We start from the raw sequence: 471,694 nt of genomic DNA, 5'->3' as shown, positions 1-471,694 counted from the left end.
CCCCCGCAAAAACAACGGCGTAACTGCCAGCGAAGGTGCTTCAGAAAAAGATCGCCAGCTTTTTCCAGACGCCGTTTTGCCTAGAAAAACCTCACCAGCGCCGCCGTTGTAGTTTAGACCTTGTAGATGCATGAGCCTTCAGCTGTGTATTTTTCCCATTGGAAACAATGATGGTGTTGTAAGCACTTTTTGCTGGTATGTAAAATGCATGCTTGCATGACTCTTGGGTACGGTATTTTATTTTTACTATTACTTGACAAAATAAAATAATTAAAAATATAGTCTTGTAACGTATCGAATATCCAGTTATTTCTTATGGTGTAGGCCAGTGATTCTCCTCCTCATGCTTTCAGGACATCTTTAGATTACAGAAGCCATTGTCAGTGGACTGAGAATTGTTATCCGACCCGTGGAGACACACTGGTGTAGACTGTAAGGCCACGTTCACACGTTCAGTATTTTACCTCAGTATTTGTAAGCCAAATCCTGAAGTGGGTGATAAATGCAGAAGTGGTGACGAGTTTCTATTATACTTTTCCTCTGATTGTTCCACTCCTGGTTTTGGCTTACAAATACTGATGTAAAATACTGACCAATAATGAACGTGTGAACGTGGCCTAACACTTGGATTTGACTTGCCTTCCAATCTTTTGCTGCCATACTACTAACAGTCGTCCGCAAGTGTCAGAGATGAGCGCCTTCATTGATGACAACTCACTAAATCTTTACTGTACATGAAACATTACACAGTGCCGGCAGACATCACTAGTCCTCACATTTTGCCTAGATATTTGGACAGTTGTATAATAGAGATTGGCTATTTATCTGCCCAGTCTGGCTGCAGGGAGAGTAGAAAATGTCAGCCTGTTACACTGCCCCCTAGAGGTAGAACATGATTATATTATCTATTAACTGACCAAAACAAGGTGTCTGACGTCTGCCTCTCCTGTAAGATTGATACATAGGGTATAGGTTGGAAATAAAAATTACTGTACATGTTTTCAGAATTCTTCAGATTACGGTACTAGACCAGTTGAACAACCTTGAGATTTCAGGGAGCAAAAGTAATGCGGCCAGCCAAGTACAAACAGCCATGCCGACAATTACCTGTACTATTTACCCCGGACAGCAGAAGCCGGAGGATTACAGCAGATTACCTTCATACCATTACTGGTGATCTAACATAAATCCCACCAGGGACAATATCTGCAAGGAGCTTGTGTGTTCCCCGTGTTTGTATGGTTTCTCCGGTTTCTTCCCACACTTCAAGGACATGCTGATAGGGAATTTAGATTGTGAGCCCCAATGGGGACAGTGATGATGATGTCTGTAAAGTGGCGCTTAAGAATATGAAGATATTATATAAGAAAGCATAATAAATAATACCGTAGTTACAGTAGTAGAGTTGAGCAAAAAGATTTCCTAGAACCCTGGAGCAGCAGCCTTGTTAGTAGTCCGTGGCCGCTTTACCAGAGCTCTGCGAACCTTTTACCTGCCAGCATTCGTGCTGCCTTTTTTAATTAGTAGGCAATGCATAACGCCTCCGGACATCATGTCCGGTCTACTAATTAGAAGAATAATACTGTAAAATAAAATAATAGAGACCGGGGCGCTCCCATGGGTAGAATTGTATGGTATATAAGGATTAGTCACATAAAAACTGGTCACCTTGTGAGCTATGTAAACTACAGTGATGTGGGACTGATGCCATCCCTTCTAGAACACTGGATGGGTCTGGAGTGATATACGTCAACCAAAATAAAAAGAAATGGAGTTTATGGCACCGTCCATGTAAACAGAGGTAAAACCAAAATAAGGGTATGTGCCCACGATCCATACTAGCAGGGTTTTGGACGCAGCTTACCTGCGCTGCATCCAAACTGCTGCGTTGTACAGTGGAAACACAGAGGGTGGAATTTATAGAAATCCCATGCCCACTGTGCTTCTATTTGACGCCGCATAAACTCACCAACGGCATGGCTTTAAGAGCCGCAGCATGTCAATTTCTGTTGCAGAGACGCTAGTCTCCACAACAGAAATTTCCACAATAGAATAGATAGCATGCGTGATTGGACGCAGCGCTTTGGACTCAGCAAAAATACGCTGCGTCCAAAGCAATGCTATAGCCTGATCATGCGCATGTACCCTAAAATAGTAGATACAAAAGTGAACTAAAAATGTTAATTTGTACATTTTACTACCACTCTTATGTTGGTTTTAACCACCTTAAGTAAATCAGGTGGTTTAACCTCTACCTCCGCAAACAGCGGTATAAAAAGTATTAAGAGCCTGAACCCATTTCAGACTTCATAGACAGTGGTGACTGTATAATGAACAGAGTCAGGCTTTGTACATCCTGCTCCTGATGGATATGTGACTGCTGCCAATCACTAGCCACAGCATTTACACCAGTGTTTACCAAACTCCAGACCTCACGGCCCCCAACAGATCATGCTTTCAGGACATCCTTAGTATTGCCCAGCTGATGGAATAATATCAAAGCATCAGAAATTACCACACACTCTCACCTGTACAATACGAAGGAAATGCTGAAACAAATGACCTGATGGGGGCCATGAGAATGGGGTTTGGGAAACACTGGTTTACATGTTGGTCATCACTACAGTCAGTGATCGGCTGCAGCAGTCACGTGCTCAACCACGCACAAGAAAAATCATCAAGCGTGGCAAGGATCTTGGGCACCACTGGAATAGGAGCTGAGGGGGATTAGTAAAGTGAGTTTGAGTATTTTATTTTTCAGCATGCTGGACACTGAGAAGGGGACAACCTCTTCAATGAGACGACGTCCGAGAAAGAAAGCAATTTACCATTCAAACCATACATGCAAATTGTGACATGTTTTATTGCATAGTGGAAGAAAATACTTTTTTTATTAATCTAGTAAAGAACCAACCTTGTTATTTTCAGATTTTGACAGATTAATGCGGTCCAGGATTAAGCTTTACAAAATCCAGCAGTCCTTTTCAGTTTTATTAGAATATCAAAAATATAGTGTTCACGGTTGAGTAATTATGAATCATAGTCTGTCAGCTGTAACATAAGGCTTACAGTGTAGGTATTCCAGATTACTTCATCAAGGTCAAGACAGAAAAGCACTGCGCACATGGCGAACAGACTAAAGAATATTCACTTCTATTACTGAACAAAAAGAAAGTTTACTTCTATCTGATCTGTATAGTCAGCAAAATGCAATGACGGCACTGCACAGAGAAGCTGGTGTCCTGTGCGTAGTCCCGGCGTCCTGGTCAAAGCCCTATAAAGTATGGTAGGAAGCCAAGGATCCATGATCTTCCATACGTTTCAACTGTATCAGGGTCCTGTGGATGCTGAACGTAGGGAGGTGTGTGAGGCGCCAGAGCTAGAAGTCCAGGACCCATGTGCCCCGGATGTTTGGTACTGCTGACTAAACTGCAATTATAGTGACCCTCCACCCTGATGTCGAAAAGTGAATATACAATTGTCATGTATAGTGAACCTACCTATTTGCCTTCCGCTGCCACCTCCACTGAAGCAAGAAATAAAAATGCTCAAACTTATGGATTGTAATGTAGATTTCACAAGGAATTAAGTAAGAAGAATTTTCAAAGTGGTTTTGAAGTGAGTTTTGAGGATTTTGGAGCGGTTTCGCTTAAAAAAAAAATCCTGAAAATGTGCAGGCTTAGGGCAGAGACAGACGGCCGTATTTCTCGTGCGAGGATCACGTTGTAAACCTCATGCTGGCTGTCGGCTCTCCTGACCTGAGTGTGACACATAGAAATACATCACACTGTCATGTTCAGGACAGGAGAGACACCGGCCAGTCCATTCAGTGTGATGCAATCCTCGCACAAGTTATACGGAAGTCTGTCTCTGCCCTTAAGGTACCGTCACACTTAGCGACGCTACAGCGATCCCGACAACGATATGACCTGTCAGGGATCGTTGCTGCATCGTTATGTGGTCGCTGGTGAGATGTCAAACAGTCAGATCTTCCCAACGATGCAGCAACGATGCGTTGACCCGTAGCGACCTGTATAACGATGCACGCCTATGTGTTTCTGTGTCTGAGTCGCCAACGAGGTCGTTGGTAAGGTGTCAAACACACCGATGCATGCTACCCAGCGGGAACTCAACGATCAAAAAAAGGTCCAGGCCATTCCGACACGACCAGCGATCTCACAGCAGGGGCCTTGTGACTCAGCAGCGATCTCGCTTAGTGTGACCGGGCCTTTAGTCTTAGGCTAAGTATACACAAGAGTCCTTGGAGCAGAAATTGATTGACAATTTTGCAAAGACTCTCCAAATCTCAAAACTTCTCAAAAACTTGGAGTTTCTGCTCTGAAAACTAGGCAAAAAGACACCATGCATATAGCCTTAGAGTATATTAACAATCTTTTTTATATTGATTTGGAGCAGATTTTGCTCCAAAATCTGCATGAAAAAAAATCACTACAAATACTCCTTGAATAAGTTTCCAATTTACTTCACTGGGAAAACATGCATTTTTTTGTTCCACATGGCCAGGCTGGTATATCTGGACATGAGGACTGCCCTAGCCAGGCTGTTATAACCAGGCACAAAGAATACACTGTCAGGCTATGTTCACACGCTAAACAAACACATCCTAGGGCTACATGCTAGTCCAGGAGAATGAAGAGATATATGCTCAAATTTAAAAATAAGTTAATCAACACAATTCTAAAAAATAAAATATTTAAAATAAGCAGGGAACTAGATAAAATTCAGCCTGTGGATCAGCAATTCATGATATTGAAAAAAGAAACATATAGTTGATTGTTTAATAAACATGTACCCTCATTCTCTTGACAGCCCTCCCTATCCCCATACTGTGTACATACAGAGTCTGTGGGATTAACCTTTTTGTCAGGACAGGACATTGTGCAATAGTATACCCGTTGTCCTTTTGTGCACGTATGCACTTCCTTGGTGCATCTACCTTCTATTAGGATAGGGCATTGTGCAATAGTATATTTTTTATTTCCTTTTGCACTATTTGTTTTTTCTACCTCATCATTAAAGTGTCTTATGGTGGACATATTTAACTGTTGTGGTCCTATTTGTAATAGTATATTCTGTGTCCCCTTTTTGCATATTTGCACTTTTTTGGTTCATATACCTTATCATTAAAGAGGTTGTCCACTACTATATAAAATGCCCCAATGTATTTAAACAGTAGAGCTAAATGTTTTTGTAATTACCTTGTGTGGTCTTTATTGCCTGTGAGCGACGCTATCACTGGCCGCTCACAGGCATCACGTGATCCCGGCTGCAGCCGGCTCTGACATCCGCTGATATTACGTCAAGTTCCGGCTGTAGCCGGGCATGACGCAGTGCTGTGCTCCCTGGTGAGTAATGGGCTGTGAGCGGGGTTTCACCGCACGTCACACCCGGCATCCACCGCCTGCTCCCCCTCTCCTCATTCATTGGGAAAGCGCATGGTGGATGCTGGGCTGTGACGCTTGGGGTAACCCTGCCACAGCCCATCAATCAGGGAGGAGCCCGTCACTGGGTCACCCCCGGCTGAAGCCGGAACTTCACATGACATCAGCAGATGTCAGAGCCGGCTGCAGCCGGGGTCACGTGATGCCTGTGAGTGGTCAGCGATAGCGCCTCTCACAGGCAAAAAAAAACACACAAGGTAATTACACAAACACTTCTCTCCACTGTTTAAATACATTGGGGTATTTTATATAGTAGTGGACAACCTCTTTAAGAACTATATATAAAGGACAGATCCAATTACTGTGGTCTAAATTGAGACTTCACCTTGCTCTCCCTTTGTCTTGTCACTGAGGCTTTATTTACCTTTGCCTTTCCTATGTATGTGCACCTTAATTGATGGAACTATATGGTCTGTTTTTCAATATCATGATATGCTGATCCACAGGCTGAATTTTATCTAGTTCCCTGCTTATTTTAAATATTTATTTTTTAGAATTGTGTCTAATAAAAACTTATTGTTTAATTCAAGCATATACAGTTATATGAAAAAGTTTGGGCACCCCTATTAATCTTAAGCTTAATGTTTTATAAAAATTGGTGTTTTTGCAACAGCTATTTCAGTTTGATATATGTAATAACTGTTGGACACAGTAATGTTTCTGCCTTGAAATGAGGTTTATTGTACTAACAGAAAATGTGCAATCTGCATTTAAACAAAATTTGACAGGTGCATAAGTATGGGAGCCTCACCAGAAAAGTGACATTAATATTTAGTAGATCCTCCGTTTGCAAAAATAACAGCCTCTAGTCGCTTCCTGTAGCTTTTAATGATTTCCTGGATCCTGGATGAAGGTATTTTTGACCATTCCTCTTTACAAAACAATTCCAGTTAAGTTTGATGGTCGCCGAGCATGGACAGCCCTCTTCAAATGATCCCACAGATGTTCAATGATATTCAGGTCTGGGGACTGGGATGGCCATTCCAGAACATTGTAATTGTTCCTCTGCATGAATGCCTGAGTAGATTTGGAGCGGTGTTTTGGATCATTGTCTTGCTGAAAGATCCATCCCCTGCGTAACTTCAACTTTGTCATTGATTCTTGAACATTATTGTCAAGAATCTGCTGATACTGAGTGGAATCCATGCGTCCCTCAACTTTAACAAGATTCCCGATGCCGGCATTGGCCACACAGCCCCAAAGCATGATGGAACCTCCACCAAATTTTACTGTGGGTAGCAAGTGGTTTCTTGGAATGCTGTGTTTTTTTGCCGCCATGCATAACGCCTTTTTGTATGACAAAACAACTCAATCTTGGTTTCATCAGTCCACAGGACCTTCTTCCAAAAAGAAATTGGCTTCTCCAAATGTGCTTTTGCATACCTCAGCCGACTCTGTGGCGTGCTTGCAGAAACGGCTTATTTCGCATCACTCTCCCATACAGCTTCTCCTTGTGCAAAGTGCGTTGTATAGTTGACCGATGCACAGTGACACCATCTGCAGCAAGTTGATGCTGCAGCTCTCTGGAGGTGGTCTGAGGATTGTCCTTGATTGATCTCACCATTCTTCTTGTCTGCCTTTCTGATGTTTTTCTTGGCCTGCCACTTCTGGCCTTAACAAGAACTGTCCCTGTGTTCTTCCATTTCCTTACTATGTTCCTCACAGTGGAAACTGACAGGTTAAATCTCTGAGACAGCTTTTTGTATCCTTCCCCTGAACAACTATGTGGAATAATCTTTGTTTTCAGATCATTTGACAGTAGTTTTGAGGAGCCCATGATGGCACTCTTCAGAGGAGATTCAAACAGGAGAACAACTTCCAAGTGGCCACTTTAAGTAGCTTTTCTCATGATTGCATACACCTGGCTATGAAGTTCAAAGCTCAATTAGGTTACAAAACCAAAAAAAGTGCTTTAGTAAGTCAGTAAAAAGTAGGTAGGAGTATTTAAAACAAGAAAATGATAAGGGTACCCATACTTATGCACCTGTCAAATTTTGGTTGAATGCAGATTGCACATTTTCTGTTAGTACAATAAACCTCATTTCAAGGCAGAAACATTACTGTGTCCAACATTTATTACATATATCAAACTGAAATAGCTGTTGCAAAAACACCAATTTTTATAAAACATTAAGATTAATAGGGGTGCCCAAACTTTTTCATATAACTGTATCTCTTCATTCTCCTGGACTAGCATATAGCCATAGGATGCATTGGTTTATTATAAGTTAGTCGTGGTTTGCAATCTTTATTTCTTTATGGGATTCTCTTGTTAATTATGTTCACATGCTACGATTTTTTTCCGCAGGCAAAACCGGCTGTCTTGGCAGTAAAGAATGTGCTTACAAAAAGCAGGTTTTGCTGAGTTTTTGCTGCGTTTTTGTGAGGGTACATTTGGCTCTTGTGCATGCTGATAAAGTTTAGTGCATAAAAAAAAACATGATTCAACTTCCTCAGGTTTTTGCACAAAAAGCACAGCAAAACCTGATACCTGGGTTTTTGCACGTACCCATTGCTTTCTTTGGCTGAAAAAACACTGAAAGGCTATGTGCCCACGATGCAGAAATGCTCCGGATTTTTTCCTGAGCATTTCTGCATCTCCCTGGCAGAAAAAAAACGCATGTGGATTGTACATGCGTTTTTTCTGCCAGGGACATGCGGATGTGAAGCGTTCTTCGCATGCATTTCCGCATGTGAGTTGACAAGCGCTTTCCAAGCGATTTTAGCATCACTTGAAAAGTGCTTGTCAACTTGGTCACACTATATAAATCCATACAACCAGCATGGATTTATATAGTGTGACCGTAAAGAATGGAAAAAAATAAAAAAATAAATATATACTTAGCTTCTGATGGCCCCCGGAGTCTTTATCCGATGCGTCCTGGCTTGCCGACAGCTCGCGGTACACTACACTGAAGGACTTGCCGTCACATGACTATGACGTCACCGCAGGTCCTTCAGTCCACTGCGATCTGCCGGCAAGCGAAGACAAGCACACCGGGGGCCATCAGAAGGTAAATGATTCCATGCGTTCCAATGCAAGTCAATGGCGGCGAAAACGCAGCGCTTCCACAAAATAATTGGTAGTGCTGCGTATTTTTCCGCAATGATAACCCGCAGCGGAAATTTCCGCAGCATGTGCACAGCACATGCGGATTATCATTGGGGAACATGGCAGGCCTTCTACCCTGCGTTTTTTAAGCATTTCTGCAGCATTTTAGCCGCTGCGGAAACGCTTAAAAAACTCATCGTGGGCACACAGCCAAAGAAGTGACATGCTACAGTTTTCCAAAGCAATCTGGAAAAAAAAAATGTGCTTGAAATTTCTGAAATCATAACCTTTGCGGTTACTGTAAAATGCAGCTTAAAATTGCATAAAAAAAATGCAGCAAAACAGAACGTGTGAACATAGCCTCATACTGCTATACCCTGACATGAAAACTACCTTAGTCAGGCTAGTATAAAAGAGCACGACGACTGCCTTGGTCAAGCTGGTATAACCGGACAAGAGGACTGCCTTGGCCAAGCTGGAATGCGGTTGTAGCATCACACTTTAGAAGTTATAGACTACTCAGTGTGACACACATGCAGTAATCTAGAGGCCCCGGTGTCACTGCAGTCTGGTACAATGGCCCTAGTATAAACCAGGACCACGCAGGCTATGTGCCACGGCTGCCATGACCGTACAGGCTATGTGCCACGGCTGCCAGGACCTGGCACCACACGCTCTCCTCTATGCCAGGCCCCTCAGTAGCACAATGGCACAAGCTGCCTGCAGCTACGTATAGCACAATGGCTGTACGTCACATCACCTCCCTGTGGAGACAGCAGTCTACCATGCCGCACACTGGGAGGGGAATACCTGCGAATAAATTGGAGCAGGGGCATATACCAAGTGCAGAGGGGCGTTCCGCATGCCGCCATTTTTCATATGGGAAAGTTCAAAGTAAAAGACAACTCACTGGTGACTGAATTCTATAAACCGAATCACCGCCGGCCACATGAACAGCGACATTGTGTTATCATACATGATGTATGGAATATTCCCCATGAAATGCAAAGAAATCAAGCGCTGCCCTCTTCAAAGATGGCTGCGCACAGTTCACGCTCAGCCCACTGACGTCATCAAAACATGGACACGTCACAGGGGGAACAGTTTTCACTTGACAGCGACGCGCGCTCCCGAGCCACGCCCCTTGGGACAGACTATTGACACAGTGAAGCGCGCCCCCGTGAGGTGCAAGCCCAGTGCGTGGTCCGAACGTTCCCCGGGAATTCCGTGTGGGCCGGCGGGGGCGCGCCTTCATTCTGAGCAGAGCGCGGCGGCCCGGGGTGAGCGGTGCAGCCTGCCAGCTGCACTCAGATGTGCACTCGGGATAGCCGGGATCGTTCCGGGGAGACTGCTCTCCCTGCTGGTGTATGTCCGCCCCGCAGGCACACACTTGGCCCCAGTACATGGTGGTGCTGAGACTCCCCTCCTCCCGCTGCTATGGCTTCACAACACTCCAGTCACCCGGAGACTCGCAAGTTCACCAGGGCGCTCAGCAAGCCTGGCACTGCAGCGGAGCTCCGGCAGAGCGTCTCCGAGGTGGTGAGGGGCTCCGTGCTTCTGGTGAGTGCCCGGGGGCGGTGGGGTCGGTATGGTGTGGGGAGGGGGAGCACACATGGCCGGAGCACTGCTGATGCCTGGCAGCATAGATGGACAGAGTGCTACCAATGCCCAACAGCTGGCAGGAGCAGATCTGATGCCCTGTACCAACTTGGCCAGTGCACTTCTGATGCCCTGTCATGCCAGCAATCCTCGTGCCCAGTCATGCCAGCCTGTCAAAGGTAATCCGCAAGCCAGGTCATGCCAATCTGTCCAGGGCAATCCTCGTGCCTGGTCATGCCAGACTGGTGAGGACAGTCCTCGTGCCAGGTCATGCCATCTTGGCCAGGGCATTCCTTGTGCCAGGTCATGCCAGCCTGGCCAGGGCAGTCTTCATGCCAGGTCATGCCAGCCTGGCCAGGGCTGTCCTCATGCCAGTTCATGCCAGCCTGGCCAGGGCCTTCCTAGAGACTAGTCGTGTAGGATTACCTAGAGCAATCACAAAGCACCTATATTGCCATTTTGATCTGGACAGTCCTAATGCCCAGTTTTAAGAGATTTGTCTGGTGCTTGCTCTTGACCCGGCTTCGCTGGCATGCTTTGCCCAGTGTCTTGCTACCTCTTATTATCTAACCTTTGGGCACTGTGTTGCTTGATGGGACCTGTGTGGCAGCAGATTTTCTAGGTATTACAGATATATTAACCTTTAAAATCTGAGGCAACCTGACAACAGTGATTCTTACACGGATTGTGGGTTGTTGCTGTGTGATTACAGGACATTGGTCTGTAATTGGCATGTCTGGAACCAGCACTGAGGTTGGCATTTGTGGGGTCTTCATCCAAGGCACATGCCCATATGCTTGTTGTGTATGATGTCCGTCCCACAGGCTGATGCTCTGCTCCCTGCCTGGTCATATATAGGGTCATGCATTCCCCTATACCCACCCCCCGTCCCTTGCACAGAGCGGTCTCGTGTCCAGTACAGGTTAGTGGTTGCTGATATCGCTGGCACTTTTCGCTTGCACTAGTTTATATAAGGTCCATTATTATGCTGATCTTTCTCTATTCTACACAAGTAGTGTGATCCTACCACGAGAAAGTAGATTCCCACCTCAGACATCATTATATATACATGGGAACAGCCAGCTCTGTGTAGTAGATGATGAGCCTGCCAGCCCACTTGTAAACCAGCGCTGTCCAGCATTGTCATTAGACACACTCCAGATGTATCCCAGAATGGCCTGGCACATACTAGAGCGGATCCCAGGCACCAAGGTACCTGCACTCACTGCGGAGGTTTCCCATAGATGTCTATGAAAGGATTACAGATCAGATCGCTGTCAGGTGTTGCTTGTTCAGCTTCCAGCTCTCCCCTGATGCCTGCATGTGTCCTCAGGAAGAGGGGAGCAGGCAGCTGCCAGTCACCTGTAGCTCCAGCTTATCTCCAAAACCGCAAAAGAGTTGGACCATTGAAATCCGACTGAGACTCCTGAGACCCCCTTGTACCCAGTAGTTGGCTGATCCATGTGGCTGATATGCCTTGCATCTAATATATACTGCCAGTTTAACACATCTGAATAGTATAGTATCTATTCCGTTTGTATTGAGAATTTTATAAAATGTTCCTCTTTAAAGAGGATCAGCCACCAGATCAGAAGTGTTCAGTTTTGGCTCTTCTTTCATCCGCACGCTCCCCTGAGTATGCCATTTTTTAAATCCTCTTTGTGGCTCCAAAGATATTGGCCTCTTTAATTAGAGCTTATGTCTGTGGGGCGTGGCTTCACACTGCTCTGCATTATTATCCTGTGAGACACGCCCCTTTGTAAGGCCATAAAATTTAGCATCAATTTTAATAGGGCCATATCTCTGCAGGCGAATGGCGGACTAAAAAAAGGCAACAGCAGGGATAAAATAAAAGCAAAATCTGGCCACTTTTGTCCTGGTGGCAGGATCCCTTTAAGGCACTGTTCACATCTGCACCTGATAGACCCTCCCCACTGACATACTTCTTAGGGCAAAATAAGAAGCACTCCAAAAAAAAAAAAAAAGTGGTCTTGTCCATAGCAACTAGTCAGTTTGATTTTCTATTGGCACTGTGATAGTGATTGGCCGCTGTGGCTTTTATCGGAGGTGGTCCTGTGTGGCCGGCGTTTCGAGCACTTTCCTCATTCTTCTCAGCGCCTGTCGTTTCTCATGTATTATGTGACGTCGCTCGCACTAGTCTGTGGTGAGCGAGTGACGCGCCCCCTGGCCCGTGGGGTACCCGGAGCCGGGCCTTGTAGATGCTGGGGGTTGTAGTCACCGTGGCGGCTACCCGGTCCGTGACCCAGGGCGGTCAAACCAGGGTAGTCTATGTGTGTCTGTTATATAGAGTCCGACTACGCCACTTGTGGAGTGCGGTTATTGGGACCCGCCGCTGCGGAGCAGGCCACTGAAGCTGGTGGTATGTGCAGCAAGGTGATGTGACTCCCCACAGGAGGAGTGTAGCTTCAGGGCAGCGTGACTGGATGATGGTGGTGATTGTGCAGGGCGTTCTAGTGCTGTGAGTGCTGGCGCCGCAAGGAACACAGAGACAAGATAGTGCAGTCCCAGGGTCCTTACTCACTGTTGTTGTAGTTGAGATCACAGGTACCAAGCAATCTTCCCCCCGTCGTGCTGTGCGTACTCAGTGAGGGGTTCAGTCCACCCTCAGGTATTTCCAGAGCACTTATCAGGACCCCGTTCTGTGTACCTTCCTCTGGCCTCTTCCTGCACCTCACACCCAGCGCCACTTCTATCCGGTACCCTCGGGCCTTGGCGGGCGACGTATGTTCCGTCCCCTGGGTCCTATGTGGCTACCTTCTTAGGGCTACTGATGTGGACTTGTGGCCTGCAGTACTTGAAATGCTGCAGCCTCCGGTTTCTAGCTGAGCCTTTATGGTTTCTCTACTAGTTGAGGGACCCGGTTCCCTGTTCTGGCCTGACCCCTCTACCTCCTGGTAGCAGCGGGCGTACGGGTGGCTTGCTGCACGGCCCGTACCCCTAGGGTCCCTTCACTCCTCATTTCCTGGAGCCATCCTGCTCCCTCTCCCCTCAGACTTGGGCTTCAGTGCTAGGCCCTCCTCCGGAGCAGAGCTCATGCAGAGCCTCTGCTCCTGACTGTCTGACTGGAACTCAACTGAACTGAACTTTGATCTAAGATGGTTCCTCCCTCTTATACCTCCTTCTACAAGTGCTCCCAGGATCTACGTCCTCCACACATCCACTACATGGTTCCCCCTCTCTAGGTGGTTCCCCCCCACTCCAGCCAGGGATCAGGGACTGTGCTCTCCCATAGGAGCAATCTCGCCCTGTCCCCCGGAAATGTGGTGTAGTGAATGCAGGTGTTAAGGTCCTGAGCTGTACTCCTTCCTTACCTGAGAGTGAGATACCACACCTCTGGGTGAGATGCAAAACCTCTGTGGCGACCGAACCCTCAGGGGCGCCACACGAGCACTTTCCACATAAGGGGGCTGCTATGTTGGTGTGAGTGTAGGCTCACTTTCCTGTCCGGTTACACACCGGCTGACAAATAGTCCTGGGTATTGGGTACATGCTGGACTGATGACATGGGGAAAAGCAGGAGGTGTCAGAAGCCGTGTGTAAACAGTGCTGGATCTCTGTGGAGATTTATGGCGTTCCTCTTCTCACATGTCAGATGTTCTCATGTCTGCTTTGTCCTGGCTTGGCGTCTACAGTGTTAATTCCTTTGAACATGGTGCGGCCGCTGTGCGAGGGATGTGTGTGTACTTGCTGTGATTGCTGTTACTCAGGGATATGTCATACATGGCTTCAGGAACCCGCATTTCCTGTCACTACCTCATTGTATTGTGAGAAGTGCCACTAGGTAACAATCCCCCGGCCATGGAAGAATACTGTGTAGTGATGGTTATCTGACATACCACGGGGGTGATGGATATCAAGTGTCAGATATGGAATGGGAATGGTGAGGCATGTCTCAGCCATACAGTGTGTGAGTAATGATGCCACGCACTGTGAGTGATGGGCTGTATGTGCGATGCATTATCCGTGCACCAAGGAAACCTCACTCTAACTTTTTGCTTTGTTTGCACGTCAGGTTGGTACATATTCTTTTTACATGATTAAAAAAAAAAGTCTAATTTGCACATACAGTTGAAAGCAGAAGTTTACATACACTATATATAAAGACACATATGCATGTTTTTCTCAATATCGGACATGAAATCAGAATAAACCTTTCCCGTTTTAGGTCAATTAGGATTACCATCATTTTTAATATTTGCCAAATGCCAGAATAGTGAGAGAGAGAGAATGTTTTAAGCCATTTTTATTACTTACTGTAAAGTCAAAAGTTTACATACATTTCATTAGTATTTGGTACCATTGCCCTTAAACTGAATGACGTGGGTCAAATGTTTGGGATATCCATCCACAAGCTTCTCACAATAGTTGGTTGGAATTTGGGCCCATTCCTCCTGATAAAGCTGGTGTAACTGATCCAGGTTTGTAGGTCACCTTGCTCGCACCTTCCTTTTCAGCTTTGCCCATACATTTTCAATAGGATTGAGATCAGGGCTTTGTGATGGGCACTCCAAAACATTGACTTTGTTATCCTTAAGCCACTTTGTTACCATTTTGGCAGTATGCTTCCGTTCATTGTCCATTTGGAAGACCCATTTCCGCCCAAGCTTTAACTTCCTGGCTGATGTCTTGAGATTTTGCTTCAGTATTGCGACATAATCTTCTTTTCTCATGATGCCATCTATTTTGTGAAGTGTACCAGTCCGTGCTGCAGAAAAACAACCCCACAACATGATGCTGCCACCCCCGTGTTTCACAGTTGGGATGGTGTTTTCCAAGCTTCTCCCCTTTTCCTCCAAATGTAACGATGGTCATTATGCCCAAAGAGTTCAATTTTAGTTTAGTCAGACCACAGGACATGTCTCCAAAAATTAAGGTCTTTGTTCCTGTGTGCATTTGCAAACATTAATCTGGCTTTTTTATGTTTCTTTTGGCGTAATGGCTTCTTCCTGGCAGAGTGGCCTTTCAGTCCATGTTGATACAGTATTCGTTTCACTGTGGATATTGACACAATCTTATCAGCTTCCGCCATCATCTTCACAAGGTCTTTTGCTTTTGTCCTTGGGTTGATATGCACATGTTGGACCAAAGCACGTTCATCTCTGGGACACAGAACCCGTCTCCTTCCTGAGCGGTATGATGGCTGGACATTCCCATCTTGTTTGTACTTGCTTATAATTGTTTGTACTGATGAAATAGGCACCTTCAGGTATCTTGCAATTGTACCCAAGGATGAGCCAGACATGTGCAAGTCCACAATTCTCTTCCTGATATCTTGGCTGATTTCTTTAGACTTTCCCATGATGCTACACAAAGAAGCAGTGTGTTTCAGGTGTGCATTAAAATACACCCACAGGTGTGTCTAATTAACTCGGATGTTGCCAAGAAACCTATCGGAAGCTTACAAACACATGACATCATCATATGGGCAGTCCAGTATTGTTTAAAGGCATAGCAATCTTAGTGTATGTAAACTTTTGACTTTGCAGTAAGTAATAAAAATGCCTTAAAACATTCTCTCTCTCTAATTATTCTGGCATTTGGCAAATATTAAATATTATGGTAATCCTAATTGACCTAAAACTGGAAAGGTTTATTCTGATTTCATGTCAGATATTGAGAAAAACATGCATATGTGTCTTTTTATATAGTGTATGTAAACTTCTGCTTTCAACTGTATATCTGTCGCCAGGTTTTACCACGTAACCTGAGAGACGCATAATGTAGAGACAGAAACCCTGATTCCAGCATTATATCACTTACTTGGCTGCTTGTTGTAGTTTTGATAAAATCACTATTTTTCAGCAGGGGATTTACTAGTAAGCGTACTGCCACGTAGTCTTCCGTATTCATGCGCTCTGTATAACCCCGCCTCCACCACTAATTGGCAACTTTCTGCCTATGCACAGTGTACAAAGAAAGTTGCCAATCAGTGGTGTGGTTGGGGTTTTACAGAACTCCGCATTTATACAACTGCTAGATCTGCAGCAGAGAAAACAGCAATTTTATCAAAACTGCAGCAATCAGCCTGGTAAGAGATACATCACTTCAATCGGGGTCTCTGCCCCTAAATTTTGCTGCTCTCAAATGGGTTAGCAAAAACATGATGACAGATTCTCTTTATAGGGGTTTTCCGGGACTTTAAAGGAATCCTGTCAATTTGTGCATATAGTCCATTCTGGGGTTTGTACACATGAGTCCAGTGGGCGGTCCTACTTAGTGATTGACAGCTATCTGCATGCACAGTCATACAGGGAAGACTGTCAATCACTGAATAGGACCACCCAGTGGACTCATGCATAACAACTCCAGGGATTTCAGTGACTAAAATGCAAGTTTTACTGAAACTTTTGTCTCAAAAATGTCTATCAAACTAATGAGCTCCTCCTGCTCTATACCATCCTGCCTGCAGATCAGATGCCATTTTCAACATGACAAATTCCCTTTAATATTGATGACATGTTCTTAACATAGGTCAGTGGGGGTTTGACTTGCATCCCCTCCAGTGTGAATGGAACTATATCCAGCCACTGGATTATGTACGAAGCTGCGCCTGGTATTCAACGACAAAGTGCCACAGCACCGACTATCAGCTTATTGGGGGGATGAATCGCACTGATGTGATATTGATGAACTATCCCGTGGAAAAGCTGCTAGCATCAAAGTCCCTGGACATCCTTTTAACATCTCATTATTAGAAGGTTTTTTTTCAGTTCGTGATTAGTATGCCATGAATATGACATCTGACTGTTGTGGCCCCCACAGATCTACAGTGACGGAACTTATTCTATTTGGGTGTCATGTCCCCTCTGCTTCCATTGGTGTCTCATGGCTTCACAAATCTGGTTGGCCAGTTATTATTATGGAAAAAGCACACAGCAGCCCCCCTTTTGTTTTAGTGATTTGTAGAGATCCCTGGACCTACACTTCTATCATTGTGCCATACGTGTTTGTCATATGGCCTAAATACATTGGTCATGAAGGTTTTCTTCTTATGTAAGTGTATATGCTGAAGTTATCCATATTTCTATGTACCTGTGTCTTCATGTAAAATTCTGTGTTGCTCATTGTAGTAGACGGCACCTCGGGGGCAGCAGGATTTATGAGATAGTTGTCCCATAAAGCTGCTCAGAGTTCCTATTCTTAATTCTTCAGTAAGGATGGTTTCACATGCAGTAATTTGGCAAAAAAAAGACAATTTTTGCAATGTTTTTCTAAAGTTTTTTGTGATTAAAAAAATTCGTAACCACAAAATTAAGTGTAAGTCAATAGGAAACTATTTTGTGCACCCCACCATCTGTCTTTTTGTAGCCACCTTAGCTATGCTATTTTTTATGCAGAATTCTCTAGATGTGGTGTTTTTCCATGCGTTTTCCTTTAAGATCTATATAGGTGAAAAAAAAAAATAGAAGAAAAGTGTGATTGATATCTACTATCTGTTCAGCGCCCATAGGAGGCCCCTAGACTTCTGAGCAGGCCCTACCCTCTGAGCAAACACGGATCACCAGTATTTCACTGTACGGTTAGTTTTGTAGAGGTTATCAGATCCAGTTATTTCGGGCACCTGATTTTCAGTAGGTAACGTTATTAGTACATATGCTTAGCTATGCTATGTTTAAGATGATAAAGCTGCCATATATGCCACCACTAGATAAATAACATATATAGGAAATGATAATGTGCACACTCCTTCTGTATATGAGTCCAAGTGAGGATGATCCCTTAGATCCAGTCTGGAGGGCCACATTTCAGTGTATAGGCCCACTTGTAGACACTGTAATTGTACCCACATCCCAAATTCACACATATGTGTTTCAAATGGACAGCGCAGGGTTGCAGCACGTATGGCATCAGTGTGCCGTCCATTCACATCACACATTTATTGAAATGTGTGCATTTGGTCCGCAGTGTATCCCTGTGCTATCTGTTATAAAAACATATAGGACAAGTACAAAGGGGATGGATTTGTGAGTCCTAACAGTGTGTGTAGTGCGCTGACGCCAAAGGTGCCTGATGAGGCCTAAATTGTGACCCGCAGCTATAAAGCTAATTGAATTGCAGTGTACTTGTCATACTTTCTGATGTTGGTTAGGTTTAGACCTATAGTGGTAGACCTATACTTTCTTATGCCAGCCATATTGCACTGACAGGTTTCTTAATTACGATTTAGATGTTTTTCTTTTTCAGAAAATCCCTCAAATCCGGTTGCAGTCTATTTATTTAAAAAAAAAAATCCTTCCTTAACCTCCCCTGGTCCAGAGTTGAGTCTCTGCCACTGCTCCCATTGTCTGTTATTGCCTGCAGCGCTGACAGAACAGTGGCTCTGCCCAAGTTGACTGTACAAGCCAATGATCTCACTGATTGGCTGTTGCGCAGTTGAAGTGACATCAGCGCAGCAGACAATCACAGAATAACAGACATTGGGAGCAGCGGCGGATATTCAAGGCTGGACCTGGGGAGGATGAGTAAAGGACAGTTGTTCTTTTTTTTTTTTCTTAAACAGACTGCAGTCAGGGGACAGGGGTTTTCTGAAACTGTGAAAGCCCTTTAGAATCTAAAGCTCAAAATGTGATAAAACTTCATTGTATTTATTGTTTTTTTTTGTATTCTATTGGTATTTCTGTTTGTTGCAGTGTCCGGTGTGGAAACCACGATCTTGTAGTTTGATTTTTTTCAATTCTACCTTGGTGTTCGGTAGCTGAGGGAAACCTGATACGCTTGTGTTAAATGTTACAGAGGCATAAGGATTCCCAAGTATGACTACTGTGCCCTAAATACCAGATGGGCCTTGGTGGCAAAGCATCTTTTTTTCTTTTTTTATCTGTAAACCCCCTACTTTTAGATGTACACCATGCTCATAGTAACTAGCTGTGACGAGCAGTATGTGCTACACTTCCAAATATAGCCTCCATTTCTAGGTCTCTATAGTAATGGTAGCTCTATCAGGCCATAACTGCTTCCTCCATCTTTCTCAGAAAGTAAAAGAGCTGACATAAGAAGAGAGCCAAACAATTACTAACATAAAGCTTGGCACCACCGGCTGGTAAAAACAGGCTGGGAGCTGAGATTTTGCCCCCCTGGGATGGTAGCAGCCCACAGTGCCAGCTGTGAGAACATGCCGACCTGGTATAAACATACTGAGGCTCTGGACACCTCTGCGTTCCATCTATTCCAATCTCTCTGCTGGTTGGTGATTTTGCTCTTCTGGTGGGCAGCAGAAATATAAACTGTGGGATGTGGTAATCATTCTCCATTGTGTCTGACGCATTGAGAAAGCTACAACTGAGGGGACTTTTTATAATGAACTCTGAAACAAAGACTTTCCTTCTTTCAAGTTCCTGGAAGGTTGTGTGCCAATGTGTTGTTTCCTACCAATAATGCAAGAAATAGTGAAACAATCCCATCTTCACCTATCCTCCCTACCTAAATAATGAGGCAGGAATAATGTGATTCCTAGATTTCACATTAAGGCCATGTTCACATGTCCAGTAATCATCAGTTAGATCGGGTCCAGCAGCGATCCGGTGACAAAAAAGATGTGCAGGCAGAACTTTTTTTGTTAGTTTAAAAATAACTGATTTCAACTGGATTTTTTTTTTAACATTGAAGTCTATGGAAAGCTAATCTGTTAAAGAGAACCTGTCACGTTCTAGTCCCGGTGAGTGCGCAGTGAATGTATCTTGCGGTCACCGCTGCGCATGCGGTGAGACACTGCAGCGGTGACCGCACGATACATTGACTGTGTACTCGCCGGGAACCACAGGTCACAGCACGTGCGCTCTGAAGCTGGTAATCACACAGCCTCAGTATACATGCAGCGGACCAGCGGCCAGACGTGTGCAAATGCGCATGTGCCCCACAAACATCGCGCTTGCCGGGAGCAGTATTCAAATGTCATGGGCGGCACCAGCACTGACTGAATCTGAGAATCACACTCCTATGACTGAATACGAGCAGGTAGGACAAAGTATATAAAATGTTAGAAAAGCATTATAATATCACCAATTTTCATGAAGACGGCTTGTTAGTGATGCACATTGCATCACTAACAAACCAATGGGGGCAGTGTACATAGCAACTAGGACGTGACAGGTTCCCTTTAAATAGCCATCAGTTATTGGCTTACTGGATCTGTTTCAAATGGAAGAAAAAACTGATGGCCATTTAACAGATCCATTTTCCATAGACTTCAATGTTAAAAAAAAAATGAAATTGAAATTAGTTTTTTTTTTTTTTTTTTTTTTGCTGGACAAAAAAGTTGCATCTGTGCAACCTTTTTTGTTAACACATTGCTGCTGGATCTGTTCTAACTGATGATTACTAGACATGTGAACGTAGTCTAATTTTGTGACAGAGAATGGTAGGTGCAAACATAAAAATTCCCGCAGTAAAAGTCTATTGTGGCAGTTTCCGAATTCACTGTGGTTTTCTCAAATTGTTACTTGAAGGCTGTTAAGAGGGCTGTAATTGAGGTTCTACTTTCGTGTTTTCTAGGCAGCTGTAAAACTGATATTTTCTTCTGCAAATTTTGCTGCGAGTCTGAAAGCCAGGGTGTTTTTTAAATGCAAAAAAAATATCCAGTTATAATTTATTATGAATTGCCCACAGCGAAAATCCATGACAATTCCCCCATGTGTGAACTTGATCTAAGGCGATCTATGTGTGCTTGTATATATGCAGTCAAAAGTTTGGACACACCTGTTCATGCAGTGGCTTTCCTTGTTCTTATTGGAATGTGCACATTGTAGATTCGGACTGAAGGCAGCAAAACTACAGTACAAGCAAACAAGGAGTAAAGAAACACATGAAATAAACCAGAATATGAGTTAAACTTTGGATTTCTCATGGTACCTTCCTTTTACCTTGTTGATGGCTTCATATACCAATGGCATTTTTTCATGCAGATTAATCAGTTTTTCAGCTGGATGAACTGTCTTGAAGGATTTCCTAGAGGTGCTGAGCACTTGAGAATTTATTGGCTGTTTTGCTTTCCCCCTGTGGTGGTATGGCATGTTGTTGCAGAATACGGTGGTACCCATGCTTCATAAGGGTACAGTGAATTTTGAATAAATTACCAACAGTATAACCAGCCAAACACTTGCATACCATCATACCTCACCAGCCATGCTTCATGGTGGGCATCGCACACTTAGAAACCATCCGTTCACCTTTGGTGCATCTCAAAGAGATGATGGTTGGTATCCAAAATCTCAAATTTTGACTCATCAGAACACAGTATAGATTTCCAGTGTTCTTATAGCCAGTCCCTTTGTTGCTTAGCCCAAACAAATTTCTTTTCTTGGTAGTGGTCCTCAGTAGTGGCCTCTTTGAAGCAATTTGGTCGTAAAGGTCTGCTTCTCGCAGTCTGCTCTGGTCAGTTGATGTTGAGATGTCTCTGCTACTTGATGTTTGTGCATCATTTAATGATGGCTGTTGTGTGAGGTGCTGTCAGTTTGTGGTTTCTGAGGCTGGTAACTCTCATGAACTTATCCTGTGCAGCAGAGGTAATTCTTGGTCTTCCTTTCCTAGGGCGCTCCTAATAAGCAGTATTTTAGCGATTGATGGTTTTCATTACTATACTTGAGAATGACTTCAAGGTTGTAGCAGTTTTCCATATTGACTGACCTTCATGTCTTAAAATGTTGATGGACTGTCATTTTCCTTTACTTAGTTGAGTGGTTCTTGCAATATTCTGGCTTACAACAGGTGTGGAATTCAGCTGTCACGGGTGTGTCAGATCTGTGACAGACAGTCGCCCTACAGTTGGTTGCAGAAGATCTCTTCGTTTGGCATTACAGACGCCTTCTTAGATATGTATCACTTTAGGATCACATGCTCCCTTGTGAAGGCTTGGAGCTATTGCAGTCTGCTTACTTCCTCTCTGGTGCCTAGGAGGACGTTTGGTGTAATCTCTCTGAAGTCGGCTCAAGTTAAGTTACTTTCCCACGTGTTTGTCTCCCTTGTTGTCTTTAGTTGTTAGTGGGGACTGACTAGTGCTCATCCCCCTTCCCTATCCAGGGCCAAGCTCTAGGGAAATACAGGGTTTAGGTTCCTGTGCGTCAATTAGTGAGGAACCAATATAGGAATGTTATGGGAGACAGGGTGATATCAAATCAGCCTAGGAGGTCTCCACTCTCCCTTTCCCTAGTGTCTGGGCTCCCTTCCCCTCTTCCCTTCGTATTGCACTTAGTCTTTCCCACACCTTGCGTGACATCAGCACTGCATGGCACGTTGTACTAACACTGGCTCTGCAAAACGCACCTAATGGTTGCACACACTTTCTGAAGGCTGGTTATTTTACAAATTAACTTTTGACAAGGCATACCTGTTTGTTAAAAGCCATTCCAGGTGACTGCCTGATATATATCTAAAACATTTGCTGCAAAATAAATTTGGAGCCAATCAAGGCACTTGACTGATGTTGTTGCTCAATGGATATGTATCTGCCTGTATTTCACAGCATTGAGGAGAACAATAAGTTGTGTAATTGCAGTCCAGACTCCCTCTTCCATCATCTGTATCTGATACGATGCATTTGTGACATCATAGATGAATAGGCAAAATTCTACCAGACAATATAAAATCTTGCAGAAAGCCTTCCTAGAAGAGTGAATGTGAGGACCATCCACACATGAATGCCTATGGATTTAGAATTGGATGTCCCAATACTTTTGTTCTTATAGTGTGCGTACACACTCACACACTATACAAACCATAGTATTGGGACATTCCATTCGGACTGTGATACACAGATGTGTGAATGCGGCCTTGCTGAGAGGACTCACCATTAGTTATCCTACTGTGAGCCATATACTGAGTACATTTCATATTTTTTTTCAGTAGTGGCTATAAAAAGGTCTTGCAATGAGAAATCCAATGAAATATAAAGAATTCTATTGAAATGCTACATTTTCTGATTGAAGTCCCTTTTGCAAATGTATGTGGAGATCTGAGGCCACTATAGAGGGGAAGCTATAGCTTATTCTTGCAATGTTCAATATCCTATTACTGCCTTATATTTGATTTTAGCCCGAGGTTACTGTTGCACATTTATAGACTAGTATTGTTGGAAAAACTGGTCTTAGACTACAGTGACAGACAGAATGTGATATTTTTCGCCTCAATTTGCCATTGCACAGATGATAATGTGAATTAGGTTTGGCTTTTAAATATGTTTGAAGGTAGAAAATGTTACATTTAAACCAATGTAAATTGCTGAAATAGACCTTGGACATTGTTTTTTTTCTTCACGCTGAGCTTAATGTCTGCATAATACATATACACCAAATATTATGTAATGACATGTTTATGGGATGTTTAGCTACTTCTTAAGAAGTGGGAAGAATCAAATATTGTGTGTGGTTAAAGTACGGTCATTGTTGTGTATTAAAACGGAGTCTGTGATCAGCTTTATGACCGCTGTCATTGGAGATAAAATCTTGTGCATACACCACACATGCTTGGTTCATATCCTGTAATTCCCTTCTGTGGGTAAAGGAATCACTGACATACTGGGCATCACACATACACATGACCAGGAACCCATTTTGCTGCCAGTAACAAACTGGTGGAACTGAAAAGATATTAGTCAAGGACAAGCGGATGGGCAGGAATCTCCGGTGTTGGGCTGGTGCACATGCTGGATTGGGATTGCCATTGGAGTTTTTTTATTTTTTTTGCTAGATAGACTCCTTTTGGGCAGGTATAACTCTAATAAATAGAATATTATTAATAATAATAACGGCCTTCAGCTCAATATTGAGCCATGGCGACTTGATGGATAAACACGCTGAAGGAAGATGGACCTTGTGCAAGCCTAGATAGGTCCACCAGGGTCTTCTCCGTCGTTATGTTGATTGTATCAAGCCATTGGGTTGCTCGTTTTCCTATTCGCTTTCCACGCAAATTCCTATTTTTCCAACCATGTTGTCCCTCTCCAGTGGAGATTCTACGCTACCAATCTGCAAATGGGGAAACCAGAGGCACAATATAAAGAGGATCACTCTTGAGCCCATAAACTAAAAAAAATATATTTTTAATAGGTTCAGAAATGCGACAATGCCATTCATACACAGCAGCAATCCTCAATTATAGGCTACCTACCGTCTGTCAAATATGGTTTGTGATCTATATAGTCTGTGCTATCTGAAAAATGTTTATAGATAAAAAGTATTGCACCTCTAAAAGGCACTAATAGTAAGCTACCAGGGTGTAGGTGTTTACAAGTATTCGGGACTTCTGCCAGCGGGAGATAATGCAGAGCAGAACAGAGTAAACACTGCATACCAGGTATCCCAGCCTGGCATTACTGCCACACCAAACACATTGGTTGCTAAGGATTATTGAATTTGTGCTCCTGGATTGTTTCCCCAGATAACTCCTGTGCAAAGTATTAACAGGGTTGTATAATATGAGTTTATCACTTTATTGAAAGAAATGAGTACCAGAAATGTATAATGCTATTCAAGAGGAATTGTTCAATACTAGTTTACACCACCGGGGAGACCGGAGAAGGAGACCGGGGGCCATCGGAAGGTGAGTATAATTTTTTATTTATTTTTTACCATTTTTATTCTTTTTCAACTAACTTGGTCACACAATATAAAATCCATGCCGGTTGTATGAATCAAGCACTTTTCCAAGTGATGCTAAAATCGCTTTCTAAAGCGCTTGACAATCCGCATGTACAATCCGCATGCGTTTTTTCTGCCAGGGAGATGCAGAAACGCTCAGGAAAAATCCGGAGCATTTCTGCATCATGGGCACATAGCCTATCAGTTTACTCATGTGCATAAAAGAAACTATTCCAATAATAGAGGCATCTTAGTAAGCTGCTATATTTGCCATTCCCTTACATATATGCTGAGAAGCTACATGTTTACGAGTCTGTATAATATACAGCAGAGGTCCCCAACCGCCGGTCCGCGGACCAGGACCGGGCCGTTGGGGTTTTTCAGCCGGTCCGCGGCGCCGCTGACAGCTGGCTCCGCGGCCTTGCGCCTGGTCAGAGCTCGCTCTGTGTGGATTTATAATGTTTTCTGCCATAGCCGTGACAGCTCGCAGCTCCCGGCAGAGAACATTATGCAGGACGGGGTGGGGCGTCGGGCGGGTCTTAGTGACGCAGCCCTCCACAGCACAGCATGGTACCTGTTGTACGTCACGGGGCGGGTCTTAGTGACGCGGCCCTCCTGCACAGCATGGTGTGTTCCTGACGGGGTGGGGCGGCAGGCTCTCCTCACTGACACGCCCCCGGCAGAACATGTTATGTGGGGCGTGCTGGGGCAGCAGACTGGCTTCAGTGACGCGGCTCCCGGTACCGGTGTTCAGTGTGTAGCGCTGCTAAGCAGCAGCGCTGTATACACTGACGCTCAATGTACAATGCTGCTACTTAGCAGCGCTGTACACCGAGGTCCCGCCAGCATCCTCCCCATACAGCTCCACCCCTCCATAACCCCACCCCCATATGACCAAAGCCCCGCCCCTACCCCCACCGGGCCATGGAAAACTGGTCTTGCTTAAAGCCGGTCCCTGGTGCAAAAAAGGTTGGGGACCTCTGATATACAGAACGAGCCATACACCACACCTGTAATGGTTTTTCTTGGTCTTATTTGAATGTGCAGATTTGTAGATTCAGACAAAACCATGTAGAAACAAATATGAAAACAAGTAAAGAAGCAAAAAAGCCCAATATGTGTTAAACCTTATATTCCTTAAAGCACCACTTCAGCATTTGTTTTTTCAGCCATGGAGTGGTGCTTTAAATGTAAGCCCCCTGTACCCGGCCATATTCAACCTCTTGTTCCACGTTTTTCAGCACCGCTACAGTCCCCGCGGTGCCATCTTGTGACATAAGCTTCTGACTGGCCAGAAGTCAGAAGCTACTTCACAAACTCTTAATACAAGTTTATGAGAGCCAGAACGAGGCCCTCATAGACTTGTATTGAAAAGTGACCTCTGCACCGCTCCATGAAACACTGGAGCTGCAAGCAGGTTGCTTTTCAACGAAGACCAACTAGAACGGCGGCAAAAACAGATGAAAACGCAGAAAGGTGAGTATGAGATGGAGGCAGGGGAATTACATTTACAGCACCACTCCAGCTGTGCAATAAAAAAACAAAACGCGCTGGAGTGGTGCTTTCAAAGTCCCCCCCCCACCCCCGTCCCTATCAGTCCCTATTACAATCAAATTTTCCTAGGAAGCTAATACAAACTCCTTGTAGATGTTGTCCTTAGCAGGATTTGAACCCACGTCCCCTGCTCTGCAAATCAGCAGTGCTTCCCCTAATGAGTGTTACACCCCTGTGACATTCTTTCAAGCAGCTCAATCAGGCAGTCACTTGGAATAGCTTTTTAACAGTCTTGAAGGAGTCCTTCTTTATTGGGTTGAGCTCAGTTGAGTATGGATGCCATGTCATCTGATGCAGCACTCCATCTCTCATTTTTCGTCACATAGCATGGAGATGTGTTTTGTGTCATTGTTCTGTTGCAACAAAAATAATGGTTCTACTAAGTGTTACCCGGATGGTCTGGCATGTCATTGGAGAATTCTGTGGTAGGCATGTTTCATGCTGTGCACCACACATTTTAAAACCATGCACTCACCTTTTTTGCGTCTTAACAATACATGATGGTTGGTACCAAGATTTTAAACTTTTGATTCCTCAGGCCACAATACAAATTCCCACTAATCTAATGTCTAGTTCCTTCTGTTGGTTGGCCCAAACAGGTCTCCTCTTTTTGTTTTCAGGCTTTAGCATTTCCATTCAGCAATTAGACTACAAAGGCCCGCTTCTCACAGTCTTCTCTGGACAGTTAATGTGGAGATTTGTCTGCTACTTGATGACTGTACATCATTCATGATGGCTGTTATCTGAGGGGCTGTCAATTTGTGTTTTCTGCAGCAGGTAACTCTGATGAGCTTATCTTCTGCAGCAGAGATAATTTTTGGCCATCCCTTGCTGGGGTGGTCCACATGAGAGTCAGATTCATAATACCAATTGATGGTTTTCATGACCCACTTATGAATTCCTTCAAGGTTCTAGCAATTTTCTTGATTGACTGATTTCTATGTCTTTAAAGTAATGATGGACTTTCTCTTCTCTTTACTTAGTTGAGTGGTCCTTGCCTTGTTCTGGCTTAGAACAGTTGTGGAATAGGGCTCAACATTGTGTGGAACTGTGTACCAACACTGCCTCTGTAAAACACACGTAATGATCACAAACACTTTCTGAAGGCCGATGAGTCCACAAATTTACTTTTGACAAGGCATATCTATTCATTGGAAGCCATACCTGGTGATAACCTGTAGAAGCTTCCTGTTGGAATGCTAAGGGCGTCATCAGAGTAAAAGGGGTACTTTGAGGAATATAAGGTGTTTTTTCTTCTCCTGTCATCACTTTAAATGATGACAACTATGTACTGACTACTATTTAACATGAGTTTAAATGTGACAACTATATCCCAAATTATAAGAGGGTGTTCACAGTTAGGCAACCAAATTATTGCACCTGAAAATATTTGTTTGTTTTCCAATTTAATTGCACAGATTATATGTTACATTAAAGGTGGAATATATTCTGAAATTATTCTTCTTGGTATGATTTTTTTTTTTTTTACATGACCAAAACTTGGCATTTTAAAAAATGTGTTTAGACTTTTTCTATCCTGTATATATGTTCCTTAGTGTTTTGCTGCCTTCAGTCTAAATCTGCAGTATGCACATTCGAATAAGAACAAAGAAAACCATTACATGACCAGGTGTGTCCAAACTTCTGACCTGTACTGTATATATATTTTATATCCTGAAAGAACTATTGTAAATGTACTCATTGTTATATTACTATTAGCGGCATATCTCTTCCAATAAACTGCATTTCAGAAACCGTTCATGATAGGTGTGCTACCGCTGAGAAACTCGTGCATGACAACTAACCTCTCAATAATGGAAAAGGACAGGTTCCTCGGACTTGGCAGAGAAATGACAAGGCTATGAGAGGACAAAGGGTTTCACTTTCTCGCCAAAGTTGCTAGGTTACAGTAAGCGATAGACGGGGAAAGATCCTTAGCAGAACACAGTTTGACACACACAATCCTGTATTTCATTATTCATACATACTTGCATGTTCAGGCTTATTGGCTTGTGAAAATCTCATTAAGCGTTCTTATCCTTTGTGGAAAAAACCTTGTTATGAGTCCTCTGAATGCAAGTGGGTTCACAATGAGCTGATGAGAACATATGGGCTATAGTGTATTGGTGAAACCTTAGATTAGCCGGTTTTGTGAGCAGAGGTAAGCAGATTATGAATATTTGATGCCCGTGCTGGTGACACACATGGTGCATTTTGAAATGTATCAGTCATGCATGTATGACTACACCTTTATGTATTATCACTTAAAAACTAGATTTCTTAGACATTATTCAGGTTGGTGATCTAAAAAAAGGCGCCTAAATACTTTTCCTCTATAGATCGTGTAAAGGAAGCACTCTACCCTTCATGGCTGTCAACCATTTCACATAGAATAGGCTCATTACTGTCAGGTAGTCCAGAGTGACGTCTGCCTCCATGATCCCTGCTTTATCTTCCGTATTTGTTATCTTAGAATCACCAGAAGTATTCTTATACATCTGAAATTATATTGCCCGACATTTTTATAGGTATTCCTTTTAGGTTTTTGGGAAATAGACCTCCAATAACAGAGCATTTCATAAATGAGAATAGCTATACAGACTATTTCCTAATGTAAAGCTGGAGTCGCTCTATTACAATTGTTTTCCATCGAAAAACATAGATGCCTATCTGTATTCATTGTGAAAAATGGCCTAATAGGCTTTGAAAGGCTTCTCCCACTGTAAAACCACTTTAGTACTACAGAATTAACGGGGTTGTCCACTACTTAGACAACCTCGTCTCAATCAGCACGTTTGCACCAGTGACATAACACTTCTATTCACTGCTGGTGCTGTTTCAATGGTGTCGGCATTCGCTCTCCCAGGGCTTGCATAACATTATGTCATACGATCCCTGCACCCAATCAGCGCTGGCTTCACTCTTCCCACCTTTGGAGAAATCAGACATCAAGAGGAAGTCGGAGCTGTGACTGGCCGCTCACTTCTTCTTTATGTCCGATACGTCCAAAGGTGAGGGAGAGTGAAGCCAGCGCTGATTGGGCACAGGGCTCACTTGACATAACAATGTGAGTGCTGACACCGCTGAAATGGCATCAGCCCTCAGGTATAAGTGTTACTTCACTGGTGCAAGCGTGCTGATTGTAAAGGGGTTCTTGGAGCAGTGGAGTGAATCTCTTAGTGAATCTGCAGCAAAACCCACATGAGTGTATCCAACTACATTCGAGCAAGAAGATGCTGCTGCGTGTTGACCTACTTTTATGGCCCATTGAGACAAGGCAATTATCAGCCCGTCAAAACAGGCCAGCAATCACTCAACAAAGGAGCCAATCAGTCTGTCGTCGGGTGCAATGATTGTTAACGATGATTTATATGCATGCATTCTCATTAGCACTTCGCCCAATGTAAACTGGAGATGTGCTGCCAATAACATGATAATGTATGGGGACAGAACAACTGTATTAGCTATGGTTCTGTCCCCAACACTGTTTCGTCAGCACAGGCCAGAAAATGACCGCTGATTGACTTATACATAGCTGATCATCGGTTGTTTTTCGTCCTGTCTAAATGGGTTATTACTAGTGATGATAGAGCATGCTCGTTGCTCGAGATTTACGAGCATGCTCAGTTGAGCACCTATTATCTTCAGCTTGCTCGGGGGTTAAGTTTTTGTCGCTCCCTGAACATGATTTGCGACTGTTTGACAGCTTTAATACATGTGAGGACTGCCTGTTTTTCCAGCATTCCTCACATGTATTAAAGCTGTCAAACAGTCGCAAATCATGTTCACAGTGCGATGAAAACCTAGCCCCCCAGGACGCTGAAGATAATAGTTACATTTTCTTTTTTTTCCTTCAAGACCTTAATCACCCAAGAAATAAGAGAAGATATGCCATTCATAGAAGTGGTTTTCAAAGATGCAATTAAAAAACTAATAGGGCAATGTCAGGGAATGTGATAAAATAGCCAAATAGCTTGTCAAATGCCCTCATCTTAGTCACCACTCCTTTAGTTCATTTGACTACAGCAATGACATATTATATACACATGTGACCACTGTAGCCAGTCACTGGCCATAGAGGTGTGCGGTATGAGACCGCAGATGTCAGAGATTAGCTACATTGGCTGTGTGATTACTTGCCCCAGTGCCTCAATATATACTGTAATACTTACAATAATGTCGCTGCCTGCCCAGGCAGGCAACAGAGCCGAATCCACATTACACATGGTCAGGATTCAACTATCTGCAGTCTCTCAATGTGATTGTAGAAATTTAGCTAAAGCCTGGAAAACCCATTTAATTGACTTAATGCTAATCTAGTGTTTATTCACAGCATCCAGTCTGAACATGCAGAGCTATAGTCTATAGCATATGGAAAAGTCAATTAAAAAAAGCATCTGTCAGTGTCTGACAACCTAAAATGAGTATTGAAAACTGCCATAAATATTGCAAGAAATCAGGCTGTGCTGAAGAAATGGATCTGCACTATGGCTGTGTCCTAAAAAGCCAAGCTGATCTTTAACCCTTAAGGTGGCAGCATAAAGGTGGTGAAACAGGATAGACACGCTGAATTCACAGTTCTGCATGTTATGTGTTGGTGTCGTGTAGTTTGGATGAAATGTATTGCTTGAAATTATGTGAACGAACGCAGAGTTTTTGCTGTCATCCTTCCACTCCAGACAGCTTTTTTCCTATGCACAGTAAAATGGAGAAATCTGTCGTCGGCCGCAGGGGGGTGGAGTTAGACCTCATCTCAATAATAGTATGTGAGCACAAATAACGTGTATGTTTCTTTAAAGCTGGAGGACAGACATACATAATAGACTAAACACCGAGATCTGCATGTCTATCACTAAGTTGTGCTACCTTCAAATGGCAGCATACTAAATTTGACAGGTTTCCTTTTAGCTGTCTAAACAAGATGACCCACAGATGAATGGTAACCTACTTCTCACACCCCTCTATACACCATTATGAAGAGCTGCTAATGTTTGTACTGCTTTCTTCATTTGAATGTATGGCGTTAAATAATATATGTCCTCTATAGCTGTCACTCCAGGTAAGTATAGCCAGCCTCAGCTTCACCCTGTGGTATCTTTCATTTTGACTTCCTTTTGGTTTTTATCTTAAATCATTTGGCAAGGCTTGTTAAAGGGTCGATATTGACTTTTAGGATTGCTACTTCCAATAGGTGGCGCTAGAGTTCTAGTCCTTTTCCTCTCTGAAGAGGCATTTGCATATTTAATTTCCCAGAGGAGCATTGCAAGAGTTACATCTCCTCACCTTGGCATGCCAGTCTTGAAATGTTACTCTCCTCAAGGAGAAGCGTTACCCCTTGGATTCTGGCTTCCTTTAAAAAAAAAAGTTACTTTGTGGCAGTAACTCTTAAAACAGTCAACAGCTGTAGCTCCAACCTCCTTCCCATTCACAGATTTCTATAGGAAGTGAAGTGACTGTAACCTGATCCCTCACTTAGTTAAAGACCTATCTTCACTAAAGACAGAATTGAGTTGTGAATTTAGAGGACTCTAATAAGTGTGGTAAGAGGTGCTTTTCGTTAATATTTATTGCAAAGGATTTTTTTTATCTTCACATTTATAATTAATTTAAAATAAAATGAAGCAACGGTTACTCTTATCAATTCTTGTTAAATGTTATTAACAAATAGCTCGTAAAGCAAAAACTAAAGATGTCTGTATCTTTCCAAAAAGCTGCATTTTGAAGTAGGTTTCCTGTATGCGTTTGTGACAAATGCTCCATTGTTGAGGTATGAATCGTACATTTCCTGGAGATTGTTTTATTGGCGATAATGATGAAAGTAGCAGAAAATGATCTACTTCCTTTCTATGGCAAGAACGCTGTGCACGCTATTGTCACTATATTTTATCCCTGCCCAATATATTGCTGGTTTAAAATGGGCAATACCAGCAGCCAGCTTTTGCAATCATGTCCTTGCCGTAGATAGAAAATACTGTTTATTGCTAGCACAAACCCTATCATATTAAAGTCCAGAGTATTCGCTTTCTAATTATACCAACTTGCAGTGTTTGGGATTTAGCAGTGGTTTGAAGTCAGGTCACGGCATGAAAAGTTTCACTTTCTAGTTCTGTGTATGGAACGGTGGAAGGGAAATTGCAAGAAAGTACACAGTCCGGTACTGCCAGGGGTGGGATTTGGTCTTTTCTTCATGTTATCACCCCCTGTACCAATCAGGAACAATATTCGCTCTCTAATTGTGTAAAGATGAGCAGTTAATCATCTAATCACCCTTCTAGCTAATCACGGTAAATATATAGATTTTGTGGGTCTATTGTATACTGTATCATGGAGATTTTTGTTCTCTTTATCTTTGGTGAGTATGTAAAGATGTTTTCATGTACACATATGAATCCGTAACAGGTATGAACTCTGTAGGTATTCAGAATTTTCTTTCTAACAGTTGTAAGTGTGAGGCTGATTATGGGTCATATTTGCAGCTAAAACATTTTTTTTTAAACAAAAAGTTATACTTTTATGCAAAACTGCATAAGATGCTAGATGAGATTTTCACAAAGCGAGAGGTGTCTGCTTTAAAATAAGTGGTGCTTCCATTCTGGTGGAATGGAAATTTCCATGTAAACTAGGGGTCCCAATCCTGTGGCTCGGGGGCCCATGATGTGTGGCTTGCAGCTGCCTGCCAACTTGGTGCCATAGTACCAGGTCTAACAAACCGCTATGAAGAGCACATCTCCAGAAGGTGACTTTTGTCAGCGGCCCAACACAGAAGAGCAAATCTGGATGAGTATATACCGGGCTTGCAGTTGGAGAGATTAAGTGCTAAACTGGGCATAGGATGATACTGCCATATACACACGTGGTCAAAATTGTTGGTACCCCTAGTTTAATGAAAGAAAAACCCACAATGGTCACAGAAATAACTTGAATCTGACAAAAGGAATAATAAATTAAAAATCTATGAAAATGAACAAATGAAAGTCAGACATTGCTTTTCAACCCTGCTTCCACAGAATTAAAAAAAAAATTAACCTCATGAAATAGGTCTGGACAGAAATGATGGTTCTTCTTAACTTAATATTTTGTTGAACAACCTTTTGAGGCAATCACTGCAATCAAACGATTCCTGTAACTGTCAATGAGACTTCTGCACCTCTCGACAGGTCTTTTGGCCCACTCCTCATGAGCAAACTGCTCCAGTTGTCTCGTGCTTGAAGGTTGCCTTTTCCAGACAGCATGTTTCAGCTCTTTCCAAAGATGCTCAATAGGATTTAGGTCAGGGCTCATAAAAGGCCACTTCAGAATAGTCCAATGTTTTCCTCTTAGCCATTCTTGGTGTTTTTAGCTGTGTGTTTTGGGTCATTATCCTGTTGCAAGACCCATGATCTGCGACTGAGACCAAGCTTTCTGACACTGGGCAGCACATTTCTCTCTAGAATCCCTTGATAGTCTTGAGATTTCATTGTACCCTGCACAGATTCAAGACACCCTGTACCAGATGCAGCAAAGCAGCCCCAGAACATAACAGAGCCTCCTCCATGTTTCACAATAGGGACAGTGTTCTTTTCTTGATATGCTTCATTTTTCCATCTGGGAACATAGAGCTGATGTGCCTTGCCAAAAACTTCCATTTTTGTCTCATCTGTCCATAGGACATTCTCCCAGAAGCTTTGTGGCTTGTCACCATGTAGTTTGGCAAATTCCAGTCTTGCTTTTTTATGATTTTTTTTCAACAATGGTGTTGTCTTTGGTCGTCTCCCATTAAGTCCACTTTGGATCAAACCGCAACGGATGGTGCGATCTTACACTGATGTTCCTTGAGCTTGAAGTTCACCTTTAACTTCTTTAGAAGTTATCCTGTGCTCGTTTGTTACCATTCGTATTATCTGTCTCTTTGATTTGTCGTCAGTTTTCCTCTTGCGGCCACGTCCAGGGAGGTTGGCTACAGTCCCATGGATTTTAAATTTCTGAATAATATGTGCAGCTGTAGTCACAGGAACATCAAACTGCTTGGAGATGGTCTCATAACCTTTACCTTTAACATGCTTGTCTATAATTTTCTTTCTAATCTCCTGAGACAACTCTTTCCTTTCCATGTTGAGTGTGGTACACACCATGTCACCAAACAGCACAGTGAGTATCTGCAGCCCTATATACAGGCCTGATTACAAGATTGTAGACACCTGTGATGCTAATTAGTGGACACAACTTGATTTAACATGTCCCTCTTGTCACATTATTTTCAGGGGTACCATCATTTCTGTCCAGGCCTATTTCATGAGTTTAATTTTTTTAAAATTCTTTGGAAGCAGGGTTGAAAAGCAATGTCTGACTTTCATTTGTTCATTTTCATCTATTTTTAATGTATTACTTTTGTCAGATTCAAGTTATTTCTGTGACCATTCTGGGTTTTTCTTTCATTAAACAAGGGGTACCAACAATTTTGACCACGTGTGTAGGAGGAGGGAGTGAAGATGGATGCAATAGTGGGGAGGGAGTGCTTGATGCGAGATTACCTAATGAGGCAAGGTGGGAACACCCAGATGTAAGTATAATGTAAGAGGACTAGGTCTTGGTGTGATGTCTGTGGGGAAGCTTTGCCTGTCTTTATACCAGTAATGGGGAGCTCTGGATGTGGCTGGCAACCATTGGGGACCACTGATGTAAACCATTTATCTAAACGGCTGCCATAGCAACCAGATGACAAGTCAGGTTTCCTTTTTTCAAAAAGGTGTCGGTCAAATTAGAGAGAACTCCTTTAGGCTGTGTGCCCTCTATGCGTTTTTCAAGCGTTTTTGATGCGGAATTTCCGCAGCGTAAACGCTTGCAAAACGCTTGGTAATCCGTGTCCCATGATCCCCTATGAAAATCTGCACGTTCTGTGCCCATGCTGTGGAATTTTCCGCAGCGGATTTTCCGCAGCGGAAAAATCCGCAGCTTGTCCATTTTTTGTGTGGATTTGAGGTCCCAATGCACTTGAAAGATGCAAGTCAAATCCGCATGTAAAAACGCTGCAAAAACGTGTGTAAAATCCGCAAGCGTTTTTGACTGCCAAGAACATGCAGAAACGCTGCAGAAATTTTCTGCTTCATTTCTGCATCGTGGGCACATACCCTAAAACCTAGTGTTTTTCATAACCATGGCACTTTATAGTGTAATAGTCATAGAACGTTAGAGGTCTCTTTTATTATTTTTTAGACCAGTCGTCCCATACCTTTTATTAACTTAAGGCCACAGCCCCACCATCAGTATTTGGTCAGTATTCTATCAGTATTTTTTCTCAGGAGTGGGAGCCAAAACCAGGTGAGGAACAATCAGAGAAAAGGTACAATAGAAACAAGTCACCAATTCTGCATTTATCACCCACTCCTGGTTTTGGGTCCCACTCCGGAGAAAAAAATACTGACCAAATACTGATAGTGGGGCCATGGCCTAAAAGTCACATTCTACTCTGAAAGATGGTCGTGAATCATCCAGTGCCCCTCCCCCTGTAATAGTGAAACCTATAGCCCCCCTCCCCCATTACTAGTATAAGGACAGCCAAAGCTTCCCCATAGAAATCGCATCCTCACCTTGTGCCCCCCTCCTTTATGGGCTGCATACTTACATCCAGAGGTTCTCACCTTACCCCCATTTGGTATTCTCCCATCACATTATTGCGTCCAGCTTCAAGTACCACTCAGACTGTCAGCTATCTCCTGATTACCATATTTATTTCTCCAGCCCACGGCCAGTAGATGTGCATCTAGATCTGCTGTTCTGTGCAGGGCTGCTCAGAAAAATCCCCATCTGGAGACTTTCTTCTCTTCATACCTGTTTGCTAGACCTGGTGCTAATGCACTACACTGGCAAAGAGCCGTGATCCGCACATCACGGGCGAGCGAGCCTCATGTGGCTCTCATTGCACAGGTTGCGGGCCCGTTTTAGACCTTTTTTAGATTATTTTGTTCAATCATAAGAGAGTAACAGCATTTTACTCTGCTATCAAAGCACACTGATTTATTTATTTTTCTTTTGGCTACAACTGTTTCAGTGGAAATCCATTATACTACAGGAAATAGGAGAGCGGAAGTGGTAAGCTGAGCCCTGTATTCCTGCTGTGTTAATACAGGCATTAATCTCTTCCTAGCAGGAAGTGGCTGTTTAGCGAAGGATAACCTGCAGAAATAAATGAAACCACTGCTTAGCATTCTGTTCTCACTGTCACACATCACTGAGTCCCATGGATAATGAATATTTTTAGACTTGCAGATGCATAATTATTTGTTACGTGTTTAACCTGTGTAGAGTTGATATATAGCTATAATGGATACTTCCTTCATGTATAATGGAAATGACTAAAGTGCTGTAATATATAATGTAGTGTAGCATTGTAAGTTTAATTGGTTGATTGACAGTGATCTGTGAATTTGTATATATTTTTACATATTCACTGTACAGTTCTGCTTTATATAGAATGTGTTCAAACACTCTTTTTTGTGCCAAGGGCCATTTGAATATTTATACCATCCTTCAGGGGCCGTACAGAATTATCAACTTAAAATGATCCTGCTATATTTGGTCAAACTCGCCCCAAATATGGTGGCTGGAGCTGCTTCTCCTTGAGACGTGTGATGTTAGGTGGTAATAATGATTCTATGCGCAACTGCTTTTCCATATTTGTGTCCATCTGGATCACAGACTCTTTGTGATAAGTTTTGTATAGAACTCTCAGTAGTAAGTTGTTCAGAACATGGATGTATATTTCACTACATGTCTCCTCAAAGTGGGAAATTCAGCACTGCTCACATTACATTTAGAGAACTTAAGCAGTGGGCCATCTGCTTTATACATCACATAGGAGACACTGAGACTGTTACATACACATAACATGGGATATACTGAGAATGCTATATATATAATATATCACAAAAGTGAATACACATCTCACATTTTTGTAAATATTTTATTTCTTTTCATGGGACAACACTGAAGATATGACACTTTGATACAATATCAAGTAGTCGGCATACAGCTTGTACAATGGGGTAAATTTGGTGTTCCCTCTAATAACTCATCACACATCCATTAATATGTAAACCGCAGGCAACAATAGTAATTACACCCCTACGTGAAAATAGCCAAATTGTGCCCAAAGTGTGAATTTTTTGTGCGCCCACCATTATTTTCAAGCACTGCCTTAACTCTGTTGGGCATGGAGTACACTAGAGCTTCACAGGTTGCCGCTAGAATCCTCTTCCACTCCTACATTATGACATCACGGAGCTGGTGGATGTTCGAGACCTTGTGCTCCTCCACCTTCCATTTGAGGATGCCCCACAGATGCGCAATAGGGTTTAGCTCTGGAGACATAGTTGGCCAGTCCAGCATCTTTACCCTCAGTTTCTTTAGCAATGACGGTGGTCGTCTTGGAGGTGTGTTTGGGATTGTTATGCCCTGCGGCCCAGTTTCCAAAGGGAGGGTAACATGTTCTGCTTCATTATGTCACAGTATATGTTGGCATTAATGGCTCTCTCAATGATCTGTAGCTCCCCACAGCCAGCAGCACTTATGCAGCCCCAAACAATGACACTCCCACCACCATGCTTGACTGTAGGCAAGACACTTTTGTCTTTGTACTCCTCACCTGGTTGCCGCCATACTCGCTTGACACCATCTGAACCCAATAAGTTTGTCTTGGTCTCATCAGGCCAAAGGACATGGTTCCAGTAATCCATGTCCTTAGTCTTCTTGTCTTGAGCATCATCATTAGAAGAGGCTTCCTTCTGGGACAACAGCCATGCAGACCAATTTGATGCAGTGTGCTACGTATGGTCTGAGCACTGATAGGTGGACCCCCACCCCTTTATTCTCTGCAACAATGCTGGTAGCACTCATACGTCTATTCTGAAAAGATGACCTCTGGATATGACGCTGAGCACGTCCACTCAACTTCTTTGGTCGACCATGGTAAGGCCAGTTCTGAGTGGTACCTGTCTTGTTAAACCGCTGTATGGTCTTAGCCACCATGCTGCAGCTCAGTTTCAGGGTGTTGACAATCTTCTTATAGCCTAGGCCATCTTTATGTAGAGCAACAATTATTTTTTTCAGATTCTCAGAGAGTTCTTTACCATGAGGTGCCATCTTGAATTTCCAATGACCAGCATGTGACACCTGCTCCCCATTCACATTTGAGACCTTGTAACACTAATAATTCACATGACACCAGGGAGGGAAAATGGGTAATTGGACACAATTTGGCCATTATCACTTATGGATGTACTCACTTTTGTTGCCAGCAGTTTAAATGGCTGTGTGTTGAGTTATTTAGACGACACACCAAATTTACACTGTTATTCAATCTATATACTGACTACTTTACATTGTATCGAAGTCTCATATCTTCAATGTTGTCACATGAAAAGATATATTAAAAATATTTAAAAAAATGTGAGGGGTGTACTCACTTTTGTGATATACTGTACATCACATAGGAGATCTTGAGAATGCTGTATATACATCACATAGGAGACACTGAGACTGCAGAATATATACACATCACATAGGATTCTCTAAGACAACTGTATATGGGGCTGGAGTACATACATCACATAGGAGACACCAGGGTTGGAGTACATACGTCATATAGGAGACACTGGAGCTGGGCTACATACATCATAGGAGACACTGCGACTGCTGTCTGCATCAGAGACGGGAGCATAGCACGCACTAACTCCACCCACAAAGAATATCCTGGCACTGGCCAGCGTCAAGATGTACCCCTTCATTGCAATGTAAAGAAGAATTAAAGGGCCTGGGGCCACCAGCCCGAGCACTGACGTCCACAAGAATCTACCCAGGGCCAGATGAAAGGCAATTACGGGCTGTAAATGGGCTGGATGTTCCCCACCCCTGCCTTTAATAGACTAAAAAAATGTTGGAAAACATACTAAAAACTCAAAAAAACACAACAATTAGAATCTTCCCTTTTCCACCATTACAAATAAACATAAAAAAATAAAAACCCATTTAATATCCTAGTGTCCATAAAAGTCCAGTCTATGAAAATATAAAGTAATTTAGCTCATACTATAAATGCTATAAAGCAAAGAGAAATTGAAACTCGAGAATTGCATTTTTTTTTTTTGTCACCACAACTCCCCCAAAAATGCAATAAAAAGCAATTAACCCATTGTATGTACTCCAAAATGGTATTAATAAAAGTCAGCTCACAATGCAAAAAAACAAGCCTTCTCATAGCTCCATTGACAAAGTGTTAGTTGCATATTTATGCAACCACATGATTTATTTTCCTTTTTCCACCCAAAAAGATTTCAGCTTGTTTTTCAATTGAATTTTATAGATTCTAGGTGACCATAAAGGTGGAAACTGTTTTGAAATTATTCTCTTTATGATTTTTTTACATGACAAAAACCTGGCATCTTAACAGTAGTGCGTAGACTTTTAATACCCACTGTATTTATGTATATAAAATAAAAATATTCTTAGTCCACTTTGAGACAATCCTCTTCGCCCTGTTATCAGTTTTTCCTAAATGTCACTGTTAGGGAAATCAGTCAGTGCAGTTATTCTCTGCAGTTTCCAATCATGCCCGTATGTGTGGTAATGACTTCTCAGTACCCCGCTGGTTATTTGAACACTTGGCCTTCTGGCCGGTCACAGAATTGTCCCTGAATGACATATAATAGCCCTACATTTTTGGATGTGGAATATCATTTTAAAGCTTACAAGATGAATCAGTCCGTTCTGGTCAGTAAAGCTGCACTGTGGTGTTGTGCAGCCGATAAGAAGTGGGGTCTCCAAATTCAACACATTATGCCACTTTTACTTACTACTGCAGTTTCTGAATTATTTAACCCCTTTATGATAAGCGTCTTTGCTACTTAGTAGAGTGTTCTTTGGCGGTTATGACCGGCTATAAATGTAATGCATAGCCAATCACCAGTTTCTGTAAGCATTTCTGAGGAATCTTAGACCATTCCTCATGGGTAATGGCCTCCATTCATATTTTTAGGTTTGCGTGGTGTAACAGTCTTGTTCAAATCCCATGTAAGATTTTTGTAAGGTTCAAGTCAGGTGACTATCTTAGCCACTTCAAAATCTTCCAGGACTTCTGAAACCAAGTGTTGGGGGACTTTCAGATATGGTTGGGATCAATGTCCTATTGGGAGGTCCAATGACACATACAGTGGGGGGAAAAAGTATTTAGTCAGCCACCAGTTGTGCAAGTTCTCCCACTTAAAAAGATGAGAGAGGTCTGTAATTGACATCATAGGTAGACCTCAACTATGAGAGACAAAATGAGAAAACAAATCCTGAAAATCACATTGTCTCATTTGGAAAGAATTTTTTTTCAAATTTTGGTGGAAAATAAGTATTTGGTCAATTACAAACAAGCAATATTTCTGGCTCTCTCAGACCTGTAACTTCTTCTTTAAGAGGTTCCTCTGTCCTCCACTCATTACCTGTAGTACTGGCACCTGTTTGAACTTGTTATCCGTACAAAAGACACCTGTCCGCAACCTCAAACAGTCACACTCCAAACTCCACTATGGTGAAGACCAAAGAGCTGTCGAAGGACACCAGAAACAAAATTGTAGCCCTGCACCAGTTTGGGAAGACTGAATCTGCAATAGTCAAGCAGCTTGGTGTGAAGAAATCCACTGTGGGAGCAATAATTAGAAAATGGAAGACATACAAGACCAGTGATAATCTCCCTCAATCTGAGGCTCCACACAAGAGCTCAGCCCGTGGGGTCAAAATGATCTCCGGAACGGTGAGCAAAAATCCCAGAACCACACGGGGGACGTAGTGAATGACCTGCAGAGAGCTGTGACCAATGTTACACAGGCTGCCATCAGTAAGCCATTTCATGTATGGGCCCCTCTGAAGTTTGCTAGAGAGCATTTGGATGATCCAGAAGAGTATTGGAAGAATGTTATATGGTCAGATGAAACCAAAATAGAACTGTTTGGTAGAACACAACTCGTCGTGTTTGGAGGAGAAAGAATGCTGAGTTGCATCCAAAGAACACCATACCTACTATGAAGCATGGGGGTGGCAACATCATGTTTTTGGGCTGTTTCTCTGCCAAGGGACCAGGACGACTGATCCGTGTACATGAAAGAATGAATGGGACCATGTATCGTGAGATTTTGAGTGCAAACCTCCTTCCATCAGCAAGGGCATTGAAGATGAAACGTGGCTGGGTCTTTCAGCATGACAATGATCCCAAGAACACCGCCAGGGCAATGAAGGAGTGGCTTCATAAGAAGCATTTCAAGGTCCTGGAGTGGCCTAGCCAGTCTCCAGATCTAAACCCTATAGAAAACCTTTGGAGGGAGTTGAAAGTCTGTGTTGCCCAGCGACAGCCCCAAAACATCACTGCTCTAGAGGAGATCTGCATGGAGGAATGGGCCAACATACCAGCAACAGTGTGTGCCAACCTTGTGAAGACTTACAGAAAGCGTTTGACCTCTGTCATTGCCAACAAAGGATATATAACAAAGTATTGAGATGAACTTTTGTAATTGACCAAATACTTATTTTCCACCAAAATTTGAAAAAAAATTCTTTCCAAATCAGACAATGTGATTTTCAGATTTGTTTTCTCATTTTGTACCTCATAGTTGACGTCTACCTATAATGTCAATTACAGGCCTCTCTTCTTTTTAAGAATGGGAGACTATGGGGAGTGCATTATACTGTATGGGGAGTGCATTATACTGTATGGGGAACTATGGGGTGCATTATACTATATGGAGGACTATGGGGAGCGCATTATACTGTATGGAGGAGTATGGGGAGCGCATTATACTGTATGGAGGAGTATGGGGAGCGCATTATACTGTATGGAGGAGTATGGGGAGCGCATTATACTGTATGGAGGAGTTTGGGGAGCGCATTATACTGTATGGAGGAGTATGGGGAGCGCGTTATACTGTATGGAGGAGTATGGGGAGCGCGTTATACTGTATGGAGGAGTATGGGGAGTGCGTTATACTGTATGGAAGATTATGAGGAATACATTATGTATGGCCTATGGAGATTGTATTATACTATGTGGTTTATGGAGAACTATGGGGCTTTCGTTATAGTGTGTGGACTATGGGGAGCGCGTTATACTGTATGGAGGACTATGGGAAGTGCACTATACTGTATGGAGGACTATGGTGAGCGCATTATACTGTATGGCGAGCGCATTATACTGTATGGCGAGCGCATTATACTGTATGGCGAGCGCATTATACTGTATGGGGAGCGCATTATACTATATGGAGGACTATGGGGAGTGCATTATACTATATGGAGGACTATGGGGAGCGCATTATACTATTTGGACGGCTATGTGGGGGCCATTATGTATCCAAGGAATTATACACTCTGAAGGTTTGTGTGGGGTCCATCATCCTATGTGGAGGGTTAGTGGGGCCAGTATACAATGTGATGAGGTGTGGGGCCATTATACTGTGTGTAGGCCCATTATTCTGCATGGGGGGTCACAGTTGGGGGATCATACTGTGTTAGGTTTACCATACTTTGCCAGGGGAGTTGAGGTGGGGTACAGTAGGGTCAACATACTGTGCATGTGGAGGAATTCACTGTGGGGGTATCATAGTGTTTGTGTGGCACTTTTGTTGGCATCATACTTTATGGGTGCAATGAAAGGTTAATCTAGGGCTTCAGTAGGAGGAAAATTACTTTGTAAAGGCTGAAAAGTTGTGAAATATGCTCTGGTGACCCTGCCGAATATGAATTACTTTTTGTTGCTGGGAAAGGGGGGGGGGGGCCCAATTAGAACTTTTGCTACGAGGCCCCATGATGTCCATGAACGCCCCTGCATAGGGTACTTGGCAAACACTGTATTTGATTAAAAAAATAAAAAAAATAAAAAGGTAAGAGGCATCCTACCAAAGACAAGGTGTGCCTAATCAGGAAGGTCCTAACCTATAGTAGTAAAACCTTACCATGTGTCAAAAATGACCTCCGTGTGAATAAGGGCAGGTCCTTGAGTACATCTTGTGTACTGGTGGGATGGCTTTTACGCTTTTTTTTTTTTTTTAAATCAAAAACAATCTTTAATAAGTACCCTATGTCATTTATATGCGCTGTTGCCTTTTACTTATTTGCAGCAGGGCATATATTCATTTTGTTTTTACGTTCGGTTTAGACACTGGAGTAGTGCACGCATAAGCACAAAATGGCATTTTGTTTTGCTATTGGTATCATTAATCCAACATGCTGTTGGCACATACCTTCCTACATCTCTGTGTAAAGTTTTGACTGCATATATTTGTTGGGTACACAATACTTATTGTTAATGAATATTTATGGAAGTTAAGCAATAATTCAGAGGTAATTTAATTATGGTGTTTTAATAATTCATTACCAAAAAGTATGAGGGTTACCAAACTCGACCTGAATGTTCTGTAAGGTTCAAGGACAGTTCCCTCATATGTCCACTAGGTGGAGATAGGTATACAGCTAATGCATGTGCCAAATAGGCTTTCACTATGAAAGTAAAGAAATGTGAATGGACTTCTGCATGTGTTGCACGACTCTCACAAAATATTCTGATTGTAAAATACACATGAATGTCTCCTGTCCACTTTATTATGCCTGGTTATTACTCATAGGGTGACTTACTCAGCACAATAAATGGTCCAGCGTGTGGCTTAGGGCTCCCTCTAGTGGAAGATGTGATGGAGAGTGATCTCCGACATTTCATCGTACATCAGACAGTTTCTCATATAAGACAGTGACTTGGTGCACTTGCTTATGTGCCCCGCAGTAAAATACAAGAGAAGAATATTTGTGATGCTAGCACCGCTTATCCCCCTATGTAATTAGTACTATTGGTTCTTCCAGACAACATGGACTGGATAGTCCCTCCTGATAATCCCCTTTTTTTGGTTCCTCGTTTCCTCTCATTGTCTTTTGTATTGTGTTTGAGGTGTCTACAGTAAGTATCACATCCGTCAGAGCTGCACTAGTTACAGCTGAGCTTTTTTGTATATGCTTACGTGTTGGGTGACTCAGGGTGTAGTAATGTCCCACTAGCAATACCTGCTGATTTCTACAGTAGCTTAGTCTATAATCGTGGAGATGTAACGAAAAACATAATGATTAGATATAATTAACTGAATTCTGATTGAAAAATGACAGCGTCTTACCTATTACCTAGGGGTGTGTGTGTGCGTGCGCACTGCTACAAATTACATATAGACACTAGTGATGATCGATAAATTGTGGGTACATAAAAAAAGCCCCTAAATTTATAATCTCTAAGCGAACCTGTCCAAAGGATTTTGCTAAGTAAACTACAGCCATTGTCATGTTGGGGCTGCTGCACTGATTAATAAGATACCTGAAGTGAAGAAATCCGTTTTGTGTAATCAGTGTTTACAATTTTGAGGTACTGAGATTCTTGTGCTCCGGGGCAGGACTGTGGGCAGGGTCTTTCTTTGGTGCTCTAGATCAGGTCAGCAAGATGAGACCTGTCCACAGGCCCGCCCCGAAGCACAAGTATGTCCCTCATCATAGAGACAAACAGATAGGTAAGGGCCTGTGGACAGGTCTTATCTTGCTGATCTGGCCTAGATCACCAGGATAAGACCCTGTCTACAGTCCTGCCCCGGAGCACGGGCATCTCATTAACTCAAAACTGCAAACACTGATTACACAAGAACTACAAGACGGATTTCTTCCTCACTCAGTGCAAGTGTAGTGAGCAAGGGCGGAAAACAGTCTAGTTGGATTGTGGCTGGAAGTGTGCATATCACATACTTACAGTTACATGGCAACCTGCTGCCGGTGCTGACACCTCAGAATATTCACAGCGCGTAACGTGAGCATTCACAAGTCTGCAGTCATATGGATTGACTGCAGACTTGTCATTTTAGAGTGAACAACCCCTTTAACTATGACTACAAAGTTTATCACAACCTTAAAGGGGTTGTCTACTACTGGACAATTCCAGCTTGGATTCTTGCCTCCCACAAAGGTGCTGTTGGTGCCGGTGTTCCCGAAGAGTGATTTGTGTAATTTGCAGGTTGCAGCCAATAAGCGCCTGTTCTTTAGGTGCAGCTCATTAATATTCCATCAGGGTGGATGTCCTCTGTGATGAAATGGTAACGGCTGCAGCTGATTAGTGGCTGCTTATTGGCTGCCGCCTGCACGTTACACTACAATGTTATGTCACACTTCGGTAATAGCAGCAACGACCTCTCTAAACTGCGCCTCTGCGGGAGATAAGTGTACACGGTTTCATTTTAATTGTAGAATGTAAGCCCGCAAGGGCAGGGTCCTCTTCCCTCTGTACCAGTTTATCATTGTTAGTTTGTTTACTGTAAGTGATATCTATATTTTGTGTGTAAGCCCTTATCTACTGCACCATGGAATCAATGGTGCTATATAAATAAATAATAATAATAATTAGGGTCTTGAATCAAGGAAGCTATAGTTATTTAGTGGTAGACAACCACTTTAGGCTGAGGACCACTTGTCACCATTACCATCCCCCTTGGTGCCTATGAAACCTATTATGCAGCCCTGCACTCTGTTCAGATAGCTTCTGGTGCATAACTGTTTGACTGTCTAAAAGGCAGTCCCTTTAACAAAAAGTAAAAGGCAGTCCCTTTAACAAAAAGATACACCGCCCACAGAAGAAAGAATAATACACATTAGTGATTCTACTGATACACTTAAATCAAATAGAGCTGCGTGATATGGAGGACTCTCCATTTATTTATTGTTAGGGGAAACTAAAATAAAGTTCTATGAGTTTGTGAAGGTGTTAGATATATTCCCTGAGGGTTCCCTTGTACCGCCAAGACAAATTGACTGAGTAACTTATAAAGCTATAAAACGGCCTAACGAGATGGGTACACACAAGTTATCTCTGAAGTATGGCGTATTCAACTCTCAAAGGTGGCATTTCAAAATAGAAGAAGAAAAAGACAATTAAAGAAGATCTAGTCACACAAAAATGTCCAAATATCAAAGAATTTTATATTGACGTCCTATATTTGAGTCAGGACAGGTTAAACTCTAAAATAAAAAACACTTAAAAGGGCCATAAACCAAGGGGGTTGCAACTGGATAAGTTGTAAAGATATCAAAGATGGCCCATAAAATTTGATGGGTGAAATGGCAAGAGGCAAGCAACTAATAAAATGAGGGTAATAGTGTCCCACTTATACAGTTATATGACAGTCAGCGCAGGTGGATACTATCCTATCATGAGTAATCCAAAACCATTAGTAACAGCTCATCGGAAAACCCAGATACATAGGATACTTCTGAACTGATTATAACAGCCCAACATCCAGGAACCCCAAACCCAGCATCAATGGGAAAAGTTGGCAATACATATATATAAGTACTGGAAAGCTCACAAGCCGTAGCGGGTTAAAGAAGCCTTATGCGTTTCTCCACTTTAAATGGCATTTTGTCTGGAGCATCTCTGATTGCTGTGTGCTCAGTACCCTCTACCTGTCTCGTCTTCATCCAGCAAAACCTCTCTGGTTTCAAGATACTGCCACCTTCAGAACGCTTGCAGCCAACCCTATTAGCCACAACTACTCCACCCAGGGAGGACTGCAGAAGTGTGGGTGAAGCCAGGTCCTAGTGAACCTACACAGCCTTACAGCACCACAACATTGTTCTGAAAGTGAAGCGTCTGAAAAAAAAAAGTATCATTCTGTTTAAAAACAGAATTGTGAGGGGCCAAGTAGCGAATGAATCATTTATTTGCTTAATCTCCCAGTGTAACAGCCAAGTACTGCGTCCTTTTAGAAAAAAAATAATTTTATACCCTTTAAAGGGAATCTGTCACGTTTTTGCTACCCCATCTGAGTGTAGCATAATGTAGGGAAGAGACCCTGATTCCAGTGATGTGTCACTTACTTTCTTGGTCTTTGTTTATATTTGGATAAAATCCCAGTTTTATCTACTGTTGATCTACCAGTTGTCGAAATGGTGAGCTCTGTATAGACTGTGTTCCAATACAAGAGAACGTATTTATGCAATTGTGGCCAAAAGTTTTGAGACTGGCACAAATTTTGTTTTTAACAAAGTTTGCTGCTTGCATACACACTGTTTTTATATCTTTTAGTTGGATGTTTTTATGGTTATTGAAGTAGAATTATAAGTATTTCATAACCTTTTATTAACAAATACACAAGTTCATGTACAGACTCAATACTTAGTGTTGACCCTTCTTTTTTGAGGCTTCTCCCCTTCACCTTGACATGCTGAATATCAACTTCTGAGCCCAACCCTGACTGATGGCAATACATTCTTTCCTAATCATGGCTCAAAGTTTACCACAATTTCTGTGTTTTTGTTTGTCTACTCACTTTTTGAGGGTTGGCCAGTTTCTCAATGGGATTGAGTTTTTGGGAGTTTCCTGGCTATAGACCCAAAATTTCATTGTTTTGTTAGACCCAAGGTTTAAATGTTTTGTTCTCCAAACCAACTAGTTATTACTTTTGCCTTGTAAAGTGGTTCTCCATCATGCTGGAAAAAAGTATTGTTCATCACCAAATCGCTCTTGAACCGTTGGGAGATGTTGCTCATGGAGGATGTTAAGATACCATTCTATATTCAGACAGACAGTGTTCTTAGGCAACATTGTGAGCTAGCCCACTCTTTGGTGAAAAGCGACCACACACATGAATGGTCTCAGGATGCTTTACTGTTGGCATGACAGGACTCGTGATAGCGCTCGCCTTTACTAATCCTGACATTCTTCCATATGTCCAAAACGGTGACAATGGAGCTTTTTCTAAGGAAAATAACTTTGCAGAAAGCACAGGGATTGGACTGCAGAGGACGAGTTGTGTTGTCTGATGTGCACCTCCACTCCATTCTCAGGGTTCCATATCTTTGATCGTCCAGCAGTCTGACTTCAATTGATCAGCAAGTTATCTCCTATCTATTAGATAAAGGATAACTTGATTTTTTGGTAATACCAATTTAACTTTATTTTTTTTTTCTACAATGTATGCCCAAAACACCAGAACCTGCAATGCTGTTCACAAAGGACACAGTAGCCACAATGATAGAAGAAACAATTTGTGAGCTCATCTGATCAGCCAAAGAATCCTGACCATCACACTGATCAAACCTGTATGTGGCACAACTGTGTCCTGTCATTGCTGGGCTGTGCTGATTGAGCATGGTGCAAAATGCAATTAGAAAGGCAAAAGCAGGGGAAAAAAACTGCTTCTTTCTCTTTGGAGCCTGTAAGGGATCCCCCTCTAGATGATTTATGTATACATGGGCACATTACCGCTTATAGACGGAACATGGCAGCGCCAGCATGACTGCTCCAGACGTTTAAATATGTCAACACTATTCATTCTTTTTAATGGGGCTATTTGGCAATAGTTATGCAGTTATGTTTTGACTTCCTAACAAGCTGATTGCAGCCTGTACTTTTAATGGGCTCTGATGCTAATGAATAAAAGGACAGATGGGATGATACCTGGTGATCACGCACTCTGTCGTTCATGTGATCGCTGTAGCCAATCAATGTGACATCAATTCTGCTGGTACTTAGAAGGATTTGAAAGGGCCTTATTGGTATTTTCTTATTATTCTATTGCTTTACCTGCTGTTAAAGGGAGGAGTCTTTCAGCACACATTGATGTTTCTAACTAAGCAAGGTACCTTTTAGGGGACATAGGTTTAAAAAAAAATTGTACCTTTTTAGTGTCCATATCCATTGCTGTGTGTGTCATAAATCTTTCAGATATGCTAAATGAGGGGCTTAATGCAGTTCAGTGCACCTTCCCACCTACTTGTTTCTTATCTCCTCCATTCTCGTCCTTGATTGACAGGATTTACAACCTAAATTAATTTGTTCATAATGGCTCGAATTTTCTTTATCTCTATCCTCTAAAAGGTGTGTTTACAGTGGTTTGTAAAATTATTCACCCCCTTGGCTTTTTACCTATTTTGTTACGTTACAACCTGTGTTTAATTATTTTTGAAGTCCTATTTGTGTGTGATGCATCAGCACTAAATAGTCTAACTTGGTGAAGTGAGAAAAATATAGGCATAAATTACATTTATGGGATCAAATAACTAAAAATTGCCATGTGCATATGTATTCACCCCTTTTGCTATGAAGCCCCTAAAAGTTTCTGGGGCAAGCAATTATCTTTTGTGGACATGACAGGTTCCCTTTAAACCTCTGCTTTTTCAGAGATTTTCTCTCCAGTGGATGGTCCGATCAGTGACTGACAGCTTCCTTTGTATAAGTGTGCATAGGGGGATCGCTGTCAGTCACTGGTAGGACCACCTACTGGACCAGGAATCCCAGATAGAGAAGAGGATTAAATGATTACAGCACGGGTTATACTGAATCTTGCCTCACAAAGCTTATATATCAATCTCCTCCACTCCTCCTGTTCTTCATGCAGATTGGTCTACATTTTCATGGAGACTGGTTCCCTTTAATTATGTGCAAATGGTGAAAAGATGGAAACAGAACATTCAAAACATCAAGTATGAGAGCCAGGTCAGGAATTTACACACCTTGCCATGATGTAATGGACATGGTTGCATGTTTAGGGTACATTCTGCTCACTGTAATACGGCAACATACCACCTGGCATTGTGTTGAAAAAACTGCTCCTGCGAAACTTTGTAGAAATAACCGTACCAATGGTTCCACCACCAAATCATTGTAACGGTGAGCTGTTGGTGTGCCTGGAATGAAGACTGGATGGATCTGGCTAGCATACATTATGATACATGTGTCTCATGGTGTTCCCCAGACTTGTCTCCCTTCAAGCACATTTGGGATGTCATTGATTGAAAGCTGCCAGCAGCTGATCTTGATGATTTCTGTGCTCGTGTGCATTCAGCATGGCAGAACATTCCTCAGATAACCATTAACAACCTCATTGATAGGATGATAAATCATGTAATTTATTTTGCGTGTGGCTCTCATACTCAATTCTGAATAAATTGAGATGTTTTGGAAATGTTGTTTCCATTTTTTCACATTTCCATACCATTAACATGTCTGTGATTTTCAGAATTCTATGACTTTTCCTTCTTGATGTGTGTATGTACATACATATATAAGCCAACGCCTTGTTTCCAGTGAATGTGAGGCTCGCTTCAGAATAGTGTTGCTTACAAAGTAGTAACAGCCAGAGAAAAACCCTGTGAGTAACAGTTACTGTACATTGTTGCAGAATTGTCCCTGTCTTATACAGTGGTGTAGTATGAGCTATTCATCCACTGAGCCATGCGTTGCCTTGCATGTCCGTGCGGAGTGTGAGAGGAGAGTCTACGAGCAGATGGGCTCGCACAGAATGAAGTAGGAGCAGAACAAGCCTGCTTCTGTCAGTCCGCAGCTCCCTAGTGACTAGCTGTCAGAAAACCATTTCCAGATCAGGGACGTTCATGTGTGCGGCCGCCCTTTGAGGCATGTCACGTTGCCATAGTGACTGGGATGACTGCCTTTCTTCCCATCGCCTTTGCTTTACTCTCTCCTCTCACAACCTTTAATGCAGTATTAAACATCAAAAAGTAAATTTAGGTCAGTAAAAAAAAAGAAAAATGGCTTCTCCAAGTATATGAGCGCAAGGAATTGTGGGCGAGTCGTATTTGTGAGCTGCTTTAAGATTCACTCTGGCTGTCAGCATCAGTAACTGCTTTCCTTTCTTCTTCTTCTCTCATCTTGGGCATCGCCCCCAGCAGTGTGAGGAGACAGAGGGAGTAGATGTGTGTGTGGATGCTGTGCCCTATTTGTAGGTATAGATTTTCTCCTGTCTGAGCTTTTCTCTCCGCCTCCTGTACGTCCCTCCGTGGTGCCTTGCTCTGCCGATGCTTGAGAAATCTTGCTAGGCATCTCCTGAGAAGGGATGGAGACTGCCGCTGCCAGTCACGGGAAGCCACTCTGCAGATGGAGCCAGGGATGCTAGGAACGCCACTGTCAGCAGCTGGGAATGGGTTGCACTACTAGTGTGATCCTTTTTAAAGGCATTTGCACAGTATTAGAGAGAAACTGTGCTTATATCTGCAAACAGCAAGGAGAAAATAATGCACTCGAGTACACCGCGCAGAGCCTGTCTAGAGAGGACTCCGGCTTCACACATTCATCTCTGGTATGTATGCCATGGCTCCTACCGGCTTCTTACTGCATGTCTAGATCGCAATTGGCAAACTGGGAACAGCTTTACTGTATGTCAGATTACATTAAGGGTGCGTTTGTTTTCTGGGTGCTATTTTCTGCCGTGTCATAAAAGCAAAAAAACATCTCGTATTCCTAGATCTCAACATACGGAGGTTATATTTTGCTCCTATATTGTATAAGTCCCATATACTGTCCCCCTGTCCTCTCGTGCAATCTCGTACGAGATGCCGATGTGGTGTGATAGACGGTGAGCCTGGCACGTAACCACTCCACTGTCACACTTGGATTTCCCTGGGCTGGGGCTCCTCATACAATCTGATGTGTAATGTGTGCTTCATTACAAGAATTAATAAAGGGAAGTCACTTGAGCAATTGCCCTTGGCTGTCTAATGAATGACATTATCTCCATGTGCCACGCAGGTGTTATAGGTACTTTAACCGATCAGCTTTTTTCCTTGCAGCATAATTGCATTAATATGCCAGTGTGATATTGTTGTAATGTGATATATATATATACACTGCTCAAAAAAAAATAAAGGGAACACTTAAACAACAGAATATAACTCCAAGTAAATCAAACTTCTGTGAAATCAAACTGTCCAATTAGGAAGCAACACTGATTGACAATCAATTTCACATGCTGTTGTACAAATGGAATAGACAATAGATGGAAATTATTGGCAATTATCAAGACACCCTCAATAAAGGAGTGGTTCTGCTGGTGGGGACCACAGACCACATCTCAGCACCAATGCTTTCTGGCTGATGTTTTGGTCACTTTTGAATGTTGGTTGTGCTTTCACACTCGTGGTAGCATGAGACGGACTCTACAACCCACAGAAGTTGCTCAGGTAGTGCAGCTCATCCAGGATGGCACATCAATGCGAGCTGTGGCAAGAAGGTTTGCTGTGTCTGTCAGCGTAGTGTCCAGAGGCTGGAGGCGCTACCAGGAGACAGGCCAGTACACCAGGAGATGTGGAGGGGGCCGTAGGAGGGCAACAACCCAGCAGCAGGACCGCTACCTCCGCCTTTGTGCAAGGAGGAACAGGAGGAGCACTGCCAGAGCCCTGCAAAATGACCTCCAGCAGGCCACAAATGTGCATGTGTCTGCACAAACTGTAAGAAACCAACTCCATGAGGGTGGTATGAGGGCCCGACGTCCACAGATGGGGGTTGTGCTCACAGGCCAACACAGTGCAGGACGCTTGGCATTTGCCACAGAACACCAGGATTGGCAAAGTCGCCACTGGCGCCCTGTGCTCTTCACAGATGAAAGCAGGTTCAAACTGAGCACATGTGACAGACGTGACAGAGTCTGGAGACGCAGTGGAGAGCGATCTGCTGCCTGCAACATCCTTCAGCATGACCGGTTTGGCAGTGAGTCAGTAATGGTGTGGGGTGGCATTTCTTTGGAGGGCCGCACAGCCCTCCATGTGCTCGCCAGACGTAGCCTGACTGCCATTAGGTACCGAGATGAGATCCTCAGACCCCTTGTGAGACCATATGCTGGTGCGGTTGGCCCTGGGTTGCTCCTAATGCAGGACAATGCCAGACCTCATGTGGCTGGAGTGTGTCATCAGTTCCTGCAAGATGAAGGCATTGAAGCTATGGACTGGCCCTCCTGTTTCCCAGACCTGAATCCGATTGAGCACATCTGGGACATCATGTCTCGCTCCATCCACCAACGTCACGTTGCACCACATACTGTCCAGGAGTTGGCGGATGCTTTAGTCCAGGTCTGGGAGGAGATCCCACAGGAGACCATCCGCAACCTCATCAGGAGCATGCCCAGGCGTTGTAGGGAGGTCATGCAGGCCACACACAATACTGAGCCTCATTTTGACTTGTTTTAAGGACATTACATCAAAGTTGGATCAGCCTGTAGTTTGTTTTTCCACTTTAATTTTGGGGGTGACTCCAAATCCAGGCCTCCATTGGTTAATAAATTAGATTTTCCATTGTTGATTTTTGTGTGATTTTGTTGTCAGCACATTCAACTTTGTACAGAACAAAGTATTCAATGAGAATATTTCATTTATTCAGGTCTAGGATGTGTTATTTGAGTGTTCCCTTTATTTTTTTAAGCAGTATATGTGTATATATATATATACAGTACAGACCAAAAGTTTGGACACACCTTCTCATTTAAAGATTTTTCTGTATTTTCTTGAATATGGAAATTGTACATTCACACTGAAGGCATCAAAAAACTATGAATTAACACATGTGGAATTATATAGTTAACAAAAAAGTGTGAAACAACTGAAAATATGTCTTATATTCTAGGTTCTTCAAAGTAGCCACTTTTTGCTTTGATGACTACTTTGCACACTCTTGTCATTCTCTTGATGAGCTTCAAGAGGTAGTCACCGGAAATGGTCTTCCAACAATCTTGAAGGAGTTCCCAGAGATGCTTAGCACTTGTTGGCCCTTTTGCCTTCACTCTGCGGTCCTGCTCACCCCAAACCATCTCGATTGGGTTCAGGTCTGGTGACTGTGGAGGCCAGGTCATCTGGCGTAGCACCCCATCACTCTCCCTCTTGGTCAAATAGCCCTTACACAGCCTGGAGGTGTGTTTGGGGTCATTGTCCTGTTGAAAAATAAATGATGGTCCAACTAAACGCAAACTGGATGGAATAGCATGCCGCTGCAAGATGCTGTGGTAGCCATGCTGGTTCAGTATGCCTTCAATTTTTAATAAATCCCCAACAGTGTCACCAGCAAAGCACCCCCACACCATCACACCTCCTCCTCCATGCTTCATGGTGGGAACCAGGCATGTAGAGTCCATCCATTCACCTTTTCTTCGTCGCACAAAGACACGGTGGTTGGAACAAAAGATCTCAAATTTGGACTCCTCAGACCAAAGCACAGATTTCCACTGGTCTAATGTCCATTCCTTGTGTTCTTTAGCCCAAACAAGTCTCTTCTGCTTGTTGCCTGTCCTTAGCAGTGGTTTCCTAGCAGCTATTTTACTATGAAGACCTGCTGCACAAAGTCTCCTCTTAACAATTGTTGTAGAGATGTGTCTGCTGCTAGAAAGCTGTGTGGCATTGACCTGGTCTCTATTCTGAGCTGCTGTTAACCTGCGATTTCTGAGGCTGGTGACTCGGATAAACTTATCCTCAGAAGCAGAGGTGACTCTTGGTCTTGCTTTCCTGGGGCGGTCCTCATGTGAGCCAGTTTCTTTGTAGCGATTGATGGTTTTTGCAACTGCACTTGGGGACACATTCAAAGTTTTCCCAATTTTTCACACTAATTGACCTTCATTTCTTAAAGTAATGATGGCCACTCGTTTTTCTTTACTTAGCTGCTTTTTTCTTGCCATAATACAAATTTTAACAGACTATTCAGTAGGACTATCAGCTGTGTATCCACCAGAGTTCTGCATAACACAACTGATGGTCCCAACCCAATTTATAAGGGAAGAAATCCCACATATTAAACATGAGAGGGCACACCTGTGAAGTGAAAACCATTTCCGGTGACTACCTCTTAAAGCTCATCAAGAGAATGCCAAGAGTGTGCAAAGCAGTCTTCAAAGCAAAAGGTGGCTACTTTGAAGAACCTAGAATATAAGACATATTTTCAGTTATTTCACACTTTTTTGTTAAGTATATAATTCCACATGTGTTAATTCATAGATTTGATGCCTTCAGTGTGAATGTACAATTTTCATAGTCATGAAAATACAGAAAAATCTTTAAATGAGAAGGTGTGTCCAAACTTTTGGTCTGTCTGTCTGTGTATGTATATATATATATAATTTTTTTATTTTATTTTTTTTTCAATACTTGGATTTCCCAATATCTGCTTATTAGGGTGGTGATATTTTTCAACATTGAGATTCCCGTTGTTAGAGTGCCACATACTACCAGATATCTGCATCAATTGGAAACTGTTTCTCAACAAAATTCTCCACATCATTTCTACAGATTGTTAATTTTGTGTTTTCTCTTTTATCTTATTGATATCCACAATCAAATCACAGAATCTGCAGTGATTAAGACCATTAGTGACTAGACCATTGACCAACATGTAGTACTATACGTCACTCCATCAAAGTAGCGTTGCCTGAGTATGCATCCAGTCTGTAATTGTATAGAGAAAAGACTCGGCACTCAAGGTTTGAGCAGTTGAATGATGACTATTTTATTTAGGCAGTCCAATCACGATAAATATATATGACGTTTTGGTCCTAAAATTTGGACGTCCATAAGAATGCAACGGATTTCAGTGGCTTGTGATAGTTCAATATGTGTAGCGCAGAAGGGAACGCAACTGTAGTCGCACGTGCAGAGGAGCTAGGACCGATACGTCATGTATATTCCAATTGGATTGACTAAATATAATTGTCATTCAACTGCTTGAACCTAGTCTTTTCTCTAGACCATTGACCAATACTAGAAGGAATTCACAAAATGTTGTGATCAGATCCATTAAATCATAGTTGATATGGCTAATGTCCTATATTCCCTGACGAATTATCATCCTGATTAGCTTGTTCATAGTGAAAAAATTGCTTCATGTAAATGCAGGAAAAGGTCAGCTGAAAATTGATCTTGATCGATCGTGCTGCCATAAGATCATTATTTCACAGCAGCTCAATATTCAAATGCTCATAAGAACATTGACTATTTTTGTACTCACAAAATATGTGCTATGATTAGAGAATGGTGGCCAGATACTGTATGTTATATCAGTGGTAGGATTATGAAGTGGTGAGCAATGTGCCCACCTTGGGGTCCACACTAACAAATGGATGGGGCAACTTTTTACAACCAGAAATCTAAAGGTTTTATGACCCATTATTACCGTATTTTTAGGACTATAAGATGCACCAGACCATGAGACGCACCTAGGTTTTAGAGGAGGAAAATAGAAAAGAAAATGTAAGCAAAAAATGTGGTCATGATGCCCTGTTAAGGGCGAGGGGGTCTGCTGCTGACACTGTTACAGGGGTAATGTCCCCCAATTCTGATAATATCCCCCATCCTGGTATATATACCCCCCCTTCCTATTATACGTGGCCCCCATCCCCATCCTGATATGCATGGCACCCCTCCATCCTGATATGCATGGCACCCCTCCATCCTGGTATGCATGGCACCCCTCATCCCTATGCTGGTATGCATGGCACCCCTCATCCCTATGCTGGTATGCATGGCACCCCTAATCCCTATCCTGGTGTGCTTGACCCCCTCATCCGTACGTATACTGGTATGTATGATCCCCATCATCCTTATCCTGGTATGTATGGCCCCCTCATCCTTATCCTGGTATGTATAGTCCCCCTAATCCCCATCACGCTGCACATAAAAAAAAATAAACACTCCTACTCACCTTTCTTCTCTCTCCTCCAGCGCTGCGTCCTGTCTGCTCACACTGACCTTGCCATGCTGACAAGGAGAGATCAGCTGCCGGAAGTCGCTGCTCCGCACGCCGGGACTGTGTGCTCAGGGAGCAGTGACTTCATGCTCCTTAATAGCCGGCACACCGCGTTGCCGCAGCGCGGCTCCTGCTGCTGCCGGGTGATTGTATGTGACCGCTATTAAAGGGCATGAATATTCGCCCATGAGCATGGAGAGGCAGTGAACATTCATGCCCTTTAATAGCGGGCACACGCGATCGCCCGGCAGCAGGAGCTGCGCTGCGGATACATTGTGTGCCGCATTAAAGGAGCATGAATATTCAGTGCTCCCCACGCCCATGAACGTGGGGAGCAGTGAATATTCACTTTCTTTAGCAGAGGGGATAGTGTAGGCTGCAGCAGGCGGCTGCTGCCTCCTGTGCCCCGCTCCCCACCCCACACACAGAGTGTGTGTGTGTGTGTGTGTGTGTGTGTGTGTGTGTGTGTGTGTGTGTGTGTGTGTGTATGTGTATATATGTATATATATATACACCCCCAACATTCAGACTATAAGACGTGCCCCCCATTTTCCTCCAAAAACTTTGGAGGAAAAAAGTGTATCTTATAGTTCAAAAAATACGGTAGATGCTTGGCGGTCCTCACTAACCCTCCGAACACTACACAGACGTGGTTTTACTGTAACTTGGCTTTAACTTGTTTATGATGTGATAACATAGAATGGAGCCTTCAGTTATAGCTAGATGAGCGAACCTGAACTTAAATGTTTGGCGTTGGTACAGGACAGTTAGTGTCTGGTGCTAAACCTTGAAAAGCGGACTTTCCCCGGAAATCCATTGCAGAGAGAGAATTTTCCAGATCAAAAATTTGAATACCAATTGTTTAGAATAGGGTTCTGGTACCTGAACCAAACTTTGTAATAAAGTTCGGGTCGGGTACCAGAATCCGAACTTCCACGGGTCCGCTCATCCCTAGTTATAACTGGTCCATTTCAAAATTGAGATAAAATTCTATATCTGTGGCGGGATTTACTGTTTGATGGCATTCAAATTTAACGCTCAGCGTTTTTCTGTTAGGCCAGGAAAAACATAACTGGCGCCAGTTAAGATCAATGTCCCAAGGTTTTAGCAGGAATTCAATACTTTTTCTGAAATTAAATCCAAGAACCAATGATGTGACTGACTGATGTTCAAACTTGTCTTGATAAATTAGTACATCTTGTTCCCTGTCTCCCCTCTATGCCATCTTAAGGAATCTGTGTAATAGGGGGGCAGTTGGTGGTCATAATTTTGAAACAATTTTTCATGGGGAATGGATGCATCCTTATGTAAAACTTTACCCATCTGCTTAAAAAATACATGAGTCTAAGGCTGCGTTCACACATTGCGTATTTCCCTGCTTTTTTTTTTACGCGCGCGTATTTTCCTGCTTTTTTTACCTGCGTTTCTTTACGCAGGTAAAAAAAGCATCTCCATTCACACACTGCGTTTTTTTACGGAGGTGCAGGAGAAATGAAGTGTGACGAGCATGGACACCTGTATGTAATGTAATGTAATGTATGTGTCTGTATGTAATGTAATGTATGTGTCTGTGTGTCGTGTGTGTACTGTCTGTGTCTATGTGTCGTGTGTGTGAGTGTCCCCCTAGCAGTGTATGTACAGACAGCTTCTGGCTGCAGCACATACACTGCTAAGTTATTAAAAGAAAAAAACTATGGATACTCACCTATCCGATGGATGGGAGAGGCGTCCGGTCCGGTCCCGCGGTTTCCAGCATCTGACGTGAAGCGGAATGTGTGATCATCATTGTTAGCTGTCCTGTGGGGGATAAGTGATCACCTGCAATCTTGGTACGACCCGCTTATTAAGTATATACAGAACAGCTCTCCACCCTGATGATCAGAAGTATGAATATTTAAAGAGACTGTCAGCAAAAAAAAAACAGCATTTACTTGCAGACATAGTGGTAATCTGCAGACAAATACTAATTAAAACATGAAGCAGTCTCTATTTATTTTACTCACTTACATTGCAGTATTAATTCCACAGCACTTCAGTCATCAGCATTTCTGTCCCCATTGGGGCTCACAATCTAGATTCCCTATCAGTATCTCTTTGGAGTGTGGGAGGAAATCAGTGAACCCGGAGGAAATGCACAAAAATACGGGGAGAACATACAAACTCTTTGCTGATAGGGAGGGAGTATGGCTGCAGGTATTAAATTAGGTTATTTTCTCCCTGCAGCTGCTCAATTCCAGTCATCACATACACATAATCTCCAGGCCTGAGAGTATGACAACCTTCTGCATCAGCTGGATCTGGAATAGAAGATGATACTGATGCATGGGTGTTAGTTAAGGCTTTGGTAAGCTGAATCACATATTGCACAACATAATCTGTTTCTTCTGATAATTGTTGTGGGGTAAATCTAGCTATGGCTGGTTGTGACCCAAATAGTATCTCATAGGGTGACAGTTTGTGTTTCCCTATGGGTGTGGTGCGTATGTGATATGGTGCAATGGGAAGGAAGGAGCTCAGGCCACTAGGCCGTAGTTTCTTGCATCATTTTGGTTAACTGCCTTTTCAGTGTGCCATTCAATCTCTCCACCTTGCCACTTGACTGTGGATGGTAAGGAGTATGTAACGTCACTGTTGATCCAATCATGGTAAGTATTTCTTGATATACGCATGAGGGAAAGACTGGTCCTTGATCACTTTTGATAACTTCTGGGATTCCATACCGGCAAACAACTTCAGAGACCAGCTTCTTGGCGGTAGTCTTGGCAGTCATGTTTGGAACGGCGAATGCTTCTAGCCAACTGGAAAACATATTCACTACCACTAAGCAGTCCATGGGCCCAGGAGGCCGCAACGGCTGGATACAGGAGTCGAGGCAAACAGTACAGCTGTTTCTTCTTCCATAGCCCATTTATTAACTTAGCACCCGCCTCCTTCCACGACTGGCGTTCTTCTTTAGAGCGTAGAGCGTGTGGAGCGTAGCTTTGTGATTGGAGGGACCGGTTTATGCTCTTCTGCAGGTTGATCCTGGGTTGGCACGGAATTTAGCTGTTTGGCCTGTTGCCGCGTAAGAGCCATGGACATGGATGTCAGAAGAAGAGCTGCTCGCTTAGCATGGAGATCAGCAAGTGTATTACCTCTTGCTTCAGGGGCATCTGGCTGGTCGGGTATGAGCTTTTACCTTTATGACAGCCAACTGTCTTGGTAGTTGCACCATTTCCATCAATTGTCTGACGCTTTCAGCATTTTTCACAGGAGAACCTGCAGTCAGAGCTTTGAGCTCTGCTTCCTGTGCTGACATACTGGGAGGTAAGACTGCAGCCTCTACCAATGTATCTTCAGTTGTGACAGCATATCCAGTATGAAACCTGCCAGAGGTGTCAGCATATCTGGATCCATCCTTATATAACGTAAGTTCTGGGTCATCCAAGGGTACTTCCCCCACTAGAACAAGTGGAGTTGACTGCGCAGTAATTTGTTCCAGACAATCATGCGCGGAGCCTCTTTCCCCTCTCCTTCAGGTGCAGGTAGCAGGGTAGCTGGGTTGATGGTGGTGCACTGATGTAATTTCACATTTTCTGGCAACATCAAGGAACACTGCAACCGCAGGTGTCTCTGTGTGGACAGATGTTTAGGTTGCTGTGTGGCGTGAACCGCTCGTAGACAGCTGGGGGAGAGATGCGCTGGGTAATAACCGACTGGGCGCTGCTTTGTACAGTGTATCTGTATGAGTACCCCGGCTGCATGCCTCCTGTTCTTTTTCAACATATCCTTCATCACAAATCTCATGTGCCACTTTCCTAAACTTCTCAACGTCTTCCAACAATCTACAGTCAACTAATCTATTCTTTTGCTGCCGGATGCCTTCATCCCACAACACAGGCTGAAGCCTCCTCCCCTCCTCAGGAAAATTTAACACTTTTGGTGCATTCTTGCATACTTAAATGATCTTTTTCCTTCTCGAGACTGATCATGATATTCATCACATCCTCCCCCTCCTGCAGGGGAGACAAAATTCTTTCTGCTCCACGGAAACATTGATGATAATCACTATTGCTGCTTCACAACCAACAAAGATTCTTAATTCTTGTGCACAGCGGAGCCTGGACAGAGCTCCCAGCTGTTCCACTACTACCTTCTACCTGCTACCTGCTAACTGGTCCGGACACTCGATATATGTATATCTACTTGCGTGTCCTACTAACTAACTAACAATGTCCAGTCTTTTCTAAGAATCTTTATTGGAAGTTAAAGAAGGGAAGATTCACACAATATTCACTTGTCAATCCGAGGTGATACTCCTTTGAAGTTAAATAATATCAGACCCCTAATGGGACTTCACCCCTTATAGTCTCACCTTTGACTACATCCATCCAGGACGTCCGGAGATACTGCAAACAACCACACACCACGTGGAAACCACGCCAAACGGTCAGTGTCACTAGTGCACTTACCGTGGCTTTTTGTGGGGGATGATCAGTCCCAATTCCAGTGGGGGAGGCTGAAAGCAAGTCTCTCTTTGTGGACGTCCAGAGGTGGAGGGGCGTCCCTGGTTAGGGATCCGAGTTACGGCACCAACTGTTAAGGGAGGGCAATAACCCTTCACGGTTGACCAAGTGAGTGTCAAATTATTATGTTGATTGCAATCCACAGAAAACCAAACGGAAACAATGTTCTGTATTGGGAGGATTCAGAGAATCTCTGATCCCGTTTATTTTGCTTAGCATTTTATATTGTTTTGAGTATATCAAATAGCCAATCAACTCTACAGCCACACTACAATACTATAGGCTAACTGATGTGAGTACAATTATTACGGAAACACATATATGGTCATATTATCATTGTTAGTTTGAAGCACTATGGAAATTTTACAAGGTCAAACCTGGCCTAAACAAGTTAGATAAGAGTGTCTGACAAAATGTTCTCTTGAGAAAAGGTTAGTGTGAGATAAGTTCTATGGGAAGAGAAAGAAAGAATGTATGTTATGCAAGGAGTGATAATAACATGATTTTAAAGCGAGCAGACAAAATGGAGTTTCTCTAGCATGAGTATTAATATGTCCTTTACAGCAGTAATGGTGGCAATGAACAGTCAGCGCGCTCTACACAGTGAGTGCTCTGTAATCACAGTCCGCGCTCTCTACACAGTGTGTGCGCAGTGAAGTTCACAGCTTTACTGTATGCGGCTAGAGCCGCTCGTCACAGCGCATGCGCAATGAAGCTGGAAACTACACAGCCTCATAGCACATGCACGGCTCCCAGCACTGGAAACTTTACTGCCTGGCCGTGTCATACAGCGCACGCGCCCCACAAATATCAGTGCTCGCCGGGAGCAAAATTCAAATACGTGGGCGGCGCCACAGTGACTGAATACGAGGATCACACCCCTATGACTGAACGAGCAGGTAGGATTATAAGTATATAAAATGTTATAGACTCCTTATATTTGCACCAATTTTAATTAAAAAAGCGTTAGTGATGCACATTGCATCACTAACAACGCTATGGGGGCAGTTTACATAGTAGATAAGACCTGACAGGTTCCCTTTAAAGCTTGGGCGGAAATGGCTATTCCAAATGGACAATGACCCGTAAGAATACTGACAAAATGGTAACAAAGCTTAAGGATAACAAAGTCAATGTTTTGGAGTGGCCATCACAAAGCCATGATCTAAATCCTATTGAAAATTTATGGGCAAAGCTGAAAAGGCAGGTGCGACCTACAAACCTGGATCAGTTACACCAGTTTTGTCAGGAGGAATGGGCCCGAATTCCAACCAACTATTGTGAGAAGCTTGTGGAAGGATACCCCAAACGTTTGACCCAAGTCATTCAGCTTAAGGGCAATGGTACCAAATACTAATAAAATGTATATAAACTTTTGACTTTACAGTGAGTAATAAAAATGGCTTAAAACATTCTCTCGCATTATTCTGGAATTTGGCAAATATTAAATATGATGGTAATCCTAATTGACCTAAAACGGGAAAGGTTTATTCTGATTTCATGTCCGATATTGAGAAAAACATACACTATATAAAAAGACACATATGTATGTAAACTTCTGGTTTCAACTGTATATAAAACTTAATATGGCCATCTGAATTTAGCTTAAGGCTTTCCTTTAGTGAGGTCTAACGCCCTAGTTTCACACATGTGTTAGGCTGTATTCACAAAAGAATATTACTCTGTATGTTCTTTGAAAACCATTGAATATGATATGAAATTGTGCATCTCCAGAACCTTGAAGGTGAGGTCAAGTTCACTGCTAGAGAGCCACCATGCTATATGTAGATGTGTCCTGGATGAAGGTTGGGGTAGGTTGATTTATCTGCTATGTTAGATGCTTTGATGGATCATATTGCAGAGAAATGTCATGCTAGTGGTTAAACGTGATGGATAGTCCTCTAGTGGTGTTTTTCTTCTGAGGGTGCTCAGAGGACGCATTGAGATTTCTTTCCAGTAAAACCACATGAATGATGGAAATGATCTGCTTTCCAATATTGGAAGAAGCAAGAAAACGAAACATCTTACAGTAAACATTCCCATGTTTGCGTGGGTTTCCTCCTGGTACTCCGGTTTCCTCCCATATCTGAACACATACTAATAGGGAATTCAGATTCTGAGCCCCATCCCTCACTAAATGTGTATTTGTGTACATATGTGTATGTGTGTATATATACGTGTAGTGTGTGTGCATTAATATACTCACCTACCGCTGCTTTTTTCTCATTGACTTCACTGTAATTCAGAACATATACAGTGCTGGCCAAAAGTATTGGCACCCCAGCAATTCTGTCAGATAATTCTCAGTTTCTTCCTGAAAATGATTGCAATCACAAATTCTTTGGTATTATTATCTTCATTTAATTTGTCTTCAATGAAAAAAACACAAACGAATTATCCTAAAGCCAAATTAGATATAATTCCACACCAAACCTAAAAAAGGGGGTGGACAAAAGTATTGGCACCCTTTGAAAAATCATGTGATGCTTCTCTAATTCGTGTAATTAACAGCACCTGTAACTTACCTGTGGCACCTAACAGGTGTTGGCAATAACAATCACACTTCCAGCCAGTTAACATGGATTAAAGTTGACTCTCAACCTCTGTCCTGTGTCCTTGTGTGTACCACATTGAGAATGGAGAAAAGAAAGAAGACCAAAGAACTGTCTGAGGACTTGAGAAGCCAAATTGTGAGGAAGCATGAGCAATCTCAAGGCTACAAGTCCATCTCTAAAGACCTGAATGTTCCTGTGTCTTCCGTGCGCAGTGTCATCAAGAAGTTTAAAGCCCATGGCACTGTGGCTAACCTCCCTAGATGTGGACGGAAAATAAAAATTGACGAGAGATTTCAACGCAAGATTGTGCGGATGGTGGATAAAGAACCTCGACTAACATCTAAACAAGTTCAAGCTGCCCTGCAGTCTGAAGGTACAACAGTGTCAACCTGTACTATCCGTCGACGTCTGAATGAAAAGGGACTGTATGGTAGGATACCCAGGAAGACCCCACTTCTTACCCCGAGACATAAAAAAGCCAGGCTGGAGTTTGCCAAAACTTACCTGAGAAAGCCTAAAACTTTTTGGAAGAATGTTCTCTGGTCAGATGAGACAAAAGTAGAGCTTTTTGGGAAAAAGCATCAACAGAGTGTACAGGAAAAAAAAGAGGCATTCAAAGAAAAGAACACGGTCCCTACAGTCAAACATGGCGGAGGTTCCCTGATGTTTTGGGGTTGCTTTGCTGCCTCTGGCACTGGACTGCTTGACCGTGTGCATGGCATTATGAAGTCTGAAGACTACCAACAAATTTTGCAGCATAATGTAGGGCCCAGTGTGAGAAAGCTGGGTCTCCCTCAGAGGTCATGGGTCTTCCAGCAGGACAATGACCCAAAACACACTTCCAAAAGCACTATAAAATGGTTTGAGAGAAAGCACTGGAGACTTCTAAGGTGGCCAGCAATGAGTCCAGACCTGAATCCCATAGAACACCTGTGGAGAGATCTCAAAATGACAGTTTGGAGAAGGCACCCTTCAAATATCAGGGACCTGGAGCAGTTTGCCAAAGAAGAATGGTCTACAATTCCAGCAGAGCATTGTAAGAAACTCATTGATGGTTACCGGAAGCGGTTGTTCGCAGTTATTTTGGCTAAAGGTTGTGCAACCAAGTATTAGGCTGAGGGTGCCAATACTTTTGTCCGGCCCTTTTTTGGAGTTTTGTGTGAAATGATCAATGATTTGATTTTTGCTTCATTCTCTTTTGTGTTTTTTCCTTGCAAGCAAATTAAATGAAGAGAATAATACCAAAGAATTTGTGATTGCAATCATTTTCAGGAAGAAACTGAGCATTATCTGACAGAATTGCAGGGGTGCCAATACTTTTGGCCAGCACTATATGCTCTATGCCTGAGCTGGAAGTCTCTTTTACAATGTAAGCCTATGGAGCATTGTTCTGACGCTCTATAGGCTTACATTGTTAAAGCTACTTCCGGGTCACGCAGAGCTCAGCATGACCCGGAGAGTCTGAAGAACTGTGACTTCACTCAGAACAGGAGCAGAAAGATGCTGGATCCTGGAGAAGGGGGCAGTAGGTGAGTATATTAATACACACATACACAGATTTAGTAAAAAAAAAAAAAAAAAAATCTTCATGGGAGGACTTCTTTAATGGCGCTATATAAGCAAATAACTAAACTAAACTGTGACTCGAGTTTGCTGTTAGAAATTCAGGGTAAGTGAGGGCTTTCCCACCACTCAACAAGCTTATTGGCATGTGACTGGCTTGGCATATTACTATATTTTTTGGGAATGGCTGTTCATCCGATTCCAAATATTTTTTGGAGTTTTCCAAGATCCTGAAGAATTAGTGTAGTACACCAGTGGCTAGCTGCAGCAGTCATGTGGGTGGACAGATGACATGATTGCTACAGCCAAGTGAAGTATTCTAGTGGCGGCAGTTTATCAGGTTCTTTTGTTGCACGACACTCTATGCCCAATAATAATGAATGCCCTTGGCTAACAGCTTGATATTCCAACAATGACAATTGCATTACGGCGTGATTTTATTGTGCCAAAAGTGCTCATCACTAAGTTTAGAGAATTTTTCACTGTGTACAAAATTTTGACTCTTAATCACTTCATGATTCAATGGTCATTAATCAATTTGCCACATTCTAATTTGCTTTTGGAGAATAATAGGTCACCCATTACTCCTTTCTATTTTATGCCAGTAAATCGTGAATTGGTTTGCTCATCTCTAGTTGTCACTTTTGAACATGGGTAGATATGTTAAAGGAGCTGTATTAAAGAAGTTGTCCACTACTTTTTACGTTTACCCCAGTGTATTTACCCTGTGATTATAAGTCTTTTTGTAATTACCTTTGATAGCGTCGCACAAAGGCAATAAAGACTATCCTTGGCCGCTCACAGGCATCACGTGACCCCCAGCTTTTTCTTCCGCTGATGTCACGTCAAGTGACACAGTCCCCACGGTGGATGCTGGGCTGTGGGCGGGGTTACCCCCTGTGTCACACCCAGCACTTTCCCAATGAATGAGGAGAGGGAAAGCGTGCAGTGGATGCTGGGTGTGATGCGCAGGGTAACCCCGCCCACAGCCCAGCATCCACCGTGGAACGCAGCAGAGAGAGACTCCCGGCTGCAGCCGAAGATAGCAGAGTATGGTGCTTGGCTATTGCCAGCAGTCCCATAGGCAATGAATGGAGGTGCAGTATACATGCTTGACCTCCAGTCCATTTATTTGGGGCTTTGCAGAGCCCTATTGTCAGGATTGATAGGGGTTCCAGAGTTAATTTACTGATCGGTGGCTGTCTTGTCGCCTATCCTATTTATGAAGGATAACTTAAATAGAACCTGTCATGTTGTACATGCAGTCTGATCTGTGGACAGCATGGTAAAGAGAAGGAGAAGCTTATAGATTTGTGGGAAAAGATTCAATATATTTAGTATTTTATCCAGTGAAATCCCTGGTGTTTATATGCATAGGAGACATGTGGGCGGGCCTACTCAGTGATTGACAGCTGTCTCTACATGCAGTCATACAGGGAAGACTGTCAGTCACTGAGTAGGACCATCCACTGGACTCGTATACATACAAGCACCTGGGTTTTCAATGAATAAAATACAAATTCTGCTGAAACTATCCCACAAAAATCTACATGAATCTGATCAGCTCCTCCTGCTCTAGAAAATCCCCCCTGCAGATCAGATATCACTTTCATCATAACTGGTTCTCTTTAAAGCGGTAAGGCTTTGAACCTATAAAGAATCCCATTATAACTTAGTGGGAACTGAAGGGCATCATTGGAATGAATTATATGGAAGCCACAGCCCAGTGTGAACATGGCCTACTACAGATCTTTAGTACTTGGCTGACTTTGAACCCTGTGTATGATACACATTTTGGAGCATTAGGTGTAAAGTATGCTGATAGTGGGAATGCTCATACACTGGGTAAGAACTATGATATGGAACAAAACGCCCTGTCCATTAAGCTTAGAGGGCAGAGTGGATTCAGGCCCATATTATTTATTGATTGGCCATTTATTAAGTTCTGCTCATTCCTGAACAGCAGAGGAGAGTGGCTCCAGTATTCTGCCTGTGAGCTGGACTCTGTAAGGCTGGGTGCTGCAGGGCTCGGTAAGGCTGGGTGCTGCAGGGCTCGGTAAGGCTGGGTGCTGCAGGGCTCGGTAAGGCTGGGTGCTGCAGGGCTCGGTAAGGCTGGGTGCTGCAGGGCTCGGTAAGGCTGGGTGCTGCAGGGCTCGGTAAGGCTGGGTGCTGCAGGGAAAGCGTTTCTCCGTGCCCTGTCACCAGTAGATCAATAGACTTCTGTATTACACTGAGCTAGTGAAGCTGCTGCCATTATGGGTGTTGGCTCACATGAGTTCACACTTTCCGCTTCTGATCCTGCAGCTCATAATTGTGTTACTTTTTCCATTGTGAGGAACTGTGTGTGTGTTGCAGCTAATAATTCCAGAAACATTGTTAAAAGTTTTAGTTTCTTCTTCTATGTGGCATCTGTCTGTTCACAAATTGGTATCTAACCTCGCCTGCTGTTCTGCATGGAACTACAAGAAGAATTGTCCATGGGGTCTGGCAGGTCATACTCTCTTATCCAGCACACCTCCTCTGGACCCTGATTGAGGCATACCCCTCATTTCTACTTCTCGTAAAAGTATGTGGGTTGTTTTCGAACAAGAATGGTTTCTGTTATGATAATGTTTGGCTTTCTGGCCACAGGGGGAGAGGAAATTCTGACATGGTGAAGAGAACCTTGTTTGTGCTGCGAGTTGGGTGGTGGCCAAAAGTTTAATACTACAGCAGCAATCTTAATCTGGAAACAATACATACCTTTGTAAAGGCTGTCACGTGTGGATTATACCGGTGAACGGGGAGGTTCATGACTAGTAACATAAAACACTGTAACACTTAAAGGGAACCTGTCTCCATGAAAATACTGTACAGTCCAATCTGCATGCAGGAGGTATGTTACAGAGCAGAGGAAAGGAGTGTATATATATATATATATATATATATATATATATATATATATATATATATATATATATATATATAATAGTTTTGAGAGTAAAGATTCTCTATAACCTGTGTTTTAATCATTTAAACCTCTGCTCTTTCTGGTATTTCGGTCCGTGGACGGTCCTATCAGTGACTGACAGCTTTCTTTGTATAAGTGTGCATATGGAGATCGCTGTCAGTCACTGATAGGACCACTCACTGGATCGGGAATCCCAGAAAGAGTAGAGGGTTAAATGATTAAAACACAGGTTATCCTGAATCATCTCTCACAAAACTATATGTCAATCTGCTCCGCTCCTCCTGCTCTATAACCTGCTGCCTGCAGATTGGACGGCATTTTCCTGGTGACAGGTTCCCTTTAATGTGACATTCTCCTGAATTACATTATTTTAGATGGTCACATATATAATGTTGGCAGCTGTACCAAGTTATTGCTACTGCTTAATGCGCATATGTGAATGAGTTTTTCTGAATGAATATTTTTATTAAATATTTTATTGTGTAAATGTAATTGCTATCCAAATACATTATGTGTGATTAAATCTTTGTTGCTTCCTAGAATAGCGTGTAAACATTTCCAAGTTAATTTTAAGGAGCACCCACACATTTTGTTTTTTCACAGTGATGGACGGTCTGCTGATCAGTGGAAGTGTGAGTCATGAGAACCCCACTTACTGTCGAAGACATTTGTCTGATTTGGGCTGCTCAGTAAGCAGGAGCATTATACTTATTCAGTAGAAAGTCTACGAGCTGGTTCACGGAGAGGAGTACGGACTTATAGGCTTTATCAAGTCCGTACACCCCTCAGTCTGTGCATTCATGCAGGAGCCAAACACTCCTTCCTGAGCAGCACACCTCACACCAGTGTATAGACCGATCTACAGGGTGTTTAAAGGAAATCGTTCATGTTGTACATGCTATCCAAGCTGTGGACAGCATGGCATAGAGAAGAAGCAGCTGAACAGAATGATATATAGGCTTGTAAAATATTCAGCATAAGGGCTCATTGGTACATGTGTTTCTTACACGTATGAGTGCTATTATAGTCTTTGGAGTAGTTCACATGTCCCATTTTTTTTTGTCTGATATTGATCCAAATCTCGTATCAATATTGCCAATGTAAGTATATGAGACAGTGAAAAAAATTGGACAGCACTCTGATACCATCGATGTGCTGTCTGTGTTTTACCTTCATCGGTTTATTTTTTTTCATCTGAGAAACACTGATGAAACTCTGACCAAACTCTGATAGTAGAAACTGACAAACTTACCAAACTCTAATCAAAAAGAATGATAAACTCGGACCAATTTTCTCATGCAAGAAAAATCACTGTTGTCTGAATGTGCCTTAACTTGTATTTTATTCAGTGAAATCCTTGGTGTTTGTGGGCACATGAGTCCAGTGGGCGGGCCTACTAGAGAGTGACAGCTGCACAGTCATACAGGGAAGTCTGTCAATCACTAAGTAGGTCTGCCCACTGGACTTATATGCATACAATCACCAGGGATTTCAATGAATACATTTCAAGTTGTGCTGAAACTTTTGCCACAAAAATGTAAATGAACCTGAGAGCTCCTCCGGCCATAGAACATCCTGGCTGCAGATCAGATACTATTTTCAACATAACAGGTTCCCTTTACCTGCCATCACACAGTTGAGAAAAAGGAAGTGTAGGTAATCTTTGAGCCGCAGGCTGCATGAATTAGGGACAGGCTCCATCACAGGCGGGAATAGGAGAATACTGTCTACTGGGTGGGTCCCAGCTGGCTTTTTTTCTTTCCGGCTCATTTTGATGAACAGGTCTCTTCTTATGCACAAACTGGGAGATGCACAAATTCTTGTTCTCTCCATTCCTGGCTCATTTTTAGGCTGTGTGCCCATGATGCAGAAATGCTCTGGATTTTTTCCTGAGCGTTTCTGCATCTCCCTGGCAGAAAAAACGCATGCGGATTGTACATGCCTTTTTCCTGCCAGGGACATGTGGATGTGAAGCGTTCATCACTTGCATTTCCACATGCGGGTTATCAAGCGCTTTTCCAAGCGATTTTAGCATCACTTGGAAAGTGCTTGACAGCTTGGTCACACTATATAAATCCATGCACCCGGCATGGATTTATATAGTGTGACCAAAGAATGTTAAAAAATAAATATATACTTACCTTCTGATGGCCCCCGGAGTCTTTATTCGATGCGTCTCGGCTTGCTTGTGACTCGCTCCCTGGGCCCAGTGTGGACGTGTGTGGGATACCCGGAGCCTGGTCTCTGGGGGTTGTAGAATCCGTGGCGGTGACCCAGTCCCGTGGCTCAGGGTGGTCAGGCCAATGGCGGTATTTTGTGGGGGTTTTAGGTTAATTGTCCGACTACGCCACCCGTGGATTGCGGTCAGCGCGGACCGCCGCTGCAAGGCAGATCGCTGGGGCTGATGGTGTGTGCAGCTGAGGTAGTGTGACTCCCCACGGGAAGAGTGGAGCCCCAGGGCAGTGTAGTTGATGGTGAGGGTGAGTCCCAGCACTAGTAGTGCTGGTGCGGCGATGAAGCAGGACCGACTCGGAGTCTTTGCAGTGCAGTTCAGGGTCTTTACTGGTGATATTAAGGCAGACCCTCCCGGGAGTACTGGCTAACATAAGGGGCCTGGTCAGTCTGCGAGCAAACAGGAGTTCCCCTGGCCAGGTGGAGTTGTAGGCCTCCCCGTCTATCTGCACTCTTTCTGGCTACCGTGCTGTAAGCGGGTAGAAGTAGCCCACGTCCCTGAGTATACCGTGTGGTGCTCACCCGTATGGCTGGTGACTTGGGGCCTTCTGTTAGCCTCCGCTCCTGGATGGCAGTGCTGGTCCCTTCCTTGTGACTGAGCCTCCGGGCTTCTATGGCCAGAGGACCTGGAATCCCCTGCCGGCTGGTTTCTGCTGCTGGGTGGATATCAGTCCCCACAGCCTCGGACTTCGGTGTCCTTTACTTGGTTTCTTCTGCCAGGGCGAGCTCTGCTCAGCTCCAGCCCCTGGTCTTCAGCTACTGCTCCTACAGAGCTCCTGCTGTAACTCTCCCTGTGTCTGGAACTGTCTCCTGGCTCTGACTGACTAATCCCGCCCCAGACCCAGTTTATAAGGGCAGATTCCTCCCCTCCCAGGACTGGGCAGGAGGTGTTGCATGCTTAAGGGCTCCTGACCAGAGAAACCTCCCACTTGCTCTCAGACGTAATATTTCTATTACTGTGGTAACCAGACCCCTGGGGTGCCACACTTGCAGCTCGCGGTACACTGAAAGGACCTGCCGACGTCAGCAGTCACGTGACCCGTCACATGACTAAATGACGTCATGGCAGGTCCTTGAGTCCACCGGGATCTGCCGGCAAGCTGAGACAAGCACACCGGGGGCCATCAGAAGGTAAGTATAATATTTATTTTTTATTTTATTCTTTTTTTTTTACAGGTACTATGGTACTCAGGTCTGGAGGAGAGTCTCCTCTTCTCCAGACCCGGGTACCATCCGCACATTGAAACGCATGTTATCCGCATGTACAGATCCAGTGATGCGGATTCCATGCGTTCCAATGCAAGTCAATGGCAGCGAAAACGCAGCGCTTCTGCAAAATAATTGGTAGTGCTGCGGTTTTTCCCGCAATGATAATCCAGAGCGGAAATTTCCGCAGCATGGGCACAGCACATGCAGATTATCATTGGGGAACATGGCAGGCCTTCTACCAAGAGTTTTTTAAAAAACGCATCGTGGGCACACAGCCTTACACTATTTTCTCTGAAACACCTTGTCATTACAGAGTAAGACATGCATATCTACAATACAGAAATATTGTTCCTTATTCTGGGTGGCTTGAATCACTTGATAGATTCACTGTTGGACAGTTTCACACGACCATATAAAAAAAATCATCAGTTTAATTCAGAAAACGCGGACGATTTTTTTCTCACTTGTCATCCGCGTGCAGTCCGTATACAATCTGTTTTATTACAGCAGCAATTAATCATTGACAAAACCATTGACAGTTAAAGAATGGCAATGTATCCTTAAAAATCGGATGCCATGCTGTGGCTCCGTATAGCATACATTTTTTTTGCACACCCATAGACTTGAATAGCCGAGTCTCATTTGACAAACTGCCCCATTCACTTCTCTCATTCACTTGCACTGCTCCATTTTTTACGGACAGCACTCTTACTGAAAATGCAGTCATGTGAACGAGCCCTTAAACTGTTGGTTTGTCATAGGAGGTGTGGAGCAGAAAAGGGCAGTCGTACCCACATGTATGGCATGTTTTTATAGTGCTTGTATGTCACTATTCTTTTACCCTAAAGTGTTTAGGTTGTAGGCAGGGCAAACAACATCAGCTTATTATTATTACTATCGCTGACCTATACCATGCGGTTTATCAGGATATAATAACATCTCTGCTCCTTGGGTTCAGTCTGATTCTCTCCACAGGTGGCTACTTCTGTTATTCTCTGCTGTAAGGTCAGGTCCACAGCCTGTTGACAATGGGAAGAATTTTTTTCAATGTAAGATTTACACAGCTGCCACTTGTAGTTCATGTCCCTGGGGGTTATGTCTGCATAATAGTCCAATTGTTTTACCAAGTTTCCTCCTAACAATTGAGAATAAATGCATGCCTTCTGTAAAGGCTTTTGTATAGGAGCAGTGCAGGACAAGCCCCAGTATGGAGTCCTGCCACTGGGTGAACTGGTTCAGTTCCTTTGTATATGACATGTCAGAGCTCTTATTAAGTGATTCTCAGGGTGTAGAAATAAATGTCACTGCATATATTCCTGGATACCATTAATTAGCACACCCCACTTGTTTACTGTAGGGAGGCAATCCCTATAGTATAGTAAAATGGCTGCTGTTTTGTTACAGTGACAGGGACCTGTCCTACAATGTTACCGGGGTATGTGAGCGGGTGCAGCAGGACCGTGCTCTGCTGGGACCTGGAGATAGCCTTTGTCATGTACTTTCTGGCAGTGTTCATCTTTTTTTTTAATGAGACATAAAAGTGTGGTATATTATGGGATACTGTGCTTCTATGTGCACCTAAAATGACAGACATTGCTGGAGCAGAGGCCCCATGGAGTAGGAAGCTCCACTGCTGTGACCTGTAGTCTAATAAGCAAGACGCAGAGCTTCCTACTGCACACGCTCACAGGCATCGGTCCTATTCACAATCAAAGCCCACGGCCCCACTATCAGTATTTGATCAGTATTTTTTCTCAGGAGTGGGAGCCAAAACCAGGTGAGGAACAATCAGAGAAAAGGTATAATAGAAACAAGTCACCAATTCTGCATTTATCACCCACTCCTGGTTTTGGCTCCCACTCCTGAGAAAAAATACTGACTGAATACTGACCAAATACTGATAGTGGGGAGGTGGCCTAAGACAGGTTTCTGTCTCTGTTACAGGATGGCAGCCATTTTTAATTCTATTGTAGTTACCTCAGTAGATAAATTGAATGTAATTTGCTAATTAAAGGGAAACTGTCACTAGATTAATGCCTACCGAACAACAGGCAGCACCAATCAGACCCGGGCTGTTTGATTGCAGCCAAGTATGTTTTACTTTGTAACGCCGCGGCATTTTAGAGAAAATATAGTTTAATGAGCCAGCCAGGCGCCATAGGGGGAGATGTGATTAGTCTGGCACGGCCCATGGCTGGATTCCCCTCCCTGTTGATTGACCGTTCTCTACAAATGTACATACATAGGAGAGACCTGTAAACCAAACAGTGAGAAGACTACTTGGGCCCACGCCATACTAATTACATATCTCCCTGTGGTGGACACTCAGGAAAGGGCCCCTGTTCAAAAGCAATATATTTGCCCACAGATTGCACCAATGATATATCTGTCCCTGTCTTCCTATAGTCCACCAATGATATGTCTGTCCCTGTCTTCCTATAGTCCACCAATGATATGTCTGTCCCTGTCTTCCTATAGTCCACCAATGATATGTCTGTCCCTGTCTTCCTATAGTCCCCAGACGGCTTTTCAAACAGTTATTTTCTGAAGCGCTGCCACAATCTTGTAGACTTTCTCTGATTTATGCCGCTTGTGGTTCAGGCAGCATGACTCTAGTGACAGGTTTCCTTTGAAGTTATTTGGGAATTTATTCACAATACCATTTCCTTGCTTTCTTTCTTTTTTTTCTATTCCCAGAGATTTATCCGTTTAACGTTAAAGCATTTAAAAGCCATTTACCCATGCATGTGACGCTCCCCCTGGGCCGTGGGGTACTCGGTCCCGGGCCGGTCGTTGCTAGGGGAGATGTCACAGTGGCAGTGACCTGGTCCATGACCCAGGGCGGTCAATCAAAGGGGAATTATTTACAGGGGATTTATAGTTTTTATATATAGTTCGTGACGCAACCTGTGGTATGCGGCTAAAGGGAGCCGTCGCTGCAGAGCAGGTCCTCTGGAGCTGGTGTAAATGCAGCAGAGTTGGTTTAGCTCTCCACAGGTAGAGCTTAGCTCCGGGGCAGTGTAGATGTTGCTGTTATGAAGTAGCACTCGTGGTGCAGTGTAGTGCAGGGAGTGATGGCGCAGCAGCAATAACTGACGTAGACAGTGGGGTGCAGCCTTCAGGGTTTTACTCACAGTTGTCAAGTTCCTCAGGTTGCACTGTCCAGCTTACAGCCTCCCACGTCGTGCTGCACTCACCAGGCAGGGGTTCAGCCAACCCTCAGGTACCTCCAGAGTACATAGCAGGACCCCCTTCTGTGTGTTCCTTCTGGCCGTCTCCCTGCACCTCACACCTAGTGTCCCAATCCAGTGACCGCGAACCTTGTCGGGCGACGTCTTCTCCGTCCCCTGGGTCCTCTATGGCTACCTTGGTGAGATTGATGTGCATTGTGGCTGCAGTACCTGAAATACTACAGCCTCCGGTTTCCTAGTTGAGACTTGAAGAGCTCTGCTAGTTTAGGGACCGGTCCCCTCTGTGCAACCTGACCCCTCCACCGCCTGGCAGATTCGGGCGTGCGGTGTGGCCTCCAGCACTACCCGCACCCCTGGGGTCCCTTCTGCTTTACTGGAGCTTTTCCTGCTCCTCTCTGTCCAGGGCCTCTCCTCAGGCCCTCCTCCTGAGCAGAGCTCCTGCTACCAACTCTTCCTCTCACTGAAGAACTGTCTTCCCAAGATGGTTCTCTCTTTTATACTACTTCTAACAAGTGCTTGCCTGATCTACGTCCTCCACCCACACCCACTACATGGTTCCCCCTACTTTGGTTCCCCCCACTCCAACCAGGGTCAGGGCTCAGCAGGAAGCGCGACACATCTTGCCCTTCCAGCTGGTCTGGAGTAGTGTAGTGTTGGATGCAGGTGTTAGGGTCCCGGGCAGCACTCTATCCTTACCTGAGAGTGAGATACCACACCTCTAGGTGAGATGCAGTACCTCTGTGGCGACTGAACCCTCAGGGGCGCCACACATGTTTTCTGATGGTTTTATGAAATACAGGAACAAGTACAAGTATAGTGTGTCCTAGTTTGTCTTTTGGCACATGCTGGTACTGTTGTAAAGTACTGTTTAGCACTGTCCTACTTTCTGGTAGTGTCCTTAATATAATTAACAAGTGACATCACTGTCACTTACTAATTATCTCTGACAAGTAGTCTGAACTCTTCATATCTAAAAATAACAAATGCTGTATATTAGTAGGTGTCCCAACAGGAAAGAGGCTCATCATCTTTGGTGTATTATTAGGAATGAGGCTAGTAACAGCTATAGTATATATCTGCAGAATCCTCCCGGTGCGAATACATGGATGGAGTAGATCTGAACTGCTCATGTAATCTGCAATGAGGGTAAAGGTTAAAATAACAGGATCCACCTTGGGCTCCGCACAAACAGAAGATGAAGGAATAAGGCTGTGGGACTACTTGAGTTGTTATATAAGCGACAATACATTGTGCGATCTAGCAGTTTATTTCATCAGCTCTGGTGTTAGGCCGGTCATACACATTACATGGCTGTCAGCTGAACGATTTTTCGGCCAGTCTTTCAACTCGCATCCATCTCACCGACTCTCCTGTGCTCTTTCTACGAGAAAGTCGGTGGTTTTTCTCCAGGAGAACAATGTGATCAACTTTCCCCGACAATCAATCAGCAGGCACCCCCATGCACATTAAAATCTGAATCCATCAATTTTGGCAGGTTCAGCTGACAGTCTAATGAATATGGGGAACTTTAGACCTGATAATAAAGAATGGTTTAATTTCTGTATGTCAATGTTCACACTTGCCAGTTCTTTCCCATCATGCTTATTCTGGGGTTTTTTTTTACAGAAAAGAGTAGCATGCTGTAAAATTCATTTTTATTTATTATACTTGCTTATATAGCGCCTAGATATTACACAGCACTTTACAGATATTGTCACCATGAAAAACTGATACTGGATGGCAACCTGAAGAATCTGTTATAAGTCAATAGAGAAAAAAAAAATCTGTCAAAATGACTATATCAGACAGATAATCTGTAATATCCAGCATCCATCAAATCCTAAATCCAGTGTAATCTGTGGTTGTCATTTCTGGTTTTCTGTTCCTGTTCATAGTAGCTGAAACAATAGTGTCGGGTCAGTCACATGACCGATCCCAATGACTTATAATGGGGTCTATTGGGGTCTGTCATTTTATCTGAAAATTAAAAATTAAAAAAAAAATTAAAATGGTAGAAGGTTCTGTTTAAAAGTAGACGGCACAACAACCTTTGCTATTGTTGAACTTTACTACAGTTTATGCTTTAAGCTATGTTCACATTGTGTTTTACCCTATAATCGAGGCCCAGTCAGAGGCTTCCATCTGATGCCCTCCAAAAAAAGAATTTTGGCAGAACCTCCATTGAAGCCATTTACTTAAGTAAACAAGACTGAGTCACTTTGTACTCCATCCGGCCTTCGTTCCTGTCATTTTGAAACAAAAACAGTCTTCCACCCGTTTGTGTCCAACTAAATAAAGACTACACTGTTGGAATGTAGGCCAGACCAAGCAGAAAGTGACTACTTCTAGCTCATTACAGTGAATGGCTCCTTCAGGGGGTTTCTGTCCAAATCCCATTTTTTGGGGCTCAAACGCAGGGTAAGACACAATGTGAACATAGCCTCAGACTATGCACACACTGCATTCAGCAGTAGATTGATGGCACCCTTCAAGGTCTTCTGTCTGAACCCCTTTTCATGGAGTATGTACAAGTATGCTTTGTCCTTGTTTTTCATTTTGCACATGCTGGTGCCCCTGAGGGAGCCATTCATTGAGACAAGTTTAGTTCACGTAGACTATACTGTGCTTCCTTATGGCTGTGTTTTCAGACGGGCACAAGAATGTAGTAGGCTATACTGTACACTTGTGCCCATCTGAAAGAAGGACACCATAGCAGAGGTGCACAAACCTGAATTCCTTTTGTATTATTATTTTGGGTGGGACACAGACGGAAGCCATCAGGCCTCTTCTGTATGCATTGTATATCGAGCCTTTTACACACATTTACGTTGTTCCTTTGAGTAGATGAGATATTTGTGACTTTCTGGTGCTTTTCCTCTCTATGAAGTCCTCTTTACATTCTATGAGTGAGTAGTAAAGCTCTTGACCTCTGTGTTGTTCTGGCCTCTGTCTTCTGTCAGAGAATTGCAGTAGTCAGAATAAGATGTTACGCAGCGTGTCTGACACAGCCTGACCCAGACGTCTTGGAGCAGGTGGCTTTGTGAAATGGCTCTGTTCTCAGGAGATGACAAGTGTGAGAGCCTTGTCATGCATGCACAGTTAGTTCAGTTCCACTCTGGTTTCTGAAATCTCTGATTGCTTGTTGACAGTCTGGAATGGGCACCACCAAAATATTTTTAAGGTCTTGTGGGAACATTCAGGAAGGTGAGTAGCTGCAGTCTAAAACCCACACGTCTATGGAAAAATTCCAAAGATAACCATGAAATTTACAAATTGTACTGCTCAGACATGGCATTTCTATGATGCCACATAACCAACTTTCGTGGGGTGAAAATTGTCATTATTGTAAAATGGACTCTATACGTGATATATTATTGTACTGAAAATTGACATTTTGTGCAGTATGCTGTATTATTTATTTGAAGGCTTGAGGAGATGTATGCCAAAATAATTGTTCCTTCCCTTATGATATGGGTTGGATATAAGAATTGTTACAAAGGTCTCTTTCCTTGTATCTACTTTATGATATCATTCTTAACATGTCATGTTATGTCACTAATACCACTCGCTCACGACACACGTGCTACGGATGCGACCACAATGGGGGGCTCCGCTTCCCACTCACTCGTCCACTCGCCTATCGCAGTAGGCCAACAATGAGCTAAGCGCACCCCTCAGACTTCTCCACATCCATGACACACTTTACATTGCTACCACTCGCCATTTTACCAGGCCAGCGAAACACCTGCACTGGGCAGCACAGTAGTGCACATGCACACTCCTCTTTCCCAAGCTCCTGAACGGTTCACTACTTACACTCTGGCTACAAGGTAACACAGCCAAGCTATTTGCGCGCCTAGAGATCGTGGGTACATTAGAGCAACGATGGATAAACAGATTTAATTTTTTTAAATTTAATATACAAAAAGTACAGCCCTTAAAGTTACAAAAGATGGAATAATAAAAAGACATACATATAGGCAAAAACAGTATAATATAAATGGGATAAGATACAGTTACATCTTATGAAGTGCATCCATGAGCTGGCGGAGGAGAACGCCGCAGGAAATATGGACAACTGTGAAATACATGTTTCTTCTCTTGGGTTCTGACATAGATAATCTTTAGATAACTTGTTATAAAGAGTCTCACCAGACCCCTCTCTCCTCTCTCCGCTGAGGTAAGAGGGCAACGGCTGATTAGATTTGATTCGAATGCAGTTTGAGCCCTCAATTCTGCTGTGGTTTATATTTTCCCCCAGGAACCTCCTAGAGAAACAATATGGCCGTCATCTTACTGAACATCCTTCAAGCATTCTATACATACCACACATGAACTTGACATATCCATAATTCAGGGACATATTGCACTCCTGTGGGTTACCAGCTACTAAAACTTTTACAATTTTACCCATAGATATGAATAGGCTCCCCAATCATGGATATATCCATCGATTCTTTACAACTAGAATAATTCAAAAAACCTTAAAATATTGTTTTACCTTGGCTTGTCTATGTATAGACAGAGCAGCTACACAAGGTTATCCAACAACATTGACAGCTCCCTGTTAATTAGTCTGTATACACACTGCATGTCTGCTCTTCATCAGATAACCTGCTTCAATTACCTGTTCACATTGGGGGTGCAGGCAGTGATCCAGTGCCCCCGGCCTTTGATCTGTATAACTCATAACTCCACTTATGGCATGTTCTTGCTCTTTTTCCTGTTCATTAGAAATATACGTTTCACTCTCAGGTTTTTAGGCGCATCAGATGGAACACTGAGGTGACAATGCACTGACTGCGTGGAAATAGCAGACCGCCATGTTACCTGTGTGTTATATTGACCCTGTGCTATCCCCTGAAGAAACTCCTAATGTAGGGAGGGGAAATGCGTTGAGATGAAGTATTCCACACTATATGATTTTATACTAATATTGAAGGACTAATATCTAGAACCCACAAAAAGTTTGACGTGTGTCAGTCACTGTATATTGTGTTTAGTTTTTAATGCTTTGTTCTTATCTGTTACACTAGTGGTGTATTTTATGCTATGTGGTATCTGTTGTGACCAGAGTGTTTATGGTGAGTTAGAGCAGGGCACGCCGACTATGAACTGGGGTGCCATTTTTCATAGATGATGAGATGCCAACCTTCATGATTAGGAAGTGGTCAGTACGAGGGCCCAACGGGGTTATTTGTTTGGGAGCTATGATGTGGATAAGTCCTGCTTAATTCGGTCTTACCAAGCATTTTAGATCTGGTGGACATGTTTAGCAATGTTATGATATGAGTGATGGATTGTAAATCAGATAGCTCTTAGCCCACGTAGTCTTCTGTTATTATTTTTCAGTGCACTTTTTCATGTGTTTTTATCACGTTTTTTTATCACTGCAGGTTTTTTTTCTCTTTTTGATATGTTATGTTTTAAATAAAGCTGCTTTGTTTTAGATACTTCCTGGTATTTGGCTTTGACAAAATTTTATTGATGAAGTCATATATGGATTGCATGCATTTGTAGTGTGTTTTTTGTAGCGGAAAATGAGCACATAAAACTCCGCATACCCGCAAGAGAACTTGACCTGTTGCAGATTTGAAACAAGCACCGCAGGTCAGTTTACACAGCTGAAAAAAAAAGCACGGAGGGGATGAGACCTCTATAAATCCCATCCACTTCGCTGGAACTGTAAGGCTAAGTGCCCACGATGCAGAAATGCTGCCGATTTTTTCTGCATCTCCCTGGCAGGAAAAATGCATGCGGATTTTACATGCGTTTTTCCTGCTAGGTAGAAGCGTTTGTCAAGCGTTTTTGCATGCATTTCTGCATGCGGGTTCACAAGCACTTTCCAAGCGATTTTAGCATCACTTGAAAAAGTGCTTGACAACTTGGTCACACTATATAAATCCATGCAACCGGCTATTAAGCGATTCAATGCAAGTCAATGGCGGCAATTACGCTGCGTGTCCGCAAAATTAATGGACATGCTGCGGATTTTTCCGCAGTGATAATCCGTAGCGGAAATTTCCGCAGCACGTGCACAGCACATACGGATTATCATTGGGGACCATGGGGCACATATTACCAAGCGTTTTTTAAGCGCTTTCGCTGCGGAAATTCCGCGGCAAAATCGCTATAAAAACGCATAGTGGGCACGCAGCCTAGGACATTGCGTTTTGGAAACAGAAATACAAAGTATCAAAAACCCATTGTGAGAAGTTCCCCTTACTCTCTTACTTTAGTTAGGATTTACATAATGCTTTTCAAGGCATACCAAATAAAAATCTTCTATAAATGGGGTCATTTTTTTCTGCTAGCATTAATGGTTAGTAATATTCCCCTGTATTACAATTTGTATTTTTTGTGATTCTATTAATTTAGTCTCTAAGAGAAAAAATTGCAGAGCTGTGTAGAAAGTTTTAGGCAATATATTCTAATTTTAGTATGACAGTACATTGTATTTCAGATGCATTTACTCCAGAGATCAATTTATGGCCCAGGCAGGAGAATATTGTGAAAAATGGAGCAGCAAACACATGGCTCAGCACATATTTCAGGAGGGTTCGGTGCTCGTGTGCGTTCTGTTGATACTTGGTGTATATGTTAAGTGCATTTTAAAATCTACATAGACTTCGGGGGAGGACGAGTGTGCTATGTGTTATCATTCTCCAACTTGGGGGTTTTCTCAGCTGTTTATTATCCTAAAAGAAAAAGATTGGTCGTTCTGTATGGACCCTCCAAAGACAATATTTTATCAGCTGTTATTGTGCTCCTGCAATGTCTGTCATCCTATATGTACTAAACCACTTCTGTCTGTCACATTTTTAGAGATTGTGTCGTGTGGAGCAAAAAATGTAAATAAAAAGTAAGTTGTATTTTATGCTTTTTGGCAAGTGAAACATATTACTATGGAATGACTATACTACTTTCGTACCCCCCCAATCACTACTCATAAGACCCTCTATGCCTTTGTGGACTGTATCGAGTTATTACAGCAGATGAGGGTGCAGATACCCCGTTTCCATCAGGAATGTCGTAACCACCCTGATAATTCAGACGCTTGGTGCAGGTTTTTAATTGATTTCTGCTGAAAGAGGTTTTATTGTTAATGGCTAAACAGTATTTCTGCTAATAGTCAAAATACAACACTGCCATTAACAATCCACCTGCTTTTCGGTGCAGAAATCAGAGATTTCATGCACGCCAGCGTGGTTTAGGACACATTGCAACTGCAACGTGTGAACACAGCCTCACAGGCCAGATAAACGCTGAATATCTTATTCTTAGGCTTTTTATGTTGTTAGAGCTAATGCGGCACATGCTCTGTTGGATAGTCTTCCCTATAGAGAATGCTAAATATATAAATTTTGTGTGCAAAATGAGACCACAATATGGCCATGTGCAGAAAATAGCTGCCTTGGCAGAATTGGAGTCAGAACTAGTGATGAGCACAAGTGCTCGTTACTAGAGTTTGTCTAGGGTGCTCTGGTATGCACAGAGTATCACGGGTGCTCGAGTGACTTGTTAGAGTCCCCACGGCCGCATGTTTCTCAGTTGTTAGGGGATTGCCTGACATACACAGGCAATCCTCGCATGTTTTGTGGCTATCTAACAGCCACAAAACATGCGGACACGGGGACTCGAACATGTGAGTCGAGCATCTGCGATACTGTATGCATACCCGAGCACCCTAGACAAACTCGAGTAACGAGCACTTGCACTCATCACTAATCAGAACGTATCTGGAAATATGTCACTGCCATTTCGCTAGCGTGATCAGATCCGGACTACCTGTTAAATAAGTCCCAAATAAACATTTTTTTTTTTTGTGAATAATTTGCGGTATTATATTTTTTTCTATTGCGCACTTCCGTAAATGAGACGTTTGGGGAGTAGGTGTTAGGTGGGTGCGTAAGGTTTTGCTAAACACTTGCCAGATTAAAACCTGCAATGTTAAGAAATAAATTCTGTCGACTGGGTTTCACCTAGGGAATGATTCAGTAATCTTATGTCATGAGCTCATCCCTGCGTCTGCTGTATATATAGATCACAACGAGAAATAATGAAACATTCCTGCTCAGCTGAACGTGAAAAGTGAACTGTTGACACCAGCGTCATGCACCATGAGCCGCTGCAAAATCGCAGTAATTAAATAAATAACCCGACATAATGGGGACAGTGATTCCTTTTCTCCAGCTGTCACAGTCCTGGTGGTGTCGAGATTTCTGAATTATGGTACTATTATATCAAGCTGTAAACAAACGTGTATGTGTTTGTGCTGAGACAAGAAAGGGATTCACTTTATGGCTGGTAATGTTTTTTGGATACATACTATTGAGGCTTACCTAGAATACCCATGTCATATCCCGTGATCCACATTTTGATACCCACATCTTCTCCTGAAGGTTCTATCATTACCTGGAACTCCATGATTTGCTGCTATACCATAGCTGTAAATTCAATCTGCTTGCTTCATGTCACTATGAGACTTTATAAAGGAAGAAATAAGCGAAACCTCAGGACTGTTTCCTGCATGGTCTGCATATGATCACCTATTAAGGTCAATCATCTTGGGGTCCCTCATCTGCATTTAAGTTGTCCAGTGAAAACAAGTTATCACTTGCACTGATCAGCAGAATGGGAAACTCTTATGCCTGTTAGATCGTCAGTGCGCATGATCATCCCTTATGGTTACAGAACGAATGGAGTGGTGGTCGGACGTCTGACCTGCAACGTTGATTTGTAACCGGGATAAAAGTTCCCCATCTGGGATAAAATAAATTCCCAATCTGCTGATTGGTGCGGCTCCTAGTGGTAAGACACCCACTGATGAGCAAGTTATCACCTCTGCGCAGGAACCCCTTTAAGCTCCATGTATACAGGTATTTCTAGCTCTTTTTGTAAACACCCTTAGCGGTACATAGTGCCTTTTCCATATTTATATACAGCTTTGATTTCATATACTGTAGATGTAAAAAGGAATAATTTAATTTCTTTCGGATGCCATATATACTGAGCTTTTCTGCAGTGTATGTCATCCCAGATTACCGGACTTCTTTTTCTTGAAGTTCTCTACATTTGATGTTTATTTTACTCCCTTATATAGCGCCATTAATTTCACAGCGCTATACAGACATCATCACTGTCCCCATTGGGGCTCACAATCTACATTCCCTATCAGTATGTCTTTAGTGTGTGGGAGGAAACCGGAGGAAACCCACACAAAGACGGGAAGAACATACAAACTCCTTGCAGAAGTTGTCTTTGGTGGGATTTGAACCCAGGAGCCCAGCGCTATAAGGTTGCAGTGCTAACCACTGAGCCACCGTGCTGCCCATATTTACCTTACAGCCATTGGATAGGTGATTACATACTTTTATTCCTTTTGAATTTAACTTTTTCTTCTTGCATTAGATGGGAACTAAATTTTCAAGTATATCCTGTCCCCAAAGGAATTTTCATGGGCTGCAAGAGTACGAGCTGGTCCAGGGTATATGTGTTTTTTGTTTCAATCGATTGGTTGATCCTGCATGGATCTCATGGAGATGAAATAATAGCGAGGTTATCCAACCATGACAAAACAGTTTTGTAGGCAGCTCTCCTGGCATGGAGCCCTTCACCAGAGTCTGGCTGCTGGCACTCTACCGTATGTGCCACCTCCCCATGGCCTGGTAGAGCGTACGGACGGGGGTGTTTCTAATGGTAATTCACATTGGTGACGCAGCTCCACTCTGATGGCATCATGGTAATCAGTGTAAATCTTTTGCGGATTTATTAATTTGTTTACACCAGTCTTCTTGCGCAAATGATTTAAGAAATATGGTGTTTTGGACTTATGACTTGCCTCACTTTTTTCCTACATATTCTATTGTCACCCATTTAGTAAACATTTCCTTTACTAAACATTTCAGTCCAATTTCTAAATTGGTAGCGTCCAAAAGACAATGTCAGGTCAGACTTCCAACGAACCCTGACAATAGGGTGCCCGCATATGACACGCCAAGAATAATGAAGCTCTACCACATAGTTTAATCTAGATTGTGACTTTTTTGTCTAGAATTCCAGTTGTATAAATGTAAGGTGCGTATTATTCCTTGCACAGGTGTTCGGTATGACATTTTTTACATAGAGAGTCATTGGCTGGGAGCTAAGCCAGTTTAATTGTAGAAGTTAGACAGTGCAGAGTTCCCTCCCTTCTGATTAGTAACAGATTACTGGGTGTGCACATTTCACAGAGAATGCCATTTAGTGCAGAGGTATCTTTTTCTTATACATAGCTTTTACTGTCCTCTCTCATAAAAAGAGAACAAACCCGTCTGATTGTCTGCGAGCTCCTGCATATATCATAAAGCCAGGCCATTGGTGCTGCTGTGAGGACAACATCTGCTCTTCTGGACTGGGACACGGTGCACCATGCACAGCGCAGCACTTGTGCCTTGTTTTCCTTGTGTCAAGAAAGCAGATCCTCCTTTCCCAGCCCGGACACTATTCCAGCCCCCTTCAGAGGCTGGCTCACAACTGCACTGGATTTCTCACTAGAAAAGAACTCTCCAATTTTTGTTCTTTTTTTTTTTTTTCTTCCTGCTTTTGAGACTTTCCAAAGCTGGGAGAGGCACTTCCCACTCCCTCTGCTTTTCTGACATGTTCTCTCATATTGAAGTACTGTGAAATTTTTTTGGAGACCTGTTACTGGAACCGTGGCTCACTGAAGATGCAAAATAGGACAGGCACAACCAAAAGTGTTAAAAAAGAACTGGTGATCGAGTCTCCTCAGCAGTATAAGGATGCTGCCGCCGCTGCTATGGAGGCTGAACTGGAGGCAGAAAGCCACACAGCAGAGCTGGTAAGGGTCTGATCTCGTGCAGAACTGCTCCGAACCATTGACAGTCATTGTATATGGCATGCGGAGGGTAGGGCTGAAGGGAAGCCTTTCAGCCCTATCCCTATTGGTCTTGGCCGATGCTTCTGTACTAGTGTATGGGTTGTTTTACAAGTACTTGGAGGCAGTGTGCTTTTATCTGCGTAGTTTTCGTCATTGATCACTAATGTGCTTGTGTGATTTTATTAGCCACTCTTTCTTTACTTAGTTGGTAAAATATTTGTGAATTATTTGAGTTTTTAGGGCCACGATATCCCTTTAAGGCTAAGATCATGCGGACGTATGAAAAAAAAAAAATTGACAATTTTCATCCAAATAAAATGGACATTTTTCATCTGTATACAATCCAAATGGCATCAGTTTTTATACGTTATTAAAATTCCATACCAAATCCAGTTTCCTATGTCATAGAATTGTAATGTATCCATAAAAATCAGATGCTGTACTGTTGATCTGCATGGGATTTTATTTTGTTTTTTGTGCAACCATAAGCTGGAATAGGCGAGTTTCATCCGAAATACGGAGAAGACTATTACATGCTGCGATTTATTTTTTTCGGTTCGTGAAAAAATAAAAACAAACTGTCATCTGAACAGCTCTAATGAATATCATTTCACTGAGTGCTGTCAGATTTTTCATAGGCAGCACTTGTCCCCAAGTATATGCTCATGTGTACCTGGGCCCATAGAAATGGCAAGTTATTCATATATGTAACCCGTGATGGCTCATTGCTTGCTCCATTCAACCAGGTGACTGTGATAGATCAATGCGGAATGAGATACAGCATTGATGGGGCAACACGGGGGTCCCTGGTCTTATTGGTGGGGGGTAACTGAAGCCTAATCGTACAGCTTCATGTGTATTGTAGACCATCAGTGACTGACCCAGTGGCTATACTGCATGTTGTACGATTTCAGCTATTTTAGCACATGTGCAGTAAATATTTATATTTAGTATTTTGTTCTCACCTCCTAGTTACTGTACTAGATACTTTTGTGTCTTTTCTCCCTACCTTCCTGCTTGTATTTCTGGCATGTTTTTATACCACAGCATTTGGCATGTTGTAAAGTGACAACACTTGTTGAAGATGGGGGTTGGGGGATTTAAGCAGAAGATAGAATGTCTAGTAATGTGAGAATGGGGTCTGCAATATGGCGTTTGCCTATTAACGGTAACAGGAATATTTTTGGGATGGTGTCAGATTTATAGGTACTGTCACAGTGTAGCTTTTACTTACTGTCCTTACAGCTTGTATTATTTTACTACATTATGTCATTATTCGCAGATATTTTTTCTAGATAGAAATGGGAGCTGTATACATGAAACTGCATGTTCTATTGCCTCATTAAGAGAAGGAATTTGTGGATTTGCTGGCATGGGAGATGGTATTGCCTCTTCATGTGTCAGCGTTCTCCTTAGCTGGATGACTTGTTTCTTTGATGTCTGTGTAGGTGGCTTGGCATACAGATGAATATATCTGAGGGCTGAGCTCTTTCTTCACTCTGTTTTATGACTTGCTTAGAGCTCAGTAGGATTTTTGAGGAAATTGCTCAAAGATGTGCGGCAGGTCCCTGTGGTATACAGGTATCCTAAGAATTGGCATGTCCAATGAGGGCAGGGGAGTCCATATAGTGCTATAGATTTGATATGGTTAAGATGAGTATATTATTGTCACTGGGATACATTTTTGTTCTTGTCATGAGTTTTGTGATCCATGTAAAGTATGCCATGAGTACGTATTACCTACAGCTGTGACTCAGTGCTCTTTTTATGTACAGCTGTCCCAGGAATTCATTATCTGTTATAACCATGTTTTATGGGAAGCTCCCAAATGCTTTGAGCAGTATTCTCCCAGTGATAATCTAGGATAAACCTTTTTATTTTGTGGCGTCTGCTTTTAAGCCCTGCTGCATTACTTTAGTACTATAATCTGTCACTGCAGTTTCATTGTTGGCGAAAGAATAAAATTCACCTTATTTGAGGCTTAGGCTTTTTTGTTCGTTCTCCATGCTTTACACTGCATCTTGGACTCTCCTGAAAGTTTGTTTATAGAGAGTTGATTTTGTAAGGAAATAATGATGATAAGCCTTAAAGTGACAGGGTCTACCTGTACTAAAGCATTTACTACAACACCCAGTGGGTAAGAGAAAAAGCAATCAAAAGAAGAAAATATTGTGATTATTGTCGCATAGTCATAAAAAAGTTATTTTATGGATTATTGCACAAGGAGCAGCTCTTTTGCTTTTCTCTATGCAGGAAGAAAATTTAGAAGGAAAACACCATAAACAAAGAATAAAATAGGGTTGGAAAGATTTCCTCTGGTATTCAGGAACCATGTGGAAAGATGTGATATGTACAATGAATGCATCCCCACGCCCTGGATTTCACCTTCCATGCACAATGTCCAAATCTATTCCACATCTGTGTGAAAATAGTTTCATGTCACTGGTCCAATATTTTGCAGGAGGAGGAGGGAGTTTCCACCATAGCCAAGAGCATAGTTATCGCTTCTTTCAGCAGAATGACACGGATCGGCTTCTATTTTATAATTTGTGCACATATGGGAATGTGTCAGTTTCTGGGTTTGTACCTAATTTTGTGGTCAGTTTATGAAGAGGAATTGTAGCCATGGCTGGGAAATATTCTATAAGGTTGTGTATTTGTTACTATATGTTACATGGTTGCTTAAAGTTGAATCTTAATTTCCAGTTTGATTTAACATTTGCCTTTGTTTCATACAGTTTTTATCCCGCAGCATTATGAAAAGAAAGATTAATCAGTGCATTTCTAGGTATCATGGGATTAAAATTTAATATGCAAATAGATTCCCCATGAGTAAGCTACAGGCGAAACGTATGTCAGGGTTGTGCTGTGTTTCATGAGTTGTATTTACCCTGTGGCAACAAACAAAAAAAAAGAAAGCAAATCACAATGTCAGTGCATATAAAGCCATACTCACAACTACATATCTGTGTTATTTGTGGCTCACTTTGGGTGTTGCATCTCATGGTTTGTGTTTATCTTTGTGTACTGCTCTCCATGCTTACTAGATATTCAAGTCAATGTATATTTTGGGCACTCCATGCCCTTTGCTGGGTTTTAAGTCACACTGCCAGGCAGAGGCGTAGCTAGAGTTATATGGCCCCGGGACAAGTTTTGGATTAGGGCTTCATAGCCACCAAGTTTTTGTTTTAATGCGAGGGCCCATGTTAGTCTGAAAGAATGGGAAAGGAGACAGATTTCCTTCTGACAAACACACAAAACGAACAAAAAAAACAAACCTCAAATATTTAAACAGCACAGTCTAACACTTAGCGCATAACACCACTATACAAGTAAATGTACCACCACACTGTTACTGAACAAAACCTACTATACTAACACCAATACTACCCACAGTGCCGCAACAGAAGGTGCAGATAATATTGCCACACAATGGCCACATATTACTACCACATAATTATCTTTTTTCAGTAGAATGACTCTGTATAAGACCACGGCCCCACTATCAGTATTTGGTCAGTAGTCGTTTTTTTTTTCTCAGGAGTGGCAGCCAAAACCAGGAGTGGGTGATAAATACAGAATTGGTGACTTGTTTCTATTATACCTTTTCTCTGATTGTTCCTCACCTGGTTTTGGCTCCCACTCCTGAGAAAAAATACTGACCGAATACTGATAGTGGGGCCGTGGACTAATACCACCATACGGATCGTTACCAAAAACAACTGTAGTAAGACCAATATTAGCACCATATAGTGACTGTTAAGTGGAAGATGTCAGTTGTACACAGGTTCTATGTATATTATATATGTATATTATGTACAGGTAAATCCGTTTACTCACCAGTTACATTGAATATGATCAAAGTCATTCATTTCCCCTGGTCTTCTCTCTCCAGACTATTATGCCATGACAACTGCATACCAGCCATGTCTTGTTTCTGGAGAACATAAAACATAGGCATTATAGGCTCATCACTTTTATCCAACTATAAATAAACTAAATGGCGCCCAATACAATTATAATTCTATTCCCAATTGTCATATTCCAGTTTTGTGATCCCCCGCACACCCACGTAACTAACCCTTATAGCTCTGCAGAGTTATAGTGCTCCCGCTATGCCTCCAGACAGTAAAAGTGCCCCCTATGTGCCTCAATTCCGAAGGCATGACCACTTTGCAATGTTCCCCTTTGCGCCCCCTGTACAATTGTTATATCCCTCATTGTCCCTATACAATAATTATGTCCCTGTTTGCACCCCATATAATAATGTCCCTCTTTGTGTGCCCATTCAATAATTATATCCCAGTTTGTGCCCGCATACAGTATTAATGCTCCATTTACCCCATGCAATAATAAAAATCACGCTCACTTACATAATAATAATGCACCTTTTACTTCATCATACAAAGGATATCCCCGTTTGTGTACCTCCAGTACTTCGCTTTTCAATAAAAGAAAAACAATTAAACACTTCTCAACCCGCTCCTTGGACAAGTAGCAAGATCTTCCTTCTTTTACCTGCAGCCTATGGCCAGCCACAGGGGGCGCAATGATGTCACATCATTGTGCTGGCGGACATCCTCCAGTGTACTTCCAAGCTCTGTTTGGCCGCAGGCTTTAAAGGGACTGTCAGCACAGATTAACTGTTCAAACTAAGCCCCACCGCTTGGTGCTTCATGGCGGGGCCAATCATTCAAGTGCATCTTAACACCTGCTTGGTTTCACTCTATCTCCACCCATCCTCTTCTTTGATTGACAGCTCTTGCTTCGTAGAGCCAGAGAAGGTAGCAGATGGATGGAAAACAAGCAGGTGGGAAGGTGTATATAAATGATTGGCTCCACCATGAAGCACCGGACGCCTTCACTTATTTTGACCAGTCATTCTGCGCTGACAGAGTCCCTTTAAACAACCTGTGACTTACCAGAGCGAGTGAAGGAGCAGGGAGCCTAGGGCCCTCTGCTCCACCACAGCGTTTAATTATATCCGCATCATAAAAATGTGGATGCCGGTAAAAGGACTGTCTACCCAGAGATTCAGGTGGGCCCCCTTTTCTTTCTGGGCTTTTTTTAATGTATTTTTTTTTTTTATATATATTATAATAAAGTATTTATTTTACATTTACTACTATACGGTGTGCAATATTTGTAGGATTATATACGGTATATATATATTTTTTTAGATATGATGGAAGTAAAATATATGCCCTCAAATGCCCATGTACATTCAGAAAGCAAATATTTTGCCAGCTGCTTGCAGGTGTGCATTAAGGGTGTATTCACACATGCAAATTCTGTTGCAGAAATTTCTGGGACCGATCGGTTCCTTTCATCTGAATGGTGTTATTTTGATAGGAAATATGGAGTTATTCAAGTTCCATTCACATGAATGGCACTGCCATATACAATGCTACAACAAATCTGGCACATGTGAATATATAAGAAAGGTCACTCAATATAAAAAAGATATTAAATTGCTACAGATCTCTTCACTAGATGACCTTTGCTGCTGTCAGTCTGTCTCAGCCTGATTGTAGGTTACTCTACTAGGAATAATGAAATGTAATCTATATTTCTCTTCATCCTAAAGCTTGTATACCCTTCTGCTTAGGGAACATTCGAGCTGCTGCTTTACACAAAATATTACATAACCCGATTAAGGGCAAAAATTCTTGGGTGTCTGTTTACTAGGCTGTTTGTACTGCTGGGATATAAAGCTGTATGTATATGAGGTGACATCATTAAAAGGTGCAAGAATTCTGTATTTTTACTCTCGGAGACATAGAATTATCTATTGACTGTTGAACTGAGCAAAAATGGAGTCTATTTCAAGAATGTGAAGAAGTGAGATTATATTATTGGTGTGAGTAAGTAATATTTCCTTTTGAATGTGGCTTTATAGAGCTGATAGTTGACAATCTGTGTGCCATATGTTTGTCTGATGATTTTTTTTTTAATTTGTAAAATTCAAAATTACAGTGTGCAATATTGTGGCTTGGATATGAACTGGTGAGAGTTTCTTCCCAGATGCATACTCCTGATACAGTGAATTCACTTAAAGAGAACAAGTCATATTAATTTTTATTCTATACATCACTATTACAAGTGAAAATAAGAAACGTTGTAATATATCTTATTAGGGAAATCTGCTTCTTTCTCCTCCACCTCATACAACCCCCCAAGGTAAGCAAAACTATTGTTATTACTATCTTCTATATTAGGGTTTTACCCTATTGTGCGCCTCTTCTTTCACAGTTTTCCCATCTTTCTCCTCCAGAACTGATGATCCATTCTCAAAATGTTCAATTCTTGGGTAAAATCTGTATTTGGTAAAGACAGATTTCTATATTTCTGAAATAGGAGATGACCATTGATTTTTATAAGCTTTTATGTAGAAAGGAGGGGGGAGCTCTGCCTCTAGCTCTTTCCTTCTCCTCTCTCCCATCTACACAGAATCTTAACAGTAACCACGCCTATCTCAGTAATGTAATAATCTGTTTTCATTGAAGACAGATTTTATCCAAGAAATTTGAGAATGAATAATCAGTCCGGAAGGTGAAAAAAAGCAGATTTTGCTGATAAGCTATATTACAATGTTTCTGATTTTCATGTGTACCACAAATGCGTTTTTTAAGCGTTTCCGCAGCGGCAATTCCGCTGCAGAAAGCTTAAAAAAACGCTTGGTAGAAGGCCTGCCATATTCCCCAATGATAATCCTCATGTGCTGTGCACTCCGTTTGCATGGATTTATATAGTGTGACCAAGTTGACAAGCACTTTCCAAGTGATGCTAAAATCGCTTGGAAAGCGCTTGATAACCCGCATGCGGAAATGCAAGTGATGAACGCTTCACTTCCGCATGTCCCTGGCAGGAAAACGCATGTACAATCCGCATGTACAATCCGCATGTACAATCCGCATGTACAATCCGCATGCGTTTTTTCTGCCAGGGAGATGCGGAAACGCTCAGGAAAAATTCTGTGCATTTCTGCATCGTGGGCACACAGCCTAAGACAGGTTTCTGTCTCTGTAACAGGATGGCAGCCATTTTTAATTCTATTGTAGTTACCTCAGTAGATAAATTTAATGTAATTTGCTAATTAAAGGGAAACTGTCACTAGATTAATGCCTACCGAACCACAGGTAGCACCAATCAGACCCGGGCTGTTTGATTGCAGCCAAGTATGCTTTACATTTTAACGCCGCAGCATTTTAGAGAAAACATAAGTTTAATGAACCTGCAAGGCGCTATAGGAGAGATGTGATTAGTCTGGCGCGGCCCATGGCTGGATTCCCCTCCCTGCGGATTGACCGTTCTCTACAAATGTACATACATAGGAGAGACCTGTAAACCAAACAGTGAGAAGACTACTACAGCTCACAACAATTTTGTGTAGTCTGGCAATGCAGGACCACACAAAAGGGAGACGTGAGTAGAAGATAGTGAACACTCTAAAGTCTAAACCATCAATTTAGGCCACAATTTTCATATAAAACTTGCACATAGTGACTACTATTGTTGAGCGAGTATGTTCTGTTCAGAGTATGCTCGGGCCGAGCTCCGAGTATTTACAGCTGCTCGGTGTTATGGTTGAATCGCTCCCCTGTGCATAATTTGTGACTGTTTGACAGCTTTGTTACATGTAAGGAATGTCTATTTCTTACACATTCCTCACATGTAATAAAGCTGTCAAACAGTTGTAAATCATGCACACGGGAGCGATTCAACCTTATCACCGAGCAGCTGTAAATACTCGGAGCTCGGCCCGAGCATACTCGGCGAAAGGGTTAATAGAACATATTCGCTCAACACTAGTGACTACCAAAATGTTGAGCTAAAGAAGAGCTGAGTATATGATAGCTACCATAAAAACTGCTGTCTTATTTGCCCTCACTGACAACTGTGTGCCTTTATGGTGAAGCTAGCCTCTTTACTGGCTGAGATGGAAATGCCTTCTCCCAGACTCCGACCTCTGGCGCTGGGGCTACAGACTGGCTAGATGGCTGACCAACGATGTGTCTATAATTCCCGTAGAAATGAATAGGTGTTTGTGAAAATGTAGCATGGCCACTCTCTGCTCTGTCCATAGCTCCACCACTTGTGCTTGGAGCCTGAGTGTTTTATCATTTTTAGTCTTCTCTGCTGTCTTTTCCATGAAACCATATAATTCGTGGAAAGACATGGAAGTTTGTGGGATGTCTAAACTGCACTGTTTTATGCAAACAGGATCTATGTGTTTCCTTTTGATTGTTCTGTCAGTGCAGTGTTTGTAATGGCAAGAGACATCTTTTCCATGGACATTGTTTGCATTACTTCATTTGCCATTATGTTAAAAAATGGTTTGGGGTCACTAGATTCTGTAATTGAGGATTTTTTTCTGTCATATTTGTCATTGTCCAGTTGCTTTTTTCTTTATGTGATCTGTACAGTTGATCTTTTGATATAGTATAAGTAACAGTTCATTGTGCAGCTACTACATCGCAGAGTAATGTAGGTTATTCCTGGTGCCAATGCAACCCCATTCACCTGCATTATGCTCTGATGTTACATTGCTACCTGTGTCTCCGACAAAATAGCACCAAAAGCTGGAAAAAGCTGTCCTCTAAATATAGTCCTAAAGCTAGAAAGAGCTGCCCGGAAGCAAACCCCAAAGGTGAAAACTGCTGTAATATCTGTGACCTGCGAGAAGTGTTGTATATCCTTAGTATGCTTCATGCTACATTGGTTATCTTCATCAGGGGCATCAACATGGTAGACATTTTAGTGTTCTTCTCACTTATTTCCTGGCTTGTCTGCCTATAGCAGTAAACCTGCTTCAATGTATGGAAGCCTAATGAGGTGTAAAAACCAGAATTTAAGTGATGTCTTGTTTCCATTTATCGGACTATCTGGCTTTTTATGTGCATCAGTCCGGAGCATATGTTTTGCTAGATTGGTAGTAGGGCCAATGTATGCCAGACCGGTGCACAACTTTGCATCAGTTGTGACTGGTTTGGGCTTAAAAGAAAGAGAATATGTACTTTCCAGTGACCTATACTGCATAAATTTTTGCAATTTGTCTGGTTCTGCTCAAGATGTATATAACGGGAACCAGTCATGTCCTCAAACCCTATTAACCTGTAGATATGGGGTTAATATGCAGGTCAATAGCATTCCAAAAACTGTGCCACCTCCGCACTGAAAGTGCGACTACCGGGAGAAAATGAACTTTATTCCTCTTGGGAACCACTGGCTTTCAGTCATAGAGGCGCAGACGGCATGGCTTACGTCACCACTCAGTATACAGTGAGGGGCGGTTGTAAGCTCATCCTAGAACATTGACTGACAGCCATGTCTGTAGCTTATTATTGCAGCGACGACTGTCGGTCAATATGGCAGGCCATGCTTACTGTATACTGAAGTTGTGCCGACACTCCTCTATGACTGAAAGCCTGAAGCTGCCAGGAGAAATTAAGGTAATTTCCTCGTGGGAGCCACTCTTTCAATGTGGTGGCCGCACAGCTTCTGAACACTATTAGCCTACAGATTATCCCTATATTTGCTTTGCAATGTATCCCTAAAAATTGGATGCATTAGGGATGATCCATATGAGATTCAGTTTTTTTCCTGCTCACCCATAGACTTGAACAGGCGAGTCTTATCTTAAATACAGAAGGCTGGTGCATGATGTGATTATTTTTTTCACCCGGATAATTGATCCAAATATCTGTCATCAGAACAGTCCTATTCAATAACATAGCTCCAAGTGTTGTCCCTGTGCGAGCCGGTTTAAATACAGGCAACACATGTAGATATAATACTATCGTACAACCGAGCCCTAACGATAATTCTTTTCCTTACCCATCTACAAACCTTGTGGCCCCTTTATTACACACACAAGGGACCCCTCTATATTGGTACATACTTTTGAGTTTTGTCCCCAGCTGTACAGGAAGGTCGTGTGCAGCTGCCGCTGTTTTCAGAGCTATCCTGTTTTGAAGATTTCCTTGAAAGAAGGTATGACATCTGCTTTAAATTCTGACCTCTGCTGTAAAACAGCATTGTCTGGCCTAAGGGTACAAACCTACAGTCACTGCGCGCTGTGAGGATTTTCCGGCGCCGGGAGCAGGCGGCACATTCTGATTAGACTTGTCCAGCCTGGCTCAATACACTTGCATTGAGCAAGGCAGCGCACGTCTAGTCGGCATGTGACCCCATGTATGCAAATCATATTCTTGCACTCTACTGGCACCGGAGAATCCTCACAGTGCACAGTAAAGTGACTTAGGCCAGACAGCCCCATTAATTAATTATTCTTTCTAGATATCCAGAAAAAGAAGCAACTCCTGAAGTCATTGTAATAGGAGGAGTAATGTTGTTGTCCCCATAGCAAAATCCCCCAGGAATGTTCACTATAATTATATCAATGGTTAGAAGGGGAGAAAAATAAATTACAATATGTTGATTACTTGTAGCAGCTTTTTCTGCAGCAAAAAGCCAGAGTGTTGGCAGGAAAAATGCTGCGTAAAATACGTGCGTTTTTTACGTGGTTTTACTTGCTTTTTTCCCCTTCATTTAAATGGGTGAACATTCTGAAAGAATTGACGTGCTACAGATTTGAAAATGCAGCATATGCATAAGCTTTCCGAAATCTCATCCACTTTGCTGGAACTGTGAAACGCTGCTTTTTTTTCCGCGGAACAGGAACATGGCAATTCATCTGTAACATTCAGAAAATGGGTTAAAATATATTTCAGATTTGGTTACACTAGCAACCTAGGCTGGACACAAGGTTGAGTGTAGTGGTAGAGTATGAGCAGTTTATAGCAGCCCTTGTTCATTTTGGATAATTTTTCCATTCATATGGAATTTTTTAGCATTTTTTTTTTTTTTTAACTGTGACTAGTGTAATGTTTTTATAAAATAAATCACATAAAAGCCCTAAATGTTAAAGTTCATTGACTAAATAGAGAATAACGTTTATATTTATTCTCTTAATTGTAACTGCTTAAATATTAGGCCTCCTTTTAGATGTCAGTGATTTTTCCACTACCCATTACATTATTGAAAACAGACTGCCCACAGTGTCAGTGATTTTTCATAGACCTGTTTAGATCTTTTTACATCTGTTTTTTTTAAAAACACTGCTTATTCTACTATCATCTGTTTTACAGCTAGAATGTACCCATTCAGTTCTCCCTTTTAGCCACTTTGTAGAGGCCCTAAATGGCGTTTATCAGCCCAAACTGTCATTATAGACTTAGCACATATTCTTGTATGGCAGGGTTGGGGAAGCTTTTTTCTGCCAAGGGCTATTTGGATATTTATACCATCCTTCGGGGGCCGTACAAATCACGCGCTAACTCCGCCCACAGGGTACGTCCTGATGCTGGCACCGGTGTCAGGACGTAATTTTTCATTGCACGCACGTTAGCGGTTAGTAGTGAATGCTGTGTGAGTGCTCACAGAGCAAGGAGAAATTAAAGGGCCGGCGGCAATCAAAGCACAGCTGCCGGCCCAAACACTGTGGTCTCTGGGAATCTGCCCTGGGGCCTGAAAAAAGGTCATCACATGTCGTAAATGGCCCGCGAGCCTGAGGTTCCCCACCCCTGTTGTATGGTATATAACCCTTAGAAAAAAACACCCCTTTTAGGATGCGTTCATATTGTGGTTCCAAAATCGCTATAAAAACTAAACGATTTTACCGCTATTTCAGAGAATTGCCTTAAAAAAATAAAAGCATAGCATTAATGTATTTTAATCTCTGCCTTAACTCTGCAGAAAAAGTTTAATCAAATATGGTGTGTGTGCGGATGAGCGGCTCAATGCTAAGGTTGACCCACAGGTTTTATGTGTTTCCACCTCCCTGTTGATTGACAGCTCGAGCAGAGAGGAAGAAAGATCAGGAAAGCTGCGCTGTAGATCAATAGTGAAGGAGGGGGAGGCATGCAAAACCATTGGGTGAAATGGTGCATTAAGCCTCTCCAAGGGAGGGAGCGATTAACACATTAATGTTACGATTTTTCTAGGGCCTGTACACTGCAGAGGAATGTGCTTAGTCTATACTCTGGGTGGATAGACTCTTTAAAATCTCTTTAAAATTTGTATCTGTATTCATTTGTATTATTTTCTATTGGGCACAAATGGATAGGGCATAAAAAACGGACTTAACTGTGTATTTATAGCTATTTATGCATTTATACATCATTTTCATTTTAAGCTGTAAATTGGAGCTGGGAAAGAAAACTTTGAAAAAAATATTAGATGCATAGAAAACCTGTTTTCCTCCTTATTTCAACCAGGTAGGAGAACAGAAGCTGTGAACATAGTCTTTTAGACTTACTTTGTAGAATTTTCTATTTTTTCCTATTTTTATCTGGTACACCGGTTGCGCCCACTACGGCTTTATCTTCCATTTACTGTAAAATTCCTTTTTTTACATTATAAAGACATAACAGGTGAAAGTGTAAGAAAGAGTCAGCGAGTGTCACACAGAACATTTGTTAGGGATTTGGTATTTAATATATAAAATATATATACAAAAATATTCAGAAATAGGAATTTACTTGCCAGGAAATGCAGCATAAGTCAAGTTCTTGCTGCATTTTTACCTGCCATATCGAAAAGCTTCTTGTCTTTGACAGTCTATGTTCACACTTTGCATTTTTGCAACGTTTTTTTTTTTCTGCAACAAAAACCAGAGGCAGGAAAAATGCTGCAAACAATACTCACATTTTTTTTGTCACTTTTTATGTGCGTTTTAGGCAGAGTTTTTACTTAATCATTTCATTGGGTGAAAAGGGCTTAAAAAAACTGAAATAATTGACATGTTGTGTCTTGTCAAAAACGTAGCTGATTGTAAAATTTGCAAAGAAAAAAAACGTGAATGAGATTTCAGAAATCTCCTTGATTATGCTGGTACTGTAAAACGCTGCATATTTTATGCACCAAATACACAAAAAAATGCTGCAGAAATGCCCCATGTGAACATATGCCTATACACCTTTGCTAAGATCCTATAACTCCATGCATTCTGGATTAGTACCATGCCTACAGTAAAAGCGTCACTTCCTAGAATACAATCCATCATGTACAGTCACTATAGACAATACACAGATTTGAGCAATATTGTCAGTCACTCTGGAATGAATGTGCTGTAAGAAAAGGTCATACAAGATAAGCAAAGCACGGATGAATGTGGCTAGTTCAATGTGTTGTGTCTTATTATTTGGCCACTTTAATATTTTAGATGAACATCTCCTAATCCCTTATTGTATCCTTGTACATTGCATATTCATTTAATAGCTCCATAAATCTGCCCTCGGTCCCTGACCGTGCAGTTTATTCTCTTGGCCGGCATCAAATGGGAAGCTTCACACAAGGGAAGAAGCAAATCTGAACTTGAATGTCTAGATTAAATGCAAATTCTTTATTTTTTATATATAGTATTTTAAAATCACATTTTAAATTACAGAAAATGAAAGACTGAAAGAATTAAAGACCTGCATGGTATAGCTAGCCTTAGTACATAAGCTGATCATGATGAAGCAATTCCATACTTTTTAGGAATTATAGATTGTGCCTATAAATCCACAGACTTTTGAGATATGATATTAGTTTAAACCCCCGGATAGACAGAGAACTCACTATTATATTTGTGTATACAGGCTATCTTGGACAAAGTCACGGGCCAACCTTGATATTTATTAAAAAAAAAATGCTTACAATTGAGGAAGTTTTTCCTTATCAAATATAACAATTAACCTTTTCATATACAAACAAACTCTAAGGGGTTGTCCCACGAGCAAAGTACATTTTAATTAATAGATCTTAGCATATTGGAATAATATACTATGTTATGTAAGAGCAGTAAAAATCTTATAGTCTAAATTAATAAATAATTAATAACAAAGGATAAAAAGAAATTTGAACGGTGCAGATAATAAAGTATGATGCCAACAAAAGTGCCCCCCAAACACAATAACACACCCCCACAGTGAATTCTTCAACAGTACCCTCCATATGCACGGTTTGATGACCCTTCTGTACCCCCCTGAAAGTATGGCGATCCTATCATAATGTGAATCCCCAAATGTAATCCCCACACAGCCCTCCACACAGTATAATGGACCCCACATAGTCCTCCATACAGTATGAAGGCCCCTCATAGTCCTCCATACAGTATGAAGGCCCCTCATAGTCCTCCATACAGTATAATGGCCCCACATAGTGTTCCATACACTATAAAGGCCTCACATAGTGCTCCATATAGTATAATGGCCCCTCATAGTCATCCATACAGTATAATGGCCCCACATAGTGCCCTCTACAGTATAAAGGCCCCACATAGTGCTCCATACAGTATAAAGGCACCACATAGTGCTCCATAGAGTATAATGGGTCCCACATAGTCCTCCATACAGTATAATGGGTCCCACATAGTCCTCCATACAGAATAATGGCCCCACATAGTGCTGGATACAGTATAATGGCCCCACATAGTGCTCCATATAGTATAATTACCCCTCCTAGTCCTCCATACAGTATAATGGCCCCACATAGTGCTCCATACAGTATAAAGGCCCCACATAGTGCTCCATACAGTATAAAGGCCCCACTGACGCACCCTCCTCCATCATTGCTTTCAACTGTATCTGCATCCAGGATGCTTATACAGTTGAAAGGGCGATGCCAAGTGGGGGGCCCGCCCAGCGTTGCGGGCCAAATATAATTCTCCTGCAGGCCAGATTTGGCACATAGTTGACATGTGTGGGCTATGGGAACAGTGCCCCAATTGGTAAGGGTGGTTAATGGGGGGGGGGGGGGCGGGTGTTGAGAAAACTGTATGCAAATAGACAAAAATGGAGGAGAGTAATTAAGAAAAAAGGCCCAAGATGAAGAGGAAAGATATGGAGACTGTGTATAATGAGAGCAAGAGGAAAAATAAAAGAAAATTCAGCTTACATTGATCAAAATGTATATTTTCCTTTCTGGAAGTATATGCATACGACGTCTTTAAGATGCGGACTCACTGGCCGAGGATTTCTTAGGCGCAGCCACTTCTACAAAAAGCCAGCAGTTTTGTTTTTTTTACTAAAACGCCTTCGCTGGCCATCTTGCCATCATTTCTGCTGTGGCACCACCACTAGCGTCTTTTTTTTCTTTTCCCTATAATTAAAACTAGGGAGACTGAAGAAATAAGCATGCTTCTTCTTTTAACCGCTTTAATGTTTCTGATCACTGAAGTAGTTAAAAGAAGTAGCAAAAGACTGAACATGTGCACATCAGGGTCATTTTAGCATTTGTTGGATGATATGTTCATTTTTTGTGGCAGTTGTGCAACACTTTATCAGGCAGAATACACTTGAAAAAGACGTTATTCTTTCTTTGCATGCAATTGCACAGATAATAGTCCAGTTTGAGCCTAGTAAATACTTCTTTTAAAAAAAAGTATAAGTAATTGAATATGGGTGATTAAAGCCCCACACCTGAATAGAAGCCTTCAAATATCTGATCATGGATGGACACTAAAGAGATCATTGACCACTTAAGGCCCCGTCACACATAACGAGATCGCTGATGAGTCACGTTAGCTATCTCGTTATGTCTGACAGGTAGCAACGATCAGGCCCCTGCTGTGAGATCGCTGATCGTTACAAAGCTTCCTGGACCATTCCTGGGTCGTTGCGCTCCCGCTGGGCAGTGTGCATCGCTGTATTTGACACCTTGTCAACGACCTCGCAAGCGATTCAGAACTGAGACACATTGAGGTGCATAAATTGGACTTTTCTGCGTTCATCGTCCCGATTGGTGGTCGCTACTGCGTCCTTATTTTTTTCAGATCCCACCAGCGTTCTCCGGCTGTGACTCCACTTTGAACAAATCAGACATCTTTAGCGGAGTAGGTATTGTTTGGGGTCTCAAATGAGTTTCCATTTTTAATTCATTTATAGGACATCTACCAATTATCTGCTATCATTGCTCTTCAGGGAGGGAGGGCTTGGCTTCAATAGCGATCTCGTTAGCGATCTCGTTATGTGTGACGGGGCACCAGGACCATTAAAATACTGGCAGCAGTTGTCGCGGCAGGTCTTCGCATCATGGGTGTTTCTGCCATGTCCCACTGGTTGAAGGCCTGCAATTGCAGGATCGTTTGCACGCTATTCACCGAGCTCCACTTCCCCATTGGCTCGGTCCACAGAGTCCACAAAGCCAGGCGGACAGTACGTAATTGCATCACGTCGACGAAGAAAGTTTTGAAGCGTGCAACAGGCCAAAAGAACAGAGTCTATTGATTTAAGCTTCATGTTAATTGGCGTGTGAAAAACTCTGAAGCGGTTAGCCACGACAGCGTGTCAGAAAACGTGCTGTGTGGGTGTGTGTGCACGAGACCCCTAAAATATCTTCCCATGCAAAAGCATATATATACAGATAGAAGCCAAGCCCTCCCTCCCTGAAGAGCAATGATGGCAGATAATAGGTAGATGTCCTATAAATGAATTAAAAATGGAAACTCATTTGAGACCCCAAACAAAACCTACTTCGCTAAAGATGTCTGATTTGTTCAAAGTGGAGTCACAGCCGGAGAACGCTGGTGGGATCTGAAAAAACAAGGACGCAGTAGCGACCACCAATCGGGGACGATGAACGCAGAAAAGTCCAATTTATGCACCTCAATGTGTGTCAGTTCTGAATCGCTAGCGAGGTCGTTGACAAGGTGTCAAATACAGCGATGCACACTGCCCAGCGGGAGCGCAACGACCCAGGAATGGTCCAGGAAGCTTTGTAACGATCAGCGATCTCACAGCAGGGGCCTGATCGTTGCTACCTGTCAGACATAACGAGATCGCTAGCGAGATCGCTATTGCGTCACCAAACCGTGACTCATCAGCAATCTCGCTAGCGATCTCGTTATGTGTGACGGGGCCTTTAGGCTACGTGCCCACGTAGCAGATTTGTTGCAGAGCGTTTTTGCCTCTCTCTGGCAGAAAAAAACGCATGCAGATTTTCATGTGTTTTTTCTGCCAGAGAGAAGTGTTTTTTGAGCATTTTTACATGCGTTTTCGCATGCGTTTTTTTTTCAAGCAGTTTTCCAAGCGATTTTGAGCATCACTTGGAAAAGTGCTTAACAAGTTGGTCACACAATATAAATCCATGCAACCGGCATGGATTTATAATGTGTGAACAACTGATGCTTTAAATGCAGCATCTATAGTAAAAAAAAAAAGAATTAAAACGTTAAAAATAAAAAAAAACCCTGTATACTCACCTCTCCGGTCTCCTCCAGTCTGCTCCCGGCCGCGTCCTCTCTCTTCGGCGTCCCGCAGTGTACTGTCAGGACCTGCGGTGACGTCATTTAGTCAGCTACCATCACCTGACCGCCGACGTCAGCGGTCGCGTGACCATCAGTTGACTAAATGACGTCACCGCAGGTCCTGACAGTACACCGCGGCATGCAGAGGAGAGAGGACGTGGCTGGGAGCAGACCGTAGAGGTGAATATACAGGTTTTGTTTATTATTAACTTTTTTATTTCTTTTTTTCACCGCGTGGTAGCCGGGATGAAGAGGAGTTGTAGTTTGCTCTTCATCCTGGGTACCACACGCACCGCGATTACGCTGCAAATTCGCGGCCATTGAATTTAATTGAAACGCAGCAAATCCACATATACCTGCGGGTTTGCTGCGTTTCAATGTTCCTCAATGGCCGCGAATTTGCAGCGTAATCGCGGTAGAAATGGTCATGCTGCGTTTTGCAACGCAATGCGAATTCGGCGTGCACATTAACGCATCATGTGCACAGCACATCCGAATTCACCTTGCTTTGCATGGCAGACGGTTTTACAAGTGTTTTCGCTGCCGTAAAAACGCTACAAAAATACTATGTGGGCACATGGCCTTAGAGCAAACTTAGTCTCCACTAATGTCTAGTCTTACTGTAAGATTAATAATAATAATGCACAGCAATCATATACAGTCAGCAAACACAATTGCACTGAATAGAAGACTACCTGTCAATGACCGCTAAGGATACAGTCGTGACCAAAAGTTTTGAGACTGACACATTTTTGTGTTTCACAAAGTTTGCTGCTTCAGTTTTTATAGTTGCAATTTGTATTCAATCCTAGATTGTTATGAATAGTGATTAGATGAATGGCAAAACATTGCAAATTCATTTTTTTGCCATGAAAATTAACTTAATCCTGAAAATCCAATTTCCACAGATTTTTCAACCATGCCACAGATTGACTTGCTTACATAATTTCAGTGATCTTCTCGTCAGCTCAGGAAAAAATGTTAATGAGGACAAAGCAGCTGATATCACTCTGTCATGCTGATTAAGAGCAGACTGGTTGCTTTAAAATGGGGCTGGTAATTGTAATTATTGTCTTCTTATGATAACCATGGTTACCTCCATGGAAAAATGTGCAGTCATCATTGCTTTGCATCAAAATGTCTTTACTGATAAAGACATTGCTGTTTGTAAGATTGCTTCCATATCAACCATTTATGGGATCGTTAAACACTTCAAAGGGAGATGTTCAATGCTTTCAACAAGTCTTTGGGGTGCCCAAGAAAGTCCAGAAAGTAACAAGACCATCTCCTAAAGAGAATTCCGCTACGGGATCGGCTCAACACCCCTGTTGAGCTTGATCAGAAATTGCAGTAGGCAGGTGGCTTTTGGTGGATGGACTAGTGTCAAGAATAACAGCAAAGAAGCTACTTCTCTGCAAGGAAAGATCAAGGACATAGTGATATTCTGCAAGAAATGCAGGGATTGGACTGCAAAGGAGTTGAGTAAAGTTATTTTCTCTGAAGCCCCTGTCCGACTGTTTTGGACATCTGAAAGAATGATTGTCTGGAAAAAAAAAGGTGAGCGCTATGGATCAATCCAAGGGAATGGGCCTACTCAAAATTTTGCCTAAGAACGCTTCCGTGAATAAAGAATGGTATCTAAGCATCACCCAAGTACAATTTCTCACAATGCAAGAGCAATTTCGTGATAAACTGATTTTTCCAGCATGATTGAACCATTCCACAAGGTAAAAGTGATCACTAAGTGGCTTATTGAGCAAAGCATTGACATTTTGGGTTTATGACGATGAAACTCCACAGATCTCAATCCCATTGAGAATGTGTGGTCAATCTTCAAAAAGGGGGTGGTCAAACAAAAACGCAGAAATTGTGATCAACTCAAAGCACCAATTAGGCAAGAATGTATTGCCATCAGTTAGGATTTGGTCCAAAAGCTGACATCCAGGATTTCAGAGCGAAGGGCAGAAGTCTTGAAAAATAAGGGTCAACACTATAAATATTAAGTCTTCATTTTTGTCAAAAATGTATTAACTTGTGAAATACTTATAATTGAACATCAGTAACCATAGAAACAGCTGACTAAAAAATCTGAAAACTCTGAAGCTGCAGACTTTGTGAAAACCAAATTTGTGTCAGTCTCAAATCTTTTGGCCACAACTGTGCTGTATATTCACACAATTTTTTTGTTGTGGATTTTGAAGTGGATCCGCTCCAAAGTCCACATAAAAAACTATGTAAATACACTTCCTATTAACTTCAGGAGGAAATTTGCATTGCTGATACAAATTTTCTTTCTGACAAGGTGTAACGTGACTGTTGTTTGGTATCCCAGGGCTAGGGGCTCCTTCCTTATCCATAAAGCTAGGGGTGCACTAGCTATTCCTGCTCCCCAGATTACTTCTAATGGTGAAGACGCCGGGGCCACGTGTCTTGCTGAGCTCCTAAATCAACCCTTAACTGTGCCCTCCCCCTCCAGATTGCCAGAGGCCAGTATATATAGAAGAGAGAAGTGGCCAACACTGAACAGCTGACATTATCAGAGCAGGAAAGCGTCAGAGACTCTCAACTAAACAGATTAACCCCTGTACTGTTAGCTGAAACCTGCACCATTTACTATGATCGTGAAGTGCTTCCAATCAGTGCAGGAGTATGTGAAATCAGACACCATGGTCTTCTGGCTTCTCTCTTTCACGGTAAAACTGTGACACAAGGTTTTGGAAACTTAACAATGGAAAATATTTGATGGACATTTATTACGAAATCCACCCCAAACTTAAACCTGAAGTCAAAAGGCTGCAAATAAACACATAAAATTAAACCACTTTAAAAAGCTCTAAGGGTATCACCACACCACATATTTTTTCTGTCAGAAGAGCTCCTTCAAAAAAAACTCCGGTCGTGTCTTCCCTGAAGCAGCTTCACTGGTGACTAGATGTGTGACACCCAGCCACATTCCAAGTAGACATGTGCAGTCTCACTCAATACAAGTGAATTGAGCGAGGCCGCACACGTCTAGTCGGAAGTATACAAATTGCATACTCGCGGTCACATGACTGCCTGGTCTAGTCACCAATACCAGAGAATCCTGACAGTGCGCATAAAGTGACTGCAGACTTTCGTGTCAAACCTGGATTACCCCTTTAAAGCCAAATGCAAGCGAGTTTATGAATAATCGTACGTTTTATCCAGAAAACTCGGACGATTTTCATCTGTTTTGCATCAAATCTTCATCTGTGTGCCATCCGTGTGTCAGTTTTTATGCCCATGCTGAATCCATTTTCTAACATCTACATTAAAAACCGAACATTATTATTAAATACAGTTTCCTAGTAGTCTATAATAGAAATGTTTACATAAAAATCTGATGCTACACGGTTGTTCTGTGTGGGATCTAATTTATTTTTTCTTTACGCGCACACAAACTTGAATGGGGGAGTCTCATCCGATATACACAAGAAAGTAGTGCATGCTGCAATTTTTTATTTCACAGTCGGACTGAGAGAAAAACCGTTCATCTGAACAGCCCTATTGAATAACATGGGTCAGTGTGCTATCCGATCAAATTATTATAAATCTGACGTGTACTGTACAATTTTTGGTCATGCAAAAGCTGTTAACCATTTAAAGATCAAATGTGGTTTACCCAGCTAGAATTTTTAATTTTGAGGGGTCAGGCTATGTGCTCACGTAGCGTTTTTACGGCCGTGAAAACGCTTGTAAAACAGTCTGCCATGCAAAGCAATGTGAATTCGGATGTGCTGTGCACATGATGCGCTAATTAGTGCGCCAAATTCGCATTGCATTGCAAAACGCAGCATGACCATTTCTACCGCGATTACGCTGCAAATTTGCGGCCATTGAGGAACATTGAAATGCAGCAAACCCGCAGGTATATGTGGATTTGCTGTGTTTCAATTAAATTCAGTGGCCGCGAATTTGCAGCGTAATCGCGGTGCGTGTGGTACTGGGATGAAGAGGAGACTGCAACTCCTCTTCATCCCGGCTACCACGCTGTGAAAAAAAGAAATAAAAAAGTTAAAAATAAAAAAAAAACCTGTATACTCACCTCTCCGGTCTGCTCCCGGCGGCGTCCTCTCTCCTCGGCGTTCCGCTATGTACTTGCAGGACCTGCGGTGACGTCATTTAGTCAGCTGATGGTCACGCGACCGCTGATGTCAGGGGTCAGGTGATGGTCATTTGACCATCAGCTGACTAAATGACGTCACCGCAGGTCCTGCAAGTACACTGCGGGACGCCGAGGAGAGAGGACGCCGCCGGGAGGAGACTGGAGAGGCGAGTATACAGTTTTTTGTTTTTTTTTTATACTATAGATGCAGCATTTAAAGCATCTAAGTTGGTCACACAATATAAATCCATGCCGATTGCATGGATTTATATTGTGTGACCAAGTTGTCAACCACTTTTCCAAGTGATGCTCAAAATCGCTTGGAAAAGTGCTTGCTTGAAAAAACGCATGCGAAAACGCTGAAAAAACGCTTCTCTCTGGCAGAAAAAACACATGTAAATCTGCATGCGTCTTTTTCTGCCAGAGAGGCTAAAACGCTCTGCATCAAATCTGCTACGTGGGCACATAGCCAAAAGCAGGGACCACTATGTCTTGGTGTTTGCATTCAGGCTGCTCTCTTAAAGCAATCCTCTAGTCGATTTGCAAAGTTTGACATGTTTAGCAGATACATATCCTATTTACCCTCAAAAAGTTTTATGGGCTGAAACTCCACATACCGTATGTACTTGCAGCAGCCTCTAAGAAAGGTGAAATTAAAAACCTCAGTTGTATCAATAGGTATTTATACTTTTAGTAAAAAATGTAGAACAAATAAAAACATACTAAATTTATAAAAGAGAGAAAGTCGGTCTTCACAGATCTTAATAGCCTTTTACAGCATATAACCAAAAAATTGACTCTCACTTGATACATAAGACATCAAGTATATTGATTATATAGGTAATAACCAAGCACTAATAGATGTAAATAATTTATAGTGTGTTATAAATCAAAACAAATTCTAGTAATAATAATAATATAATAATAATTTTTATTTATATAGCGCCAACATATTCCACAACACTTTACAAGTAAGTAGGGACATATACAAACAATATAAACAATACAATGTATCACATTTCAACAGTTACAGGAGGAGTGAGGGCCCTGCGCGCAAGCTTACAATCTATATGGAAATGGGGGGACACAATAGGCAGAACATGGTCTTCAGCCAGCATGTGTCTAAGGGCAGTTACCGTGTGGTATTTGGTGCATGGTGGATGTGGAGACAGATGAATACGCAGGGGAAGATTAAGATTAACATTTAGGAGGGAACAGGGGAGAGTTAGGTTAGTGAGTTGAGGTGACAGGATTGTCTAAACAGATGTGTTTTTAAAGCATGTTTGAAGACATGGGGGCTAGATATCAGTCGGATCGTTTGGGGCAGTGCATTCCAGAAAACTGGTGCGGCACGAGAGAAGTCTTGGAGACGGAGGTGTGAGGTTCCGATTAAGGAGGATGTTAGTTTTAGATCAGATGCAGAACGGAGGGCACGGGAGGGGCGATAGACAAAAATGAGGGATGAAATATAGGGTGGTGCAGAACTGTGGAGAGCTTTGTGGGTGAGAGAGATGAGTTTGTATTGTATTCTGTGGTGAATGGGTAACCAGTGCAATGACTGGCACAGGGTAGAGGTGTCGGTGAAGCTGCCTGATAGAAATATGACCATGACTGCTGCATTCAGAATGGATTGGAGAGGAGAGAGTTTGTTTAGAGGGAGACCGATTAGAAGAGAATTGCAGTAGTCCAGACGAGAATGAATAAGAGCGACAGTAAGAGTTTTTGCAGTATCAAAGGTGAGAAAAGGTCGGATTCTAGAGATGTTTTTAAGGTGCAGGTGACATGAGCGAGTGAGTGATTGAATATGGGGAATAAAGGAAAGTTGTGTGTCAAATATGACTCCAAGACAGCGAGCTTGCTGCTTGGAAGTTATGGTGGCACCACCCAAGGAAATTGAAAAGTCAGGTATAGGTAGGTTAGTAGAAGGAGAAAAAATAAGGAGCTCATTTTTGGATAGATTCAGTTTCAGATAGAGGGAGGAAATGATGTTAGAGACAGCGGACATACAATCACTGATATTTTGTATTAGAGTGGGGGTGATGTCAGGTGAAGAGGTGTATAGATTGGTGTCATCAGCATAGAGATGATATTGGAAACCAAATCTCCTGATGGTTTGTCCAATAGGGGCAGTATACAAGGAGAAAAGGAGGGGACCCAGGACTGATCCTTGTGGAACCCCGATAGTAAGGGGAAGATTAGAGGAAGAAGCTGGCAAAAGATACTGTGAAGGAGCGGTCAGAGAGAGAGGAGGAGAACCAGGAGAGAGCAGTGTTCTTGAGGCCTATAGAGCATAGTGAGGAGGAGCTGGTGATCCACAGTGTCAAAAGCGGCAGAGAGATCCAGGAGAAACAGCAGGGAGTAGTGACCGTTAGATTTAGCTGTTAGTAGTTCATTAGAGACTTTAGTGAGGGCAGTTTCAGTAGCGTGTGAGGAGCGGAAACTGGATTGTAAAGGGTCGAAAAGAGAGTTATCTGAGAGAGAGCGGATTAGACGGGAGTGGACCAAGCATTCCAGGATTTTAGAGATGAAAGGAAGATTAGATACCGGTCTGTAGTTAGCAGTGCAGATCTCGTCCAGTGATGGCTTTTTAAGTAAAGGGGTTATGATGGCATGTTTGAATGAAGAGGGAAAGATACCCGAAGAGAGAGGTTAAATATTTTAGTTAGGTGGGTAGTGACAGCTGGGGAAAGGGACTGAAGGAGATGTGAGGGAATAGGGTCACTGTTGCAGGTTGTTGGGCGAGAAGAAGCTAGAAGTCTGGTCACTTGTTCTGTGACCGGCTCGAAGATGGAAAGTGAACTTGAGGTGCGGGAGGGAAGGGGATCCAGACTCTGAGGGAATTGTGCAAGAATGTCAAATATGGAATAGAATAGTAAATATGGAATACAGAGATAAGCTATGATTCATATATCTGTGGACATACTGAAGGTCCCAGAAATAATGGGCAACATGTATAAAACTGTACCTGAAAACAGCTGTTGGCAGCAATAAATCCAAGTTGACATGTATTTCAAAATATCTGTATGTAAGGCCCCCTTCACTAGTCCGTATAAAACTGCCATCCACGTGTTTTTCACGGACCCTTAGACTTGTATTGACCCTTGTTATCTGTGCTGCTGGAAAAAAATGAACTTGTCTCCATGTGGTTCACACGGTGTGTAAACATGTACATGTGAAGATCTGTCACGGGTGTGTTGCCACGAAGATCGTCACGAGTACACAGCCTGACTTCTCGCAGCTGACTTGTTGGTGCTTTGTGTTTCTCGGCAGTGAGGGAGTTAATTCTCTCTCTCTATCTGGGCTAGATGAGGTCCAGCCTCGCCCAGCTGCAATCAATACTTCTGTAGTGAGACTCCTTCATATACCTGCTGGTCTGTTTGGGAGGTGTCGGTGAAAGCATTTCATTCAGACTTACAGAGCGGATCGTGGTGTTTGGTGTTGCTGAGATAAGTGTATTTGGAAGTGTTTTTTCCCTTTCCTCTCTTTATCATTTATCTCCTTTCCCGTTGGTTTTCCCTCTGTTGTAGTTGAGAAGTTGTTTGTATGCAAGGTGGTTTTGGTTTTTCCCTTGTACTGTCTCGTTCGTCTAAATACTGTGTTTGGGCATATTATTTCTTGTTCCCTTTGGTTGTGATCGGGGTCCTTCTCAGGACTAGATTACTGAGGTGCAGGGATCTTCAGGAGGTAGGGGTTACGCTGGCGGCCTGGACCTCTGTACCTTTAACAGTACCTCCAGGTTGAGGGATTAGTCAGGGCCCCAGCTTAGGGTCAGCTTAGGCCCCCTACCTCCAGTATACAGAGACAGCGTGACATTTTCACCGACCCACTTAGTTTTTCTCCAGCTACTATGGATCCAGTAGCCGGTCTAGCTCGGCAATTGCAGAGTTTGTCCATGGAGCTGGCGGACGTTAGGTCCAAGGTTTGGCATCCTCAGGAGCAAGCCGGACCAGAACCTAAAGTAGCTCTCCCTGATAGGTTCACTGGGGGGCGGGACAAGTTTTTTGTTTTCCGGGAGGCATGTAAATTGTACTTTCGGCTGCGGCCTCGGTCATCGGGGAGTGAAGAACAAAGGGTGGGAATTGTCATCTCGCTCCTACAAGGGGACCTACAATCTTGGGCGTTCTCTCTTCCCCCGGGTTCCCCGGCTCTCCAGTCAGTGGATAGGTTTTTCGCTGCCCTGGGACTCGTATATGATGACCCAGATCGGATCTCCCTTGCTGAGTCTAAGTTACGTAGGATCCAGCAGGGAGATCGTCCGGCGGAGGAATTCTGTTCGGAGTTCCGTAGGTGGGCCACGGACACCCAGTGGAATGACCCGGCTCTTAGGAGCCAGTTTTGTCATGGTTTATCCGACAAATTGCAGGATGTGTTGGCACAGTATGACTCTCCCGTGTCTCTGGAAGCCGCTATGGCCCTCGCTATTCGCGTGGACAGACGGCTTCGGGAGAGGTGCGGGATAACTCTACCCCCTGTGATGACTCCACCTCCTACAAGGTCCCCTCATATGGTGGTTCCCCTGGTCAGTCCAGAGGAGCCTATGCAATTAGGAGGGACATCATTTCGGGGGAGGGGACCGGTGGTGCGCCATAAGGCAGGAAGGTGTTTCTTCTGCGGGAGAAAGGGACATTTTATTGGGGGGTGTCCATCCCGTCCCTTGCAGAGTGAAGAGTCGTCGGAAAACTGTTGATCCCAGGTTGTGTGGTGGACGGCAATCTGGGAGTAGGTATTTCGTCCCTAGGTTCGTCTCAGTTTCTCGTACCGGCGGAGGTGGTGGTGGGTACGAGAACTGAGAGGATATCTGTTCTTCTGGATAGTGGGGCCGGGGCTAATCTGGTTGATGCTCGGTTTGCCCGGGTTCAAGGTATGCGGTTGAGTGAGTTGGCTAAACCCTTCCCCATATTCTCGATCGATGCCAGGCCTCTCGGGCAGGGAAGTTTTTTGCAAGTTGTGCATGACGTAAAACTTCAAGTGGGGGCAATACATAAAGAACTGTTGTCTTGCTACGTGTTGGAGGGTCTTCCCACTCCTATTGTGTTGGGCCTTCCTTGGTTAGCTAAGCATAACCCGGTTATTAATTGGCAAACCAGGGAGATAAGCCAATGGAGTAAATTCTGTAATAAAAACTGCATGAACACGGTCATTGGTGCGGTTACTCCTTGGGTCTTACCTCCATTTCTGGCGGACTTTGAGGATGTATTCTCGGAGAAAGGGTGTCAGGAACTACCTCCTCATCGCGTGTATGACTGTTCTGTAAAACTGCTCCCTGAGGCCAAGTTACCTAAAGCTAGGTTGTATAACCTTTCTGGTCCTGAGAGGAAGGCCATGAAGGATTATATCTCAGAAAGTCTGGCTAAGGGGCATATTAGACCTTCATCTTCACCGGTGGCTGCGGGGTTCTTCTTTGTTAAGAAGAAAGATGGAGGCCTACGCCCTTGCCTGGATTTCCGTGAACTTAATCGGATTACGGTCCGAGATCCGTATCCGCTCCCACTTATTCCCGATCTCTTTAATCAGATCGTGGGCGCCAAATGGTTTTCTAAGTTGGATCTCAGGGGGGCGTACAATCTGATTAGGATGAAGGAGGGGGATGAGTGGAAGACGGCGTTTAACACTCCGGAGGGGCATTATGAGAACCTTGTCATGCCATTCGGTCTGACTAATGCCCCGGCGGTGTTCCAACACTTTGTTAATGACATTTTTCGCCGCTTGGTGGGACAGTTTGTTGTCATATATCTGGATGATATCCTAATTTACTCGCCGGATCTGGTGTCTCATCAGGAGCACGTTAGGCAGGTGTTACAGATCTTGCGGGATAATAAACTGTATGCCAAGTGGGAAAAGTGTGTGTTCGCCGTACAGGAACTTCAGTTTTTAGGCTTCCTGGTTTCAGCGTCCGGTTTTCGTATGGACCCTGGGAAAGTGCGGGCAGTTCTTGAGTGGGATCGGCCAGAGAATCTTAAGGCACTACAACGTTTCCTGGGGTTTGCTAATTATTACCGGAAGTTCATTCGTAATTTCTCGTCCATGGTTAAGCCTCTCACTGACATGACTAAAAAGGGGACGGATTTTTCTAGGTGGTCTGACAAGGCTTGTCAAGCATTCTCCTCTTTGAAAAAATGTTTTGCCTCGGCGCCCATACTCATTCAACCTGATGCGTCTCAGCCATTCATTGTAGAGGTAGACGCTTCCGAGGTAGGGGTGGGAGCAGTATTGTCACAGGGTTCGTCCCCTGGTAAGTGGCATCCGTGCGCCTTTTTCTCTAAAAAATTGTCGTCCGCTGAGAGGAATTACGATGTCGGCAATAGGGAACTCTTGGCCATTAAGTTAGCTTTTGAGGAGTGGCGCCATTTTCTGGAGGGGGCTGTTCATCCGGTCACCGTCATCACCGATCACAAGAACCTGCTATATCTGGAGTCCGCGAAACGTCTGAATCCCAGACAAGCTAGGTGGTCATTGTTTTTTACCAGGTTTAATTTTGTCGTTACATATCGTCCTGGGTCAAAAAATGTAAAGGCGGATGCCTTATCTCGTAGTTTCCCGGGGGCCGGGAATACGGACGACCCGATTCCTATCCTTCAGGAGGGGGTGGTGGTTTCGGCAGTATGCTCTGAGCTGGAGGAGGAGGTATTGGAGGCTCAGGGGGACGCCCCTGTTGGACCTCCAGGGAGATTGTTTGTTCCAGATCAGTTGCGACAAAAGGTGATCGAGGCACACCATAACTCAGTTTTTGCAGGACACCCGGGGAGTAAAGCTACTGTGGATCTCCTCTCGCGTCGGTTTGGGTGGCCTAATTTACATAAGGAGGTGGTAACTTTTGTCGCGTCCTGTGGGGTTTGTGCGCGCTCTAAGACCTCACATACCCGTCCGTCTGGGGCCCTCTTACCTTTAAAGATCCCGGAGCGTCCTTGGACTCATCTGTCTATGGACTTTATTACGGACCTCCCTCCGTCTTCGGGTAAAACGGTCATACTCGTTGTAGTGGACAGGTTCAGCAAGATGGCACATTTTATCGCTCTTCCGGCTCTCCCTAATGCTAAAACTCTTGCGCAGGTGTTCATTGGGGAGATTGTGAGGCTTCACGGGGTACCCTCCGAGGTGGTGTCTGATCGGGGGTCTCAGTTTGTGTCTAAGTTCTGGAAGGCGTTTTGTGCACGGCGGGGGATGCAGTTGTCATTCTCATCGGCTTTTCATCCTCAGACCAATGGTCAGACGGAACGTATGAACCAGAGCTTGGAGACATATCTCCGGTGTTTTGTGTCAGAGAACCAGGAGGACTGGGCTTTTTTCTTACCTCTGGCAGAGTTTGCTCTTAATAATAGGCGGAGCGAGTCCACTGGTAAGTCCCCGTTTTTTGGGGCATATGGTTTTCACCCCCAGTTTTGTACTTTCAGTGGGGGGGGCTCTTCGGGGGTTCCTGAGGAGGAACGATTTTCCTCATCACTCGCTTCAGTATGGAGAGGGGTGCTGAAGAATCTGAATACTATGGGGAACCGATACAAACGTATGGCTGATAGGAGGAGAGTGTCTGGTCCGGACCTAAGTGTGAACGATCGGGTATGGTTGTCTACCAGGAATATAAAACTTAAGGTTCCCTCCTGGAAACTGGGTCCCAGGTTCATCGGGCCGTACAGAATCAGTTCTATTATTAATCCGGTGGCATTCCGTCTTGACCTCCCCCCTACGTTTAAAATTCACAACGTGTTTCACAGATCATTGCTTAAGAGGTATGTGGCGCCGGTGGTACCGTCACTTTTACCTCCCCCTCCAGTGGTTGTCAATGGTAACTTGGAGTTCCAGGTATCGAGGGTCATTGATTCACGCTTTAATCGCCGGTCCCTTCAGTACCTGGTTCATTGGAAGGGGTATGGTCCTGAGGAGAGGATGTGGGTTCCTGCGTCGGATATTAACGCAGACCGATTAGTTCGGGCCTTCCACACGACTCACCCGGATAAACCTGGCCCTGAGGGTCCGGAGGCCCCTCGTAGAAGGGGGGGTACTGTCACGGGTGTGTTGCCACGAAGATCGTCACGAGTACACAGCCTGACTTCTCGCAGCTGACTTGTTGGTGCTTTGTGTTTCTCGGCAGTGAGGGAGTTAATTCTCTCTCTCTCTCTGGGCTAGATGAGGTCCAGCCTCGCCCAGCTGCAATCAATACTTCTGTAGTGAGACTCCTTCATATACCTGCTGGTCTGTTTGGGAGGTGTCGGTGAAAGCATTTCATTCAGACTGACAGAGCGGATCGTGGTGTTTGGTGTTGCTGAGATAAGTGTATTTGGAAGTGTTTTTTCCCTTTCCTCTCTTTATCATTTATCTCCTTTCCCGTTGGTTTTCCCTCTGTTGTAGTTGAGAAGTTGTTTGTATGCAAGGTGGTTTTGGTTTTTCCCTTGTACTGTCTCGTTCGTCTAAATACTGTGTTTGGGCATATTATTTCTTGTTCCCTTTGGTTGTGATCGGGGTCCTTCTCAGGACTAGATTACTGAGGTGCAGGGATCTTCAGGAGGTAGGGGTTACGCTGGCGGCCTGGACCTCTGTACCTTTAACAGTACCTCCAGGTTGAGGGATTAGTCAGGGCCCCAGCTTAGGGTCAGCTTAGGCCCCCTACCTCCAGTATACAGAGACAGCGTGACAAGATCACCATAGGTTATAATGGATACATGTGGCATCCGTGAAAAAAAACTGATTCCACTTGTGCCAGAAACCCGTACATGTGAAGAGGGCTGAGAATAGAGGTATAGTATGAGTTCTCACATGCATGTAGACATGCCAGAATGACTGCAAAGGGAGAGTCATTGGAAAAACCTCCACACACTTCTCTGCGCAACCTCAGTTTTATCAGGAGGAAAGTATACCAGTAGGGATTGGGGCATTAGTAAGACTGCACCCAGCGGTAATGACCGTGCTTCCATTGCTATTGCTCTGGAGGAGGCACCTGACGCAAAGTCATCTGATAAAAGGCAGCGTATTAAAAATGTCAGCAGCCATTGTCATGGACATCATGCTGACACAAGATCTGCGGCCCTCCACAGTGATGACAGTGCATGCACAGTGCCTACTATTAGGCATATCACAAAAGAAGAATTACCCAAAATACAAACTCAGGGAGTAGGAAAAAATGAATATGTTCCAGGAGATTAATTAATTGGCTATTACGATCTGTGCAGCCTCCTTGCTCTCTCTTTTAGGCACATAGTTTATACTAATGAAGTACATGCATTTTTTGTACAACGAAGTTATTTGGTATTGCCCCTTTCTTTTAGGTTGATGTATAGCAAATATACCTGATGTCCACCCCATGTCACCAACTCTTCTTCAGTTCTACTTATGGTGAGCAGAACGGAGGAGCAGAGGCATGAGCCATCCATGTCTGTGTCATTGGAAGGGTTGCTTTATTAGTTTGAAGGGGTATTCCCATCTCCAAGATCCTATCCCAATATGTAGTAGGTGTAATGTTAATAATATTAGTAAATATCTCCAATTAGAAATGTAGTATAGTTCTTCAGATTCGCTATGTCGCTTACGTCATGAAGGGCATTGCAGTAGCTTAGGTATCCATGGTTATGACTACTGATATAGTGACAGACAGCTATTAGTGGTTGTAACCATGGATACCTAAGGTCCTGCAATACCTGCACATGAGGAAAGAGACATAGCGAATCTGAACTATACTAAATTTATAATTGGAGGTATTTGATACTATTATTATTACTATTATTATTACATCTACAACATATTGAGCTAGGATCTTGCAGATGGGAATACCCCTTAAATACAAAAAATGGAAAACTGGCTGCTCTTAGATATGTGCTTGTGTACCAGCTACCTGCACTTTCCAGTGAAATGTCAATTGGTTTATCATAAAAAAAAATCTAAAATAAAAAAGATTAAACCATATTTACTGTAGCCATAGCCATAGTTTTAATTTGCAAATAGTGTTTCAAGCCTCCGTTCAGATTTTCGCGTTGCACATATTCGTTCTAGTCATTTTTTTGACAGATACAACTTGTACCAATTATAATCTATGATGCTATTCACATGGCCGTGCAAACTCAAGGAGAAATGTCAGTTTTTTCCGGTGTCACCAATACAAATGGTCAATACAAGACTATGGGTCCATGAAAAAACACCTACAGCACATGGATGGCATCTGTGTGTTGTCCATTTTTAACATTGAAAAGGATAGGAGAAGCTTTGTCGTTTTTTTTTTTTTTTTTTAATGAAAAACACTGACGCACACCCTATACACTGATGACACTCTGATGGTAAAAATGGACACACGGACTATACACTGACACCCTGATCCAAAACACTGATGATACTTGTGAGAAGCTGGCCACAGACTAAAGACTTTTGAACCCACAGATGTAGAGCGGAGTCCACGGCTCCAAGGGATGCAGACTTTTTCTAGCACAGAGCAATAGTTACATCGATCTTATTGTTGTGTTTTATTAGAGATTTGCTTGCTCGTCAGTTTAAGATGCACATATCTCTCCTGGAAAAAGTGTTCAGCCTCAGGAATCAATGTTTCCATTCAGTGACCGTAAGCAGAGGAAGACGTGCTGGCTGTATCTTATGTATATATAAGGCCTGATACAAGATTGGTAAAGGTAAAGCAATCATTCAATTACACTCACTCATTAGTGTCTCAGGGGCCTCAGGCCATTGTTCTCCCAGTCACTACTCCCATTGTGTGGATGGGGGTAGTAGATCCAGTGGAGCCATCACCACAGGGGGTCTCATGTACAGTCCCAGGTGAGTGGCTTGGCCACAGGAAAATACCTCCACCAATGTACAGTTAGTTTTGGGGTACAGTTAGCTTTGGGGTGGAGGGGGTGTTCCCCGGGGTGGTTCCCCGAAGGCCAGGCTCAATTCCGGAGGGGCGGCTTGGGGTATTTAGGACACTGAGGAGTAAATGGAGTTGTTGTTGCTGGCTAGAGCTGGGTACATGTGCTACGGTCGTGGTATCCATCATCTGGAGACGCATGGGCTGTGACTGCAGACTATACCGGCAGGAGATACAAAAGCTGTGGGCCAACCAAAAGTTGAGACAATGGGTATTTCCTGGTACGGGGGCAGTGGAAATACCGGCCCCGGGTTAGGAACTTGTGGACTGAGGACACTGCATTGTGGCCATCTACTCGAAGTTGCTGTAAGATCATGGACGTAAGGAATAAAAATAATTGCATTGTTAACCTGCCTAGGTGATTATTACAACCCACAGCTCCATTTTTCAACGTACTTGTTTAAATACGGACATGTGAATGATGTTTTAAACATTTGTGATAATTTAACTGAAAGTACAGCTGCATGGAGAAAATGTAGTATTATTCTCCCTGCCGTCATTCATTCCCAGTAATCTGGGTGGTGCCGGGGTCAGTGATCAGTCAGCGCTCTCTATACAGTGACGTGCACTGTAGTAACTCCCCTTGCACCTTGACTGATATCCTGCTTTGGACACACGCCTGTGGAGCAGGATGTCAGTGAATATGCAAATGGGGTTGATTATATGGATGGATTATATCACTCTCTCTGTATAGGAAAATAAATTCTCAAAAACCTCTGTGACCTCTACTGCATTTTCTTGTCTTGGTGAGGCTCTTTCTTTATAAATGTGAAAATGGGTTGTATTTTCCATTAACATCTGCTCCCTATTTGTTAAGTCCCTTGTGCAAAGTGGAAAATGGTAAAAAGAATCCAAGAGGAAGTTTGTTTCTAATTTTATTCATCTCTTCACTTTTCGAGTGTGATCCTTCTGTGACCTCTTCATAATAATATGCAGACGACTATATTAAAAAAAAAATAACCTTAATTGGTACGAATGTGTGTGTATGTGTGTATATAATATATGTATATGTATATTTATATATACAGTGCTGAGCATGAATGAGTACATCCCAAGAGGTTTGTCAGAAAACCTTTCGCTTTCTTTCAGGATCAACATTTTCTATGGGATATCATACTATAAAATTCTCCCACGAATGTGGGCCACTGATTGCAAACAAGATTTGTTATTTTGCGCACCCAAAAAAAGCAATTTTCCTAGCAAATTTATTCAAGACCATGTTGCAAAAATTAGCACACCCCAATGAAAGGCTTAAGAGCAAAAATAAAATTTAGACCACAAATTTTTAACTAGCAAGAATTCAACCAGAGGTAAGTGTAAGGTGTCTAGCAGACAGTTGACTATAAAACGGAGTTACATAACAAAGAAAACACCTTCACATTTAATTCTGTCAGCAATTGCACCAAATGGAAGAGAAATGTCACAAGACCTGAGAAATAAAATATTTTCTTTACATAAGAGAAGTGACGGCTACAAGAAGATCAGCAAAGCTTTACTTATCAGTCAAAATACTGTAGCAAAAGTTCTAAAAAAAATTCAACAAAGATGGAACTGCAACCATCTCAGAGACATCCATGCCGACCACGGAAGTTAAGGCTGCGTTCCCACGATGATCTTTTGGTACATTTTTGATGTTGCAAAATTTCTGCAACCTCTCTGCTCCTATTATTTAAATTAGGTTACTTGAGTTTTTTTCATGGCGTTTTTGTGTGTGGTTTTTTAAAATGCATTTTTAACACTGAGTTTTTTGTCTGTTTGCTGTGTCATACTGTAAATAAAGCTGCTTTGACATATGGTGCGGATACATGTGTTTTAGATGCGTTTCCGCTGTGGAAACGCACTAAAAATGCATGAGCATTTTTTACCTGCGGAATTCCCGCACCTAATGCAACTGTATGGGGAAATTCCGCATAGAAAATACTGCGTACAAGCAATAGAAATTGACATGCTGCTGATTTGAAAAACTCACCACATGTTCGTTTTCGCATCGTTAAAAAAAACATAGTGAGCATGAGATTTCTATAAATCCCATCCAGTTTGCTAGAACTGTAAGACGCTGCATTTTTGACGCATCGAAAACACACAGCGTCAAAAACGCACGAAAAGCTCATTGTGGGAACATGGCTTCATTCCTAAGCAGTAGTATCTTCTGATGAGAAGCGTTGAAGAAAATCGACATGAAATTTCACTGCAGTTAACTAAAGAAGTAGAAAGCCAAATTGGGGTGAGTTTCCTATGACAAAATGTGGCATACATCGCAGACGAAGCCTCTCCTGAAGCCCATGCAAAAAAATCAGCCTACAATTTGCCAGGCCCATGCTGAAAAATATGAAGACTACTGGAATTCCTTTATATGCTGGTGTGATGATACCAAGATAAATGTTTTTGGAGTGGATTGAATCAATATTGAATGCCATCGCAAATGTGACGAGTATGAAGAAAAATACATGGTGCTTCAGTGAAACTTGGTGGTGGCAGTGTCCTTATGTGGGGCTGCTGAGTGCTCCTGGTGTTGGGGAGCTAAATTTTATTGATGGTATCATGAATTCACAGATGTAATGCTCTATGTTGAAAGAGAAGATGCAGGAGACGTGCACTTCACTAACATAACAAAGATGCAATACACACATCGAAGACCACTGTTACATTTCTGAAGAAGAACAGGGTGAAAGTGATTCAGTGGGCGAGTATGTCTCCTGATTCCTGATCTGGAACCGATTGAACACCTATGGGAAATTCTGAAGCGACAAGTTAAGCATCACTCTCCATCCAGCATCCAGGCTGTAAAAGAGAACATTCTTGAAAAATAGAAAAAGATATTACAATTCGTGATGATCGAGTATGTTTCATTAACCCTTTCCGGCGAGCACACTTGGGTGCTCGCCGAGTATTTTGGCGTGCTCGCGATTTCTTTTATTGTCGCCGCAGCTGCAACTGTCACGGCTGTTAGCTGTGCCAGATGCAGAGATCGACTGATGGACTGTCTAACAGCCGTGACACTCCGGCGACGATAAAAGAAATCCCGAGCACACAGAAATACTCGGCGAGCACCCGAGCATGCTCGCCGGAAAGGGTTAATGAAGCATACTCGATCATCACTAGTTACAATATCAACTTGTTAATCTTGTGCCTAGAATACTTGGTGCTTTCCTTTAAAAAAATGGAGATCATACAAAATACTAGGTGTAGGATTTTTTTCTTATTTGGGGTGTATTCATTTTTGCATCAACTAATTTGAGTAAAATTTAAGATTTAGTATTGAAACTTAGTGTACTGTATGTTATTCCCGTTACTTTCATGTTATGGGTTTTAAAATGTTCTATGAAACTTATTGTTGTCCAAGTTTTGTAAATTGCTCCTGTCTTCAATGAAGTATTAATTAAAATCCTACTTTTCAAAGGGGTGTACTGATTTATGCTGTGTGTGTATATAGTATATATTAGTAACTCTCTTCTATAATAGTTTTTCAGATATCTGACTAATGCTACCTGTTTTCCATTTTGCCAGGGCCAGGTTCTTTCTAGTCTGCCTACCTATGAATTTTCACAGTAGCATATTTAATTTATATGCTGCTCGGTGTATATGTTCAAGTTAGTAGGCAAACCATATATTGTCTTAATTGGGCAACAATTAGTAAGCGCATCGGAAGCTGTGTTCAAACATTGCCGCTGGTCTGCGTTTTTTTTTTTATTGTGCTGCAAAAGTGATGTAAAATGCGCTGTTTTCAGTGTTTTTGAAAAACGCATCAAAAATGTTGTGGTGTTACCGCAATTGCAGCAAAAAACGCACGGCGGCCTCAACATGTGAATGAAGTTAAAAAGTACATGTGACAGCTGGAACTGTCCCTTGTCAGCGGAGTAGTTACACTTAAAAATGGAAGGCTCCAATGCAGATGTGAACACTGCCTTGTATAGGTTACTTGTTGTGGAGGGCTTTACTTTGGTCTGCTGATTATAAACGCTTTTGTTTTCATTTTTGTCATAGGATAACTTTTGCCAGAGGTTACATACATGGAAATAATAATCTGCGATTACAATGCAGTTTTCCATTGAAGCAGTTATCAGAACATTTCCAGGAATTACAATATAAATAAGCGGCTGCCAGCTTTTTCTCTTCATGGTTAGAGGTTGTATGACATTAGAAAAATGGGATTTGCGTGTACCAGCTAATGGCATGGCTGCATTAGGTTTTTAACGTTAGATCAGTAGAAGTCCACTCTCCCATAGAGAGTAACTCCCATAGATCTGTATGTAGTGACTACATACATGCCTGACATTCTATACAAACGCCTCCTCGTCTGCTTATATATAGGAAGGGTATTTGACTGGGTAATGATAACTGTTATCCCCTGGAATACCCCTTTAAGTAATTGATTTCACTACATGCTTTGTCAACAACTTTTCCTGTTGCCTACAAAGAGTTAGGGGCCACATGCACAATATATAGCTGTTGGTCAAGCAATAGTTTGGCCAGCAGCCATCTCTCTGTACATGAGTGCTCACTCTGCTGAGCACTCATGAGTTCTCCTTTAGCGGTGGCTGATCTAACCAAAGTCCTACATTACAGATCCTTATTTCATCAAACATCATCTGTTGGAGGAGAGTTGGAAAACCCCTTCTACATCAGACTGTCAGCTAAGCCCACCAACATCGGTAGGTTCAGCCAACGTTAGCTTAATATATATGGTGGTGGCCCTTAGAGTTTGTCGTACAATAGATATTCATTGCCTGTCCACAGGATAGGTCATTAATGTCTGAATGTTGTGACCCTCATCAGTCACTAGAATGGGTCCCTCAAATGAACATGTGTCGTGATGTGGCACAGACTTGACATCTTTTTTACTAGTGTATTGATATATTTTAATTTCTATTCAGACACTAGGGGTACATAACCAAAGAATAGTTGGGTTAAGCTTGAACTCTACCTTTCAGCAAAAGGGGCAGAGTAATTTGACATAGACCAATTCCATCTGAATTCCTCGAGAAGTCTTGTGCTTGATTTCTTCCCCTTCTGACACTGTCTTGCTGTTGGCTCGCTGGACCCCAACCTCTTCTGTGTGGAGGTAAACACCACGGCATGTGATGGATATTGCTGGCTCTGCTTTCTTGCTCTGGGACTACTCATTTTATTGTATTTTCAATATTCTGGCCAAGAGAAATGTCACAGGTTCAGAGCTCTGCCGCACAGTCAGTGTTTCATTTTGTGAATTCAGCACATCGTTCGGAGTTTATTTTTTAATATAGCCACTATTTAGGGAAGGCATTTGCAGGAGCTTTGACTTGGTTGCTGACAGATGAAGGATTGATTGGAGATAATGGAGGAATGTAAGAATCCCACTATCTCACACGCAAGACTTGTCGAGATAAAAGAAAGTCTAGAGCCGGAGTAGTAATGAGGCTGCTGCATGTGACATGAATTGTTCTGCCTGGGTAGTTTCCAAGGAGAGTATGGATCCTCCAATGACTCCATGGTGTGCTTCCCGGTGAGTAAAGTGTACAATTAAGAAAAACTTTTCCGAGTCTTCCTTTTCCCATGAGATGAAGGAAGTAGAGGTATTTCTTTATTCCGATAAGAGTGTATGGTGAAAGCTCGGCTTGTTCTCAGTGCATATGTTACATCCATGCGCAGTAAAGAACCGATATCCCAAAAGCCAAGGGAACCTTCCTAAGAAGACTATTTATGTGGTAGACTGTTCTCCCTAAATCTCAAGCCTCAAAACAGCATTGATTAGAGCACAACTGAGCTTTAAGAGAGATGAACTGGTAGCTCTTTTGACCCTACAATTATTCCTCTTGTGTGTTTTATTGGTATCCGGCATCGGCATGGATTTACATAGTTTCTCCAGGCACTGATAAATGGCTCTGCACCGCTTTCTAGTTCTGCACAACTTGATGCCAAGGATTACACAATAGAATGATGTTCTCCATAAACCTTTATATTGAAGGGTAAAGGTTACGTTGCGGGATAAACTGATGGGAGAATGACTATTGCCTGCGCAGCGTTCATGACCTTGAGCTCTGGCCATCCTCACAAACACTCTCATTACACCATTCACTTGTAGTTTTCAAAATGTTTGGACACAGGGAAGTTTTTTTTTCTTTTTTTTTTCCATGAAGCAGAAATGTTAGTCTGGATTGTATAAATTGCTTGACATGGCTGATCACTTGAGGAATTTAGCCGACCTTTTCAGATTGAACGTTGGGAGAACTTGGATCATTTTCGCAATAGTTGGAAGTTCATTTTATTGGTCATTCTGGTTTGTTGGGTTCCAATTTTTCTGTACAGCTCAGCTGATTTTCCACCTCATGTGCATCTTATTCAGTGACTTTTTGAGTTGTCTGTGATGATGATGATGATGATGATTTCCATAAGAACAGTGCCCAGTGTGTTAAAGGGACTCTGTCAGTACAGAATGATTGTTCAAACCAAGCTCCGCCGCTCGGTGCTTCACGACGGGGCCAATCATTTACATACATCTTCCCACCTGCTTGTATTCGCTCTATCTCCACCCCCTCTTCTTTGATTGACAGCTCTGGCTTCATAGAGCCCGAGAAGGGAGGAGATAGATGGAAACCAAGCAGGTGGGAAGGAGTATTTAAATGATTGGCTCCACTATGAAGCACCGAGCGCCTGTACTTTATTTGAACAGCCCCTTTACATACATTATGTTCTACCAGGCTAAAGTAAAATTCATGTATTTTAATAAGGGTTCCCTAATGTGATAAATTGGTCTTTTCTGTGTGTTTTTTTTCTCAATTCAATAACCCCCCCAAAAAAATTTATACTTTTTTTTTCCTGCAGTTGTGTTGCGCTGCTTTTTGGTAAGCAAATAGGCCAACTTATACATTGCACTGGTTGTTCCACCTATGCTAATGTCAACTGTATAGTGTGTTGGTCTGTTGGGCATTATTCACACATTGCTGATTTTGGCTTGTAAATGCTATCAATGGAACCTACAGAGAAAAAAACAATAATGGAAACAGCCAAATTTGTTCTGTGTTTTGGAGCCACTCCTGGTTAGGCTTACATATGAGCATTATTTACTGTCCAGAAATACTGACGTGTGAATAAGCCATTACTGTGAGTGTAAATGCTTTAGACTACAATGGTTTAGGATTGACTACACATCAGCCGATTGTCGTATCCATATGATGTTAAACGGACCATACAGATTAGATTAAGATCAGTTGTCAGCGTGTGTGGTGTCAACCTGATAGTCCCTCTAACGATCACATTAGACGTATTGGATTTCAGATAAGGGGCTTATTCCCATTCTCTATATGGAAATGAACACATAGGAACATCTGAGGATGCAGTTGGGTAATGGTTAACGAATTGCTTATGTAGCGGACTACTATCTAGCACAGGGGTCTCAAACACGCGGCCCGCGGGCCGCATGCGGCCCCTGAGGCTGCTTTATGCGGCCCGCAGGCACAGACCCCTTGACGATCCCGACCTGGTCCAGGAGGAGCCGCCGACAGCAGCGCTGAATTGCCACACAGAGACTGTTTCCCAGCACTGCATCTCCAATGCCAGCCGCTGGCCAATCAGAGGCCAGCAGCTGATATCTGCGTGTCGGCGCAGCGAGTATGACGTCATTGCCATATGCAGATGTCAGCTGCTGGCCTCTGATTGGCCGGCGGCTGACATTGAAAATGCTGTGCTGGGAGACAGTCTCTGTGCGGCAATGCAGCGCTGCTGTCGGCGGCTCCTCCTGGACCAGGTCGGGATCGTCAAGGGGTCGGACTCTGTGGTGCCTGCGGGCCACATCTGCAGGAAGGCCGCCGAGGGAACGGAGGACAGGTGAGAATCATCTTTTTTTTTCTATTTTATGTGTGTGAAGAACAGCACAGGGGGCACAGAGCCACAACATGGGGACCGGGATGGGGCACATAGCCACAAGAGGGGACCTGGATGGGGCACATAGCCACAGGATGGGGACCTGGATGGGGCACATAGCCACAGGATGGGGACCTGGATGGGGCACATAGCCACAGGATGGGGACCTGGATGGGGCACAGAGCCTCAAGATGTGGACCTGGATGGGGCACGTAGCCACAAGAGGGGACCTGGATGGGGCACATAGCCACAAGATGGGGACCTGGATGAGGCACATTAGTACAAGATGGGGACTTGGATGGGGAACATTACTACAAGATGTTTTCCATTATTACTATATGATGCTAATTGTAAGACAATATTACTGTTTCTGGCCAATTGGGGGAAATAAAATTGTAAAAAAAAATAAAAAATAAAATAAAGCATGAAAAAATATTGGGCACTAAAAATGCTGTTTCATATGTAAACTAAAGTAAACACAAAAAAGTGCACGTTTATTATCGCCACATCCATAACGACCCAAGCCATAAAAAAATAAACACGGCAAAAATGTTCAAAAGGTGTATACAAAAAAAATGGTATCACTAAAAATGTCACATTGAACAAAGAATGCGGCCCCCCAAATTCAAATTTTTTCCATGTGCGGCCCATATACCCAGCCGAGTTTGAGACCCCTGATCTAGCAGGTATGGCTGACTTAAAGGCCATACTTATAACTGTTTCTAAGTAAACCACAGTCTTTGTACTGAATGTAAAAACTGTCATCACTGTTTTTACAAGTCAAGGAGAAATACAGCTGCAAAACCACAAAAATGTATCCTTTTGAAATGCAGTGAATGAGATTTTTTAGAAATTAATGTCTTGTGAGTTTATTGATTTTATGAAGGAGCTTTTACATTCTCCCAACCTCTGTCTTAGTATTTATACGGTAGTAAATGAGCATAACCTTTTTTTGGTCCGATTGTTGCACATTGCTTATAGGGTTTGTGTTGGTTTAATACTGGTATTGTTAATAAAATAACACTTCTAGAGCATTTTTATAGAATGTTCCTGTGTTATTCTTTCTGTAAATATATGAATAATTTGACAACTCCATTTTCTTGGAGTCAATGGGGCGTCTCTACATGTTATGACACAGTCCTAATGGGCCTGCTAAAAATGTCAGACTCTTTATAGGTACCCTCTATAGATAAGGGAATGATAGCACCCAGTTGTTATGTTATTCATTAATTTCCAGGCGGACTAACAAAGACATGGTACAATACAGAGTTACAAGAAAAGATGTTTCAGAGTTGTCATCTTGTGAGGAACAAGTATATCGTAAGCGTCTTTATGAAGGGTTGCTCCATGTAGCCTTTGTGCACATTTATGCGCTTAACAAACTACAAGTCTTAATACTGGGCTGCGTATCTGTTGCCGGCAGCTAACTTTTCATCTGTATTGTTTTTCAGGCAAAGCCAAAGCTTATTGAACCCATTGACTATGAGAATGTCATTGTGCAAAAGAAGACACAAATCCTGAATGATGCACTTCGGGAAATGCTCCTTTTTCCATATGATGATTTTCAGGTAATGAGCAATGCATTTCTAAAATACTTACAGTATATTAAGTTATGTTCTCTTCGAGTGTAAATATGGATTGATAAAAGAAATGGCTGTAGAGTGAAAAGGACAAGGTTGTTTGTGGGACTTCTTCCTATGCTTCCGCACTTATTGGATAGAAGAGTCGATGACTGACATCTATTTCCTCCTAAATTTCTGCTCGCAAATTCCTTTTCCGAAGAGGAGAGAGTTAGCGGATCACCTAAACTCCTGTTGGGAAGGTGGGCAGCTGTTAAACCCTCCACAATGGCACTGAAAAGTGACCATATATTTATCAAATATATTTATCACATATAATCACCCCACCTGGCGCCCTCCATTTACCGCCTGCTGCCTCCTCCGCTGGGGCTGATGTTCTGATCCTCTTGCATGTCAGCTGGTAGGCACAAGGAGTGCAATGGTAAATCCGAACCATGCCCCCCCCACCTTAGATGTACTGTGAAGGCGAGGTTAAGACTGACCACCGCGGCGACCATCTGCCAGGATGGAAATTTGCTTTAACCATTCATTGAGCATCTTGTATGGCCATGAAGTGCTGCTTTAAAATCTTAATATGACCATAGCAGAAGATTATTGAGATGCACGATTACATCTTGATCTATTCGCCATTAATTGGCCATATTGTTTCATTTCACCAACCAAACTTTGTACATATATCAGAAGGTCCACATTTCTCTGTTGCATAGATATAAAATAAAACTGTCTACATTTCTGTACAAGTAACACAACAAATAGTTGTAATGTACAAGTGTCTCTTCTTTTACCTTCTGAAAGTCTGTTCAATCCATTTCCTCGGTGAAAGCTTCCTGCCGCTTATTTTTACCCCAGCTATTTGTTTAACATTATAGAGATAACAATCTTAAAAATCGGTGGCTCTAGAAGCAGGAAGCCAGGCCCTCATGAGTACAAAGGTACTGGAAGTCTCTGCATCCGTCCTCGTTTAAAAATAATAGTAAAGTCCATGTAAAGAAGCAGAAGTGCCAGTTGGGGATTAGGATGACATTCTGGTGCTATGCTGCGTGCTTGATACATAAAACATCCCGTTGTGCACTAATTATAATCAGCCATCTGGGGAATGTATTGGAGTCTATACTACGGCCACCTATGAGTACACAAGCATTTCTAGCAGACAATTCCTGATGGATTCAGGACATCCAATTTTATGTCTATCTTTTTTCAATTAAAAACGAGAATAAATGAAATGAATGGGTCAATGGCGTTCTTGAATGTGAATTGGAGAGTTGTAATATACCCTCAATTGTTGCTTGCCGAGCATGTGCTCTTAGGAGAGAGGAACAAGTCACTCCTGGATGACTTCTCTATCCTGAAAACATGGCCAAATTTAACTTGCCAAATCCTTCTATTCCCCATGATCAAGACCCTAACATGAGAAACACTACTAAGACCATATATAACTGCACAAGTAAGCAACATTATTGAAAAATAGATAAAATCATATAAAACGTACAGTACAAGCAATACATACAAGGTTAAAGAAGTTGTCCAGTACTTTTACTTTGACTCCCTATCTTCCGACACCCGTCACCCCTGCTGATCAGCTGTTAGTGGTGGCTCCTGCCGGCCGGAAGTCCTCACTAGCGGAGCTGGCCGTCTACTTGTAGTGGCCCAGGCTTAGTACTGCACATCCGCCTCCTATTCAAGTCAATAAGAGGCTGATGTGTAGTACCCTGCAGTGGCCACAACAAGTAGACGGCCAGCTTCGCAAGTGAGGACTTTCGGCCGGCAGGAGCCACCACTAACAGCTGATCAGGGGTGACGGGTGTTGGACTCCGGCCGATAAATAAAGATAGGGCATCAATGTAAAAGTAGTGGACAACTTCTTTAAGGACCAGACAAAAGGAAAAATGAACAGGACCGTTAGAGGCCCAAGGGATGGCACAATGCAAATGGGAATGCATGAAGGAATGATGAGTGAGTAAATGAAGTACATAAAGTAGGTGCTATAGACAAAGGTGAATGAGACCAGTAATAATCATAAGGTACGAGTGCGTGTGTGCATATATGTATATAAACATATGCACACACGCATATATATGTTGGATGTCAAGTATTACTATCTTCATTTATGCTTATTGATTATAGCTGGTGCCACAAATAAATATATACAGTAGTGCCAGCTATAATCAATAAGCATAAATGAAGATAGTAATACTTGACATCCAACATATATAAAGTTGTGACTGGAATCACACGCAGCTGAGAAAAGCACCCAAAATAGAATTTAATTTAAACAATATTACAGCATGGTCAAATGCATATTAACAACCAAAGTACAGTGGGACTCCTAGTGCTTGGCCAACCCGCAGCACATTTCACACAGCGTGCTTCATCAGGTCTTACCACTATTGCACCTTCTTTTTATTTATATATCTTCATCAACTTACTCATCATTCTTTCATGTTTGCCCATCTGCATTGTGCCATTCCTTGGGCCTCTAACTGTCCTGCTCATTTTTCCTTTTGTCTGGTCCTTAAAGGGGTTTTCCCACGAGCAAAAGTTCATTTTAATAATTGTCTGTGTCTGACCATGTACAAAACATACCACATCTCCTGGGCAGGGGAGAAAGAAAAAGACAATACAGACATTACAGCCGGGGATCGCAGAGGATTCATTTTGTGAGGTAAAATATTTCACTGCCTGTTTTTAACAATATTTTACCTCACAAAATGAATCCTCTGATCTCCTGCTGTAATTTTCCACAAAAATTTTCTTTTTTCATTTTTACAGATTAATTTGTGAAGCACCTTGGGGTTCAAAATGCTCACCACCCATCTAGATAAGTTCCCTGGGGGGTCTAGTTTCCAAAATGGGGTCACTTGTGGGGGAGCTGCAATGTTTAGGCACACAGGGGCTCTCCAAACGCGACATGGTTCCAATTTGTTAGCAGACACCATGTCGTGTTTGGAGAGCCCCTGTGTGCCTAAACATTGGAGCTCCCCCACAAGTGACCCCATTTTGGAAACTAGACCCCCCAGGGAACTTATCTAGATGCATAGTCAGCACTTTAAACCCCCAGGTGCTTCACAAATTGATCTGTGAAAACGAAAAAGTACTTCTTTTTTTTCACAAAAATTTTCTTTTAGCCTAAATTTTTTAATTTTCACATGGGTAACAGGATAAAATGCATCCTAAAATTTGTTGGGCAATTTCTCCTGAGTACACCGATACCTCATATGTGGTCATAAACCACTGTTTGGGCGCATGGCAGGGCTCAGAAGGGAAGGAGCGCAATTTGACTTTTGGAGCTAATTTTCCATTCAAAGAGTGAAATGGCGCTCCTTCCCTTCTGAGCCCTGCCGTGCGCCCAAACAGTGGTTTATGACCACATATGAGGTATCGTTGTACTCAGGAGAAATTGCCCAACAAATTTTAGGATGCATTTTATCCTGTTACCCATGTGAAGATTAAAAAATTTAGGCTAAAAGAAAATTTTTGTTAGAAAAATTAAAATGTTCAATTTTTTCTTCCATGTTGCTTTAGTTCCTGTGATGCACCTGAAGGGTTAATAATCTTCTTGAATGTAGTTTTGAGTAGCTTGAGGGGTGCAGATTTTGGAATGGTGTCACTTTTGGGTGTTTTCTGTCATGTACACCCCTCAAAGGGGCTTCAAATGTGATGTGGTCACTAAAATAAATGGTTTTGTAAATTTTGCTGGAAAAAAGATAAATTGCTGATGAACTTTGAACCCTACAAACTTCCTACCAAAAATTTTTTTTTTCCAAAATTGTGCTGATGTAAAGTAGACATGTGGGAAATGTTATTTATTAACTATTTTGTGTAACATCACTCTCTGGTTTAGCAGAATAAAAATTCAAAATTTGAAAATTGTGAAATTTTCTAAATTGTTGCCATATTTTTGATTTTTTCACAAATAAACGCAAATATTATCGACCTAAATTTAATACTAACATGAAGCCCAATATGTCACGAAAAAACAATCTCAGAATTGCTAGGATCCGTTGAAGTGTTCCAGAGTTTTTACTTCGTAAAGGGATACTGGTCAGAATTGACAAAAGTGCCAAGGTCTTTAATTTTTTGTAGATCATGCTTAAAGGAGTTGTCCAGTGAAAAAAAAAAAAAAAAAAAAATTTTTAAATGTGCATTAAAGAACGTTATCCAACTTCTATAATTCACTTATCTAAGGTGTCCTGACCTGAGGACATCTGCATTCTGGGGCCCTGCAGATGTTTGTTAAGCCCCCGTCTCACATAGCGAGATCGCTAGCGAGATTGCTGCTGTTTCACGGTTTTGGTGACGCAACAGTGACCTCACCAGCGATGTCGCTATGTGTGACACTTTGCAACGATCAGGCCCCTGCTGTGAGGTCGCTGATCGCTGCAAAGTGTCCTGGACCATTTTTTGGTCGTTGCTCACCCGCTGGTCAGCACACATCGCTGTGTGTGACCAGCGGGAGCAGCGATCAGGCTGGTAACCATGATAAACAGCGGGTTACTAGGGGCACACGCGCACCTAGTAACCCGTTGTTTATCATGGTTACGAGCCTGCTAAAGTGAACGGTAACCTCCCGCTCACTGTAGCAGAGTGGTAACCATGATAAACAACGGGTTACTAGGAGCGCGTGTGCCCCTAGTAACCCGATGTTTACCATAGTTACCAGCCTGCTCCTGCTTCAGCAGGCTCGTAACCAGGAGCAGGACATCGTGGAAAGATTCTTTCCACAATGTCGCTGCTCCCCTGATCGTTGGTGAGCCTGCCTGTTTGACAGCTCACCAGCGACCACATAGCGACGCAGCAACGATCCCTGACAGGTCGTATCGTTGTCGGGATCGTTGCAGCGCCGCTAAGTGTGACGGGGCCTTTACAGACAATGCATAGGCAGAGGGAGGCTGGCTTAGCTTTTGAAACAAGCCAGTCCACCATCGCCTTCACACAGTACTGATGATGTGCCGACACGGGCTTTGTCCTATGTTAAGAACTAGCCGAAAGTGAAGTTCCTGGGACTGGTGCAGATATCTTCAGATTAGGGCACCTTTTTTAGTAAGTTGTATAACTTTCTATTTTTTGCACATTTCAGAATGATATATTTTACAACCTGTTTAATAAGTTACCGAACCTTCCAAATAAACTCAGTGCTTCAGTTTTCCACAGCCAGTACATGGATAGTCCTGCTTGGAGCTGTGAAGCTAATATAGTTGTATCCAGTCTATCAAATGCTGTGCTAGTCTTCACACTGATACATTGTTGCAGACTACCAGAGAAATAAGTGTAGCTTTGGCTGATGTTTCAGCATTACTTAGACTGGATACAAATATGTCCTCTTCTGATCTGAGAGCAGGACTATGTAGGTCTGCCATAGCGGTCAGTCAGGGACCCAGCATTCGCGGAAGCTATAGCCATGACTTAGAAGCAGAGGGGATGTGTTAGCGCTTATGGCAGATAGCAGAGACCACATTGGCGTTATGTAATACCTAAAGACCACCTGCGAGAGCGGCACATGGCAGATTAACTACAGTTTCTTATTAATGCTGTTACTGCGACCCCACAGTGAGATATGCTTAAAGATGTATGAAGAAGCCAGCAGCTATCTCAGGATGCATGAAGCCGCTGTTCACATGCACCACCGCTATTCCATTCTTTCTCCATGGGACTTCCCTAAAAAGCGGAGTACAGTGCTCCAGCAGGTCCCATAGAGCAATGACGAAGCAGCGGTCGAGCAGCTTCATTCTAATAGGGATAAAAATGCCCCTTTTCTGGCGGTCTGTTGGGGTCTTGCCATTGGAATTTGTGATAATTTCTTCCAAGCAGAACACCCCTTTAAACACCCCTACTGGTTTCCTTATAAGCACCTCCAGCTGTTTTGCAGGCTCAAAACTGCCAACCGATTCCCTTTTAATACCTAAATTATTATTATTATGTTGTCTTCCAGCACTAGTGATGTACTCAGAAAATGTCTTCCAGGAGGAGAACATTGGCTCTTCATTATCATTCTGTTCTGTAATGTTTTCTGTAAAATATTTGAATGAGTGTTAATTGTTAAGAGTGTTTTCTCTCTACTCTAGATTGCTACCTTAAGGAGACAGGGTCGATACATATGTTCAACAGTTCCTGACAATGCCGAGAAGGAGGCTCAGAGTCTTTTTGTCACCGAGGTAAGCTGTTATTGAGATGGTATCAAATGTCACTTGTCCCTAAGTTTGCCCTTGGTGCCACCACCTTAATTTGCAGTCTGTGAGCGTGGACATTTGGGCTGGTGGGCTGAATCACGCATTGTCTGGCTTTATACAAATAAGCGGTCTGTGTATATTACATCAGCTTTCCCCCGGACATCAGTTTATATGCAGAATGGGTCTGTTTATTTTTTCTTTCTACGTTTATAAGGGCAGGGCTCTAAGATCTGGCATTTTTTTTATGAGGACGATCATAGAATTGCGCCACTTCTGTTTTGACACATGACGTATATTGTAAGACTGCACCTTGTCCTGCAAACGCTTTTCCCCTATTTCAATGCCAATTTTCAAAAGCAATAGTTTAATTTTGAGGACTTGTCCGTCTTCTGGGCTTTGTTACTATAATTGGAATCCAGGACCATCTCGGCGACATGAGAAATAACTAAACCTTCTGCTCGGGGAATGCCTCTGCATAACGTGATCTGCAGTGTTTTATATCCAAATTTAGGAGTGTACTGTAAAATAATTGAGTCAATGAACTTAATAATTTTTCTGGAAAAAATGAAAATATTTAATTGGAAATGAAATGTTATGTTGAGCGGATGATTTACTGGAAATTGTATTTATTGAATCTTTGAATTCCTCCGATTGTCAATAAATTGGCTCACATTTTGGCCTTGTTCACACTTGCAGAATGACCTAAATATTGAAATTAATGTTTATGTTCTTCAATATTTTACATAAGGACACGTATTTTAGATCTGTTTTATCAGCGCCTCTGACTTCTATGGGGAGGATACTTCCATCTCCCAGCAGCCTGTCTAGAAATCCATAGAATGACCTAGGCTCCTGTGATCAGGACCTCTGTGACAGAATATAGTTTCTGAACAAGTAAAGGTGAATTAGTTTTTCTGAGCTGTATTAAATAGATTTTCCCATCAGGATGACCCCTCTCCTGTCGTTTTGGGGCTTCCAGCCATCATAGTGGAAGGTTTCATGTTGAGGAGCCCCATTTAAAGGTTCATTTATTCTGGCAGATTTCTGCCTACTGAGTGCTGATGTACGATCAAACAAGCCGTTCAACGATTATTTTCACACAGACCAATACGTGGGGACGAAATATCATTAATGCAAACCTTTTGACAGCATACATGTTGTATTGTGCATATTGTAGACTGTCTGTCCTGTAATGGCATACCTGGCCTATCCTTGCAGTGCATGATCAGTCATGCCATAGCCAGCATGTAATGCTACTTTTCACCTTTAGTGGCCAAAGGTTGAAGAATTCAGATTTTAGGGGATTGTTTTCTCAGCTGAAAGCTCATGTCTTATTTTTACAGTCAATAAAAACTTTTTTTTTCTGTTCACTTTTTAGTGCATCAAAACATACAACTCTGATTGGCACGTTGTCACATATAAATATGAAGAATATTCGGGAGATTTCCGACAGCTTCCAAGGCAAGTGCTTATAAACTGACAGCTCTTGAATCCATGGCTTCTGTTTAATGTGGTGGGTGGCTTAGATGTTCTTCTGAGTCCTCAGGGAATTTTGTATGGTTTAGGCTACTTTTCCTTGTTCAAGTTGGCAACAACTCGCAGACTGACATTTTACAAATCATTAATGAATCATCACATCCAGGCAATCTGCATTTAGCAAGGTGCGGTGGAGGGAGATTTCTGAATGTATTAATTTGGTACAGTAATGCTTTAAATGTGTTTTTACAGAAGTATTTTATAATGGACAACTTCTCGACCGCTGGAGGACCACACTGACCCCAAGACCTGAGTCTCTGAAGATCCCGTGTAGACGTAGTGGTGCTTGTTCATGCGCAGTGCCAAACCATTCTTAATAGTATCACCAGAAATAGGCAAGCACTGCTCGGCTGGTCTTTAGCACTCCAACAAGAATGAATGGAGTTGCAGCGAGCATGGTCGACCACTACTCCTCTCACACAAGGCTCTTCAGAGTCCTGTTTCTCAGTATAAGTGGAGATACCAGTGATCGGGAAGTTATCCATTATCTTATGGATACGGGATAACTTCTAAACTGAGAATACCCCTAGAACTGAGCAAAAGACATATTCATGGAGTATTTTTAGGTCTACAACACCTAATTTACTCATTTCCAAGTGAAAAGTGATTGTTAACATAAACCAAGTGTTAATTGTGTGTATGGAGAGGAGAACAAAAGATGAAATTTTATTCCAAACAGAATAAAAACCACACATTCTGCACATTTTTAGTTTCTGACATCACGACTCAGTATCAAGCTCAACTTGCACACATCATTTTTCCTTTTAGATATTATCACCTAGTCATTTCTGCATCCAAACCAGTTACATTGCTTCTAGCGATTACTCATGTCAATGAAGTAAGTGTAAAGGCAAGTGAAGAAGGTGGAGTACTTGTCAATTACTACATGTGTGTGATTCCTTAGGGGAGGCCTACACTGGTGGGGTCCTATTTCAGATTTTGCATAATGATCTAAGTTTTCTAGGTACAACTTGATCCTTGATCACTCCTTTACTAGTGATTGGTGGTCACCCTATCCTTGATCACTCCTGTATTAGTGATTGGTGGTCATCCTATCCTTGATCAGTTATCACCTATTCTGTGGAATTTTGTTAAATATTCTTTTGTGGAAAACCCCTTTAAGGGTCCGTGCCCACGATGCGTTTTTCAAGCGTTTTTGCTGCGGAATTTTTGCAGCGTAAACGCTTGTAAAACGCTTGGTAAGCCTTCTCCCATGGTCCCCAATGTAAATCCGCAATTTCAATGGCCGCAGCGTTTTTGATGTGCGGAAAATTCCGCAGCATGTCCATTATTTGTGTGTTTACGCATGCAGAATTGCCTTCTTAATGCATTAGAAAAATGCATGGCAATTCCACATGTGCAAAAAGCTTCAGGCTATGTGCCCACGTAGCGTTTTTGTGGCGTTTTTACGGCCACAAAAACGCTTGTAAAACAGTCTGCCATGCAAAGCAATGTGAATTCGGATGTGCTGTGCACATGATGCGCTAATTTGCGCGCCGAATTCGCATTGCTTTGCAAAACGCAGCATGACCATTTCCACCGCGATTACGCTGCAGCGTAATCGCGGTGCGTGTGGTACCTGGGATGAAGAGGAGACTACAACTCCTCTTCATCCCGGCTACCACGCGCTGAAAAAAAGAAATAAAAAAGTTAAAAATAAACAAAACCTGTATATTCACCTCTCCGGCGGACCCCGGTCTGCTCTCCGGTCTCCTCCAGTCTGCTCCCGGCCGAGTCTTCTCTCTTCGGCGTCCCGCAGTGTACTGTCAGGACCTGCGGTGACGTCATTTAGTCACCTGATGGTCACGCGGCGGTTAGGTGATGGTCGTGTGACCATCAGCTGACTAAATGACGTCACCGCAGGTCCTGACAGTACACTGCGGGACGCCGAAGAGAGAAGACTCGGCCGGGAGCAGACTGGAGGAGACCGGGGGCCGCCGGAGAGGTGAATATACAGATTTTTTTTTATTTTGAACATTTTAATTCTTTTTTTTTTTTTTTTTTTACTATAGATGCTGCATTTAAAGCATCTAAGTTGTTCACACATTATAAATCCATGCCGGTTGCATGGATTTATATTGTGTGACCAAGTTGTCAAGCACTTTTCCAAGTGATTGCTTGGAAAAGTGCTTGAAAAAAACGCATGTTAGGCTGTGTGCCCACATAGCATTTTTCAAGCGTATATGCTGCGGAATTTCCGCAGCATAAACGCTTGAAAAACGCATGTATATCCGCACCCCATGGTCCCCAATGGGATTCTGCAAGTTCTATGCACATGCTGCGGATTTTTCCGCAGCGTTTATGCCGCGTTCAAAAATCCGCAGCATGTCATTTAATTTTGCGTTTCCGCAAGCGGAATTGCCTTTGTCCAATGCATAAAAAACGCAAGGCAATTCCGCATGTGGAAAACGCGTGATAAACGCGCGAAAAATGCGCGATAAACGCGTGCGGAATTCCGCATGCGTTTTTCCGGGAGAGGACTTGCATTTATGCATGCGTTTTTTTCTGCCAGAGAGAGGCAAAAACGCTCTGCATCAAATCTGCTACGTGGGCACATAGCCTCAAAAACGCGTGTCAAATTCCACACGCGTTTTTCCGGGCAAGGACATGCGGAAATGAAGCGGACATTTTCTGCTTCATTTCTGCATCATGAGCACATAGCCTAATGGGTTATTCCGGCGCTTATCTGGCACATCCAAACATACATGCTGGGACCCATGTGCCTTTTGTATTCTAATGAAGGTATCTGTAGATTTTCCCATTCAGGAAATGAATGGTGCTTTAACAACCTTTCACAGGTTTTTACTATCGCAAACATTCATGGCATATACACAGAATATGCTAAAATTGTCTGATAGAAGCAGGTCTCAAGTCTAGAACTTACATCAAGCTTGAGAAAGGGGCCCGGACGAGTGCGACTACTTGAAATCTCAAGCAGATGAATGGTGAGAGACGCACATGCACAACCACCTCTCCATTCCAGACAGGAGGGACACGCATCTATGAGAAATGTAGTCAATATCCTGTGGTTATTCCCTAACAGTCCTAGATGGGACTGCTCCCAGGTCTTGGACATTTTGGTTTCTTTTTTTGCATGAAGTCAGACTTTTTCAGAACATGCCTTATAAATTTGATGGTTTTATTATTGTACTTTGCACAAATATCATTAACCAATGAAATACCAATAAGATTTTGTTTGCTCACAATATAATAGATCACTCCTGTCCGTTGTATTACCTGTAATTGTGGAATTGGGGCACTCCTAAGGTATATAGGTTCTCAGATACGTTCCCATCCCATAAATATTCATGTAGAAGAGAATCGGCACTCTTGAATAGATAATGTAGAAAAATTATTCAATCGTATGGTCCAATATAGTGTATAAATCATGTTTCGGTCAAACATACACAAGTGATATGGAGTTACCAGGATAAGATTGTAGAAGCAGATCTATGTAGATAGCGGCCGCCATCGCTGAGAGATATAGAGTAGGATATTTCCTGTTTTGACAGGAGTTCTGAGTATGGAATATATTATTACTGGAATGTACTAGATGCTTCTATAGCTAACTTACATGAATTGATCTTTGGTATGGAAGCTGTCTTAAGAATCTCTTTGTGCAATGCTACGAGCCGGCAATTAAAGTCTAATTAATGCCAGTCCTCTAGGAAATGTCTCTTCTTCTCCAGAGATGGCTTTGTGCTTTGATCCTATTCTGGCCTAAAAATCATTGCTTTGTAGCCATAAATATTGCTAAAAGCATATCTGCTGCATATTTTATATAGTAAGTTGTGATAAATTTAGACTTGTTCCTGCTGAGATTCTCATCCCGAGTTTGTCACTTCTCATGCAGCTTTTCAGACACCTACAACTCTTGAATTACAAATAGTCACACGTCAGTCACATTGTCAAAGGAGTTATCTGCTTCTCTAAGGAGTAACTGCACTTTTTTCTTTAACAAAACTTTACATGCTAATCAGAAGATTTGATTGGTGGGGGCCAGTTGCCGAGATCTCTCTAAATTACTGAAAAGAAATGGCAGAAACATATCTGAAAGCACCTGTGCTTTTATCAGGGCGGGTTAAAAAATGTTTAAGAGATATGTCTGTATGTAATTTATATTTGCTATTATTACCCAGCACAGTATATAGCCAGTATATGTTACCTGTAAGAGTTTTGCAGTAGCTAGATAGTCGCTAGGAGGATGGAAGGTATTTTATCTTTAAGGGGTTGTTTCATAAAGAACAATACTAAATAATTAATGTTCATTAAAGGAGTTGTCCAGTGGAAACAAGTTATCACCTATCTGTTGTATAGGAGAGATCTTATCAATTGGTAGGTGTCTGATCACTGAAACCCACACCGATCTGCAGGACAGAGCATTTTTATCCCCATTAGAATGGAGCGGAAGTGTGAATGCTCCACTGCTCCATTCATTCCTTATGGGAGTGCTAAGCCCTGCATTTGGCTTTTCCTAGCGGCCCCATAACGAGCGAATGAAGCAGCAATGGGGCATGCACACTGCTGCTCTATTCTAACATACAAGTTCCTAATCAGGGATAATTATTTCCTGTTAGTTGTTGTGCATCACAGTGGTCAGACACCCACTAATCAATAAGTTATTCTGCAGAATAAGTGGTAACGTTTTCACTATTTCCCTTTATTGCAATGAGTACATGTATTTAAAAAACGGAGTTGGTGCCAAGAAGGCAAGAGTTCAGGGGTAAAATCTTTGCAGAAGTATCTCCAGCTTTCCAGGAATTGTTTTTGATCAGAGCTGATTACCTGTCGTACAAGACTTGCCAGGAAACTGGGGTTGTTCTAACAGTGTGATACTGATATGACTTTTAATTTTGCCGATTATGTTGAAAACAGTAAAAATTTGGTTTAGCATTTATTAATAATCGATCAGCACTAGCGGCTCAATAACGTTCCTATTCATGAGTGCTGTTTCTGAGCTCAGATCGAGCATTGCTGTCAGTAAGTATAATCTAATGGTAAAACCTGTTTATAGCGGATCAGGGAGCATGACCTCTCATGTATTTTTTAATAATTTCCGCCTATTTTGTATCTATCCAGTCAATGAGAAAGTAACGGATATCTGTTTTACAGTTTACTATACAACTCTTGTGTAAATATCTGTGCTCTCCTTCTTATAGCAAAGGGACCAAACCAGAGAAGCTTCCAGTTCATGTGTATGAAGTGGACGAAGATGCCGACAAAGACGAGGTGGGCTTCTAATTACTTCTCATCTACTATGTTGATGAATGTGGCTGTATAAACCCATAGAAACCACAACTTGGGCTATGTTAATTTCTTTCTAAATTTTTCTCACCATTGACTTTATTTATTTTGCTCACTTAAATAGCCCATTAATTCCACAGCTCTTTACAGACACTATCATCGCTGTCCCCATTGGGGATCACACTCTACATTCCCAATCAGTATGTCTTTGGAGTGTGGGAGGAAACTGGAGAACCAAGAGGAAACCCATACAAACTCCTTGCAGATGTTGTCCTTGGTGGGATTTGAACCCAGGACAGTGCTAACCACTGAGCCACCGTGTTGCTCCATATTTGTAATGATTCCATGCATGTTCCACTACATTCATTACACGATGAGGGCTTTTATAGACTTATCATATTGGGGTGCATGTGTTTGTATGATACATGATAAAAATCTGCATCGTCCTCTCTGCGTGAAAAGCAAAATGTCTGTGTCGCAGTGACCAAGATGTGGCCTTGGGATCACTGCAGATAGTACTGAGAACAGACACTGCACTTCTGGGTATCTTTTAGCGCACAAGTAGGACCCCAATCCGTAAATAGTAAAGAAAAACTTGTCACTCGTATATTCTTCATGCAAAACAAATTAATTTTTAATCATTCAAAGAAATTCCAGAAATAATAAGACGTTTCGGTCAATCAGACCTTCATCGGTCTATCTGGCAAAAACAAAATGTTTTGCATGAAGAATACGAGTGCTAAGTTTTTCTTTACCACTTCAGATAGTGGAATTGTTTGTAGTAACAGTAAACTGGACTGGAGGTGCCATACAGAGAAGATTTACAAGAAGGGGAAACTAAGGTCGTGCAAGGTTTACAGCAAAATGTTAGAAATGTTCTACCAGTCCGTAGAAACAAGTGCCATATTTTTGGCAATCATATGCTGGGGATGTAGTGTGGGGGTGTCTGATGCTAATAAACTTTATCAAGAAGGAACACACTGAATGCTAGATGCAGCTCTGCTAAATAATTCATTGCCTGGTTAGAAGCTGTGTCTGTGTGGCTTGCCATCCAGCTGTGTTGTGTTGGGAGACTTTCTCCTGGGACTATTGAGTATTAATACTAATCAGTATAGGAAGAAGCGTTCCCTTGCTCGGCAGATCGCTCTTCCGGTCTAGAACAGCCTGCACTCAGGTTCTTCTTCTTGCCCATGTGCCGTTCTCTGTGCCCGTGTCCTGGAATGATCTGTCTATAACTTTGGTTTCTGCTGTTTAAGCATAAAACTGTTAGCATTTGCATTAAGGAGGGGAAGTCGTGCACCCAGGTATTCGGCTTGGTTGTTATTATTTTCATTACCGACTGCTGATTGAAGTTCACAGATGCACAGGATGTGGATTTGCTGTCCCTCGAATACCTTTACTTGCTGTGTCAGGGGTAAAGCCAGGTGACTCCTCCAAGTATAACTGTATAGTGGTAGAATTATGGAAATAGTTGTTAAATAGTGAATGATAGTTTGCTTATGGTCACATATAACATATCAAGTACGATATAACTGAGCTCTCAGCTTACTATGCTCCCCTGTCTGTTTGCCGCCCCTTGATGCTGTACATTGTGTTGTGGTTCCTGAATAATCCATATTTAGATTATACATATCATACATGACGACTGGTGCGTGATAGAGTTGTATAGTCCCAGTAGCAGGCGCACCACTGTTTGATTAAAGGGGTTGTTTAATCTTCTCTTCAGTAGCGCTCCTCTGCCTCCTGGCTTCCTGCCTGCAGGGGGCGGTGTGTGCACATTGACAGTCCAGACCGTTGCATTGTCACACCACTCGTCCTAACTGTGTGCCGTCCCATGTTGCAAGTAGAGGTGGTTGGCGACCTTCAGCTATAAACTTGCAAGCTATATAACAAACAGCTTGTGGGCACACACTCGTAGCCTGGGATGCCAGACACCATTTATAGATTGCAGCAGTGGCCAGAAACCTAGACAATGATCAATAAACTATAAAACTGACAATCCTTTGATTCTTTAAAACAGAGAGGATTGTTAATAAGAGGCAAATTGCAATGTTTGCTTTTTAGAAGCACTTTGCAAATTTATCCATTTAAGAAATAGAAGCAACACCTTTAATGGGACTGCTGGAGGTAGCCAAGTATACACTCCCTGACAGAAGTTATGTCGCTTATCCATGTTATGTAAATAAAATCTTATAACCTGACGTTAAATTCATCCATTGGTTTTATAAATTACTCTTTTGAAAGCTGAAACCCTCCCAAATTTGGTTTAGGTTAAGAAAATAAATTGGCATCAATGCTGAAATATTGATCATTTAATGAACACAGAATGGCCAGATTTTGGCAAGACAAAAGTTTTGTCGCCCACTGAAAGTAATGTGATATTCAAACAAATAATTATTTTAAAATACAAATATATGTTGTATAACATTGGTGAATGAAGTTGTGGTGCTATTAGAGTCATATTTAATATTTTGTGTGACTTCCATGAGCTTGAAGGACTGCATCCATGCGGTTCAACAATGATTCATACAATTTATTAATGAAGTCATCAGGAATAGCAAAGAATGCAGTCTTACATGCCTCCCAGAGTTCATCTAGATTCTTTGGTTTTGTCTTCCAAGCCCCCTCTTTCATTCTACCCCAAATATGCTCAATGATGTTCATGTCTGGTGACTGGGCTGGCCAGTCCTTGAGCACCTGGGATCTTTTTTGCCTGGAGGAACTTTGTTGTAGAGATGGATGTATGAGATGGAGCACCATCCTGCTGCAGAATTTGAACTCCTTTTATGATTTGGAATGTAAGAGGTAGCTAATACTTCTTGATATTTTAGACTATTGATATTGCCTTCCACCTTGCAAATGTTTCGCACACCCCATACTGAATGTAACCCAGACCATGATCTTTCCACCACCAAATTTAACTGTTTTCTGGGTGTATTTTGGATCCATACGGGCTCCAGTTAGGTCTCCTGCAGTATTTGCGGCGGCTGTGGTGTAATTCTACTGAAGATTCATCAGAGAAATCCACCTTCTGACACTTTTCCAGCGTCCATCTGTTTAGCAGGCTGTGGGACTTTGCAAATGCCACACGGTTTTTTATTTGCCTTTTGTTTAGTGCTGGCTTCTGGGCACTGATTCGACCATGGAGGCCATTTCGAGACAGAATTCTACAAACTGTTCTAGTTGACACAGGGACTTGAGGTGACCAGGCCTGTTGGAGCTCTGCTGCAGTGGAAGAGGGGCTTGCTTTGGATTTTCTAACCAACAAACGTTCCTCCTGAGCAGTTGTCTTGCGGGGTCTGCTGGACCTGGGCTTGTCAAACACATCTCCAGTCTCTTCAAATCTTTTTTTAATTCTTTGTACTTGGCGCTGAGACACATTAAAGATGCCTGCCACCTCTGCAGTGGATCTGGTCTTCAGCCTCTTGATAATCAAGGCTTTGGTCGCAGGGTGGATTTTTGGCATGTTGTCAGAGCTCAAGTTGCAGTTCAAGTGAAGGTCTGGGGTGCTGGGTTTCTTTTTATACACACCCACTAATTAATCGATCATTTACTGAGCACTGGTGAGGATGTAAACTAGGATTGGGTGCATTATATGACCAGGCGACAAAACTTTTGTCTTGCCAAAATCTGACCATTCTGTGTTCATTAAATAATCAATATTTCAGCATTGATGCCAATTTATTTTCTTAACCTAAACCAAATTTGGGAGGGTTTCAGCTTTCAGAGGAGGATAAGCGACATAACTTCTGTCAGGGACTGTAGGACTTTGTGTGCTAAACCACTGCATCATTCAAATTGGGGAATCCAGAGACTGTATGTTTTTGGAAATGTGGGAATCTCAGTTGTCAGAACCCGCAGTCTGCAACTTCTCACCTATAGTATGCCATCCCTTTTTTATTCTGAGATCCTCAGAAAGCTTTAGTGCAAGAGGCATATTCCAAATTATGTTGATACACCTTTGACTTTAAAGCAAAAATCAAAGCTATGATACAAGTAAAATAAATTTAGCATTTACAACCAGCTACTAATGAGAGCAAATGCCCAATGTAACTAATGTATATTTGGTGCAAGGTCTGCATTGGCCGGTGTCTGACTCATGAGCTGGCTTTAGTGTCAGCTGCCAGTCATATGCTTCTGGCAGTAGGGCCAGGCATCAGTAATGCTATGGCATACTTGGTGTAGTTGGTGTATAGGAACCAGTGGTAGAGGGACACTGATATAAATGTAATATGGACCATCAAACATGGCAGCTAAAATATATAGATTAAAATAATTGTACATTGTGAGTATAGCATAGTGGCCTGTTTGAGTGAATTGTGTGTATTAGTAAAAGCATTAAACATTTTAAATCATATAAGATCAAATACAGGTGCATCTCACTAAATTAGAATATAATGAAAAAGTTAATTTAATTCAGTTCTTCAATACAAAAAGTGAAACTCATGTATTATATAGAGTCATTACAAACAGAGTGATCTATTTCAAGTGTTTATTTCTGTTAATGTTGATGATTATGGCTTACAGCCAATGAAAACACTAAAGTCATTATCTCAGTAAATTAGAAAACTTACAACAGCTTGAAAAATGTTTTTAAAACGTTGGCCTACTGAAATGTATGTTCAGTAAATGCACTCAATACTTGGTCGGGGCTCCTTTTGCATCAATTACTGCATTAATGCGGCGTGGCATGGAGGCGATCAGCCTGTGGCACTGCTGAGGTGTTATGGAAGCCCAGGTTGCTTTGATATCAGCCTTCAGCTCATCTGCATTGTTGGGTCTCGTGTCTCTCATCTTCCTCTTGACAATACCCCATAGATTCTCTATGGTTAAGGTCAGGCGAGTTTGTGGCCAATCAAGCACAGTGATACTGTTGTTTTTATACCAGGTATTGGTACTTTTGGCAGTGTGGACAGGTGCCAAGTCCAGCTGGAGAATGATATTTCCATCTCCAAAAAGCTTGTCGGCAGAAAGAAGCATGAAGTGCTCTAAAATTTCCCGGTAGACAGCTGCGCTGACTTTTGTCTTGATAAAACACAGTGGACCTAGACCAGCAGATGAGATGGCTCCCCAAACCATCACTGATTGTGGAAACTTCACACTAGACCTCAAGCAGCTTGGATTGTGTGCCTCTCCACTCTTCCTCCAGACTCTGGGACCTTGATTTCCATATTAAAATTGGAGCTCTGGGACCTTGTGGAGTGAGTCAATGACTGCTTTCTGGACATCTGTCAAGTCAGCAGTCTTCACCATGATTGTGGAGCCTACTGAAACAGACTAAGGGACCTTTTTAAATGATTTTTGTTAATTCATTTAATTTACTGAGATAATGACTTTTGTGTTTTCATTGGCTGTAAGCCATAATCATCAACATTAACAGAAATAAACACTTGAAATAGATCACTCTGTTTGTAATGACTCTATTTAATATGAGTTTCACTTTTTGTATTGAAGAACTGAAATAAATTAACTTTTTGATGATATTCTAATTTAGTGAGATGCACCTGTATGTCACATGGAAATCTGAATAATGACTCCAAAAAGGAAGGCAATATTATCTTATGAAGGTGATATTGTTCCTGGGATATCTAAAACATTTTCTTGCATCTGTTCAACACTTTATTTTTTCACAAGGTTTTAGCTCTTGGCTGTATTTAGTTTTCAGCTGGCATTGTGATTATATGCATGCATTTGCCCCAGAAATGACTGGCATTTGCTGTAAAATCTATGACTTTTTTTTACCTAGAAGCACAACTTTGCAGTTGTTTCTGCAAGAACAAGTTGTTTGGTTATTATTGGTTATTATTCTCACTTTAAGAGATGAAAATAAACAATTGAGATGGGAAAATTCATTTTTAATGTAGTTCCATAAAAACTCTGCACACTTACATTTGCCTAGTAATTCTGCACACATATTCTCCTAAGAAAGAAAACAACTTCACTTTTACAGTCTTAAATATTCTGGTTTATTAATCTTTTGAATTGACTGACAGCACTGTAGATATTCAATAATCATATGAATCATCAAAAATACAAATTGCCTAATAATTGTGCACACAGTCTAGAATAAAGAGGCTGAAATAAACATACACACTTGCAATGTAGCCAATCAATAAAATACATGATGTAAAGAGGTTGTCCAATGAAATGTAATGTTCGAAAAACATGTTAAATACGAGACCCTAAGACAGGAAATTGCATGGCATAGCTGCAGCCAAAGTGCTATTTCCATTGTCTACTATCTGTACAGTTGCCACGTTATCCACGCATAAATACTGTGTGTACTTAACACTTGACCTGGTGCTGACGCTTCTGAGGAAGCCACTGACTGTATGGAAATTGGATGGTTCGCCCCCAGCAATTCGCCCCCGGGTACATTTCGCCCCCGCACATTTCGTCCCCAGCATTTGGCCCCCAGGATGTTTTGCCCCCGCACATTTCACCACCGCACATATCGCCCCCAGTTCGCCCCGGTGCGGGGGGCGAAATGTGCAGGGGCGAATCTTCCTGGTGGCGAAATGATAGGGGCGAAATGTGCGGGAGCAAAATGTACCTGGGGCGAATTGCTGGGGGCGAAACTTCCTATAACCGTTTCTAGTATACTTTTCCTCTGATTGATCCACTCCTGATTTTGGCTTACAAATACTGATGTAAAATACTGACCAAATACTGAACGTGTGAACATGGCCTAACATCCAGAATGTCAGTCCAGGCTTAAAGAGATTGTCCACTACCCGAAGTCAGATACTGTTTTTGCTATAAATGCTCAAGAATGATACCCCTAAAGATTCCCATATGCCTTTTCTGCCAGTTTCATGTTGTTTTATGTCTTTATGCTTCACTTTCTGTGCCCTGGCTCCAGCCCTGCTATGACAGCCAACAGTTCCTCTTCAGATTCCTCTGCACTCCTGACTACATTTCCCATCATCCTTTGTGCTGTCCTGCAAGCCAGCAGTGAGCATATCCTTGAAACTTTGCTATTTCTCCTCCACCATCACATTTAGCATCAGGATAATGTTCTGTCCAGGACACAGTTACAGGGAATAGAAGTAATGCTCAAAGCACCATTACACCAGTCCTGGCAATAAAGATTATCCCCTACGTCTCACTGACTAGTTGAGGGATGGTGAGAGAGAGATATGAATGTATTCAAATTATAGAGGGAGCACATAATATATACATACACCCTGGTGTATACATACAAATACAAGGGAGATCTGGGTCTGCAGCAGCATGCACAGGAACAGCATGAGCCCTGCTGAATGGAGCCCCGCCCACTCACACAGCAAACCACACCCAACTGTCAGTTTCCAGAGCCAGGGACTTGGGGAGATTTTGACATGACATTAGGGGAAGTCAGAGGATTCTCATCCAGACATCATGTGACCAGAAGAGCAGCTCAGGTTACAGAAGGATTTGGGAAAACAAGGTATTTAGCAAAGAGCTTATCTATGGCGCTTAAATCACATGAGAGGAACTTGTAAAGTAGTGGTCAACCCTTTTATCCTCTTCACAACCTTTGACATAAATTTATGTCATGGTCAGATAGGTGTTCACGACCTTCCACGTCAGCACAGGAGCTGAGCCCACTCGATCGCCTAAGGGAGATCGGCATAAGTAATGGCCAAGACCCAGCTTTTACTGCCAGGAACAGTGCCCACACCACCCTGTGCCATTTAACTCCATAAATGCCACTATAATTTAGGAGACTATGAGAGAGAGGGGGCTCTCCCTTCCGATGGACAAGACATCATCATGAGGGCCTGATCATTGCCATGGCAACCCAATGTTGTCACGGCGACCTCCCGGTTCTGCCAGCTTCGACAAGCCTGTTAGACGATGCTGTTAGACTAAGTAAGTAAAAAAGTATAAAAAAAATAATAAAAATTGTAAAAATATAAAAATCACAAAATAAAACAAAAAATTTATACCAATAAATACATATAACCACCGCTGCACGACCAGCTCTACCCTCACCTACTGTATCCTCACCCATCCCTCGTAGATTGTGAGCCCTCGCGGGCAGGGTCCTCGCTCCGCCTGTACCAGTCGCTGTCACATTGTGTTCAAGATTATTGTAATTGTTCTTGTATGTATACCCCCTTTTTCACATGTAAAGTGCCATTGAATAAATGGCGCTATAATAATAAATAATTATATATATATATATATATATATATATATAAATATACTGTATATGAACACAAAAATAAAAAGAAGTACACATATTTGGTATTGCTGCGTCCAGAACAAGCCGAGCTATAAAACTTTTAACCCCTTCAGTGAACACCATAAAAAAATAAAAAAAGCGATGCTTTTCATCATACTGCCAAACAAAGAGTGGAATAAAACACAATCACAAAGTCAAATGAAAATAATAAAAATAGTATAGCTGAAAACGTCATTCGTCCCGCAAAACACAAACCACCATGCAGCTTAGTCAGCGGAGAAAATTTATTTATTGTGAAAAAGCACCAAAACACAAAAAATGATATAAATGTGGTATCGCTGTAATCTTACTTACCCGAAGAATAAAGCTGTCTTACCACTTTTAACACAGCATGAAAAAACAACCCCAAAAAATTCCTGAATTGTTGGTTTTTGTTCATTCTGCCTCCCATAAATCGGACTATAAAAGCAATCAAAAAATGTTGTGTTCGAAAATGGTACCAATAAAAACGTCAACTTGTCCCATAAAAAACAAGCCCTTACATGACTATGTTGGCAGAAATATAGAAAATGAAATCTCTCAGAGTATGGCGATTAAAAAACTTTTTTTGTAAAAGAAAGTTTCCTTTAAGGTATATGCACACGATCAGTGTGCACAGCGGATTGGACGCAGCACAAGTGTGCTGCGTGCAATCCGCAGTGACCAAATGTTACAGCATAGTGGATGGGATTTATACAAATCCCATGCTCACGATGCGTCTGCGGCACACCCGCGGAAACTGATATGTGTCGCTTCTTTCCAGACCGCAGCATGTCCATTTCTCCTGCGGGTCCGCAAGCGGACTTTCCCCATATACCCAATCTGTATGGGGAAAGCCCGCTTGCCAGAAGAAAATAAAAACGTCCGCCGCACATTTGCATAATGATCGGAAGCCGGAGGCGGCTCGTCCGCAGGCTCAAGGCCGCAGGCAGCTCCAGATCATGTGGATGTAGCCTAAGTGTGTGACAGAGGGCAAACCTAAAAACCTGATATAAATCTGGTATCGTTGTAATCGCACCGACCCAAAAAATAAATTAGTCTAATCACTTATACCGCACGAGGAACGGCGTAAAAAATAAAAACAATTATTGACCTACTTTTGATTTGTTCATTCTGCCTCCCAAAGATCGCAGTATGGCTCGGCTCACATTTATCCTGCGCTCTATGTTGAGAGCTTACACTGGGATTTGAGCTTACACTGGGATTTGCGTGTAAATCTCTGAAATTCATGATTCAGGTGGAACACCCCGGTGGAACATTCCTTATAATGAGGCAGATAGAGACACTGAGGACACCATCTGGTCTATGGTCCAGCGGTTTCCGTCTAGACGTGCATAAAAGCACGGTCGGCCACAGTTTTGTTTCCGTCTGAAAAGAGGGACACCGCTGAACAGAGGCCAGACTAAGTCAGGTCCGTTATCTGTCAATGTCTTCCACGTTGCTGGTAGCACAAAGGCCCTGGAAAAGCAAAATGGCTCATCACCCCCCGCCCAAAAGAAACACCGCGAATTCTGCGCTCCCAATTCGAAATGCTTCTCTCCCTTCTAAGACCTACAGTGTGCCTAAACTGCAGTTAGCGTTCACATTTGGTATTTCTGTAGCGAGGAGAGCCTCCTTAATTTATGGGGTCCATGTCTCCAGAAGCACAAACTGGGCACAACATACTGGGCACTACAATGGCAGACTTGCAATTTTCACTCAGCAGCATCCATTGCTTCTTGTTTCTGGAACACACAGAAAACACGTTGTGTTTACCCATCGGGGCTCTGCAAACACAACGTGGCGCCCGCTATCCCACATTATTTTGTGTTCCAAAAGTCAAACGATGCTCCTTCCCTTTCGAAACAGTGGATTTCCACCACATATGTGGTATCTGCATACTCAGTAGAAATTGCACAACAAATTGTATGGTCCATTTTCTCCTGTTACTCTTGTGAAATGCAAAATTTGGGGCTTAAGCAACATTTTTGTGAGAAAAAGTAAAATTTTTATTTTTTCCTTCCAAATTGCTTTAATTCCTGTGGAAAACCCTGAAGGTTTCGAGCACTTTGAGGGGTGAAGTTTTTAAAATGGTGTCACTTTTGGGTATTTTCTGTCACATAGCCCACTCAAAGCCACTTTAATTTGATGTCCCTAAAAAGTTGGTATTGTAAATTTTGATGGAAAAATTAGAAATTCCTGATCAACTTTTAACCCTTCTAACTTCCTAGCAAAAAATATTCTGCAAAATTTTCTCCAAATTTCTGATATTTACACAAACTAAAAAAATATTGACATAAATTTATCGCTAACATAAAGTACAATATGTCATGAAAAAACAGTCGCAGAGGATACTAGGATATCGTAAAGCATTTCAGAGCTATTAGCCCATAAATTGACACTGGTCAGAATTGTAAAATTTGGCCTGGTCATGAAGGTGAAAACAGGATAGGGGGTGAAGGGGTTAAGATCACAATGTTTGTCAAATTTGGCTGTTTAGTCACTGGGATACACTGTTATACCGCCTCAGTGGGGTTGTCCGGCAGCACATGAGCTAAAAAGGTCTTGCTTAGACTTACTCTTAAAGTGATACAGGTACTTTTTTTATTTATATAGGGAAACTTTGCATAAAAATAAGAAGATGAATCATATTTTCAGCCAACCATTTCACTGCCATCAATCTACCGCTGCCCCTGTTTTTGTTGACATGGTATCAGCAGTGACCTCACGACTATAGGACGAGACCACTGCAGCCAATCACTGGGCTTAGTGGTCATGTTGATGTATTAGACACGAGGTCCCTAAGCTCAGTGAATGACTGCAGCGGTCACATCATGTAGTTGGGGCATCATTGCTGTTGTCATATCAGCAAATACCAGGGGCAGTAGAAGAGGGACAAAGCTGATGTGGCACGGTTTATATACACAGATCATTTTCTTATTTTTTTGCAGATGATAATGGATGATGGAAATGTAGTATTATAAGACGACTGTTCAAATAAATGGCTGTCCATGCAATACGATGAGTGGGCCAAGTCCACTTTTTAAAATTTTGGAAGACATTTGAACCAAAATTTTAAGAAAACAGATGAAGTGTAAGTTAAAGGGAATCTGTCACCGCTGGCACTTATCTGACCTCTAGTATGGGCATACAGGTGATAGAAATGTAAATCTATACTTTCCTGTATGCCCAATTTTACAGGTCTTGTTGTTGTGAAATGTCTTTTTAGTCGGTCAAGTTTCTGATGCTGTGGAGCCGGGGCCTGGAAGAAATCCCCGCCTCCTGTGTGAATTACAATGCTTCCCCCCCCTCCCCTGCATGTCACAGTGCCTGGATTTGGCTGCTGCAACTGCACATCACTGGGCACTGTGACATGCAGGGGAGGGGGGGAAACATTGTAATTACCACAGTAGGCGGGGATTTTTTCAGACCCCGGGCCTGCAAGCATCAGAAATTTGACTGAATAAAAGACATTTCACAGCAACAAGACCTGTAATATGAGGCATACAGGTAGGTTTAGATTTACATTTCTATCACCTGTATGCCCATATTAGAGGTCAGATAAGTGCAAGGGGGTGACAGATTCCCTTTAATCTACAAAAAAAAAATCATATTGTGGTTTTCCACCAGGAAATCGCATATCTGTGGCTAATTTCCCACACAGTCTGCTACTTGTATGATTGATGCAGGCAGCATTTGTCTTTTCTTCTAATTGATCCTTTCACTCCACTTTATTATGCAAATAATTGCTACCACGAGGGATTACATGTGTTTATTAGTCAACCTCAATAATAGTCACATCTGAGCCCCAGCTAAATACTGCACAAGATTTGCTACTTTAGTTAAATCAAAAATGAAGCAGATCAGTGCCAAGGGTTGTTACATCTGGCCAATGTTAGCAGATAGTGTTCATCACACTGCTAGGCAGTAGCTACAATACATGGGATACATGCATTTGTACCTATTTACGGTCTTGTTTTTGGTGTTTTTCGCCTGTTTTTCATTTGCGCCTTTATCTTCTTTTAACGTGTGCCTTTTATATGTTTGCTGGTTTGTTTGTTTTTTTAATTTGCCACTGTGGATAAAATTGACAGTATTCAGATGTTTTTGTCAATTCATAATTTGTGACTTTTCAAAAAGTTACAAAATTTGTTGCAGTTGTTCTCCAATTTCCCTCTGAAGTGATTGTGTACCCCAGATATTTTGCCATGCCGCATGTTTTGAGCTATTATGATAAATGTGTGGCTTTTTGTACTGAATAAGTTGCAAAAAAAGGTTAAAGACAGAAAAGAAAAATTAAAAAAAGAAAAGTGACAAAAAAAAAGTCATATGACTAATTTGCACCATGATGTATAAAATATAATGACACTTGCGACCTTTCCTAATAGAAAGATGTTTTGTTTCTAGGATGCGGCATCGCTTGGCTCACAAAAAGGGGGGATCACCAAACAGGGCTGGTTGTATAAAGGAAACATGAACAGTGCAATAAGCGTCACCATGAGGGTGAGTATGAATAATATATGGACACCAAAAATAAAATGTCCACCACCTATTGAGTGTAGAACTGTATCCTCATGTATGCCCTAATGGAAATGTGAGTAGTGCTAATTCACTTGTTACAAACCTAGCCTAGCAGACTCCTGTCACTGCTAAGAGCCATGTTTGCAATCTCATAATTGTTAGTGAATGTATCTTCTGCATGGTGTGACATTACATTGTGCCTCAAGTTAATTTTTATATTTAGTGTATGTTTCTTAAAAATTTATTGGCGTCCCAAAGTGAGAATTCTTTTTGGCAATGTGCTATTGATGTCGGCCTTATTAGTAAGAATAACATTTATTTTCCTTTTTTTTTCCAGTCTTTTAAAAGGCGGTTTTTCCACCTTATACAGCTTGGTGACGGCTCGTATAACTTAAATTTCTACAAAGATGAGAAAATCTCCAAAGAACCTAAGGGATCAATATTTCTTGATTCTTGCATGGGTGTCGTACAGGTAAATGTCCTTTGTGTGATTCTTGCTGTTAATGTCTTGCTTTATCATTTACTAGCTATTGAACCCGTTCTACGCCCGGGTGGCGAGCATTTTTATTGGTATATGGTCTCCCATGCTGGTATGTGCTGCCCCCCTCCTTGTATTTGTGCTGCCCCCATCCTGTCCCCACCATCCTATCCTGGTATGCGTGGTACCCCTCACCTCCAATCCTGGTATGCGTGGCACCCCTCACCCCCAATCCTGGTATGCGTGGCACCCCTCACCCCCATTCCTGGTATGCGTGGCACCCCTCACCCCCAATCCTGGTATACGTGGCACCCCTCACCCCCAATCCTGGTATACATGGTATCCCTCATCCTGGTATGCATGGCACCCTATCCCTCACTCCCAATCCCGGTATGCGTGGCACCCCTCATCCCGGTATGCGTGGCACCCCTCATCCCGGTATGCGTGGCACCCCTCACCCCCAATCCCGGTATGCGTGGCACCCCTCACCCCCAATCCCGGTATGCGTGGCACCCCTCACCCCCAATCCCGGTATGCGTGGCACCCCTCATCCTTATCCTGGTGTGTATGGTATCCCTTATCCTGGTATGCATGGTACCCCATCCCTCATCCCTATCCTGGGTGTATGGTATCCCTCATCCTGGTATGCATGGCACCACATCCCTCATTCTTAATCCCCTTATGCGTGGCACCCCTCATCCCCAATCACGGTATGCGTGGCACCCCTCATCCCCAATCACGGTATGCGTGGCACTCCTCATCCTCAATCCCGGTATGCATGGCACTCCTCATCCCCAATCCCGGTATGCGTGGCACCCCTCACCCCCAATCCCGGTATGCGTGGCACCCCTCACCCCCAATTCCGGTAAGCTTGGCACCCCTCATCCCGGTATGCGTGGGATCCCTCATCCCTATCCTGGTATGTATGGCATCCCATCCCTCATCCCGGTATGCATGGCACTTCATCCCTCATCCCCAATCCCGGTATGCGTGGCACCCCTCATCCCCAATCCCAGCATGCGTGGCACCCCTCACCCTCAATCCTGGTATGCATGGTCCCCTCACCCCCCAATCCTGGTATGCGTGGCACCCCTCACCCCCCAATCCTGGTATGCGTGGCGCCCCTCACCGCCCAATCCTGGTATGTGTGGCACCCCTCACCCCCCAATCCTGGTATGCGTGTTACCCCTCACCCCCCAATCCTGGTATGCGTGTTACCCCTCACCCCCCAATCCTGGTATGCGTGGTACCCCTCACCCCCCAATCCTGATATGCGTGGTACCCCTCACCCCCCAATCCTGGTATGCGTGGCACCCCTCACCCCCCAATCCTGGTATGCGTGGCGCCCCTCACCGCCCAATCCTGGTATGTGTGGCACCCCTCACCGCCCAATCCTGGTATGTGTGGCACCCCTCACCGCCCAATCCTGGTATGTGTGGCACCCCTCAGCCCCCCAATCCTGGTATGCGTGGTACCCCTCACCCCCCAATCCTGGTATGCGTGGTACCCCTCTCCCCCAATCCTGGTATGCGTGGTACCCCTCTCCCCCAATCCTGGTATGTGTGGTACCCCTCACCCCCCAAACCTGGTATGTGTGGTACCCCTCACCCCCCAAACCTGGTATGTGTGGTACCCCTCACCCCCCAAACCTGGTATGTGTGGTACCCCTCACCCCCCAATCCTGGTATGCGTGGCACCCCTCACCCCCCAATCCTGGTATGCGTGGCGCCCCTCACCGCCCAATCCTGGTATGTGTGGCACCCCTCACCCCCCAATCCTGGTATGCGTGGTACCCCTCAGCCCCCCAATCCTGGTATGCGTGGTACCCCTCACCCCCCAATCCTGGTATGCGTGGTACCCCTCTCCCCCAATCCTGGTATGTGTGGTACCCCTCACCCCCAATCCTGGTATGCATGGTACCCCGCACCCCCAATCCTGGTATGCGTGGTACCCCTCACCCCCAATCCTGGTATGTGTGGTACCCCTCACCCCCCAATCCTGGTATGTGTGGTGCCCCTTACCCCCCAAACCTGGTATGTGTGGTGCCCCTCACCCCCCAAACCTGGTATGCGTGGCGCCCCTCACCGCCCAATCCTGGTATGTGTGACGCCCCTCACCCCCCAATCCTGGTATGTGTGGCACCCCTCACCCCCCAATCCTGGTATGCGTGGTACCCCTCACCCCCCAATCCTGGTATGCGTGGCACCCCTCAGCCCCAATCCCGGTATGCGTGGCACCCCTCAGCCCCAATCCCGGTAAGCGTGGCACCCCTCATCCCGTTATGCTTGGCACCCCTCATCCCGGTATGCGTGGGACCCCTCATTCCTCAGCCCGGTATGCATGGCACTCCATCCCTCATCCCCAATCCCGGTATGCGTGGCACCCCTCATCCCCAATCCCAGCATGCGTGGCACCCCTCACCCTCAATCCTGGTATGCATGGTCCCCTCACCCCCCAATCCTGGTATGCATGGTACCCCTCACCCCCCAATCCTGGTATGCATGGTACCCCTCACCCCCCAATCCTGGTATGCATGGTACCCCTCACCCCCCAATCCTGGTATGCATGGTACCCCTCACCCCCCAATCCTGGTATGCGTGGTACCCCTCACCCCCCAATCCTGGTATGCGTGGCGCCCCTCACCGCCCAATCCTGGTATGCGTGGCGCCCCTCACCCCCCAATCCTGGTATGCGTGGCACCCCTCACCCCCCAATCCTGGTATGTGTGGTACCCCTCACCCCCCAATCCTGGTATGTGTGGCACCCCTCACCCCCCAATCCTGGTATGCGTGGTACCCCGCACCCCCAATCCTGGTATGTGTGGTACCCCTCACCCCCAATCCTGGTATGTGTGGTACCCCTCACCCCCCAAACCTGATATATGAATGGTCCCCTCACCCCACAATCCTGTTATGCGTGGCCCCCTCATCCCTTTCACAGTGTACACACATACAAAAAAAATAAACAGTTATACTCACCTTTCTTCTCTTTACTCCAGCGCTGCTGGGTCCTCTCTGCCGGAGGCCGGGGGAGGAGTGCGGCGCCGGAGCACTGCGCTGTCCGGCGCCATTTTGCTGAAGACACACTGTAACTGTGTCTTCAGTAAAATGGCGCCGGATAGCGCAATGCGCACGCGCCGGTCCGACGCCTTCACTCCGCCCCCGGTCTCCAGCGAAGAGAGGCGCCGCGGCAACGCTCCTCCCGGTCAGGTAAGTATGTAAGTATGGCGCCGGAGATCGCAGTATGCGTTCAGTGTCTACGCATACCGCGCGATCTCCGGCGCCATACACCTCCTCTTACCTGTAACGGCTGGATGCCTGCTTCTCTGTGGAGCCAGACTGCGCGTCACGCATGGGCAGTCTATCGAGGCTTCAGACAGAGACACGCATCCCCGGTTATATTATAGATCCGCAGCATGTCATTTAATTTTGCGGAAGCGCAGCGGAACTCCCGCCATTGACTTGCATTGAGACACATAGAAACCGCGACTGTACATTTTTACAAGCGGCTTCTATGCGTCTCTATGTGCGGATGGTACCCAGTTCTGGAGGAGAGGAGACTCTCATCCAGACCTGGGTACCATGGTACCTGTAAAAAAAAGAATAAAATAACAAATAAAGTTTATACTCACCTGTCCGGCGTCTTCTCTCTGAATGCCAGCAGCGCTGAAGGACCTTCGGTGACGTCACAGTCATGTGACCGCAGGCCCTTCACCGCTCTGTCTCGCGATATGCCGGGAACCAGCCAGGAAGCAGCGCTGCAGCCACGCCGGGGCCTCGGGGGTGAGTATAGCTTTATTTGTTTTAATTTTTACGGTTCACACTGTATAAATCCATGCTGTTTGCATGGATTTATACAGAGTGACCTAGTTGTCAAGCACTTTCCAAGTGATGCTATCGCCTGGAAAGCGCTTGTCAATCTGCATGCGGAAACGCATGTGGATCCGCATGTATTCTGCAGGAAAAACGCATGCACAACGCATGCACAATCTGCATGCGTTTTTTCTGCCAGGGAGATGCAGAAATTTTCTGCATCGTGGGCACATAGCCTCACGGGGACTTGTTTTGCCACTGTTTTACATGTTAAACACTCAAGGCAAGATCTGTTGGTGTTTTTTTTTTTTTTTGCTTAGATCTCTATATACAGGTGGTAATACCCTTCTGTTGTGACAGCAGTCCCGCAGTCCCATGCAAAAAGACTTTCTTTTAGGCTGCAACGTGTCACCGTTATACCAATATTCCAGCAGATTTCAGGACTCGCTTTTGGAGTTTATAGTTGTGGGTCGCTACCTACTTTTGTAAATGAAAATGAGGGAACTTTATACACAATAGTGGGCAATCTTCTCCTATGTTCTTCTGATGGACATTTCCTAACATGCTCCAGAAGGTACACTTCAGCCACACCTAGGGAGCAGATCCATTATAGATATGGCTACTGTTTTTTTTCTTTCTGGTATAAGACTTTGTCCTCTTTAATGTCTAATTTATTCCCAAAAAAATTTGGAACATATTTTGAGACTTTTATATTTTTAGCTCCTTGCTAGATGTGTTAAATTTATTTTTTCTTTGACATGTACGTCATATGCTTCTTAGACCTCAGCATTGCTGCAAATGTGCTTGCATTTCATCTGAGAAATTTTGTGAAGACCGCCCCATCCTATATCTTAATCCGCTGCATTTGTTAAGGGCATTAATTAGAAGCAGAGAAAGCTGTGGGCTTCAGAATTATGTGAAGGAAAGGAAGGTGCAGCCCGTGCTGAGCGCAGATCTGGCAGACGCTTTTGTGTCTGAGAATGGAGGTGTCCTCTCGGGGTTGGGAGTGTTACATTTTCTTAGCAGCATGTTCAGTTCAGGAAGTGTTTGCTGTTTTTTCTCCACTTGGCACTTACCCATATTTATAGAATAAATCTGAAAAAAACACCTCTAACCTTGCTGTGCATTCTTAATAGGTTACATACAGGCCACTGGTACATGTGGGATTGTAGACACGGGGAGAACATTCTTAGCTGCAGATAGATATATACTTCTATATACATTGGAGCTGGTAATGCTGGAATATTAGTGTCACATTTGCCAACCACACTACAACTGGTATTAAGAAGATAATGCAAGACATAGCTCTTTCACACATTCACAAAACGTTTCATTTCCAGCCCTACTCATTCATAATACCTTTTCTGACTCTTCCCAGTTAACACTTCTTACCCTCTCAGCCATGTAGCACGGCCTCTTTGCAGGTAGATGGCACAACATAGGTGATTTTAGGGGACGCTATCCACAAAAATCAAGACAAGGACCCAATATGTGCTGAGGGTGGTCCGTGCCCACCCATGAGACCGGCCCTCAGCAATTTATATGTGACACAAGACCGGAATAAATTATTTTTCTTGGGTATCTCGAGCCATGGGAGTAAAACACATTTTAGACTTCCATTACAATCAAACCATTTATTCAGGAAAATCTGCGACTCCCTTTAATGTATAATTCAGTTTACATGTAAACAGCCTGAAGTCAAGTGCTGAAGCCTGGATTAGTTGCTACAGTGTTTTTATTTTCATACTTTGTTATAGAAGTTTTGTACATGTCATTAAAATTATTCTGCGACTGCAAATCGTTATGGTTCTGGTAAAAATCTCAGTTGTATAATCTCTTCTAGAACAACCGAGTGCGGCGCTTTGCCTTTGAGTTGAAGATGCAAGACAAAAGTAGTTATCTCCTCGCTGCAGACAGCGATGCAGAAATGGACGAATGGATCAGCACTCTTAATAAGATTTTGCAACTGAACTTTGAAGCTGCTATGCAGGAGAAGAGGAATGGAGAATCTCACGAAGGTCTGGAATATTTGGTGACAACTGCAAAAATGGTTATGCTTGAAATGTCGCTTACCGTCATTGGCTTTAGCCAGTCGTAAAATCCACACTTGGCTTTTAGATACACCACACACCTTCATTTGCTTTTGTACTATCTTGCACAATGTTTTTATTATTGTACAATCCTGTTTACAAGAACTGTTACCTCCACTTACACTTTAGACTGTTATTAGCTAAAACTGTGGATACAGACTGGTTCGGCCGACATTCTAATGTGTATGGGGACCTAGACAATTTATTGTTAGGTAAGTTAAGAATCTAGCATGTCTGATTTCGGACTGCCGATCCTTTTCTTTTCTCAGAGGTAAATCTAGCCATGGCTCTTACAGAGCACACAGGAGGGGTCTGCCAAACTACCACTGTGCGTGGGAGATATGGCTGCCAACCGAATAATCGGCTGAACCATCGTTTGGCCAACAGCCATCTAATGTGTATGGCATTTTATAGGCCTCATGCAAGATAATGTGTGAATCAGTAGTATACCACCAAGCATTCTGTACAGCAAGGCTATTACCCCCTTAGAGTCTGATTTTAGGGGAGGATACAATAGCACATTGACACACCACATTCATACATGGAATGGTCTCCATGAAATGCTGGATGATTTCATGCATCGGTTCATACTCTGACTTAGATAAAGTTGTGAATTTTTTTTTAACTTGAGACAACACATGGAAGAGATTATTTAATCCGTATTACTTTTTTTATCAATTTTTTAACAATAGAATTTTCAACATTCTAACCTTTTATATGATTTCTTTATTGGTTATATTTTTAGATGATGAGCAGAGCAAGTTTGACACTTCATCATCGAGTATTGATAGTTACCTCCCAGAGAAGGTGGGTTCTGTACATTTAATAACGTACCAATATTGTTAATTCTGAAGGTTCTAGACTTTTTTGTGTTTTTGATTTTTATGTATAAACTGGGCTAAAGAGTAATTTCAGCCCTTGGTTTTGGATCACATTTGGTCTTTAAAAGGTCTTAAAATTAGGTAAATACAACCTGATACGAAGAGCAACACATGACAAATGACACCTTGTCATTGTTTAACAAAAGGAGGCCAAAATGTTATACACCTTTACATCTTCCATAGGAATTAAGAGGAGAGTAAGTTAAAGCTGGAAGCTGCTAATCAAATGCCCCTGATTAACTGTTCAGCAAGTATGACCAACTCTATAAAAGCAGAAGTTTTGGCAGTTTACTGATCTGGAGAATTCTGCATGCTAAGGAGGAAATACATCAGCTGTAAGTTAAATTATTATATAGTGAGAAAGATTATTAACAAGTGGAAAAGATTCAAGTCAGTTGACAATCTTCCCAGGTTTGAACATCGCAGCAAATTCTCCTTAAGGTCAGACCATGCAATGCTGAGAGGAATTGTAAAAAACCCAGGAGCTACAGCTCAGATTCTAAAGGACTCCGGTAGCAGCATGGTAAATGATCAAGTACATGACAGTTCAGCAAAAAAGACTGAACAAGCATGGTTTGTTTGGAATGCTTGCCAGGAGAAAGCCTCTTCTTTATAGGAACAAACCACAAGACTTCTTTAACCATGTCTTTAGAACAGACAAGACAAAAGTTGAGATGTTTGGTCATAATGCCCTGCACCATATTTAGTGAAAACCAAAACAGCATATTAGCACAAACGCCTCATGCCAACTGTCAAGCACAGTGCTGGATGGGTGATAAATTTGGGCTTGTTTTGAAACCAGAAGACCTGGCCACCTTGCAGTCTTTGAGAACTCCCCTGTATACCAAAGAGTTAAAAGTGAAGCCATCTATCCAAAAACTAAAGCTTAACCGAAACTGGGTCCTGTATCATGATGGTGAACCCAAGCACAGTGGCAAATCAGAATGATTCTTTTACTTTTCAGTCAAAGTGTTGCAATGCCCCAACCAAAGTGGAGACCTCAACCCAATTGAAATGCTGTAGCGGGACTATAAGAGAGCTGTCCATAAAATAGTGCCACAAACCTGCATGAACTTAAGCAACGTTGTTAAAAAGAGTGACCAAAACACCTCAAGAACGATGTGCGGTACCGATAAAATCATACAGAAAATGATTTGCTGCTAACACAGACTATTAATTCATGGGGTGTACTTAATTTTTCAGACACCACTTCTGCATTTTGGTCAAGGTTTTATTAAATAAAGAAGGTATGTTAATTATCATGTGTTGTTGTTCATTTGTGGCTGTATTTACCTAAATTTAAGACCTTCTAAGGACGAGATGTGGTTTTTAGAACATAATGACAAACAAAACCTTAAAATTCCAAGAAATTCTACTTCTTTCTTACCATGACGGTAACTGCCATATAGGAAGTACATTTATTTTATTTATATAGCATCATCATATTCCACAGCTCTGTAGCGAGATTGTCATCACTCACCTTGCGATCTATATTCCAAATTAACCTATCAATGAGTATTGAGGAATGTATGATGAATCTCATTCGTAAAACATGGGCAGAACCTGCAAACTCTATGCACATATTGCCCTTTGTCGTATTCAGAACCATTTTCTTGTATCCTACTTTAGAGTTCTGAGTTAATACAGGGAAGTACAGAGTTCTGGAGCCTCACCTTTTGGTAAAAGCAGAGATCAGTTAACAAGAGCGTCTCTTAATATGGAGGTCTGTCCTGAATTTCACAGTCCTTGTTTTTATCTGAATGGGAGCGGTGTAATGCCTAATTTTTCCTGTGGTGGCTCGTTGAGCATTTCCTGTCAAGATTTCCTACAGAAAACAGCTGATCACAGGGAGTCCCTAGAGGGGGACCCTTTGGTGATAAGGTCCTCATACTCATTAGACAGTCTTCTCCCTGCCTCGCCGATATTGGCCGATCTGTCTACAGTCCACTGTGTATTAGCCTCCAGACTCTCCCCCACACAGATGATTGTCTTTGGAGAGAAGAATCCGGCTAGTGGATTTCCAATGGGCAATCTTTTTGTTCTCCGAGGGATAAGCCGTTGCCAGTGAAGTCTGGCTCTTTCATAGAGAACACAGGAGCTTCCCAGTAGAGGTTGCACATTCCTGTGTATGGAGGACTGAGGAGAGATAGCTGCTGGCCAAACATTCAGTCAAAATCTATCAATTATGTATGGTGGGCTTTATGGTATAGTCCATAATAACTACATTATAAATTATATGTAATAATATTTTCTTGATAGTTAATTATAGTAATTAAACTACACCATTTTTTAATTTTTAATCAAAATTCTAACTGGTATATGATCTGTATCATGTGTTAAATATAATATTCCCTTCAGTCGTGCTTTCCTATATTATATTTCTGTTATTGTGAAGAAGTTGATAGTCCCGTGAGAGCTCTTACAATGTATAATAAAATAGCTTCTAGGCTTTCAGTGTTATTTTTCTCTGTTCAGTTTTAGAATAAGCTTAGAGAAAATTGGGTTTGTTATGAGATATTTTGTGTCTAGGAAGGAGACCAGTTTCTGATGCAATTGTTTCCAATCTCCTTTGCTCCACAACAGATAGATGTGGTTAATCTAAAGCACTCTTTGTTTAATAGGTGTCTGAAACCTACTGGCCGCGTTCTTCTTGCCAGGTTCACACAGCCTGCAGTCCAACTCCGCTTCATTTCGGGCTGCTGCTTATCCTATCCAGTTACAGCGTAGCCATTTATACAGGCCATCCAGTGTTCTCTCCTGACTCATCTATGATATATCCGGAGATCACTTTAGATGGAATTTCCTATTATTTTTCGCAATGCTTTGCCTTATTATGGAGCCTGGATCTGCATGGGTAGTGATTCGGTTATTGCCACAGTGTCTGACAATTGCACTAATGGAATGAGAGATTCACAGCCGCCGACAAATCTGCAGCACTTGTGGCGGTATCATTAAGCCAACGTGGATCGAAGTCTCTAGGGAATGTTTCCAGGATCTTGTTAAACGAAAATGAAGAGGGGTTGTTACTAGGAAGGTGTAGGACGTGAAGTTGCAGACTAGAAGATATACAGTATGTTAGGTTTTATTTGTGGGTCTATTAAAGGGATTCCTCTCGAGAGTTGAAGATAAATGCAAAGAAAATGGAAATACATAAATTCAAGACAAATTGTTACTGGCTCATAAATATATTCAAAAAATCCCATTGTGAAAATCAGAGGTACCTTTGTCCAAATATGTGAAGTTTTTTAAAGAATTAAACACAGCTGCCTGACAGCCAACCCCATGAGGTCTTATTAACACACTGCAGGTTTGCATCTGTACTTTGAAGTCAAAATTAGGAGTGGATCCAAAGAAAAGTAGAATGATTAGTCTTTCCATTTAATTTCCATTCTGTTTACAATCCAGTCCTGGTTTTGTTCTAAAAAATGCAGATTAAAAATACTGCGTAAATCTGCAGTGTGTGAATAAGGCCTTTTGGTGGCAGCAGCTGTATTCTTACAATTAATATTAAAAGGCACTGGCCCTGTTTCATCATTGCCTTTGTGATTGTTTTTTGTCTAGTTTTGTGCCTGTTTTTTGTTTGTATTCTATTTACGCCTTTTCTTGAAGTCTATTTATGTGCTTGCTGTTTTTAGTTTTTTTGCTTTGTGAAATGAGTGTAGAGATTCCAGATATTTTCGCCTGTTTCAACAATTGCGACTTTTAAGAAAAGTCTCAAAATTTGACGCAACTCCACTCCAGTCTCACCAACCCCCCCCCCCCCTCCAGTGTATTTTCGTCCACGCATTATTTTGGCCCAGTTTGTGCCCCCTTTTGAAAAACCTGCATCTTTTGGTAGTGAAAGATCACTAAAATAGATCAAAGCAGAAAAACGATAATTTTTGACTTTGCGCCAACTTCCTAAATTGTGTAACATTTTTAATAATGTGGAGCAAAAATCGCACTGAGGCAGTATACCTTCATCCAGAAGTTGCTACCTTACCTACCTTTGCTATTCTCCTATAGGACACTCTCACCGTAGTATTGCCTCCAGCTTTCAGTACCTTCTCTGACTGGCGCTATCATTCTATCTCCAGCGTACCATACTTAATATATCTCTCCACCTTCAAAGCCACTATACAGATGAAACCAGAAGTTTACATACATTATATAAAAAGACACATATGCATGTTTTTCTCAATATCTGACATGAAATCAGAATAAACCTTTCCTGTTTTAGGTCAATTAGGATTATCATTATTTTTAATATTTGCCAAATGCCAGAATAATGAGAGAGAGAGAATGTTTAAAGGCATTTTTATTACTGAGAAAAACATGCATATGTCTTTTTTTATAGTATATGTAAACTTCTGGTTTTAACTGTATATGCATCCGGATCTGCTTTCCTGTATGATTTGCTATACCTGGTGCTAATGCACCAAGCGGGCAGAAAGCCGCGAGCCACATATCATGGTCCCATGAGCCACTCGTAGGAACCCCTTCCGTGATGCAATATAAAATAAGATGACGGAACTGCAGTTGGAACTTTTTTCCCCTTTATTCAGTACAATGTGTGGAAAGTGAATGCTGTCATTCAAAACTACAATTCATCTTGCACAAAATGTCGACAGAAAAATTGAAACATTTATGACTTGGAAAAAGGGAAGGAAATCGCAAAGTAATGAAAATTGGAATGGGTTTAATTAAGTTGAAATATAATGCTACATCCTGGAATCTTTTACTAAGGGGTTTAATTCTAAAGACTTGTTGCATCTGTTTTCTCAGCTCTTTATATGTTAAGGGAACATTATCACTTGCATTTGTTACCCATTATAAAGTACATTGAGTACAGTGTGCAGAATATTGTGTAATCCTTCCTTTAAGATATGACGGAAATGGCCCTGGTAAATTTTGACTTTGAAAATGTATAAAGTAAAATGCCTGAATTTCCTTGATAAGCTTCCCACTGACAATGCTTAGAAGCCATGCCAACTTTTTTTTTTTTAAAGAATGCCTGCTGTTGACTTTTTATCTCCGATATTATTAAGACGCTTAGCGAAGGCCACAGAGGTCTTTTTCTGTAGGAGTATTTTTGTCGTAGACTCTTTTTTTTTTTATAGCGACAGTAAGAAGTAGGTAAGGAAGCTGAGGAAGTAACATTACAGGAATCAATCTTTTCTGCTGGGCTCGGGGCTGAATTACATTATGTGTGTGTATTTAGTCAGGACTGCACATTCTTTAAAACGTTTCCAAACCTTTATATACATAAAACTGTTGATTTTACAAAGGCACTTTGTAAAATAAATCATTGTTCACAGCCAGCAGTGTGACCAATTGATGTTTTCATGCTGATTACCACATTCATTGACAAGTGTGGAACGCTAAACCTCACATGCATTGTCACATTGTATAAAAATATATGTGGTATGGAAGAGAGAAGAATGTATATGTACATATACTTCGATCAGTATCGACAGGTGAAAGGAGTAATGTTGATTATCTCATTACAATGGAACCTGTCAAGAGATAGGATATCTCAGGAAAGTAGTTAAAACTTAGCCTTTAATCATATAGGATTAAAAAAAAAATTGGCAGACTGTGCACATATTATAAACAATGCTTACACGTTTTGGGTTTTAAGACTAAGTTTTAACTACATTCCTCCCTGTGGGGTGTACCTGGTACAATCTGGTTATTAGCTACCAAAACTGGTTCAAAGAAGGACAGCCAACAACCAGTGAACTGGGGGATAGTCATAGGTGCACAAAGCTTATTAATGTGGGTAAAGTGCGGGATCTCGCCCGTCTAGTCAGATATCACAGAAGATCTTCTGTTGTCCAAATGTCTGAATCTGTTGGTTCTGCCTATGACAGTAATGTCAGAAAGCAGAGTGTGGGACTGCATAGTTACAAGTTGGTTAAAGTGCCCATGCTTGCAAGTACCTACCACTGCAATCCTCAACCATAACCATGTGAGCAGCAGAACATGGCTATGGAGCAATGAAAAGATGACCTGGCCTGATAAATCGCAATAATTAGATGACCGGGTAACCGATTTTTAGTTGATTGGAGATTTATGTCCATGACTTGCTCTAAATCTTCTGAAAACATTGTCCCAAATGTTTTATATTAACATCAGACAATACAAGGTACAATTGAAAGAGGTAATTTGTTTTGTGTTACTTGAAATACCAGATTTAACTGATTTGCCATTCTATGTCTCCAGTTGGAAGTCTATATATCTTCATTTATTGGACCATTGAAGCCTTGGGGAAAGCCTTGGCTCCATTGAATAGAAATAGGCCTCGATTCATTAAAACTGGTGTTTTGCTCCACAGTCTTAATGAAGGGAGCATTTGAGTTAGATGAGTTCATGCCTCTTAATGAATTTGACACAATTTACAACTGGCATGCTCCACCACCAAAAAGTTATTCCAGTCATTGGCTAGCATATATTTCTGACCTAAATTGTGGCACACTTGTGGTGGAAATTAGGATTCATTTGTTGGACTTCACCACACACTGTCCTGCTTAAAGTTCGCTGACTTTGGCAAAGCAAGCCAAAACTGGTATAAAATTACAAAAGTTACTACATTTTTGCACAATTTTGAGTTCTGCAAAAGGTTTGTGCCATTTCAAGGCGTTGTACGAAAGAATTCTGGCAAAAACTCTGTGATGAATTGGGTCCAGAATGTCTATTGAAAAGGTTATCTTCTTGGGTAAACTGTCCAACTAATGCTACGGCCACCGCTTCTACCTGACAGAAAGCAATGTATTTAAAGGGAACCTGTCATGTGAAAAAAACGCTATTAACCTACAGATGTGGGGTTAATCTGTAGGTTAATAATGTTCTGATGAAAGAAATTAACTTTACTCCTCCCGGCAGCACTGATGCAATGCTGAGCCGGCTGTCAGTCAGTGCCAGGGCTTGGTTACAGCCATTCACTATGTACTGAACGATGACTGAAGCCACGCCCGCTGCACCTTTATGACTGAAATCCTGAGGCTGCCGGGAGGGTTAAAGTTAATTTCCTCCCGGCAGCCAGGCTTTCAGTGCGGCGGCCGCACGGCGTCAGAACACTATTAACCTGCGGATTAACCCCATATCTGCGGGTTGTGTTTTTTCACATAACAGGTTCCTTTAAGAGCACATGTTCTTGGACATCTATTACTATGATATTTTGGCTTATCAGCCAAGTGAAAGCCCTTATGTAACATTACTGTAGAGAATATGGTAGTAAAGTACAGCAAGGAGGACAGTTATATAGTTTTAGACAAAACATTCTAGATATAGAGGCACGGTCCAAGATAAATATCTCAGTTGTGTTGAAACATGAAGACAAGAGACTGTCACTGTGATGACTGATAAAACAGAGCGGAAAGATTTTCAGTCAGACGGAAAGACCCTCGGGCAGCAGGAATAGACACAGTTATGATGCTGTGGGATTTCCTTGGCGTAATTCTCTGGGTTTTTCTGTGAATGTAACCAATCACAGATAGGAGACCGTGTACTAAACATTGAATCTGTTTATATCCACAAATTAAAGGGGCTTAATTCAAGTCAGATTTTTCAGACGTTATATTAAAGTTGTAATATAAAATATAGCTATCCGAGAATTCCGCCTCGAAGACTTCATCTCATATATCAATAACCATTCAAAATATAACACTTTCTGATTTCTGAATGTTAGTTGACAATAGGCATTTTTTGGTAATATAAAAAAATACTGTTTAAAGGGACTGTCAGCACAGAATGACTGTTCAAACTAAGACCCGCCTCTCGGTGCACCATGGCTGGGCCAATCATTTAAATACACCTTCCTACCTGCTTGTATTCCCCTTATCTCCACCTCCTCTTATTTGATTGACAGCTCTGGCTTCATACCGCTAGAGAAGGGAGGAGATAGATGATAAGCAGATGGGAAGATGTAGTTAAATGTTTGGCCCCGCCATGGAGCACCAAGCGCCTGTACTTTGTTTGAACAGTCATTCTGTGCTGACAGTCCCTTTAAAGTATTGTTTGGTTACATTTTAAATTGGATCATTCATCAGATTTCACTATACAAATCGCATTCAGCGGGTGAAATAAGTATTGAACACGTCACCAATTTTCTAAGTAGATTTCTAAATGTGCTATTGACATAAAATTCTCACAAGATATCGTTAGCAGCCCATCTAATACTTACAATACTTTAGACATATATTTATTTAGAAAACATTATTAAATAGATCTGTTACAACTGAAAAGACAACTGTGTTTACTTTGAAAATTCATTCCAGAATGGCTGTATAATCCTTATTGAAAGTTTACCTCAACCTCCGCTCACATAGACTGAGTGACAGCTCCTCAGGGTCCGTTCTGCTGCTGAAATCTCACACCTCTCTGTACAGGCCGCAGCTGTCAGTCAGATTTGATGGACACTGAATACTCATTTCGGCAATGGCCATTAAACAATGTATAAAGCTGTTCTGCTCTGCTCCATACGCTGTTTACATCCGGCCGTGGCAAGAGCTGATGGTGCGGGTGCCAGGTGTCACACCCACAGCGATCTGATATTGATTATCTATTTTAAGCATGGGTCATCAGTATAAAGGTAGTGAACAACACCTTGAATATCAACCAGGAAAACTTTCCATAAGGATATTACTTCCATTTTTATGTGCAATTTTGAAGTAAGTATATCAGCCACCTCAGGTCTAAAAGATCTATTCAACACATGCAGTTTCTATTGTGAAATTTGGTGAATGATCTGCTATTAAAAAAACATACAAGATGAACCAATTCTATTGAAACAAAGAAGTGAATAATCTCCCTCAGATCAGCGGATTGTTCTTCACCTCTACGGCAACTCTACCTTTCTTCAGAGCTCACATGCACAAAATGATTATTTAGACCAGGGGTCTCAAACACGCGGCCCGCGGGCCGCATGCGGCCCCTGAGGCTGCTTTATGCGGCCCGCAGGCACAGACCCCTTGATGATCCCGACCTGGTCCAGGAGGAGCCGCCGACAGCAGCGCTGAATTGCCGCACAGAGACTGTTTCCCAGCACTGCATTTCCAATGCCAGCCGCCGGCCAATCAGAGGCCAGCAGCTGATATCTGCGTGTCGGCGCAGCGAGTATGACGTCATTGCCATATGCAGATGTCAGCTGCTGGCCTCTGATTGGCTGGCGGCTGACATTGAAAATGCTGTGCTGGGAGACAGTCTCTGTGCGGCAATGCAGCGCTGCTGTCGGCGGCTCCTCCTGGACCAGGTCGGGATCGTCAAGGGGTCGGACTCTATGGTGCCTGCGGGCCACATCTGCAGGAAGGCCGCCGAGGGAACGGAGGACAGGTGAGAATCATCTTTTTTTTTTCTATTTTATGTGTGTGAAGAACAGCACAGGGGGCACAGAGCCACAACATGGGGACCTGGATGGGGCACATAGCCACAAGAGGGGACCTGGATGGGGCACATAGCCACAGGATGGGGACCTGGATGGGGCACATAGCCACAAGAGGGGACCTGGATGGGGAACATAGCCACAGGATAGGGACCTGGATGGGGCACATAGCCACAAGAGGGGACCTGGATGGGATACATAGCCACAAGAGGGGACCTGGATGGGGCACATAGCCACAAGAGGGGACCTGGATGGGGCACATAGCCACAGGATGGGGACCTGGATGGGGCACATAGCCACAAGATGGGGACCTGGATGAGGCACATTAGTACAAGATGGGGACCTGGATGAGGCACATTAGTACAAGATGGGGACTTGGATGGGGAACATTACTACAAGATGTTTTCCATTATTACTATATGATGCTAATTGTAAGACAATATTACTGTATGTGGCCAATTGGGGGAAATAAAATTGTAAAAAAAATAAAAAATAAAATAAAGCATGAAAAAATATTGGGCACTAAAAATGCTGTTTTATATGTAAACTAAAGTAAACACAAAAAAGTGCACGTTTATTATCGCCACATCCATAACGACCCAAGCTATAAAAAAATAAACACGGCAAAAATGTTCAAAAGGTGTATACAAAAAAAATGGTATCACTAAAAATGTCACATTGAACAAAGAATGCGGCCCCCCAAATTCAAATTTTTTCCATGTGCGGCCCATATACCCAGCCGAGTTTGAGACCCCTGATTTAGACAGTTTTGCTCATGTTCTTTATTACCACCCAAGTACTTTAGCTGACTGATAATTCTCCACCACTTCCCTACGAAAAATCCTAGTTGAAAGGTTCACAGATTGCCATTGTGGTTAGGCTAATACTGGAAGTGCAGCTCTGCAGTCATCGACTTTGGTTTGGACACAACTTTCACATCTGGAATTAAGCAAACGTTCCCACTGTGGCATGACCGTGCTTTAATTGTACAAAATTAAAAACATTATACTGAATACTTCTGTACACACAAGAAATCTGTTCTATTATGGCCTGGCAAACCTGACCATTGCCGGAAGGCTTAATGAGTTGCAGAATGAAAGCAGCTCCAGTTTATTGTTTGTATGATCTCAATTATCTTTATATTACCCCCTGCCAATCCTAACAATAATGTTTAATGCTGTTTTGTAAAACCATACTGTTTTCAGTGTTCATAGACATGTGTATGCAGTGTACAGATTACAGGGTTAACTCCTAGTACTGATCTGATGGCCGTAAGCCTCATTATTCCTCTGATATGTCTTGGGCTTGGCTTGCTGTGGCTTCAATCCCTTCTATCTAGGGTTCTATGCTATCTACCTTTTTCAGGTTGTTCTGTCTTCAGACGCGAGGATACTAATATATCTGGTCTTGAAAAAAAATTCCATGTGGTGCAGATAGTGCCCTCAAATTACAAATCTATTATTGTTTTCATTTTTGTAGCCAGTACATAATTCCCGTCCTATAGATTGTATATCGTGTTGGGCATTTGGCTCTGCATTATTAACCACTGACCCACAAAAGTTTCTCTTGGGCCTGATGATCATGTTGAAGAATGATACATTGGCAGATACCATCAGATGAACAGTTCCTAAAAGGCAGTTCTCTGCTAACCACACAAATAAGGTTCAGCGGTGCCCAGAAGTGATTTTAGCTCTTGATTTAGGCAACACAATGGATATTTTGATTGATTGCTGCAGAAACAAATCTTATTGACTGCATGATCTGTATAATCTATTGGCACTCTTGTCTACAGAATTCCTAATGGTTTTTAAAGGTGCATGTGATAATTCTGATTAGTAAAATGCATTGGAAAAATATATATTAAGGCCAGCTTCACACTTCCGACATTCACGGTCTGAGAATGGACCTTATTATCCGGGTTGGCTGCCAATCTCCTGACCCAAACTCTACAGCCTCATAAGCTTTGGAGTTCGGGTCAGGAGATTTCTGGCCATTTGCACATAGCGCCCACACTCAGACTATGAATGTCGGATGTGTGAAGCCAGCCTTAGAATATTCTTCTATCAATTTCTATCTTCAAATTTATTTTTTTAGATATATTGTTTTTGTAGTTGTTGTTATTGATAATAACATTATTATTACTACTACTACTACTACTACTACTACTACTATTACTACTATTACTACTATTACTACTACTACTGTGTGCTTACATATTTATTGTTCCAGAGTGGAAGAGAAACAGAAGCCAAATTGAAAAATGAAAGCAGAGTGAAGCTTTTTGCCTTGGATTCAGATACACAGGTAATGCCATAATCACAAAGTTTACCCATTGCTTAGCAAAAATATGCTCATATATAGACTTTGCCAGTCCTTGATGGTAAGTAGACATGAATTGCTTATTTACGTTTGTTTTTCACTTCTACGATTTGGATGTTGTTTTGCTCAAAATGTCAACATTGGTGAACATTATCACTTAAAGTATTGCCACCTTTTATACCATATATATTGTAGGGATTCACTCTCTCATGTTGGCATTAAGTAGCGTTCACACAAGCAATGCGGTTTGGTCCAAACAGCTTTGTTTTATTGCTTTTTTTTTAAAACTCAAGGGATTCAAAACCAAAAACGGCCTCTTCTGGGCACAAAGGTATCACAGCAATATATGATGCGGGCTACAGTCCTTTCTCTCAGATCAAACTTTTACACAGTAGAGGTATGGTTCTACCATGTCTCGGTGTCCCCTTCAGCCTGAACTCCAGCAGCATCCAGTGCCAAACAAAAGTATTCAACTCCATGCACAGTTCACAGTGACAGGCTGCAGCTTCCACATGGTTCTCTGCAGCTCCAACACACAGACTGTCCAGTTTTCCTATCTGATTCATGCAGTCTCCGTTCAGAGAGAGACCCTGGCTTGTTTCTCTCCGAGCTACAGCTCATATTTCGCTGGACACTCACCAGCAGCACACTTGCTTCATCCAGCAGACTGACACACAACTAGTGGACACGAGCCCTGGTTCTTGATCAAAGCAAGTAAACCTTTCCTACCTGGCTCTGCCACAATATGTGTATACAAGTAAGTGTGTGTATGTATAATATATATATATATATATATAATATAGTGTGTGTGTGTACATATATATATGTATATACAGTACAGACCAAAAGTTTGGACACCTCATTTAAAGATTTTTCTGCATTTTCATGACTATGAAAATTGTGCATTCACACTGAAGGCATCAAAACTATGAATTAACGCATGTGGAATTATATACTTAACAAAAAAGTGTGAAACAACTGAAAATATGTCTTATATTCTAGGTTCTTCAAAGTAGCCACTTTTTTGCTTTGATGACTGCTTTGCACACTCTTGGCATTCTCTTGATGAGCTTCAAGAGGTAGTTACCGGAAATGGTTTTCACTTCACAGGTGTGCCCTGTCAGGTTTAGTAAGTGGGATTTCTTGCCTTATAAATGGGGTTGGGACCATCAGTTGTGTTGTGCAGAAGTCTGGTGGATACACAGCTGATAGTCTTACTGAATAGACTGTTAGAATTTGTATTATGGCAAGAAAAAAGCAGCTAAGTAAAGAAAAACGAGTGGCCATCATTACTTTAAGAAATGAAGGTCAGTCAGTGCAAAAAATTGGGAAAACTTTGAAAGTGTCCCCAAGTGCAGTTGCAAAAACCATCAAGCTCTACAAAGAAACTGGCTCACATGAGGACCGCCCCAGGAAAGGAAGACCAAGAGTCACCTCTGCTTCTGAGGATAAGTTTATCCGAGTCACCAGCCTCAGAAATCTCAGGTTAACAGCAGCTCAGATTAGAGACCAGGTCAATGCCACACAGAGTTCTAGCAGCAGACACATCTCTACAACAACTGTTAAGAGGAGACTTTGTGCAGCAGGCCTTCATGGTAAAATAGCTGCTAGGAAACCACTGCTAAGGACAGGCAACAAGCAGAAGAGACTTGTTTGGGCTAAGGAACACAAGGAATGGACATTAGACCAGTGGAAATCTGTGCTTTGGTCTGATGAGTCCAAATTTGAGATCTTTGGTTCCAACCACCGTGTCTTTGTGCGACACAGAAAAGGTGAACAGATGGACTCTACATGCCTGGTTCCCACCGTGAAGCATGGAGGAGGAGGTGTGATGGTGTGGGGGTGCTTTGCTGGTGACACTGTTGGGGATTTATTCAAAATTGAAGGCATACTGAACCAGCATGGCTACCACAGCATCTTGCAGCGGCATGCTATTCCATCCAGTTTGTGTTTAGTTGGACTATCATTTATTTTTCAACAGGACAATGACCCCAAACACACCTCCAGGCTGTGTAAGGGCTATTTGACCAAGAAGGAGAGTGATGGGGTGCTACGCCAGATGACCTGGCCTCCACAGTCACCAGACCTGAACCCAATCGAGATGGTTTGGGGTGAGCTGGACCGCAGAGTGAAGGCAAAAGGGCCAACAAGTGCTAAGCATCTCTGGGAACTCCTTCAAGATTGTTGGAAGACCATTTCTGGTGACTACCTCTTGAAGCTCATCAAGAGAATGCCAAGAGTGTGCAAAGCAGTCATCAAAGCAAAAGGTGGCTACTTTGAAGAACCTAGAATATAAGACATATTTTCAGTTGTTTCACACTTTTTTGTTAAGTATATAATTCCACATGTGTTAATTCATAGTTTTGATGCCTTCAGTGTGAATGCACAATTTTCATAGTCATGAAACTTTTGGTCTGTACTGTACTTTTTTATTTTTTTTATTTCTAGCTATACGAATTTTGTCTCGATGTATATTGATGTATAATGTGATACAAGGAAGAAAGCATCATCTCTGCATGCAGCCATAAATGTGGACATACAATTTTCTATTATGAAACAAGCCGACCTTGACAATGATTTTCTTTCTGCTGTATTTCACAATCCAATTGTCAATCTGTTTTCCGTTTCTAGAAACTTGACTTTTCGGGAATTGAACCAGACATAAAACCCTTTGAGGAGAAATTTGGGAAAAGGATATTAGTGAAGTGCAATGATTTGTCTTTCAATCTCCAGTGTTGTGTGGCAGAAAATGAAGAAGGGCCGACTACAAATGTAAGGTTTTGTTTTATATATATTTTTCTTTTAAATATTACTTTTACAATTCTGTAGCATCTTTGGTTAAAGAATTGAGCATGGTATAATCTATCCTATTCAATCCAGTAATTTCCTTCCAAACACCAGAATCTAGGAGACATAAGAGTTATCATGTCAACAGGTTCCCATCTAAATTTGCAGTATTCACCTACAATTTAGTGTTCAAAGCCTGCTTAAAAGGGACTTCAGGGTCAGGCATAAATTGCAGCAGGAATTTGTATATGACTGCATCTATGTAATACACACACTGTTAGGATTCTGCTCTGACATTTGGTGTTGTCGGCATATATGGTTTGCATACTTTCCATCTTGTGCCAATTGCCTTCTCTTCCTGCTTCTTTGAATGGACGAGAACCTCACCTGTTTTGTGCTTGCGTCTTCCTACAGCCGATATACTACTATGTGCTGGCATAGCAGTGTGTGCTGACATCAGATCAGAGTCACAATGATGAGGTCATTAATTTATTATAAAGGATGTATTTCTGCTCCATCGAAAGGGACACATTCACTCTTTTTTTCCATTGTCTTCAGATTGGATCTGCCTGGTCAGACATGGAAAGGAAGGTCATTAGTTAAGTGGACAGTTATCTCATTGGTTGCTGACGTAAACTGTGTGTAATTTACTCAATTACAGGCATTTTTATATAGCCGCTGAAATAACATCTGAGATGTCTTCAGTGCTCTGTGGTTATTATTGTATGTAAGCCTTTTCCCTTGCACAGTATATACAACCTGTGATTTTTGCAGAATCATCCTTTGGCTTAAATGTTGCTTAGTTAAGCTGTATATAGAAATTGCTTATTTATACTCTGTTTTTGGGTGGACTCTACTTGTGTAATTGTCACCTATTAGCTCAGAAGGATATTGAACAACACCTTATTTACAAGGTACTGATAGTAGGAAGGATACATTGGGACCTCCCAAGCTGTTCCTTCAATGCTGCATTCATAATTTAGCTTTCTTCACAATTTCCCTATATCTATGTAGGGAATGGTATTTTTTTTAAGGAGAGCGGTTCATTCTACATCTAAAATACCAATCAAGCACAGAGTTGATCAATTGTACAATGACCGTTTCAGTTTACCATGGGAAGCAACACTAGTATACAGTATTGTTATTCTTATAAATTAGATGTATATGTCAGGACGGGTGAAAGGGAACCCGACAGCCGGTACGTGCTGCCGGAACAACGAGCACTATGTATCAGACATTGGCTGCATGACTTCAGCCTCCTTTGTTTGAATCTGAAATTCTGCGATGTTCCGAGAAACTTGTCACTCAGAGAGGGCGGGGAGAAAACGCCGCGGACGGCGGCCTTTAGAGTATCTTTTTCTCTGAAGCACTGCAGAGTTTCAGAGTCAAACATACAAGGCTGAAATCTTGCCGCTATTGTCTCATAGATCGGGCAGCACGTATCAGCTGTCAGGTTCCCTTTAAATCCTAGGAGCCAATTAGGCAATGGCCTTCTAAATCTTCTGCTGAACCATAGAACTCTTTAATTCTATCAAATTGGCTCCTCCAGTTGTTCTAATAGCTCCTAATATCTGTAGCATTGTCTGTGTATACTCCAGGGGGACAGTTAGGTTGCTATACACAGTAGGAAGCTGTTGGTCGAGTGCTCACTCAGTCCACAGTGGTCTCTTTCGACACCCAACCATAAACATGCACAACTTCTACCCCAAGAAGAAAAGGCTCAGGCATGTTGAAATCCAACTGCTTGATCCTTACCTCCTCTAACATTTGGTGCCAGGAATATGTTGAGAAGCCCTTAAACACATTAAACTGTTGATTGGTCCCAACAAAATCTGTGCATTTGGCCTAGTGTGTATGGCCCTCCTGAACTTTTCCCACATCTCCATACATTGACTGATGTAAAGACTGCATTACAAGTACCAGATCACTATAGCATGCTGCATACAGACATTAGGGCAGCATGTAATGCTGGGAGAATTTCGTTCTGGAGCCAGGAGAATTGTTAATAGAGCTCTGGACCATAATACAAGCTGTTGCTCTAAATCAGGCCAAGCTAAATTACCTGTCTTTGGTTTTTCATTATGTAGATGTCCATTTCTTTTTAAATATTTAGAAATGTTGTTTTTTGTCCAGAGCTGGAAATGCATATTCTAAAATTGTATTTTTTGTTCTTTGCCTTTTCTCTTTATAAATGGTATATTGTTGCCTAAGGCTTCACACTGAGCAGTCAGCAATAATGTCTATGAATCTCACAATTTACTGTTTGACTCTTCTCTTTTCTTCTCAGGTGGAGCCATTCTTTGTCACGTTATCTCTGTTTGATATCAAAGCCAACAAAAAGATCTCTGCAGACTTTCCTGTGGACTTGAACCATGCCTCTGTGAGGCAAATGATCCCTCCTCCTCAGCCGCTACTGAACGGCAGTGGGGACTATGGACGAAGAATTCTGGGGTCTGTGCAGGAGTCAATGCTGCAGTATCCCAAACAGGTAGCGACTAGATTTTTGTGGGTTATATATTCCTTTAAAAAATTAAATGCTTCTAAATAATTCAGGCACAAATTTTATCAGTAACGGGTAAGGATATGGTAATGCATTGGGAGACGTTTCTAAATAATTGAAGTATCTTTGCATTTTACATGCTGGGTAGACCTGAGTGCCCCTTCTTGTAAGGTGAATGTGGAGCTCAGGAAAGTGCTGCGTGATCAGAAGTAATAGATGATGGAAAATAGGCCCTGATTACTCCATGGGAGGAAACTGCTTTCAGCTCATAATGTTTTCCTTTGTGTTAATGCTACAGGTTGTTTCCCCTTATAATCTCCTTTACATCTAAGAGCCTGTGTGTTTAATGTATTCTCTCAGCCATTTCTGCTCCCCGCTGCTAGAATCTGAGTGTGGAGAAGACGGCATGTTTATTCACTATAGCACATTGCAGCTCGGATGTAATCAGGAATGTATTACCTATTACCCCATTGTACCCACCGCCTCTTCTCAGGGGAGATGCAACTCTTTAACGTCAAACTTGATTGAATCTGGTATTGAAATGGAGCCCCCTATCCGACTGTGATCTCCTATTGGTTGCGGATGTTTACATCCTTATCAAAATAATAGAAGGAAGTCACAGGCAATTATTATGGTATAATGATAGCAGAAGAAAGGGATGTGGGAATCTGATAAGGATCATAGAAGGCCACTGTGACTGGAGATATATATATCGGAGTCCTGTATAGCAGCGGTTTTATCATGTTCAGCTTGTCACTTTATAACTCCGTGCCAGTCGGCTGGTCATTTCTCACATCGGTATAACCAAGTAAATACAGCTGCACTCTGAAGTGCTGTAGTATGTTCTCATTGAATATATGAAATTGAAACTGCATCACTGCTGTAGAAAATGTTAAAAAATGAAGGTACTTAGCGCAAAAATTGGTCAATTCATGAGAGCCCATCAGCAATGGCGAGGCGTTCCCCTTTGATGGGACCCTAACTTTGAAAGCCTACAAATTTAAGGGTAGGTAGGTTCCAGCTCTAATTAAAAACATCTTAGGCTGATGAGAGGAGTGCTTAGTCAGAAAGGAGTTTACTACAAAAATAAAAAAAACGGACGAGCACCTCCAAACAGAATAAGGCAAGTGTGACCAGGTGCAAGTTCTCACGACTATTCAATATAACTCTTCTATTTGTAGGCTTTCAGCCCAGGAGAGGCATATAAGGTTAGGGTCCCATAAAAGGGATATGGCTTGTCGCAGCTGATGGGCTCTCATGAATTGACCAATTTGTGCGTGAAGTACCTTCGTTTTTAAACCTGTTTTCTGTAGCAGTAATGCAGTTCCAATTTCTTATATCCAATGTTTGCATATTATAGCATTTCAGAGTGCAGCTGTATTTTCTTTGTTATATTGAATAGTCGTGACTGCTTGCACCTGTTCACACTTGCCTTATTCTGTTTGGAGTTGCTGGTCAGTGGGTTTTTTTTTGTAGTATACTTCTCACATCAGGACAAGCTAACGGGTCAAAGCTAAAGTGGAAATGACCACAGTGACCGTTCATAGCTGCTGTGATGAGAATCACCGGGTGACTTGGTGCTTATTCCCTCCTGCAGTATTGCATTATACAGCATTTATCACTTGCACAGCTGAGCAGGTTATAAAATCTTCCCTTCTGTTTACGGGCTTCCTTATCAGATCTGTCCTTTATTAAAAAGGCTGCTGCTTTTATCTTGTTGGTACTGGTTGTTCTGTACGTCTTCTGTTCAAAAGATCTAATAAATGATGAAGTGTTGTATAGAAGCTAACACCGTCCTAATCAGGTGTTCATCTGAAGCACCCATAAGGATATATGATGTCAAGTACAATAATACCCCCACCTGCAATTTTTATTTTTCAGGGCATATTTTCTATAACGTGTCCCCATCCTGATATCTTCCTTGTGGCCAGGATAGAAAAGGTTCTTCAAGGCAGCATTACTCATTGTGCAGAACCCTACATGAAGAGTTCGGACTCCGCCAAGGTATGTGCAGGCGACATGCAATATATGAGACCAAGGTCAAGTGTTAACTCCATGTTACTGCGACCCCAAGTAATTCATGATGGCAATTTGGGCGCCATAAAGTACACGTATATCCCAGTTTTATTTCCTTATTGGCATTTTTTTTTACAGTCAGTGATTGGAACATTTTTACTTACTGGGGAAAAAGGAAAAGAAAACTTTTTATTTTCACATATATGCACCTCCAGAAATCTCCTATGTCTATGGATTTAAACAAGACCGCTTCCTGCCAGTGAATAGAAGCAATGTTGAAAATGGTACTTTGTGTGGACATCTGAAGTAGTTATGTACATGTTCATACAGCGAATGCTGCCAGTTACAGGGAAACTGGACAATGGACTGACTCCACGTCCTTCGGCATATATATGGCTCGTAATACTATAGGGTATAAAATCCTATAAAACTATACATTTCTAAGCTCAATTTGCTTATTCTACAGAAAAGGGAGCAGAAAAAAATGGCAACAATCTGCTTTAAGTTGTATTTTAATTAAACTATAAAACCTTGTAAAGTCAAGATGTTGCTTGCTACACTTCATCCCGAGTTGTTTTATGCTTTTATGTTATTAGGGTGTAGCTCTAGTTCGTGACTGCAGGATGTAATGGTTGCCACAACAATACACAATTTCCTTGCTATTAACTTTCGTGGGGTAGAAAAAGAGCAGTTTCTAATATTTTGGTATGGGGAAAAAAGCAATTCTCATCTAGTTTCTAAAGTTTGTGCTGACAAAGAGTAAAGATAATTAAGGAGAACCTGTCAGCAGGTTTTTCTTGCCCCTTCTGAGGGCAGCAAAAAGAAAGAGAAGAGACCCAGATTCCAGCGGTGGATCACTTACTGGGCTTCTTTTTGTGGTTTTGCTAAAACAGTGTTTAATCTGCTGCAGATCTTCTAGTTGTGATCAGCTCTAGCTCTGTAGTTATTTATATTTATCAGCTCCAGCTATCTCCTCCCCTCCATTAAACTGCAGCTTTCTGGCTATGCACAGTATTGGAAAACTCAATTCTGCGGGTGGGGTTAGACCGAACTCATCATTGAAAAGACTAGCAGAACTGCAGCAGATAAAACAGTGATTTTATCAGAACTATAGCAAGACGCCCTCTAGACACACCGCTGGAATCAGAGTCTCTTTCCCTATTTTATACTGCTATGAGATTTGGAAACCTAAGCCTGGTGACAGATTTTCCTTACAACATTTCCAAGTTCTGAGCTTTCTTGTTATTCATGAATTATCTTTAACCTCTTTCATCTGTAACATATACTTTAGAACTCCACTTATATGTACATCTGCACAACGGACACAACGTTATCTGTGCACCTGAAAACCATTACCTCCAAATCATTGTCGCCCTCTCATCGTTGAAATGTGCACTGTTTTACTGTTTCCAGATAAAGGACAGATAACTTATTGCATTGATTAACAAACAGAAGAGTGACTTTAATATACACAGTGGAATAAGTGTACAAAAAGAGCGTCTTAAAATGCACCAAATTTATTTCGGTGACTCGTGGTGTATGATAAATTCCGTACATCACAACATTATGTAGTCTAAGTTAATACCTATTAATTGATTTATTTTGTTCCAAAATTTTGTTAAACAGCGATTCATCTCAGGCCCCTTTTCAATTTCCACACTTTCTTTTCCAGCAAGGTGCCAAAAATATATAAAATACATAACAAATTTGGTGCAAAGCATGTCATATTATTTTATTTTGCAAATGTAGCCAAAATTCTGGTGCCTTCAGCTTATCTCCATCACTGTTCATTCCCCATTACCATTTAATAGTGTGTTCCATATTGACATCCATTAGACATATTTATAGATGGACAGACAGAGGATGGGTATGCCTATGTAGTCGTTCACTTGAGTCCTTTTATACAATGGCATATAGAATTGTCCATCCAATCTGCCCACATGACTGCCCTGTGAACTGAGAAGAAAAGTGACAATTCTTTCAGGTTTTCACCTCTCTGGCAAATGTTGTTACCGATTTCAAAGATCGTGGCCATTTAAATGCACATAAGAAGATTTTCTGCTGCAGCGCCAAAGATTAGCTGAGAGCTCCACTTAGGAAACTCCGCTGCTCCCATTAAGAATGAATAGAGCGGTAGTGTAAAGGACCGTCCCCCCTGCTCCATTCAGTGGGGGCCACGGTGGTTGGACCTCCAGCTATCTGATGGACAGGGAATAACTTTTAAACTTGAACCTTTTAAGTAAGGGAATACATGCTCAGTGGACACGATAATTTATTCTGGATTTCCCCTGACACTAGTCTGTGGATCAGATACAGTTGTTTTCCTCTCCAAGGAGACTGCTTGAAGGACAGACTGTGCTTAGTAAAGCCCTTTGTGTTTATAACTGTCTGTACATATTTGTTGCTGAATTATTTATGGCTATAAGCCTTTATAACGATGCCTGCGGTAGCTTTGCCTTCTGTAATGACTACGGCGAGTCCACTCTTAAATGCTTTATTTTTATCCATTTCTTTTCCAGGTAAAGCTCTATGATCTGACCTAATATGTCTATATATATCTAGTAGTATCCATCCCGTGGAACATTAGGCTGGTTACATGTTTGCTTTTGCTCATGTTAATTCTTGTTCATCCCTATGCAGAATGATGATAATGAATATTGTAGAGTTAGTAAATTATTTACAATATAATCTTTTACTTAATGTGTGTAGTATAATTTGTGCTTTATAACATTTTTTTCTTCAGGTCTATACACAGAAAGAAGGCTTTCAGTAACAGCAATTTGCTGCTCTTTCACATGGCAGTGGTATTTAACTTTAACTCCTGAAAAAGAGTTTCATACTATTGAAGAACCACTAGAACTGTTCCATCTTGGTTAGAAAATGCTATCATTTGGGGAAACATTTTTTTATCATTTTAGAATTTCTTGTAAATTTCTTGTGAATTTCTTCTTTTCTCATCAGGTAGCGTGCCTATTGAAATCTGCTCTTCCAATGATGTTATTTTGTTACTAATACACTTCTTTTTCCATAAACTTTACTAGGTGGCGCAGAAGGTTTTGAAGAATGCCAAACAGGCGTGCAGCAGGCTTGGGCAGTACAGAATGCCATTTGCATGGGCAGCAAGGTGAGATGTGGAAAAGAATGTGTTTTCGTCAACATGAAGTAGACATTATTTTTTCATTAAACCGCAGTTGACAAGATTGAGACTTCTATATGAGGCCTAAGGACTGTCGTGCACGTGTCCTATTGCCATGGGTGTAATTGTGTATGTATAAGGCATTGAGTGTTGTATGAATGCTCTTATAGCTGTACTGCTGCAGCATGCGACCTGTGTGTCCTCACCGCCAATGTTGAATGGGTTTGAAGGGCAAAAATAATGGGACACTTTGAAGCACTCAATGAGGGGATAACTTGCTGATCTTTGGCCATCCAACTGGTGGGACTTTGAGCAGTCTGAGAAATTAGTGGAACCGAGAAACACATGCTTTACCTCTACTCCATTCATAGTCTACTGGAGAAAAAGTACTATGAAATTCTGCTCAAAAAACGAGGCCTGCAGAGTCCTATTTTCAAGATTGCAATGGATCCCAACTGTCAGACCCCCCAGCAATCAGCATGTAATAGGGTATACTAACTCATGCTATCCAAACCATGGGCAGTTTGAATTAGAACCTGACTGTATGTTTTTCTCTGAAATGCTCCTAACTTTCAAAGATCATATAGTTTAAAGATCTGGCTGGCAGCGGCATCGGACTAGTCTCATCTTTACCTATGGTCCCCGGCTTCTCCCTGCACCACTTTAGTTGATGGACAGATCTCTCTCGAGTGTTTTAAAAGATAAAAAATATGCCTGGCTGCAATTGTGCAACTAGTCTCTGATTTCTGCTGCCCATGGTTTGTCTTGCTTGAATCCACTGACCAGTTTCCTTTTAATGGGACTCACTTCGCACTGTGAGGATTCTCTGGTGCCAGCAGCAGTTGCTTGACTGCAAGTATGTGTTTTGCTTACAAGCGGTCACATGCCGACTAGAAGTGCCGGCCTCACTCAATGCAAATGTATTGTGCAAGGCCGGATATGTCTAGTTGGAATGTGATAGATGTATGCAAATAACATACTTTCAGTCACATAACCACCAGGGTCCGGAATCCGAGAATCCTAGCAGCGCACAGTGAGCAGACTGAGAGTATTCCCAGGTCTGCAGTCACGTTTAGTATCTGCAGACTTGTACCCTAAGGCTGGACAACCCCTTTAACTACTCAAATATCTACATAGGAAAATACTCTCAGTATCTTCCAACTGCAACATCGCGTCATGTAGTATTTGTCTAAAGCCAATACTTTTAATACTTATTTTTTTTATAGACCTCTATTTAAGGATACATCTGGGATCCTGGACAAAAGTGGAAGATTTTCTCCAATTTATAAACAAGACAGCAACAAACTTTCAAATGAGGACATGCTTAAATTGCTTGCCGACTTTAGAAAGTAAGTATTTTTTTGTTGTGCATTAATTATGGTATGTAGTATGGGCTTCATAAGGTATTTGGGCGCAAAAATCTGTATATTTAAGGTAATTGTTACATCACAAGCTCCACTTTCAAATGAGCTTTAGTCTTCTGAAATATGGCCCATATCATTATAAAGCATCATCTTGTGCAATGCATTGGGATTTGATTCATGGTGATCTCTTCTAGTGAAATGCTTCTCCTCATGTTAGTTATTGAAGGTTATATAATTAATACTGTTGAAAAAGATACAAATATCCATCAAGTTCAACTGTGGGATAAGAAAGGGCAAAGGGAATGGGGCACATGCCCAACCACAATACATGATCCAGTCCGACACAAGGCGTCTCTGAGATTCCAATCATGATAAAACATGTTTCAGCATTTATTAGTAGCATGATTTATTTTTATAATCGGCATTGGAAATGTAGGTTTGTGAACTTGAATTTAACAGTTACATTCACCAAAATGTCCTAATTTGAAATAAATTTTTAAAAAAAGAATTGTAGACGCTTTGGATATTTACTTGAATTTACATTATTGTTCACGATTATTTTGTGGGGGTTTTTTTATCCCATAACCATAATGACTATATAAATGTAGTGAATTTGTACATGTTAAAATATTAATGCCCTGACCTATAACGTACAGTAAGTATGCAAGTGGATGCATTATTTAAATATAGAGTTGCAGGATATTAAATATATAATGTGGAGGCTTTACAACTATCATTGGGTGCATCAACAATACAGCACTAGCAGACAGCCCCAGCCCCCCAAATCTAATGCTGACCATACGCATTGAAGAGAGCTTGGCTCAAGGCTTCTTCCTTTCTTCACCCATAAACATGCATGCTTGGTTCAACATAGTTTATATTTCAATTGAGATAAGCAGAAGTTTCTAATAAGTCTTCTCTTTCAAGGAACAAAGTAAATGGTATGTTAGTGTCCAACGTGGCTGATCTTCCTTTCCACTTACAACAGATGTCTGGTTCCCCCTATATGGAGAAAAGCACGGCACTTCTGAGTATAGGGTGTACAAGTAGGATCCCGATCCGTTAGTAATATGCAAAAGATACTTGGCACTCATAATTGTGTTCATAATAGGAGAATTTTATTACATGTGGAACATCTAGAAGGAAATAAGACATTTTGGTCACTACAAGACCTCAGTCTGTTAAAAAATAAATAAATAAGGGTACAACAAATTGAAGACATAATACGAACATTATTCCAAAAAATCATAACTTGAAATTTACATAAAAGGACGATTATGTAATCATTCAAAATGAACCAGGAGCAAAACCTCCTCCTAGCACCAATTCTAGATAAGCTCAAGCTTTCAGGTGAAAGCTAATGACAGAAGTAGGGTGACTTTACATGACAAATGTATAGCCAATTCTCAGTGTAAGAGTGGAGGATTGTTTAATAAAGAGCTCCATTTTAACCCCTTTAAGCGCTGTATGTAATCCTGCTTCATACATGATGGGCTCACAGGCGACATTCACGTGACTTTGTAACGTTTTTTGTCTATGGAACACGAATGCTGTCTATGTGCCGTTAACTTGGATGACAAATTCTGATCCACAGCGAAGGATCAGAATAGGAAATGCTTTCATTTTTATGGAATGGACACCTATTTTGCTGTCTTTTTTTTCTTTTGCCATTCTATTCCAAAAAATTTTTTTTTTCACAATTTCAATATATTAAATAATAAAATGGATTCATAAAAAAATGCAAATCTTCCTGCAAAAAGTAAAAAACAAGCCTTCATTTCAACAGGTCAATAAAACAGTTACGTCTCTTAGCTGGGGATAAAAAAAGACAAGTAATAAAATAAGAAATGAATGCCACATCAAGGTGAAAAAAAATGTGTATGCTCATAATATCTGTTTTAAAGCACAATCTGCCATATAGTGATGTCAACAGCTAGGGGCCTAACTCCCTTGTAAGACTTACTCTTGTGTTAGGCATTTTTAGGGCCGAAAAACATCTGGCAATCAAATGATTAAATAGCGAGGGCATATGTTCAGATAAAAGAAAGTGTAGCAATAAAGCAGGTTGTATACCAGCACTCTGGGGGACCTGTTTCATAAAATGGTATGTAGAATGGTGTTTCTTCTGAAATTCGACATACTAGCTCCAACTGAGAATGTGCTTCTGTCTTGTGCACCTCTTTAGACTTCCAAAAGTGTGAGCGCAATCTGTAAGAAAATATTCCTGCCTTTTGGGTTAAGAAAGAGTCAATTAGGGATTTATTGATATATTGAGGGAAACCTAAAAACTAGAGTAAGACAAAAACTGAATCAGATGGTGTAATACGAAATCTGGTTATTCTATGTTTCCTGTTCACTAGGACTTGTTTGAAAGCATAATATAATCTTCTTCTTGTAGACCTGAGAAGTTGGGCAAGCTTCCTGTAATATTAGGAAATCTAGACATCCACATTGACAATGTTTCTCCAGATTTTCCAAGTAAGCACCTTATTTTCTGGTCATGGCATCATCTCTAAATGCATGACCATTGCTTCAGCTTATTATTATCTATGTGATATTGTAGATTACGTGAACTCCTCGTACATTCCCATGAAGCAGTTTGAGAACAATGCCGACACCGTGGTCACATTTGAAGTAGAGGAGTTTGTTCCTTGCATTCCCAAACACACGCAACCATTCACCATCTACAATAACCATCTCTATGTTTATCCAAAGCATCTGAAATATGACGGCCAAAAGGCATTTGCAAAGGTAATTTTGGAATGGTTTGTATTTGGTAATAAGTTATATTCGCACATATTCACCTGGAAAAGGTTGTTTATTGTGGATATACGGTAAATCGTGTGACTGATGGCAGCAGACATCACCATAAAGCCTAAGGGTACATCCACATGGATAACATTTCCACAATGGTATTTTCGCAATAAATTGAGCCTAATTCACTGCAGAAACCCTCCATAATTACTGCAGATTTCTCTTTTAATTATTGATAATCATCTTGCTTCATGCAGATATTTATACTGTTTTCTCCTTACCAAACTTTCCTTTCCTCAGATTAATTTTGAGTTAAAGGGGTTGTCCACTACTCAGACAATCCTTTCTCAATCCCTATGTTTCCCCTTTCCCAGTAACATAATCCTTATATTCACTTACAGTGACGGTGCTGTTACAGCAGTACTGGCTCTCCTGGGGCTCGCATGACATAACGTGTGGCCAATCAAGACTGGCTTCACTTTCCCCTCCCCTGGACAAATCAAGACTTCCAGAGGAAATGAGAGAGCAGCCGCAGCTGTCGCTTCCTCCAGATGTCAATTACGTCTGTAGGAGAGGAGAGTGATGCAAGCGCTAATTGGCTGCTGTGATCACGTAGCATAACAATGTCACACAAACCCAGGGAGAGGCAGTGTCAACACCATTGGAACGGCATTGGCATCGGGAGGTAAGTTACTGGGGGAAAACATAGTGGTTGAGAAGGGGTTGTTAAAGTAGTGGACAACCCCTTTAAAAGGTCTATTATCTGTTTACTTTCATAATAAAATACTATAGTCATATTTGCGCAATTTTAATTGTTTAGGCAAGAAATATAGCTGTATCAATCGAATTCAGAGCGTCTGATGACGATGAGGCACAGCCATTAAAGGTTTGTGACAAGTTTATATTCTACTTCTTTTTCTTTATTCCAAGCTAATATTTGTCTTTGTACACAATTTTACATAAATATGAAGTTGAGAAACACCTTACATTGCTTTTCTGGTACTAATTGTCAGTTACTGCTTGGATTAAGGCCCATATAATTGTATTCACTTTAGTGCATATATGGCAGACCTGGCGGCCCTGTGTTTGTGAAGAATGCTCTCGCTGCTGTTCTGCACCATCAACAGAATCCAGAGTTCTACGATGAGGTGGGTTTGTGGATATTGGAAACTATATATTTTTAAAAGGTTCTGCTATATTTCTTTCATTTTGTGAAACATGAACGTCTGTTCACTTTTGCTAAACCTTGCAAAACACATATTTTTCTGCAAAATTACCACTTGAAGGTTAAGTTTGATGACTACAATTGGCTTTGTGTGCCGCTCTGTGCATATCCACTATGTGGGCTGATGCAGGAGCTGTCTACTATTAACATGCACTACTTTGGTTCATTATTCTGACCAGAGTAATGCACTCTTCAGTTTGACCCAAGTGGAAAATTGCTCATATGCCCTAGCACACAGGCTACATTTGGTCCATGTGCTGAATGTCTGCGGTCAGCACACAGACCCAAAATACATTCATGTGAACCTAGACAATCGAACCGAACTACCAGCGTTGTGTAATCTATATAAAAAATAGTGCACTGGGAACCCCAAATAGAATCAACAAACCTACAGAGAATACAGAGTAAATTCTCACTCAAACAAGAAATATTAGTGATTAAAAACACATTTATTTAATCATTTAAAATATAGATACAAAAAATATATATATAAAAATAGTAAGTCATTCGGGGTAGGAGTCACATAAACGGAGCCGCAGGAGTACTAAAATCCTCATGCCCTCAATACAACGGTATATATAAAGTTAACAGAGTAGTATCAAACAGCAGATGGATAGTAGTATAATATCAAAAAGTTAGTAATAAATGACACATAACCATCTACAGAAAACTGCCTGTAAACAGTGGGTTAACAGGTAAAACCACCCTCCATCTAAGGATCTGGTATATTGAAAATGCAATCATATTCACATCAGATGGGGCTTACCCATGTAAGCAATGGGGATTAGCGTGCGGCTCTGGACTCCCCGACGCGCGTTTCGCGTTGCTTCTTCGGGGGGCTGTAGAAGCGAAACGCGCGTCGGCGCATCCAGAGCCGCACGCTAATCCCCATTGCTTACATGGGTAAGCCCCATCTGATTTGAATATGATTGCATTTTCAATATACCAGATCCTTAGATGGAGGGTGGTTTTACCTGTTAACCCACTGTTTACAGGCAGTTTTCTGTAGATGGTTATGTGTCATTTATTACTAACTTTTTGATATTATACTACTATCCATCTGCTGTTTGATACTACTCTGTTAACTTTATATATACCGTTGTATTGAGGGCATGAGGATTTTAGTACTCCTGCGGCTCCGTTTGTGACTCCTACCCCTATGACTTACTATTTTTATATATATATTTTTTGTATCTATATTTTAAATGATTAAATAAATATGTGTTTTTAATCACTAATATTTCTTGTTTGAGTGAGAATTTACTCCGTATTCTCTGTAGGTTTGTTGATTCATGTGAACCTAGCCTAAATTGTTTTCAATTAATGCTGCCTCATATATTGTTACCAGTTGATCACATGTGTGTGCAAACAATTATGTCAGGTAATTTAAAGGGAATGTGTCTGCAGGATTTCACCCCAAGCTATTTATTTGTACATGTAGCTCTTTCAAAGACAAGTCCAGTGTTAACTTTACATGGCCAGTCTGTTCCTCTGTTACTGAGAAATCAGCATTTGAATTGATATGCAAATGAGGCTGTAGCTATGAAGCCTCTGTCACTCCAGCTCTGTTCCCCACCCAGCGCCGTCTCCTCGTGCTTGACTGATGGCTCTTTTGTCTGAAATCACACAGCATAGAGGCTGTCAGTCAAGCAGTAGGAGGCGGCATTGGGAGTTGAATAGAGCTGGAGTGACAGAGGCTACCATAATCCTTCAGCCTCATTTGCATGTCAGTTAAACACTTATTTCTCATTTATGGAGGAATAGACTGGCCATGTGAAGGTGTTAAATAGTTTTGGGGGTGAAATGCCTCTGACAGATCCCTTTAAAGTTGGAGTTACACTCAGTGTTTAGGTTCTTTATAATTGTAAAGTTTTTTTTTTCTCTGTCTCCTTTATTGTTATACAAGTGTTCTAATTATAATCAGCAATTAAATATTTGTATCTGGTAATATGGCATGGCAATCTTCTTCACAACATTCCCCTGATACACTATGTAATGTGAAAGTGTGATGGCGCTGCCTCTATTCTTAAGTCACTAAAATTAGTAAGAGGCACTGTCTTATTCTGCCATCTTATTTGTTTAGGTTATAAAAAGTTTCCTTTCTTAAACCTGGCTGGCTGTGAAGAGGACTAATGTGATAAGTGTCATTTAAGACATGTTTTTTTTCCATTCTTACAGATTAAAATAGAGCTGCCCACACAGCTTCATGAAAAACACCATTTGCTGTTCACTTTCTTCCATGTCAGCTGCGATACATCAAGCAAAGGAGGCACTAAGAAGAAAGATGTCATAGAAAGCCAAGGTCTGGCCAAACAAGAGAATTAAGACGACTCTGGCATTTAATTACCAAGACTTATTTCTTTAATACTGATCAAAATAATAAATCTGAGAATCCCTATGACTTTATTGGGACTCTCACAAGAAAAAAATATTATTTTTGAAGAAAATAAGTATTTAAAACCAAAGTAATGGAAACTTTTCATAAACATTTTCCTGCTTCAGTACATTGGCCATGTATTCAACATATTGATTAGCAATAACCGCGTTTTCCACATACCTTTTTTTTTTAAAACCGTTTTTTTGCTGTTTTTCTAAGATTACACTCATCTGAACCTAACCAAAGTCATCTACTGATGGCATGATGATCACACAAGCCATTGGCACTGCCTGTATTTTATTTCTTGTTGCCTAAACTGAGTCACTATTACAGGGAATCTGTCACCAGATTTTTGCTAACCCATCTGAGAGCAGCATAATGTAGGAGCAGAGACCCTGATTCCAGCACTATATCAATTTTTGCTTTGTTTTCCTGCAGTTTTGATATAATCACGTGTTTTTTTCTGCTGCAGGTCTGGCACTTCTCTGTATATCTCTATCCCCACAAATGATTGGCTGCTTTCTGCCTATGCACAGTGTACACTGTGAAAGCTGCCAATCGGGGGTGGGGTTATACAGAACTAATGAATATGGAGGACTACATGGCAGCAGGTTTACTAGTCCTCTAGTGATAATCTCCTGCTGATAAAACAGTGATTTTATCAAAACAAAAGCAAGCAGCCTAGTAAAGTGATACATTGCTGAAATCAGGGTCTCTGTCTCTACATTATGCTGCTCTCAGATTAGGTGGCCAAACCCAGTAACAGATTCCCTTTAACACCACTTATTATTTAATATCCATTATATTTATTTGCAAAGATATCAAATTGTGCAGGGAGATGAACCATTTCACAATCCCGAGTGAAGAATATAGGTCTGATCTCAGAGGACCAGTAAGGGAGAGAGAAATGTATATCTCGTCAGTGGCAAATATAGGTCAGTGTCTTAAATAGCTGATGGGGAATGTGTGCTTTTGTGCGGTATCCGAATTGGAGCAGTTGACCATACAGGCAGAGATTCCTAGAAACATCTTCTTTATGGTCCACTTCTTCCACGGTGGATCCACATTGCTATTGCTTTATGTTCTTGTTCATTATAGAAATCTAGCCCAATTGTGTTTACTTTGGATTGATATGTTGGGATGGTATTTGCATGCAAGGTATGTGAGTGTGTTTTCTCTGCATACAGTTGGTTTTGCCTGGCTGCCCTTGCTGAAGGATGGGCGAGTGGTCACCAATGAGCAGAACATTCCAGTATCTGCCAACCTTCCTGCAGGATACCTCTGCTATCAGGAGCCTGGGATGGGCAAGGTATAAAGCATCCCCAGCTACATACAGTGAAAGATGCACGTGCTAATCATTTCATTATTAATATATTTTATTGTGCTATTTATTTCCGAAGCAACATTTTGGACCAGAAATTAAATGGGTGGATGGAGGCAAGCCATTATTAAAGGTCACTACTCATCTGGTGTCCACTGTATATGCACAGGTACTTATCTACATGTAAATGTATTTTATTTTTAACAAGATGATTTCTGCAGACAGCAATTATTGTTTAGTTATCTAGTGTTTAGGTTTGGATTTTTTGTAGTAAAACACGCATTTCACATTACTATACATGCATATACCGTATGTGAAAATGTTTACATATCTACAATTAAAGGGGTTGTCCCCTTTCAGAAAACTTTCTGCTAGAAGCTACAGGAGTCATACAAACACAAACTGAGTATTATTTAGCCTCCCCAAGTCCAGAGGTCCAGAGCCACCTCTCTTCTGCTGCCCCGGTCTCTGTATGCAGCGCTGGTGCTGCTCACTACTATGTGGTCCTGTGTGGCTCCTGCAGTGTCAGTGCGTGTATACAAGGCCAGGGATGCAATTCAGACTGAGCTCACTTTGGGCAAGCGAGTGCTGTCAATTAGGCTAAGGGGAAGTGCACAGCATGTTGATTGAGTGGGCGGAACGGTTCACCAAGCCCTTGGTCCCACGACAAAGGTGCACCAAGGATCCCTCTTTACATATGCAATAAATCCATTTTGTACAATTAATGAGGGGAAATCTATATTGCAAATGTGTTTTATAGACGCTAAGTCCCCTGTAGTTTAAGTTGAATTTAACTCCTGTTAAACTATAGTGATGTATAAAATGTAATTTTTTTTTATTTTTTGCATTTAGGATCAGCACTTGCACAACTTCTTTCAGTATTGTCAGAAAACAGAGTCTGGAGCCCAGGCATTAGGAATTGAGCTTGTCAAATATTTAAAGGTGAAACCAAATAATGATATAATAACATCATCTGCATATAGTTATATATTACTTTTGCAACATTGATAAGGTGCTTATCCAGTAACAGAATAACAGAATATTTGGCTTGATGTATCACTTCAATGACTTTTACGATGCAATAAAGTGAATATTGGAGTTGAGAAAAATGATTTGCAGGACCATGGTCCAGTAGTCCCTGGTTTAGTGTATCCGACACAAAGTCACATTTTGTTGCACTAGACTGGCTAATCAAAGAGGATGTGAGGCTTTGGTCCTGCTGCTGGTGTGGCCCCTGGACCCAGATCCTGCTAAATACTTTGCTTAACTTAAGTAGAATTGGTTTATTGGTGAGATGATATAATTACACAGAATATTGGATAGCCATATAAATTGATAAACATAGAGTTGGAAATCAAATTAGGGTCAGAAGATGAAGGATGAAATGTGAGCCAGTCAGCCGGAAGCATTTGCTGTATGTGCTATTCTCTTATTCAGTGTAGGAACACATGCTGCTTGATGAAGGTGATCATGTATTTAAAATGAATCTGTCAACAGATTTTTGCTATCCTGTCTGAGAGCAGCATAATGTAGAGCCTGAGACCCTGATTCCAGTGATGTGTCCCTTGTATGTGGGTTTTATGGTGCCAGGTTTACCTTGTGTTGGATTAGCTAATCGCCACCATTAGTGTGAAGGGAAGTAAAGTTCTAGTTCTACAACATGCTAGAAGTTGTGTTAAGCATGGCGCTTCACACTGACCAGCTACTTATTTGTTTTTCAGAGTCTGCATGCAATGGAAGGACATATCATGATTGCCTTTCTGCCCACTATACTGAACCAAATGTTCAGAGTCCTGACCAGGGCTACCCAGGAGGAAGTGGCTGTCAATGTGACAAGGTAAATCTTGGAGAAATGTAATAGATTTAATATATATATGTATGTGTGTGTGTGTGTGTGTGTGTGTGTGTGTGTGTGTGTGTGTGTGTGTGTGTGTATATATATGTATGTATGTATGTTACAAAGTCCATTTTATACTCATTGTCACTTTAATAAGTGTATGACACAGATGAGAACCTGTCTCTGAAGACCCGCCTGTGTAGTAAATACTCGTATTCCCAACGATAAAAACAATTCTGGAACATCTTTTCTTGTTATTCTTCCAAAATTGTTACATAAATTGACAGCTGGGTGTTACCAACCAGAGCTGTGTCCCTACACAGTCTCACACTGTACAATCAGTGCTGAGAGTATCAGGACATGGTAATGTGACAAGGACATGGTAACACCCAGTTGACAATGTAATCATAAATATCTAGGATGAATTACAGAGGAACAGTAAAACACAGAGTTCTGAGAAAAGATACTCTGGACTTCTTATTTGATTGGTAAATGAAATGTACTAAAGCAGAAGTCATCCACGGCTCTTCTTATGATTAGTTGGCCTGGCACTATGTCACATGCACATAAGGGCAGTTAATCAAAAGAAGAGCCGCTGATGCCGTCAGGTGAGAAGCGGTTCTCAGAGCTCCTGTCCAATGGGACAGATTTCTGGCGTGGAAGATGACCAGGTCCTGTAAAACGATTTGTGCGGACTCTAGTGATCGGTCCTATATTCATGCTGTATCATTAGATGTGGTGAATAGTTGCAATAATTACACATATGTACATGTACACTTGGCCTTTCTACAGCTGTATTTTCAAGCATAATGAATGTTTTGAATGGACTTTTTAAAGAAGCCGTTTACCATTTGCATAGCAGCTAAGGCTAGAATCTGGCTTCTCTTTATAGGGTCATTATCCATGTTGTTTCTCAGTGCCATGAAGAAGGGCTGGAGAGCTACCTGAGGTCATATGTAAAGGTATGTTGAACAATGGTGGCGTAGCTTTGTACATGACTTTTGCAATCAGCATTTGTTGTCTGCCATGTTGGACAATATTTCTAAAGAGGGTTGATTACTATGAACAAATATGGCCAGTGCTGGAAATTATCATTTTATATCCGCGCCTGTGTTTCGTGTGGATGAAGAAGAAAAGTTCTTTTTCACAATAGCTGAGGACATGTAATGCTTGTATTCCTGTGTTTTATACTGCACTAGATGTATGTGATCTCAGAATAAGGAATGTTTGATTTAAAAAAAAAAAAAAAAAAAGATCCAGGCACATGATGGTACTTAGAAATGCCCCCTGTAGGGTTACTGTACAATGTCCTGAAGAGGTGCATTATTCCTCATCGCTGCAATCTTGGCACAGCTAGTGCTTATGCTATAGATTTCTAAACTGTAGTACAAGCGAGCACTTGTGCGTAACTATTCAGCTGCATGAAATCTCATAGACTCCAGCTGTCGCATGTAATCCATTAGTTGCGCTGCAGAAAGTGTCCATGTAGCACAGCCCTTCCTCTGTAGACGTGTGAGCACAGAGACAGGTGACAGGTCTCCGTCTGCTTTTGCTAAACATGTTGTTCTACCTCTTGACGTATGGCCAGTTTCTAATATTCTTTAATCTGTATGTTCCAGTATGTCTACAAGGCAGAACCGTATGTCACGTCAGAATACAAGACTGTACACGAAGAGCTGGCCAAATCCATGACCGCAATCCTCAAGCCTTCTGCTGATTTCTTAACGTGTAACAAGCTTCTCAAGGTACAACTAAAGTTACGTGTCACACAGCGTTCATTAAAAGGGTTTTTCACAATTCCGGCCATTTAATCCTAACACACATTCCCTCTCTTAGGTCACTTGGAATCACTACTATAGTGCAAAAATGTGAAATGTCCGACTAATGCTAGACAAAATTATTTGTTAGCTTCTATTTCTTTCATCACATTCCCAGTGGCTCAAAAGCTTATATACACATGGTTAGTATTTGGTAGCATTGCCTTTAAATTGTCTATGGTTGAGGTCAGATGTCCACATTAAATATTGGACCAGTCACGACTGCAAATTGTGCATTTGTCTGCATTCCGGACAGGTGCCAGAACTGCATTTCATTGCATGTATTATTCTGGTTCATAAAGCAGATCAAATTATAACATGGTGTGATTTTTTTTCTATGTGCAGACCATCGATCTGCGTGGGAAATCGGCCATGTGCACTGGGACATAATGGGCTATAATGGGTCCATGTGCAGTCTGTAGTGCCTGGTTGCTAGTAGTTTTGCCCATTCCTCCTGACAGAACTGGTGTAACAGATTCAGGTTTTTAGGGCTCCTTGCGTGAACATGCTTTTACAGTACTGCCCATAAATTTTTGGAAGGACTTAAGTCTGGCCTTTGAGATGGCCATTTTGTTATCTTCACTCTGTTCTCAAGCCATTTTGCTTCATCATTTGAAATATGCTTTCGGCCATTTAGAAGACCCATAGTAGCTTTAAATTCCTGGCTGATGTCTTGAGATGTTGCTTCAGTATCTCCACCTATTTTTCCCTCCTTATCATGGTATCTATTTGCCACCTCCATGCTTCACTCCTAGGATGGTGTTCTTTGGCTTCTAAGCTTCCTTCTTTTACCTCCATGTATAAATCTGATGTAACAGATGCCTAGAGGTCCACCATTCTTTTTCTAATGTCTTGGCACATTTGTTTTTATTTTCCGATGATATCAAGCAAAGAAGAAAGTTGACCTTAAAATGCTGTCATAAGTTCACTTCCAATGAACTCACATCTTGCCAATTAGCCTTTCTGAAGCTTCTAACTCATAACATCGTTTTCTGGAATATTCCAAGCTATGTAAAGGCACAGGCATCTTGGTGTATGTAAACTTCTGGCCCACTAGAATTTTGATATAGTGATGTATAAATGAAATTATCTGTTTGTTAACATTTGTAGGAAAAACTGCTGGTCATGTATAAAGTAGATCTGTGAAAAAAAGTTGCTAAAGTTTAATGTGGAGGGAATAAATATAAGTTTAATGACTTTGAGCTAAGTGTCTGTAAACTTATGATTTAAGCTGTTTTATCGATTCTAAAAGGACAGTTGTAGATTTTTTACTAAATGTCACAAACATTATTCAGATATTACATATATATTTCTTTTTTACTGTTGCATTTATATGTAATTTAATCTGCTTACAAATTTCTGTATTATTTATTCGCAGTATTCTTGGTTTTTCTTTGAAGTCTTGATAAAGTCAATGGCCCAGCACCTTGTTGAGAATTCGAAAGTCAAAGTATGTACTTATTATATATAGATATGTTAGATGTGAATATTTCATATTGTTTCTGCAGTGTTATTTTTTCATATGGTTAAGTATGTCTGGATTGTATACAAAGTACATTGTTAACAAATATTACTGAGATATAAAGGATGGCACCAATTGCAGCTACTTTGCTCTACATGTTATACAATTATTGAGGTTTATAAGCTTTGCTAAGCTCATTAGAAGAAGGACTCTGAGACCTTTGGGTGGTTTCACACACAGCATTTTTTTCAAAAAACTTTGCTGTGATTTCTGATCCTTTTTTGAGCCAAAGCCAGAAATTCATTAAAAAAGAATGGGAAGTCTAAAGAAAGGACTTGTACTTGTCTCTATTGCTGGATCCACTTCTGTATTTGGCTTGAATGCTGCATGAAAAACTGTAGTGGTATTTTTGCAAAAAAAATATAATGCTGTGTTTCAGCCGCGCTTGAAGAGATATTTCACAGTCAGATCTCAATTGATCGGCAAGTGATGGTTAGATATATAATCGCTTACTACAGAGGGAAAAACACTTTCATAGCTTACAGCACAACTGTTTTCAGTTCTTTACTCCTCATGCATGTTGTTTTACATTATATTTTTATATAATTTTGCTTATTTTCTTGTGTCTTTCTAATATATACTGTAACATGCTGTACTGTTTTTCAGTAGATTTCGTAATGTGTAAAGTTGAACACTCTTCTCTATACCACAAAGTAATCCCTTTGGGCTCTGGGTGGCAAGTATATATAAAACCCGGAGTGCCACAATTAAGGTGAAAATTAGATGGTTGGTGTCACCACAAAATACAACCCTGGAAACAAATTTCCGTTTCCATAAATGAGTTTCATCCTGTTGCGGTTTTATTTTTAACCTCTGCAAAAGAATTTCTAGCTACAATGGAAGTATCCAAATATATATATATTTACTTGGATATTTTCATATATATATATATATATATATATATATATATATATATATAATATGTGTGTATGTGTGTGTGTATATATATATATATATATATATATATATACACTGCTCAAAAAAATAAAGGGAACACTTAAACAACAGAATATGACTCCAAGTAGATCAAACTTCTGTGAAATCAAACTGTCCACTTAGGAAGAAACACTGATTGTCAATCAATTTCACATGCTGTTGTGCAAATGGAATAGACAATAGATGGAAATTATTGGCAATTATCAAGACACCCTCAATAAAGGAGTGGTTCTGCAGGTGGGGACCACAGACCACATCTCAGTACCAATGCTTTCTGGCTGATGTTTTGGTCACTTTTGAATGTTGGCTGTGCTTTCACACTCGTGGTAGCATGAGACGGACTCTACAACCCACAGAAATTGCTCAGGTAGTGCTGCTCATCCAGGATGGCACATCAATGCGAGCTGTGGCAAGAAGGTTTGCTGTGTCTGTCAGCGTAGTGTCCAGAGGCTGGAGGCGCTACCAGGAGACAGGCCAGTACACCAGGAGATGTGGAGGGGGCCGTAGGAGGGCAACGACCCAGCAGCAGGACCGCTACCTCCGCCTTTGTGCAAGGAGGAACATTGCCAGAGCCCTGCAAAATGACCTCCAGCAGGTCACAAATGTGCATGTGTCTGCACAAATGGTTAGAAACCGACTCCATGAGGGTGGTTTGAGGGCCCGACGTCCACAGATGAGGGTTGTGCTCACAGCCCAACACCGTGCAGGACGCTTGGCATTTGCCACAGAACACCAGGATTGGCAAAGTCGCCACTGGCGCCCTGTGCTCTCCACAGATGAAAGCTGGTTCACACTGAGCACATGTGACAGACGTGATAGTCTGGAGACGCCATGGAGAGCGATCTGCTGCCTGCAACATCCTTCAGCATGACCGGTTTGGCAGTGGGTCAGTAATGGTGTGGGGTGACATTTCTTTGGAGGGCCGCACAGCCCTCCATGTGCTCGCCAAAGGTAGCCTGACTGCCATTAGGTACCGAGATGAGATCCTCAGACCCCTTGTGAGACCATATGCTGGTGCGGTTGGCCCTGGGTTCCTCCTAATGCAAAACAATGCCAGACCTCATGTGGCTGGAGTGAGTCAGTAGTTCCTGCAAGATGAAGGCATTGCAGCTATGGACTGGACATCGCCGTTCCCCAGACCTGAATCCGATTGAGCACATCTGGGACAACTTGTCTCGCTCCATCCAGCAACGTCACGTTGCACCACAGACTGTCCAGGAGTTGGCGGATGCTTTAGTCCAGGTCTCGGAGGAGATCCCACAGGAGACCATCCGCAACCTCATCAGGAGCATGCCCAGGCGTTGTAGAGAGGTCATACAGGCACGTGGAGGCCGCATACAATACTGAGTCTCATTTTGATGTTTTATGACATTACATCAAAGTTGGATCAGCCTGTAGTGTGGTTTTCCACTTTAATTTTGGGGGTGACTCCAAATCCAGGTCTCCATTGGTTAATAAATTTGATTTCCATTGAGGATTTTTGTGTGATTTTGTTGTCAGCACATTCAACTTTGTACAGAACAAAGTATTCAATGAGAATATTTCATTCATTCAGATCTAGGATTTGTTATTTGAGTGTTCCCTTTATTTTTTGAGCAGTACATGTAGTTGGTGGATGGAGCGAGACAGGTCTGGGGAACGGGCAGGCCAGTCCATAGCTTCAATGCCTTCATCTTGCAGGAACTGCTGACACACTCCAGCAACATGAGGTCTGGCATTGTTCTGGATTAGGAGGAACCCAGGGCCAACCGCACCAGCATATGGTCTCACAAGGGGTCTGAGGATCTCATCTCGGTACCTAATGGTAGTCGGGCTACCTCTGGCGAGCACATGGAGGGCTGTGCGGCCCTCCAAAGAAATGCCACCCCACACCATTACTGCCCCAGTGCCAAACCGGTCATGCTGAAGGATGTTGTAGGCAGCAGATCGCTCTCCACAGCGTCTCCAGACTCTGTCACGTCTGTCACATGTGCTTAGTGTGAACCTGCTTTCATCTGTAAAGAGCACAGGGCGCCAGTAGCGACTTTGCCAATCTTGGTGTTCTGTGGCAAATGCCAAGCGTCCTGCACTGTGTTGGCCTGTGAGCACAACCCCCATCTGTGGACGTCGGGCCCTCATACCACCCTCATGGAGTCGGTTTCTAACCATTTGTGCAGACGCATGCACATTTGCGGCCTGCTGGAGGTCATTTTGCAGGGCTCTGGCAGTGCTCCTCCTGTTCCTCCTTGCACAAAGGCGGAGGTAGCGGTCCTGCTGCTGGGTTGTTGCCCTCCTACAGCCCCCTCCACGTCTCCTGGTGTACTGGCCTGTCTCCTGGTAGCACCTCCAGCCTCTGGACACTACGCTGACAGACACAGCAAACCTTCTTGCCACAGCTCGCATTGATGTGCCATCCTGGATGAGCTGCACTACCTGAGCAACTTCTGTGGGTTGTAGAGTCCGTCTCATGCTACCACGAGTGTGAAAGCACAACCAACATTCAAAAGTGACCAAAACGTCAGCCATGGAGCATTGGTACTGAGAGGTGGTCTGTGGTCCCCACCTGCAGAACCACTCCTTTATTGAGGGTGTCTTGATAATTGCCAATTTCCATCTATTGTCTATTCCATTTGCTCAACAGCATGTGAAATTGATTGTCAATCAGTGTTGCTTCCTAAGTGGACAGTTTGATTTCACAGAAGTGTGATTTACTTGGAGTTATATTCTGTTGTTTAAGTGTTCCCTTTATTTTTTTGAGCAGTGTGTAGGCTTTTGGCTTGAAAAAAGTTCATTGCTGCTGAATTGTCGCCACGCCATATGGGCTAATTAAAGTCTACTATCTATATGTATGTACTGTTGTTTCTTTTTTGCTAAATTTGGCACAATAAGAGTAGATCCTACAGTTCATTCATCGCTCTCTTCAATAATCAGTGTATTTTACCAATAAGTTTTACACTTCTAGGTTCTTCCTCTTGCAGTGCTGAATAGTCATTGGTGTAAGGCAGGTCTTGGGTGTCCATGCCATGGCAACGCATCACCCCCCTTTTATGTTACAGGGGTGATGTCTGGTTTACAGGGTTATTCAACACCCTTGTGTAAAACCGCATGGATGCCACAGTCTTTATTTACAAGTGCACTTAAAGGGTTAAACATGCTGCACAAACTCTGTCCCCAGAGGGTACAATCAACCTATTTTTTTATATATCTGTAACTACCTGTATTCATTATGAAAAGATGTTCCTTCATTTCATAACTTTTCCATTGTCTTGTTCCTTTGTTATTCTTCTGAGAAATGTATCAATACATTAATCCATACCCTTGCCAATAGGGTGTTTTGTTGTTATTTTTGCACAATCTTAACAGTATCATTACAAACTAAATATTGTTTCAGCCAAGCGAAAAGCAGAATGATAATGTCCAGTTTTCAGTATATTTAAATATTGCCAGGAAAAATAGTTGAGATCTAACAAAAGATGATCCAGAATTGGTATTTCTTGATAAATACGAGCATTTAGTAAAGCAGAGATGTCAGAAGGTCTGTAATAAATGCAACAAATCTGATCTAAAAGGAAAGATCTTGCTTTAAAGGGATTTTCCGATGAACAAAAGTTCATTTTAATCAATAGATCTTGGAATGATAATAAGTTCCACAATTGGATGTGTTTAATAAAATGTTCCTATGCTGAGATAATCTTATAAATGTGCCCCTGCTGTGTACTGTGTAATGGCTGTCTGACCATGTACCGAACATGGTCTGATCATACCACTTCTCCTGGGCAGGGGAGGAAGCAAAAGTGTATACAGACAGGACAGCAGGGGATCACAGCTGATTCTTTCTTTGAAGTAAAACATTGTTTAAAAACAGGCAAGGAAATGTTTTACCTCACAAAAAGAATCAGCTGTGATTCCATACTGCAATGTCTGTATACTCTTTTGCTTCCTCCCTTGCCCAGGAGATGTGGTATGATCAAACTGTGTTCTGTACACTGTCAGACACAGCCATTACACAGTACACAGCAGGGGCACATTTATAAGATTATCTCAGCACAGGCAGGAACATATTGAAACATCCAGTTGTGGAAATTATTATTATTCCAAGATCTATTGATTATAATAAACTTTCGTTTGTGGGAAAACCCCCTTTAAGGCTGTGTACCCACTATGCGTTTTTTAAGCGTTTCCGCAGCAGCAATTCCGCTGCTGAAATGCTTAAACGCTTGGTAGAAGGTCTGCCATGTTCCCCAATGATAATCCGCATGTGCTCTGCACATGCTGCGGAAATTTCTGCTGCGGATTATCATCTGCAGCACTAACAATTGTTTGTCGGAATCGCTGCGTTTTTTCCGCTATTGACTTGCATTGGACCGCACGACATCTGCATCACTGCATCTGCAGATGCGGATACCATGCGGTTCAATGTGCGGATGGTACCCGGGTTTGGAGAAGAGGAGACTCTCCTCCAGACCCGGGTACCATAATACCTGTAAAAAAAAGAGTAAAATAAAAAATATTCATTATACTTACCTTCTGATGGACCCCGGTCTCCATAACGATCCGTCTTGCCTCGCCGGCAGCTCGCGATGGTCTAAAAAGGACCTGCCATGACGTGATTTAGTCATGTGACGGGTCACGCGACAAAATTACGTCATGGCAGGTCCTTTTAGTCCACCGCGAGCTGCCGGCAAGCCAAGACGGATCGGATAAGGACACCGGGGGCCATCAGAAGGTAAGTATAATTATTTTTTACCATTCTTTTACGGTCACACTATATAAATACATGCCGGGTGCATGGATTTATATAGTGTGACAAAGTTGACAAGCACTTTCCAAGTGATGCTAAAATCGCTTAGAAAGCGCTTGACAACCCGCATGCGGAAATGCATGTGAAGAACGCTTCACATTCGCATGTCCCTGGCAGGAAAACGCATGTACAATCCGCATGTACAATCCTCATGTACAATCCGCATGCGTTTTTTTCTGCCAGGGAGATGCAGAAACGCTCAGGAAAAAATCCGGAGCATTTCTGCATCGTGGGCACATAGCCTAAGTTTAGGTTTAAGGAATTTTGTTTTTGAGTAGGAAGATGTATTAAAGAAAGGAACTCGAATCCAGTTGGGCTAGTTTTTATACTTTATTTTTCATCTTTCCAGTTACTAAGGAACCAAAGATTCACTGCCTCTTTTCATCATGCGGTAGAAACCCTGGTTAACATGCTGATGCCACACATCACACACAAATACAAAGACAATCCCGAGGCTTCCAGGAACGCTAATCACAGCCTTGCATTCTTCATAAAGGTAATAAGGCTTTGTCCTTTATGTGTAGGGATAATGTTATCTAAACTGAGCGATTGCATAGTTGTGTTACTGGTAATGAAAAATGGTAATATTCTGTGTGAAGCGTTCCTTATGTATAGTGCAAATTAATTATCTGTTATGTCTTACAGAGGTGCTTCACATTTATGGATCGGGGTTTTGTTTTCAAGCAAATTAACAACTACATGAGTTTCTTTTCACCAGGAGATCCAAAGGTAAGCCTGGTCTCTCCTGTATTTTAGGCATAGTGTACAGTGTCGTCCGCTTTGAATGTCTATTGGGTGCACTCGAGTGCCACAGTTTTATCCTCTTGATTCTGGAGGAAATCTGGTATCCGTGTGAGGAGGTTTAGCGCCTCTATATCAGAATATTTCCCGCTATCATTGTGGTTCCTTTGTGTGATTTCTCCAGACGCTGTTTGAATTCAAGTTTGAGTTTCTGCGAGTCGTCTGCAATCATGAACACTACATTCCTTTAAACTTGCCAATGCCATTTGGAAAGGGTAGGATCCAAAGATATCAAGGTATTTATATCCGTAGTTCTCACGTAATGTGCCTAACAGATTGCTAAAACGATTCCTGTTCTCTGTGGGAGCAGTCTGAGTCTGCTAGTAGCGAGGAATATATATGGCCAGTTATCTGCCTCCCATTCATTCCAGTGGGCTAAATACTGCTTTATAACGGAAGTGGTCAACTGGGGGCCTCAAGACGTGGTCCTTGATTCCATTAAAAGGGTCACAATATATTAAGCTAGGACTACGTAAAAGTGTGGTCAAACAGACATATGTTATTTTTTTTTGGGGGGGGGGGTTGAGGGGAGGTCATCATGTTTTCATATATTTTATTTAGCAGAAAGCAAGTGTAAACAAGTCAAAACTACCAATATTTGTCCTTGTTTTGCCAAAATACTTAGAGCAGAAACATAAAAAAGCCTATACACAGGTAAATAATACACGCAAAACCACTTTTCAATGTCTAAAAAGTTGTACCATACCCCCATAGCAAAGGAGAAAGAAAAGTTGATTGTCTACTCTTTGTATGGGCAAAATGGGTACAGAGCGTTTGTGCCAGGCCGATATCCTGGAGAGGCAATTGTACCATGTAAATTTGCCATCAACTAGGAACCCCAGATGAGCCCTGTATTGTTGTCCCATTCATCGTCCATTGTCTGTTGGGAAGAAAGCCATAAAATGCTTCATTTTCCACTGCAGTAAATTTAGGGGGAAAAAAAACAAATCTTATTTTACAATTTTATTAGAAATACTATTCAGTCACCTGGATAAGCATCCAGTGTCGATCCAGAGGAAGATGAATGTAAACTATTTTCCATTTTTGGTATTTACCAATTGAAAAGTGTTAGATTCTTGTCTTGCTTTTATGCCGTAGTCCATCTCCATACCCTTTCATCCCCACTTTTTTCCCATTTTATTTAGTAATTGTGGTAGCTGCTCTATCTCTTACAACCAGCATTAAACATCTCTGTGTTGACTCATAGTGAAAACTGATATATTGAGAATCATGTTAGCAGGTAGAGTTTATTTTATGCGATTTTTTTTTTTTTTTTTTTCACTTTGTTTATTTTCATCAATTAGCGTTTCTTTCGCCAACAATGGAGTCATTAGACCCTTCTGTAGGTAGGTGCAGGATTTGCAGTGTTTGGCAGTTTTTGCAGTTCTCTAGTTTCAGTATTTTAGTTTGATGTTACATTATTTTATTTCTTCATCTATAGCAATAATAAAAAAAAAAAAGAACCGGAATCCAATTACTTGCCAGTCTTGTCATCCGATGTAGCGGGGTAGCTAACAGATGATGAGCTGTTTATCTTGTTATATGTGACGGTATTTTGAACGTGTTCCCAGTGCTACTAATGAGAGTGTCACTAGTTTGCTCCGCTCATATCATTAAACTGCTGACTGGTTTGCTACCAAGATATTCACTCTGTGAAATTCAGGAACATTATGGCTTTATTAGCTTTTAATGAATCCCTGGTTCCTCCTACAGATCTGCAGCTTGACTACACACTGACAGACGAGTTCTGCAAGAACCATTTCTTGGTGGGCCTCCTCCTGAGGGAGGTGGGAAACGCACTGCAAGAGTTCCGAGAAATCAGGCAAATTGCCATAAGTGTGCTGAAGAGCCTGATGATCAAGCACTCTTTTGATGATCGATATTCTACCAGAGTATGTGAAACCTGAGCAAGATGACCTTTACCAATATGAGGGATGCAGTTTATGGATTACTCATGATTAGTACTGTATATGATAGAAAAACTAGTGAAGTGCAGTGCACTCATAGAAAAGAACTAAAAAAAAAACCTTTCTACATTCTTACAATATTTTTACAATGAAAAGGCTTCTGTAAAATGTACAGTCTTCCAAAGATAAAACATAGTGGACACCCATAGTATTTATTATCTACTATTTGGCCACCACTCAATTAAAGGGAATATATTGTCAGAAAATGACCTATTTAAATCATGTTTTTTCAGTTATATGTAATTTTCTTATTTGTTTTTAAATCTTTATTAAGAAAAAAATAGAAAGGTCATTTTCTGGTGATACATTCCCTTTGAGCTGGGTTTACATTGGCATATTTCTCCCCTTAATGCGTTCTGATCTACGTTCCGTGTTTGTTATAGTCATTTTCTCCCCATACAGTCTGCATATTGATTGCATATTATCGTCAGCACATCCTCTGTTTACAGGTCAATGGTAATTTATAAGTTTTATGAAATCTATGCTGGTCCTCCTATATGTATGGATTAGCCAAGTTTTCACATGATGATAAATCTAGACCTCGTGTAATGGCATTTGCTATAAATGACAGCAAAATCGTCAGTACTGTTGTTAGCCTTCCCATTCTAAGAAATATTCTTTGCGCATTTCACTCTTTCTAAGTAATCTCATAAGGATTAGGGGGTGATGGATGGGATCATATTTCCAGTTTTGTGTACATTTTTATGGGTGGATCTGTCAGAATGTGCAGATGGCTGAGTAAACACTTTTGCACATTGCAGAATATTAACAAGTGCAGAGTGTTTTACAATCCTCCCACACATACTTTTTAGCAAAGAATAGGAGAATTGTTTAGATTCTGAGCTTTTTTGGCTAGAGAACCCACTGTAGCCATGTGTTTATGCTTATATTTTTCAGCATAAAGATTGTAAAGGGATGTCTTACATGAATTTGTTTTAGCCGTGAATCCAGAAGTAATGCAGCAATTAAAGGACATGTGCACAAGTAAATTATTTCTTTGCAAGAACTTTTAGAAAGCAAATCAATAGCATGCATCTCATTTCCATTTCAGAGCCAGCAGGCGAGGATAGCCACGCTCTACCTGCCGCTGTTTGGGCTCCTAATTGAAAATGTGCAACGGATTAATGTGAAAGAAACCTCTCCCTTCCCCGTAACTCAGAGTGTAAGTGCTGACTCCAGTCCAGGCATACAGTGGTGGCCAAAAGTATTGGCACCCCTGCAATTCTGTCAGATAATACTCAGTTTCTTTCTGAAAATGATTGCAATCACAAATTCTTTGGTATTATTATCTTCATTTAATTTGCTTGCAAGGAAAAAACACAAAAGAGAATGAAGCAAAAATCAAATCATTGATCATTTCACACAAAACTCCAAAAATGGGCCAGAAAAAAGTATTGGCACCCTCAGCCTAATACTTGGTTGCACAACCTTTAGCCAAAATAACTGCGAACAACCACTTCCGGTAACCATCAATGAGTTTCTTACAATGCTCTGCTGGAATTGTAGACCATTCTTCTTTGGCAAACTGCTCCAGGTCCCTGATATTTGAAGGGTGCCTTCTCCAAACTGCCATTTTGAGATCTCTCCACAGGTGTTCTATGGGATTCAGGTCTGGACTCATTGCTGGCCACCTTAGAAGTCTCCAGTGCTTTCTCTCAAACCATTTTATAGTGCTTTTGGAAGTGTGTTTTGGGTCATTGTCCTGCTGGAAGACCCATGACCTCTGAGGGAGACGCGGTTTTCTCACACTGGGCCCTACATTATGCTGCAAAATTTGTTGGTAGTCTTCAGACTTCATAATGCCATGCACACGGTCAAGCAGTCCAGTGCCAGAGGCTGCAAAGCAACCCCAAATCATCAGGAAACCTCCGCCATGTTTGACTGTAGGGACCGTGTTCTTTTCTTTGAATGCCTCTTTTTTTTTTTCCTGTACACTCTATGTTGATGCTTTTTCCCAAAAAGCTCTACTTTTGTCTCATCTGACCAGAGAACATTCTTCCAAAACGTTTTAGGCTTTTCTCAGGTAAGTTTTGGCAAACTCGAGCCTGGCTTTTTTATGTCTCGGGGTAAGAAGTGGGGTCTTCCTGGGTATCCTACCATACAGTCCCTTTTCATTCAGACGCCGACGGATAGTACAGGTTGACACTGTTGAACCCTCGGACTGCAGGGCAGCTTGAACTTGTTTGGATGTTAGTCGAGGTTCTTTATCCACCATCCGCACAATCTTGCGTTTAAATCTTTCGTCAATTTTTCTTTTCCGGCCACATCTAGGGAGGTTAGCCATAGTGCCATGGGCTTTAAACTTTTTGATGACACTGCGCACGGAAGACACAGGAACATTCAGGTCTTTGGAGCTGGACTTGTAGCCTTGAGATTGCTCATGCTTCCTCACAATTTGGTTTCTCAAGTCCTCAGACAGTTCTTTGGTCTTCTTTCTTTTCTCCATGCTCAATGTGGTACACACAAGGACACAGGACAGAGGTTGAGTCTCAAACAGTGCCAATACTTTTGTCCACCCCCTTTTTTAGGTTTGGTGTGGAATTATATCCAATTTGGCTTTAGGACAATTCTTTTTGTGTTTTTTCATTGAAGACAAATTGAATGAAGATAATAACACCAAAGAATTTGTGATTGCAATCATTTTCAGGAAGAAACTTAGTATTATCTGACAGAATTGCAGGGGTGCCAATACTTTTGGCCACCACTGTATGTCCTACTATCTGCATGCAGATGTTCTATTAACCATCTATATCATGAGATGACAAGTGTATTTTTCTTCCTTGAAGAATGCAAAAGATGACGTTCTACTTAACGCAGCCGCTGGAAATGCACTGGTAACACCACAGAAACCGGGCAGCACATTGGATAATAACCTCCATAAGGACCTATTTGGTGTCATCTCTGGCACAGGTGAGTCAACATGGCCCTTTTGTGGTAGCTTTTGGTGGGCATCCCCGTCCTCACCTAGACTAATTCTATACTCTATCAAATTAGCATGTTTTGTAGATTATTTAATGCTTAATTAACCCTTTAATTACTTTGTAGCTTCTCCACATACCTCATCCACTCCCAATATAAATAGTGTGAGAAATGCAGACTCCAGGGGGTCTCTGATAAGCACAGACTCGGGGAACAGTCTTCCTGAGAGGAACAGTGACAAGAGCAGTTCTTTAGACAAGGTATGTCTAGTACCATTAATTGTATTACCTTTTTCTGAAATATTAACCTAATAGTTCCCATGTAGCCACCCCTTTTTATGATTAGTACTGTTTTTTATGCCATGTATGTCGTCTTCTATTTACTCATGTTTCTGCTATACATAATGAGTATGACCATGTTCACATCTGTTTCTGCTGCTCACATTGCAGATTCTGGCAAATTTTGTTAAAAAACTAGTTTGGCGGACAGTTTTTTTTCATTCAAACTGATGGACACTTGTAGAGTACCCAGCAGATGCCATCATAAGTTAGTGTGGTACATGTGACACCCTTGGTGTCCATCATATGACAGATCCTGTACTGCATCGTGGTTTCTGTTCTCAATTGAAACCACAACGCTCATATGAACAGAGTCTAAGATGTTAGTTGTTTATCGGTGAGCTTGTCCTACTCTTGTATAGTGTCTAGAGAGTGCAGTAAATGGTTAAAGCCTTTCCTCCTCGCCTTTACCATGCATTCCCGGTGCAGAAGGACAGACTGTTCCGGAGGCATTCTGCACACGCCCTGCGCTCTAGTGGACAGGAAGAGGACTGCACACAGGCTGCTAAGAGAAACCGATACACTATGGATTTCTCTCTGCTGACAGTGCCTGTGCTGTCAGAGACTGCATTGCATGCTGCGGTTTCTCCCCACAATCCAGAAGAAGTATTTTATAATCTTGTTTCTAGTATCTGATTACATGGCATGTGATAAGTATCGGATACATCCTGACTATTGATAATATAGCATATCCTCATTTGTAGTGATTGCAGTGTTATTCTACCTTTCCTCCCCCTTACTGATTTCCACCTCTTTGATCTTAGAATGTAGTCGTTATAAATGCTTTCATTTAGTTTTCTTCTCATTATCCACTATACGGCCTTGTAAAACCTGTGGAATAATGGGATTTAATGATGAGCATTACTTTACTATGAAATCCGCCACTGCTATGGATAGTACCTTGATGCTTTCCGCTATGTGTGAATGCTTGCAGTGCTGCGCCTTTGTGCTCTCTAGATAACGTCTTTATCTGGGCTGTCAGTCCAGTGTAATAATGATGATAATTACTGCCTGTTTTACATTCTTAGAATCAGCACGGAGGCTCTTTAGGAAACACATTAGTTCGCTGTGACAAGCTGGAACAAGCCGAAATCAAAAGTTTACTCATGTGCTTCCTTCACATTTTGAAAAGCATGTCAGATGGTACGTAGTACTTGGGGAAATAGATCCGACTTAGGACGTTATATGCCATTATATCATAGGTTGTGGTACTTTAGATGCACTCAATTTTTATTCTTTTTACTTGTATTGGTGGCGTTTAAGGACTAACTAGAGAATTCCACTATCTGATCTTGGTGTAGGCCCCACGTTCCTCTCCTGGGACACTCTTTCCATCATGAGTAGTCATGCCGCTTTTTCGAGGAGAGATGGGTGACCTGAACATTGACCTGTTAAGTTTATTTTGGTGTTTAGGTTTCTGGGGAGGGGAAAGCCTTTGTAAAGGTTCACACGATTTAGGATTCGGAGACCCCAATATGCCATTTTTCATAAATACCTTTATGGCTCTTTCATTGCTCAAATCAACTGTAACGTGTACCACGGAAAGAGTCTGTACAGACTGTGCTGAATACTGATCATCGGTAATTTTACTCCTCTGGTTAGTTTAATGCTGCTCCCAAATAATGAAATCTCTTACCGTAAGCATATATTCATGTCCAATGCATAATGTCCAATGCATGTCCAGAATAACAGCTAAGTAATAGTTAATAATCTTTCCTTCATTTTGTTCTTCAGACGCACTGTTTACATATTGGAACAAAGCCACATCATCAGAACTGATGGACTTTTTCACCATCTCAGAGTATGTACCTTTATTTCATCGTAACCTATAAGTTATAATCTGCATATTGTCTGTTACTGCAATTCTAGAAATGAAAATAATACATTAAATTTAGAAATAAAAAAAAGTTTCTTTGAGGTATAATCAGTAAATTTTGTTTTTTTTTTTCACATATAACTACTTTACAAATCCCTTTCTTCCTGTTCCCTATTATAACATTGTCATATTTCACTAATCTTTTGTGTGATCTGTCTCTACAGAGTATGCCTCCATCAGTTCCAGTATATGGGCAAGCGATACATTGCCAGGTATAGTGTTACATTGAGCTGTGTGGAGACCATGACACCTCTGTATATAACTGCCTCCAGACTGGATTTTTTGTATTTCTGTTTAAAAGTAACTAAACTTTTTTTTTAATTTAATTATCACCCAAGCATTGCAAACTTTTGTGTAATATACTTCATTACCTTCTTTTGCTTCCTTCTCTCCCAAACCCTATTCTGCAGTGCTGTGTCCATGCCCAGTTCATGCTCTTTTAGATGCTCTTTACGACTGCTGCTCGTCAAAGATCTGTACACTATATTCTTACAATCAGAATAGGGGACTGACGCTGTGTGAGCCTCTCTCATCCTAACCCTTGTATTCAGGAGAATTCCCATACACAGACTGAATATAGTGTACTACTTATTCTCATTATTGAGCAGCAGTTGAAAGGAGCTTCTAAAGGGGCATGAACTTGGCACTAAAACAGCACTGCAGTTTGGTGTGTTGTAGAGAAAGAGGCAAAATAAGGTAATGATGTATATTACAAAAATTCATAATGTTGCAAAGGCTGCAACAAAGGTTTAGTCACTCTTTAGTTATGATGTTCTCTGGCCTATATTAAATTCCAGAGACATTGCAGTAATTATCAGGATTTCTTCATGACATCTACATTTACATACAGAGATATTTTGACAGTGTAGGTTTGTGCTAAATAAACTGTAACTTCCTATGAGTAGAGAAGTTTTATAGTCTCAGATAAAGAATCATTATACACATAATATATGCAGTTTATGATATTTTTTTAACATGAAGCAGGTTGTATAATGAGGGTATTGGTTTTTTTTCTTAGTACATATCATTAGATTCATGGAAAATAATTTATAAGTACAGTATGAGGTTGGCGGATTGATTATTGTTCTACCCATGGTAATTGAATGAATATTTTTCATATGATCAGTTTGTCCAGTATGTTAAGAAACTAAACAGCAGGCATTGTGTTAAAGTAAAAATAGCCAACACTTACCTTCCTTGCCCTCCTGTGGTCTTTATTGGCCTTTGTTTGCTTGTCTCAAAGTGATGACATGCTGTACATTCATATAAGCTGGCCTCGGTGGTCTAGTGCCATACATACCCAGGCTAAGAGCAGAAAAATACCGGCACCTCTGCACCATTCATAGCCCTTGCAGCATACCAGTATATCCGTGGGATTCTATTACACACCTCCTCCCGCTTTTAACCGGGTGCTACAGTGAAGAAAGTCTATGCTAAAGTCCTTGCAAGAGAAAAAAGAGTAGCACTCACCGGTAAATGTAAGAAACACTCCTTTATTCTTGATCCATGGTAAAAACAGACGGTCAGGGGAGCATGTGATGCACTGTTAGGACGACGGCCGTTTTGCTCTCCGGCGCTTCAACGGGTCCTGTTTTGGAACAAGATCAAGAATAAAGGAGTGTTTTAACATTTACCGGTGAGTGCTACTCTTTTTTTTTTTTTTCTCTCTTGCAAGGACTTAATGGTGTACATACTCCCAGTACCTGTGGCCATGCGGTATATCATGTCGTCACTGCAGGGCAAAGACCGGTGAGGATCACTGGAGCCGCTGGAACTTTTCACAAGTTGTTTTATTTTCTCTTTAACATTTCCTTCTACTAAAATAATTTTGTAAAATCCTGGACAAACTCCTTAAGGGCGCACAAACTAAGCCGGTCATTAACGTAGCTGTATATTTACTGCCAAGAACAGGATTGGATCCCTTCCTTCAAGCTTAGGAAAACTTTTCCTTAAGTGTACTTTTAAAACTTTTTTTTTTTTTTTTTAATAATAAAGATTTTGCTATTTTTTAACCTGGTGCTAGATGAGAAACATGATTGTTACGACTTTGAAAACTTCTTTCCTGATCTCACAGTGCGGTGATTGATCCCATCCTTGGCACTAAATCTACTACTACTGGATGTAGTACAGACACAGCCTTAGCTTATATTCTGTAATCAGTAGAACAAGCTTTACTTATGTGACCTATTTCCTAAATCATTTTTCTCTTAATTAAGTATGTCAAAGAAATTAATGAACCTGGGATTAATCCATGTTTTACTTAAACCTAATAGTACTGTATATGTGTTCTACCACTTAGATTTTCTTAAGACGGTTAATTTTATAATTTTGTAGTATGGCTCAAGCTGGTTATAGAGTTAATGATTCTTGTACAATTTTGATTCTTAAATTCGATTGGGAAGTGGCATGCCTAAATGGATATTCTCACTGTATGGACAGTTTATCTCCTGGATAATCATTCATATCATGTGAAATGAATGTGTCTTAGCATCAGCCAATATTGATGATGGGCAATGCTCCAATTAAAAAAAAAGTTGTAAAATCGAGACAAATGTGTTTGAATTGCTGCAAATAATCTTTCCGTCTATGACCAGCTTTAGTAAGGGGCCATGTTTATGATGTTCCCACAACCTTCTTATACTCTAGGGATTAACGTCATAATTCACACTGTGTACACTGACAAACCGATGTAAGCATGAGCCATGGTGCCGAGTGCATGTTCCGGGTATCTCACATGATAACATGAATAATAAGATGTCTCCGATGTCTGTGTGTCCTGCCTGGGCCCTCACTTTAGCACTTTTGGTGGTGGTACACTGTAGGGAGCCCGCCTCCGCTGACTGCTAACAGGGCTCACTCTTTCTGTTTCCTCACTTGATTGCTGGCAAGTATAACAAAGTATATGGCTCTTCTCCCTTCCTGCCTGGGTAAGACAATCACCTTGCCTTGCTGCTTTTTACTCTCTTGCATGCCTTTTATGTATGGCGTTTTCCGATTTAACCCTTTGCAACATTTCATAGGATAGCTAATTGCATCAACACATTTCTTCATCGCCATATTGGAGCATAGTTTGATTTAGGAGTTTCCTAATTAATTATCTAGTTGTATGTAACTAGAGTAGCCAATACCCAGATTTGACTTTTAGTGCTTTGTAGCATGTTGCTTTTATGGTTAATATGACTTTTTTTTTTCTTTTTGCTTTAGACCCAATTTTTTATTTAAGGTTGTGTGTTTCTCTGCTTTACTAACTGCCCCCACTTCTCTGCAGTGGGGACACATCTAACTGGTGCTTGTATCCCATTTCCACTCATCTTACAGGAACCAGGAGGGGTTGGGACCCATAGTTCATGACCGAAAGTCTCAGACATTACCTGTTTCCCGTAACAGAACAGGGATGATGCATGCCAGATTGCAACAGCTCAGCAGCCTGGATAACTCTCTCACTTTTAACCACAGTAAGTTCTGTGATGATCTTCGCTATCGGCCGCCTCTTCTTGTACCACCACAGCACTGGCACGTACCAGCCTCTCTGCACCACACTTGGACTATTGAAGATTTTTTATTCTGGGCTCAGTTTCATGTTTTTCCTTCCCTGAACAGGATTGCTCATCGACATCAGATGATAATGTGTGCCGCACGATTCTGTTAGTATTGTGCTGCCGCAGAAATGACATGACTGCTTGGTGTGATTTGGAAATATACGGTAGAGAGGATTTCAGAATCTGAATCCCCCGTGTAGCAGATTTTCCTCTGTATTACCTGGTTGTCCTCTGACCAGGAATCTGGCATGGTGCTGGCAGAGCGTGCTCCGCACACATTCATCTCCTGGTGCCAGCTAAGACGTAGAGCCGATGATAGGTGAGACTATGCTGTCCACAGTTATGTGTATGAAAAAGCATTCAATAATGAATTGACTTTTTCTGTGTTTTCAGCGTGAGAAAGATATCAAGTATACTTGGAATAGCTGTAGAAAATGGTAAGATTCAATCAGGTTGACTTTGGCCTAGAAATCTGCACTACGTTAAGCCAAAGTTTTTATAATTCTCCTGCTTTGCTTCCTTCTTATTTAGGCCTATTGAATGTTGTCTAGTACATAACCCCAAGCACAGCGTAATATTAATGTGTATGGAAACACCTAATTGCTTAGTAGCAACTGGTTTTATTGTTCTTGCTTCTTACTAACAACAGTGTTATTTCTGGAATGAGCAAGAAGGGGAATTTGTCTCTAGGTATTTGCTACCCCACCTGAGAGCAGGATGATGTAGGGGATAGAGACCCTAATACCAGTGATATATCGCCTACTCTGCTCTTTGCTGTAGTTTTTTTATAATATTATCTACTGAATGCTGAGCTCTGTACAACTCCATCCACACCACTGATTGGTAGCTTTCTGTGTGCACTGTGCATAGGCAGCAAGTTTACAGTCAATGGTGGGGGCAGGGTTATGCAAAGCTCATGAATATTGAAGACTGCATGGCAGCAGTTTTATCAGTACTCTAGTGGTAATCTCCTGCTGATTTTATCAAAACGACAGTAAGCAGCCCAGTAAGTGACACATTGCTGGAATCGGGGTCTCTGTCTCTACATTATGCTGCTCTCAGATTAGGTGTCAAAAACTTGGTGACTGATTCCCCTGAAGAGTCCCGTAAACCTCTCAAGATCTTTCAGCCCTAAGAGGTCTACTGAATACAAGAGAAAACTATCATCTATTTGTTTGATATGTAATTGCAGTGTGCAGTATATCAGATAAATTGGTGTTTAATAATACAGTCGTAGACTGTAGTTCTGCATAAATCCAGTATGGAGAGTATACTTGTAGGACATTTGGAGGACATGTGTTATCAATAATTCTAGTATTTTTGTTTCTAACTTGACATCAGGCATAATGAAGTTGGAAAATCGGTTACTTGTAAACCCTAGCACCCTACCCTGTGCAAATGTAACAACTGCTGTTACTATTGTTATTAAAACAAGAGATTCTTATAAATATATGGAAGCCAAACTTTTTGCTCCTATTTCATTGTTTTTGTATATTCTCCTTAAAATGAAACAAATTAGGTAGACTTGCCAAGCATTTACTAAAGTAATATCCTCTTTATGTTTAGCTTGCTTTTAGTTTGATTACGGGCACATTATATTGCTCTATATTCTGGATAGAGCCTCTACTATGACAGGTTAACTTATTAGGATTGTATGAGTAGGATTGGAAGCAATACCATAAGCCAATGGATACTCTTTTCCTTGGGGGAATACAAAGCAGACCCTCTTTACTGTCTTCCTAAAACCTGTTTAGTTGCCTGAAACCCTTTGAACAGAAGCAGATTTAGTTGTCATCAGCCCTTTAAACTACAGAAGGAAAAACCAATGCTTGAAGTTATACAGCGGTTCTACCATCTTATACTGTAATTACACTGCATTACTTTGTATCTTATGTTATTCTGATGTAGTACCAGCCTGGAAATGTCCATCTTATAGGCAATGCTCCCTGGGAAAAAAGTATGTTACGTATACCTCAATAGCAGAAAGGCCTAATAGATATGTGCATGGGGAGATGGACTCTCAAATCTCTCTGTATAGTGTGCATTGAGAATATTTGTGACTTGTGTCACTATTAAGCATGGCTTTGGCAAACTTTTGTTAGTTACCTTTATGTATTTTCAAATGACCATAGGTAAAATCTATATTTGTTTAGCATTCTTAACCTTTCTATGGATCTGTAAATCTGACATCCAATGAGATGAATGATGTAAATTGTACTATTTCAACAAAACTATAATGTACAAATCTGCCCATAATTTTTTTGTAAATGTAGTACCCTTGCCACCAATTCTTTTTTTCTTTCAAGGTTGTTCAAGCCAATAGTAATGTTGCAACAGTTTTGGCATTTCAGTTCTATCTTATTGGAATCAAGTTCTGTACTTAAATAGTGTTTAAAGAGGTGGTTCAATACTGTACTACCCCTACTTAAATGTTAATGTGTCCATAGTAAAAATAAACCATATACTCGCCCCCCTGGAGCGGCATTGTCTCACCTGTGTCTCCGGTATACTGAAGGCATCCTATCAGTGGTTGCTGATTTGCTACATTGGCCACGTGACTGCTTGTAGAGACAGCACTGACCTATGTGAACAGTGGCCATCCGGGAGACGATTATATGTATGTTTGTTTTTTTAAATATTCCTATGGTGGACACTTTAGCATTTAAGCAGGGATTGTTCAGTAGTGTCCAGCTGCTTTAGAGAGGATCTTTCACTAAGACCAAAGTGGCCAGTTTTAGCTCTTTTATTCGTACTGCTTTCCTGGGTATTCATGGGTTTCTTTTGTTTTGTTTTTTAAATCCGCCATACAGTTCCAGAGATATGGGCCTTTTTATTTAGAACTACATTTTTATGGTCTTTTTTATGTTTTTTCATGCGGGCATGTGTCTTTTGGCTGCTCTGTACAGTTACCTTGTGAGCACCGCCCTTTTGGAAAAGACTATAAAAAGCCGCTCTACTTGGAGTACAGCTGGCCTGGGGCTAGATTTTTCTCACTATTAGGCCACAGCCCCACTATCAGTATTTGGTCAGTATTTTTTTTCAGGAGTGAGAGCCAAAACCAGGTGAGGAACAATCAGAGAAAAGGTATAATAGAAACAAGTCACCAATTCTGCATTTATCACCCACTCCTGGTTTTGGCTCCCACTCCTGAGAAAAAATACTGACCGAATACTGACCAAATACTGATAGTGGGGAGGTGGCCTTATGACTATAAAGCAAAGAGTCCTAGAGTGATTCTGAAGGCAATGTAGACTTTATATTCATTGCCTAGAATAATGGAGCTATGTTATAATACTCATGGTAGCTCCAGATCAGTAAGTCATAGATGTGTGGTTATTGCTCCTACATTTCCCACTCATTATTTAGTTGTTCCATTAATCACTATGGATTTTTACTTTCCACATCCCAAATCTGCACTTGAACCATTTGTATTCCACACAAGTCATTTGAAAGTATGCATGCTCCTCTCTCCATCGCCTTGCCATCCTGCTTGATGTATGTTTCCTTGTCTCCATTCTTGTTCGCTACATTGGTAAGCCTATCCTGTGTTTCATACCTCTTATCATGCTGAAAACATGATCAGGACTCGTACAACTAAGGCTGGGTTTCCAGTAATACAGTGCTCTCTGTTTAGGACGCCGTCAGGGTTTCTGTTGGAATCTCTGAAAATCAGTGTTCCAACGGGAACCCGAACAGAACCTTAATGGAGCCTTTTACTTAAAATAAGCCAATGGAGTCACTGTGGACACTGTCCATCCTCAGTCCTGGCAGTATTCCAAGGGCATGCACAGAAACATGGACTGTTCTGGGGGATTCTGACAGAAGAGCACTGTATTAGTGTGAACCTAGCCTTAATGAGAAAAAAATAAGCCTGATGCTTGTATATTCCATTTGGAAAACACTGTTGTATTTTTTTCTTTAATATAGATGAGCTGCAGTAGCTCAAGTACTCCTCATAGCAATGTCTCACGTTGTGAGAATTGGGAAATGGATGATGGGCAAAAATGCATATTTTGTCCATTATATGGAATGCCAAGAAGAACTGTTATCCAGCAACAACTAATGCTGAAGTACTTGCTCGTTTTGCGTTCCATAGTGTTTTTTATTTTGTTTTGTTTTTTTTAAAGTGGTTTTCCCACGAGCAAAGTACATTTTAACTAACAGATCTTGGAATAATAATAATTTCCACAATTGGATGTGTTAAACAAAAATGTTCCTGTGCTGAGTTAATCTTATAAATGTTCCCCTGCTGTGTACTGTGTAATGGCTGTGTCTGATCCTGCAGGAACACGGTCTGATCATACTACAGCTCCTGAGCAAAGAAGGACGCAAAAGAGAGGATACAGACAGGACAGCATGTGATCGCAAATGATTCCATCTGTATCCTCTCTTTTGTTCCCCCCCTGCCCAGGAGATATGGTATGATCAGACCATCTTCCTGCTCGGTCAGACACAGCCATTACACAGGGGAACATTTATAAGATTATCTCAGCACAGGAACATTTTATTTAACTACATCCAGTTGTGGAGCTCCTTAATATTCAAAAATCTATTGATTAAAATTAACTTTGTTCGTGGGAAAACCCCTTTTAATGCTGCTTAGAGTGACAGTCAAAACTGAAAGCCCTTTTTGCCTGAGAATCCTGTGTTCTTGCTGAAACAAAGTCATATAGTAGAGGTTCTGCTTACACCACATTTACGGGCTGTATCTAAAGGCCATACTTGGCTGGAATATGTAAATGCATCCTATGATGTACTCATACTTTTTTTTGGGGGGGGGATGTATGCTAAAGAGGTATTTTCCTGGCCAACTATTGGACCGTATCAAAATGCATTTACTAATTCTATGCTGCAGGTAAATGTCTGATATAGCATAATACCAGTCAGAAAAACAGCCTATACCTGTATAACGATGTGTCCTGCATGTGGTGTGGATAGGACCTTAGTATGTAATGGTTGTGTGTGCACTGCCTGTATCCCACCAAGCGTAGCATGTCTGTGCCTTATGCCAGATGTATACCTCCATCACACAGGCAGATGTGACCGTATACTTTTGATTGATACAGTTTTCTATATCCTGATCTTTATTTGTATTGTATGAAGATGCATATATTTATTTCTCCCGGTGGGTGAAATGTAAACTTTGTGATAATAAATTTGGATACATGTACAATTGACTTCCATTCCGAAAAAAAATAATTATTTTTCTTGGTCTAAAAGTGTAGTTTAAAACCTATACATCTGACATATGGTAAAAACATGGTGTGAAGAGAGCGGCCTATAATGTAACTGATCGGCTGTGCTTCTGTATTGACAATAAATGACGGAAGATAAACCAGTTGTGGATTGCTGCCTAACTGCATGTATTGCTATGATTTCAGTGATGGCCTTGTATATCCCGGATATGCTCTTCTAATGCTTTTGTTCAGTTAACTCATTTTTACTCTACATTTCTTGCTAGACAGACTATTTTCTCTCCTGGATTATTAAAAAGACAATTGTTCACTGGAGAAAATGTCTTTACAGAAGACTGAAATGTTCCCATAGTCCAATTGAAATTTATATTCATAGAGTTCGTTCACACACATTTTGGTACAAACAAAAGTGCACTTTTCACACCAAAATAAGCTTGATTTCTCTGTGTGAAAACCGCATTGTTGTTCGTACAGCTTAGCATTAGTGACATGTCACATATTGAAAGCGTTTCCACACTGATGTCGCCCAAAACCTGCAGCAGGTAGAGGCCAGTGCATTAGCTCTCTTAGTAGCGGCAAGCAGATCCGCCGCCTATCTGTGCTGACTGCTGCGGTTTAAAGGGAATGTGTCATCCAAGTCATGCTCCCTGAACGCTGCAGCATTTCAGCATCACCATTGAAACACCGGCCGGGTCTATGCATCTCAGATGATTAGTCCAAATAGGTCCCCAGCCAGCACCTCCCTTGCCCTGCTCCTCTAGCTGATGGGTGTTTCACACATAGGGAGAGACCTGTCAGTCAACTGGAATGGGGCAGGGAGAAGCTGCGCAGAAACCCCATAGGACTAGTCAGCTGTGAGGCATTGTCCCCGGCTGACTTTTCAGAGCATGTCTACTCTGAATTGCCGCAGTGGTTCAGAATAAAGTACAGCATTATCAGAGCCTGGCTGCAGTCACAAGGTCAGGCTCTGATAATGCTGCCTGTGCTATGGGCAGCATCAACTAAAGGGCAAGTTCCTTTTATGCCTGAAATCCATGACAAAAACCAAGGTTCTTCCTATTTCTGTTGCAGATTTTAGAGCAAATACATGCTCTCTACTTACTCTATGTGAACGAACCCTTAGATGTCAATATTAACCTTTAGAAAAGGCAAAGTGAAACTATACTGTAGCACTCTTGCTTGTACAGTCAGTTTCGCTACATGTCATGGTTGATACACAGACAAGAATACTTTCACTGTTTTGTTTTTTTCTTATTGTTTCCTGTAAACCTGTTTGTAAGATGGGCTCTGTTTACATCTGCATTGAAAACTCCATTAGGTATGACAGACTGTTTTTCCTATTAAAGCAATGGACACCTCAGCAGATCCCATAATAAGTCACTGGAGGTCCTTGACGTAGCCAGTGTCCGTCATGCAATGTATCCAGCACAGTGCTGTGACAAGTGTTATAAATGGTAGAGACAACACAGATGTGAACAGAGTTGTATCTGCACGTTTGCTTTCTACTCTTATCTATGGCTTTGACTTGAGCCTAAAGGTTTATCTTATGGAAAGAGAATTATTGGTCACAGCCATTCACTTTTTTACTTATTATTTTATCCTGTTTTCACAGTAATGTTATTTAATTTGCTGATTTTTCTGCAATTCAGTTTTATGTATTGTGATTTATTACAGAAATGTTTACCAAATGCTTCTCCATTTCTTTAGGCTACGGCCATTCAGATGCAGATATTCTTCACCAGTCGTTACTTGAAGCAAACATAGCTACTGAAGTATGCCTTACAATCCTGGACACTTTGTCATTATTCACTATGGCATTTAAGGTTTGTGCTGTTTGTCTTTTTCCTTTTTATTATAAGAAAAGTTATTTTTTGCATTCTTGAATATTATATGTTTTACATAATTTCATGTATAGAAAAATGAGTATTCAATAGAATTAGATTGGATATAATATTGCATGATGAGTCTTCTCTGTCTTGTTGTTCAAGCGTTTTTGATGTGGAATTTCCGCAGCGTAAACACTTGCAAAACGCTTGGTAATCCGTGCCCCATGATCCCCAATGAAAATCTGCATGTTCTGTGCCCATGCTGCGGAATTTTACGCAGCGGATTTTCCTTGCGGAAAAATCCGCAGCGTGTCCATTATTTGTGCATTTCTGCATGCGGATTTGAGGTCCCAATGCATTTGAAAAACGCAAGTCAAATCCTCATGTAAAAATGCTGCAAAAACGCGTGTAAAATCCGCAAGCATTTTTGACTGCCAAGAACATGCAGAAACGCTGCAGAAACTTTGTGCTTCATTTCTGCATCATGGGCACATACCCTGAATCCAGGGATTTGTCACTTACTAGACTTTATGTTGTAGATTCAATTCAATCAGTATTTTATCAGCAGGAGATTATCACTGTCTGACTTGGTCTCATGTTCAGGACAGTCAGGCTAATTAGTGTAACCTTCCCCCATGACTGATTAGCAGCTTTCTGCCCATGCACAATGTGCACAGAAAGCTGCTAATCAGGGGTGTGGGTGGGATTATACAGAGCTCAGAAGTTTTGGCTCTGCAGTGGGGGCACTATATGATTGCTTATTGTCATGACCCTTGGAATAGACAAGCGCAGCAATTTGATATTGGGGCATAGTCTTCCAATATTTCCTTGCACAGTGAAACTTAGTAAATTGTCCCTTTTTTCTCTCCAGAACCAACTTATTGCTGATCATGGTCACAATCCTCTGATGAAGAAAGTGTTTGATGTGTATCTATGCTTTCTACAGAAAAATCAGTCTGAGACTACACTTAAAAATGTTTTCACTGCATTGAGGTCATTAATTTATAAGGTCAGTAAGGCAGTAACCATTTTATATTTTAGCTTCCTTTTACAATCCTGCTTTATAAAGTGAATGTGACTGTGGCAATGAATTTGTGCCCATATTATGTGTATCATGTACAGTAAAAGTGCTGCAATCTGCCATCATTGGTACTGGATGGGTGCTAGATTAGTATTGAATAATCTTATCATATTTTTACTCCTGTCTTTCATTTTTTTACCTTCTGAAATTCCACATTAAATTCCTATTCAGTTTAGAGTTATCAGATTTTTAGGATTATCACATTCCAGGCTGAATGATTGTGTATGTAATATTTTAAAAAACATATACCTGATCCTTTTGATCTTAGTTTATATATAAATATTAAATTTATGCAACAACATCCTTCAAGTAATGAATACATGAATTCCATTATTGCAACACATGTAAAAAATGGGAGGTACCTGGATAAAGGGAACTTGTCATTAGATTCATTCTGCCTGAACCACAAGCAGTATGAATCATAAAATCCAACTGGACACTGTGGAGAGAGCTGGCTAGTCTGATGACATTCCTGGCCGGCGTCTCCTGCTCCCGTTGATTGACAGATCTCTCCAATGTGTATACATAGAGAGAGATCTGTCAATCAACTGGAATGATACCGGCTTTTCCAACTATGAAATGCTGCAGTATTTTAGCGTAAAACATAATTGGTTGCAATAACACAGCCAGACTCTGATTTATGCTGCCTGTGGTTTGGGCAGCATGAATCTAGTGACAGGGTCCCTTTAGTATTTTCGGTTATGGGCTCATGCTGGCGACTGTATTTTTAGTCTGAGTGCGATCCAACAAAACATCAGATCACACTCGGAACAATGTTCTTCTATGGGGCCGTGCACATGTTTGGTACATGTTATTCTATGGGCACATGCACAAGTTGCATCCGTAAATCGGTCAATGAGTCCGTGAAAGAAAATCTGACTGCACTTGGATGACATCCGTGTGCAGTCCGATTTCCACAGACTGACAGAATGGAGAAGATGGAGAAAATCAGCTCATACTCTGATCAGACTGTGATTAGCATAATTGCCCCGGATTCTCTCGGATGAGAGAAAATCTAGTCGTGTGACCCTAGCCTAACAGTACATGAAACATCTACCAGCGACAAGATGACCTAATAGACATACCCTAACACTTCTTCTCTGCACCTAACAGCAAATGAACTGGTGAAGAAAAAAGCCTTGTGCTATGTTTTCTCCATTAATTCCAGTGTTTGTATGGATCAGATACAGTGCCATATTTTTAATTTGCTCTGTTATAAATGTTTTCTTGTCCTCTCAGTTTCCATCAACGTTTTATGAAGGAAGAGCCGATATGTGTGCGGCCTTGTGTTATGAAATACTTAAATGCTGTAATTCCAAGCTAAGCTCCATCCGAACGGACTCCTCTCAGCTCCTGTATTTCTTAATGAGAAATAACTTTGATTACACTGGAAAGAAATCTTTTGTCAGAACTCATCTACAGGTGAGTAAAGTGTGACTTGTATCAATCAAACATAAATATGGAAAATAATTTCTTAGTGGTAAAATTACTTTCTAATCATCCATTCACTATGTACATGTGACTAGTCCCAGACACCATAATACAGCTGCATGTTAATGTCCATATTGCAGACACACAGTGCTTGACTACAACCAAACCAAATGTAGATCATCATTACCCTGTCTGAAACCAACCTGTCAATATAAATATGAAGCAGCCGGCATCTCTCACATGAAGTGTTAATGTTCAAGGCCTACCCAACAATGCTTTCGGAATTTCCAGTCCTACTTTTTCTAATTTTTCCTTTTTATTTATTTAACCCGTATGACATTTTATTCTTGTACATCCATGAGAAACCCTTTTTAAGAAACCCAATATATGACCTCTAGGTTGTCTGCGGCGTTATACTGCCTTCTCTGTATACTTGGGAGTCAAGAAAAGGTGGACTGAGTGGTTTAAGATATATTAGTGAAGCCTTGTCCTTCAGCATGACGATTCATTGGTTTTGTCATATTCGTGGATCACGATTGTCACATTTAAAAACCTCCCGTTTTCTGCGGATTTTGTGATGCTTGGAATCAAATAGTGTATATTAGTAATACCTTGTCTTCGTTCCACCCTAACTTAATGTAAATTTCAGCTTTTTGAATGTATTCATATTAATATGTCCGCAAATTACAGGTGATCATATCCGTAAGCCAGTTAATAGCCGATGTGGTCGGAATAGGAGGCACAAGATTCCAGCAGTCCCTATCTATAATCAACAACTGTGCAAACAGTGACCGCCTTATTAAGGTGAGCGAATCAAAAAGGAGTAAAAAGTAAATTGTGATGAGTGTGTTCTAAGGCTATGTGCCCACGTTGCATTTATGAAGCAGAAAATTTCTGCTGCATAAATGCAAGTCCTCTCCCGGAAAAACGCATGCGGAATTCCGCACGCGTTTATCGCGCATTTTTCGCGCGTTTATCACGCGTTTTCCACATGCGGAATTGCCTTGCGTTTTTTATGCATTGGACAAAGGCAATTCCGCTTGCGGAAACGCAAAATTAAATGACATGCTGCGGATTTTTGAACGCGGCATAAACGCTGCGGAAAAATCCGCAGCATGTGCATAGAACTTGCGGAATCCCATTGGGGAACATGGGGTGCGGATATACATGCGTTTTTCAAGCGTTTACGCTGCGGAAATTCCGCAGCATATACGCTTGAAAAATGCTACGTGGGCACACAGCCTAATAGTACAATTGTGGCAATGGCGTTACACTACGGACTTAAAAAACCTATGTGATAAAGGTTCCCACCAATAGGGGGAGCTCAGTACCTAGTGTACTGCATATCTTTTTTTCTTGTATGTTGTTTGAATATTTTTAATGTAAGTGTGCATATAAACGGGACACTACTAATGCTTATATATATATATATGTGTATATTCCAAATCAGTCAATGTATATATAGACCAGCTAAAAGGTTGTTTTGTTGCCAAGCCTGCCAAATAATACAAAGAAATGAAGGCAGCACACCAGCAGGATAAAGTGCAAAATGAGTGCACGTTATTTGCCCATGTGGTGATGATTCAGTCCACAGTGTGACTCTTTCTCAAGTATGTGTAAAATATATACATATATATACAAATACATGTACACTAGAGAAACATTTACACTACATCTGTATGTATGTGTGTGTGAGATATTGTAGGGATTCCCTCTCTCTGGTAGGCATTAGGCCTTAGGTAGCGTTCACACTCAATGCATGTTTGGTCCAAACACGTGCAGTTTTTATTGTTTTCCGCAGGTTGCACAGCACGAAAACAAACTCCTAAACATAAATCCCTAGCCTTGTGCATGTGCTAACTAAACAGAACAGAGCCTGGCTACTGGTACATGTCTGAGCTAGCCCAAACACAACAGCTATTGTCTATTGTAACTACTGATATTTGCGGTTTCCTGCACACGGCCTGTGCCTTTAATCATGATCACATATGTCAGTTCGGGCTCACACAAACAGATTACAGTCCTTTCAGAGGCACAATCCCACCATGTCTCGGTGTCCCCTTCAGCATGAGCACCAGCAGCTTCCAGAGCCAAACAGAAGTATTCAACTCCATGCACAGTTCAGACTGCAACTTCCACACGGTTCTTTGCCACTCTCACCAACGGACTGCTTAGCGCAGTCTCCATTCAGAGAGAGACCCCAGCATGTCTCTCTTTCTCAGCTACAGCTCACATTTTGGCTGGTCACACACCAGTAGAAAACTGAACTCTGCTCAACATCCAGCAGACTGAAACTCACTCAGGAGACTGTCACTCCATGAAGCTAGTTCCTGGTTCTTAGCAAAACCCCACAGGTGTATGTAATAAAGACCCTGCAGAGTTGGGATTTAACCCTGTCCTTCCTGGCTATGCTGCATATCCCCCCCTCTGCCCAAAGCCGAGGGCTGGGCACAATCTGCCAGCCTACAGTGCCAACAGGGGGTCACGCTACCAAAACTGATCATCTCCCAGCTTCTGGGAAACACCATTCACACATGGCTCTGCTATCTACAGTGTACACTCAGAGCTCTGCTACCTACAGACTATATCACACACTCAGGCTCTGAAGCCTGCACATCATGTACACAGGCTCTGAAGCCTGCACATCATGTACACAGGCTCTGCAGACACACAGCCTCACACACTGTGCACACTTCATTACCAATGTCGACACATCAGAAGGTTGCAAACTCATTGCACGCAGTCCTACACACAGTCCTTTACACTGTATACAGTCCTACACACTGCACTACCACTGGTCTGAGCTCAGTATACTACATCCTCTCCTCTATGCAGTACAGCGCATGTCATGTGACCATGTCACCACAGCCGACTACCAGCAGCATACCGGACTACTGGGCTCTACCACTTCAGCCCACAAGTTCTGCAGCATGAAACAAGTCCTTGACAACTCCCACTTTACAGGACACGGAACCACAGTCTGTGCGTATGTGGACCTGGGCCATGGGATAGTTTTTGGTATCATCGGTGCACCTTACCCACTCAAGTGACTAGCACATGCAGAAGTGTGGCCCTTTCCAGGGTCACCAAACTCAGTCTCAAAGTTCCGTCACTTGGACACTGTTCCAGTCACCTGGCACTCCTGAGGTCAATTGCCAGGGTGAAGAACAACACTGTAGACAGTGTAGGTTAAGTTAGAGTTACACCGGCCAATACTGCAGTCCACCGGCACCATTTACCCCCGTTCTCTTCACTCCACTTAAAGAGATGGCTCCCATCTCTTAGCAGTCCATCGAGCTGCACCAGCGACGCCATAACCTGAGGCAATGTCACCTTCTGGCAGGACAGCTCTTCCATGCTGTCAGACTGTGTCTGCAACACTATAGTCTCCTGTATTCAGGACATCCAATCCTTACACCGCGATTGCCTGTGCTCTCTGGGATTTCATGCCCTCGTTCTCCACTAATTGTAGAGATTCACTCTCTCTGGTAGGCATTAGGCCTTAGATAGCATTCACACAGTCCAAGCACATGCAGTTTTTATTGCTTTCCACAGGTTGCACAGCACCAAAACAAACTCATAAACATAGTACCTGGACAAGCCTAGGGATTTAACTAAACAGAACAGACCCTGGCTACTCAAACACGTCTGAGCTAGCCCCAGCTTGGACAAACACAACAGCTATTGCAACCACTGATACTCGTGGTTCTCTGCACACTTCCTGTGCAGAGAGAGACCCTGGCATGTCTCTCTCAGCTAGAGCTCACATTTTGGCTGGTCACATACCAGTAGCACACTCAACTCTGCTGAACATCCAGCAGACTGACCTTCCCTCAGGAAACTGCCACTCCATGAAGCTACATCCTGATTCCTAGCAAAACCCACTTATGTCTAATCAAGACCCTGTAGAGCTGGGATTTAACCCTGTCCTTCCCAGCTATACTAATAATATATATTTGCAATCAAATAGCTTCTTAGCCAGGTGCTTTATATCTATATATTATCTAATTTATATATATATATTATCCATTAGTTCTCTCTCTGTGTTTATATTATATAATATATATAGATAAACAAAAAAGGAAGGCAGCACTCCAAAATAAATATAAAAGGTGATATTTAATTGCCTGTCAGTATGAGTGTTTCAAGCTTGGGAAAGGTTCACATATAGAATGAAAATGTTGCCATAATGGGCAATTAGATTATTATGATTATTTATTATTATAGCGTCATTTATTCCATGGCGCTTTAAATGTGAAAAAGGGGTATGCATAGCAAAAACAATTACAATACTCTTGAAAAAAACGTGACGGCGACTGGTACAGGAGGAGTGAGGACTCTGCTCACGAGGGCTCACAGTCTACAAGTGATGGGTGAGGATACAGTAGGTGAGGGGTAGGGCTGGTCTTGGAGCGGTATGGTGGAGCGATGGGATGGTTAATGCAGGTTGTAGGCTTGTCGGAAGAGGTGGGTCTTCAGGTTCCTTTTGAAGGTTTCCATAGTCGGCGAGAGTCTGATATGTTGGGGTACAGAGTTCCAGAGTAGGGGGGATGCACGGGAGAAATCTTGTATGCGATTGTGGGAGGAGGAGATAAGAGGGGAGTAGATAAGGAGATCTTGTGAAGATCGGAGGTTGCGTGCAGGTACAGTATGTACCGGGAGACTAGATAACAGATATATGGAGGAGACAGGTTGTGAATGGCTTTGTATGTCATGGTTAGGGTTTTGAACTGGAGTCTCTGAGCAATGGGGAGCCAGTGAAGAGATTGAGAGAGAGGAGAGGCCGGGGATATCACCTTTTGTATTTATTTTGGAGTGCTGCCTTCCTTTTTGTTTTTTTGGAAGATTGGTCTTTGCCTGGGAAGTCCTGCACCCATATATTGTTTTTGCTGGTGCTAATTTTTTCATATATGTATACACTGCTCAAAAAAATAAAGGGAACACTCAAATAACACATCCTAGATCTGAATGAATGAAATATTCTCATTGAATACTTGGTTCTGTACAAAGTTGAATGCGCTGACAACAAAATCACACAAAAATCATCAATGGAAATCAAATTTATTAACAAATGGAGCCCTGGATTTGGAGTCACCCACAAAATTAAAGTGGAAAAACACACTATAGGCTGATCCAACTTTGATGTAATGTCCTTAAAACAAGTCAAAATGAGGCTGAGTATTGTGTGTGTGGCCTCCACGTGCCTGTATGTCCTTCCTACAATGCCTGGGCATGCTCCTGATGAGGTGCGGATGGTCTCCTGTGGGATCTCCTCCCAGACCTGGACTAAAGCATCCACCAACTCCTGGACAGTCTGTGGTGCAATGTGACGCTGGTGAATGGAGCGAGACATGATGTCCCAGATGTGCTCAGTCGGATTCAGGTCTGGGGAACGGGCGGGCCAGTCCATAGCTTCAATGCCTTCATCTTGCAGGAACTGCTGACACACTCCAGCCACATGAGGTCTGGCATTGTCCTGCATTAGGAGGAACCCAGGGCCAACTGCACCAGCATATGGTCTCACAAGGAGTCTGAGGATCTCATCTCGGTACCTAATGGCAGTCAGGCTACCTCTGGCGAGCACATAGAGGGCAGTGCGGCCCTCCAAAGAAATGCCACCCCACACCATTACTGACCCACTGCCAAAATGGTCATGCTGAAGGATGTTGCAGGCAGCAGATCGCTCTCCACGGCATCTCCAGACTCTGTCACGTCTGTCACATGTGCTCAGTGTGAACCTGCTTTCATCTGTGAAGAGCACAGGGCGCCAGTGGCGACTTTGCCAATCCTGGTGTTCTGTGGCAAATGCCAAGCATCCTGTACGGTGTTTGGCTGTGAGCATAACCCCCATCTGTGGACGTCGGGCCCTCATACCACCCTCATGGAGTCGGTTTCTAACCGTTTGTGCAGACACATGCACATTTGTGGCCTGCTGGAGGTCATTTTGCAGGGCTCTGGCAGTGCTCTTCCTGTTCCTCCTTGCACAGAGGCGGAGGTAGCTGTCCTGCTGCTGGGTTGTTGCCCTCCTACGGCCCCCTCCACGTCTCCTGGTGTACTGGCCTGTCTCCTGGTAGCGCCTCCAGCCTCTGGACACTACGCTGACAGACACAGCAAACCTTCTTGCCACAGCTCGCATTGATGTGCCATCCTGGATGAGCTGCACTACCTGAGCAACTTCTGTGGGTTGTAGAGTCCGTCTCATGCTACCACGAGTGTGAAAGCACAACCAACATTCAAAAGTGACCAAAACATCAGCCAGAAAGCATTGGTACTGAGATGTGGTCTGTGGTCCCCACCTGCAGAACTACTCCTTTTATTGAGGGTGCCTTGATAATTGCCAATAATTTCCATCTATTGTCTATTCCATTTGCACAACATCATGTGAAATTGATTGTCAATCAGAGTTGCTTCCTAAGTGGACAGTTTGATTTCACAGAAGTTTGATTTACTTGGAGTTATATTCTGTTGTTTAAGTGTTCCCTTTATTTTTTTGAGCAGTGTATATATGTACAGTATAGACCAAAAGTTTGGACACACCTTCTCATTTAAAGATTTTTCAGTATTTTCATGACTATGAAAATTGTACATTCACACTGAAGGCATCAAAACTATGAATTAACACATGTGGAATTATATACTTAACAAAAAAGTGTGAAACAACTGCAAAGCAGTCATCAAAGCAAAAGGTGGCTACTTTGAAGAACCTAGAATATAAGACATATTTTCAGTTGTTTCACACTTTTTTGTTAAGTGTATAATTCCACATGTGTTAATTCATAGTTTTGATGCGTTCAGTGTGAATGTACAATTTTCATGGTCATGAAAATACAGAAAAATCTTTAAATGAGAAGGTGTGTCCAAACTTTTGGTCTGTACGGTGTGTGTGTATATATATATATGTATATGTGTGTGTATGTATGTGTATATATATGTATATGTGTGTGTATGTATGTATGTATATATATATGTATATGTGTGTGTATGTATGTATATGAAATTAGATAATATATAGATATAAAGCATATAAAATGGATATAAAGGATATCTATTATGGGAATTTTTGCTCATTAATCCAGAGAAGCATTGGTGAGGTCGGACCCTGATGTTGGGTAAGAGAGCCTGTCTCCCAATCTCTTTCCTAGCTCACCCCAAGGCTGTTTGATGGGGTTGAGGACAGGCTCTGTGAGGGTCATTCAAGTTAGAAGCATAAAATTGTCCAAAGTTAAGCATTAAGATTTTCCTTCACTGGAACTCTGTGCCTAGGCCAGCCCCTGGAAAACAATCCAATAGCATTATATAAAGTTTGCATACAGCTGCACGGCCATGAAACACCCCTCCCAACGCACAGTTTTTGTCCTGAAGAGGTCTGGAGCTCTGCAGTTATGGAGTCAGCAGAAAGTTGGAGAATTTTCTGCACTTTACACCTCAGACTGTGTCCCAGCTCCGTAACTTTTCATGGCTTGTCAGTGGTGGAGTTGCTGTGGTTCTTAAACACTTCCACTTTTAACAACCCCACTCACAGATAATTGTGGTTGGGGTTTAGGCAGATTTGTTACAATGTAGCCATTCTATTTACAAGACCACATTCAAATTCAGTGAGCTCTTTAGAATGACCCATTCTTTCGCAAATGTTGGCAAAGGCAAACTGCATGTCTATACATATGTGGTAATGGCACTGAATGAAAAACCTGATTTCATTGAGGTGTGTCCCAAAATGTTTGCCCACTTTCCAATTATTTTTTATTTATTGCTGATATGTTTTCAGCTGTAGGCAGATATGGCTGATAATATTTTTTGATATATATGTCAGTATTATGTAATCATACACGTTTGGTCTTCTTCCAGCATACAACATTCTCATCTGATGTCAAAGATCTGACCAAAAGAATCCGCACAGTACTTATGGCCACAGCCCAGATGAAGGAGCATGAGAATGATCCGGAAATGCTTGTTGACCTGCAGTACAGTCTGGCCAAGTCCTATGCCAGCACGCCAGAGCTAAGGAAAACTTGGCTTGACAGCATGGCCAGGATTCATGTCAAACATGGAGACTTATCAGAGGTAGGGAGCTTTTTGGTTTTTTTATGAGACTATACAACATTCTCTTTTAGTGGTTTATTTAATATTCACAGCTGCACAACATACAGTGAAAGAAATAAGTATTCCCTTGCTGTTTTTTGTAAGTTTGCCCACTGACAAAGACATGAACAGTCTATAATTTTAAGGGTAGGTTAATTTTAACATTGAGAGATAGAATATCCAAAAAAATCAAGAAAATCACATTGTATAAATTAGATAATTTTTTTTTTGCATTTTGCAGTGAGAAATAAGTATTTGATCCCTCTGGCAAACACCACTTAATACTTGGTGGCAAAACTCTTGTTGGCAAGCACAGCAGTCAGACTTATTTCCTTCACTGTATATAATTGTGGTAATTAGATCATCTGTTTAAAGCTGCACACCACAAATAAATGGTATGGCATTTTGATTTGGTATGCCATAAATGTTTGCTTGGTGGCCATCTAACCCCTGAAACTGCCACTAATCCAGATAATAAAACTGCCTGATCGAAGAAGTTAGAAATCACAAATATATGGTATAAGAAGTCATAGAATCATAGAATGGTAGAGTTGGAGGGGACCTCCTGGGTCATCTGGTCCAACCCCCTGCTCAAAGCAGGATTCACTAAATCATCTCAGACAGATGTCTGTCCAGCCTCTGTTTGAAGACGTCCATTGAAGGGGAACTCACCACCTCTCGTGGCAGCCTGTTCCACTCATTAATCACCCTAACTGTCAAAAAGTTTTTTCTAATATCTAATCTGTGTCTCCTCCCATTTAGTTTCATCCCATTGCTTCTAGTCTTTCCTTGTGCAAATGAGAATAAAGATGATCCTTCTACAATGTGACAGCCCTTGACATATTTGTAGACAGCTATTAAGTCTCCTCTCAGTCTTCTTTTTTGCAAGCTAAACATTCCCAAATCCTGCAACCGTTCCTCATAGGACAGGGTTTGCAGACCAGTCACCATTCTGGTCGCTCTTCTCTGAACTTGCTCCAGTTTGTCTATGTCTTTTTTAAAATGTGGTGCCCAAAACTGTACACAGTATTCCAGATGAGGTCTGACCAAAGAGGAGTAAAGACCGATAATTACTTCACGTGATCTAGACTGTATGCTTCTGTTAATACATCCCAGAATTGTATTTGCCTTTTTTGCTGCTGCATCACACTGTTGACTCATGTTCAGTCTATGATCTATTAGTATACCTAAGTCTTTTTCACATGTACTGTTGCTTAGCTCTATTCCTCCCATTCTGTATATGCTTTTTTCATTTTTATTGCCCAGATGTAGTACTTTGCATTTTTCCCTGTTAAAAACCATTCTGTTGGTTGCTGCCCACTGCTCCAGTTTATTTAGGTCTTTTTGAATCCTCTCTCTCTCTTCTCTAGTATTAGCTATCCCTCCTAGCTTTGTGTCATCAGCAAATTTAATCAGTTTACCCTCAATTCCTTCATCTAAATCATTGATAAAGATGTTGAACAATACAGGTCCCAGGACGGAGCCCTGTGGTACCCCACTTGAGACATTCATCCAGCTGGATGTGAAGCCATTTACAACCACCCTTTGAGTCCGATCACTAAGCCAGTTATGAATCCACCTAACAGTTGCCTGGTCCATTGCATACTTGGTCATTTTTTCAATAAGGATAGTGTGAGATACTTTGTCAAATGCTTTGCTGAAGTCAAGATATACTATATCTACAGCATTTCCCTGATCCACCCAGTCAGTGATTCTGTCATAGAAGGAAATTAAGTTAGTCTGACATGACTTGTTAGTTACAAACCCATGCTGACTCTGGTTAATCACTTCATTCTTATCCAGGTACTTACATACATGTTGTTTAATAATTTGTTCAAAGATCTTTCCTGGTATAGAAGTCAGACTCACCGGCCTATAGTTCCCTGGGTCCACCTTCTTCCCCTTTTTGAAGATAGGAACAACATTTGCTCTTCTCCAGTCTTCTGGGACTTCTCCTGTTCTCCAAGAATTTTCAAAGATTATGGAGAGTGGTTCTAAAATTTCTTCTACGATCTCCTTCAGTACTCTGGGGTGTAATTCATCTGGACCTGGAGACTTGAACTCATTTATGTTAGCTAAATATTCCCTCACAATCTTTCTGTGATAACTTGGATTCTTCTATTCCTTTAAAAGGACAGTGAAGATCAGTTGATGTTACATTTTCTTTCTGAGAGAAAACAGATGCAAAATAGGAATTAAAAAGTTCGGCCTTCTCAACATCCTCTCTTACCATTTCTCCATTTTCATCCTGTAAAAATCCTATAGCATCTTTGACTTTTCTTTTACTTTTGACATACCCCCAAAATCCTTTTTTATTGCTTTTGACATCTCTTGCAAGCCTTAATTCATTGTCAGCTTTAGCTAACCTGATACGTGCCCTACAGGATCTGCAGACTGCATTATAATCTTCTTTAGATATGCCTCCCTCTTTCCATTTAATAAACATTTCTTTCTTTCTTTTTAGCATGTGTTTAAGTTCTGTGTTCATCCATCCTGGTTTCCTTAAATGCTTCCCATTCTTCCTACTTTTCGGGATTGTTAACGATTGTGCTTTGAGAATCTCATTTTTAAAAATTTCCCATCCTTCCTAGACATTTTTGTCCTTAAGGACATCCAGCCATTGGATCCCTCCTATTCTCTTTCTGAGTCTCTTAAAATCTGCTTTTCTAAAATCTAACCTTGAAGTTTGAGTCTTCACATGTCTTCCTCCTCTAGTTATCCAAAATTCTATAATAGCATGATCGCTGCCTCCTAGGGTCCCAGCCACCTTTACCTCCTCAACCATTTCCTCCCTGTTTATAAGGATTAGATCCAAAGTAGCAGATCCCCTTGTTTTCTCCCCTACCTTTTGGAAGATAAAGTTGTCAGCAAGAGAGGATAAGAATTTGCTTGACCTGTTAGTTTTACTTGAGAGAGATTCCCAACAAATGTCTGGATAGTTGAAATCTCCCATGACCACTACGTCATATTTTTTGGAGAACTTGGTCATTTGATACATAAAGAGTTCATCCATATCTTCAGCTTGCCCAGGTGGCCTGTAGTAAATGCCTACAATGGTGTCCTTTCCGTTGTTCTCTCCTTGTATTCTTACCCAAACAGTTTCCACAGAACTCCCAGTCTCTGAAGCTTCAATCTCTGTGCAGATATACGCTTTTCTAACATACAATGCGACACCTCCTCCTCGTTTATCAAGTCTGTTTCTTGCAAATAAGTTATATCCTTTTAGCCTTTTATTCCAATCATGTGTATCGTCCCACCAAGTTTCAGTGATTCCAATGACATCATATTCCTTTTCCTGCATTAGTAGTTCCAATTCTCCTTGTTTGTTGCCCATGCTTTGTGCATTTGTATAAAAACATTTTAGTTTGTGATTGGTTTCTCTTCCTCCCATATTTTTATTATTTAAATTGTTTTGTCTTTGTTCTTCCTTTCCACTTCCAGTAGCAGAGATCTCAATAGTATTTGTCAGCTGTATGGCTTTTTCTGGCCTTTTGCTTCCCTTCCCACATTGTTCTAGTTTAAAGCTCTCCTGATGAGTGTAGCAAGGCGACTTCCAAATGCATGTTTTCCAGTCTTCGTAAGGTGCACCCCATCTCTAGCAAGTAGTCCATCGTATAGGTAATTCATTCCGTGATCCAGAAATCCAAATCCTTGTTGACGGCACCATCGACGTAGCCAGTTGTTCACCTGTAGAATCTTATTCCACCTCATTGTTCCATGGTCATCCACTGGGAGGATGGATGAGAAGACCACCTGCGCTCCCAATTCTTTCACTTTTTTGCCTAAGTCTTCAAAGTCTCTGCAGATGGTTTCCAGGTCCTTTCTTGCGGTGTCATTTGTCCCCACATGTATTAGCAGGAATGGGTAGTGATCTGTAGGTCTGAAGAGTCTTGATATCCTGTCAGACACATCTTTAATTTTTGCTCCTGGAAGACAGCACATTTCTCTTGAGGTTATGTCTGGTCTGCAGATAGCGGCCTCTGTTCCTCTTAACAGGGAATCCCCCATGACCACCACTCTCCGTTTTTTCTTAACAAAATTCTTCTTTCTCCATCCAGGAGGATTCTGAGGGCTTACAAGGTTATTCATTGCTGGCAAAGTCTTATTTTGCTGTATTTCTTCATGGTTCTCCTGCGTGAGAGCCTGGTACTGGTTCCTGAGCAGTATGGGTGCTGACTGCCTCTCGATCCTCCAGCTTCTGTGGGTCACATGCTTCCATTCCTCTGTTTCCTCAGGTGCAGTTCGAATTTCTTCTCTTTCTGAATCATGAAGAGATAATTCTGCTCTGTCTAAGAACTCTTCACCTTCCTTAATGATTTTCAAGGTAGTTAACCTCTCTTCTAGATTTCGCAACTTTTCCTCCAACAGGGACACAAGCTTGCATTTCTGGCATGTGAAGTTTGGCTTTTCCACTGGCAAGTCTGTGAACATGTAGCAGGATATGCAGCTCACCAAATGGCTCCTGGACTCTTCCATGTTCTTACTGTTAATGTTCTGAAAACAGTGAAAAAAGCTTCAAAAAAAGCTTCAAAATGCGCGCGCCGGGCGGCGCGCGGTTTACCGATATCCTCTTTTCAGCTCCAACAGCCAAAATCCAGTGTTCTTTGAGCTCGCGGAGACTCTTCACTTACACCAAAATGCAGTGGGAATATGCAAATTATCTCCTCAGGACTCCTCCCCTGGTTTACCGATGTCCTCTTTTCAGCTCCAACAGCCAAAATCCAGTGTTCTTTGAGCTCGCGGAGACTCTTCACTTACCCCAAAATGCAGTGGGAATATGCAAATTATCTCCTCAGGACTCCTCCCCTGGACTCCTCCCCCTGGTAGTCTGTGCACTATAGATATTAAACAGATTTCTCTATCGGTCCCTGTACAATTTTCACTACTCTCATAGGCATGAATAGTGAGGGCAGTTCATACACAGTAAGCTCTCCTTTTTATGAGAGATATTAGGGAAAGCAAAAAAGAGAAACATGGTGCACCCTAGTGCAATAACTTCATAGATGGGTTTGTAGTCCCAGGCTAGTACCATCCCTCCGCAGAGCCCCCCTTCTTAGCCGCTCACAACCCACGAGGTCAACGTATGGTGTAGGTCTCAGAACAAGAGGAACCAGCTGCAGCAACCACTGCATTTGTGATGTCTGGGAATATGTTCCATAAATGTCAGATAGATGCAAGACTCAATGCTAGGATCCATCTACAGGATCTCAAGTGGGGCCCCAGTTCATGCTCTCATACGAATGAAGAAAAATCCTGAGCTTTGGGCACTACTAGATGGATCCAGTGGCAATTGAATATAATGAGTATTTTATTATTAAAATGTTCCTCAAAAGTATATAAAAAAAAAATACCCATCAAATTTACAGCCCACTGAATTTACTTAATATTCCACCTGGACTTCTCACCCAGTAGTGTACACGGCTCAGTATCTTGCTCCAAAAATCATTCTTATGAGAGCATGAACTGGAGCTCCATTCACGAGATAGATGCAAATCTAGGACCCGCATATATCCGACATTTATAACATTTCCTATCAATATGCCTTGAATGTCCCAGTTGTCACAACACTTTTAATCGTGGAAGAAAACCTTTGTTTTTTTGTCTGAAGTAAATGCCTTGTAATTTCTCTATGTAATCATCGGTTATGGTAGAACATCCAAGCATGGCTCTGGCACTGGGCACTGTGATCATGTACCTTTGTCTTGCCTATGGATGAACGATTCGTACATATATTCTGTGCATCTTTATGCCTGTCTAGTGTTTTATTGGTTCCTTTATTCTATATTCAGTACTCCGCCGCTAAGTGCCTCATTTCTCATCCCACAGGCTGCAATGTGCTATGTACACGTGGCTGCTCTGGTGGCTGAATATCTCATGAGGAAAGGTGAGTGCAGTGTCAGTAATATGAGATTTTCTCTTATCTTTGTGCTTTTATCATTTGGGCTTCATCCAGTGAACACCAATAACAACATAAAGTTTTGGTAATAAATTACAGAAAGCTGTACACAAACTTCACTCTTTGTACATCATTTCTAACATGACCAGTCATCACTTTAGCAGCACCTCCTTCCTATTAGCATACTTTTTCCAATTCTGTTATGGTCTATTATATATAATAGTAAGACATGTTATATGAACACTATTCCATTGTTCCTCTTATACTCTGCTTTCAAGAGACAATGCATCAAAGTAATCTTCTCCCATAGACAAGGCATTGAAATAACCCTTTCCCATTGACAACCCAAAGAAGTAGCCCTCTCCCATTGATAAGCCATGGGATATATTTACTTTACACAATGCATAAGCTATGTACATTACATAATGTTAAATTCTAATAGGTGGATGGAAGTTATAACACAAGCTTCCTTGTAAGTATCTCATGTAGGTACAGTGTTATAAAAGAAAGTTAGAAACTTACCAAAGTTCCTTATAAATGAGAAAAGTCTCACTGTACTTCAAGGGGATATCAGCTTGGACAATCCAACAATTAGCTGTTATGTGTGGAAAACCGGGCAGTAAGGCTGTGTGCCCACGTAGCGTTTTTCAAGCGTTTATGCTGCGGAATTTCCGCAGCATAAACGCTTGTGAAACGCTAGGTAATCCGCACACCATGGTCCCCAAGGGGATTCCGCATGTTCTATGCACATGCAGCGTTTATGCTGCGTACAAAAATCCGGAGCATGTCATTTAATTTTGCGGAAGCGCAGCGGAACTCCCGCCATTGACTTGCATTGAGACGCATAGAAACCGTGACTCTAAATTTGTACAAGCGGCTTCTATGCGTCTCTATGTGCGGATGGTACCCAGTTCTGAAGGAGAGGAGACTCTCATCCAGACCTGGGTACCATTGTACCTGTAAAAAAAAGAATAAAATAACAAATAAAGTTTATACTCACCTTTCCGAATGCTTCTCTCTAAATGCCGGCATCGCTTGAGGACCTGCGGTGACGTCACAGTCATGTGACCGCAGGCCCTTCACCGCTGTGTCTCGCGATATGCCGGCAGCCGGGAACCAGACAGGAACGAGCGCTGCTGCACACACCGGGGCCTCGGGGGTGAGTAAAGCTTTATTTGTTTTAATTTTTAGGGTTCACACTATATAAATCCATGCCGTTTGCATGGATTTATATAGTGTGACCTAGTTGTCAAGCACTTTCCAAGTGATGCTATCGCCTGGAAAGCGCTTGTCAATCTGCATGCGGAAACGCATGTGGATCCGCATGTATTCTGCAGAAAAAACGCATGCACAATCTGCATGCGTTTTTTTCTGCCAGGGAGATGCAGAAATTTTCTGCTTCATTTCTGCATCGTGGGCACATAGCCTAAGTGTTCAGCTCCCCTGCAGTGCCGCCACGTGAGAAGTAAAGTATTACATAGTGCTTCTTTACATCAAGTCCTCCAGAGCGCTTCAGATGATCATTGTATCTACTATGAAGTCCCATTCTGGTGTTTTTCTCTTAATGTAAGTGTATGAGAGCCTTGTCCTGAGTCTCATAGACTTACACTAAGAAGCGACTTCCAGTAACACAGCAAACACTGGATTGATGCGGTTAGTTTAAGCTGGAGAGAGTAGAAGTCAGCAACCGGTAAGTATTTTACTACACACAAAGAACATACTTTACTGATGCCTAACTGATGTAACGTTAAAGAAAACCTGTCACCATTCAAAAGTGTTCAGTGTTTGCTTTTATTGCATTTCCGCTGCTCTCTTAGGCCGTTTGTTTTTTCTCTTCACCTGTCTTGCTATTGCAGTGTGACTGTTTATATGGTGCTGATTTTTATGGTCTTTACCATGGGAGTGTGGCTCACTAAATTCTCTGGGGGCATCTTTAGACTACTCTGCATAATTACCCTGTAAGTAACGACCTCTTGGTAAAGACCATAAAAATTAGCACTATGTCAAAAGGTCCATATTTCGGGAACCGTATGGTTGATTTTAGAAAAACCAAAGACCGATACTCAAGGAAGCTGCGGGAATAAAATAAAAACGAGAACTGGTGACACGTCCTCTTTAACTTCGGCCAAGAGTGAGGATCATGAATAGACAGCTCCCAATATATTGTCCAAGAATTGCCTAATGAGGTATATGAAAATGGGCTTTAAAAACTTGAAAATCCTTTTTAAAAGAGTTGTCCAATTTAGAAGAACCATTTTCAAATACTGTATTAGGCTATTCTTAGTTAATAGAAGGGAGTCCATCATTCAAGACCCCCCATCAGTAAGCCTGAGCCGTGAGCATCTATGATAATGTCTCACTTTTTCTCTCTTGCTCACTCGCTCTAGTTCTCTTGAGGATCCAGCCTGTCCATGTAGTATGCAGTCAACCAAAAATTGGTGCATCATGTAGGGCTTCAATTCCTCTTTGGGACTGCAAGAACATCTTCTGATCATACAATTTCTAGGGATTCCCCAGAGGTTGCCCAAATTGGAGAACCAGTTCAAACAGAATGAGCATTTTCTGTCATATTCCATGACTAACTTGCTACTAATAAAATCCTATCTGTCATTTTTTTTTAATTAATCGTAACTTAAAAATAAAAAATATATTTTGTGTAGATCAACAGAAGTGAAAGTGTTCATGGTAATTCTGTAGTCAATAAATGTAAGTATAATTTAGATTTTGGCTTGGACCTTGACTAATTTCTTTGTAATAATGGCACAGATCATTACTCTGTCAACTTGTTATATTTTATTTAAATCATTTGATCCAACATATTGTGCTAATCTTTGGTTTTCCCAGGAATGTTCAGACAGGGCTGCTCAACGTTTAGAGTGATCACTCCAAATATTGACGAGGAAGCTTCTATGATGGAAGATGTGGGGATGCAGGATGTCCATTTTAATGAGGTATGCTTATATATGTAACTTGGATGGTACGTATCCTTTCTGGTCATGCATTTCATTTTCCCAAAGATATATCATAGTAGATGCATTGATATTCCAATGAAACTGGTGTCATAGCTTTTTGCATTTATCACAGAGAAAAGCTATTGTAAGAAATTACTGCTTGCATTAAACTTAGTATTTGATATAAGCAAAAAAACAAACACACACATATAGTATGCAAGAAAACTGACAAACCAGAAGTGGCATGATCAAATTAGAAGCTTTAGTAATGCAAACTCGAGACTCGGCAAACATACACCATACATATGGACACTTAGAATAACATTTTCTACTTGCTAAAATAGTTTCATAACACCTGAGAATTTCCCTGCTGTATTCTTGTCATTGCTCTGGAAGCTTGGATGTTATGGAGGCATGATTTGGATGGAAATTCACACTTTTATTTTCTCCTGGAACGCAGTGTTTCCTATAATCATTTTCAGGATGATAATTATTTCTGCTTTGTATGGGTATTTTTATCAGCACATGGAACAGTAGAGAATAATTTTTGCAGGATATGCACATAACCTTTAATCACGAGGACATAATTTAGCAAATGTTTAACACATATCCTAGGTCATCCAGATATTAAGTGTTTGATTAAAAATATGGTAGGATAATAAAGAAAATGACTAATTTAGTGAACAATTTCAACATGTACTCCTTGGCGTTTCCTGTAGTACTTGTCAGTCTTGTGCAAACACGGTCTATGAAATTGTTTCTAGTGTAGTTTGGCCTGTACCATGTAAAAAATGTCAGTTTCATTGCTGGCTTATCGTTAGCACCAAAAACTGAAGGCTGGTGGCTTACGTCTTTTGAGGGTCTGTGCCATAAGCTGCGTTTTATTTTACAGGGAACCTCTGCTCTTTCTGGGATTCCCGGTCCAGTGAGTGGTCCTATCAGTGACTGACCGCGATCTCCCTATGCACACTTATAAAAAGGAAGCTGTCAGTCACTGATAGGACCACTCACTGGACTAAAAAGAGCAGAGGATTCAATGATTAAAGTACAGGTTATATCAGTCTAATCAAGTCCCCCTGCTCTATAACATGTTGTCTGCAGATTGGATGGTATTTTCATGGCACAGGTTCCATTTAAGCTAGTCCATTTAATTTTATTAATGGCATAGACCACCACCAAGTGATAGGTGAGGATCAACCCACAAAGCCCTTACCAATTAGTGACTGTTGGAGCACCTTGTCCCTTTCACTATTATTCCAGATACATTGTTGCACCCAGACATGGCCTATTGTCCTTTATTTAGTTATTGTTGGAGGAGATTATTTCTTCATGACATAGTTGACCGGTATTGTTACTTTAGAATCATATGTCAATGAGTAATATTTCTACTTTTCTTGCAGGATGTTCTAATGGAGCTTCTCGAGCAATGTGCTGATGGACTGTGGAAAGCAGAGCGTTATGAATTGATTGCAGATATTTATAAACTCATCATTCCCATTTATGAAAAGCGGAGAGATTTCGAGGTAATTTATATCTGTTATATAGTGAATTACTACAGCACACTGAGTGCATAGTAGCGTATCTTCTGTAGGTCAGTAATGTATAAAGAGAATGGATCACTATAGCTAAACACTCTAAATTATAGTGTTTGATGTCCTGATAGAGCCGTACTAGTGTGTACAATGTCCTGATAGAGCCGTACTAGTGTGTACAATGTCCAGATAGAGCGGTACTAGTGTGTACAATGTCCTGATAGAGCAGTACTAGTGTGTACAATGTCCTGATAGAGCGGTACTAGTGTGTGATGTCCTGATAGAGCAGTACTAGTGTGTACAATGTCCAGATAGAGCGGTACTAGTGTGTACAATGTCCTGATAGAGCGGTACTAGTGTGTACAATGTCCTGATAGAGCGGTACTAGTGTGTACAATGTCCTGATAGAGCGGTACTAGTATGTACAATGTCCAGATAGAGCGGTACTAGAGTGTACAATGTCCAGATAGAGCGGTACTAGAGTGTACAATGTCCAGATAGAGCGGTACTAGTGTGTACAATGTCCAGATAGAGCGGTACTAGTGTGTACAATGTCCAGATAGAGCGGTACTAGTGTGTACAATGTCCTGATAGAGCGGTACTAGTGTGTACAATGTCCTGATAGAGCGGTACTAGTGTGTACAATGTCCTGATAGAGCGGTACTAGTATGTACAATGTCCAGATAGAGCGGTACTAGAGTGTACAATGTCCAGATAGAGCGGTACTAGAGTGTACAATGTCCAGATAGAGCGGTACTAGTGTGTACAATGTCCAGATAGAGCGGTACTAGTGTGTACAATGTCCAGATAGAGCAGTACTAGAGTGTACAATGTCCAGATAGAGCGGTACTAGTGTGTACAATGTCCTGATAGAGCGGTACTAGTGTGTGATGTCCTGATAGAGCCGTACTAGTGTGTACAATGTCCTGATAGAGCGGTACTAGTGTGTGATGTCCTGATAGAGCCGTACTAGTGTGTACAATGTCCAGATAGAGCGGTACTAGTGTGTGATGTCCTGATAAAGCAGTACTAGTGTGTACAATGTCCTGATAGAGCAGTACTAGTGTGTACAATGTCCTGATAGAGCAGTACTAGTGTGTACAATGTCCAGATAGAGCAGTACTAGTGTGTACAATGTCCTGATAGAGCAGTACTAGTGTGTACAATGTCCTGATAGAGCGGTACTAGTGTGCGATGTCCTGATAGAGCCGTACTAGTGTGTACAATGTCCTGATAGAGCCGTACTAGTGTGTACAATGTCCTGATAGAGCGGTACTAGTGTGTGCAATGTCCTGATAGAGCGGTACTAGTGTGTGATGTCCTGATAGAGCCGTACTAGTGTGTACAATGTCCTGATAGAGCCGTACTAGTGTGTACAATGTCCTGATAGAGCCGTACTAGTGTGTACAATGTCCTGATAGAGCAGTACTAGTGTGTACAATGTCCTGATAGAGCGGTACTAGTGTGTACAATTTCCTGATAGAGCGGTACTAGTGTGTACAATGTCCTGATAGAGCGGTACTAGTGTGTACAATGTCCTGATAGAGCGGTACTAGAGTGTACAATGTCCAGATAGAGCGGTACTAGTGTGTACAATGTCCTGATAGAGCAGTACTAGTGTGTGATGTCCTGATAGAGCCGTACTAGTGTGTACAATGTCCTGATAGAGCGGTACTAGTGTGTACAATGTCCTGATAGAGCGGTACTAGTGTGTGATGTCCTGATAGAGCCGTACTAGTGTGTGATGTCCTGATAGAGCAGTACTAGTGTGTACAATGTCCTGATAGAGCCGTACTAGTGTGTGATGTCCTGATAGAGCCGTACTAGTGTGTGATGTCCTGATAGAGCCGTACTAGTGTGTGCAATGTCCTTATAGAGCCGTACTAGTGTGTGCAATGTCCTTATAGAGCCGTACTAGTGTGTGCAATGTCCTTATAGAGCCGTACTAGTGTGTACAATGTCCTGATAGAGCGGTACTAGTGTGTGATGTCCTGATAGAGCGGTACTAGTGTGTGATGTCCTGATAGAGCAGTACTAGTGTGTGATGTCCTGATAGAGCCGTACTAGTGTGTACAATGTCCTGATAGAGCGGTACTAGTGTGTACAATGTCCTGATAGAGCCGTACTAGTGTGTACAATGTCCTGATAGAGCCGTACTAGTGTGTGATGTCCTGATAGAGCCGTACTAGTGTGTGATGTCCTGATAGAGCCGTACTAGTGTGTACAATGTCCTGATAGAGCCGTACTAGTGTGTGCAATGTCCTTATAGAGCCGTACTAGTGTGTGCAATGTCCTTATAGAGCCGTACTAGTGTGTACAATGTCCTGATAGAGCCGTACTAGTGTGTGCAATGTCCTGATAGAGCCGTACTAGTGTGTACAATGTCCTGATAGAGCGGTACTAGTGTGTGATGTCCTGATAGAGCAGTACTAGTGTGTGATGTCCTGATAGAGCCGTACTAGTGTGTGATGTCCTGATAGAGCCGTACTAGTGTGTACAATGTCCTGATAGAGCCGTACTAGTGTGTACAATGTCCTGATAGAGCCGTACTAGTGTGTACAATGTCCTGATAGAGCCGTACTAGTGTGTACAATGTCCTGATAGAGCCGTACTAGTGTGTGATGTCCTGATAGAGCCGTACTAGTGTGTACAATGTCCTGATAGAGCCGTACTAGTGTGTGCAATGTCCTTATAGAGCCGTACTAGTGTGTACAATGTCCTGATAGAGCGGTACTAGTGTGTGATGTCCTGATAGAGCAGTACTAGTGTGTGATGTCCTGATAGAGCCGTACTAGTGTGTGATGTCCTGATAGAGCCGTACTAGTGTGTACAATGTCCTGATAGAGCGGTACTAGTGTGTGATATCCTGATAGAGCGGTACTAGTGTGTGATATCCTGATAGAGCCGTACTAGTGTGTACAATGTCCTGATAGAGCAGTACTAGTGTGTACAATGTCCTGATAGAGCGGTACTAGTGTGTGCAATGTCCTTATAGAGCCGTACTAGTGTGTGCAATGTCCTTATAGAGCCGTACTAGTGTGTGCAATGTCCTGATAGAGCGGTACTAGTGTGTGATGTCATGATAGAGCAGTACTAGTGTGTGATGTCCTGATAGAGCCGTACTAGTGTGTGATGTCCTGATAGAGCCGTACTAGTGTGTACAATGTCCTGATAGAGCGGTACTAGTGTGTACAATGTCCTGATAGAGCGGTACTAGTGTGTACAATGTCCTGATAGAGCGGTACTAGTGTGTACAATGTCCTGATAGAGCCGTACTAGTGTGTGATGTCCTGATAGAGCCGTACTAGTGTGTGATGTCCTGATAGAGCAGTACTAGTGTGTACAATGTCCTGATAGAGCCGTACTAGTGTGTGATGTCCTGATAGAGCCGTACTAGTGTGTGCAATGTCCTTATAGAGCCGTACTAGTGTGTGCAATGTCCTTATAGAGCCGTACTAGTGTGTGCAATGTCCTTATAGAGCCGTACTAGTGTGTGCAATGTCCTTATAGAGCCGTACTAGTGTGTGCAATGTCCTTATAGAGCCGTACTAGTGTGTGCAATGTCCTGATAGAGCGGTACTAGTGTGTGATGTCATGATAGAGCAGTACTAGTGTGTGATGTCCTGATAGAGCCGTACTAGTGTGTGATGTCCTGATAGAGCCGTACTAGTGTGTACAATGTCCTGATAGAGCGGTACTAGTGTGTACAATGTCCTGATAGAGCGGTACTAGTGTGTACAATGTCCTGATAGAGCAGTACTAGTGTGTACAATGTCCTGATAGAGCCGTACTAGTGTGTGATGTCCTGATAGAGCCGTACTAGTGTGTGATGTCCTGATAGAGCAGTACTAGTGTGTACAATGTCCTGATAGAGCCGTACTAGTGTGTGATGTCCTGATAGAGCCGTACTAGTATGTGATGTCCTGATAGAGCCGTACTAGTGTGTGCAATGTCCTTATAGAGCCGTACTAGTGTGTGCAATGTCCTTATAGAGCCGTACTAGTGTGTGCAATGTCCTGATAGAGCCGTACTAGTGTGTGCAATGTCCTTATAGAGCCGTACTAGTGTGTGCAATGTCCTGATAGAGCGGTACTAGTGTGTGATGTCCTGATAGAGCAGTACTAGTGTGTGATGTCCTGATAGAGCCGTACTAGTGTGTACAATGTCCTGATAGAGCGGTACTAGTGTGTACAATGTCCTGATAGAGCGGTACTAGTGTGTACAATGTCCTGATAGAGCCGTACTAGTGTGTGATGTCCTGATAGAGCCGTACTAGTGTGTGATGTCCTGATAGAGCAGTACTAGTGTGTACAATGTCCTGATAGAGCCGTACTAGTGTGTGATGTCCTGATAGAGCCGTACTAGTGTGTGATGTCCTGATAGAGCCGTACTAGTGTGTGCAATGTCCTTATAGAGCCGTACTAGTGTGTGCAATGTCCTTATAGAGCCGTACTAGTGTGTGCAATGTCCTGATAGAGCCGTACTAGTGTGTGCAATGTCCTTATAGAGCCGTACTAGTGTGTGCAATGTCCTGATAGAGCGGTACTAGTGTGTGATGTCCTGATAGAGCAGTACTAGTGTGTGATGTCCTGATAGAGCCGTACTAGTGTGTGATGTCCTGATAGAGCCGTACTAGTGTGTACAATGTCCTGATAGAGCGGTACTAGTGTGTACAATGTCCTGATAGAGCGGTACTAGTGTGTACAATGTCCTGATAGAGCCGTACTAGTGTGTACAATGTCCTGATAGAGCCGTACTAGTGTGTGATGTCCTGATAGAGCCGTACTAGTGTGTGATGTCCTGATAGAGCCGTACTAGTGTGTACAATGTCCTGATAGAGCCGTACTAGTGTGTGCAATGTCCTTATAGAGCCGTACTAGTGTGTACAATGTCCTGATAGAGCGGTACTAGTGTGTGATATCCTGATAGAGCGGTACTAGTGTGTACAATGTCCTGATAGAGCGGTACTAGTGTGTACAATGTCCTGATAGAGCGGTACTAGTGTGTACAATGTCCTGATAGAGCAGTACTAGTGTGTACAATGTCCTGATAGAGCGGTACTAGTGTGTGATGTCCTGATAGAGCGGTACTAGTGTGTGATGTCCTGATAGAGCGGTACTAGTGTATACAATGTCCTGATAGAGCCGTACTAGTGTGTACAATGTCCTGATAGAGCGGTACTAGTTTGTGTATCTGCTTCTACTACACAGAAGAGGCCCTTTTACTGGATTTTTCACATTTAGGCTGCGTTCACACATTGCGTATTTCCCTGCGTTTTTTTACGCTGCATATTTTCCTGCTTTTTTTACCTGCGTTTTTTTAAGCAGGTAAAAAAAAGCACCTCCATTCACACACTGCGTAAAAAAGCGCAGCAAAAAACGCAGTGTTAAAATGAAGGGTGACGTGTAATGTCACACTTCATTTCAGTGTGACATGTGTACTGTCTGTGTCTGTGTGTCGTGTGTGTACTGTCTGTGTCTATGTGTCCTGTGTGTGTTCCTAGCAATGTATGTACAGACTATGGATACTCACCTACCCGATGGATGAGAGACGCGTCTGCTCCGTCCCGCGCTTGCAGCATCTGCCGTGAAGCGATCAGCAGACTGTCAGCTGACCGGCCGGTTACAAGCCGGTTAGCCAACAGCTGATCGGCTCACCGGCAGATGCTGGAAGCGCGGGATTGGAGCGGACCGGACCGGACACCTCTCCCTTGACATCGGGTAGGTGAGTATCCATCCTGCGCCTGCGTAAAAAAGCGATGGAATTACGCAGTGTGTGAACACCGCTGCATAATTCCATCGCTTATAATGGGCACAATAGAGAGGACGTAGCTGTGTAAAGAATTGACATGCCAATTCTTTACGCAGCTGCGCTTTCCCGCTGCGTAAAATTACACAGTGTCTGAACGGCAAAGTGAATTTCCCATTCACTTTGCTGGCAGACACAAAGCACATTGCGTATTTTCGCGCGCTTTTTGAAAATACGCAATGTGTGAACGCAGCCTTAAACTAAGTATCTCCTCCAATTGCTGCTGTTCCGTTGATTCTGGAAGGTTTTTTTGTTTTTGTTTTTTCCTTTCCAAAATTGTGCCCCTGGTAATAGTGGTGCAAATCTTCCTTTTATCCAAATGGGCGTATACCTCAGAACTTCTCTGTGGTGGTTTACGTTTTCTCCTTTTATGCTGGCAAATTATAACACAGCTGCATCCACAGAGACGTTCTGTGTCACACCCAGTTGGTTGAATGGAAAATTTCCATCTTTGTTACTGGGGGAAGGGGGAGGCATAACTTTGAAGCGGGGGGGGGAGGGGTATTCAAGAATTAGTGAAACAACAGGAACTAGAGGAGGTACTCATTTCAAGGATAAACAAATTCAGTGACAGGTCCTCTTTATGTGCCAGCTGATGTTTCTGTTAGTTGTAGAGATGCTGACTGGCTGGGAGTGATCATGTGATAACTCATGTGACCACACAGAAGCAGGTGCTTATATTGAATGAATGTGGGAGTTTAGTGGGTATAATTGTATTCCCTAGTTTAACTCTGTTAAAATATCACACTGATTTCAATAGATTACCTGCATGATTGTTTAATTGCAGGTGTTATGGAGTTTTCATGTGCTGTTGAGTGGAGTTTTCTTTTGGTAGTGACCTAAATACAATCAAACTGAATATAGGTGAAAACCAAAATAATAAACACGATCTAATAGTGCCACATTTTACATTTACTTAAACCAGCAATGCTGGTCAGAGGCAGAAATTTGCTTCATTCTCTTTGTATCTTCTATCATTCACTGTCACCTTTGATACATTATATTATGCCTAATGTTAGCAAATGACAGTTTCGCCAGTCTTGTACATCTACTGATGATGGGATGTCCATAGTGACACCAATCTGACTGCAGCCGTCAACCGCTATCATGAGACCCGATGTCGCTATGGAAAGATTAGAAGACATACAAATTATACTTCTTTCCTTATTGTTAAATATGTATATTATTTTAACATTGCATTTCTAAAAGGTGAGGGGAAAAATATTTTCTGCCATCAGAGTAGAAATTCTTGGCTGACCCAATGTCTTAAAAAATTCCAGGTTATGTTAAAGTGTTATCCACATAATGGCTAAAGTTATTACTTAATATCAGGCTGTGTACCTTGCACATGTATGTGACGAAGGGTCTGGATTGTAAGTAAATATATTTAGGAGAGCAATCCATTGCCATGGCTAATAGAAGCTCTGCTTTATTGTTGTAGTGGTTTGTTTTTTCCTACAGAACTATTATATTTTATTTTTCTTGATTTTATAGAGACTTGCTCATTTGTATGACACACTGCATCGTGCTTACAGCAAGGTTACAGAGGTGATGCACACGGGCAAGAGGCTTCTGGGAACCTACTTCAGAGTGGCCTTCTTTGGACAAGTAAGATTACCCGAACTTAACATACTTTGTGACAGTCATTGCCATTAAGAAAACCTCCACCCAAAATACTTCTTGTGTTCCAAAATATCTGTTGTATTTTCTGGAAAAAATTATTTTAGGATGTGAAACAGTGCAGACTGTACAACTACTAATTACTATAATTGGGGGATGCTTTTCTATGCACAAAAATAAGTAAGATACTTTTCAATCGCCTTTACTCACTTACCCTATCCATTGATACTGGCATCACTGCTTCGGTCCTCTTCTGCATCATGTGACTACATCTATGACGAGCCAGATCACACACAGTCTTCTGGGTGGACCAGAAGTCATTTTCTGAATGTAAGTGTGTGTGTATGAAGAGCCAGATCACACACAGTCTTCTGGGTGGACCAGAAGTCATTTTCTGAATGTAAGTGTATGTGTATGAAGAGCCAGATCACACACAGTCTTCTGGGTGGACCAGAAGTCATTTTCTGAATGTAAGTGTGTGTGTTTGAAGAGCCAGATCACGCACAGTCTTCTGGGTGAACCAGAAGTCATTTTCTGAATGTAAGTGTTTGTGTATTAAGAGCCAGATCACACACAGTCTTCTGGGTGGACCTGAAGTCATTTTCTGAATGTAAGTGTTTGTGTATTAAGAGCCAGATCACACACAGTCTTCTGGGTGAACCAGAAGTCATTTTCTGAATGTAAGTGTATGTGTATGAAGAGCCAGATCACACAGTCTTCTGGGTGGACGAGAAGTCATTTTCTGAATGTAAGTGTATGTGTATGAAGAGCCAGATCACACACAGTCTTCTGGGTGGACCAGAAGTCATTTTCTGAATGTAAGTGTATGTGTATGAAGAGCCAGATCACACACGATACGACCTGTCAGTGATCGTTGCTGCGTCGCTATGTGGTCGCTGGTGAGCTGTCAAACAGGCAGGCTCACCAACGATCAGGGGAGTAGCGACATCGTGGAAAGAATCTTTCCACGATGTCCTGCTCCTGGTTACCAGCCTGCTGAAGCAGGAGCAGGCTGGTAACCATGATAAACATCGGGTTACTAGGGGCACACGCGCACCTAGTAACCCGTTGTTTATCATGGTTACCACTCTGCTACAGTGAGCGGGAGGTTACCGCTCACTTTAGCAGGCTCGTAACCATGATAAACAACGGGTTACTAGGTGCGCGTGTGCCCCTAGTAACCCGATGTTTATCATGGTTAGCAGCTTGATCGCTGCTCCCGCTGGTCACACACAGCGATGTGTGCTGACCAGCGGGAGGGCAACGACCAAAAAATGGTCCAGGACACTTTGCAGCGATCAGCGACCTCACAGCAGGGGCCTGATCGCTGCAAAGTGTCACACATAGCGACATCGCTGGTGAGGTCGCTGTTGAGTCACCAAAACCGTGACACAGCAGCGATCTCGCTATGTGAGACGGGGGCTTAAGTGTGTGTGTATGAAGAGCCAGATCACACACAGTCTTCTGGGTGGACCAGAAGTTATTTTCTGAATGTAAGTGTTTGTGTATTAACCCTAGAACGCATACCTGGGGCCTCGCAGGCCCGCCCTGTTAATTGTTTTCTATTTTCTGCAAGATTACTTTAGTTAGAACTCTAGGTATTCCTCAGGTATATAGTTGTTTGTCATTTGAGTTTGAGTTAATCCATGTTATTTGTACACGGGCCTAAAAGGCCCCAGGTATGTGAAAGTGTAGATTTTTATGGTCATGCGTTCTAGGGTTAAGAGCCAGATCACACACAGTCTTCTGGGTGGACCAGAAGTCATTTTCTGAATGTAAGTGTGTGTGTATGAAGAGCCAGATCACACACAGTCTTCTGGGTGGACCAGAAGTCATTTTCTGAATGTAAGTGTATGTGTATGAAGAGCCAGATCACACACAGTCTTCTGGGTGAACCAGAAGTCATTTTCTGAATGTGTGTGTGTATGAAGAGCCAGATCACTCACAGTCTTCTGGGTGGCCCAGAAGTCATTTTCTGAATGTAAGTGTGTGTGTATGAAGAGCCAGATCACTCACAGTCTTCTGGGTGGACCAGAAGTCATTTTCTGAATGTAAGTGTATGTGTATGAAGAGCCAGATCACACACAGTCTTCTGGGTGGACCAGAAGTCATTTTCTGAATGTAAGTGTATGTGTATGAAGAGCCAGATCACACACAGTCTTCTGGGTGGACCAGAAGTCATTTTCTGAATGTAAGTGTATGTGTATGAAGAGCCAGATCACACATAGTCTTCTGGGTGTCCCAGAAGTCATTTTCTGAATGTAAGTGTATGTGTGAGACTCAGAACGAGGCTCTTATAGATTTGCCTTAAGAGAAGAACTAACAGACAATTGTGTGAGCCGGAAGAACGAGCTGTGGTCACACGATGCTGAAGAAGCCGGTGCAGCGCTGGAAACGGCAGAAGACAGCAATGGGCAAGTATTTTAATGCTCACACTATACACATATTACCAATGGCTAATTGCATGTGCAATAAAAAGAAAACAGGTGGTACTTTAAGTCCTACCATGATCCATTGTATTCTTGAAGATGCTGGGACCCCTGCAAGTTGTGTTCCCTCTTAACTAGCCTTCATTGCTACTGACTGGGCTGAGACATGGGCAAGGAAGAAACATGGAGTGGAGTTCTTCTTATTGATAATAATATAAACACTAATGTATCTAGCACTGCACTAGTAAACGTTGCTTCTTTTGTGTTTCCTTTATATTATATTTGTCTCTCAAGGCAGCGGTAAGTTATATCAGGCTTTGTTGACAGATTTTTCATAGGTCTAATCTATGCTTCTGTGTGGTTTGCTAAAGTAAGGTTGGCAACATTTGCATTTCGTGCCACGGTCAGGCTGCAACTTTTACACTTGTCATCCGCACAACTGGAAGTCACACGTTTTGTATCTGTTATTAATGCATGTCCTGTAGAAATATATGGCTGCTGTTTGATGTTAACACAGAAAGTCGGTAGACCGCTCACGGCTTCATTACATGGAAGCTTCTCATCCAGATTGTTTGTGAAACTGTTTTTCTGGAAACCTTTGTGCAGTTCGCAGGAGTAAGCAATGCAATGTTCATTTTATTCTGTTTATCCCTTTCTTATAATTTTATAGCAATACCAGTTTACAGACAGTGAGACAGATGTGGAGGTAAAGTCAATGTGTCTGCCACGTAAGCAACACAGTGGCAATATCCTATATTACAGGTTTTGCTTGCTATGGTTTGTTTTATGATTAGCTCAGCATTTCATTCTCTTTCACCACATTGTTCTTTTTGCCTCCTTCCATTATGGGGACTGTCATTTTTTTTTCTGGGTCCTGTTAATCCTTTACTCTAGTTTCAGATGGCTTCTATTGAGAACGACACATGTCGATGACCAGTAAATGCAAGGCTGGATGATGGAGAGTAGTAAAAGCATAAAATGTAATATTCAGAGATCTAAACCTAAGATCTTCCCATTTAAAGACAGATAATTGTCCTATAAGATTATTTGATCTTACTACAAGTAAAATATTGCTTTCATTGCTTCTTTCGAGGAATAAAACAAAATATTTGGGTCCTCCCTAGTTGGGGCTCTTTTGTCTCAATATATATATATGTCAGATGTTTTTTTGTTCCTGGTAGTTTAGCTGCTTACATTGGCCACTCATCCTATTTTAGAAGCAATGGAAATCGTCTGTCTTTTTTTGACTTCCCGGTGGGCCAGCCTAGCCAATGCAAACAAGCAGGGCTGCAGTTTAAAGCCTGAGGATGGAACGGTTCAACTGACTGAACCCCTACATTTTCATTGATTTGGTTTTCTTTTCTTATAAATGTGAAATAAAAGATGATGCTAAAATCATCTGCTTACATTTCACCCGAGTTTGATAATGGCGGCAGTGTACAGGTTGCGCTTTGAAAATAAATGTGCAAGGGATTAACTCCAGGATCGGTGGATAAACTATGACCATCAGTGTGTTTCACCTTCCTATTTCAGTTATGTAATACTTTATTTTCCCCAATTTATGTTACTCCATGACCATGTGATTCTAATCACATGAGGAATGCATTTCACTTATTAATGTGTGAAACTATTTTTTTTTTACATTTGTGCTAAGTATTTCCATCTTGTATTGTAAATTTGCAAACTTAAAGGGGTATTCGCATCTCCAAGATCCTATCCCAATATGTAGTAGGTGTAATAGTAATAATAATAATAGCAAATACCTCTGTCACTATCACTAACTAGCTGACACTTTATCAGTGGACATAACCATGGATACATAAGGTCCTGCAATGCCTGCACATGAGGAAAAAGACATAGAGAATCAGAAAAACTATACAACATTTGTAACTGGAGGTATTTGCTAATATTATTATTATTACCCCTACTACATATTGGGATAGGATCTTGGAGATGGGAATACCCCTTTAATTAAACTGCTTTTAATAACTCAAATATGCATTGCAGGGATTCTTTGAAGAAGAGGATGGGAAGGAATACATCTACAAAGAACCTAAACTTACTCCACTGTCAGAAATTTCCCAGCGACTGCTGAAGTTATATTCTGACAAATTTGGTGCTGAAAATGTGAAAATGATACAGGATTCTGGAAAGGTAAGGCTTGTGGGGTCACCTTTAATATTATGGACAGGATCATGATGGGGGTGAGTTATCCTTCATACTTCAGATGAAACAAATTGGATTAGAAACAAAGCTTAGGTGTTCTGCATGATACCATCCAATGCACTCCCCATAGCCCTCTATATAGTATAATGCACTCCCCATAGTTCTCCTTATAGTACAATGCACTTCTCATAGTTCTCCATATAGTACAATGCACTCCCTATAGTCCTCCATATAGTATAATGCACTCACCATAGTTCTCCATATAGTATAATGCACTCACCATAGTTCTCCTTATAGTATAATGCACTCCTCATAGTTCTCCATATAGTATAATGCACTCCTCATAGTTCTCCATATAGTACAATGCACTCCCCATAGTCCTCCATATAGTATAATGCACTCACCATAGTTCTCCATATAGTGTAATGCGCTCCCCATAGTCCCCCATATAGTATAATGCACCCCATAGTTCTCCTTATAGTACAATGCACTCCCCATAGTCCCCCATATAGTATAATGCACTCCCCATAGTCCTCACTGATTGAAAAAAAATACAATTGTCACCTCTCCTCCTCATTCCCCCGCTGCTCCGGTCTCTGCAGCAAGCGTTCAGAAGCGCCACACATCTCGGCTCAGCGGGTGCCATGTAGTGACTTCTTTGCGCCCACAGCACTGAGACGTTAGACGCAGAGTAATAATTATGGAGAAGGGAGCGTTAGCGGACGCTCCCCCTTTCATCATTGCTTTCAACTACATCGGCATCCAGGATACCGATACAGTTGAACGTGCGATGACTGGCGGAAGGGGGGGCCCGGTGCGGTACGCCATTGCCGGTGGTGCATCATAACTGGCCCAACTCTGTACATTGTGATATGACCCGACTGGTACAGCAGATGTCTCCCATTTATTAGAGTGAATGATGCAATATCATTTATACCTACTACATTGATAGGTGGGGTGCTGAGGGTCGGGCTCCTACACATCTGATATTAGTGGCCTCTCCTAAGCAGGATACAGGTCATGAATATTGAAGTACTGTAAACCCCTTTTAAAAAGTCCTGCTTTATCATGTGAAATGTTTTTTTTTTTTTAAAGGTAAATTCAAAAGACCTGGATTCCAAATATGCCTATATCCAGGTTACACATGTTACACCTTATTTTGAAGATAAAGAGCTGCAAGAAAGGAAAACGGAGTTTGAAAAGACTCACAATATCCGTCGTTTTGTGTTTGAGATGCCATTTACCCTTTCTGGAAAGAGGCAAGGAGGGGTGGAAGAGCAGTGGAAGCGGCGCACGATCCTTACAGGTAAGTGTTACATATGGTGTGGAATCTACATGTCCAGGACTATATAATAATGTGCAGCGGCTGAATTCTTTCCTGATGTAGAAGATCATTTTCTGCATAAAAGCGACATTTCCATGTGATCCAGTACGATAGTTTGTGGCTTCTGTGATGGAACACGTTCATATACTTTACAGATAAGATGAAATCACGAAGTGTAATCATGAATAAAACAATATTCATATTATATTATGCTTGGCAGATTCTATTCTGTAAAGAAGTTTGTCAGCTTTTTCCACTCTACAAACCTTTGCTTTACTAGTTCCCCTTCTGTGAACCTTTTTCATCACAGAGGATTTAAAAGTATTTTCCCCTTCTTAGGATAAAACAGCAATATTTGATCGGTATGTACCCAATTCTCTGCACCCCCACCAATTAGCAGTTTAGGAACAAGCCATTTTCCTCTATTCCTGACCGGACACATTTTCGGGTTTTACTTTGCATGCACTTTTAATGGTTTACCATTTTTTAGTCTTGTTTGCATATGTTTCAACGGGATAGGGCTAGAAACAGTAATTCGGGCTGGCGGTGTTTCTATTCTTTTTTCATTTTGTTTTATTTTTTTCTTGCTTCTTTTGTTTCTTTTTCCATTTATTTCATACACTGTGCCCACATGAGGTCTTAAAAGACCTCTGGAGGGCATTAAAACATATGAATACATTCTTTTATTTCTGATTTCCCCTGTAACTTGTGCTGCTATATTAGCCCAAGTTACAGTGGAAATTCAGCCTTGGATGCATAACCAAGCTGAATGAGTTTCCTAGGACATGATCACTGGGTCTGAAGGAGGAAGCACTGTCAGTGCTTCCCAATCTGTATATACAGTTCTTGTTCAACATTGTGTGTACAGAAGGCAGACATGATAATAAATCATTTCTGTCTTCCCTGTGGGAAGAAAGGCTGTGTCTGATAGCCTGCTCCCCGCCCTAATAGCTCTATTTTCTCGTTCAAGCTTCTTACTCGGCTTTGACACTTTTAGAATGTCAGTGCAGAGTAAAGTGTGACCGCCTCGGTACAAAGTCAATGAGTAGCCAGAACTGATTAAAGGGGCAATAGCTCTTCTACTTTTGTCATGTCTCTCTTATTGTATAGCAGGAACTGTTCATAACAGGCCACCAGTTTTAAAGAACCAGAAAACCCTTTTAATAATTATGTTGCTTTTCTCTCTGCAGCTTTACATTGCTTCCCTTATGTCAAAAAACGAATCCCAGTAATGTATCAACAACACACAGATCTCAACCCCATAGAAGTTGCCATTGATGAGATGAGCAAGAAAGTTGCTGAACTTCGCCAACTCTGCTCATCTACAGAAGTGGACATGATCAAGTTACAGTTAAAACTACAGGGTAGTGTTAGTGTACAGGTGAGTTGTGGTACGCTGCCTTGTACTATATTTAAGGTGGGGGGAAAAAGCCGTAGTACAGTATACAATACATGTAATCCTATTTTTGAATTCTTTGGATAAATAACATTGACAGTCTGCTGAAAATGTTTATTGATGTACATTCTATTTGGTAATATGTTTTTATATTAGTATGTCATCTGTATGACCCAGTTATGATGCGAGTCTGACCTAAATTTTCCGCCCAAGATAGTACTAATAATTGATACGTTAGGTGTCCTACCTTAACTAGTCTGTAAACCTGACATGTTCCAACATCTATGTCATGTGAGATTTAACAAATATAGAAAAAAACATATATATTGGCAATCAGCCAACTATAGGCTTCTATTTTCTTAAAAAACAAAAACTTTATAAACATTGTTACTGTATAGTACAAGATGGATTGAATTGGTATTGTGACAAATGGCATAAGTCCAGGAAATATTAAGGGTGGACACATCAGTCAGGCATAAAGCCCCCGTCTCACATAGCGAGATTGCTGCTGTGTCACGGCTTTGGTGATGCAACAGCGACCTCACCAGCGATGTCGCTATGTGTGACACTTTGCAGCGATCAGCGACCTCACAGGGGCCTGATCGCTGCAAAGTGTCCTGGACCATTTTTTGGTCGTTGCTCTCCCCCTGGTCAGCACACATCGCTGTGTGTGACCAGCGGGAGCAGCGATCAGGCTGGTAACCATGATAAACATCGGGTTGCTAGGGGCACACCTGCACCTAGTAACCCGTTGTTTATCATGGTTACGAGCCTGCTAAAGTGAGCGGTAACCTCCCGCTCACTGTAGCAGAGTGGTAACCATGATAAACAACGGGTTACTAGGTGCGCGTGTGCCCCTAGTAACCCGATGTTTACCATGGTTACCAGCCTGCTCCTGCTTCAGCAGGCTGGCAACCAGGAGCAGGACATCGTGGAAAGATTCTTTCCACGATGTCGCTGCTCCCCTGATCGTTGGTGAGCCTGACTGTTTGACAGCTCACCAGCGACCACATAGCGACGCAGCAACGATCCCTGACAGGTCGTATCGTTGTCGGGATCGTTGCAGCGTCGCTAAGTGTGGCGGAGCCTTTAGATTGTAGATGGTGTTATCAGTAACTTCATTATCAACATGTATTGTTACTTCTGTCACTTGTGTCAGTAGTTTTCATTTCTATGCATCTCTATAGGTCAATGCTGGTCCCTTAGCATATGCAAGAGCCTTTTTAGATGATACAAATACAAAGAAATATGCAGACAACAAGATTAAACAGCTAAAAGAAGTTTTCAGGTAAAATATATCAGTTATCAATACTGTAATGTAATACACTGCATCATTCATGTAATATTGTTCTGGAACAGTGGAAGATTAGTGCGGCTATGACTGGAGGACAGCATGATTTTCTCTTTTTGTGATCACAACAGTGATGTCAATATTTACATTGTTGCCCGCTAAGTTTAACCCCTTAAGGACCGAGCCACTTTGTAGGTTAATGACCGGGCCCATTTTTTCAATTCTGACCAGTGTCACTTTATGAGGTAATAACTCTGGAACGCTAAAACGGATCCCCCTGATTCTGAGATTTTTTTTTATGACATATTGTACTTCATGATAATGGTAAAATTTCTTTGATATGACTGGCGTTTATTTGTGAAAAAAATGGAAATTTGTCGAAAATGTTTAAAATTTTGCAATTTTCAAACTTTGAATTATGCCGTGAAATCAGAGAGTCATGTCACACAAAATAGTTAATGAATAACATTTCCCACATGTCTACTTTATATCAGCACAATTTTGGAAAAAAAAAATGTTGCTAGGAAGTTATAGGGGTTAAAAGTTGACCAGCGATTTCTCATTTTTCCAACAAAATTTACAAAACCATTTTTTTAGGGACCACATCACATTTGAAGTGACTTTGAGGGGTCTATATGACAGAAAATACCCAAAAGTGATACCATTCTAAAAACTGCACCCCTCAAGGTGCTCATTCAAGAAGTTTATTAACTCTTCAGGTGCTTCACAGGAACTGATGCAATGAGGAAGAAAAAAATTAACATATAACTTTTTTTCACAAAAAATTTAATTTAGACCCAATTTTTTTTATTTTAACAAGGGTAACAGATGAAAATGGACCCCGAAATGTATTGTGCAATTTCTCCTGAGCATGCCGATACCCCATATGTGGCGGGAAACCACTTTTTTGGCGCACGGCAGGGTTCGGAAGGGACGGAGCACCATTTGACTTTTTGAATTCAAAATTTGCTGGAATAATCAGTGAACGCCATGTCGCATCTGATGTGTCTAAACAGTGGAAACCCCCCACAAGTGACCCCATTTTGGAAACTAGACCCCTCAATGAACTTATCTAGATGTGTGGTGAGCACTTTGAACCCCCAGGTGCTTCACAGAAGTTTATAGCGTAGAGCAGTGAAAATAGAATCACAAAAATTTTCTTTTAGCCCTAATTTTTTTATTTTCACAAGGGTAACAGGAGAAAATGAACCTCTCATTTTGTTGTGCAATTTATCCTGAGCACACCAATACTCTACATGTAATTGGGATCTACTTTTGAGGCACAGTGCAAAGGTCAGAAGGGAAGGAGCACTATAATATAATGCAGATTTTACGGTTATGGTTTGACGGTGCTATGACCCACTGGAAGAGCTCCTGAGGTGCCAGTACAGCAGAATCCCCCCCATTTTACAAACTACACCTCTCAATGAATTCATCTAGGGGGACGGTGATCATATTGACACCACAGGTGTGTCACAGGATTTTATACCATTGGGCAGTGAGGAAAAAATAATTAAATTTTTACTGCAAAAATTTTGATTTAGCCCCAGATTTTACATTTTCAAACTGGGATAATGGATAAAAATGACACCAAAATGTGTCCCATAACTTCTGCTGAATGTGGCAATAACTCATATGTGGCTGTACAGTACTGCTTGGCCACACGGCGACACTTGGGAGGGACAAATCTCTATTTGCCTGCTGGAGCGCAGATTTTCCTAGAGTAGTTGGCAGACTCCATATACAGAGACCCTAAGTGCTAGAAGAGCAGAATCCCCCCCTCAAGTGACCCCATTTTGGAAATTATACCCCTGCCGAACATGTGGATGCTATATGTGTTTTAGGCACAGTGGAGCTCAGAAGGTAGGGGGGATTTGGATTTGGGAGCGCAGAATTTGCTGAATTTCTTTTGGGGGTGAGGAGCCATTTCGCTTTTCCAGAGCCTTTGTACTACCAGTAACGTAGAAGCCTCCTATATTTCCATTAACACATGACGGACCTGAGTGGGTCTTTTTATGTGAAGCTTTTATTGGGGTTTCCATCTAAATCTCCAAATGACGTGATTCGGATGAAACCCCTGAAAACAGCAGCAAGTGAAGAATTGGTTTTATTTATTTTTTACGCCGTTCCTCGTGCAGTATAAGTGATTAGGTGACTTTATTCTTTGGGTCGTTGCGATTACAGCGATGCCAGATTCATATCGGGTTTTTATGATTGACAGCTGTCACACACTAAAAGACGTTTTTTTTTTTCAAAAATTAATGTTTGCATCACCATATTTAGAGAGCTATAATTTTTCTATATTTCGGCTGACAGTCAGGCTGTGACTCCGACTCCACAGCCCTGTTTGCTGCTGCATTACACTGTTAACTCGTGTAGACTGTGATCTATATGTATACCCAAGCCTTTTTCACACATGCTGTTGCTTAAAATTTTCATTTTTCTTGCCCAGATGTAGAATCTTGCATTTCTCTCTGTTAAATACCATTCTATTAGTTACTGCCCATTGTTCAAGCTTATCTAGATCCTTCTGAATTCTTTCTCTGTCTTCTCTATTGTTAGCTATCCCTCTTAGCTTTGCATCGTCTGCAAATTTGATTAGTTTACCTTCAGTTTCCTTATCTAGATCATTTACAAAAATGTTGAACAACACTGGGGCCAGCACAGAGCCTTGTGGTACCCCACTTGAAGCACTCTTTCAATTGGATGTGCAACCATTTATTTCCACTCTTTGAGTATGGTCACTGAGCCAGTTATGATTCCACCTAACCGTAGCCTTGTCAATCCCATACTTGGTCATTTTTTCAATAAGGATAGTATGAGATATTTTATCAAATGCTTTGCTTAAGTCTAGATATACTATATCTACTGCATTTCCCTGATTCACCCAGTCAGTGATTCCATCATAGAAGTAAATTAGATTAGTCTGGCATGACTTGTTTGCTACAAACTCATGCTGGCTCTGGTTAATTACTGTATTCTTATAGAAAGTACTTTAAATACATGCTGTTTAATAATTTGTTCAAAGATCTTTCCTGGTGTAGAAGTAAGGCTCACTGGTCTGTAATTTCCTGGCTCCATCTTCTTTCCTATTTTGAAGATAGGGACAACATTTGCCCATTTCCAATCTTCTGGGACTTCTCCTGTTCTCCAGGATTTTTCAAAGATTCTGGCTAGTGGTTCTGCAATTTCCTCTGCTATCTCTTTCAATAGCCTAGGATGTACTTCATCTGGACCAGAATATTTAAATTCATTTAGGCTAAGTGCCCACGATGCAGAAATGCTGCTGATTTTTTCTGCATCTCCCTGGCAGGAAAAACACATGCGGATTTTACATGCGTTTTTCCTGTCAGGTAGAAGCATTTGTCAATCGTTTTTGCATGCATTTTCGCATGCTGGTCATCAACTCTTTTCCAAGCGATTTTAGCATCACTTGGAAAAGTGCTTGACAACTTGGTCACACTATATAAATCCATGCAACTGGCATGGATTTATATATTGTGACCAAGTTAATAATTAAAAAAAGAATGAAAATGGTAAAAAATAAAAAAATAAACATTATACTCACCTTCTGATGGCCCGCGGGCTTCTCTCCGGTGCATCCTGGCTCCCCGGGGGCTCTCGCGGTGGTGTAAAAAAACCTTCCATGACTTCATTTAGTCATGTGACAGGTCACGCGACAGCCGACGTCAGCGGTCGCGTGACCTGTTACATGACTAAATGACGTCATGGAAGGTCCTTTTACTCCATCGCGAGCCTCCGGGAAGCCAGGCGCATCGGCGAGAAGACCGCGGGTCATCAGAAGGTGAGTATAATGTTTATTTTTTATTTTAAATTCTTTTTTTTAACAGGTACTATGGTACCCGGGTCTGGAGGAGAGTCTTCTCTTCTCCAGACCCGGGTACCATCTGAATTGCTTAATATCCTCATGTGCACATGTAGTCATGCAGATATTATGCGATTCAATGCAAGTCAATGGCGGCAATTACACCGCGTTTCCGCAAAAATAATGGACATGCTGCGGATTTTTCTGCAATGTTAATCCACAACAGAAATTTGCGCAGCATGTGCACAGCACATGCGGATTATCATTGGGGACCATGGGGCACTTATTACCAAGCGTTTTTTAAGCGTTTTCGCTGCGGAAATTCCGTGGCAAAAACGTTTGAAAAACGCATAGTGGGCACGCAGCCTTAAATTAGCTAAGTGTTCTCTCACCATCTCTCTGTTTATGGATAGTGTGAATTATTTTATTCCTTCGATAGCACAGTGAAGATCAGTTGATGATACATTTTCATTTCATTTCAACACCGATGCAAAATAGGAAAGTAAAAGTTCGGCCTTCTCAACATTATTTTTGATCACTTCACCATTTTCATCCTGTAAAAATCTTATAGCATCTTTGGCTTTTCTTTTGCTTTTGACCCCCCCCCCCCAAATCCTTTTTTATTGCTTTTGGTCTCCCTTGGAAGCCTCACTTCTTTTCTGGCTTTAGCTCTTCCGACTCTTGTCCTGCATTTCCTGCAGACAGCATTATATTCTTCTTTAGATAACCACCCCCCCCCCCCCCCTTCCATTTAATATACTTTTTTCCCTTGTTTAAGTTCTTTGTTCATCCATCCTGGTCTCTTTAAATGCTTCCAATTTTTCCTAATATTATTTCTGGGTTGCCAACTGTCCAGAAATTCCAGGACAGTCTGTAAAAAATAAGGCACCTGTCCATAAAAAAAAAATTAAAGCGTCCGTGATTTTATTGAAGCCGAAGGAACTTATACAGATTGATGTTTTTATATCAGAATTATGGGCTGCAGACCTGAATCACTTATCACAATGATTTATTCGTTTTCTAATGTGTCCGTAAAAAATATTTTCTGTCTGTGATTTTTTTATATTCTGTCCGGAAAAAATAAAGTCAAGTTGGCAACCCTGCATTAGTTATCAAATCACACATGTTTTGTCTAGGGAGGTAATTACTATATTACATTAAAAAGGCTGACACCTTGTTACACTGATCTAAACTATCCTAGAATGTTAATAGGACAAGTGTACGTGAGTATGTGCAGTAGGAAGTTCCACCCCCTCTCCATGTGCATGAAGATGTGCACCCCATGGATATTCTGATCTAATACTGGAGATACAAGGGGAGCTGAGGTAAGAAGAAGCTGCTCACATTGCTGTCCGCCATGTCTATCTGATCTAATACTGGAGATACCAGGGGTGCTGAGGTATGAAGAGGCTGCTCACATTGCTAGCCTCAGTACATGATATAAGTTAAGAAGGACTGTCATTATCTCCAGGTCACTGCAGCGGAGTTTCCTACTGCACATGCTTAGAGGTTTCTATCAGTGTGTTAAGGCAGTGGCCATTTTAATTATATGATGATTACCTCCAAAATTATTGTGATTTGTTATTTAAGTGTATTTTGGTATTTATTCATAATGATATTTCCAATAGTTATTTATTTTTTATTTCCAAAGAGCCCATTAAGAATAGAGTTTAGGCTCTGTTCACACATGCATTTTGCAGTCCTGTTTCTCTGCTATGTTCTAGGAACAGTGAAATGGAATTCATGCACGGGAGAGATTCTTTACAAATGGCACCAAAAGGGCATTAGTCACAATAATGAGGCCTGTCTGGTTTTCATTAATGGTGGACACCATAGTGTTAATATAGCCAATGGAGTCTGTTATGTAACTGATCCGTCCTCCACATTAATTCAGTTTCTCTGTTTCTAGAATGGAAAAAAGAAATAGAATTGCAAAACACATATTTGAACAGAGCCTTGCTTCTATTCTTTTGTCATCGTTTAAACTTCTTAAAGGGAACCTGACAGATTATACATGCTGCCACAACCCGCCACTGGCTGTTTGATCACAGCTATGTATGCTTGACTCTAAAACACTGCTCCTTTTCAGGGAAAAACATATTTTTAATAGTTGCCGGGGACCGAGCCAGGCTTTGCCCTAGTCATACAAGCGGGTCCCTGGCGTCTTCTCACCGTCTGCTGACAGTGACTGACAAGCCTCTGCCTATTCTCGCGTTTCAGAGTCAAACATACATAGCTGTGATCGCACAGCCAGGATATGGGCAGCATGCATCGCCTGTCAAGTTCCCTTTAAGCTCGTTGGTATCACTTTATTGCATCACGGGGGTTCTGGGCTTGAATTGGGTCCAGGCATCATGTTCTGTTTGGGTTTTCAGGCAGTACTTTATATTTTTTCATAGGCAATTTGTTGAAGCATGCGGCCAGGCCTTGTGTGTGAATGAAAGACTTATAAAAGAAAATCAATTTGAATATCAGGAAGAAATGAAAGCTAACTACAGAGAAATGGTCAAAGAACTTTCTGAAATAATGCATGAGCAGGTATGTATATATTATCCTGAGTTCTCACCGAGCACTCATGTATGGCTTGTGCTTTGCTGCGGCCATATTTACTGTGTAGGAAGAATTTTCTAAATCCCATGCTTTATCATGCTGGGGCAATTAAAAGGAATGTTCAGAAGAGTAAACATGGGCGATACAACAAAGCAAACGTTGTGTTTTACCCTCTATCACAGATATGCCTCATTCAGTGTTTTAGACCATCAGTTTCAATAAATTGGGCAGAATAGGAGGAGATTAAAGAATTATTGTTGGCTTAAATTTTATTTATAAATCAATAGTATACGTGAAAATAAGAAACTTTATAATATATATTTTTAGAAAAATCTGCTTCCTGTTCTTTATTCTCGAACTTCTCAATTCATGGGTAAAATCTGTCTGTGAAGACCGATATTCACATTACTGAGACAGGAGATGACAACATTTTGTGGAGAACTGTACTTGTTTCAGGAGAACTTGCAGCAGAATGTCCATGTCTGCCTCTAGCTCCTCCCTTCTCCATATAACTTTATGAGCACCAAGTGTCTTTGATCTCAGTAGTGGGAAATTCTGTCTTCACTGAATACAGATTTTACCCATGAATTTAGAGTGAAAGATTAATCCAGGAGGAAAGAGAAGCAAACTTACAAGATTTATCATTTTCATGTGTACCATTGATTTATTAAATAAAAATTTAAATGACTATTACTTTTTAAATTCTCAAAATTATCACAGACTTCCTCTCTGCTGATTAACATATTATAAATAATATCTTACCCAAACAGGGAATTAAAATCTATTTGTGTATATAAGGAATGCTAGTTAATAATGTCCTGTTATTACAGCAGCCTCAGCACCTATTCAAGGCGAGAGTCTGTGAAAGGGCATATGACTGTCATAAAACTAATTTTGTGGTTTTTCTATTTTTATGATTGACTATTTGACCATCATGTTCAACAACTTTCTCTGTTTATGGACTCATTTAGTCGTCAGTGAGTTTTCTCATACAAAAACAACTGACCGATTTGCATTAGTGTTTTGGATCAAATTTTCATCAGTGTTTTTTACCATTAGCATTTCATCAGTTTTTTTTGCATAGGATAAGTTTTCTGAAGCTTCTCCTATTAAACAAACATGAAAATCGAATTGCACATGGATTACACACAGATGGCATCAGAGTGCTGTTCGATTCTCTCAGTCGCTTCATTAGAGGACACAGGAATCATGGGTTAATATGCTGACACTAAGAATACATCTTAGATAAAAAAAAGGCTGACTCCCAACCCCCTCTACATCCCGACTACGCAGTCGACACCCAGTTATCCAATTTGGCTTAGTGTCATTCGGAGGCAGACATGGGTCTGTGTAGCAGTCCTGTCTTAGCCTTTATTTTTCAGGTTAGGAGCTAACTTTTCTCTCAGCTGTCTCTCTCCTTCTCCAGGACAGAGTGGTCTGGCGTTCAGCTCCCTCTTTTCGCCTTAGCGTGAATCTCCGCTTTTCACCTTAACGAGGAGATTGCTCTCTTTTTCCTTTAGATACTTTGCCTCTCATCTCCCAGAGAGGTTCTTACACAATCTGATATAGTCAGAGCTTTCGGATGACTTGTGGGTTATCCCGGTATACTCTGGCCGAGATCAGACCACATCTATTGCTGTGATTGTGCTCTGGTTTCAATCTGCCAATTCGAAAGAACTGGCTAAGCTAGGGTGCCCTGCAATGGTATGGCTCATGGCTATTGGGGTAGATACCTTCTGGGTCTTATGCCTCCAGACATCTGTTCTTCTCTTCCACAGAGCTGCTACTTTGTCTTCTTTCCACATTGTAGAGGAGCTCTTACCTTTGCATCTAAGAATGGAAGTTTTAGTATAAGGATACTACCAGTGGCAGTTGCTTGGGTAGTAACCTGAAGGTTTGCTATTCTTTCTCTGCAGTGCTGGTATCTGTTTTATCACCCCAGGGACAGCTTTAGGATATCTCATGGTTCGTGTGTCCCCCAATGAAGCAACCAAGAAATAAAGATTTTCGATACTCCCCATGAAATCTCTTTCTTGTAGCACAGCACCCTCTCTTGTTTAAGGGGGTCTTGTTATTGCTCTTCCTATTGCTATTGCACTAATTGGGTGTTTGGTTGTTATTTTATAAGATGTATTCTTAGTGTCAGCATATTACCCCTGGTTCCTGTGTCTCACAATGAATGAATGCTATGAGAACGAGATTTTATGATGAGTACCAAAAATCTTTATTTTTTTCATGGCCTTATAGACTTGCATTGACAATTCAATCTGTGACTTGTCAATCTGACATGTCTCCATGTTTTGGTGCTGACCACTCAGTCTGCAAAAATTCACGGACATGTGAACAGCCCCAAAGACTATAATAACTACAAGTTCTACCAGTGAAGAACACGAATACACCTCTACTTGAAAATCTGACATCTGAATGAGCCCTAATATGTCCATCAAGCTCCACGAAATAATTTTGTTCTTTCCATGGAAAAAGAGAGGTAAATGGCTACCAGGCTAATCAGATAATTTATTTCTTTGGAAGCACGGGATTAGACACGTTAAATCCAGCCTGTCAGTTCTTGATTTCCCCATCAGACAAAAGTCATGCTGTTCCTAGAGACTTGAAATTTGCGGCAAATCCTGCGCTTTGAAAGAAGCGAATGAAAATAATGAGATGCCATAGACCAGATACATGGCAAGTCCTGTGAGCACCATGCAGCTTTCTCCTCTTTCTCACCACACAGTCTTGATGGAATTGCTCTTTAGATAACGTTTTCCTGTGACGGAAAATAAAGTACGATTGCAGCATACTGGGTATTTGGAACGTTTATCTAATTCATGTGATGATGTCAATCACTGATCCGTTATCCATTAATTAGCAGAGAATGCCTGATTACGTGGTTGATATATTGAGTAACTGGCTGTTTTCTTCTTCCCTTTGTGCGCACATGAGCAGATGGGATGGTAATATAAGCTGGTTTCATTTTAATCTATGCATGTTTGCTGCTCTCATACATAAGTACAAGCACAAATACATCAGACCATTGTGTGTGATACTGCTATCGAGGTCCAAAAATAGTAGTTTTCTTATGTGTGTTCATCACACAAACTATACAGTCTAAACATGCTTAAATGTGGTATTACAAGAAAGTCTATGACAGCTGGCTCTATGTGACCACCATACTCTTTGTATATATCACTTGTGGATAAAATAGTGCATGCATCAGAATATCCTGTAGTTCTGAAATGACTGAGCACAGAAAAAGCTCATATTTGCTAATATACTTGCTTACATAATTGAACCTCCAAGAGGAAGTGGGTGGTGTAGGTGGTCTATTACCTGACTTTTAGATTTGCACCCTTCCTGCAAATCTAAAAGTCAGGTAATAGATTTTTTTTAATATCTTTAATCCTTTACCCTAAGACTTAAATGTGACCATACACTTATCATGTTTAGTCTGTCACCCTACCTGTTGGCCTTCGTTTGCCTCCACTACCGCCTCCTTTTCAGATTGCCGTTCCTTTCCTTCTACTGCCAAGATGGCCACCATATGGCATTGGAGGAGCTATAGTAAATCTAAACCATGCCTCCCTGCCTTTCCTATCCCACAGCACAGGAGACATGGTCACTGTGCTTACTATGCCATTTTGGTGGCCATCTTAGAAGCAGGAGGAACAGAACACCAGCCTGAGCAGAAGAGGAAAAAGGAGGTCACTAGGTAAAGTAACAATCAGGACTGTGGAGTCAGTAAGCCAAACCTCCGACTCCTCAATTTCCCTGACTCCACAGCCCTGCCACACTACTGAGAATGTACATAAAGTGCAGCACAGATTCATCTCAACTAAAAGCAGAGATCAGGAATAGAACAGACATTTATAGGGCATTTCATAACGTTTCCAAATTCTTATGAAAAAAATTACTGCACTAAGTGCATTGTACTACTGTACCCAATTTATTATATATTGTCGACTCCACCAAAATGGACACCGACTCCATGACTGCGACTCCACAGCGCTGGTAACAATACTTGTGAAATGTACAGTCACTTTTTAGTCTCCTGTTGGAAGGTTGCTTTAAGAATGGGTTGAAGTGCAAGTATTTTAGCAATTTGTGGGTGGGTCGGTTATATATACTTTAATGGCTTGAGAAATTTATGTTAATAAAGCTTCTTAGGTTTTGTTGAAAAGTTCTGTAGTTTTCAGGTATTTCCAGTATTTATCAAAACTGTCTAACAGAACGGCCATGCTGCAATTAGCAACTAGCCAGAGCTTAAGCGTGACAACCTTGCCAGTGTTTCTAATAGATGGTTTTGATAAATAAACCAATTTGTGTTTCCTGCTAATTTTCAAGATTTATCATTTCCATCTAAAAAAAAAATTAAAGTTGAAAACCTGTTCATGAGCTGCTCATCCAGATGCAGTTCACTGTTCCAAGTTTTCATTCTGCGGCCATAAACCTTCTTTCTGTTCACTTGGCAAGCCAAGATCCTAGAAATGGAGAAAAATGCAAACACAATATTAGAAAGCTACAGAACTTTTGGCTAAATGGTGATTTATTTTTTTTTCTGACTGATTTACAGTGAATACCGCAGGACTTCCAGCATGCTGCTTCCTACATTTGAGCCATTTCCTTTTCTTGATATTTTTTGATACTTATTATTTTTTTCTGTTTTTAAAATCCATAAAAATAAAATTGTCCCTTTTTGTTGTCTTCTTTCCCCTGTAGATTTGGTGCGGAGAAGAGAAGATCAGTGTTATGCCGAACTCACTTCACATTTTTAACGCCATAAGTGGAACTCCTACAAGCACAACCGTACAAGGAATGACAAACTCCTCATCCATTGCATGAAACTTCTCCTCACTGTCACATCGATGCCTCATGTATGGCTAACTCAGGATGCTTTCCAGAGTCCATTCATCCTCTATTAAAGCGGATAACCATTTCCATCACCACTGCTTTACTAGAGGGGTTTAGCCCTCCAAAGCGACTGTGGTGGTAGGAGGAGCAGTCATGACTTCTTTTCCTCATTTGGCAATATTGACTATTTTCAACGCTAAAGAGAAATTAAAGAAAAAAAAAAAGTTTATTGAATATTTTTGATGCTGTATAGATGAATCGAACAAAGCCGAGGAATAGCACAGTAGGTCTTAGGTAGTAGAAGTCTAGGAATGTACAGTATATAAAACAATTGTTACCCTAAAGTTTACAAGTTAGCTTCGCGACCAAGCACACTTCAGTCTTAAGATAATCAATGCTCTTTTATTTTCTGCTCTTTTTAAATTGCCTTTAAAGAAAAAAAAACACTATTTCCGGCATAACATTTTTGCCTGACTGGAATATTTTATTTTTTTTCTTCCCCGCCGCCTGATGATTTTCTGAACTCTGAATGTTTGCTAAGAATTAGGTATCCTCGTTTGTAATATGGATTGTCTATTTTTGTCTGTGATCTTCCAAAAAACATCTGATCCAAACCACACATGAAATTGAGCACCGTCACCAGTCCGTCCCGCATAGATGTCACTGGCTTAGTTGGAATGTACATATTGTTAATTGATGCAGATCATTCTTTCTGTACATAAATGTGTTACATTTCTATGCATTTTTTAATGTTCATGGCTGAAAACTTTTACCGTGACAAATATTGTGCTTATTCATTTTACCTGCTATATATTTTTGTCTTTACAATTTATTCTTGTACAGAAATGAGTGCAATACAAAGATGTATACAGTCTTTGCTATGTTAGGTTTATACACTGTTTTAAAGAAAAAAAAAACACAAAACTTTTTTTTTTTTTTTTTTTTTGCCAAAGCAAAGAGTATGTATTGGTGGTTATGATTACTGTGGTAAATGGTGGTGTTATTTAAAGCTTTGATCATATTGTTCTTTCAAAATATTAATTTAGTAATTTTATATTGGGGAGGGGGTGAATAAAGTTTTTAATTTTATTTAACTGGAAACACTGTTCTGCTGTAATTAACATTCTGTACTACATATGTATTAAAGGAAATGGCTAATTTTTGTGTTTTGTGAGGTTTTTCTATTGTTAAAGTGACATTTATAAAGTTGTCTGAGATTAGAAAAAGCTACTTGCTTTTTTGTTCTTGTAAGAACTAGTGCACACGATCGATCTTCTCATATGAGTTCTATTTGTGGTTTTCACAGATGGCAGTCATATCTATGATAGTCTATTGGGGCTGGGCACATTTCTGATTTTTCCATTGTCCGGAAAAAATTGGAGACATGTCCGATTTTGATCCAAGGGATTGGATCAAATTCCGCAATGCAAGTCTATGGGACCATGAAAACAAAATCAGACTGCACTCAGATGACATCCAAGTGGCTGATTTTCACAGACTGACATAAAAGACAAGGTGGAGAAATTCTTTTTTTCCTCCATGTACGAGAAAAACTGATGCCAAAGTCTGATCAGAATAATATCGATCCTTTTTTCGCACACATGGAGAAATCGGTTGTGTAAATCTATACTGACAATGACCCATATTGGAGCCCTATTCACTTGAGTAGCGCAGTGCTGCAATATTAGGCACAGACATAAGCAAGGATAAGGTTTTCATTAGAAAAAAAAAATGAAGTTTTTCTAACCTAATAACAATCTTTTAAAATGAATTTAACCCCTTAACGACCGCCGTAACGCATTTTCATGGCGGTCATTAAGGGTACTTATTCCTCAGCATCGTGAAAATGCGACGCCGAGGAATAAGTGAATAGCGCCACGCGGCGGCGGCGATTCCTGCAGGTGTCAGCTGTGTGTGCAACAGCTGACACCCTGCAGTATCGGCCCCAGCCGGTCTCGATGCCAATCGGGGCCGATTAAGCCCTTAAATACCGCTGTCACGCAGCGGTATTTAAGTTGTTACAAGGGGGTCTTGCGACCCCATTAGTGACCATCAGCCCCCCGCGATGAGAATCGCGGGTCCCGATGGTTACCATGGTACCCTGAGATCATGTGATGATCCCAGGGTACGGTGGCCTGTGAGATCCAGCAATAAGCTGGATCTTACGGGCAGAGTCAGTGAGTCAGACATGACTCACTGACAGGTCTCATACACTGCAGTGTATGAGATCAGCAATAAAAGTCACAATCACACATGTCCCACAGTGGGACTTAGCGAAAAAGTAAAAAAAGTTAAATAAAATATGTAAAAAATTAAAAAAACACACACAAAATGTGCACACAAATCACTAAAATCCTTTTCACCGCTCAAAACGCAACGTTTGTGATGAAACAAAAATAAAGGAAAAAAGTACACATTGGTATCGCCGCACCCAGAACGACCTGCTCTATAAAACTGTCACGTTATTTAGTCCATTTGGCGAATGCTGTAAAAAATAAAAAACACGCCGAAAATAACGCTTTTTCATCATACTGACTCACAGAAAAGTGAATAAAAAGTAAAAAGGAGGTAAAAAAAAAATAGATAAGTAAAAACGCCAAACCGTCCCGCAAAAAACAAGCCCTAATATTGCTCATTCGGCAAAAAACTAAAAAAGTTACAGCTCTCAAAATGTGACGATGCAAAATCAAGTTCTTTTTTTGTAAAATACTGTTTTTAGTCTGTAAAAATAGCAAAGCATAAAAAAATATATATATCTGGTATCACTGTAATTGTACTGACCCGGCGGACAAATCAGTCATCACTTTTACCGAACGGCGCAAAAAGTAAAAATACTGAATTGGTTTTTGTTCATTCTGTGTCTGAAAAATCTGAATAAACAGCGTTCAAAAATTACGATGTGCCCCAAAATGGTACCAAAAAAATCTGCCAATCGTCCCGCAAAAAATAAGCCATCATACAGTTCTGTTCACCAAAAAGTTACAGCGCTCAGAATATGGCGACGAAAATAACTACTATTTATAAAAAAAAAAAGCATTTTTACTGTGTGTTCGCAACAAAACCTAAAAAAAAACATATAAATCTGGTATCGCTGTAATCGCACCGATCCAAAGAATAAATCCGCCTTATCACTTATACCGCATGGTGAACCGCGAAAAAATAAAAATAAGCACTGTTCTGGTATTGCTGTCTATTTCTTCATTCTGCGTACAAAAAAAATCAGAATAAGGCTCGGCTCACGTTTATCCTGTGGTCTAGGCTGAGCGCTTATTTTGGGATTTCTGTGTAAATTCACCAAAAAACCCAGATGGAGCCACTCACTTATGAGGCCGATGGAGTCCCTTTGGACTGTTCTCTGTTCCGGCGGCGTCCCATCATTTTAGGCTTTTTTTTAGTGCACAAGTGTGGATGACCACAGATCTGTGCATGCCTAAAAAGATGGAAACCACAGGAACAGATGCCAAATGGACTCCAAAGTGTCTCCATTTGCCTCTTTGTGGTGGGTGGTTCCGTTGGGGGTTTCGTCTGAATCGTATTTTTGTGGGATTTACAAGGAAAACCTGACTTAAGTGCTCAGCGTAGAACATAAGAATGTGATCCTGCCTTATTCTGGAAGCAATCGAAAATTATGTACCCCAAAATGTTACCAATAAAAACCCTAATTTATCCCACACAAAACCAGCCCCCTCTCAGGTCCGTCATCTGTTACTGGGATTATAGGGGGTCCCACATTACTGGTAGAACAAAGACTCTGGAAAAGCGACATGGTTCCCCCCCCTCAAATAAATTCCAGTGAATTCTGCACTCCCAAATCCAAATGCCCCCTCCTTCTGAGCCCCACTGTGCCTAAACCGCAGACAGCAACCACATGTTTGGCATTGTAACGGGGAGAGCACTTAATTTACGGGGTGTGTATCACCAGGAGAAATGTATGGGGACACAATGTATGGGCACTAAACTGGCATAAGAATAAAGCCAGTATAAAGCCCTAATAGTCACTGCAGCAGTAGATGAATTCATTGAGATGTGAAATTTCTACAATGGGGTCACTTTTGGGGTTTTTCTGCTGTTCTGGCACCTTAGGGGCTCCGCAAATGTTGCCCACAAACTATTCTACCAAAATCTATGCTTCAAAAGCCAAATAGTGCTCCTTCCTTCTCAGCCCTGACTTGTGGCCTAACAATAATTTCTAATGACATATGGGGCATCATCGCGTTCAGGAGAAATAGCATAACAAATTATGGGGTCCGTTTTCTTCTATTATCCATTGCAAAAAGTACAAATTTGGGGCTAAAACTACATTTTCGTAAAAAAAATTAAAATTTTCAGTATGACCACCTAATGTTATCAAATTCTGTGTAGTACCTGTGGGTTCAAATGCTCACTATACCCCTGGATAAAATCCTTGAGGGGTGTAGTTTCCAAAATGGGGTAACTTGTCGGGGTTTACCACTGTTTAGGCACATCAGGGGCTCTCCAAACGCGACATGACACCCGCAGACCATTTCATCAAAGTCTGCATTCCAAACGTCACTCCTTCCTTTCCAAGACCTGCCATGTGCCCAAACAATAGTTTTCCACTACATATAGGGTATGTCCGTAACCAAGAGCAATTGCACAACAAATGTTGGGGTCCATTTTCGCCTCTTAGCCTTGTGAAAATAAAAAAAGTTGGAGCTAAAATACATTTTTGTGGACCCAAATTTGATTTCTTAATTTCACGGCTCTACGTTATAAACTTTTATGAAGCACCTGGCGGTTCAAGGTGTTCACCACAGCTCTAGAAAAGTTCCCTAACGGGTCTAGTTTCCAAAATGGTGTCACTTGTGGGGGGTTTCCACTGTTTAGGCACATCAGGGGCTCGTCAAACACAACATGGCATCCGCTAATTATTCAAGCAAATTTTACATTCAAGTCAAATTGTGCTCCTTCCCTTCCAAACCCTTGCGTGCGCCCAAACAGTGATTTTCCCCCACATATGGGGTATCTGCTTACTGGGGTATCTGCTTACTCAGAAGGAATTGCACAACAAATGGTATGGGACAATTTCTCCTGTTACCCTTATGAAAACACAAAATTGGGGACTGAAAAGCACCTGGGAGTTTAAGGTGTTCACCACGCATCTAGATAAGTTCCCTAAGGGGTCTAGTTTCCAAAATGGTGTCACTTGTGGGAGGTGTCCACTGTTTAGGCACATCTGGGGCTCCTCAAATGCGACATGGCGTCCGCTATTTATTCAAGCAAATTTTACATTCAAAAAGTCAAATCGCACTCCTTCCCTTCCGAACCCTGCCCTACGCCCTAACAGTGTTTTTCTCCCACATATGGGGTATCGGCTTACTCAGGAGAAACTGCATAACAAGTTGCATGGTGCAATTTCTCCGGTTAGCCTTATGAAAATGCAAAAACATTTTTGTTGGAAAAATGTGAACATTTTATTTTTATGGCTCAATGTTATAAACTTCTGTGAAGCACCTGGGAGTTCAAGGTGTTCCCCACACATTAGATAAGTTCCCTGAGGGGTCTAGTTTCCAAAATGGTGTCACTTGTGGGGGGTTTCCACTGTTTAGGCACATCAGGGGCTCCCCAAACACGACATGGCGTCCGCTTATTATTCAAACAAATTTTACATTCAAAAAGTCAAATGGCGCTCCTTCCCTTCCGAGTCCAGATATGTGCCCAAACAGTGGTTTCCCCCACATGGGGGATCTGCGTGCTCAGGAGAAATTGCACAACAAATTTTATCCTGTTACCTTTGCGAAAATAAAAAAAAAATTGGGTCTAAAGTAACATTTTTGTGAAAAAAAAATGTTCATTTTTTCCTTCCACATTCCAAAAATTCCTGTGAAGCACACAAAGGGTTAATAAACTTCTTGAATGTGGTTTTGAGTACCCTGAGGGGTGCAGTTTTTAGAATGGTGTCACTTTTGGGTATTTTCTGTCATAAAGGCCCTTCAAAGTCACTTCAAATATGATGTGGTCCCTAAAAAAATGGTTTTGTAAGTTTGATTGGAAAAATGAGAAATTGCTGATCAACTTTTAACCCTTATAACTTCCTAACAAAAAAAAAATTGGTTCTAAAATTGTGCTGATGTAAAGTAGACATGTGGGAAATGTTATTTATTAACTATTTTGTGTGACATTTCTCAAAATTTTCACCAAATTTCCGTTTATTTCACAAATAAACACAAGTGATATTGAAGAAATTTTACCACTATCATGAAGTGCAATATGTCGTGAAAAAGCACTCTCCGAATCAGTGGGATCCATTGAAGCGTTCCAGAGTAATTACCTCATAAAGTGACACTGGTCAGAATTGTAAAAATTGGCCTGGTCATTAATGTGCAAACAAAAACAAATCCCGGCACTCACATGTGGTGAATTAATCTTGTTTATTTCCACATCCCAAAACGTTTCAGCTCATCCAGAGCCTTTGACAATTGACAAAGGCTCTGGATGAGCTAAAACGTTTTGGGATGTGGAAATAAACAAGATTAATTCACCACATGTGAGTGCCGGGATTTGTTTTTGCTGGACACATCATTTCTTCTCGTGCACCACGAAAAGATTGCAGAGTGCCGACCGCATTTTGAACATTATATTAACGTGCAAACCTCCTTGGGGGGCTTAAGGGGTTAAAAAAAAAAGTGAAATTATAAGCAATTCTATCTATAAAACAGCTATGGTTTCACACAATAATTCAGCGTTTCTTGTAGAATTTTGCCTAATGTTTTAGCTGTTTTTTTCCAGCAAAATAAAGACTGACCATAGGTTAGTTGTCAAGTCAATAAGATACTATATGTTTTGTAGTTTGCTTTTTTTTCTTTCTGGTCTTCTTTTTTTTGTACACACACAGTGCATTTTATTTTTAACTTACTGACATTTTTTTAACAAAAGCAGCCTTGTGTAAGGTTTTTGTTAATATATATATATATATATATATATATATATATATATATATATATATATATATATATATATATATATACCGGGGTGTATGTGTGTATATGTATATATATATATATATATATAATGTGTGTGTATATATATGTGTATATACAGTATATATATATGTGTACATACAGTGTGTGTATATATATATATATATATATATGTGTGTGTGTATGTACATATGTGTATATATATATGTGTGTGTGTATGTACATATGTGTAATATATATGTGTGTGTGTACATATGTGTAATATATACACACACACACACACACTAGATGGTTGCTCGATTCTAACGCATCGGGTATTCTAGAATATGTATGCGGCCGACCGGGCGCAACTAATCAGCGAAGCAGTGTTCAAATGGGTTGTGCACTACTTTAAATTAACCCCCCAATGTATCCCCCCGGGGCCCCTCATGAATTTTGTAATTACGTCATGTTGTCAATACTGCTTGTGACAACATCGTTGACCACACACAGCCAGCATGTAATTCCCCCGGCTGCAGCCGGCTCTTGCTTCCGCTTACATCACTACTATTTGCGGCTGCAGCCAGGGGTCTCCTGTTCCGCGTACCACGGTGAATGACGGGCTGTGGGTGGGGTTATCCCCCATCGGGAGCGGCGCTGCCTGTGCGGGTACTTCTGCTGCCAGCTGAACCGGCCTTTCCGACATGGTGCGTACTATTACTGACCACGTCGGAAAGGGGTTAAATACGCAGCATGTCCATTCTATGTAGCATAAATGCAGCGTTTCCCACCCATTGACTTTAATTGAACCTCAGCAAATCCGCAGATATAAATATATTTGTGGATTTGCTGCGTATTTGACTAGTCAATGGGTCCAATACGCTGCAAAAACGCACATAGTGGTACCCAGTTCAGCTGGTGAGGACTACTCCCATCATCCGACCGCCGGTCCCGCTGATAACAGCGAGAGCGGCGCAGCTGAGGGGAGCAGTAGTCTCCTCAGCCGAGCCGCGGCTGTGCGTGCTGTGGAAAAAAAAAAAGTAAAACACCTATCCTTACTTTACGGCATCGGTGCTGCGTGTGAACATTCGTGAGAATGTTCCCATGTACCACTGCTGCTGAGGTCACCGGGGCTTATCAGCTGATCTTCAGCTGATGAGCCCATGTGACCTCACTCCTGAAGCAGAGCCATGTACACTGACAGAAGTGATTACACTCCTGTCAGTGTACAGTGCTGTCTTCTACAGCCGTCACATCAGTGATTGATGTGGTTGCTGTAGAAGTGACCCGGATCGCCGAGGGACAATCTGGATTACGTCGTGACAGAGGACAGGTGAGGGATATGGTTATTTTTTACATAAGATCGAGGGATTTGGGGACTGGGTGTGTAATAAAAAAATTATTAAAACCGTGTGTCATTTTATTTCAATAAAATACTTTATTCTGGCCGTGTCTTTTATTGAAAAAGCGTTGTAAACTTTATTACGGGGTTAGTAATGGCGGCTTCTTATAGACGCCTCTCCATTACTAACCTGGGCTTCATGTCAGCCGCCAATACAAGGCTGACGTGAACCCCAAGCCCATTACCCCACTTGTCACCGCTAGTATCCATGGCCCCTTCCCTGGCTATTAATATCAGCCTGCAGCTGAACCATGCAATGTACATTCTATACATTCTAGTGGTCAAATTTCTGTTGCGAAGACTAGCGCCTCCGCAAGACATGACATGCTGCGGTATTGAAAGACGTGTGGGATATTAGTGTCCACGGGTCATCTGCAGCCTCAGATGCACGCATAGTGGACATGGGATTTCTAGAAATCCCATCCACTATGCTGTAACATATGGACTCTGCGGGTTCAATGCTGTATAAACACGCAGCTTCAAACCCGCTACGGCTCCTGACCGTGGCCACGTACTCAAACTCGCCTGCAGCATGTAAATTTCTGTAGCGGACATGCCAGTCTCCACTGTAGATTTTGACCGATTGAAATGTCATTATATGTGGGCAGCACGGTGGCTCAGTGGTTATCACTGCAGTCTTGCAGCGCTGGGGTCCTGGGTTCAAATCCCACCACGGACAACATCTGCAAGGAGTTTGTATGTTCTCCCCGTGTTTGTGTGGGTTTCCTCAGGGTACTCCGGTTTCCTCCCACACTCCAAAGACATGCTGATAAGGAATTTAGATTGTGAGCCCCAATGGGGACAGTGCCCAAAATATCTGTAAAGCGCTGTGGAATTAATGGTGCTACATAAGTGAGTAAAATAAATAAAATGCGGTAGATTCACATTTACCGACAACAAAAGTGCGGCATTAAAACACAGAAAAAATATGCGGCGTCCAAAGCGCTGCTTGTAGCGGCTAATGAAACAGCTGTTATTAAAGTCAGGGAAAATGTTTGCCTAATGGCACCTTCCAAGGCTAAAAATATCAGCTCTCAGCTGCCCCAGAAATGACTTGAATGCTAATGAAATTAATGTGTATGAGATTAGCTGACACCTAACCCTTTTGTGTGGTGATGACAAGGTGTCAATCAGACCCTTTCATTACCAAACCTAATTAAACTAAAGTAAAGAGTTAAATAAACACAGATCAAACACTTTATTTGAAATACAACAGACACATCTTAATCATTTAAATTAACCAACATACTCACCCTAGTTCTGACCGTAATCCAAGGGTTAAAGCAATGTCCCGTGTTCCTTTTTTCAAATAAATTTATTTAGCTCCAAAAGCATTGATGTACCAAAACGCATTAAAATCGCTGCAAAACACGCCATTTTTTTCTGCAGTGTTTTTCCTGCCAAAGAGATGCATAAATGCTGCAGAAATTTCTGCTTCAAATCCTGAACGTGCACACATAGCCTTAGGCCATGGCCCCACTATCAATATTTGGTCAGTATTTTTTCTCAGGAGTGGGAGACAAAACCAGGAGTGGGTGATAAATGCAGAATTGGTGACTTGTTTCTATTATACCTTTTCTCTGATTGTTCCTCACCTGGTTTTGGTACCCACGCCTGAGAAAAAATACTGACCGAATACTGATAGTGGGTCTGTGGCCTTAAACCAAATATTTAGACGTAAAATTATAAAAATCCTACTTTTCCCTGAAACACAAACATTTTTTTCATAGCTGTAGAATAAGTGTAACTTTAATGTTGATTTCTTCCTTTCTGTGCTAGGTCAATTGACTAGTACACTTCAGGACATCCTCTAAGGACCCTGGAATTGTTAGACTGTGTTCACATTACATTTGAGATGTTTACTTCTTAATGGATCTGTTACATGTAAACAGTTCATATGAAATGGAAGATTACAGAGCCTTATCACAGTGTTAGTACTTTGAAGTACTCCATTATTTAAAATCCAATATAGCCCTTTGTACATGTTTACTGTGAGTAAAGACTTTCCAAGATAAACCTTGGTCAAAGATTTATTGTCACCTTGTTTCACCTGATATTGGGAAGTCTCGCAATATAATTTCAAGGTTTGCACTTTTTTTTCTATTTTATTTGCGCCTTGTACGAATATCAAAAAGACACATTTTCGGAAGAGTTCAATGTAGTGCATTTAACAGCACTGTGGTGATCCATAGTACATTATGGTCTATACATTCCCAGGGGACTATCAGTTTTATAATGTATTTATTTATTTTACTCAAATTGCACCATTAATTCCGCAGCGCTTTACGTACGTTATTATCACTGTCCCCACTTATGCTCACAATCTAGATTCCCTATGAGTATGTCTCTGAAGTGTGCAAGGAAACCGGAGAACCCAGAGGAAACCCATCCAAACACGGGGAGAACATACAAACTCCTTGCAGATGTTGTCCTTGGTGGGATTTGAAATCAGAACCCCAGCGCTGCAAGGCTGCAGTGCTAACCACTGAGCCACCATTGAATCTCTAGTCCGTTTACCGCAGCTGCCCACCTCCCTGATTGCAGAAAGTCTACAATCTGGCCACTAAAAGAAACATTTACATCAACGATAGAAAAGCTTAAACAGAAAAAAGAGAGCGCCATTTAAGTTAGAGTCACAAGAATGTATTAAATTGTGAGCAAAAAAGCATGCAAAATTAAATGAGAGCGGCACTCACCACTGGTATGTGAAAAAAGCAGCACTTTATTATGGTCGTAGTCTCCTTATGAGGAGAGGAGACTTAAGGAGGTAAGTGACAGCTGTTTCACGTAAACTACACTTCTTCCTGTAATTTCAACATAGAATACACATCGCTTTTATACTCTACTCCCAATGCTATGTGCAGAAAATAGAAAAAAAAAGGGGGGGATCAAAACCGAATAAGTTCAAACGAAAAAAGAAATTTGATAAGATAATATATAATACAATCTGTATCAAGTAGTAAGCACAATAACAACATTGAACTAAAAAATGGACTTAAACCGCGTCGCTCATTTAACCCTCTTGGTCCGAGCGCCTCTGTTTTATAAATGCAGATCTTTTTAAGTAGCAAATTGTGACGGTTTTCGCCCTTTATAGGTACTGGTTCAGACCACAAGCTTAGGAACCGCATGCAGTTAGATTACCATGGTACTCCTGTCTCATGTGTGCAATAAGCCTGGTAGATCCTTTACCTGAGGCCAACAAACCAACAAACGTACATGTTCACTAGAATGTCTACATAGCATTTCTTCCTTTTTATTTTTTTATATGAGCGTATTAAAAAGCAGTTCGATTTTCATCCAGAAAAGTTGAATGTTTTTTTTTCTCACTTTTCATCCGTGTGCAGTCTGTATTTATCCTTTTTTTAACTCAGCAGCTATTAATTCACAGGACCATTTACAGTTTCCTATACTACATTATTGTAATGTATCCGTAGTTTGTAAAAATCTGATCCCATACTGTCCGTGAAATCGCAGCATGCTGCAATTTTTTTACAGATAGATTCTATTAGTGAAAAACAAATTGGTCTTCAGCACTGCCTCATTGAATAATATTGGTCTGAGTGCTATCCGATAAAAAAAATCTGACAGCACTCGTCCAATTTATACGGCAAGCGAGCCCTTTGGGTAATAACAACTAGTCTTATGGCTCCAATAAACAGAAAGAATAGTTTTCACTTAAATTCGTCGTGATAAGTCACAAATAACATAATTCACTTTGTGTCTATGAAATCCATCAACAGGTCAGGTGGGGTATATGTCTAAGATAAACTAAATCCGGGACTTCTAAACATTAATATGGAGGTTAAAAAAAACAATGAACGAATGGACTTCAGCACCTAATAAAATAGAAAAACTATTTATTTCTTCAGGAAAAAAACTGCCATCAGATTAAAAATTGACAATATTCGACAGTAAGGGTAAACAGGTTTAAATAGTAAAAAAGTTGTCAATGATGTGTGTGTAGGGATGGGGATTACAACTGTTTGATGGTTTTTCAAAACTACAATAGTTCAGACTAATTCATGAAATAAATGGTACTGTTCAGTATTCCCATCAGGAATCATCTGTAAATTCTGTGGTTCACTAACGGAATTCCCTCATCCCTTGCCCTCACTAATCTGAAGCTTGATACTGTCTTTGCTAGAGGCTGAAATCAGCTCCTGATTGCAATGGGACACTCTTTCTTCATTAGTATCAAAATTTTGTTTTTTGATCTCTATTCTGTTTAATTACATGGTTACCTTTAGAATATAGACACTTAAAGAGAACCTTGTACCAAATTTTTCATGTTGAACTGGACACACCATGTAATAGTGGCTGCAGAGTGGAATAAAACGGTTTCTTGTTTTATCTTTTTAATTCCACCTCACTGTTACTGGGATATTCACAATCAAAGTATTTGGCACCTAATGAATTCATTTCAGTTACATCCAAGTGAGTGTTATCGGTTTTCAATGGGGGCATGTACTTCTGTCTGTATGAGTTGCCCATTCAGATTGAAGACAACAGGCAGTTACAATAGATTAGGTTTCTTAGTGTGTGAGATGTAAGGATACAGCTTTAATTTCCTGGTCTAACCTCCTGCATGATTAGAAAGTGCAGCTGAGTTTAGCTGTGTTGCATTACAAACAGGAAGTGTGGAGGGACAATCAGTACAGCAGAGCTGACAGCGCTATTAGGGTATGTGCACATGTTCAGTAATTGAAGCAGAAATTTCCTGAGCGTTTTTGCCTCTCCCTGGCAGAAAAAAAACGCATGCAGATTTACATACGTTTTTGACACGTTTTTACATGTGTTTTTTTAAGCTTTTTTTTGAGCATCAATGAATGATTTTTGGAGCTAAATAAAGTTGGTGGGACATTGCTTAAGCCCTTGGATTACCATAAGAACTGGGGTGAGTATATTGGTTAATTTAAATGATTAAAGAATGGGTCTGTTGTATTTCAAATAATGTGTTTACTCTTTGTGTGTTTCTTTACTTTGTTTGGTCATGAAAAGGTCTGATTGACACCTTGACATCACCAAACAAAAGAGCTGGGTGTCAGCTAGTCCCATTCACCCAATCTTCATTAGCATTTCTATTCATGTAATTTCTGAGACTGCTGTGAGCTGTTATTTTTAGCCTGTGAATGTGCCACTAGGCAAACATTTTCCCTGTCCATAATTAACATCTCACAGCTGGTTCATTAGCCCTACGTCCCCCCTCCCCGATCAGCACTCAGCAGCGCTTTGGACACAATGTATTTATGTTGCTTCCAAAACGCGGAATTCTAATGTCGCACTTTTGTTGTCGGTACATGTGAATCCACCGCATATAATGACACTTCAATCGGTCAAAATCTGCAGTGGAGACTAGCATGTCTGCTACAGAAATTGAGATGCTGTGAGTGAGTATGGGTACATAGCCTTGATCAGGGGTGGATTAAGAGTAGCAAGGGCCCCGGGCAGTTTAGAAGGCGCGGGCCCCCCCACCTGATTTATCACGTGACATGTCACATGATCCCCTGTGATAGATCATGTGATAGTTCACGGGAAATTAATTTGGCACAATATTAATTGTGCTGCCTCATCTGAGAGCAGCACAATATTGGGGCAGATACCCTGATTCCAGCGATGTGTCACTTTTTCAGCTGCTTGTTGTCATTTTGAGAAAATCACCGTTTTATCTGCTGCAGATCTAGCAGCTCTCTGAATGCTGCGCTCTGTATAGCCCCACCCACACCACTGATTGGCAGCTTTCTGCCCATGCTCAGTGTACACAGAAATCTACTGATCAGTGATGGGGGTGGGGTCCTACAGAACTTACTAGTCATCTAGTGATAATTACCTTCTGACAAATCAATGATTTTATCAAAACAACACTAAGCAGCCGAGTAAGTGACACATTACTGGAATCAGTGCCTCTAACCCTACATTATGCTGCTCTCAGATTAGGTGTCAAAAACCTGATGACAGATTCCCTTCAAAGGAGCTGTAAACACAAAAAAAGTTTGTATTAAAAAAATACAAGCCATTTGTGAAATTAACTTTTTTTCATTGTTAATTCACATTAGACTGTATCTTCAACACTTTTGTCAGCAGGTCTTATTACAGACTCTGAATAGGGCAGCTCTCCCTCTCCCTCAGCAGAAAGTCACAGCATGGTTAAAAAACGGGATCTTTTATGATTTTCTCATAATAAATAAAAAAGGACATGCAAGTCCTCCAAACTATTTTCCGTTTCTGTATAGGGGAGGTCCTAAATCTTTCTTGTTCTTTAGTTGATCACATGTCAAAAAGGCAAAGCATTTACTATGAACTCGCTTAAAAAAATATACACTTGGAGAGTAATATCATCATCTGCATGTAAATATTCCTTGACTCTAAGGGCTCGCTCACACTGTCGTATAACACGGCCGAATGCTATGTGATGTTTTATCGGATCGGACTCGGCCCTATGTTATACTATGGGACAGTGCAGATCTGCTATTATTGGCATGAGAAAATAATCTCATTCGATATTCGGACCATGTGCACCCATACAAGTCTATGGGTGCACGTAAAACATTGGACTGCACTCGGATGTCATCCAAGTGCAGTCCGATGAACACTCACAGAGACTATGGAGAAGATGGAGAAATTAAGTTCTCCATCTTCTCCATATCTGTGCTGCGAGAGAATCGGATCACACTCAGTTGAAGCTCTGACAGAGTTTGAGCCGAGTGTCATTAGCATAATTGGCCCTATTCTCTTGCATGAGAGAATATATGGCTTAGTGAGTGGACCCTAAAACTGAATAGTAGTGACGGATAGGCACCTCACAAGCGGGATCCATGTAGCTCTCAGATGTCGTGTAGGTAGGGCTTCATTCCATGGGGTAGGGCTTAATTTCAAGGTATATAAAAAAATGGACTTCAAATAAAAATTAAATGAACACAAAAAGCACTAATTGAATTATTTTTTTCGTATTTATGTTTGCAGCCCCTTTAAAAACCCTTTGAGGACCAAGGCACATATATGTCCCATAGTTTTAAACTGGAAAAAAATTTGATTGAATAAAATTTAAGGTCCTCAAAGGTTTAAGTATGCCTTGTGTAAAGACCTGAATGCAGCGCTGGATGTAGTGTGAATAGGTCCTTACATCCTACACCACCTCAGGGGATTGTTGTTATGAAGTATTGCCCCTGGGTGGCCGCAGTTATGACCACCACCAGGGCTCGCGGTCACCCACCCTAGCTTTGGTATTCTGGGGAGCTGGTATAATGAATATCTGAGAAGAGCCCTAGAGAAGCAAGAACATTGGACAACCAAGAGGTGGCGGCCTCAAGTCAGGTGTAGTGTTCAACAGGGCAAGACTTTCTAACCTACACACACACATCTGCCCGCCCACACACACACACCTGCCCACACACACACACACACCTGCCCACACACACACCTGCCCACACATACACACACACACACCTGCCCACACATACACACACACACACCAGCCCACACACACACACACCTGCCCACACACACACACCAGCCCACACACACACACCAGCCCACACACACACACACCAGCCCACACACACACCCACACACACACACACACCAGCCCACACACACACCTGCCCACACACACACACACCTGGCCACACACACACACACACACACACACACACCTGCCCACGCACACACACCTGCCCACACGCACACACACCTGCCCACACACACACACACACCTGCCCACACACACCTGCCCACACACACACACACACACCTGCCCACACATACACCTGACCACACACACACACACCTGCCCACACACACACCTACACCTGCCCACACACACACCTGCCCACACACACCTGCCCACACAGACACACACACACCTGCCCACACACACACACACACACCTGCCCACACACACACACCTGCCCACACACACCGGCCCACACACACACACACCTGCCCACACACACACCTGCCCACACACACACACACACCTGTCCACACACACACACACACCTGCCCACACACACACATCTACCCACACAGACACACCTACACACACCTGCCCACACACACACACCTGCCCACACACACACACCTGCCCACACACACACACACACACCTGCCCACACATACACCTGACCACACACACACACACCTGCCCACACACACACCTACACCTGCCCACACACACACCTGCCCACACACACCTGCCCACACAGACACACACACACCTGCCCACACACACACACACACACCTGCCCACACACACACACACCTGCCCACACACACCGGCCCACACACACACACACCTGCCCACACACACACCTGCCCACACACACACACACACCTGTCCACACACACACACACACCTGCCCACACACACACATCTACCCACACAGACACACCTACACACACCTGCCCACACACACACACCTGCCCACACACACACACCTGCCCACACAGACACACCTGCCCACACACACACACATCTGCCCACACACACACACACCTGCCCACATCTGCCCACACACACATCTGCCCACACACACATCTGCCCACACACACACACACTCACCATCCCCCGGCTCCATTCCTCCTGCCTGCTCTCTCTCCTCTCCGGTGGTAAGTAGCAGTACAGGCCGGGCGCGCACTGCGTGACGTCACAGCTAGGAGACACGGCCGCACACAGGGCCGTGTCTCCTAGCAGTGACGCGGCAGGGCCAGCACAGGGAAGTTAACTGCTGCAGTGCTGGCCCGGCCGATGAAGAAGTAGCGGCGGCCGCTGCTGGGGGAGCGGTCCGGGGCCCCCCTTCCCACCACTGCTACCGGTATGTGCCGCGGCGGCCCGCACATATAATGAGGGCAATCCGGCATTAGACACCCCGCCCGGAGCCGCGGGCCCCCTGCAGGCTCGGGGCCCCGGGCGGTCGCCCGGATTGCCCTCATTATAATCCGCCTATGGCCTTGATCAAAAGCCGCTGCAGGTTTGATGCTGTGTGTTTATATAACGTCTAACCCGCAGCGTCCAGATGTTACAGAATAGTGGATGGGATCTTTAGAAATCCCATGTCCACTATGCGTGCATCAGAGACTGCGAATCATCCGTGGACACTGACATGCAGCGCGTCTTTCAGGACCTCAGCATGTCAAATTCTCTTGTGGAGTCGCTAGTCTCTGCAACAGAAATTTGACCACTAGAATGTATAGAATGCGGTAAATCCGCATGGTCCAGTGAACACGTGGATTTACCTGCTCAATAGAGTGCAACTTTTTGGACGCAGCAAAAAATGTTTGCTGCGTCCAAAGCGCAGCTACGTCTGAATTATGGGAACAAAGTCTAAAATGAAAAAAAAAAATGGTGTGGGCTCCCGCGTCACTTTTATAACCAGCAGAGGGAAAGCCAACCGCTGGGGGATATTAGTTGCCGCGGAAGGGGCTATTAGCCAACAATGTTCCATGGATATTAATATCAGCCCGCAGCTGTTTGTTTAGCCTTTACTGGATAGATTACAGGGGGACCCCAGAAAAAAATTGACGTGGGGCCCCCCTATAAAATCGAGCCAGCAAAGACTAAACTAGACAGCTGCGGACTGATATTAATAGTCATGGAAGGGGGCCATGAATACTAGCCCCTCCGCAGCTAATAATATCACCCCTCAGCAGTTCCAGAAATGTCGCATCCATAAGATGCACCAAATCTGGTGCTTAGCCTCGCTCTTCCACACTGCCCTGTAGCGGTGGCAGGGGGTAATGGGGTTGGGGTTCACGTCAGCCTTGCATTGGCGACTGGCGTAAAGCCCAGGTTAGTAATGGAGGGCGTCTATAAGATGCCCCCATTACTAACCGCGTAGTTAAATGGTCACCGCTTTTTCAATAAAAGACACGGCCAGAATAAAGTATTTTAATGAAATAAAAAACACAGTTCTAAATTTTTTTATTACACGCCTCTGCAAAGCCCTTGATCTCTTGAATAAAAACATAAAAAAACAAACAACAATATCCCTCACCTGTCCGCCGTCAATGACGTAGTCCACGATCACGACTCTCACACGATGGTCTGGATCATTTTTACAGCTGTGCCATCAGCCATCAATGATGTCACAGCTGTAGAATACAGCACTGTATACTGACAGGAGTGTAAAATCACCCCCTGTCAGTATACTGTGCTACAGGGGGTCACTGGGGTTCATCAGCTGAAGATCAGCTGATGCGCCCCGGTGAGTTAGAGACCGTGGGAAACTTCTTGTGAAGGTTTCCACGGTAAGCATCAGCTGATCGGTCATGAGACCGATCAGCTGATTACCGGCTTCAGCAATCAGCTGATGGTCACGTGACCATCAGTTGATTGCTGCCGACACTGATCACCTAATGGTCACACGACCATCAGGTGATCGCTGATGTCACCGATCAGCTGATGGTCGCGTGACCATCAGGTGATCAGTGATGTCACTGCAGGTCCTGTAAGTACACTGCGGGGCACAAGCCCGTGCCTGCAGTGTACAGCGAGCCACAAGACAGACAGCATCGCCGAGGAGGACACCAAGGGCCGCTGGAGAGGTGAGTATAGGGTTTTTTTCTTTAATTTTTACTTTTTTAATTCTTTTTTTTAACTGCCGCTGGCACGCGGGCTGGGAGAAGCAGCCTGCTGCTTCTCCCATTCACACTGCTCTCACTGTTATCAGCCAGAGCAGCGGTCGGATGAAGGGGGAGTAGCAGCCTCTTCTCCCGACCCGGGTACCAGCCGCGGCGCGATTTTGCGCCTATTGATTTACATTGAAATGCAGCAAATCCGCATATATAGATATTATACATGTGGGTAAAAGATACATTTTTACATTACTGAGATAGGCAATCACAGATGCTACTGATGAAATTCTATGGGGAGGTGGAAGGTGCTAGATGCAGAGCATCTCCATCCTCCTATGTACTGATGTGTACATAGAATCTTATCAGCAGCTGCTGCCATCACCCATCTCAGTAATGTAAAAACCTGTCTTCACTGACTACAGATTTTACCACAGAGTTGAAAATTTTCAGAATAAATGACCAATGCTGGCCGAGAAAGAATCAGATCTTTCTGATAATATATATTACAAACGTTCTTATTTTGAAATGTACTGTTGATTTATGAAATTAAAATGAAAACGACGGTTAGTCTTAAAGTCTTAAAGTATTATGTTCTTTTTTTGCTGTGTTGCCACCAGCTTATGATTGGGCAACTCATATAGGAAGAAGAACACTCCCCCCAGTTAAATCTATGTAGTAACACCCACATGGATTTAATATAAGTTAACTAATTAGGTGCCAAATACTTTGATTGCTATATCTCTGCAACATAGTGGTGAAATAAAAAAAAAATTGTGCTTCCAATAAAACATGAAAACTTTAGTGACAGGTCCTCTTTATCCCCTTCATGATATCTGTCCTACATGTATGGCGCTGCGGAAGGTGCATTCCTGCAAACTGCCGGCTCATGGCGAGTGCCGTCGCTATCAAAAGCGTGTCACTGCTATATATACACTGCAGGAACGTCCACAATCTGCCAGCTCTGAACGTGGGCGTTTAACCCTTGTCATGCCACTGTCTATAGTGACATCGACTGGCATAGCAGAGGGAGGGAGCTCCCTCTCTGCTCTGACCAGCACAGTGCGATTGCGATAGCCTTGTGCTGATTGTCTCCATGGTGATTGCGGGCCAAAAGATGGCTACGGGGTCACCCAGGTGCTGTAACCTGTAAGCTTCTGCACAGAGCAGGAGCTGACAAGCCCTCCTCCCTGTGTGCGAGATGCTGATCTTATGCCCTGCTGATCAAATGCATTGCAGAGTATTAGATCAGTGATCAGGGCAGGAAAAGTTGATGTCCCATCCACCGACAAGGTAGTAAAAGTAGAAATAAAGTTTTTAAAAATTGGAAAGCTATTTTATTAATCTACTAAATGCATATGTCATCCAGAACGACCTGATCTATAAAACTTTCCCACTAGTTAGCCCCTTCACTGAACACCATAAAAATAAATATAAAACGCGGCAAAAAAAATGCTCTTTCCAGTACGTCCCTCAGGACAGCACTCTAGGAGGAGGTAGTCCTTCCTTAACTTATAACAGGACAGGATCACAGAGAGGTTAAAAGGCCCCACCCACCTCCACCCTTCAGTGTTTTTTTCCTGTCCCTTGCAGGACAGATGCATTAGAGGAATGCGCATTAGCGTGAAGATTATCTGGGAGCTCAGGGGGATCGATCTCTTCCCTTCCCTTCCCTCTGTGAAGAGGCTCTGGGCTGATACTTCACTGGGTTGGGGTCCCTCAGCCAGGTCAGTAGAGTGGGAAGAGGCTCCTGGCTTCGCCGCTTCCCTCAGTGGAGGGCTCTCTGCATCAAGCTGCATGCGCTCCAAGGTGGAGCTTCGTTCTACGGACTCAGAGGGATCGGAGGGTCTCGGCCTTCCCAACCCTCTGTCAAGCAGTCTGGGGCCGACACCTCTCTGGGCAGAGGTCCCTCAGCCAGCAGCCAGCCTGTGTAGCATTCCTGGTGTGATGTCGCTTCCCTCCATGATGGGCTCTCGGCATTACCAGCACCCCCTTTTGTTCTAATGGGTGTGGAGCCAGCACAGGTGAGTGCACGGGGCTAGGCCTCTGGGCAGTTACTAGCCTCATGCCAAAGCTGGGCCTAGAGCACCATGTGCTAAAATTTTACTTCAGTTAGTCACATGTCATGGCTGCACAGGGCCTCATGATTGGGCTTCACAGTTTGACTTAGGCTATGTGCCCACGATGCAGAAATGCTCCGGATTTTTTCCTGAGCGTTTCTGCATCTCCCTGGCAGAAAAAACGCTTTCAGATTGTACATGCATTTTTCCTGCCAGGGACATGCGGATGTGAAGCGTTCTTCACATGTATTTCCGCATGCGGGTTGATAAGCGCTTTCCAAGCGATTTTAGCATCACTTGGAAAGTGCTTGTCAACTTGGTCACACTATATAAATCCATGCAAACGGCATGGATTTATATAGTGTGACCTTAAAGAATGTTTAAAAATAAATCTATACTTACCTTCCGATGGCCCGCGCTGGCTTGCTTCCCTCCGTCCTGGCTTGCCGGCAGCTCGCGGTACACTACACTGAAGGACCTGCCATCACATGACTATGACATCAGCGCAGGTCCTTCAGTCCACCGCGATCTGCCGGCAAGGGAGGACAAGCACACCGCGGGCCATAAGAAGGTAAATATAATATTTATTTTTTATTTTATTCTTTTTTTTACAGGTTCTATGGTACCTGGGTCCGGAGGAGTGTCTCCTCTCCTCCAGACCCGGGTACCATCCGCACATTGAAACGCTTGGATTCCGCATGTACAGATGCAGTGATGCGGAATCCAAGCGTTCCAATGCAAGTCAATGGCGGCGAAAATGCAGCGCTTCCGCAAAATAATTGGTAGTGCTGCGTTTTTTTCCGCAATGATAACCCGCAGCGGAAATTTCTGCAGCATGTGCACAGCACATGCGGATTATCATTGGGGAACATGGCAGGCCTTCTACCATGCGTTTTTTAAGCGTTTCTGCAGCGTTTTTGTCGCTGCGGAAACGCTTAAAAAACGCATTGTGGGCACACAGCCTTATGCCAAGCATGTTTGTATTTCTGTATGGTTGAATAAACACATGCGACACTGTTGTCTGCAGACCAGTATCAGTCTAAAGGACACATGGTGTTTATTCTGCACATTATCTCCATGAAGTCTGCCCTCCAGCTGTGCCTCATTAAATTGGCTCCTTCAGGTGGAGCTAGTCTGACAATTGAGGTGTACTGCTCATACATGAGGTTTATTCTGAGTTGAGATGAATTACTCTCCTGATTTGAAAGAGTCTAGTCTCTTGTCTAGCGCCTTCAAAGACTGCTCTAGTCTGTGCTTTATAGTGCCTCTGTGCCTCATGGTATAATCATAGTGCCTCATGGTATAATCATAGTGCCTCATGGTGCATTGGTGTGTCTGAGGCTATGTGCCCACGATGCAGAAATTCTGCATATTTTTTCCGCTTCTCCCTGGCGGGAAAAACGCATGCAGAGAGCAGGGCGAGATTGCTCCTAAGGGAGAGCACAGTCCCTGGTCCCTGGCTGGAGGGTGGAACCATGTAGTGGGTGTGGGTAGAGGAAGTAGTTTAGGGGAGCACTTCAGTAGGAGTATAAGAAAGCAGGGAACCATCTAGAAAGGGTTCAGTCTGAGAGGAGAAGGAGAGGGAGCAGGAGCTCTGTAGGAGCTCTGCTCAGAGGAGCTGGCCTAGAGTGAGAGGCCCAGGAGGACTGGCAGGACGAGGAAGGGAGCAGAGACAAGGCTCCAAGAGGAACAGAGCGGATCCCAGGGGCACGGGAAGTGCAGATGCCACCCGTGCGCCTGAATCTACAGGAATGTGGAGGGATCAGGCCGCAAAGGGGACCGGCCCCTAACTAGTGGAGAACTACAAGACTCAGCTAGAAACCGGAGTCTTCTGTACTTTCAGGGTGCAGCTGCTCACAACCGCAACTACATCGCTAAAAAGGTAGCCACATAGGATTCAGGGAACTGCAGGTTGCCCGCCAAGATCCAAGGTTACCGGCTTGGGACACTGTTTGCGAGGCACAGGGCAGGAGTGTGAGAGCCAGCACAGTAAGACGACCGAAGAAGGCACACAGAATAGAGTCCCGTTATGTACTCCTGAAACACCTGGGAGTTTGCTGAACCCCTGCCTTGGTAAACACAGGACGGCGTGGGGAGGTTACCCTGGTCCTGGTAGCCTGGAGTTCAACAACTGTGAGTAAACCTTGAAGACTGCACCCCACTGTGTCCTAGAATTATTATCTGTGCTATCCCCTGCACTACACTGCACAGCAACATCTACCTCATTAATCATCACTACACCGCCATGGAGCTTAGCTCTACCTGTGGAGAGCTGAACCAACTCTGCTGCGTCACCATCAGCTCCAGGGGATCTGCACCGCAGCGGCGACCCCATATAGCCGCATACCACAGGTGGCGTTCCGAACATGAAACTATAAAAACTATAAATCCCCTTTTATTGACCGCCCTGGGTCACGTACGGGGTCACTGCCACTGTGACATCCCTTGCACCGACCGGCCCGGCACCGAGTACCCCACGGCCCAGGGGGCGCGTCACTGACCACCTCCTGAGTCAAAAGGCTGTATTTTTTAAAGCCCCTAAATCACGCACTGGAGTGGAGATTGGGTGGATAGCTTCCCTCTCAGCTCTTAGCTATCCACCTGTAAAGCATGCCCTTGTAACTCTGGCTATTAACCCTCTCTGCACCTAATGTGCAGGAGAAACCTCCATGTTTTACATCACTGAAGCAAAAAGTCTCAGGCCACTTTAGGCCACTTTCATTAATTTCAGAGCCCAGACTCCCTGTGTCGTTAACATCGGCGCCACGGGGGGGTGATCTATGCTTCCCTACCAGGGGTTCTGATGAGGAGCCCAGCATTGTTAATGGCAGAGGATGTTACCTGCCAGCCTGCATATTCATTAGTTTCAATAATATCAAGCCCCTTACGTGAGGCCTAGAGATCTAGAGAGTCAAAATAGACGTCCGTGGGCTCCTGGATGAGTAATGTATAGGCATCCCAATGCTCTGCCCACATATCCATATACTAACTGTTATTGGTTTGATCTTCCAGCAATCCAGGGCCTCGGTCCTGCAGGACTCATCGGGCTATGGTAAGCTGGTCTGTAACCAAGGTTTAGCCTGAACCCAGGAGGTCCGGTGAAAGAACAGCCCTGTGTTATTAAGCACATACAAGTTTATTGTTGGTCTACAACAGTCCTCATTGGGTTTGTGGCAGAGGCTATCACCATACTTTTGCTGGGCAATAAGAGGTGTTCAAGGTCTATTCTATGGCTACGGTGTTATAAGTATAATCTTTCTAACAATCACAACGGTTCATTATTGGTGTTGGGCTACAACATGGGAGTCTCTCTCTCCCTCTGTTTCTGCTGCATAATTTGTCACATTTATACTGAATGTTTGCATTATACAAAATCTTTTTACTTGCCTATATTTCTTCTGATCGCACAGATCTTTTCTATATATGGCCAGGTTCCTGCCCAGGACTTTAGTCCCTGGAGGCTACTGTATCCACCCTGATGGTATTTATTTGGTATTTCTCCTAGTGTACTGTCCTGAGGGATGTACTGGAAAAAGGGAATTAGACCTACCGGTAATTCTGTTTCCAGGTAGTCCCTCAGGACAGCACCCTTCCCCTTCCTTTCCCTCCCTTAGCTTTATCTTTGGGCTTGCGCGGAATCGGTCTTCCCATGGGTCATTTGTTCGCCTGGTCGTCATGGCTCTAGGTTGAGCTGGAGCTGTTAAAATGGTTGTTATAAATGAGTTTCTAGTGGCTCGTATAGACCATTTGCATCCAGCGTTCAGTGGTAATTGGTAAAAACACTGGTGGATGGAGGTGGGAGGGGCCTTTTAACTTCTCTGTGATCCTGTCCCGTTATAGGTCAAGGAAGGACTACCTCCTCCTAGTGTGCTGTCCTGAGGGACTACCTGGAAACAGAATTACGGGTAGGTCTAATTCCCTTTTTCATTATACCGCTGAACAAAAAGTGGAATAAGGTGGGGGTGGCTAGCCATTCCTGTGTGAGGACACACACTGCTCAGCTCCGCACTAATTTTTTCATAAATAGCCATCACAGACCAACACAAGATGGGCAAAGTGGGCAAAAAACAGTGGGGGAGATCCTCATCTTGCACCCCTGCCCCTCATGGGGACATTCAATCTTTTCTGCGACCGAAAATGTTTCAACAGTACCGCAAGCTCCGGGGACATGGAGGACCTGAGGAGCTGAATGGATGCGCGGAAGGGGGATCTCCCCTCCCGGACTCACTGATTGATGATGAGCAGCTCCCGCTGGACCAGGTGACGGACGCCGATCTGAAGGTACCGAATCTATCCTCCGACGCCGGGTCTGTCCCCCGGGAGTCCTCTGAGCGGCCTCGGGAGTGCTTCCATGCAGGTCCTCAAGATGGCCACCGTCTCCCATGCAGCGGTTCCCCTCCAGGAGCGGTGCGCTCGGGAGCTTGTGACTCTCCTCCTCCAATGCTCTCTCCGTCAATGGAGGGCTCTCACTCTGTCCCTTTGTCCCATGAGGAACCGCTGCTTACCTCCATAAGAAGCGGGGCTCCTGTCCTCCATGAGGGAGCTCCCAAAAATGGGCACCGCTGTGGAGATTAGGTGCTGCCTCATGGCTCCACAAGAGGTTTATCAGAAGAGGCTGCATCTTCCTCAATAAATGTTCCCCTGGACACCCCTTATGTCTACCAAACCACTCCTCAGAGCTCAGTCATATCTATCTCTGACTTCTCTGCGTCTCCATCTCCTCTACATCATTGCCTTAAAGGGAACAGTGCCTCCCAGGTGTCTATCCCCCACATAGCAGAGGAAGAGCTAAAAAACCCATCATCACAAGATCAAACACCTGGTCATTATCCAGTTCTATTAGTCTGGGACGTCCCTCATATCAAATTGGCTGTACTGGCCCGATTGGGCCAACTCGTTTCACCGGATTGGTCCACCGGATCATCTTGGAATGTTATGTCTCCACTCCATTTCTTAATGGACCCGCCCTCTTCAGATTGTGCCCATATTGACTTTCCACAACCTAACCTGGTCGCACCAGCTACTCAGTTTTGACTTCCTACCACATTTACACATACTCTAGTCATTCAGGAAGGAATTGCTACTCAATGCAAACAAATGTCCTACGGCCCTTTTCTCTAAATTCAAGAACCTTTGAGCTCTTCTGGTTCAGGGATCCCGGATCCTACTCCTTCCCCGGATGACAATAGACTGGCCTCCCTGGCAGATCTTCGGGTGCTTTTGCAGTCCATCCCAACGAGAAATTACATACTAACATTGGCAAACCAGGTGGTCTCTAAGTGCAAACAGGAATTCGCCTTCTTCCGATCAGAACTGTCTTCTGTTACAGCTAGAGTTGATACCCTTAAACAATCTCAGGCCCACGATAATTCTGCCATAAAAATTCTCCAAGAATCCATTCAGGCGCACGCAGCACAACTTTTCTCGCTTCAGCAAAATATAGACGATTTAGAAAACAGAAATAGATGCAATAACCTACGTATCCGAGGGCTCCCGGAGTCTATTATTTCCTCGGACATTCCCTCGGTTCCCATATGCATCTTCAATCACTTGCTAGGTCGCCCCCCCCTACCCCCCCGGGCAAGCAATTGAACTTGATAGAGCTCACCGAGCCCTACGTCCTGTGGACCCTGACGACTCCCGTCCAAGGGATATAATTTGCAGAATTCATTTCTACACCCTCAAAGATCAAATTCTTCAGGCTGCAAGGAAGAAACAGGTGATTAAATATAATGGCACCCCGATTCGCATTCCATAGGACCTCTCCCGCCATACTCTAGCACAAAGAGCAGGCCTCAAACCTGTTCTGGATGCGCTAAAGTCAAAAGAAATACCTCTCCATTGGGGTTTCCCTTTTTCGTAGAACGTACAGCGTGGACCCAAGACCTATTCTCTGAGATCTCCAAGGGACCTACCAAAATTTTTACAGGCACTAGACTTGCCCACGATTTGTATCCTGCTCTGGCCGACCTTGTCTCTCGGCCCTGTGGGCCCGGGAAGAAGAATGGGTCAAACAACCTCCCAGCCTATTGTTTCTGACTAGAAAGGCCTTCCTCCATGTGAATCACGCTGAGGTGGTCAGAAAAGAGGCCAACTACAATCCCAGAGACCTCGGGATGCTAACTGATTGCTTTTAGGGATGGGGTATGACATTCGCTTGCTTCTTTCTCCCAGTACCTTTAGTCGCCTGTTTTGGGGTATTTGCCCATTATCTTGCCTTCAGAGGGAAATTTTGTGACCTGCTATTAGTGCCCAGTTGCCTCTTGAACAGAGTCCCTAACGTTCTGCCAGTCATTCTTAAATGTTGGTTTTTGTGATGGTTTCTCATATGCCATGTAATTTGTAAGAGTTGTGCTCCAATCTATGTTATGACTTCCATTTTTCTCCTCCCAATAAGTTGGGAGCCTGTGTCACTTTTGGTTGCGGCCCTCGTGCTCCTAGATGTTGAATGCACCTTTTTAGCTTATGCTGCAGTATCTGATTTACTGCTTTTGTTTTTGGGTCTTAATGTCTGTTTTTCTTTTTCCGTGCTCTCCTCTCATTGCTCTCTATGTAAAGACGGGGCCCATTTAAAACGAATATCCCTTTTCAAGGTTTATCCAGGAAAATCTCCAGAGGTAAATCCTGAATTTTTCCAATGGCGGACTTAAACATTGTCTCCTTCAATGTGAAGGATCTCAACACAATGGAAAAAAGAGCCCAGATCCTGTATTACTGCCACAGACGAAAGGTACACATCATCTGTTTCCAGGAAACACACTTTAAAACGAACCATACCCCCAAGATTAAAAATAAAAACTAAACTAACTGGCATTTTGCTAATAATTCTGCTTCACGTACAAAGGGGGTTGCTATTGAAATTCATAGAACCCCCCCACATAAAATAATTAACTGCTTTATTGACCCAAATGCAGTGGCATACCGCCAATGGCGGCAGACCACGCCACTGCTATGGGGCCCGTGGCCGGAGGGGGCCCGTGAGGGCCCCAAGCAGCGTGGGAACGAGGAGGATAGGTGAGTAGCGGGTTGCGGCAGTGGAGGAGCGGGGCACACGCGGTAGCCGGCTGTTGCAGCTACCACGTGTGCCCGCTGCTAAAGAGACATGAATATTCCCTCTTCTCCACTCCCATGGGCGTGGAGAAGACGGAATATTCCTTCTCTTTAGTAGCGGGCACGGAGGAGCGCTGAGCCGCGGCTCCTGCTGTCAGTGCCCGCCGCTAAAGAGAAAGCATATTCACGCTTCTCCACACCCATAGTCCCGGCGTGGAGAGGAGTGAATGTGCCGGCAGCAGCTCACCTCGGCTTCTGAGAGCGCGCGCAGCTCAGATGCCGACATGAACTGCAGCAGACAGGATGCAGCGCTGGAGCCAGTGGCAGACCACGCCACTGCTATGGGGCCCTTGGCCGGAGGGGGCCCGTGAGGGCCCCAAGCGGCGTGGGAGCGAGGAGGATAGGTGAGTAGGAGGTTGCGGCGGCAGAGGAGCGGGTTGCCACAGTGGAGGAGCGGGGCACACGCGGTTGCCGGCTGTTGCAGCTACCACGTGTGCCCGCTGCTAAAGAGACGTGAATATTCCCTCTTCTCCACTCCCATGGGCGTGGAGAAGACAGAGTATTCATTCTCTTTAGTAGCGGGCACAGAGGAACGCTGAGCCGCGGCTCCTGCTGTCAGGGCCCGCCGCTAAAGAGAAAGCATATTCACGCTTCTCCACGCCCATAGTCCTGGCGTGGAGAGGAGTGAATGTGCCGGCAGCAGCTTACCTCGGCTTCTGAGAGCGCGCGCAGCTCAGATGCTGACATGAACTGCAGCAGACAGGATGCAGCGCTGGAGCAGAGGTGAGTCTACCTTTCTGGATTAAATATTTAAAATGTAATAGCTCTGTTCCTTTTGCTCTGTAAACCGCACCCCCATATGCTACCTGTAACGGGTGTCCAATCTGCCTGTAAAAACGATGGGTGGTGGCAGCTAGTGGGTTGCTTTTTGTTATTGTGGAGTTGGCAGTGACCGTACAGGGGTATATACACTGCTCAAAAAAATAAAGGGAACACTCAAATAACACATCCTAGATCTGAATGAATAAAATATTCTCATTGAATACTTTGTTCTGTACAAAGTTGAATGTGCTGACAACAAAATCACGCAAAAATCAATGCAAATCAAATTTATTAACAAATGGAGACCTGGATTTGGAGTCACCCGCAAAATTAAAGTGGAAAAACACACTACAGGCTGATCCAACTTTGATGTAATGTCCTTAAAACAAGTCAAAATGAGGCTTAGTATTGTGTGTGGCCTCCACATGCCTGTGTGGCACCCCAGGGGTCTGGTTCCCACAGTGATAGCAATATTACGTCTGTGAGCAGGTGGGAGGTTTCCTGGTCAGACATCCTATGCATGCCACACCTCCTGCCCAGTCCTGGGAGCGGAAGAACTTCCCCTATATAAAGCTGGGGCTGAGGCAGGGTTGGAGAGAAAGAGCAGAGAACACAGACAGAGACACAGTCTGGTCTGGAGTGGAGCAGCTTTAGGAACAAGAAAGATCAGGAGCTCTGTGGGAGCTGTGCTAAAAGAGATCAGGGGCTGGAAGCTGTAGAGCTCGCCCTGATTGAAGAGTTCTTACCGGACCCGGAGTCCGAGGCTGTGGGGACTAATCCTTACCCCGCAGCAGAAACCGCCCGGCAGGGGATTTCAGGTCCTCTGGCCAAGAAACCCGAAGGCACGGTCACACGCAAGGGACCAGCACCACGACGTGGAGCGGAAGCTACCAAAAGGCCCCGAGTCACCGGCCATACGGGTGAGCACCACACGGTAAACTCAGGGACGTGGGCTACTTTTACCAGCCTCTAGCAAGGTAGCCAGAAGAGTACGATTAGTTGGGGAGGCCTACAACTCCGCCTGGCCAGGGGAGATCCCATCTGCTCGCGGACTGACCAGGCCCCGATCGCTAGCCAGTACTCCGGGAGGGTCTACCTTTGCCACCAGTAAAGACCCTGAACTACACCGCACCGTCTCCGAGTGTTTCATCATCCACGTCCGCTGCCCTGAGGCCATACCCCTCCCGTTGGGGGTTATACCATCCCCGCTGCACAACCGTATCACCGGCCTCAGCGGTCTGCCCTGCAGCGGCGGTCTCATGACCGCATTCAACGGGTGGCGTAGTCGAACATTCTAACATCTACTGCTAAATACTGCCGCTCAGTTTGACTCCCTGGGCACGGACCGGGTCACCGCCACGAAACTACTACCCCTCTCAGATCCGGCTCCGGGTAGGCCCCCGCGTGCGCAACGCTACTCAGCACAGGCCCAGGGGCGCGTCAACTTTTGGCGTAGTCGGCAGGATTTCGTGCCCGCAACCACCGGGTACTGCGCGCCTGAAAAAGAGACTTTTAAACTTACCTGTGGTGAAGATTCCCGCCATCCGGCGCCATCTTCAGCCTTCTTCCCGCCATCCACGAAGATTCCCGCCATCCGGCGCCATCTTCAGCCTTCTTCCCGCCATCCGTGAAGTTTTCCCGCCATCCGGCGCCATCTTTTGCCTTCTTCCCGCCATCCGTGGAGTTTTCCCGCCGTTGGACGCCATCTTGAAGACGCCGCGCGGGAAGAAGAGGGGCGTGGACTCCGAAAGCGCGCGAGAACTGAAGCTCCGCCTCACGTCCGGACGTTGCGTAAGGTCCTGGAAGGAGCCCAGCAGACGCCGACGTCACAGGAGCGCGACGGAAGGTCCTCGACCCTGACAATCCACTGCGGAGCCGCGGCCTACGGAAGAGGATCATCGCAAGGTAGGCCACGGTCCACTAGGGGGGAGGAGGATGTCGGATACGGAGGAGAGCTTCACTGCCACAGCCACCGCTGCAGCGGTCATGCCTTTCACGATGCCCTATATCCCGGGGGCAGCCTGGCTACCCCAGTACTCAGGGGAGTCACATACCCTGAATGACTTTAGAGAAAAGCTGGATAGCCTCTTCCAGGTGTACCCCCTCACAGAAGAGCAAAAAGTGAGCATCCTGGTGGCCCAACTAACCGGGGCAGCCCAAAGGGAGGTAAAGTCCTGGCCACCTGGGAGGAGGACTGTCGCCGATATATTAACCCGGCTGAAGGACACCTTTGATACCCGCACCTCAGCCGAGATTAAGCTTAGATTCTACGGGTGCAAGCAGCGAGCACATGAGAGTATAAGAGACTATGCTTTAAACCTACAAGAGGCCCTGAGAGCCATTAAGCAGACCGACCCTGACGGCGTGGGAAATGAGGACAGGCTGTTGACCGAACAATTTATAGAGGGACTATATTGCAATGCCCACCGAACCCAGTTGCGGGCAATGGCCTTACAGGATCCTCATCTGGACTTTGCACAGTTCAAGGACAGAGCCATCCGGGTGCTCCGAGAACCGGCACCGGGTGGCGTTGTGACCCACAGGCGCCCTACTACCGCTTACCACCAGGAGGCGGCGCCCTTGTCGGCAGGGCCTGTGGGGGCTGATGCGCAGGCTTTGAACAATGACCCGGCTCCAGACCTGCACCATCAGGTCCAAGAGCTAGCTAAAAGCGTTGCCGCGCTAACCCGAACTGTGCAGTCGTTACAGGTTTCTGCTCCAGGGAAGATCCAGCTGGCATCCGGACCGGAGGACATCCCGTGGCGTCGACCAAGGAGGACCCCACCGGCCAGAGGAAGACCCAGCGACCGATACAACGAGGACGGACAACCCATCTGCCGCCGCTGCAATCAACCCGGACATATGGCAAGGTACTGTCCTTTAAACTGGCACAACCTGGGGTAGAGGGCCGACCCCTAGGAATAAGATCACCAGGCCCATCGAACTGGCGTGACAAATATGTGGGAGGACGTCCAGTCTTGCCTGTAGTACTGGATGGCATTCCTATGAGTGCCCTACTTGACACCGGGTCACAGGTCACCACCATCCCGTACGTGCTCTTCAAGCAGTACTGGAATGACTCGGATATAACCCGCTACCCTGACGACGACTTGAGTATCATCGCCAGCAATGGTCAACCCGTGCCACAGATCGGATTCAAAGAGATGACCATTAAAATCGGTAGAGTCGAACTGGCAGCACAGGGACTGATCATTGTAGACATTGACAAGCGCGAGAGTCACCCAAAGATAACGCTAGGAACTAATGTGATTGAAAATTGTCTTGCAGAGGTGATTTTCATTTTACAGCAGGTTGCCAAGAACGCCAGCTCCGGCCAGCAGCGAGTGCTCCAAAATGAGATCCGGGCACTGATGCGACGGCAACAGGTGGAACTCTCCGGTGGTGAGATTGGAAGCGTGAGAATGTGTGACCCTTTCCCTATTGCCATGCCCCCAAAAAGTGAAATGATGATTTGGTGCCGGGCAGCTATTGGTCTAAGAGGTAGAGACTACCAAGCAATGGTAGAACCCGTCTACTCAGACAGTAGGCCCACCATTTTGACAGCACGGGGGGTGGTTGATGTACGCCATGGGAGGGTGCCCGTTCGCATAATAAACATCGGGAAGAGAGAAGTACACCTGCCCCGGTATGCCACGCTAGCTAAATTGTTCACCATAAACCAGAATTCTGTACAGGCCGTGGAACCCTTGCCTCCATCTCAACCAGAGGAAGGTAACGGCTCTAAGAAACCAATGGAGGACTGGTGTCAGCAACTACATCTGGGTACTGACTCCACTCCCTCACACCAGAAACAAGGAGTCTATCGGGTGGTTCAAGAGTACGAGAGAGTGTTTAGTAAACACCCGTTAGACTTCGGGCGAGTAAAGGGGGTAGAACACCACATCCCCACGGGAGACCATCCTCCCATAAAGGAGAGATACCGACCCGTACCCCCTGCACACTACCAACACGCCAAGGGGATGCTTAGAGACATGAAGGAGGCTGGGGTAATCAGGGATAGCTGTAGCCCCTGGGCAGCTCCACTAGTCTTGGTTAAAAAGAAAGACAACACCATGAGAATGTGTGTAGATTACCGGAAAATCAACCGTATCACACACAAAGATGCGTACCCCTTACCAAGGATAGAGGAGTCTTTGGCTGCTTTAAAATCTGCTAACTTCTTCTCCACTTTGGATCTCACTAGCGGGTACTGGCAGGTTCCTGTAGCAGAGGCGGACCGGGAGAAGACCGCATTCACCACCCCGATGGGACTTAGCGAGTTTACCTGCATGCCGTTCGGACTCTGCAACGCACCAGGAACCTTCCAACGATTGATGGAATGCTGTCTGGGACACCGAAACTTCGAGACGGTCCTGTTATACCTGGACGATGTCATCGTCTACTCCAAGACCTACGAGGACCACCTGAAACACCTGGCAGAAGTGTTCGAAGCCCTGGCAAACTACGGCCTAAAGGTGAAACCCTCCAAGTGTCACCTCCTGAAACCAAAGGTGCAGTACCTGGGACACGTGGTGAGTGCTGACGGAGTGGCTCCCGACCCTGATAAGATCACCGCAATTAAGGAATTGCCAAGCCCCTCCAGCGTAAAGGAAGTGCGGCAGTTCCTCGGGTTGGTAGGCTACTACCGAAGGTTCATTCCGGGTTTCACCAAAAAGGCAGCTCCTATGCAGGACCTCCTGATAGGCCAGTCCAGGAAGGCCAAGAACCAGAAGCCGCCCTTAAGATGGGAGAAGCTGGAAGAAGAGTCCTTCCGCCAGCTGAAGATGGCCCTCACGGGGGATGAAATCCTGGCATACCCGGATTACAGCCAGCCCTTTATCCTCTACACCGACGCAAGTAACATCGGGCTAGGAGCCGTACTGTCCCAGATCCAGCAGGGGAAAGAACGAGTAATTGCTTACGCCAGCCGAAAACTGCGACCCACCGAAAGAAACCCTGAGAATTACAGCTCATTCAAGCTAGAGTTCCTGGCAGTGGTGTGGGCAGTCACCGAACGCTTTAAGCACTACCTCGCCTCTTCCCGGTTCACCGTGTACACGGATAACAACCCGTTGACACACCTGGACACAGCAAGACTCGGTGCCCTGGAGCAGAGATGGATGGCCCGCCTGTCCAACTTTGAGTTCACAATCAAATACCGGGCAGGACGCTCCAATACCAACGCGGATGCCTTGTCCAGAATGCCAAACCTACCGGACGTGGGGGAAGATCCAGAGGAACTGGAGGAGGTTGAACTTCCCGCGTTCCACCGGCATGGGACTATCCAGTATTCCCACCGTGTAAGGAGTAAGCAATCCGCTACGTTTAACCCCTTACCTCATTACAACTGGGCGGAAACGCAAGACAGTGACCCCGCCGTCCGACTGGTGAAGGAGATGCTGACTCAGCCAGATGCCCGCCTTGACCCAGACGCTCCGGAGGAGACCAAGCAACTGTGGGCTGAGAAGAGTCGACTGTTCCTTTACAAGGGGAAGTTGTGCCGCAGAATTGTTAACTCCCGGACGCATGAACTGATCTGGCAAGTAGTGGTGCCAAGAAGAGACGCGGCTATGGTACTGGAGGCATACCACGACGGAGCTGGGCACTTCGGATGGAAGAAGCTGGAGTTCCTGCTGCGCGGGCGGTTCCACTGGGTAGGCATGAGAGGAACCATCGAGAGGTGGTGCAGAGACTGTGGACCGTGCCACCTAAGAAGGAAGGACCGTGCCAGCCAGAAGACTCCCTTGCAGCCCATCATCACCCGACAGCCACTGGAACTGGTAGCCCTGGACCATGTGAAACTGGCTCCAAGCAGATCTGGGTATGTCTACGCCCTCACAATCGTAGATCATTACTCCCGGTTCCTGGTGGTGGTCCCGGTCAAGGACTTAACGGCTCAAACAGCAGCTAGAGCCTTCCAGCAGCACTTCTGCCGTCCACACGGATACCCGGAGCAGGTGCTGACGGACCAGGGACCTGCCTTTGAAGCGGAAGTCTTCCAGGAGTTCTGTACTCTGTATGGCTGCCGGAAGATAAGAACAACACCCTATCATCCGCAAACCAATGGGCTCTGCGAGAAAATGAACCAGGTGGTGATAGATCTTCTGAAAACATTGCCCCTGGAGGAACGCAGTCTGTGGCCTGAGAAACTGCCTGATCTGGTGGACCTATACAACCACATGCCGGTAGGTTCTACCAACTGTACCCCGGCTTACCTAATGAGAGCAAGACCTGGTAAGCTTCCTGTTGATCTGGAGATGGGAGTCCTGACACCCGAGGACACTTCACCAGAAGCAGACTGGGACACAGAAAGGCAGCAGCAGTACCGGAAAGTACAGGAGAGCGTGGAGCGAAGTCTCTGTCAAGCTAGAGAAAGACAGGAGAAGACTTACAACCAGTATGCTCCCGCTGTTCCTCTGGTACCTGGAGAGCAGGTCTTGAAGAGGAAGAGACGCCTCCACAAGTTGGACGACCAGTGGGAGAAGGACCCGTACACCGTACTACCCTCAAGCCATGAGAACCCGAAAGTCTGCATAATCAGTAAGGACGGAGGAGAAACCACAGCCATTGTATCCCGAGATCATCTGAAGAAGTGTCCCGAACAGCTACGAAGCCCTGAAGAAGAACAAGAAGACCCTCGACCCGCAGAGGAAAGGGAAGATATGGTTAGTACTGTGCTCGGAGACTTCCCTCGGTCTTGGACTCAAGTCAATGGCGCAGTTGTGGTACCCGTCCTCACCTTCCTCCAACCAGCATCCCAAGTGCCTACGGAGAAACAGGTAGAGCTGGAAGAGCAGCCGGTCCAGGAGGCAGAAGACCCCACACAAGCAGACCAGGAGGACCAACCCTCTGCTTATAGTGAGCCTGCCGTACCCCTAGTGAGCCAAAGAGCCCGTAGACAGCTGCCCAGTTTATCTTTGACAGCTCCTACACCCCGTAGCTCAGGACCAGTCAGTCAGCTCCGTAGGTCCACTAGAGCCACTAGAGGCCAGTTGCCCGTACGTTGGAGGATCTAAGTGTTTAGACTGTTTAGTTGTATTTACCTGTTTATTGTTGCCTGTAAATAATTGTGTATTTTTAGTTATTTTATAGGTGTCGTTTATGGATTATCCGGAATCCTTTGTACATATGTTTGGAGCGTAACCCAGGAAAGGACTAAGACTGTTAAAGACTCGGGGTAGGACAGACCCCTACCTGGTTACGGCTCCCGGTCTCTTGGTGAAATGGACACCTTTGTTTTCTTCAAAGACTGCACCCGGTTGCGGACATGCCGTGACCATCCTAATGTGTTTTTTCTTTATTGTACTGTTTCTGTTTTTTACTTGTTATGTTTTACAAAAATATGTTTAGTCCCGGAGTACTAAATTTCACTAGGGGGGAATGTGGCACCCCAGGGGTCTGGTTCCCACAGTGATAGCAATATTACGTCTGTGAGCAGGTGGGAGGTTTCCTGGTCAGACATCCTATGCATGCCACACCTCCTGCCCAGTCCTGGGAGGGGAAGAACTTCCCCTATATAAAGCTGGGGCTGAGGCAGGGTTGGGGAGAAAGAGCAGAGAACACAGACAGAGACACAGTCTGGTCTGGAGTGGAGCAGCTTTAGGAACAAGAAAGATCAGGAGCTCTGTGGGAGCTGTGCTAAAAGAGATCAGGGGCTGGAAGCTGTAGAGCTCACCCTGATTGAAGAGTTCTTACCGGACCCGGAGTCCGAGGCTGTGGGGACTAATCCTTACCCCGCAGCAGAAACCGCCCGGCAGGGGATTTCAGGTCCTCTGGCCAAGAAACCCGAAGGCACGGTCACACGCAAGGGACCAGCACCGCGACGTGGAGCGGAAGCTACCAAAAGGCCCCGAGTCACCGGCCATACGGGTGAGCACCACACGGTACACTCAGGGACGTGGGCTACTTTTACCAGCCTCTAGCAAGGTAGCCAGAAGAGTACGATTAGATGGGGAGGCCTACAACTCCGCCTGGCCAGGGGAGATCCCATCTGCTCGCGGACTGACCAGGCCCCGATCGCTAGCCAGTACTCCGGGAGGGTCTACCTTTGCCACCAGTAAAGACCCTGAACTACACCGCACCGTCTCCGAGTGTTTCATCATCCACGTCCGCTGCCCTGAGGCCATACCCCTCCCGTTGGGGGTTATACCATCCCCGCTGCACAACCGTATCACCGGCCTCAGCGGTCTGCCCTGCAGCGGCGGTCTCATGACCGCATTCAACGGGTGGCGTAGTCGAACATTCTAACATCTACTGCTAAATACTGCCGCTCAGTTTGACTCCCTGGGCACGGACCGGGTCACCGCCACAAAACTACTACCCCTCTCAGATCCGGCTCCGGGTAGGCCCCCGCGTGCGCAACGCTACTCAGCACAGGCCCAGGGGCGCGTCACCTGTATGACCTCCCTACAACGCCTGGGCATGCTCCTGATGAGGTTGCGGATGGTCTCCTGTGGGATCTCCTCCCAGACCTGGACTAAAGCATCCGCCAACTCCTGGACAGTCTGTGGTGCAACGTTGGTGGATGGAGCGAGACATGATGTCCCAGATGTGCTCAATTCAGGTCTCGGATTCAGGTCTGGGGAACGGGCGGGTCAGTCCATAGCTTCAATGCCATCATTTTGCAGGAACTGCTGACACACTCCAGCCACGTGAGGTCTGGCATTGTCCTGCATTAGGAGAAACCCAGGGCCAACAGCACCAGCATATGGTCTCACAAGGGGTCTGAGGATCTCCTCTCGGTACCTAATGGCAGTCAGGCTACCTCTGGCGAGCACATGGAGGGCTGTGCGGCCCTCCAAAGAAATGCCACCCCACACCATTACTGACCCACTGCCAAACCAGTCATGCTGAAGGATGTTGCAGGCAGCAGATCATTCTCCATGGCGTCTCCAGACTCTGTCACGTCTGTCACGTGTGCTCAGTGTGAACCTACTTTCATCTGTGAAGAGCACAGGGCGCCAGTGGTGACTTTGCCAATCCTGGTGTTCTGTGGCAAATGCCAAGCGTCCTGCACGGTGTTGGGCTGTGAGCACAACCCCCATCTGTGGACGTCGGGCCCTCATACCACCCTCATGCAGTCGGTTTCTAACTGTTTGTACAGACACATGCACATTTGTGGCCTACTGGAGGTCATTTTGCACGGCTCTGGCAGTGCTCCTCCTGTTCCTCCTTGCACAAAGGCGGAAGTAGCGGTGCTGCTCCTGGGTTGTTGCCCTCCTACGGCCCCTTCCACGTCTCCTGATGTACTTAACAAAAAAGTGTGAAACAACTGAAAATATGTCTTATATTCTAGGTTCTTCAAAGTAGCCACCTTTTGATGAGCTTCAAGAGGTAGTCACTGGAAATGGTTTTCACTTCACAGGTGTGCCCTGTCAGGTTTAATAAGTGGGATTTCTTGCCTTATAAATTGGGTTGGGACCATCAGTTGTGTTGTGCAGAAGTCTGGTGGATACACAGCTGATAGTCCTACTGAATAGACTGTTAGAATTTGTATTATGTCAAGAAAAAAGCAGCTAAGTAAAGAAAAACGAATGGCCATCATTACTTTAAGAAATGAAGGTCAGTCAGTGCGAAAAATTGGGAAAACTTTGAAAGTGTCCCCAAGTGCAGTTGCAAAAACCATCAAGCGCTACAAAGAAACTGGCTCACATGAGGACCGCCCCAGGAAAGGAAGACGAAGAGTCACCTCTGCTTCTGAGGATAAGTTTATCCGAGTCACCAGCCTCAGAAATCGCAGATTAACAGCAGCTCAGATTAGAGACCAGGTCAATGCCACACAGAGTTCTAGCAGCAGACACATCTCTTCAACAACTGTTAAGAGGAGACTTTGTGCAGCAGGCCTTCATGGTAAAATAGCTGCTAGGAAACCGCTGCCAAGGACAGGCAACAAGCAGAAGAGATTTGTTTGGGCTAAAGAACACAAGGAATTAGACCAGTGGAAATCTGTGCTTTGGTCTGATGAGTCCAAATTTGAGATCTTTGGTTCCAACCACAGTGTCTTTGTGCGATGCAGAAAAGGTGAACGGATGGACTCTACATGCCTGGTTCCCACCGTGAAGCATGGAGGAGGAGGTATGATGGTGTGGGGGTGCTTTGCTGGTGACACTGTTGGGGATTTATTCAAAATTTAAGGCATACTGAACCAGCATGGCTACCACAGCATCTTGCAGCGGCATGCTATTCCATCTGGTTTGCGTTTAGTTGGACCATCATTTATTTTTCAACAGGACAATGACCCCAAACACACCTCCAGGCTGTGTAAGGGCTATTTGACCAAGATGGAGAGTGATGGGGTGCTACGCCAGATGACCTGGCCTCCACAGTCACCAGACCTGAACCCAATCGAGATGGTTTGGGGTGAGCTGGACCGCAGAGTGAAGGCAAAAGGGCCAACAAGTGCTAAGCATCTCTGGGAACTCCTTCAAGATTGTTGAAAGACCATTTCCGGTGACTACCTCTTGAAGCTCATCAAGAGAATGCCAAGAGTGTGCAAAGCAGTCATCAAAGCAAAAGGTGGCTACTTTGAAGAACCTAGAATATAAGACATTTTCAGTTGTTTCACACTTTTTTGTTAAGTATATAATTCCACATGTGTTAATTCATAGTTTTGATGCCTTCAGTGTGAATGTACAATTTTCATAGTCATGAAAATACAGAAAAATCTTTAAATGAGAAGGTGTCTCCAAACTTTTGGTCTGTACTGTATATATACACACACACACACACACACACACACACACACACACACACACACACACACACACACACACAATTAAAACCAGAAGTTTACATACACTATATAAAAAAACACATGTGCATGTTTTTCTCAATATCTGACATGAAATCAGAATAAACCTTTCCCGTTTTAGGTCAATTAGGATTACCATAATTTTTAATATTTGCCAAATGCCAGAATAATGAGAGAGAGAGACAATGTTTTAAGGCATTTTTATTACTTGCTGTAAAGTCAAAAGTTTACATACACTAAGATTACTATGCCTTAAACAATTCTAGACTGCCCATATGTTGATGTCTTGTGTTTGGAAGCTTTTGATTTTTGGCAACATCTTAATTAGAGACACAGTGTGGAGGTATTTTAATGCACACCTGAAACACACTGCTTCTTTGTGTAGCAACATAGGAAAGTCTAAAGAAATCAGCCAAGATATTAGGAAGAGAATTGTGGACTTGCACAAGTCTGGCTCATCCTTGGGTACACTTTCTATATACCTGAAGGTGCTTCGTTCATCTGCACAAAAAATTATACACAAATACAAACAAACAAGATGGGAATGTCCAGCCATCATACCGCTCAGGAAGGACACGGGTTCTGTGTCCTAGAGATGAACGTTCTTTGGTCCAACACGTGCATATAAACCCAAGAACAAAGGCAAAAGACTTTGTGAAGATGATGGTGGAAGCTGGTAAGATTGTGTCAATATCCACAGTAAAACGAGTACTGTATTAACATGAGCTGGAAGGCCACTCTACCAGGAAGAAGCCATTACTCCAAAAGAAACATAAAAAAGCCAGATTAATGTTTGCAAATGCACACAGGAACAAAGACCTTACTTTTTGGAGACATGTCCTGTAGTCTGATGAAACTAAAATTGAACTATTTGGGCATAATAACCATCGTTACATTTGGAGGAAAAAGGGAGAAGCTTGGAAACCTAAAAACACCATCCCAGCTGTGAAACACAGGGGTGGCAGCATCATGTTGTGGGGTTGTTTTGCTGCAGGAGGGACTGGTGCACTTCACAAAATAGATGGCATCATGAGAAAAGAAGATTATGTGGCAATACTGAAGCAACATCTCAAGACATCAGCCAGGAAGTTAAAGCTTGGGCGGAAATGGGTCTTCAAATGGACAATGACCAAGCATACTGCCAAAATAGTAACAAAGTGGATTAATGATAACAAAGTCAATCTTTTGAAGTGGCCATCACAAAGCCCTGATCTCAATCCTATTGAAAATTTATTGGCAAAGCTGAAAAGGCAGGTGCGAGCAAGGCGACCTACAAACCTGGATCAGTTACATCAGTTTTGTCAGGAGGAATTGGGCCCAAATGCCGACCAACTATTGTGAGAAGCTTGTGGAAGGATATCCCAAACGTTTAACCCAAGTCATTCAGTTTAAGGGCAATGGTATCAAATACTAATGAGATGTATGTAAACTTTTGACTTTGCAGTAAGCAGGGGATGGCATCGGTGGCGTTGGCGTCTGCGCTATGACGCCACTCTTCAATAAAATAGCGCCGTAGTGTGGCATGCGCACGCTCCGACTCCACACTGACGTATACATTATTCGGAACCCAATTCGTTTGACACATTTTTGTGGTAAAAAAAAAAAACACATCCTTTTTTACTTCCAAAGGCAAAGTTCTTTTTGTTTTGAAAATGAAAATAGCCAGGTTTTATATTTTGATTTTTCTTTGTGAGAGGAGAGAAGACATTGTTAAATAAGTGTAAAGGCAGCATCAACATGAATGTGTCTCTGCTTTTTAAATATTGCTTAATGCTATTGCGTCAGAAGCAGATAAGATGTAGTGCTTATGGAAAGAGAACTTGGGAGCATGAAGTAAACGATATGCGTGAAAGAAATGGTGCCCTCCAAACCCATTATTAGCAACTGCAATCTTTTCCAAAAAGCAAAACAGAGCACACAGACAGGACAGCATGGGATTGCAGATGCTACTTCTGTGAGGAAAGCTTTTGCTACTTGTTTTTAAACATGTTTTACCTCATAGAAAGCAGCAGCTGCAATCCCATGCGGTCCTGTCAGTATACTCTTTTGTTTCTTCCCTTGGCCAGAGAACACACACACATATATATATACATATATATATACACCGCATGCAGAATTATTAGGGAAATGTGTATTTTGATCACTTTGATACTTTTTATACATGTTTTCATACACCAAGCTGCATAGGCTTGAGAGCCAACTACCAATTAAGTAAATCTGGTGAAGTGCATCTCTGTAATGAGGAGGGGTGTTGTCTAATGACATCAACACTCTATATAAGGTGTGCTTAATTATTAGGCAACTTCCTTTCCTTTGGCAAAATGGGTCAGAAGAGAGATTTGACGGGCTCTGAAAAGTCCAAAATTGTTAGATGTCTTGCAGAGGGATGTAGCAGTCTTGAAATTTCCAAACTTTTGAAGCGTGATCACCGAACAATCAAGCGTTTCATGGCAAATAGCCAACAGGGTTGCAAGAAGCGTGTTGGCCAAAAAAGGCGCAAAATAACTGCCCATGAATTGAGGAAAATCAAGCGAGGAAGCTGCCAAGATGCCATTCGCCACCAGTTTTGCCATATTTCAGAGCTGCAACGTTACTGGAGTATCAAATAGCACAAGGTGTGCGATACTCAGGGACATGGCCAAGGTAAGGAAGGCTGAAAAACGATCACCTTTGAACAAGAAACATAAGATAAAACGTCAAGAATGGGACAAGAAATATCTTAAGACTGATTTTTCAAAGGTTTTATGGACTGATAAAATGAGAGTGACTCTTGATGGGCCAGATGGATATCCAGAGGCTGGATCAATAAAGGGCATAGAGCTCCACTCCGACTCAGACGCCAGCAAGGTGGAGGTGGGGTACTGGTATGGGCTGGTATCATCAAAGATGAACTTGTGGGACCTTTTCGGGTTGAGGATGGAGTGAAGCTCAACTCCCAGACCTACTGACAGTTTCTGGAAGACAACTTCTTCAAGCAGTGGTACAGGAAGAAGTCGGTATCGTTCAAGAAAAACATGATTTTCATGCAGGACAATGCTCCATCACATGCATCCAACTACTCCATAGTTTGGTTGGCCAGTAAAGGTCTAAAAGAAGAAAAAATAATGACATGGCCTCCTTGTTCTCCTGATCTGAACCCCATAGAGAACCTGTGGTCCATCATAAAATGTGAGATCTACTGGGAGGCTGTGGTGGCTGCTGCACGCAATGTTGATCGAAAACAGATCAAGCAACTGACAGAATCTATGGATGGAAGGTTGTTAAGTGTCATCATAAAGAAAGGTGGCTATATTGATCACTAATTTTTTTTGGTTTTTGTTTTTGCATGTCAGAAATGTTTATTTCTAAATTTTGTGCACTGATATTGGTTTACCTGGTGAAAATAAACAAGTGAGATGGGATTATATTTGGTTTTTATTAAGTTGCCTAATAATTCTGCACAATAATAGTTACCTGCACAAACAGATATCCTCCTAAGATAGCCAAATTGAAGAAAAGCCCACTCCAACTTCCAAAAATATTAAGCTTGGATATTTCTGAGTCTTTTGGGTTGATTGAAAACATAGTTGTTGATTAATAATAAAAATAATCCTCTAAAATACAACTTGCCTAATAATTCTGCACACAGTGTATATATATATATATGTATGTATGTATTTGTAGATGCAGACACACTTCCTTTTCCGTTCACATTTGTACATCACATGTCTTTCTTCATTGCCAAGCTCTCATATACTCACATATACTTAATATCTGTTGAAATGTATAGCATTATGTTACAATGCATTTTATATAGACTATAATGTTAAAAAAAGTTAATGTTTAGTATATTTTTTATTAAAAGGACAGAAAAACGTAGTAATATATGTTTTCTTGTGCATTTAAAAAAACATAATGTTGACCAAATGTATGACAATTTTAACATCCTGTAAGGCGGCGGTGTACACACCGTGCAGTAACTGAGGCAGTGACCCAAGCAAGTCCAACTTAAACAGCTTTTATTCAGCAACTCACGGGTAAACAGAAAGTCCTCCGGTTCGCAGCCGGGTTAACATGAGTCCATAAACAACGGTTGCCGGGGACAACGGCCACGCCGGGCCGCGCAGAGCCTGACAGGTGCAGAGCCTTCCTAGGCGGTGGTTCAGCCACACTCAGTCCTGCTGAGCTAACCTGCTGTGCTCCTAGCAGGTTGCAACATAGAACAACACTAAACCTTAGTGAAGGAGTTTTAAAGGACCTGTGGCAAGAGCCACTGGAAAATCCGGGTTGGAGGGAGGGGGCCGCCCCACTGCCTCCTGAGACCTCCTCCAAGAAATGAAGGCCCTGCCGGGTTTTACTTAATCTGCCTTAGCCAGGTAGTCTGACCAGGTGATTGCTCACCTTCATTCCTGCATTGCAGCCGCAGCTGTGTCTGTGACTGCAATGCACTCCAATGGATTTAATAGGTCTCTGTACACATTCTTGGGGATATATACCGTCCCTCGTATATGATCCCCGTCACTGCCTCACATATCCCCCCCCTCTGTTCAAACCTGTGGGGTTGAACATTTGCCACCATACAGGGTGCCCGGGACAGGGCATCCGCGTTTCCCTGCGACTTCCCAGGGTGATGTTCTACCGAGAAACTGAAATTTTGTAGTGACAGGAACCACCTGGTGACTCGCGCATTCCTCTCCTTGGCAATTCTCATCCATACCAAGGGTGAGTGGTCCGTCACCAAGCGGAACTGACGCCCGTACTGATTCCAAGGCCCACTTAATAGCCAAACACTCCTTCTCTACCACGCTATAGTTTTTCTCTGCCGGGACAAGTTTTCTACTCAAGTAGGTGACCGGGTGCTCTTCACCATTCACTTTTTGTGACAATACCGCCCCTAGGCCTACCTCCGAGGCATCTGTCTGTACAATGAAGGTTTCATTGAAGTTGGGGCTGATGAGGACCGGCTGTCCACACAGGGCCAACTTCATGGACTGAAAAGTTTCTTCTGCCTGAGGGTTCCACCGAACCATTACCGATTTTTTTCCCTTCAAGAGATCTGTCAGGGCCGCCGTTCGCCCAGCCAAATTAGGTATAAACCGGCGGTAATACCCAAGGATGCCAAGGAACGCCCTCACCTGTTTTGTACTTGACGGTTTAGGCCAGTTTTTTATAGCCTCAACTTTATTGATTTGGGGCTTGATAGCTCCTCGGCCTATCACATACCCCAAATATCGGGCTTCCTCTAGCCCTATCGCACATTTTTTGGGGTTTGCCGTTAACCCTGCGGCTCTGAGAGAATCCAGCACCGCTTGTACCTGTGATAGGTGCGTATGCCAGTGCCAGTTGGTGCTAAAGATGATAATATCATCTAGATACGCGGACGCGTACTCCTGATGAGGCTTGAGCACTATGTCCATCAACCTCTGAAATGTAGCCGGGGCCCCATTTAACCCAAAAGGTAAGACCACATAGTGGTACAGACCCTCTGGAGTTACGAAGGCGGTCTTTTCCTTCGCCGAATCTGTGAGAGGTACCTGCCAGTAACCCTTGGTGAGATCGAGCGTGGTAAAGTACTGGGCCTGCCCCAGTCTCTCAATCAGCTCGTCCACCCGGGGCATTGGATAAAGGTCGAACTTTGACACTTCATTCAATTTCCGGAAATCGTTACAGAAGCGTAATGATCCGTCTGGTTTTGGAATCAGTACAATGGGGCTAGCCCACTCACTCCGTGACTCCTCTATGATGCCTAACTGAAGCATTTGTTTTACCTCAGCCGTGATGGCTTGCCTCCGGGCCTCGGGTACCGGGTACGGTCTTATTCGTACCCATACCCCAGGTTCGGTGACAATGTCATGTTGGATAATCGTAGTCCTACCTGGTAGCTCTGAGAACACGTCAGTATTGTGCTGCACAAGCGAGCGAGCCTCCCGTCGCTGCTGTTTAGTGAGGGCATCACTTATCCTGACCTCCCCCTCGGATGCTTCCCTGGCTGAAGGTGGAGAATTCTCTGGTGATATGCCCGGGGTGACATCTGTAACTAAACACTCTCGATCTTTCCAAGGCTTTAGCAGGTTTACATGGTAAAGCTGCTCAGGTTTCCTCCTTCCGGGCTGATACACCCGGTAATTTACCTCCCCCACTTTTTCTCGAATCTCATAGGGTCCTTGCCACTTGGCCATGAACTTACTCTCGGCTGTGGGTACCAGTACTAACACCCGATCACCCTTGTTAAAAGTTCTGACTCTGGCTCTTTTATTATATGTGCGCCTCTGAGCTGCATGGGCATCTAACAGATGCTCTTTCACGATGGGCATGACCGCTGCAATCCTGTCCTGCATACTAGCCACGTGTTCAATTATACTCCTATGCGGAGTTGGCTCTTGTTCCCATGTCTCTTTGGCTACGTCCAACAGACCCCTAGGGTGCCTGCCGTACAATAACTCAAAGGGAGAGAACCCTGTGGAAGCCTGGGGTACCTCAATGACGGCGAACATCAAATAAGGTAACAACATGTCCCAATCCCTTCCATCCTTAAAAACCACCTTTTTTAACATGGACTTGAGGGTTTTATTGAACCGTTCTACTAGCCCGTCGGTTTGAGGGTGGTACACCGAGGTGCGCAATTGTTTAATTTTTAGCAATTTGCATAGTTCCCTTGTCACTTTGGACATAAAGGGGGTCCCCTGATCCGTCAGGATCTCCTTGGGTAGTCCAAGGCGACAGAACATGGCAAACAGCTCCCGTGCAATCAGTTTTGCCGAGGTGTGGCGTAGTGGTATAGCTTCCGGGTACCGAGTGGCATAGTCGACGACTACTAGTATGTGTTGGTGTCCACGGGCGGATTTTACAATGGGTCCAAACAAATCCATTGCAATCCGTTCAAAAGGCACCTCTATCACTGGCAGAGGTACCAATGGGCTACGGAAACTTGCAGTGGGTGAGGTCAACTGACATTCGGGGCAGGATTCGCAATACCTTTTGACTTCCGCGTAAACACCAGGCCAAAAGAACCACTGTAAGATATTGTCTAGCGTCTTTTTCACCCCTAAGTGTCCACCCAGCAGGTGTGAGTGTGCCATCTCCAGAATCTCTCGACGGTACGACTGAGGTGCCACTAACTGTTCTACAACCTCGTCCCTGATCTTATCTGTCCTGTAGAGTAACTCACCGTTGATTACCATGCGTGGAAATACAGTATCTGCACCGGGCTGTTGAGCTATGCCATTTATCTCTAACACCCTTTCCCGCGCCTGAGTCAGGGTGGGATCCCGTAGCTGAGCTGTCCCAAACGCGCCCCGGGACACTTTCAGCTCGGGGATCGATGGGGTCTCCTCGACCTCTCCTGCCAACACCTCTAAGGGAAACCTATCGGGGTCACACTCTGTCCCTAGGTTGGACACCCCTACGGCAGGTTCATCGGGCACAGCGTCTGAAATACATTTTACCGGGGGAGAGTGGATTTTGTTTTTCCACAGAGTCCAGAACAGGGGCAAGTCTCTTCCCAACACAGTCCCATAGGGAAGAGTTTTTACCACCCCCACCACATGTTTTATATCTCCACATGGCGTGGACAAAACTATCTCTGCAGTTGGGTACTCTCGGAGGTCCCCATGAATACACACAACCCCGACTGGTCGTCCACTGGGGTTGTCTCCTGTCACCAGCGACCCATGTACCAGAGTCACGAGGCTCCCTGAGTCCAGGAGGGCCTCCGTGGGGTACCCATTAACCAGTACCTGGCATAGTTGGAGTTCACTGTCCCGGGATTCGGCGCTCGCTGTACAGACGGTCTGGGCGTACATTGAGACTCAGCGGCTATATCCGCAGTCCATGGGTTCCGTAGTCAGGGGACAATTAGCAATCACATGTCCCGGCCCCTGACACCGCCAGCATCTAAGGGTGGAGGTACTGTTAGGTCTTATGGCAGTTTGGGAGGGAACCAGTCTCCTGCCGCTCTCACTCCGGGGTTCCCCTTCAGCACGGGCAAGGTGCTGACTGTCCCCAGCAGAGGGACGCGACCCCTTTCCCGACTCCTGTGTTGGCAGGGATCGGCGTGACAGCCGAGAGGAGGCGGAGTCTCGAATTAAGTCCTGAGTAGCCGAGTAGCGCTCGACCAAACTGACCACCTGGTCGAGGGTGCCGGGGTCCCCTTGCCCCACCCAACGCTGGATAGCGACTGGCAGAGTCCTCACCAGCCGGTCAACCACCACCCTCTCCACTATCTGGGCTGCGGACAAAGTCTCAGGTTGGAGCCACCTCTTCACCAGCTGCAGGAGGTCATAAGCCTGAGACCGGGTAGGTCGGGTCTCCACATAGGCCCATGAAAAGACACGCTGAGCCCTCACGTATGTATTGACCCCCAGTCGGCCAAGGATCTCACCTTTGAGCCTCTGGTAGTCCCGGGCGTCCTCCTGACTGAGGTCGAAACAGGCCTTCTGGGCATCGCCAACCAAAAACGGAGCCACCACTTCCGCCCACTGGTCGGCTGGTAGGTTTTCCTGCTCTGCTGTGCGTTCGTAGATGGTAAGGAAGGCTTCCACGTCGTCCTCCGGTCCCATCTTCCTCAACGCTGATCGAACCTTGTCCCGGGCGTCTCCACGTTCCGGGGCTGATGCGGTCGGTGTCTCCCGCAGGGCAGCAATCTGTTGCATCATCAGTTCATTTGTTTTTTGCTGCTGCTGGTACAGTAGCTGCTGCTGCTGATTGTGCTGCTGTTCCCGCTCCTGCTGTTGCCGCTGAGACTGCAGCAACTGCTGCTGGGTGAGTGCGAGCTGCTTTAATAGCTCCTCCATTTTGTCCATGGGGTGGAACTGAAAGGTGGCAGGACGGATTGTGGTCATGCAGCTGCCGGTGGGGTATGCCTCAGTCACAATGCCCGCATTCTCCACCAAACTGTAAGGCGGCGGTGTACACACCGTGCAGTAACTGAGGCAGTGACCCAAGCAAGTCCAACTTAAACAGCTTTTATTCAGCAACTCACGGGTAAACAGAAAGTCCTCCGGTTCGCAGCTGGGTTAACATGAGTCCATAAACAACGATTGCCGGGGACAACGGCCACGCCGGGCCGCGCAGAGCCTGACAGGTGCAGAGCCTTCCTAGGCGGTGGTTCAGCCACACTCAGTCCTGCTGAGCTAACCTGCTGTGCTCCCAGCAGGTTGCAACATAGAACAACACTAAACCTTAGTGAAGGAGTTTTAAAGGACCTGTGGCAAGAGCCACTGGAAAACCCGGGTTGGAGGGAGGAGGCCGCCCCACTGCCTCCTGAGACCTCCTCCAAGAAATGAAGGCCCTGCCGGGTTTTACTTAATCTGCCTTAGCCAGGTAGTCTGACCAGGTGATTGGTCACCTTCATTCCTGCATTGCAGCCGCAGCTGTGTCTGTGACTGCAATGCACTCCAATGGATTTAATAGGTCTCTGTACACATTCTGGGGGATATATACCGTCCCTCGTATATGATCCCCGTCACTGCCTCACAATCCGTTCACTCAATAAAAGTCTATAGGTCTTTTTAAATATTACAATGCGTTTGTGGTGGTTTCTAATGTTTACGTTTGGCGGACTTCAAAAACACAGTGTGAAAGGGACCTTACCAGCCTGTCTGTTACAGTAAGCAGCACTTATCCTCTTTTTTTAATTTTAATTTTTACACTATTTATTTCAGAACTATTATTACTTTTGTAGTAAAATTTGTGTACTTTGACTTGTGTTGTTGTTTTGCTGCATGACCCACATTCTCTTGAGATTCAGCTCATGGACAGATGTCCTGACATCTTATTGAAAATTTATAGTTCCATGAATGATGGCAAGCTGTCCTGGCCCAGATAAACTAAAACATACTCAAACCAAGATCATGTTTTACAGATGGTATAAGGTTTTTGTAGTGTAATGCATTATTTTTCTTTCTCCAAGCAGAACGTTTCTCATTCAAATAAAGAAACTGTATTTTGGCTTCAGCTGTCCACAAAACATTGCTCCAATAGCCTTCTTGCTTATCCAGGTGATCTTTAGAAAAAAGCAGAGAGCCAGCAACGTTCTTTTTGGTGAGAAGTGGCTTTCTTCTTTCAAATATGAATGCACCCCTTTGTCGTTCAGCATCCACCTAATGGTAGGCCATGAACATTAACATTAGCTGTCATCCCATTAATTAAAACAGCAGACTCTAATTTCACTCAAATTATAACCTAGTCATAAAGGTTGACATACTTTTGCCCCTCACAGACATATAATATTGGATAAATTCCTCATTGAAAAAATTAGAAAGTCTAATATTTTTTCTTTTTGAATTCATTCCTTCTCCAACTTGGGTGAAAATCTGATGTAGTTTTAGTTCAAATTTATGTATAAGTAAGGAAAAATCTGAAAGGTTCACAATATTTCAAGCAACACTGTGGTAAAAAAAAATAGGTACCAAGGATGTGTATGGGTGGGTGTGACAACGGTGTGTGTGGTCCCACTGTGCCACTGGACAGGCTTACCCTGTAGTGGCATAACTAAGTGGCTACCTGGTCTTCACTAGAGCTTCTGATGGTGAAGATAGGCTTGGGCTGTTAGGGTAGCCACCAGGTGCCACTCCAGGTCAGTGCCCTGACCTTCAGCAGCTAGCCGAAGGGTTAGAAGCACTAATACAAAGCACAGAGGGCAAAGTCAGATGTGGTTATACAGTCCGAAGTCGGGGCGGACAAAACAGGTTCCGAATACAAAGCCGGGGTCAGGAGTGGAGAGGTCAGACAAAATGAGAAAACAAGCGGGGTCGGTAACAGGAGAGACAACACTATAATGCGCCTTAACAGGATACTAGAAGATGAACCACATTAGGAACCATAGTTCAGGCAAAGTGTGGAGGGAGAAGATGCCTGCTGGCAGGTAGCAGAACTATGCAGGACACAGTGGGTTAAATTCCTGCAGAGTCTGGCTGTGCTTCTCTGTAGCCAGGTGGAGACTCTTCAGCAACAGGAGAATGCAGCACAGCTGTGAATGCTGCAGAGGCAGTTCAGCACCACAGCCTGACACTGGTTGGATCAAAGCGATTAAAGCAGTGAAATGACGGCATTGAAAAGGCATGCGATTTACCGGTGTGACATTGGGGATTACAATTTATATAGATGGGTAAATGATAATGAGATAGATCAAACAAAATCACAAGTAAAACAAATAGTATTGCACCGTTAAGGTCCATGTACACTACACGATTGTGCACAAGCATTCATAGGGACGCTCATTTTATGATAATTGTACAGTCTAAAATTCCTGACAATTAACTGACAAACAAGCAGAATGCTTGTTCATCAGGTAAAGAGATATTTTGGACTGCACAAAAGGTCATCGTTCACTGCAGCGCATTGTACTGTGCAGATAGGACTTGTGCTGTCGAACAATGGTAGATCAATATCTAGAGCCATGACTCTGAGCATGTGACCAGTCAGTGGACATTTAACAGTGTGCATCACGAAGTGTAAATGCACCTTCAGTGTACAGGTCTGTTTGCAAAACTGACCAGCGGCACTAAGCGACTGCCAATCAGTAAACCTTTACCGATCAGCGGTCATTTAATAGCCTGTTTGAATAGGCAGACAAAAGTAAACAATGTGATGCACACAGAGCAATCTGTAATAAATCACTCAGTGTGCATAGGCTGCCATTATTCTTGGAAGTGTGAGTGCTATTTAGACAGGATTATGCATAGCCGAGAAGAATGTTTTCTTTTTTATGCTACACAAAAGATAATTTCCTCAGATGGAGTATTTTGCTCATTCATTAGGTGATTGCAACTTGTTTACCCTCAAGATTGTGGTGAAATAAGTGTATTTAAGTTCATATTTGTAAATAACCCTTCACCACCGAGCCTGTTTTCACCTTCCTGACCAGGCCAAATTTTACAATTCTGACTAGTCACTTTGTGGTAATAAAACTGCACCCATCAAAGTGCTCAAAACCACATTGAAGAAGTTTATTAACCCTACAGGTGCTTCACAAAAATTAAAGCAATGTGAAAGGAAAAAATGAACATTTCAATTTTTTCCACAAAAATGTTCATTTAGCCCCTAATTTTGCATTTTTACAAGGGTAAAAGGAGAAAATGAACCATACAATTTGTTGTGTAATTCCTCCTGAGTACACCGATACCCCATGTGTACAGGAAAACTACTGTTTGGGCGCATGGCAGGATTTAGAAGGGAAGGAGCGCCATTAGACTTTTGGAGCACAAAATTTACTGGAATAGATAGCGGACACCAGGTCATGTTTGCAGAGTCCCTGATGTACCTAAACAGTGGAAACCCCAAGCAAGTGACCCCATTTTGGAAATGATACCCCTTATGGAATTTATCTTGAAGTGGGGTGAGCACCTTGAACTCACAGGTGCTTCACAGAATTTTATAACATTGAACTGTGAAAATTAAAAAATAAATTTTTCCCACAAAATGTTGCTTTAGCCCCAAATATTTCATTTTCACAAGGGTAACAGGAGAAAATGCACCATATTATTGGTTGTGCAATTTCTCCGGAGTACATGGATGCCCCATATGTGGTGGAAAACTACTGTTTGGGAACATGTCAGGGCTTGGAAGGGAAGGAGTGCCAATTGAATTATGGAGCGCAATTTTGGCTGGAATAGATTATGGATGCCATGTCACATTTGAAGAACCCCTGACATGCTAAAACTGCAGAAAACCCCATTTTGGAAATTACACCTCTTGAGGAATTCATCTCGCGAGCATTTTTATCCCTCAGACGATTCACACAATTGTATAATATTGGGCTGAGTCAATGGAAAATTACCATTTTCCCACTAAAATGTTACTTTGGCTCTAAGTTTTCAATATTCACAAGGGATAATGGGAGAAAATAGACTACAAAACATTACTCACTTTCTCCTGAGTATGTGAATACCTCATATGTGGTTGAAAACTACTTTTGAGGCACAGTGCAAAGCTCAGAATGGAAGGAGTGCCATATTGTAGTGCACATTTTGCTGGAATGGTTTGAGGGTGTCATGTCACATTGGCAGAGCCCCTGAGTTGTTAGAACAGCAGAGCCTCCCCTCATAAGTAACATCATTTTACAAACTACACCGCTCAATGAATTAATCTAGGGATGCACTGATCATATTCATACCACATGTGTGTCACAGAATTTTATACCATTGGGCAGTGAAGAAGAAATAATTACATTTTAACCACAACAATTTTATTTTAGCCCCAGGTTTTACTTTGTAACACTGAGAAATGGATAAATAATGGCACCAAAATTTGTCACACAATTTCTGATGAACGTGGCAATACCCCATATATGTCTATACAGTACTGCTTAGCCAAACGGAGAGACTCAGAACAGAAGGAGCACTATTTGAATCTTGTAGAACAAATTATCGTAGAAAAGTTTGCCGAATCTCTGAATCACGTATTTCAGAGATTTACATGGAAAAACCGGTGTAAGCGCTCAGCGGATAGCTCAGGACAAACGTGCGCCAGGCCTTACTGCGAGTTTTGGGAGGCAGAATGAACAATTCAAATGCAGGTGAAGAATTGGTTTTATTTATTTTTTACGCCGTTTCTTGTGCAGTATAAGTGATTAGATGACTTTATTCTTCGGGTCGGTGCGATTACAGCAATACCAGATTTAGAATGGGTTTTTATGTTTTACTACTGTCACTCACTAAAGGACACTTTTATGCAAAACAAAGTTTTTGCATCGCCATATTTTGAGAGCTATAATTTTTCCACATTTCTGCTGACAAAGTCATGTGAGTGCTTGTTTTTTGTGGGACGAGTTGACATTTTTATTTTGTACCATTTTTGGTTACATAACATTTTTTGTTCGCTTTCTATTCCAATTTTTGAGAGACAAGAATGAACAAAAATCAGCAATTCAGGAATTTTTTTTTTATGCCGTTCACAGTGTGGTTTAGTGATAAGACCACTTTATTCTTTGGGTCAGTACAATTACAGCGATACCACACTTATATCTTTTTTTTTATGTTTTGGCGCTTACACCATACACAAAAACTATTTTATATAAAAAATAATTGTTTTTGCATTGCTCTATTTTCCATTTTTTCCGCTGATGGAGCTGTATGGTGGCTTGTTTTTTGCGGGACAAGATGACATTTTCAGCGATACCTTTTTTATTTATATTCAACTTTTTGATCGTGTTTTATTCTACTTTTTTTTTTTCAAATTTAAAGTTTATTTGAAAGAAATAATTTAACAGACAATGAACAATAAACATAGAAACATCATAGCATGAAATACAATCATAAATCTCAATAGGAGTAAATGTATTGAAATGAATATTGCGATCAGACAGTAATAATTAAATGCTAGACATTAATACTCCGTTAACGCTTAAAGAAGTTGTCCAGTACTTTATATTATCACCCCAATGTATCCCCCCGGGGCCCCTAAGGATTTTTGTAAATACCTTACGTTGCTGTTTCTGCCTGTGAGCGGCGCTATCCTTGGCCGCTCACAGGCATCACGTGACCCCGTGCTGACATCACGACAAGTGAGGCGTAACTCAGCGCGGTGCTGCTGAGTTGTGGGCGGGGTTAGCTCCCCGCATCACACCCAACGCGCTTTCCCAATAAATGGAGAGAGGCAGAGAGCGCGGTGGATGCCGGGTGTGACGCGGGGGGTAACCCCGCCCACAGCCTGGCATCCACTGTGGAACGTGGAAGAGAGGGACCCCCGGCTGCTGCCAGCACTTGTCGTGACGTCAGCGGATGTCAGAGACAGCTGCAGCCGGGGGTCACGTGATGCCTGTGAGCAGCCAATGCTAGGGCCACTCACAGGCAGTATCTGCAACGTAAGGTAATTACAAAAATCCTTAGGGGCCCCGGGGGGATACATTGGGGGGTAATATAAAGTACTGGACAACCACTTTAACCTCGTAAAACTATGAGAGTGGTATTTAACTTAAGGGAAGGTCTAATCGACCACGTATAACAAGAATGAGTAGAGATACATTAAAAGAAAAGGGGAAAGAGGAAATTAAAGAAAATGGTAGACCACATAGAAAAACACGGAATGATAATGGCCACAAATGAAGGCAAGCTTCCAAGAGAAGCTACTATCGTAAGGTGTAACCAGTTGAATAAAAATATATTATTAAAAGTGTGAGGCCAAGAATGAGTCCCAATGGAACCACCTAGTGGATATCCTATTCCTCTCGCCTTGAGTATGTGAGATTAATAACTCCATGCGGTGAATCCTTGAAATTTCTGCGAACCACTCTTCAAGGGATGGCACCACAGTGGACTTCGAATGTTGTGGGATGATGGTTTTAACCACTTGGAGCAGATGTCTCAAGAGGGAGTTTTTAAATTTTGATCCAGACATGGGGAACATGGATAAGAGAATAGCTTCTGTTTTTTTTTTTGGAACATCTATGCCTGTGACCTCCCGAATTACTTTAAGGACATCCTTCCAGAATGCTTCCAAGGCCCCACAGGACCACCATATTTGGCTCAGAGTACCCTCGCAAACCCCACAGCGCCAGCATAGATTAGAGGTGTTTGGGAACCACTTGTGGAAAACTGATGGGACCTGGTACCACCTTGAGACAACTTTATAATTTATCTCTTGGGCTTTCATTGCAATAAGCAACTTATGTGAAAAATGAAAGCACTCATGCCATTGATCAATAGAGAATTTTTGGTTTAAATCAGACTCCCAAACTCTACAAAAGTGGGGAAATTATTCTAAATCCAATGAGGAAAGTAATTTATATAAAATTGAGATTGTATGATTCACCATTAATGAGGAAATACAGAGCTTTTCAAATGTAGATAAGGGTCTTGTCATAGCAGGCTTATTAGGTATAGCTTGAAAGAAATGTTGTAATTGAGTGTATTGAAAGTTATGACGCAGAGTGGGAGGGGAACCATGGAGGATGGCTGTGAGTGGTAGTAACTGACCCTCAGGAGCAATCTGATAAAAGTGTAGGGGCTTCTTTTTTGAGCTGTTTAAAAATAGATTAGAAGAGTTGCCCAGAGCGAAACTAGGGTTATCTGTAATAGGAGAGAGAGGACTAAGGATATCAATTAGGGAGCCCTGTCGGTGGAGTAAATGTAGAATTTTGAGCGTATGGATTGCACTAAAAGAGAACGAGACCTCCTTCCGACTTTGACCTGGGACCATAACCAAGTGAGGGCAGGAATGGAGAGGGGGCAAGCATCTTGAGCAGTAGTGACCCAGCACTTGGATGACCCTGAACCAAGTCCAAGACCCTTGTGTAGGCAGCAGCTAAGAAATATTTATGGCAATCAGGTAGACTAGTGCCTCCTAGGTCTTTGGATCTAGATAAAATGTTGAACTTAATCCTAGGACAGCCCGAGGACCAGACAAAGCGACTGAGTACACGTGGAGTTCTTTTCCAGAAGGGGGAGGGGATATAGACCGGGATGTTCTGAAAAAGGTACAACAGTCTGGAAAGGACCGTCATCTTTATAATGTTGATCCTGCCAAACCATGAAAACTCGGTACGGTTCCAAGCAGTCAATTCCCTCTCCAATCTGGACAGAAATGGAAGAAAATTCAAATAAATCAAAGAGTCTAGAAAGGTCAGAAGGGACATGGATTCCCAGTTACATGATTGGTTTAGTGGTGGGCCATTTAAAGAGAAAGGTGCGTTTCAGGGATAGGATCTCCAGAGGAGATGGTGAAATATTGAGCGCTTCAGACTTGTCTGTGTTAATTTTGAAATTTGACCAGATCCCAAAACTGTCAAGCAAGGGAGAGAGATATGGGGATTGGAGAGATAAACCAAGAAACCATCCACGAAAGCAGAACTTTTATACTCATGGTCTCCAATGGTAATCCCTCAGATATTAGCGTTATTCCTTACAGCATAAATTAAACTATCTATGACCAAGATATTTAATAATGGCGATAGAGGGCAACCCTGGCGTGTGCCATTGTGAATTGAGAACTGGTCAAAATAGCAGCCATTAATTTTAATTCTAACTGATGTGGACTTATATAGGGCTAATATTTTAGATTTCAGAATTGGGCCTAGATCTACAAGGTTTAAAGTCTGCTCAATGGCATGCCATGAGATCCTGTCAAAGGCCTTTTCGGCATCCAATGATAAGATCATAAGGCTATGTGCCCACGATGCAGAAATGCTCCGGATTTTTTCCTGAGCGTTTCTGCATCTCCCTGGCAGAAAAAACGCATGTGGATTGTACATGCGGATTGTACATGCGGATTGTACATGCGTTTTTCCTGCCAGGGACAAGCGGATGTGAAGCGTTGTTCACATGCATTTGCGCATTTGTTCACAAGCCCTTTCCAAGCGATTTTAGCATCACTTGGAAAGTGCTTGACAACTTGGTCACACTATATAAATCCATGCAAACGGCATGGATTTATATAGTGTGACCGTAAAGAATGGTAAAAAATAAAAAAATAAATATATACTTACCTTCTTATGGCCCCCGGAGTCTTTATCCGATGTGTCCTGGCTTGCCGGCAGCTCGCGGTACACTGAAGGACCTGCCGTCACATGACTAAATGACGTCAGCGCAGGTCCTTCAGACCACCGCGATCTTTCGGCAAGCAAAGACAAGCACACCAAGGGCCATCAGAAGGTAAGTATAATGTTTATTTTTTATTTTATTCTTTTTTTTACAGGTTCTATGGTACCCGGGTCCGGAGGAGAGTCTCCTCTTCTCCAGACCAGGGTACCATCCGCACATTGAAACGCATGTAATCCGCATGTACAGATGCAGTGATGCAGATTACATGCGTTCCAATGCAAGTCAATGGCGGCGAAAACGCAGCACTTCCGCAAAATAATTGGTAGTGCTGCGTTTTTTTCCGCAATGATAATCCGTAGCGGAAATTTCCACAGCAAGTGCACAGCACATGCGGATTATCATTGGGGAACATGGCAGGCCTTCTACGAAGCGTTTTTTAAGCGTTTCTGCAGCTTTCCAACATACATTTAACCTCCAGCCAGGCCTTGAGAAGGTCTCTGAGAATGGACGCGGAGAGGGCTCGTTTATGTAAATGCTCAAGTTTCGTGACTTTTTGTAAAGCCTCTCCAAGAGCCTGTGATTTTTCTTTTTTAATTCTTGTGCCATGTTTAATGAGCACACCTCTCAGGACACATTTCAGAGCCTCCCATTTGACCGGCGGGGGAGTATTGTCGGAGGAGTGATCCACTATAAAGTTATCTATGTTTAGTAAAATATCAGCATTACAGAGCGGTTCCAGGAGTAAGGACTCATTTAGCCGCCAGGACCGTACAGCCCTGGAAGGACCGGAGGGGATTTTTAAAGAACAATAACTAGGGGCATGGTCAGACCAAAGGATGTTCCCTATGTTGGTAGAGACCAGCCAAGGTAAAACCCCTTGTTGTAATAAAATATAATCCAGGCGACTGTATGAACCGTGAGGGACCGAATAAAACTATAGTCTGTCAGAAGGATGTTGGATTCTCCAGGTGTCAAACAATTGTAGCTGAGAAAAGGCATTTTTGACTCGTTTTATGGCTGCATAGAAGAGACATGATTTACCCTTGGAGTTATCCAAGGTTGGGTCTAGGGTGATATTAAGGTCGCCACAAAGGATGACGGAGCCTTTTATTAAAGGGATGGATTGATAAATTAAATTAGATAAGAAGGTTATTTGGTCTTGGTTTGGGGAGTAAGCATTAATAATGGTTAGGATTTGGCCCTCTATAGATATAGATAGGATTATGAACCTGGCATTGGGGCAGGGGCGTACATAGAAGTCATGGGGCCCCATAGCAGAAGCTCTAATTGGGCCCCCCCCTACAAAAAATAAATATTTGTCTGTGTCACAGGAGAGCAAATCTCATAACTTTCCAGCCTTTACATAGTAATTTACCTCCTTCTGAAGTCGTAGATTCCTCCTTCATTGCCACCATAAAGTATGATGCCAACAAAAGTGACCCCCAAACAGTATGATACCCCTATGGTGCATTCCTCCACATGCACAGTATAATGACCCTATTGTAACCCACTTCAACTCCCACGGCAAAGTTTGGTGACCCTAACACAGTATAATCCCCCAACTGTGAACCCCACAGAGCCCTCCATACACTCTCATGGCCCCCACACAGCCCTCCAAACAGTATAATGGCCCCCACACAGCCCTCCAAACAGTATAATGACCCCACACAAACCTTCACACTGTATAATTGCTTTCATACAGTATAATGGCCGCCCACATAGCCCTCAAAATATTATAATGGCCCCACATAGCCTTCCATATAGTATAATGCACCACCAATAATCTTCCATATAGTATAATGCGCCCCCATAATCCTCCATATAGTATAATGCTCCCCCCATAAACCTCCATATAGTATAATGCACCCAACATAATCCTCCATATAGTATAATGAACTTCCCATAGTCCTCCATAGAATATAATGCACTCCCCATAGTCCTCCATACAGTATATTACACACCCCATAGGGTAAAATGCAGCCCCCATATAGTATAATGCACGCCACAGTCCTGCAGTATTATGGGCACCACGTACTCACTGATTTTAAAATACCGTATATTTTAAATAAGCCGACCCGAATATAAACCGAGGCCCCTAATTTTACCACATAAAAATAAGAAAACCTATTGACTTGAGTATAAGCCTATGGTGGGAAATGCAGCAGCTACTGGTAAATTTCCCCATCCTCGTATGTGTGGCCCCCTTAATCCCACAATCCCTGGTATGTGTGGCCCCCACAATCCCTGGTATGTGTAGTCTCCTCAATCCCCCAATCCCTGAAATGTGTGGCCCCCTCAATCCCACAATCCCTGGTATGTGTGGCCCCCTCAATCCCACAATCCCTGGTATGTGTGGCCCCCTCAATCCCACAATCCCTGGTATGTGTGGCCTCCTCAATCCCCCAATCCTGGTATGTGTGGCCTCCTCAATCCCCCAATCCTGGTATGTGTGGCCTCCTCAATCCCCAAATCCTGGTATGTGTGGCCACCTCAATCCCCCAACTCTGGTATGTGTGGCTTCCTCAATCCCCCAATCCTGGTATGTGTGGCCTCCTCAATCCCCCAATCCTGGTATGTGTGGCTTTCTCAATCCCCCAATCCTGGTATGTGTGGCCTCCTCAATCCCCCAATCCTGGTATGTGTGGCCTCCTCAACCCCTCAATCCTGGTATGTGTGGCCTCCTCAATCCCCAAATCCCGGTATGTGTGGCCTCCTCAATCCCCCAATCCTGGTATGTGTGGCCTCCTCAATCCCCCAATCCTGATATGTGTGGCCTCCTCAATTCCCCATTCCTGGTATGTGTGGCCTCCTCAATCCCCCATTCCTGGTATGTGTGGCCTCCTCAATCCCCCATTCCTGGTATGTGTGGCCTCCTCAATCCCCCATTCCTGGTATGTGTGGCCTCCTCAATCCCCCATTTCTGGTATGTGTGGCCTCCTCAATCCCCCATTCCTGGTATGTGTGGCCTCCTCAATCCCCAAATCCTGGTATGTGTGGCCTCCTCAATCCCCAAATCCTGGTATATGTGGTCTCCTCAATACCCAAATCCTGGTATGTGTGGCCTCCTCAAGCTCCCAATCCTGGTATGTGTGGCCTTTTCAATCCCCAAATCCTGGTATGTGTGGCCTCCTCAATACCCAAATCCTGGTATGTGTGGCCTCCTCAATACCCAAATCCTGGTATGTGTGGCCTCCTCAATCCCCCAATCCTGGTATGTGTGGCCTCCTCAATCCCCCATTCCTGGTATGTGTGGCCTCCTCAATCCCCCATTCCTGGTATGTGTGGCCTCCTCAATCCCCCATTCCTGGTATGTATGGCCTCCTTTATCCAAGTATCCTGGCATGTGTGGCCCCCTCATCCCCCAATCACTGCACACATAAAACAATAAACACTTATACTCACCTTCCTTTAGACAGTATTTATAAAAAAAATATACAAATATGATACAAAATGGTAACCAAACATTACAGTATATACAATTACATAGGATAGAAAGGAATAAAAAAGGAAAATTACTCAACTTAATGTTACAGGAATGGCTCTTATCTTTATGAAGGAAAGCACCCAGATTGGAAAAAGGGACCACTCTCACAGCGAATTATGTCTTTCAGAATGAACAATGACAAACACCCAAACTGTGATTTTTATTAGATCAAGGTTATGCCCTCATACTTCCCCTTGGTGAGCTCATATCGGGGCTGGTTGTGGGATGTGCTATGTCTGTTAGAATTTTATGAGATCTCGAACTTTCAGAATATCTTCGCCACCTGACGGTCCCAGGTGGTAGATATTGTTGTCAGTTTTCTTATTGCCATTTCATCTGTCTGTGGAGATGAAACATGGCATGGATAGCACCATTCATCGAGTCAATATTAAGTTGGAGGCTTTAGAATGGCCTTATGGTGATGTGAGTGAAGGCGTTATGTGTTCCTTCGCTATGACGCCGAAAATATATCTCCCATAAAGATTTGATCAATGCAAATCCCAATATTTGTCACTGACCACTGACTCCAGCTGGTCTGTGAACAGTACTTTGATCAGAGGAAGCTCTTTGGTTTGGAAACGTACTTCCCCGCCTCAACGTAAACGAACCTCAGTCTTGGTGACTTCTTCACAGCAAATCGCTATAATATAATTACCTGGTCACTGCAGGAGGCACAAATGTTGGGTTCCACAAAGTTTGCTGCTGCAGTGTTTTTAGATCTTTTACTCAGATGTTTCTCTGTTTACTGAAGTCTAGTTAGAAGCATAAGGGTACGTGCCCATGGTCAAGAGCCGCCTGCGGCTCCGACGCTGCTGAATAGCTGTGCGGCTTCCGCCCTCATTTTATGCAAATGAGCTGCGTTTTTTTTTTTTTACATGCAGACTTTCCTCATAGATGTTAATCTATGGGGAAAGTCCACTAGGACAGGGTTCCCCACCTCCAGTCCTCAAGGCCCACCAACAGGTCATGTTTTAAAGATTTCCTTACTATTGCACAGGTGATAATTACATCATAAAAACATGATCAGCCTTGAGGACTGGAGTTGGGAAAAACTGCACTAGGAGACCAGCAATAGAAATTGGTATGCTGCGGGTCTGAAAGACGCGTCACATATCAGTTTCCGTACATACAGTCTTAACCATTACTATTGCGTTTTTGTATCTCCTATGACAGGGATTAGGTTTAAACTGTTTACCCATAAATGGTCATGCACTGCACAGCATTTTATTAGTGGTTGTTACTGGTAGACTCCTGTTTCTGGGTTTTTTGCCTCTATTATTACACTCACAAGTTCTGGCCCCTTTCTATGTTGATTTTAGGTAATATGTTTCATGTTTGTGATGAAAATAAAAATTTGATTTTTTTTTCATAGCATTGACTCATTGTCCTCCCTGTATTCATATATACTAAGTTGCTATCATGATATGGGCTTATCATAAATATAAAACGGTATATTGAATCTTTTTTGTAGCACTCTTAATGAATCAGGTACATCGTAAAAGTAACGTGCGCCTCACCAAAAATTTTACTCCAGTCAGGGAGCAATTTAGTGATGAACAATGCTTTTTTCAGCATGATTGAGCCCCATGTCATATGACAGAACTGATAACTAACTGATAACTAAGTGGCTAAGTGAACAAAACACTGAGGTTATGGGTCCATGGCCAAGAAACTCCCCATATCTCAATCACACGTCTCCCTCTTGAAGAAGCAATATATAAAATGTTATGTGACGCAAAGTGAACTTTAATGTTTTGGACTAGCCCAGAGTGGGAGGGGTTGAGTTGAAGGGAAAATGACAATTTCTTGTTAGAATGTCAGATAAGGCCTGGAGTGCATAGTGAAAGGACTTGAGGTCCATTGTGAGCAGTGCCGCATTCTGGGGTGTACTTAGAGTGAGAGGAGACCGAAGGAAAGAGATAGCGATATCTGGAGCAGAACAGACAGCGTGATCGTTCGGAGACGGGTTCAGGGAGGATGCCTAGTAGAAAGGCATAGAGGTTACAATTCTCAAAGTAATGGGCCTAGATAGGACTGAGTACAAGAGACAAATAGATTGTCCCGGGCAGGAGTTCCAGAGCTTGAAGCGAAGTTCGGCTATACTGGTACCCTAAGGGGAAAGAAGAAGCAGAGCCACGAGGCAAGTAATGGACCCTGGCTAAACAGGACTGTAAAGTTGAGCTGGGTTGTGGTGAAGTAGTGAGAAACAGTGGAAACAGAGGACAAAGGATAAGTAGGAAGAGTAAAGGGGAAAAGTGAAGATAGAGAACAATAGAGAAGAGAAGGAATGAAACTGTGTGGAAAATGCTTCGAGTTGTAAAGGAAACGTGCTATCTTTTGTATATATTCCCTACCAAGTTACAGTTCAGTAGAAAGTTTATTTTTAAATGGTGGTCTCCCTCATTGAACTGTAAAACATCTGGTCCTAGCAAACCAGCAACATTGTTTACATGCGGCCTGCACGAGCATAGCACCCTCACAGCACAAGTCCACACACCCAGCAAGGACCTCCACTTTCATGTAAAGTGACGTGGCATAAGAGACGAGTACCTCGCCCATGGCTACCGCCCAGCACCACGTTACAACTTATTATACAAAAATGGGTTGTCAGTCAGGATTTGGATCAGAAGCTGATATCCAGCATGTCAGGACAAACAGCAAAAGTCTTAAAAAATAAAGAGTCAACAGTGTAAATATTGAGTGTTATGAAATAAGCAACCATATGGTAGTTGTTGTACCTACAGTTGAAACCAGAAGTTTACATACACTATATAAAAAGACACATGCATGTTTTTTTCAGAAAATAGGAAGAAATCTCCAGCAATCAGAAAACAGATAAATCATGCCTAAGACTGGTGCAGTCAAAACGCGTCAATCTTAATATTGGACACTTGGTGGTTGCTGATTTCCATATTTATGGTTTCATTGGATTTTCATAAATACAGTTATGCTCAAAAGTTTACATACCCCGGCAGAATTTTTCCTTTCTTGGCCTTGTTTCAGAGAATATCAAAAAAAACTTTTTCTCCACTCATGGTTATTGGTTGGGTGGAGCAATTTATTGTCAAACTAATGACAACCAAACACATTCAAATGACCCTGATCAAAAGCTCACATACCCCAGTTCTTAATACCGTGTATTGCCCCCTCTAACATCAATGACAGCTTGAAGAATTTTGTGGTAGTTGTGGATGAGGTTCCTTATTTTCTCAGATGGTAAAGCTTCCCATTCTTCTTGGCAAAAAGCCTCCAGTTCCTGTAAATTCTTGGGCTGTCTAGCATGAACTGCGCGCTTGAGATCTCCCCAGAGTGTCTCAATGATATTGAGGTCAGGAGGCTGAGATGGCCACTCCAGAACCTTCACTTTGTTCTGCTGTAGAGAATGACAGGTCGACTTGGCCTTGTGATTTGGATCGTTGTCATGTTGGAACGTCCAAGTACGTCCCATGCGCAGCTTGCGGGCTGATGAGTGCAAATTTGCCTGCAGTATTTGCTAATAACAAGCTGCATTCATCTTTCCTTCAACTTTTACCAAGTTTTCTGTGCCTTTGTAGCTCACACATCCCCAAAACATTAGCGATACACCTCCGTGCTTTACTGTAGGAATGGTGTTCCTTTCATCATAGGCCTTTTTGACCTCTCTCCAAATGTAACGTTTATGGTTGTGGCCAAAAAGTTCAATTTTGGTCTCTTCACTCCAAATTACCTTGTTCCAGAAGTTTTGAGGCTTGTCTCTGTGCTGTTTGGTGTATTGTAGGCGAGATATTTTGTGGCATTTGAGCAGTAATGGCTTTCTTCTAGCGACTCAACCATGCAGCCCATTTTTCTTCAAGTGCCTCCATCTTGAAGCAGCCACCCCGCTTGTTTTCAGAGAGTCCTGAATTTCAGCTGATGTTATTTGTGGGCTTTTCTTTGAATCCCGAACAATTTTCCTGGCAGTTGTGGCTGAAATTTTTGTCAGTCTACCTGACCGTGGTTTGGTTTTTACAGAGCCCCTGACTTTCCATTTGTTAATCACAGTTTGAATGCTGCTGACTAGCATTATCAATTCCTTGTTTGTTTTTTTGTATCCCTTTCCTGTGTTATACTGTTCAACTACCTTCTCCCATAGATCCGTTGACAATTCTATTGCTTTCCCCATGACTCTCAATCCAGAAACGTCAGTGGCTGGATGAAAGATGCGAGAGTCTATCTGAATCCCAGAAACTCACTCAGCTTTTATGCCCACACACTGATTACAAGCAAACAGGTCACAGGTGAGAATGTTACCTTTAGCAGCCATTCAAACCCATTTGTGTCAAATTCTGTGCATGTTATCAGGCCAAAATCACCAGGGTATGTGAACTTTTGATCAGGGTCATTTGGATGTTTTTGGTTTTATGAAGATTTAAAAAGAAAAAACACAGTAGTTTGACAATAAATGGCTTCACCCAACCAATAACCATGAGCGGAAAAAAAGTTTTTTTGTTATCATTGATATTCTCTGAAACAAGGCCAAGAAAGAAAAAATTCTGCCAGGGTATGTCAACTTTTGAGCACAATTATAAAGCTTTTGGACATTTTATTTTCTGATCGCTGGAGATTTGTTCCTATTTTCTGCATCGTTTCCTACCTGGATTAGGCTGCTCCATGCGATGGTTCCTTAGAAGCAAGGTGCATATACCAATTGGTGAACTGACTTTTCCTTTCCCCTTCTCCCTATGTTACATATGCATGTTTTTCTCAATATCTGACATTAAATCAGAATAAACCTTTCCCGTTTTAGGTCACTTAGGATTACCGTAATTTTTAATATTTGCCAAATGCCAGAATAATCAGAGAGAGAGAATGTTTTAAGGCATTCTTATTACTTGCTGCAAAGTCAAAAGTTTACATACACTAAGATTACTATGCCTTTAAACAATTCTAGACTGCCCATATGCTGATATATATTTGGAAGCTTCTGATTTTTGGCAACATCTGAGGTAATTAAAGAAACACCTGTGGATGTGTAGCGGTGTCCAAAGAACACCACAAGGCAGGATTCAAGTACAGCACAGCAGACGAGAAGGCTGAAACAAAACTCCGGCTTTATTATGTACAAAGGGGTTATATGCCGGGAAATGAGAATAACAGTATTTACAATGACAATATTAATTACAGGAACATAGGGAGAAATAACTGAAGCAAGTCACAAAACTGCTCCAGCTATGGCAATGAAAGCTCAATACAAACAGTACACATCAAGTTTCACAAACTACTTTAAGTTAATTCTCTATCTGGCTTTCTGCTATTCGGACCACGCTGCTACAGCGACCTAACTAAAGAAAACTATGCTTAACCCTAACACAGTTCAACACCGGTGAGTCACTCACAATTGCGCAGATCAGACGCTAATGGCGGCCGCCGCTTGTTCCCAGTGTAACTGTCCCAAATCAATTCACTTGAGTCCTTTCTCCTGTATATTGGATCTCTTTCCTCTGCAGGCAGACAAATATTGTTTCATTTTCACTATTGAGGAATGGCTGACACTCTGTGTTGTCTGTTGCATCAGATCACAAGTCTTCAGGGAAACTGTTCTTCAGCAAGGGATGAATTTTCTCTACTCTTTGACACAGTTCTGGCAACAAATCTTGCTAAAGTCCATACTCTTATCTCTCATAGATTAACAGTTTCTTTTTATAACCTCTCCTTATCAGGGAACCCGCAGGAGTCTCTCTGTTCCCTCAGACACCTACGAGGTCTCTCTGCTTCCTGGTTCTTCCTCTTTCCCAGCACACACCAAGGAACCTGAGGGGGGAGGCGACTAGTCCAAAAGCAGAAAACCCAGAGGGGAGCATGGTTTCTTAAAGCTACAGTGCATTCAATGTCCGGTAAGAGCTGATCCCCTACAGATGTATTTTAATGCACACCTGAAATGCACTGCTTCTTTTTGTAGCATCATGGGAAAGTCTAAAGTAAATCCCCTTACTATCGGGGTTCCGCAGGGCTCAGTCCTAGGCCCCCTCCTCTTCTCTCTATATACTGCCCCTATTGAACAAACAATCAGCAGATTTGGGTTCCAGTATCATCTCTATGCTGACGACACCCAATTATACACTTCTTCCCCTGACATCACCCCTACCCTAATACAAAATACCAAGGATTGTTTGTCTGCTGTGTCTAGCATCATGTCCTCCCTCTATCTTAAACTGAATCTCTCCAAAACTGAACTTCTTGTGTTTCCCCCCCTCTACTAACCTAACTCTACCTAACATCGAAATTACCTTGGAGGGTTCAACCATAACTCCCAAGCAGCACGCCCGCTGCCTTGGGGTCATATTCGACACTAACCTTTCCTTTACTCCCTATATCCGATCACTCACTCGCTCTTTTCACCTGCATCTTAAAAACATCTCTAGAATCCGATCTTTTCTCACTTTTGAAATTGCTAAAACTCTTACTGTCGCTCTTATTCACTCTCGTCTGGACTACTGCAACTCTCTCCTGATCGGTCTCCCTCTTACCAAAATTTCCCCTCTCCAATCTGTCCTGAATGCGGCAGCCAGGGTCGTATTTCTGACCAGCCGCTTCACCGATGCCTCCACCTTGTGCCAGTCATTACACTGTTTACCCATTCGCTACAGGGTCCAATATAAACTCATTGCTCTCACCCACAAAGCTCTCCACAGTTCTGCACCACCTTATATCTCCTCTCTCATCTCAGTCTATCGTCCTACACGTGCCCTCCGTTCCACAAATGACCTAAGACTAACATCCCCCATAATCCGAACCTCGCACCTCCGTCTCCAAGACTTCTCTCGTGCTGCGCCAGTTCTCTGGAATGCTCTACCCCAGACGATCCGATTGATGCCTAGCCCCGATGTCTTCAAGCGCGCTTTAAAAACCCATCTCTTTAAACAAGCCTACCACCTCAAATACCCAGTAAACTAACTTTCCCCTGTTCCCTCCTAAATACTATTCAGAATCTGCTCCCTACTGTTCATCTGTCTCTACACCCTCCCTGCACACGATAACTGCATTTGGTAATTGAGTATTGCACTTGAACATACAGGTTGATGACCGGATCATACAGCTTTATATGACAATCCCGACTTATTATAATTGCCTGACCTGAAATAACAAGCACTTTCCACCTATTGTGTCCCCCCATTTCCTTGTAGAACGTAAGATTGCGAGCAGGGACCTCACTCCTGATGTAACTGTTAAACTGTCTCACCTTGTATTGAATTTATTGTTTGTACATGTCCCCGCTTAATTGTAAAGTGCTGCGGAATATGTTGGCGCTATATAAATAAAAATTATTATTATTATTATTATTAAAGAAATCAGTCAAGATATCAGGAACAGAATTGTGGACTTCAAAAGTCTGGCTCATCCTTGGGTGCAATTTCAAGATACCTTAAGGTGCCTCGTTCATCTGTACAAACAATTATACACAAGTACAATCAAGATGGGAATGTCCAGCCATCATACCACTCAGGAAGGAGACGGGTTCTGTGTCCCAGAGGTGAACGTTCTTTGGTCTGCAATGTGCATATCAACCCAAGGAAAAAAGCAAAAGACCTTGTGAAGATGATGGTGGAAGCTGGTAAGATTGTGTCAATATCCACTGTGAAACGAGTACTGTATCAACATGGACTGAAACATAAAAAAGCCAGATTAATGTTTGCAAATGCACACAGGAACAAAGACCTTAATTTTTGGAGACATGTCCTGTGGTCTGATGAAACTAAAATTTAACTTTTTGGGCATAATGACCATTGTTACATTTGGAGTAAAAAGGAAGAAGCTTGGAAGCCTAAAAACACCATCCCAACTTTGAAACACAGGGGTGGCAGCATCATGTTGTGGGGTTGTTTTGCTGCAGGAGGGACTGGTGCACTTCACAAAATAAATGGCATCATGAGAAAAGAAGATTATGTGGCAATACTGAAGCAACATCTCAAGACATCATCCAGTAAGCTAAAGCTTGGGCGGAAATGGGTGTTCAAATGGATAATGACCCGAAGCATACTGCCAAAATGGTAACAAAGTAGCTTAAGGATAAAAAAGTAAATTTTTTGGAGTGGCCATCACAAAGCCCTGATCTCAATCCTATTGAAAATGTATGGGAAAAGTTGAAAAGGCAGGTGCGAGCAAGGCGACCTACAAACCTGAATCAGTTACACCAATTTTGTCAGGAGGAATGGGCCCAAATTCGGACCAAGTATTGTGAGAAGCTTGTGGAAGAATATCCCAAACATTTGACCCACGTCATTTAGTTTAAGGTCAATGGTACCAAATGCTAATGAAATGTATGTAAACCTTTTCTTTGCAGAAAGTAATAAAAATGCCTTAAAACAGTCTCTCTCTCTTTATTCTGGCATTTGGCAAATATTAATAATTATGGTAATCCTAATTGACCTAAAACAGGAAAGGTTTTTTTTTTATTTCATGCCAGATATTTTAGCAAAAACATGCATATGTGTCTTTTTATATACTGTATGTAAACTTCTGGTTTCAACTGTATATGTAAACCTCTCCGTATAGACAATATAATTCAGCAGGGAGAATTGAATATCAAGACTAACATATAACTTTTATTGGTATGTAATAAAAGGGACCTAAGACATAAGGCCAAGAAACTCACAAACAATAAAAGTACCAAATGATACAGCGCCAAATGTGAACAAGTGCTCAATAAAAAAGGTTTGATCTCAGCAATTCTTCAGATTCTGTCGCTCCAGGCCTTATCGACAGGAGTAAGACCAGAATGGTCTAGCATTCTGGCATGCCCCTGTATTGCTCCTGCCCTCACAAGGGCAGTCCCCAAGTATTGTCTAGGTATTACCCAAGAATAAGCATATGGCCTCCCAACAAGTATGTGATCTCCCTGTTAGAACCCTGCTGTTTATTTTTTCCATCTTGTGTTTTGCGGTCACGTGACCATCTGCATTTATATTCCAGCTCCGCCTTTTTGGCTGTGCTGGACTTCAGTGTTGTTTGACTGTTTTGCTAGCCAGGTGCTTCTGTGCCTATTTCTGTCAGTTCGCTTGGTCCTTTGGGACTTCTAGTACCTTTTTGTCAGTTTATCTTTTTGTGTTCTGCAACAACTTTCTCTGTTCAGGAGGTGTCCCATTTTTTGTTCCAGTCCTTAGTTCTTTTAGGGATCCCTTCCCTTTATTCTATAGGTCTTCATTCAGACTAGCCTAGAACTAAGGCGGGTCCGTTTGCAAGGAACAGGCAGCCCGCTACATCGTAGAGATTCAGCTTAGTCTTACTGTAGGGAAAGCTTTCCCCTTCTTTCCTTAGTACTTGTTGCAGATCATAACACTCCCTACGCGTTTCCCCATCCATAAGGAAGGATCATCAAGGGAGTTTTTGGAAGTCGTGGGATATTCTAAAGTAATGGATACAGCTCCTGGAGTGCCACAGAGATGATTAATAGGTCTGGATAGTTGTGCCAGTGCCCATGTAGGGATCAGTGGTCTGTTCGAGCACCTCATGCTATATCAATTTAAATCCAAGTGTGCCCACCCACCATAGGACCTGCGGCCTACGTCATTTCCGGTCCCTGGACCGCATAGTACTCACACTAGGGTGCATGCGTCCCGGCACCGCGTAACTTCCAGTTCCTGGATGTCATTTCTGGTACCTGAACCGCACAATGGAACACACGCGTCCCAGCTCGGCGTCAGTTCTTATCCGCAGATGTCATTTCCAGTTACTGGACCGCACCATCTTCCTGATGGAGTGCATGCATCAGGGCTCTGCGTCCCCACTGGTCTGCGGGCATAACCACTGGTGCGCCCATAAAATGTGGGCAGGGATAATAGTCATATATTTAGAGGGCCGCCCACCTCCCAATGTGATTCTCAATCGTTGGAATGTTCAATATCACAATGCATGCACAGTTTTTGCAGTGCAAGTTTAACAGTGGCCTTTAGAGACAATTTCTTTCCTGGAATAGGATTTATAGCGCTCTTGACCGTTAGTAATAAAGTGTAATGCATACCTGGATCCTGAGTGATGAATGTATGGCAGAATATCTATAATGCAGTCTCACACCTAAACTGAAGTACCATAGTACACTCCCTGACAGAAGTTATGTCGCTTATCCATGTTATGTAAATAAAAGCTTATAACCTGACGTTAAATTCATCCATTGGTTTTATAAATTTGTCTTTTGAAAGCTGAAACCCTCCCAAATTTGGTTTAGGTAAAGAAAATAAATTGACATCAATGCTGAAATATTGATAATTTAACCCCTTTACAACCCAAGGTGGTTTGCACGTTAATGACCAGGCCAATTTTTACAAAAACAATCTTTTAGCCGCGATATTTTTATTTTCACGAGGGTACTAGGAGAAATTGGACTCCAAAAGTTGTTGTGCAATTTCTACTGAGTACGCCGATACCTCATATGTGGGGGTAAACCATTGTTTGGGCGCACGGCAGGGCTCGGAAGGGAAGGAGCGCCAATTGACGTTTTCAATGTAAAACTTGCTGGAATTTACAGGGGACCCCATGTTGCGTTTGGAGAGCCCCTGATGTGCCTAAACAGTGGAAACCCCCCACAAGTGACCTCATTTTGGAAACTAGACCCCTTAAGGAACTTATTTAGATGAGTGGTGAGCACTTTGAACCCCCAAGTGTTTTGCAAAAGTTTATGACGTAGAGCCAAAATCATTTTTTTTCCACAAAAACAATCTTTTAGCCACAATATTTTTATTTTCACAAGGGCACTAGGAGAAATTGGACACCAAAAGTTGTTCTCCAATTTCTCCTGAGTATGCGGATACCTCATATGTGGGGGAAAGCCATTGTTTGGGCGCACGGCAGGGCTCGGAAGGGAAGGAGTGCCATTTGACGTTTTCAATGCAAAACTCGCTGGAATTGCCAGCGGACCCCATATTGCGTTTGTAGAGCCCTGATGTGCCTAAACAGTGGAAACCCCCCACAAATTACCCCATTTTGGAAACTAGACCCCTCAGGCAACTTATTTAGATGTGTGGTGAGCACTTTGAACCCCCAAGTGTTTTGCAAAGGTTTATGACGTAGGGCCGTGAAAAAAAAACAACATTTTTTTCCCACAAAAACAATCTTTTAGCCGCAATATTTTTATTTTCACGAGGGTACTAGGAGAAATTGGACTCCAAAAGTTGTTGTGAAATTTCTACTGAGTACAACGATACCTCATATGTGGGGGTAAACCATTGTTTGGGCGCACGGCAGGGCTCGGAAGGGAAGGAGTGACGCTTTTGAACGCAGACTTTGATGGAATGGTCTGCGGGCGTCATGTCATGTTCTCAGAATCCCTGATGGGCCTAAACAGTGGAAATGCCCAACAATTGCCCCCTTTTTGGAAACTAGACCCCCAATGAATTTATCTAGATGTGTGGTGAGCCCATTGAACCCCCAGGTGCATCACAGAAAATTATAATGTTGACTTGTGAAAATAAAAAAAAAACATTTTTTCCACAAAAATGCAAAAAAAAATATTTTCACAAGGGTACCAGGAGAAATTGCACCCCATAAGTTGTTGCGTGATTTCTCCTGAGTACACAGATACCCCATGTGTTGGAGAAAACTACTGTTTGGGCGCATGTCAGGGCTCAGAAGGGAAGGAGTGACGCTTTTGAATGCAGACTTTGATGGAATGGTCTGCGGGCGTCATGTCATGTTCTCAGAACCCCTGATGTGCCTAAACAGTGGAAATGCCCAACAAGTGCCCCCTTTTTGGTAGTGGTAGTTGATTTTTGAATCTTATAATGTAGTGTTATACGTCAGTTGTGTAGGACAACCTGACGAACACTACACAACTGACATATGACAACCTGACGAACACTACGTCTGCTGTGTAGTGTTCGTCAGGTTGTCATACGTCAGAAATTAATTTAATAGTCCATGGAAGTATGGTACCTTTTGAAGCAGTCTTTCATACACAGGCCAGGTTTGTCAGGGCAGGTGTCACATTGATAAATGGTGTCCTTGCGTATTCCACTTTTATAACACACTCGGCACCTCTTTTGTGACTTTCCTTTTTTTCCGCAGTGAGGGATCTGCCCTGGGAAATGCTGGCCTGGTACAATTCTCGGTCCTTCAATTCCAGAAGTACTAGGGCCTGCTCCGTCACCGCTGCCAAATATCAGGGCCTTGATAACGGTCTCCTGGAAGTGAAGATATGACGTAAAAGTCTGGCCTGCACATTGTGACAGAAGGAAAGCGTTGTGCATTGCCATCTGTACAATGTGCACGGCCAGCTTCTTATACCATATCTTGGCCTTTCTCAAAGCACTGTACGGCTGGAGGACTTGATCAGAGAGATCAACTCCCCCCATGTACTTGTTGTACCCCACTACACAGTCTGGTTTGGCGACCTGTGTAGTGGAACCTCGTACAGTGCTGAGGAAGCTGCCTTCACCATGTATGGTGGTCAAGAAAAGGACATCCCTTTTGTCCTTGTACTTGACCATCAGCAGGTGGTCGCTACATTGGGCTATGCTCTCACCCCTTCTGAGCAGCTGCCCAATTAGCGTCTTTGGGAGGCTTTTCTGATTTTTACGGACAGTACCGCAGGCTGCGGTACGTCGCGCAGAGAGGGACTTGAAGAGCGGGATACTTGTATAAAAGTTATCCACGTAGAGGTGATAACCTTTATCCAGAAGTGGGTGCACCAAGTCCCACACAATTTTCCCACTCACTCCCAGAACAGGGGGGCATTTAGGGGGTTCAATCTGGGAGTCTTTCCCTTCATAAACTCTAAACTTGTGAGTGTACCCTGAGGTACTCTCACAAAGTTTATACAGCTTGATCCCGTACCTTGCCCTCTTACTGGGCAGGTACTGCCGGAATCCAAGCTGCCCCTTAAAAGAGATTAAGGACTCATCCACTCAGATGTCCTTTTGGGGCATGTACACTTCAGCAAACTTGTTGTTGGAAGTGTTTGATGACCAGCCGAACTTTGAAAAGACGATCAAAGTTCGGGTCATTGCGTGCAGGACACCTTGCATTATCTTGGTAATGCAAGAACTTGTGGATGGCCTGAAAGCGTCTCCGGATCATGACCATTTGGGACACTGGAGTGTTATACAAAACGTCAACACTCCAGTATTGCCGAAGCTCGGGCTTCTTCAGGATCCCCATAAGAAGGACCAGGCCCCAAAACGTCATCATTTCTACTGTGTCTACAGGAGACCAGTTAGAAAATGATGAAGAGGGGTTTTGTTCCAAAAATTGATGAGCGTATAAATTAGTTTGGCCCACCATGAGGTTTACAAAATCCTCAGAGAAAAAGACTTTGAAAAAGTCTATTTCTGTGAGGCCGGTGGTGTCAAACTTGATTCCTGATTCCGCCACGAAATCAGGAATCAGTGGCTCATAATTTTCGGGGGGCGAGGTCCATATGGGATCAGTAGTGGGGAGCGCTGGATTATCGTCTCTCCTGCGACGACGGCGGGGCGGGCCAGCAGAACCCGAGGAAGAAGAGGAGGAGGAAGACGACGAGGAGTCGGAAAAACAAAGAAATGTGGGATCCTCGCCCTCGCTGTCAGTGTCGGAGGCAAGAATAGCGTATGCCTCCTCCGCTGAATAGCGAGTTTGGGATGAGCAGGACATTGTTTGGTATGTATGTGGTGCGTGTGTGTCAATACTTTATTTAGAGTGTGTGGAAAAAGGAAATACTGTATGTGGTGCAAACAGCGAGCACGAGTGTGGATTGGTGAACTATGCCACCGATCAATACTCGGCGGCTGCTGGATGTGCGCATGGATGTGTGGGGAGTGGGAAGAGGGGAATTGGGATGGATGAGGGGAGATCAGAGATGACTTACCAAAGTCCTCTCTGTTCTTCTTTCAGGACCGGGAGCCCAGTGCTGGTGACCGGGAGCCCGGAGCAGGAGCCCGGCGCTGGTGACCGGGAGCCTGGAGCAGGAGCCCGGCGCTGGTGACCGTGAGCCCGGCACTGGTGACCGGGAGCCCGGCGCTGGTGACTGGGAGCCCGGAGCAGGAGCCCGGCGCTGGTGACTGGGAGCCCGGAGCAGGAGCCTGACGCTGGTGACCGGGAGCCCGGCGCTGGTGACCGGGAGCCCGGAGCAGGAGCCCGGCGCTGGTGACCGGGAGCCCGGAGCAGGAGACCGGGAGCCCGGAGCAGGTGACCGGGAGCCCGGAGCAGGAGCCCGGCGCTGGTGACCGGGAGCCTGAAGCAGGAGCCCGGCGCTGGTGACTGGGAGCCCGGCGCTGGTGATCGGGAGCCCGGAGCAGGAGCCCGGCGCTGGTGACCGGGAGGCCGGAGCAGGAGACCAGGAGCCCGGAGCAGGAGACCAGGAGCCCGGAGCAGGAGACCGGTACTGGAGCTGGAGATCAGAACCAAAAGAATTAACAGGGACACTGGCGTGAGGCGGATTGGGGTGGGAAGGGGGGTAAAAAGACAGGGGAGTGGGGAGAGGGGGATTGGGGTGGATGAGGGGAGATCAGAGATGGACTTACCAAAGGGTCAGCAGGACTGGAACAGAAGACCCAGAGCAGGAGACCGGGAACCCGGAGCAGGAGACCGGGAGCCCGGAGCAGGAGACCGGGAGCCCGACGCTGGAGACCGGGAGCCCGACGCTGGAGACCGGTACTGGAGCTGGAGACCAGAACCGAGAGAATTAATAGGGACACTGAAGTGAGGGGAATTGGGGCGGGAAGGGGGGTAAAAAGATGGGGGAGTGGGGAGAGGGGGATTGGGGTGGATGAAGGGAGATCAGAGATGGACTTACTAAGGGGTCAGCAGGATCAGCAGCAGGACCGGAACAGGAGACGAAGCCCGGAGCAGGAGACTGGCGCTGGTGACTGGGAGCCCGGAGTGAGAGCCCGGCGCTGGTGACTGGGAGCCCGGAGCGAGAGCCCGGCGCTGGTGACCTGGAGCCTGGAGCGAGAGCCCGGTGCTGGTGACCGGGAGCCCGGAGAAGGAGCCCGGCGCTGGTGAATGGAAGCAGAGCTGGAGACTCGAACCGGAGCTGGAAACCGCTGCAGGACGCAGAAAACAAAATGGTGGTAAGGGGGGGTAAAAAGAGGGGGAGAGGGGGGTGGATGAGGGGAGAACAGACTTACCAAAGTGTTCTCTGCAGGATCAGCAGCAGGATCAGCAGCAGGCTCTGCAGCAGGAACCACAGCAGGTCAGGAGCAGAAGATCCAGGACGCTGGAGCAGAAGATCCAGGAGCAGCAGCGATTGGAACAGGTGAGAAGATGGTCTTGTGGTGTCACAGAATATTCTGTGGCACTACAAGGCCCAGCACAGACACATCAGATGTGATCGCTCTGTAGAAATCCTCACCAAGTGTGAGGGTCTGCAGGGCGGTCACAGGGTGATGATAGGGTGGTGACAGGTGGAGGTCACCTCCCGATCAGGTAATCTGATTGGAGCAATCATTGATGATATTGATTGCTCCAATCAGAGTTCCTGAATACAGGTGACCGGGCGGTCACAGGGAGGTGTCACCTCTCTGTGACCCCCTGTGGTGCATGCTGTGCTCCAGCCATCTGATTGGTGCAATCAATGTCACCAATCAGACATGGCTGGAGCAGAGCATGCACCACAGGGGGTCACAGGGAGGTGACACCTCCCTGTCACCGCCCGGTCACCTGTATTCAGGAACTCTGATTGGAGCGATCGATGTCATCATCGATCGCTCCAATCACAGCAGTCTGGGGGCTTTGATTACATTACAGGGGGTCATGGGGCGGTGACAGGCAGGTCACAAGCCGGTCACCGCCCCATGACCGCCCTGTCACCGCGCGGTTGCGCTACGATCAGTGTGATCAGCGATCGCACTGATCATAGCAGTCTGGGGCCAGGGCTGGGGTGTCCTAGCAACAGCCTAGGATCGGTGCTCTTAGGAACACCGATCCTAGGCTGCAGATCACTGTTTCCGCCAATCACATTGCCGGAAGCAGTGAGAAATACTGTGATTGGCTGTTCAGATTTGAACAGCCAATCACAGCGATCACTGGTGCGGGGGGGCGGCGACACCCCCCGGGATGACGGCACCATCTACCCAGAGGTAAGATGGCGCCGGAACTTTAATGCGATCACCGCGACTTAAGTCGCGGTGCCGCATTAAAGATATGACGTACTAATACGGGTCAGGCTCTTAAGTCCCAAGGCACAGACGCGTATTAGTACGTCATGGGCTTTAAAGGGGTTAATGAACACAGAATGGTCAGATTTTGGCAAGACAAAAGTTTTGTCGCCTGGTCATATATTGCACCCAATCCTAGTTTACATCCTCACCAGTGCTCAGTAAATGATCGGTTAATTAGTGGGTGTGTATAAAAAGAAACCCAGCAACCCAGACCTTCACTTGAACTGCAACTTGAGCTCTGACAACATGCCAAAAATCCATCCTGCAATCAAAGCCTTGATTATCAAGAGGCTGAAGACCAGATCCACTGCAGAGGTGGCTGGCACCTTTAATGTGTCTCAGCGTCAAGTACAAAGAATTAAAAAAAGATTTGAAGAGACTGGAGATGTTTGACAAGCCCAGGTCCGGCAGACCCCGCAAGACAACTGCTCAGTAGGAACATTTGTTGGTTAGAAAATCCAAAGCAAGCCCCTCTTCCACTGCAGCAGAGCTCCAACAGGCCTGGTCACCTCAAGTCCCTGTGTCAACTAGAACAGTTTGTAGGATTCTGTTTCGAAATGGCCTCCATGGTCGAATCAGTGCCCAGAAGCCAGCTCTAAACAAAAGGCAAATAAAAAAAACGTGTGGCATTTGCAAAGTCCCACAGCCTGCTAAACAGATGGACGCTGGAAAAGTGGCAGAAGGTGGATTTCTCTGATAAATCTTCAGTAGAATAACACCACAGCCGCCGCAAATACTGCAGGAGACCTACTAGAGCCCGTATGGATCCAAAATGCACCCAGAAAACAGTTAAATTTGGTGGTGGAAAGATCATGGTCTGGGGTTACATTCAGTATGGGGGTGTGCGAAAAATTTGCAAGGTGGAAGGCAATATCAATAGCCTAAAATATCAAGAAGTCTTAGCTACCTCTTGCATTCCAAATCATAAAAGGGGTCAAATGTGTGGGGATTTCCGGAACCGGACCCGTTGCGGATGCTGGGGGTCGTAGTCCTTGCGTGGCGGGGACCCGGTCCCGTGGCTCAGGGTGGTCAACCCGAATGGCAGTCTATTTATAGGGTTTTGTGATTAAATGTCCGACTACGCCACCCGTGGAGTGCGGTCACTGAGAACCGCTGCTGCAGGGCAGACGGCTGAGGCTGGTGTTGTGGGTGCAGCTGAGCCTCAGGGCAGTAAATAAGGATGCTGGTGGTGATGGTGCGCAGGAGCAGCAGTAACCACACGGAGTCTGTCATGCAATTCAGGGTCTTTACTGTTGGTGGTATTAAGGGACCCGTCTGGAATACAGGTTAACAATGGAGGCCTGGTCAGTCTGAGAGCAACTGGGAAATCCCGCTGGTCAGGGGGAGTTTGTAGGCCTACCTTACTGACTTCACTCTTTCTTGGCTATCCCGCTGTAGTGTGGTGGTAGCCCACGTCTCTGAGTGTACCGTGTTGTTCTCACCCGTATGACTGGCAACTCGGGCCTTCCGTACTTCTCACCCCTCCGGGGCAGTAGTGGTCCCTCTCGTGTGGCTGAGCCTCCGGGCTTCCTTGGGCCAGAGGACTTGAAGTCTCCTGCGTGGTGGTTTTCTGCTGCTGGGCTTATAACCCTCACAGCCTCGGACTCCAGTGTCCGGCTTTTCAAGTTTCTAGTCAGGATGAGCTCATCTAGCTCCCCTCCTGACCTCGTGTTCCTCCTCTGCCTACAGGGACTCCTCAGCCTGCTGCTGACCTGTGCCTATCTGCGACTTGTCTGTAACTTCTCTCTGGCTGGACTCCCTAACCCCGCCCCAGATCCAGTTTATAAAGGACAGGTTTCTCCCCTCCCTGGACTGAGGCAGGAGGTGCTGCATGCTAATTGTCCCCAACCAGGGAACCTCCCACCTGCTCTCAGACATGACATTGCTGCCACTGTGGCGACCAGACCTGGGGTGCCACACAGTCCTTCAAGCTCATGGAAGTCACACAAAATATTAAATATGACTCTAATAGCACCACAACTTCATTCACCAATGTTATGCAACATATATTTGTATTTTAAGATAATTATTTGTTTGAATATCACATTACTTTCTGTGGGCGACAAAACTTTTGTCTTGCCAAAATCTGACCATTCGGTGTTCATTAAATGATCAATATTTCAGCATTGATGCCAATTTATTTTCTTTACCTAAACCAAATTTGGGAGGGTTTCAGCTTTCTAAAGAGTAATTTATAAAACCAATGCATGAATTTAACGTCAGGTTATAAGCTTTTATTTACATAACATGGATAAGCGACATAACTTCTGTCAGGGAGTGTATGTACATGGTGCCTGATATGAGATGGGGGAAGATATTGGGAAGAACCATCGCTTAACCCAAATAGATAAATGCATAAATTAAAGGTTATGGTGTGCCCCAAAATTGTATATTGTCTATACTGAGAGGTTTACTTATCGGTACAACTACCATATGGTTGCTTATTTCGTACTTATATATCTGTTATGGCTGTTTTTTTGGCATCAGGCCCTGATACAAATTCATGGCTGACTGAGGCCAGAGATATTTTTTCTGAGAATACATTCTCCCGGAAAAAATATACTCCAACATACAGTACAGACCAAAAGTTTGGACACACCTTCTCATTTAAAGATTTTTCTGTATTTTCATGACTTTGAAAATTGTACATTCACATTGAAGGCATCAAAACTATGAATTGACACATGTGGAATTATATACTTAACAAAAAAGTGTGAAACAACTGAAAATATGTCTTATATTCTAGGTTCTTCAAAGTAGCCACCTTTTGCATTGATGACTGCTTTGCACACTCTTGGCATTCTCTTGATGAGCTTCAAGAGGTAGTCACCAGAAATGGTTTTCACTTCACAGATGTGCACTGTCAGGTTTAATAAGTGGGATTTCTTGCCTTATAAATGGGGTTGGGACCATCAGTTGTGTTGCGCAGAAGTCAGGTGGATACACAGCTGATAGTCCTACTGAATAGACAGCTAGAATTTGTATTATGGCAAGAATAAAGCAGCTAAGTAAAGAAAAACGAGTAGCCATCATTACTTTAAGAAATGAAGGTCAGTCAGCCCGAAAAATTGGGCAAACTTTGAAAGTGTCCCCAAGTGCAGTTGCAAAAACCATCAAGTGCTACAAAGAAACTGGCTTACATGAGGACAGGAAGACCGAGAGTCACCTCTGCTTCTGAGGATAAGTTTATCCGAGTCACCAGCCTCAGAAATCGCAGGTTAACAGCAGCTCAGATTAGAGACCAGGTCAATGCCACACAGAGTTCTAGCAGCAGACACACCTCTACAACAACTGTTAAGAGGAGACTTTGTGCAGCAGGCCTTCATGGTAAAATAGCTGCTAGGAAACCACTGCTAAGCACAGGCAACAAGCAGAAGAGACTTGTTTGGGCTAAAAAACACAAGGAATGGACATTAGACCAGTGGAAATCCGTGCTTTGGTCTGATGAGTCCAAATTTGAGATCTTTGGTTCCAACCACTGTGTCTTTGTGCGACGCAGAAAAGGTGAACAGATGGACTCTACGTGCCTGGTTCCCACCGTGAAGCATGGAGGAGGAGGTGTGATGGTGTGGGGGTGCTTTGCTGGTGACACTGTTGGGGATTTATTCAAAATTGAAGGCATACTGAACCAGCATGGCTACCACAGCATCATGCAGCGGCATGCTATTCCATACGGTTTGCGTTTAGTTGGACCATCATTTATTTTTCAACAGGACAATGACCCCAAACACACTTCCAGGCTGTGTAAGGGCTATTTGACCAAGAAGGAGAGTGATGGGGTGCTACGCCAGATGACCTGGCGTCCACAGTCACCAGACCTGAACCCAATCGAGATGGTTTGGGGTGAGCTGGACCGCAGAGTGAAGGCAAAAGGGCTAACAAGTGCTAAGCATCTCTGGGAACTCCTTCAAGATTGTTGGAAGACCATTTCCGGTGACTACCTCTTGAAGCTTATCAAGAGAATGCCAAGAGTGTGCAAAGCAGTCATCAAAGCAAAAGGTGGCTACTTTGAAGAACCTAGAATATAAGACATATTTTCAGTTGTTTCACACTTTTTTGTTAAGTATATAATTCCACATGTGTTAATTCATAGTTTTGATGCCTTCAGTGTGAATGTACAATTTTCATAGTAATGAAAATACAGAAAAAACTTTAAATGAGAAGGTGTGTCCAAACTTTTGGTCTGTACTGTATGCTGGAGAATTCAAAGACCTCATCAAAATTTATAAGGAACAAATCGCTTCCTCGTGGGAGATCCAGAGTTTGGATAATTCTATTAACAATATAGTCCCTAGGGGTCTACGTATCACTCTTTTACCTGCTGTATGTTGCAGGAACCCAGAATTAATGAGTATCTTGGAAAAGGAAGCCACCTTCACTGAGGTTCATGCAGATTCTTTTAAATGAGGAAAAATCCAATTTTGATATTTTTAATGAAAAACTTAAGGACCAAATTGAGATGACAAAGAAATTCAAAAATGAGAGTGACTTTAACATTAAGGAGAGTCAACTCCAAAACGTGATGGAAAAATTTCAGTATCACCATTTTGAAGTCGGCCATTTTGGATCTACATGATGATGGGTTGACCTCTTTATGCACTGAAGATGGCACGTTCCCTGAGTTTTTCCAACAAGATGGTGCACCACCACATTATGGGTGTCAGGTCCGAGCATTCCTACATGAACAGTTTCCTGGAAAGTGGATTGGTCGTCGTGGGCCAGTTGAATGGCCACCAAGCTCTCCTGATCTGACCCCCTTAGACTTTTATCTTTGGGGTCATCTGAAGGCAATTGTCTATGCTGTGAAGATACGAGATGTGCAGCATCTGAAACAACAGATACTGGAAGCCTGAGCTAGCATTTCTTCTGCGGTGTTGCTATCAGTGTGTCAAGAGTGGAAGAAGAGGGTTGCATTGACAATCCAACCCAATGGGCAGCACTTTGAAAACATTTTATAAGTGGTCATAAACTTGTAAAAAAAACTCATGAAAGAATAAAGTTACGTTAAAACCAAGCACACCATTGTTTTTCTTTTGAAATTCTCAATAAGTTTGATGTGTCACATGACCCTCTTCCTATTGAAAAAAATAAAGTTGGATCCAAAATGGCCAACTTCAAAATGGCCACCATGGTCACCACCCATCTGGAAAAGTTTTCCCCCCTCCCATATACTAAAGTGCCACAAACAGGAAGTTGATATCACCAACCATCCCCATTTAATTTAGGTGTATCCATATAAATGGCCCACATACAAACACACAATCTCCGTGCATATGTTGTCCTTGGTAGGATTTGAACCCAGGACCCCAGCGCAGCAAGGCTGCAGTGCTAACCACTGAGCCACCGTGCTGCCCATATATATTTTTCCTTGTAATTGTAAGCAGGTGCCTTTCTGAGTGTGCACAGAGAGGGGGTAGGAATACAATAGAAAGCATAGGCTATGAAGCTCTTCACTATGTGCGCTTCTGGCGACTGCATTGTGTACCTCTTTGAATGTTTTGTTGTGTGATTGGTGAGGTCTCAGGACCACCCCCCCCCCAATATTCTGCTTACAATTAAAAGAGCGCTCTAAAAAAAAGTGATAAAGGTTGCTATTTAATGTAAACAAGAGATCTTCTTTCTACAATACTCTATAACCAGTATTGGCTAGGTATCTTCATGTAAGAATTTCATTACAACACATGGCGGACAGAAATTGGGACAACTACCTGTGTCTCCAATACTTGCACAACCAATCTGTTCAGAGGTAAATAAAGTTTTTACTGTTTTATAGATAAAAGAAATCTTACATAATATCCTTCAGGCTTTTTCAGGGCACGGCATGTGATAAGATGCTGTCATGGGAATGTTGTATTCTTATTAATCATAGATTATGTCTTGTGATGTTCCACAGATAAAATGTAATTTATCTGGAATTCAGTCAGGAAGGTAGCAAATAATTTTCTCTTCACACCCTAGAATACCCAAGTGATAGGCTCACCTTGTGAAGTGTAACCATGTTGGTACACGGAACCCTTGTGTTGGTACAGCTGGCAGGATGGCACGTGGGAAGCGAGGACGTGGCTCACTCAGCAATCTTGAGAGCAGCAGGTTGGATAAAGTGGAAGTCAGGAGAGACTGAAGCAGGTTAAGCATAGTATGAAGAGAAGGTGGAGTACACCAAACTAAAGTCTTGAAACTCAGTTCCAAGACACAGGTGTATGTGTCAACAGGGCCTTAAGTAGTTTTAGGGAGATGACGTCATTGATCCACGCCAGTCAACCTGCAAAACCCGATGTGGAACACAACAGAGAGATTCAGACTTGGGAGAAGGGAGCAAAGACTTGGATACCCAGGACAAGTGTGTAACACCAAGTGATCCTTGAGACCCTGCAATTTCTTCAGGAAGTAAATACATTTCTGAAGTAGAAAAAACGCAAATCTTTATTTTCCCAAAGGAATTGTTTTTTTGTGACCCTTGTTCTTCCTTTTGCCCTGTGCATAAAATAAATAAAAACAAAATAAAATATATAATGTTTAAGAATATCCCTTCCTACTCGATTTAAAGGGGTGGTCCAAAACTAATATTGATTTTTAATCCTAAATGTCTATTTATTTATTGTAACAAACTTATCGCTTTTCGAATATATCATGATGGAAACCTGACAGGTCCCCTCATGCTCTCCAACAGCCGTGCTGACAGATATCTGTTCCGATGGCTGATTTTCGGCTCCTCTGTGGATGCAAGCAGTCGTCTTCGCTTCTGGACATGTGCACACCTGACTGCAGAAGCGCAATGACATGTAGTAAATAAAGTCACACACATGTGCAACATTTGTAGAGAGTAGGCAATGACAGCGGCTCTGCAAATCTTGTTATCAAGCCTACAGGGGTGTGATAACATGCTGTGTGGGACGACTAATCTGGGGAAACAAACACCCCATCAACTAGTCAAAAGGTGATTTGCATATTAAAAATGGACTGTAAAAATACTTTTTTTAAACATCTGTTTATGTCTCATCCAGGATAAAGGGCTTGTTAGGCATGGTATTTATAAAAGACTATACAAATGCTCGTGGGTTGGAGGGTATGGGGGACCTGTCAGGTTCCCTCTCCTTTCTGTCTAACTGCTTTATTATTATTTTTTTTACCTACTTACGTTATGACATTTTGTTTGAGCATCCCCAGTGCATGCTGGGATACTCAAACAAGACACCAAGGCAGAGGTTGCGGTCACTACAGAAGCCTCTATTCCTACCCTGAAACAATGCGTCATCAGTGATTTCCCTTTCAGTGGCTGGGCTAGTCCCTGCACTAATTAGCATCCGTCCGTTGTGAATTCTGACCTATACTCAGTATGAGCTCCCTGGTCACGGTTCAATATTTTTTTCAATGGACAGTGACAGTGCACTTCCTCTCCGGCTCTATTGAGAAGTGATGAGGCAGCAAAAGAGCACACTGTCAGTGTGCATTGTAAAGAGAGAATACAACAAAAAAGGAGACAAGCCTCAGCCCCACAACAGACATCACTTTCAAGCGCTTTGGGTCATTGTCTTGATGGAAGATGAACCTCCGTCCCAGTCTCAAATCACTGGCAGACTGAAACAGCCTTTGCTCAAGAATGTCTCTGTATTTCGCACCATCCATCTTCCCCTTGACTCGGACCATTTTCCCTGTCCCTGCTGCCAAAAATATCCCCATAGCGTTTACCTTGGTGGTCAAAAAGTTACATTTTGCTCTCATCTGACCACAGCATCTTCCTCCATACATTTGGGGAGTCTCCCACATCTTTTGGCAAACAAAACGAGCCTTACAATTTTTGTATGTAAGTAACGGCTTTTTTCTGCCTACTCTTCCATAATGGTCACCTCTATGGAGTGTACGGTTTATTGTGGTTGTATGGACAGATACTCCAGTTTCTGCTTGGGAACTCTGCGGCTCCATCATGGTTTCCTTTGGTCTCTGTGCTGCCTCTCTGATTAATGCCCTCCTTGCCCGGGATGATAGTTTTGGTGGGCAGGCCTCTCTTGGCAGGTTTGTTGTGGTACCATGTTCTTCCCATTTGATGATAATCCCCTGGAGCATCATCAAATCCATTATCAGAGATTAGGACATTTTTTCATAACCTAACCCTGACTTGTACTTCTCAACAACTTTGTCCCTGACTTGTTTGGAGATCTCCTTGGTCTTCATAGTGTTGTTTGGTTAGTGGTGCCTCTTAATGGTGTTCTGTGGCCTTTCAGAAAAGGTGTGTATATACTGACAGGTCATGTGACACTTAGATTGCACACAGGTGGACTTCCTTTCACTAAGCATGTGACTTATGAAGGTAATTGCTTGCACCAGAAATTTTTAGGGGCTTCATATCAAATATGTGAATACATATGCACATGCCAATTTTTAGTTATTTGATCCCATAAAATTAATTTATGCCTAGATTTTTCTCACTTCACCAACTTAGAATATTTATTGCTGATGCATAACACACAAATCAGATTACAAAAATATTTAAACACACAGGTTTAAGAATAACAAAATAGGTAAAAAGCCAAGGGGGTGAATACTTTTGCAAGCCACTATAGGTGCACATCAATGTCATCTATACCTTGGTGTAATATGGCAAAGTAGGTTCATACATTTCATTTTATAGCCGTTTATTGTGAATAGACTACATTGCAACTGATGTTTATTCACTGGCAGGTATGCTGCAACAGTGTCTTAATATGAAATTCCTATCCTAAATGTTCTCACCTCCCAGAGTAATTGACGTCTTCTGACTCTATAATGCACACAACTGATGTGCGCTCCGCTGCCAACAGCCACTGTAAACAGCTGACTTTTATCATCGTTTTTATGTCGTTCTGCTGTGGCACACAGATTTCACTGCAGTCTCCTCCTGCTTCTTCTCCCTTCTCACAGAAGTTGACCAAACTCTGGACTGTACCCTACAGCTAGTGCTTGGGCAGAGGAGGAGCTCCCTATGATGCCCTTCTATCCAAGAAAAAAAACCAGGAGGAGAGAAGGTACTGTGCCCATGTAATGAGTACCTACTTCTGGTCCACAGCCAAGTGTAGGGACTTTAAAAGAAAGGACTACAAAAGGACATCCCTCCCATTCTCCAAAGGATACATCACCACTCAGTCACACAATCCTGGTCACCATGGGTATGTAACTACATATCGCAACCCACTAATCTGTAATGTCTCTAATAATATTATACCTATATAATTGATGGTTGTGTATATTTATTTGCTTGACAATAATCTAAAAATGTAACGTAAAATCTAGTATTTGAGTAGTTCACTGCTCTTGTACTGTTTTCCTTTCTTGTGTATGACAATAGATAATATTTGCTTGGATTTTTCTAATCTTCCTGCTGGATTACAAATATGCAAACAGATTAATTGTATGTAACCATTTACACTTGTGCATTTACGATATAAATTTTTAAGCTGCAAAAAAATATGAGCATAAATATAAACATGCACGCACGAGAAAAAAAATAACTAGCAAATATATGCAGATATACCGTAACTAAACTTAAAGACAACACTAGGATCTGGTCTTAAGTATCAGACATTAACATAGATCAGCTCTCTATGTCAGAGATTGCCAGCAGTGGTTCCTTTTTCATTGGTTAGACGCAAGAATCCTTACGTATATGCCCTATTACTATTAAGAAATTTCACTAAACATATTTAAAAGAAAATATATAATAAATGCAGTGATGTATCATTGCAGCACCTTTACTTTCCTGCAAGTACAGAAGAGTCAGCACAGAGGACCCATTGATTTTGGGAGGTAATCCCATAGTGTCCAAATGCAGAGATCATAACATTACAAGAATGTCTTGATGCAGATTGTGCCATCACATGAATTTATAAACAGTAATCTTTGCCATGAAGTTCCTGTGATGCTATGACCTTCTTTGCATATTTCAATTTTTAGCAAATTAATATGTTACTCCTAAAAGATATATACACAATAACAAAAAAGGAGTTCTTATCTAAAAAGTGTAATTTTTATTAAATATACATGTGTACAAAAATATTTAATTAACCACAAAACATGAAAGACGACAAACCAGAACAATAACACCAGATGGATGCATATAATATGGTAAGATGGGCATTATAAATTTAAGTTGTATAAGGTTTCAAGTAATAGTCACAATGGCCAAAGCCTACATTATACATATTCAAACATTCATGTTCCCATTCACACACACACACATATATATATATATATATATATATATATATATATATACACATAGGTATATACACATAGGTATATAGCAAAAAGCTCTCTTACCCATAATATGATGCACCATGTACGGTTATCCCAAAAGCTTGTTCCCCAATGCGTGTTTCGCATGTTTTGATATAGCTTCCTCAGGGGATGATACCCTGATCTTGATGCAGATTGCACGATCACATGAATGTAATTGCATAAATAAAGAGTAATCTCTGCCATGAAGTTCCTGTGATCTTCTTTGCATATTTCAATTTTTAGCACATAAATATGTTACTCCTAAAAATATATAGTATGTATTTACTGGCATGAAGACCTTAGTATTGAATTAGCAATTCAGAGTAAAATTATTTAAAGTCACTAACACAGGCTAAATAAAAGGCTAAATGTTTCCATAACAGATAATTGAAAAGTGTAAAGAAAAATATATCCATTATTAAAATTGGAGTCTGTAAATAAAGGATAGAACAAGCATGGGAAACCCCAGGCAAAGTTACTGCACAGTTGTAAATAGCATTAAAACTCATCAGGCTAGGCACTTCAGGGTATGTTCACACTGTGTCCACTCCTAAAAATGCCAGAAAAAGTGCTTACAAAAAGCTAAAAAAATATTCCTATTCATTTCTATGGAAAAACGACTTGCTGTTCATATTTTCAGTCTTTTGATTGCATTTTAAATGCTTCAGGCTTTCAATAAGAACTGGTCGGAGAAAAGAAAGTGGATGTCACTTCTTTGAAGCGTCTCCTGATGGAAAACGCTATAAACTAGGCACTCTTCAATCAAAAGGCTGCAAAAAAATGCTTCAGGAAAAAAAACTGTAAAAACGCTTGAAAAACTCTTCAAAATCGATTTAGGAAACAAAAAAATCCTCAAAAATCTCTCCAAACAAGGAGAGTTTCCTGAAATGGTTTCCACTACAAAACGTATCATTTTTAACCACTGGAAAAAAAACTCAGTGTGAACATACCCTTGCAAAATAATCCAATTTTTCAAGCAGAAAATGCTTCAGAAATCACTCCTCTTCTCTGGATGGAGATTTGTACTTTTCAGTGTTTTTTGGTTTCCTAAGTGCTTTTTCAATATTATTTTACCAGCCTTTTTTACCATATTTTCAATCATTTTTTTTTTGGGCATCTATTTATTGGAATATTCTGGCTGTTCTTTTTTTCTTTTAAATCCATTAAACATTGAAGAAAATGCAAACGTTTTTCTAAGCAAATGCTCCAAACGCTCAGACTTTCAATAAATGGCAAGCAAAAAAAGCATTCATTCTTCTGGTGTTTGTTGCAAAGAAAACACTCAATATTTCACAATAGAAGTCAATGGAAAAGCTAAAAAGTTACATATAGGAAGCCTCTGTTTGAGCATTTTGTCTGCATTTTTGCTTAAAAAAACAATAGTGTCTTCTTCATTGCTTAATGGATTAAAAAAGTCCAAAGAACGACTGTAAAAAGATGCCCAAAAATACAGCTAAGACGCTAAAAACAACTAAAAAAACCATCAAAAAGCCTGCAGAAAGAGAAGGTGGCCAAAAAATGTTACAAAAGGACACTTCAGGTTCTCAAAACACCAGAGAACAGTAGAAATATCTGAAGTGACTGAAGCTTTAGAAACTGGCGTTTTTCACTGCGTGAAAAAGACGCAGTGTGAATATACCCTCGACTTTTCTGGCAGACAAAAATGTCCATTTCCAAGCAGAAGATGTTTCCGTAAACTCTCCGTGTCTCTGTTCTTATACATCTTTTGGTGTTTTCCTGAGTGCTTTTTTGATTAATTTTTCAGGTAGCGTTTTTTTTTTTTTTTTTTTACATATTTTTGAGAGCTTTTTTGCATCCTTTCCCGGAAGTCCGTTTTAGTGTTTGAAGTTCCGGACGAAGGTAAGAGAGAGAGAACTTTTTACAACCCCAAAGTTCGGTCCCCATTGACTTCTATGGGGTTCAGGTTCTAGTTAAAGTTTGGGTATAGTTCTGATACCCAAACCGAACTTTGTAAAGTTCAATCGAACCTGATGAACCCGAACTTACACGGGTCTGCTCATCCCTAGTCTTTTTACTGTCATTTTCCAGGGACTTTTTAAAATCCATTAAATAATGAATAAAATATTAGCGTTTTTTGAAGAACAATTGCTAACAAAATGCTCAAAATGACTCATCATTGACTTGAGCCGTATTGTAGAGTATTAAACGTCTTCCGAATGGAAAATTCCAGAATGGGTTTCACTTCTTTAAACACTTGGCATCTTTGAAAGCCTGAAACGTTAAAAAGATGCTCAAAAGCCCCAAATATGAACAGCAATTGATTTTCCATTGTACGCAATACCACAATTCTTTTGAGCATTTGCTCAGTGTTTTTTTCTGACGTTTTCTGCTCAGAAAAAGACAGTATGAACATGCCTGAGTTTTTAGGAGTCTTTCAGGAGCAGAAGCTCTACCAAATCCTGATAAAAAAAAACTGCTTTAAAACTATTGGGGTCTAAGGGGTAACGTTTCTCCTTGTGGAGAATGATATACCAGCTCTGGCATGTCAAGGTAAGGAGGCTTATTCGCTGTGCAATGCTCCTCTGGGAAATTGAATATGCAAATTGCCTCTTCAGATGCAGGATTGCTGCTTCCAATAGATGGCGCTATAAAGTTCAAGTCCTCTTTTTCTCTGAAGAGGCAATTTGCATATTAAAACTATTGGAAAACTTTTCCAATTCTTTTCTATGGGAAATCCAATTTGCTGTTCATATGATGAGAATGGAGTAGAGAAATGGGGAATAATTAAAGCGTCTGATGTTCCATCCAATCAGACTTCAGAAAGTAAAAATCAAAAAGAGAATTTTCTTAGCAACAGAGAGGAACCAGTCTGTGTCATTTCAAAAATAGGAACAAAACAGGATTACTAATGTACTTAGTGCAGAGGAGAAGCAAGACGCCAGGCACTAGAAAAGGGGATCTGTCACATTGTACATGTAGTCTGATAGATGTTACACATCAAGAATAGCTGAGCTGATTGATATATTGGTTTATGGTAAAAGTTTACATTTAACTTTTTTTCTTAACTTATATTTTAAATATTGTAATCAAGACTCGTTTTAAACTTAGCAGACAAAGGGGCGGAAACAATCAGTGATTGATATCAGATAATGACTCTCTCTGAATGCACACATGGAAGATCATAGGAAAATCTAAGTCTGAAGAACCCATTATAGGAAGAACCCATTATAGGTTATATAATGTGAACAGAGCATTACTAGAGCAAACATATATATACAAATAATATCCATCTGCACTACCCCAATTCAGTCACTTAGGGTCAGAAACCAATTAAATAAAATGATTAACTTGTACATTTGTGCTTGTGTGAACACGAGGCAACCAGAATAAGGAAGTCATAATCCTAAGAGCGGCAGATCATAAAACAGGAGATCAGAACGCCACGTGTAGTAATTAATGGAAATGGAGATACTGGCATCCAATTTTCTCTATGATCCATTAATATGTACATAAACTAATGCTGTAAAATGAAGCCTATTATATTTGCTAATTTTAGAGTCACATTTTATTGCCATTAGTTACAGTACAAATATTACAGAAACAACCAGCCATTACACACATAAACACAGTTGCAATCAAACGGAAACTCAAAGTGCATCTGATTGCTCCTTCAAGAGATTACACTCAGTACAGAGTGCTGGTGCTCAGTGCAGTGGATTGTGAAATTGACCGCAGAATATATTACGAAATTGAATTGCTTCCATCTTACAGATGAGTAACCATCTGGATGATAAGGGCCTTGTTTGTGATTTCTATCATTTACTATTCACTGTATGTCTGAAAACGTAAAAATTGAAAATAAATATAACATTCCTAAACATTTGTAAATGACAATACAATGACACAAGAGTTAAAGGGGTTGTCCTGTCTAAAATGACAAGTCTGCAGTGACTATGTGACCACAGACTTGTGAATCCTTACAGTGTGCGCACTGTGCGCTGTGAGGAGTCTCCAGTGTCAGTGCTGGAAGCGGCGACAACGTTACCGCAAGTATGCGATATGTATGCTACCGGCCAGAGTCGAGTTCGACTAGACTGCTTCTAGCACGCTCAATGCAAATATATTACATGAGCCCAGAAAGAGTCTAGTCAGATTCTGGCTGGGACTATATATATCGCATACTTCCAGTTACGTTACCTCCGTTCCTGGTGCTGACACAGGAGAATCCTTACAGCACACAGTGCGTGTGATGTAAGGATTCACAAGTTTTCATTCACACAGAGTGACCAGAGACTTGGCGTTTTAGACCAAACAACCCCTTCAAAGAGACCTGGTCACTTGTTAATTTTTTTTTAGATAAATACCATGTTAAAGGGAATCTGTCAGTAGGATCAACCCTCCTAAGCAGTTTACATTTACATGTAGGTCATAGGAAGCTGACTAAAATGATACTTTAATATATGCGCTCTGATGTGTTATTCCAGAGAAATCCACATTTTTCCTTAATATCTAAATGAGCTTTTAAGATCTATGCATGATAATCTGCCTCCAGAGAGTATTTTAAATGAAAGGAGGCATTACCAGTGTGAGACAAGTAGATCAGGACAGCAGACTGTCAGTTATTACATGTCTCACACAAGTAACTCCCTTTTTCATTAAAATAATATCTGGAGGCAAATTCTCAGGGAGATAAGCGTCCAGCCCATAGATCTTAATAGCTCATTTATGTATTAAGAAAAATGTGGATTGTTCTTGAATAAGAAATCGGAATGCAGATATAAAGGTGTATCATTTTATTCAGCTTCCTATGACCTACATGCCCATATAGATGGCTTAGGAGGGTTAATCCTACTGACAGATTCTCTTTAAAATCTCTGTGTTCCTGTGATTCTGCTGCTCTTTTGCGTTTTACACAGTGTTACTGCTTTGCAGAGATGTTTACATTTGTTTCTTTTGGAGAGCAGTATGTGACATTTTTGCTTGCAGACCAGCTGAGTGTCTCTTCAGAGTTTTATCTGGGGTGTGCGCTTTCACCCCTCCCTCTCAGATGCTGCCAATCACGGCATCTGATAATGCTAAACTGCTGGATCAGCTGCTGAACTGTGATTTTCTGTGTCTGTGAGGGAGAGGTGAAGGTGCACACCCCCAGAAAAGATTCTGAAGAAATGTTCAGTTGGACTACAAGCAGAGATTTCACATACTGTGCTCTAACCAAAGAAAATGTGAATATCTTTGCAATGGAGCAATGCACAAAACGGAAACAAGGGTCAGGATCACAGGAGCTGAGGGATTTTTACAAGGTATTTAACTAAATTTTTTTGAGCAAGGTACAAATCCTCTTCCATTTGAAAGGTCTACATTTCAGCAGTAATACTATTCTTGATCTTGATCTTAAAGGGAACCTATCATGTCTTGAAACTGCAAGTATAGGGTTAATCTGCAAATTAACAGCATTCAAATAATGCCTGCCTTGTTAGAGCAGTAGCTACAGGGAGGAAATAAACTTGTATCTTCCTTGCTGCTGCTTGCTTCCTCTCATAGGGCGGTGGAGAGAGTGGTTACAGTCACCGATCACTACACAGCGTGGCTGTAACCACTCCCCAATATTTTGACTGACCCCAACACTTAACATACATATAAATTCATTTTCTCTCGGTAGGCACTGCTCCAGTAAGGAAACAGCTATTATTTCAATGCTATTTGCCTGCAGAATAATCCTATATCTGCAGATACATACCATTTCTGGATATGACAGGTTCCCTTTAAGTGCAAACAGAAAACTCAATGCCCCTATGTTGCCTTTTTAAGCAATTCTTTCTAGATAAGAATGGCACCATAATAAGACATGATGAAATTAGCGAGTAAAAAACATAAAGAGCCTGATTCATTATTACATTTACATTTTTAAGCCTTTTCTTTACCACTTTTTGATGGTTTTTTGGCCGTTTTTTATTTGCGCTTTATTCTTTTAAGTTGTGACTATTGTAGGCAATGTTTAAGGTTTCCAGATGTTTTTCACTGACTCATCAACTGCAGCTTTTTAAAAAAAAATGTGCTAATTTTTTGTGCAAACGTACTCTAGTCCTTCAGCTGAAGTAATTTTATGTCTGAGATTTTTGCCCAAATTTTGCAACATTTTAGCGAAACAAGCAATTTTTTGTTCTAAAAAGTTGCAAAATCAGTTAAAGACAAAGATAAAGGGCATTATTTTGCTCAAAATTCAGGAGCCATATGCAAAAATATCAATGAATACTACAAGAGAAAAAAGGATAATGACTGAAACAAATCTGCAAATAAGGAAGTGGGTTCTCATTGTCTCAGCATATAAAACAGAAGTACATTATAGAATTCTTTGTGCCATCTAACAGATCTGTACGGCTCAGACCTGTAATATGGCCATGTGTCTAAGCCCATTGTTTTAGATGCAGGTAAACCAAGTTCCAGAATAATTGGATGGTTGACACATATTTTGCTTATCATCTACCAAACATATATTTTACTTGTAAGTAATTTATTGCTGTGGATTGAGACTTAAAGCGCACCTGTCAGCAGGATTGTGTTTAGTAAACTACATACACTGTCAGGTGGGCGACATTACACTGAGTAAAATGATACCTTTGTTGATGAAATCCATCCAGTGGTTCTTCTACAATCTTTATTTTCATTTCTAATATAATGATATGCTTGTGCTCTGGTGCTCTCATTATGTATTCATATATGCCTATCTCTGCCTTGTGACAGGTCACTGTACTTTCAGTGACCTGCCTACTATTTTAAATACTGACTGTGTAATTTGTGTGTCATATTGAAATTTACATTCCCCCAAAATGGCCACGGTGCCTAGCTACTGCGCACGCGTGGGCGTCATTTTGCTGCAGGAAAAAGAAATTTGCCTGCAACAACATGGCCCCCGCTGCCCGCGCTTGCGCAGTAGCATCTCTCGGTTGCCGAGAGATGCTACTGCGCATGCTTGGTGCCATATTGCTACACCTAAATTCTCTTTCCAAAAGCAAAATGGCACCTGTGCATGCGCAGTAGCATCTCTCAACAAACAAGAGATGCTACAGCGCATGCGCTAGCCGCCACAGCCATTTTGGGGGAATGTAAATTTCAATATGATACACAAATTACACAGTCAGTATTTAAAATAGTAGGCAGGTGATTGAAAGCACAGTGACCTGTCACAAGGCAGAGATAGGCATATGACTCGCCCCCTGGGCCGTGGGGCACTCGGATCCGGGCAATAGGGAACGATGGGGGTAGTAGTGGCAACCCGGTTCCGTGGCTCAGGGTGGTCAGGCCAGTGGTAGTCCGTTATGTGCTATTGATTATGTCCGACTACGCCACCCGTGGATTTGCGGTCATTAGGAACCGCCGCTGCAGGGCAGACCGCTGGGGCTGATGATATATGCAGCTGGGATGGTGTGACTCCCCACGGGAAGAGTGCGGCCCCAGGGCAGTGTGGTGGATGGTGGGAGTGATGGTAGTGAGAGTCCCGGTGCCGATAGTGCTGGAGGAGCAAGGAGCACACAGACAACAAGTTGCAGTCCAGGGTCTTTACTAAAACAGGTAAACTGACCCATAAACAGTCCCGGCTAGGAGGGGACCTGGATGTCTGAGAGCAACGGAGAAATTGGCCCTGGTCAGGGTGAGGGTGTAGGCCTACCGTGCTTTCTGCGCTCCTTCTGGCTATCTCCTCCTTATAGAGTAACAGCCCATGTTTCCGAGCTTTCCGTGTATTCTCGCCTGTATGGCCTGCGACGTGGGTTCCTTTCTGCTCCCAGCCTTGTACGGCTTTACTGGTCCCTTCGGTTGTGGCAGGGCCTCCAGGCTTCTTAGGCCAAGGAATATACAGTCCCTTGCGGACTGGTTATCTGCTGGAGGATGTAGAATCCTTCCAGCCTCAGACACCAAAGTCTGGTAAAGTAAGTCTTTTATCTGCCAAGACAGGCTCTCTTCGCCTCTTGTCTCTGGCTTGTGGCTCTCCTCCTGCCACACTTCCTCTTAGGTGCAATACAACTGTCTGTCCCTGCTCTGCTCTGGGACAAGTCTCAGTCCTGAGACAGGCCTTCAAGTTCTCCCTAACCCTGCCCCCAGTACCAGCTTTTATAGGGGCAGCCAGCTCCCCCTACTGGCCTGAGACAGGAGGCATTGCATGCTAATGTTCCCCTGACTAGAGAACCTCCCCCTTGCTCTCAGACACAGCTTTAATTACACTTGTGGCATCCAGGCCAGGGTGACACATTCCCCCCTAGTGAAATTTAGTACTCCGGGACTAAACAATAAACAAAGACAATATGCATGACTATAAAACATTAATAGACAAACAACGCACAAATTGAGTTCTTAAGGTCACAGTGTGGCCTGTGACCGGGTGTCCATATCACCAGCACAACGGGAAGCCTTAACCAGGTGGGGGTCTGTCCTACCCCAAGTCCTTTACAGTCTTAGTTCATTCCTGGGTTAGGCTCTGAACGCAGTCCATACAAGGTCCCGGTTATAAAAAGTCCATAACCTTTGAGTTCTTACGGTAGCTGCAAGAAACTGAAACACAGAATTACCAAACAAGCATGTAACTTGGCAAACAATTCAACATTTGGCAACAAGGTTATTTACAATTTTAGTACACTCTATATTCTCCAGCGAGCGGGTATCTGTCCCTTTGTGCTCCTGGTTGACCTACGTAGCCCACTGTCTGGTGGTGGACCAACCTGGCTTTCCCCACTAGCGTTAGGGGTACAGCTACCAGCTGGGTGTACAGGTAGGGCAGGCAGCTGTCTGCGGGTCCTTTGGCTTACCGCAGGCATGGCAGGCTCACTGTCAGCAGAGGGTTGACTCTCCTGGGCTGCTGGTACAGGCTCTTCTGCCTCTGGAACCGCTTGCTCCTCTTCACCTTCCGGCTCTGGTGTTGGTTGTTGCTGTGCCGGTTGCAGGAAATGCAGGACAGGTACCACTATGGCATCATTTATGCGAGTCCAGGACTGAGGGAACTCTCTGAGAACGGTGCTGATCATTTCTTCCTTGTCCTCTGCGGGTTCAAGGTCACTCTGATCCTCTTCTGCACTACGGAGTTGCTCGGGGCATCTTTTGAGGTGGTCTCTGGAGACGACACTAGTGGTTTCTCCTCCGTCCTTGGTGATTACGCACACCTTTGGGTTGTCGTGGTCAGACTGCAGTACGGTGTAGGGTTCCCTTTCCCACTGGTCGTTCAACTTATGTAGCCTTCTTTTTCGCTTTAGGACTTGCTCACCAGGTTCTAGGGGACCAGCAGGGGCGTGTTGATTGAAGAGTTTTTCTTGCCTCTCTCTCACCTGGGCCAGGCTCTTCTCCACACTCTCCTGTACCTTCTTGTACTGCAGTTGCCTTTCCGTATCCCAGTCCGCATCCGGGGAGGTGTCCTCAGGTATTAGGACTCCCATCTCCAGGTCTACGGGCAGCTTACCTGGTCTGGCTCGCATCAGGTAAGCCGGGGTGCAGTTTGTAGCATTCACCGGGATATTGTTGTATAGGTCTATCAGGTCTGGCAGTTTTTCTGGCCACAGGCTGCGTTCCTCCAGGGGCAACGTCTTCAGGAGATCAATGACTATATTGTTCATCTTCTCACACATCCCGTTGGTTTGGGGGTGGTAAGGCGTTGTACGAATCTTCTTACAGCCATAGAGGTTGCAGAACTCCTGGAAGATTTCAGCCTCGAACGCTGGACCCTGGTCTGTCAGGACCTGTTCCGGATACCCGTGTGGACGGTAGAAATATTGCTGGAAGGCTCTGGCCGCTGTTTGGGCTGTCAAGTCTTTTACCGGGACCACCACGAGAAAACGGGAATAGTGGTCCACGATTGTCAGGGCGTAGATGTACCCTGACCGGCTTGGAGCCAACTTGACGTGGTCTAGAGCTACCAGCTCAAGAGGCTGCGTGGTGACGATGGGCCTCAAGGGTGTCTTCTGGCTGGTGCGGTCCTTCCTCCTTAGGTGACAAGGGCCACAGTCTCTGCACCACTTTTCTACAGCTCCTCTCATGCCGACCCAAAAGAACCTTCCTCTTAGCAGGAACTCCAGTTTCTTCCAACCGAAGTGCCCCGCTCTGTCATGGTAAGCCCCCAGGACCATAGCTGCATCCCGCCTTGGAACCACGACTTGCCAGGTCAGCTCGTGCGTCCGGTGGTTGACAATCCTTCTGCACAACTTGCCTTCGTAGAGGAACAGCTTGCTCTTCTCTTTCCATAGCTGCTTGGCTTCCTCTGGGGCATCCGGATCCATGCGGGCGTCTTCCTGGGTCAGCAGATCTTTCACCAGGCGGATGGCAGGGTCACTATCTTGGGTCTTGGCCCAGCTGTGGTGAGGTAGGGGATTGATCATCAAGGTTGTTAGATCCTCCTCCTTCACGCGGTGGGAGTATTGAGCGGCTCCATACCTGTGAAACGCGGGGAGTTCTACCTCCTCCAGCTCTTCTGGGTCTTCGTCACCTTCAGGTAAGTGAGGCATCCTCGATAGGGCGTCAGCGTTGGCATTGGTATTGCCGGCCCGGTACTTGATCACGAAGTCATAGTTGGAGAGACGGGCCATCCACCGCTGTTCTAGGGCACCCAGTCTTGCATTGTCCAGGTGTGTCAACGGGTTGTTGTCCGTGTACACGGTGAACTTTGCGGAGGCCAGGTAATGCTTGAAGCGTTCCGTCACGGCCCACACCACTGCCAAGAATTCTAGCTTGAAGGAGCTGTAATTCTCCGGGTTCCTCTCGGTGGGCCTCAGCTTCCGGCTGGCGTACGCGATCACCCTTTCTCTGCCCTGTTGGTTTTGGGACAGTACGGCTCCCAGTCCCACATTACTGGCGTCCGTGTGGAGAATAAAAGGCTGGCCATAATCAGGGTAGGCCAGGATCTCATCCCCCGTGAGGGCCATCTTCAACTGGCGGAAGGACTCCTCTTCCGGTTTATCCCACTTGAAGGGCGGCTTTTGACTCCTGGACTTAGACTGTCCGATCAGGAGGTCCTGCATAGGAGCTGCCATCTTAGTGAACCCGGGGATGAACCTTCGGTAGTAGCCTACCAACCCGAGAAACTGTCTCACCTCTTTGATGTTCGAGGGGCTTGGCCAGCTCTTGATTGCCGTGACCTTGTCAGGGTCGGGGGCCACTCCTTCCGCGCTTACCACGTGCCCTAGGTACTGGACCTTTGGTTTCAATAGGTGACACTTCGATGGTTTCACCTTCAGGCCGTAGCCTGCCAGGGCTTCGAACACCTCGGCCAGGTGCTTCAGATGGTCCTCGTAGGTCTTCGAATAGACAATCATGTCGTCCAGGTAAAGGAGGACCGTCTCGAAGTTTCGGTGCCCTAGACAGCATTCCATCAGCCGCTGGAAGGTCCCTGGTGCGTTGCAGAGCCCGAAAGGCATGCAGTTGAATTCACTCAGCCCCATCGGGGTGGTGAAGGCGGTCTTCTCCTTGTCAGCCTCTGCCACAGGAAACTGCCAGGACCCGCTAGTAAGGTCCAAAGTAGAAAAGAAGTTAGCTGATTTTAGTGCTGCTAAAGACTCCTCTATTCTAGGCAGCGGGTATGCGTCATTGTGGGTGATACGGTTGATTTGTCTATAGTCCACGCACATTCTCATGGTGCCGTCCTTCTTTTTCACCAGAACCAAGGGGGCTGCCCAGGGGCTACAGCTATCTCTAATGACCCCAGCTTCTTTCATTTCTTTTAGCATGCCCTTTGCGTTCTGATAATGTGCAGGGGGTACAGGTCTGTGTCTTTCTTTTATCGGTGGGTGGCTCCCTGTGGGGATGTGGTGTTCTATCCCCTTTACTCTGCCGAAGTCTAGCGGGTGCTTACTAAAGACTCTCTCGTACTCCTGTACCACCCGGTAGACTCCTTGTTTTTGGTGCAGGGGAGTGGAGTCAGCACCCACATGGAGTTTCTGGCACCAGTCCTCCTTTTGTTTCTGGGAGCCATTACCCTCCGCCTGTGGAGATGGAGGCAAGGGTTCCACGGCCCTGATAGCTTTGTGTTCGACAACAAACAGTTTGGCAAGTGTAGCGTACCTGGGTAAGTGTACCTCCCTCTCCCCAATGTTGAGAATGCGGACAGGCACCCTCCCATGACGGACATCAACCACCCCCCGGGCTGTCAAAATGGTGGGCCTGCTGTCTGAGTACACGGGTTCTACCATGGCTTGGTAGTCTCTACCTCTCAACCCGATTGCAGTCCGACACCAGATCATCATTTCACTTTTGGGAGGCAAGGAAATGGGGAATGGGTCACTCAGTCTTACGCTACCGATCTCACCACCAGACAGTTCTACCTGCTGCCGTCTCATCAGGGCTTTTATCTCCTTGTTGAGGACTCTCTGTTGGCTGGAACTAGCATTCACCGCCACCTGTTGTAGAATTACAATTACCTCTGGAAGACAATTTTCAATTACATTAGTACCCACAGTTATTTTAGGGTGACTTTCACGACGGTCAATGTCCACGATAATCACTCCCTGTGCCGGTAGTTCAACTTTACCAATCTTAATGGTCATCTCCTTGAACCCCATCTGCGGCACGGGTAAGCCATTACTGGCGATGATGCTCAAGTTACTGTCTGGATACCGTGTGATATCAGCATCAGTCCAATACTGCTTAAAAAGTACATAAGGGATAGTGGTTACTTGCTACCCAGTATCCAGCAAGGCTCTCATGGGGATACCGTCCAGCACCACGGGTAAAACCGGGCGCCCCCCAACGTACTTATCACGCCAATTATAAGGGCCTGGTGATCTTATGCCTGGGGGTTGGCCCTCTGCCCCAGGTTGGACCCGTTTAAATTACAGTACCTGGAAATGTGTCCGGGCTGGTTGCATCGACGGCAAATGGGCTGTCCATCCTCTGCGTAGCGGTCTGTGGGCCTCCCTCGGAACGACGGGATCCTCGTCTGTCGACGCCACGGGACATCCTCCGGACTTGAAGCCGACTCGATGGGTCTTGACGGGTCCACTTGCAAAGCCTGGACGGTCCTGGTCAACGCCGCGACACTCCCGGTCAGCTCCTGGACTTGGTGGTGCAGATCTTTCGACGGGGCTTGGTTCAGGGCCTGTCCATCAGCCCCCACGGGGTCCATAGAGGAGGGCGCCGCCTCCTGGTGGTAGGTGAGAGCAGGGCGCCGGGGGTTTATAGCGCCACTGGTTGCGGGTTCACGGAGCACCCTTATGGCCCTGTCCTTAAATTGGGCAAAGGTCAGATCAGGGTTCTGAAAGAACATGAGGCGCAGTTGGGCCCTGTGGGCGCTAGACAGCAGGCCTTCTATGAATTGCTCTGTCTGTAGTTTATCCGTTTCCTGCACGCTGCCAGGGTCAGTTTGTTGGATGGCCCTCAGGGCTTCCTGCAAATTTAGGGCATAGTTTCTGATGCTGTCCTGTGCCCGCTGCTTACATCCATAGAACCTCATTTTAATTTCAGCGGATGTACGTGTGTGAAAGGTACCCCGCAGCCGGGCCAGAATACCCTTTACAGTCCTTTTCTCCTCAGTGGGCCATGACTTTACCTCCCTTTGGGCTGCGCCAGTTAACTGCCCTGTTAGTATGCTAACCTTCTGTTCCTCTGTCAGGGGGTAAACCTGGAACAAACTGTACAGCCTTTCCTTAAAGTCAGTTAGGGCATGGGGCTCCCCTGAGTACTTGGGCAGCCAGGCCGCTCCAGGGATGTAGGGCAGGGAAAAGGGCATCACCGCTGCTGCAGCTGCGTTGGTGGTAGTGGGCGCCTCTGTGTCCGACATCTTCCTCCCCCCTAGTTAAGCGTGGCCTACCTTCCGACGATCCTCTTCTGTAGGCCGTGGCTCCGCTGCTGCTGCTCTGGACGAGGACCTTGCGTCGCGTCCTGATGACGTCAGCGTCGCTCTCTCTCCCTTCCAGGACCTTGCGCAGCGTCGGTGCGTGGGGCGGAGCTTCGGATCTCGCGCGGTTTGGACGTCCACGCCCCTCTTCTTCCCGTGCGGCGTCCCGAAGATGGCGTCCGATGGCGGGAAGCGGCTGCGGATGGCGGGAAGACGGCCGAAGATGGCGGGAAACGACCCAAGATGGCGTCCGATGGCGGGAAACTTCTTTTCAGGTAAGTGCAAAGTCTCTTTCAGGCACGCAATACCCGTTTGTGGCGGGTTGGTTGCAATCCTGCCGACTACGCCAAAGCTGACTCGCCCCCTGGGCCGTGGGACACTCGGATCCGGGCAATAGGGAACGATGGGGGTAGTAGTGGCAACCCGGTTCCGTGGCTCAGGGTGGTCAGGCCAGTGGTAGTCCGTTATGTGCTATTGATTATGTCCGACTACGCCACCCGTGGATTTGCGGTCATTAGGAACCGCCGCTGCAGGGCAGACCGCTGGGGCTGATGATATATGCAGCTGGGATGGTGTGACTCCCCACGGGAAGAGTGCGGCCCCAGGGCAGTGTGGTGGATGGTGGGAGTGATGGTAGTGAGAGTCCCAGTGCCGATAGTGCTGGAGGAGCAAGGAGCACACAGACAACAAGTTGCAGTCCAGGGTCTTTATTAAAACAGGTAAACTGACCCATAAACAGTCCCGGCTAGGAGGGGACCTGGATGTCTGAGAGCAACGGGGAAATTGGCCCTGGTCAGGGTGAGGGTGTAGGCCTACCGTGCTTTCTGCGCTCCTTCTGGCTATCTCCTCCTTATAGAGTAACAGCCCACGTTTCCGAGCTTTCCGTGTATTCTCGCCTGTATGGCCTGCGACGTGGGTTCCTTTCTGCTCCCAGCCTTGTACGGCTTTACTGGTCCCTTCGGTTGTGGCAGGGCCTCCAGGCTTCTTAGGCCAAGGAATATACAGTCCCTTGCGGACTGGTTATCTGCTGGAGGATGTAGAATCCTCCCAGCCTCAGATACCAAAGTCTGGTAAAGTAAGTCTTTTATCTGCCAAGACAGGCTCTCTTCGCCTCTTGTCTCTGGCTTGTGGCTCTCCTCCTGCCACACTTCCTCTTAGGTGCAATTCAACTGTCTGTCCCTGCTCTGCTCTGGGACAAGTCTCAGTCCTGAGACAGGCCTTCAAGTTCTCCCTAACCCTGCCCCCAGTACCAGCTTTTATAGGGGCAGCCAGCTCTCCCTACTGGCCTGAGACAGGAGGCATTGCATGCTAATGTTCCCCTGACTAGAGAACCTCCCCCTTGCTCTCAGACACAGCTTTAATTACACTTGTGGCATCCAGGCCAGGGTGACACACATACATGAAAACATAATGAGAGCACCAGAGCATATGCATATCATTATGGCAGAAATGAAAGTAAAGATAGTAAAAGAACCACTGGACGGATTTCATCAACAAAGGTATCATTTTACTCAGTGTAACGGCGCCCACCAGACAGTTTATGTGGTTTAATAAGCACAATCCTGCTGACAGGTGCGCTTTAATGATGAAAGCTCCTGGAATCTTTAATTGGTTTTCTGCAAGTGTTTTGTCTCTTAATATCTACACTTGGCCCAGAGCCTATTTAATTTATTATAATGTCATGATTAATCTTTGCCCACCATTGGAAGATAGATGCAACTAGTTCTGTGATTGTCATTAAGTACAGAATGGTGGAAACTGGATGTGATTGTTAATGGTCACCTTTAGGACGCAGTCTGATAGCCGTAAAACATGGACGACAATCGCATCGCAATCCTCGGACTGGCCGGCGGCTCTCTTGACCCGAGCATGACAGCATGTATTTCTATGCAGCTGTCACGCTCGGCTTAGGAGAGCTGATGGCCAGTCTGATGCGATCTTCATCCATGTTATACGGCCATCAGACTGCGCAGTTAGGGTATGTTTACACAGCTTCTTTTAGACACAAATGTACCCTCTGGGTTTCTCAAGACTAAGACTTATCAGGAAAACAATGACAGTGGCGTCCAAGTTTAAGCAGGCCAAAGAATGAACATGCGTCTTCTTTTAACCGTTTCTCAGGTTTTGAAGCCTGAATCAAAAGTGACAAAAGTTGGAACATGTGCACAGCAAATCGTTTTTACATTGCTGAGCATTATTTTCATTATTTGTAGCGGTTTTTTTAGTGTTTTTTAGGGCTTGTTCACACTAGTGTATAAATCGGATAAGTGCAATTCGATAAAAAAATCGTGCAGATCTGAGTATTTTTTCTCAGCTGTATTCAGCATGAGAAAAAAATTGCAGCATGCTGAGATTTCACTCCGAAATCGGTGGAGTGCAAGAAAAAAACTTGCATGCCATACGGGCCATCAGTATGGCATCTGACTTTTATGGATATATTACAATTCTGTAGCATAGGAAACTGTAAATGGTCCTGTAAAAGATTAATAGCTGCTAAGGAAAAAAACAGATTGCATACGGACAGCACACGGATGACAAGTGAGGAAAAATCATCCCATTCTCTTGGATGACAATGGGACCGATTATTTATATGCAAGTGTGAGCGAACCCTAAAGGTGGGTTCCAGGTGGAATCCGCCTGAAAAAGACACATGTGCAAATATCCATAGTATAAAACATAAAACATATACTAGTGGAGGAACAGGACATAAATACAAGCTAATATCCTTCATCTAATATAAAGACTAATTTCACTTTCCCAGGTGGGATATACACTAATGGTAATAATACCCCTATATCAGGAAAAAAAACACATTCATACAGCGCATACTATTTATTTGCTTGTACGGTGCAAATAGCTCCCAGATCAAATTACAAATACTGATTTGCTCACATCAGGATCACAATATGGTTTTCATATCTCAGACCCCAGGTTTTAGTAGCTCAAATTCTTAGACATAATTAGCAAATCTTTGGGCTTGATAGGTTGCATAATTTTGGTGTAATTCGAGGCTGTAGAACTGATTTAGCGACTTTTGGTGTGCTCACGCACCTATCGCCCAGCTCCAACAAAGTGGCCCCAGCTGGGACGTGCGTGGGAAGAAGAACAACTGCCGCTTGTCAAATCCATCACGCCACAAATCTTATGCCAGCAGGGACTAGAGTAGGATTTTTGGTGAGGCACACACAGAGGTGTACGCCACTCGTCCAGCACTGCTGATTCATGAAGAGGCTTATGAAGAGCATTTGACTCCAGCACACCTCCTCATCAAGACCGGCATGAACAATGCCTGTCTGGATGAATCAAATCCTAAATGTTTAGACCAAAGCTAACTGTCCATTGGTGGAGGTATTTTCCTCAGGCCGAGCCCCATCACCTGGGACTGCATTTGAGCAGGTGATGGCTCCACTGGGCCTACTATCCACATCAACACAATGGGACTAGTGACTGAGAGAACAATGGCTTGAGGCCCCTGAGATACTAACGAGATTAATGGAATGTTGATTGCTTTACCTTTACCTCTCGTGTCTGGCCTTAGGTATACATAAGATACAGCCAGCACATCTTCCTCTGCTTACTGTCACTGAATAGAAACATTGATTCCTGAGGCTGAACTGACAAGAAAGCAAATCTGTAATAAAATACAGCAAGCAAATTTCTAATAAAACACAAAAATAAGATCCGTGCTGGAAAAAGTCTGCATCCCTTAGAGCCATGGACTCCGCTCTACGTCCATTGGTCCAGTAGTCTTTAGTCCGTGGCCAGCTCCTCTTAACCGTGTGCATATAACCTATATGGAGGCTGTATGGACACTTAGTACAGAACTGTGTGCAGATGTTAAGGATTCATAGACATGCTATTTGTATGGTGATTGTCTGCCCTAGAAGCAATGTTTGCAGACAATACATATGAAGTCATGCTAAATTGATACAGATCCCATCAGAAAAGATACTACATATGTCTCTGTAGGAATTTACATATAGTAGAGGCCCCATGCCTCTCTATGAGAGAATCATTGCATCTCCATTTTATATTTAATATGAATAATTGCATTAGGCCTTAGAATTCGTATGCTCTTTCTCAATTTTCCCATAATTTTAATTTTGTCTTTGTAACAACAATATTTAACGGGGTTGTCTCATGTTCTATGTTCAGGAGCTCACTGCTCCAGGGCCTCCAGGCTTCCTGCTTGTTAGGTGGCAATAAACTTCTAATTGATTGACAGTTAATTCCAGCAGCATTGTGGTCCCACTGGCCTGAACTGTGCGCTCTCCAAAGCTGCTTTATGAGGCATCTTTGTGTGATGCTGAGTCACTTCTCAAGGACAAGTCGTGAGTCGGAATAGTCAAGGAGTCCAAGGTCAAAAGTCAGGAGGATACGTCATAAACAGAGGGAAGAGACAAAGTCGTAGTCAGGCAGCGGTTCGAGGTCAAAATACCAGGAAGATAGCGGATCAGAACAAATTGGGTAAACAGACAGAGGGTCAGAACGAGCTCCAAGGTCAGGCAAAGAAAGATCATCAAGTAAAACAATAGGCACTGAGAAAGCCAACCACACTTAGCTAAAGCTACATCTGGCAGATGTCTGGGACTAACAGCCATGCAAAGTAGCAGGGCAATCACCTGGGACAATGAACACCTGGAGACATCCAGCACCTCCCAATCTCAGATTGAACTGCCGAGCTGTCAATCAAAACACCGACAGCTCAGCACACCTCTGCACCAGACTGGACACTGAGCTGCCAATCAAAGTACTGAAAGCTGACAAAGTACTGACCGCACGCCCCTGCACCAGATTGGGATGTAGTTATTGACGGCTCAGCCATACAATCACACTGAGGGGTGGAATTGTGACACTTTGCTTCTACAGCATCGAAGGAGCGATGGGTCCATAGAGATGGTTAGCTTCAGAGCAGCTCTGTGCTTGTAAGCACTGCTGTCATTGCCTAGGAGACCAGCAGCACTGATAAACTGCAGAGGTAGCCAGGACTTAGGAAATGAACAATAAAGAGAAGAATAGAAAATCAAGTATAGAAAGAGAACTGAAGTAGGAAGAAATGACTATTAAACTGCAAATTTGTTCAATATCTCAATTTCAACTGTTCTCATACCTATCTATAAACATGAGATTAATACTTCAATAGTGATGAGCAAGCGTGCTCGTTTAACCCTTTAACCGAGCATGCTCGGGTGCTTACCGAGTATCTTCGGCGTGCTTGTATATTATGTTCGAGTCCCTGCGTCTGCATGACTTACAGCTGTAAGACAGCCTCATTACATGCAGGGATTGCCTGTTTATTAGGGAATCCTCACATGTGTTGAGGCTGTCTTACAGCTGTAAATCATGCAGACGCACGCCGAAGATACTCGGTAAGCACCCGAGCATGCTCGGTTAAAGGGTTAAACGAGCATGCTTGCTCATCACTACACTTTAATGATCAGCTATAGAAAAGTTAAGATGATAGCTTTTCATTTAGAAATACATCATATATACTTTTTTTTTATTTATTTATTTTTTGATTTGTATCAGATATATTTAGATAATGCTTATAACACTTTTATTTCACGAACATGGTATTTCAACATTATTTGGATGTGTAAAAATAAATAACATTTCATTTCTCTTTCCTTAACAGGGAGGGGCGAAAAATCAGCAGTAAGTTTGTTTAATGTAATATATTCACTTTAATCTATTATGACTTACTGTATGTGTTCAGTTAGCTTTCTCACATGGATTAGAAATACATATACTCTTATTTTGGATTTTATGTCTTTTTCTAATTGTAAAATAGAAAATGGCTGATAAAAAGAACAAATTCACCCTATTAATGTTTCTCTTGTTATTCCCACTTTGCTCTCTTCATTTACTGTTTACTCTCATTTACAATATCAACCTTAAGCAAACAATTTGGCTTCTCCTGATATACCTCTTACTATATACTGTTTCCAAAAATAGTAAGACAAAAAAGCTTCAGTTCTAGGCAAGGTTACCAGTCAGGGAATGGATTCAAATTTCAGGAAATATCACAGGGAACACAAATAAATCAATCATAATTAAATAGAAAGGAAACAATTTTACAACTCACCACAGTTTAAGATTATGCATGTGTTAGAGAGGACACTGAGAAACCTATCACAACTCAGAGCGCGTTTCAAGCTTCAATGGGTTATTCCCAAGGCATATCCTATCACCTTATGATTTATAGGGATCTGGCCCCTGGGATCCCCACTGATCCTTAGAATGAAATTATCTTTCCAAGTCGCCATCCATTTTTTTCCTGTACAGCAGCATTCTCAGTAATGCGAGGGCGCGGCATTGTTCTGTTCACTTCTAAATCATTACCGTGTCAGGATCAGTGGAGGTCCCAGAGATTGAAACCCATCATACCCAAAGTGATGGCATATCCAATAAATATATAGGAATAAGTTAACATTTTGCAAAAAGATTTGAAACTCTAAAATTACTACACAGGTTCTACGATCAAGTAAACCTAAATTTAAAGGGAATCTAACAGCAGGATTTCCCCAACCAAACAATTTATATGTACATGTAACTCTTTCAAAGACAAGTCCAGCAATACCTTTTCAAGGCCAGTCTGTTCCTTTGTTACTGAGAAATCAGCGTTTGAATTGATATGCAAATGAGGCTGAAGTGCTTTTGGCACATGAAAGCTCTTCTCAAGGATCTGTGTCTCTGGCTCTATTCCCCACCCAGAGCCACCTTCTACTTGACTGATGGCTCCTTTATTGTTTGACCTCAAGCAAATGAGCTGTCAGTCAGGCAGGAGGAGACGGCAAGGGACATGGCATAACTACAGTGTGACAGAAGCTTGGGAAGAGCTTCCACAAGCTGAAAGCACTTTAGCCTTATTTGCATATCGATTCAAACATTGATTTCTCTGTAGCGGGGCAATGGACTCTCTACGTAAAGGTATTTCTGGATTTATAAATAATTTAGGGGGGTGAAATCCTGCTGACAGATTCCCTTTTAAAGTTTTTGTAAAAATAAAAAAAAAAAGTTTGTAAGTTACATACTGAACATCACATTTACAGAATCTCCACACACCACCTCCACTTTAAAGCATAGTTTTAGGATGCTTCTATTTAGCAAGACCTGGAAGTCTTCTGAAAATAGTCTTTAATATTGATTTAGGACAATACAAGGAGATCCTGGTGGAAAATCTGCTATCCTTAAGATATCTAACACAAACTTAAAACAAAACTTTGTATGCATCTTATAGAGATCCTGTATGCTCCATAGACTTCTATGGGTGATATATTACTCAGAAATTGAATGGAGCAGAAGTACAGCCAGGTACACAGGGCCTTTCATTGATTTGGTATTTTGACAATATTTAACATGAAAAAAATATATATATATTATTTGTACTATAAAATTATTATTCTTATTTTTTTTGCCTTTAACAGCCGGGATGCTTTGGCTATCCTCTAAGTATCTTCTTTATCGTGATCAATGAATTTTGTGAAAGGTTCTCCTACTATGGAATGCGAGGTAAAGTATTACATTTCAGTGGACTATTACTCAAACATAATTCTGTCAGTGGTTGAAGTCAAGCCATGATGGCTGTGGACAACTGGCAATAGTAAATATCAATGGCCTGCAGCAATTACTTAAAATTCAGTGATTATTTATGATCAATCTAAGAAATGTACTATCTCTGTATCTTCTCTTTGTAGCGGTGTTGGTTTTGTACTTTAAATACTTTCTAAGATGGGACGACAACCTCGCCACTGTGGTTTATCACACTTTTGTTGCTGTGTGTTACCTGACACCAATCCTTGGAGCCATCATTGCGGACTCTTGGCTGGGAAAATTTAAGTAAGTCCTTTAATTGTTAAATGACTCATACTTGTTATAAACTGTGCTTTTCACTTACGAAAAAATACAAGTCATTCACTAAATATCTTAGTAAAACACACGCACATACAGTCAAGGCCGAAAGTGTTGGCACCCTTGAAATTGTTCCTGAAATGAAGTAATGAAGTATTTCTCCCAGAAAATTATTGCAATTACACGTTTTGCTATACACATGTTTATTTCCATTGTGTGTATTGGAACAACACAAAAAAAACTGAGAAAAAAGGCAAATTGGACATCATTTCACATTAAACCCCAAAAATGGGATGCACAGAATTGTTGGCACCTTTCCAAAATTGAGGGTAAACAACTTTGTTTCAAGCATGTGATGCTCATTCAAACTCACTTGTGGCTAGTAACAGGTGTGGGCAATATGAAAATTACATCTGAAACCAGATAAAAAGGCAAGAAGTTGACTCAATCTTTGCATTGTGTGTATCACACTAAGTATGAAGAACAGAAAGAGAAGAAAACTGTCTAAGGAATTCAGAACCAAAATTGTTGAAAAATATGAACAATCTCAAGGTTTCAAGTCTATCTCCAGAGATCTTGATGTTCCTTTGTCCATGGTTTACAACATAATCAAGAAGTTTACAACCCATGGCACTGTGACTAATCTCCCTCGACGTAGACGGCAAAGAAAATTTGATGAAAGGTTGCAACACAGGATAGTCCGGATGGTGGTTACGCAGTACCAATCAAGTTCTAAAGAAATTTATGCTGTCCTGCAGGCTCAGGGTGCATCATTGTCAGCGCAAACTATCCATCGACATTTGAATGAAATGAAACGCTATGGCAGGGGACCCGTGAGGACCCCACTGCTGACACAGAGACATAAAAAAGCTAGACTTCAGCTTGCCAAAATGAACGTGAGTAAGCCAAAATCCTCCTGGGAAAGCGTCTTGTGGACAAATGAGACCAAGATAGAGCTTCTTGGTAAAGCACATCATTCTACTGTTTGCAGAAAATGGAATGAGGCCTACAAAGAAAAGAACACAGTACCAACAGTCAAATATGGTGGAGGTTTAAAGATGCTTTGGAGTTTTGCTGCCTCTGGCACTGGGTGCCTTGGTTGTGTGAAAGGCATCAAGAAATCTGAAGATTACCAAAGAATTTTGCGTCACAATGTAGTGTACAGTGTCAGAAAGCTGGGTTTACGTCATAGGTCCAGCAGGACAATGACTCCAAACATACTTCAAGAAGCATCCAGAAATAGATGGAAACAAAGCGCTGGAGAGTTCTGAAGTGGCCAGCAAAGAGTTCGGATCTCAATCCCATTGAACACCTGTGGCGAGATGTTAAAATTGCTGTTGGGAGAAGCTGCCCTTCAATATGAGAGAACTGGAGCGGTTTGTAAAAGAAGAGTGGTCCAAGATTCCAGTTGAGAGGTGTAAGAAGCTTGTTGATGACAGGAATCAATTGATTGCAGTTATTTTTTCCAAAGGGTGTACAACCAAAAATTCAGTTAAGGGTGACAACAATTTTGTCTGGTCCATTTTTGGGTTTTGTGAGAAATTATGTCCAATTTGCCTTTTTTTCTCTTTTTATTGTGTTGTTCCAATACACACAAAGGGAATAGACATGTGTATAACAAAACATGTGTAATTGCAATAATTTTCTGGGAGAAATACTTCATTTTCTGGAACAATTTCAAGGCCCCGAACACGTTCAGCCATGACTGTGCGTAGCTGAAATATATTTGCTATGTAGAACGAAGCACCATAATTTCATGATATGCCGTCTGTGGTCTTCAAGATTACCTAATGAAGTGTTTAGAGTTACAATGAAATGGCAAGGCACAAAATACAGTTACAGTAAATGACACATTTAGCAATTCTTCGTCTCGAAGGTTATATTATATTTTTGTTAGTATTTTACAGGCTGATTTAAAAGGCTAAATTAAATGAAAATGCTTTTACACCCCTGCATTGCTGTGTAAATAATTTAGCCTATAAAATGTCTTCACTTACAGGACCATCGTATATCTGTCTATTGTTTATGCAGTGGGTCAGGTCATTATGTCTGTCAGTGCCATTCATGATCTTACTGATGGGAACAGGGATGGAACGCCTGACACCATTGACCTCCATGTGTAAGTAGAAATAGTTCTTAAAGGAACAATAAAAACTCATTTATTCAAATTGTGTACGTTTTGCAGGATTTCTTTAAGAGTATGATTTTTTTTTAAGCAAGTTGCTTTTTTTCGTAGTGCATTATCAATGATTGGCCTTGTTTTAATCGCTTTGGGTACGGGAGGAATCAAACCTTGTGTTGCAGCATTTGGAGGAGACCAGTTTGATGAGAGCCAGGTCTGGTTTTATGCATGTGGCTTCTTATCATCATCTTACAAAACTGTTGTCAGTGTTATATTGACCTGAATAGTGTGTATTTCTACTATAGGATAAACAGAGGAGCAGGTTCTTCTCCATCTTTTATCTGTCAATCAATGCTGGAAGTCTTCTATCTACAATTATCACTCCCATCCTGAGAGGTAGGTAGAACCTGTTGCCCAAGTTAAGGTAAGCAACTGTCAGGCAAAAGGTATTTCTGCCTGAGATTTTAAAAATGAGAGATGTTTTAAAAAAGAAAACCCCCACCCCCTATCCGTTTGTAAGAAGAAATAGAACTGCAGTGCTGGCCCCCACCCTAAGAATTTTTATTAGCGTCGTAAACCCACAGTGTAGCGCAGCTTCTAGCTCAAACTAGATTATTCCCTCCAAAATTCCCATTGTTTAAAAGCTTGTACAGTTAATGTAGAATTTAATAACGCATAGGTCTGACAGAAACATCGGGACCACTTTTTTGGAATGCTCACCTTTTTCCCATTACAATAGTATAACTTGCATAACTGAAAAATGACCGGGAACTGAGATAATGAATTCTGAGCTTCTGAGCGTCATAGCAATTTCAAATTTGATATCTATCTTCATGAAAATTGGTGACGGTCAAGATGATGTCTCCCTCTTGGATGTGGGACCCCCCCACACCAAGATATGAAATCTGAAGGATTTTTTAGGTCTTCTGCAGCTGGGTGGACTCGCAAAACCGAGCCCCCTTGTGAGGTAAATAATGGGTGTCTCCCAGAGTTTTGGCTGCTTGCTAAAAACCAGATCGGCCATTTTTCAAGTCATTCCAACCAGGAACGTCGACGCATGCGCTACACGCTGCGTGGAGGAATCAAATCTAATTTACGGGTAGCCGTCCCCCCCACAGAATCTGAGACCATCACCACGTGGCACAGGTTTTGCTATTACTTATCCCTTTTATTTTAATAACTGTTTTATGCATACATGTAAATTGTCTCCTTTATAATATCTTGTATATATTTTGTAAACACTGCCCCCCTTTGGGAGTAAATCATAATTATTTACCAGTTTCGTCTTCTTGTCCTATGTCGAGCAAACACGTTCCTCACCCGCTATTTCACGTTACCTACCAGGTACCCGATCCACCTGTTTAGCGATCGTTGGTGGCAGTATACCAGTATTTATGTGATATTGTGGTTTGAGGGTGGCTGGTCGGAGGTATATATACGTTCCTGGAAGGAACTGGTGGTATATATACGTCCTGTCACATCACGTGCCGCAATAGTCGACATAAACTAGAGCAGCTGCACCCGTGCTTATCCTCGGTCAATACCGGGTTTGACCAGCAGGATAAGGGGGCGCCAGAGAGCTGCAAGGTCTGACCCAAGAGTGGGTGTCGTTTTCCTGACAAATTGGTGGCAAGCGGTGGGATCATAGGACATTAGTGATCGGGTTTGAGCAATCATTCCTCTCACTAAAAACTTGCACAAAAGTTTTGGAAGATTGAACTCAGTGTTTATTAGATCTGAGACAATACTGTATGTGTAGCAGTTACCCCTACCCTTCTTCGTTTTTTCTTTTCTATTTTTATTTTGGTGATCATGGTCGTAGTTGGGGAGTCCTGGTACAGCCAGCAGAAAAAGGACACTCTTATTGGAATATGTATAACCAAAGGCATTGACCCCCTCGGCAAAAGCAGAGAACAAATGATTGCTGAACTGTTACAAGAGGCTGCAGAGCCCGTCCGACAGCAGAGCCCTGATGAGGGGGCGGCCAGCCAAGGCCCGGATGGCGCTGCTGCAGGGGTCCAACCTGTGATTGCCAGCCATACCCGCAACCAGGGTAGTGTGGACCCCCACCTGCAGATGGCCTTGGAGGAGCTCGCTGCAGACGATCGTGATGGACGACTGCAGCTGATCCTGAAATTCCGAGAGACTGCTGAGCGACAAGCTGACCGAGAGGCTGCTGAGCAACAAGCTGACCGACAACACCAGCTGGAGCTAGCCCGGATTCAGAAGGAGTCGCCCTCTGCGCAGACCCGTGAGTCCAACAGTGCCAACTACTTTAAACCTCGTCCTGAGCACTTCCCTGTGATGGAAAAGGATGGGGACTTGGACACATTTCTGCGAGGCTTTGAAAAGGCCTGCAGGCAGTATCAGCTGCCCACCGACCAATGGGCAAGATATTTAACTCCAGGGCTCCAAGGAAAAGCCTTGGAGGTGTTCGCTTCCCTCCCTCGAGAACAAGATGGAGACTATGAGGCCGTCAAGCAGGCCCTGATAGAAAAGTACCAGCTGACTCCGGAGGTTTACCGGAAAAAGTTCAGAGCCCTCCAACGTGGACCACATGACACTTACAGCGATGTGGTAGACGGGCTCAGAACCAACTTTGAGCAGTGGATCCAAGGACTGTCAGCGACCACTTTTGAGCAGCTAAAGGATCTGATGGTGAAAGACCAGTTCCTGCATCTGTGTCCGACTGAGGTACGGCAGTTCGTGATGGATCGGGAGCCACCAGATGCCATTAAAGCAGCGCAGATCGCAGACACCTACGAGGCCAACCGGAGACCAGAGGTGCGGAAGCCGGTCGTCGCCAGCTGGAAAGGGGGTAAGCCATCAACCACCATCCCTGCCCCTGCCAGCCGACCTTCCGGAGGCCTTTCCCGTTACCAAGGCCCTGCCTGCATCTGATGCCCGCAGGTGTTATTCCTGCAACCAGACTGGTCATCTCAGCGCCACTTGCCCAGAAAAGCAGAGGAAGAACCCCCCATCCAAGGCCCCAGGGCCTAATGCCTCAGTTCTTTTGGTGGGTGGGCCGGTTGGGAGGGCCTGTGAAAACTTTCAGTCTGTCAGGGTGGGGGACACTCTCACTGTAGGCCTCAAGGACACTGGGGCCGAACGAACCCTCATCCGACCTGAACTGGTGTTCACTGAAGAGCTTATTCCGGGAAAGACCCTGACTGTCACCGGGATTGGGGGCGTCCGATGCCCCTTGCCCATGGCCCGGGTTTTTATTGATTGGGGTGCGGGGAGTGGGGTGAAGGAAGTGGGAGTATCCAAAAACCTACCTGCAAATGTTTTGTTGGGAACTGATTTGGGGAGGATGCTTGCTTATTATGTCCCTAACACCCCTCCCAGATCTGATACGGTTGGTAAGGTTAATGCTGATACTGTGAATGTCAATGCTTTACATGATGATGATGATGAAGTTGTATTGGAAGGTGCAGGAGAACTCAGCCATGTCACTCTGCGGGGTGATGTTGCTGAGGATCCCCTAGCAGGAGCAAAGGTCAGTGCCAAGGGTAATGGGGAGAGGCACGAGGACCATGAAGCAGGTGGTGCTGTGCCAGCGACCAGTGTCACAACAGAAGGTGACCTGGCTGATGGTAGCTGCCCCATACGTAGCACTGTGCCTGAGGTAATGGAGGATGATGGAGAAGTAGTTCTCATGGCCTCGCAGGCTAATGAGATGGTGTTATTCCCCGGGGAGACGGCCTATATAGCCGCTGTTACCCGCAGTCAGAGTGCCCAGAACGCAAGTAACGCCCTGCCTTCTGGACCCTCCTCGGACAAAGGAATAACTGGATCATGTATGGACCCAAAGCCGGTCCCAGAGGGTCCCAGTGAGGACGTGGCCTTAACCTCACTTCTGGCTTCCTCCAGCCAGGAGTTTCAGGCAGCTCTGCACTCAGATGCTAGCCTGGAGACGTTAAGGAGCCTTGCTGAGAAACCCACCTCCGAGTCGGATAAGGAGAGGGTATTCTGGGACCAAGGGAGGTTGTACCGGGAGACAGTTCCCTGTACACCCCAACAGGAGTGGCTGAGGGAAAGACAGCTGGTCGTCCCCTACCAATTCAGGGATGAGTTGTTGCGGATCGCCCATGAAATTCCACTCGCTGGACACTTGGGGGTCAGCAAAACCAAGGCCCGGCTGTCTCATCACTTTTATTGGCCCAAAATGAGGACAGATGTGGTGAACTACTGTCGCTCCTGTACCATGTGTCAAAGAGTGGGAAAGTCAGGGCCGGCCCCTAAAGCCCCCCTGATCTCTTTGCCAGTGATAGAGGAGCCTTTCCAGAGGATTGCTGTGGACATTGTGGGACCACTGGCCATGCCCAGCAGCTCTGGAAAACGTTTCATCCTTACCGTGGTAGACTATGCTACCCGATATCCGGAGGCAGTAGCCCTGTCCTCAATTAGGGCGGATAAGGTGGCGGACGCCCTCTTGGCCATCTTTTCGCGAGTATGATTTCCCAGGGAGATGCTTACCGACCAGGGGACTCAGTTCATGTCACGCTTAATGGAGGCTCTATGTAAGAAAATGCAGGTGCAGCATTTGGTATCGAGCGCGTATCACCCACAGACTAATGGTTTGTGTGAGCGATTCAACGGTACCCTCAAACAGATGTTAAAAATGCTGGTTGAAACCCAGGGTCGCGACTGGGAGCGTTACCTCCCACACCTGCTATTTGCTTACAGAGAGGTTCCACAGGCCTCGACGGGGTTCTCCCCCTATGAGCTCCTGTATGGCAGGCGTGTCCGAGGACCCCTTGGGTTGATAAGGGAATTCTGGGAAGAAGAGCCGAGCTCCCCAGGAGTGTCCATCGTGGAGTATGTCATGCGCTTCTGTGACAAGATGCAGACCTTGATGCAGTTGGTGCATGACAACATGGCGCAAGCCCAGGCTGACCAGAAGCATTGGTACAACCAGAACGCCCGAGAATGGACCTACCAGGTGGGTCAGAAGGTGTGGGTGCTGGTCCCCGTACCAAAGGACAAGCTTCAGGCGGCCTGGGAAGGCCCGTACGTCATTCACCAACAGCTCAACCCGGTCACCTACGTGATCACACTTGACCACGAGCGGGGTAGGCAGAAGGCGTTTCACGTTAATATGATGAAGGCTCATCAAGAACGTGGACCCTGCGTCCTACCGGTCTGCAACCTGCCCGAGGATGGGGAGGATGACCCCTCTTGGACATGCTCGCCCAAGCGAAGGCCAGCGGGTCCCTAGAGGATCTAGAGCTAAGCGACTTGCTATCCGCAGACCAGAGGTCTCAGATGCAAGCAGTGCTGAAACCCTTCCAAGCAGTGTTCACCAACCTGCCTGGCAGGACTGAAGTGGCGGTCCATGAAGTGGACACCGGGAATCATGCCCCACTCCGGCGGACAGCCTATCGAATCTCCGACGAGGTGCAGCATGTCATGAGCCAGGAGGTCGAAGAGATGCTGCAGTTGGGGGTGATTAAGCGGTCCAAGAGCGCGTGGGCCTCACCTGTAGTCCTGGTGCCAAAGAAGGACCGGACCACCCGGTTCTGTGTGGACTACAGGGGGCTCAACGCTATCACAGCCTCTGATGCACAACCAATGCCACGCATTGAGGAGCTGCTGGAGCGGTTAGCCAGTGCGAGCTATCTCTCCATTATGGATTTGAGTCGGGGATATTGGCAGATTCCCTTGAGCCCCGGGGCCCAGGAGAAGTCCGCTTTTATCACCCCCTTCGGATTGTATGAATCCACGGTCATGCCCTTCGTCATGAAAAATGCCCCTGCCACGTTCCAGCGAATGGTCAACCACCTGCTCCAGGGACTGGAGAGGTACGCAGTGGCGTACCTGGATGACATTGCCATCTTCAGTCCCACCTGGGAGGATCACCTCGAGCATCTGCAGCAGGTGCTCGGGCGCATTCACCAGGCGGGCTTGACCATCAAGCCGGGAAAGTGCCAGATGAGCATGAACGAGGTCCACTAACTGGGGCACCGGGTAGGTGGGGGTACTCTGAAGCCAGAGCCTGGAAAGGTGGACGCTATCGTGTCCTGGCCCACCCCCAGGACCAAGAAGCAGGTGCAGTCCTTCTTGGGCACCGCAGGGTACTATAGATGCTTTGTACAGGACTATAGTAGCCTTGCGAAGCCCTTGACAGACCTCACCAGGAAGAGCCTACCCCATTTCGTCAAATGGACAGATGAATGCAAGGTGGCCTTTAGGGCGTTGAAGACTGCCTTGAGCAGATCCCCTGTGCTAAAGGCGGTCGACGGCACGCGGCCACTCTTAGTACAGACCGACGCCAGTGAGTTTGGCCTCGGTGCTGTACTCAGCCAGGTCAACTCGGGGAACCAAGAACACCCCGTGTTGTACCTAAGCCGGAAACTGCTGCTGAGGGAAGTGGCCTATTCCACCATAGAGAAGGAGTGCCTGGCCATTGTATGGGCCCTCAACCGCTTACAGCCTTACTTGTACGGGCGCCCCTTCACTGTCATGACTGACCACAACCCCCTGAGTTGGCTGCACACCATGTCCGCTGCCAATGGAAGGTTGTTACGCTGGAGCCTCATGCTCCAGCAGTACGACTTTACCGTTCAACACCGCAAAGGCAGCGAGCATGGCAATGCCGATGGGTTGTCCCGGCGAGGGGAGTCTCCAGACATACGCTTGGAGGAGTACCAGAAGGGCCTACCTCCATAGCGCAGTCTAAAAGGGGGAGGTGTCAGGCAAAAGGTATTTCTGCCTGAGATTTTAAAAATGAGAGATGTTTTAAAAAAGAAAACCCCCACCCCCTATCCGTTTGTAAGAAGACATAGAACTGCAGTGCTGGCCCCCACTCTAAGAATTTTTATTAGCGTCGTAAACCCTCAGTGTAGCGCAGCTTCTAGCTCAAAGTAGATTATTCTCTCCAAAATTCCCATTGTTTAAAGGCTTGTACAGTTAATGTAGAATTTAATAACGCACAGGTCTGACAGAAACATCGGGACCACTTTTTTGGAATGATCACCTTTTTCCCATTACAATAGTATAACTTGCATAACTGAGGAATGACCGGGAACTGAGATAATGAATTCTGAGCTTCTGAGCGTCATAGCAATTTCATATTTGATATCTATCTTCATGAATATTGGTGACGGTCAAGATGATGTCTCCCTCTTGGATGTGGGACCCCCCCACACCAAGATATGAAATCTGAAGGATTTTTTAGGTCTTCTGCAGCTGGGTGGGCTCGCAAAACCGAGCCCCCTTGTGAGGTAAATAATGGGTGTCTCCCAGAGTTTTGGCTGCTTGCTAAAAACCAGATCGGCCATTTTTCAAGTCATTCCAACCAGGGACGTCGACGCATGCACAACACGCTGCGTGGAGGAATCAAATCTAATTTACGGGGAGCCGTCCCCCCCACAGAATCTGAGACCATCACTACGTGGCACAGGTTTTGCTATTACTTATCCCTTTTATTTTAATAACTGTTTTATGCATACATGTAAATTGTCTCCTTTATAATATCTTGTATATATTTTGTAAACACTGCCCCCCTTTGGGAGTAAATCATAATTATTTACCAGTTTCGTCTTCTTGTCCTTTGTCGAGCAAACACGTTCCTCACCCGCTATTTCACGTTACCTACCAGGTACCCGATCCACCTGTTAAGCGATCGGTGGTGGCAGTATACCAGTATTTATGTGATATTGTGGTTTGAGGGTGGCTGGTCGGAGGTATATATACGTTCCTGGAAGGAACTGGTGGTATATATACGTCCTGTCACATCATGTGCCGCAATAGTCGATATAAACTAGAGCAGCTGCACCCGTGCTTATCCTCGGTCAATACCGGGTTTGACCAGCAGGATAAGGGGGCGCCAGAGAGCTGCAAGGTCGGACCCAAGAGTGGGTGTCGTTTTCCTGACAGCAACATTATGGCTGATCTCTGTACAGCACTACTGAATATGTTGTTGTTACATACACAACAGGAATAAAGTGAATAAATACAGTAAATATCCACAATACAATGTACAAGACTACAACCTTACATATGATAGTATAAGCATGAACGAGAATACAAAGACAAGCAATTTTGACTAAAGAAAAGAGGACTCCATCCACCCAGCTATATGATGGTTCAGGGCAGGAGCTATACACACTGCTCAAAAAAATAAATGGAACACTTAAACAACAGAATATAACTCCAAGTAAATCAAACTTCTGTGAAATCAAACTGTCCACTTAGGAAGCAACACTGATTGACAATCAATTTAACATGCTGTTGTGCAAATGGAATAGACAATAGATGGAAATTATTGGCTATTATCAAGACACACTCAATAAAGGAGTGGTTCTGCAGGTGGGGACCACAGACCACATCTCAGTACCAATGATTTCTGGCTGATGTTTTGGTCACTTTTGAATGTTGGTTGTGCTTTCACACTCGTGGTATTATGAGACGGACTCTACAACCCACAGAAGTTGCTCAGGTAGTGCAACTCATCCAGGATGGCACATCAATGCAAGCTGTGGCAAGAAGGTTTGCTGTGTCTGTCAGTGTAGTGTCCAGTGGCTGAAGGTGCTACCAGGAGACAGGCCAGTAAACCAGAATATGTGGAGGGGGCCGTAGGAGGGCAACAACCCAGCAGCAGGACCGCTACCTCTGCGTTTGTGCAAGGAGGAACAGGAGGAGTACTGCCAGAGCCCTGTAAAATGATTCCCAGACCACAAATGTGCATGTGTCTGCACAAACGGTTAGAAACCGACTCCATGGGGGTGGTAAGAGGGCCTGACATCCACAGATGGGGGTTGTGCTCACAGCCCAACACCGTGCAGGACGCTTGGCATTTGCCACAGAACACCAGGATTGGCAAAGTCGCCACTGGCGTCCTGTGCTCTTCACAGATGAAAGCAGGTTCACACTGAGCATATGTGACAGACGTGACAGAGTCTGGAGACGCCGTGGAGAGCGATCTGCTGCCTGAAACATCCTTCAGCATGACCGGTTTGGAAGTGGGTCAGTAATGGTGTGGGGTGGCATTTCTTTGGAGGGTCGCACAGCCCGCCATGTGCTCGCCAGAGGTAGGCTGACTGCCATTAGGTACAGAGATGAGATCCTCAGACCCCTTGTGAGACCATATGCTGGTGGGGTTGGCCCTGGGTTCCTCCTAATGCAGGACAATGCCAGACCTCATGTGGCTGGAGTGTGTCAGCAGTTCCTGCAAGATGAAGGCATTGAATCTATGGACTGGCCCGCCCGTTCCCCAAACCTGAATCCGATTGAGCACATCTGGGACATCATGTCTCGCTCCATCCACCAACGTCCAGTTGCACCACAGACTGTCCAGGAGTTGGCGGACGCTTTAGTCCAGGTCTGGGAAGAGATCCCACAGAAGACCATCTGCAACCTCATCAGGAGCATGCCCAGGCGTTGTAGGGAGGTCATACAGGCACGTGGAGGCCACACACAATGCTGAGCCTCATTTTGACTTGTTTTAAGGACATTACATCAAAGTTGGATCAGCCTGTAGTGTGTTTTTCCATTTTAATTTTGGGGGTGACTCCAAATGCAGGCCTCTATTGGTTAATAAATTTGATTTCCATTGATGATTTTTGTGTAATTTTGTTGTCAGCACATTCAACTTTATACGGAACGAAGTATTCAATGAGAATATTTAATTCATACAGATCTAGGATGTGTTATTTGAGTGTTCCCTTTATTTTTTTAGCAGTATATACAGTGCTGGCCAAAAGTATTGGCACCCCTGCAATTCTGTCAAATAATACTCAGTTTCTTCCTGAAAATGATTGCAATCACAAATTCTTTAGTATTATTCTCTTCATTTAATTTGTCTTCAATGAAAAAAACACAAAAAGAATTGTCCTAAAGCCAAATTGGATATAATTCCACACCAAACCTAAAAAAGGGGGTGGACAAAAGTATTGGCACCCTTTGAAAAATCATGTGATGCTTCTCTAATTCGTGTAATTAACAGCACCTGTAACTTACCTGTGGCACCTAACAGGTGTTGGCAATAACTAAATCACACTTGCAGCCAGTTAACATGGATTAAAGTTGACTCAACCTCTGTCTTGTGTCCTTGTGTGTACCACATTGAGCATGGAGAAAAGAAAGAAGACCAAAGAACTGTCTGAGGACTTGAGAAACCAAATTGTGAGGAAGCATGAGCAATCTCAAGGCTACAAGTCCATCTCCAAAGACCTGAATGTTCCTGTGTCTTCCGTGCGCAGTGTCATCAAGAAGTTTAAAGCCCATGGCACTGTGGCTAACCTCCCTAGATGTGGACGGAAAAGAAAAATTGACGAGAGATTTCAACGCAAGATTGTGCGGATGGTGGATAAAGAACCTCGACTAACATCCAAACAAGTTCAAGCTGCCCTGCAGTCCGAGGGTATAACAGTGTCAACCCGTACTATCTGTCGGTGTCTGAATGAAAAGGGACTGTATGGTAGGATACCCAGGAAGACCCCACTTCTTACCCCGAGACATAAAAAAGCCAGGCTGGAGTTTGCCAAAACTTACCTGAGAAAGCCTAAAACGTTTTGGAAGAATGTTCTCTGGTCAGATGAGACAAAAGTAGAGCTTTTTGGGAAAAAGCATCATCATAGAGTGTACAGGAAAAAAAAAAGAGGCATTCAAAGAAAAGAACACGGTCCCTACTGTCAAACATGGTGGAGACTCCCTGATGTTTTGGGGTTGCTTTGCTGCCTCTGGCACTGGACTGCTTGACCGTGTGCATGGCATTATGAAGTCTGAAGACTACCAACAAATTTTGCAGCATAATGTAGGGCCCAGTGTGAGAAAGCTGGGTCTCCCTCAGAGGTCATGGGTCTTCCAGCAAGACAATGACCCAAAACATACTTCCAAAAGCACTATAAAATGGTTTGAGAGAAAGCACTGGAGACTTCTAAGGTGGCCAGCAATGAGTCCAGACCTAAATCCCATAGAACATCTGTGGAGAGATCTCAAAATGGCAGTTTGGAGAAGGCACCCTTCAAATATCAGGGACCTGGAGCAGTTTGCCAAAGAAGAATGGTCTACAATTCCAGCAGAGCATTGTAAGAAACTCATTGATGGTTACCGGAAGCGGTTGTTTGCAGTTATTTTGGCTAAAGGTTGTGCAACCAAGTATTAGGCTGAGGGTGCCAATATTTTTGCCCTTTTTTGGAGTTTTGTGTGAAATGATCAATGATTTGATTTTTGCTTCATTCTCTTTTGTGTTTTTTCCTTGCAAGCAAATTAAATGAAGAGAATAATACCAAAGAATTTGTGATTGCAATCATTTTCAGGAAGAAACTGAGTATTATCTGACAGAATTGCAGGGGTGCCAATACTTTTGGCCAGCACTGTATATATATATATATATATATATATATATATATATATATATATATATATATATACAGTACTGACTAAAAGTTTGGACACACCTCATAAAAAGATTTTTCTGTATTTTCTTGACTACGAAAATTGTACATTTACACTGAAGGCATCAAAACTATGAATTAACACATGTGGAATTATATAGTTAACAAAAAAGTGTGAAGCAACTGAAAATATGTCTTATATTCTAGGTTCTTCAAAGTAGCCACCTTTTGCTTTGATGACTGCTTTGCATACTCTTGGCATTCTCTTGATGAGCTTCAAGAGGTAGTCACCGGAAATGCTCTTCCAACAATCTTGAAGGAGTTCCCAGAGATGCTTAGCACTTGTTGGCCCTTTTGCCTTCACTCTGTGGTCCAGCTCACCCCAAACCATTGGGTTCAGGTCTGGTGACTGTGGAGGCCAGGTCATCTGACGTAGCACCCCATCACTTTCCTTCTTGGTCAATAGTGTGGAGGAGTACATAGAGACTAGCCTGGCTGCTGGTCACATTAGACCTTCTAAGTTGCCTGTGGCAGTCGGGTTGTTCTTTGTTATAAAAAAAGGACGGCTGTTTACGTCCATGTCTGGATTTTCGTAAAATTAATAAGATTACCGTACGCAATTCCTACCCATTGCCGTTAATTCCTGACTTGTTTAACCAGTTAGTGGGAGCCAAGTGGTTCTCAAAAATTGATCTCCGAGGGGCATACAATTTGTTACGTGTGAAGGAGGGTGATGAATGGAAAACTGCTTTTAACACTCTGGTAGGTCATTTTGAGAATCTGGTGATGCCCTTCGGTCTTACCAATGCACCTGCATTTTTTCAGAACCTTATTAATGACATCCTGAGACCTTTAATTGGTAAGAATGTGGTTGTGTATTTGGATGACATTTTGATTTATTCACCAGATTTAGAGTCCCATTGGCAGAGTGTACGTGAAGTTTTGCAGTTATTGAGTGATAATACAATCACTGTTGAGCTCTGTATAACCCGACACACACTACTGATTGGCTGCTTTCTGTGGACACTGTACATTGAGAGAAAACTTCTAATCATTGGTGGGGTGGGGTTATACAGTGCAGTTGACTAGGAGGCACGATACACCTAGTCCAGTAATGATAATATCCTGGCAATAAAACACTGAATTTATTGAAACAGCAACACACAGCCTAGTAAGTGACACACCATTGGAATCAGGGTCTCTGCCCCTACATCATACTGCTCTCAGATTACATAGCATAAACTTGCTGACAGATTCCCTTTAAAAGTCAAATAAGTTTCTATATTTTAAATCTTGACCTCTATAGGTTGTTCTACATTGTAATTTAGAGAAACAGCTTCCATTAAGCCTGAAAATATCTATCAATATGCTGTTTGAAGCACGTAACATTTCATGGCAGATATATTTTATTATAAGTAATATGAGTAAGCGAACATGAAGATCATTGACATTTCTTATTGTCATTTTCAGGTCAGGAATGTGGTATTCACACTCAGCAAAAGTGCTATCCTCTGGCCTTTGGTGTGCCTGCTGCTCTAATGGTGGTTGCTCTAGGTAAGTTTATTGAAATCATTGATACTGTATATATGGATGGATGCTAACAGGCACGCCCAGTAGATAGGTCATAACAGTTACATGCTATGAAGGTCTAACCTGAAAACAAGAAATCCCACACTTTGAAATATTTTTTTAAATGCCACACTACACCTCAGTTTAAAGACGACCTGTCACTTGGTCTAAAACGACTACTTTTTGCTTTTATTTTATTCTAATTGCTCCTGTAAGTATTCAGTATTTTCTTCCATTTTTAAATCGGCCATACGGTTCCAGAGATGTGGGCCCTTTATTTCTCTGGGGTTCTCTGGGGAGCAGTTTTTAGCGGCTCTGCATTATTACTCTGTGATCCATGCTCTTTTGGTAAAGACTATAAAAATTTGCACTAAATAAAAAGGCTCATATCACTGGAGCCGTATGGAGGATCTAAAAAAAAAAAAAGGAACACGCAAGGTAGGAGAGTAGCGGAATAAAGTAGAAGCAAAAACTGTCCCCTTTTGACCTGGTGACACATCCTCTTTAACTGCATTAGGTGAGAACTTAAGGCCCCGTCACACTTAGCGACGCTACAGCGATCCCGACAATGATACGACCTGTCAGTGATCGTTGCTGCGTCGCTATGTGATCGCTGGTGAGCTGTCAAACAGACAGGCTCACCAACGATCAGGGGAGCAGCGACATCGTGGAAAGAATCTTTCCACGATGTCCTGCTCCTGGTTACCAGCCTGCTGAAGCAGGAGCAGGCTGGTAACCATGGTAAACATTGGGTTACTAGGGGCACACGCGCACCTAGTAACCCGCTGTTTATCATGGTTACGAGCCTGCTACGGTGAGCGGGAGGTTACCACTCACCGTAGCAGAGTGGTAACCATGATAAACAGCGGGTTACTAAGTGCGCGTGTGCCCCTAGTAACCCACTGTTTATCATGGTTACCAGCCTGATCGCTGCTCCCGCTGGTCACACACGGCGATGTGTGCTGACCAGCAGGAGGGCAAAGACCAAAAAATGGTCCAGGACACATTGCAGCGATCAGCGACCTCACAGCAGGGGCCTGATCGCTGCAAAGTGTCACACATAGCGACATCGCAGGTGAGGTCACTGTTGCGTCACCAAAGCCTTGACTCAGCAGCGATCTCGCTAGCTATCTCGCTATGTGAGACGGGGGCTTTAGGCAATAAAATACTGGAGAACATTTCTTAGTGTTCATAAGAATTATTGGTCCCCACCGAAGAATACTCATTGGTAATACTCATCATGTCATGCAATGTAGATATTTTGATGGTAACTTTATCTTTCTCTCCTAAATTTCCCACAGTTGTATTTATCGTTGGGAGTCGAATGTACAAAAAAGTGTCTCCCCAGGGTAACATTATTGTTCAGGTTTTCAAATGCATCACGGTTAGTAAAATAGAGATATTATTGTAAATGCCCTTTTATTAACATTTTCCTCTGAATCTTGTTTTGAACAAATAAAATACAATAACATATACAATAACATAAAATTTGATGCATAGTATTACTCAATATTAATAGCAAACTTTGATATTGTACCACATAATAAGATGGGAACCTTTTTTAACCCTTGCAGCCTGTTAACTAAAACTTGATTTTCCCATGTAGTTATTAGACATTCAAACAATTTAATAATTTATTGTTTTGATGTCATATGTGAATGATATGTCTTGTACTAAGTATTCGCCAAGTTACCATATATTTAAAATAAAAAAAAACATAATAGTATGTCAACAACATGTGACCTATTCTGGAGAAACAGGTTTATTTTTCTGCAGTTCACAAAGGGAAAAATAGCTTAAAAATGCAATGAAGACATAAACAAAGCTATTTCATCACGTCTGTTACATTTACTCATTATATCCACATGCATTATTGTTACCTATAATAGTTACTCAGATTTTTTGCTTTGATTTTCAATAACATAAAGGGGTTTCCCCCGGACAAAGTACATTTTAATTAATAGATCTTGGAATAATAATAAGTTTCACAATTGGATGTTGTTTCAGTGCTGAGATAATCTTATAAATGTGCCCCTGCTGTGTACTGTGTACTGTGTAAAGGCTGTGTCCATCCATGCAGAGCTGCTCCAGTTCATGGTCAGCACATACTACAGCTCCTAGGCAGGGGATGGGGGGGGGGTATAGGTCACATATGATAAGTGAGTATATAGATGACACAGCAGGGGCTCGTAACTGGGATAACTCATTTCCCTGCCTGACATAATACATTTCCCTGTCTGTTTTATTAGGAGTAGTGTTGAGCATTCCGATACTGAAATATCGGGTATCGACCGATATTCGCGGTATCGGAGTTCCGATACTTTTAGAATATCGAATACCGGAATCGGAAGTTCCCATAGTGCCTGCGCTCTGCAGTGTCTCTGAAGGATGACAAGCTGGATGGCAGCGCTCAGCTTACTGTACTTGTCATTTAGTGTTAAAGGATTTATTTAAAAAAATAATAGTGTTTTCATGCACCGTCTCTTTAAAAAAGCCGGCCTGCAATTCAGCATCAGTACCCGACAATTTAGAATAGAAAGAATAGAGCATCACACATAGATTAGATACATAGAAACATGTCAGTCACATATATAAGAAGTACAGTGAAAGTGTTGATTACTGTACTTGTCATTTAGTGTTAAAATAAAGGATTTATTAAAAAAAAAAAAATTGGCGTGGGGTTCCCTGTAATTTTAGTCTCTAGCGGAGGTTAAGCAGACGGCTGGGGCAGATGTTTGAAGCCTGGGAAGGGGGTAATACCCACGGAGCTTCCCAGGCTACTAATATCAGCCCCCAGCTGAATACCTAGCCTTTACTAGCTATTAAAATGGGGGACCCCAAAAAAAATGACGTGGGGTCCCCCCTATTTTAATAGCTAGCAAAGGCTAGGCAGACAGCTGGGGGCTGATATTAATAGCCCAGGAAGGGTGCCATGAATATTGGCCCCTCCCAGGCTAGAAACACCAACCGTCAGCCGCCCCAGAAATGGCGCATCCATAGGATGCGCCAATTCTGCCACTTAGCCTCGCTCTTCCCACAGCCCTGTAGCGGTGGCAGTGGGGTAATAGGGTTGGGGTTGATGTCAGCTTATAATGGCAGCTGACATCAAGCCCAGGTTAGTAATGGAGAGGCATCTATAAGACACCCCCATTACTAACCCCATAGTCAACGTTAAAAAAAACCGACAAACACCCAGAATGAAGTCCTTTAATTGAAATAAACACACATTTCTTTAATGTTCTAAATTAAACCATACTTACCGTCACACCCATTCCAGCTGAAGCCAACGATCTCCTGCAATAAAAGTAAAATAATAAACCAACATCATCCTTACCTTTCCATGGTTCCCACGACGGCTCCAGCTCTGCTACATTCACATGACAGGCTGGATCGCAGCCGAAAGCTGCCATCCAGCTTGCCATGCCGCAGACACTGAGAAGCGCAGGCATGCTTGCGCTCCTCAAGTGTCTCGCTGTGACGGCATAAAGATGAGCCGGGGTCATGTCCAATGAACTCAGCTCACCTCATGCACGTCACTGACAGCGTGGGAAAATTCTCCTGCGCTTGCAGTAAGCGTGAGAGAATCTTCCTGCTCAAGCGCTGAGCGCAGGAGAATTTTCCCACGCTGTCAGTGACGTGCATGAGGTGAGCTCGTGTCCAATGAACTCAGCTCACCTCATGCACATCACTGACAGCGTGGGAGAATTCTCCTGCGCTCAGCGCTTGAGCAGGAGAATTCTCCCACGCTGGGATGGCATTGAGATGACAGGCTGGATCGCAGCTGAACGCTGCCATACAGCTTGTCATCCTTCAGAGACACTGCAGAGCGCAGACTTTATTCTGGGTGTTTGTGGGTTTTTTTAACCTTAACTATGGGGTTAGTAATGGGGGTGTCTTATAGACGCCTCTCCATTACTAACCTGGGCTTGATGTCAGCTGGCATTATAAGCTGACATCAACCCCAGCCCTATTACCCCACTGCCACCGCTACAGGGCAGTGGGAAAAGTGAGGCTCAGTGCCAGAATTGGCGCATCCTATGGATGCGCCATTTCTGGGGCGGCTGACGGCTAGTGTTTCTAGCCTGGGAGGGGGCCAATATTCATGGCACCCTTCCTGGGCTATTAACATCAGCCCCCAGCTGTCTGCCTAGCCTTTGCTAGCTATTAAAATAGGAGGGACCCCACGTCATTTTTTTGGGGTCCCCCATTTTAATAGCTAGTAAAGGCTAGGCATTCAGCTGGGGGCTGATATTAGTAGCCTGGGAAGCCCCGTGGGTATTACCCCCTTCCCAGGCTTCAAACATCTGCCCCAGCTGTCTGCTTAACCTCCGCTAGAGACTAAAATTATGGGGAACATCACGCCAATTTTTTTTTAAATAAATCCTTTATTTTAACACTAAATGACAAGTACAGTAATCAACACTATCACTGTACTTCTTATATATGTGTCTGACATGTTTCTATCTATCAAATCTATGTGTGATTCTCTATTCTTTCTATTCTAAATTGTCGGGTACCGGTGTATGCTGCTGCTGAATTGCCGGCCGGCTTTTTTAAAGAGACTGTGCATGAAAACACTGTTATTTTTTTAAATAAATCCTTTAACACTAAATGACAAGTACAGTAAGCAACACTGTCACTGTACTTCTTATATATGTGACTGACATGTTTCTATCTATCTAATCTATGTGTGATGCTCTGTTCTTTCTGTTCTAAATTGTCGGGTACCGGTGTATGCCGCTGCTGAATTGCCGACTTTTCATGTAATACATTCTAGATTATTCTTAGTTGTTTTCCTTCATGTAGAATTAACCTACAAGGAAAGAAAGGGTTTATTTTCATTCCGATATTGGTGTCCCATTGACTTGCATTGGTTTCCCTTATCGGAATCGGCGACATCCGATATTTTTTGGGTATCGGTCCGATCCAATCCGATCCGATATTTCCCGATATCGGAAGGTATCGCTCAACACTAATTATGAGACTATTCCTACCATGTCAGAAGTCCTGTGAGCTCATCATAAATCAAGTCAGTGACATATAAGCTCAGCGGCTGCTACAGCTCCTACTTCACTGACTTGATTTATGATGACCTCAGGGGGTTGGAGAAGCTGCAGAAACATTCACTCCTGTGTTACCTCAGGCAGGAAAATGTGTTACTTCAGAGAGTAGCAGCTGAGAGCCCGTTTTTTCCTCTGTATACTCACTTATCATATTTGACTTATGCTTGTCCATCTGACAAGGAGCTGTGGCATATGCAGACCATGTACTGGACACAGCCATTACACAGTACATAGCAGGGGCAGATTTATAAGATTATCACAGCACAGAAACATTTTTTCAACTTTCAACACATCCAATTATGGAACTTACTGTATTATTATTCTATTGATTAAAATGGACTTTATTTGTGAGACAACCCTTTAAAAAAAAAGCTGTTTAGGAAATAGCTAAACAAACATAGAATGATCACTTTTTATTACACTTTTTAGAAGGTAAAATTAACAAAAAAAAACATCTATTCTGAATTTAAAAAAAACATTTAGTATAACTGACATGTTAACTGTATTCTGAGGGTTTATATGAAACCTTTCACGTCATTTTTTAATATTAAACTGCCCCAATGTCTTGCTAGTGATGCAATGTGCATCACTAACATTGTCTTCTCCTCCCAGCAAAACTTCCCACTATTTATCTAAACACTTTTTATCTTTAAATATTTTCCTTTAAGTTTTTTTTTTATGTTTTACTACTTTTACAAGAAAAAATAAATCACTTATTTTATATATTCTGTTTACAGTTTGCTCTCAGTAACAGATACAAAAATCGCAGTAAATCAATTCCTAAGAGAGACCATTGGATGGACTGGGCGAAAGAAAAGTATGATGTAAGAAACAAATTGGCTATTATTGCAATAGAACATATATGATATTAATTGTATCAATGTATGACTGTGAATGTTAACCCCTTAAGCCCCGGAGCATTTTTCGTTTTTGCATTTTCGTTTTTGCTCCCCTTGTTCCCAGAGCCATAGCGTTTTTATTTTTTGGTCAATATGGCCATGTGAGGGCTTATTTTTTGCGGGACGAGTTGTACTTTTCAACGCCATTACTAGTTTTATCATATCCTGTACGGGAAAACAGGAAAAAAATTCCAAGTGCGGTAAAATTGCAAAAAAAGTGCAATACCCCAGTTGTTTTTTATTTATTTTTTTTACCATGTTCACTGAATGCTAAAACTGACCTGCCCTTCTTATTCTACAGGTCATTACGAGTTCATAGACACCAAACATGTATAGGTTCTTTTATATTTAAGTGGTGAAAAAAAATTCCAAAATTTGGTAAAAAAAATAAATAAAAAAATAGCGCCATTTTCTAAGACCCGTAGCGTCTCCATTTTTCGTGATCTGGGGCTGGTTGATGGCTTATTTTTTGCGTGCCAGGCTGACGTTTTTATTGATAACATTTGGGGTAGATCCGATGTTTTGATCGCCCGTTATTGCATTTTATTGCAATTTTGCGGCGACCAAAAAACGTAATTCTGGCGTTTAGAATTTTTTTCTCGCTACGCCGTTTACCGATCGGAATAATTCTTTTTTTATTTTGATAGATCGGGCGATTCTGAACGCGGCGATACCAAATATGTGTATGTGGGGTTTTTTTTTATATATTTTATTTTGAATGGGGCGAAAGGGGGGTGATTTAAACTTTTATATTTTTTTATTTTTTTTTATATTTTTAAAAACTTTTTTTTTTACTTTTTGCATGCTTCTATAGTCTCCATAGGAGACTAGAAGCAGCAACTGTCCGATCGCCTCTGCTACATACAGGGGACCAGCAGATCCCCTGCATGCAGCAGAAATGGTCCTGTGCTATGAGCGCCGACCACTAGGTGGCGCTCATAGCGACAAGATCATGACAACCACAGGCGTCTGCTGCAGACCCTGGGTTGTCATGCACGCCCATCGGCGACCCGCGATCACGTGACGGGGTCGCCGGTGGGCGGGGCTTATGACACGCTACCCGGAAGCGCGCGTTAAATGCTGCTGTCGGAGATTGACAGCAGCATTTAACTGGTTAACAGCCGCGGGTGGATCGCGATTCCACCCGCGGCTGTTGCGGGCACATGTCAGCTATAAGAATCAGCTGACATGTGCTCGGTTCAGTGAGGGCTCAGCGCCGGAGCCCTCACTGAACCGGCGGTACGCAGATATGCGTACTAATACGTCCCCGGTAAGTTTAAAGTGTAGCCATCTTTTTAATTTTTATATCATAAATCAAAAGTACACATGAAAATAAGAAACTTTGTAATATATTTTATCAAAGAAATCGGCTTCTTTCTCTGCCAGAATTGATGAGTCATTATCAAAATTTTCAATTGTAAGGTAAAATCTGTATTCAGTGAAGACAGACTTTCCCATCACTGAGATTGGAGATGGCAGCTGCTGCTGATGAGATTCTATGTAGATAGGAGGGGGAGGAGCTAGAAACAGAGCTCTTCCCTCCTCTCCCTTCCATCTACATAGAATCGTATCAGTAGCAGCTGCCATCTCCAATCTCAGTGATGGGAAAGTCTGGAAAAGTAAAAAGAACGGCATTTCCACAGGTAAAATAAAAGCACTATTTTATTTCTTTATGCCATAATACCTGACATATAAAGATAAAAAACTGACACGTTTCAGGCAGAGAAAGAAGTAGATTTTTCTAATAAGATATACAGTATTACACAGTTACTTATTTTCATATGTACTATTGATTTATGAAATAAAAGTTAAAATGACGGTTACACTTTAAGGCTAGGGTCCCAAGTAGCATACACCCTGCACCAATTTAGTGCTTGAGACACGGCATGGAGGAAGCTCTGTCATGAAAGTCACAGCAACTTTCAAATGTACTATTGGAAAATGATTGAAAATGTTAACACAAACTACATAGCCATTAATATGAATTGAATATTATGATGGGCACATATAGTGCCCCCCTATGTAGGACCCTACCCTTGATCCATTCCCAGACCTAAATATTCATTGATTGATGTGACCCACAAACGTCCAATTGAAAAATGATTGATATTTTGAAGAATAGGTAAAATAGGTATTCGTTCTAATTGGGGGCGGATGTGCAGTAGCCGGCCGCATCCACCATACAACTGTGTAGTTCTGCAACTGATGATATCCAGCTTCCGGCACCAGGAATAGCTGATCGGTGAGGGTATCAGGTGTTGCACACCACCAATCTAATAATGATGACCTATCTTAAGGATAGGAAGTCAATATAAAAGTAGTGACCAACCCATTTAAACATTGGTCGTATGCTTTTCATTATATAGATGTTATATACCACTGCATATGCCACAAACTGTGTTCAACCTGTTAAGAATTGATTTATCCAAAGCATAAAGCTTCCCAAAGAAATCTGGTTGACATTGTTACAAGTTTTTACAATAATTACAGTGCATACACAATAAAAAATGCCTTCTGGCATTTTTCTAACCAGTTCGCACTATATGTTTTTTTCTGCAAACTGCCCTTTTTCCACTATGTTTTTTATGTTTTTGCATCTCTTGGTGGAAATGATTGGTTCCCTACAAGCCAACTCTGATAGAGTTGAATCACTCTCCAGCATATCCTCGCCAATCTTATGGTTGAGTCCATAGGATCATGTCTGAAAAACAATATGAAACATATCTCTTTGTTTACCTTCTCTTTTTCTCAATGAGAAGTTTCTATACCAATTTTTAGCTTCATCATAAGCTTGTTTTATAACTTCTAATGGGTAACCAGAACTAATCAGCCTATCGTTTAGTTCCTGTGACACCACTAATGGGAGCTCACCACGTCTAAAATTATACAGCTACCACTGAAGTTGAAAGAGTTGACATAAAGGCTCACCTTCTGGGTTAGTTCTGACGTAAAGCGGTGCCTACATTGGCAATGTCAGTTGTTAGTGCCACTCTATCACTGTAACAGACATTAAAAGATATCATCCTTTACATTTTTAAGATTTTTATATTATAATTATATTATGTAACTTATTTCTTTTCTTTATTAGGATCTTCTTATTGCCCAAGTTAAGATGGTTCTTAAGGTCCTATTTCTTTATATTCCTCTGCCAATGTTCTGGGCTCTTTTTGACCAACAGGTAAATTGTAGAACTGAATATAATCAGTTAAAACGTCATATTTAATTGCTAAAGTAGTTCTTGTGTAACGGTTTATGTGTTCTTTGTAAGACAGAAAAGTCAGGCACAGTGACAATTGCACAGAGGTTATATCTGGAATCAGCTAGGCCCTTTTTCGTGAAAGGGGATCAGCTATAGTACATGATCCAGCAGATGTACCCATGTGATACTGTGTCTGGAAAATAAAAGACCCTATATCTAATCTTATACAACCCCTGTAAGCAGTGTCAGTGTGTTAGAAGGTGCAGTAAACAAATACTTATTGCATTTATCATCAATTTTATTAAAGGGTTCAAGATGGACTCTGCAAGCCACCACTATGGATGGAAATTTTGTAAGTAATTTAGAAATGCCTATAATTTAAGTCTGCATTTATGACCTTAACAATGAGAGTAATAATAAAAGATTCCCATGTCTACTAAATGTAGCAACTATGACTGCTGTTGAAGGTGTAAATTGGACTGAAACAAATCCAGACTGCATATATGATCACACTAGATAGAAATATCAATTAAATAAAGATCTTCACAAATTCTATGACACCACATTAATGCCACTCCTTGACTCACTTTGATTAAACCCTATCTGGTATAACTTTTAAATTGACACTGAATCTAGAAATTAATTATAATAATTTGTTAGTCTATTATTCCGCTGGATTTTCTGCATGTTCTGTAAATTCAAATTTTTAAATAATACCGTAGTGAACACAAAGGTTAATTTTCTGATCAGTTCCATTTTTGGCAGAAGAATGACTGGGGTTTGTCTTAGTAAAGGATTAGAATTACCCACTATGTCCTACAGCAGAGAAGACAGAGGTGGGAGGCAACTGCTCCAGCCAGTTATCTCACAGCCAGACATAAGAGAGTGAAGTGGAGATTCCTTTATACATTTCGCAGTTTTAACTGATACATATAACAAAAGATCAAAGGAGTGAAAGGAGAAAATGCTAGAATATTCTTTTTTTCTTTGTCCATTTTCTATCTTCTTTAAAAGGACTCTCTGATCCCTTAGAGCATGGATGAGGCAGAAAATCAAATGAATTTCCAGTTTGGCATTAATAAAATTATACTGCTTTGGGAGCGACAAATACGTGAATTGCAATTACTAACAGTACTATAATATATATAACATTTCTTTTTCAGGGAGCAATTCAGATTCAGCCAGATCAAATGCAGGTAAGAGAACAATATTTTTACATCACAATAAATCGTTAATGCTTTTTTTTTTCTGTCGAAAATTCCTAATAATTCCTAATAATTATGTTTTTTATTGTAGACCGTGAATCCAATATTAATTATTGTTCTTGTGCCATTGATGGACATCGTAGTATATCCCCTGATTAAGAAATGCAAGCTAGATTTCTCGTAAGTACGACAACTGTAAACTACAAGTCTGCATTAAAGGGAACCTGTCAGCAAGTTTTTGCTATGCAATCTGACAGCACATGATGTAGGGACATAGAGCCTGATTCCAGCTATGTGTCACTTAGTTTACGGCTTGGAGCATTTATGATAAAATCACAGGATTTCACTGCTGTAGTTCTAGCAGAGCTCAGTTGTTGAGCTGTGTATAAACCGCCCATACCACAGCTTTCTGTGTACATTGTATAGTGACAGAGAGCTGCTAATCAGTGCAGGGGGTGTGGTTGGACCAGGAGGCATGAGGCACCTAGTCTTCTAGTGATAATCTCCTGCTGATAAAACACTGATTGTATTGAAACAGAAAAACACAGCCCAATAAGTGACACATTGCTGGAATCAGGCTCTCAGTCCCCACATCATGCTACATCTCAGATTACATAGCAAAAACTTGCCGGAAGATTCCCCTTAATAACATGAATACTACCATTGTTATTTTATTGCTTCAAAGAATCTTAGAAAACTAAGGAACTTTATGCTTAGAAAAAAATCTACTCTTTTATGTATACAGCCTTTATGGAGGCCTATACACTTCTGTGACTACAGGCTATAGAATTTGTGCGTAGCTGTTAATACACTCATGTGTTACTAATCTCCCTGATAACCATTAGTTCATACTAAACACAGGGTTTGTTTGCAGCCATAGAGATACATAGGTGTTCATATGACCTGCATATACAACATATTAAGATATTTTAAACCCTTACTGTTCAATGTCATAAATGTGTCTTACGTAAAAGCTCCATAGTCTAAAGGTAGGTCAGGATGGTCATGCGGACACTGTGCTAACACTATTAGCGGCGCAATCCCAGCTAAGATTGACAGCTGGCTCCAGCTATAAATTCCAGGATATGAGAAATTTCTGATTCTGGATGTTTAACCTACTAGATGCTGAGTTCATTGCCAAAATCTGTATCTAAAGAGGTTACCAGATAAAGGGGCATTTTTTATGGAGTTCATGGGTCATCATGGCTCTAAAAAATGAATGAATAAATGTAATTCATAACTTTATTTTACTCTGTTGCTCAAAAAACAACATATTCTTTAAAAATCAAGTCATCTTACAATGTCTTTAACCCCTTCAGTGTGAATATACAATTTTCAAAGTCATGAAAATACAGAAAAATCTTTAAATGAGAAGGTGTGTCCAAACTTTTGGTCTGTACTGTATGACGTATAGGTACGTCATGGGTCACCTCCCCGTTTGATGCTGGCTCCGGCGATGAGCCCGCATCTTTTCCGGCACATGTCAATCCTCACACGGCCATATTGACGGAAAAATAAAAAGTTATGGCTCTGGGAAGAAGGGGAGCAAAAAACAAAAACCCAAGGTGATAAAAGGGTTAATAAACTCATCATCCGTGCGGGTTTTCTGGGAAACAGTGGCTGAAGTGACTATTCCTATTATGGCAGTGCTACCACCTAGGTAGAAGCATAATGTATCAAAAATTCATCTTTCAATGTTCTGTATACTGCTCCATAAAATGTTCATATTGCATCTGCAGACCTCTGAAGAGGATAACCGTAGGCATGTTCCTGGCTGCCATGGCATTTGTTGTTGCTGCTATTGTACAGACAGAAATTGATGTAAGTAACAGTCCTTATTATCATGAAATCTCTACCATCATACAAATGATAACAGGATAGATGTCCAGTTCCATGTCTTGGGATGTCCAAGTGTGCAAAATCCAGGGAAAATGTAATAACCTACAAAGTACACCTTGCTCACTTGTTATACCTCCTCCACTTCAGCGCTAATGCTTTGCTGGTCCACCGCCAGTCTTTGCTCACATGCCAGTGGCGATGGTATGTCGTAAATTGGCACTGCAAGGATCTGAGATTGTAGGTTTTAATAATCACCTAGGCAGGTTAATCGATGCAACAATATTTTATTCCTCACATCCATGGTAATACAGCAATTCCAGGTAAATATCCAAAATACAATTGTCTCAGTCCACAAGATCCCCTTCTTGGGACGGTAGTTCCATTGCCTTTGTGCCAGTATAGTCTGTAGTCACAGTCCCAGATCCTCCAGACGACAGGTAAAACGATGGAAGCACAAGTATCCAGTAGCAACAATCCTTTAAGAAAGTTTAAATCCAAACGACAGATCCCACAACTGTAGCTTGTTTATCTAGTCCAGTCGATAACTGATCTCCCGCACTCCATAGGCCATGCATCCATCCATCCTTCCAGGTCCTCAGTCTCGATGCTATTCCTTCGATGACATTCCACCAACTCCCCACTAAATATGTGGCTTATTTTCTCCTTCACTGGGATCAGCCCCCTGAATGGGCAGGACTGCTCTCACCCTTCCCCCCCAGAGCTAAGTGTACATTAGTGGAGGTATTTTCTCAGGTTGAACTCATCAACTGGGTCTGCATGTGAGACTCCCTGTGGTGACGGCTCCATGGCATCTTCTTTCAACACTCACACAATGGTCCTAGACGCTTTTTAAACAATGGCTTAAGGCTCCTGAGATACTGCTGAGATTACTGGAATGCTGGACACTTAACAAGTAAAATGAATGTACATAAACTGACGAGCAAGCAGAACAATAAAACACAGCAAAATCTCTAATAAAACACAATAATAATATCGACGGAAATGGAGCTCCGTGATGGAAAAGTCTCAAAGTCTTTAGTAAGTGGGCTGCTCCTCACAGGCACAATCATTTGCAATCACTTAAAAGGGAAAAAATATTAGATTTTTTTCTTATTACAGTCTCTGCTATCAGTTGTCTTGTGCAGCACCTTTTATACAGTAATCTATTTCAGCTTGTTTATTTAAAAAAAAGATGTCTAAACTGTATCTTTTTTTACTGTTTAAATTTTTTTTTACTATACCATTGGCTTTTTGATTACCTCATGCTGAATAAATATGGTTGCTTCAGTTAAAATGTAGTACTATCAAATGAGTATATGAACATGTAGCATGATGCACGCATCTCCTTTTATGCCCTGGCGTGCTACATGAAAGTGTGGGTCCTGGCTGGGTGTTGACCGGTACTGAGGGCTTCACACCCAAGCAGGCTGCATGTAGCCGTGGTGTGGGCTGGCCAGGACCGTGTGTTTTACAGTTCAATGAGGGAGACTTCTGTTTCAACACAAACTCTTTACTGGGTGGCAACTTGGTAAAGGTTATATAGAAGGGATAGTGGGTACAAAGTCCCATGGACATTTCCTTTGCAGTATAAAGCATTTTTCACTTTAAATGTCCTTCCTCTGCAGTTCTACTCCAGGTCTAGTGAGGCACACTGTTTCGTCCAACTTCACCACAACCCAACTTTAAAGCTACAGTCTCTCTACTTGCTCTCCAGTTCCACGTCCTATTTCTTCCACTACTGGTGCCCTGGAACCCTTGCACTAGGGGTCCCCACTAGTCTGTTGCACTCAGTCCTGCCTAGGTCTGCTAGCTTCTTACCTTCTGCACTACAAGCTTTGGGATTCGTGACTCGGAGTCCTATCCAAGGACACCTCCACGAAAGGCTACTCTGTCTCATAAGTCACTTGAATTCAGGATCGTACTATCCCTCATCCTTAGTCTCCACTCGCTTACAGTCACCCTTCTATGCTGCTCTGCTCTCTTTACTCTCCAAACCCTATCTAATTAACTAAAAGGAACTCTGTCACTTTTCATAACACTAATTCCCTCCCACTATGGGCTAGTCCAAAACGTTAACTCTATCTTACCCTAATGTCATTACCTATGCTACAGTCTACTATCTATCCCTATGCTACCTATCCTATAATGTACATTACTTATTTTACATTAAACACTACAACACAATTCACTTGACACGATGTATGCAAAGATGCATAACATAATACACATTACGTAATTGGTGTCTTTTGGGGTAGGAAAACTGCAGCACAGTCCACCATCCTTACAAACTGGAAGGATCTGCCATAGGAAGAGATGCTTATTGTCAGTGGTTCTGTGTCCTGGTTTATGGAGCAGGTCCTTCTACGATGTGTTGTTCAAACAACCCTTAAAATATAAAGTAATATATAGCTACTACTCAGTAATTCATTTTTATTAGTTTAGGCATTGCTTCTTTGACATTTTATACAGCTAATTGTATATTCTCGCTCTGTGGTTAATGATTAAGAAACATTCTCCAGCAATACCAGGAAATTATCTTGAGCTATTGATACAAGCTTGATCAGGGTCGGACTGGGGTGCCTAGGGCCCACCAGGGGAACTGACTCTAGGGGCCCACACTACAGCCCACCATAAACGGTTTTATTACTTGTTATGCTTGTCTATAATGCACTATAGTTACATGTTTGGCTGCGCTGTGGAGCACTGAGCGGCAGGACTTTGTTCGAACAGTCATTCCGTACTGCCAGAGTCCCTTTAATGGTAACTTGTCACCTTGAAAAACGCTATTTATCTGCAGGTAAATAGGGTTTAAAGCCTGGTTAGACGGCTTAATGGAAAAGCGTTGGCTACACGGAGAAAATTACGTTTTATTCTCCCTGCCGCCACTCGCTTCCTGTCATAGGATCGGTGCAAGGAGGGAGACATTACAGTCACTGCGAACTACAAAGTGAGGGTGCTGCAATAACGTCCGGCACCTGGATTGTGACACTTCCATGGAGCCCAACCCCAGGCTGAGCTTCATTGAACGACTAACATGGCAGCAGCACCTGGTAACTAGTGCTGAGCGAGAATGGTCAGATAAGGTGTGATCCCAGCATGCTCAGGTGTTATCCAGGTATCTTGTAGTGCTCTGCTAATATGCTCGAGTCCCCAGGGTAGCATGTTTTGCGGCGGTAGACAGACGCAACACATGCAGGAATTGCCTGTTTGTTAGGTAATCCCTGCATATGTTGCTTCTGTCTACCGCCGCAAAACATGTTACCGCATATTAGCAGAGCACTACAAGATACCTGGATAACACCCGAGCATGCTGAGATAACACCTTGTCCGACCACGCTCACTCAGCACTACTGGCAACCCATCAGCAACCTGCAACTGCGTCACAGGGGGCAGAAGGGAGCAGGTGACTGCATGCACCGGCTAGCTAAATGCTGCTGTCAGTGATTGACAAGGGCACTTAAATACTCAAAACAGCAGCAATCAAGGCGAGCTCTGATCACTGCTGTTACAGGCAGACGCCGGCTATGTAACACAGCCGACATCTGCCTGGTATGGAGCAGGCTCAGCTCCTGAACCCGCTCCATACAAGTACAACCCTATGGTTATGACAAGGTTAGCAAATTTCACTTGTCTGTTGCTAAATGTGGAAAGACAAATGGAATTCCCTAACACATGTGAGTGGGTCCTAATAGATTTAGTAAAGGTGCCTCAAGCATATGAATGTTATTACACACCACAATGGACTCTTACATACACGCATCTTACAAAATACATATTATTCCAGATACGCAGACGCGCACAAACACGCAGACGCGCACAAACTCATCAGTACATGAATACATCATCTGAACCACCATCATTTGTAATGTCAGGTCAGCCCCATATATCTTTGTATCACATAAACCTACAACTCCCAGTATGTAACTAACAGTAGAGATACTGGGAGTTGTTATCAGTCATCATCAGACTGCGGACCATACAGGAACCACAGTACTGATGAGACACAGGCAGGATCACAAATGAACATTTACATCCAGGTATCTTACCTGAGAAGGCTTCTCTGATTAGAGTTGTTCTCTTTCTGTTCTCCCTCTTGTCCAGTCTCCATGATGACTTTTCTCATCCACAGCTCGTCTCTGCAGACTTCCATCTTCTCCGGTCTTCTGCAGATCATCCCCACACGATGCCCTTAAAGATAGCAGAGTCATTATAATGCTCCTGAATAAAAATATCTACACTGAGCCCCTGAATAAACCTAACTCTTACAATGCTCCCTGCACAAAAAAATGACATACACTGTATCCCTCTTATGGTACCTGCTCTCCACACTGTCCTCTCTTTACCATACTGGGCCCCCTCTTCACACTGTCCTCTCACACTGTGCCCCCCCCCTATACTGCCCAGTCTCTATACTGTGCCCCTTCATCACACTCCCCCTCCTCAGCATACTGTTCCCTCCTTGCTGTGCCCTCACACTGTTCCCCCCATACTGCCGCATCTCTATACCTTCCCCCACACTACCTAGTCTCTGTGCTGTGTCACCTCACACTTTTCTCCCGCCATACTGTCTCCTCACACTATTCCCCTACTCTCCATACTGTTTCCTCATACATCCCCATTCTGTTCTCGCACCCATTCCCACCCCTCCCCTAGTTCACCATACTGTTTCTTCACACATCTCCCCATTCTGTCTCCTAAAATTTCTCTCCCATCTCTCTCCAAATATAATAAATCTTCGGAAGAGCACACAGACATGCAGAAGCACGCTTACACACACAAAAGCGCACACAGACACATACTAAGGGCTCTTTCACACGTCAGTACATGCGGTGACCGTTTCCACACGTACCAGAGACACTGACACACGTAGACCCATTCACATGAATGCGTATGTGCACATGTCAGTGTGTTTCCACTTTCCACAGACCATGTGGTGTCCGTGGGCAAAACACGCTGACATGTCTGTTTTTTACCTGCTGTCCAGACCGCAAAAAGTCCCGCACACTGATGACAGTTAGCACCCGGTGCTTGGGAAGAGCGCTGAGCGCTGCCCTCATCATAGATCCCTGCAGGCGCTGCGATCAGTACCAGCAGGGTCAATGATGAGAGTAATAGTCTATACAAGCTGTGTCCAACTGTAAAAAGAATAAAATAAAAAAAAACCTTATACTAACCTCTACTAAGTGTCACCCGCTGTAATCCGTGCAAGCTCTCACGCCGAGGAGAATGTCTCCTGCAGCGAGTGGGCTCCGGAGCTGCGCTCAACAAGCGGTGCCCTGTGATTCAATAAGCGCAGCTCCGGGGCCCGCTCGCTGCAGGAGTCATTCTCCTCTGCGTGAGCGCTCGCACGGATTACAGCAGGTGACACTTAGGAGAGGTGAGTATAAGGATTTTTTTATTTTATTCTTATTTTTACAGTTGAACACGGACACGGTGGGAGTAGACTACTACTCTCATCATTGACCCCGCTGCTGCTGATCACATCGCCTGCAGGGATCTATGATGAGGGCAGTGCTCAGCACCCGGCTCTTGGGAACAGCGCTAACTGTATACTGATTCCCAAGCGCCAGTATGTGTCACTTGGATGACACACAGGTGGACACGGATATTTCCAGTCCCGTAAATATCAGGACATGTGAAAGAGCCCTAATATACACACGCAGATACACATACTCACAGAAATGGGGACAAGTACACACACAGGCAAGCACACACAGAAATGCACAGACACACTCAGACAATCACACACAAAAATGCAGACACGCAGGGAAGCACACACACACGTATGTGTGAAGACACATAAACACACAGGCATACACAATGGACACACACAGGCATATACACACACACCGGCATATACACACACAGGCATATACACACACACATACAGGCATATATACACACACACACACACACACACACACACAGGCATATACACACACAGGAATATAAACACACACACAGGCATATAAACACACTGTACACACACACACACTGTACACACACACACAGGTATATACACACACACACACACACAGAGACATACACACACACAGGCATATACACACACAGTACACACACAGGCATATACACACACTGTACACACACAGGCATATACACACACTGTACACACACAGGCATATACACACACTGTACACACACAGGCATATACACACACACTGTACACACAGGCATATACACACACACTGTACACACAGGCATATACACACACTGTACACACACACACACATACACACTGTACACACACACACAGGCATATACACACACTGTACACACACACAGGCATATACACACACACACAGGCATATACACACACTGTACACACACACAGGTATATACACACTGTACACACACACACACAGGCATATACACACACTGTACACACACACACAGGCATATACACACACACAGGCATATACACACTGTACACACACAGGCATATACACACACACTGTACACACACAGGCATATACACACACACACACTGTACACACACACACGCATATACACACACACTGTACATACACACACAGGCATATACACACACACTGTACACACACACATGCAGGCAGCATATACATAAAAATCCATACAAACACACAAATATTACAGTACCTTGGCTTGTCTCCAGCCCATACAGTGTACAGACAGGCTCCTAATGTGGGAGGCTGCAGTGCAGGGCGCGCTGTGACGTCACTTTTAGCAGACGTGCTTCCCTGTCTGCTGAGTGTGACGCTGCAGTGCAGCCCCTGCTCTCCTGCTCCCAGGCCCCTCCCGCTACTGTCCTGGGCATCGCGTCGGTGAAAGTGCGTGCGCGCGCCCTTAAAGGGCCCACGACCACTTTTTTTTTTTTAAATTCTTCAGTTCCCTCTGCATGGGGCCCGGGGCCCACCGGGAAATTTCCCGGCGCCCCGCCAGGCCAGACCGAGCCTGAGCTTGATACAAGGCTACGTTCACATGAACGTATTTTTGGTTTTCCTAGTCCATTGGTGCTAAAAAAAAATGGATCCCACATAGCAGATAGCATCTGAGTTTTATGGCTATATTATCATCAGTAACATTGGTAACTGTTTCTGGTCTTGTAAATTATTTCCACTGCTGATATGTGAAATGTGTGCCATATAGATTGCATATAGATGAAAAATGAAACATTCTTTTCTGATCAAAATTGGAATTTTTTTTTATACATTCGTGTGAACTGAGCTTCAAAGTCACATATGTGGTATGGAAAAATGGAAGTCATATGACACTAGTGTGAACAGAACTTTAGTTGATAATTTGTGTCAATCTATTATTATTTACATGAATTAATGTTTTGAATAATAATTTATTTAACTGTATTTCTTATTTTTTATTTGTCCTGCAGAAAACTCTGCCAAAATTCCCAACTGGCAATCAGTTTCAAGTTAAAGTCATAAACCTAGGTACAGACAACGTCACTGTTTCTTTTGCAGGAAATGTGCGTTCACCTGGTCCCGTTTCAGTGCCTTCTTTCCAGGTAATACAAGATTTCTACTCATTTGGATTTTTTAGTGATTCACTGGTTTGAGACAGCTCAATATAAAATGAGTCTCCCTCCTTGGTTTATAAGCAAAAATCATCTTGATCAATGTTCCTTAAAGGAAACCTGTCATTAGGATTTTGCTAAGTAAACTACAGGCATTGTCAGGTTGGCGCTGTTACACTGATTAAAATGATGCCTGTGGGCGGGTATTTTTTTAGTGCTCTGGCCTCCTCTTCAACACTCTGGGCTTAAATGACAGGTCACTGAACCTTCAGTGACCTGCCTCCTATTTTAAATCCTGCACCTGTGCATTTAATATTGTGGTCTTAAAAAAAAAAATGTGACTCCATCAAAATGGCACCGGTGGCGGCACATGCGAAGTAGCATCTATCGGCAAGCGATGCTCTCAATCTGCACAAGCGGGACCCCACAAGTACTGACTGATAAAAAAAAACTACTCACCTAGCAATGTTCCTCCAATGTACTGCTCCCTTATATACAGTGAGCGGACTGAGACTCTAGTGATGTTACCATGCCTGCTGCACTGAGTCTCAGTCACACAGGTTGAAAGGAGCAAAAGGGAACACGGCTCCCTTCTCTATCATTGTCTTTAACCTTATCTACATCAGGGGGGAGGAGACTTGTGCCATTTTGCACCAGGCCCCCATACTCACATGCCCTTGGCCCATAGTGTTTGCATCATCTGCCATGATTGGCTTTACGCCAATGGTCTTTTGGTATACTTTGGCTAGTATAAGTCATATTGTTTAACTGTACTTAAACAATTGAAATATCCGCACTGGGGAACTAATCTACCATGAATTTTGCTTGTCTCTAATTTTATAAGAGGAGGCCCTTGGTTCATTAGAGAAGGAACCAAAGATACTTAGAGAAACTGTGTTAGGCAACGACCCCACTATCAGTATTTGGTCACTATTTGCTCAGTATTTTTTCTCAGGAGTGGGAGCCAAAACCAGGTGAGGAACAATCAGAGAAAAGATATAATAGAAACAAGTGTACCAATTCTGCATTTATCACCCACTCCTGGCTTTGGCTCCCACTCCTGAGATAAAATACTGACCGAATCCATCCCTACATACCAGGTGCTTTTTTGTAATATCGTTGTCTTTTTATGAGGCAGTGAAACCAAGTACCAATATCAGGGTGCAATAACAACTTTTGCATACTTGGCACTTTTCTATGGTTGGTTCACCAGTGCAAAAGGCACCTTGCTATTATTGGGTCCTCCAAAAAATCAGAAACATTTTATGTTAACCTGAAAGGATTTACCAGCAAAATTGCCATGCATACCAGGATGGGGGCTCAAGGGGTGCCATACATACCAGGATGGGGTATCAAGGGGTGCCATGCATACCAGGATGGGGTATCAAGGGGTGCCATGCATACCAGGATGGGGTATCAAGGGGTGCCATGCATACCAGGATGGGGGCTCAAGGGGTGCCATGCATACCAGGATGGGGGCTCAAGGGGTGCCATGCATACCAGGATGGGGGCTCAAGAGGTGCCATGCATACCAGGATGGGGCTCAGAGGGTACCATGCATACCAGGATGTGGGCTCAAGGGGTGCCATGCTTACCAGGATGGGGGCTCAAGGGGTGCCATGCATACCAGGATGGGGGATAAAGGTGTGCCATGCATACCAGGATGGGGAATCAAGGGGTGTCATGAATACCAAGATGGGGTATAAAGGAGTGCCATGCATACCAGGATGGGGGATAAAGGGGTGCCATGCATAACAGGATGGGGATGAGGGCCAGGTATACCAGGATGGGATGGGGGCCACTTATACCAGGAAGAAGGGGCCATACATACCAGGATGGAGGATATTAACAGAATTGAGGGACATTAGCCCAATACCAGTGTCAGCAGCAGACCCCCTCCCCCATAACAGGGCATCATGACCACATTTTTTGCTTAAATTTTTTTTCCTATTTTCCTCCTTTAAAACCTAGGTGCGTCTTATGGTCCGGTGCGTCTTATAGTCCGAAAAATACGGTACAAAATTTCCTGTAGTAGATATTGAAGGGTGAAATATTAATTCCTTTTTTTAAAAATTGTGACAATATGAAATATTAATAATTATAGAAATGTTAGTGCAAATATAAATCTCTTGTACTTTGCTCCTTATCTTAAAAGATAAAAATGATGAAGCTCAGCTGTGAAGTGTCCACATTATGTTGCTGAGGAACTAATTACTAATGGCATAGTTGATAGTGATCTGAATATTGTGACTAAGACATGTAAGGGAGCAGTGATGAACTTCGACCTTTTTTTTTAAAGCTGGATCTATTTTTAAGGCTGCTTCAAAAAAATACCTTGTGTTTTTTAGGTGTTTTCATTGCCATCCTAAGGGTCTATTTTGGAGTTAAAAATGCTGAGTCTGTAGTCTGAAAATGTGTATGTGCACGCAGAGTTTTTTTTTAGAGGTTCAATTGCAAAAAATTGCATGAAAAATCACTTAAAAAATGCTTGAAAGATTTTCTATACATTCATATTGGAAAACCACTTTGCTATTCACATGTTCAGGTTTTGAAAAACACCTTCTGGTAGAAAAGAAAGTGCATATTGAAGTAGTTCCTCAAGAAACCGCTCAAAAGTAGTCACTGTCCAATCGAAAACTTCTCAAAACCTCTTCAGGAAACCAAAAACTTGTTCAAATGCCCCAAAAGGTATGCGCACACGATGTCTTTAAACAAACGGTGGAAAAGCCAGAATTTTGCTTCACAAAGCTGCTCTTCTAACTTTTCTGTGAATGCTTGAAAAAGACAATGTGTGCACATACGTTAAGGAGAAAACTAGTCATTTTTGTCTGCCTCATATAAACTCTGTGTCTTCACACCCTAAAATGCGCTGCATAAAACTGGCCCGATTCATTATTGCATTTGTGCTTTTTGTGGGCTCGTTTTTGGTGTTTTAGGCGATATGCACACAGCATCTATTATACGCTGGTGCACCTGTTGAATTTTCCCAGGGGGAGCCTCTTCAGGAAAACACTGGTGATCATTTTCCTGAAGCAGCTTTGCCGTCCTTCTTGCGGCAGCTCTGCCACTGGCGGCTTTCGCCCCATACTCTCAGTATAGTATACGGTAGGATTCATAGCAAAAGCCACCTAAATGATGAGCGTGTCACTTCTTTTAATTGCGCCAAGGCTTCTGAACTCTGAAGCTGTTAATAGAAGTGACATAAGACAGAGCATCTGCATAGCAATGATGTTTTTACATTGCTGTGCATTATGTTCATTTTATTGGACGCTTTTGTGGGGCGTTTTTTCAGGCGGATTATACCTGTTTTTCATTTGCGCCTAATTCTTCTTTTAATTTACATATTTTTTAGGGCTCGCACTCATCTGCGTTTAAAAAAATCGCTCCGATTTTCATTCAAAAAAGTTAATGAGTGAAATCCGTTTGGTATTCCATATGTTATGCGAGTGTGTGATTTTTTTTCTCACCTAGCATCCATACAACATCCATATGACATGCATATGCAACGCGTTTTTTCACTGCAACTATTATCCTACAATCATTTACAGGATCATTTACAGTGTTCAATGCTACAGAATGCACTGGTCGATTTATACACAGACGAGTATGAGCCCTTAAAGTCACTTTTTTATGGGTTCGCCTGAGTTATTTTTTTGGTGACCATTTGGATTTAGTTCATGCTTTCCAGATGTTTTTGCTTGATTCATCATTTGCCATTTTTTTGTGCAAATGTATTCCAGCCCCCACCTTGAGTAATTTAATTTATACCAGAACTTTTTGGGCAATTTTTTGCAACATTTTGCAAAATGTGCGACTTTCAGTGTTAAAAAGTCACAAAAAAGGTTAAAGACAAAAATAAAGACGATTTTTGACTGCACAAAATTCATGAACTGCGTGCACCATTTTGAAAAATTAGGGGAAGAAAAAATCTTGTAAATTTTATTGTGACGTACCCACAAAGTCTAGCTGAATATAAAATTAAAAAAAAAAACGATTCTTGGAGCTTAAAATAAAAAAAATGGCAATGTAGTCACCTGCTCCAGCACTCCATTGTCAGTTCTTCTTTGTTCCTCCCCTTATCTCGTTACCATTGACCTCTTCCAATGACCTCTTGTTACACATGAACACTGCAATTCTGATACATCTGAACCTACCCAAAGTGTTTCTTACTAGCTGTTACTATGTAGAAATCTTCAGTAAAGTCTCAAAATAGTCATTGAGTCATTGCCTTACTGAATATAGTGTATGATTTCTAAGTATAAATGCAACACATCATTTTAGACATAAAGTTACAGACTATAATAACATTAGGTGTGTAGTATAATTTAAAGAGAAAAATAACATTTTTATAACTTTTTATTATTTTTTAGGCAAGTGGATATGAGGACCTTCAGATTAACAGCACCATTGATTTTACCTATAACAACAATATATCACGAAATGTTTCACTTGATGCCTTTTTTGCTGGACACCGATATACATACATTGTTACAGATGCAGATCAAAACAATGTGCAGGCAGAGTGGGTGAGTAAACTTACCAGTCATACAGATATTTCTAAGATTTATTGTATATTGTATCACTTACACAAACATGTCTAAGCTTGAACCAATTAAAATAAGCTTAAAAAATAATGAACATATGCACAGCAAGATGTTTAGCACTGCAGTGCACATATTCATTCTTTTCAGCATTTTTCAACCACTTTAGGTGGATTCCGCCTTACAGTGTCCATTTTAGGACATGATCAGATATCAAAGTCAAACATCAGAACAATGCCAATTTGATGCTAAATACCCTGTCTGAGAACTGACTTTGATATGTGACTTTGATAAGTGACTTTGACATCTGACTTTGGTATCTGACTTTGGCATGTGACTTTTACAACTGATAATAATAATAATAAAAAAAAAGTAATTGTTTGCTGGGACTTGAACCAAAAACTCTGTCTAGAAATCAGTGCACTTACCATTCTGCATAATGGTCAGCATATCAGCATAATTAAAAAAAAAAGTCACTGTTTGCTACTGGGATTTGAACTCAAAACTCTATGCTCAAAAGCCAGTGCACTAACCATTGAGCTATACACTCAGATGAAGAAACCTAGGCATTCTATTTGGCTATGTGATTTTCAGTGCAAACCTGTCTGAAACTCATAGGGACTTTCACACATAAGTCCTCCAAGCCAAATTGAAATGATGTGTGACTTTGATATTTGAGTCTGGTCAACACTATCACTTAACCCTATGGCTGAATGGTAAAGATTCAGATTCAAAGCATGGAGCTTCAGGTTCAAATCCCAGGTGCCGAAGAATATTTTTTTTAATTATGCTGATTAGCACACAAACTACAGTGATGTTTTGCTTTTAATATCTGACATTCTGATTGTCATTCAGCCGTGTGAAGAAAGAGTTTCAGACACGCTGTCTATTTGCATGGTAAATCACATAGCTAAAGTAAATTGAGAGGCATTAATTTACTATATATCAATTTCCAATTGACTGTACGTTTGCACAATTTCTTAGGAAAAGGTCTAATGATCACATTTCTTTATTGTAAATTTTTCTTTCCATCCACCCTGTTTTTGCTGATAGAGAAGGACCATGCCTAGCAGGCAGATGACTATTGAGACCCCCTAGTGGTATGGAGTTTTCATCCAGTTTTTGGGTGGATGGAAAGAAAAGTTTACAATTGATAATAATAATAAAAAAAATTCACTGTTCGCTGCTGGGATGTGAACCCAAAACTCTATATCTAGAAGCCAGTGCACTAAGACATAACCAAATGTAATGCCTAGGTTTCTTCAACTGCGTGTATAGCTCAATGGTTAGTGAACTGGCTTCTAGACATAGAGTTTTGGGTTCAAGTACCAGCAAACAGTGACTTCTTTTATTATCAGTTGTAAAAGTCACATATCACTTTTCAAAGTCAGATGTCAGTCACTTATCAAAGTCAGATGTCAAAGTCACTTATCAAAGTCAGATGTCAGTCACTTGTCAAAGTCACTTATTAAAGTTACATGTCCAAGTCACTTATCAAAAGTCAGATATCAAAGTCAGATGGCAAGATCACTTATCAAAGTCAGATGTCAGTCACATATCAAAGTCAGTTCTCAGACAAGGTATTTAACCTCAAACTAGCATTATTCTGATGTTTGACTTTGATATCTGATCATGTCCTAAAATGAACACTGTACTTCCTGAAAGAGACGCCGTATGCACGTTACCTAAACTGCCTGGTTCACATGAGCGTCTAAAAAAAATCAACAGAGTTTGACCCAGAAAACTCGGATGATTTTTTTCTCACTTATCATTTATGTGCTGTCCATATGCAATCTGTTGTTTTTTTTACAGCAGCAGCTATTAAAGAAGTTGTCCGGTACTTTTTTAAAAATTGCCCAATGTATTCAGCATGAGAACATAAGTATATTTATAAATACCTTGTGTTGCTGATAATGCCTGTGTGCGGAGCTATTGGTGGCCGCTCATAGGCATCACGTGACCCCGCGCTGACGTCACGACAAGTGAGGTGTGACTCAGCGCTTGGGTCCCCGCGGTGGCTGCTGGGTTGTGAGCGGGGTTATTCAGCATCCACCGCACGCTTCCCCAACGAATGGGGAGAGGGAGAGCGCGCAGTGGATGCCGGGTGTGACGCAGGGGAATAACCCCGCCCACAACCCAGCAGCCACCGGTGGAACGCGGAAGAGGGACCCTCGGCTGCAGCCTGGACTTGTCGTGACGTCAGCAAATGTCAGCGCCGGCTGTAGCCGGGGGGTCACGTGATGCCTGTGAGCGGCCAGTGACAGCGTAGCTCACAGGCATTATTGGCAACACAAGGTATTTACAGAGATACTGATGCCCACATGCTGAATAAATTGGGCAACTTAAAAAAAGCACCGGACAACTCCTTTAATAATTTATAAGACCATTTACAGTTTCCTATGTTACGGAACTGCAATGTATCCGTAAAAAACAGATGCTATACGAATGTTCTGTATGGGATATTTTTTTTCTGCATTCGCATAGACTTGAATGGCCAAGTCTGATCCAACATAGTGAAGAAACTAGTACATGCTGCAATTTCTTTCACATGCAGATTTGGTCAATGAAAAAAACACTCACCTGAACAGCCCAGTTGAATCACATTGGTCCGTTTGCTGTCTGTTTTGTCAGGAACATCACTCGGACCAAAAATGTGTGAACCTACCCTAAGGACCATTATTCCACTGCATATGCCTTTTTTATATGGGCTTGTGCACACGAGCATTATAATTGAATGGGTGTTAGCCATCATTCTGACGGATAGCACTCGTCCCCATGTTATGTAATGTGGCAATGCACGCATCCAATTTCTTCCTGGGACCGATTCGGTCCGAAGTAAAGATCGCAGCATGCACGATTTGCCTCTGATCGGAAGGCCATTCATGTCTATGGGTCCATGGAAAACATCGGACCGCACTTGAATAACGAACACACTGCATGTAGAAGATGGGGAAACTTTTTTTTTGCCCACATCCAAAGTGGCTCCGAAGATCCTTTGATCAGAGGAAGCACTTTGGTTTTGTAAGCGCACTTCCCCACCTCTGCATAAATGAATCTCAGCCTTGGTGTCCTCTTCCCAGTAAATCTCCCTTCTGTAATTACATAGTCACTGCAGGGGCTCCTACTTCAATGGAGATGGAAGTGTTTCCTCTTGTGGCATAAGAAACCTTAATAAGCCAATATTTTAGCGACTTTTGGTGTTTTCACGCTAGTCATGCCTAGCTACGTTGATATGGGCTGAGCATGAAGAGGTGCATCACTTTAGTGGCATAACTTCCTCCAGAAATGTACTCCAGTCCTTGAATATGGTACATATTTGGCAGCGGTACATGCTAGTTAAGAAATACGCCAATTTCATTAAGTGTCATGCGCCTCTTAATGAATTAGGCGCATCATACTCCAGCAAACCCATTCTAGCATGCATAAGACTAGCATGCATAATTCTGGTAGGCCTATCCCAGTACTTTGTAAACATGGATTGGCTATTGTCATATAAAGGCCTTAAAGGGCCTTGGAGAGAATACTAGGGCATATTGGTAGCTGGAGGGGTGCAGTCTGAACAGTAGTGTGTCTAGTCATGCGCCATATCTCAAGTGCTGAAAAACATTCAGTGGGATCATTGGGTTGTGCTCCGGAATCTATTAACCTCTTGACAAAATCCGAGGTACATGTACGGTACAAGTCGAAAGCGGGTGTATTGAGTGGGCTCACAGGGTGAGCTCATCCCATACTTGGTAGGTAATGTCTGTGTGTTACAGCCAGGACCTGCCTCTAAGAATTCCGGGTGATGAGAGTGGAATTAACAGAACGCCGGCATGTGGCACGTCATTCTAAGTATCCATCAGCGTGCCCATGATGTGATCGTGTGGCACCCGTGCCTGTAGCACCACAAAATGCCTGTATGTGTGATATACTTTTATATGTATTGCCAGCTATGGTGAGGGCTGGTTTCTCTGCTGGGAAAACTGCATCCACACATTGTACCCGATCCCTTACTGGATGATTGTGCACTTTTGCCTGAAGCAGGAAGTGTGCATGATCCCTCAGGGGGGAGGAGGTGCTTCAGAAGAGAAGTGAATATGTGAGAAGTAGCAACATGCTCTCTTCAAGTACAAGCTGCATGAGGCAGGGTATCAGTCCCTAGAGCCACAGAGACTTCCAGAGTCCACGGTGAAATTGAGAGACTGTTCAATTGTCATATAATGAGCAGTGCTTTGCCCAGTAGCTGAGCAGCGCATAGAATCAGGGACACTGCTGCAAGAGAAAGTAAGTGTTTTCCATAGGATTCAAGCTGCCTGCTCGCTGGAAGAGATCACGGATCCAGTACCTGTCTATCCTGGATCCCTGGAGTCCAAGGAATCTTTTACCAGAGATATGATTAGCAGCAGGAAGGCTACATTACATCACAGCAGAGAAACCGAACCCTCACAGTGCAGGTTTGATAAAAACCCTGTGTGTGAGTTGTATGGAATCTTCTGGAACTGTTTGCAGAACTTCAGTAAAAGGTACAAACTGATTATTACCCTATCTAACGCTGATTATTCTCTGCTGCACCATTCCTGTTCCAACTCCCCTGGGAGCTAGCCCTGGTTGGGAAGGGTTAATCATCTGCCACTGTTCATCACCACTTAACTCCCAGGGGCCTTCATCCATACCAGGCCAAACATCCCATCTGGCGTCACAAACCTTTTAATTAACTTATTAAGACTGTCGCGCGCCCACGGTCGGACTTGGCCAGCACTCGGACTGCCATGCACAAGTACCGTGGCCGCGGCGGCACAAGTACCGTGGCCGCGGCGGCACAATTGCAAGTTGCTATGACAGCATGGGATGTGTTAAAGACCTTTGTGCTTGTCATTACGGAGTTCCCTTGAAACACTGCCTGTGGCTGGGCATCAAAGGAGACCGAGATGTTTACTATATGCAGCAATACTGTGGTATTGCTGTATATAGCACAAGCGATCAGACGATTGCAGCTTCCTTCAAAGTTCCCTAAGGGGACTAACAAGTACAGTGAAAAGTAAAAAAAAAGTTTTAAAAAATATGAAAAAAATTAAAAAAACAAAGTTCAACTCCCCCCATTTTTCCCTATTAAATATAAAGATAATAAAAAAATTAAAAAAATACACATATGTGGTATCACCAAATTCAGAAAAGTCTGATCTATCAAAATATAAACATTACTAAACTGATCGGTAAACACTGTGAACTAAAAATAATTAAAGAACGCCCAAAATGATGTTTTTTTTTGTCACTGCAATACCACAAAAGATGCAGTAACAAACGATCAAAATGTCATATCTATGCCAAATAAATTGGCTGCGCCATGAAAGTGTTACTGTTAAAATACATGAATGCATGCAGGTTCATAAATTTTCAGTAATAAAGCAAAGAGAGGGAAGTAGACTGCAAGCAAAATTGTCTTAACCATCCTCAGCTAAAGTTCTTCATAAAGGGATGATCTATCAGGGATGCAGCAGAGGTGGTGTCCTTTCCTTTTTTGACCTCTCTTAGGGCCACTTACAGAGGTCGGAGCTGTGACCTGAGCAGTGGTTGACACTAGAGCTGTGATCTGGGTAGTGGTTGTCACTGGTTCTGAGGTCTAAGAAGTAGTTCCATTAGGTGCAAGGATGGTATCCATGGCTTGTGCCCTGATCTAGGTCGTTAATCAGTTCAGTTACAGAGGTTTCATCTGCCATCAGCGCTGGCATTTGCACTTCTGCAGAAACTGGATTAGAGCAAGACATACTTGATGTGTGCTTAGAATTAGACCCACATGCCTCATCAAGTTTGTTATCCGATCTATAAATTCATAAAATATACATGAATGACTTCCAATTTTTAAATGATAGCCAATGTGTGAATACTTTGTACTTGCACTCTAAATGCATGACTGCAGACAAAAATTCAGCTGTTGCAGGTACATACTATATATTGTACATGTACATATTCAACACCCTCAGCATTTTCCTCCTTACACCTCTTGGTAACATCATCATCTTTAAAAAAAAAAGTAAAAAAAAAATTGGGTGACAAAAGGCACCCTTAACCATGGGGCAATTAACTAGCATGTACATTTAGTTATGGATGTCACCGAGGGGCCATTAAACAGTATATACATCTAGTTATGGGGCATAAAGTGGCATAAACGTGGTGCCAATAAACAGTGTATATATCTAGTTATGGCACATAAGGTGGCATAAACCGTGGGGACACTGAACATCATACATGGGGGACACATAATTTATGCTATCACATGTCTGATTATACTTACTGTGATGACACGAGGGTGTTCTCATCCGCTGGCCTGGCTTTCTTTAGAAAGACTGCATGGACGAGGGCTCATCCCACTAAACGCCCTCTCACTCCTTCCCCATGGGTAGAATACTACTTAGACAACATAGTATGAGGTTAACACAGTGTGGCAATACTTTAATGAACCACCAACAGACAATCACATACAGTACAGTCCTCTGGGAATTAAAACATCTGCAACTTTGGGGCTTCCAGGGCCAACTACCCTGACCAGTGGTACCCCGCTTTTGGTGGGCACCCACAGATTGGAGGTAGTGGCACCCTTAGGAAGCTGACAGAATACATTGATGTATGTGGCCAGGTGACTTGATTGTCCCGACCTGGGTTCTGCAAATGTCTTTTGAGGGTTTAGTGATGGTCAATGGAGCAGATCTGTATTCCTTCAGTTGGTGCCATGGTTCCCTGGCTGCTGTTCTGTAAAGTCTCTGGAAACCGAGGCAGATCCTCCTTTTATAGTTCACAGCTCTTATTCAGGCATTTTTCCACTGGATTGGGGAGAGGTGGGAGGAGGTCATCTCTCATTGTTCCAGTGTTCATAGTTTGTCCTTCAATATTTGCAGAACAACAAGCTGCATGGACTAATACAATTGTTAGTCAGCAGGTATTCACCAAATTAACAATCATCGATTGTTCAGATATCCTGTGCCTTTGTTCCCCAAGAATAGCAGAACCATAAGCTGTAGGGGCTGATATAACAGGTAAACAGCAGCTATTCAACAATTCAACAAACATCAATTCAATCTACAACAAGAGTCAACGTTCAGACTCATATGAATAATAGCTCATCTCCCTGGACCTACTGAAAAAATACGTCTGCCATAATTAAGAAGAAATTCTGTGTCGTCACACTTACACATCAATATTTTTCAGAAGGTGTGCCCTTCTCATACTGAGGGTTGAGCATCTTACACATCTCCTCCCACGTGGCTTCCTTCTCATTTCTGTCACTGTGGACGGCCAGTCTATTATCCTAAAGTTCAGGCCTCTCCTCCACAAGAACAATAAGTCTCTAAACATTCATAGTGTGGGGCATTGCTGATAACAAAGTGCCGAAAAGCTCAGGAGCTCTCTGTAGCTTAAAATATCTGAATTTCCAGTTTGTAAAAATAGGATGTTATATTTACTGATCCATAAAAAATGCATATCACACAGATAGTAATCTGTATGTGACATATAATGGGTGAGTCTGATCCGGATCAAAGTAGTGCTTACTGCAATTTGTTACATGCAGACCATCGGACAAGTTGTAATGTTCATGTGAACTAGCACATACAGTGGGTACGGAAAGTATTCAGACCCCTTTAAATTTTTCACTCTTTGTTTCATTGCAGCCATTTGGTAAATTCTAAAAAGTTCATTTTTTTTTCTCAGTAAAGTACACTCTGCACCCCATCTTGACTGAAAAAAAAAACAGAAATGTCAAAATTTTCGCAAATTTATTAAAAAATAAAAACTGAAATATCACATGGTCATAAGTATTCAGACCCTTTGCTCAGACACTCATATTTAAGTCACATGCTGTCCATTTGCTTGTGATCCTCCTTGAGATGGTTCTACTCCATCATTGAAGTCCAGCTGTGTTTAATTAAACTGATAGGACTTGATTTGGAAAGGCACACACCTGTCTGTATAAGACCTCGCAGCTCACAATGCATGTCAGACTAAATGAGAATCATGAGCTCAAAGGAACTGCCCAAGGAGCTCAGAGACAGAATTGTGGCAAGGTACAGATCTGGCCAAGGTTACAAAAGAATATCTGCATTACTCAAGGTTCCTAAGAGCACAGTGGCCTCCATAATCCTTAAATGGAAGAAGTTTGGGACCACCAGAAGTCTTCCAAGACCTGGCCATCCAGCCAAACTGAGCAATCGTGGCAGAAGAGCCTTGGTGAGAAAAGTAAATAAGAACACAAAGATTACTGTGGCTGAGCTCCAGAGATGCAGTAGGGAGATGGGAGAAAGTTCCACAAAGTCAACTATCACTGCAGCCCTCCACCAGTCGGGCCTTTATGGCAGAGTGGCCCAACGGAAGCCTCTCCTCAGTGCAAGACATATGAAAGTCTGCATAGAGTTTGCTCAAAAACACATGAAGAACTCCAAGACTATGAGAAATAAGATTCTCTGGTCTGATGAGACGAAGATAGAACTTTTTGGAGATAATTCTAAGCGGTATGTGTGGAGAAAACCAGGCACTGCTCATCACCTTCCCAATGCAATCCCAACAGTGAAACATGGTGGTGGCAGCATCATGCTATGGGAATGTTTTTCAGCTGCAGGGACAGGACGACTGGTTGCAATTGAAGGAAACATGAATGCGGCCAAGTACAGAGATATCGTGGATGAAAACCTCTTCAAGAGTGCTCTGGACCTCAGACTTGGCCGAAGGTTCAACTTCCAACAAGACAATGACCCTAAGCACACAGCTAAAATAACAAAGGAGTGGCTTCAGAACAACTCTGTGACCATTCTTGACTGGCCCAGCACGAGTCCTGACCTAAACCCAATTGAGCATCTCTGGAGGGACTTGAAAATGGCTGTCCACCAACGTTCACCATCTAACCTGACGGAACTGGGGAGGATCTGCAAGGAAGAATGGCAGAGGATCCCCAAATCCAGGTGTGAAAAACTTGTTGCATCATTCCCAAGAAGACTCATGGCTGTACTAGCTCAAAAGGGTGCTTCTATTCAATATTGAGCAAAGGGTCTGAATACTTATGACCATGTGATATTTCAGTTTTTCTTTTTTAATAAAATTGTGAAAATTTTCTACATTTCTGTTTTTTTTTTTCAGTCAAGATGGGGTGCAGAGTGTACTTTAATGAGAAAAAAATGAACTTTTTGGAATTTACCAAATGGCTGCAATGAAACAAAGAGTGAAAAATGTAAAGGGGTCTGAATACTTTCCGTACTCACTGTAGACTAGCACAGGTCGCTGCACTGGTACTGCACTGGTAGTGCATAGTGGTGGCTTCCATTACAGTATACACTAATGGAGTGTGAATCAGTGTATTTTATCTGTAATTTCATTCTTTTATAATTTGGCTATTAAATTGTCCTATGTCTTTATAACATGAAAACAGTGAACTAATGTCTTTTTTTAGAGTCAAGATATAACCAGGAAACCAGAACAAGGAAGCAATGCGATCAAGTATGTTTTATCTAACATAATTCCTCTCTGCACCTAATTACACAATCCAGTTCCTTTACCTGGAACATGTAGTACTGATTACAATTTTTGCGAGGTAATTCCAAATAATTCCTGAATAATGATGAATAATATGCTATGAGGCTGTGTGTGTGTCTGTATAGACAAAGGCTAATGCTTAAATATTTTCTTCATAATTTATTGTTTTAGATTTATAAATGGTCTACAGGAAACTATAATGGTAAAGGTGAATAAAGACATTGTTGGTGACATTCAGCCATTCAGCTTCTCAAGTTATACCATGCAGTCCCTGGGAGTGTAAGTGTTTTCCTTATTTTACCTTAAATTGAAAGGAAGCTTATAATGGTAGAATGAGTAAGGGTTATTCCTTGGGGTATAGTGACCCAGTGATAGTCTAGTGACCAAGTGAAGCAATGATTCGTTGGTTAAATTTCAATCCATATGGAACAGTGGTTTAGTCTTAGTCTCTAATGATCTTCCCTGATTATTACTAGTTTTGACTTCCATCCCAAGTCGAAGATATAAGCCTAATTTCATCCTGCCATTTTGCGCAAGTATCTGACTCTCTATTTGCTCTGATGGGAAAAAAGCACTAAGGGCCCCATTCATCAAAGCTTTTTCGCCAATATTCTAATGTAAAAAACTTTGGAAAGTCTCATAATTTTGGAGCAACTGGCAGCTGTCAAAAGTTATGCGACTTTTGGCGTTATCACGCCATTTTCGCCCAGCTACAACAAAGTTGGCAGAGCTGGGACAGGACTAGGGCAAGTCAACCGCAGATTGCCAAATTCAAGATAAGTGACAAACATGAAGACGCGTGTGCCTCTTGATGAATCGGGAGCATCTGATTCCAGCCCATCTTTTCATCAAGACCGGTCTTGATGTATCAGGCCCTAAGACTATATAGAAATGTTTCTCTCCAATGCCTTAAAAGGAATCTTTCCCCAGGTTTTTGCAACCTTATCTGAGAGCAGTATGATGTAGGGGCAGAGAACCTGATTCCAGTGATCTATCACTTACTGGGCTGCTTGCTGCAGTTTTGATAAAATCAGTTTTATTCACTGCTATATACAGTTTTCTGAATGCTGACCTCTATAACCCCGCTCACATCACTAATTGTCAACTTTGTGTACACTACATAGGCAGAAAGCTGCCAATGAATAGTAGGGGCAAGATTATACTGAGCTCATGAATATGGAAGACTACACGGCAGTTTACTAGACCTTTAGTGATAATCTCCTGCTGATAAAACGCTGATTTATCAAAACCTCAGCAAGCAGTCCAGTAAGTGACACATGGCTGGAATCATCTCTGTCTCTACATTGTGGTGCTCTCAAATTAGGTGGCAAAATCATGGTGACAGATTCTCTCTAAAAAAAATTGTACAGCACTAAGAAATTGAAGTAAACAATATCAGATTGGTGACTGTAGGGCAACTGATATTCAGATATTTCCAGGTCCCATGGCAGCTTAAAGTATACAGGGTAGTGGCGGGTAGTGGCTATTCTCGGGTACTGCAGCTCAGCTCCTATTCAACTCAACTGACCTGATATTGATCATCTATCCTAAAGATAGGTAGTGAATACCTTAGTCACGGATAACTCTTTAACCATGTAAGGCAACTGATCTTGGCTTTAACCATACCTCCCAACTTTTGAAGAGCAGAAAGAGGGACAAATTGGCAAATTTTTGCCATGTCCCTGGCCACACCCCATTCCATGCCAATTTACCATCGTCTTTCTACACTGGCGGGAGGAGTTGTCAGAGGGAAGCTGGTGGTGAGGAAAATTCAGCAGAGACTGCAGGGTGCAGACCCAAATCCAGGACGGTCCTCTGTATACAGGACAGTTGGGACTAGAGATGAGCGGATGGATTCCCGGTTCTCTGGTCCAGCGTCCAGATCAGTGTTACCTGGCGGCTGGACTGGAGGCCGCGAGTCTCTTATCTTCTGGGGCAGGGCGACGTCATCTGTGCGTCCTGCAGATGTCTGCACCAAACTACACAAGAACAATCTTCTCCCATTTATTTGATGCGTTTTGGTGCAGATGTGAAGCCGTGTTTTTTAAGGTGCTTTTTATAGTGCAGAAAAGTTTTGATTTTGAAGACGCTGCTGAACTCTGCGGTAGTGATGAGCAAGCGTGTATTGTTAACCCTTTTGGCAAGCACGTTCGGGTGCTCGCCCAGTATTTTCGGCGTGCTCGGTATATATGTTAGTGACGCCGCTGCTGCATGTGTCACAGCTGTCTAACAGCCGCGACACATGCAGCCGCTGCGGCTCAAACGTAGATGCTGAGCACGCCGAAAATACTCTGCGAGCACCCGAGCGTGCTTGCCGAAAGGGTTAACAATACACGCTCGCTCCTCACTACTCTGCGGTTTTGAAGCATTTCTCTCTATAAGCTTGTTCTGAAAAAAAACGCATGAAGAAAAAAAACGCTGCTGCATTTTCAAGCGCAGAATCAAAGCTTTTCTACACTATTAAAAAGCGTTAAAAACTCTGCTTCATATCTGCCCCAAAATCGCATCAAATAAGCTGTAAAATGCGTAAAAGAAACACTGCAAACACACAATAGTCCTAGAAGATTGTTATTGCGTTGTGTGGTGCAAATATCTGCAGAAAGAACGCAGCATTTACGCTACGTGTGAATACGGAGTCAGCATTACAGTTTTATTACATTTTTATGGGTTTAATAGAGAAAAATATCAATTACACCATTTTTTTAACGTCATTTACCGATCCCCATAAATAATCTGATCGCTGTGTTCTGCGGGTCGTTACGATGTTATGTGCTGATTTGTGATGTTCATTATTTTTTACAAAAAGCATTAAAAATGACTATTTTTTTCATTATCAAATGTTTTTCTTTTTTATTTTATAGGCTGAAAAAATCTCTTATTCTGCTGTGTACAATGTATGTATAAAAATACATTCATTCTATACAGCTGTGTATTTCTATCAGCCTAGTCAAAGTCTGCAGTACAGATCAGGTAGACAGAATTCTAGCAATGATTTTATTACAGTTTGTGGCTCTGCAGGTTAAGTGTCTGTGTCAGGTATGTGCAAATATGACGTCATCTGCTCATGTCACCTCTCAATGAAACAATCATCAGTGCCAAAGAAGCACTTTAAATTTAAGTCGAGATTCACTTAACTTGTTTTCACATGAGAACTCCTTTATCACCTATTCACAGGATAGGTGATAACTTGTTGATAAGTGAGGGTCCAACTACTGGAACTAGCACCTGTTATGATAGTCTAGCAACTCATTCGGGAAAATAGGTAACACACTAAAAACTGGAACTGACCCTGCCAATTCCTCTACAGACTAGAGATCCTGACCCCAAAGTCCCTAGTGGCTCCTATGTGAGCTAACCGCAGACTAGACAATGGCAACTCAGACATATGCTGCCTGAAAGGTCGTCAAGCACTTCACGTTCTACCTAAAGAACCGGAGGGCAGAGCAGAGTGCAAATTACCTACAGAAGGAAAAGTGTGCTAAAATAGAAAGAGAGATCCCAGAGTGAGTAAAATAAACCACGAAATACAAAATAATATGCCGCCTACTTCCTAAAAAAAAGCGGAAGATAGATGCATGGTAAAGAACATAAGCAGCAGAGAGATAAATCCTAGCTGGTCATTCACTGTCTGACTTTAACTACAGCAGTATGGCTGGACATCAAAATCAGAATATCACCAGCAGGAAATACCAGCAGGGGGAAAGTATATAAAGCCACACCCGAAAGGTGATAGGGCAGACAAATGAGTAAATGAAAGCACCTGTTACACTAAAAAGACTGAAGAAAGGATAACAGAAACTGAACACCTGGAGAAAAGGTGTATCTGCTGTGGCTCGGCGGACCAAGAAGCTGACCACAAAGCGGAGTTACAAGGGTTTGAACCCAGACGCATGACAGTACCAATCAGCAGAACTGGGAACTTTTATCCCCATTGCAATGAAGCAACAGTGCTCATGTGCGGTCTGTGCTCCATTCATTCTCTAAGGCACTGCGCTCTGAAAGGAGCAGAGGTCACACATCCTATCTGCTGCTTTATTTTGTAACTTGGATAAAAGTGTCCCATCACGGATACAAATTCTCATTCAGTGCTGGTCCTAGCGCTCAAACTCCCACTGATCAATAAGTTATTCCCCATCCTGCAGATACATGACAACTTGTTTCATAGGACAACCACTTTAACATCGTCATATACCATACGTTTTAAACTTCAAGCCATTAATGAAGCAGCTATTTTGGGCATTAAGGAAATTATGTCATTTTCTTCATTTATTATTACTGTGTTTAAATCAGTGGACATTGCCATTTGAGGATTTTTTTCCAGAGCGATTCTTGATAGAAATATCAATTAAATAAATATCCTCACAACTTCTATGACCCCACATTAATGCCACCACTACCCTGGTATATCTTTTAAGGGTACACTGAAACTAGAAATTAATCATAATAGTTTGTTAGTCTGTTACTCCAGACAAGAGAGTGAGGTGGAGATTGCTTTATATATTTCTCAGTTTTAACTGACATACAATGCTCAGCATAAATCAGACATTTGACTATAAAAGGGTTTTACTTAATAAAGAAAATCCCTTCCCGTTTCATGCTGTCTGCAATGGCACCACATGGAAGAGAAATGTCACAAGACCTGCGAAAGAAAATAATTTGTTTAGACAAGGAAAGTGAAGGCTACAAGAAGATCAGCAGAGCTTTGTCTGTCAGAATATAGTAGCAAAAGTAATACAAACATGTAACAAAGATTGAACTGCAACCATCTGACAGACGTCCAGATTGACAACGGAAGTTAACACCTAAACAGGAGCGTCTTCTGATGAGAAGAGTTGAAGCAAATTGACATGCAAGTTCATGCAGATAGCTAAAGAAGTAGAAAGCCAAACTGGGGAAAGTGTTTTCCCTGACACAATGTGTATACTGCAGTGGAATGGCATGGATGGATGCCGTCCATGAAGGAATCATCTCCTAAAGCCCTTTCACAGAAATATCTGCATACAACTTGTCAGGTCACATGCTGAAAAATATGAAGACTACTGGGACTCTTTACTCTGCAGTGATGAGCCTAAAATAAATGTTTTTGGAACTGATGGCTTCAAAACTGTATGGTGTTGCAAGGGTGAGGAGCACAAAAAAATGCATGGTATCTACAGGGGGAACATGGTGATTGCAGTGTACTTATGTGGGGCCGCAAGAGCGCTGCTGGTGTCAGGGAGCTACATTTCATTGATGGTTTCATGAATTCACAGTTGAACTGCTCAATATTGAAAGAGAAGATGCTACCATCACTCCATGTCCTTGGTAGACGTGACCTTTTCTAACATGACAATGATCCAAAACACATATCTAAGGCGGCTGTTGCATTTCTGAGGAAGAACAGGGTGAAAATGATTCAGTGGCCGAGTATGTCTCCTGATCTGAACATAATTGAACACCTATTAGGAATTCTTAAGAGGCAAGTTGAGCATCACTCTCCATCCAGCATTCAGGCTCTAAAAGAGGTTGTTTTTGAAGAATGGAAAAAGATAGATGTTGCAATGTGTTGCAAACTTCTTCATTCCATGCCTAGAAGACTTAGTGCTATCCTTAAAAATCATGGAGGTCATAAAAAATACTAGATGTAGTTGTTTTTGATGTAGGGTGTATTCATTTTTGCATTAACTAATTTGAGTGAAACTAAACATTTTGTAATGAAATTTATATTATTAACCTTACTTTCATGTTATGGGTAGATAAAATGTTCCATGAAACTCAGTCTTGTCAATTTGTTCTTGTGTTCAGTGAGATATTAATAAAAAATCTTACTTTTCAAAGGGGGCATACTCATTTATGCTGAGCACTGTGTGTGTGTGTATGTGATATACAGTTGTGCTGAAAATTTTACATACCCAGCAGAATTTTTCCTTTCTTGGCCTTGTTTCAGAGAATATGAATGATAACAAAAAAACGTTTTCTCCACTCATGGTTATTGGTTGGGTGAAGCTATTTATTGTCAAACGACTGTGTTTTCTCTTTTTAAATCTTAATGACAACAAAAAACATCCAAATTACCCTGATAAAAAGTTCACATACCCCAGTTCTTAATACCGTGTATTGCCCCCTCTAACATCAATGTCAGCTTGAAGTCTTTTGTGGTAGTTGTGGATGTTCTTGATTTTCTCAGATGGTAAAGCTGCCCATTCTTCTTGTCAAAAAGCACCAGTTCCTGTAAATTCCTGGGCTGTCTAGCATGAACTGCGAGCTTGAGATCTCCCCAGAGTGGCTCAATTATATTGAGGTCAGGAGACTGAGATGGCCACTCCAGAACCTTCAGTTTGTTGTACTGTAGCCAATGACAGGTCGACTTGGCATTGTGTTTTGGATTGTTGTCATGTTGGAACGTCCAAGTACGTTCCATGCGCAGCTTCCGGGCTGATGAGTGTAAATTTGTCTCCAGTATTTGCTGATAACGTGCTGCATTCATCTTTTCTTCAACTTTTACCAAGTTTCCTGTGCCTTTGCAGCTCACACATCCCCAAAACATTAGCGATCCACCTCCGTGCTTTACTGTAGGAATGGTGTTCCTTTTATCATAGGCCTTGTTGACCTCTCTCCAAATGTAACTTTATGGTTGTGGCCAAAAAGTTAAATTTTGGTCTCATCACTCCAAATTACCTTGTTCCAGAAGTTTTGAGGCTTGTCTCTGTGCTGTTTGGCGTATTGTAGGCGAGATACTTTGAGGCATTTGCGCAATAATGGCTTTCTTCTGGTGACTCGACCATGCAGCCCATTTTTCTTCAAGTGCCTCCTTATTGTGCATCTTGAAACAGCCACACCACTAGTTTTCAGAGAGTCCTGAATTTCAGCTGATGTTATTTGTGGGTTTTTCTTTGCATCTCGAACAATTTTTCTGGCAGTTGTTGCCGAAATCTTTGTTGGTCTACCAGACCGTTGTTTGTTTTTTACAGAGCCCCTGATTTTCCATTTGTTAATCACAGTTTGAACGCTGTTGACTGGCATTATCAATTCCTTGGATATTTTTTTGTATCCCTTTCCTGTGTTACACAGTTCAACTACTGTGGATCCATTGACAATTCTTTTGCTTTCCCCATGCCTCACTATCCAGAAACGTCAGTGGCTGGATGAAAGATGCAAGAGTCTGTCTGGATCTCAGAAACTCGCTCAGCTTTTATGCACACACACTGATTACAAGCAAATAGGTCACAGGTGAGGATGTTACCTTTAGTAGCCATTTAAACCCATTTGTGTCAAATTCCGTGCATGTTATCAGGCCAAAATCACCAGGGTATGTGAACTTTTGACCAGGGTCATTTGGATGTTTTTGGTTGTCATTAAGATTTAAAAAGAGAAAACACAGTAGTTTGACAATAAATGGCTTCACCCAACCAATAACCATGAGTGGAGAAAAAGTTTTTTGTTATCATTCATATTCTCTGAAACAAGGCTAAGAAAGGAAAAATTCTGCCGGGGTGTATAAACTTTTAAGCACAACTGTATATACAGTACAGACCAAAACTTTGGACACATCTTCTCATTTAAAGATTTTTCTGTATTTTCATAACTATGAAAATTGTACATTCACACTGAAGGCATCAAAACTATGAATTAACACATGTGGAATTATATACTTAACAAAAAAGTGTGAAACAACTGAAAATATGTCTTATATTCTAGGTTCTTCAAAGTAGCCACCTTTTTGCTTTGATGACTGTTTTGCACACTCTTGGCATTCTCTTGATGAGCTTCAAGAGGTAGTCACCGGAAATGGTTTTCACTTCACAGGTGTGCCCTGTCAGGTTTAATAAGTGGGATTTATTGCCTTATAAATGGGGTTGGGACCATCAGTTGTGTTGTGCAGAAGTCAGGTGGATATACAGCTGATAGTCCTACTGAATAGACTGTTCGAATTTGTCTTATGGCAAAAAAAAAGCAGCTAAGTAAAGAAAAACGAGTGGCCATCATTACTTTAAGAAATGAAGGTCAGTCAGTCTGAAAAATTGAGAAAACTTTGAAAGTCTCCCCAAGTGCAGTTGCAAAAACCATCAAGCGCTACAAAGAAACTGGCTCACATGAGGACCGCCCCAGGAAAGGAAGACCAAGAGTCACCTCTGCTTCTGAGGATAAGTTTATCCGAGTCACCAGCCTCAGAACTCGCAGGTTAACAGGAGCTCAGATTAGAGACCAGGTCAATGCCACACAGAGTTCTAGCAGCAGACACATCTCTTCAACAACTATTAAGAGGAGACTTTGTGCAGTAGGCCTTCATGGTAAAATAGCTGCTAGGAAACCACTGCTAAGGACAGGCAACAAGCAGAAGAGACTTGTTTGGGCTAAAGAACAAAAGGAATGGACATTAGACTAGTTGAAATCTGTGCTTTGGTCTGATGAGTCCAAATTTGAGATCTTTGGTTCCAACCACCGTGTCTTTGTGCGACGCAGAAAAGGTGAACGGATGGACTCTACATGCCTGGTTCCCACCGTGAAGCACGGAGAAGGAGGTGTGATGGTGTGGGGGTGCTTTGCTGGTGACACTGTTGGGGATTTATTGAAAATTGAAGGCATACTGACCGAGCATGGCTACCACAGCATCTTGCAGCGGCATGCTATTCCATCCGGTTTGCGTTTAGTTGGACCATCATTTATCTTTCAACAGGACAATGACCTCAAACACTCCTACAGGCTGTGTAAGGGCTATTTGACCAAGAAGTAGAGTGATGGGGTGCTACGCCAGATGACCTGGCCTCCACAGTCACCAGACGCGAACCCAATCGAGATGGTTTGGGGTGAGCTGGACCGCAGAATAAAGGCAAAAGGGCCAACAAGTGCTAAGCATCTCTGGGAACTCCTTCAAGATTGTTGGAAGACCATTTCCGGTGACTACCTCTTGAAGCTCATCAAGAGAATGCCAAGAGTGTGCAAAGCAGTCATCAAAGCAAAAGGTGGCTACTTTGAAGTACCTAGAATATAAGACATATTTTCAGTTGTTTCACACTTTTTTGTTAAGTATATAATTCCACATGTGTTAATTCATAGTTTTGATGCCTTCAGTGTGAATGTACAATTTTCATAGTCATGAAAATACAGAAAAATCTTTAAATGAGAAGGTGTGTCCAAACTTTTGGTCTGTACTGTATATATAATGTATAATTTTGTTATATCCATGTCTGAACATATTGCTGCAACCCCTGCCCTGATCACTAGGCGGCACTACACTATTACCCTGGTTACTGCTTTAGACTGTTTAGCTTTTAGACTGCTGAGACTAGATCTCCCTTTCCTGTCCATCTGTGTTAGCTAATTATATACATCTCTAGCTGCCAGTTATTTAGTTAGTTCAGCTGGACCTGGTCATGCTGATCCTGTGAGTTATTTTGTATATCCTGTATTCTGACCTTGGCTTGTATTTTGACCACTGCTTGCCTTCTGATTTTGTCCCTGACATGACTTCTTGGTTTTGACTCTGCGTGATGACTCCTCTTGCCTCTGGTTCACTCCTTCAGCCACAGCCCTTCCGTGGGAGAAATCTAGTGGACCCCATTGTAAGACCAGATCCCTGTATGAGGGTTAAAGGGTGAAGGTCGGGATTCCTAATGCGTTTTGGCATTGATTCTACCAAGTTTTGGCATAAATTCTTCAATTCTTCATCATGGAACCACACTTGTATGGCACTGTTTATCATGCGTTCTTTGGTTGCACAGTCCATTTTGCCAAGACGTCTCTTCACAATGCTCCACAAATTTTCTATAGGATTTAAGTCTGGTGAATTGCCAGGCCAGTCCAGCACTTTTACTTTATTTTCTTCCAGGAATTTCTTCACACACTTGGAATTGTGGCATGGAGAAAAAGTACACTAAACCACTCCTCACAGAAACAAGCTCTCAACTGAAGCTGAGGGGGCAGCTAGATGTTATTTTCTGACTAAAACCAGTCAAACCACATTTTGTTACTCACGGTTGTACACTCACACCTGTTCAAAAAAGTTAAAACTGGTTTGAATCACTGACTGATAACCAGCTTACGATTTTACTTAAAAAATGCTTTGTCCCAATTAATTTGCACAGCACTGTATATAGTGAGTAGCTTATTTTTATTATTTTGTCAGTCAGTACTCCCCTACTATATATAAGGGAGCTGTGTGTGCCCCATACTGTATATGGGGGTTCTGATAGGGCCCCATAATATATATAGGGAGATATGGGGGCCAACATACTGTGTAGAGGTGGCTATGGAGGCCATCATAGTGTCTATAGGGGAGGCTGTGGGCATCAAACTTTGCACGGGTCGCTATGGGTTCATTATACTGTGCTTGTAAGAGGAAATTCACTGTGAGGATATCATAATGCATGTGAAGGGGGAGAGGGGGGATTTTTTGGCGCATCCTACTCAAAGGGAGTCATGAAAGGGTTATCATACTAGGTGAAAACACTAAGGGGCTTCTCTTGGAAAATGATATTTATAACTTATCCCTCAGATAGGTCATCAATATTGGATTGGTAAGGGTTTGACACACAGCACCCCTGTCAATCGACTGTATTAGCCTTGGCACTGGCCGGATGTAAACATTTATGGAGCTATACTGCACAGCTGTCTCTAATGTGTCATTTTGCATTATCATTAAAGGGGTTTTCCAGGCTAGGGCTAATGTTCTTCAGGTATTGTACCAGACCAAATTGTAACAGTGTGTGACGCGCCCCCTGGGCCGTGTGTGTAGGGGAATCCCCGGAGCCGGGTCTCTGTGTAATGCTGGGGGTTTGTAGTGTCCGTGGCGGCGACCCGGTCCCGTGGCTCAGGGTGGTCAAACCAGTGACGGATCTGTTTACTTGGTTTTTAATGTTTAAGTGTCCGACTACGCCACCCGTGGATTGCGGTCACTGAGAACCGCCGCTGCGGGACAGACCGCTGAGGCTGATGTTGTGTGCGCAGCAGAGGGTAGTATAACTCCCCACGGGAGGAGTATAGCCTCAGGGCAGTGAGCGCAGATGGTGGGGGTGATGGTGCGCGGGAGCAACAGTAATGACTCAGAGTCCAGTGATGCAGTCCAGGGTCTTTACTCACAGTTTTACACTCCAAGCCACTTCTGCAGGTAATGGCTGCCCACGTCGTGCTGCTGTGCTCACCAGGTGAGGGGCTCGGCCTACTCCCAGGTACCTTTGGAATGCTTTTCAGGACCCCCTTCGTGTGTCCTTTCTCTGGCCTGTCGTACCCCACAATTGACCACGTTTCTGTCCAGCTGCCTCGGGCCTTGGCGGGCAAACGTATGTTCCGTTTCCCTGGGTCCTATGTGGTGCCTTCCTAAAGGGTGTAGTGAGGGGCTGTGCACGTACAATGCCACTGCCTCCGGTTACTAGCTGAGGGTAGTTGCTCTCCTCCACTAGATGAGGGATCCGGTTCCCTTTCTTGGCCTGACCCCCGTACTCTGGTAGCGGCAGGCGTGCGGTGGCGGCTGGCCGGTCCGCACCCCTGGGGTCCCTTCAGTCTTCTCCTAGAGCTTCTTCCGTTCTTCTCCCTTCCTTCCTTCTCTTCGAGGCCCAGGCCTTAAGACTTGGCCTGCCTGCGGAGCAGAGCCCATGCAGAGCCCCTGCTCCCAGCCTCCTTCTCTCTCTGCTCTCTCTTTCTACTTCTCTGACTCTAAGATGGTGCCCACCATATATACTCTTCTATACAGTGCACCCGGGATCTACTCTCCCCACCCACAAACTACCGGGTTCCCCCTTTCTAGGTGTTCCCTCCCCCCACTCCAGCCAGGGACAGGGACAGTTGTGCTCACACCCGGGAGCATTGTCGCCCTGTCCCCAGGAAATGTGGTGTAGTGCATGTGGGTGTTAGGGTCCTGAGCCATACTCCATCCTTACCTGGAAGTGAGATATCACAACTCTGGGTGAGATGCAATACCTCTGTAGCGAACGAACCCTCGGGGCGCTACATGTGTAGTATGCGCTCTGTTAAGGTTTGGCTCTGCTTGCTAGTTAGTCATCACATGAACGCTCATATGCAACTTGCATACTGTCATATGCCAACTATCTTCTTTCTGCTTCTCTCAATGCTTTAACATTAGCATTTAGACAAACAGGAAGATTAGATAGTTGACACGTGACTACAAGTATGCAAATTGCATATGAATAATCATGTGATGACCGATAGAACCAAAATTTTATAGCAACTCTGTAAGATACAGTGCTTGAAAAAAATTTATCCTGGGCCGAAAAAAAACTTTAATGATAATGCATTGGTTTGGTATAGATAGGTGAGCCATCAGAATCAAGTCCTCTGTTGGGCCCAATTTTCCCTAATCTGACACTCCGGATGGCCCTGGCAGTTGCCCAGTTTGCCCTACCCAAATACCGGTCCTGCTCATTGGTAGTGAAAGTAAGTTCTGAAATAGTAATTACATTCTTGGAATCTGTGTCTCTTTAGGTATCCTCTCATTATATACAATAGTTTAGCTTTGTTTTCTATGGTGGCAGATTACCTTTAAATAGAAAAAGACCACATATAGCACATTAGGATCATATAAGCATCAGAACCAATTCATGGCCAAAGCAAATAGTAGAATACAGAAGCATATATTTTGTGAGTCAGTATTAAATAATAGTGTCTTATTGTCTCCACATGGTCTGGCTCTATGCCTAAGTTACTGCCCTTAAACACATTGACATACAGTATTACTATATATACTATAATGATGTGCACACTTCCATTCTCTTGTTTGATCTTCTACAGGAAAACAATACAAGGTTTTACACAAACTAGAAATTGTTCTCTGCCATCAATGAAATTCGGATTTGGAAGCTCTTATACAGTAATCATTAAGGAGGTAAGTAGCAGCAGAAGACAAATGCTATCTACACCCTAAAGGAATTTAATTACACCCTCTTTTCACTAATATTTTATACAGTAGGGAAATGTTAAAAAATAGTAAGTGAAGTAGCACATAAATGGATGTATAGGAAAGTGGAAAATCTCAAGTTATTTATCTCTCTTGAAAAATGAGAATATTTTGGGGCATAAAATGTATCAGCTGTTGCTTAAATGAAACATATACTAAATAACTGAGAAAAGGTCAGTACACCCGTATGTCATCCACATGTCTGGTCCCAAGCACAGGATAGGAGGAGCTCAGAAGCACAAACCGATTCTCCAGGATTCAGAGAAATTAAAGTGAACATGTGACGTGAAAAAACGCTATCAACCTGGAGATATGGGGTTAGTCTGTAGGTTAATAGCATTCTGAACCAGTCCGTTGCCAGCACTTAGACCCCCGCTGCTGGGAGGAAATTAACTTTATTCCTCTCGGTACCTTTCGGGCTTCAGTCACAGAGGTGGTGCCGGCATGGTTTCACTAACTGCGCCCCTGACACTGACTGACAGCCGGGTCAAGTGCTGATTTGCTGTCAGTCAGTGCTGGGGGCACAGTGACAGCAGTCGCTCTCTATACACAGAGCAGAGACTGAACCCGAGCTGGTGCCACCCTTGTGTCTGAACGCCGAACACTACCGGGAGGAATAAAGTTAATTTCTTTCCTGCAGAGGTGGTCTAAGTGCCGGCGCCGGGCAAGTTCAGAACGCTATTAACTTGCAAATTAACCCCATATCTGCAGTTTCCCTTTAGAAAAGCTTTTGCTGGACTTCTCCAGTATCTGAGTGGAAGAGCAACATTTCTCTTGAATGTCTTTCCCTAAAAAAAAGCCCTTTCTTAACTTGAGAGGTGCCAGTGAAGCTAACTAAAATAATAGTAATTGTTCATTGTCTTATGATTTTACAGTGTTCATCAACATCAATGTCGGTTGAGTACATCCAGGACATTCAAGCCAACACAGTCCACATGGCCCTACAGATTCCTCAGTTTTTCCTCCTTACTGCCGGGGAGGTCGTGTTCTCCGTTACAGGGTTGGAGTTCTCTTATTCTCAAGTGGGTAGACAATAGTTGTGAAATGTCTGTCTAAATGAAGATACTGTAACCTCCTTTAAGATGCAAATTTTGACCCCCTATGTCTCTAAATAGGGAGATAGAGCATATACTTCATGGAGCTATAAACATTTAAAGGAAATCTGTCACCAGGTTTTTGCCACCTAATGTGAAAGCAGCAAAGTATAGAGACAAAGACTCTAATTTCAGCGAGAACTGCTAGATATACAGCAGATAAAAAAGGAATTTCATAAAAACAGCAGCAAGCATCCCACTAAGTGATACATTGTTGGAATTCAGGTCTCTGCCCCTACATTATGCTGTTCTCAGATGGTTGTGCAAAATCCTGGTGACAGATTCCCTTTAAAAATGATAGGTGTTTGAATATTATGTCTATGTAGTTTCATGTAAAATTTGATTGTATTGCTGCTGATCAATTTCTGAACTTTATTGGTGAATGACCAGCATTCTATGCATCAATCTTGATCAAAATCCCGTTGGAGTAAGACGTGAGAAATTTATTAGGAAGTACAAGTGCACCCCGGACCACCATTGTTCAGATCCACTTTTTAAAAAATTGTTGCATGCAATTAAAAAAAAAAAGTTAAAATTGCAAGTTATTGCACAATTATGATGTGCAAATATTTGCAACTTTTTTTATATAAGAAATCTGATGTCGAGAAAATGATGAATATCCACCAATACCTCAACTATAAAGGTTGTAGGATGAATAATAGTAACAACTGGGTGATAGGTCCTTTGAAAATAAAAGAATAGGTTTATAGACTATGAATGTTCCTAGTCTGAAAATAATACAGTTCATTCATTTCTAACCTATACTAGTTACATTGAGAATAGAATATATTGGCTATTATAAGCCTTATCTCAGCACTGAACTAATAATAGGGCTCTAGTGATGTTTTATCTCTAATTTCGGACAGGCTCCATCCAACATGAAATCTGTGCTACAAGCAGGATGGCTCCTGACAGTGGCTGTTGGTAATATTATTGTCCTTATTGTGGCCGGTGTCTCTGGTCTTGAAGAACAGGTAAAAGGCTTTGTTATTTTCATTTACATATAATTTAAAGGCAAATTAATAAATTAATATATAAAATACAGGTACATGACACTCATAAAGTTGCTTAATACACTTATTTGGTCTTTGAGAGGGGGTCCAATGCTGAAGTCTTATTTTGTATAGCTTTTAGATTGATTGGTTGCCTTCACATCTCTTGTTGAAAGTTGTACTTTGCAGGAAAACATATTTAGAAAGAACCTTGCCAGTTCTTATTCTAGTGATTAAAGGGGGCATCCATAAGACTTTCACAATCAGCCAACAATGGTTTATTAGAGTTATATGCTATCACTTAGGATGGTTGGGACAACCTTTTGCTTTATTGGGTTGCTCCTTGAAGAGAACCTATGATCTCTCCAAACGGTATTAACCTACCAATATGGGGTTAATCTGCAGGCTACATTGCTGTCCAGCCTCCTTAAATAAAAGTGCGGCTACTGGGAAGAAATTAACTTTACTCCTCCCGGTAGCTGCTGGCTTTCAGTCATAGAGGCATGCACAGAGCATCTTCTGTCACCGCTCATTATACTGTGTGTCCCGGCACTTTGGTTGACAGCTGGGTTTGCTGATCGGAGCTAGCTCTGGTCCTAGCACACACACACATCAGGAACTTAGCTGTGTATAACAGCCAGTTCCTGCTGTGGAAAGCACGGGCACAACTAACTGTACGTCGTATTGTGGGAAAGCACTTGCAATCTGGATGTACAGTTACATCATTTTAAGGGAAGGAGTTAAAGGGAATCTGTTCGTAATATTTGACCTAGCTAAACAAAAGCTAGTGCAGGATGTGGCAGTGTAGAAAATTAGACACTTATTTTGCCACTTTTTGTGATCTGTTGCACCGAAACTTGCATTTTATACATATGCAAATTATGTTCGCAACTGCACTGGCTTTTGCAGTGCTGGGATTCTCTTCGTTTCTCCTTGCCAGCGCCGTCCTCCGTTTCTTGATTGACAGTGGAGAGCAAAGGTAAGGTTATGCATCAGTCTTCATCCCAACCCTAACCGACCTTTTCAACCTGTCACTAACAACTGGTGTCTTCCCCTCATGCTTCAAACATGCCTCGATCACACCCATCCTCAAAAAGCCATCCCTTGACCCATCCTCTCTGACTAGCTATTGTCTACTACTGGAACAACACGTCCATTCTGAACTGTCCTCCCACCTTTCCTCCTGCTCCCTCTTTGACCGCACCACTCCACTGAAACTGCTCTGACTAAAGTCACCAACGACCTACTAACTGCCAAATCCAAGCGACATTACTCTGTCCTCCTCCTCCTGGACCTGTCATCTGCCTTTGACACAGTGGACTACTCCCTCTTACTACAGACTCTCTCATCTCTTGGCATCAAAGACTTGGCCCTAACTTGGATCGCCTCATATTTAACAGACAGAACATTCAAGTGTCTCCCACTCACACACCACCTCCACATCTTGCCCTCTATCTGTCGGTGTCCCCCAAGGTTCAGTCCTAGGACCTCTGCTCTTCTCAATTTACACCTTCGGCCTGGGACAGCTCATAGAGTCCCATTGCTTCCAGTATCACCTCTATGCTCATAACACACAGATCTACCTCTCTGGACCCGATATCTCCTCCCTGCTAACCAGAATCCCACAATGTCTGTCTGCTATTTCATCCTTCTTCTCTGACAGATTTCTAAAACTTAAACATGGATAAAACTGAATTCATCATCTTTCCACCATCTCACTCAACCCCCCCAACTGACCTATCCATCAAAGTCAATGGCTGCCCACTCTCCCCAGTCCCGCAGGCTTGCTGCCTCGGGGTAACCCTGAACTCTAATCTCTCCTTCAAACCACATATCCAAGCCCTTTCCACTTCCTGCCGACTCCAACTCAAAGATTTCTCCCGTATCCGCACATTCCTCAACCACGAATCTGCGAAAACACTAGTGCACGCCCTCATCATCTCCCGCCTCGACTACTGTAACCTCCTGCTCTGTGGTCTCCCCTCTAACACTCTCGCACCCCTCCAATCTATCCTAAACTCTGCTGCTCGACTAATCAACCTGTCCCCCCGCTATTCCCTGGCCTCTCCTCTCTGTCAATCCCTTCACTGGCTCCCCATTGCCCAGAGACTCCAGTTCAAAACCCTAACCATGGCATACAAAGCCATCCTGTCTCTTCCATATATCTGTGACCTAGTCTCCGATACTTACCTACACGCAACCTCCGATCCTCACAAGATCTCCTTCTCTACTCCCCTCTTATCTTCTCTTCCCACAATCGTATACAAGATTTCTCCCGTGCATCCTCCCTTACTCTGGAACTCTCTACCCCAACACATCAGACTCTCGCCTACCTTCAAACCTTCAAAATGAACCTGAAGACCCACCTCTTCTGACAAGCCTACAACTTGCAGTAACCCTCGCTTCACCATACCGCTGCACGACCAGCTCTACCCTCACCTACTGTATCCTCACCCATCCCCTGTAGATTGTGAGCCCTCGCGGGCAGGGTCCCCGCTCCTCCTGTACCAGTCGCCGACTTGTATTGTTCAAAATTTATTGTAATTGTTTGTGCTATGTATATCCCTTTCACATGTAAAGCACCATGGAATAAATGGCGCTATAACAATAATAATAATAATTAGAGACTCTGTCTCCATTGTGAATTAAGGAGAGGGGGTGGCACTCTCGGGGAGAAACTAAGAAGAGCCGAGCACAAACATAATTTGCATATGAATAAAATCCAAATTTCAGTGAACCAAACAGTGTGGAAGTAGGTATCCTCCTTGAAGGTTTTCGACTGCACTACATCTGCTTACCTAGGGGAAATGACAAATGCTACTGACAGATTTCCTTTAATAAATGTGTTGTATTTTTAGACTGTCTATTCTAAATTTACACCACCTGTTAGTTGGCTTACTTTGTGACACAAATTTGTGCCAAAATGTTGTTGTACTTTTGGCACATTTCAAGTCATGCCTTATTCTTGACACAGCCATTGTAGAGCAAGTCAGAAAATGTGTCTGAAACATTTAATGAATGTGGTAGAAGGCATGTAAGACAGTTTATTGATACAAATCATGGCAGAATTCTCCAGCATTTAGCTTAGTAAATCTACCCAATGTGTTTAACCTTTCCCTAATGTTCTCTTTCTCAATATTTCCACAGTGGGCAGAGTACATCCTCTTTGCTGCTCTGCTAGTGGCAGTATGCATCATATTTGCTATCATGGCCTATTTTTACACCTATGTCGACCCTGCAGTAATTGAGGCCCAGTTTGATTCTGATGGAAAGAAAAAGAAAGCGAAAGAAATAGAAGCAATGGGCTTTGACATTTCAGATGAACCTAAAGCACAAACCAAAATGTAACATGACTTTGTCCTTGATTTGTAAATACTGTACTTAAGCCTTCGAATACGTGGATGATGACCGGAGTGTGCCAGCCACCGACAAGCTCAGTTGATAAAAGGGAGAACTGAATTGGTTGTTATTACTCAGCCAATACAGCAAAACACCAAAAATGTGGAGATGGAAAGTCCAACTGCATAAACACCTTGTGAAAAATCTATTAATCGTGTTAAGATTGCTGTACAAAGGAGACAAATAAAACAAAGTTCTGTCTTTTCAATCACTAAAATAATATCTGGAAATTGTTGCTCCATATTTATTAACCCTTTACTTTTACAATGCCAAGATGTTTCAATTATAAACCTAAATGTTCCTATGAGGCTCAATGAATTGTCAAATATCCTAAAAATATGAAGCTTGTTCTGCTATAAAAAAAACATTGTGCTAATGAATGAACATATGCAGTAGCGCTGTAATAAGGTAATATGATTATGTATAAAGGTATTAAAATTTTTACATTAACTCTTCAATTTTTTTTGCCTGAACTCGGAATAACACTTAAACAGAACCTGTCAGCTGATACATGGTGCATGATCCACAGGCAGCATGTATCAGACACTGACTGTGCGATCTCAGCAAGGTATGATTGACTCTGAAATGCTGCGGTGTTTTAGAGAAAAACATATTTTAACCCCTTCCCGACATGCGCCGTTCCCTCAAAGAGCAGTATATATACAGCGCAGTGATCGCGCAGGCTCATGCTCATCACATGTGGGTGTTAGCTCTATATGAGAGCTGACACCCCGCAGCAACGCCCACAATCGGTGTTAGCACCGATCGCGGGCATTTAACCCCTGTGATGCCGCTGTTAATAGTGACAGCGACATCACTGGGCATCGCAGAGGGAGTGAACTCCCTCTACGCTTCCATCAGCACAACGGGATCCGATCGCATTGTGCTGATGGTCTCCATGGTGACCCCCTGTTCCCAAGATGGTCGCGAGGTCCTTCAGGGTCCTGCAGGAAGGTGGCCTGTCAGCACCTGCTCAGACAGCAGGAGCTGAGATGCCTCCTTCCTTCCTGTCAGAAGCTGATCTGATGCTCTGCAGTGCAGAAGCACTGCAGAGTATCAGATCAGCAATCTGTCACTTTGAAGTTGATGTCCTATCCTGGGACAATGTAAAAAATGTAAAAAAAAGTTTAAAAAAATTATAAAAATATTTAAGAAAAAAATCACAAAATAAAGAACAAAAAAAAAGAAAAAATATACATCCAATAAATACATTTATTTATGTAAAACAACAAACAAACACATATTTGGTATCGCCGCATCCGTATCCATGATGATCTGACCTATAAATCTGTCCCATCGGTTAACCCCATTCAGTGAACACCATAAAAAAGAGGCAAAAAACGATGCTTTATCATCATACCGCCGAACAAAGAGTGCAATAAAACGCAATAAAAAAGATGAATGTAAATAAAAATGGTACTTCTGAAAACGTCATCTTGTCCCGCAAAAAAACAAGCCACCATAGAGCTCCATCAGCAGAAAAATAAAAAAGTTACAGCTCTCAGAATAAAGCAATGCAAAAATAATAATTTTTTCTATAAAATAATTTTTATTGTGTAAAAGTGATAAAACATAAAAAAGATATAAATGTGGTATCGCTGTAATCGTACTGACCCGAAGAATAAAGCTGCCTTATTAATTTTACTACACGCGGAACGGTATAAAAAAAACAAAAAAAAAACAATTCCTGAATTGCTTGGTTTTGTTCATTCTGTCTGCGTGACAGTGAGGCAAATCAGGGATGTTCATGGGCAGAGCCGATTTTTGGCACAAAACAAGCCGGAACCCCGAACACGAACCCAAATTTTAAATACCGAACAAATTCACTTAACACTACTCGCCACACATCTAGATAAGTTCCCTGAGGGGTATAGTTTCCAAAATGGGGTCACTTGTGGGAGGTTTCCACTGTTTAGGCACATCAGGGGCTCGCCAAACACAACATGGAATCCGCTAATTATTCCAGCAAATCTTGCATTCAAAAACTCAAATGGCACTCCTTTCCTTCCAAGCCCTGCAATGTGCCAAAACAGTAGTTTTCCCCCACATATTGGGTATCTGCGTACTCAGGAGAAATTGCACAACAAATTGTTAGAACCCTCCTGTTTGTTTTTTCCATATTGTGTTTTGCGGTCACGTGACCATCTGCCTTTATACTCCAGCTCCGCCCTTTTGGCTGTGCTGGACTTCAGTGTTGTTTGACTGTTTCTCTAGCCAGGTGCTTCGGTGCCTATCTCTGTCAGTTCGCTTGGTCCTTCTGGGACCTCTAGTACCTTTTTGTCAGTTTGTCTTTTTGTGTTCTGCAACAACTTCTCTGTTTAGGAGGTGTCCCATTTTTGTTTCAGTCCTTAGTTCTTTTAGGGACCCCTCCCCTTATGCTATAGGTCTTCATTCAGACTAGCCGAGGACTAAGGCGGGTCTGTTCGCTAGGAACAGGCAGCCCGCTACATCGTAGGGATTCAGCTTAGTCTTACTGTAGGGACAGCTTTCCCCTTTCTTTCCTTAGTACATGTTGCAGATCATAACACAAATTGTATGGTGCAATTTCTCCTCTTACCCTTATGAAAATACAAAATTTGAGGCTAAAAAAAAATTGGGTGGGGGGGGGGGGGATGTGATTTTTTAATTTTACCGGCTCAACGCTTTAGTCACTGTAGAAGGTACATACCTTGTGGGAATAAAAGGGCTAGGAATAGGAGGAAGCCAATGTGGCTAAATAAGGAAGTCAAGAGGGCAATGAAAAACAAAAAAGGGCTTTCGGTAAACTTAAACAAGAAGACAGCGAGGAAGCGCTAATATCTTCTAGGGAAAAAAACAAAAGCTGTAAGAAACAAATAAGAATAGCAAAAGAGGAGACAGAGAGACTAATTGCCAAGGAAAGTAAAACGAATCCCAAACTGTTCTTTAACTATATAAACCGTAAAAGGATTAAAACTGATGGAGTTGGCCCATTGAAAAATAACCTGGGTAAAATCATAGAGGGCGATGAGGGTAAAGCAAACCTACTCAATAGCTTCTTCTCCACTGTTTTCACAAAAGAAAACAATTTATCGGAGGAAATGCAGAGTGATAAAGTAAACCCTCCGCTAAATATCACCCACCTAACCCAGGAGGAAGTTCAGAAACGCCTATTTAATATCAAAATAGACAAGTCACCAGGCCCAGATGGCATACACCCCCGGGTACTAAAAGAATTAAGTAATGTGATAGACAGACCGCTGTATCTTATATTCAAGCACTCTTTATGGACAGGGACTGTCCCACTAGACTGGAGCCAAGCAAATGTGGTACCAATATTCAAAAAGGGGTCTAAAAGTGACCCTGGGAACTATAGACCAGTCAGCTTAACATCTGTTGTGGGTAAATTGTTTGAAGGATTTCTTAGAGATGCTATTGTAGAATATCTTAATGATAATAACTGTCTAACTCCATATCAACATGGATTCATGAGGGATCGCTCCTGCCAAACAAACCTGATCGCCTTCTACGAGGAGGTGAGCTCACATCTGGACGGGGGAGAGTCAGTGGATGTTGTATACCTTGACTTCTCCAAAGCGTTTGATACCATGCCACACAAAAGGTTGGTATATAAAATGAGAATGCTTGGTCTGGGGGATAATGTGTGCAAGTGGGTAAATAGCTGGCTGAGTGATAGAAAGCAGAGGGTGGTTATCAATGGAGTAAGCTCAGGGTGTGTCAGGGTTACTAGCGGGGTGCCTCAAGGGGCTGTCTTGGGCCCTATATTATTTAATATATTTATTAATGATCTAGTGGAAGGGCTGCATAGTAAAATAGCAATATTTGCAGATGATACTAAACTTTGTAAAGTAGTTAATACAGATGAGGATAGGGCACAGCTACAGGAGGATTTAGATAAATTGGGGAGTTGGGCCAAAAAATGGCAAATGGGGTTCAATGCCGATAAATGTAAGGTTATGCACATGGGAAAGAAAAACAGCAGTCACCCATACATATTAAATGGGAAACCGTTGGGGAAATCTGACATGGAGAAGGACCTGGGCGTTTTGGTTAATAGCAAATTAAATTGGAGTGCCCAGTGTCAGGCAGCAGCTGGAAGGCAAATAGAGTCATGGCATGCATCAGAAGAGGAATAGGGGCATATGATGAGAACATTGTTCTTCCTCTGTATAAAGCGCTGGTAAGGCCGCACTTAGAATATTGTGCACAGTTCTGGGCTCCGGTGCTCAGGAAAGACATATTGGAGCTAGAGAGGGTACAAAGGAGGGCGACTAAGGTAATAAAGGGAATGGAGGGACTAGAATACCCAGAGAGGTTGTCAAAATTAGGCCTATTTACGTTGGAAAAGAGAAGGCTTAGGGGAGACCTCATAAACATGTATAAATACATCAGGGGGCAGTACAGAGATCTCTCCCATGACCTGTTTATACCAAGGATGGTGACAAAGACGAGGGGGCACACTATGCGTCTGGAGGAAAGGAGGTTCCTGCACCAGCATAGAAGGGGATTCTTTACGGTCAGAGCCGTGAGACTCTGGAACTCTCTGGGAGAGGAAGTGGTGATGTCCAACTCACTTAATGAGTTCAAGAGAGGCCTGGACGCCTTTCTTGAGAACAATAAAATTACATCTTATGCTTAGTTAATTAATCCAGGGATTTAATCTGACTGCCAGATTGGTGTCGGGAAGTGAATTTTTCCTCAATGATGTAAATTGGCCTTCCCCTGGATCAACGCTGCGGAATAGCTGCAGTGCACAAGAAATAGGCTGAACTGGATAGACGCTTGTCTTTTTTCGGCCTTATAAACTATGTAACTATGTAACTATGTTTAAATCTCTGTGAAGCACCTGGGGGTTCAAGGTGCTCACCACACATCTAGATAAGTTCCCTGAGGAGTCTAGTTTCCAGAGTGGTGTTAGTTGTGGGGGGTTTCCACTGTTTAGGCACATCAGGGGCTCTCCAAGCGCGACATGGCGTCCGCTAATTATTCCAGCAAATTTTACATTCAAAAAGTTAAATAGCCCTCCTACCCTTCCGAGCCCTGCCGTGCGCCAAAACAGTGATTTTCCCCCACATATGGGGTATCGGTGTGCTCAGGAGAAATTGTGCAACAAATTTTGTGGTATATTTCTCCTGTTACCCTTGTGAAAGTAAAAAAAAATTGATTTAAAGGAAAATTTGCGTTAAAAAAAGTTAAATGTTTATTTTCTACTTCCATATTCCATTAATTCCTGTGAAGCACCTGAAGGGTTAATAAACTTCTTGAATGTGGTTTTGAGCACCTTGAGGGGTACAGTATTTGGAATGGTGTCACTTTTGGGTATTTCTGTCATATAGACCCCTCAAAGTCACTTAAAATGTGATGTGGTCCCTAAAAAAATGGTTTTGAAAATTTTGTTGTAAAAATGAGGAATCACTGGTCAACTTTTAACCCTTATAACTTCCTAACAAAAAAAATTATGTTTCTAAAATTTGAGACAAATTTCCGATTTTTTCACAAATAAACGCAAGTCATATCAAATAGATTTTACCACTATCATGAAGTATAATATGTCATGAAAAAACAATCTCAGAATCAGTGGTATCCGTTGAATCGTTCCAGAGTTACCTCATAAACACTGGTCAGAATTAAAATAGTCGATGGGTACATATCCCCTCTTCCTACCGTCCTGTACTGCAGAGGAAGGGAAACTTTTTTCTGCCAAGAGGCATTTGGATATTTATACCATCATTCAGGGGCCGTAAAAATTGCTTGCTAACTCCGCACACAAAGTTTCCTCCTACTGAAGCCCTAGATTCTCCTATTCATTGCATCCATAAAGTATGATGCCAACAAATGTGCCACACACAGTACCTCCACAGTAGTCTCCACACACACAGTATAATGATCCTACTCTACACCACCTCAACTTCCCCAGAAAAGTATGGTGGTCCCAACTGTGACATCCACCCAGCCCTCTATGCAGTATAATGGACCTACTTATAGTATAATGGCCCCACACCACACTACACTATATAATGGCCCCCACTATCCCTCCAAACTGTATGATGGACCCCACACAAACCTTTGCACTGTATAATTGCTTGCATAAAATATAATGGCCCCTAGTTCTATATAAAGTATAAAGGGTCCAACAAAGCCCTGCAAATATTATAATGGCCCCCACATAGACCTCCATATAGTATGCTGCACTCCCCATAGTCCTCCATGTAGTATCCTGCACTCACTATAGTCCTCCACATAGTATACTGCACTTCCCATAGTCTTCCACATAGTATAATGCACTCCCAATAGTCCTCCATATGGTATACTGCACTCCCCATAGTCCTTCATATAGTATAATGCACTCCCCATAGTCCTCCATACAGTATTATGGCCACCACAATGTACTCACTGATTTAAAAAAAATACAATACTCACCTCTCCTCCTCAATACCCTGCTGCTCCGGTTTTGGCAGCAAGCTCTCTGAAGTGCTGCACTTCTCAGAGCAGTTGGCGCCATGTAGTGACCTCATCGCACCCACTGCGATGAGACATCAGATGCCGAGGGAGAATGATGAAGGAGGAAACGTCAGCTGATGCTCCCTCTTTCATCATTGCTTTCAACTGTATCAGCATCCAGGATACCGATAGAGTTAAATGTGCGACGATGGGCGGGGGCCCGTTGGATTCCCTCTGGCTCATAGGCCCCATAACAGCCATGTGCCTGCCACCATTGGCGGTACTCCACTGAAACCGGAGTACATGGAGAAAATCGACGCAAACACGGGTGAAAACATGCAAACTCTTTGCAAATATTGCCCTTGGTGGGATTTGAGCCCAGGACCCTGAGCCACTATGCTGCCCAGATAACAATAGAAATCAAAAGAAAAAGAATAAAAATCAATTCTTCATTCATGGACTATATATTTGAGAACTGTTTGATTGTGTAAACAATTTAAACAGGCAGTTAGCAGTTTTCCAAAAATGCTGCAAAATCTTTTTGGTTCTATCACCATTTTGGAAAAAAAGGCAAAATAATAATAATAATAATAATAAATCAATGTCATTTCATCGAATGTCATGCCCACTTTGTGTTTAAGGCTGGGTTTATACATACATTTCATATTTGGTGTGGATTTACCACATGGATTTTTAGGCCATAATACCAGCAGCATTTTACAGTACCAGCAAAGAGGATACATTTAATTACATCTCATCCACATGCTGAATTTTTTTTGTTTGTGTTTTTTTAAATCCTCAGCAAGTCAATTTCTGTTGCAAAAATGCATCTTTTTGTGTGGATTTTCCACATTACTTTCAATGGGAACCCTAAATCCACTGGTTATACCTCTGGCCCAGCATTGCTTTGCTTCATAGTTTTTATAATATTTAAGGTTGGAGGTAGACATAAGTCCATTGAGTTTAAACTATATCCTAACATGTTAATCCGAGGGAAGCCAAAATTCTGGTGTTTTTTTTTGTGTTCCTGCAACAATAAATGTACATAAAATGCATGACTAAGTGCAGAAAATAAGCTCAGATGTTAGATGCAGAAGTGCTGCAGAAATTTCAGTTTAGAAACAGGCACATAAAATCCACACTAGATAAAGATGTTGTGCATGGACACTTACAGACAAGCAAATCCAAATGGCTGTTACAGTGACAGGCTAACAAATTAATTTAAAAAAAAAAAAAAAAACTAAAAATAACGCTACAATAATTTTTCTTTATTAAAAATAAATTAAATTAAAAAAATGTATTGATTAAAAACAAAATTGCAGCAGTACCTCTAATGTAATAGTTCATTTTACATAAATTGTTTGACATTCTCTGCTCTTACCACTAGATGTCAGCAAAAATCTGCTGTAAGGAAGTCTGTTGACTGCAGAGTTTCTTTACAGTCTTAAAAGACAACTGTAACTAACATTAAACATAGTTGACAACGACTGAATAGTAGCCATTCACTTTAAAGGGTGTAGTTTATTGGTGCTCACCACATTTAGCCCTTTGGTTGTCGATTTCCTGCTGACATATTGGGATAGCCAAAGGGATGGAAATAGAAGCGTAACATACCATGTGCCCCCCCCTTCACATCCCTGTCAAAAAAAACTAGCACTTCAATTTCAACGATATCTGCTGAACCTTTGAATTTTTAACAGTGGAAGAGGAAGCCCAACAGCTCACTCTTCCACCATTCAGCCTATGCACCTAAGTCTCAGCACAGCAGGTGTGATGACATCAATGAACCTTACCAGCGGTGCAAAGCCTCAGTCTACACACAGCACAGACCCAAGCAGCACATTGGGGGAATGGGGTGAGCCAAATAGTTATATATACAGTCATGGCCAAAAGGGTTGGCACCGTTGACATTGTTCCAGAAAATGAAATATTTCTCCTAGAAAATTACACATGTTTTGTTACTGAGAAAAAAGGCAAATTGGACATAATTTTACACTAAACCCCAAAATTGGGCCGGACAAAATTGTTGGCACCTTTCCAAAAATGTGGTTAAACAACTTTGTTTCAAGCATGTGATGGTCGTTCAAACTCACCTGTGGCAAGTAACTTATGTAGGCAATATGAAAATCACACCTGAAACCAGATAAAAATCGGAGAAGTTGACTCAATCTTTGCATTGTGTGTCTGTGTTTGCAGCACTAAGCATGGAGAACAGAAAGAGGAGAAAAGAACTGGCTGAGGACTTGAGATCCCAAATTGTTGAAAAATATCAATAATCTCAAGGTTATAAGTCCATCTGCAGAGCTCTTGAGGTTCCTTTGTCCACGGTGGGCAACATAATCAAGAAGTTTACAACCCATGGCACTGTAAATAATCTCCTTGGATGTGGAGGGCAGAGAAAAGTTGATGAAAGGTTGCAACACAGGATAGTCCAGATGGTCGATACGCAGCCCCAATCAAGTTACAAAGAAATTCAAGCTATCCTGCAGGCTCAGTTTCAGCGCGAACTATCTGTCGACATTTGAATGAAATGAAACACTATGGCAGGAGGCCCAGGAGTACCCCACTGCTGACACTGAGACATAAAAAAGCTAGACTTCAGTCTGCCAAACTGTACGTGAGTAAGCCAAAATCCTTCTGGGAAAGCGTCTTGTTGACAGATGAGACCAAGATAGAGCTTTTTGGTATAGCACATCATTCTGCTGTTTACCGAAAACAAAATGAGGCCTACAAAGAAAAGGACACAGTACCTACAGTCAAATATGGTGGAGGTTCAAACATGTTTTTGGGTTGTTTTGCTGCCTCTGGCACTGGGTGCCTTGACTGTGTGCAAGGCATCATGAAATCTGAAGATCACCAAAGGATTTTGGGTCATAATGAAGTACCCGGTGTCAGAAAGTGGGTTTATTTCCTAGGTCATGGGTCTTCCAGCAGGACAATGACCCCAAACATACTTCAAGAAGCACCCAGAAATGGATGGAAACAAAGCACTGGAAAGTTCTTAAGTGGCCAAAAATTAGTCCGGATCTAAATCCCATTAAACATTTGTAGAGAGATCTTAAAATTGCTGCTGGGCGAAGTCACCCTTCAAATATGAGAGACCTGGCGCAGTTTGCAAAGGAAGGGTGGTCCAAAATCCCTTTTGAGAGGTAGAAGAAGTGTGTTGATGGTTATATGAAGAGATTGATTGCAGTTATTTTTTCCAAAGGATGTACAACCAAATATTAAGTAGAGGACGCCAACAATTTTGTCCAGACCATTTTTGGGGTATTATGTGAAATTATGCCCAATTTGCCTTTTTTTCACAGTTTTTTTTGTGTTGTTCCAATAGATACAAAGGAAATAAATGTGTATAACAAAACATTTGTAATTGCAATCATTTTCTGTGAGGAATATTTCATTTTCTGGAACAATTTCAAGGGTGCCAACACTTTTGGCCACGACTGTATTTTTTAATTGTAAGTACATACTAGGGAAAACTGTAGGGACAATCATACTGGATGGAGGCCATGAGGACATCATACCATGGTGGGAGGCTGTTGGGACATCATGCTGTGTTGCTGTGTCGGGGCTGTGGGGGCATCATACTGTGTGTTTAGGGGAGTCCTGTGGGGACCATCATACTGTGTGTATGGTGGGAGTGTGGAAGAGATAATGCTGTGTGTGGGTGGCATTAAGGCATCATACTGTGCATCAGTGGTTGTGGGGGAATCATATAGTGGGGGGGGGTGTAGGGCACCATACTTTGGGTGTGGACTCTGGGGGTATAATGCTGTGTGAGGAGATGTTAGGACATCATACTGTATGGAGTTAGTGTGTGTATCATACTGTATGGGGTGCTGTAGTAGCAACATACTGTGTGGGGGAATGTACTGTGGGGACATCACACTGTGGCATCCTACTGTTTAAGAGGCTGTGAGAGAATCATACTGAGTGGGGGTGGCTGTGGGGGCATCAAACTGCGTGGAGGCTGCGGGGACATCATACTGCGTGTGTGGGGCAGAGGGGGTATCATACTGTGAGAGGAGCTCTGGAGGTATAATACTGCGAGGGGGTTACTGGGGGCATCATATTGAGTGTGGGGGCATTATACTGTGTCTGGATGAAGCTTTCGATCAAAGAACATTTATACTTATAAAATCTTATATATATTTAAGACTGAAAAAAAGAGCAGTGTGATTTAAAAAATTTATTAAAAGCAGTAAAAACATGGTTTTGATTATCTGCTACTAGTACCAATGCATGTTACAATAAGCCCTAACGTAACATGTATAAGCAGTAACAGCTAGTCTATATTATATTGCCTCAATTAAGTGATAAAAATGACTGTATTTTTCGGATTATAAGACGCACTTTTTTTTTCATCTTATAATGCGAAGGTACGGTATTTTACCTGGGGCATGGCGTGTGTGGAGCGGGGTCTCAGATTTAGGAGGTTAGTGGCGGCTGCAGCAGGAGTCGGACGATGCTGCGGGCCCCATCCTCTCAGAAGGGTCGCTGATTCAGGATGACTTGGGTGGTGGTGGCGAGAGTGGAGCGATGCTGAGGGCCCCATCATTTAAAAAGAATTTGGCGGTGAGTGGAGGTTTCCTCTCCCGAACATAGCCCTCTGGGGGACTTCAGGAAAATGACTGCCAGAGCATGCACAGATTGAGATCTCATCTCTTGAAATCTCGATCCGCGTATGGTCCGGTGGCCATTTTCCCTAAGTCCACCGCAGTACTATGTATGGGAGAGGGAACCTCCACTCACCGCTGACTTCTTTTGAGGACGGGGCCCACAGCATCACCCCACTCCTGCCACCACCACCGCCCAAGTCATCCTGAATCAGCAACCCATCTGAGAGGACGGGGCCCGCAGCATCGCCTGACTCCTGCCGCAGCTGCCACCAACCTCCTGTATATGTGACCCTGGCTCCTGTGATCCCTGCTCCACCACAGCTGCCCCCTAGGTAAAATGGATTATAAGGTGCACCATTTTATTTAAAAAAATTTTTTTCCTATTTTGCACCCCAAAATTTGGGGTGCGTCTTATAATCCGGTGCGTTTTATAACCCGCAAAATACGGTAATATAAAATAATAATAATCATAATAATAATATTGAGCCAAATTCAAGGGTTATTTTCATGTTAAGAAATTGATATAGACAACATGAAAATACTCATGTTGCAATTTACTTGCTTTTTCTATTTGCTGTCATTCTCCTGTTATGAGAGTTTTTATCTTACATAATGTACAGCTTGTTGCCAAGGAGAGCGAACACCAGAGCCTGAGTATGTACAGTAGTTTAACTCCAGGCGAAGGTTAACTCCTGAGATACCAGTCGGCTCTATCCAGCCCAATTATTTCTATACAACAGTTAGTTGCTCACTTCCCTCTCCCTCTCAGCTCCTGACCAAGCTGCTGTTATCAGATCTATGCCATCAAAGTCCGCCTATCCCCAATTTCCAGAGCAGTTGTCTTAATAACTGCTCTCACTTTAACCCAAGCTATGTTCTTGTCCACTGTGATAACAGTGCATACTTCAGATTAAGCAGTGACAAACCAATAATGTGTCAAAGTTGCACAAGTTCAGTAGTAAGATGAAGCTATTAAACCAGAACTATTACTTAAGGAAGAGTACTCGCCCCCCTCCACCCAGCCACTCCCTCTCCTCTATCCTTCTCCCTCAGCAACAAAGAAGAGAATAACCCTTTAAATTCAGCCAATTCTTTGGCATGTATACCAACTTATACTCCGGCTCATTTCCTAGGTTTTGCTGTAGTTTTTTGTACTTTGTACAAACGGGTGTGGCTCCCTTTTTTGAGTTAGTCATTTTATTTATAAAGCTTCCCATGGCCAGGTGTCTGACCAGTTAGACCCGACCCTGCACTGCCCACTGTAATGCAGCAGCTTGCTAGCATTACTGTAAATGGTCCAGGATGTGTTTTACCTGACCATGTACCTTCCCCTTTAACTGACTGGTCACATGACCATGACATCACGCAGGTCCTTATGCACACAGTTAAGGTCCTGTCAGTATATGTGTGTGTGTGTGTACACGGGATGCATATATAAACCCTGCTTGATGGGAGACAGGTGTGTTCTGTGAGAGGCATGAGGCCTGTTCCCCATGTGTGTGGGACACCGTTCGTGTGAGGCCTAGTGAGGCCGAGAGTGAAGCCTGGCAGCCTGAAAGGTCGAGCCTGGATCCTGTGCGTGGATGCTAGTGACCTTTGAGGGAGAGCCGGCTTGGCATACAAGAGTCCTGAAAGGCGCAGACTGGATGTGAGTGAAAACATACCAGTAGCCTTCGAAGGTACGACGGCTGGAGACCCCTACCTGGGAAGCCACAAAGCCACAGTGGTGGCAGATTAAATGGACTGCAGCAACTAAACCCGGCAAAGGTAATACACTTTGTTACATGGACTGTGTTATGGACATTGATAATTTATTACCTTGCCGTAGGCTGTAACCTGGAGCAAGTGGGCCTGTGTGCCACTTGTCTCATGAATATTGTAGATATGTGTGTCGGCGTGCCACGGAGTTGGACCCGGTGAACAGTGGCTTATGATGTAATAAACTGCAACATTGTGAGAAAAGCGTAAAGACATTGCTTATGTGCCTTAATTGACCCGGTGCAGCGAGTAACCCCCAGTATGATGACTAGCGCTGCCTTACACCACATTGAGGTTGTCTTACATAAAGTGAGGTTTTAATACTATAGGATAAGACCAACCCGATTGGGGCACACCTTATCACTATGAGTTGGCTTTTATTCTTTTTTGTTCAAAAATAGTGTTTGCTAACTACCCTATGCTATTTATATGTACTATTACTATTTACTTACTTACAACAGGGTACTTGCTCATTTTCTTTCTATCTTAGGTTTTGTTTGTTTAATGACCACAGTGTGAGCATGCTCTTATACGTTGTATGTATACCAACTTATGCTCCTGCTCCTTTCTTTGGTTTTAGATTGCATAAAGGTTTAGATGACATTATCTTCCAGATAGAAACATGACCATTCAATAGATTGGTGGTGGCAGGGGTTGGGGATGGATTGTACTATTGATAGATTCCCTTTAATAATTTATATTTCAAAGTATGGCCCATTTAGATGTTTACTGATTATTCTTTCATCTTTAAGGTTTCCTTTGATATTTGGGCAACCTCTCCCCACTATTTGACACATTTAGAAAAGTCATCAGATAAAGTAGGGGACATCAATCTAGAGCAGAGGAGAGGTGTTTGTGACAGGTCTCTTTTAGATAACACAGGACATTTTGATTAAGAAAGAACATACAATTCACCCTAAACCTCTTTGTGACCAAATAATATAAATATACATCATATGGTCACAGGGGAAGTATAGTGAGGGCTCAGGAATGGAGCCTGCACCACACTTGGCAGATGCCAATTGTGTTACACAGGTGGCATTTGCCTGTAACAGTAGGGCCTGAGCTAGATCTGATCACTGATGTTAACCATTTAAAATACACTGTCAATCACTCACTACAGCATTTACATGGTTAACCCCTTTACCCCTGAGCCTGTTTTCACCTTCCTGACCAGGCCAAATGTTACAATTCTGACCAGTGTCACTTTATGAGGTAATAACTCAGTGATTCTGAGACTGTTTTTTCGTGACACATTGTACTTTATGGTAATATTAAATTTAGATCAATATTTTTTGCGTTTATATGTGAAAATATCAGAATTTTTGGCGAAAAGCTTAAAAATGTAGCAATTTTCAAACGTTTAATTTTTATGCCCTTAAACCAAATAGCTATATCACACAAAATAGTTAATAAATAACTTTTACCACGTCTACTCTAAATCAGCATCATTTTTAAACATATTTTTTTGTTAGCAAGTTAGAAAGGTTAAAAGTTTATTAACAATTTCTAATTTTTCAACAAAATTTACAAAATCATTTTTTTTTAGGGACCACATGACATTTGAAGTGACTGAACCCCTCAATATGCTCAAAATCACATTTAAGACGTTTATTAACCCTTCAGGTACTTCACAGGAATTAAAATGTGGAAGGAAAAAATTAAACTTACTTTTTCCCATAAAAATGATGCTTTAGCAGCAAATTGTGCATTTTCACAAGGGTAACAGGAGAAAATTGACCATACAATTTGTTGTGCACTTTATTCTGAGTACGCCGATGCCTAATATGTTGTGGAAAACTACTGTTTGGGCTGGCAGTGCTCGGAAGGGAAGGAGCACCATTTGATTTTTAGAACAAAAAATTGTCTAGAATAGATAAGGGATGCCATGTCCTGTTTGCAGAGCTCCTGATGTGCCTAAACAATGAAAACTCCCAACAAATGCGCCCATTTTGGAAAATACACCCCTCAAGGAATTTATCTAGATGTGTGGTGAGCACCTGGAACCCCCAGGTGCTTCACAGAATTTTATAACGTTGAGGTGTGAAAATAAAAAATCACATTTTCCCCCAAAAATTTAGCTTTAGCTCCAAATTTTTAATTTTCACAAGGGTAACAGGAAAAAATGGACCCTACAATTTGTTTTGCAATTTCTCCTAAGGACAATGATACTCTATATGTGGTGGAAAAATACCTTTTGGACACACTGCCAAGCTCCAAAAGGAAGGAGTGACGTTTTGGTGCGCAGACTTTGATAGAATTGTTTCGGGCGCCATGACGCATTTGCAGAGGAGCCCTTGAGGTGCCAAATCAGTATAAACCCCCACAAGTGACACTATATGGGAATTGATCTAGTGTTTTTCTGGTATGTGAATTTTATAATGTGCTGGCATATGTGAGTTATGTAGAGTACATATGGTTGGCATATGTGAGTCGTATAAATACATCAGATTGGCATATGTGAGTTGTGTAGAGTACATCAGGTTGGCATTTGTAAGTTGTGTAGAATACATCAGGTTAGCATATGTAAGTTGTGTAGAGTACATCAGGTTGGCATATATACTGACGAGCGAAATGGTAACAATGTTTGAACTTTTGACTTTTAGGCTCCATATCTCACCATTCACTACTGCTTTGAACGTGAGACTCCATAATTTTATAGACAATCATCTTGGCTATCTCATACATAAATTTTACTTGCAACTATTTTGCGTATGATTAGTTATGCAGATTCTTGTCATTTCACTGCATTGTTACTGTTTTGCTCCTAAAAATCAAAATTGTAATTTTTGTTATTTTGTAAATCCATCTTTAGATTTCAACACTACCTGAATGCTTCTGGGCATGCTCTTGATTAGATGCAAGCATGTCTCGACCTAAATCTGATCCAAGGTCTCTTTTGCACGTTCACAGAGTTGGTGCTTTCTGGTCGACTCACTTGGGAATGTATACAGTTTTTTCTTCAACTCTACCCACAACTGTTCGATTAGGTTGAGGTCTGGTGACTGTGGGGGCTAACAGCCCTCTATTTCATTGACATTGAACGATTACTTCGCCAATCTCGACGTATGCTTCGCGTCGTTGTCCTGCTGAAACACTATGTCATCCTTTTCATACCCATAGTACTCGAGCGTATGAAGTAACTAGTCTTGTAGGATACTCAAATATAGCTCAGCATTGAGACTACCATTGATCCTGGTCAAGTATCCAACGCCTTTGGCTGTGAAACAACCCCATATCATCAGGCTTCCTCCACCAAATTTGAAAGTTCCTTCAATTTCTCGATCCGTTAGCCTCTTTTTCTCTTGTTCTTTCCAGACCCATTTGCACCTATCAGAGCCTAGTTTATTGAGTCTTGTCTCATCGCTCCAAATCACCCATTTCCAATCTGCTAGTGTTCACTTTTCTTACTTTTTTGCAAACTCAAACCGACGCTTCTTATGATGATATTGAAGTCGAAGCTTCTTCACTTTTTTTTGGGCCACCATTCTAGACTTGTGTAATGTGCATTGCACGGTGCTTGCATGGATGTCTGTGATCTCACTATTACGAAACATATCTCCACTGCCGTGTTTGTCTCGCCGGAACTACTAGACTCCTCCACCTCTTGTCTTTTGAATAGATGGATTTCATTTTGTATTCTTCCAAACGTCAGGCACTCACATGATGCAATTTGGCAATTTTCTTGGCCAAGAGACCGCTATCGATGAGCTGGATGATACTGTTTCTCTTTTCTTGGGAAATCTTCTTCACGGCTGCTCCTTGATTTGAACCAGTGACCTTTCGCTTGGGAATCAACCTAATAACACACTGAGCTATTAGGGAATGTGAGAACACGTTGTATTTTGTAGTATACAGGAAGAAAAAGATTTTTCCACCATCAAGAGCAGTGACCTGATAAGAATCGGCATAACTAATCATATGCAAGATAGTTGCCAGTCAAATTTATGTATGAGATAGCCTAGATGATTGTCTATAAAATGATGGTAGTCTCAAGTTCGAAGCAGTAGTGGATGGTGAGATATGGAGCCTGAAATTGAAAAGTTCAAAACATTGCTACCCTTTTGCTCCTCAGTCTAAGTTGTGTATTGTACATCAAGTCGTGCAATAAATTAGAGTAAATCAGAATTAAATTTGGTACTCTATGGATGAGTGGTACTCTTTGAAACAGTCTATTATGCACAGGCCTGGTTTGTTGGGGCAGGTGTCACACTGAAAAATGGGGTCCTTTCTTATCTCCCTTCTGTAACACACTTTGCACCTTTTTTGCTTCCTTTCTATATTGATTGGGGCACCTCACTGGTGAAATGTTGCCCTGGTACTATACGGGCAACTTCAGTTCCAGAGGTACTTGGGACTTCCAAATATTAGGCCCTTGATCAATATCTCCTGAAACTGAAGGAATGTGCTGGTCTGGCTCGCACTTCATGATATCACGTAAACATTATACGTTGCATTTGTACGATGTGCATGTATGTACTGTGGGTTTTCTGAAGGCATCCATGGTGACCATGTTGGTCCTCCTATGAAGGCCAGCCCACTGCTCGGTTTTATAAGAAAACAGCAATTTAACTATATAGAGCAAAAATGTTGCTTTAGCCCCAAATATGTCATTTTCACAAGGGTAACAGGAGAAATGGACTGCACAATTTGTTGTGCAATTACTCCTGGGTACACTGATACCCCATATGTGGTGGAAATTCCTGTTTGGGTGCACGTCAGGGCTCGGAAGGGAAGCAGCACCAGTTGACTTTTGGAGCGCAAAATTCTCAGTAATAGATAGTTGACGCCATGCCGTGTTTGCAGAGCCCTTGATGTGCTTAAACAGTGGAAATACCCAACAAGTGACCCCATTTTGGAAATTATGCCTCTCAAGGAAATCATCTAGAGGTGCAGTAACCACCTTGACAGCACAGTTGGTTCACAGAATTTTATAACTTTGAGCCGTGAAAATGGAAAAATAAATTTTTCATGTAAAAATGTTGCTTCCGCCCCAAATTTTTCATTTTCACATGGCTAACAGGAGAAAATGGACCATACAATTTGTTGTGCAATTTACCTGAGTACGAAGATACACCATATTTAGTGGAAAACTACTGTTTGGGCACATGGCAGGGCTTGGAAGGGAAGAAGCGCCAATTGAATTCTGCAGCCCAATTTTGACTGGAACAGATTGCGGATGCCATTTCACATTTGAAGAGCCCCTGACATGTCAAAACAGCAGAAACCTCCAATAGTGACCCCATTTTGCAAACGACACCTCTTAAAGAATTCATCCAGCGGTGTAGTGAGCATTTTCAATCCTTTGGCGATTCACAGAATTGTATAACATTGGGCTGAGTCAATGGAATATTACCATTTTTTCCACTAAAATGTTACTGTGGCCCCAAGTTTTTAATCTTTAAAAGGGATAATAGGAGAAAGTGGACCACAAAATAGGTTACGCAATTACTCCTGAGTACGCCAATACTTCATATGTAGTCTAAAATTAGTTTTGAGGCACAGTGCAGAGCTCAGAAGGGAAGGAGCGTCATATTGTAGTGCACATTTTGCTGGAAAGGTTTGAGGGTTCCATGTCACATTGGCAAAGCCCATGAGGTGCCAGAACAGCAGAATTCCCCCAAAAGTGACCTAATTTCACAAACTACAACTGTGGGGACCACAGACCACATCTCAGTACCAATGCTTTCTGGCTGATGTTTTGGTCACTTTTGAATGTTGGTTGTGCTTTCATACTCGTGGTAGCATGAGACGAACTCTACAACCCACAGAAGTTGCACAAGTAGTGCAGCTCATCCAGGATGGCACATCAATGCGAGCTGTGGCAAGAAGGTTTGCTGTGTCTGTCAGCGTAGTGTCCAGAGGCTGGAGGCGCTACCAGGAGACAGGCCAGTACACCAGGAGACGTGGAGGGGGCCGTAGGAGGGCAACAACCCAGCAGCAGGACCGCTACCTCCGCCTTTGTGCAAGGAGGAACAGGAGGAGCACTGCCAGAGCCCTGCAAAATGACCTCCAGCGGGCCACAAATGTGCATGTGTCTGCACAAACGGTTAGAAACCGACTCCATGAGGGTGGTATGAGGGCCCGACGTCCACAGATGGGGGTTGTGCTCACAGCCCAACACCGTGCATTTGCCACAGAGCACCAAGATTGGCAAAGTCTCCACTGGCGCCCTGTGCTCTTCACAGATGAAAGCAGGTTCACACTGAGCACATGTGACAGACGTGACAGAGTCTGGAGACGCCGTGGAGGGCAATCTGCTGCCTGCAACATCCTTCAGCATGACCGGATTGGCAGTGGGTCAGTAATGGTGAGGGCTGGAATTTCTTTGGAGGGCCACACAGCCCTCCATGTGCTCACCAGAGGTAGCCTGACTGCCATTAGGTACAGAGATGAGATCCTCAGACCGCTTGTGAGACCATATGCTAGTGCGGTTGGCCCTGGGTTCCTCCTAATGGAGGACAATGCCAGACCTCATGTGGCTGGAGTGTGTCAGCAGTTCCTGCAACATGAAGGCATTGAAGTTATGGACTGGCCCGCCCATTTCCCAGACCTGAATCTGATTGAGCACATCTGGGACATCATGTCTCGCTCCATCCACCAATGTCACGTTGCACCACAGACTGTCCAGGAGTTGTCAGATGCTTTAGTCCAGGTCTGGGAGGAGATCCCACAGGAGACATCCGCAACCTCATCAGGAGCATGCCCAGGTGTTGTAGGGAGGTCATACAGGCATGTGGAGGCCACACACAATACTGAGCCTCATTTTGACTTATTTTAAGGACATTACATCATGGTTGGATCAGCCTGTAGTGTGCTTTTCCACTTTAATTTTGAGGGTGACTCCAAATCCAGGCATCCATTGGTTAATAAAAATATATCCAACTGAACCAACAGTTCTTCTGAGGACTAATCCAGCTGCATATATTCAGTGGTGATAGCAGGAGTTAGGCAGTGTATGTGGCAGGCTGCAGTGCATGATACAGCACAAGAGGGTCCATTGAACGTCCTGTTAGTATAGGTATTCCACAACATATATATATATATATATATATCCATCTGAACTAACAGTCCTTCTGAGGACTAATCCAGCTGCATATATTCAGTGGTGATAGCAAGAATTAGGCAGGCAGGCAGTGTATGTGGCAGACTACAGTGCATATAGTGCAAGAGGGTCCATTGAATGTTCCTGCTGCTGCTGTTCTTACAGATATTTGTAGACATAGACCCAGATATCAGGGGCCAGGGGAAAAAAAATTTCATCTTAATCCTGGTTATTTCCTTAAAAAGCAATCCAGAGTACACCATTTTTCTGCTCCATTTGCTTTTTCTCACTGCAGAATAAAGTCAGATCTGTTCCATATTTCAGAGATAAAAATCCAGAAATTTAAACTAAACGTGGAAAATATTGGCCTCCTTTTCCATTCTGTTGCAGTGTGTCGGTCAAACTATTCACACTAGGTGTTTGTGTAGAATAATATTAGTAAATTACAGGCCTGCTATTTAAAACCGTGGTTCTCTGTCAGACGTATCACATATAACAGCGGAAGAGGCAGTGGTGTCACCCGCAGACACTGTTTCTGGACCTTGGTGTTTGGTCCAGCTTGTCAGGTGCTTTGCTGTCATGTGCCTGAGCATGCTGGTGGTGGTCAGGCTGGTAGTTTTGGTGCTCTTGCTGATGCTGGCCTGGCAGATGTTGCAAATGGCCTTTTTGGGGTTATCGTCAGAGTCTTTAAAAAAAAAAAACAGACTCAGGAAGACCTAACAGTTGTACTGGCAATTTCCTTCGTGTTTGTGTTCCGGGAAGCAGTTGCCCGCCTTGTGTCTGTGGCCACCACACTGCTTATTCCTGCCTGTTGGTGCTACGCCTCTCTCCCCCTGTGTGCTGCTGTCCTCGGTCTACATGTTCCCTTGCCAGGTTGGGTTAGTGACTTCATCGTCCACCACTTCGTTTTCCACTTCCGCACCCTGGTCCTCCTCGTGCCTTTCTGTCCTTTGTGTCTCATCATTATCCACCTTTTGCGACAGTATTTGCACTTTCCCACCGTCACCTTCGGGTGACCATGGCTCCTCAAATCGCTACATGCGATTTTCTGTTGCCCTGCTCGAAGATGGCCAGTCGAGAGCCCCAAATTTATCGATGGAAAAGTGAACAGCTATTGGGGTAACCCTGGACTCTAATCTCTCCTTCAAACCACATATCCAAGCTCTTTCCACTTCCAAGCGGTCCGAGCGAGAGGCCAGTATCTATAAATGGAAAGATGAACAAAACGGCTCTTCGAAGTGTCCAAGTGTGGGATCAGTTGTCTCAGGGCACTCGGAATGGTGGGAGGAAGGAAGATCAGGGTGAGGAAGATGCCGACTCAAAGATTTCTCCCATATCCGCACATTCCTCAACCACAAATCTACAAAAACATTAGTGCATGCGCTTATCATCTCCCTTCTCGACGACTGCAACCTCCTGCTCTGTGGCCTCCCTTCTAACACCCTCGCATTCCTCCAATCTATCCTAAGCTCTGTTGCCCGACTAATCCACGTGTCCCCTTGTTATTCCCTGGCCTCTCCTCTCTGTCAATCCCTTCACTGGCTCCCCATTACCCAGAGACTTTAGTTCAAAACCCTAACCTTGGAATGCAAAGCTATCCACAACCTGTCTCCTCCATACTGTGACCCAGTCTCCCGGTACTTACCTGCATGCAACCTTGAATCCTCACAAAATCTCCTTCTCTACTCCCCTCTTATCTCCTCTTCCCACAATCGCATGCAAGATTTCTCCCGTGCATCCCCCCTTCTCTGGAACTCTCTATCCCACCATTTCTGACTCTCACCTACTGTTGAAACCTTTAAAAGGAAGCTGAAGACCCACCTCTTGCGACATGAGTGCAACCTGCAGTAACCCTCGCTCCACCATACCGCTGCAAGACCAGCTCTATCCTCACCTACTGTATCCTCACACATGCCTTGTAGACTGAGCCGTCGCGGGCAGGGTCATCTCCTCTTCTGTAACAGTTGCTGTCATATTTTTGTTCAACATTATTGTAATTGTTTTTGCGATGTATACATTTTTTCACAGGTAAATTGCCATGGAATAAATAGCGATAAAGTAATAATAATAATGTGATCCAGACTCACATCTACTGAGACTGGACCATGTGGTGGTGGTGGCAAAGTGACTGGAAACATTATCTGCTATTCAACCAATAACCTTTTCACACTGTTCTGGCTTCAATAGTGGTGTTCCGCGGCCCCCTAGAAATAGGGACAGGAAGGTAGTTCGATATGACGTGGGTGTTTGTTGTGCTCCCTCAGCAGGCACCGTTTCATCTTGCCCACGGCCTCTGCGTGCACTATCACCATCACCATGGAGTTTAAGATTTGTCACATTGCCAAAAATTTGTGTATTATTACCGCATTAATATAGGATCACGTCTGATGAGATGACCACAGTTTTAAACAGTGCCCTGGGAGTCAGAGATGCTTCCAGCCCCAGGGGTCTTCCCCATGTTGTTCCCATGTCACACACCACATGGCCAGATAAGGTTGTAAAATGTTAAAATTACATTTCCCAATGAATGCATTTGTCTTGGTTGAAAGCAATGCAAATGTGCAAAAACGCATCAAAAACGCTACGTGTGAACATAGCCCAAGGTGTGGAGGAGCATTTTTGTTTATTTATTTTGCCTTATATACAAGTCATTATCTTGGAAAGGATGTTCCTTAACATATTTCCCAGGAAAATCCATTTAGGTTTAGTTTTTGTATGTTTTATTGTGAGTCCGTAAAAGTGGTGTAATACCTCTGACAACATTGTTGACAGCAGTGACCTGGGACTCAGAAATGCTTCCAGGGGTCTTCCCCGTGCTGTCCTCATGTCATTTGAGCACTATTCCCATCAATTTGGCCAATTTTTAGGCCCTCTTCAGACCGCCGGGAGGAGCTGCCGGAAAAATGTTTGAGTTTCCCATATACTTACATTGGGCTCGTTACTCGATCCGAGCACTCGAGCATTCCAATTTGCTCGACTGGAACAAAGATGAACCCGAGCATTATAGTGCTCGCTCATCACTACTCATCATTCATTCTCAAAATTCTCAATTCATAGGTAGAATTAGCCTTCAGTGAATTCAAATTTTCCCATTACTGACATAGATGACAATTGGTGAACTTGATGCAGAATGACTCTGACTTCCTCTAGCTTCCCCTTCTCCCCTCTCCATAGCATTTTAAAATTACAAATTGTCATCTCCTAACTCAGTAATGGGAAAATCTGTCTTGGCTGAATACAGATTTTACCCATAAACTAAGAATAAAATTCAGGACGAGAAAGAAGCAGATTTCTCTGACAAGATACATTACAAAGTTTCTTATTTTTATGTGTACTTTAAATTTCTTAAATAAAAATTAAAATGACGGTTGCAGTTTAACCCCTTTACCCCCGAGGGTTGTTTGCACGTTAATGACCAGGCGAATTTTTACAATTCTGACCACTGTCACTTTATGAGGTAATTACTCTGGAACGCTTCAATGGATCCCTCTGATTTGGGGATTTTTTTTTCGTGACATATTGTACTTCATGATAGTGGTAACATTTCTTCAATATCACTTGCATTTATTTGTGAAAAAAACTGAAATTTGGCGAAAATGTAGAAATTTTGAATTTCCATGCCCTTAAATCAGAAAGGGCATCAAGAGAATGCCAAGCGTGTGCAAAGCAGTCAAAAAAGCAAAAGGTGGCTACTTTGAAGAACCTAGAATATAAGACATTTTCAGTTGTTTCACATTTTTTTGTTAAGTATATAATACCACATGTGTTAATTCATAGTTTTGATGCCTTCAGTGTGAATGTACAATTTTCATAGTCATGAAAATACAGAAAAATCTTTAAACGAGAAGGTGTGTCCAAACTTTTGGTCTGTACTGTATGTCACACAAAATAGTTAATAAATAACATTTCCCACATGTCTACTTTACATCAGCACAATTTCGGAACCCAAATTTTTTTTTGTTAGGAAATTATAAGGGTTAAAATTTGACCAGTGATTTCTCATTTTTCCAACAGAATTTACAAAACCATTTTTTTGAAGGAACTTTGAGGGGCCTTTATGACAGAAAATACCCAAAAGTGACACCATTCTAAAAACTGCACCCCTCAAGGTGCTCAAAATCACATTCAAGAAGTTTATTAACACTTCAGGTGCTTCACAGGAATTTTTGGAATGTGGAAGAAAAAAAGGAACATTTAAATTTTTTTACAAAAATGTTACTTTAGATCCCAATTTTTTTATTTTTGCAAGGGTATCAGGAAAAAATGGACCACAAAATATGTCGTGCAATTCTTCCTGAGCACACCGATATCCCATATGTGGGGTAAAACCACTGTTGGGGCGCACAGCAGGGTTCAGAAGGGAAGGAGCGCCATTTGACTTTTTGAATGTAAATTTGCTTGAATAATTAGCGGACACCATGTTGCATTTGGAGAGCCCCTGATATGCCTAACCAGTGGAAACCCCCCACAAGTGACACCATTTTGGAAACTAGACCCCCTCAGGGAACTTATCTAGATGTGTGGTGAGCACCTTGAACCCCCAGGTGCTTCACAGAAGTTTATAACATTGAGCTGTAAAATAAAATTTTCACATTTTTCCCACAAAAATGTTTTTCAGCCCTCAATTTTGCATTTTCATAAGGGTAACATGAGATATTGCACCATATGATTTGTTGTGTCATTTCTCCTGAGTACGCCGATACCCCATATGTTGGGAAAATACACTGTTTGGGCACACGGCAGGATTCAGAAGGGAAGGAGCACTGTGTGACTTTTTGAACGCAAAATCGGCTGGAATTTAGAGCGGATGCCATGTCACGTTTGGAGAGCCCCCTGATGTGCCTAAATAGTGTAAACCCCCCACAAGTGACCCCATTTTGGAAACTAGACCCTTCAAGGATTTTATCAAGGGGTATTGTGAACATTTTGAACCCAGAAGTACGACACAGAAATTGATAACATTAGGTCATCATATTGAATAAGATGTCATTAGTATTGAGTGCAAGTGCTCACTACTCGAGTTTGCATCGGGTACTCGGGTATGCACCACGTATCGCGGATGCTCGAGTGACATGCTCAAGTCCCCGCTGCGCATGTTTCACGGTTGTTAGACACCCAAAACAAAACATGCTTGGATCACTCGTGCATGGCAGGCAATCCCCGCAAGGTTTTTTTTATCCGCGAAGCATATGGGGCAGAGACTCGAGCATGTCACTCCAGCACCCGCGATGCTTGAGCACTAAATGAAACTCAAGTAGTGAGCACTTGCGCTCAACACTAGTCCCCATATCGTCATCATTTTTTTTCTTTATTTTTGAAAAAATCCCAACCCTAACACAACCCTGACACAACCCTAACACAACCCTAACCCTAGCACAACCCGTACCCTAGCACAACCCTATCACAATCCTAGCACAACCCCAACCCTAGCACAACCCTAACCTTAGCACAACCCTAACCCTAGCGCAACCCTAACCCTAGTACAACCCTAACCCTAGCGCAACCCTAGCACAACCCTAACCCTAGCACAACCCTAAACCTAGCACAACCCTAACCCCAACCCTAGCACAACCCTAACCCTAGCGCAACCCTACCCTAGCGCAACCCTAACCCTAGCACAACTCTAGCACAACCCTAACCCTAGCACAACCCTAACCCTAGCACAACCCTAACCCTAGAGTTTATTTTTGACGCCATTCCTTGTGCAGTATAAGTGATTAGACGACTTTATTCTTTGGGTCGGTGCGATTACAGAGATACCAGATTTATTTATTGACAGCTGTCACACACTAAAAGACGTTTTTTTTTGCAAAGACTAGTTTTTGCATCGCCATATTTTGAGAGCTATAATTTTTACATATTTCAGCCGAAAGAGTCATATGATGGCTTGTTTTTTGCGGGACAAGTTGACGTTTTTATTGATACCATTTTCAGGCACGTGACATTTTTTGATCGCTTTCTATTCCAATTTTTGGGAGACAGAATAAACAAAAACCAACAATTCAGCAATTGTTTTTTTTTATGTTTTTATGCCGTTCCACGTGTGGTAAAATTGATAAGACAGCTTTATTCTTCGGGGCAGTACGTTTACACCGGTACCACATTTATATAGTTTTTCTATGTTTTTTTGCGCTTTTACACATTAAAAGCTATTTTATAGAAAAAAACGTTTTTATTTTTCGACTGATGGAGCTGTATGGCGGCTAGTTTTTTGTGGGACAAGATGACGTTTTCAGCGGTACCATTTTATTTATATTCGTCATTTTGATTGCGTTTTATTCCATTTTTTGTTTGGCAGTATGATGATAAAGCATCGTTTTTTGCTTTGTTTTTTTTTTTTTTTACAGTGTTCACTAAAGGGGTTAACTAGTGGGACAGTTTTATAGGTCAGGTCGTTCTGGACGTGGCGATACCAAATATGTGTACTTTTATTGTTTAGTTTTTTGCATAATAATATTTATTGATGGGTACATTATATTTTTTAATTTTTCGGAATTATTTATTTATTTTTTTTAAATATTTTTACAATTTTTTTTTTTTTTCATTTTCTAACACTATTTTTACTTTTAGACTTTGTCCCTCTATGGGACTTTCACTTTTTTTTACTCTGATCGCCTGTACAGCATAGGGATGGAGCACCATTCCTCTGCTATACAGGATGTCAGCGTTGCAGAGACAGAAGATACTTTGATCGTGCACTGCGCATGATCAAAGTATCTTCCGGCTGTCTGGTGACCCGGATATTGTCATGACGACATCCAGGTCACCATGACAATCACGGGACCCAGCCTCAGACAGCGCGGGAAGCTGGGGAAGAGGTGAGTACCGGCGCTTACCTCCAGAATGCTGCGATCGGGGGTTAATGTGCTGGGAGCAGTGCAGCACCGCTCCCAGCACATAGTACCGGGTGTCAGCTGTGACAATCCGCTGTCACCCGGCGGTGATCGCGCCCGCACAGCCGGCGCGATCTCCGCACGCACAGCGCAATCTCCAGG

The 471,694-nt window shown here is 42.8% G+C and overlaps 2 protein-coding genes and 1 long non-coding RNA gene across 18 annotated transcripts; 2 read left to right on the top strand and 1 right to left on the bottom strand.

The window, feature by feature from the left end:
- The first annotated feature begins 9,650 nt into the window (after positions 1 to 9,650).
- On the top strand, positions 9,651 to 270,374 carry DOCK9 (dedicator of cytokinesis 9). 16 transcript variants are annotated; one of them, XM_073664180.1, is made up of 55 exons: positions 9,651 to 10,074; positions 122,703 to 122,788; positions 127,427 to 127,543; positions 133,618 to 133,707; positions 135,101 to 135,183; positions 140,418 to 140,487; positions 153,098 to 153,193; positions 153,549 to 153,683; positions 159,345 to 159,519; positions 160,337 to 160,398; positions 172,063 to 172,137; positions 174,784 to 174,924; positions 177,227 to 177,427; positions 179,321 to 179,443; positions 182,497 to 182,579; positions 183,818 to 183,940; positions 186,354 to 186,433; positions 186,519 to 186,706; positions 187,530 to 187,595; positions 187,765 to 187,857; positions 190,113 to 190,236; positions 191,499 to 191,620; positions 191,712 to 191,801; positions 192,485 to 192,574; positions 193,354 to 193,469; positions 194,362 to 194,431; positions 195,089 to 195,214; positions 196,665 to 196,736; positions 202,874 to 203,020; positions 203,170 to 203,253; positions 203,450 to 203,561; positions 205,039 to 205,217; positions 206,344 to 206,454; positions 208,079 to 208,202; positions 208,338 to 208,471; positions 209,578 to 209,692; positions 210,284 to 210,350; positions 210,590 to 210,637; positions 214,358 to 214,401; positions 220,867 to 220,982; positions 221,857 to 221,994; positions 223,306 to 223,488; positions 224,188 to 224,301; positions 231,343 to 231,558; positions 237,403 to 237,460; positions 240,317 to 240,423; positions 241,824 to 241,946; positions 249,258 to 249,371; positions 252,483 to 252,518; positions 253,820 to 253,966; positions 255,074 to 255,284; positions 256,493 to 256,683; positions 257,886 to 257,986; positions 264,215 to 264,353; positions 269,082 to 270,374. In XM_073664180.1, the coding sequence occupies exons 1-55, from the start codon at positions 9,882 to 9,884 to the stop codon at positions 269,202 to 269,204; spliced, it is 6,372 nt and encodes a 2,123-aa protein (XP_073520281.1). In that variant the 5' UTR covers positions 9,651 to 9,881; the 3' UTR covers positions 269,205 to 270,374. The 16 variants fall into 16 exon arrangements, with proteins under 16 accessions (XP_073520281.1, XP_073520280.1, XP_073520278.1 ...); XM_073664179.1 differs by lacking the exon at positions 214,358 to 214,401 and adding an exon at positions 213,813 to 213,880; XM_073664177.1 differs by lacking the exon at positions 214,358 to 214,401 and adding an exon at positions 213,744 to 213,880.
- On the bottom strand, positions 266,772 to 354,752 carry LOC141206215 (uncharacterized). The gene is made up of 3 exons (XR_012276884.1): positions 354,542 to 354,752; positions 268,748 to 268,843; positions 266,772 to 267,132 (listed from the first exon to the last, which is right to left on the bottom strand). It is a non-coding gene; the product is annotated as an uncharacterized lncRNA (long non-coding RNA).
- A 68-nt stretch (positions 354,753 to 354,820) lies between these two features.
- On the top strand, positions 354,821 to 445,077 carry SLC15A1 (solute carrier family 15 member 1). Its single transcript, XM_073664195.1, has 23 exons — positions 354,821 to 354,954; positions 375,463 to 375,482; positions 377,255 to 377,339; positions 377,525 to 377,666; positions 379,678 to 379,797; positions 379,915 to 380,014; positions 380,106 to 380,196; positions 392,613 to 392,696; positions 394,013 to 394,095; positions 398,512 to 398,598; positions 401,762 to 401,851; positions 402,180 to 402,224; positions 403,036 to 403,068; positions 403,169 to 403,257; positions 404,817 to 404,898; positions 412,304 to 412,435; positions 416,815 to 416,970; positions 426,401 to 426,447; positions 426,655 to 426,762; positions 439,207 to 439,300; positions 440,248 to 440,394; positions 441,333 to 441,440; positions 444,606 to 445,077. Exons 1-23 carry the CDS (start codon positions 354,951 to 354,953, stop codon positions 444,804 to 444,806), a joined length of 2,148 nt encoding a protein of 715 aa, XP_073520296.1. The 5' UTR covers positions 354,821 to 354,950; the 3' UTR covers positions 444,807 to 445,077.
- The last annotated feature ends 26,617 nt before the right edge of the window (positions 445,078 to 471,694 follow it).

This window comes from Phyllobates terribilis, unplaced genomic scaffold (assembly GCF_046119375.1).
Source record: "Phyllobates terribilis strain yellow unplaced genomic scaffold, ASM4611937v1 Scaffold_2__4_contigs__length_985480577, whole genome shotgun sequence".
Taxonomy (NCBI): Eukaryota; Metazoa; Chordata; class Amphibia; order Anura; family Dendrobatidae; genus Phyllobates; species Phyllobates terribilis.
This window is presented reverse-complemented; position numbering and strand designations above follow the sequence as displayed.

What these genes read in the sequence shown, in the direction of transcription:
- SLC15A1 (XM_073664195.1), top strand. An exon ending in GGAGGGGCGAAAAATCAGCA is followed by an intron (nt 375,483 to 377,254) that starts GTAAGTTTGTTT and finishes TGCCTTTAACAG; the next exon opens with CCGGGATGCTTTGGCTATCC. An exon ending in ACCATGCAGTCCCTGGGAGT is followed by an intron (nt 426,763 to 439,206) that starts GTAAGTGTTTTC and finishes GATCTTCTACAG; the next exon opens with GAAAACAATACAAGGTTTTA.
- DOCK9 (XM_073664177.1), top strand. Translation starts at nt 9,882, where the DNA reads ATGTCCGCCCCGCAGGCACACACTTGGCCCCAGTACATGGTGGTGCTG. An exon ending in TGTCCACTGTATATGCACAG is followed by an intron (nt 191,802 to 192,484) that starts GTACTTATCTAC and finishes TTTTGCATTTAG; the next exon opens with GATCAGCACTTGCACAACTT. An exon ending in GCGGCGCACGATCCTTACAG is followed by an intron (nt 255,285 to 256,492) that starts GTAAGTGTTACA and finishes TTCTCTCTGCAG; the next exon opens with CTTTACATTGCTTCCCTTAT.